Source organism: Sander vitreus, chromosome 3 (genome assembly GCF_031162955.1).
Source record: "Sander vitreus isolate 19-12246 chromosome 3, sanVit1, whole genome shotgun sequence".
NCBI lineage: Eukaryota > Metazoa > Chordata > Actinopteri > Perciformes > Percidae > Sander > Sander vitreus.
This window is the reverse complement of record NC_135857.1, coordinates 6,438,016-7,007,992: the sequence shown is the minus strand read 5'-3', so window position 1 is coordinate 7,007,992 and position 569,977 is coordinate 6,438,016. Positions and strand designations below refer to the sequence as shown.

Below are 569,977 nucleotides of genomic sequence, written 5' to 3'. Positions count from 1 at the left end.
GAGGGAAACACCAAACGCCAAAGCGTTGTGCAAATCCAATACCCGGTGGTGGAATTTTTCCCTACCCGAAACCTAAAACCCAAGGGGAGAAAGGCCGGGCGTGGATCAAGCAGTGTGGGAGGCACCATTCACAACTAGCTAAATGTCGACAGTATTAACAAAAACACATACGTTTGCTCCAAGGCAAGAACACGCTAATGTTAGCTAGCACAGCATTGCTTGGAAATAATGACGGTTCTTTGTTCATAATGCATGTATTTGAACGTAAAATAAAGACATTTCCGGCGCAAAACGAACCTAGGGGTTAAATAACAGATGTGTACCCACTCTGTCGCTCTCTGGGACATGTTTTCAAGCTAGCGCGGACCGCTGATTATACAACGCTAGTAATCGGGGCACAGGGAAAGTAAAAACAAATCGCTATTTTTACCACTAAAAAGGCTCAAAATATCACCAAACTTCAACGGTAGCATAATGAGGGTCCCTAAATGTTAACCGAAGCATTGAGAACTTTGTAAGTGTACAGACAGTTTATTAAAAAGATAGATTATAAAGAAAGTTGCGTTCTCGTATACAGGCAGTCGCCGTCTTGGGAGCTACTGTCTTTCTGCCCCGAATACTAGCATTGTAAGCTAATCAGCGGTCTGCGCTAGCTTGTTCCAAGCTCCAAACACATTTGATTAGCATGAAAACATGTCCCAGAGAACGATCAAGTGGGTACACATCTGTTATTAACCCATCCTTAAAATGATTAAAGGCAAGACGGAGGCTCACTGACATACTTTAAAATATATTTCAGCATTTGTTAATCGCTAAAAATATAAGCAGGAGAATGTTATCATTGCAAAGTGTTCAAGCTAATGTCTTGTGTTTATTCCACAAGATTTATGGATAAGCTGTTTGATAATTATGATAATTATTAGATTATTTTCAAATGTCACATACCCTGCTGTGCATGAACATAGCTGTTCCTCAATTTGTGTGTTTCCCATTTGAATGGTTAGCGTATGAGGCGGCTCACATTATTGAATGACCTATAGTATATTATATTATAATATATTATAATTATTGAATGACCTATAGTATATTATATTATAATATATTATAATAAATTATTCTCTCATCGGTTGCATATGATGTTGTGGATATATCCCTCGAATGCATACTGCAGTCCCTTTTGTCTTGCTCTCTCAGATATTTCACCTGTTCGCCAAAAATTACTAATTATCTCCTTGGGTATGTCTGATACTGGTGCATGCATACTGTAATGGACGTGCCAGGCATGAAAGCTTGACAGGCGTAGCAACAGTAACTAATCAATTGTAGAAGAGAGGCATTCAATTTGATCTGGGGCAGAATGAATAAGTGTGTCTATTTTTGTCAGTTTTAATGTTTTTTTTGTTTGTTTTTACCAGTATTTTATATCCTACAACAATGACCATTTCTGCAATGTCCAATACCATATAATGAGTAAAGAGGCTTAGGTGCAGTTATTAACTGGGTTTCAAAGCAGCTTTTTTATTCACACTATATTGTAAAATACCCCTTTTTCAGATGTACTTTTAAATCCCTGGGCCATCTGTGGCCGCTCGAGCTCCCTCCACCTCTGCACAGCCAAGGGATGCTGCATCAGGGTTACCATTTTATTGCCTTTTGTTCAGAAGTATTTTTATTTTAAAATAAAGAAGCTGTAAAACATAAAGCTGTACACTATTTTTCTTTAAGTGATTGAAAATACCAGGGGCAGGGCCAAAAATCACAGTATACTCACTACAAAAAACTAGACTACACCACTTGGCATACCAGCTGCAATACCAGGCGCAACAGCTGAAATCTTGCCTAGGGCACCAAATTGGTTAGGGCCAGGTCTGCTGTAATTACATGCAGGGACGTGCACAGACATTTGGAGGGGCTATTGCTCTAATCTGGAATTTCTGAATAAGTTCTATAATGTACCTTTAAATTAAGAATACTATTGGCTGCAGCATCTATCTTTTTTCTTATTGCGCTTTTACTGACATGGCCCTTTTATAGGAACACTAACCACAATCATGTAGCCATATGATTTGTTGAGTGATGCTCGCATGCTCTCCCGCACTCTCTGGTCTGGAGCCTTGTGCTAGGCCTCATCTTGAATAGAATTATTAGAATCTGAATAAAGTATACTGTACTTTTCACTGCTAAAAAACTAAAAAAACTGCCAGTTGACCTCAATGATTCTGGTTGAGATAACTAATGTTATGATTTGGCACCATAAATAATATATATATATATATATATATATCACCCACACAGCCGGGAAGGGGACTTCTTTGGCGGGCACAAGACCGCTGACTCACCGCGACCGCGATACTCACTGCTGTTTAAACAGCCGACACAGGCATGCGCGTGCCGATCTCTCGGTCACGCTCTACCATGGGCTGTGATGACCGGGCACTCGCTCCTCACAGCGCGGGAAGGCTTAGTGCTCTCTGTTGCTAAAGCAACAAACAACACACGGCTATACGCCTCAATTCGCCAGCCTTCCCCCGGCTCTTACCACCGTGGTAAAAGCTATCATGCTATCTCGAGTTCAGATAACGGCTCTAACGCCTTGCACACATGTGGTGCAATAGGCGTAGCCCGGTCACTCCCGCACTGTGTCAACAGCGGGAGCGAGCGCCCACTCAGTACGTGCGTGCTACACAGTCACTCCTCCCCCCGACAGTCTTGTGGGACGGGGAGAACTCTGACTCAATGACTGCCCCGCCATGCATCCACAGCATAGCGGCGCACTCTCTGTTGCTATGGCAACATACAACACACAGATGTGCGTGCGCCCGCCCTCGAAGCGGGGCGCAGTGTGGGAAAACTTGCCACCCAGGAATGCATGGCTGTCAAAGCTTATCACAAAAAGGCTATACGCCCCAGTTTACCAGCCCTCCATCTCCTTTTCGATGATGTGACGGTTCGACAGCCACGTCATCTCAGGGGAGATGACGTGGCTGTCGAACCGTCACAGATGCCAAAACTCTGAGGTCAGAGCTGGCAGAGCTGCGGGCAAAGGATGCCAGTTTCCTGCCTCTCCATTAGAGGGGACGGGAGCACGGCCACTTTACAGCCAAATCCATCATTACACCGAAAGTTTTAACAATCCTTTTCGGGCGAGGGAGTTATTCCCTCTGCCTCATAACAATGACGTGGAGGATGCGTCTCAACGACTTGCCCGGTGCGCACATTATTCCAGTATGTTTTACGCACGGCAGACATCAGACGAACACAGCGGTTGTTCGCTCACTACAGAGAGCGCCCACAGGGTGCGGCTCTTTCAAAGCAGCGTCTGTCTCATTGACTGTGTGAAGATATCACCCAAGTCTATGTGCGGAGGGAGGGAATATTTGGGCGCACTCCACGAGAGTGCTGCGAGCGTCCGCGGCCTCCTCAGAGGCATGACGGTGGCCGATGTTTGTGCTGCGGCTTCCTGGGCATCCCCGTGCCCGTTCATCCGTTTTTATTTGGGCAGTGCGTCTAAGTCTGACTCACACAGTTTTACCCGCACTTGACGACAGATGATGCGCTGTCAGGTTTGGTTTTGCTGTTGTCTCCATCCTCCTGCACTTGAGTGGCTTGGAGGAATGCAGGGTTTTTTGCAGTTATTAATTGTGACATAACATTGACCTCACGATCAGTAGGTATACTCATGATGATGACAGGGTTTTCACATCAAAATAATGTGTTTTGATTCATTAAACCTTGTTCAGTGGGAATAGGAAGACAATTATTCTATGTTCTGCTTGTGGACCTTGTGTTGCAAGTGGCATTGACTACATCAGCTTCGCCCTAACCCAATAGCGACAGACCTTAGAGGGCGAAGCCGATACGAAATAGAACGATAGTTACGTATTGTAACTCCAGATTCTATGAGTATAGGCGTAGACCTCTAAGGTTCGGGCCATCTGCCCCCCTAACATTGGCTGAAGAAAAATGCTGATGTTGGGAGCAGATCTCTAGTCGCGCCACTGTAATATACAGTATCTGCGGATGTAAGAGAGGCCCGTGCGGGGCACAGGGCGGGATTAACCCAATAGCGACAGCCCTTAGAGGGCTACGCCTATACTCAGAGAATCTAGAGTTACAATACGTAACTATCATTACAACGTAATGCAAACGTTACAAGCTGAAGCTGCACTTTATTCTTTATGTTACCTATTATTGGTTATTGGTTACTATTCACAGGGCATTTGTCGTAATCTCCAAAATTCACGTGAAGGCAGAAGAGCTTGGCTTTCCCTCTTTCATATGCGGTGCTCCGTGTGAGAAAACAAAGTCACGTGACTGGGGGCAGTGGGTATCACTGAGGGCAAGTTTGGATGATATAGCGATTTAATTTGATTTAACTTTGGTAATGATGGTCGCATTATCGTATTGATGCAGCTACAACAGCGGAAAAAAAGAAACAAAGAAAAGTTTATTTAGGCTCTTTCACCAGAGGGGCGGCTAAGCCAATCAGGGCAAACGGGCAGTTGCCCGGGCAACAATAGCCCGTACCTGTGCACGTCCCTGATTACAGGGATGAACTCTGGAGAACCACCAATCATCACCCCATCTGCAAAGATCTCAACATTCATTTCATGAAAGCTCTCATCAGATAAAACAGAGAGGTGCGAAAAGCTGTATGGCCAAAAGTTGAGCAGGCAAGGAAGGCAGGACTTAAGACCATGTTCCAAGGCCCCTATGCCTTCATTATTGGACAGAGAGTTACACCATAGGCATAACTCCAATATATGCCTGGGATACACATTTATTCTTGTTCCATAACGTTCCGTAACATTTCAGATAATTCCGTTTTTTCTTTTTGTTTTCTGTGTTCTATGTTTTACTTAAAGGTACACTGTGTAGTGTTTTAAGTATTTTATTAGCTAAAATCAATGTCTTCATTCATAAATATGTCCTCATTGGTGTAAAATTACCTTTGCCAATGATCTGACTTATCCTCGTAAGTGAAGAATTTCTTATCTGTATTTACATTGGACGGGCAAGTCAAAGGAGGCTTCCATGTCGTTCCGCCATTTTGAAAAACTATAATCGCTGAGAGGGACATAAAGCACTATCCTACCTGTCTAGCTAATCCACAATGCGTTTTTGTTCAGAGCCAGTGTCACGTGACTGAAACCAGCTGAAACGGAGAAGATCAGTGAGAGGCTCTTGTCACTGCCCCGGCAAATTTGAAAGCCTGCACTGCACTTTAGTTCATAATGGAGGATCATACTTATGCCGACCCACAGGAGAAGGAATCCTCATCGCCAAAAAAGTGAAAAAGGGAACGGCTATACCATAACGGCTACCGTTGTTGCAATACGCATTTGAAAAAGCAAGGCGCTAGAGAGCACTAGTCGTTTGAATGCAAAATACAATTTCACCGCTAGATGGGAGAAATTCCTACACAGTGTACCTTTAAGAAATTGCATCTCTCTTATTTCTATTAATACAAGGGGTCTAAGGGACACGACCAAAAGAAAAAGCTTATTTTGTTCTGTAAAGGGAATAGAATGGTAATATTGTTTTCCTACAAGAAACTCATTCTACGGTTGTGGATACTATGTTTTGATTTAAACAATGGGGAGATGAAGTTTATTTCAGTCATGGCACTTTAAGATCAGCAGGGGTCGCCCTCCTTATAAAAAACTTTCAGTCTGATTGTAACCCACGTTGTAGATGAACACAGCCATTGGTTGATTCTTATCATGACCCTTGATCATTTGAAATTTATTTTGACCAACTATATGGTTACAATGACAATAGAGAAAACAAAAACCTATCCGAGCAAATTGCCTTACATCTAGATAATCTTAATTATCAGGAGGTGATTTTAACTTAGTCCAGGATGATTTGTTTTTATAAATATCTTTCAACTTTTGCAATGAACAAAAGTCAAGTTGATGCATTGAGACACCTTAATCCAGGAATAATTAAATACTCATGAATTTATACTGAATTTACAAGCTTTTGGTACATCACAACACAATGTGACACATGTAGTTTTATTTTTATTTTTTTTAGGGCCAAGTATAACGTGTAGCTATATATACATACAGAATACCTGCTTGGAGAACTGTATAGGAATGGTGATGTTTAATGTTTAATCTTCACGCTACTTTGGTGTCCGTTTCGAAGCAATTGCAGCAAAGCACAATCTCCTGGAATGTCAACGTCAAGTCTGTTTAATTTCTGTAAAAAACTAAAACTAAAATTAGGGTGAATTTGCAGAAACACAACATGATCTTGCTGAAACACATCTGAGCTATTAAAGTCCAGAGGTTTATAAATTAGTTAAAATGCATTACTTTTTTTTATTGTGAACAGGCGCATTTAAAAGGGTACTTCAAAAATATATATTTGAAAGCAATGCAGGAGGTCTGAGAGCCTTTCTGCATTACATTACATTTTATTTTGAATTGTCACCTGTCACCTGAATTTTGTGTTTTTCTTTAAATAAATTAAGGCATTTCCACCATAAATTTCACCAGACTACAGAAAGAACCCCAATCCCCCCCCCCTTCTTTTTTTTTTTTTTTTTTACATTTATTTAATACCTTCAGTTAGTACTGTAGTTACTCTGCAGATTCAGATTCATAATACAACATATAATCAACACTTAATTTATAATGTAATAATATGGATAAAGATTGCAAGAAAGTATTGCACCATTAAACTCTGAAATGGGCCATTCTGCATTACTCATTTAACTTTTTTGTACTTTTGATACTGTCATTTTGATACTTGATGTTGCTCTTTTAAACTCATAAAAAACCTTGTTTTCATTGCCCAGCCAATACAAATAGTTGATGTAGATCAGCTAATTATCATTCATTTCCAAAATACTTTTTCTTTGGTGGAAAGTGTTTTTCTCTGCCTCTGTGTATGCGTCACAGCAGGAAACCTCTGGAATAATTGTACACTTAGGAAACATTTATGCACAGCCCTTACTCTAAATTGTAAGAGCAACATTAGAATTCTGCTGCGTTAGGACCAACATTTACCCAAGAGTGTCTAGCGTCGGACCTCCACTGTGGAGTCTATTCCGGTGCAGGCTCCACTGTCAGGACAGGAAATACATTTCCTGCACTGTAAGTGACTTCATAGTCTGCAGCTAGACCCCGTTCAAGTTATCAGGCTCAGAGAAGAAGTGTCTAATCTAAAATGTAACTATAATGACAATTTGGAAGTACATTCATTTAAATATCAGTAAGCCATAAAGAAACAATACTTGTACTTGAGTACTGAGACACAGTTGCATCCGCTTCATATGTATTTTTAATTTTTCAAAAACAACCTATTTACCATCTATTCTAGAAAGCTAAAGGGTGCCGTATTTATTTTTCAGAACCTTTTTTGATCACATTTGTTACCATGTTTTTAAATATATATAAGAAATTAACCCACATGAAATATAATATGGTGAAATCACAAACCCCATTTTGAGGATTGGTTATGCCAGATTTCAATTTATTTGCATTTCATGCACAGACATCTCCAAATTATGAAAAACTTGCATTATGTCAATAAAAACAGCAAAACAAAAATCCTTCTATTGCTAATACACATGCATGATCAATAACTTTTTTCAAACATGAAACATGAAAATAGTACAGTTTGTGAGTGTGGTTTGTCATTTAACAGATATAGTCATGGTTGAGGAATTTGAGGCAAATATTTTTAGAGTGACAATACAATAAAAACATTTTTTGAAGCAGGGATAAAAGAAAGCATAAATAATTGGGTTTAACGTTGAATTAAAGTAACCCAACCAAACAAATGCTTCAAAGATGGCAACAGGTGTACTGAAGCCAATGTAGACATCAATTATAGAATTTATAAAAAACGGCATCCAACAAAAGATGAATACACCAAGCACAATGCCCAGAGTTTTTGCAGCCTTATGCTCAGACTGTTTAATCAACCCACCTCTTACGCTGTTATTTGAATAGTTGCTCATATCGCCAATCTTTCTCACATGCTCTCTAGCCACAACAAATATTTTAGTGTACATGCAAACCATCACAGTGCAGGGAAGGAAAAAGCAGATAACACTGTCCAGGACTCCCCAAAGAGGGTTAAAGAGAAGGTTACAACTGCCAAGGCAGTTTAATGATGCCAAATAATCCTCTAACCCTGCTATGTTGGCCTTTGAGTAAAGTAGTCCATAAGAGTAGACAGCAGCCAGTGCCCAGCTGGCACATGCCATAATCCAGGCCACTGACATTGTGATATTCCTAGAATAATGCATAGGATTGCATATTGCTTGTTGTCTGTCTACAGCAATGCAAATAAGGTGGAAGATAGACAGAGTGGTGAGAAACATATCAAAACTGGAGTGCAGCAGACAAAAGTCATCACCATAAAACCAGCAGCCATGAATGGTCCGGATGGCGCTGAAGGGCATCACAGTGACACCCACAAGAAGGTCCACAAGAGCAAGAGACAAAACAAGCACATTGGTAGGATTATGCAACTGCTTAAAATGACCTATTGACACAATGACAACAGAGTTTCCTAAAATGGTAATCAGCATGCCTAAAGCAAACAAGAAGTAGAGGGCAACTTTGACTCCCACACTGAACTGTGCACTAACACACGAGGCATTAGAGCCTGGAAAACAGTACTGCTCTTGAAAAAGACCAAACGTCATCATAAACCCAAATATGTACGACAAAACGTCATCGATATCCCAACAGCACCTAAACAGAGAGGTCCCTGGGAGAAACATACTGAAATCCCTGTCTTGTACTCATAGACACAGTATAGAGGCCACCTACAAATCAGCTGATACAATGTGTCATCCAATCAAAAGCCTGTAAATATAAAATAGTCCAAGAGACCTTATTATATATATATATATATATACATGTATATATATATATGTATATATATATATATATATATATATATATATATATATATATATATATATACATGTATATACATATATACATGTATATATATATATAAAAGATAAAAGATATCTGCACTCAACGCCCAATCAGGGGGTAACACCCTAAAGCACCCACCCCCTATAAAGCCCCAGTACATGCGTTGCTGGTCTCCCTTTTTTACTCAGCCACTTGTTACCATCAGGTGTCGCAATAATAATGGCTTTGATTAAAAACTGCGTTTCTTGTTCTGCTTCTCTGATGCCACTCGACCTCCACGAGGACGGATTTTTATGCCTCGGTCAGCAACATTCAGGGCACCAGGAACATGGTCATGTTTACAGTAGGCAGCGTCACAGTCCCACGGAAGGCTCCGGAGATAGGACCGCCGCTACCACTAGCCACCCCAGACCGGCCTACCCACCTCTATCTCCGGGGGCTTCGGACCGGCTCGTGTGACCTTCGGTAGAAGGCAGCCCAATCACCAACCCCCTTATTCGCATAATAAAGGGCGTACATTTATGATGGCCTCAGAGGGTTTTTCTTCCACCACAACACATTCAGATTCTCAGGTTGGTTCTGATGTTAGCACTGTTAGCCATGTTGTGTCAGCTAATGTTACTAGCAATATGAGGCGCTCCACTTGGGTGGGAGGTCAGAGTTATCAACACTCCAGCCTTCCATTTGGTTACTCCCTGGCTCCACACACATTCTCCAAATGTGTGGAGACAGCATAAACGCCACTCAGGGTGAGAGGTGTGAGAATCCTGACTTACATCGATGACTGGTTGATTCTCGCTGCGTCCAGCACATACGAAATAGAAATAGTAGTTACCTGGATGTAACTCCAGTTCTATGAGTATGTGCAAAGCCCTTTAACTACAAGCCCAGCTGGTCCTTACTGTTGCTGAGTTTCAAAGGGAGATGAGCAACGCTTGTACTGGGGCTTTATAGGGGGTGGGTGCCTTAGGGTGCTACCCCCTGATTGGGAGGTGAGTGCAGATATCCTAGAGATTGGCATGGGGTACTTTCCATAAAATCATCTCTCAATGCAAATCAAACCAGCTATTAGGCTAACTGAAATAAAACCATGCCAATCTCTACGTATGGTGAAGGGCATGTGATGATGTGGGGCTATTTTAATTCCAAAGGCCAAGGGAACTTTACCAGGATGCATAGTATCCTGGATCCATGAAATAACTGGCCTTTAAAAATAAAACTCTGCCTGTCTCTATGGGAATTTAACATAGGGGTGTACTTACTTATGCCCCCTGTATTTTAAGGAAGAACATTTATTTATTTACGATACATTATTCATTCACAAAGAAAATTGGTGTCCTTAAAGGTTGGATTTTTCCTCATTTTTTTAATTAAGGCATTAAGATCAATTTCCTAACGATTATTTTTTTATTCCTCTTTTTAGTCAACTTTAGCATGGGTGTCCTAATTTGTTCACATGACTGTAACTGATTGGGTAGAATAGTTTTCGATCTGGCGCCGAGTGTAGGAATGAACCGGGTATATCAAGCAGAGCAGGATGAGGATGATGAGTAGCAGCTGGCCCTGTGACTCCTGCGCACCTGACTCCACTCCTGTAATCAAACACACACGTACACGGGGAAGGGTTCTATTCCATCCATGTGAATTATGACTTGTCATGAGCAAACGTATTGCCTCTTTAAGCGCAGCCCTGCAGGACACAGTTCTGTGGGACCCCTCCACCTGTCCACGGCTGTCCTCTTGTTCAACACCGAACCAGCAGTCGTCCTGGACCGAAGTGGTCGTTCATGGTCACACAAAAGGCTAGGACGAGTCCGCCTCACTCCCTCGCCTGAGCCTAAACAACAGATACGCGCCTCTGTCCGACAACACTGCTGTCCAGCCAGAGCCAGCTCACACACCCGTGGTTCCTGATCTGGATACATCTTTGGATAAGGCACCTGCCGACACTGCATCGGCTGCACAGGTTCGGGTGGCTTGCCGCTCCACTGTGGTGGCAGCCCTCGTCCCGTGCGGCGACCTCCACCTCCGCTTCCCGGCTCAGGATCCTGAAGGAAGCCGTTCACAGACGCTCAGCGGGTCTTCCTCGTCCTGAGCCAGCAGAAAATCCCTGTCTTCATCACTATCTACATCTCCTCGTCCACTCTTCTCCCCGACCACACTAATAGTGGGGGACCTTTCAGCTAAAAAGACTCGACCCTCCCCTCGCCAGTAATAATTTTTCTATGACCCTCCAAAATGATTTGGAAAAGAGGCATAACCCTCCCCTTATGTGCTAGTTTGCGATTAGCACAGATGTACAGGTGCCATTTCAATTTTTACATCCATGACATACATGAGTTAATCTCTGCTTTCTCATCTTACACATCACAGTCCTCTGTTACGGTGTAGTGGCCATTTCAGTAGATTTACTCACTAACATTGTTGTGGAAACACAATAAGCATGGAAACTAAATGCACACTTCCTGCATTACTGCATTACTTCAAATACTAAGTTACTCCTCTAGTAAACTAGTATTCACATTAAATAAAAAATAAAACATTGAGACCATTCAGAAAAGGACACTGGGAAATAACAAATCCAACACTGGTTGCTATGGACTTGTCACTAGGCTTCCTCAGTCATTGTATATTTTATCACATCGGTAAAGCTGCCGAAGCTGAACATTATATTTCAAAACATATGTTTAATTTTAAAGCAGATTTTAAATTACATTGTAACAATTTAAAAAAAAATAATCCACAGCAATCGGTAGATCCACAAAAAGGGTCAAGGTGTATCGAGCAAGGCCTATACAAGCATCACATTCACCAGCCAGCTCCAAACAGGTGAACGAGGCCTCTCCACTTCGCCATTTAAACAAAGTGGAATAAATGTATAAAAGTCCAAATCTACACAAAAACTCAATTCGTAAGCTGACATCACATTTACAGTCAGGTCCATAAATATTGGGACATCGACACAATTCTAATCTTTTTGGCTCTATACACCACCACAATGGAGTTGAAATGAAACGAACAAGATGTGCTTTAACTGCAGACTTTCAGCTTTAATTTGAGGGTATTTACATCCAAATCAGGTGAACGGTGTAGGAATTACTACAGTTTGTATATGTGCCTCCCACTTTTTAAGGGACCAAAAGTAATGGGACAATTGGCTGCTCAGCTGTTCCATGGCCAGGTGTGTGTTATTCCCTCATTATCCCATTTACAAGGAGCAAATAAAGGTCCAGAGTTCATTTCAAGTGTGCTATTTACATTTGGAATCTGTTGCTGTCAACTCTCAATATGAGATCCAAAGAGCTGTCACTATCAGTGAAGCAAGCCATCATTAGGCTGAAAAATCTAAACAAACCCATCAGAGAGATAGCAAAAACATTAGGTGTGGCCAAATCAACTGTTTGGAACATTCTTAAAAAGAAAGAACGCACCGGTGAGCTCAGCAACACCAAAAGACCCGGAAGACCACGGAAAACAACTGTGGTGGATGACCGAAGAATACTTTCCCTGGTGAAGAAAACACCCTTCACAACAGTTGGCCAGATCAAGAACACTCTCCAGGAGGTAGGTGTATGTGTGTCAAAGTCAACAATCAAGAGAAGACTTCACCAGAGTGAATACAGAGGGTTCACTACAAGATGTAAACCATTGGTGAGCCTCAAAAAACAGGAAGGCCAGATTAGAGTTTGCCAAACAACATCTAAAAAAGCCTTCACATTTCTGGAACAACATCCTATGGACAGATGAGACAAAGATCAACTTGTACCAGAGTGATGGGAAGAGAAGAGTATGGAGAAGGAAAGGAACTGCTCATGATCCAAAGCATACCACCTCATCAGTGAAGTATGGTGGTGGTAGTGTCATGGCGTGGGCATGTATGGCTGCCAATGGAACTGGTTCTCTTGTATTTATTGATGATGTGACTGCTGACAAAAGCAGCAGGATGAATTCTGAAGTGTTTTGGGCAATATTATCTACTCATATTCAGCCAAATGCTTCAGAACTCATTGGACGGCGCTTCACAGTGCAGATGGACAATGACCCGAAACATACTGCGAAAGCAACCAAAGAGTCTTTTAAGGGAAAGAAGTGGAATGTTATGCAATGGCCAAGTCAATCACCTGACATGAATCCGATTGAGCATGCATTTCACTTGCTGAAGACAAAACTGAAGGGAAAATGCACCCAGACTTCAGGCTGTAATTGAATGCAAAGGATTTGCAACCAAGTATTAAAAAGTGAAAGTTTGATTTATGATTGTTAATCTGTCCCATTACTTTTGGTCCCTTAAAAAGTGGGAGGCACATATACAAACTGTTGTAATTCCTACACCGTTCACCTGATTTGGATGTAAATACCCTCAAATTAAAGCTGAAAGTCTGCATTTTGGTGGTGTATAGAGCCAAAAAGATTAGAATTGTGTCGATGTCCCAATATTTATGGACCTGACTGTATATACATGGCATTTAGGAAACCTTTATTGCAAGATTGGCACGGCAAGATGTCCAGACTAGTGCAACAGTAATTTTCGTTTTTTGCGTCCTGCTGCTCCCATCGTCAGCCAGGTAATATTTTTTTTTACTAAAGCAGTATATGAAATCTGATGTATTACGTACCATCATTTAGTTGTTTTGTGTTCCATCCATTTTCGTCCGCTTATCCGGTATCGGGTTGCGGGGGTAGCAGCTCCAGCAGGGGACCCCAAACTTCCCTTTCCCGAGCCACATTAACCAGCTCCGACTGGGGGATCCCGAGGTGTTCCCAGGCCAGGTTGGAGATATAATCCCTCCACCTAGTCCTGGGTCTTCCCCGAGGCGTCCTCCCAGCTGGACGTGCCTGGAACACCTCCCTAGGGAGGCGCCCAAGGGGCATCCTTACCAGATGTCCGAACCACCTCAACTGGCTCCTTTCGACGCGAAGGAGCAGCGGCTCTACTCCGAGCTCCTCACGGATAACTGAGCTTCTCACCCTATCTCTAAGGGAGTCGCCAGCTACCCTCCTGAGGAAACCCATTTTGGCCGCTTGTACCCTGGATCTTGTTCTTTCGGTCATGACCCAGCCTTCATGACCATAGATGAGGGTAGAAACGAAAACTGACCGGTAGATTGAGAGCTTTGCCTTCTGGCTCAGCTCTCTTTTCGTCACAATGGTGCGATAAATTAAATGTAATACCGCACCCGCTGTCCATTGTCCCCTCACTCTCGAACAAGACCCCAAGGTATTTGAACTCCTTCACTTGGGGTAAGGACTCATTCCCTACCTGGAGAAGGCACTCCATCGGTTTCCTGCTGAGAACCATGGCCTCCGATTTAGAGGTGCTGATCCTCATCCCAGCTGCTTCACACTCGACTGTGAACCGATCCAGTGAGTGCTGAAGGTCACAGGCCGATGATGCCATCAGGACCACATCATTTGCAAAAAGCAGCGATGAGATCCCCAGCCCACCGAACTGCAACCCCTCTCCACCCTGACTACACCTCGATATCCTGTCCATAAATACTACAAACAGGATTGGTGACAAAGCGCAGCCCTGGCGGAGGCCAACTCTCACCTGAAACGAGTCCGACTTACTGCCAAGAACCCGGACACAGCTCTCGCTTTGGTCGTACAGAGATTGGATGGCCCTGAAAAGGGACCCCCTCACCCCGTACTCCCGCAGCACCTCCCACAGTATCTCCAGGGGCACCCGGTCATACGCCTTCTCCAGATCCACAAAACACATGTAGACCGGTTGGGCATACGCCCAGGCTCCCTCCAGGATCCTTGCGAGAGTAAATATCTGGTCCGTTGTTCCACGACCAGGACGGAATCCGCATTGTTCCTCTTCAACCTAGTAGACTGTACCGGGGAGGCTGAGAAGTGTGATACCCCTGTAATTGGCACACACCCTCTGGTCCCCCTTTTTAAAAAGGGGAACCACCACCCCGGTCTGCCACTCCTTAGGCACTGTCCCAGACTTTCACGCAATGTTGAAGAGGCGTGTCAACCAAGACAACCCCTCCACACCCAGAGCTTTAAGCATTTCTGGACGGATCTCATCAATTCCTGGGGCTTTGCCACTGTGGAGCTGTTTAACTACCTCAGCAACTTCCACCAGGGAAATTGACGACAATCCCCCATCATCCTCCAGCTCTGCCTCTACCATAGAGGGCGTATTAGTCGGATTTAGGAGTTCCTCAAAGTGCTCCTTCCACCGCCCTATTACATCCTCAGTTGAGGTCAACAGCGTCCCATCCTTACTGTACACAGCTTGGATGGTTCCCCGCTTCCCCCTCCTGAGGTGGCGAACGGTTTTCCAGAAGCACCTTCGTGCCGACCGAAAGTCCTTCTCCATGTCTTCTCCGAACTTCTCCCACACCCGCTGCTTTGCCTCTTTCACGGCAGAGGCTGCAGCCCTTCGGGCCCTTCGGTACCTTGCAACTGCCTCCGGAGTCCTCTGGGATAACATATCCCGGAAAGACTCCTTCTTCAGTCGGACGGCTTCCCTGACCACCGGTGTCCACCACGGTGTTCGTGGGTTACCGCCCCTTGAGGCACCTAAGACCACAGCTCCTCACCGCAGCTTCAGCAATGGAAACTTTGAACATTGTCCACTCGGGTTCAATGCCCCCAGCCTCCACAGGGATGCACGAAAAGCTCCGCTGAAGGTGTGAGTTGAAAGTCTGTCGGACAGAGGCCTCCTCCAGACATTCCCAATTTACCCGCACTACCCGTTTGGGCTTACCAGGTCTGTCCAGAGTCTTCCCCCACCCCTTGACCCAACTCACCACCAGATGGTGATCGGTTGACAGCTTCGCCCCTCTCTTCACCCGAGTGTCCAAAACATACGGCCTCAGATCAGATGAAACGATTATAAAATCGATCATTGACCTTTGGCCTAGGGTGCTCTGGTACCAAGTATACTTATGAGCATCCCTATGTTCGAACATGGTGTTCGTTATAGACAATCCATGACTAGCACAGAAGTCCAACAACAAACAACCACTCTGGTTTAGATCAGGGAGGCCGTTCCTCCCAATCACGCCTCTCCATGTGTCTCTATCATTGCCCACGTGCGCGGTGAAGTCCCCCAGCAGAACTATGGAGTCCCCCACAGGAGCCCCATACAGGACTCCACTCAAGGTCTCCAAGATGGCCGAACTCTTGTTTGGTGCATATGCACAAACAACAGTCAGAGTTTTCCCCCCCACAACCCGCAGGCGTAGGGAGGCGACCCTCTCGTCCACCGGGTTAAACTCCAATGTAGCGGCGCTCAGCCGGGGACTTGTGAGTATCCCCACACCCGCCCGGTGCCTCACACCCTGGGCAACTCCGGAGAAGAAAAGAGTCCAACCCCCATCCAGGAGTATGGTTCCAGAACCGAGACTGTGCATAAAGGTAAGCCCCACCAGATCTAACCGGTAGCGCTCCACCTCCTGCACAATGTTCCGCCACCCGTGTAGCAGCGCACCCGACCCCAGCGGTTCCTCCCACAGGTGGTGGGCCCATGGGATGGAGAGATGTCTGCCACGTAGCTTTTTTGGGCTGTGCCCGGCCGGGCTCCGTGGCAAACCCGGTCACCAGACGCTCACTGACGAGCCCTCCATCTGGGCCTGGCTCCAGACGGGGGCCCCGGGCTTCCTCCAGGCAGGGTCACTCCATCTCTTCCTCGATTTCTCATAGGGTTTTTGAACCATTCTTTGTCTGGCCCCTCACCTGAGACCACTTTGCCTTGGGAGACCCTACCAGGAGCACAAAGCTCCAGACAACACAGCCCTCAGGTTCATAGGGACACACAAACCTCTCCACCACGATAAGGTGATGGTTCCCGAAGTTTTGTGTTATTTAAGATATTTATAAAATATCTGGTCATGCCAGATGTAATTATTCCACAAATTTTTTAAACAATGCAATTACCGGTTTCAGCCACCAGGGGGGCAGTGCCCCCCAGCAAACTCATGGGTCAGACCCACCTGGTAGCGAAGGAGGGCCGAGACTGAGAGCTACATGAAAAAATATGCACCAAACAAGCCACTTTGAAATTTTGCTGTTTTCATGAATTCCCCCCCTAGACTAAAAATATTTGGGTGACCCTCCCCTCAACAAAGAATAAAAAGACATGACCCTCCCCTATTTTCCTTTGGTGGTCCATTCCATAAATACCGAACGGTCCCTAAGGAAAGATATTATTACCCTTGTTTGTTTATTTTTTTTCTTTTGTGATGTATTCTGTATTCAATTGTTTCATTGTTGTTTTTACCTTGTAAAGCACTTTGGTCAACCCAGTTGTTTTTAAACGTGCTATATAAATAAATTGACATTGACATTGACAAGGCAGCACACTACACTGGGGCAGAGGGCCTAACATCCCTAATGTTCATGACAGGTGTCATGGTTATGATGGAGTCAGTCTTATGCACACCCCTTCAAATAAAGTGTTTGAGTTTCTTCCCACAGGCTATCAGAGCCCTTAACAATGAAAAATAAATTCCTAAAGGACAAATAAACCAAAGGTTGTTTATCTATGTATACATATAACTGCACTACCACCATTTATTAACTGTTCCCACTTTATTTGCACTGTTCATAAAGAGATCAGCCACCGCCATTGTCCGAACTGGTGCCACATCTGAGTGACCACATGCCTCCCATCCTATGCTGGCCTGATCGAGGGTCCCGCCACAACAGGTCAGGGAGGATCTGTACTAAAGTGTGAAGCAGCCCAGCCGCAAGCCCTTGCCCTATTGTCATAGTTAACTTGCGTCACCTATGTGACTAGTGTTGCCAACTGTTTTCCAATGAAAGTAGCTAGCACTAACTCCAAAAGTCACTAAAAGTAGCTAGATTGCATCATACGTTCATATCATCATAATATATAATATATAATGCGTAATATATAATCATTAAGCAATAATTTGCATAAAGCTTAGTGGTTGTGTCAGGTGCAGCAAGGCAGAGATTAAGAGCAAGGTACATAGAAAGGAATATAAATCTTTAGCCAAATAATCACAAACTCACTACAGGAATTTATGAGATTATAATTATTACTAAGGCATTTGAAGTAAAAAAAATAAATTCTACAAATGGAGGGAGAAATAGCAAAAAATAATTCTCAAAGAAGACTGTCTTAGTTCTGTCATGAAAGACTGGATGCCCAGGGCCAGGCCAGCTCAGCAGCCTCTTTCTCCCGTCACGGTCTCTCGTCTCCGCCGCAGGCAGGCCGGCCGGTGGCCCAGCTGGACCCCCGCGCCCTGTCCCCCTTCCCCTTCTAACTGCCTGCACAGTGCTGCTGCACATGACGAGAGAGCAAGCCTGCTCCTCAGTCACAGAACAGAAGAGAGAGGTGACCGTTTTGAGAATAGAGAGAGAAAGACCTCACATGCTTGCCAGACAACTGTTGTCTTTTTTACAGGAAGTAGCCAGATTTGTTGCTAGTCGCTTTTGTGAAAAAAAAGTCGCTAAGGGGTTCTGAAAAGTCGCTAAATCTAGCAACAAAGTTGCCAAGTTGGCAACACTGTATGTGACGTAGGACATACTGTATGAAGCTGAGCGAATGTAATGTTAAAGGTTTAAATATCATTACATATAATATGAATATAAAACTAGAACTGCAAGCAGTTATGACGGGGTCCAAGACCCACAGAGTCCGCAAGTGCATAACCGAAAGCGTGACTGCGGCTAGGCAAACATCAGGAAATATTGCAATGCGTGAGCTGCAATCAACTTACCATTATTAGTGATGGTTATTACAAAGTGTTACCAAAATATTTAAGTAAAAGGAAATTCTTTGGATTTAGGTTTTATTTAAATTAAAAAGTACAATTACAAATGCTGCTGCTTATGTCCTAACAGATTACAGAAAGTTGAGCATATCATTAGTGAGTTCTCAGTTCTCTGCACTAGCTTTCAGTCTACCAAAGAATAAAAAAACAGTTACTCATTTATAAATCACTAAAAGGGTTTAGGTTAGGTTTAGGATCAAAATACATCTCCGATTCTGTGTTAAGAAGTCAACTCTACATACGTTGGTTAGCAATGGCTTGCTGTTGTATCAAACATAATATGTATACAAACATGGAAACAAAGTGCAGATAATCAGTAACAGATAGGGAACTAAGACAATATATGGGACTTTCTAAACAAATAATTAGTCAATCATTACCTAATGCTTTTTTGAGAGTTGCACATTTATACCACTTTTTATACCATTTTTAATTCCATTTCATGTAATTAACTATTTCAACCGTCCCAATGTTTAATGTGGTCATTGTGAAACCTATCTTTGAAACTGTTTATTAGCCTATCAACATCCATAACAAATCCTAACAATTTAATGCAGTTATTCATATTAAATCCATTACTAAGTGCATTTGCCATAAAAACAATGATGTAATAAGGGCACCTATGGTATGCAGCATAAACCATAATAATTAAACCATAGAAATGTCTTTATTATATGGTGGCACATAACAATAAAAAAAAGTCAATAACTTGCTAAATTGTAATGATGTTAATTTTCAAATGAGAGGCTTTTAAAATGTGTTTAATCTTTTATAGTTTAACTACATTTAAAATCAACCAGTGGTCAAAAAACCTGCCACAGACAAATACGAGTGCTGGAGAAAATGTAACACTTTCATTGGCTATGCTACTGCTATAAAGATCAGTGGCAGGAAAACATCCGTGCAAATCATCTTCCAGGTTTCTATTTTATTTTTAAAAGAACAAAAGCAATTAAACATGCTCTGTATGCAAACTCCACACAAATACTCAACACTACTGTCATAAATGTATCACATTTATGGTTGAAGAATGGGAGTCAAATATTTTCAGATTGACAATGAGATAAAAACATTTCTTAAACCAAGGATAAAAGAAGGCATAAATAATTGGGTTTAAGGTTGAATTGAAGTAACCCAACCAAACACATGCTTCAAAGATGGCAGCAGGTGTACTGAAGCCAGTGTAGGCATCAATTATAGAACTGATAAAAAACGGCATCCAACAAAAGATGAATGCACCAAGCACAATGCCCAGAGTCTTTGCAGCCTTATGCTCAGACTGTTTAATCAACCCACCTTTTATGCTGTTATTTGAATAATTGCTCATATCTCCAATCTTTCTCACATGCTCTCTAGCTACAAAAAATATTTTATTGTACAGGCAAACCATCACTGTGCAGGGAAAGAAAAAAGCGGCAACACTGTCCAGGACTCCCCAAAGAGGGTTAAAGAGAAGGTTACAACTGCCAAGGCAGTTTATTGATGCCAAATAATCCTCTAACCCTGCTATGTTGGCCTTTGAGTAAAGTAGTCCATAAGAGTAGACAGCAGCCAGTGCCCAGCTGGCACATGCCATAATCCAGGCCACTGACATTGTGATATTCCTAGAATACTGCATAGGATTGCATATTGCTTGTTGTCTGTCTACAGCAATGCAAATAAGGTGGAAGATAGAGACAGAGGTAAGAAACATATCAAAACTGGAGTGCAGCAGACAAAAGTCATCACCATAAAACCAGCAGCCGTGAATGGTCCGGATGGCGCTGAAGGGCATCACAGTGACACCCACAAGAAGGTCTGCAAGAGCAAGAGATAAAACAAGCACATTGGTAGGATTATGCAACTGCTTGAAATGACCTATTGACACAATGACAACAGAGTTTCCTAAAATGGTAACCAGCATGCCTAAAGCAAACAAGAAGTAGAGGGCAACTTTGGCCCCCACACTGAACTGTGCACTAACACATGACGCATTAGAGCCTGGAAAACAGTACTGCTGTTGAGAAAGGCCAAACGTCATCATAAACCCAAATATGTATGCCAAAACCTAAACAGAGATAGACTACGGGAGGGCAATGGCGATCTCTGTCTTTGTAACAAAAGAGCCTTAACACCGCCTACAAATATGACATACTGGGCCATCCAATCAGAGGGTCCCTTATTAATGAATGCAAAACAGCCTAACACAAAATATTCTTTGTTTTGGCAAAACAGTACAGTATTTCATACTTTGGGGAGGAAAAATTATTCTTTGGTAAAGTCCTAAACAAGTGTAATATAGCACTATTGCAGTAACATAAAATTAAGTATAAAAAGAAATGATAACGATGAATGAATGTTAGTTCTGTGCCATGCCAATTGAAAGTGTAGACAAAACAAATACCTCGTAGCACAAGGGCAATATCCTATAAGCACTCATAAATTGTATGTGTAAGACGTTAATAGACCATTTTTCAATAAATTTGTTGAATCACCATTGTCACTGACGTGATAATAACTCTAAGTCTTGTGTAGACTAGTTTCATGATGAACTTAACGTAACAGCTTGGACTAGCAACAAGTAGCAACGTACTAGGTGCGGGCCGAGACAAAAGTATCAGGGGGACGGTTGCAACATGGACCTCTTTTCTTAAACCATTATCTGGGCGAATACTCGATTCTGATTGGCTGCAGGGTGTCCATTAAAACGTGTGTAGAACCAGAGCACAGCGAATACTTTACAATGCCACCTCCTGTTGAGGGGCAGGAGAAGCCGTTTAAACCCTTGATATTTTCCAAGGGGCAACCTCCCATGCTGAGCAATAAAACACATGCAGAAGTACCAAAAATTGTCGTTTGTCAAGTGGCCACTTGAGGCTGGGTCCAGAAGTGAGTCAATTTCCATAGACTCCCATGTTAAAATGCCCAATTTTACAGAAAAATTAAACATGTTTACAGCCTGGTACCAAAACAGTTTTTGGTCTCTATAGCTAAGTTTACCCTTCATGACAACACTGGGGGGATTTCTTTTTTTTATAGCTCTTCAGATTAAGTTATATTCAGGCTTAAAGTTCTGCATAAATTAGGGCATGGTCACTTTGATTAACAGGTGCCTGTAGTGAGTGAGACGAGGCAAGCCCCTGTCTTGTCTTCTATACACTTGTCAACAAAGATCACCACTGTTTCCATGCAATGTTGTGAGAACCAAGCTGCTCCCAATGCTTTCTGAACGTAGGGCTAGTGGCATGTACGGCCGGCTGTGTGTCGAACAACGAATGACAGCTCGAATAACTCCCTAGAAATGGCCAATGAGGGGGCTCGTTGCCACCAGAAAACAGCCACGAGCAGCCAATGACAGCTTGAGTGTCTCCCTAGAAAAGTAGCTAATTAGGAGGCGCGTTTCCCCCTGGAAAGTTTTCGGAAAGTTTCGTTTCTGCGGAGGAAGATTTCGACTTTGTTGGTAAGTTTGTTTACGTTTTTTTTTACTGTATTCTAAGCTTAGTGCATAAACAGGACATAAATAGATACTATTTATAACCTGTTTAGTCCCCTGCCACTGCAGTGCCCTCCACTGTCCAGTCCCCAGCTGCCACAGGTGTGCTTGCCACAGCCCCTCCACCTGCCACAGGTCTGTCTGCTGTAGCTCCTGATCCTGTGTCTTCATCTGATGTAAGTTTTAACTAAATATGTCAAACACACAATAAACATAATTTTTAGACCTATTTAATGTAATCAACAGGGCAACAGGCCTTCAACAACTGTCTCAGTCATTTAACAGTGTTTTTTTACCACATTAGGCCCAGTGAAATAAAAGTGATTGGCCTACAGTATACCTAACAATCAATTTATTCAGCTCTGCCTGGCTTATCGGCTGCACTGCAGTCTGTGTAAAATCAAGCTTTGGTTGTTTGCATGGAGTGGTGCCTTCAGCATCCGTAGGGCTGGGGTCTTTCGTTACTAGCTTTGTCGAAGCGTGTTGCTTCAACAGGTGCTTCATAAGATTTGAATTGCTACTCTTAGATGTGGATAGGTTCTTTACATCCATCCATCCATCCCCGCTTCCCCCTCCTGAGGTGGCGAACGGTTTTCCAGAAGTACCTTGGTGCCGACTGAAAGTCCTTCTCCATGTCTTCTCCGAACTTCTCCCACACACGCTGCTTTGCCTCTTTCACGGCAGAGGCTGCAGCCCTTCGGGCCCTTCGGTACCTTGCAACTGCCTCCGGAGTCGTCTGGGATAACATATCCCGGAAATACTCCTTCTTCAGTCAGACGGCTTCCCTGACCACCGGTGTCCACCACGGTGTTTACCCGCACTACCCGTTTGGGCTTACCAGGTCTGTCCAGAGTCTTCCCCCACCCCCTGACCCAACTCACCACCAGATGGTGATCGGTTGACAGCTCCGCCCCTCTCTTCACCCGAGTGTCCAAAACATATGGCCTCAGATCAGATGAAACGATTATAAAATTGATCATTGACCTTTGGCCTAGGGTGCTCTGGTACCAAGTACACTTATGAGCATCCCTATGTTCGAACATGGTGTTCGTTATAGACAATCCATGACTACCACAGAAGTCCAACAACAAACAACCACTCTGGTTTAGATCAGGGAGGCCGTTCCTCCCAATCACGCCTCTCCATGTGTCTCCATCATTACCCACGTGCGCGTTGAAGTCCCCCAGCAGAACTATGGAGTCCCCGACTGGAGCCCCATGCAGGACTCCACTCAAGGTCTCCAAGAAGGCCGAATACTCTGAACTCTTGTTTGGTGCATATGCACAAACAACAGTCAGAGTTTTCCCCCCCACAACCCGCAGGCGTAGGGAGGCGACCCTCTCGTCCACCGGGTTAAACTCCAACGTAGCGGCGCTCAGCCGGGGGCTTGTGAGTATCCCCACACCCGCCCGGCGCCTCACACCCTGGGCAACTCCGGAGAAGAAAAGAGTCCAACCCCTATCCAGAAGTATGGTTCCAGAACCAAGACTGTGCGTAGAGGTAAGCCCCACCAGATCTAACCGGTAGCGCTCCACCTCCCGCACAAGTTCCGGCTCCTTCCCCCACAGAGAGGTGACATTCCACGTCCCCCAGAGCCAGCCTCTGCTGCCCGGGTCTGGTCCGTCGAGGCCCCTGACCTTCACTGCCACCCATGTGGCAGCGCACCCGACCCCAGCGGTTCCTCCCACAGGTGGTGGGCCCATGGGATGGAGGGATGTCCAACACGTAGCTTTTTCGGGCTGTGCCCGGCCGGGCTCCGTGGCAAACCCGGCCACCAGACGCTCGCTGACGAGCCCTCCATCTGGGCCTGGCTCCAGACGGGGGCCCCGGGCTTCCTCCGGGCAGGGTCACTTCATCCCTTCCTCGATTTTTCATAGGAATTTTGAACCATTCTTTGTCTGGCCCCTCACCTGAGACCACTTTGCCTTGGGAGACCCTACCAGGAGCACAAAGCTCCAGACAACACAGCCCTCAGGTTCATAGGGACACACAAACCTCTCCACCACGATAAGGTGATGGTTCCCGGAGAAGTGATGGTTCCCGGAGAAGTTCTTTACACCTGCACATAATTTCACAACTCACCACTACATTTTTGTCTTTAATTTCGACGAGCGAAAAGTAATGTCTGTCATATACGGTAGTTAAAGTGTGCCTGCGCATATACTGTGATATATACGGTAGCACCCAAAACGTGTGTGTCACTGCTCACTTGTTACTTGCATCGGGAGTTCAGATTAATGAAGACTAAATGATAAACTGCCTCCTTCGTTATCATTTTACAATGTCCATACTTCCAGGAGAGAAAGCTCATTCTATCCACACTATCGGCCATGCTGTGGTTTAATGCTCATTGTTCGATTGGTGTATCATTGCACCACCATAAGGGCCTGCGACGTTAGATCAGAAGCAGCTAAAGTAGGCCTATCTGTCTTCTTGTCTGCAAGTGTTCATTTTTCACAAAAGAGAGTAATGCGAGTAAAAAACTCATTTAAATTTCAGTAATGGCGTTACTTAATGAAAACAAATATTTAGTTACATGCTCATTACCACTAAAAGTAGACTACACTGATGGTGAGTAAATTAATAAATATCTGTACAACCTAGGTAACAATAACAGCTTTATTTGTGGAATATATCTGTTCTTTAAAACTGCCCTTTTGTTGTTGTTATTTTTATTCAGGTACAACAAGCGTAGCCGGAATCAAGAGACTGAGGTGCTGCAACAAGCCATCCTCTGTTCTGAGGCTCCAATCGCAGGACCTGTGCAGCAGCAGTCTACACCCCAGAAAGAGGCTCTGTCCATCGTGATTGTGGTGGACAACCCACATGTCTTTTCCCTGCCAACCAATACAGCAGGCACGGCCAGGCTGAAAAGACGGCTGACATTTGGGGAGACAGACCAACCTGCTGCAACATCCTCTTCGCTGCAGCTTCCTGTGACCAGCGCAACACCCTCTTGGCTACAGCGTTCTGTGGCCAGCACAACATTCACCCCACTGCAGCGCCCTTTAACCACCACCACGCTCACCTCAGAAAGAGGAGGATGGAGAGGGAAGAGGTGGGTGAACGGGTTAGAAAGTACACCAAAAAAAAAAAGATGTGGTGGTGTGTAGAAGCTGCTTAAAGGATCACAAGCTGCCAGGGCACCAGCAGTACTACGGGAACTGGTACTGTGGGGAGACAGCCACTGAGTCATTGACGGAATGGCGGGAGCACCTGGCAGCCAGTGGCTATGGGGAAGAAAAAAAAAAGGAGCAGACGGGAGTGGGGCAAAGGGATGGGGGGAGGGGAGGGAAGAAGAGCAAAGTGAGAAATGATGCACTTGCACTGTTTATATAGTTATTTAAATAAATAAATTATTTTGGTATCAATTCCCCCCTCTGTGTAATTCAATATTCAACTGTATATTTCTCTGACATGGTTATGGTAAAGTAATTAATAAGGACTTTTATGTCGTAATTCATCACAAGTCTGGAGCCATTGGTGAACTATTTACTGCAGAAAAGGTAGGTATTCGTGAAACTTCAAAGGCCATTAAAAGCCAAGGCTTTTATTTTACTAAATCATCTAACTGACCCTGCTTTTATGTGGGACAGGCGTCTATATCAGACAGGCCTTTAATTCCTTACACACAAAATTTGACCTCAGCAAAGATGGGAAATATTAGGAAATTTAACATTTAACACTGTGAATATTTGCCTACCCATATAAGATGTAGGCTATCCAAATAAGAAATTATGCAAACCAAAAAAAAACAAAAAAACAGACATAGAACAAACTTCTATTTCAAGGTTTTTATTTCAAGTTTTACAGTATACAACAAAATAAAATTATTATGCATAATACTACATTGCAGCTAACTGTTAAGAAGAGAGTCATTTTAAACAGTCCTGTCCCTCTCAGTGCCTTTATCTTTCCATAGTAGCCAGCTATTGAGCAGATTTATCCTTTAAAAAGATTTAAATTAAACAAACAAGAAGTTAATTCAGTCACATGCATGTGCAATGGGATTATCAGAGCAAATGACACGTGACATTAAGTGAAAAATAAACGTGTATGTGTATGTACGTGTATCATCCTCATTTCTCTTAGTTAGCGTTCATACCGTCGCATGTGTGACACGTCAGTATCATTCCATACAACGATAGACATCTGTAGCGTAATTTCAATGCAAATATGAATGTACATGGCGTGATTCGAACCGGCACTTTAGGGGGTGCTTTGGACACTTTATGGTGACAAACCATGCATGAGTTTTGCTCTTGGCGCAATGGATGACACGTCTGACTAAGAATCAGAAGATTCTATGTTCAACTCCTGGCTAGCTCGTACTCTTCTTTAGCTATTAAATGACTTGTTCCTCATTTCCAACTTTACTCCTGTACAAACTATCTATCAAAGTACATTTACATCTATAAAGAGCCAAAAGATGAGTAAATAGCCTTTTAACGTGCTAAAATAGATCTAAATCCTTCAATGTCAGTCAAGCACAGCTATCTTCAAGCTTTCTCTGTTGTTTTTCTAGCATCAGCAGTGCTAGATAAACCATCTGTGGGATTGTCATTTGTTACTCATCAATTAGGGAAGCCGAGAAAGTAGTAGTATATTTGTGATTCAGAGTTCCAACTATGCTATCAGGACAATGAGGCACTTACAACACCAAATGGCTGTGATCGTATAGTGGTTAGTACTCTAAGGGCATTTTCACACCGACAGCCTTTAGTTCGTATGAATCAAACTCAAGTGCGTTTGAGCCCTTGTTTTGGTTCGTTTGTGTCGGTCGAAATGCAACAATTGCACTCAGGTGCGCACCAAATTGATCAGTCCGAGACCTCCAAAAAGAGGCAAATCCATCTAGCAAACTGTGGTGCGGTCCTGCTGGTGAGAAAGCAAACCTGAAACAAACAGGTCCAACGGTCTAGTCGTAATGAATTATGGGAGGAAAGATCACTTCCTGAAATTCATGAGTGGCGTGCAAAATGAACCGCAGACAAACATGGACTCAAGAGGAGGTGAAATGCCTCATAGATATATGGTCAGATGAATACATTGCAACGCATCTTTCAACAACCCACAAAAACACAGACATTTATGGAATATTTAGTAAGTGGCTCAGGGAGAAAAGTTATCAGAGGTCTGTTGAAAAGTGCCGAATAAAAGCAAAGAAGCTTCGTCAGCAGTACATTAAAGTGCACGATGCACTCAATAAAACGGGAAGTTCGGGCAAGGAAAAGGACAAATTTATCTGGTTTGATGACATGGACAAAACTAGGGACCTGTCGTAGATCCGGTGGATGTTGTAGAGACGCTTGATTCAACACCTTCGCCCGCATCCACTGATGCTAGCGCCCCTGACCTAGGTCCCACATCTGACACAGATGTTGATGGTGAGTTTGTATGCGCGCGCACACACACACACACACACACACACACACACACACACACACACACACACACACAATGTAATGACTAGCAAGATAGATATTCATGATTCTAATAATTCTAATTGTCTTCTTGGAAAGTCATCTGTAATGTTATGCTATTGTGTTGGAGCAATTGGAGCAATGCAGCTCGCCCTCTCTATTCACATCAGTGCTTTACAGGGGTATGCTGTATGGAACATTTCTGAAAGCCATATATACCTGATAGATCTTCGGGAATAAATTTGGCTGATGAGCAAGTCTCTATTCAGGATAGCGTGCCTCCTCATCCTGAATTTACGTGCTATGCGTCTTCGGCGACTCCAGTAGATCATCAGATTATTTTGTAGTTCGATTTGTGACTCATTTTCAAACTCTACCATTTGCCAATGACCAATGCAAAGGATGTAGTAACACAAGACCAGAGTCAAGATGTCGCTCCATTGTGTAGTCCTACAAGGAAATAGAGTGAAATTGCCGGAAGACACGTCTGCTCGCGCATTTTGGTCTGGCTAGAAACAATGCGTGTGTGAAACCGAACCGGACCAAAGTTTGTTTGCAACATTGTAAAAATGTATTGCCTGGTGCGGACCAAATAACCGAACTATAGGTCTGAAAACGCCCTAAGTTGTGGTTGCAGCAAACCTGAATCGAACCAGGGTCACAGCAGCTGTGTAAAGCTACTTTTCTGTTGTTCTTTTGAATTACTACATCTTCTGCTTCATTTTACATTGATAGAAACTGGACAGCTTAGGCTAAAAGTCCTGCAAGAGGCCCCATATTTTCGACTACAACAAAAATTTGACTGGCCTTCTACACACTTGCCAACAAAGCACCAATAACGTAATTGTCCACTTTCTCATCTTCATTTCTTACCAATCAAACCCAAAGCTTGCTTCCATTATTTGCCAATCAAAAGATACATCATATCCATTTCTTACCAATCAAAAAAGTGCCTCCCCCCCTCCAACGCCCATCTCCATTTCCTACTAATCAAAACGCTCTTTCCGCTCAACGTCACCTTTGCCGCAATCGGCAAGAAAAGACCTATGGAGAAGACTCATCTCAGAATCTTTCCACGATAAATAAAGTAACTTATTACTGGCAAATCTTGTGTATTAAACTTATCAGAAGTTTATTTAATTTAAGTATTTATTTGCCCGCGATGTCATATTGTGGTGCACTTTGCTAGTTAAGAACAAGGATATAACGCTATTGCTACTATAAACGGTAGCTAGTGTATTACAGTAGGCTTGGCTAAACGTCACCGTCAAATGTCGTGCATTAAACCTGTTACATGTGAGAGAGAGAGATAGAAAGAGAGAGACAGAATTGATAGTGGATTGAATTGAAATTGAATTTATATCAATCCCATCTAAGTTATATTACTTTTAGACTAGCATTCAAACGTTTACCCTAACTTCAGTCCACTGCAGTATTTGTTGACAACAAAATAAAATATAATATTGTATTGTAATATAATAATAATATTAATAATGATTATAATAGCCTCATTTATGCCTCAAGCCCCTTTCCTAGCAATGTTACAAAATGTTTTGCTATAAGAAAATTGTAGATAGATTTAGATGATTCCCTGGTCATGCCTGTAATATATAATTATTTGATTAAATCTTATACAATAGTTTTGTCTTTTTGGATACAATGAAGGGACCCTATTAAACACCTAACCTATTGACATTATTGTCCTATTCTCCTATTCAGTGTTAATCTCAGATGGCATCTAAGGCTAAGAAGCATCGTGCCATGGAGGACAATGAATGGCTGTCCCGGCTGAGGAGGTTTTCCGCTACAGTGGTTTGGCCTACTGACGCTGGGAATAGACCAGCCCCTAGGCAAAAGAGATGGCATGACCCTATCTTAAGGTACAGCTTTTTATATGTACAAGTATCAACGACTAATGTCATGTAACATTCTGTTGAATTTTAGTTTATTACAGATAGAGAAGTGTCCACTCCAGCATCTGGGGCAGATGTCTCTTTTTGGTGGAGCACAGGTCTGCACGTGTGGATTTCACACTAAGAAGGTAAAGTTAATTGGGATACCTAAATGATAGAAATATACTAAAGAAAGATGCAACCATAATATTTGTTGTTCAAATTCACTTATATTTGTGGATGTGGATATTCTTTGATATTTTTATTAGAAAACTAATGTGCAGACAACCACATCTGCTGCTGCAGCTGTCCCAGCTCCGTCAACTGCTGCTGACTCTGCTGCTACAACTGGTGCTGTACCCTCTGCTGGTCAAGTGTGACCCAAATTAACCCTTGAAATGGTACCCAGCACTACTATTTAATGAAAAATATAAACAGAATCAAAGCCTGCAAACGGTAGCTTTCACAATGATAAAGTTCCAAACACTTTAATTAGATGTATATTGCTTTGACCTGTACAACTCTGTGATCATTTAACTTGTGACATTTCATCCTCCTCCAGTTATTCAAACCACGGTTTGGTGGCTCACATACAACAACACTGAAGCCCAACCTCAGTGTGGCCAGGAAACCTTCTCAGGTATGATTCCACCTATTGGTTAATGGATGTGGTAGCCATTTTCTAATGTTGTATAACCCATGTATAATAATGCATTGTATTAGTTTGCACTGTCTTCTTCTTAAGTAAACTGAATTGAAATGACTTTGTGTTATTCTCTTTAGGAGAATAGTTTATATGGTACTGTACATGCAATTTGTCTTTTCTTCCAGGTTGTTTCCAGCACTGCCACCACATCATCTGGCAGTTTGATTGACGCCTCTGCAACAAGAACCACTATCCCTCCTGCACCTCCATCAAACCTTGCTACGGCCTCTATCAGTCCCACTGTCTCCCATTCTGTGTCCAATCCTAAAATCATCAGGACAATCTCCCCTTTCTCTCTTCCCCTTTCCTCTGCTACGGTCTCTGTGAGGACCAACAAGCACCCTGCCACTGATATCCCCTCAGATTTAGCTGGCTCTGTAATTTTTTTTAAATTTTTTGTTTCACATTTACAGTACACTAGTTATTCTTTTTATTCTACATTTTACATTTACAATAGCTATTTTTTTAAGCAACAAAGTTTCTTTCTTTCTGTCAATTAGGATGGATCTACTTCATCTGCCCCAGTAATGCCTCTGCCTGCATCATCTGGATCCTGTCAATCCTGGTTGCCTGTCAAACTGAGAAATGCCCTCCCTGTTCAAGATCAGCAGTGGATCTGCTCTACATTGTGGGGAAAACAGCGTCTAAGGGATGACCTGAAACTCTGGTACGATCCACCTACCCCATCCCTGATCTACCACCGGGTCCCCACTCCAGAACACTTCTTCTGCCACCGCCTTCTTGTGTGGATGCCATACCACCTGTGGAAGATCAGAGTGATCTGTCCCAAATGTGGACGGCACCTCACAGGAGGGGGTATTCACAAAAGGGCACGACAGGTACTAGATACTGACTGGAACTATTTGATGATCACAGAGACCCTCAGGTGCAGCAACTCAGGATGCAAGGCATCCTACCTGTCTTCAGGCGTTAGTATTTTAGATCAGTTGAACCTTCCTCACCAGTCAGAGTTCCACATCATCCTGACACACAAGTGAGCTGCTGTCTGTCCACACAAAATGTTTTATAACTGTCACAGTCTTTTTCTCCTCTCCAGCCTCATGCCTTATTCCAAAAACTTCTTCTCTTGACCTTATCTTGTCACAGTCCCCTGATTTCTGTTTGATTTTCATTTTGCATTATGTAGGTATGAATGTGACATTCGTGTCATACGCCTACTGAGGGAAAGGAAGCAAGGCCAAGCAATTTAAGGAGAACCACAGTGAGGAGTGGCTGCACCGCCTGGCCAGGTACTTTGGCGAGTGTTCAGCCTTTATGGATCGTCCTAGCCTTCTTCCTGTAGTCTGTCAGGAGCCCCCAGAGCCCGTAGCTGTACCAACTCACAGGTGGCTTATGACAGTCTACGGAAAAGACATCATGAGTAGGATGACCCCATAAAGGCCAGAATCACTTCTGTCTTTGGGTCTATTATAAAAATGAAGAAGGTAGTGATGGTCGAATGAAGCTTCGCAAACCACTGTCTTTATTTTCTGAGCTCAATAGATGGCGCTCTCTGTTCAAAGAAAAAGGTTAAAGGAATGGCAATTCAGTGTGTTTTCAACCCTTTGTTGAACAGAGAGCGCCATCTAGTGAGCTCAGAAAATAAAGACAGTGGTTCGCGAAGCTTCATTTGACCATCACTACAAGAAGGTAACACATTTTTACATTACAAACATAACATAAAAAATGCTGTATTATTATAGTTGCCACAGCAGGTTTATTTAAGATATAAATTGACCACTCTTTGTTTTGTATGTGTATGTATTGAAATTGGATACATGTTATTTTATCCAATCTGATTGGTTTTTAACACCTGTCATTCAACTCTTGGCCCGGCCGCTACTGGAGAGAGACCATGAACACAGTAGTAGCGCCAGCAGGTAGCTCTTGTGTTGTTGAAATGGTCTAACCACTTTGATTAAAGTAGAAAACTAGCAACGATAAACAAGGAGAGATTCTTGAAAGTGTGAAAGATAAGTTATACAACGCCGTGGAGCTGCCGACCCCGTCCAAACGGCGTGTGAATGGAATATTCCGGTGAGTTAGCTTAGCTGCTAGCTAACAGCAAATTAGCACTATCAGTGTTGGTAACCTTGATTTGTGTTTTAAAACCAGTCGGAATTAGCTACTAACCTGATGAATTTACAAAGGGTATGGTTGGTTAATATTGAAATTGTTGTCATTGTACATTTAGGAAAATGTTAACTGTTACTGTTGGTTAGCTAATTCAGCTACAGACACGTATGTATTTAACGTCCTTTTGTTGTGACTGTGATGTTTTCTGTAAGGTAGTCAATTAAGGTGGACCAATAACATTGAGTTTAAGCTAAAATGTTTAAGCGAAATGTGGTTAAAATGTGTAGTATTTAAGAATGTTTTGAATCCTGAGGAGAAACACAAGTGAACTGTTACTATGGACAACTGAGTGATTATTCTGCACGTTTTGTACAGGCTGGTTTTTTGGTGAGACTCTACGAGAGACAGAACTGTGCTGCTCAAGTCACCGTCGTCATACTGCCTCCTGGGTTTCATCTTCATCGTCACAATCTTCCTACCGCTCACTGGATCTTCGCCATCATCATCTCCACTATCTACTCCATTCTCTGAGGAGCCAGGATGGACAGTTTTACCTGCTAATGGTGGTGGTAGGAACTTGAGTACACTCAAACTAATGAAACAGGGTTGAACAAACAAAGTATTCCCCTGGTTATCTCTACGAAATGAGAGCTCAGATTGTGGTTAATTTGGTTTTATATTTTTTATTTTCTTTGTTGGGTTTTTGATATTTAAGTTGTGGTTGAGTACATTGGGTTTGAACCTAATTGGCCTATCTAAATTTGATTACCATACTAAATCATTTAGTTTAGCCATGCTAGACTTCTGGTAAAAGATTATTTTGCATAATCTCAAATTGAAAGTAGTACTGGTTGTGGGTGAAATTTGTTTCATGCCCAAGGTATGAGTTAAATGATTTCTGTGAGCAAAATGGAAAGCATAGTGCTGTATATTAACATACATATGCAAGGCTGTTGTTCTAACTGAGAGGAAAGACAGGTTGGTGTGAGTTAAAAAAAAAAAAAACTCAGTCACAATTGTGTTTGTAACTTGAATCTTTTATCGTATTGTCTTGCTCTTTTTAAATACATAGTTGTTTAAATAAAGTAGTGCTAGTTGTTTTGCCCAGTTTCAAAGTACTCCTCTGTATTTATTTGAGGACCAGGAAGATGAAGGCTTTGAGGACCAGGATCTAGACTCAACAGTTGTGAACCTGATAACATCAGCATCTGTTCCAGGCCAGTCTGTTGCTTCATCCACCCAGCCTGCTGCTGCCTCTGTATCCACCCCAGCTGCCTCTGTGTCCACACCAGCTTCCAAGGCTGCTGCTGCCTCTGTGTCCACCCAGTCTGCTGCTGCTGCCTCTGTAGCATGCCAAAACCATCAGCCCAGAATCAGCTTTTTCCACAGCCTCCTGCTTCTGGTCCTCTGTTTGTCTTCCCTCAAGCAACCTCTGTCTGTCCTCAAGCCCCAGGAACTTTTTTTGCTGTTCCAACATCTGCATACCATGCCCCCCATACACCTGTTGCCCCTTTTGCTCCACCTGCCAGTGGTCGCCCTGCCTCTAAGGCAAGGTTTAATAAGAGGAAGGTGGAGTACAACACTTGCAGGAAGTGTGGACAATTCAGGACCGCAGAGACTGGGCACAGCCAATATCGAGGCACTATCTACTGCCCAAACACAGAAATACTATCAAAAGAGCTGTGGTTAGATCGGATTAAAAAATCAAAAATGTATAATGTAAATAGTTAGTTAGATTTTCCTATGCATACAATACTATGTATTGTGCTTTACATTTTATGTGTGTTTTACACTTTGTACAGAATGTATTAGTTTGTTGATTCTCTTGTTTTCCTACCTGGTGTCAAAACAAACCTTTGTATAGTCAGTCATTTCTTGTGCTAAACAATATTATTCATTACCTCAAGACATGTGGTTTTGTTCAGATCAATAATGTAATAAAGTTGACATGTTTATATTAATATTGGCTTCATTTCAATATCATTCCAAATAATAGTCTACACACTGCTGAGCATATTACTTGCCTTTATACACCCCACTTCCCTGCAAATGATTATGTCATACTTACCTGTAGAGAAAAGAGAACTAAAAATGCTTGGTTTTACCTGTCATACATTGTTTGAAGAAAAAGAAAATTATTTGACACTACCAGATTGAGGCAACTGAATAAACACAAGACTAACTTTTAATATTAACCAAATGTAGTAGGATTACCAAATGTATACGTATCTGTAGTACTAAAAACATATTTTGTTCAAAAGTCAATGTAAAAGTTATAAATAATTTGTTTCAATTGTTTCACAAGCTTCCTAATATCACAACAACAACAAAGTAGTGGACAGTGTAAAGACAATTTACTAAACTCACTGATGAGCTTTGAGTCCTCTGGCGCTAGGGGGGCATCGAACCTACGACCTTTGGATCTACATTAAACTTCCCTTATTTAACAGATACAGCACGATTTCGGCAATTACATTAAAATCTGACTAAATAGAAACTATAAAACTCTTACACTACGTGGGTAATTTAGCATCTTTCTCATCTTTTCTCTCATTTCCTCTTTTTTTTCCTCCTTTTTCTCTTCTTTTTCCTTCTTCCCTCCCCCCTTACAGCCTAATGTTCCACAGCTTTTGGCGCAATAGATAACGCGTCTGACTACGGATCAGAAGATTCTAGGTTTGACCCCTGGCTAGCTTGTACTGCTCTTTAGCTATAAAATAACTTGTTCCTCATTTCCTTTACTCCTGTACAAACTGTCTATCAAAATAAATTTACATCTTTAAAAAGCCAAACGATGAATAAATAGCCTTCAACATGTGCTAAAACAGATCTAAATCCTTCAATTTCAGTCAAGCACAGATATCATCAAGCTTTCGCTGTTGTTTTTCTGTTGTTGCTTGCTAATCATCTTTCCTTAAAAAAACTAATTTGTTTCTGAAGGCAAGAATCAGCAGTGCTAGATAAACCATCCGTGGAATTGTCATTTGTTACTCATCAATCAGGGAAACCAACAAAATAGCAGTATGTTGTACCTTTAAAGGAAAGTAAAACTGCGGTCATGCTCTTTGGGAAAAACAATGCTTGTGGTGCCTCTTATATGGACCTCGGCTCCCTAAATCTGTACATCAGATTTTTCAGTACGAATTCCTAACTATAGTTGAGTTTAATACTGTCATACTCATGCTACAATTGTGTGGCCTGTTCTTCAAAATTGCCCTTGTATGAGATTGATTACAACTGCTGTAGTCTATATCCTTCGCATTCCACTTCCGGGATTGCTCCGGTGCTGCAGGAAATTCCGCCAGATGAATGTATTTTCCGTTTCCTTCCGCTTTCTTTGTTTTGGAATTTTTAATTCTGTGGATTTATGATGACTATTGTTGACTGCTCCTCAGATCTCTCCATGGTAAATTGAGACTGCTAGCTAGACTATCTGTCCAATCAGAGTTTTCTCTCGCACAACTATTTTGCAGCGGCTCTGTGCGGAGTTTAGAAATGCCATTAAACCAGAGCACGTTTTCCTCCCATCCCCAAATGCTATGTGGAGTTGCCAGACCCTCCTTCAGCGTGCTTTGGAGGAGGGTCTGGCAAAGCAAGACTACAACTGCTGAGGCCCTGCCCATTCCACTTTCTGCTGGGCGAGCTGAAGATCCTGATTAGAGCGGCAGCCTTTCCAGCTCTTCAGCTCATAATTCACTCTCTTCTACTGCTGTTTTAGCTGATGAATATGTGTTTACCCATTGTGTTTCCATCAGTCGCTGTTGAAAAGTCTAGTTCTGCATCGGTTATGCAAAGTAACCTTCCTAAGTTACTTAGCTCAAAGAAAGAGGTAGGGAAGTGTTTTACTGCCACATGCTTCCTGGTTTAATCTTAGGATTTACAAGGTAATCCTTTTCACAGTATTTCATTCAACATTCTTGTGTGCTTTTGAATGCACTGCAGTTAAAATAAACCTAATAAACAACATTCTTTCTCTCTGTAATGTCACTAAATAAAAAAAGAAATAATAATAATGGGAGTAGGCTACAGGCTATCCTTGATTCCCAGGAGAAAATGTCAGACTTGTTATCACAGAGGTGCTGGCTTTCCTTGGACCCACCCCAGAACATGACCAAAAAGAAGTGATGTTCTGTTGTTGCTGCTCTGCTGCTTACTGTGTGCTTTGTAAAAGTGAAGTCATGGAGCTAGAATGCACAAGCACTAGGGCACCTGAACACTGGTCCACCGTTGGCCCCTTCACAGATCAATGGGAGCAAAATGCCCAATTTTTTTATATCAGAAGTTAGATTTTCATCATCTGTTTTTATGTGCATCTGCAGTTTGCTCATAAGACATTCCAAAAATAGGAGCAAAATAACAATAATTTTTTTTTTTACCTTATTCCAATTATTTTGTCTTTAAAATGAATATCTTCTTTTCAGAGGCTTTGACTTTGCTAGAATTCATTCTGTGAAAAGCATTGTCTCTGAAATGTCAGATTTGAAGATGTTACCTGAAGTGAATAATTGAAATGCCTTTCTGAACCAACTATAAAAGAATGCATATATTAAAGGGTTCACAGTAGAATTCAAGTAGCCCACCCATACAAGTGTTTCGAACAACACTGGTGGTGTTGAGTAACTGATAAAGGGATCAATGATGTTACAGACAAAAAAAGGAGTCCAAAAAGAAAGAAATGCCCCCATTATAATAGCAAGTGTTTTAGTGGCTTTTGTCTGACTCCTATTTGAAATTCTTGCTGATTTCAGACAGCTTGTGTTCTGTATGCTGTGCAACTGTCTCTGTGCCACTAGGAAAATCTTAAGGTAAACAACAAGCATTATTATTCCTGGAATGTAAAAGGAAAGTACTGATGAGACTGTACTTGACAGTCTACTCTGAAACAAAACACATCCTCCTTCACACACAATGTGGTTATAGTAGAACTCTTCAATCCCCCAAATATTTAACTTAAGAAAAATCATTCCAAAGCCTATGAGAGCTGAAATGCTCCAACTGAGCAGAATCATGATCAACACAACATTAACAGATATTTTTCTTTTGTATAGTAGAGGTTGGCAAACAGCATAGTGTCGGTCAAGTGATATGAATGACAGATTCAGGATTGAAGCTGTACACAACATGACATCAGAACTCATATAGACTTTACAAAAGATGTCACCAAAATACCAGCAAGACTCTACACATTTGATCATACTGGGAAACATGACTAACATCCCTAAAAGAAAGTCGGACATAGCAAGAGAGGCAATCAAGTAATTTGTTGGAGTATGGAGCTGCTTAAAATAGGCAATTGAGACAGTGACCAAAAGGTTTCCACACACTGTTAGAATGACTGTGACCCCTAGAATCATGTAGAGGGTGATGCGTATGGACAAGGGATAGATGGTCCTCAGACATGAACTGTTTCTGGACTCATAGCAGAGCACTGGCTCCATCTGTTAGGAGAGAAGTTTACTTTGTTAATGGCGACAAACTTGGTACATTTAGTCAAGTCTTTCTCTAGTTTATTGTAATGTAGTGATGGTCATCTAGAGAAAATAAAGACAATGTTTGACCATAGAACACCTTCACCATTCATAAATGTATATATATAGCCAGTGGTTGGCTGCTACAATCATAGGGCACTGTACTAGACCTGCTGTAAACCATTAAAAGTAAGTAAAATGTTAATTCATGCAGCGGGCCACCAAGGCAGTAAGGTTAAATCCTGTAAAAAAATATAAAATAAAAAATAAGAAGCTGTTGCATTGCTGCTCTTTTGTCTTGAGGATCTTCTGAATGGATAGCTTCTGTAAAGTGACTTTATTTGCAGCTTTGAATTTGCTCCAATATTCTATGCAGCTGGTTTCGACATGAAAATTTCATAAGTGGGGCCCCTCTCTCCCTGGCTTGGATTAAACTGTGTTGGGGAAAATGTTACATCAGATATTAAAAGGTGGATTTCAATTCACCTTTAACGCCACCTTTTGCAATTTGGTTCTTAAGCAATTCCAAAAAATAGGTGACAAATGATAAAAACATCAGCTAATGTAGAAAATTGGCATATTGCTAATAACTAAACTCACTTGAAATAAACATTTGCAATCAATGCTTAATTAAAAACTGTTCATAAACCACTTAAAACATGACTATTATTAAGCCCCTCAAAACACAGCTGCACTCCATAGTCAGCTGGACAGATGTTGCAAGGCCATCAATTTGCCTTATATGGGGTCAGTTTAGCATGTATTTATGATAGGGTGACCAGACGTCCCCGGTTTCCGGGGACAGTCCCCGGTTTCGGTGACCTGTCCCCGGCTGGAGCTGTCCCCGGAAATGTCCCCGGTTTTCACTGTGACTGACAGACCCAAAATTGGAATGAAATAGTCGTGCATCCTACACGCACAGGCTCAAGACAGCCAGAGCAAGCACTGCTCAGAGCTCAGAGATGTTTTAGAATGCCCATTTTACGATGCTAAAATTACTGTACTTTAAACTCAATTTAAAAAAAGAATCTTACTCTTTAACAGAAAGGTCGACCTCCTTAGAAATCCTTTCCATAATGTTGTCAGACACTTAGAATATTAATCTGAGCCTGTCAGTGGCAAAACGAGCACTTTTATGAACGTAAAAACAAGCTGTACAATTGACGTCCTATTAACTTAAGTTGTAGCTTGTTTCGCCGTTTCCGACTGCAGTGATCTCGTTTAATACTGGACCAATGTCAAAGGAAAATATTTCCTCAATAGTTTTAATTGTATCCGATACTCAATGAGCTGTTGCAGAAACAAGCCCAGCGTGAAGCAATAAAGCAAAAGCTGTCAGATAAATGTAGTGCAGTAAACATTACAACATGTCCCTCTGAGGTGTAGTGGAGTACAAGTATGAAGTAGCAACAGGGGTGATTCTAGGATCAGACCTTTAGGAGGGCTCAGCCCCTAATGAGAATGTGACACGGATATGGTGCATGCAAAAGTGTTAATCCCATTGCTGTGACAAATTGCAAGAAAATTAACATTGAACTTACATGAAATGTTATCATATTTGCATTCTGCATAAATCTCTGCACACCCATTACTCTCTGTGAAATATCTCACAAACTCTTCACTCAACACATGCATCAGTACAACAAGCGGTCCCTGAGTAATCCGGTTTTGAAATTTCTACATGGTCTACAACTTTATAATGTATTCTCATGTAAACTATTTATGTCAGCACAGATATTTTTTGTAAATTGCTTAGCTAGTGTATTCCACCATAATGGTTTTTATATAGCCAGATTCCAAACAATCCCACTTACTTGTATATATATCCCACTTACAAATATAAATATATATTTCTACTGGTATGCTTCCTAGTGACATTAATGCAAAAATATGAACAAAAAAACTATTCCACTTGTGTGTGCATGGTTAAAATTCTGAAGTGCAAAATAGCTCAGGCTACAGAACAAATATTCCCATCCATAGATCTATGAATAATCAAGTCTAACCTCTGAATTTCTTTTCAAAGTGCACCAGATTGATGCATTTAAACATTAAAATACACAACATTTTCTTACAGGGGAGCATGCCCATGGACCCCCCCCCTTGTGCCCCAGTGCAGCTCTAGGTCTAGTGACCCCCCCTGGGGCAGTGTCCCTGTTTTAAGTTTACAAAGATAAAAAAATTACCAGTTTTGGAGGTATTTACGCTTCTGAGCTGAAAATGTCCCTGGATTTTGTCTCAGAAATCTGGTCACCTTAACTTATGAGCTCTCTGTCTCTCTAGCCAGTCACTTCAGCGGGTTAACTAATAGATCCTTGGGGAGTAAGGTTGGACAGTCTGTCCCAGTGGATAATGTACAGTAGGAGGTGGATATCACTTTGCAATTCATAACATAGTATTTAAAAATTAAAAGTGAGTTTTTTAAAGTTCAGCCTATTGTTTGAAAATGAAAAGCAGACACAGCTGAATGTATTATTGCCTTCATTTCCTGCTGCTGAGAGGAAGTACTCCACAATAGAACAAGTGCAAATTTGCAATACCACACACACACACACACACACACACACACACACACACACACACACACACACACACACACACACACACACACACACACAGCATGCTTGATCTGTAGATCAAATCCATACATGTTATTTGTCACATGAAATCGTACAAGGTACAATTCCAGTGAAATGTAATCCGCTTCTTCAATTTGTGCATGATTCATCCTAAAGCAGAATGTAGCCGTCAGAACAACATACAGAAACAGAGTCAATAGGTTGAATGGCACCGGCACTCCAGGATACAGCCAAGTCTCGGCAAAAAGACACCACAGCTTCCAACATCCCGCTGGAAACCGACACAGACCGCCCAGCTCGCCGTACAACGCCTGCACACTGGCTAGCAGGATGCCCAGCAGAGAAGACACAGTCAGTGTTCAATTCTCCACACTTCTCTGATGCAGCGATGGAGATGGCCTTGCTTGTCCGTGTAGTCAGGGTCGTAGCTGCTATCCATTTTCACCTTTTATTCTGTTAGCACTGATGTTTACATTTGAAAACTTTGAGAGGCCAGGCTAGCAGAGTCCTTCCTTTCCAGCACTGCAGATGAAGGTCTGGCTAGTCCACACAGCATGGGAGAAAAACGTGCTCTGGTGTATTGCCATTTCTTTAAACCAATCACAATCGTCTTGGGCGGCTCTAAGGTCAATGCAGTGCCTCTGCAAAAAGGAATATGTTTCAGTGGAACAGGTGTACTTTCAAAAGTTGTTTTAGTCATGCAACAGAAAACTCAGATTGGACAGATAGTCTAGCTAGCTGTCTGGATTTACCCTACAGAGATCTGAGGAGCAGTTAACCATAGTCCTCATAAATCGACCAGAGTTTAGAACGCCAACACAAAGAAAGCAGAAGGTGTGGGACATCCGGCCTAAAAAGAGGGACATCCGGCGGAATTTCCAGCCGCACCTGAACAATCCCGGAAGTGGAACGTCGTTGATATAGACTAGTAGGAGACTGTTGAGTTGATTTCGTGAGCCTGATGAGCAACATATAGTCATGAGATGGCCGCAGAGATGGCCTTGCTAGCTTGAGCTCATCTTCTTCACCTTTTCCTCAGTGTTTACTCAGATGTGAAAACTTGACCAGTCCATTGGCTAGCTAGCCCAGGTAGCAGAGTCGGCAGGAGATTAGCAAGTTGATTTCTCAATCTAGATGAGGGACTCATAGCCACATGCCATTACTGTCCAACATCAACAACTTATATTTGTCAAATAGACAATCCGTTTTTTGTTTATTTTTGTAAATTTTAAAACATCATTACATCCTAAAGCCATGACGATACTCCAGGCAATCACAGTGATTTAAATTATCTAGGTATCCTGCTTTGAGCTATCCAGGTTGTGAATGCAATAGCACTTTCCTTGCTGATATGATCTCCTTGAACCACAAAAAAGCAGTTTGCTGGGTGTATTTATGTCAAAAGCTTCATTCAAGATATTAAAATTTTGATCTCCAACATTCCCCCAATCTTGAACATGACCAAAACATGTGTGCCAAGTCTGCTTTGGTTATTTTTACATAAATATGGTTGGGTATATTTTACCTTATTTGGTTTTATTGTAGTATGTACGTGGGTGACTTTAATTTGAATCAGATTAAGACGTGCACAGGAAGAGGTACCATTCACCATGCTCAAAGCTTTGCCCATGTATTGTCAGATATTTCAGTTCTCATTTTTCTAGGGACACATTTTTGAATTACACGATCGCATTATATATGATATAAATGTGGCCCTTTAAATATAAAGGGTTTCTAAGTATAACATCTAATCCTGATGTAAAAGAGAGTTTGAATGAAGTGATGAACCTGAAGCAAAGGCTTGACCTCGAGATGTTGAATTTCTTGGACAGGAAGACAGGAAAGGGGAGAGAGAGGGGGAATGACATGCAGCAAAGGGCCACAGGTTGGAGTCAAACCCTGGCCCGCTGCATCGAGGAGCAAACCTCCACATATGGCCCGCGATGCTGAATTTCTTGACTGGATCATTGAAGCCTGAATATATATAATATATCTTGAATATTATCATTGCACTTCGTAAGGCCCTAAACTACTTATTTTTTGTACATGAAAAATGTATTCTTTTATACTGTATTTCTGAAAGTTTAGTTACTTAGGAAAATAATTGACAGTGATTATGCCTTCAATTTCTATTCTATAGAGTTCTTCCTCCAGGAACCTTGTCCAGCAACCTTGGGCTAGATGGGTCGGGGATGATGTGGTACTGGAACGACCCACAACACTCATGGTTCCCAATTGCGGCTCCTCCCACTTTGCAACTATATTGGAACAGAGTAAAGAAAACAACATAATTGCTTGTCGTGTGGGTGTGCCTAAGAAAATTGGCTGGGATTATGTAAATACATCTTGTTAAGGAAAACATGCACAATGTGTTGTGTTTTGAACAAATGCAGATTAACTTCAAAACTGGTTATATTCATGTAAACTGTAAAAATGTACAGACTTCATACATTTGTATCATTATTATCACAGATTTAAATATGCTACATTTACAGCCTCCTAGGCCTAAAAACTGTGGCTGCCAAAGGGTGGGGAAAGTTTTGTCAACAGACTGACTGACTGCTATAGCACGACCAAATAAATTAAAAATAAAAACGTTGTGTGTTCCTCATTGAAAACAACATATTATGATAAAAGGTTTAACTTTTACTTTGTGTCTGGAGTAAAACTGAATGCAAAATAAACACCAATTAGAAGTGTGAATAATGGTCCGGTGGGGATGCAGGCAGATGTCAGCCACCTCTCCTGACTTCTCACACCTCCAAGAACCAGGTACTCATTAACACTGTCTGCATTCTGGCACCTCCTCATCTAGGGAGCTCATTATTTTCAGATGTTTTGGAGAGTGACTTTAACTGCATACTCATGTGGTAAACAAATTAGTGACCTGCCACTTAACCCTTGTGTGGTTCTCGGGTCAAATTTGACCTGTATCAAAAATATGGGTTTCTTTCAACCAAATTGCCCAAAAATAACATGGATGGTTCCATACACAAAACAGGCTGTAATTATACATCAACATATGTTCCTCTGATCTTAATTATTAGCTAAAGTAATTCATAATTTCTGGGGTTTTTAACTCAAAATTAGGCATATTTTAGGTTTATTGACCATGAATTCCAAACATAAGTGTAAAACTAGCGGTGATAAGTTGGAATGAAGTTGGCTTAGAAGATGTAACACAGAATTGTAAAATGTATACTTTATGCTTTATAAAAGAGGCAAAACAGACCAGGTCAATTTTGACCTGAGAAGACCACAAGGGTTAAAACACAACGGCTCAGACAACAGAAATAAATATTTTTGAAAAGCCAACCTATTTTCAGCTTTCTTTTTATGAACATGCTTTTTGTTTAAACTTGTCATTTTAATGATTAGTTAAGAAATTGTGTTTAAATATACTAGTGCACTACCGACTGCTTGGCCTCCTGTATTGCTGCTTGTAGCTTTCTCCAGAACTATTGTACCCTGAAATAACTTAATAGAAGTACCTTAAAGCACTTAATATGCAACCCAACTGTTCACTACTGACTTACATTGTACTTCAGAGGAAAACATTGTACTACTACATTTACCTGACAGGTAAATGTTGCTGGTTACATAGCAGATTCAGATTTTACTCACATAAAATCACAATTAATATGTGGAGTAATCACAGACATTTGCTTGATGGCCTCATGGCGGTGGTCCATGCGCCTCTCATCCGGCCCGTTATTAGAGCCAGTCTGCAAAAATCTGCGTTTATCAACCACCAGAACCGGAACAAGTACAGAGACCGACTCACATTGGTGGAGCCGGTTCCACAGCGGTTTCGTCATAATTATTGTTAACAAATTTGGATCTTTATTTCTGCTACTTCAAGAAATGTAGTTAACACAGTCAAAGTCTGAGGAAATGGCAGGGCGAAAACAACATTGTAGTTTATAATGATTCTAGTAATGCATGGCTTCTTGTAATATATCGCCCATCTGTTTGCCTTGTGTGAGGGAGCTATAGGCGTACTTAACATCAAGTTCAAATAGGTGTATCATTATTATTTGCTTGTTTTAACAAAGGTATTAATTATTACTGGTGAAAGTTAGTATGGAAAACGTAAACAAGAGTTGTGATGTTCATGTTCCTATAGGCTATCCATATAGGCTCGTTAACTCCAGGAAAGTGAAGGAAGGTTTTGGTAGGTCTATTCAGCAATCACTGTATTTAAGTACCTGGCTGCGAAGACACCTTAATTTCCCCGCAGGGATTAATAAAGTAATCTAGCACATTAACTCTTTTTTGAAAAAGGCTAAAACCACCTAAAGCGAGCAAATAAACTTTTTTGCAAATTTTAGGATGTTTTTTTTTAGAATTTTGCTGTTTCCATCAACATTTTCTAATGCGATACTTCAAAATGCATGTCATCTCCCCTCTCTCCCCCCTTTCGTGTCTACAGCTGTCCTATCAATTAAAGCCCAGAAAATAATCTTAAAAAACAACAACATAATTAAAGCAAGTCATGCACATCTTTGATTAATGCTTTTTTATGAACAATAATTTACATCTTACAAAATGAAATAATTATTTAGTAATTATTAGCTCGAACATCATATGTTTGCATTACTGTACACATGCCATATTTAAAGACACACAAGGCTTTACAATCATGCTGATCCATAGCTCATAGTGTTGATACATTCTATACAGTTACGACATATTGCAGTTATTTGGCATTAAATTGCTGTTCAGGATTTATTCCTTGTGTGTGTGTGTATGTGTGTGTGTACTATGTGTGTGTTATATTGACCAAAGTGATATTCCACACAAAATGTATCTTTTGAGTATTAAACACTGCAGGCTTAAAAAACTTGCTTGAGTACAAATTGTAAACACAGTCCAAGCTGCACTTGGTAATATATTAGTTTGCATACCATCAAATAAGGAAACTCATGTCTGTCATATTCAATTTACTTCATCATATGCAGTGATTGCTGGGAAATACTGTTATCCGCAGGGGTTAAAGTGGGATCTGGCAGGTGAGGGAACCCTAACATCCAATACACAGCACTTAAAGAAAACCCAATTAGTTAACAGTTTACCACTCTCGTTATTTCCTTCTTCTAAAACAGTGGTTAAGAACACAATGAGCAATTGCCAGGAGTTGATTTTTCATTAAAACTACATAATGACTCGTTTGGCTTGCTTCTTAAGTTACCATATGACCGGTTACTAACATGCATTTAAATGGCTATTTTTTAGGGATAGACTGATTATCGGCCCTTATTGGGCCGTTTTTTGGCAGTTTTCAGATTATCTGTATCGCCGTTTTATTTGCCTGATAACTGATAAAGTTAATTAATTAAAAAGTGCTCTACTTTGGCTCGGCTACAGCTCCGTGTCTGTTGCTCTGCTTCGGTTTTACTCACCACTGAGACTGACTTAATGTCCTGCCCACAACACTATCTGACTATATTTTACTGGGTATTATGTTGAAAGTTTCTAATTCATTAAATAATTGCTCAAGCATTTAAACCAAGTTTTGTGTTGGAGTTTGTAACATTCGGTTCCAACTATCGGTTATCGGTTTCATTAACTACTAATAATCGGTATCGGCTTTGAAAAACCAGTATCGGTCGATCCCTACTATTTTTATACTCCGAGTCTGACACAGTCAGTCCACAGAAAAACACAGTGCCGCTGTGAAAACTTGTCACTGTTGGAATCCACTGTTACTGCCATTGTTCTCCATAATTGAGCAACCTTTTACAGCTAGCAATCAGGTCCGGCTGTAGTCAGTATTTCATACTCGACTAGATTTTGGGTGGATATCACTTTAGCTGACTCATTTTTCAAATATTCATAGACAGACTTTTAGAATAATCATTGCTAATTTTTATACAATACAATTTTATTAGACACTTGTACGGTGGCCCTGAAAGCCAAATGCACCGATTTTTGCAGCGTGTTTTATTTTGTCTATTTGCATTTGTGTTGTGGGATATAACTCAGTGTTGAAAGGTATTTTACAATAAAATTAACACATTAACATTTTAAAACTTGCCCATGCAGCGGAGGATTGTTTACTAGTGATGGGCAAAAAAAGCTTCATGAAGCTTTGTGAAGCATATTATTTATTTTCTGAGGCCACTAGATGGAGCTCTTTTGTTTAAAGAAATGGCTTAAGGAATGGCAATTCAGTGTGATTTCAACCCTTTGTTGAACTGAGATCGCCATCTAGTGGGCTTAAGAAAATACAGAAAATGGTTCACAAAACCTTCATGACGCTTCATTTGGCCATCACTAATGTGTACAGTACCTTTACAAGATTTTTAGGATTCTTGCCATCCTTGCACACAGCTCCATATAAAACAGATCTTTCCTCCATGCATTACACACCACAGTGTTTGGGCCTACAAAACACCTTCAGCACAAGTTTATATGAGACATGCAGCATTGCTTGTACAAGGTTATTGACTCAAGCATGTTGATCATTTGGATTTCTAAAAGTGAAAATCAAAAGGACAAGATGCCATTGTATGGGATTTAAGTCACATGTATCCTGATTAGTTTTAGCGCACTTGGCCCTGAATGGTGACATTCATCACTGTTACTGCTTCACTGATTTACTCTACTGTTCTAGAAGTTGGAGGCCCGTGGGGTGCGTCTCCCCACCCTTAAACCAACCCTGGTTCCAGTTGGCGGGCCTCCTCCACCTTCCTGGGCCTGCAGAATCCTGAAGGCCTCTCTCAAATTCTGAGCTCGGACCTCCTTGCTCTGGATCTCCTCTACTACTCGACTAGGGAACCAGCCCCTTTCGCCATCGTGGAGCCTTTCACCCATCATCCAGCCTGTGATACAGAAGACACAGAATGGCCATGATGATGGAACGAGAAGACAATGCACAAGATAACATGTCACTCACATTTTAATTATTTATTTATTTTACAAGGAGAACAAACAGTCTCAAATGGGATATATGAGCAGATTTGTGCCTCTACACACCATCATCTGTTCTCTCTAGCAGGTTCAAAACATCAGCCATCTCAATGGAGATTTCATCCGGCTCCTGAGACGAGTACGACTGAATACACTGAACCTGTGGAGAGTCTGAAAAACATCACAGATAGTTTGAGTTCACATCTCCACGTCTGCATGCTGAGGACTGTACACAATGGTGGTGTTATATTGTGTCTCACCTGGTTGGTGGGCACTAGTAGACATGAAGCGTGTGCGTCGGTTAGGAGTGAGAGCACACATCCATCGAAGCTTATCACTCCTGTTTACAGAATGCCATTGATGAGTAACTAGTTAAAGATACATTTTTGTCTAGCAATATACCCTCTAAATTAAAATCTCACCCTATCATATCCAACCTCTGTAATGTGTGGAAGAAGGTCTTGCTGTACAGAAAGCTTGTAATATCAAAATCTATCTTACACTGCATGAAAAGTGGGATTTTCGTCAGTAAGCGGCACTGTAGATTGTTGTGGAAGTTTAGGTTTACGACTGCACACGGCAATTTGCAGGCAACATCGAAAACTGCCGTGAATTGTCAGAAATTGACGTGGGCTTTGCTTGGCAGTTGGCCCCCCCATGACCCCCCTCCCCCTAATTCTAGGGGAGGCTTTAACATGTAAATGTAAATCAGGATAGCAGGGGGAGTTTTACACCAGGTGACATTTTTCTAAAAAGTATTAACTTCATTTTAAGAAAATCTCAGGTATAAATAGATCAGGTTCATTAATTTATGTGTATGTCATTAGCAATGGCCAATGTTATGTAACAAAACAAATTTAAATTTAAAACAATTGATTTCAACAATTAGTTTTACTCAGGCTTTGCCACAAAGGTAAAATGTGCATTCCATGCAAACAACATCACAGTCTCCTGGAGCTCAACCACTGTGCATAGTGGCATGACTACAGTGACCTTTTCTTTGGTCTTGCTTAAATGCACAGTGGATGTGTTAACCACACATCTCCCAGCAATGCGCTCAAAAGGCAGAAATGATGCTGGGTATGACGTGTCTGTTTCCTGCAAGCTCCAAACTTCTATTGGTTTTCCAAAAAAATGTCTGTCCGGATGGGGATGAAGCCAGGAAACTTGCGCAATAACATCTTTAAATGCAGTACCTTTTGACACAATATTAACAACTATAAAGATCTAAGAGAAGTCTTTCTGCTGACACCAAAACACTGTGCTTTACATAAAGCATATATCAGCTGTGTCATTGCATGATAAAGTCCCAACCATTTGTCTTCCTAAAATACTGGCAAATTCAGCACCATATTGAAGCATGGCATATGAAGCTGTTGGCTCTGCTGAAATTGCCTCATAATCTGGACTTCAATTGTCCTATTGTTGTTATTAAACTTTCCCAGTATTCCATTAAAACGCTCAAATGAAAAACACCAAAAAGAATAAACTGGTCCATAATCTAAGTCGACGGCAATATTTGTAGTCGACGTGTCGTTTTACTATTGACCCCCTATTTTTGGTCTACCGTCTCAAACGGCTCACTGTAATTCACCTCCACACCAGTATGTGCGCTGTGCGCGCCCTGCTGGTTAATCTGCTATCCTCTTTCTTCCCCTTCCCCCTGCCTTCACTGCTTTGATTTGAAAAATGGCGGAGGCAGATGAGTCCTCCGAATCAAGTCTGAGAATTAGACCAAAAGCTTCCAAAGTATGGGAGTATTTCAGGCTAACTGGTAAAAGAGTGGTCTGTACACTCTGTCAAACTTCACTTGCTTATCAAGGGAGCAAAACCACGATGCACGAGCACCTAAAAAGGAAACACACAGGAATTGTTCAAGATGCGCCCACAGAAAAGGAAAAGACAACGTAAGTATATGATTATTAATGAAACGGCGAGCTAGTCTGTACTGTTTAGTAACTCTTGAGAAGTACAATGACTGCCTTTGGATGTTAAACAGGCTACTTAGACTTTGGCAGTAATGTTTTAAACCCCGCCATGCGCGCGAGTGTAAACGCATAGCTGTTTGGTCTTGTAATTTACAGGAAACAGTATGCCGTCTTCACAACTCAGAGACAAATTGTAGGCACTATGAACTGGAGCAAGAGTAAGATTTAAAGAATATGCTTTCATTGAATGAAAGACTAACCTCGCCTCATAACGAGGCCATGACCTTCTATTTGCTCGGAGCTATGTCTGCAAGTCCATATTTACATGATGCTGATAATGACGCCATTGTGTGTTTATTCATACCACTCTCATTTAATTGTTTTCCAGCTGCCTGTAAGACATATACGAGACAGCACGCAGGAGCTTCAGGTATAAACAACCAGATCTGGCATCGCGGGCGGAAGCTGTGAAGAGTTCTTTTTGTTGTGTCCATAAGCAGTGCATCACACAGTACTGATTGTCTTTATTGATTGATTTTACAGCTGCTGGAAGCGAGACAGAGTGTGCAGGCTGTGGGTGAGGTGGACATTTGGAAGTGCGCCACCATAGACCTGATGATCTGAAATACAGGGCAACGCACCACAGACGTCTGCAAAATGAACCGAATTCAGACAGAATGCCGCCAGTTATCAACAGCTCCGAGGCGGCCGCGGCAGGCAGACAGTTGACGGTGCCTTAGGATTTGGCTTCTCGTGACCCAGGGTGACCAATGGCCTAACCCGTGACAGACCTGCCAACCAATCACGAGTGATTTTTCTTGCTTAAAAGTAGTGGTTTCATCCAATACTGAGTGAGGAAATTCAAGCCAGGCCAGACATTCTCTGGCCAGGCGCGGTGTCGCTGCTATTCATATGCTAATTAGAGCCTTTCACACCTCCGCAGGAGCTCTCCACATATCCTCATGGTTCGTTTCTGTCAATATGTGTCTCTTTTTAATATAATATATCTCTTTTTTATGGAAATATTGGCTAGAAAACACCAGCGCCCTGGGTGGTTGGGGGGGTATGGTGCTTTGCTCAAGAGCACCTTGGTAGTGCCCAGGAGGTAAACTGGCATCTCTCCAGCTACCAATCAACACTCCGTACAGGGACTTGAAGCAGTGACTATACAGTTCCCAGCCCAAATCCCTACGGACTGAGCTACTGCCACCCCTAAATAATGATAACCCCTGAAGGAGGCCTTTTACCGGATTTAGCATTTTTGTGATTAAGAAATGTGGGATATTCCGGTATTATTCTGGTTTTAGAAGCAGTTTTGAAAAATGTATGCAACGCATTCAGAATCTGTGTCTCAATCTGGGTTTTTGCCGCAGTTTGTGACAGTTTACGGCCTCTTGTCTAGTTATGGCTTATGGTCAGCCTAGTCGGAATATTGTCTTTTTCGTAATAAGGGCAACAACCGGAATATTATGTGCATGTAAATGTAGTCAATGTTATACTGTTTGACATGTTCCTTATACTTCACTAATTTGCAAGTGATTATAAAAGTGAACAATCCTGAAATGCCCATTAAAATGTTTCATATTTGATCAGTGTGAGCCAGATGTACTAATATATAAGTTTTGCGCATCAAGGGTACACACATTACTCTTTTATGTGTATTCTCTACAGAAATATTTACATGACTTACACAGATTGCTTTTTCATAAAATTGCTTTCTGAACAGTTAACAATCAGAAGATGAATTTAATAGTAGTTAAAGCTATAGTGCGTAGTTTCTGTCACCCCCATGAGGAATTTTAAGTATTGCATCCACATGACACAAGCCTTCCGTAACCACGCCCCCCACCACGCATGTGCTAGTAGCCAAGGAGGACACGGAGGATTAAAAAAACAAGATGGACTCTTCAGAAGAGGTAATTATCTTCACTTGAGTTTCTGCGCGCGAAAGTTGCCGACGACACAATCTTCTGAACATAGCCATACAGAGAAATACAGAGAGAGTTTTGTGGAGCTGATAGTCTTAATTAGCTTTGTATCAACTCATTTGGCAATGCCTTTAATGAAACGGACGTTCATTAATATAAAAAAGGTACGCACTAAAGCTTTAAGCTTCCTGCTAAAATCACATATCTACTATCACAAAACGCCATGGTTTTCACAAACAAACCCATCCAGAGTTTGTTTGGAAGCAGAGCGAGGCCCAGCTCTTAACGTGATCTCTTCATTTTCTCTCATTATCCTTACCCACATCTCATTCGCAACCGCTATGTGAACCATAAGATGATTGTGCTTCTGATACTCACATACTGCAGGTCTTGAGCATGTAGCTGACTGGACGCTCCTCTTGGTTCTCCAGCAGTTTAAGATTAAAGACATTGGCCAGTAGCTGGCCCTGGTCTTCAAGATCTTCAGTCCTCAACATGGCCCGTGTGCATGAGTCAAGAACCTGGAACTTCTCCCCACTGACAACAAGTTGACTAAATTAACATTCACTGAATGTAAACATTCACTCAGTTTGTGGTGTTGAATTATATTGCATTATTCTGACCCACACCACAAGTTGTCAGTTTAGAGGGTAGTTCATACAAAAAAATATTCTAGCTTGAGCTACCTAATCTGACGCAAAAAATTGCCTTTAAAAGGGTAACTTCGTGTTTTTTCAATCTGGACCATATTTTCCCACGTTATGTCTAAGTCACTGATGGGAACAACGATCTTTGGAATTTGTCCAGTATTAAATAAGATCTGCAGCGAAACAAGCTGCAATGTTACTTTAATGGGCAATTGTGCACCTTCAATTTACGTCCACAAAAATTGCTTGTTTTGCCACTGACATGCTCAGATTATTATTCTAAGTGTCTGACAACATTATGGAAAGAATCCCTACAGAGATAGACCTTTTTGTTAAAGAGTAAGATCCTTTTTGTTTAACATAAAATCCCTGCAACGCTATCGCTGTGTGTGTGTGTGTGTGTGTGTGTGTGTGTGTGTGTGTGTGTGTGTGTGTACTCCTGTTATATTGACTAAAGTGATTTCCACACAAAATGTATCCTTTGAATATTAAACACCGTAGGCTTAAAAAATGACAGTTTGAACTTGGGTACATGGCAGGTAGAAAATCAGGACTGTTTGGGATAGTGTGCAAATTGTAAACTCACTCCACTGTGTGTGTGTGTGTGTGTGTGTGTGTGTGTGTGTAAGTTCTTGAGTGAGTGCACCAACTAATAAATGTATTCCAAAATAGGCTTGTACCATGATTTATTGAGAAAAAACAAGCAATTATGTAAAATCAGATATTCAGCACCCCCTTATAGCCAAATAAAATGACCCTTTGTTTATAACCACATTTTCCACCACTGCGGTGATTCGACTAAGATTTGAAGTCAAATTAGGCTCCTTAGAATTGTCGACTAGTCAACCCTAAATGCAATACAGTTCAACACCACCACATACTACATCCTGCATCATAAAGTTAAATCAACCCCTCTCTTAAACAGTTCCAACACAAACTGCACATTAGAACCTGCATGAAAGGAGGGTTTATTGCAGAACTGTTGTATTAGACTGCATTAGTTTAGTTTAGTGTACCAAATAAATGGTGAACTGAGTGTTTCACAGTGAGAATACATTGGCAAATGCTTACCTTGAGCTGCGCTTGGTGACCAGCAGCAGATTGTTAAAAAGGAACAAGTAGACCGGTTGGTAGAGCTTACGACTCCGCATGGTCCTAGTACTCTTCGGTCCAGCCATCAGCTGCACTTCACCCTTCTTTAGCAACCAGCGCGAGTGGGAAATGATGGGCACAGACTGCAGAGGACAAAAGGTAGAGGTTCACTGTTATGTTTATACATTTCCTATACAAACTATATTTTATAGTTCCTGCACAGTGCAATTGTGATGATTTGGTTTGTATGTCATTTGGTCCATTTAGACATTAAAGAAACTCTGTAATGACTTGTTAGAGAGCCTGCCCATAATCACAGAGTCAAATAAGTTCTGATCTGTGAAATAGGGCTGCCACTAACAATTATTTTCATTGTCGTTAAAACTGTCGATTATTTTCGCAATTAATCAATTAGTTGTTTGGTCTATGAAAAAATTGTCAAAAATGGCGATCAGTTTCAAATGATCGCCACAAAAAATTGTCAAAAATGGCGATCAGTTTCAAATGAAGACATTTGGGTTTTGGAAAAACTGATCGCCATTTTTGACAATTTTTTCATTGTTCAAAACATCTCAAAAACATCTTCAGTTTACTAGAGGAGCGAAGAAACTAAAACATATTCATATTTAAGAAGCTGGAATCAGAGAATTTATAAAAAATAATTCATGAAAATATTATTAATCGCTTATCAAAATAATTGCCGATTAATTTAATAATTGACAACTGGTCGATATTGATTCATCTTTGCAGCTCTACAGTGAAAACAGTGTTGGAGTTGGGTAGTGAGTGTGACACTGCAGCATCCACACTCAAGACATGTTCCTGTGGCTATTTCTCCACAAGTGAATAGAGTCAGAGTGGTTGCTCTGGTCCTAAGCAACTGTTGATCTCAGCAAGCCTTTATGAATTTCAGAGGGATTGTATAATCCCATTATTTTGTCATTCTGTAAATTCTGAAAGTCTCTTAAAACTGAAAACCATGAGCCAGCACATTTTATCAAAAAGAAATCCACATGATGACCACAATTACAGTTATCACTATTAGCACTATTTGCAGTGAAAAATGGCTGCTATTAGTAGCACAGTAACACTATAACACAGGGCTCTTGTGCTCATATAGCACATGCATCTCTGCCTCTCTCCATCTATGACAAACCACTACCTAGTTATTAGTGATGGCCAAATGAACCATCAGTTGTATTTGTTGAGCCCACTAGATGGCTCTCTTGGTTTCAAGAAAAACTTCATCAAGGCTTTCTTTATTACTGACACAGTAAGCTATCATTACTAACATTGTCAACACAAGGGTACCACGTCTTCAGACCAAACAGTATGTCTTTAGCGCTTTACCATCTGCACTACAGCCCTCTATTGGTCACAACATGCATTAGCAGGTGCAACAGTCTCCACAAAATTCATTCCCTCTTAAATTTTAACTACCCAGGAGTTCACTGTGACCCAAAATATTGTGGGATACAGATGACTACAAAGGATGAACCACATGTCTAAAACAGGGCCAAAGAAAGCCAGATTTCTCAGCTACATTTCTCAAACCTTTGAAATGGGACTTGTTGACATATGACGAGTCTTGAAATCCAGACCTGAAGAAGGTGGTCTCTTAATTGGGACACAGCTATAGTCTGAACAAATCCCCTTAATCCTGAACACCATTATTGTATTGCACTGCTCAATTGTTACTAACAGATTTAGCTGATTTTCTCCTTCCACTTTGTTACAGCTATATCAGCAAGGAAAAAGCTGGGCACAAAATCTGCAATGTGCCCAGGGGTGTCGGACTGGGGGGGGAAAGGGGACTGAGTACCCAGGGCCCTCATGTGAGGAGGGTCCAAAAAAATGCTAGAATGAATAGCTGTGGATGCGGGGAGGGGCCAATAGAAAATGCCTTTCTACAGGGCCCAGAATTTTGTGCTACGCCCCTGAATGTGCCATCATGAAAAACAAAAAACTGTGTGACTTCATTACATTCAAAATGCAAGACAATAAGACTTAGATTACCTTGGATTTGAACTCCAGTGTTTTCTCAATACTGATTAGCTCCTCAGTACGACTCATTTTTCGCACTCCCTCGTTACACTCTTTCACAATCTGAGGAAGACATAAACATACACCATCAATCCATAACCTTAGAACATCATGTGATATTGTTTTCTCTTCTTTATCTTATCTTTATAAAAAAAAAAAATAAACATTTGCTGCATTGCTGCAACTCTGGAACTCAGTTCCTAGAGAACCCTGGCTGCACTTGTAATTCATGCCAGGAAGCATGGCCTTGGTGCAGGGCTGGTTATGTTGAAAAGCTAGCAAGATTTTCTACCAGTCTGTTGTGGCCAGCGCTCTGTTCTCCTCCGCCATCTGCTGGGGCAGCAGCATCGGAACCAGCGACACAAACAGACTGAACAAACTGATCAGGAAGGCTGGCTCCGTTATTGGCTGCAAACAGGACACTTTTGAAGCTGTGGTGGAGAGGAGGTCACTGAACAAACTGTTATATATCATGGATAACCACGACCACCCTCTCCACCCCACACTGGTCCAACAGAGGAGCACCTTCTCTAAGAGGCTCCGACAGCTTCGATGTCGCACGGACCGCTACAGGAAATCATTCCTACCACAGGCAATTAAACTTTTGAACACTTCATCACGGAGTGTGAGATAAGACTCATATACATCACAACTGCACTGAATGCACCTTGCACAACATTGCACAATAGGTTTATCTACATCCTATCATTACTAGTGAAACAGTTGTACATTTTTACTCCCCAACTTGCACATTAAGTTTATCCATATATATTGTAACAGTTATACATTTCATTTCCAAATTGTATATATTTTAAATATTGCTCGTGTAGTATTCTATTACTATTTAATGTATATTGTTTCCTATTATTTAATGTTTACTCTGTATGTGTGCTGTGTGTCTGATATTTTGCTGCTGCTGCAACACAGTTATTTCCCATTTTTTTGGGATCAATAAAAATCTATCTATCTATCTATCTATCTATCTATCTATGATTTAGCATCTCCTCAGGGCTCCGTCTAATCCCCCCTATTGCCCTTGGGGCGCTAACCTACACACAGACCTGCCTTCAGAGCAGTGCAGAGAAAGGACTGCAATTTTACTCATCAAAACAAGTTACTAAATAACCGTGACAGCGTCAACTTTTGCTGAGTTTTCAGAATCAGAATCAGCTTTATTGGCCAGGTTTGCGTAAACAAACAAACAAATAAAACAAACAAACAAACAAAAGGAATTTGACTCTGGTTAATCTTTGCTCTCAAAGTACAACACTCACTTAACATATAAACATATAAAGAATAAAAAAACAGAAAGGACAGCAAGAAATAAAAAAAAAAAAAAATACTGTTAAGAATGCAGTATAACAATACAATATAATTTACACATTTACAAAAAATATACAATAACAATTGAAAAGAGGAAGGAATAGTTCAATATGAGTATAGTATGAGTTTTTCCTCCATTCTCCAGTAGACTTGCAGTAACTACGGCGGAGTTACTGCAAGTTGCAGATTGAGCTCAGACTCATACACAGAGGGTTATAGTGTCCCATTTCCCCACTTCCCATTTATTTCTGTGGGAGCAGCCGTGCAATGCATTCTGGTAGCGTCACGGGACTTTGGAGAAGCGGGGCGTCGAGTCACTCATTTGCATAAAGCTGAATCTAGCCAACTTCATGAGGAGTGGCCGGCTCGGCTCGCTGCCTCTCAAAAGCTGATGAAAATCTTTTAAACTGACCTTTGTCGATATGAAATGAAGACAGATTCATCAACTGCATGGCCTCTTTCTCGCTTAAAATGTTTACAGAAACACGTTTTGCTGAACTATTTTCGTAAAATACAAAATCGTATTACGAACGAGCTGCCATTATGGTCGGTTTTGAAATTCGGGGGGGCAGCCAACCCCACGTGACTCGTTCGTCCAATCAGCTGTAGCCATCGTGGTTGTAGGAGGGCAGAGACCATTTTCTTTGCTTGTCAGTGGTCAGTGAAGAGAAACTAGTGGCAAGACCACTAGCGTGTAATGCTGGGACATGTACCATCAGAGTACACACAGCGGAGCAAGGAGGAATTTCATTGGTTCTTTCCAAAGCAGTGATTGGTCGGCGTTTTTACAGGATTACAGCAGCTACAGATGATAGATCTTTTTCGCTCCTTTTTCAGAGCCCATAAGTTATTTATTATTTTTAATTTATGTCATGGTGTAAAGACCATTTCAAACTATATAAAAAAGTCTGTCTGTAAGTGTTACCAACCCTGCCTTTAATAATTATCTTGAGTTATCTGTCAAAATAAAGTGTAAAGACTGCTAATGGTGGAGGTCCTCCCCACTCACTTACATGCAAAGAAATCTTGTAATGTAATAAAACATGATATAGCAGATATCAATAATACTCTTGTTTACAACAAATCCGTCTCCCTTACCTGTTATTGTTCAACTCTAGTGTTGTCTTGTTTTAGTCTGAGCCAGCACGGGTACTCACACTGTAGTATAACCTGCTTTAATATCAAGTGCTGACTCCACTTACACAAATGGGTTTTGACAATTACAATTGGACCCAGTGAGTGGTTGATGTTGCACAAGTAGGTGGATTAAGTATTGGAATACGAATTCTAACCGATAGAACTTCAAACTTGCTTTTTCTTAAATAATATCCCATTGGTTTACCCTCAAGAGTAAAGTCACACTAAATACAGTGAGCTATGTGGAGCCAATTACCAATCACTGATACAAACTCCAATCAGAGGCACCACTATGATTTCCAAGCATTCCCTATAAGTATGCCTCACTGTCTTTATTCCCAACCAAAGGAAAACATAGCAAAGATGGTGGTTTAAAAGGTCTTAAATGACTTGAAGAAACTTGCTCCTTACTTTTGTTATTATCGTATTTATCTTATTATTTCTCCTTATTACTTTCTTTTAGTGGAAGTGTATTCTGACTGCCCTGCTGTTAATACTAGGGATATGTAAACCCTGTTTTTATAAACTGCACATACTCTACCCCTGCCATGTACACATGTCGATGCCAGAGTTACTGCAAATCTACTGGACAATTGAGGAAAAACAACTCGGCAAACCTTGCCGCTGCCGCAGTTACTTTCAGCAGCCTTCCCTGCTAAAATGGCAAAGAAAAGAAAGACTAATGCTGAAATGGGGCAACTAAAAAGGTTGCAGATACAGCTAGACATAGCCCTGAGGGCAGGGGGAGGGGTTAGACGGAGCCCTGAGGAGATGTTACTTTTGAATCTTGCTAGCTTTTCAACATTGCCAATCCTGCCTTTAACAGTGTACTCTGCTTGAGTACAAAAATATCGGTCAAACTTCTTTAAAACCAGTAATACAGGAAATGATTTAGCCTAACTAGGTCTTTTTTGACGCAGGACTGAAATCAGCCCTGCGTCAAAATCATGCAAAGGCTGAATTTGGGCGGAGCTTCAAATTAATGGTTTCAGATACTGGTGAGACAATGAGACACAAACCAGGGACCAAAACACTGCACAGCTGTATGTATTACACTGTTTTACAAGTTTGGAAAGTTATATAGGCAACAATAATTTTATCCTTCATGTCAACAATCAATGTAAATGGCATGCAGATGTTAATGATACAAAGTAATACATTATGATGACACGATCCTTAAAACTGCCTCACTGCTGTTCTCAATCTCAATTTGGGCCCCGCCCCTTGACAGATGCTCACCTGCTCCAGTTGCTGATGTGCTTTTATAGCATTTGCTTCCCTCTCTGAGTTTTCGTCTGCTTTTTTCAGGATGTTCTGTGTGAGAAACAATGTCAAATAAAAACAACAAAAGCCTCAACAAAAAGCATCTACAGTGGCACCAAACCCCACTTCATTACTGCAATTTTAACCTGTATAAAATATATCCAAAACTTCTATATCTTACCATTTTACTGTACATATGTATATATTTAGTTAAAACATGATTTATTGGGCTTTTTATTTAGATAGTGCAGATGGACAGGAAAGGGAGAGAGAGAGGGGATGACACGCAGCAAAGGGCTAATAGGTCAGACTCAAACCCGGTCCACTGCCAAGGACTAAGCCTACATAGGGCCAGGCTCGCCCTGTAATATCTGTTTAGTTTTAAATCATTACGGCACACTCACTTGTACGAGCAACTTCAGCCTTGTGATCCTTTGGAAAGGAAGGATTAGGAACGAGGTAAAGGACAGGCCCCTGACATGTGGATGGTTCTCCAGTGCAGCCATGGCTTCCCGAAATGCCTGGTTTCCTTCTCTGGACAGTCATGTTAAGAAAAAACAATGCTTAGTTGATCATACAACATTACAAAAACACACATTCTCTCTCTTCTCTTTGATGTGTTGATGAGAGACAGAGATAGAAAGTGAAAAAGACACTGTTACACAAAGGTCTGGTTTTTGCTGATCATCCATGGATAAAGATCACACTGGCTGTGCTGAAGGCTCATTCATTTAATTGTATTAAAACATCCATTAAGGTCTCCTAGCCTGGCATAGCCATACACATTTGCAAATGCATATTAGTCTGGAAACTCTTTATTCATTGAACTTCATTCAACTCAAGTTCATTTTCGATTTCAGAGATCAAAATGCCTCTGTTGAATAGACCTAAAACCAATCAGAGCAATGAAATGACGTGGCTCTGAGACACATTCTTGGTTCGTTTTGATTAGGGAAAAACCATGTGGCCGGATCACAAACTTTCTCAAATTACAGCTAAACAGTACACTTCAAATGTGTTTTTGAAAACATTTTAGGTGAGAAATATGCAAAACAGTAAAAGAATATTGATTCGTATGTGATCAACACCGCCTAGTTTGAGAGTTTAATCTGAGTTTTGTTGTGCTGGACGTGCCAGTTCATTCAAGCATGACACTCCTCCATCAGTCATTGTCATTGTTGTGATGGAAATCAGTTTGAATGGGAGGGGCCAGACACTGCCAAACTGTTATAAAAAAGGATGATAAAACTAATTCCTGATTTTGACTTCCAGTAGCCTGATTTGTCAGACTTGGCTACACAGGCAATATTTGGATCAAGTCATTGTTGTTTTTTGTCATTTCATGGGACTTTTGTTGACAGCAAGAAAAATATATCACCAGAATTATGCTTTAACACAGTGCCCTTAAAACAATTAAGCCCTTCACAAAACATCAATACATTGATTTGAACCTGCTATTTTATGTATGTAGGGTATATCGCAGCCACTGCACTAGACAGGACTTATGTCCTGCTCCTTATGTGGGGTGGCTAGCATAGATGTCGCTCCCTTCAGACGTCTTCAACTTGCCTCCTTCCAGCTTGCTCGGGTGATGACTCCCAGGCACAGCCTCCCCGGGGTCACCGTGCCCATGATGTCTGCATGTTGTAAGCGCTCCTCCGCTTCCCTGAGAGCTCCGCTGGCCTTCCACTTCCACTTCCGTCTTCACCACGATGTTCTCCTGTCGCACAGCCTGATCATCACTGTCGCGCAGCATCATGGCCAACCAGACTTTGGCTGTCTTAAATTCCTCCACGACTGATGTAATTGGCAATTGCAGTTTTCTCCCAGAGCTTTATAGCCCTATAGAGCAAAAGCTTTTGGGGACAGACAGCCACCTCCTGAGGAAGTTGTTGATTCTCTTTTCCAAAGCCTCCACTGTTGTCAAGGGGACCTCGTACACAAGCAGTGGCCACAGGAGCCTTGGAAGGATGCCGTGTTGGTAGCCCCATACCTTGTACTTGCTGGGCAGGCCACTCCTCTCCAGGGCTTTCAGCCATTCTTCTGCTTGGTTGAGCATCTCTTTCACGCTTGCTTTGTCAGTCAGGTCGGCTCTGTACCAACTTCCCAAGCTCTTTACCGGCTTCTCCGTGACTGTTGGGATGGTATCTTCACCGATCTTAAACCAGAATGGTCCTGGACACAGCCCTGCTTCAGGACCAAGCTTCTCGATTTTGAGGGTTTGAACTCCATCCTAGCTGCTGTGGTGAGCTCTACCAAATCTTCCAAGATCCATCTGCTCCTCGCTGTGATTGTCAAGTCATCCATAAAGGCCCTGTCTGGGACCTGTTGGATGCCACTTGACAGCACAGCTCCCCGTCTGAGCTTCTTCACTGACTTGACGAGGAGGTTCATCGCCACTGCGAACAGAATCACAGAGATGGTACATCCGGTCACGATTCCGACCTCCAATCTCTGCCAGTTGGTAGTGAAGTCACCAGAGGTGAAGCGTATCTTGAAGTACCCAAAGTAGTTCCGGAGGAGCAGCTGTACCTTCTAGGGGATGAGATAGGCTTTGAGTGTGTGGTCGACTAACTTGTGCGGCACTGTGCCATAGGCATTCGTTAGGTCAAGCCACAGGACTGCTAGATCTCCCTGGTTCCTCTTAGCGTCCTCGATGATCTTGGAGATGATGCTGTTGTGTTCGATGCAACCGGGGACTCCTGGTACTCCGCCTTTCTGTACAGAGGTGTCAACATACTTGTTGTTGATCAAGAACTGGGTCAGCCTCTTTGCCACAATTCCGAAGAACACCTTCCCCTCCACATTCAACAGCGAGATTGTGCGGAAGTCTTTCAAGCTGGAAGAGTCCTCCTGCTTGGGGATGAAGCATCCCTCGGCTGTCTGGCAGATGGTTCTTCCTCCACACTACCTTAAGTAGCCTCCAAAGACATCTCCTCAGCCTCTCACAGTTCTTGTAAACTCTGTACGGAATTCCATTCGGCCCCGGTGCAGATCTTCCCCTGGCCTTTCGGATGAAGTCGTTGACTTCCTGCCATCTGGGCTCTCCGTCATCAAAGGAGATGGTCGGCTCCTCTGGGCTGCACAGCTTTCCTTCCAGGTCGAGTTCATCCTCCCGCCTTGGGTCACTGTGCACTTTACGGAGTTGCTCTTCTACCTCCTCCTTCGGGGCTTTTAGCACTCCTGATCTTTGAACTCCAAGGAGCCCTGACAGGTACTTGAAGGGTTTTTTTGTGAACTTGACCCTCTCCTTTTCCCGCCTCCTTCTATCCCTTCGCTGGCACTCCTCTCAGCGCAAGGTCTTTATGCTCTCCCTCACATTATCTCGCATCTCTTTAAGGGCAGGTTTTTTGTCTTCAGGAGCCTGCCGAAAAACCTTCACTCTTCTCAAGTCGCCTCTGAGTTTTGCAATTTCCCTTGAGCGCCTGTTCTCTCCAGCATGCTGCGGGACTTTGGTCTGTCTCTGCTCCATCCCAAAGCGTTCTGCTCCCGTATTCCAGATGATAATGGACATTGCCTTCATCTTCCTGCCAACGTCACCAGCGAGGACAGACTCCAGGACTTGGTCTATTTCCCTGTCGAAAGACTCCCAGTCTTTCCTGGCTGCTGCTGTTGGCCACAACACTAGCTTTTTCCTCTTTTCCTCTCCCTCAATGGTTGCTTGCCTCTCTTGATGTTGCTTGTCGTCTGATACATTGTTGGTACTTGAAAGAATGCTAACGCCTTCATTGTGTGCCTGGAGATTCTGGGTGCTATGGTTGGACACCTGACCCTGCCTCTCCTCTGTCTCATCAGGTTGCCCTGTGCGTTGCACACTACTGTGTTGTAAACAGCCCATCCTACTCTGGTGTATCTTCAGACCCCTATTGCCTTTGCAGACCTTTCCACACCTACAGACTCTAGTTATTCCGTTGTTCTGTGCCGTTGTCCTTTGATCGTCATCCGTGGTCATAACAGTTGTCTGTCCTGTAGGCCGCTCATCCTCCCCTGCTCTTGCGCGATGGGAGTGTCTTACAATTAACTTTTCCATAGCGTCTTGAGTTGTATTCCTCCTCACGGAGGAAGTGCTTTGGCTTGCCAAGCCTTGGCACCCCCTTTTTGGGTGGGGTGGAGAGCATAGAAGTCGCTCCCCTCAGATGTCTTCAACTGAGGGCAGAGCTCCATGATTCAGACCTATTTTTTTTTAATTGGCCTGAACATGTATTGTGGTTCTAGGAACACCTTTGAGGTGTTTTGAAAAAGTGTTTTGCTCCTGTACGTCTATGAGTTAATGTGAAGTAAGAGAGCAAATTACCTTTGCTTTATATATGCAGCCTGGGAATTAGGGCTGGGCACCGAAACAATACTTTTTAGGCACCAAGCGAAATGCCTCCTTAGTATCAAGAAATGCCTTTTCATTCAATACCAAAATTCTACTCCTCAAGAGCAAGTCTCATTAGCGCCAGTGAGCCAATAGGCATGCTGCATGCTTCTACCAATATTGAATGCTTGTGATTGGCTGTCTACATATCGTAGAGACATGCAGGAAAGGCACTACATTACGCTCATGTGTGTGTGTCGTTGTAGGAGGATCACAGTGGAAAAATTAAGATTTGTGCCGTAATGTGTAATGTTGGAATTTATTTTATTGTTAAAATTGATTTTATTATATCGATATAAAAAAATATCGTTCAAGAACCAGTACTGAATTCAAGGTATCGGTATCGAAGATTTTTGCATAATACCCAGCCCTCCTGGGAATAATCTGTCTAGAATGACAGTGAAAACATGTTAAAGTCTACCAGCCTATATGAGAAAGGAACATGCTTTACAAGTAAGAGAGAAAGAAATCAAACTGTTCTCCTCCCACCTATCACAATAATTAGTCACTGGGGTTTTCAGTTTTGTCATGTTCTTCCTAAGTTAATATTTCTACCTTGCAACTCAGTCACTGATGTGATTTATGTGATTAGTAACTAGACTTGGCACTCCTAACACCCTTACGAGTGTGATCAGACTGTTACGTCAAATCTTCTAAACAGACTTTGCATAATTTACTTTAAATCCTCAAAACAGATGGATAATGACATCTAATAGACATACATTCTTAGTGGTGCATCTACTAAATGTTACTTCATGAACCAGTCTACTGATTTTGAAACAAGCAGCAGATCTCAGAAGTGTTTTCCAGTAGCTGGCACAGATACCATTCAGTGCCTGTCATACAGGGCACTTGTCCTCTGCAGCACGTGGGAAGAGGGACATACACATTATATTCATAGTCAACCACACCCTGCACATCACATTTGTCATGATGTAAAACAAACCTGTTCTCAACTGAAAAGATGGGCTGACAGCATTCACAGACATGAAAAAAAGGAGGGTCACTTCATTGGATCAATGTCACAGAGCGCATTGAGCACTATACATCCCAGGATCCCCTGGCATACTAGATGAGTTGTCACATATCAGAACAATTAAGGGTGAATTCTGGAATAAGTGACCGGCAGTAACAAAGTGTTTATTAAAGATATCGCATAACTCCTTCTCATTATAGACAGTGACAGAATCCTGAGTAATCTGATTGGGTAAGGATGAGGAAGGGCTATGAGATTAGACTCAGACTTGGCATTACAAATTACAAAAAGGCACTTGTTTCGGAGGTGACGAAAATGCTACCAATCTGCACCCAACCCCAAAGCACGTGCTTTTTTCCAGGAAATGTCCCTAGAATGTAACATGTCAGTGATATCCGCAGTAAACCAAGGGTTACTTCTGTTCTTTATTCTTAGCTTCTTAAAAGGGGCATGTTTATCAACAACAGAATTGAAAAGGTTAATAAAATAATTTAATAAAATAATTTAAAGCCATAGTGGGGTCAGTAACAGTTATCGTGAGAGAACTATCACTTAAAGACAAGTCATGTACAAAATCTTGCTCTACAAACTTTTTAAAAGTTCTCTTTACAATAAAACAAGACTTTTCTTGTCCAGTGTCTGTGATACAGGCTATTGGACAGTGATCACTAAAATCGAGCAGAAGAACCCCACTAAAATTAAAATTATGTGGCCTATTTGTTAAAAGAAGATCCAATAAGATGACTTTCTCAGGGTTAGCTGTATCAGGCCTTGTCGGAGCAGAGATTAGCTGCGTAAGTTTTAAATCATTACACCAATCTTTTAAAACATTAGATGCATTGGTAAGCCAGCCAAAATTCAAATCACCAGTAACTACAATTTCTGAAGATCCGTGCGAGGATATCAGACGAGCAAGTTCAATAATGGCATTAGACAGTGCAGAGGGAGGACGATATGCTCCTATAACGAGCAACAACAAGCAATCTTCCACAATTAGCATTTTGTCCCAGAGAAACACTTAAGGCCAAATATTTAAAACACTTCGGAGTAGATACAGAGCTAACAATAGTAACAGAAAACATTTCTTAATGAAAATGGCCACACCTCCTCCTTTTTTTTTTATCTATCAGACCTAAAAATATTATATCCATTAAGCCCAATTTCACTGATTTGGTCTGACAGCCATGTTTCTGATAACAATCGCTAGTTTCAAGTCTCCTTCAATACAGCATGATGTTCATTTTGTAAATTATGGTCCCATTTATTTAAAAAAGCAGGGGATGCTTTAGGGCGTGACAAAAGGCGACCTGTCAATCAGGACAGAGGCTTAGCAATGCTAACCATGGCACTGTGGGCATCAAAAAATAACCGTGACCTTGTTATTAGGTTTTGTCTATATTTTGGTCTTAAACTCTGACCCTCTCACTGTTTGTTTTTACTTCATCAAAGTTAATTAGAACATTTGGTCGCCTAAAAATGTCTTGTTCAGCATTATGCCAACCAAGCTAGCTAGCTAGCTGATTTTAGGTACTGCTGTGCATGAAGATGAATGGTGGCAGTACCTGGAGGACCTTCCAGTAAATCTCCACTGGATGACTTGCTTCAGAAGAGTTGAAAATCAACACCTTTCCACCTTTAGCCTTTATCTTAGCGCCATTGCAACCGTAAACAACACTGGCTTGGCCACATCATCCTCCCTAGCTTCACCATCTCCTCAAAAAACGACACATCTGGTAGCAACGTCGTATTGCCAAACTCGAGACTTCAAAACGGCAGTCCACACAGGGTGATGGCACAGATGCTACGTCCACTTTTTTTTTTTTTTACAGCGTATGCTCATATACCACTAAACAATTAACTGTTAGTGTATGAAGAAGACATAGTCCATTGTAACAGATGTATTTATAAAATAGGTACTCACAAAATGCGTCTGTAGTTCTTCTCCTGGTACACCTGGTTAATGACGTATTTGATGAAGACATTGAAGTGTTCCACAGCGTGGTGGTAAACAATGTCACACACATCAGGGATCAAAATAGACTTCTCAATTCGGTGCTCAAGATCCATCAGGAACCTGAAAATATTAAGAGACCATTATCCAGGGATATGGAGTCAAAGCGTGTCTGCTGGACTGGAACTTGATGTAAGATCAGACTTCCAATCATTAACTGAATTGTGTTAATCAAGACCTTGTCCTACCTTTCACTGGCTTTCATGACTTCCTCGATGTTGGAGAACAGAAAATGCACATCGGATTGGCTTAGAGTGTTGATTAAAACAGGGTCACGTAGGAAATGAGTCTCCAAAATTTCCAAACTTTTGTAGTATGATGCTTCTGAGGTAATGAGCTCAAATGTGGCCTAGACAAAAAAGCAAATCATAAGGACACAATAATACTAACCGAGGATCCCTACACCCAGTGAACAGTTGATATGATGACATTCGAAATTCTGATGAAGTATGATGTCCTACTGGCTCAGTTGGCTAGGGCTTATTGTTTTCATTTGACTGATTTTCACTGGAAAAACTAAAAATTTACCAGATTTAAATGATGGCTGTGTAACAGAGTAATTACTTGTGTGTTGATGGAATCCATGTGGCTTTACAATCTGTTTGTATTTATAGTCATAAAGCATATATCACAGTGTTATTTTGGAGCAAAGCAGCTGCTCAATTTATCTCTTGTTTGTTTCTATTATAACTATAAATGTTGGCCATGCCAGCAGCATGGCTCTACGGATTGCAATGTCGGCCGTTCTGCCCACCATTTTGATCTAGACTAAAATGTATTATTAACTATTGGAGGATAAACATTCATGGTCCCCAGATCATGACGTCTACTTTCTTTGGTGATTTTCTGTTTTCCTCTTGTGCTACCTTGAGGTTAACATTGTTGGGTTATAGTGATAGTGGTCACAAGTACTTGATGGACTGCCATACAGACATGCATGGTTGCCAGAAGATGAATGTTTTTGGCTTTAGTGATTTCTTGACCCACCATCAAGCACCATCAGCTGGTCAAAGATTTCACTCATCCTGTGAAATATCCCATGTACTAAATAATTGGCCCAACCTTTAGTGAAGCCATTCATGGTCCCCAGATGATGTATCCTACTGACATTTGCTCACCTCTTGCATTATGATTTCTTTCTGCGGTAACTGGGTGAGCAGGCCGCTGGCCTGCACAGCTTCCAGGTTCTGCCACAAGCTCAGTGACCGAGAACTGTTCCTCAGCTGCAGCTGTAACACTGGAGGGGACGTGACACCAGAGCCTGCCACCACAGTCTCTGCCATTGGACAAAGGTTCTCACGCTGCCGCCGTTGCTCGATCTCCTGCTGCTTGGAAGTGTCCCGGTATTCCTGGTACAGGAATGCTGGAGAGTCAAAAGACAATGAGTCAGGCATGAGGTAAACATATAGAATTTTCATTTATTTTTATTTTTTTAAAGCCTGGATTACCACTGTGTGTAAGGAGTGGCATTTATAAGTGGAAAAATAGTTGGGCGAACAGCTTCTTTGGATTTGGACACTTCCGTTTTTCTGTTATAATGCTCTAGTGATTATTTTTGCGGTTCGGTTGCAATATCCCACAGCTGGTGGGCAACATGGTATTTAATCTCAAATTTCCTTCAAATTCGTGCTGTAGAAGATAATCCACATCGTTGATGGTGACCTTCTTCTTTAAAAGAAATATTTACTTCTGCCAACTACAAATTTCAAATTGCAGTGGGGCAACAGGCAATCAGCCCCACTTGGCATCAAATTACCCTTCAGTACACCAATATATTGGTGTATCTTGCAATATTCTTGTTGTGTATGTTCTGTGTATATGGCTCTGTGTGTGTTACTGAAGTTAACTGTAGTCTGTTTGTACATCTATACAGATATGTGGTGTGTGTGTGTGTGTGTGTGTGTGTGTGTGTGTGTGTGTGTGTGTGTGTGTGTGTGTGGCCCCTGCGTCGCTAAAGGAGACTTTTTGCGTCAGTAACTAAGGCCAAAGGCACCTGACGAAGTGTTTGTTTTTGTCGGGCTGGGAGTGAGACTGTGTTGGTATTTACTATAGTGAGCATTGGCAACTGGAGGGTAAGAGACAAAACCGGAAAGACACGAGCTGTGTCGAGCCTCATAAGGTCAATAATGTAATGCCAGCATGAGAGAGTGTGTGTGTGTGTGTGTGTGTGTGTGTGTGTGTGTGTGTGTGTGTGTGTGTGTGTGTGTGTGTGTCAACATGTGATGGTATGTTTGCTCAAGTTTATTCAACTAAAACTAAAAAGTTTGCTGATAAGAACATCCAATCTTTTCAGGGAAGATTGGCTTTGTGTATATCAAGAGGGAAGGTGACGTTGAACAACAGGGGTCTGTTGCATAATCTCCCTCAGTCATATACTGCAGATTGCTTTGGTGGGCGTAGAACTGGACTGAGACTTACATAAGAGAGAGTGAAATGCGCATACATAGCCAAAGAAATGCACAGGTTGGAGAAAAAAAAATAGGACATATGAATCTATCTGTATCTACCTATCTGTTCTATATCTGTAAACTACAGATATAGAACTTTTTATCATCGTCCTGCAGGTAATCCCTGCAAATGACCATTGTCCTGTGTACACACTGAACAACACTATGGTTAGTAGTCTGTCAACATAGCCGACTGTCAGATTAGAGAGGCACTCAACCTTGATGAACGTGTCAGAGATATGCAGTAACAGATACAGCTCAACTGCAGTACTGATGCCTTCCATGAAATCCATTTGCTGCATATGTTGCATATGTGAACGTTTGTATCTCACCAATGTTCAGTCTTAGTCATATAATGTATTATCAAATAAGAGATGATTTAGTAGCAACAGCTCTGGAGGTGGTAAAAGTGTGTGGAATAAATACGCTACCCTCACCAATGTTTTTGACGATGTTGAGGCTGTGGCAGATTGTCTGGGAGCGAGCTCCATTGCTTAGAAACCTAAAAGGAAAGAAAATAGGAAATATGTGTTTGGGAAGGCAGCCAGGTGAATTAATATATTCACTTTATGCTTCATTTTACTATTAAGAAAATGCAGCAGTGCATTCCAGTACACAGACAGATCAATTATCTGCGCTTCTCTGTCTTCTCTATCAAACCCAACAGAGTGAACCCAAGCCATTGTTTTATACAAATATAAAAACATCCATCTTCGCCTCTTCACATTCATTTTCTAGCCACACAATTAGGGACTACTCAATCACTCCAATTTCTCCATTTTGTCATAACTCACAGTGTTTTGTCATTTTGTTGCTTACAAAAGAACTAAAATCATTAATCATTTTTATTTGCCTCTTTTGGGTTTTATATCTACTATTTACTATTAGCAGAAATCCAGAGTTTAAGCTTTATAAACAAAGATCCTTTTTCATTTCTATCCTTTCCACCTCTGTTTCCAGTATAAGAAGATCTGACCTGAGGTTGGCGTTATCCTGGTCTGCGCCGTTAGAACTGGGCATTTGTGAGCTCATGGTTTTCCCTCTGACCTCCTGAACAGTGCAAGCTGCAGCTGTTTGCTCCGAAAGCTTTTTTATGTCTTCGCTATGAATGTTGTGAGTCCGGTAAGTGATCATGTCAGCTGTAAAATCTCGATGCTGGCTGTTGGAGGCAGCAGATATGTCCAAACTCCTCCCTCCTCCCACTCCTCCTCTTCTCCTATCCACAGCATCACTGTTGTACAGAGCATGTCTGCTGCTGGCCTCTCCATTGCTTGGCAACACAGTTTTGGAATGATGGAGCTGTGGTGAAGGCTGAGGGCTATATTTGAGAGCAAAAAACACACTTTAGAATCACATCAATAGCAGCTATTTTCATCTTCACCTTCACCTAGAAACTGAAACTCTTCGAACTGCCATGTAGTAAGGCCATGTTCATCTGTCTTCATACATTTTTCATGTTTTCATTCGAGTTTCACTGTTGTATATCTAGTTGTTTAAAGACAACACATTCTCATTAACAGGTTCGTATGATATCGTACGAAAACTTATGCGCACCAACAGGGCTGGACAAGGACAAAAAATTGGCCCTGGCATTTTTGGGCCAGGCGGCCCACACCCACCGTGATTGGTGATTGACACATTCCCTGCAGACAGTCCTCTTAAAATATGCATGCATTCTATGATATGAGTTGCCTAGTGTTTTGCGTTCATGTGATCATTTTGGATCCTTCAAGAGGGGTCCCAAGACTTATCTGTTGATCTTACCCTTAAATAATTAATTCATTCTTAGAGTTTTGAGTACTTATTGTATATTTATGGTATTTTTATTATTTGTTATTATTGATATTTGATATTATATTGCCATCATTGGTATTATTACTAATTTGCTTAACAACTTTAAAAACAGTTTACTGTTAATTTTAACTATTGCTAAAAGTGTCTGCTAAATACAATAACCATAACCCTTCCCAAAAGCTACAATAAAGCTGAGAGTAGTATATGCCCTGGAAAAGAGCACCAAGAGAAGCTAATTAAGCAATTCAAGGAACACTGATGCTTGTATCAACACTGATTTTATAGATCACACAGACTTTTCAGCTACCCAACAGGCCAACCGCTAGAATTTTCAATGTAAGCTTAAGCAGTTAGGTTACCTGACAGCTGCCAACTTTAACTGCTTGTTGTCGTTATGACGTGAGGCGCGCGCGCGCGCACACACACACACACACACACACACACACACACACACACACACACACACACACACACACACACACACACATCCTCCCTTTCTGAGAGTCCCTGTTAATTTGCCTACTCCTTACCACGTCGTCAACTACTCTCTCTTCCATATTTTCCTCACTCGCTCCCCTGGCCCTGTCATGTCACCTCTCCTCCTCCTACAGCCCCAAACATGTCCGAAATTTTGGCACATTTTGAGGAATCCGCCTGTAGATTCTCAATCTTTTTCTCCCGTAATTTCTCTGCACCTCCCTTGCGATTTGGTGGTCGTTTGTCCATTTTAACATGGATGCTAAACTTCCAGCATAACTACAGCTTGTATCTCAGGGCCGGGAGGCGTGGCCATAGTGGGATTCGTAAATTTGGACCGGAGTGGGAAGGTTCCTGGATTTGATTGGGTCAGGCCAGTGCCAATAAAGAAAATTAACAAATGAGCCGCTGTGCGTTCCTTATATGCCGGCACGGCCAAAAAAAAAAAAATTTAAAAAAAAGGCCTATTTATATCGGCGATTCGGCCCAAAAGTGCATCGACCCACCAGGAAAATGCCCGGTATGCCAGATGGCCAGTCCAGCCCTGCACACCAATTTGTATGATATCCTACGAAATTAGGTTGACAGTCTTTTCATTGGCCGTTGCAGTGGAGTTTAGCCGACACAATGTGACCGTCCTAGGCACTAAAACGACTAGTTAAGATTGGATTAAAACACCCCCCCCCCCATTAATTCAAGCAAGACGGACATAGTTGCTCTTGCCACACTTATTGCAAGACGGAGAATACTCCTGGCTAGGAAATCATCAACGGCTGCATTCTATGCTTTTGCTGAACAAAAACCTTTATTAGGTAAACTGTGTCCTAATCCTAACCCAGTGGCTAGATCTTCAAAAGTCTGCATTTCTCGTTCAAATAATGACCTGAAGGCTTCAACAAAAATGATCAAGATATTCAACCTTCTTTTGCCCTAATTTTGTCGACACAACAAATGTATCCTTTGATGTCCTCAAAATCCCAAAGTGACTCTTTAAACTTGGTCTGTAAACACCAGACCAAAACCGTTCACAGCATCGACTAGGAGGTGCCAAGGACCAGGAGTCAGTGGATGGCCAAAACAGATCAAGAAGGACATTCACATTCAATCAGATGATCAACTTTGAACAGAGAAAGAGGTTACGTGACCAAAGTTCCTCATAGGTCAAGTAATTACTCCTGGGCCAGCTCCATTTGCTGAATGAATGCTGTGAGGCGTGGTTAAAAAGCTGTTTCCTTAACAAGCCTATATCTCTGGTTTGGCTTTAGTTTACTGGTTTTATGAAAAATAATTGACTGAATGACTTTGAAGATGAATGCTTTTTGCAGTTTACTCATTGTCTTCATCAATCAAAAAGGCATTACTCCTATCAAAGAACTGGGTCTTGGTACTCTAGCATACTGATTCCTTAGATCACACTCTTTTAGGTATAACTGTATACATAATGAGATTACTGTTTCAGTGTCAATGAATTAACCTTCAGAGAGACTGTATGTGCTTATCACAGACATGATATGCCTTTAAGAGTATGAAAGTATGAAGTATAAAAGTGGCGTGTGCAGTGTTTAAACAAGCACCGTATGGGCGTATTTGTTTTTTGGGCGTGTTTGCGTTGAGTAGGTAGGGTTGGGCCGTGAAGGCATGAGGACTCACCGTCTAGCCTCGGGCAAAAAAGGTGATTTGGGGGGTAAAAGAGCATTAGGGGAGAGGAGTCCTGCTCTGTTAGATGGACTGGGGTCCAACCCAGGCCTGGGAGAATCTGGAAACAGAGAGAGAGGAAGAGAGAGAAAAGCAGTCAGAAGGAGAAAGTGTCTTTATAATCAGGTACAGCAGTGAGGACGAGCAGTTATTGCACGCACGCACGCACGCACACACACACACACACACACACACACACACACACAAACACACTAGTAGCAATACCTTGGTTATGCAAGGGATAGTCTCGATCAACAGAAATACATTTCCAGGATTATTGCATGACATCTGTCTCTCACCTTCTGCTCTCTGTGTGTTTTCGATCTCAAACTCTTCAGGAAACAACAAGAAACTTCGAGCTAGCAAGCTACAAAAAATGGCAAGTTTTGAGGAACATTTGGATCGTGCAACAAGGAAGGCCTGCTTAGTTCTATTAGTAAATAATTGTAAATCAATGTTAGCACGCCCATATACAGAGGTTTACTCCTGGACGCAGCGGCCGCGGGCTCGACTCCAACCTGTGGTACCTTTGCTGCATGTCATTCCCCCTCTCTCTCCCCCTCTCATGTCTTCAGCTGAACTATAAATAAAGGCCTAAAATGCCCAAAAGATTATCTTAAAAAAGAATATAAGAGCAATTTACATAGTTATTAAACCGGGTCAGTTTTTGACCTATTTGTCTCCCTACCTTACTCACTATTACTCTACCATCTGTGCTGTCTGACTGACTGTCAAGTGTACTGAGGTTGCTGCTTCTTCTTTTCTTTTTTCTTTTATGGCGGGTGGCAACCAGCATTAATGTGTATTACTTAGACTGAGGTTGCTGATTGCTCAGTAGCTTTAAAGGAAACCCACTGACAAAAGAAAGGAACCCTGTTCTTACATCACCTCATTTATACTCTACAGCTATGCAAAGAAAACGTGTTTTAGTCACTGTTTGAATTATTAAGACCAATAAACTGTAAAGATGTATGTATTGTTCCATCCATCCATCCATCTTCATCCGCTTATCCGGGGTCGGGTCGCAGGGGTAGCAGCTCCAGCAGGGGACCCCAAACTTCCCTTTCCCGGGCCACATTAACCAGCTCCGACTGGGGGATCCCGAGGCGTTCCCAGGCCAGGTTAGAGATATAATCCCTCCACCTAGTCCTGGGTCTCCCCCGAGGCCTCCTCCCAGCTGGACGTGCCTGGAACACCTCCCTAGGGAGGCGCCCAGGGGGCATCCTTACCAGATGCCCGAACCACCTCAACTGGCTTCCTCAGAGGAAGATCTGGCTAGGCCAGACAGCTTTCTGGGATTGGAGAAAAACATGCTCTGATTTTATTGCCATTTCTTTAAACCAATCCCAATTGCCATGAGTGGAGCCACAGTGCCGTTCAAAGGTTGTTTTAGTCGTGCAAGAGAAAACTCAAATTGGACAGATAGTCTAGCTAGCTGTCTGGATTTACCTTGCAGAGATCTGAGGAGCAGTTAACCATAGTCCTCAGAAATCCACCAGAGTTTAAAATTCTAACACAAGAAAGCCTAAGGTAACGGACATCCGGCCGAACGAAGGACATCCGGCTGAATTTCCGGAGCAATCCTGGAAGTGGAACATCGTGGATATAGACTAAGTGCCCCCTGATGACAGAGCGTAGGCCTATGTGCCTATGCTTTTTAACCCCTGCACATACACATACTTTCACTTGAACTATGCACATGGATGAAAAAGTTGATCAAAAGATATATGTTCAAAATAAACAAGGATATTTTTAATCACTGTCAATTTCTACTAACTTCTACTCTTACTGGCTTGTTCCAGAGTTTTCAATAATTTCTCTTAGTCTTCATTATTGAAGGGAGTTGGCTCAGTTGTCAGTTGACTTCTGATGAAGCCTGTGGAATGAGTTTGAACCTTCTAGAAAAAAGCTTGTAAGTAGACCTTTAATCTAGATTTTTTTTGGTCAAACTACTATTTCCATACTATAATTGGTTCCCAACCCCAGGGCCACGGTATCAGGCCATGGAACATTTGCTACAGGGCCACAAGACAACAATATAATTTGGTAAATAAAGCTGGGTAATTATTACATAGATTTGCTACTAGTTTTGAAATGTCACAGTCCATTGGCACTCCTTGTCACTACACTCTAACAATGCTCATAACATGGTGAAATAAAAATCACGTAGATTTGATTTAAATCCCTCTCATAATTACCCCCGCTTATTTTCTGTTAATAGTGAGAAATATGTGACATTTCAGAAGCTTAAGACGCTCCGTTTCACAATGACTTTTGAATAAAAAGATAATGTTATACTACACTGGGTGTCTGCGAATGCAGACTTGTTCAGACATGTTGAGACGCTGCATGTGTGCAATAAATCTGCATAAAATAATATACGTAGGACAGCACACATAATATACATATATATATGTATTTTACCACAAGAATTCTCTTTCAAATTATAGGTTTTGTGAATACAGCCACTGTACAACTGTCCTTTTTACTCGTTATGAATACAGTGAGAAATGGAAGTTGAATGTAACACAGTAAGTAAAGTTAAATCTGAATTTGCGGTGGCCACATTGTGGCTTGATCTGGCAACGCATGAACAGGTTCGTATGACAATGAAATTTAGCTGAGAAAAGGTGACAGAGCCGGCTACAGAGCACCTTTCACTGTCGGTCCTTTCAGTGGCTGTGGCAGTTGAGTTTAGCTAACAAAAAGTGAGTGTTGTGGCGACGACAGTTACATTTAGGCACCACGTGACTAGTTAAGATTAGAGAAAAGATTGTGGTTTGAATTAAAACACTACCTGGACACAAACACATAGTTCCTGGCTAAATGTCTTGTGGTGTCCCGGAAGGCTTACTACACTCCCTGGGTTGTAATTGCTGTGTTTTATGACCCAGCAATCCGCCCCGACCTCTTCCCGATGCAGACTAGAGTGCCCTTATACAGCAGCAGTTACTGTGGTGCATACAGCAATAAATACATGGAACACATACAAATTACTTTACTTTTTGTATCTATATGTACATGAGAACAGCCTGCTTGATAATCTGGATTCTGTGGCATTTTCAACAGGCCTCACTGTTTTACGACTTAATTTTACTTTTTTATTAGTAAGGCTGACCTGTCTAGTTATGTATTAAGTAATCTCTCTAATCCTTCTCTTTGAGGCCTATTTGAGATGCCAGGCAAAGTCTAAGCTCAAACACTTTATTGTTGCCTTTGGTGTGGCTCTATGTACAGGATAAAACTACAACAATACAATTTGGTCATTCAGTTTCTGGAATTGTCCTACAGACTGTTGAGTATTAATCTGTAAAAAGCAAGTTGGCAAATAACCCTCCCCCTCCCTCCCAACAACTTTCCAAATCATTTCAGACCCTAATATCAACAGGGTATCAGGTATAATTTGATGTTTAATTTCAACATTTTTACTTTTATTTGTTTTGCTATGAGTTCAGAGGTTGACCTTTGGAAAACACAAGTATCACTCAGACTATTGTGCTGTTCAAACAAAACTAGTTTCTCAGGTTGTATTCATGTTGATGTCATTTGAAGGATAGGAGTACCAGGCCTTTGTTTCACTTCCAATAACAACTGTATCAACTGCCAATAGGACAACATATGTAGAGAAATTATATACAGTACAAATACTCCATAACCAAAGCAGAGAGAGAACTGAATTCCTAAACATGTTGCGGAAGTGTGATGCTCTCGAATGAAACCTGTCAATGACTCTTTGACTATCCATTCAGTTGATTTAGTGCAATGATGTTTGAAGTAGGCTAAATAGTGTTGCTTTAGGACCAGACAAGTCACTTTAAATGTTAATTAACTTGTAAGACAAGAGGCTATTCTCACCAAATTTGAGGTACAGTAGAAATACAATGTTAAATTGCAAGCCCATCAGAGGTCTGGTGTTTTCTTACATTCAGACTGCTCAGATGAGACCATCCTCTTCTTTCTCATTGACCGGTAAAAGCGCGAGTTCCTGCGGATAGGCTCTCTGCTGAAACCAACATTGGAGTCATCCTCGTCATCCTCGTCTTCATGGCTGGGTTGGACCATAGCTGCTGGATGCTTCTCTGGGGTTTCCTGTGACTTGTGCCCCCACTTGCCCCTGAACAGGGCAGTCACAGACATGGCAAATAGTCCCTTGTCCTTTAAATTTGGTAAATCCAGTTTGACTTCGAGGTCACTGGCAGAAAGAAATCTGTCATATTTAGCCAGAATCCAGGAACAAATCCATGGGTAGAAATGAAATTCTGGTGAAAAATAAATCTCTGAGAACAAGGAAAGTGGTTTCTGGGCCCTGTGTCCCTCCTGTCAGTGGAACAGCAGAGTTCTTAGCTATGCATGCAGCCTGTGGAACCAGGAGAGTGTGTCACCTATGTCTGCCTATGCTGTAATTATTGCATTTATGACTCTCTCTCCTTCCTGCTATTTGTCCCTCCTCTCATAGGCTCCCTCCCTCAGTCCCTCTCTACACCACCCTGTTACGTGTTGACATTCCTGCACTCAACCTGGTCTTACCGGCCTGCCCGTCTCATGGCTCTAAACCCCTTCCTGTTGTGGAACCTGAAAAGCCACCTGCTGACAACCAGTGTGTTTACTTTTCCCTGTTTTCAGAGTTTCTCAGATCCCTCTACAAAACCTGTCTAGGTTCTTGCTCTTGAGCTTTCTATTCAAGTAATTATTCAGGTTAAAGAAGAGAACAAATCACTAAAATACACCATGCTTTTTGCAGGTGGTATATGCTATTTTCTTGTGTGGAACAGTGTGTTCTAGTGATGTGTGTAAAGTTTCAGGTCCTGTTGAGCCTGGGCCGCATACAGTAGTTTTTTTTTTTTTATATCTGTAGTCAGCTGACAAGAACAGTTTAAAGTTCACTTTCTATTTTTTTTTTCCTCACAGCAATAAGCCTGCCTGTGCTGCCTCTCAATATCGCAGAGTTCTGAAATCAAAGTAACAGACAAAATAATGTCCAAAGAGACAGAGCATTCCCTGCATTGTTGTCCAGTGTGACCTGATATAGACTGGTATTTGTTAGAGTTAAAAAAAGAAATAAAAGGGTAAAAATAGATTTGGTAAGAGCATCATGTGATGAAAGAGTATAGGGATTTTACTCATATTTAAACAGATGGCGCTTTCTGTGGGTTCCAATGCATGTAGGTGGGAGGTGGACTGAGCGGGTTGATGAGCTGGCAAACTGGGCTTTACAGTAAAGAAAGGAAAGGAGAGAAGAAGCTATGTTGACAAGGTTGAGGTTGGGGCACTGTGCACTAAACTAAACACTGAAAATGATAAGAAAAACACCAAACAGGCTTGTGAGAGGCATGTCACGAAGAAGAATGAGTAGAGCATGTAGTTCTGAGTTGTAGAGGGTATGGGACGCAGAGAGAGGTGATGAGGAATAATCTCAGAGAATTAGGGGTGCAGGAATTCACATTTAAAGGATTACTGAGCATGGGTGAGAAAGCACTGTTGCAGCACACTTTCAGCGTTTTTGAGGGACACAGGGGCTTTTTATAGGTTATGATGGATAAGGATTGTAAAGGACTAGGTTATACAGTCAGGTCCATAAATATTGTGACATCGACACAATTCTAATCTTTTTGGCTCTATACACCACCACAATGGAGTTGAAATGAAACGAACAAGATGTGCTTTAACTGCAGACTTTCATCTTTAATTTGAGGGTATTTACATCCAAATCAGGTGAACGGTGTAGGAATTACAACAGTTTGTATATGTGCCTCCCACTTTTTAAGGGACCAAAAGTAATGGGACAGATTAACAATCATAAATCAAACTTTCACTTTTTAATACTTGGTTGCAAATCCTTTGCAATCAATTACAGCCTGAAGTCTGGAACGCATAGACATCACCAGACGCTGGGTTTCATCCCTGGTGATGCTCTGCCAGGCCTCTACTGCAACTGTCTTCAGTTCCTGCTTGTTCTTGGGGCATTTTCCCTTCAGTTTTGTCTTCAGCAAGTGAAATGCATGCTCAATCGGATTCATGTCAGGTGATTGACTTGGCCATTGCATAACATTCCACTTCTTTCCCTTAAAAACTCTTTTGGTTGCTTTCGCAGTATGCTTCGGGTCATTGTCCATCTGCACTGTAAAAGCCGCTCCAATGAGTTCTGAAGCATTTGGCTGAATATGAGCAGATAATATTGCCCGAAACACTTCAGAATTCATCCTGCTGCTTTTTGTCAGCAGTCACATCATCAATAAATACAAGAGAACCAGTTCCATTGGCAGCCATACATGCCCACGCCATGACACTACCACCGCCATACTTCACTGATGAGGTGGTATGCTTTGGATCATGAGCAGTTCCTTTCCTTCTCCATACTCTTCTCTTCCCATCACTCTAGTACAAGTTGATCTTTGTCTCATCTGTCCATAGGATGTTGTTCCAGAAATGTGAAGGCTTTTTTTAGATGTTGTTTGGCAAACTCTAATCTGGCCTTCCTGTTTTTTGAGGCTCACCAATGGTTTACATCTTGTAGTGAACCCTCTGTATTCACTCTGGTGAAGTCTTCTCTTGATTGTTGACTTTGACACACATACACCTACCTCCTGGAGAGTGTTCTTGATCTGGCCAACTGTTGTGAAGGGTGTTTTCTTCACCAGGGAAAGTATTCTTCGGTCATCCACCACAGTTGTTTTCAGTGTTCTTCCGGGTCTTTTTGGTGTTGCTGAGCTCACCGGTGCGTTCTTTCTTTTTAAGAATGTTCCAAACAGTTGATTTGGCCACACCTAATGTTTTTGCTATCTCTCTGATGGGTTTGTTTAGATTTTTCAGCCTAATGATGGCTTGCTTCACTGATAGTGACAGCTCTTTGGCTCTCATATTGAGAGTTGACAGCAACAGATTCCAAATGGAAATAGCACACTTGAAATGAACTCTGGACCTTTTATCTGCTCCTTGTAAATGGGATAATGAGGGAATAACACACACCTGGCCATGGAACAGCTGAGCAGCCAATTGTCCCATTACTTTTGGTCTCTTAAAAAGTGGGAGGCACATATACAAACTGTTGTAATTCCTACACCGTTCACCTGATTTGGATGTAAATACCCTCAAATTAAAGCTGAAAGTCTGCAGTTAAAGCACATCTTGTTCGTTTCATTTCAACTCCATTGTGGTGGTGTATAGAGCCAAAAAGATTAGAATTGTGTCGATGTCCCAATATTTATGGACCTGACTGTAAAACATAAGAGGATATAATGTAGTTTAGTGTGTGTGTGGTGCGTGCGTGCATGCATGCGTGCCTGCTATGTACTGACTGGAATATGTTTGAGGAGTCTTGTTCTGACATTATTGAGTTTACTGATGTTGTCAGTTGCTATGTCTCCTTTTGTGTTGAAAATGTGATCCCTGACAAAGTAGTGAAAGTGTATCCTAAAAGCCATGGGTGACCAAATCACTCAAAGTGTTGCTAAGCAGGAAGAGACCATCAAGTTCATGGTGGACGGGAATACAACACAAGGGTTAAATAACTTCAACCTTGATTTTAACCTGTGGGCTGGATTCTTGATTTTTTTAATTGACCAGATGCAGAGAGTGAGGGTCTATGGGTGCTTGTCTGAGGAGATCTCATCATCCAATCGGCGTTCAACAAAATAATCTTACTGACCTGTACAATAGACAAGTGATTCAAAAAGCTAAATCCATCCTGTCGGTCAGTGCTCACCCCCTTTACGCCGAGTTCCCTCAGTCAAGAGCAACGGGTAGAGACACTCATTCATACAGGCCGCCATCTCTAGCCGTCTGACACAGGTCTGTAGGTGCTAATAGTATGCTTGGGTCCTGATGTTGATAATGGCGATGATGATGATGATGATGATGATGATGGTCATCATGATGGTCATGATAATAGAGCTCAACAGTCCTGCCCTTCCTCCGAGAGACCTTGGGTTCTGGAAGTAAATTTCCCATTCATTTCTCCCATTGACGTCTGGAAAAATCCTTACATAAAGAGTTTTAGACCATGCCTTAGGCTAACCAGCTACGACGTGACTCATAAGCATAGAACATATAATTTCGACTGAAAAAACGAACAGAACATCCAAAAAAAAGTCAAAGGTACAAGACTGTACACATAGTTTCAATATCGAGCGAAGGAACCACTCATCCCATAAACCACCGCACACCTCTGAATAAAGGAAGCTACGGTAGTTTAGGTAACAGCTAATTCGGCTAACCGCTAGCTGAGACAGCATGTAATAACTTTAAAAGACCCTCAAAATAAAACCTGAAAATAACTGTTAAAATATATAACAGCTGTTAGGTCAGCTGTAGCCTGCTTTACCCAGTGTGTAGTTTTAGTTAATGTTATTTTAGACTGAATCAAGCTGTCAGCTAGCGGTTAGCCGAATTAGCTGTTAGCTAAACTAACGTTAGCTTCCCGGTGGAGGCAGAAGCGTGGAACCGATTGTGTTTCGTGCAGTGTCGTCAATCATCGTAAAACAGGATTATCATTTTGGGCATGCGCGTGACGGATCGTGCAGGCAGCTCGCGGCAGCTCCCCATAGACACTAGGCTCGTTCGAGATGAGCCAGATCTGAGCAGAATCGATCACATCCAAAAATAAAAAAATACATCCATGCAGTCAACAGAAGAGCCAAGCTCCATGTTTGCTTTATGCGCTTTTGAGCCATGGATGTATTAAGAGAACACTCATTGGAATGAACGGGGCTTCCCGCCAAACACTGTATCCAGTTCTCTTAATACATCCATTTGCAGTTGGATTCCACCAACTGAAAGACCCAGGCGGACCCAGAGCATGCTGGGAAACGCCGGCCTCTCAGCTGATCTAACAGCTGATTGGTTCAGAATCGACTCAACATGATGACGTTTTATATATACTTTTTATTGATTTTGATTTGGAGGGATTTTAACTGATATTTGTCTGATTTAAAGGCTTATTCTGTACAAACCACATGTTGTGTGGCTGATAGTGACGTTTAGAAGTCAGAGAGACTAGATCTGTTCAGATTACATCATCTACGGTGTGTTGTTAATTAAAATCAGCAACAGATCGCATGTAGAGCATTTTAACAGCTACTCTGTCATAACTAAAACAACTGGAGACTGTGTAGGAGCTGATATATGGGTAACATTTTATTAAATCAGAATCGGACCACAGTGTTTCTGTCACTTCCTGTTCAGCCTGAAGGCTGCTGGAAACGGCTGGAAACTGTCCGACTTGACAGCGGATTTTTGTCCCATCCCCCGGCTGCTCCCGCCTGCTCCCGTCCACTTTACAGGCGAGGCGCAGTTCATCTCGAACAAGCCTAGTATTGACCCTTTGCAAACACGTGACCACGACCACATGACGACGCCATGACGGACGGCGGAAGCACAGGCTAAACAGTAGTAGACGAGCGGAAAGTTTCATAGTTTCAATCAGTTTGAAATACATAACACTAAATAAACTGTATTTATGGCTTTCTGGCTTCTTCTATTGAACAACAAGTTAGGGCATCTGGTAGGTGCTCACAAAGAGCGGTATTTGGAGAAGTTGGAGATAGCAGGATTGGATACCGACCCTTAATTCTTTCTCCCTCCGTTTTCACGGACCTCATTAAATCACAGAGTCTGCCCGACTTCAGTCCACACAATCTGTACCACTATGTGGTAAACGGAGTATCCCCATATACTGGTGCTGATCTCAAAGCTTTTAAAAGTCTGGATGCTTACCAGCTCTTTGTAGCTGGCTGGGTTACGCGAGAATTATACTGGACGCATCTAAGGTGGCGTGATTTATGGCGCGCGCGACAAAGCGGAAACGGGAGGCCTGAACGGGTTCGCCGACAACCAGATGCCAGGACTCTCAGAGTGGCTGCAAGTCTCTCTGGTAAACTTACTGGGTTAAGATGAATTCTTTTATGGTGAATGAAAGGTTTGATCCAACGAAGTAGGTCATCCAATCAAATCGAAGCATTGACGGCAATGCTACAGCCAGTTCTGCCGTTGTTTACTTTTTTCTTCTTCTTCTAGTCTGTAGAAAGAGCAATGTCGGTAGCCTTTGCTCATTAGCGCCACCGCTGTTATATATATATATGTATAAATATCGATCCCATGATCAGTTGCTATGGCGATCCCATGATGTCACATTTGTACGCGCCAGCTGGGCTGCGTCCAGTATAATTCACACTTTACAGGTACGCGATGCTACGCTAACGGCAGGGGGAGGTACCTCATAATGGCAAAGATAAGACATCAATCTAGGGTTTATTTTGTATTAACATCTATTCTTTACTTAAGTAAAGATTTATATAACACATAGCCCATGTTTTTAGAGGACATGGTCGGTCGTGGCTACCCACATACCGTTATTCACTTGGTGTGCCAACGCAACTTCCTAGCTAATGGATGCCTGAACACATCCCAGCTCTGGGAAGTGCAGTCATTAATTATCTATCACATGTTAATCCATGCAGTAAGTGTATATAATCAGTAGTAACCACATATAATTGTAACATCTAGCCATCTTCTTATCTGTGATTATATTCGCTGTGTAGCCTATGTTTAGATTTGACCGGTGGATATTACGATGCGATGGGCAGCAGCTAGCGAGCAGTCCAAAGCTAGCTGCAGCTAGCTCGTCAGCTAGCCGGGGTAGGAGCTCCCCAATTAACTCGTATTTTTGGCCTTTTTGAAGCTATTTTCCGTGCCATGTCATCTTTAATTTAACCAATATTTTTTGTATGTGTGTTAAGTTAAATGATCAAGGGAACGGCTTTCTTTTTTGGATATGTAGCTAGGTCAGTGAATAACCGATGTTAGCTAGTTATGTTGGTCATCATCGGGTTGGATACATCCATGGGTTGGACCTGTTAGCAGGACAGCTGGTTAGCACGGCAGCTAGCTGGTTGAGGATCATTTTATTTATCACTCATTTAAAACAGAAAGGCAATACATACACATGCTTGTGTTGGCGACGATTACTCTGCATGCTTGTGTTGGTGAGGATTACTCTGCAGATTGTGAATGTGAGAACACAAACAAACGAAAACGTACGAGTTTAGCTTGCCATCTACAGCATAGCTCTTCCGCCGTCCGTCATGGCGTTCATAATTCGCGCGAGTGGAGTGTGACGTCACGTGCAAAGGGTGAATAGAGCTCAACAGTCCCGCCCACAGCGGGTTCTGGAAGTAAAAATACAATGCAATTTCTCCATTGACAAATTGGAGTATAAGCCATAAAATCGTAACCGTTGATGGTAGACTTAAAACCAGCATGCCGACATGACTCAGCGATTGTACATGCTCATACAGACACCACAAATCATGGGGCACTACCCTTGTTTTGAGATAAATGTCTTTTATTCGCAATGTCTTGGATAAGTACTTCATTACCCACAATCCTGAACAATCCCACAATCCCACAGTGATGCCTCTGATTGGTGGAACTCATGGGGTGTCAGTACCCGATCTGTGCTGCCTGCACGATCCGTCACGAGGATTTACGACACTGCACGAATCACGATCTGTTCCTCTGCCGGGAAGCTAACGTTAGTTTAGCTAACAGCTAATTCGGCTAACCGCTAGCTGACAGCTTGATTCAGTCTAAAATAACTTTAACTCAAACTTAACACTGGGTAAAGCCGTCTACAGCTGACATAACAGCTGTTATATATGTTAACGGTTATTTTCAGGTTTTATTTTGAGGGTCTTTTAAAGTTATTACATGCTGTCTCAGCTAGCGGTTAGCCGAATTAGCTGTTAGCTAAACTAACGTTAGCTTCCTTTGTTCAGTGGTGCGCGGTGGTTTATGGGATGAGTAGTTCCTTTGCTCTGAGATGACGATATGTACACAGTCTTGTACCTTTGACTTTTTGGGGATTTTCTGTTTGTTTTTTTACTGGAAATGATACGTTGTATGCTTATGAGTCACGTACCACCTGGTTAGCCTAAGGCATGGTCTAAAACTCTTTATATACAGATTTTTCCAGACGTCAATGGGAGAAATTAATGGGAAATTTACTTCCGGAACCCAAGGTCTCTCAGAGGAGGGGCGGGACTGTTGAACTCTATATGCAGCTCCCCTTCCTCACCAACATGAGTTCCACCAATCAGAGGCATCACTGTGGGATTGTGGGATTGTTCAGGATTGTGGGTAATGGAGTACTTATCCAAGACATCGCAAATAAAAGACATTTATCTCAAAACAAGGTAGGTGCCCCATGAACTTTTGGCATCTATATGATCATATACAATCGCTTAGTCATGTTGTAGCTGGTTTTAAGTCTACCATCGACGGTTACAATTTTATGGCTTATACTCCAATTTATCAATAAAGAAATTGCATTGTATTTTTACTTCCGGAACCCGCTATGGGCGGGACTGTTGAGCTCTATTTAATTTCTATTGTATTTCTTAATGTTTGTATATAGGGCATTAGGATCCGTTTCGGTCTAATTATTGATTACGGTTTTAGATTTGTAGTGGAACAGCAGAGGGCAGCAATACGCCATAGATGCGTCTAGTCTGCCGGAAACAAAAAGAAGAAGAAGATTTGTAATCATGGATGTATTAAGAGAACTGGATACAGTGTTCGGCGGGAAGCCCCGTACATTCCAATGAGAGTGCTCAAAAGCGCATAAAGCAAACATGGAGCTCGGCTCTTCCGCATTGTTGGCCCATAACGCTGGTTGGCTCACGATGGACATGCGCACTAGCAACAATTTGTTTGTGTTGTCGTAGCAACCGGTAGCAACATGCGTGTTCATGAGCTTCTCTCTCGTGTGTCTTACATCCACGGTAAACGTAGCTAGCAAACTCATGAACTCGCCGTTTCATTGTCTAAAATATTCACTAACGTTAAACATTGTGTTTTCGTTGTTCCTGGTCTTTTACATGCTTAGCTAAATAAACGATAGATGTATTTAGACAACCAAGGAGATGTAATTATTATGTCGTGCTACTAGCTAGCTAGCTAGTAGGTTAGCCTGCAGTTTGGTGAACAGAGCTTCTCTTAATACATCCATGGCTTTATCGCTCATCTATGCTACAGGCTTTACAGCATACAGCCCTCGGATGTATCGTGAGATAAGTGTTAAACCCTAAACCCACATCGGCTCTTAGGGACATATAAGATATTACATTAACATTAGCTACCTAACTAGCTCCATTATTTAGCTTGACCTGCATTCTGCTTTTTTAGCTTTTGCAATAAACCACTAAACCAGGTCGAGTGATAGTGACACTGTATTTAAGTTACAAACAACATGTTCCTTATTTTAAAACTAATTATCTTAATTTAAGATTAATACTGAAACTTTCACTCATTGTTTTGTTAAATTGCAATAACGTTTCTCTTTTTTTTTCACAGACAACTCCAACCTTGGGAGTGCAGTTATGTTATTTATAGTAAAATATTTTATCTGGGATTCTTGTGTGCAATATACAATAACCTATACCTCACAATGAGTTCAAATCCATGCATGTATTAAAACCTTCTGTTGAAATTGTATGCATAATGTGTAGGCTAATAACAATTTCAACTGATGCTCATTGCAAGTTACATGTACTCCAAAATGTTTGTTATTAAAAAGTAGACTTTTGTCTCAAACTTTTCATGGAAAAATCGGAAAGCACAAAAATAATGCTCAACAACACTGGTGTATATTTACATTTTAACACAATACAATTATTATTAAGAGAATTATTGATTCAAAAAAAACCTGCAGGATTATTTAAAAAAAAAATTTAATTAAAAACATAATGTAGGACGGGCGGCCTAGCTCACCCAGTGGGAGTGTTCGCCCCACGTTGGCTGAGTCCGGTCCGACCTGCTGCCCTTTACTGCGTGTCATCCCCCATCTCTCTCCCCCTTTCATATCGATCCACTTTCAAATAAAGCCCCAAAAATAATCTTTAAAAAAAAAACATAATATAGGACAAACAAAATCTACATCCAACGTGGGGAAGAAAGACAAAATAAAAAATGCAAAACACGTGGGTGAGGCTGGGGAAGATGAGTGGAGGCAAGAGAGGAAAAGGCAGGGAGAAATAAAGGCAAGAAGGAGAGGAAGAACACAGAATGTAAGTGAACAGAATGATTAACAAATAAAAAATAATATATATATATATATATATATATATATAAATATAATCTAAAATTTAAAACATTTACATAAATAGGTGGAGACATATCCTTACACAAAGAGGGCTGCCCTGGATATTTACAAGTTTTTATCGTAAAATGCAATCCTGTTGAGGCTACAATCTAGTATGGATTGTAGCCTCAAGGGACTGTGCGATGCTACTTAAAAAAAAAAAATTTCCCAAATTTGTGAAATGAACTCCGTCTCTTATAAATATGCCAGGACAGTCAAACTTTATGCAAGGATGCCTTACACTGTCTCCACCCAATTCCATGACAAATTTGCCCATCTCTCTGTTCACCCACATTCTGGTCTTGTTGATCTTTCACGGATCTACTTTCCTCCAGTGACATCTCTCATTGATGGCATGATCTTCATCTCAGGAAAGATGCCATGGAGGTGCAGCAGGTCCTGCTTCATCACTGTGACAAGCTCCACACCTTTGATGTTGCCAAGGCCGCCACAGAGAATCAGCGGGACTGTTCTTCCTCTCAAAGACTGATAAGGAAAAAAGGGAAGAAGGTTCCTCCATCTCAGACCACCCCAGCCAAACCACCACACATGGCCATCTAGTCCCAGGTTCTCTTCCCCACATCGGATGTAGCTGTCTCCTATCAGCCACACTTTCAGACCTAGATATTATATATTGGATTTAAAAAAAAGTATTTTTCTTTACACAAAAATGGTTTATTAAGCTCTCATATACATGTTATATTGTGTAAAGGACTAGCATTACAGGTAGGCTACTAATCATACCCTAAATAAATTCAAATACATATTGTATACAGGTGCTGGTCATATAATTAGAATATCATGAAAAAGTTGATTCATTTCAGTAATTCCATTCAAAAAGTGAAACTTGTATAATGTATACATTCATTCCACACAGACTGATATATTTCAAGTGTTTATTTCTTTTACTTTTGATGATTAGAACTGACAACTAATGAAAACCCCAAATTCAGTATCTCAGAAAATTAGAATATTGTGAAAAGGTTCAATATTGAAGACACCTGGTGCCACACTCTAATCAGCTAATTAACTCAAAACACCTGCAAAGGCCTTTAAATGGTCTCTCAGTCTAGTTCTGTAGGCTACACAAGCATGGGGAAGACTGCTGATTTGACAGCTGTCCAAAAGACAACCATTGACACCTTGTACAAGGAGGGCAAGCCACAAAAGGTCATTGCTAAAGAGGCTGGCTGTTCACAGAGCTCTGTGTCCAAGCACATTAATAGAGAGTCGAAGGGAAGGAAAAGATGAACAAAAAAGTGTACAAGCAATAGGGATAACTGCACCCTGAAACAAAACCCATTCAAAAATGTGGAGGAGATTCACAAAGAGTGGACTGCAGCTGGAGTCAGTGATTCAAGAACCACCACGCACAGACGTATGCAAGACATGGGTTTCAGCTCTCGCATTCCTTGTGTCAAGCCACTCTTGAACAAGACACTGTGTCAGAAGCGTCTCGCCTGGGCTAAAGACAAAAAGGACTGGACTGCTGCTGAGTGGTCCAAAGTTATGTTCTCTGATGAAAGTGAATTTTGCATTTCCTTTGGAAATCAAGGTCCCAGAGTCTGGAGGAAGAGCGGAGAGGCACAGAATCCACGTTGCTTGAAGTCCAGTGTAAAGTTTCCACAGTCAGTGATGGTTTGGGGTGCCATGTCATCTGCTGGCGTTGGTCCACTGTGTTTTCTGAGGTCCAAGGTCAATGCAGCTGTCTACCAGGAAGTTTTAGAGCACTTCATGCTTCCTGCTGCTGACCAACTTTATGGAGATGCAGAATTCATTTTCCAACAGGACTTGGCACCTGCACACAGTGCCAAAGCTACCAGTACCTGGTTTAAGGACCATGGTATCCCTGTGCTTAATTGGCCAGCAAACTTGCCTGACCTTAACCCTATAGAAAATCTATGGGGTATTGTGAAGAGGAAGATGTGATACGCCAGACCCAACAATGCAGAAGAGCTGAAGGCCACTATCGGAGCAACCTGGGCTCTCATAACACCTGAGCAGTGCCACAGACTGATCGACTCCATGCCATGCTGCATTGCTGCAGTAATTCAGGCAAAAGGAGCCCCAACTAAGTATTGAGTGCTGTACATGCTCATACTTTTCAGTTGGCCAACATTTCTAAAAATCCTATTTTTGTATTGGTCTTAAGTAATATTCTAATTTTCTGAGATACTGAATTTGGGGTTTTCATTAGTTGTCAGTTATCATCAAAATTAAAAGAAATAAACATTTGAAATATATCAAGTCTGTGTGGAATGAATGCATACATTATACAAGTTTCACTTTTTGAATGGAATTACTGAAATAAATCAACTTTTTCATGATATTCTAATTATATGACCAGCACCTGTATAGCCAGTCATTGACATCAACAGTCAACGACATGTTCATTATAATACTTCACTTTGCCATGTATTAATTAGTAATGCTTATCAAAATAAACGATGGATGTTTTGAGAAAACCAAGGCGATGTAGCCTAATCACTATGTCTGTAATGTTATCTATGTACAGTGTTACCGTTCTCCCATGCTTGCTACCGCTGATAGCTACTAGCCGATAGCCTTGGCAGTTTTGGGAAACGCTAATGACGTTACATCCACGTAACAGGCTTTACAGCATACATACATACATCCATACATCCCTCGGATATATCATAAGATAATACCATGGATGTATTAATAGAACACATGGTGAATTACAGCAATTGGCTGCTGGAGCGACATCCATTAGATTATTACAGCTACAGGACTCAAAACAGTCATATGAGCATGCGCAGTGCAGGCGACGCGGACGGGCGCAGTCCCGCGGCTCTGCTCGCGCCCATTATGCGCGTTCATCATGCCACATTTAATAATTCTGGATTCGCTTCTAGTGAATGTTAAAAATGTTAAAAACGTGACGTTTTAAACAAGGAAACTTTACTTGTTCGGGCTGGTAAGTTGATATACCCCGAAACAAATTATCCGCTGAAATATAGACGTTTCTTTCGCCATGCAAAGTCTATGTGAAAAGTCTTTCTTGGCCATGGGGTGCAGTACCACCGTTATCCGCTAAGCCCATGGTGGCTTTTAGACTTGGCGCTCTTCCTGGGGGCTTGTAGTGTGTGTGTCTGTCTATTGTCTGACCCACAGTTCGGAGCAGAAGGTGGCGGTAATGCACCAATGAGCTGGATGCCAACTGCCGTAAAACACGAAGAAGAAAAAGTGCTGCAAAGCATCTACTCTGCCGGAAATCCTGCAAAGAAGATATGTCTTTTATGTTATTGCTAGCAGAAGACTAATGTTACAGTGCTACAAGCGGTCGATGAAAAACACAAATGGCTGGCAGCAGACTAGAGAGGTTTGGAACTGTATTCACCCGGTAAGAGAGCAGCATTTTACGTTGGTAACGTTATGCGTCAGGTCTGGTCTTGAGCTATTGAAAGCCATCTGCTCAAGCGCAATAAAAACCATGCTGGTTCGCGCAGATTAACGATACGTGTTATTTGGAATACGCCATGCTGTTTCATTGAATAAAAACGCGGTTTTCAGCAACCCGTAAACTTATTCAAGCAGGGATGTTGTCATTAGTTGGCGTTCTCCTTCACAGGTTGACGTTACGTTGTACCATTTACATTAATGTTATGCTCTCAGGCATCACTGACTGTAAATAAAGTTGGACCAAAATAAGCTAAAATGAACAAATAGTAAATTAATTTTAGTTCTCAAGAACATGACCGGTCACAAATGTATTATAAGACGTTTAAGGATACAGTATGATGACGTCATTGACATGCGACTAAGACTGTCAAGAGTCATGTTTGCTGTGTGTATTAAACTTGTTAGAAGGGGTCTTAAGAAGGGTCCTAAACTCTGACTGAGTACTAAGTGAAACAAATCTTAAGTGAAAGGACCGATGAGTTATTTAGTATAAGGAAGCCACTGTGTGTTAAAAGTGTAATTCTGTATTTTACATTTATTGTTTATTATTTCCTTTTTAATATGGTAATGTGTGCATCAGCCACCAAGGCAAAGTCAGACTTACTAGGCAATTAATCCTTTTCTGATTCAGTGCTGGCTGCTGAGAATAGTATATGCAAGGTATATGGCGATTACTCTTAATGGTAGGATAAAGAGCAAAAGTATGCCATTCTTAAAATTATTACGCACAAGAGACCCAACATTTTCCTCTTGAGCAGTTTTTTTAGCTTTACACAGACCATCTTTAATGTCAGCAATGTGGTTATAATGTATCTCTGTGTAAATCTCTGCTTTACAATTAATGATATTTCTGTCAAATGCCACTTAAACACTTGTGTTTTACCATTTATGATACCTTGTATATATTTTGCTTTCATTCATATTTTTTCTAGTTGTCTTTGTCTGTGCTATGTTTACTTAACTTTGTTCTATTTATTCAATTTTTATTTTTATGCACACTGCTCAAGTGTGAACAACAACTGCTCAGTTGCTGAACAGATTTCCATTGTACTCTGAGCACAATGACAATAAAGATCTATCTATTAACTCATCTACTGTGTGTGTCTGATGGCATGATGGACAGGGTTCGAGATCTGATGCGATCCGGGGTCATAAAGCCATCAGAGAAACCCATCTGGTATGATGTTTATGAGGCTTTTCCACCAAAGAGGGACCCACTTCACATGAAGCCACACACCAGACCCAGTACCAAGAAACAGGAAACTGTGCCTGAAATCTTCTACAGAGAGGATGAAGCTAGAGCGTAAGTCAATAGTCCATAGTAGGGATCGAACAATTATCGACCTGGCCAATTATCAGGGTTGATATTTGGTAGTTTGCAGATTACCGTATCTATTTTATTTGACAGATAGCCGATACAGTTAAAGGAGAAATCCGGCACAAAATGAACCTAGGGGTTAATAACACATTTGTACCGAGTCGACCGTTCTCTGGGATATGTTTTCATGCTAATCGAACGTGACCAGTTTTATCGCAAACCGCTAATTAGCTAATAACGCTAGTCGTCGGGGCACTGGTAAAGTAAAAAGAAATCGCTATTTCTATACCACTAACAAGGCTCAAAATAGCACCACACTTCCACGGTAGCATAATGAGGGTCCCTACATGTAAACCAAAGACTGATTGTGACTGTTTTCCCAAAATGGCGCCTGCCTGTATAAGCGAACGGTACTGCATAAAAACATAGTTTATCTTTATAAACTATGTTTTTAATAAACTGTCTGTACACTTACAAAGTTCTCAATGCTTCAGTTTACATGTTGGGACCCTCACTAGCTACCGTTCAAGTGTGGTGCTATTTTGAGCCTTTTTAGTGTTATAAAAATAGCGATTTCTTGTTACTTTAGCATTCCCTGACGACTAGCATTATTAGCTAATTAGCGGTTTGCGATAAAACTGGTCACATTCGATTAGCATGAAAACATATCCCAGAGAACGGTCGACTCAGTACACATGTGTTCTTAACCTCTAGGTTCATTTTGCGCCGGATTTCTCCTTTTTAATTAATTAAAAAGAGCACTTCTTTGCCTTCGCTACAGCTCTGTGTCTCACCCTCTGCTCCAGTTTCACTCAACACTTTTGGCGCTTACCTACTGCTAGTACCAGCTCTACTCTACTCGGCTCGACTCGGCCACGGTGCCCCGTCCTCCTTTTTCCATTGCAGATTTAGTACCGCCTCATGTGTGAGGCGAGCGTGTCTGGTCGTCATAGTGACGCCCCAGGATACTGCCGTGAACTAACACAACACACACACAGAACGTTGAAGGTGTGTTTTTGATTCTCGGCATGTGGCTGTTGCCAAAGCCAAAAGACACATTTTGTTTCAAAAGAAGCTGGAGGCAGCAAAAAAACACAGCAGGCTAAACTATTTAAAAATGGCGGGTTTGTTCAGGACACCCCCGTCTGTCACTAGCAATGATGACGCAGTGATTAGTGACGATTCTCTCCGACCAATTAGTAGTCTGCAGGTTTTCACGTCACCTTTTGGTATCGCCTCAGCTCGCTTGGAACATCGACTGAGGTGATACTATAAATAGTACCTGTTGGCAGGTACCAGGGACTTTTTTCATAATGGAAAACCAAAAAAGACGAATGGAGACGAGTTGAGCAGGAACCATGTAATGGAAAAACGCCATTTCACTGAAATGGATTTTTACTGTGGTTAAAGTTAATTTTGTATTCGTTACAATAACATTTACATAAGATTTTTAATGCAAGACATATACTTGTTTTATATACGTGTTTTTGCACTGTGACATTGCTACTTGTGTTTGAGTTTATTCCAAAATCTAAATTTTTGATTAAAATAATTTTATTTTCACTGTAAATGCATATATATAAATATCGGTTATTGGTTTCATTAACTGTTAATAATCAGTATCGTTGTTGGCTATGAAAAAACAGTATGGGTTGACCCCTAGTTCGTAGTGACATTAGTAGCTGTGTTTCCATACCACCTACATGCTGTCTTTGTAAATTTGGTGAAAACAACACATGGATCGGGTGTGTGTTGTGGAGGAGGGGTAGGCCGCGATCAGCAAAGGCTCGTATCATGTGGATGCTCCAACAGTTTGGTTGTCATGGGGGAGACAGAAACCACGCACTATTGCTTTAATTTAGATATGAAACATGCATGTCACCTGAGTGCTCGCTTACAGTCTGGATCTAACAAGCATAGTTAACAATGAAAGAAGCCTGGTAATCACTTTTTTTTTTTTTTTTTTTTTTTAATATCAGTACCTCCTTACAATTTGGAATCATCCATAACACAAGTGTTCAACTCTCAATTTTTACATAAGTACATCGCTAAAAAACGTCCGAAATGTCAAAACAAATTCGAGAAAAAGTCAAATGTTGAAATCATCAAAAGTGTAACAATTGTTGGAAAAAAAAAACATTAAAAGCACGAAGCGCTAACTCAATTCTTGATTGGCCAACGGCACATTCAAATCAAATGATTGTGATACGATGATGCCCGAACGGGCAGGTGCGATGCTATACTTACCCAACATGGCGTTTTACTCACCCTGGGCAACCCTTATTGTTGAACCCTGCACATAATAAACACAACAAATAGTTGAATCATTGGTAAAGAAGTGTATTTTCTCCTATCCTGACATTCTTTATTCACTAGTTTCATCACTGTTTATTTAGTGATTTCTGATTATGAAATATAAATGAAATTGGCCGTTTTTACTTGAGCTCATCTGGATCATGATTTAAAAAAGATGTTGGATGGAAATCAGCTGTTGTTCATGTCAGCATTAAAAGTTGTTGTCAGATGTTTTTGCAGGGCCCTCTCACCCATAAGTGTCTACTTTTCAGGAAGTTCTATGAGCTGTATGGGACGGGTCCTCGGCCTTTTGATCTGTCCAAATCAAGCTTTGTTTCTACGTGTCAGAGGTATGTCCCCCCCCCCTGGTTAAAAAAAAACATTATGAGAACATATACAAGCAGGAAAGTCAACTGTCAGATGGGAGGAAGGGATTTAAATGTCAAGTGAGTTCTTAATAATTTGCTTGTGTATTGTTTTTGTAATGCCAGAGACCGTAGTGATTACACGCCAAGTGTAAGGTTGACAAAAACAAAGAAGTTAAATAAGAGATTACTGTATTTTACACACATTTCCATGCCAATATTACTAAATGTTTTTCTCTCACTTTGCAGGTTTGTAGACAAGTACACAGAGTTGGAGAGCCACAGTGAGCTGGATGGCTCGGCTCTGTTTGAGGAGACCGGGAAGGCTTTACTCTCGGAGGGCATCGTGCTGAGAAGGAAAGGGGCGCCTCCGGTAAGAGTCTTGCTAAAAGTATAAGTACTAACTGGGGCTGCGACCTAAACATCGATGAAGCATCTTCAAGGAGCTGATGATAACACAAGCTCTTGTTTCCAAGGGAACAGAAGAGACTGGAGCACACTGATTGATTTGCAGCCTTTAATTGTGTAAAGAGACATTTCAACACCTGTCTTCATCAGAGTCAACATGGACAAAGGCAAAAGGCAACAACATAGTTAACCTAAAACAGGTGTTCCAGGGTTTCCCCCAGAAAAGTTGTTTAGCACAGTGGAAAGCATCTTTTTATGACGAGGGCCTGGCGCGGGCCAGTCACAGACGTTAATGCAGAGCCCAATAGTTTCTGTGATAACAGAATCATGAATGGAATCGCAAAATTAGATTAGAAATAGAATATAAAAAAGCTATAAAACAGATTACATAGGGCTCTATATTAAAGTGCCCATATTATGAAAAAAAAACACTTTTTCTAGGATTTGGGGTGTTCTTTTGTGTCTCTGGTGCTTCCACATGCATACAAACTTTGTAAAAAATCCATCCATGCTGTTTTGAGTGAGATATGGTTTCTGAATGTGTTCTGCCTTCAGTCTCCGAGTGAGCTGTTCAAAATTGGCACGGCTTGTGACGTCACAAGCCAAAACGAGCTGGCTAACCGCAACTGTTAGCCCGTAGCATTAGCATGCTAATGCTAGCATGCTACCTCGTTCTCAATAGCAAAGCACTGCTACAACACACACAAGTTCACCATAATCTACAAAAGAACTACTTACATGTGTGCCCTTATTTAGAAGTCTCCCAGCTAATCCTGCCTTGTAACTGACTGAAGTTGGAGAAACAGCCTCTCTTTTACTGTCTATGGAGCTAGCTAGCTGACATGATCTACATCTGAGTTACTGCGCATGTGCGAGTGCAATCAAAGATAGTACAGAAGAAGAAAAGAGGTCTCACTCTGTAGCTAAAACAGAGACTAGCTGAAAAGAGGATCTGCAGCAGTGAGAGAGAGCTGTGCAGTACAACAAAAAATATGGTGTTTTTTTGAAAATGTTCTGGTACAACCTTAAAATACAATTATGAACCTGAAAATGAGCATAATATGGGTGCTTTAAAGGGTGATATAATGATTATATAGGGTATTTCACACTGTTCCTTAAGGTCTCCTAATAGGGTATGTAACATTGGTTGGGCTGAAAATGGCCCGGGTGCTATTCCATGGGCCCTAATGCTACCCTGTGGAATGGCCCTATTTGGAACGAGAGCTTTTCTTCCAAATATGGTGTGCTCATGAATATCTAGTTGAGCTGCGCGCCGATTGGTTAAGTGAAGCACATACACACACACAGTGGAGACGAGACAGCAGGTCTCATATTTCAGACACTGCAATGTTATACATTGTTCGTCTACTATTTCATTACTAAATTCACTTCTGAGACTTTTATGCGAGAAATCAACTATGTAAAGCTCAAATATGGCCATTTTACGAAAATTGATGGCTAATTGCAAATTTGGTAAGAAGGTGTCGGACTTCAGGAGCTCTACACAGTCTGATGAGACAGCGGCAGCCTGCAGCGCTCCATACCCAGGGCAAAGTCACCGTTTCTGGGTTACTGGACTACCAAATGCCAGCGGCACATCTGTGCGACCTATTCAGAAGACTAGCTGATCTCAGGTCAGTGGTGTATGTAAATTTTGGGGCGTGACAAAGGTAGAGACTAGTCTACCGTCTCTAGTCTCTAGCCTCACAGCCCCCAAAATGTAAGGTAGAGCCACCGAGTTGACATCAACTATGGGCTTTGTTGAGATTCGCCCGTTTTCAGCAACAGTTTCAAATTGTGAGATTTGCATAGGAAAGGAATGTCAATGGGACTTTGAGGTACTGTGTATGCCTATTTTACCCACCGAACTGTCGTAATTCAACTATGACAAGCAGGGGCGGATTAAGGTGGTCAGGGGCCCCTAGGCTGCTCTTTGTGCGAGGGCCCCCGTAATCATTGTGCTTTACTGGAAAAATGTATTTAGTGCCATACATGGTCCACACGCAAATAAGTTGAACTGACTGACACGCACGCACACACACACACACACACACACACACACACACTGAGAAAACTACATCATAAAACTAACATCAACAGAGATGTAAGTGGAAAGAATACCAGATATTATCCTCTGCCACCACAGCACCAAAACAATTACAATGGAAATGTAACTAATCAGCAAAGCAACAGAATTCCCTGGATTCACAGTTCAACAGCAAGCTGGTAATCACTTTTAGCTTTATAAACCAACAGGTAGGGTACAGCATCTGTTATCTTTATAAATCAACAGGTAGGCTACAGTATCTGCATCAGTGCAGAACACCCAGTTTTACTGAGGCAAAATCACAACATCACTACCAATGGTGGAAGAAGTATTCAGATCTTTTACTTCAGTAAAAGTACTAGTACCATACTGTCCTGCATTGAAAATGTTACTTAAGTAAAAGTATGTAAGTATCAGGAAAATGTACTTGAAATATTAAAAGTGAAAGTACTGAATATCGAATTCATGTTTTAAACAAACCAAACAGTTCTGTCAATCAACTAAGTGTTTAATAGGCTAAACATTTCAGGTGGACTTGTAGGGTGTTATATTGTTGGCTAGTTTCATTTATAATAAAACATCAGATTTTATAAACCACACAATGTGTTTTGTGTGCAGTAATCTTAATGTGTAAAGTAACTAGTAACTAAAGCTGTAACATGAATCTAGTGGAGTAAAAAGTACAATATTTCTCTCTGAAATGTAGCAGAGTAGAAGTAGAAAGTGGCATAAAAAGTAAAGTACAAGTACCTCAATATTTGGACTGAAGTACAGTACTTAGATACATTCCACCACTGATCATTACTGAGACACAAACCACTGTGCAATAGGCTACACTAAACTGTGAATAAAATAAAAAAAACAGCAGCAGCACATAACACTGTTATTAACAACAATAATGAAACAGCAGCACAACATGTAGGCTACATATTGTTGCATAATCATCCCGCCTTTAGAATTTTTTCTTTCTTGATTTTCACCACGGCAACCACCCTCTTTAAAACCTCGGTCCAATATTCGCATTCATTGTCAACTCTTTTTTTTTAAAGATCTAAATCTATCTGCCCACCGTCAGCACAGCGCGTAACATGTGCGAACATTGCCTATCAGTGGCACTCGGATCCCTCATGTTCAGCTAGGCGTACAGCTGCATTTTTCCAGTCACTTGAATATCACTGTTCGCAAATAATTTGTGCGACACTACACAATGCCTTTTGAGGGGGAATACAACAGCCATTCTCTTGGCTGCGTTTCACCATTTGCCAGTTTCATTTTAAACAGGGTTTTGTAAAAGTAGCCAGTAGATAGTGGATCTTGAGGTGGGAGTTACCATTGTCAAGTGTCAGTGCCGTAGCCCATGTACCACAATCACATCTGGAACCAAAGAGCACAGATCTGTGTAGGAGTATGAAGCCTCTCTGCACAGCAGTGAGTTGATAATGACAACACTTCTAGGAGAGGAGGAGATTTTATCTGTTCCCCAGAAGTTTAATGACGTTGCAGAGCCATGGTTAGCCTGTACATAATCCATGTTTTGTGTTGTTTGTCCAACATAAACCAGACCACAGGGACATTTCAGCATGTAGCATTACATGTGTGCTGCTGCGGTTTATGCAGGATTTTATGGTGTATTTTTTATCGCTATGTGCACATTGACAATAGTAATTCCCACCTTTGGATCAACTATCCCAACAGGTTTGAACTCCTGTTCAACCAGTTATCCCATGTAGTTGTACACCTGTTCTAGTTTGACTATATATTTGGCATGCACTATACGAGGAAAATCTGCGACGTGCGATAACATTGTTCAGTATGACTTGTAATAAATAACAGGGTTTCCGCTAGGGCTGAACGATTTTTGAAAATAATCTAATTGTGTTTTTTTTTTTTCACCAATATTGCGATTGCGATTTAATATGCGATTCTTTTTAAGCTCTTTGTCTTCTGTATTATTCAAAAAAGACAAACGATAAATCATTGTATAGTATGAACAACACACTATTAAATAGATTAAACAAATTGTTCTTTCCTAGAGGCCAGGCCTGGATGTGATGATGAAATTAGGTGATGCATGAATTTATATGAATAACATCTTTTATTTAACTACTTCAATCACAGTAGTATATTGAGCACTGACCAAGCCTGGTGTAAACATTCATATGAAAGTCAGAAACAAATCACACAAACTAAGTGCAGATTGCAGAAATATAAAAACTAATATTTGGCTTTACCACACTTAGTAGTATTTAGATTATTTAATTATTTACTGTAATAAACATATGTAAACATGTGGATTGCACTTTTTAAACACTGTCTTTGAACTTTACTATACAGTTAAATAAGTAAAAATGTGTGTGTGTGTATATATGTGTGTGTATATATATATATATATATATATATATATATATATATATATATACACACACAATGGTGTATTTTTTTTTACAGCGCACAGAGAAGAGCTGCCTTCAGCCCCTCCCCCTCGTGAAGTTGCGTCTACCGTGTGCATGACAGCGTCCACATTGCACTTGCTCAGACAGGCTATCGTTATGTTAGTTGCTGGTGTTCTTGCCGTGGGATTAACTGTACTAGTAAAACCGTTGAAACGCCGTGCTGCTGTGAAAGCTCCGCGAATGTAATTTATCAGAGTCTGGTTGTTACCCCTCTCAGTGGCAGCTCCTCCACTCCATATCTTTATAACGGAGCTAGCTAACCAGAGCTAACCGCTAATCAGAGCTAATCGTTGCCAACCGAGCCTTCAGTTCTGCGTGCCTGTATCCATTAACTGCATGTATGGACTCAAGCCCGAATAAAATCCTTCATTTTATTAAAATGGCTGTAAAAGTTTTAAACTACAACTCAGAGTTGTTTGAATGACAGAAATCAGCTCAAGGTACGGCGTAGCATTAGCGTGCCAAGTTGATGCTTTCTCTGCGGAGTGCAGACTGATTTGCTCTCGCGAGTCATGTTACCAAATCGCAGCCTTTGCGATTAGGAAATAGTGTTTTAACATATCCCGATATTATTGCAAATGCAATTAATCGCCCTAATTACAGCAATATATCTTGATCAACTATTTAGCTGCCATACTTTAGTTCAGCTATCCATCAGCTATAATGTTAGCTGGCAGTTCAGCTGTGTGGCAACATTTTAGATAAAACATTTTAGAGTAGTGTAAATGAGGAGTGCAAAACCTGTAAACAGAAACTATGCAGATGGTTGAACTTTCTTGAGATCTGCAGGATGGAGGTTCCATCTCCAAATACAAAGTGACGTTCAGCAAGTGGAGCATCACAATCAGAAATATCAATAACGGTCCAACGGCAACACTCTCGTTTCTCAAACCAAAGAAATAACGCGCCCAAAAGGATTTTCTTTCTTTGCCACTTTACACTAGTCGGGTTTGGAACCTCTGAATTTTTCAGTGATTTGATAAAATGACGGCAACAATTAGTCATAATCTTCAGTTCTGTGTTTAAAATCAAGTCATGGAGACGTCTTGTGAATCATGGTAAAAGTCTAGAACTGCAAAGACTAATCGATAAGTTGTTTTAATGTGAATATTTTCTAGTTTCTTCACTCCTCTGTGACAGTAAACTGAATATCTTTGAGTTGTGGACAAAACAAGACATTTAAGGACGTCATCTTGGGCTTTTTGGTAACACTGATCCACATTGTATAGACCAAACATATAATCCATTAATCGAGAAAATAATCGACACATTAATTAATCGACAATGAAAATAATCCTTAGTTGCAGCCCTAGAAAAGTTCCCTGAAAGTAACAATTTTAAAATCAGGAGAAACCTTCAGCCCTGTATAATGTTGCAGCAGATGATCACAGTACTGCCTTTTATCCTGCAGGTGTCAGCGGAGTCCAGGGATCTGGTGCTGGAGCTGAAGCTGACAGAAATGTAGGCGGAGCAGCAGTCAGTCAGTGCTGACAGCGAGGAGACAACACACAGCACACACACACCGTAGGGCCCATTGAATGAGCTGTAGTTGTGTTTTTGCTGCACCTCTGGAAGGGACGGTCATTTTTAGAAACTTAATTTCAACCACCAAGTCATGACATGGCCTGTTTGCATGCCAACATGTTTTCTAAACTGATGTCACTTTAGATGTCATTTTCCACAGCATTGCACCACCAGCAGGATGTCATTAAAGGATAAAAAGAGCAAATAGTCCAAGCACATACATTATTTATTTATTTGTATGTATGTGGACGTATGTAACTGTATGAAAATGCAATTAAAGTTAATCTTATAACATGTTAATATGTTGTGGGATTATTAAGTGTTTTCCAGCAGAGAGACCCAAGTGTGTAGACTAAAGAACTTCAGTCACACTACCTGGCTGGAACATGCTCAGTCTTTAGTTTAGCTTAGTTTATTAGTTTATTATGTCGTGGACAGTCCCCCTTAATTCACTGTACAGTAAAAGCAGCAGCTTTAGCCTCTATGGCTAATTTCCATCTGTAGTCCCTGGCCAGCTGACAAAAGGTATCCTAAAATACAATGGTTAACAAATTAAAATAAATTACATTACATCTATAATGACCGCAGACCTAAGCAAAAAGGATTAAGACATACAAACAAGTGGCACACAAACAAGCATGCACAAACAAGCAAGCACAGATGATGGCAAAGGCATTAAAGCAGTCTATGCAGTAAAAACAATACAAAGGAGACAAGAGAAAGGAGAATAGTCACAGAGGCCACATTGAAAGCACATACAAGACATAACATGGAGGCAGGCAGCAGAGATGGAGCGGCAGCAACACTGACTATGTTTACATTTTATTTATTTGTTTAATTAAAAAGGACAATGCACATCAATTTACATTTTTTGTTTACACTCAAAATGTAAACGTGCCAGTTAGCAAAAAAGCTAATTTTCATCTGTAGTCCCTTGGCAGGTCAACACATCATCATATTACATTAATAAAAAAGAATGCAAGAAAGATAGAAAGCAAATTAAAAAAGAAGAGAAAAGAGAGAGGGACAAAATAAACTAGAACTGCAAGCAGTTATGACGGGGTCCAAGCCACCGATGCCAGTCGCCCCCGACGCCCCGGGGAGCGTGCGAAAGCGGAACCCAAAGCCTGGCGGTGGGGAGGTAAACGTCAGTAAATATCGAGAGGTGTGAGTCGCGACATCTGCGGTGCATTGCCAGTAGTGTTAGTAGTGGTTAACAGTTCATCTCCATGCATATGCAGACTACCTTTAACAATTCTCTACCATAAACCAACTTCTTAACCCCCCTGACCACAGGGGACAGCAGAGAGAAATGAGAGGGTGGAGGGGGGAGGCAGGTGTGGTGGTTGAAAGAGCAGGGGAGGTGGTCAAGTTGTTGTAAATGGTGTCATAGGCGCCGATTTATGCTTTCTTCCGTGGGTGCCCACAGGCGCATGCCCTTTAAAAAAAAAAAAAAGTAGTCAAAAGTTTTTGCATTTCAGAACCTTAGGAAATGGACAGCGGCCGACACGAACACACACGCCTATTAACTTGATAATAAAGCCGTAAAGTAGGCTTTCAACTCAGGACAGCGCCACTTCTCACAAATACAGATAGGATTGGAGATGAAAAGTTTAACTGACACGTAACTGCCATCAGCTTCGTGGGAAATTAAGAATCAATGCCACCGACATAACCAATCACACTATGACAGACTCTCCACTTAGCACCAACTGCAATGTTTAATTGTAATGTAATGTAGCCTACTGGCAGTCTGGCACACGTGGGTGCCCAGTATTTTCTAAACCCACGGTATCGGCGCCTATGAATGGTGTTGATTTTGGATTGAAAAAGTGAAAGAAAAGAGTTGCATTTGTCCACTGTTAAGGTTGTAGAAACTTTGTCAGGTGGGTTAAGAAGTTTGTTTATTGTAGAAAACCAGGGGAGCACGCAAATGCAAAAACCAAAATGTAACGGTAGGAGGTAAACATCAGTAAATATTGAGAAGTGTGAGCTTGAAGTGTGATTGATTAAAAGGGCCAAAACTCAGAGCGGCATGCCAAACAAGCATCACAAGTTTCGTGTTGATTGCATTTACTGTGGCAGAGATATTGCAATTGCAATTTTCCCATTTAAATGCATTGAGTTATTGGCCAAAACAAATAAACGTTGCTTAAAGCGCCCCCTAAAGGTTTTTCATCAAATTTGGTACAGAGCATTGTAGTGGGATGTTGAACAATGATCTCAAGTTATTTGCTGATAACATTTAATTTGGCCGAGATATGATATGATATGTGTGTGGTAGCTAGCTGTGAAAATGTGTTTGGTCGTCAAATGCGCATACTTTAACGTAGGAAAATTCCTTGAGTAACTTTTGGTCAGGTCCATCTGGAGAAGCTACCTACCAGGTTTCGTGCTGATTCGGCGCACGGCCTGGGACGAGTTCGAAAAAGTTGGTTTTGCGCATTGCGCGATATTGCGAAAAAACTTTTAAGCAGAAATGGGCGTAGCCTATATCATGTGATTCAGCTTGATTCAAGGAATACGTGGATGTAAGGATTTCTAATGTGCGATGTGTAATGTCGGAGTTAAAGGCAAAAAAATGTATAGCGCCACCTAGTGGTCCACATGTGTAATTTTTGGTAGGTGTGGTCCATGGCCCATTGTCCATCTACCCTGTAAATTTAAAGTTGTTCACATTAGTGTAAGTGGTAAAATTAGATGTGGGTCCCATAGGCCAAGCCCACTTGTACCCCTCAGTACCCCCACTCAAGGGTTGGCCTCAGGAGTGGTCCTAGATGGTACCCATCAAATTTTGTAAAAATCGGATGAGCCGTTCATGAGATATAAACTTTTTGTACTTGTAGCGCCCCCTAGTGACCAATTTTTGTAAAATGCGTGGGGGACCTTCAGAGGGTCATGACAAACAAGAATCTAAAGTTTGGCATTGATAGCATTTATTTTGGCAGAGATATGACAAAGTTGGTATTTTCATAGTTAGCTACACAAATTTGTTTGTGCGTAATATGCGCAATTTTTATCCTATCATAACTCTTTTAATTATCTTTTTGTCAGGCCCATCTGGAGATGCCACCTGCCAAGTCGCACGGTCTAGGAGGAGATCGAAAAAGTAGGTTTTTGATAAATTGAGATTTTTCATGCATAGAAGTCTAGGCGGAAATGGGCGTGGCCTATATCACGTGATTCAGTTTGATCCAGGGAACGCGTAGATGTATGGTTTTTGAATGTCCTGTGTACGGTGTGGGAGTTATAGGGCCAAACGTGTTTTTTCCTGCTATAGCGCCACCTAGTGGTGGAAGTGGGGCAATTGTTGCGCCTGAGGTCCTTGCGGAGTTTCGGACTAGTCCTGAAAATGGCAACCCCCCACCATGTACAGTTTAGGCTGTAGTCAGAGTTTTAGGCGTAGAAGAAAAATAATGAATAATCTTTAGAAAAACAATAGGGTTCCACAGCCCTGCTGTGCGAACGGCGTAGTTCTTCCAGACTCGGGCTTGGACCCCTAATAATTTTTAGAAAAACAATAGGGTTCCACAGCTCCGCTGGAGATGTGTACCGCGTTGCCTTGCATACACGGTTCCCATGCCCCCTCGGGCTTGGACCCCTAATAAGTACAATACAAAGAAGGGCAGTACCTAGGATGAGGTAAACCAGCTATTGATGATTGCAGTTTTGATTGTTTTTAATCCCATGCACATAATATTCCGGTTTTTGCCCTTATTCCGACAAAGACGATATTCCGACTAAGCTGTGAAAGTGAAAGTGAATATTCCACTAATATTCCCGTTTACATGTAGCCCTGCAAAACAGGATTTTTTCAAAGTTTACCAGTGGTGGCGGACTTGTTGGACCGTGCGAACACAGCGTCCCTCTTTCATTCCTTCAACCAGCTTCTTGAAAAGATTGCCGTAGCGATGTTGGCACATATTCAAAAACCTGTTGATATCCAAGTGTTTGATAATAAAAGTAGCTGTGTTTCCCCTTCTTATCGGGTCTCCAGCCTTGCAAACTGTTGGCTGGTTGGTTTGTGTACAGAAACCATAGCAACGCACAGAGCTGACATAAGCCTGCGGTGAGAACCCCGATTGAGACGCATATTCCGAATGCACTGTATACATGTCCAAAAAATGCTTATAAAACCTGAATAATACCAGAATATCCCACACCTTAATCGGAAAATGCTATATTCGGAAAAAGGCCTTATTCGGAATATTCAACTGGAATATGCTGTTTACATGACCTGTATCAAATTCGGAATATTGTCATATTCGGAATAATAGTGGAATATTGGTGTGCATGTATACAATTTCCCTTGATCACTTAAGAGATACTTTGTTCAGAAAATAAGGTGAAACTTAATAATCCCAGGGGAGACAAGGGTTATAATATCATCAAGTCTGTTTTCAAATCTCCCCCCCACCCCCATTTTCAGATTGGAATTTGTTCCCAGTTAAGTGGTAATGCTTACACTCAGACAACAAAGGGGCAGAGAACAAACCTGTTCCATGTCTTGATGAGGCATGGCCTGTCATGACCCATATGTCTCCTTGATGGAAGTAATTGTGCCTTGTCAGTCTTTATTAGCAGACTTTCTTGCTGAGTGAATCATAGATTTTTGTTGTCTTGTTCCAGTCCGAAATGTGTATGTAATATCTTGATATAACCCTCTTTGCTGAAATGTTGTTTTCCATGAAATGTAGCATTAATATGAACCATCTTCAAACTGCATCATAAGTACCTAGTAATGGCCAAATGAAGCATCATGAAGGTTTGTGAACCATTTTCTGTATTTTCTTAAGCCCACTAGATGGCGCTCTCTGTTCAACAAAGGGTTCAAATCACACTGGGTTGCCATTCCTTAAGCCATTTCTTTAAACAAAAGAGCTCCATCTAGTGGCCTCAGAAAATAAATAATATGCTTCACAAAGCTTCATGAAGCTTCTTTTGCCCATTACTATAAGTACCATCCATCCATCTTCGTCCGCTTATCCGGTATCGGGTTGCGGGGGTAGCAGCTCCAGCAGGGGACCCCAAACTTCCCTTTCCCGAGCCACATTAACCAGCTCCGACTGGGGGATCCCGAGGCGTTCCCAGGCCAGGTTGGAGATATAATCCCTCCACCTAGTTCTGGGTCTTCCCCGAGGCCTCCTCCCAGCTGGAAGTACCATCCAGGTGTTTTTTTAACCCCATATCAGCTGATCAGCATTAGTGGGATTGGTGCTAGTGAGTCCATGGTGACTGCACTGTGCTGAGAGTTAAATGTATCCAGGGCCAGTATGTATAAAGCTGCTCAGTGATGAGTTCAGAGAGCTCCAGAGTGACCAGCAGATGGCAGCATTACTGCACAGAGGGAGAGGACATTCTTTCATCACAGCACAGGAACATGGAAAATGGATGATAAATTGATTAACAACATGATGAATTTAACAATGATGCAATCAAATATGATAGAATGATTATTCTTAATGCTCATATTATCCACCTGTATTTATTATGCAAATGTGCAATAATAGTTATAATGGCAGGGCTGTGAAGAAGTGGGAGCAAGATCCAGAATGGATAAGAAAGAAAAACATAATGGTCATATGGTCTATATAAACCTACCGAAATACACATTAAATACTAAGTTTTAGGTCAACTCCTGTGTTCTCAGTTTCATTTATTAAACATTTAATTAAGCCTTTAATTAACAAACATGTCAAACCTTTTTTTATGTGATTTTTATGTGATATCTTATGTGCTTCAATATAGGAGTCACTGCAGTCTAAAGCAATCACCTTGAGACAAAGTTACTTTGAGCTTCTTTATACAAAGCTCCTCAGTCCTATTTCGTAATTAAACTGTAAGTTTGTATGACTCAAGTCAATGTTTAGGACTAGGCCTGCACGATATTGAAAAAAACTTACATTGCGAAGAGGACATAAATAGCCCTATTTAGAAATACTAAATCATTCTCAACTACTGGGGTGATTTTGTAGGGAAATGCATCTACAAAGAAAATAAAAATGAAAAAGAAAATTTTCTTATGTGAACCTTTCTTTGTTGAACTTTAATGCTTTACAAAAACCAAAGCAAGTAAGCGCTGTGACTACTCTTCTGAAGTGATTTTGGAGAGGGAAATTAGGAAGAAATACACTGGTTGACTGACATGACACCATTGTATTCATATAATATCAATCCAGGCTAAAGTTAATATTAATAATGCATGCATGTTGCTTCCTCTAAATGTCAGGTTGTGGTCGACTAGCGGGGCCTGCTTTGGTTGTTTGATAAATTGATTAAAATTGATCATGATTGTTGGTTTGCTGTGCATGCAGAGCCTGCATGACACACTCTTGCAACAAACTGTGTATCCAAGAGCGCTTAAATCAGTGTAAATTACGTCATATCAGAAACAGACTGCTGTTGTAGATTAGTGTTACGTTTCCAGCATTGCAGCTCCGAACCATAACGTTAGTTGGGACAGATGCCTTGTTTCTTTAGGCTAACTATGTTAGCTTTAGCCTGGCTAGTAGCAGCTTTCTGCGGTGAAAAATGGCCGGGATATGTCGTGATTATGTGATTTAGTTTGTCAGCGAACATAAAACACTGACTACTGTAGCTTCACTACCCATGGAAAAGCATGTGCATCACTGTGTCAGCGGCAGCTGCCGCATACGGTACTTTTCTACACACAGGAGAGCCTCACTTCCCATAACAATCCCCCCCCCCTGTCGGACTAACGTTATGTCACATGACCACCTTTCTTAAAGGGGAAGGGTCGGCCGGTAACAATCATGGAAAAGGAGAACGGTGAAAGTTTACTTTTTTATCAAGCAGCAAAGAAGTTGTAGCGTCAACATCGCAACGTCCTGCGATGTGACTATCGCGCATGCTCACATCGCGATATAGACGATGAAACAAAATATCGTGCAGCCCTATTTAGGACCATTTAAATACCAATTACTAGTGATGGTCAAATGAAGCTTTGCGAACCACTGTCCTTATTTTCTGAGCTCACTAGATGGCGCTCTCTGTTCAACAACAGTGTAAAGACAGTGGTTCGCGAAGCTTCATTGGATCATCACTACCAATTACATGTTCAGTCCGTATTTAACAAGCACTTTACAAAAAACTTTCTAGGTGTAAGAAATTATCAGAATAGTACCTTGGACTTAGATTTCAAAAACTTGAAAGCGTAATCACATTACTTCATCCTTTTCAGTGGGGTAGGAAGAAAGTCACCTGATTAAAGAGGATATTGTGAGCAGCTAGTTTATAATCCTCTAAACACAAAGCTATTGGCAATTAGAAAGCACATCAGGGGTTGTGCATAAGAAAATCTGTCTACCGACTGGCATGTTCATGCACATTCAAACAACAGACTTGGTAGTCTTGACAAAATGTGTGTGGTGGAAATTGGGAATATATAGTATGTACAATCAATTTAATTTGTGTTCCATAGGTCCACATAAAACAATATCAGATCCAGGCTTAGATTTCAACTTGAAACCCCCTTGAACTACAGAATGTTCCCTGTGCCTTTAACCAATCATAAGGCCACACCACAACAGATGTGGTGTTGCCAGTACGTTTTCATCCTTCCTGATAAGTACCCTTGGCGCTGACATCCTGCCTCCCACAAAGAAACCTGTCTATCTCTATTCTGCACCTGAAGAGATGATATTGTCAGCTTAATGGAATGACTGATTGTTAGACAGATAGAGAAAGCAATCCTGCAGTTGATAGCCTGGGCCACAGCCCCCAGCCTAATGAACACACAGGAAGAGAGAAGGAGCAAAGCAGCGAAAGGAGAGGAGATCACGGCTGTCTGCTGCCAGTAGTCCTGAAGGCTTTAGTGGGAGACACAAACTCAGTCTGCCAACAGCATTCATCTTTGCATTGGAATGGGTGGTTTTGGACAAGAACTGGGTTTGGTCCAGTTTTACACTGGAGTACATTCTTTTATTTACTTTCTCCACCTAAAATTCTGCTATATATTATATTTTAAAACATGGAATCAGTAGCTTTTGCCCTGCCAGGCAGTAGTTCTGGGTTCAGAGAACAGAGGAATCAATCATGACTCGTCATGTTTCCTGAAATCCTGACACACACACACACACACACACACACACACACACACACACACACACAGAGACATGGCTGGATTAACCTGGGAGGGTTGCTAGGGCAAACATTTGCCGTTTGGCCATCAATGACCCTCTGTCCAGTGCACACAGGAGACTACACATAGTAGCTTCATAATCTACCCAGAGACCCAAAACTAAGCTGTAACTAGTGCTAATTTAGTAATTGTGTAAGTTGCCCAAACACAGGTTTAATTATAAACACACAGTGTTATGAAAAAACTCAGGAGCGACTCTGGATAGGTGAAGAAGGTTCTGGGAATCTCCATCAGGCATGTATCTCTCGCTGAAGCTGTCAAGGTTTGGGTTATGCAAAGATATTGATGGCACCATAACAAAGATGCTCACCTAAATCTTGTTTTGCAAGTTCGGTCTCTCTCTATCTGGTAGTGATGGTCAAATGAAGCTTCACAAACCACTGTCTTTATTTTCTGAGCTCACTAGATGGCGCTCTCTGTTCAAAGAAAAAGGTTAAAGGAATGGCAATTCAGTATGTTTTCAACCCTTTGTTGAACAGAGAGCACCATCTAGTGAGTGGTTCGCGAAGCTTCATTTGACCATCACTACTATCTGGGCTAAGGTGTGTGTGAGGCCACATTACCCTGTTTCCACCGAGCTTTAATAGGAGATGGTCCCAGAACACAACACTCTCTTAACATGCAGCTGCTTAGACTCCCTCAGCGACTAGAGACACACACATGTTCACATGAACACAGGAAAGGTTTGGTTATTAGTATGGCTGAATAGATATTCTCCTTCTCTGACCTGTTGTCAGGTCTGTAGAATAGCAGGCTTGGACCAAAAAGTGCAGAGGGTGGAGGCAAGGAGGCAGTGAGCAGGTAAAGAGGGTTTATTTAAATGAAAAGGCTTACAAAGAAAGGTGTCCTGAGGCAAGCAGGCAGGCAAATGGAAGTACAAAACAAAATCCAAAAAACACTTGAAGAACCTGAAGACTTGAAAAACAAAAACCACAAGGACAAAGACACGCAGGGGACGACACTGGGAGAAACGACGATGAACCGACAAAGAAAGCACAGAGACTAAATAAACAAGGTAATGAGGGTAGTAACGAGGAACAGGTTACATGAGGGCTGAGGAACAGGTGAAACAAATGAGGACAGGGCAGACAATCACAAAGGTGGGAAACACAAGGCAGGAAGTAAAGCAAGACATGACACAGGAGAAAACTGAAGCATGAAACATACTGTACACAAGGAAGAAACTAGGAAAACCACACAGAGAACACAGACTACAGTCTGTAGTGATGGTCAAATGAAGCTTGGCAAACCACTGTCTTTATTTTCTGAGCTCACTAGATGGCGCTCTCTGTTCAAAGAAAAAGGTTAAAGGAATGGCAATTCAGTGTGTTTTCAACCCTTTGTTGAACAGAGAGCGCCATCTAGTGAGCTCAGAAAATAAGGACAGTGGTTCGCGAAGCTTCATTTGACCATCACTACAGACCAGGGGTCTCATTTATAAAACTGTGCGCAGTGCCGCTGCTAGCCATTTTGGTACCCTAAGCATAATTCCTTTATGATGCCCACCTCCCCTTTCTTTCTTTCCTCTGATTAAGTATTTATTCATTGAACTCTGTTCCGAAAAAAAATTTAGAGGGTTCTTTTTCTCTCTTTTACAAAACAACCTGCTGCCCACAGCCTTGCTTAAATATGTCTATAATGCTGAAATTCACTGTGCTTATAAACCTGGACTGGAGTTTTTCAGTTCTTAGACACAATACATAAATACATATACAACTAAAATGACTGACATTACATTACGTATACATAAAACATATGTTATAACATACACTATAACTTCTTGAGGAGGCTGAAGAGAGCATCCTAAAATGTGCATTATATTATGGTATGGAACTCTTCCACTGCTGATTGAAACACCTAGCAGCAGGTTGTTAAAACACCACAGCACATCATCTGTGCCAAGGAATGCCATGTGATCTGTCATCTCGTATGAAACCTCAAAAAGCACGGCCATCAAAAGCTGGCATGGTCTCCAGTGTCTGCACCAGGCTGTGGAGCTCTCTACATGACAATGTCAGGCTGGCAAAGTCTTAATTTAAATCCACTCTTTAAAATGTGTGCAGTAAAATAAAGCTACCCCCGTCCCTGGTTAGGCTTTTAAATCTAATAGTGTCAAACTGTACAGTTCTGTTTCACAGGCCTGTAAAAGATCACTTTGATGACCTGGTCTGTGTGTGTTTGTGTGTGTGTGTGTGTGTGTGTGTGTGTGTGTGTGTGTGTGTGTGTGTGTGTGTGTGTGTGTGTGTGTGTGTGTGTGTGTGTGTGTGTGTGTGTGTGTGTACTGTTATACTGATGTGGATAAAATGTGTCTTCTCCTAATGTTCCCTCCAGCAGCTCTGTCCTTGCAGTGGCCCAGGTGCAGGATAAATGAAACAATAAGAGCCGTAAAAGTGGTAAATTCACAGGAGTGGAACGGTCACTCATGGAGAGAGGTTTCAAGGGTTGGATTTACAGTGTCACGCCCCTCCAAACAAGCCCTCGATAACAGCAAACTCAAAACATCAGTGAATCCCCATGACAACGGAAGAAGAACAAATGTCATGCTGTGCACTGGATGACTGGCAGGCATCCGCTCCCTTCATCCACAATCACAGCCAGCCATGGCAAATACCACAGGATGCGTTATGCAGATGCTCCCAGTCCAGAGAGAGAAGAGGGATGACACAGTCAGATGTCTAAGGATTCTAAGATTTATGCCCTGACAGCTGTTACACTCATCATGTAAGTTTCCCATTTGGATCCATTAAAACATCCATCTTTACAAGTCATTTGATCACATATTCAGCCTTATTCAGACTAACATTTACCAACCTTCAAACAAACTGCCACTGGAGTAAGATGATTATCAATGTAGTTTTTACTTGTTTTATATTTTTCACTTGTAGACAGTGTTTTTGTCAAGACTGAAGACTGCACATCACTGCACTAGTATTAAGATCAGTGGATTTTATAGCATTCTAGAAATAAATTTCTTCATATAAAATGTATACTGGTCAGATACTCTAAACCTATTGGTAGATAGATAGGAAAACTAACAATTAGACTTAATCACTTAAGACAGATTTAACATAACTAACATAAAGTTACTAATTGTCCTGCATTGCCAAATCTACAAATGGGTGACAAATTAACAATAAAGAGTGAACAAATGAGTCGGGGGAAAGGCCCCTTTCCTACTTCTTACCCCCTAGTACCGACACCATTGCTCAGACCACACCCATCCTCCAATTTGGAGGACCTGTAAAGTTTCTTAACTGCATCTTGCACTGCTGTGGCGCTATCGCAGTGACAAAATCTGTCCACAGACAAATAGACGGACAGACAGACAGACAGACAGACTCTGAAGTATTCAAATTCTCGAGTAGTTCCAACAACAGTGATGTCTCCTGGACCACACATATACACACACACACACACACACACACACACACACACACACACACACACACACACACACACACACACACACACACACACACATTTGTAAAACAAGTTGACCCTGTTTCAAATTATCTTACTGTATAAACATGGAATCTGTCTGCTACAGCTCATATGTGTGTGTAAAAAGAATCACATACGGTCATTTACTGGTGCTCCCATTTCCCCCCCATCTTCCTTTGGAACATTCTTACAGGAGAACTACAGGAGAAGTACAGAAGAACTACAGGAGAAGTACAGGAGTATTACAGGATAACTACAAGAGAAGTATAGGAGAACTACAGGAGAACTACAGGAGAAGTACAGGAGTACTACAGGAGAAGTACAGGAGTACTACAGGAGAAGTATAGGTGAAGTACAGGAGTACTACAGGAGAAGTACAGGAGAAGTAAAGGAGAAGTACAGGAGAACTACAGGAGAAGTGCATGAGTACTACAGGAATAATACAGGAGAACTACAGGAGAACAACAGGAGAACTATTTCAATTCAATTATTTTTTTTAAGAGTTACTTCGAGACAATTTATAGACAGAGTAGGTCTAAACCTCACTCTATAATTTATATAAAAGACCCCAAAATTCCAGTAATTCCCCCAAGGGCAAGCATTTAGTGGCGCGGAAAAACTCATTTTTAGGCAGAAACCTCGAGTGGTGAAGAAAACTTCCTTTTAGGGAGAAACCTCAGACAGACCCAGGCTCTTGGTAGGCGGTGTCTGACGGTGTCAGTTGGGGGTATGATGAACATACCCCCAACCGGCACCGTCAGGATAAAGCACAACACAATGTTCACTACTGCACTATCAAATGACAGACTTAGCTTATAAATAATGTCAATCAATCAATAAACCAACCAACCAATCAACCAACCAATCAATCAATATTTTTTTTAAATTTGTCACATGAAATCATGAGGTACAATTCCGTAAAATGTGATTCCATCAGCTCCTTAAACTTGTGCACAATTCATCATAGAGTGTGTGTGTGTGTGTGTGTGTGTGTGTGTGTGTGTGTGAGTGCGTGTATGATATTATTGAAGATAATATACAAATAATGTACATGTCCCTCAATAAGTAACATGTGGAAACAATAAGTATTATAATAATAATAAAAATATTAAAGCTGCAAGCAGCGTTGGACGGGCACTCACGCCTGTGCACGCATCGCGGTTACTGGCGGACGCTGCTCCTTGCGACCATGCATTTGCGTGGCACTCAGACACTGGAATAGTCACCAATGAAAAGGAAACTCCCCGCTGAGTTCAATGATACCTCACACAAGACTCGTCATACAGTTCAAATGATCTGAGAGGGGTCATGGCCTGAGTAAGTGGGAATGGTTAAAGTATAAGGGGTGGCACAGTATCACATGTAAATCAAATGATGTTTGTCATATAAGGATGATTTCCTGTTGCCAGCGCTATGACCAAATGTCAATTTTGGCCTACAAATGTACTTAGGCCTGGACCCTTGTCAATTGTGAGAAATTTTGACCAAATTGGACAATGTACACTAAAATTCTTTAGTTCTTTAAGAAACAACTTCTTCGTTCATCGATAAATGCTCAAAATGGCCGCCACACCACGCCCACACCGTTGGACAAAAAGTTTTGCTTTTAATAACTTTTCATCGTTAAGGTCTTTAGATGACACAGACCGAATTTGAAGTCCATCTGATGAAATCTCTACGAGGAATTTGTTAAAGCACCTTGACTTTTAGGCCTACTTCCTGTTGCCACTAGGGGGCGCTATGACTTTGAGCCAATATCGGCCTTAATATGTCCTCAGGGTTGGACACTTATGAATCCTGAAAAGTTTCGAGCCAAATGGACAATGTACACTCAAGTTACACTTCCTGTTTCGATGGTGAAATGCACAAAATGGCCGCCCCGCCACGGGCATGCCCTATGACGAAAAGTTTTTCTTTTAATAACTTTTCATCTTTAAGGTCTTAAATGGCACAGACCAAATTTCAAGTTGATCGGATGAACTCTCTAGGAGGAGTTTGTTAAAGTACGACATGTGGAAATGGGAAAAATTGCACTAATGTCGAACCTTCAATTCAAAATGGTGGACTTCCTTTTGGGTTTAGGGTATGGCTGCAATGAGCTTTTCTGTACATCTTGACATGCTACATATGTGTACCAAGTTTCGTTAGTCTACGTTCAACGTACTGCAGGGGCAGTTTTTGTGCGCCTATTCCCGAACCCCTTAAAATACGTACATTTTCACCAGACTTGATGCAACCGCCAATTTTGGTGAGTTTTTGAGTATGTTAAGCCCCTCGAAAAAGCAATTAATTTGCCGTAATAATAACAATTCCTTCAGTTTCAATAGGGCCTTCGGCGCTGTTGGCGCTCGGGCCTTAATTAAAACTGCAAGCAGCGTTGGATGGGCCCTTGCGCGACTGCGTGCGTTGGGGTTACTGCCGGACGCCGCTCCTTGCGAACGTGCATTTTCGCGGCACTCAGACATTGCAAATCATCAGCAATGAAAAGGGAACTCCCTGCTGAGTTCAGTGATACCTCACACAAGACTCTACGTCATACAGTTCATTAGCTGTGAAAGGGGGCGTGGCCAAAGCATATAGTTGGGGCAAACCTTTACCAACAAAAAAGGAAGTCTCTGCTGAGTTCATTGATACCTCACATGATACTCTACCTTAAATGGGTCACCAGTTATGAAAAGGGGCGTGGCTTAAGCATAGGGGGGAGGGCCAAACCATCACCAATGAATAAGGAACTCTCTGCTGAGTTCAATGATACCTCACACAAGGGTCTACATCAAACAGGTCATAAGTTGTAAAAAAAGGGGGCGTGGCTACAGCATAGGGGGCGGGTCAAACCATCACCAATCAAAAAGAAACTCTCTGCTGAGTTCAATGATACCTCACACAAGACTCTACCTTAAATGGGTCACCAGTTATGAAAGGGGTAAGCATAGGGGGCGGGCCAAACCATCAACAATGAAGAAGGAACTCTCTGCTGAGTTCAATGACACCTCACACAAGCCTCTACCTTAAACGGTTCAAATGTTCTGAAAGAGGGCGTGGCCTGAGTATGTGGGTGTGGTTATGGTACACGTAGACCACACATTATAAGTTTCATGTAAATCGGATGATGTTTGTCATATAAGGCTGATTTCCTGTTGCCAGCGGGGGGCGCTATAACCAAACATAATTTTTTTGCTTATAAATGTCCTCAGGCCTGGACAATCGTGAGAAATTTCGGCCAAATTGGACAATGTACACTAAAGTTACAACAACTTCTTCATTCATCGATAAATGCTCAAAATGGCCGCCACGCCAACACCGTTGGACGAAAATTTTTGCTTTTAATAACTTTTCATCATTGAGGTCTTTAGATGACACAGACCGAATTTGAAGTCGATCTGATGAAATCTCTAGGAGTTCATTAAAGTATAGCACCTTGACTTTTAGGCCTACTTCCTGTTGCCACTAGGAGGCGCTATGACTTTGAGCCAATATCGGCCTTAATATGTCCTCAAGGTTGAACACTTATGAATCCTGAAAAGTGTCGAGCCAATTGGACAACGTACACTCACTTACACCCACTTCCTGTTTCAATGGCGAAACGCACAAAATGGCCGCCCCTCAAAAAAGCAATTAATTTGCCGCAATAATAATAATTCCTTCAGTTTCAATAGGGCCTTTGCCGCTGTCGGCGCTCGGGCCCTAATAATTCCTTCAGTTTCAATAGGGCCTCCGTCGCTCTCTGCGCTTTAGCCCTAATAATTCTCTACTTATTGTGCCTCATATTGTGGCAGGAAAAGACATATTTAGCTAGCCTGGCTCCGCCCTCCTACGTACTTACGCTCAATTTTCATTTCCCTTCAGTACTCCGTCTGGGTTCGCAGTATAGTCTTGGGTTTTCTCGACCCAATTTTTTGGCGGTCCAATCAGCGAACAGAGGGAGTGGCTGAGAACGATGACGTTGAGGATGTGCGCTAGAAAGATGTGAGCGAAGCCATTCAGTCCGTTGTGGCAACGCCGCCGAATATCCAGAAGTTAAAGCCCGAGCAAGAACAATCTTTACTGAGTTTTGTTGATGGCTTGGCGTTTGGTAAAAGTTTGATTTTCCAGCTCGCTCTGTTAGTGGTGAAGCAGTTGGCTAAGGCTAACGCTAGCGGTGCTAATGCAAATAGCCTTGACGGTCTCCCCTCTTGTTGCAAATGTGCATGACATACGTCATGACCAAACGTTAGCGATTGGTTATGGCAAATCCAGAGTGGTTCTGGGCATATCCAATAGTTTTAAACTTCAACAAAGTACTCGCCTTCAAGGACGTTAACACTTGTCAATGGAGAGAGGCCAGAATATCTGTACAAATGAAATGTACGAGAGTCTGGTAGGACCAGGCTAATATTTAGCTGCTAGCCATGCCGTACTTTTATCTTCCCCTAACAAAAAATAAAGCTTTTTGTCCTCAGAGTAGGCAGTGAAGCCTGGTATAACATTTTCCCATTTTTGATTTTCATGAAATACATTTATACATAATTACAATTACTTATATTTTTAATACACAATAACCTTGTTATACTTGATTTGTAGGCACACATTTGAACAGAAAGAGCTCAACAATAATCCTCAGTAATATTGGTTACTGAACATTTATTAGGGATTTGTGTTAACAAATAGGAGCTCTTGTGAATTTGATGTTTTAAAATAGCCAGTCATCACTCACAAGCTAAGAATAGACTTAAAGGGCAACTATTATATAGCATTTTCAGGATAATACTTGTATTTTGTGTTTGTACTAGAACATGTTTACATGCTTTAATTAGGGCCCAAGCACCGACAGCGGCGAAGGCCCTATTGAAACTGAAGGAATTATTTTTCTTCCGGCAAAGATGAAAAGTTATTAAAAGAAAAACTTTACGTTATAGGGCATGGCCGTGGCGGGGCGGCCATTTTGTGCGTTTCGCCATTGAAACTGGAAGTGGGTGTAACATGAGTGAGTGTACATTATCCAATTGGCTCGAAACGTTTCATGATTCATAAGACTCTAACTCTGAGGACATTTACTGGCCAAAATTGACTCAAAGTCATAGCGCCCCCTAGTGGAAACAGGAAGTAGGCCCAAAACTATACGTGCTATACTTTAACGAACTACTCTGAGAGATTTCATCCAATCAACTTCAAATTCGGTCTGTGTTATCTAAAGACCTCAATGATGAAAAGTTGTTAAAAGCAAAACTTTTCCTCCAACGGTGTGGGCGTGGCGGCAATTTTGAGCATTTATCGATGAACAAAGAAGTTGTTGTAACTTGATTGTACATTGTCATAGCTGCCCGAAATTTCTCATGTTTGACAAGGGTCCAGGCCTGAGGATAACTACAGGCCAATATTGACTTTTGGTCATAGTGCCCCCCGCTGGCAACCCCTATACATTAACCATGCCCACTTACTCAGGCCACGCCCCCTTTCATAACATTTGAACCGTTTAGAGTAGAGTCTTGTGTGAGGTGTCATTGAACTCAGCAGAGAGTTCCTTCGTTATTGTTGATAGTTTGGCCCGCCCCCTATGCTTAAGCCACGCCCCCTTTCATAACTGGTGACCCATTTGAGGTAGAATCTTATGTGAGGTATCAATGAACTCAGCAGAGACTTCCTTTTTTATTGGTAAAGGTTTGCCCTGAACCCTATGCTTTGGCCACGCCCCCTTTCACAGCTAATTAACTGTATGACGTAGTGTCTTGTGTGAGATGTTATTGAACTCAGCAGGGAGTTCCCTTTTCATTGGTGATGGTTTGCAGTGTGAGTGCCGCGCAAATGCACAGTTGCAAGGAGCGGCATCCGGCAGTAACCCTGACGCGCGCAGAGGTGCGGGGGCCCATCCAACGCCGCTTGCAGCTTTAACTAAAAATTTATAATTACTACTTACAGGACTGCGAACTTAAAGTGCCCATATTATGAAAAAAACACTTTTTCTGGGATTTGGGGTGTTCTTTTGTGTCTCTGGTGCTTCCACACGCATACAAACTTTGAAAAAAATCCATCCATGCTGTTTTGAGTGAGATACGGTTTCTGAATGTGTCCTGCCTTCAGTCTCCGGGTGAGCTGTTCAAAATCGGCACGGCTTGTGACATCACAAACCGAAACGAGCTGGCTAACCGCAACCGTTAGCATGCTAACGCTTGTGCTAACGCTAGCATGCTACCTCGTTCTCAATAGCAAAGCACTGCTACAACACACACAAGTTCACCATAATCTACAAAAGAACTACTTACATGTGCGCCCTCATTTAGAAGTCTCCCAGCTAATCCTGACTTGTAACTGACCGAAGTTGTAGAAACAGGCTTTCTTTTACTGTCTATGGCGCTAGCTAGCTGACATGATCTACATCTGAGCTACTGCGCATGTGCGCATATGCGAGTGCAATCAAAGATAGTACAGAAGAAGAAGAAAAGAGGTCTCACTTTGTAGCTAAAACAGAGACCAGGTGAAAAGAGGATCTGCAGCAGTGAGAGAGAGCTGTGTAGTACAACAAAAATACGGTGTTTTTTGAAAAGTAAACCTATTCTGGTACAACCTTAAAATACAATTATGAACCTGAAAATGAGCATAGTATGGGTGCTTTAAGTTGGATGAAAAAGGGGGCAGTGCAGATACCGGATTCCTGAACAATCTTATGTTTTATGTTTTTCCTTTTTTTTCTTCTTTTTAGATTAAAGCTACTATGGGTACCAAAAGAGCACACGATGCCTGCCAACCGATCCACTAAAGATCCAGTAGTTGAGGCCATTGCCACTGTGCAGTGCTCTTGCCATTATAGAACATTAATATAGATGCAGGTTTGTAAATCGTCCTTAGGGGTGTTTTTTTCCTTTTGTTTCCTGTGATTATTACCCTGTGCCCCACCTCTTGTCAACAGAAAGAAATGCAAACAAATGTTATGTTATCGTCACTTGCTAACTTGAAAAATGATTGAAGTGGATTTTATACTCAAGCATAGGTTTGAACCCTTTGGAGGAGAAACTGGAATTAAAACGCCTTGGTGCCCACCAGCCTCGGGATATTGTCATCACTCAAACTGCTGGTAAAAGTAACCGCGGTTAAACGTGGAGTGGTTATCTTACAAAATAAGTCAAGTTTTCCCAGAGGAAGAATGTTTTTTCTTTTTAGTGAAAACACATTTATCATCCTGCCTTTGTGGTGCTGGTCCGTATGTTGATCATGTTGTGTATGATCGATTGATATTAGCTAGGTTAGATGGTGACGAGTGTGTACATGCTCGGTTGTTGTCATAGAATGGATCTGTATGCATTGCCGCATGACGTTAATTTTTTCTGGCTAAACTCTAACGTAACTACCATGCCCCCTAAAAGCACCGTCATTGGGCAGTCACATATTGGCGGATAAACAACTGGCGCTGGTAGCCGTATCATGATGTGTTCATGTTACAACACTCTGTTTTGTGGAGCCATGTTTGTTGACATGTTAACAGAGTGAGATACAGAATATTCTAGTTTTACTGGTATGTAGCCCATCTTTTGATATTATGCCCCACCAATTTTTTAGATGTAAAAAAAAAATATATATGTATGTATGTATATATATATATATATATATATATATATATATATATATATATATATATATATATATATACAGTTGTACAGTTGTGCTTGTGTCAAACATTTACTGAAAAATGTATCAAGGGTTTTTTTACTTTGAATCACTGCACTAATATTTAGTTGCATAACCATTATTTCTGAGAACTGCTTCACATCTGTGTTGCATGGAGTTGACTTCTGGCACCTGTGAACAGGTATTCCAGCCCAGGACGATTGAACTACATTCCACAATTGCTCTGCATTACTGGGGTTTGCCTCAGAAACAGCATTTTTGATGTCACCCCACAAGTTTTCTATGGGATTGAGGTCTGGGGACAATCTTTGCTCGCTTACTGGTGTGTTTTGGGTCATTGTCTTGTTGAAAGACCCATTTCAAAGGCATTTCCTCTTCAGCATAAGGCAAAATGATCTCTTCAAGTATTTTGATGTATTGAAACTGATCCATGATCCCTGGTATGCGATAAATAGGCCCAACACCATAGTATGAGAAACATCCCCATAACATGATTTTTGCACAACCATGCTTTACTGTCTTCACAGTGTACTGTGGCTTGAATTCAGTGCATGGGGGTCGTCGGACAAACTGTCTGCGGCCCCTAGACCCAAAAAGTACAATTTTGCACTCATCAGTCCACAGAATGTTGCACCATTTTTCCTTTGGACAGTCAATGTGTCCTTTGGCAAATTTCAACCTATTCAGTCTTTTTTTCAGCAATGGGACTTTTCGGGGGCTTCTAGCTAATAGCTTTGCTTCACATGCCTTCTTCTGATCGTAACAGTACTCACAGGTAACTTTAAGTCTTCTTTTATTTTCCTGGAGCTGATCATTGGTTGAGCCTTTTTGGCTATTCTTTGATCCATTCGAATGGTAGTTGACCGCTTTTTTCCCACGTCATTCAGGCTTTGGATGCCATTTCAAGGCATTTGAAATCATTTTGGCTGAGCAGCCTATAACTTTCTGCACTTCTTTATATGTTTTCCCCTCTCCAATCAACATTTGCTTCCTTCCTTCCTTAAATATGGTCCATAATTGACACCTGTTTCTTCACAGAATCAATCACCTCAATAATTCAAACCAAAGTACCACCACCACTGACCACTAACACCACTAAGGCTCTAAAAGTTGAGTTACAAAAGCATTGGGTGCTTCACATAGACAGTACTGCATTTTGATTTTAATTGCATTATATTTTACTGATGTCTGTGTTTTTTGTGTCCATCATCTGTAAATGGGGGGGGGTATTGCACAAAAGTAGAATTTATAAATCCAGGATAACCGATAAAGTGAGGCTTGACCTAGTCTGTGCATCATGTCTTGGTGCGTTTCATGAAGGCCAAGCCAGGCTGAGGAGTGACTAGGTCCAGCCAGGCTGAAGTTATTTGGATAGATGCGGGTTCACGGCTTTCTTTAACAGACCGCGAGGTCGATCACAGATTTACTGATGCTAAAATAGAGAATATGCATTGTATACATTTTTTTACACAGAGTGAACAGCAGCTTTTGGAATTATGACAATGTGAAACACATTATTTGTAAAAAAGAAACAACAGCAAGAGAAAGGGAGGCAGAGGATCACGGACCGACTGAATGCATAAGTTGCCTAAAAATATACATAAACTGACCACTGCTCTTAATTGAAACCGCCATACCATTCAAGGAGTTAGGCTTATTATTTGCACAAATTAGCAGCTCTTTGCCTTAAAAGTGAGCAGAAGACAGCCTAATGTTACGCAGGAAATTTACAATGACAATCAATTACAACCACTGATCTGCAATGCTAGAATGTGATGCATACATATCCCTCTCGCTCACTCTGTCTCCCCTCTCTCTCCTATGGGCTAAAATATAAATTACCTGAGTAACATATTAACTCCCACTGCTCGCTTTTCAGGCAAGTGTACAACAGTTTGTTTGTGGAAATAATTAGCCTAACCCCTTAAATGGTTTCATTTAAGAGCAGTAGTTCGTAAATGTATATTTTTAGATATATCATTCAGTCGGTCTGCTTCTGCAACGCTTTTTCTCACAGTTTTTTTTTTTTCACAGAGGCAGAGTTTCCTTCTTTACATATGCTTTGCTTCCTCGTAGGCCTATTTATATACATAGAAAAGACACTGGAGAAATTAGACTCTGAAATCTAGAAACTACTAAAGCTAATTAAGTGATAAATATAATGCACACTGTAAACATGACTGTAACACAGTGTATTCATCAGTTATTTCCCCCCAGCAAAATATAAGTTAAAAAACCATAGAGGTGTCCTCTCCCTGTTGTTTCATGAATGTACTGTATGTACAGTAGCCTCAATTATATAGTTACTGGTCCAGTGAACTAAGACTATAATTAAGGAGGATTATACAATCATAAAAACCTATAAAAAGTGTTCAATCCTCCCAAATTATAGTCCCAGTTCACTGGGGAGAAAACAAATTGTGTGCTAAGAATGCCAAATAGAGTGCACGTGGAAGAGGAACATGCATGATCTTTTGATAAAGAATACTAAAAGAAATAAATCAGCTAAAATAATTAAAGGTGTATTTGTCCCTGACCAGTCTGCCATTGTTAGAACCACTAACACATGCATATAACTTGTGTGTATGTATTGTCCTTCAACACTGACTTCATTTAAAACAGATTTGCAACTGTATCAGCCTTTTCTTATTATCTCAACAACTGCTGTAATATATTCACCAAACTTCAAACAACAAGCAGTTTTCATACAGCAATATAACAGTAACAATGACTGTCACATGAATAATTATAAAAATAATGGTCACAACTTTAAATAATAACGGTGCTTTACTGAACAGCAACATGCACCTTGTTGTATTTTAATGCAGGCTAATAAAAATAAGGTAAAAACCACTGCTGAGTGAACAGAAAAGGCCCCAGGATTAATAAATCCTGGCTGTTAGCCAGGTCAGGAGCAGGCTAGCTGCACAGAATAAATCTCCATGGTAACTTAGGTGCCTCTGCTTTTGTGTAGTGATGGTCAAATGATTGCGCACGTGGGCAATGATGGAGACACATGGAGAGGCGTGATTGGGAGGAACGGCCTCCCTGATCTAAACCAGAGTGGTTGTTTGTTGTTGGACTTCTGTGCTAGTCATGGATTGTCTATAACGAACACCATGTTCGAACATAGGGATGCTCATAAGTGTATTTGGTACCAGAGCACCCTAGGCCAAAGGGTGATTTTATAATCGTTTCATCTGATCTGAGGCCGTATGTTTTGGACACTCGGGTAAAGAGAGGGGCGAAGCTGTCAAGTGATCACCATCTGGTGGTGAGTTGGGTCAGGGGGTGGGGGAAGACTCTGGACAGACCTGGTAAGCCCAAACGGGTAGTGCGGGTAAATTGGGAACGTCTGGAGGAGGCCCCTGTCCGACAGACTTTCAACTCACACCTCCGGCGGAGCTTTTCGTGCATCCCTGTGGAGGCTGGGGGCATTGAACCCGAGTGGACAATGTTCAAAGTTTCCATTGCTGAAGCTGCGGCGAGGAGCTTAGGTCTTAGGTGCCTCAAGGGGCGGTAACCCACGGACACCGTGGTGGACACCGGTAGTCAAGGAATCCGTCCGACTGAAGAAGGAGTCTTTCCGGGATATGTTATCCCAGAGGACTCCGGAGGCAGTTGCAAGGTACCGAAGGGCCCGAAGGGCTGCAGCCTCTGCCGTGAAAGAGGCAAAGCAGCGGGTGTGGGAGAAGTTCGGAGAAGACATGGAGAAGGACTTTCGGTCGGCACCAAGGTGCTTCTGGAAAACCGCTCGCCACCTCAGGAGGGGGAAGTGGGGAACCATCCAAGCTGTGTACAGTAAGGATGGGACGCTGTTGACCTCAACTGAGGAGGTATTAGGGTAGTGGAAGGAGCACTTTGAGGAACTCCTAAATCCGACTAATACGCCCTCTATGGTAGAGGCAGAGCTGGAGGATGATGGGGGATTGTCGTCAATTTCCCTGGTGGAAGTTGCTGAGGTAGTTAAACAACTCCACAGTGGCAAAGCCCCAGGGATTGATGAGATCCGTCCAGAAATGCTTAAAGCTCTGGGTGTGGAGGGGTTGTCTTGGTTGACATGCCTCTTCAACATAACGTGAAAGTCTGGGACGGTGCCTAACGAGTGGCAGACCGGGGTGATGGTTCCCCTTTTCAAAAAGGGGGACCAGAGGGTGTGTGCCAATTACAGGGGTATCACGCTTCTCAGTCTAGTCCAAGGTGCTGGAAAGGAGGGTTCAGTCGATAGTCGAACTTCAGGTTGAAGAGGAACAATGCGGATTCCGTCCTGGTCATGGAACAACGGACCAGATCTTTACTCTCGCAAGGATCCTGGAGGGAGCCTGGGAATATGCCCAACCGGTCTACATTTGTTTTGTGGATCTGGAGAAGGCGTACCAGGTCCCCCGGGAGATACTGTGGGAGGTGCTGCGGGAGTATGGGGTGAGGGGGTCCCTTCTCAGGGCCATCCAATCTCTGTACGACCAAAGCGAGAGCTGTGTCCGGGTTCTCGGCAGTAAGTCGGACTCGTTTCAGGTGAGAGTTGGCCTCCGCCAGGGCTGCGCTTTGTCACCAATCCTGTTTGTAATATTTATGGACAGGATATCGAGGCGTAGTCGGGGTGGAGAGGGGTTGCAGTTCGGTGAGCTGGGGATCTCATCGCTGCTTTTTGCAGATGATGTGGTCCTGATGGCATCATCGGCCTGTGACCTTCAGCACTCACTGCAGCTGGGACGAGGATCAGCACCTCTAAATCGGAGGCCATGGTTCTCAGCAGGAAACCGATGGAGTGCCTTCTCCAGGTAGGGAATGAGTCCTTACCCCAAGTGAAGGAGTTCAAGTACCTTGGGGTGTTGTTCGCGAGTGAGGGGACAATGGAGCAGGAGATTGGTCAGAGAATCAGCCCAGCGGGTGCGGTATTACATTCAATTTATCGCACCGTTGTGATGAAAAGAGAGCTGAGCCAGAAGGCAAAGCTCTCAATCTACCAGTCAGTTGTTGTTCTTACCCTCACCTATGGTCATGAAGGCTGGGTCATGACTGAAAGAACAAGATCCAGGGTACAAGCGGCCGAAATGGGTTTCCTCAGGAGGTTGGCTGGCGTCTCCCTTAGAGATAGGGTGAGAAGCTCAGTCATCTGTGAGGAGCTCGGAGTAGAGCCGCTGCTCCTTCGCGTCGAAAGGAGCCAGTTGAGGTGGTTCGGGCATCTGGTAAGGATGCCCCCTGGGGCAGGCATGTCCAGGCATGTCCAGCTGGGAGGAGGCCTCGGGGAAGACCCAGGACTAGGTGGAGGGATTATATCTCCAACCTGGCCTGGTAACGCCTCGGGATCCCCCAGTCGGAGCTGGTTAATGTGGCTCGGGAAAGGGAAGTTTGGGGTCCCCTGCTGGAGCTGCTACCCCCACGACCCGATACCAGATAAGCGGACGAAGATGGAGATGGAGATGGTCAAATGAAGCTTCGCGACCCACTGTCTTTATTTTCTGAGCTCACTAGATGGCGCTGTCTGTTCAAAGAAAAAGGTTAAAGGAATGGCAATTCAGTGCGTTTTCAACCCTTTGTTGAACAGAGAGCGTCATCTAGTGAGCTCAGAAAATAAGGACAGTGGTTCGCGAAGCTTCATTTGACCATCACTACTTTTGTGCAACCAAAAGTAGTGTTTAATCTCAGGATATTCCAGATAACTGGAATATCCTGGCTTAATCCCTTATCCTGGTTTTGTGGAATAGCCCCCGCGAAGAATCAAGTCTATTTTGTATTGTTTTACGCGTTTATCTGCAATGATTCTCTGAGACTCAGCTCCCCTACACGCAACATCTCAGACCTGAATGATGGAGCCATCACAAGCCTTGCCCTCACCATTGTCAATGACACCAATCACCCTCTATATCCACACTTCAAACATACATACAGGACTCTGAGGTGTGGAAGGACAGAAGTTGTGTCCTATCCATCCATCCATCCCTCCATCCCTCCATCTATCTATCTATCTATCTATCTATCTATCTATCTATCTATCTATCTATCTATCTATCTATCTATCTATCTATCTATCTATCTATCTATGTGGTTGTGTTGGGTTGCAGCTAACCAAGCCATTTTGGGAAGGGGTCCTTTGTGACGCTGATCAATAATGAGTTGGACCTGTCCCCCTTAGACTTAGACTTCTCTTTATTGATCCTTTTGGGATGACTCCCGCAAGGAAATTAGATTTCCAGCAGCAGATTTTAGCAGCTTACAAAACACTCTTTAAATAAAGAGGTATAAAAAATACAGTATAGAAAAAATACAGTATAAGAATAACAATAACAATAAACTTTTAACTAAATATTTTTTTACAAAAAGTAAACAAACAGTAAACAGCAATAAACTACAGATAAATAAAGATAAATATATAGATATATATAGGACTGTGTATGGTATTGCGTTATTATACAGTTAATAAATAAATTACATTTAGCATAAATTAGCTGTTAAGAGCAGTTAGAGTGTCCTGGTATGTATGTGAGTAGATTATTAATTTATTGCACAGTGAATGAGTGAGTGGCTACCACTCCTTCCCTTCCTTCCCGTTCTGTTCTGTTCTGTCCTCTTTACCCTATTTCCTCCTCCCCCCGAGTGAGGAGTTGTAGAGTATGATGGCATGAGGGACAAATGTATGATGTGAGGCTCAATCCACAAACCTAAAAGACATTAGACACAACAAGGCATGTTGCTGTCACCTACAGCTGGAATGGAACCAGCCACACAGTTATCTTTTCAGAAGATCATTCAAATTGAGTGGGAAATGCATTATGTCTTCCCCATTTTTGTCCCATGAGTAACATTAAATATTAAAGCCATGACGGGAGGGGGACATTGATAAATGGGCCATTACTAATTACAGCTTTGAATAAATAATGTTACCTCATCTGGATCTATCCATCTTCTCTCTTGCTGTCTTTTCTTCCATTTCCTATGCCAGCCCCTTTTATGCTTCTGATCCATTGTTCCAGAGTTTCAAATTTTGTGATGATATAGGCATACTTATTTTTCCTTCTCTCAAAAGCAGCAATGGGATATAAATACATACAGTATGTTTAGAACTATAGAAAGTCATGATTTTGGCAGGGTGACTGCAACTTCTTGTTTCTTCTAATTTCCTCTCCTTCTTCTCTGAGACCCACTGTGCTCCATCAAGCATCATTGCAAAGCTTTAAATCCTGAGATGTATTGAAAGTAGGGCTGTCAGCATTAACGCGTTTATCGCAATGCGATTAAGGGCCAGGCATAACGCGTTAATTTTTTTTAATCGCATGCCGGCATTTATTAATTTATTTTACACTTCACTCGGCTTTGCGTCGTACCTAACAGGCTACTATTTTGACCCTTTGCTGCACCGTTACTTATCATCAAGCTGCGATACTTCCTACTGCTGCAGGCTGCAGGCATGATGGAGAAAGACAGCAGCAACACAATTCTGAATGGCGCTTTTTATTTTCCAAAACTTCCGACGGCTCTTAGACAAGTCGAAATTGTGTAAAGCCAAATTAAAATATCACCGAAGCACGTCAAGCTTGAGCTACCACCTACGAGCTAATTAACGTGACTCAGGTTGATGCTACCCACTAGCATGCTACCCACTCAGGCAAAGCACTATTTTGGAGAGTGCTACTACTTGCCGACCTGTGGATGAAACCAAATCCCAAAGAATTACTACAGCTCTTGCGAAATGGGTGGCAAGGGACTACGGGCAGAAAATAGCACTTGTGCTACAACCTGGCACAATGCATCTCTCCTTGTTGTTATTCAAGGTTAATGTTAACTTGTGCATTGTCCCTGTTTAAATAAAATGAATCAAAAAAAAGAACTAACTGCAGACCTGTCAGCATCGTAGAGGACTCGGGTCTTAAAGACGTACTACGGTTGACATGTTCTGACCCGTCTTATACACTGCCGTCGAGGGGGACAGTAGTTTCACGCACACACAGCCTGTATGACATGGAGAAAGCAGCCCAACTGGAACTGCTGCAAGGTGCTGCAAACGCTGTCTCATTAATCGGTGATCACTGGACATCAGTGAGTAATCAAATTTATTTAGGAGTTACTGCACACTATATTGACTCTGGTAAGGATAGGGATTTTTAGTTAGGTACTTGGAGGAATTGTGCAATAATGACAGATTCACACGTTTCTTTTGTTTACAGTAAATAAATACTAAACAAATACAAATCTTAAAGTCAAGATCATAAAGTAACTTTCTTTCAAGATACACTGGTAAGAATGGCTTTCCATTGTTAATATGTACTTAAAAACAGTTCTGAAATGCAAAATAATAGAATTTTAATCATGTGATAAAATATGGGATTCATCGCGATTAACTATAGAAATTCTGCGATTAATCGCGATTAAAAAGTTCATCATTTGACAGCCCTAATTGAAAGATAAAATCACAGCTTCTGTCTGTTCTCCAGGTGTCCCCACACAGAGCTGTGGCTCTGCCTTGACACATGGGGAAGGGCCAAAGGAGAAAAATGCCCATCACACACAGTTAATAATAAATCCATATCCTAAAAGAGTTACGTCACATCTACTTTCCTCCATCTGGCTTTGGTCTGTGGTTGGAGGCTGACCTGAGGTTGTCAGGGATAATCTTATCTGCCTATGGTTTAGGAGAGGAACAAAAGAAGCCAGGACACAGAGGAAGGTCTGACTGGCTGGGCTGTCTTGTTACAAATTCCGTTGCCATGACAATGATCAATGGCAGTTGTCTTGTATGACAGAGAGTCATGGGTGGACTGTTGAAATGTTGACGTGTCTGACGGATGATGGACAGTCTTCTGTTAAGATATGCTCTGTGTACTTACTATGGCCTGTCTGTGTTTGTGCTTTATGTTTACAATTTCAGTATTATTCAACGCTCTGGATTGTTGGATTGGAAACACAGCACTGAATCATTGATTCTATATGATAATTTAGAAATCAAACCTGAAAGCCTTATGTGAACATTTCTGTGTTTCAGTGGAAGCCACTTCAATGTTATCAGTGATTATACAATACAACCACATAAAAGTGCAGTACTTCAGTATTGAATTAAAAGATTGGTTCACTCAAATCACAAATAAGAATTGGTATCTAATTGTGATGATCATTTAGCAAATCCCTTATAAAAAAAAAGCCCACACTATACCCACATTTAAAAAAAAAAATGCTTTACGTCATGTCACTTCTGATGAACAATAAAGTTAGCGGGAGTGAGTAACACAAGATTCAAGATCCCTTTATTTGTCACTTTTATGCACCAGCACCACATAAAAACAAAATTGTGTTTCACACATCCACTAGTCAATAAAGAAGTCAACACAAGGCGTTGTCATATCTTAGGGCATGGAGCTAACTTTACGGTAGAAAGATTGAGTAACGTTAGTAGTACTGTTTTGGTCAGTGTATTTTTTGGTCATTAGATTTTACTTATATTTTTTTAACGGTTATTAAAAAACAAAAAACGAGTGGTTGTTTTTTTTGTTTTAAAAAACAAAATTGAAAATTGAAATACAAAGCATTTTTCCTTTTCATGGTAAAAAACGGATGAGCGGAATTAAAAAAAATTATTTGATTTTAATTTTGTATTTCACACAACAAAACATAAATTTTGTGTTGCTTTTGTTAGAGCAGGCCTTTATTTCTAATTTCATCTGTTTGATAAGTATAATTGTAAGATAAATGTTTTAAATGAAAAGCCATAGCATTCCAGTGGACAGAGATCATTCATTTTTTAAGAAACATTTGCAAAAATATCACCACATACAACAACAGCCAAAGGGGGGACAAAGCAATTTGGGTCAGAATTAATCAAACACCACAAAGGGTACAGTTCGATAGTTTGTATGGTTGCTTCAGTAACACACTACTTGTACTGTATGCATGGTTTTATGATTACTATTGGGTTTGCTTCAGCAGTAAATTCTAAATTTTAGGGTAAACAGAGCATTAAAGGTGCTCTAAGCGATGTCACACGTTTTTTAGGCTACAACATTTTTTGAAGAAGAGCCTATGACTTCCAAGAAAAAGAAAGCTGCATTTAACAGACAATACCGGAGTCCTACTTAAAATATGGATTTATCGCGACAGGTGATTCCCTGCGCACCAAGCCCACTCTGCATAATATGCGGCGACCGGCTCTCTAATGAGGCAATGAAGCCTTCAAAACTGCTTCGCCACTTGGAGACCAAGCACCCTGCATTAAAAGACAAGCCGTTGGAGTATTTTGAAAGAAAAAAGCATGAACAAGAAGGACAGAAGCAATTACTGAGAGCCACCACATCAACAAATACGAGTGCACTGAGAGGATCATACTTGGTGGCTAATCAGTATTGCTAAGGCTAAGAAGCCATTCACCATTGGTGAAGAATTGATCCTGCCCGCCACTAAAGACATTTCCCGTGAACTTCTAGGAGAGGCTGGGGTTAAAGAGATAGCACAGGTGCCTCTTTTCGGCTAGCACCATCACTCGGGCGCATTGAGGAAATAGCAGAGGACATTGAGACACAGTTGTTGGAGAGGATTAATACATCACCGTGGTACGCACTCCAGGTTGACGAGTCTACAGATATTGACAACAAGACAATACTACTTGTTTATGTGCGATATCTATACATTTCAGTGACGAGGAATGGGTCGCAAAACTCGCTTACTTGTGCGACATATTCAACCTGCTCAATGAACTCAATCGGTCACTTCAGGGGAAATTGACAACTGTCTTCAAGTTGGCAGATAAAGTAGCTGCATTTAAAGCCAAACTGGATTTGTGGGGACGGCGCGTGAACAGAGGTATATTTGACATGTTTCAAACATTCGCAGGGATTTTGGAAGAGACTGAGCCCGAGCTTTCATTCTCCCAGCTGGTGCACGATCACCTGTCTTTGCTTTTAAAAGAGTTTGAGCGCTACTTCCCAACCACAAAAGACCCACGAACTGCCAAGGAATGGATCCACGACCCATTTGTCAACAAACCAGGTGAATCCAGCATGTCTATGCAGGAAGAAGATCAACTGCTGGAGATCGCAAATGACGGCGGCCTTAAAAGTATGTTCGAGACAACAACTCTGCCGGTGTTCTGGATTAAAGTCACAGCAGAATACCCTGAGATCGCCACAAAAGCACTGAAAACCTTGTTGCCATTTCCGACATCCTATTTGTGTGAAGCAGGATTTTCTGCAGTGACAGCAACCAAAACAAAATTACGGAGTAGACTGGACATAAGCAACACACTTCGGGTGTCATTGTCTCCAATTACCCCTAGATGGGACCGTCTCGTTGCAGAGAAACAAGCTCAGGGCTCCCACTGATTTAGCGTTATGGTGAGTTGTATTTTTCATGCACTTTATATTTGTTTTTGTGTTGTATCTTATTTTGAAGGCATGTTTAAACGTTACCATAGCGACCAGAGAGTGTTAGGGGGCAGAGAGGATGTTACTCATGTTATGTTATCATATGTTGTTGACACGATGTTACGAGGACGCTGCTAATAAAGTTGCATACGAGTACACGGTGGATTCACGTTTATTATTATATTTAGAAAAATACCACAGTTTTTATGCCGGTCATATCATTTTATTTTGTGTATTTATCCACCACACCTTAAAGGCCGGTCCGTGAAAATATTGTCTGACATTAAACCGGTCCGTGGCGCAAAAAAGGTTGTGGACCGCTGACGTACAGCAAACATCGCCTCACTATCGTGAGCTGCCTGTCCCTGAACACACTGTAAAAAAAACGCCAACAAAAACAAACTGTGCTAACCTGCACCACCACCAAACATAACAAACTGTTTTCCAGCGTTACAGCCAATAAACGACAAGAAGGATTTGGGGTTGGGGTTGTGGGGTTAGTGCACAGAAGGGAGGAGAGGGGACAGGATGAGGAGGAGGGAGGGGCGAGCTAGCCTCGTTTTGTTTGAAAAATACTTCGAACATCAACAAGAAGTCACCCAACATCGCTTAGAGCACCTTTAACCTTGGTCAAGAACAGCTTTCTTTTTAAATCTGGTTACAGCTCAACACTAAACTACTGCAGAACGAACCACATCGGAGTTCAAAAAGGGATCTTAGAACAGAAAATGCCTCTGACAGACCATTAACATGAAGTACGTGGTTTCCTGCTGTGTTCTCTCTGCATTTTTGCACAGTGCACAGAGGTCTCCTGCCACTGTTCCACACGTATTGCAGCCAATAGTCCTTCGACAACACAGTGTGAAGACTGGCTCTTCTAAAAAAAACAAAATGAGAAAATATTGTCATCATTCTCATTTATCCTGTATTTCCTCAAAGTTTTCTTGATGTATTGGATGATAGTGTTTTATTTTTTACTGAACAAATAAAAGTTGTACATTTGTTCAGTAAAAAGAAAAAAAGAAAAACACAGAAGACAGAAAACATGAGATGTGAAACAACAAGGAAACAGAACAAATAAACACAATAAAACAGAAACCCACAATCGTGGCAGTCCTTTTGGGGTCCATGGTAGTGGACTTAAGACAGAAAGAGTGAGAGTCATGCGGCTATGACAGTTAAGTTCAGGCACAAAAAGCGACTCGTTAAGTTTAGTTAAATGATAAGATTTGGAATAAAACATTCCCGAGGATGATATACATATATATATATATATCTTACTGTGCACCGACAGAGGTGGGATGTAGACATTGGATGCTGGCATCACAAGCTGTTGAAAGAACCTACAGACGGCTCTAGATCAGAATGCTGCTGTGACACAAGTGGTGGTCTTATCAACTCTGACTGGGTTGCCTGATATGTCTGATTTTGAAATACCCAAACCAGCCGATGACCCGAGGTTGGTTACTGATGATATGCCAGTGTACCTTGGGGTGTATCTCAATATCAAACAGTATCTGATTGAGATGATGTAGCTGTCATGTCTGCCATATGAGAATCCGGCTCTCCTTTGGTGTTAAGTCTCATTGAGGCACTATTCCATATATATATATATATATATTTATATATAGTATATATATATATATATATATATAATATATATATATATATATATATATAATATATATATATATATATATATATATATATATATTCATATTCCTCTGCATATATAATAATGTAGCTGATCTGACTGATTTCCTTGGTTGAGAGGAGGGAAAGGTAATATTTATGGGGTTACATTGTTCCTTTATTATGCAATCAAAATATTTATTTGAGAGCAGAACTATCGCCACTGCAATAAATGTTTTTATTGCAAGTAAAATAAATTTGTGATTAAAAATGTATCCAAAAGTTTTGCTGATGAACCCAAAAGTTTGTTTGCTAATCCAAAGGTTTTGCTTTTGAATACAAATGTTTGAGCTGAATTTCGTGGGAGGGACCTGAGCTGAGCAATGTAACACATCTCTATTGGCCAGTCTCGATTGGAGATACAGCTTGGCCACATCCAGAGAGGAGGTCCATGGAGAAGACAGAAAATCAATGCACAGGTATGTTTACACATAACGTCTGTCTAAGTAATAGCAAAAATGTTATGTTTGAGCTGGTATATGTAGATTGCTATTGTTTAAGAATCTGTGATATTGGGGCGCCCAGATAGCTCAATTGGTAGAGGTTTACTCCTCGACGCAGCCGGCCCGGGTTCCTTTTGCTGCATGTCATTCCCCCTCTCTCTCCCCTTTCATGTCTTCAGCTGTCCTTTAAAAAATAAAGGCCTAAAATGCCCAAAAACGAATCTTAAAAAAAAGAATCTGTGATGATTTAAAAAAATATGTTTCCAGCCTGTAGCTGCTAGTTTAGCTCGATTAGCTAGTCACTCGGTTGAGCATTTAACTACTAGTTAACAGGACTATTTGCATTTGACTATCTAATGCTAGTTTATGTCATATTTGTGATGTGCTGTATTATTTTATCAGCCTCCAGCCAGCTTAGTTAACGTTCATTTTAATAATAGCGACAGACAAAAACATCAGATCTGTGTGGACCGATGAGGAGACTCATCATTAACACATAAAATACTCTGCCGCAGTAGCATGTCTGACTCCAGATCAGAAGGTTCTGTGTTCAAATCATGTCAGATTCAATATTTCTGGGACACCACCTGGTAGAGTGTGTGTGCCCCATGTAGGCTGAGTCATTTTTCTGTGGTGGTTGTGGATCATGGGTAGAGCGGGTTGGCCCTCAACCACAAGATTGGTGATTTGATCCCTGGCTCAAAGAAGAATTTTAATCTCTGCAGCTGTCTGCACCGGCTCGGTGTAGGCTTGCATCTCAGCCCTGTCTCATGGGTGTAAATGCGTTTATTCATGCTTCTAGTCTATTTTTACAATTCACGCATTAACGTGAGGTTATGCATGTGTATATGATGTTGCAACATCTGGCCAATATAAATAATATAGATAGATAAATGATATAGACTTTCAGCCTTGGTACACAGCTACATGGCTGAAGAAGGCAGATGGTATTGGCAAATGGCACTTACAGTCCTACATCTAGGATCCCCCCAAGGAGGGACACATGTCCACTTGAAAGACTGTCTTTGACAACACATTGGACATTGGATATGCTGATGACATAGCACTGTCTTAGGCCATTAAATTAACAAACATTCATAGTGACAATTCCATGGCAATGGAAACCCAGCAACTGCATAAATGGGCTTCCATCGAGAAAAATCAGTGGGACTGAGAATTTCCTTCTCCAGAAACCCACCACTATCTGCTCCTCTGTTTCGGGGGACAGGAAGTCATGACTTCACCTGGACTCTGACCTAAGTGTGGACCCTCACATTGAACAGGTAGTGAGGAAAGCCTTTAAACAGCTCCACTTTCTGACTGTCTACACTAGTACTACTACAGGCCATGTCTGGAGTATGGCAGTGTCCTTCTGGTGGGGTGCTGTAAAAGCCAGGATGCATTGCTAAAGAGGGTGCAAAAAAGGGCCCCAAGTTTCACCTCCAGAAGCTGCACCCCACCACTATGTATGTGTGTGTGGGAGGGGGAGCATTCAGTCCAAAATGGCGGATGCGCTGTCAGCGTGGATTCTTGTGGTTGCGCAAAAACCTCTTGTCACCTCTTATTATTATAACCTCTTTGGTGACTAATTGTCCTGCATTGCCAAACCTACAAATGGGTGACAAATTAACAATGACACTACCGACAACATTGCTCAGACCTCACCCATCCCCCACCAATTTGGCCTTCATGTTGATATCCACTACACACATGTAAAGGTTCTTGACTGCATCCTGCACTGTTGTGGCGCTATCCAGTGGTGTAGTCTACGTGATACGCAGGTATACGCAGCATACCCACTAAGAAAGCTCCAGGATTTCCATATACCCACTTAAAAATGCGCAATGGCACGCAACAACATACTTTCCATTATAATTTTGATATATTTTGAATTGTCATGTTTTTTTTTTTTCTTCGCATAGGCTAAATGAAGGTATTTAAAAATATAGTGTGTCAAAATGCACACACACACACACACACACACACACAGGACTTTATGAGAGGCCGTATAGTAATTCATACTTCTGTCTTACACACACTATCATAATTTTGCGTATACACCACTATACTCACTACACACACACTATTATAATCCTTTTACATGTATGTATGAGAGGGTATAGTCGTGTATGTGAGAGAGTATAGTAGTGTGTGTGTGTGTAGTATTGTATGTGAGAGAGTATAGTAGTATATGTGAGAGTATAGTAGTGTATGTGAGAGAGTATATAGTTGAATGTGTGAGAATGTATAGTTGTTTATGCGAGAGAATATAGTAGTGTATGTGTGAGAGAATAGTAGTGTGTGTGTGAGAGTTTGATTGAAACGGAAGGGAGTTTGATTACTCAGCTCCTGATTGGTTGACAAAGAAGAAGCGGTATTTGACGGTCAAAATCCTGCACTCATTCTGTCATTATAATAATTTGGCTGAAGTGGCGCTGTAATGGACAGAGAGAGGCTAACTGAAGCTGTGGGTCTTCTAAATAATATTTTAGGAAACGGTGAGCTATTGTCAACGATGTCTCGACAATTAAATCAAGTCCAACAGAGCTCTGATTCGGAGATGCAGAGATTATTCAGGGGTGTAACTGCAAATCCAGTCAGACCTGGCTCCAGCGCTAGCATTGCTACTTCTAGCTAGCTCAATGGAACACGGAGGACCCCGTTACCAGACGAGACAGCATTCGGTGGATCGTCGTCGAAATCCAGGAAGAGGTAAATTCATTAAAAAATAGCCAAGGACCCTTTGTTATTAACGTCATCCTATCTGCAGTGTCCCCCTAAATTCATGTTAGCATGGTCGTGACGTTAGCGCCGCTAGCTAGTTGCTACCCACATACAACACGGGCTAGCCATTTTCCTTTGAAAACTCTGCAATATCGCCACTAGTGCTAGTTAATATCATCAAGCAAGTTTGAGCAAGCTGTGTGAAATAATTTCAGAAATCAGGTTTCAGAATTAAAAATCTGCTGTTACATGAGAGAGAAAACACAGTATCTGTCAAGCCCTTTGATTAACCACAGTATATGATATTTTACTGTACAAATACATTTGACTTTGACTAGGAGAAAAAGCTAGCAGCTAGCAGCAGCAGTTATGGAAACATATTGGTAGTTATAGTACCCATTGCTGCGCTCCTGTTATTCCATTTCAAACACATTGTAATTTGCTATTCAATGCGCAGCTTATTACAGTGTACTTCTGGATTTATTGGATTTTGCCTATCTTTGGGTAAGAAGACATCAGAGTAGGCTGTTTACAGCAAGGATAGCGTTAAATGAGAAAGCTCTAACATCGGCTGGCTAGCTAGCTGAGTTGCAATCATCTGACTGGGTGATGATGTTTAGCCTATCTGTGTGTGTCTTTGAGTACCATGAAAAGCGCTATATAAATAAAATGTATTATTATTATTATTAAAAAGTGCAATCCACATGTTTACATATGTTTATTACAGTGAATAATAATCAAAATACTACTAAGTGTGGTAAAGCCACACATTTGTTTTTATATTTCTGCAATCTGCACTTTAGTTTGTGTGATTTGTTTCTGACTTTCATATGAATGTTTACACCAGGCTTGGTCAGTGCTCAATATACTACTGTGATTGAAGTAGTTAAATAATAGATGTCATTCATATAAATTCATGCATCACCAAATTTCATCATCACATACAGGCCTGGCCTCCAGGAAAGAACAGCTTGTTTAATATATCTAATCTTGTGTTGTTCATACTATACAATGATTTATTACAGATTATCTGGCCAATGCTGGGTGTCTAAGGACTTTGAAACGCATAGAAGACAAAGATCTCTTGGTGGAGGATATCATCATGTTTCAGGTGGTTCATCGAGTCAGTGGAGCTCTTCAAAGGTTTGCGTAACTCCATTTTTTAGCAAACATAATTAACCCTTCTAAGGTGTTCATATTTTTGTTACACAGCCAATGTTCCTGGGTCTGGTGGACCCACCACATTATTAGGCTTTTAAATCAATACAGTCGTAACAATTTATGTAAAAATACTTAACAGAGGTTTACTTTAGCTCAATTACCAATGATATATACATCATTTATATATATTATATAAATGATAAATATAAAATGAAATGAAATCATGAATTATATTATATTATATTCATTTCATATTTTCCATTTACTCCTGTGAGATCATATGATCATATTCGTTTTTTGTGAGTAAACAAGGAAATTAGAAAAAATAGAAACAAGATTTTTGATCATTATAGGTGCTTATTTCTTAGAACTTAATCAGAACAGGTAAAAGTACTTGAAATGTAACAATTGTGTAACTTTGTGTGGGAATAGCAGGTGCAGAAAGACAACATAGTTTCATAGCACCTACACTCAGACATGCACACATACAGACGAACAGACACACAAAGAGATGCACAGACACATAGACACACACACACACACACACACACACACACACACACACACACACACACACACACACACACACACACACACACACACACACACACACACACACACACACACACACAGCAGGACCAATTAGGAGGAGGACACAGTTAAGTTTCATAGCATCTACAATTATTACACTGTAATAATTATACTCGGGTCCAGTAGACCCGAACACCTCATATGTAATAGTTATGTGTAGGGGGTTGTACCGTTTGCAGTCATTGAAAATAAGTTACTTTTTGTGTTCTTCACAGAAAATGAGAAAAGGCCAGTGAGTTTGAGTTAGAAGAAATAATAAATAGCATAATTTTTCTCCCTTTCATGTGCTGTGTGATAATTTGTCCAATTTGAAAACAGATATTTGTATCTTCTCATGATACATTTTACAGATTGAGGGAGGGGATGAAGACCCTTGGTGTTCTTGATGCAATAAGAATGTACCCAGATGCTTTCAGACCGCTGTTTTGTCACGAGCCATCCCCACTCACAGCTGATGTACTAAAACAGCTCTTTGAAAGTCAGCAGTGGGCAGAAACAAAAGAAGGGCAGAGGAATATGTGGTTGCATTTTGGAGGGACTACCTGCTGGATGTTGAGGGTAAGTATTATTGCTAGTTGTGGAATAAAAATCTTTTCATATGCCCTTCTGTCTGTCTTTGTCTTTCCCTCCTTTTTAAAACATGCTAGGTTTAATTTCTTTTTTGGTGTTCTTTGGTGTATTTCTTTTTCAGAGCAAGAAGTACCCTTGCAACTTGGGGGTATCCTGGCCTTTGCGACGGGAGCAAATGCAATTCCACCCCTGGGCTTCTCCCCACGACCTTCAGTGGATTTTCTCCATGAGCTGCCCCTCAGACAAGGCCTTCATTTACTCACCGCAAACACATGCATTAACTGCCTGCGGTTGCCAGTCCTGAAAAAATTCGAGGATTTCAAGGACACTATGGATTTTGCATTAAAAAACATTCAGGGATTTGGACAGGAATGACTTCTGAGAACTCCTGAACATACATTATAAAAATCTGTTGCCTGTTGAACTTGACTAAATTGATGAGGCATCGTTGTCAATAACTCACCATTTCCTAATACATTATTAATGTCTTGTTTAAACAATTGAAAATGGAATAATCATTTTGACTAAAAAGGAAACCATTTTGTTATTTTATTTTATTGTTCAACATTGTGAAGCAGAAATTGTCACTGGCCTTTTATTAACCTTTATTAATTGCCTTGACACTAATGAACTCACTGATAGAGTTCACCAGGCCCAAAAATAATTGAATGCCATGGTTACCGTCATTGGCTAGTGGGTCTACAGTTTCTAGAATTCTGTTCATGACTGTTTCATTGAAAATAAAGTCTTTTTTTGGAACAACAACATTGTTTGAAGTCTCAAAATGTACTGGGGGGTCTTTATTCATTTCAGCGTTGTCACTCCCAACTAAAATGTTCTGCATTGCCTCTGCACTGCCACGTGCAACCCGCAAGCTTGCCTGATTGTCATCCTCTTCAAACTGCTGGTTAATCGAGAGCAAGAAAGAGATTGTCCGAGTATAATCATTGAGCTCGGATATTAATCTTTCCAAAATGACACTGTCATGTCCGAAATTGTCAGTTTTACAATTCTCTGAACACACAGTATCAGTTAAAAAGATAGCAATGTTTTCCTCATTACCATTTACTTCCACAAACAAAAACTGACCTTGAAAAAGAAACTAAATAAGATAAGAATAACATTTTTTGTCCAACAAGGTTGTTTTTGTCCTTAAAGTTTCTGCTGCTTGATTTAAATGTTCCTTGTTCCTCTGAGTTGGTGCTAGCTAGTCTTCCTGATTGATCAAACCAACTTCCTTTTCAACTATACTCTCTCACACCCACTTCTATACTCTCTCACACACAACTATACAATCACTCACACACAACTATACTTTCTCTCTCACATACCCAACTATATGCTCTCTCACACACTACTATACTCTCTCACATATACTACTATACTCTCTCACATACACTACTATACTCTCTCTCAGATACACTACTATACTCTCTCACATACACTACTAAACTCTATCACATACACTACTATTCTCTCTCACATATACTACTATACTCTCTCACATACAATGCTATACTCTCGCACACACACTACTATACTCTCTCATATACACGACTATACCCTCTCATACATACATGTAAAAGGATTATAATAGTGTGTGTGTATGAGTATAGTGGTGTATATGCAAGATTATGATAGTGTGTGTAAGACAGAAGTATAAATTACTTCCTATACGACCTCTCATACAACTTCGTTATAACACAAATGGATATTTTCTCAAGAGGCAGAACTAAGGAGCAGAGACCACACCTCTGTGAGTAAGAATATTTTTTCATATTCATTCATAGTTTAGCAAATCTTCAGTAGTCTGCAGAGAGCACACCCATGTGATGGTTGATTGGGACCCATAATTAGTGAGCTTTGTTAATAGCAGGTAGTGTCAGGTGTTAACAAGAGGCTGATTGGAGTGTGTGTGTGTGTGTGTGTGTGTGTGTGTGTGTGTGTGTGTGTGTGTGTGTGTGTGTGTGTGTGTGTGTGTGTGTGTGTATGTGTGTGTGTGTGTGTGTAACAAGTGATGGGGAAGCCTCACAGGCCAAAGTTAAATATTCCTCAGTAAATACTCCACAGTGCAGAGAGCTGATTGGGGGTGAAGGGGAGATGGACATAATTGCTTCAGCATGGAGGCCCACAGGGTGAGGTCTGCCGTAAACAGCCATGCCCTGCAATGAACTGATTTTTGAGAGTGTACGATCTGGGAAATGATCCACTTCTTTATGTAAAAGGAAAGAAGGAGGAACAGTGAGGATAAATCACTCAGTCAATCACACAGACAGCGTAAAAGTTTAACAGAACACTCACAGATGGAAGAGGGTGTTGGGGGAGTCCACTATTAAAATTAATAAAATTAAATTGTTAAATTAATTGAAATTACCAATTTTGTGAAATATAATCGGAAATTAAAAAGCAATTGCCTAATAATTTGACCACAACTAAAAATTAATTGCAACCTTGAAAAGAAGGTTGACAATTGTTTTGGAAAAATATATACACAAACTAATTATCCATTAATTTGTCCTAAATTTAAACAAAATAGCAAATAAGTAGAGTGAAAGAAGTTAGACGTTTTTCTTCACAAACACCTGCCTAGTCATGCATGCTCACATAATCAGTAATGACTCAATATTTCTATGATGGGCCTACACAACCTAAGATCTATTGATAGGTGGCTTTATATTTTAAAGAACACTGGTAGTAGTCATTTCCTTACCAGTTTAAGTATTGCTGTGATATTTAGTGCCAAACATCTGCATAATTATGTAATAATACAGCATTTGAATATGCCAGTGTCAGAGGAATAAACAAGATGACAGCTGTTTGTTTACAAGAGTTACACATTTTCCAGCAGATACAGTTATGATTTGTCAGTGGAAACAGGACCAAAGAAAAAACCAATGTGGTTAATTTGGAAACAATATATGCTATATACAGGGCAGTACATAGTACATAGAGGAAACAAACTATTGTTTTTTTTTATGTACTATGATGTAACTGCAAATTAAAATAACTGAAATGTGATAATGATGTGGGTGAATGTGTACAATCTTAACCATTCAATTGTGTGGCTGGGGCCACCACACTCACCATCATTATGAATGAGGCCCACCAGTCATATTTGGCAGAGCAGTCTTGGCTCATTAGTGTGAGCAGCAGTGGGCTGAGCACACATCCCTGGGGGACGCTGGTGCTGAGTTTGGTGACTGTGTGTTGTTACCTTATCAACAAAGAAGGTAAGGAACTTGTTACAATCATCTGTGGAAAAACATGATAATGTAGAGAGATGTGCTGAAATAATGTTATTATTAGTGTCAAATAAAATCTTAGGATTTCTTTTTGAAGAAGAAATTAAGTTAGCAAAGTAAGGAGTCCGGGCTTACTTTACTAGTGCAATAAAATAATTAAAGAGATCTTTGAGATACAGAGAGAGTCAGGATAAATACATTAATTACTTTCATTTACATTTACATTCACTTTGACATTATCATTGACTGGTGACGTCAACTTGGAGACAAGCATGATAGAGGAAGAAAGAACATTGTTCATCACAAAGAGCTCAAAGACAGGCTGTAGGCTGGTTCAAGGAGTGAGCCTTTATACACATCCACAGCTACACGACTGAAGCAGCATGCTTTTAATGCACACTGGAGAGCACAGGGCCATGTCAATGGAGTTCTCAAAAGACTTCCCAGCACCTGCAGTCATTTTTCAGCCTTTTTAATTGGTTCTCCTCTGTCAGCTCTTCTGCACTATTTTCCACTGTTGATTCAGATGCAATACACCACATTTTCAAGTAACTTAATGTAGACACAAACAAGCTCAAATCAAGCACTTGGCCTTTCTCAGCAGTGATGAATGGTATGCTTGCTTCCATTTTGTCCATTGGGACGGTGGAGTTCTACAAAAAAGGTCCTGTAAATGTACTGTAGTTAGGTCCTTCTTACACAAATGTCTGATAAACTGTCTTGTTTCATGAAATTGTTGGCAAAAGACCCAACAATCATTTTATGTTTCTGAGCTTTAGACTTTAATCGGACAATTCAATTGCTATGGAACTGCCGTTGTAAAACCTTCCATTATTCTGAGCATTTACAGGACTTCTTGCCCATTAAAGTGGAGAGACAGTTCATTTTTGACATGGAAACAACAGATAACAACTAACCTGAACCATGCAGTCTTGTATAAAGTACTTGAAAGCAATACTTGAGCAAAATTACAAGTATCTTACCAGAAAATTACTTTGGTAAAGGTTAGTCACCTTTTAGAATATTACTTGAGTAAAAGTCTTAAAGTATCTGATATTTACTGTACTAAAGTATCAAAAGTAATCAAAAAAGTATTTTTTTCTTTATGGCCAAACGTTTTTTTTAAATGCTATACTATGACTTTTTTTCTGCCATACTACATTATGACTTTTTTATCACTTTTTCAAAATACTTTACTGTGAATAAAAAAAAAAAAAATGTTTTAAATACAATACTATGACTTTTTTGACATATGATACTATGGCTTTGTTACAAATAATCAACCTTTTGTCAGGTCAGATAGCTTAGGGTGATAAGATTGTAATTGGAAGACCGAAGCTTGAGTGTTCAAGTATTACATGTTTCAGGAAGATTTTATATCAAATATACTAAGTGAAAGGGACGAATGTGCAAAACTCATAAACTCCTCTGTCAATTTAGATAGCTCAGAGTGATAAGAGAATGCTTGAGGTTCAGTGCTCATATCTTTTAAGTATTTTGTAAGTTTTGAGGTCCACTATACTAGGTGAAAGAGACAAATATGCCAAAAACATAACTTCTGTGTCAGGTCAGATAGCTTAGAGTGATAAGAGCAAGATTGGAAGGTTGAGTGTTCAAATCCTACAAGAATGACAAATACAATTAGATGTTGAGAAAAGTTTTGATCTTTATCCGAACCTGTTTGATCTCTGATTTGGAGAGATAAATGCACTTTTTGACACATATACTATGATTCTTTTCCCACTTTTTTTTCGACATGCTATAATACGCCGTTTTTCGACATGCAATTCTATGACTTTTTTTTATCACTTTTTTTTCAACATACATTACTATGACTTTTTTGTCACCTTTTTATATATGCTATACTATGACTTCTTTTAACATACTGTAGCGAGCTACGTGGAAGACGTCAAAGAGCCAGAGATATGGAACTCTGTGGAACTTTATTCAAACGCTACACACACTGGATACACAGAGGTCATCAAACTACCCCAGTGTTTCAGTCATGGTAACCCAACACATGTAAATAAACATGAACACATTATCAAGACTAAAACCTAGGTAACGTAAATGCATAACAAAAACACTAACAGAACATCATTTACACACTTAAACTAAACACTTAAACAACACTAATAACCTAGTCCCATCAGCCAAAACATAGTCCCTTTAATGTCCAGGACGCCGTTGCTGACGAGCAGGTCGCCAAGGACTCACAGAGGATGCAACTTGTTGAGGTGTGTAGTGCTGCCATCACCAACCCCACCGTCCACAGGTGGAGCGAGAGGGTGGTATGGGGCGAGTCTGTCTTGGTGTAGCACCACCATCCCAGATGAATGGGCAGCCCAGGTCAGTCAGGCGGTTGAGTGGGCTGGCAATAGTGGCAAAGTCTCAGACAAAACGGCGGTCAATGCCAGACCCAGGAAGCGCTTTAGTTCACTGGCATTAGCGGGGGTTGGCCAATCCCGGACGGCAGCCACCTTCTCCGGGTCAGTGGCTACACCAGAAGCGTTGATCACATGGCCCAGAAACTTTGTCTGCCTCGTCAACAGGCAACACTTTGTAGGGTTTAGCTGCAGCCCGGCCTCACAGGTAGCAGTAAAGACCTCATGCAGGTTGGACAGTGCTTTGTTGAAGCTGTTGGCGTGCACCAGCAGATCATCGAGGTACACAACACAATGATTCCGGGGCACGTCTGCCAGCACCCTCTCCATCAGTTGTTCAAATGTAGCCGGGGCATTGCAGAGCCCGAACGGCATGACGCGGAACTGCCACAGCCCCTGCCCAATGGTGAAGGGTGATGGTCTTTGGTCTTGCTTCTGGGGCCAGTTCTACCTGCCAGTAGCCACTGCGTAGGTCAAGGGACCTGAACCAGCTGGACCCTGTGATGTAGTCCAGAGCATCATCGATGCGAGGAAGTGGATAAGAGTCCTTCTTGGTGAATCTATTAAAGCGTCGGTAGTCCACACAGAAACGCCAACTGCCGTTCTTCTTCCTCACCAGGACGACTGGCGCTGCCCACGGACTGTTGGAGGGCTCAATTATCCCAGCCGCAGCCATCTCCCAGATCTTATCCTCTGCCACCTGACGCTTAGTGAGGGCCAGCCATTAGTGACGCAGGCAGATGGGCTGGGCATCACGGGTCTCAATAGCATGCTGGACCAGCCCTGTCTGACTGCAGTCTTCATCCCTGGCAGCAAAGATATCCACATAGTCATCAAGGAGGCGTTTCAACTGGAGGCGCTGGTGCAAGTCGAGACCGTCACTGCTGCGTTGCCACAGGTTGTGCATGGCCTCCGCCAACTCAGTCAGGGACGGGATGGCCGGCTCTTCGGTTGGGACAGGAGCAAACTGTGGCTGGGCAGGGCTGCTGATGGTAGGAGTGCTGATGATAGGCATGCTGGTAGTGGTCGTGCTGGTGGTTGGTGTGCTGGTGGTAGCCGTGTTGATGGTGGGTGTGCTGGTGGGCGGTGGCACACAGAGGCTTGGTGCCTGCTTGACAGCAGCTGCTGGATGATCAGCCCGTTGGGCCTCTTCTTCCCCCGCCCACACTGAAGTGCAATAGTCTCTGTGCCAAGAGTGATGACAGCCCTTGCAACATTGACACAGGCACCCCAGCTGGTCAACAAGTCCAGCTCAATAATGCACGGGTCCTGGATGTAGGCTAGCCAGAACTTGTGTGACAGCTCCTGGTTCCCAGCTCGGACTTGCAGTAGCTTTGTTCCGCTCATGCCAGCGGTTTCCCCTGTCACCGTTATCAGCTTGATATCCGTTGGTGACCATGCTACTGGAAGTGGGCCGGTGGTACCTGGAAGGACACCTGGTCGCACCAGGGAAATGGTGGACCCCGTGTCAACTAGGTCCCAGCAGGGTTGGTTGTCAAGATGGCAGTGCAGGTATAGCCTTTTGGTGTGGCCTAAATGGCCAACCAGTGTGCATCGGCCTTGGAGGGGGGTAGAGGCTGGAGTGGTGGTACCCTCATTAGACCACTCCGCCGTAGTTTTCCACTGGCTGGGTGGCAGTGAATTTTGGAGCTGGTGCTGGGCAGTTGCGAGCTCTGTGGCCAGGCTCGCCACACCGGTAAAAACAGTCAGTCTTTCGTGGTGAGCGATGTCTTGGTGGTGGTGGGCGAGCAAGGCAGAGCAGGCACTTCTTCAGCCTCCTCCTCACAGTTAGCCATACTTATGTGTGGTTGGAAGGTGGAGGTTTTCTGTTGGGTGGGCTGTGCAGAGAGTATCACCTCAGCTTGTTCAGCTTCGCGGATGGCTTCGTTGAGGGTCATGGGCCGGGCGAGCCGAACATGCAGGTGCAGCCACTCCGGCATGAGACCTTGCAGGAAGGCATGAAGAGTCTATAGCCCAACCTGTTGTTTTGGAAAAATAAATACACTTTTTGATATACTATGACTTTTTTGACATACTATACTATGACTTTATTATCACTTTTTTTGACATACTATACTATGACTTTTTTACCACTTTTTTTCGACATGCTATAATATGACTTTTTTCGACATGCTATAGTATGACATTTTTATCACTTTTTTCTATATTACTTTTTTATCACTTTTTCGACATATGACTTCTTTAATCACTTTTTTTGATATATGCTATACTATGACTTTTTTTCAACATACTTTTTTCAAAATGCTATACTATGACTTTTTATCGTTTGTTCGACATGCTATACTTCGCCCAGCATGTTTCCTTGGATTAGGGTGGCACCTAAATCATGGTTGCAGCTGTCACCGTGGTCCTGCTGCGTGCCCTACTATGCCCTGTTACAGCCTGCTACACTCTGCAGTGCTCTGCAGTGCCCTGCAGTGCCCTGCTACGTCCTGCTACGCCCTGCTTTGCTCTGCTGTGCCCTGCTACGTCCTGTAACACCCTGCAGTGCCCGGCTATGCCATGAACTACTACAACTACTTTTTCTAGTCACTGTTCCATTATCTTTACTGTGACTTTTATTGCCACTGTTCATCACACCCCCAACCGGCACTGTCAGACACCACCTACCAAGAGCCTGGGTCTGTCCAAGGTTTCTCCCATAAAGGAAGTTTTTATCACCACCGATGTTTCATCCTAAAAGGAAATTTTGTCGCACTAAATGCTTGCTCTTGTGGGAATTACTGGAATATTATAGAGTGTAGTCTAAACCTACTCTATCTGTAAACTGTCCTGAGATAACTCTTGTTATGATATGATACTATAAATAAAAATGTAATTGAATTGAATACTATGACTTTTTTAACACTTTTTTCAACATACTATAATATGAATTTATTACTTTTTATACTATGACTTTTTTCGACATGCTGTACTTTCACATTTTAATCACTTTTTTCGACATCTCATGTTTCGACGTACTATACTATGACTTTTTTATCAATTGTTTTGAAATACTATGCTATGACTTTTTTTATAAATTTTTTCAACATGCTATACTATAACTTTTTTAATCACTTTTTTCCGACTTTTTTTATCACTTTTTCTGACATACTATACATGACTTTTTTTTGACTTTTTCAACATACTATACTATGACTTTTTTATCACTTTTTTCGACATGTTATACTATGACCTTTTCGACATACTATACTATGACTTTTTCATGAATTTTTTCGACATACTACACTAATATTTTTTTGTAATTCTTTTGATATACCATACTATGACTTCTTTCGACATACTATACTATGACTTCTTTCATCACTTTTTTTGATATACCATATTATGACTTTTTTTCGAAATGCTATACTATGACTTTTTTGACATACTATACTATGACTTTATTATCACTTTTTTTGACATACTACACTATGACTTTTTTATCACTTTTTTCGACATACTATAATATGAATTTGTTATTACTTTTTATACTATGACTTTTTTCGACATCTCATACTATGACTTTTTTGACATACTATACTGTCCTTTTTATACATTTTTTCGACATGCTATACTATGACTATTTTTGACATACTATTCTATGACTTTTTTTTATAATTTTTTTCAACATACTAGCTATGACTTTTTTATCACTTTTTTGACATACTATACTATGACTTTTTTTTATAACTTTTTTGACATACTATACTATACTATGACTTTTTTATTACTTTTTTCGACATGCTATACTATGACTATTTTTGACAGACTAAACTATGACTTTTTTATAATTTTTTTCGACATACTATACTAATATTTTTTTGTCATTTTCTTTCATATGCCATACTATGACTTCTTTCGACATACTATACTATGACTTTTTTCGACATACTATATGATGTCTTTTGTATCACATTTTTGACATACTATGCTATGACTTTTTTATCAATTTTTTCAACATACTATACTATAACTTTTTTATCACTTTTTTATCACTTTTTTTGACATACTATACTATGGCTTTTTTATCACTTTTTTCGACATGTTATACTAGACCTTTTTCGACATACTATACTATGACTTTTTTATAAATTTTTTCGACATACTATACTAATATTTTTTTGATATGCCATACTATGACTTCTTTCGACATACTATACTATGACTTCTGTCATCTCTTTTTTTGATTTACCATACTATGACTTTTTTTGAAATGCTATACTATGACTTTTTATTGGTTTTTCGACATGCTATACTATGACTTTTTTCGACATTCTAAACTATGACTTTTTTGACATACTATACTATGACTTCATTATCACTTTTTTCAACATGCTATACTGTGACTTTTTTAATCAGTTTTTTCGACATACTTTACTATGACTTTTTTGACATATACTATGAATTTCTTTCCACGTTTTTCGACATACTATACTATGACTTTATTATCACTTTTTTTGACATACTTTACTATGACTTTGTCACCTTTTTCGACATACTATAATATGAATTTGTTATTACTTTTTATACTATGACTTTTTTCGACATGCTGTACTTTCACATTTTTATCACTTTTTTCGACATGCTATACTATGACTTTTTCGACATATACTATGAATTTTTTTCCACTTTTTTCGACATGCTATACTGTGACTTTTTTTCAACATACTATACTATCACTTTTTTGACATACTATACTATCACTTTTTTCAACATCATATACTATGACTTTTTTATCAATGTTTTCGACATATTTCTGACTTTTTTTCACTTTTTTCGACATGCTATACTATTTTTTTTCATCAATTTTATCGACATATTTATGACCTTTTTATGACTTTTTTCAACATGCTATAATGACTTTTTTATCACTCTTTTCGATATGACTTTTTTAATCATTTTTTTCTACATACTATAGTATGACTTCATTATCACTTTTGTCAACATATTATACTATGATTTTTTAAATAATTTTTTTCAAAATACTATACTGTCACTTTTTTATCACTTTTTGGACATACGATGCTATGACTTTTTAACAAAAATATAAACTTTGTTTCAGGTCAGATAGTTTAGGGTGATAAGATTATGATTGGAAGACAGAAGTTTGAGTGTTCAAACCTTGCATGTTTCAGGAAGTTTTGAGGTCCAATATTCTAAGTGAAAGGGACAAATGTGCCAAAATCATAATTATTTCTGTCAAGTCAGATTGTGTACAGTGATAAGAGAGTGATTTAAAGACGGAAGGTTGTGTGTTCAAATCCGATATCTTTCCATAATTTCCGAGGTCCAATGCACTAAACAAAAGAGACAAATATGCCAATTGTTGTTTGAGGTCAGATAGCTTAGAGTGATAAGACAATGATGAGAAGACAGAAGGTTTAGTGTTCTAATCCTATAAGGTGCAATGTAGAATACAAATAAATGTAAAGAAAAGTTTTGTTCCTGTTAGTCTATCCCAACCTGTTGTTTTGGAGAGATAAATGCACTTTTTGACATACCGACATACTATACTATCACTTTTTTATCACTTTTTTCGACATGCTATACTATGACTATTTTTGACAGACTATACTATGACTTTTTTATCACTTTTTTTTTTACATAATATATTGACTTCATCACTTTTTTCAACATACGATACTTTGACTTTTTTATCACTTTTTTTGATATGCCAGACTTCTTTCGACATACTATAGTATGACTTTTTTATAACTTTTTTCGACATAATATACTGACTTTTTTTATCACTTATTTCAACATACTATACTATGACGTATTTTGATATACCATACTATGACTTTTTAATGGCTTGTTTCAACATGCTGTGCTATGACTTTTTTCAATATTCTCTGTTTGATATCACAGTGGCTCAGTGGTTAACACTCTCCAAATAGCACTAGAAACTGCAAAGCCAGGTTTGATCCCCAGTAAAACTTTTTTTGATATCTTTTTCATCACTTTTTACATTTTTACATTACATTACATTACATGTCATTTAGCTGACGCTTTTATCCAAGCGACTTACAATTAAGTGCAACAAGTAGTAAGTGCAAGTACATTAGGTTTAAATAAGCAAAGCTACAAAGAGCCATATGAAAGTGCAGCTTCAAGAAATATATATATATATATATATATATATATATATATATATATATATATATTTATATATGTTTATCCGAAGTGTAGTCGGAAGAGATGTGGTTTTAGCCTTCGGCGGAAGATGCGTAGGCTTTCGCCCATCCTGATGTCAATAGGGAGGTCATTCCCCCATTTAGGAGCCAGGACAGCAAACAGTTGGGATTTCGTCGAGTAATTAGTTCTCCCTCGCTGTGAGGGGGCAGCAAGCAGGTTGGCTGATGCAGAGCAGAGTGGGCGGGTTGGGGTATAGGGTTTGACCATGTCCTGGATGTATGCTGGGGCTGATCCATTCATGGCCCTGTATGCAAGTACTGCACATGCAGGCAGGCCAATCAGGAGGGAGTTGCAGTAGTCTAGACGTGAGATGACTAGAGCCTGAACCAGAACCTGAGCCGCCTTCTGCATTAGAAGGGGCTGTATCCTTCTGATGTTATGCAGCATGTATCTACACGATCGGGTAGTTGGCATGTAGCTACACGATCGGGTAGTTGCAGCAATGTTGGTTGTCAAGTGTCACACCCAGGTTTCTAGCAGTCTGGGTGGGGGCTACCACAGAGTTGTCAATTGTTATAGTCAGGTCTTGGGGTAGGAGACCCCTTTCCTGGAAGGAAAAGGAGCTCAGTCTTGTCGAGGTTGAGTTTCAGATGGTGTGTGGACATCCAAGAAGAAATGTCAGTCAGTTGGGTGTCATCTGCGTAGCTGTGGTAAGAAAAGCTGTGTGACTGAATGACAGACCCGATTGGTGTACAGAGAGAAGAGGAGGGGACCCAGGACTGATCCCTGAGGAACCCCAGTTTTGAGTGGGCAAGGTTCTGAGGTAGATCATCTCCAAGTTATCCGGTAGGTTCGGTCTGTCAGGTAAGATGTGAGCAAAGAGAGTGCAGCGCCTGAGACATCCAGATCCTGGAGTGTCGAAATGAGGATCTGGTCGTTCACTGTGTCGAAGGCAGCAAAAGGTCCAGAAGGATGATGACGGAAGAGAGAGGTTGCTCTAGCAATGTGAAGCTGTTCAGTGACAGCAAGGAGGCAGGGTCAGGAGCAATAGACTGGACAAGGTGAGAAGGGATAGGCTCAAGGGGGGCAGGTGGTTGGGCGGGCAGAGGTAATCAAAGTAATAATCTGATTTGGTGATAGAGGGGTGAAATAGGAAAGAATACTGGATGTGATGGATGGAAAGATAATTTCAGGAAGTGTGATGGAGAATGAAGAGCATGTCATCTATCTTTTTTACAAAGTAGTTGCCAAAGTGGCTTTGTAGGAGGGAGGAGGTAGGAGGTGGACTGGGGCAATCTAGGAGGTTAGAGAAGATGGAAAAAAGTTTTTGGGGGTTGGAGAAAGAGGATTCAATTTTGGTTTAATAAAAGGTGCTTTTTGCTGCAGAAATAGAGGCAGCGAAGGAGGAAAGAAGAGACTGATTGGTAAGCAGATCATCTGGGTGTTTAGATTTCCACCATTTCCTTTCTGCTGCCCATATAGTTGATCTTTCAGCACGCACTGAGTCAGATAACCACAGAGCTGGGGAGGACTTGCGAGCCTGCCGTGAAGTAAGAGGGCAGAGAGAGTCAAGAGAGGAGGATAGAGTAGAGAGGAGAGTGTCTGTGGCAGCGTCGGGAGGCATGAGTAAGAAAGAGTCAGTGGAGGGACTGTTGATAACTTTATCGCCAGATAACGAACGCCAGAGAAGAAGGTGAGAGAGAACGGATGTTACGGCGGACAGGTATAGTGTCTCTTGAGATATGGTTGTGAGCTTGGGAGAGTGGGAGAGAGTAAGAAATGGTCTGAGGTATGGAGTGGAGTAACAGTGAGGTTGGATGTAGAGCCGTTTCTGGTGAATATGAGATCTAGGTGGTTGCCAGCTTTGTGAGTTGGTGGGGAAGGCGAGCGTGAGAGGGCAAAAGAAGAGAGAAGATGTAAAAAGGCAGTTGACTTCTCTGTCTGGATGTTGAAGTTGCACAGAAGTAACAGCGGAGTCGCTGTTTTAAAATCCCTGTTAAATGCTGCTAATGTCATATCAGCTCTATTTCTGGTCGTCATAGCAACACAACCAGCTTTGTGGCTTATTGTCTCTAGTTGACCAGCAGTCAGCAACAGCAACTTTCACCTATATATATATATATATATATATATATATATATATATATATATATATATATATATATTTTTATCAGTCTACTCACATGTTTATGAATGAACACATGGATGGATGACTAGTACAATTCACAATATCCACCATCCCCGCCACCCTGAAAATGAATGTCCAAGTCCTAATCACACAAATGCAGCATTGCAAACACCGCAGCTTCATTGAATTGACAGCAAAGCTTCAGTCAAGCGATTCGTAACGTTAGAATCGGACGAATCTTTGTCCATTTAGAACGATGCAGGGGTCCATGTATTGATGTAGCAGTATCTGTGATAATACAACTGGATACCAATTCGTATTGGTGAATCTTAACACCCTTAATTGTTGGTGATATCCACTTCTGGAGTGACCATCATAGTTGAATCATTCCCTCAGTCCTCCGAGGGTCGATCTCACCAAGTTTACTTTAGTTTTTGGAACGACACTTATAATTGAGGCAAAGAACGAGGGCATGTTGAATCACTATGAAACGCAGCACTTGTCAAAACACACACCTCAGGCCATCCACCTCCCTCACTACGAGGGGTCCAGTAGTGATGGTCAAATGAAGCTTCACGAACCACTGACCTTATTTTCTGAGCTCACTAGATGGCGCTCTCTGTTCAACAAAGGGTTGAAAACACACTGAATTGCCATTCCTTTAACCTTTTTCTTTGAACAGAGAGTGTCATCTAGTGAGCTCAGAAAATAAAGACAGTGGTTCGCGAAGCTTCATTTGACCATCACTAGGCTCCAGCTAACGCTCAACAATCCTGTTTGATGTCCTGGCTCCACAATGGTGAAACAAGCTCCCCACTGATATTAGGACAGCAGAAACCATGCACATCTTTCGTCACAGACTGAAAACTCACCTGTTCAGACTGCATCTTGGCCCATAAAAAGAAAGAAATAAAAACTTTCTCTGTCTTTTTTTTTCTAAAATATAGCACTTGAAGCAGTTTTGCTTATTTGAGAAATGTATGTACTTGAATGATTCTTGCAATTTTGGGGTTGGCATCTTCAAGGTTGAATGTACTTATTGTAAGTCGCTTTGAACACACTTTGTTTCTCTCATCATGAGTCACTACTCGCTCCGACGCTTATCGCTGTCACTCTCTCACTTTCTCCCTCGCTCTATCCCCCACTCCCCACACACACACATGTCGGCTCGACGCACACACCAGCGCACAAGTATAAATTTCAGGCCACGGTGAAAGCTCTGCATGGAGCTCTGCGTGGAGCCTCCGCAGAACCATTAATTAAGCTTAAGGGTTAGGGAAAGATCATGGTTTAAAAATGTATGTTTAACTGCACGAGAGACAAGAACGGGATCGTTAGGGTTAGGAAAAGATCATGGGTGGGTGTAACTGACACGCAGGACAACAATGGGACACAAACTCCGGTTTCCTGTGTTGTTTGACCCATCCACCAACCCAACCCCTAACGCGGAATTTCCGGTCTTTCATGTTACTCAATACTGTCGCTCTTACTACTATGTCATCTTACAGTGCGACAGTGGTCGATCTGCTGTTGATGTTGATCATACTGTTGCAAGATGAATTTCATGAATATGAATAAAAACATTGTTGTCCCATGTTTCTGTTGATTTCATGTTGTTCAGCAGTAAAAACATTAGTTAAACTGATTGAAAACAGCTTTATTTCATTTTTTTTAGACAAACATTGATTTCTGGACCAGAGTAGACCTTTCACAAACATCGTTTATTGTCATTATTTGAAAATACAAATATAAAATTATACTTTCCACATCTGGGATGTGAGAGACTCCCATCCACTTAGTTTTATTTTATTTTATTTTTTTTACAACAGGGCAAGACATACAAGAAGACCTGAAAGATGTTTTCAGACCGTCAGATCATTCAGTCAGCTCTCATGGTAAGAAGTTTGTTAACTCTAATTCTTAAACTCTAAAACTCTAAAAATGGGCAAGTAGTAGTCATGGGCAAGGCAATCAGATATCTCCAGATAAAGGAAACGCTTTTACTGCTACATGATGAGACACTAATTACTGCATCATTCCTGAAAACATGAAACCTTCAAGTCGGTGTAGAGTTGGTAACACTTTGAAGAAAATTATTATTGCACCTTATACTTTTGTTTCAGCATCATTCCATTTGCTTCATTGGAAAAGTTTAGCTGTGAGTGTAGGCTATACAAGAAGCTATACATACACACGCGTAAACTTCCAATCTGTGTGTACATGAGTATCTCCAGCTACCAGCAGGCATGAGCTGTGTTTCAGTGACAAGATGTGCGCTTGACCTAGCACTTAGCCACAAGCTTCAAGTTTAAGTGGATACAGCAGTTCACTCACAATACATATTCTAAACCTACATGTTGTGTTTTCTATTATTTTCTAGTCAACAATTATCCAATGATGATATCAAGATGTATAACATTCATTAGCTGTAAACTGCTGTCAATATTAAAGTACAGCAACAGGAGAGCCATGCTACCTTAAAAAAGCTATGAGATCAAGTCAAAACAATCTGAAGCAATGAAGGTGTACTGCATAAGAAGCTGTGGAACTGGATCAGCTACTTGAAAGGGAAACAGCTCATACTTTAATAACACTTTATTTTCAAAGTGTGTTAAAGCGGGCACAGAATCAGACAGTTTGTAGTCTCACACTGCGAGACCTGTGTCACTGTGTCAGCACTGGAGTATTGTCTGGCTGCACGACTTAAAACTCTGCTATAGGGGAAAAACTCTCTGGCTTGTTTATATTTCTTCAAACAAATCACAATCTTCCTGGGCGGTGCTAAGCCCCAGATGCAGCAATGTTGCCCCTTGCAAATTGGATCAGCCAGACAGTATATATATATGTGACACCTGATGTGATGATCTTTGGGTCTTAATATACATTAAAACGTTATACTTTATGAGTGGAAGATTTGCTAACATAATTTAAACAGCATGGTAAACTGTCACCATTGTCAATAAGGGTACATGACTGCACTCCAGGGAATCTTCCAAACCTCAGGTCAAACATGAGGCATGCTACAGAGGCAGAGGACAGGCTCTCCACTCACCCTCCACTCACCATGTTTAACAACACAGTGGCCCTCATTTATGAAACGTGTGTACGACCTAAAACAGGTGTAGGAGCGCTCCATCGGATTGATTAAAGGCAGATGGCTCTGTCTTGCATCAGCGGGGGGGACCCTACTATACACGCCAGAAAAAGTCTGCATCATTGTTTTAGCCTGTGGGGTTCTGCACAACATCGCGCAGGAAAACAGGGTGCCATAAATGTAGTGATGGAGCCAGATGACCCAATGCCCAGAGACCAGTGTCCAGCACAGCCCCAACTGGGGGTTTTACGAAGAAGACAGGATATTATTCCTCGCTTTTAAAAGGTATAGTTGTTATGTTTTTACATATTCAATACAGTAAACATGACAATGCACAACATTTTTATATATTCTTCAGGTTTTCGATTCTCTTTAAAGTGTTGTTAATCGCTGCAAGTGAACAATTTATTTCTGCCATTGATATTTAAATTACGATTGTTTCCTGTCGCTGCATTTATCAATGTACGACCATTCTTACGCTCTGATTGGTGTGATACGAACATTTCATGAATCACACGTAAAGCCTGTCGTAAGATGATTTCTGCGCTCATATCTGCGCTGGTTTGTACGTTAGGTTGATAAATGAGGGCCAGTGAGTGTATTGATCTAAAGGTAAAGCATGGCACCAATGTGTGCATTAAAGTATGATTCCTTAAATGCTACTCAGAACTCTGTAAGGTGCTTCTGTACTAACCTGTCCTATGAATTCTGTTCACATGAAACTATATTGCATTAGCAACTTCACAATCAGTAGCAGGGTTAAGTGCTAAAGCAGTGAAAAGTAAAATAAAGCTACACTTTGAGCTTTTAATGTCACAGCTTATTTTGAGGCAACTAAGGGATGCTGTAGTAGGATAAAAGTTCTGATTCTACTCTGTTTAGTCCCTCACAATGCTGGCAGCTTAGTTTGACTAGTGTAAAAGTGACAACAAATGCCTTAAAACGAGGTATGTTTACATTCAAGTGTAAATGCCCTCCGGGGGGGGGGGACCAGTTATCGTGGCACTGCTGTCCATGACAGACAGGTATTGCAAGTTTCTAAGACTATGTAAGTAGACTATCTAGGTATTTTAATCAATTTAGTGATTGGCAATCTAACATTGATTAAAGTATGAGCTGTTTTCATGATTCAAGAATAAATAAATACAAACATTTAGGGTGTTGATGAGTTCAAATCTAAATGTACAAGTACTGAACAAGTAAATAAAACAGTATTTAAAAAGTAGTACCATGAGCCACTGGGATATTTCATGAGTGCAAATACTAAAACATGAAGTTCAGATAATTTATATTTATAATAGTAATAGTAATAATTTATTATTGTTATTACTGTTATTACCATTGATATGTTGTAACTATATAAAATAGGTAATTTGTTTCATCAGTGTAATAAAATCCCTCCTGCTCTTTGATTTTGTCCAATTATAACAAATCAAAGTGTTTTGCATATCTAGCATTAGCATTTAAGGTAGTATGGCAAACCCCCATTTCATAACATTCAAAGGTGGGAGTCCAATTAATGCCTTGTTTACAAGAGAACATCTTACAGCCAACCTTCCTTCAAATGTTTTCAATGAGAGCTTTGGTTCACTGAAACCATGTGAGAGCAGCACAGAACAGAAATTCAACAGAAAAATAGAAATACAAGTCAGCTTTTTTTCCTAGAAGGAAAAATGTGAAAGTTATATCCTTACTGGTCCTACATCATCTAATGAGTACATGCTAATAGTATCCATTGCGACTACAGAATATCTATCACTATTATAGGAGAAAGAGTGAGAGGAGAGACAGAGGGAGTGACAGTTTTAAAGGTTAACACATCTGTGTATAGACCACTACACTGGGATCAAAGACAGCACTCCTATATCAGGTCATTGGATTTCTTTTGAATACATTACTGAAATACATAAATAATCAACTGAAAGATATTGTAGAGGATGACAGGAAATGGACAAAGAACTGGATGGATATACAGTACATCATATTATTATTGTTGTTAGTTAGATAGATATTGTTCATATAATTCTAACAAAAATATTGATACAAATCTTTCTTAGAAATGTAAATTATACAAGGGAACATACATGTTTCTCATTTTAATTAACATTTGTTGTTTTTTTATTTAAATTTTTTTGATCATTTGATTAGTATTTGAAGTCCCCATTTTAGAAACAATCCAGCATTCAGCTTCAGCATGGTTTGTAAAAGTAATTTGTAAAATATTTGTATTAGCACAGAGGGGAAGAAAACAGCGTACATTGATCAATTCATAAACCATTTCAAACCTTAAAGAAAAATGGATTCTTTAGTTATAGCAAATTCCTATTTACATGAAATTATAGGGAACATTCCTATTTTCCTTTACATTTTTTTGCAATGGATTTATGAAAACGTCTTTGTATTCAGTAATGTTGAATCAACCATATGCAAGCTGGCAACATTTAAAACAGTATATAGACGTCCTGACATTTTCAAGTTAGGCTGACCAAAATCAAGTTATAAATAAAAGACCACTTCAAAGAGCCAACTAATGTGCAAATGAAATCTGCTCTCAACCGTACCTCTAAAATCAGTGCAACACCTTCACTTTGTTAGCCAGTCATATTTTTAAATAAGTTCTCTGGCCATCGTTAAAAAATATACAGGACTGAGGTAATAAGCAACACTCATCTGCTGCACTTCTTTCTCCTCGTAAGAAAACACAAGCTGCAAAAAATGAAACTTGAAATATTGCCTTTTGTGTGACACCAGGCATGTATAGACAATTACAGTACAGTATATCTGAATATTAAAAAAAACATAATCTTTGTGAAATATGAGGACACAACTTATTCGCCTAGTATTCCCAAAACTATCAGGTGTGCTTTGGATTGATTTCTTTTCATGCTCCAGAGCTCCAGAGTTGCAGTGACACAGACGAATGTGTCACAGAGTGCTGATCCAGATGTTTGTGTGATGACGACAACAACAACAACAACAACAACAACAACAACAATCTTGTGTCGACTTTTTCTAATTGTGCACACTACAGCTCATCATGTAGACAAAATATGCTGGTATCAAATTAGCCACAGTTGGAAAGCAAAGAGCATGAACGGAGATAACCAGCATAGCAGAATCTCCCATGTTTTTTTTTTTTCCTCCGGCGTTGTGCGGCGGCGTTGTGCGGCGGCGTTGAGACTCTGCAGAGACAGTTGATGTCCTCCCATCCAGCATAATGTGGCCTTTTCACATAATCAACCATCACAAAAAATAGATATGTCCCTCTCTAAACCATTATAACCACTGAAACACAATTACAGTTATACACTAGTTTTTAAATCTGACAGAATTACATTTTTCTATTCCTTTTTCTTTTTCTTCTCCAGACAACAAAACATTTATAAAACAGGACTGTGAACATGTTGTAGTCCTCTTATTGCCAAAATTAGGTACATTAAGTGACCACATTGCTAGTGCCAAAGCTCTAGCAATGTGGTTATTGGTTTGTCTTGTTTTTTGATAAGTGAACCATTACTGTCTCCACTGAGCCAAGATGGTTTACATCAGATGTCTTTGTATGTGCAAACTGACAATCTTTCAATCACTTAAAGTAAAAAATAAGTAACCAGTATTTTTTTAATGTGTAGATCAAAAGAAACAAACTTTAAAAATAAATTTTCGTTATTGATTTTAAGTCTAAGACAAAAAAAAATCACAATTGAACAAATCAATTTAAATCAAGAAAAAAAAAAAAAAAAAAGTCAAATGTTAACACAAGGATACCGGATACAGTCAAAAGGATCTCCATAGCAGGTCAGGCTTATTGCCACTGGACTGTCATCTTTTTTCTGTGATGATTTTTGACTTTTTGTTTTCAGTTCTTCATCTGGTGCCACCTCCTCTCTGGCTCACTGCGTGGATGCTGTAGTGGTTAGTGCTGGATGGCATCACCTGGACACAGAAGCAGTTTAGACTTTCCTCCGGAAATATTCTGTATTATATTCTGTAATATTCTGTGTTGAATGTTCTGTATTCTACAGAACATTCACTGGGTCTCTTTGTAGCATGGCATACTTTACACAGAGCATCCCAAGGTATCTGTAGGTTTCAGAGAGCCACACTGAGCTTACTTTAAGACCAAATATCAAATTTGTCTGTGCAAAATAATTCTACTCAGTCTCACAACCAGACCTTGATCTTACATTTGTTCATTTAAACACATTTGCCAGTTACATACAGACATCATCATCTCTTCAAATTAAAATGAAGAATAAATCCCAAAACCATTATGTCATTCTGTTTGATGGCAAAGTGGTCTGTGCAAAATACTGAGAGTAATCTTCTGTAACATAACAAAAAGACTATAATGGTGTTCAGAATGAACACAAAGTCAATGGAAAGATGTAAGTAGACAAAAACAGAGGCAAAATTTACTCCAAGTTTAACTCTGTTTTAACTTGGGAAAGTGCACTCTCAAAGCCGTACTCCACATTTTAAGACATCTTATCCTAGACCAAAGACACAGACTGAACCACCACAAGAAAAATATTTATTTTTGTGTTTACATGATTTGCTTTAGTTTGTAAATATGCCAAAACATAATTTAATGTAAAAAAGCTGATAACACCTGTGCTTTTATATTTAAATTTAAGTACATGTTGAAACTTTTTTTACAGACCCACAGATACCCTGTTATGTCCTTTTAGGGGTGTGGAATTTAAAACAACAGCTTGTGCTCAGCTGGCAAACTTTTCCATGCCATGATCTCTTCTGCCAGTGAATGTATCAGTTCCTTTCAATGTCCACTTCAACCATAAGTCATTGTTACCACAATTGTATTTGCAATAATGGAATCTGGATTTATGGTTGGAGTCTTATCAATAATTAAAAAATGAACTTGCTTTCATGCTTGAAAGTAAAGAGGACATTGAGAGTAGCACGAAGCTAAGGAGTTGCACATGTATGATTCCATTAGCAGCTGATGCATGCCTGGAGGCAAAAACAGCAAGCTTTGGTATGATGCACTGGTATCCACAATACAAAGACCTTCTTGCTGTGACTGCCAGACAGTGTTCCAGTGTTGATATTATGGCTTAATGAGCAACACATACTACAGACAAAAGAGGTTCTACCATTATTCTGCATTTATATAGGAACATTGAACACTACCAGAGTACAATACTTTGGTTGAATAATATGAAGGGTGGATCTCATTCATGTATTGCTTTTAATGTTTTTTGACATTTTGCAAAATTTGATAAAGACATGAAATTATGTAATTACACTTGATTCTTTTTAGTTCTTATGTACTATTCATACATTTACTGTATATGTATAGCTACACAAACTAATGCACTGTAATTCGTAGGTATTCCACATATTTTTTTCTATCAGCAGTAATTATGACAGGAGCATCTAGTTTAAGAACATGGAGATCAGCTTTGGGAGGAGGTCGAGGTGATGGGTCCCGGAACATAGGATTCTTCCCTGGGGGAGTAGTGTTTGTGTCCCAGAAGTACTATTTAAGGGGACCGGTGTTTTAACCCAAACCACAAACTTTTTTCTATTTGTCCATTAAAAGTTTCCATCCAGTTATTTCGGTGCCCAAACTGTTAGAGCTGCTGTCCCGTGCGTCACCTTACGGTAAAAGCCTGAAATCAGAAAAGTTGAGGCTGTTATACATTAATACTCTGAAAGATCCTGCTTTTTGTTTGTTTTTGGCTTTTTTTGCTGGAGCCCTTTGTGGGTATGCCAACACTACGCCAACTCAGTGGGGTTATTATAAGGGCCGGGGGCATATTCTGTGTTGTCAGTGATGTTTTGTTTGGTTGTAGTACTCTACCTACAACAGTGACGGGCAAAACTTGTGGGATAGAACTTGAATGCCACACCCTTTCAGAAATGCCCCTCTCAGGCAGGGGAAAAGAAGCAGCTGGCGAATACAGAAGTATTGACCAACCCCTTTAATTGCCATTTTGTCACATCCAGTTCCCGCTCTTAGTTCATGTTGTTTCCCTGACTTCCTGTTTTATTTTGTTAACTCACTGTCTGTCTCTGTTTCAGGTCACTTGTCTTCCCGTCTTTGTCTGTGTGATTACCCTCCCTTCCCTAATGTGTGTAATTGTCTGTGTGTAATCGTCTTCCCCTGTCCCAGTGCATATATACTCACCTTGTGTCCTTTGTCATTTGCCAGATTGTTGTAGTACCTTGTGTGTCTCACTCTCCAGTGTTATCCCTCGTGCTACCTTCCCAGTAGATCTCTAGCCCATATTTTGACCACTTGTTACCTTCACCTGTGATTGTACTCTGTACAATAAAGCTCACCAACTCCATTACCTTTTACCCTCTGCTCTGAGTCGTGCTTTTGGGTCCACTGTGCTCCATGACAGTACAGTCTGGCCAGTATGGACTCAGCAGACTCCGAGGTAGTGAGAGCAGCACTGCGTGCCCAGGGTCCGCGACTACATCAGCAGGAGGAACAGCTTGCCATTTTGTGAAACGAAATCATGGCTATGGCTAATCGCCAGGAGAACCAGGTAGCCGGAGTTGGTGAACAGATCAGCCAGCTTGTTGCCCAAGTTCAGCGATTAACTGTGAGGGATCCACCTGCTGTCTCCGTTTCTGAGATCAGTCCCGCAGCTGTCGTAACCTCTGCATCATCTGGAGATGGTTTCTCACCGTTTCCCCACTTTGCTCAACTGGAGAGGTTTTCGGGGGAGTCTGGGGACTGCAGATCCTTCCTGACACAATGTGAGATACATTTTGAACTGCCAGCTGCTGCTTATCCTACTGACCGAGCGAAAGTAGCATATATCATCTCCCATCTCACTGGACGCGCTGAGTTGTGGGCAGCTGCTGAGTGGAGCCGTAGGTCTGCCATATGTGACTCTCATCTGTCTTTCACCCAAACCTTCACGCAAATTTTTCAACATGTTATTCCCGGTAGGGAGGCTGCCCGTGCCCTGGTTGGGTTATGGCAAGGGAAGAGACGGGTTTCGGATTATGCCATTGAGTTTCGCACGCTGGCCCCATGAAGGACCATTTGGGTCCATTAGACTTACCTGCTGATCTGGATGCGCTGGTGGCACTCGTCATTAAGATCGACAAACAGCTGCTGGAGAGAGAGAGGGAGAGACTACAGTGGAGCAGTTCTCCTGTCAGCCAGCCAAGGGTTTCAGTGCTGTCCATGGTGTTTCAGGGTACTCAAGCTCCGACGCCAGATCTTCGCGGACCTGAGACTACTTTCTCAGTTCTACTTTACTGGTCCTTGGGCAAGGTTGTGCACTGGGGGAAGAACTGTGAGTGGACTTGTTTTTCTCCTCACACAGAGGAGAGTGGGATAAGCGTTTCAGTCTCTAAAGATCCCCGGGATAGCCCGACTTCTGATTTTCCTGACTTCTCTGACATACCGGAGTGTTATCTGGATTTAAAGGAAGTATTTAACAAGGCCAAGGCCACCTCTTTGCCTCCCCACAGACCTTATGACTGCGCCATAGACATTCTACCAGGTACCTCCCCATCCAAGGTACCTCCCCTGTTTTCCCTGTCTCCTCCTGAGATGGCAGCTATGAAGGAGTATGTGGGGTTATCAATGGCAGCGGGAATCATTTGCCCTTCCTCCTCTCCGGCTGGGGCCGGATTCTTTTTCGTCGGCAGGAAGGACTAGTCCCTGCATCCTTGTATTGATCGTAGGGGGCTAAACAACGTAACTGTCGTTTGCCTCTGATTTCCACTGCATTTGAGCTCCTTCAGGGAGCTAAGATCTTCACTAAATTGGATCTCCATAAAGCTTACCATTTAGTGAGGATTAGAAGTGGGGATGAATGGAAGACTGCTTTTAACACCCCCACTGGTCGTTACAAGTACCTGGATATGCCATTTGGACTCACCAACGCCCCTGCAGTTTTCCAGGCGTTGGTCAATGACATTCTCAGGGACATGTTGAACATTTTTGTGTTTGTCTAGCTGGACGATATTCTGATCTTCTCCCCAGATCTGCAGACACACGTCCAGCATGTGCGGCTGGTGGTTCAACGCCTGATGGACCACTAACTCTATGAAGGCAGAGAAATGTGAGTTTTACGTCTCTACGGTCTCGTTCCTGGGCTATCTGGTGGCTGAGGGGGAGTTCCGGATGTACCCTGAGAAGGTGAGGGTGGTTGCTGAATGCCAATCAACTGCAAACATGTCCAGCGGTTCTTCAGGTTTGCCAATTTCTATCGAAAATGTATAAGCCATTTCAGTATTGTGGCTGCTCCACTTCATGATCTGACCTCTATTAAAGTGCCATTCCAGTGGTTCTCATCAGCGGAACAGGCCTTCGTCCGTCTGAAGAGAAGTTGTCGCATTGTCAGTTTGTGGTAGAGGTGGACGCCTCCGATTCTGGAGTCGGGGCCATCTTGTCTCAGCGTGCTTCACAGGATGGGAGGCAAGCTGTCTGATGCCGAGAGGAAATGATGTAGGCTGGTGGTCAAGGTGGCTCTGGAGGAGTGGCATCACTGGTTGAAGGGGGTGGAGGAGCTGTTTCTGGTTTGGACGGACTACAAGAATCTGCCTGAGTGCTGTGTAGTAGGGGCAGTTACGTGGGAGGTTGAGGAAAGGGTAAAGCAGGTGCAAATGGTCTAACTGTCCCGGTTGGGTGTCCCCCGAATTGGCTGTTTGTTCCTTCTGAGCTCCGTTCCCAGGTCATTCACTGGGCGCACACTTCCCCTCTCTCCTGCCACCCCGGAATCAAGAGGACCATATTCGTGGTGCAACAGAGATTCTGGTGGCCGTCCATGGAACATGTGATAGGGGAGTATGTAGCTTCTTGTCCGGTATGTGCCCAGAATAAGACCTCCCGTCAAGCATCTGTTGGTCTCTTGCAATCCATGCCTGTCCCCAAGGTCAAACATTTCCCTAGACTTTGTCACTGGACTACCTCCCTCTGAAGGTAAAACTGCTGTTCTTACAGTGGTAGACAGATTCTCCAAGATGGTACATTTTAATCATCTGCCGAAGTTACCCTCTGCCAAGGAAACAGCAGAGGTTATTGTCCCATGTTTTCAGGCTTCATGGATTGCCTACGGACATAGTGTTGGGCCGAGGCCCCCAGTTCGTCTCACAGTTTTGGAAGGCTTTCTGTGCTTTGATTGGGGCCACCGTCAGTTTGTCTTCTCGGTACCACCCACAGTCTAATGGACAGAGAGACAGACAGAGAGACTCAACCAGGACATGGAGACGGGTCTTCGCTGCCTGGTCTCCAGGAACCCGGCTTCCTGGTCTAAGCAACTGTTGTTAGTGGAGTATGCCCACAGCACCCTGCTCTGTTTATCCACCGGCCTGTCCCCCTTCCAGTGTGCCTACGGTTATCAACCTCCGCTGTTTCCTCCCCTTGAGAGGGAGGTGGGGGTCCCCTTTGTGGTAGCCTTGGTCAGACGCTACCGGACAGAGTGTGTGGTTGGCTATGAATGGTTAATGATTAACCCTGTGGCTGTGAGGTTGCAACTCCCCAGGTCCATGAGAGTCCACCCCACAATTTCAGCCTGCTGCTGGTAGTCCCTGGACTACCAGCAGCAGCATCAGGAGGAGCCTGGGCCATCCGGTGTCGGCCTTAGAGGGAGGGGTACTGTCACATCCAGTTCCCGCTCTTAGTTCATGTTGTTTCCCTGACTTCTTGTTTTATTTTGTATTCAGGTCACTTGTCTTCCCGTCTTTGGCTGCCTTCTGCCTGTGTGATTACCCTCCCTTCCCTAATGTGTGTCACCTGTGTGTAATCGTCTTCCCCTGTCCCAGTGCATATATATATATATATATATACTCACCTTGTGTCCTTTGTCATTTGCCAGATTGTTGTAGTACCTTGTGTGTCTCACTCTCCAGCGTTATACCTCGTGTTACCTTCCCAGTGTTTTTGTAGATCTCTAGCCTGTATTTTGACCACGTCTTTTGCCTGCCGATTTTGTTACCTTCACCTGTGATTGTACTCTGTACAATAAAGCTCCATTACCTTTTACCCTCTGCTCTGAGTCGTGCTTTTGGGTCCACTGTGCTCCGAGACACATTTGAAATAAGAAAAATCTACAGAAAATAGGAAATGAAAGAGAACCTTTTAGAAATTGGCAACCACAAGGCTGGTTTACCAAATAGGTTTAAAGAGCAGCTGTAGGTAAAAAGGCCAGTGGAAATGCTGTCCAACACATCTTCAACATACAGTTCAAAAGAGATAGGGTCTTGTGTGTAAGAGTATGTGAGAATATGTGTGACAGATAGCCTTATTGATATCTGTAATGTTATTTTATAATCTCGTAGTATGTGCTTAAGCTTTGAGAATAGATCATTTCTCGCTATGTGTGAAAACTAATTTAAAGTGATGAAACCAATTTAAAATCAGTCAGAATTTCCAAACACCTGCATTTTGACCCATGCCTGACTTGTGATCTGGCCAATGTTTTAGTGACAGGCCCGACTATACCACCTCAGCAATCTCATCGACCCACTCAGAAATGAAGTTAAAGCTTGAAGGCTACCATGAGCATTTTCCTTGGTGTATAAATATCAAGAAACCCTTATTCAACACAAATATCAAATCAAGTCTGTTTTCATCTGTTTCACAATTGCATGTCTTTATCAAAAGAAGTTCAAATTGAAATGTAAAAATGTAGCTCTGTGCTCATCATAACATGTATGCATGTTGCATAACCTATAAAATAACACTATGGGTTTGAGGACCACACAAAGTCCAGCATTGTGGACCACATAAAGTCTTAGTGACATAATATGCATTATTTTATATATGAGCCTCAGGTAAAAAACAAAAGAAATTTCAGACTAAATGTATAAAGAAAGAAAAGGAGCCTCATGGAAGAATAACACTATCCCCCACACTTCCTTGTAGAATTCCAAACTAACTGGGCAAATGTCAGAGAAAGCAACAGTGGGTGAAGTAAAGCAGAGTTTGAAGAAAAAAAGTCTTGCATACATGAATTAAACCCTGGTAAATACTGCAGTTACAATGAAAGGATGCCTCAGAGAGAATCCAAGTATAGTATAAAAGTAACTTTCTTTTCATAGAACTTTTCAAAGGGCTTGCCTTTTTTGTAAATATACTATGCAGCTCTGCTGGCACAAACCCTGTGAAAAGCTGTGTCATCTTATTTAGGAACAGTGTTCACTGTAAATAGGATAGGAGCCAGCGCTCAAATTATCTTTTTGTCTTTAAGGGGGTCTCTCTATCTCATAAAAAAAAAGTTGGCACACCCTGCACATAGCCTAACAAGGCTATACAATTAAATAGCCTAGGCGCGAGTGGCGCTTTTGAGCAGTATATGCGCACGGTAGGCCTAGGCTATAACTTGACACATGCATATGGTCTGTGTTGTGTGCGTGGTTTTTTGTGGTACACGTTTTTTTTTTTTTTACAGAAATGGATTCCTTTTAATTAATTTCAACATATTATTGATTGTAATAGTCCATATTTCATTTCAATTTTTGCAATACAAAGAAAATAGACTTAACGATTTAGTCTCTTATTCTTAATTTCACAATGAAATAAAACGTAACTCATTTGAACCAGACCACCGTCTCAGATATCCTCAGTGTCAAACACAATAATGCACGTAGTCTTTAACGTATACACAGGGAAAATGCACTAACTGGCAGAAATGAATAAAGTCATTGCACAGCCAAACTATGTTCTAGTCTTATAATGTACACGTCGTGATAACAACACCTGGGTGTTCAGTCGTCTCGTGTGTTGAACCGTGGAAATAAATAGACGAACAATTTTGGAATTTGCACTGAGAGGTTGTCGTGTAGCCTATTCACTGAATATTCTGCCATCAGAGATTGCATTGTATTGCTGACAGGTGTTTCAAAATATCTGGGAACTTTTCCGGAGCTCTGAATGGCAGAGGATAGCTACAGATTTATTTATTTAAGATGTATTGGTGATATTTACCTCAAAAGCACATTAAGCTGCAAGGTGACTTCTTCGGACTTGCGAGTGCTGTCAAATCGATCGTAGCCTATGCGGTTTGCTCACACAGCCTACTGGTGTGGTGGTGAAGTGCAGTCATGCTGCGTTCATGAGCGTAGGGTAGGCTCAGGTCTACGTCCCGTAGTAGTCTATATTTTATATTTTAATTTAATGTCTTTAATGGTAAGAGACCGCACAGGGATGGATAATGAGCGTTGTTTAAGATTAAATTATAATGCCACATATGGCAGACACCTTCAGATATGAGAGACCCCCTCAGATTTTTGACTTTGTTGCTTTCATGGGAGCCAGTCCTCACTCTATGGGAGCTCGGTTCCCTCTGGCTCCCACGTAATTCGAGCACTGGATAGGAGCAGAAATGAAAGGGGAAATCAACACATTCTCACTCCCAGCACATCAAAAAGCGACGCTTGGTCAGGACTCTTGGCGTCACTATTTGACGCTCAGGGTTGGGACAAATGTTTAACTGACTGAACAGGACTGTCACTCTTAATACTACGCCTTCTTATAGCACCACGGTCAAGCTTCTGTTACGCTCACTGTGTTCCATACAGACGCTAGGGTGATTTTTGCGTTGGTATCGACATCATGTCGGTATCAACAAAGGGTTGAAAACACACTGAATTGCCCATTCCTTTAACCTTTTTCTTTGAACAGAGAGCACCATATAGTGAGCTCAGAAAATAAAGACAATAAAGTCAAATGAAGCAAAGCTTCAATTTGACCATCACTACCACTGACCAAGCATTAGTATTTGACAAGTTGGAAATGAGGATGGGTTGGGGAAATAAGTTGAGTAAAAGGCATACAAGTACAATACATGTTTGTATGGGCAGATAGGGTTGTGATATAGAAATAGTATATAATACCTCAAATGAGATGGCAACCAGTCACCTGCTAGCTTTCAATGGTATCCATTTGTAAAAGCTGTCACAATCAATGGACCCTAAAATGTACAATTAGTAAAAAGTACAACTTTGTCAGTATGCATTTCTTGGGAAAAAAAGGCAAAAAGTAGCTAGTACCTACTGGTGAGTGTAGTTTATTCATAGGATGTGATGCCAGCATAAATGGAAATCCATGTTTTTTATTTTAGCAGAAAGGACAATACGTACATCATCACTATGGTTCCAAAATTTGGATTATTGAAATGACAGACAGGTTGGTATCTATGTGGGTTTGAACTGAACAGTAATAACTGTGACCCACAATCTTCACCATATGCATTTTACCATGAGCATAGCATTTGATTCACTTTGGTTGCATAAACTCATACTGAAAATGTGTGATTGTGTGTGAAAAATTATTAATTTTACATTCATGCTAGAATTATTTTGGTCAATATATTTGGTCAAAAAAAACAATTTGAAAATTAAAATTAAAACTCCATTTGACATTTCATTTTCAAAAACTGATATTCAAATACAATAGGGGAGCGCCCCCAGTCATTGCATTTACATCTACATGTCACCACCTCTTTTGGTGTCAAAATGCAAATAGAAATGATATCTGTCAGTCCTCTCATCAAGGCAGGTCTTCAGTTAGGAAGTCACTTCCTCATTTAGTGATTGGCCTCATTCAGTGATTTTGTGTTTCTCTACAGCCTCATGCTGAGGCATTACAAACCCAGCTTGGCCTGGGTAAAGTAGATAGCTTGCTAACAACTAGCTAAAGTTAACTAAGTTTAGCTTAAGTTAACTGCTGGTTTCTCACTAACGTTAATTTGCCATTCTAGCAACAACAGCATAGCAGAATTAATCAATATCACTGTAATATGGTGTAAACTTGCCAGATTAAAGGCTCACATTAATTTCCATCTGCCCTTCCTGGAATGAACAAGTTAAGATTACACACTTACATTTAAAGGAGAATTCTGGTCGATTTCAACACGTAGCTCTGTTGTTTGTAAATTTGGAGTGCTGTCTGTAGCAGGAAAAACGAAAACAATCGGTGCTGCCTACACCGTGTTATCCTCCTGCTGGCGTTAACAGGGCAAGTTTTAAACTTGTTTTTAGCCTCTTAACATGTTCAAAATATCATCAAAATTGCCTACCCTTGTGAAGTGATTCCTTCCGAGTGAACACAGTGAATCTGACTGCAGTAGATGTGAAAGAAATGCATGAAAGTTCTGCTAATTCAGCTCTGTTTAGTTCCGGTGTTGAGACCAAGGGGGTAAGCTTCTCCTCACAATGCGAACCTCCTATGGCGCCATTTTGATGCTACCAAGCCATCACCTCCCGTTAGCATTCCATTGACTGCCATTCATTTTGGCGCCACTTTGACAGCGAATAACTTTACATCTGAAGCATTTAAAGACTATTTGTCCATTGTTTATTTCTAAAGAAACACAACAATGTATAAAAGGCTCCATTACCTTGTACCTCACGTTATGGCTCCGTAGCAGACCTTTTGTAAAAATAGGCTAACGATTGTGTCATAACCACGCGACTTACTGTTGCACAGTAGAGAAATTACCGTACAGTACAGGAAGAGCGCGCAGGCAGTTTCGTCTCACATTAGCTGTTTAAGTGTAATTACTAATGTAAACTAGCATTTTAGTTAGCAATAATTAGCCCATGCCTATGTTATCTCCTTACATATACCTACACTCTCCGTCTCTGCAAGATTCGGAATGATTGAGATTTCTCTTGGTACAGCTACCAGAAGACTTGCAACTTTCAGACATGTTGCTCACGGCACATTTATGTCGTCTCTCTCAGTTGGAGGCTGTGCAGTAACGCTCAACATTTTTCTCGCTACTGACAGCACTCCAAATTTAAAAACAACAGAGCTACGTGTTGGAATCGACCGGAATTCTCCTGTAATGGACTCTTTACATTGTAGACTACCAATATTTTATTTTTGTTGCTTGTAAACATTAGTTTACATTTTCTGTAATTTATCCAATGTTTGTGGGGCTGTTCGTTTACAAAATACTGTTTTAAAATACATGTTTGTGAACGTTGTAATGTTTGTTGTACATAATGCTAGTTGTGTCTTCCAAATTTTGAAAAAATAAGGGTGCATTTGCCAGCTGCATATGGAGATGCCTTTAACATGGGACATACCATGTCATCCTGATAATGTATTAGACATACAAAGTTAAGAAGATTCAACCCCTGTATGGGCTACAGTAGGGACACACAAACACATTCACAACACATTTAAGTAAATTAGTTAATAGGTTCGGGAGCAGGCCCACGCCTCAACCACACCTCTAATCACATTCACATGTCAAGCCTACTTACAGTATACCTGGTCAACCCATCCTGCCTTGTTTGTCTCAGATTTCTCCTAGACAGTCAGACCGTGCTTATCACCTAAAACGCATGATAGCATCACTTCAAAGATAAACACTGAAATTCAAAAGTCAACTCACTATGAATCCTAAATTGCAAATCAACCCGCCTTATTCAGACGACGATTTGTACAAAGATCTCTTTGAAACTGGGTATCCTCAAGCCTTGATACAGCAGCCTTTTCAACTTCCACAAATGGAGTCCGACATCAGAGACTGGACAGTTGCTCGCTTCCAACGATTTCTCAAAGGGAAAGGCATTCCTTTCCACAACAGCGATAATAAAACAACATTGTTTCACCTCACTTAGCCTCCATCAACACTCCGTTCGCAGACTTAACAAAATCACCATGCACGAATATCCTTTCACCTTACTCTACCCTTCATTTAGCCACTTAGAGCAATATGGCTTCTGCTCTTTAATTTCCTGTCATAGCCAACATTATTACCCGCCACACCCCCACTTCCCATCATCCCTAGGCCTATTGACATACATCCTTCATGTAATGTCCCCACGCCAAACGGGGAAGGCCAATCCTCTACCAGGGAGGCAGTATAGTGTGTGTAAAATAATTTCAACCACATGGGATGTGCTCTTATTTTTTGGACAAGATGATAATTTACAACCATAAGATGCTAATGAGGATAGGAAAATCAACTCACCACTGTCTCCTCTTTCCTCCTGCTGATTCTGCTAACTGGCCGATAGAGACTTTGAAATGTAAAATTAAAGATGTAATTGAGAAAGAAGTGGACTAAGTAGGAAAGATAAACTTCAGCAACAAGCCCCACTACATGGATAAGCAAGACCATCTCTGTGTCCATCTCTGCAGCGGAACAAGCAACTGTGGAGGGATTAAACACCAGCTGAGATCCTGACCATACGAATGTTCTCTGCCAAGCATCTTGCGAGGCAATGTTCAGGCTATGGATAATAGACTGGATGATCCCCGTGCCAGTATCAGTTTTTAACAGGATATCAGGAACTGTAATGTCCTTTGTTTCACTGGAATACCAGACAGCCCGATTCAACCAGGTGACTCTTTTTCTAGATACTAGATAGAACAGTAGACTTTGGGAAGAAAAAAGGAGGAGTAGTGTGCTTTATGGTAAAAATGGACGGGTGTGATAGCAGAAATATTACAATACTATCCCGTTCCTGCTCACCTGATCTGGAATTGATCTGGTCATTATCACAGCAGTCTACATTCCACCACAGTAACGCATGAGGTCAAGAAATTGTCAAGTCATTCAGAGGCCACCCTACAGTCTGCACTACATGAAGCAGTCTGGAGCACATTCCAGGACACTACCCTTGACGTCACAGATAACATCAATGGATTCACTGAGTCTGTGGTAGATTTAATTTGTAAAACAATAGAAGCAACTGTTCCCAAAACTACAGGATTAGGTTTTGGTAATACCATGGATTACCAAAACCATCTGTTATGCCATAAACACACACACTGCCGCCCAACAAATTAGGACTGATGAGTCAGATTTCAATTGATGACAATTCCAGGTATCCCCTCAAATACTGAGGAATTTCCACTCCTGCATCATTAAGAGAATCCTGACGGGGAACATCACTGCCTGGCACGGAGAAGAACCCAACAGAACAGCAAGGCCCTGCAGAGAGTGGTTTATTCGGCTGAACATACAAAAGATGGTGCCCTACCCTGCCTAAAGGATACTTACACCAGGCTCTGCAAGAAAAAGGCTATCAATAAAGATCCAAACCACCTGGGTAACAGCCTTTTCTCCCTGTTGAGGTTGGGAAGAAGGTACTGGATACACTAGGTCAGCACTTAGAGGCTCAGAAGGGGCTTCTACCCTCAGGCCACTGGGATCCTAAATGAGGACACTTCCTAAGACTGCCCCTCCCCAATATTATACATATGTATTTATTATTCAATCAATCAATCAACATTTATTTATATAGCACTTTACAGTAACCAGCAGCAAAGTGCTTCACATCAGAAACCAAGACTAAAACACACATCATATAACATATCATACAATAGAAAAAATGAAACATAGAAACAGTAAAATCAGAAAAGGTTACATAGAAATAGGAGAGGGAAATTGTCACACCACCACTACTACGTATTAAAAGCCATTCTAAACAGATGAGTTTAGACCTAAAAAGCGCTACATCTGTAGTCGTCCGAATATCAGGGGGTAACTTCTTCCAGAGTCTCGGGGCAGCAACTGCAAAAGCCTGATCACCCCACTGTTTATACCTAGACCATGGGACTTCTAAAACCAGCTGATTTGACGACCGCAAGGACCGGTTGTGCTCACGCAGGGTTAAAATCTCGGACAAATACTCCGGGGCCAGGCCGTTTAAGGCCTTGAAAACAAACAATAAAATCTTAAAGTCGATTCTAAAGCGCACAGGGAGCCAATGTAGGGTGTAGAGAACAGGAGTGATGTGTGCACGTCTAGATGTATTTGTCAAAAAGCGAGCAGCAGCATTTTGTACAAGTTGAATTCGTGAGATGGAGGTTTGAGTCAAACCAACATAAAAAGCATTACAGTAATCCAACCTTGAACTAATAAAAGCATGAATTGCCTTTTCTAGATCATATCTGTGAAGGAAGGGCTTAACTTTAGCCAGGAGACAAAGCTGGAAAAAGCTCATTTTAACAACATTGCTGATTTGCTTATCAAATTTCATGTTGCAATCAAAAGTAACCCCCAGATTTTTGGGCCAGGGCTCCCAAACTCAAAGCTGGACCGTTTGGCATACCTTAAGTACTAAAGATGATACACTCCGTTTTAGCTTCGTTCAAATAAAGAAAGTTTTGTGAAAGCCACAACTTAATAGCATTAATACAGCTAAGCAGGGAGTCTAGTGCGACACTGTCATTCGGTTTCATAGGCAAATAAATTTGCAAATCATCTGCATACCAATGAAAAGACAGGTTGTGTTTTCCTATAATAGCCCCTAAAGGCAACATATATAAGGAAAACAGGATGGGGCCAAGAATAGAACCCTGGGGTACCCCACAGGAGAGAGGTGAAGTTGACGAGGAGAAGTCACCAATCATGACAGAGAAGCTCCTATTTGCCAAGTAGGATCTAAACCATGTAAGTGCCGAGCCTCAGATGCCTACACACTGATCAAGGCAAGAGAGGAGGACTGTATCTACTGAATCAAATGCCGCTGTGAAGGTCCAAAAGCACTAAAACAGCTGGATTCATGGCATCTACAGACAATGCAATATCATTGTGCACTCTAAGCAGTGCAGACTCAGTGCTATGACGTGATCTGAAACCAGATTGAAATTTTTCAAACACAGAGTTCTGTTGCAAAAAGGCTTGTAACTGTACAAAAACAAATTTTTCCAAAACCTTTGACAGAAAAGGCAGATGAGGGACTGGTCTAAAATTGGACAATACTGTGGGGTCAAGCTGAGGCTTCTTAATAGGGGCCTGACCACAGCATGTTTAAAGGCAGCTGGGACAGAACCTAAACTAAGACAGGAATTAAAAAAAGTAAGAAGACTTGACCCAATGGTGCTATTAAAAACCTCCTTCACTATCCTGGCAGGAACAATGTCTTAAGGACAGTTGGTAGGTTTCATGTGTTGCACTACCTCAGTTAGCAATGTCAGAGAAACTGGCTGCAATTCCTCAAACACAGCAGAGTGCACAGGAGCAGCAGGTAAAAACACATTCAAATTAGCACTGGCGTTTTGCCTGACGGATGCTACTTTGTCGATAAAATAACAGAGAAATTTTTCACATGTAGTGATTGAAACATCTGTCGGAGCAGAGGTGCATGGATTCACAACAAAGTTTATCACATTAAATAACACTCTAGGTTCATGGCAACTGCTAGCTATGACAGAAGAGAGATGCTGCATCTTTGCCACCTTCACAGCCTTCTGGTATGTGGCTAGACTGTTCCTTAATAAACCCAGAGATACATGCAAATTGTCCTTCTTCCACCTTCGTTCAGCTTGTCTGCAGTGTTGCCTAAGGGCCCTAGTGGTGTCATTCAGCCAGGGGTCCACCTTAGGTTTAATAGATTTAGTCTGAACAGGGGCAATAGAGTCTAAGATTTCAGTGCACGTAGAATGGAACACAGAGATAATGTTATCTGGGGAAGAGGGAGAGACCAGATCATTCTTTGCATAAAACTGTGAGCCCACAAATGCAGACGCAAACTCTCCAGCTGAAGAGGAGGTGATGCAGCAGCGCCTAGAAGCTGAGGATATAGGCTTACTAGCAGATGGTGGAACACTGATCTCAAACCTGATGGGGAAGTGATCTGAAATACCAGTTTCTGTTATTTCTGAAAGTGAAATTGAAAGCCCATAGGAGATGATGAGATCCAAGGTGTGGCCAAGATGATGTGTCGGCCCTTCCACACATTGATTAAGGTCAAATGAGCTCAAAAGAGTTTTAAAATCATGAGCAAGTGGGTTTGAGGGACAACACACATGGATATTGAAGTCCCCACAAACCAGGAATTTGTCGTATTTAGGAACAACATCAGCTAAAAACTCAGAAAACTCGCTCATAAAATCCTTGTTGAGCTTTGGTGGGCGATAACTGCACACAACACAGGAGAATGATCAGCCACAAACAGCTGAAGTTCAACAGCCCCCCTCAACAACAGAAAGTCCAGAGCATTTGTCGTAAAAAAGTCATTCAATATAAAAGTCTTATTCGTGAGTGATCGAGTGTTGATCAGCACCATGCGAACTGAGGGCCTTTCAGTCTGTTGAGAAGCACGACTGAGCGGGCGGAGATTCCCATGCACGCAGCCTCGCTTTGAGCGCTTCCTGTTCCAGCAGCGGGGAGATGGGCACTCAGAGTCGGGTACAGTTGACCGGAGCCACCGGTAACTGTGCACCGGAGAACGCCGCGGATTGCAGCTGATGAACTCCGCAGAAATTTCCGACACAAGGATGGCCCAGATCGCTGGGGGAGGCTGATGCCAGGTACGCTCTGAACCTTACACATACTCCGCCTCTCTTACGGCATCTCCTGCGGCGATTACTGCGGAGCGGCAGGCAGGGATGACGCCGTAGATAGGCCGGTATGGACGCCAGGAAGGGTGGCAGGGTATTTGATTGACCATCAGAGCCGTAGATCGGCACTTTCTCCACAGAATAACATATACTTAAAAGAGTCAGGCGGTCATACACCAGCAGCGGTGACACATTTCGAATGACAAACAGTAGAAACAGGCAAATCAACAATAATCGGCGAGCCACACACAGCAGCGCCATCTTTGCTTATAATCAACTGTAATCAGGAATTAAAATTAATTTTATTACTGTATGTAATGCATAAATTGATATATATATATATTTATATACTCACAGCAATGCTGTGGCTGAAGCCAGAGCCTGGTTGAGGGTTGGTGGCACTGATGTAGTTGCCCACACCAGAGTCCTGACTGGCAGTTCCATTAAGGTCAGCTACAGGGCTAGTGGTGTTGGCACCAGGAAAGGCTCCTGGCCGGGTTGGGTTAGTTCCTGTTGAGGAAAGGGTCAGGAGACAGATCAGAAATTATAACACAACTGGCAGTCAGAGATGAACGTTGACTATGACCATGCACACATTGAGAGAGGAACTTTATTTCACACATTCTTCATGCTTCAGTAATGATTTTGAGATTTGACAGTGTATTTGAGTTCTTTTCATGAGCATTATGAAAAACAACTTGATACTAACTCAGTAGCATTGTATGTGAAAGGGGAAGAGGAGGATCTTAAGCTTATTAGTAAGGCATATTGTTGTCTGTCAGATGCTCAGTGCAAAGCAAGATTTTTGCATTCATATGAAGGGATAATTACTGTGATTACTTTCATATTCATCTATTTTGCATCAGTCCTTTATGTTTACTGGCAAAGTTTACTTCCATAGAAAGAAGCAGTAAGACAAATAAGTCAGGCTGCCAGTTTCAGGGGTTCTTAGCCTTTTATGTTGACTATTGTGAAGAATTTTTAGGAAATAAAACCGTTTTACAGCTGCTGATTTGACCACTCAGGCTCGCCGGCTTACACGGTAAGATGTGTACACAGCGCTGTGGAGATAGGTCTGGCAATGTGAGACTAATAAATAACAAAAGGAGACGACGTTAGAGCAGGAATGTCTGTTGTAATATCTTACATATTGGTGAATTCAAGGAGGTTTTATAAAACTCAAAATAAGGTTGTTGTATAGCAGCCATACCGGCGGCTGCCTTTTCCAGGCAACAGCAGGACACAGAGCTCCAGAGAGGATGGGCTATAAGAGCAGGCAGCACAGGAACAAAAACAGTGACACATCATCGACAGTATGAGAAAAACTTCAAAAACAAATGTAGTTCACAGTTGTGAGTGTAGGCAGTCCTTAATGTGAAAAAGAGTGTGATCACATGTGGCCTAAACCCCCTCCAAATGTGGTCTAAGTATAACTATATAGAATAAAGATCAGCTGCAAATGTAAAATAAAAAGAAACTTCCCAAAACTCTTCTTAGCTTTAGTCTCTCATTGGTGGTCTCTGCTTTGCACTGTGCCAAACACTCAGAAATGACTGCCAGACAGCTTCTGAATGCCTGGCAGAGATTGCACAGGGGGATTGGGCACAGCACCCCTTATCTAATCAACAACTGTCACTAGGAGAGCCTGAACACTTCACCACACCCACATCCCCTTCCTCTCCTTCTCCAGCCTCTTTTAAACGATGGTGATTATCTTCTCTAAAGTGCTTGGGGTATTGGACCTAGCCTTCCTGACAGGCATTAAATTACACAGGGTGTCCTGGGTTATGTATGCTCCGCAAATCCAAAAGAAAAAATACATAATATATTGTCACACATGGACACAAGGAATTTTACAATAAAAATAACAATAAGAAAAATATACTAATTTACTACTATTTCTAGTCATAGTTCCATTATCTTTATTGTGACTATAACTGCCACTGTTCATCATACGCCCAACCGGCACCGGCAGACAACCACCCACCAAGAGCCTGAGTCTGTCCGAGGTTTCTCTCTAAAAGGAAGTTTTCCTCACCACTCAAGGTTTCTGCTTAAAAGGGAGTTTTTCCTCGCCACTGCTTGCTCTTGTGGGAATTACTGGAATTGTTGGAACAATTATACAGTGTGGTCTAAACCTACTCTATCTGTAAAGTGTCTCGAGATAACTCTTGTTATGATTTGACACTATAAATAAAATAGAACTGAATTGAAAATTGAATTAAAGCACTTTGAATTGCCTTGTTGCAGAAATGCCGTAACCTATATAAATAACCTCACAGTCCAGTTTTTATAAATACAGCCTAATGGCTTGTTTGAAAATTTTGCATTTGACTTGTTGTTAATAAACTATTAATAAAGAGGAGCATTTTTCTTTTTTTTTCTTCATACATCCGTATTTAAAAACACAGTGTGGGAATGAGCTTAATTATGTGTGGAACTTTTTTTTAATAAATTATTTTTGAAATAACAATTTGAGGTAACATTAATTATTATATTCAGAAGATGATCCTCATATGAATCACCGTGTTTATATCTAGCTTGTAGACATACTAAACTTTGTAGCCTTTATTAAGGCATTAGGAAAGACTTCAAATTTTCTTAAGGAAGAAGGGACTAGTTTTAGGAAGCAAGTAGTTGTTGTTGTTGTTGTTGTTGTTGGTAAGGTTTTTGTTCACAGAGTAAGATGTATTTGTATGGGTATTTGTGTACATTTACACCATATGTTTTGCCATTTTGGGACATTACTATCCTCAGCCTACTGCACACAGACACAAGCCCTATAGCAATTTTGCTGAAATAGAGAGCTTTGTGCAGTGGTGCGATGCCAACCATCTCGTTCAACCATTTCAAAAACTGAGGAAATGGTCGTAACATGGGTCAGTGAGCGTTTATTTGGACAACACCTTTGGCTGGAAGGCCTGTGTGTGTTCTCATTTACAGCAGAGATTATACTTTTTACGCACACTCAGGGTGACTCAAAGGGTTTATGTTATACCAGGCTGTATTACAGATCATATTCATATTGGGTGTCAGAAAGGATGGCAATATCTCAAAACATTTAATTTAAAGCTTGCCTGTCAGGTACAGACTGCCATGAAGGTTGTGGAGAGGAATGAAATGCACTCCCTCCAGGCAAGCACAGAGAATATTGTCTGATCAATCTCATATATATTCTCCATGCCAAGTATGAGCTCTTACCTGGCAGAAAATATAGGGTACCCCAATGTAAACTCAACATTTTTTTAAAGCTCCATTGTGTAATGTTTTGAGTTGATTCTTAGCAAAAAAACCTTTGTTCTTTCACAAATATGTGCTCATTCATGTGTAATTACTTCCACCAACTAATCAAAGTATTCTCACAAGCATAGAATCTGCCATTCAGAATTGTTCCGAATACATACGAGTGAGTGGCGGCAGCCATGTTGCGCCTCCATCTTTAAAATACATTAGCCAAAGAGGGACATACCTCCGCCTTTCTGCTTTTACACTCAGTGGCACCGTGACGAATGCCAGCCGGGAGATTACTCGCGACTGCTGGTAGATTTCAAAGCCTGTTGAAGATGGAGGATCACAACTATTCTCGAGGACATGTAACAGAGTCGCCAAGGAAGCGAATAAGATAATTAAAATGACAACGCGACAGGCAAAGCAACAAGACCAAAGTTAATATTAATTAATATTTATTCTTTACCTTTCTCTCTTCCTTAAGCTTTCCCTCGCACCTCCGTCGCATCAACTGATCTCTGACTCTGCTCATGGAGAAAAATATGTAGCCTACACTGTAAACATTGCCTTACGCTATTAATCTCGTACAATATACAGAATAACGATAGCACTGATACTCGTACTGGAAGCCATGTTAATCTTGGCATATGGCCACCGTAGGAGTTAAAACGCGCTCGGAATAGGAGAGGCTAGAAATTAATATTCAGTTGGTTGTCATATACAATTTCATCGCTAGATGGGAGAAATTCTTAAACAATGTAGCTTTAAACTAGGTCTAATTTGGCCTAGTTAAAAAAAATAATGTTGCTTGAGGCTGCAGGGGTTGTCCAATAGCTTCATGATATGATGCAAAGGGTTGTGTATAGGTTGTTCTTATCACTGTAATATATGTAAATTGTGGCTGTGATGTGCTTCACTAGGCTACATGTCGCTTTGTTTATATGTTGTTTTCTTATTGTAAACACTATGTCAGCTATATGATGAGACAATATGTCAAGTGCTACCCTACTCATCTGGACCCCCAGCAGGGTGAGGAATTGTGGCAACTGTTGCTACATTTCATTTTCGTTTGACGTGGGGTGCACACACCTAGTACTGCATGATATAGATACAGGGGACAGCCCGCCTATCAAATCACGCCCACGTCGCCTCCCGCTGGCACGCCAGGAAGCGGCAGATAAGGTGTTGTGGAAGATGCAGCAGGTGGGCATTGTGGAGCCGTCTGACAGCCCGTCGGCCGCCCCCGTTGTCATGGTCCCAAAGAAGAGCGGGCAGTGGAGGTTCTATGTGGACTACAGGCGTCTCAATGGGGTGACAAGGAAGGACTCCTAGCCCCTGCCACGGGTTGATAAAACCCTGGACCAGGTAGCAGGGTCAGCCTGGTTCACGTTGCTGGACTTGAGGTCTGGATACTGGCAGTGCCTCTCTCTCCCTCTGCCAAACCAAAGACTGCATTCTGCACAAGCCGTGGCCACTGGCAGTTCAAAGTCCTCCCATTTGGCCTTTGCAATACACCAGCCTCATTCGAAAGACTAATGGACAAAGTGCTGTCAGGAGTCCCTCGGAGTGAGTGTGTGGTGTACTTGGATGACATTCTCGCCCACGGCCCCTCCTTCAAGGCAGCTCTCCAGTCTCTGCGGCACGTTTTGGAGCATATAGCAGCTGCGGGTCTCAAACTACATCCGGATAAATGCCACTTCATGCAGAGAGAGGTGTCATTCCTTGGGCACAGGCTGGCCAGATATGGCACTGGCACAGTGGACGACAAGATACAAGCGGTCAGAGACTGGCCCACACCAACTGACCAGCAACAGCTGAAAAGTTTCCTGGGCTTAGCCTCTTATTACAGGAGGTTTGTGAGGGAGTTCTCCTGTGTGGCTGCACCGCTGCACACAAAGGCCAAGACTTTGTGTGGACCGACGAGTGCCAAACAGCGTTCACCTCGCTACAGAAGGTGCTGGGGGAGGCCCCTGTGTTGGCTCCAGCTGACCCCTCCCTCCCGTTTATCTTGGACTGTGATGCGAGTGGCCAGGGAGTGGTGGGGTGCTGGCACAGCTAAGCCCGGAAGGGGAGAGTGGTGGTGTATTACAGCAGGGCTTTTAATGAGCACGAACGTCGCTACTGTGTCACACGCAGAGAACTCCTAGCGGTGTTATCGTCTATTCACCACCTCAAATACTACCTCTGCCCTCCAGTAACTCATGTCCTTTAAAGAGCCGGAGGGGCAGGTAGCACGCTGGATGGAGGAACTACAGTCCTACGACTTTAAGGTGGTGCATAGGGCGGGAGCTCGCCACTCCAACGGCGATGCCCTGCCACTGTGATCGGAAGAAGACACGAGACAGGGAGCTACAGGGACAGGAGGCAGCCCCGGTCAGCCGGGTCGCGGGGCGGTGGGCTGCGAGCTTACTGAAATGTCGCCGACACAGTGGAGACGACAGCAGGAGGCCGATATGGACATACAGCCAGTGCTGCAGTGGGTGGAGATTTCAGACACGGCCATGATGACAAAAGGGCTGTGGGCAAAGAAAGATCCAGCGACGGGAGAGCTGAGGTGGCAGTTGGTGGTCCCCAGAGCAGAGAGGCTGGCCGTGCTGAAGGCAGTGTATGGGGCCACGGGAGCCGGTCACTTCGGAGTCACCAAAACTCTCCGTCGCCTACGACAGAGCTTCTACTGGGGGCAGTTCAGGAGAGACGTAGAGGACTTCTGCAGGTGGTGTGACAGCTGCACGGCAAAGAAAGGCCCACCTGAACAGTCCCATGCCCAACTCCAACAGTTTCCAGTCGGCGCACCCATGGAAAGAGTCGGGGTGGACATAGTCGGCCCACTCCCGGTCACTGACAGCGGAAACAAGTATGTGCTGTCAGTCATGGACAAATGGCCAGAGGCTTATGCCCTCAGAGACAGTAGCTGAAGCCCTACTGGAGGGCATGGTCTACCGTTTTGGGATGCCCCAAACCATACACAGCGACCACGGGCGGAACTTTGAGTCACGGGTGTTCGCTGACCTGTGTCATTGACATAAACAAAACATGTACCACCCCCCTACACCCACAGAGTGATGGTTTGGTAGAGCGCTTCAACAGGACCCTGGTCCAACAACTGGCCATCATCACTGCTAAACACCAGGGGGACTGCAGGACCGCCTAGAGACAGCCCACGACTTTGCGCGTGTGCAGCTGTAGAACGCAAGGGAGCGACAATGCAGAAACTACGACCTGCATCACAAGGGCCGCCACCTGGACTCAGGAGAGCTGGTTTGGGTCTACAGCCTGCAGAGGAAAAAGGGTCATTGCCCTAAGCTGCACAGTGCCTGGGTAGGCCCCTGTAGAGTGTTGGAATGGCTAGGGGAGGTAGTATACACAGTACAGCTACCCCCCTGCAGCAGACGGATGGCCATACACAGAGATAGATTGGCCCCCTACCATGGAGACGCTACCCCCAAGCTTCCACACGGGCCCTCACAGACCCCCCCAAACAACCCCCACCCAGATACCCCCACCACGACCCCCTCCCCAGTGCCACTCTCTCCGACACTCCTAGAGTTGAGGCCCTGGTACGGCCCCGGAGACAGAGAAGGCTGCTGGCCCATCTGAGAGACTTTGTTTGATGTGGTTGACCCCTCATCTGAAGGACTGTTTAATTGTTTCACTGTTTGACTGTTTAACTGTTTGGCTGTTTGACTGTTTAACCATTTGACTGTTTCACTGGTTAACTATTTAACTGTGGGCGCGTAGTTGGTGTTCCAACTGTTCGGGGTCGAGGGATTTTGACGGGGGGGGGGTAATGTAGCGTCCGGCTGCCAATCACCTACATAGTACCCCTGCAAGCTGAGGTTGGCAGCCTGGGGGGGCTGGACCCCCTGGGGATATAGCCAGCGGGAAGAGGAAGTTCTCTCTTTTTTTTGGAGTTCCGGCCGAGACTCGGCTCTCTGTGTTCCAGTGCCTGTAGCTTGTGCTTTTGTGGCCAATAAACGAGCTAACTGAACTCTGGCCTTTGTGCGAATCATTACAATACCAATTTATTTCAAAACTACAACTCCCACTAGACATGCGCCACAGAACATGTTACAAAGCCAGTATACTTGTAGTTCTTCCGGAGTGACATCCTCGTGTTCCCTGGATCCAACTGAATCTCCTGATGTAGACCACGCCCATTTCCGTCTAGACTTTATGCGTGAAAAATCGCGATTTATTGAAAACATACTTTGCCGAACTCGCATGTAGCATCTCCAGACCGACCTGACAAAAATAATTCATTATAGGATAAAAATTGCGCATATTACGCACAAACAAATTTGTGTAGCTAACTATTAAAACACCAACATTGCCATATCTCGCCCAAAAACAATTATGTCAACACAAAACTTTAGATTCTTATTTGCCATGAACCTCTGGAGGTTCCCCACACATTTTACAATAATTGGCCACTAGGGAGCACTACAAGTACAAAAAGTTTATATCTCATGAACGACTCATCTGATTTTTACAAAATGTTTAGGGTACCATTTAGGGCCACTCCTGAGGCCACCCCTACAGTGGGGTACTGATTGGTCAAAGTGGGCGTGGCCTATGGGATCCACGTTTGGATCCACCACTTATACTAATGTGAATAACTTTAAATTTACAGGGTAGATGTACAATGGGTCATGGACCTCACCTACCAAAAATTACACATGTGGACCACTAGGTGGCGCTATAATGTGTTTTTGCCTTTAACTCCCACATTACACATCGCACATTAGAAAACCTTACATCCATGTGTTTCTTGAATCAAGCTGAACCATGATGATAGGCCTTGCCCATTTCCGCTAGGAGTTTTTTTTTTGCAATGTGCAAAACAAACTTTTTCCAACTTGTCCTAGGCCGTGTGACCGATCTGCATGAAACCTGGTACGTAGCATCTCCAGATGGACCTGACCAAAAGTTATTAAAAGAATTTTGCTACATTAAACTATGCGCATTTTACTACCAAACAAATGTTTGTAGCTAGCTACCAAACACGAACTTTAGCATATCTCTGCCAAATTAAATGGTATCTTCAACAAACTTGGGATTATTGTTCACCATAGTAGTATGATGCTCTGGGCCAAATTCGGTGAATATGGGCCATTAGGGGGCGCTATAATCAACATTTAGGTGTTTTGGCCAATAACTCAATGCATGCAAATGGGACATTTGCGATTGCAATTTCTCTGCCGTAATAATGGCTATTAACATGCAACTTGTGATGCTCATTCGGCATGCCGCTCTGAGGCTATGTACCAAATTTGGTGAGGATCGGCCATTAGGGGGCGCTATAGTCAACGTAGACCAGTTTTGGCCCTTTTACTCAATCAATGTTAATGGGATATTTGCAACGGCAATGTACCACAGACCTTGCAGCTCACACCGCTCGACCTTTGCCTCCCCATCGTTATGCGTTGGGTTCCGCCTTGGTTCCACTTTCGCATGCTCCCCGGGTCGTCGGGGGCGACAGGCGCAAGGAGGCTCATAACTGCTTGCAGTTCTAGTTAGGGCCCGAGCGCCAACAGTGACGAAGGCCCTATTGAAACTGAAGGAATTAGGACCCGAGCACCCGACGTGTCATTTAACTCAGCAGAGAGTTCCTTATTCATTTGTGAAAGTTTGGCCCGCCGACTATGCTTAAGCCACGCCCCCTTTCATAACATTTTAACCGTTTAAGGTAGACCCTTGTGTGTGATATCATTGAACTCAGCAGATAGTTCCTTATTCATTTGTGATGTTTTGGCCCGCCCCCTATGCTTAAGCTACGCCCTCTTTCATAACTGGTGACCTGTTTAAGGTAGAGTCTTATGTGAGGTATCAGTGAACTCAGCAGAGACTTCCTTATTCATTGGTGAAAGTTTGGCCCGCCCCCCTATGCTTAAGCCACGCCCCTTTCATAACTGGTGACCCGTTTAACATTAAAACATTAAACATTAAACAGGCCCTCGCTCACAAGGAGCGAGGGCCTGTTCAACACTGCTTGCAGCTTTAATTATTATTGTTATCTTTATTGTATACATCCTCAAATACAGCGTGTGACAAATACATCAATATTATGTATATTATTATTTCTTTTATTTTTTGAATTACTACGTCACTTCTTGAGGATCCCGTTGCATTGGCTATCATGGTGCATAATTTATTGGAAAAACTGAGCAACTTGTCCTACGGTTGCTGGTGACAAAATCACTCATTTAATATGTACATTGAAGCGATATTTGCTTTAAAGAGCTGCCTGAGCGCTGTCCGATTCTCTGACATGAATGGCCCCATTGCATTGTGGGATATGGGCTTTGAGTACGCCCCGCTCGTACCGTAATGTTCTGTCTTACAGCATATTGTAATATTCCACCGGTAACAAGACCAAAATAATATTATTAAAATAAAGAAATGAAAACCATGATAACATCTCGTAAATAAATGTTGATTAATGTAGTGTTAGTTTAAAAACAAATATCAATAAACAACAAAGCAATCCAGCTTCCCTGGTAATAAGACCGAAATAATAACATTAAAAGAAAGAAATATAAACCATAATAACATTACGTCAATAAATATTAGGAATGCACCGAATCCCGATTTTTGGGGTTCGGCCAAATACCAAATCCACTTTTTAAGATTCTGCCGAATCCGAATACTGAATTCTACTCCCATCCTCAGTCCATTAACACAGTTAACACATTAATGAAGTAAACAACGTCCACAGCCTCTAAAATAGTTAAATCTAACAACTTAATGTTGAATTCACACGCTCTTTTCATATCGGAGAAAAGCACATCGCTATCGCCAGATGAGTGACAATTTTGTTTGGCAAATTTTCGCTAACCAGTGTATGATGAAGGCATGTTGTGAAATGTTTGTTTAAAGCACTTAAATAAGAAATTCATGTTGTTTAGTTTAAAACAGTCTAAAGGAAATGGTAAATTATAGTGTGATTAAAACTCACTATTTACATTATTTACAGTACTTGATTTACAGCTGATATGTGAAAAAGTACTCAATCTTATTTGTTTAACAGTAATTTAGTTTTACTGCGAATCTTTTATTTTGAAGTAGCCTACACAGAAGTTGTCTGTTGTGTACTCTTGCTAGCTTACTGAGATGAACGTGAGACGCTAGATGCAAAACATGTCCGTCAAGTTAAGTTGTTCACTTTCTTGTGTGTAAAACTGCAACATATTGAACAGTAAATGTTCACAGTAAAAGACAAGCGTTTTTGGTCGTCATTCGAAGCCATTCCACTACAGAAAGCATGTTGGGTGGGTGAAATTAGAAAGCTAACGTTTGCTAACATGCAGCAGCCGAGTAGGGTTCGGTTTGGTGGAAAAAGAATTCTAAGGTTTGGCAGAAATTGAACCCCGTCAAAAAGCCCAATATTCGGCCGAATCCAAACCCGAATCCTGGATTCGGTGCATCCCTAATACATTTTGATTAAAGCAGCGGTTAGATTCCTAAAAACACCAATAGAGCTGCAGTCCCGACTAGTAGAAAAAAAAGTGGTGTGGACACGAAAGATGCTTTCAAAACCAGTCAGCAGGAGCACAACCAGCAGCTGGGTCACATTGTAAATACTGGAAGAGTTTCTCTCAGTACATTCACAGGCAATACACTCACTGATCATAACATATGTTGTGTCCTCGGGACTCACAAACTCAAGGGGAATTTTGTAATCTTAAGAAATGTCTAGTTACAAACCTCAACTGTTGTTTAAGTAAATTGTGTTATCTGGGAACTGAAGTAACAATTAGCCTATTTAAACAGTTACAACCGGGGTCCTTGGTCTCAAAAGAATAGACATTAAAAGCTTCAATTGGTAAATGTTTGCCATAGATTTTCACATTCCCCTCCTATTTTGTGCTCTAATCCTGATATTTTTACACTTGCAAAAACTCCAAAAAACACAAGAGATCAGCTCAGCTTTTCACTGAAGAGAGTAGTTTTTATCAATTTGACAACCATTTTTACTATTTTGACAATGCTCCAAACATTCAACCTGTGAAAACAAGTGATAATAATAAAACAACAGGAATCCAACGAACAATTCTCTAAAGGCAACGCTACTAAGAGCATGCACTGCTTTCTCCACACTCCTTCTGTCTCCTTCTCAAGGTGTTGCTCTGTTGTGTTGTCTGTGAATTTACATGCATGTGTGGCAGGAGCAGAGACATGGAGATACACACCTGGGCTCTTAAAAGGGTCCGGGCTGTGCAGGTGGTGCTGGAGGGAGCTGTGAGAGTTGCAGCCCGAGTTGGCATGATCACTGGGCAGGATTTGAGCTGCTGCCTGGGCCCCCAGGGAGCCATAGTCGGCCAGGGAGTATGGTGCCCCGCCCCGCATGTCACCGCCGGCCACGGAATACAACCCATAATCAGGGAACCCTGGGAGATAGGGGAGGGGTTGGGACTCCATCATTGATGTTTATAATGACCTTGATTGATTCGTATAGTCTGTGTGTTGATGTCTTCCTGTTATTTCTCCCTTTTGTCAAAACTGTGTGTTATAACCAGGGTTCAAAAGTAGAAGTTTTAGAGTGGCTAGTCAAATTTGAACATTCACTAGCCATTTGACTGGTGGACGAAAAAGTTAATTTTGAACACTGTTTGTAACCTACATAAGCATCAGTCAAATGTATTGAGAAAAAAAACAAATATCACACCAGTTTTGCAATGTATAATCATTCAAGAAAACATACTTGACACAGCCAGGACTCTACAACTCCATCAGATCCATCCTGACGTCTCCCTGCCATTCAGCTGATGTGCAATATATTACCAAGGCATCAAAATACAGTAGCATCCAAGAACCAGCATCAATAAAACACAGAATTAAAAAGTCAGCTCAAATGATTTTTATTCTTGCTGTGTAATAATTTGATACAATGCAACAGCTACAGGGCTGATATTATTGCTGAAAGACCTTTTACTAAATCCAAATAATGAGATGATGATTGAGAATGATCAAAAATGTAGGTTTGGCTGTGCTCATAAATCAATAAGAATGAGTCAGAAAAGTCTTATTAATTTTTCCTGTGATACTGACAGGTTTGTAAGATAAGGTCAGAGAAGCTTGTTGAAAAGGAGCTCATATTGAAAAGCTTCTACTCCAGCCTGTTGTCATGAACCATACGTTCAAAAAGCTACAAAAAGTTAAACACTGTAATTAGTATGATTTACACGTTTTTATTACCGTATGCACCACATTGACTGCTGCTGCTAGAACTGCTGCTAGAACGCAGCTGGCCAAGTAGGGAGGCAGTCAGGGTGGATGGGTTGGCGTTAACATACAGGATTTACAACCAGGGAGCGGAGTTCACTTCCCGGGGAAAACAAAATACTTTTATTATAAACCACAATCTTTTCCTAAACTTAAAGGTGCAATATGTAATACTGACAGCTAGTGTTTAAAATAGTTACTGCAGTACAAATTCAAAACAATGGAGAGAGTTGTCTCCCCCACTCCCTCCCCAGACTCAAAGTACACAGAGGTTGCCAGGCGATGACCGCAGCATCCATAACAATATTGCTAGACGCTTGTCTCACATAGCCAGAGATACTTTACAGCACAGCATAGTAGCTAACATTAGATGCTGGCTATATTAAAGCCCGTGATCACGCGGAGCTCTATAATCAACTGACAGGCACACTTTTTCGGCTTAGAATTACAGTAGGAACCGCTAAAAACACAACAACCTCACTGTCCTCTCCACTCGACGGACACACTTCCTCGGCTTAGAATTACGGTGAGAACTTTACTGACTGTGTCTCAATTTTTTTGTGAGTTAACTTGGGTACTCTAGCAACATAATTCATTGTGAGTACACAAATTTTGAAATGACATCAAATGCCCATCCCTTGTAGCCGTGATAAATTAGCCTTAAGCTAATGCTTACCTGTTCAGGAGGAAATAAGCCAACTCTGCTTCTCCGTTGATCCTGTTCGGTTGTTTGCTGCTTTCATGGCTGTACTAACGTTACAGCTGTATCGCGCTGGGTTTACGTTTTTACAGGTATATGTGTATCTGGCAACCTGGCCTGGCTGTCAAACTGGGCAGTTGATAACAACACACAGGCCAAAATACAAACGGAAATTCCAAAAATAGAAAATACTGGCATTAGCATTGTTCTCAGAAAAGATAGTGTTTCAACTTTTATCTTTACCTACTCGTTTTGTTGCCTAAACTTAACTTTCTTGACGCAAACTTTGTCTCATTCAGAGACCCAAACGGGCATCTAAGTAGTGATGGGCAAAAAAAGCTTCATGAAGCTTTGTGAAGCATATTATTTATTTTCTGAGGCCACTAGATGGAGCTCTTTTGTTTAAAGAAATGGCTTAAGGAATGGCAACTCAGTGTGATTTGAACCCTTTGTTGAACAGAGAATGCCATCTAGTGGGCTTAGAAAATACAGAAAATAGTTCACAAACCTTCATGATACTTAATTTGGCCATCACTACATCTAAGATGGCGTCGCGAGTACAGTGCGAGGCTCTGCATCTCCCCAGTTTTTGTGAATTAGTGAGTGTTCCCTCGATACAACCCTGGGAATATATTGTACAGTAGACAAGAACTTTTGGACATCCATGCACTCTGCACGAGCAACGTTTTTCAAAATCTTCAACTTCCACCGGAGATAGCCAGGACGCCGGGGTCTAGCATATCAGCTCTCCCAGGAAGGAGGGCCCGGAGGCAGCGTCAACTAACTAGGCTAAGGCTAACCCCACATAAGCTACCACTACCAAGCTTATTCCTAGCCAATGTGCGGTTACTGGTGAACAAACTGGATGAAATATGACTCTGGATTACCTCTCACAGACGGATTATGGACTGTAATATCATGATTTTCACTGAAACCTGGTTGAACGGCTGTGTTTTGGACGTTGCAATCGAACTGGAGGGGCGGACTATGTTCAGAGCTGACAGAACAACTGAAAACTCCGGTAAGACCAGAGGTGGTGGTTTGTGCATTTATGTAAAAAATGCATGGTGTACGAACACTGTCATGACCAGGAGTAACTGTTCTGAGAACCTGGAATGTCTGTCTGTTAAATGCCGGCCTTTTTACCTACCCAGATAATTCACATGTACTGTTATCATGGCCGTTTATGTACCCCCTGATGCCAATGCTAAGCAAGCAATGAAAGAACTACATGCTGCCATTAGCAAACAGAAAACTGCACTCCCAGAAGGGGCGTTTATAGCTGCAATCATTCAAACCTCAAGTCTGTACTCCCCAAGTTCTACCAACATGCCCTCCCCCCCTCCCCCGACCAGAGGGGACAGAATCTTGGACAAGGTGTACACAAACATCCCCGAGGCCTACAAAGGCTACACCACTCCCCCACCTGGGTCAATCTGACCATCTCTCCCTGCTGCTGCTGCCCAGATACACACCCCTCATCAGCCGAGTGAAACCCATAGTGAGGACTGTAAAGATCTGGCCCGAGGGTGCAGAGGCCGCACTACAGCTTGGGTTTCAGCACACGGACTGGAGTCTGTTCGCCACCAATGCCACCTCTGACTCCCAGCTGGACATTGAGACATGCACCTCCTCTGTTCTGGAATACATCAACACAAGCGTCAATGATGTCACAACTCACAAGCAGATCAATATATACCCATTGGGTCATCCAGAAGCCTTGGATGAATAAGGGACATTGCTTTTCGCATCAACCGATCAGCAACGCAGAAGCCTACAGCACATCCAGGGTTAACCTAAAAAGGGGAATAGCCACAAACTTCAGATTGAGGAGCACTTCAATAACTCCGACCCCGAACGTATGTGGTAAGGGATACAGGCCATCACAGACTACAAAAGCGCAAACTCAACCCCCCCCTACCACCACTACCTCCTTTGCTAATGAGCTTAACAATTTCTATGCCCGCTTCGACCGGGACAACAACACTACGCCTGTCAAAACTACCCCTCCACCTGACGACCAACCCCTCAGACTCACTGTCTCTGTCGTGCAGTCAGTGCTGAGCAGGGTGAATTTACGGAAGGCGGCTGGCTCGGATGGCATCCCTGGCGAGTGTGGAGAACAACTGTCTGGAGTCTTAACCGACATAGTCAACCTGTCACTGGCCCAGACTGTTGTTCCCATGTGCCTCAAGACCACCACCATTGTCAAACCCAGAGTGCCTGAACGACTATGGACTTGTAGCACTGACACCCATCATCACCAAGTGCCTTGAGAAGCTGATCTTAGCCCACCTCAAGCCCAGCTTTCCTCCTGCACAAGACCCCCATCAGTATGCATACTGTCAAGCTTAAGTCATCTTCTGAGGTTGTTCAGATGAAAGCAACCAACTCCCTGTTGTTGTGAAAAGATTATATATGTTATTTTTTGTGATTTGTCTACATATAATGTCTGCCATCTTGCAAAAATCTATATGAGCCATTCCTAAAATAACACAATTCCTCTCACTAATATCCATCTGCAACTGGATATTGGACTTTCTAATCAACAGACCCCAGACTGTGAGGTTAAATAACCTCTCCTCCACTACACTTCCTCTAAACACTGGTGTGCCACAAGGGTGTGTGCTTAGCCCATTACTGTACAACCTCTTCACCCATGACTTCTCCCCCATTCACAACACTAACTCCATCATCAAATTTGCACACAACGGTGCTCGGCTTGATCAGGAACAATGATGAATCAGCCTACAGGGAGGAAGTGCAGCACTTGGCTGCATGGCGCGCAAATAACAACCTTGTGCTCACCACCTCCAAAACCAAAGAACTCATTGTCGACTTCCAGTAAAGCAAAGGCAGGCATCCACACACCCATTCACAGGTGTCCACATTTCACAAGACCTCTCTTGGTCACTCAATACCTCCACTCTGATCAAGAAAGCTCAACAACGCCTCTTCTTCCTCAGAAAACTGAAAAAAGCTGGACTCCCACCTCAGATCCTCCGTAACTTCGATCACTGCACAGTCGAGAGCATCCTCACTAATGGCTTCACGGTGTGGTATGTGAACTGCACAATGGAAAGCCCTACAGCAAGTGGTGAAAACTGCTCAAAAAATCCTTGGCACATCACTCTCGGCCATCACTGACCTTCATCACTCACGGTGGTTGCGACGTGCACATACTATCATCGAGGACCACACACACCCCAGTCATGGACTGTTCTCCATCCTCCCATCTGGGAGACGTTACAGGAGCCTTAGGAGTTGCACCAGCAGGCTCAGAAACAGCTTTTTTCACAACACCATAACGCTGCTCAACACCAAGACCCAACACTAGCCTCTGCACTGCCCCACTCCGCCCCCTCTCCTTTTGCACATGGACTATGGACTGTCTGACTACCTCTGATCACTATGCACTTCATAAATGCACCTCAACAATGCACTATATATGATCATACTGCATTCTGTCTCTACTATTATATGGACTATAGACTGTCAGATTTCTTAGAACTCTATGCACTATATTTGCTAATGCACTTTAATAATGGACTAAACATGATCATACTGCATTTTGTGTTTTATGTCTTTTTTAAGCACTGCTATAAAGAAAAAAACACTTTTAATGATTGCACTACTGGTTAGATGTAAAACTGCATTTCATTGTATTGGTTGTCCTTACTTGAACAATGACAATAACGTTGAATCTAATCTAATTTAATCTACTGAAAAGCATAGCGCTCACTTTTTCTTGCCTAAACTTAAACGCAATCTCCGCCGAAATGACCGGCAGCTCGTCACCTATTCTGGGGTAACTAGACCACTAACTACCGCTGACCTGACGGAGCACCACGACAGACAACTCGCGGTGCTCTGTACCCAGCTCAAAGTCACCTATTCTGGGGTAACTGAACTACCAAATACTGCTGACCTGGCGGAGGAGCATAGCCGGCGGCACAAAGCTCTGTAGCGGCTTAAACAGCTAGCAAGTGCCGCTCTGTAGCACGGAGCTCTGTAGCCGATGTCACGTGACTAGTCGGAGGTCTCTTAGTTTTCGTATAAAATCATACGTTTTAGTGTGCATAACTTTTCGTAAGATATCATATGAACGCGTTGAGAATGCTCTTCTAAAGGTTTAACTTTGCAGAGGAAATGCACTTTATTTACTATAAATACGGTCTTAAGCCTCGGTCTTGTCTCAGTCTCGGATGAAGAGGACTTATTTCAAAACTGGTCAAGACCACAACTGCTGGGATATCACTAAATTGCATGTGCATTGTCTGATTTAGGCCTGTGTGTTAAAACTTGCAAATGCAACCAATAACTTTGAAATTTGTTAGCGTAAACCCAGCTCTCCCTGCCACCTTTACACACACTCCCAAGAAAATGAATGTGGGAGACAGGAGAAGAAGCTCTGGCTGTCTAACACAAATCTGGTCTTGGTCTTGACTCAGTCTCGCTGGCAGACGCCGCTCATTGAGACCGTGCATTTGCACGGCACTCAGACACTGCACATCGTCACCAATGAAAAGGGAACTCCCTGCTGAGATCAATGATACCTCACACAATAGTGTACAAGAAACAGGTCATTAGTTATTAAAGGAGGCGTGGCTAAAGCATATGGGGCAGGGCAAATCATCACCAATGAAAAGGGAACTCTATGCTGAGTTCAATGATACCTCACACAAGACTCTACATCATACAGTTCATTAGCTGTGAAAGGGGCATGGCCAAAGTATAGGGGGCGGGTCAAATTATGACCAATAAAAAAGGAAGTCTCTGCTGAGTTAATTGATACCGCACATAAGACTCTACCTTAAACGGGTCACCAGTTATGAAAGGGGGTGTGGCTTAAGTATAGGGGGGCGGGCCAAACCATGACTAATGAATAAGGAAGTCTCTGCTGAGCTCAATGATACCTCACACAAGACTCTACCTTAAATGGTTCACCAGTTATAAAAAGGGGTGTGGCTAACGCATAGGGGGCGGGCCAAACCATGACCAATGATAAACAAACTCTCTGCTAAGTTCAATGATACCTCACACAAGACTCCACGCCATACAGTTCTTTAGCTGTGAAAAGAAGCATGGCTAAAGCATAGGGCATGGGGCAAACCATGACCAATGAAAAAGGAAGTCTCTGCTGAGTTTAACGATACCTCACACAAGACTCTACCTTAAATGGGTCACCAGTTATGAAAGGGGGCGTGGCTTAAACATAGGGGGCGAGCGAAACCATGACCAATGACAAACAAACTCTCTGCTGAGTTCAATGATACCTCACACAAGGGTCTACCTTAAACGATTAAACTGTTATGAAAGGGGGCATGGCTTAAGCATAGGGGGCGGGCCAAACCATCACCAATGAAGAAGGAACTCTCTGCTGAGTTGAATGACACCTCACACAAGACTCTACCTTAAATGGTTCAAATGTTATAAAAGGGGACACATTATAAGTTTCATGTATATCGGATGATGTTTGTCACATAAGGCTGATTTCCTGTTGCCAGCGGAGGGCGCTATGACCAAAAGTCAATATTGGCCTGTATATGTCCTCGGGGCTGGACTCTTGTTGATTGTGGGAAATTTCAAGCAGATAAGACTTAAAACCAGCATGCCGACATGACACCACAAATCATGGGGCACTACCCTTGTTTTGAGATAAGTCTTGGATAAGTACTTTACTACTTTATTACCCACAATCCTGAACAATCCCACAATCCCACAGTGATGCCTCTGATTGGTGGAACTCATGCTGGTGAGGAGGTGGGGTGTCAGTATTCGATCTGTGCTGCCTGCACGATCCGTCACGAGGATTTACGACACTGCACGAATCACAATCTGTTCCACGCTTCTGACGTTAGCCTCTGCCGGGAAGCTAACCTTAGTTTAGCTAACAGCTAATTCGGCTAACCGCTAGCTGACAGCTTGATTCAGTCTAAAATAACGTTAACTCAAACTTAACACTTGGTAAAGCCGTCTACAGCTGACGTAACAGCCGTTATATATGTTAACAGATATTTTCAGGTTTTACTTTGAGGGTCTTTTAAAGTTATTACATGCTGTTTCAGCTAGCGGTTAGCTGAATTAGCTGTTAGCTAAACTAACGTTAGCTTCCTTTGTGGTTTATGGGGATGAGTAGTTTCTTCGCTCTGAGATGACGATATGTACACAGTCTTGTACCTTTGACTTTTTGGGGATTTTCTGTTCGTTTTTTTACTCAAAATGATACGTTGTATGCTTATGAGTCAATTACCACCTGGTTAGCCTAAGGCATGGTCTAAAACTCTTTATATACAGATTTTTCCAGACGTCAATGGAAGAAATGAATGGGAAATTTACTTCCGGAACCCAAGGTCTCTCAGAGGAGGGGCGGGACTATTAAGCTCAATGAAGAAGGAAGTCTCTGCTGAGTTCAATGATACCTCACACAAGGGTCTACATCAAACGGGTCATTAGTTATAATGACCCGTGTCAATCGTGGAGAAATTTCGGGCAGATACGACAACGTACACTCAAGTTACAACAATTTCTTTGTTCATCGCTAAACACTCAAAATGGCCGCCATGCCACGCCCACACCATTTGACGAAAAACTTTTTCTTTTAATAACTTTTCATATTTCAGGTGTTGAGGTTGTACAGACCAAATTTGAAGTCCGCCGAATGAAATCTCTAGGAGTTTGTTAAAGTATAGCACTTGACTTTTAGGCCTACTTCCTGTTGCCACTAGGGGGCGCTATGACTTTAAGTAAATATTGGCGTTTATTTGTCCTCAGGGTTGGACTCCTATGAATCCTGAAAGGTTTCGAGCCAATTGGACAATGTACACTCAAGTTACACCCACTTCCTGTTTTGATGGCATAACGCACAAAATGGCCGCCACGCCACGGCCACGCCCCATGATGAAGAGTTTTTCTTTTAACAACTTTTCATCTTTAACATCTTAAGATAGCACAGACCGAATTTGAAGTTGATCGGATGAAATCTCTAGGAGGAGTTTGTTACTTAAGTACGACTTGGAAATGGTCAAAATTTCGAACTTTGAAATCAAAATGGCGGAATTCCTGTTTGGTTTAGGGTATGGCTCCAATGACGTTTTTTTGTACATCTTGACATGTTACATATGTGTAAGTCAGTCACACACTGCAGGTGCTACATTTTTTTTAACTTTGTAGCGAGCCATTTTTGTGCGCCTATTCCCGAAACCCTTAAAATACGTACATTTTCACCAGACTTGATGCGCCCGCCAATTTTGGTGAGTTTTTTGAATATGTTAAGCCCCCTAAAAAAGCCAATTAATTTGCCGGGAAAAGAATAATAATAATTCCTTCAGTTCCAATACGGCCCTCGCCGCTGTCGGCGCCGGGCCCCAATAATAATAATTCCTTCTGTTCCAATAGAGCCTTCGCGCTGTCGGCCCCTAATTAAAGCTGGAAGCAGCGTTGGACGGGCCCCTTGCACTTCTGCGCACGTCGGGGCTGAAAAGGGAACTCCCTGCTGAGATCAATGATACCTCACACAATAGTGTACATGAAACTGGTCATTAGTTATTAAAGGGGGGGCGTGGCTTAAGCATATGGGGTGGGGCAAATTGTCATCAATGAAAGGGGAAACACACAAAATGGCCGCCCGCCACGGCCATGCCCTATGACGAAAGGTTTTGAAATAACAGTTAGCACAAATTTACTGACTGGGCGAAATGTGTGTGTGTCTGTGTGTGTGTGTGTGTGTGTGTGTGTGTGTGTGTGTATATATGTGTTACACACTGACCTTGCTGTGTCAGAAATACCAGCTGGTCCAGATGTACACATGGGCACATTTATCCAACATCTGTGACTACACAAATCAGGCTCATAGTAAAATTCTGCATTTTCAGTTACACTTCTCTTCCCTCTCGAAAAAATCTAGGCTATATATTACCCTTTTTCCCACAATGTAGATGTAGGTTTTTTAAACCTGGGTAAACCTGCCAAAAATAACTTCCCATTGCCAGCAGATGAGTATGCCTGTCTGTTGTATTTCTTCTGTCACGTTCAATGTCATGAACGCTCCATAAAACAGGTGCTAACTTTTCCTGCTACAGCTTTCCGATACAGTGTACCAAACTGCAAACTCTGCTGTACTTAATTTGATACCTTCAATTATAAACCTTAAACTCTCCTCTGCTCAGACTGATTGCTGCATTTGGCCTCACTTTCTCACTCGCTCCACCACACACTCCCCAGACACTGCAACACACACTACGTACTGGCTCTGCTATTCTCCAAAAGAGATCTTAGTAAACAGTAGAAAGCAGCATGGAGACGTACGTTACTTCTTCTTTTTATATCTTACTTATCTTTACTTATCTCTCTTTCCGACTAATTTGGTGTTCCAGTGTTCCAAAGGAGGCGACACACATCACAGCATGGCGCTGGCAAAGGGCAGAAAAATTACCGTATCTACCCGATGTCCTGTTTCCATTACTGCCAGTCAGCGCTGGAGCCGATAAATACCCGTGTGTACTGTAGAGTAATTTTTTTCCGGGACTAAATGCCGATTGTAACCTTTCCCTCTGCAGATATTAGTGGGTGTACGTGGGATTATTTTGGCCAGTGGGAAAGCAGTATATCATACATGCTTCAAAACTACCACTGGGATTTAACAACCTGCAATTAGCTTCATTTCCTGTGATAGTTTTCTATTTTTGCCTACGGTGGCTTTTCTCTCTGAAAAAGGTGAATCATAGGCTAATTAACATAAAGAGCACTTCTTTTCAGCCTAATATGGCAGCTCATAAATAATCTAAAATAAATGGCAGCTCATTTAGTGCCCTGATAAACCATCATAAGAATGTCTAATAGAGTGTAAATCCTCCAGGTCTAACAAAGCCTTTCTTCAGATGTTTTTTAGGCACACACACAGGCAAACAAGGAATACAACAAAAAACGCACACTAACAATAACACATCATAATCCATCACACTCTTTGGACTAAACAAACAGCGAAAGAATAAAGTTGGACAGCAGCAGTGTGCTGAGGATTTGGAAAAATGTTCACATGCGAGGACGGGGAAAGGCTAGTGTGACCTAGTTTACAGTAATATATGTGGTGGTGGTGGGGGGCAGTCTGATTTTTGAAAGCAGATTTTTTGTCCTCCCTAATATATATTTAATTTCAGCCTTCTCTTGTGTAGTGTTTGGTACTTTTCCAATCTTGCTGTTATTTCAATCTTGCTGTCATGTCATGTCAAAAGTATACTTGTGTCAAACACATGTAACACAAACAATGTTGTGTGAAATATAACCCAGGCAGATGGTGATTAATCATCGGCCCGACACTATCCTCATCAAAGTGGCACATGACCAAATGGCTGACCAAATGAAGGGCAGAGTGCAGACTAACCAGGTCGATAACAATATTACTGTTTGGTTGCTGCAGAGTGTTCATTATCAGGGGCAGACTGGCCATTGGGAGGCAATAGCAATGTGTTTTCCTACGCTGACAGCAGTTGGACCTCTGGCCGATCCCCCACAGATGACGGTCCATCTGCAGCTCACCGTCTGCTTCCTATCCAGTACTTCAGTTTGACTGTTAAAAAGTGTTTAGATTATCAAATTGCATTTATTCAGAAGCAAGCTGGCTAGCTAGCTAACGCTCAGCTTGCTAGTTCCACCAAGCTTCAATGCTACACTAAATGAGCCGGGCAATGTTATCCCTCATCTGGCGATAGAGACCCTGTTCTCCCCGCTCTGTTCCCTCAGCGCTCCACAGCCTAAGTCCACAGGTATAAATTAGTTTTGCATCAAATGTATCGCCAGAAGTGTTGCAAAAGTCAAGGCGTGCAGATTCGCCACTTTGACAAGCCAGACCCACATCAAGATGTTGGGTCTGGGAACTTACCATTGGCAGGGCTCAATCCGAGGGGAGGGATAAACGGTTGTCTTTCAAATTCCCTCTGCACGCTACAACCATAGGCTACAACCAGAGCCATAGAGATGTCTTTCTCTATCACTCTGGCTACAACCAAGCAGAGCAATAAAGAAGATAAGCGGAGCTAGTTGATAGAATTAAACTTTTGCCGTATCCGGTCGGCAAAACTCCGAACACATCTTCCTTTTTAAGAATGACTTCAGTGCCTTTCTTTGTTCTTTTCTCAAAGAAAAGCTTAACTCCAAGTCTTCTAGAGTCGCATCCAAAACCGATTCCAAACACCGCTGTTAGCCAGCAGCAGCTCTTCAAGTTGTTTGTATCCCACAAAGATGAACAGAGATCCTGAGTGGTGCATCACACAGATGAAGAGTATAGTGCAAACATTCCTCCAGGGCAAGCAGTTGGCAGGTGGCATCTCAGCTGGTAAGAAAATATTGTATAGGGACAGTAGAAGTGGATAGGTTATTTGGATTGATTAAGGACATTTGTTAGCGGTCTCAGTGTGCAAGGTGAATGCTTGTTTGCTTGTCTGTATGTATGTTTGTTTTTTGTATTTCACTTGCCTCATGGAATATTTTCTATGTGTACTCATTTGCGTGTCTGTACATACAGAAGAAGGTATCAGTGAATGTTTGTTTCTTTGAACTGCTTTAATTTATAATTTTTATTTCATCTATTAATTTTATTCTAAAGGTGAAATAAATGAACAAATAAATGAATGAATAAATGAAATCCAGGCACGGCCAGCTGGGAGGAGGCCTCGGGGAAGACCCAGGACTAGGTGGAGGGATTATATCTCCAACGTGGACTGGGAACGCCTCGGGATCCCCCAGTCGGAGCTGGTTAATGTGGCTCGGGAAAGGGAAGTTTGGGGTCCCCTGCTGGAGCTGCTCCCCCCGCTACCCGACATCGGATAAGCCGACGAAGATGGATGGATGGATGGATGGGTTAGGGCTGCAAGATGTTTCCAAAGTCAGTGAGTCTCAATCTATTCTGTTGACTTTCTCTATCTGCATTGTTCTATTGGCCTAGAGGGTGTAGTTTTATAAATCTCAAACTCTGTTTAATGGTTAGAAAACGTGTTGCCGTATAAACCAGCAACTCAATGGCATGTTGGTTTTAAAAAATATTGAGAAGGTATTAAAAATGGTATTGAATTTACCTCCAGGATTTCTGTATATACCCTGGTACTTAAGTTTAAAAAAAAGTAGATTACAGTTGCATTACAGGTTTGCAGCTTTCATTGTATTATGTACATGTCAATCTACATGTGGGAATATTTTTTCTGTGACTTGACATTCAGAACACGGCTGTGTGAATTTTCTACGAGTGCAAATTTTAAAATACAAGTTCAGATTTTTGTTCTGCAAGTTCGTATTTTACAAGTGCTCACATCAAGTCTACAAGCTCTTTCATTTTGCACCACATTTACCTTCATATATTACAGCCACTTCCCAATTTTGGATGGTTGCGTTCAGTTAGTGCATTTGGCTAGTCTTTTTCTGGGTATGCGCTGTACTGTCTGTGATCATGTTTGCATGCAAAACTGAAAACTTCCCAACATTCCCTTTCACAGGACAGAACAAAAACATTTTGACCAGAGGAAATTGTATTTGGAGTCTGCTTAAATAAAAAAAACATCCTCTAATAGATAGCTCTAATGGACCACAGGATTCATGAGGACAGTCACTATATTATTCCAAGAGAATCTGTGTGTATTATCTTACCAGTAAGGTAGAAAGCACTGGAGGTAAAGGATCGTTCTCGGACTGTGTCGGAGGATTTCAATAATTAATGAAGTTACCGTGCTGAGCAATCTGTGTGCATTTCAACTCTCTTAAACTGGAGAATGCAGATGAAGCACACACATCTTTCACCACCTATTTATCATGGACATTTGAACCAACAAACATACATGAAAGGTGTTTTGTGCTGAGTTGTGTTTTCTGAGGAAAGAAGCCACTCAATAGCAACAAATGTGTGTTATAGTGTGTGTCCATTGTCAGTGTCATTTCCCCACTTCCCATTAATTTCTATGGGAGCAGCCGTGCAATGCATTCTGGTAGCGTCGCAGGACTTTGGAGAAGGGGGGTGTCGAGTCGCCCGCTCCTCATTTGCATAAAGTTGGCTGGATTCAACTTTATGCAAATGAGGAGCGGCTAGCTTTGGCTCGCCGCCTCAAAAGCTGACAAAAAATCTTTTAAACTAGCTAATGTGGGTAGCTGTTCAAAGTCTGTGGCTCTTGTGTTGTGTAGCAGGCTGCTGTCTGGCTGTTAGTCCGTGTGACCGTCTGCCCTGCCTTTAATAGAACAGTGAAGTTACTACTTTATGAAGTCTCCGTAGACATAGTACTAATAGTGTAAATGTAAAGAAAGGGGTCGCCATCATGAAACATATAAAATCAAAATTTCTCCTTTAAAGCTTTAGTGCGTAACTTAATTAATAAACGTCCGTAACATTCAAGCCATTGTGAAATTAGTTGCTACTGTTGGGAATAGGTATGGGTACAGATTCAATTACTGGCAAATTATCAAAGATGTATCAATATTAATAAAGTTATGAATATGGGTATTAATAACTTTACCAAATTGACAAACAATCAAAACGGGGCACCACCCTGAAATCAGGGGCCAATAACCGAACTGTAAAACAGTCTCATTAGGTGGTGTTCCCTTTAAAATACAGATCTGAATTAATTTGATTAATCCATCTGGTATCCTTTAAAGGAACAAAAGGAAGGGTGAATTCCAGCACTGACTGTGTTCAACCAGCAATTATTACAACAAATACACAAAATAATCACAACCAACTGCTATTTAAAGTATAGTAGAATTTATTTAACTTCAAAATTATCAATGGCCAATCAACGATTCTTCAATCATCAAAACCTATATACCTTTTACAAACTACACCCAAAAGCAACAACCAAACAGACATGTAGCAGACACGTCTCTGTGTGGGTGCTATGTGTGTATATGTGTGTGTGTGTGTGTGTGTGTGTGTGTGTGTGTGTGTGTGTGTGTGTGTGTGTGTGTGTGTGTGAGAGGAGGAGGGGGGAGGTGACAAGATTGCAAGATCCAAAATGGCAGCCGAGAGGGCTATTTGTAAGCTGAGTACAAAAACACCGAAATGGTAGGAAGCACCGTGAAATTCCAACACGGTGTACAGACAAAGCAAGAGCCCACCACGAGGCACTCCTACGATGCCGAGAGGGCAGTCAGTATAGCCCTGTTACGCTAACGCGTGACTATGGTTGCTGGCTGAGACCAGCTATTCACCGTAGTGTGTGTGTGTGTGTGTGTGTGTGTGTGTGTGTATGTGTGTGTGTGTGTGTGTGTGTGTGTGTGTGTGTGTGTGTGTGTGTGTGTGTGTGTGTGTGGGTGTAAAAGATGAGAGAAGCACATTTAGAGAGAAAGGAAAAGAATCTTGATCTTCAAGGTTCTGACAGTGATCACCCTCTCATTGTGATCACCTTCTCATTCAGTACAGTAACTAACTTCTCCGCAGAGGGAGACTCAAACGCAATGTAGCATTTACGTTTTTTAAACCAGCTACATTCTTTAACACATTCATATCAACAAATGCACCGTGATCAGAGGTGCTGTCACAGAAATAGATTTGACTCGGCGGTCACAATCACAGATTAATAATCAAGGCTTATTGACGCTTATTAATCAAATCACATTAATGTCATAACACAGTTGCAGCATTAGCAGTTATTACATTAATAAACACACATACATGTCTCTGCCCAGAACACTATAAAGCATCTTACTGTGTGCAGTCCATTAAGTTTGTCCGGTGGATTTTTTCCGCGTGGAACAGAAAAACGGGTTAACCATTTGGCCAGTGATTAATGAAACAACTCCACCCGGCCAGGGTGTATGGGGGATGTTTCTCATACTGTGGTGTTGGGCCTATTTATCACATACCAGGGATCATGGATCAGTTTCAATACATCAAAAATACTGGTCATGCTGCCTTATGCTGAAGAGGAAATGCCTTTGAAATGGGTCTTTCAACAAGACAATGACCCAAAACACACCAGTAAGCGAGCAATGTCTTGGTTCCAGATGAACAAGATTGATGTTATGGAGTAGCCAGCCCAATCCCCAGACCTCAATCCAATAGAAAACTTGTGGGGTGACATCAAAAATGCTGTTTCTGAGGCAAAACCCAGTAATGCAGAGGAATTGTGGAATGTAGTTCAATCGTCCCTGGGCTGGAATACCAAGTTAGTCAACTCCATGCAACACAGATGTGAAGCAGTTCTCATGAATAATGGTTATACAACTAAATATAAGTGCAGTGATTCAAAGTAAAGCAAACCCTTGAGACATTTTTCAGTTTATACAGTAAATGTTTGAGTTTGTAAAGAAAAATGCAAATACTGCTATTTTTTTGAACAGCCTATTACTTTTTCTTCACTTTCTGTAAAGGTATAACACAAACGTGATACATTTTGGTTAGGTTTTGATTTGGAATTGAATGTGCAGTGTTCCCAATGCAATGATATTATGGAATTAAAAGCTATTCTAAGGATTTTGAGCATTATTCACTTTTTTAAATCACACTGCTATTATTTTGAACACAACTGTATCTGTAAATGTTTAGCTGTACCTGTGCCTCTAATTTGTAATTCGTATATCATTCATTGAATAGTGCGCATGCGCCCGATGACAGTGGCAGCCTTTTTCAGTAGCTCTGTCTGTTATGTGTCTTTTTAGTCTTTTATAAGTTTTTTTTCTTTGCAAACTTTTTATATTCTAAAAATTTTCCTCGGGATGAATAAAGTATCTATATAGCTATTTGAGACTGTTTTACCGTGCTGTTTTACAAATCTGCAAAAATGCAGCGAGCACATAACTTAAAGGTGCCCTGCCACACAAAACCGTTTTTACTTGTATTTGTTTTAAATATGTTAGGTCCATATGTGTTTGTGTTATGTTGTGAATGTGAAAATGAACTGCTATCTCCTCTGTCAGCTCTAGCCACTGAAAAGAAATAAGCGGAGAAATCAGGCCAATTACAAAAGCTGGTCAGTCTGACGTTGTGTTGAGCTCATTACTATTCATGAGCTCGCCCAGTTGCGCTGGGTAAAGGATGCTGATAGCCAGGTTCTCATTGGCTAGCTGTTAGCCAATCAGAGTCAAGCAGCTTAGCTCGTTGAATATTAATGAGAGCTGACACAAATCAAGCTGAATCTTCCTGCAGGCTTTCTATACAATGCTAGAATTGCTTGAAACAAGGTAACCAAGGCATTTTTTCCACAAAAACTGTTACAGAGTCCATGGTATAACTTCAGACATTACCACAAAGTAATGAAATACGTGTGGCAGGGCACCTTTAAAATGTCACGTGACTCTTCTAACTGTCTAAATGCAGAGTGATTTGTGTCTGTATACTGTATGTGTATCGGTATCTGTGTCTCAGTGATTTGTGTCTGTAAATGTGTAGTTGTGTCTGTGCCTCCAATTTGTAACTCTTAGCATTTTTCAGTGGAAATATGTCAAATATATCAGTGGTTTGTTAATCTCTACCGATTTACGTGGATCCTTTTGAGACTGTTTCACCGTGTCGTGTGCGTCACAACAAAATGTGTAACCTGCAGGGATGACCATTCGCTTTTGTTCCAGAGGTAGAAAATCTAACTCTACTACCAGAATGCACTGCGCCTCACCAGACCAAGAAACGTTCCTGATGTAATGCCATCATTTCCATATTGACACAGAAAGCACTATGGCTGGTAACAAAATCTTGTCTAAGAGTTAAAAGCCATATGTTTTTATAAACATCTGAGACAAGAAATAGGCAGTGCAGTATAATCTTGGTTCATATTTGATCAGCACGGCCTAGTTTTTACATATATAGGTGAATATGACAGTACAGTGTATAAAAGACAGCTCACAGTTCAAGTAAAGGGCTATATCAAGTGAAAGCTAGCTTGTGAGCTAGCTTTTGCAAAAACTAAAAGCTAAGTTTAGACTGACAGGACACCTGTCATGAACATGAAGGAGTCTTTATGAATGTGTATGACTGTTGTCATTAAGTGTCATTCGGTAGAAATTATGACACTTTTAATGCAAAGTTGACATTGTTTGATTTGTTATGTAAACTTGTTACAGCTATCTCTTATCTAGCATATCTATACATTCCTTGACCTTCTGTGATGTTTGTGTGGACTCCTTGGCTACGTTCAGGCTGCAAAAATGGCCAAATTGACCCAAATCCGATTTTCATGCTCATATTTTTTCATGACAGTATGAACAGCCCAAGTCACATGGCATCTGATCTTTTCCAGTTCTGATTTGGGTCACTTTCAAATATGTGGCCAAAATCTGTTACAGGTCAGATTTTAAAAAAATGCGACCTCAGTCTGGACAGTCAGATCGAATTCATGAGACTCTGACGCCACTATAGAGCGACTATAGTCACAATTTTGCGCTTTCCATAGACTTTACATGGCGAAAGATACGTCTATATATCAGAGAATAAATGTTTTGAGGTACATGAACTTACTAATCCAAACACATAAATAGTTGTATTACTCTTGTGTGCATGTAGGTAACTTTTAGGCCGTGCCCAGTTCATACTTCAGTCTGATGCGGGACACATTTAAAAAAATTATGTGGACATCCATCCATCCTTCGATCCATCTTCAACCGCTTATCAGGGGTAGGGTCGCAGAGGCAGCAGCTCCAGCAGGGGACCCCAACTTCCCTTTCAAGGCCAGGGTGGAGATATAATCTCTCCACCTAGTCCTGGGTCTTCCCTGAGGCCTCCTCCCAGCTCAACGTGCCTGAAACACCTCCCTAGGGAGTCACCCAGGGGGCATCCTTACCAGATGCCTGAACCACCTCAAATGGCTTCTTCTTTTGACACAAAGGAGCAGCCGCTCTATTCCGAGTTCCTCACAGATGACTAAGCTTCTCACCCTATCTCTAAGGGAAACGCCAGCCACTCTCCTGAGAAAACCCATTTTGGCTGCTTGTACCTGGGATCTCGTTCTTTCGGTCATGACCCAGTCTTCATGACCATAGGTGAGGGTAGGAATGAAAACTGACTGGTAGATTGAGAGCTTTGCCTTCCAGCTCAGCTCTCTTTTCATCACAACAGTGCGGTAAAGCAAAACTGCTTCCGCTGCGCCCGACCCGGCCAATCTCATGCTCCATTGTCCCCTCACTCGCGAACAAGAACCCTAGGTACTTAAACTCCTTCACTTGGGGGTAAGGACTCATCCCCCACTCGAGGTAGGCACTCCATCGGTTTCCTGCTGAGATCGACGGCCTCAGATTGCGAGGTACTAATTCTCGTCCTAGCTGCTTTACTGCGAACCGATCCAATGAGTGCTGAAGGTCACAGGCCAATGATGCCATCAGAATCACACCGTCCTCAAAAAGCATTGATGAGATCCCCAGCCCACCAAACTACAACCCCTCCCCACCTTGACTATGCCTCGATATCCTGTCCAGGAATACCCCAAACAGTATTGGTGACAAAGCGCAGTCTTGGCAGAGGCCAACACCCACACAGTTCTTGCTTTGGGCATGCAGGGATTGGAAGGCCTTGAAAAGTGACCCCCTCATCCCATACTCCCACAGCACCTCCCACAGTATCTTTGGGGGACTCGGTCATATGCCTTCTCCAGATCCACAAAATATATGTTGACTGGATGGGCATACTCCCAGGCCCCCTCCAGGTTGCTTGCGAGTAAAGAGCTTGTTCGTTGTTCCACGACCAGGACGGAATCTGCATTGTTCCTTTTCAATCTGTGGGGCTGAGCTGAGAAGTGTGATACCCCTGTAATTGGCACACACTCTCTGGTCCCCCTTTTTTCAAACAGGGGAACCACCACCCTGGTCTGCCACTCCTTGGGCACTGTACCAGACTTCCACGCAATGTTAAAAAGGGCATGTCATCCAAGACAGCCCCTCAACACCCAAAGCTTTCAGCATTTCTGGAAATTTCATCAATTTCAGGGGCTTTGCCACTGTGGAGTTGTTTCACTACCTCAGTGACTTCCATCAGGGAAATTGAGGACAATCCTCCGTCAGCCTTCAGCTCTGCCTCTACCTTAGAGAGCATGTTAGTTGGATGTGAACAGTCAGTAAAAACAATCGAAATGAGTAGAAGCAGACAATGACTCAGAAATGGGCTAGAGAGCTACATTGCTCTGAACATCAACAATCATAACAAACTAACAATGCTGTGGGGGTAGCATTCTGGTTCAATGGTTGACTGTTAGTGGAAAATCATTTACAGTAGACAATCTCAATAAGGTGATTTAAATTTTTTATTTCCAAAAATGTGTCAATACATATCCTTTATCAAGGTACTGATCTAAATCTTTGTTTTATTATTTCAATCAGGAGAGACTTCGTTGCAGATATGCAAAGATTTATTGTAAGAATGCATGATATGACATGTACAGTCTTTGGAGATTAGACCCCATCATTATTAAATGATACGATCGTTCCAAGCAGTGGCTCCTAGGCTGTGGAATGTCTTGCCTCAATTTCTATGTTGTGTGAATTCTGTCAAATCTTTTATGAAGCAATTGAGGTTTCTGTTATTCAAGCAGGCTTTTAGTTAGTCGAGGGGTTTTTATAGTTGTCTGTTATGTTTTCTATTTGTATTTTCTTGCATTTTAATTCTTTGTATTGTATTACATTTTATTGTGAAGCACTTTGTGATTTTTATCTATGAAAGGTGCTTTACAAATAAACTTTACTTACTTACTTTTGAACCTGGATATAAATTGTAGCATCTGAAAATATGAGTGAGGATAGCGATAGTGAGACACTTGCTACAGCTGCATTTCTAGTAGTGATGAAATGGCGAAAACGTTTTATTTCTCTAATTCACTGCTTTGTTCTAACACAGCTCCCTCTCTACATTCACTCGTTCGATTGCTTGCTCGCGTTCCTGCTGTGTCATGAATCCTGCCTCCTGAGTTCGTTTTCTGCCTGAGTTCCTGTTTTTGAAATTCTCTCCACCTCTGCCTGGTTGTCTGCTTCACCATCATTATTGGATCTGCATTTACCCGTCAGCCGACTCACTTCCACCCACTGCCTCACCATCTGGACTCACCTGCTTCCACGTACAAAGCCAAATAAATACTCACCTTTTTTTCATTCTACTTACCTTGTCCTTGTCTTCTTTTGGGTTCCTGTCCTAGTGACATGCTGTACAATATACTTCTAACATGTAGTTATTTTGTACACTCAGAAAACTCTTTCTGTCCATTTAAAAGACATGTAGTGTAGGAGGCATTTCTATTAAAGACAGTTGGATTGCTTTCTGTGCTTACAGAAACACATTATTGTGCTACATGAATTCTACTGTTTCTGCACACACTTCCTGTTTGAACATTTTTCATTAGTTTTCCTAAGACTAACTCCTCAATTCAGACCACATGGGCCACTCCTCACATGGGCAGCAGTGGCCCCACAATCCAGCCAGAATTGACCCAGGGGATGCTGACCCGGTTTTGCTGCTCAGGCAGAAAACATCCGCTGGCATGAACAGCAGCTCTCCACGCTTGCTGGAGAACTCCAGGAAACTGCCACCTGCCAAGAGCCAATCCTGGAATCAGCATGGAAATGCCAATTCAGCCAGCCCCTCATCCTCCTTTAGAGCCTGAGTCCCCCTGTCGCCTCTGAAACGCTACGCTGGAGATCCAGGTGTGTGTTGCTTATCCTTGACCATGACAGAGTAGGAGAAACAATCACTGCTTTGTAGTTCCATGAAGCTGTTGTCCGCTGAACTGAGGAAGATGCCTGACTGGGTTACGCCGGGTCATGTGTGAATGAAAGAATGCTTTCAACATCCCAAACGGTCATTACTAGTACCGTCATGCTGTTTGGCCTGACTAATGCCCCAGCAGTCTTCCAGGTTCTAGTTAACAATGTTTTGAGGGTACATGCTTGAAAAGTTTGTCTAGACATTGGCTAGACAATTCCAAAACCAACGAAATGTGCAGTTAGATATTGAAATATATTTTGGAAACAGCAGCCTGACAAAAAAGGACACATCACAATTAGAATGCTATCAAATCGTCCGGACCAATCACAAGAATGGATATAAGAAAAAAATAATAAACCAAATGTCAAACCAAAATACCTGAATCACTTACAGATCACATGTTAATACCAGGCATAGACTGTATATAAGAATGGAATAACAGATCCCGTTGCTCTGGACGGAGACCAGTGAAGGCCTTTAGAAGCACTTTTCCGGTGAGCGCTGAGCGTTGCTGCGCAGCCTCCAACTGAGACCAACGACGTAAATGTGTCTGAAAGTTGTAAGTCTTCTGGTAGCTGTACCAAGAGAAATCTCAATCATTCCCAATCTTGCAGAGACGGAGAGTGTAGGTATATGTAAGGAGATAGCATGGACACAGGCTAATTATTGCTAACTAAAATGCTAGTTAACATTAGTAATTAAACTTAAACAGCTAATGTAAGTCCAAACTGCCTGCAAGCTTCTCCTGTACTATACGGTAATTCCTCTACTATGCAACAGTAAGTCGCGTGGTTATGACACAATCGTTAGCCTATTTTTACAAAAACGTGTACTACGGAGCCATAACATGAGGTAATGGAGCCTTTCATACATTGTCGTGTTTCTTTAGAAATAAACAATGGACAAATAAAGTCTTGAAACGCTTCAGATGTAAAGTTATTCGCTGTCAAAGTGACGTCAAAATGAATGGCAGTCAATGGAATGCTAACGTCGGGTGATCGCTTTGTAGCATAAAAATGGCGCCATAGGAGATTCGAGCTCTGAAGCGAAGCTTACCCCCTTGATACCAGGTAGAGATACCAGGTAGGATTGCTGTGGCCCTGACAATAAATATTTTGTGAGCCTCGGGTGGGTGGATTAAACTAAATGTATTGGTTGTTTTTTTTATTACTTTTGGGTTTGTTTTTTTTCATTTTATTTGGTATAAAATAAGATAAAACGTTATGTATCTAGAGGGAAATTACTGTGCAGTAGATGCCATACAAAGTAGGAAGAGTGCAACTATAAAAGGTCGAAGGTAACAGTAACAACAAGATGCAAATCAAAAATATGTACAATATATACAATGCCAAAATCAGGTTTACATTATGGATCTTAAAAATATAAACAGGTTAACAGTAGGGATCAGTCTAGGTGGATTGCATGTATGTAGAGTATCAGGTAGGTGTAAGAGCACATGGTATACTGTTTGATTTAATTTAATTGCAGTCCTGAAATAATACATCATTTATTGTGAAAGGTGACTAAGGCATGCACAGATTGCTTACTCCTGAAGAGGTCAAAACTCCAGTATAAAGAACACGTTCATTGACAGACCTTTGTTCTGGATACTACAAGTGTTGCTGGAGTTATGACATCTCAGTCTTTTCTTTTCAGTCTCTCTTCTCCATGCACCTTGGACGTAGGTGAGGTAGTGCCAGAAAGCCCTACTCTGCTTCTACAAATTGCTTACTTCCCCATAACTATTATTATCAAGGATAGCCTTCTTCATGAGTAAATAGCCTCTATGGATAAAAACAGTTTCACAGGGAAATGCATGTGTTTGTGACAGACCTCTGGATTTTGGCATTATCTCACTCTCAAAGTGCATCCATCTTCATTTGTGTGATTTGTGATATTTGGAGACAGATATGGAGTGTCTTTTACACTATAAAGCATTGTACAACATCACCTTCAAATTGCTGGATGCACACACACACACACACACACACACACACACACACACACAAACACACACACACACACACACACACACACACCCCAGCTATTTTGGATGCCTCCAGTCTGAGCTAATGGTGCATTTCACACAGATATTTTAAAGGCATTAAGGCACAGTGAGAATCCAATTGGCATCCATCCCTCTACTCAGCAAAACAAGGCTTCTTTTCTCTCCCCCAACCTAGCAGTGAAGGTATAAAAGCCTGTAACATCACACAGACCTTGGAAAGGCAGTGGAAATATGGGTGAAAATGCAGCTGTTAAAAACAAAAGGCCCAAAAGGGCTAAGAGGAAGGACTGCTCTCTGAAGTAGTCACCAGCTGTGCAGGCTCTCCAGGCAATCGGTAACATATGTGAAATAATGTATAGTAACACAGGCAAGACTTCAGGCAAGCTCCTTCTTGGAGTGAAAGAGTTCATCATAAACTGTAGAGGGTGCATTTTAGCAATGAAATGAAAAAACAAAAACAACAAACCACCTTAACAAAAAACATTTATTCCTTAAATGGTGTAATGTTAGTATGAAACATGTCCAAATACACTTCTCAGGAAAGGGGTGCCAGCACTGGGACCTGACCATCACCATAACAATATGTGGCGATACCAGCTTGATCAACATGGGTGTGACCCTGGAAATGCAGATTCCTCTGCATCAGGAGGATTTGCCCCTTTCTCGCTAAGGAGCCGGCCCAGATGCTCATCCAGGCGCTTGTCACCCACCTTAACAACTAGGCTCGTTCGAGATGAACTGCGCCTCGCCTTTAAAGTGGACGAGAGCAGGCGGGAGCAGCTGGGGGCAGTGACAAAAATTCGCTGTCAAGTCGGACAGTTTCCAGCCGATTCCAGCAGCCTTCAGGCTGAACAGGAAGTGACAGAAACACTGTGGTCCGATTTAATAAAATTTTATCAGACCCATATATCAGCTCCTACACTGTCATAATTAAAACAACTGGAGACTGAGTAGCTATTAAAATGCTCTACATGCGATCTGTTGCTGATTTTAATTTTAACAACACACTGTAGATGATCCATAATCTGAACAGATTTAGTCTCTCTGACTTCTAAACGTAAATATCCTTGCCCCTGAATCAGCCACCAGATCTTTGCACGTAGTACAGAATGCCGCTGCCCGTCTGATGTTCGAGACTCTGGTGCTGGCAGTGAAGGGAACTGCACCTTCTTTATCGCTAAACAACTTATGTACTGACCAAGTCTGATCTGTATTTTTCAAATTAGTTGGTGCAACCTGAGTGTTTATTTTGGGGTTGAATAGTTCCCATTTGAGCAAGATAACGGCTAATAACACAAGACAACACAAGTTAAAAGACTCAGAGCACCAGCAATTCTACAATTAGTTGCCGCATGCAAAACGCAATGGAAAAACAGTAAGTAGTACAAGTGATAGTCTCCACGGATCGCTGGAAAAGTTGACCACAGCAAACCAAGTTGCAGTGAAAAGAGAGCTTGAATCTGAACCAAGAAGTGGGAATTCGGCCAGGGGTCTGTGAAAATTTTCAGTTTCATTCATTTAAATTATCATGATACAATTGTTTTTTACAAAAGGCTTCATAGTTCAATGAATATTATTTATTTAATTTATTTATTTAAAATCTAAAAAAGTTCATAGATTACTTTTAGTTGGAACTTAACAGTGGACAATAAGGCCTTCCAAACAAAGCACAGCCATGTGCTTTTCCTTGAACAAAGCAATAGGGCCTTCATGCAGTCCCTGCGGCCTGAGGTGTGTAAACTCCAGAACTTGGGGTGTTACCTTCATGTCACCTTCCAGTTTGAACCAAAACACTGGTTCCTGATTGGCAGGTAGACCCAGGAACTCATCCCTGCCCATGGGTAGATGCTAGATTGGATCCGCTAGATGTGTCGACGTCAAAGGACGTGCCTCATGGCCCGCCTTATTCTGCCTTATTCTGTCTCTGATTGGCTTACCCTGGTATTCTTCTCTATACCTAACCAATCCTCACTCCCTATGCCTAAACCTAACTACTTCGACCATTGTAGCAGATCCGATTCAGGATCTACCCTGCCCATGTGACCTGAGAGATAAAAACAAGCAATAGAACTCTTCTAATTGTTCTTTTCTTAAACTGCGACCTGGCGCTAACAGGACACGTCAAACGTTTGTATTTTAATAAATAGTTTAATTTGCTGGACAAGTGAACTATTTTGGTGTTCCTGTAACACTTTCTGGATCCTTTTTGAAAACTCAAAAAGCCCTATATAATATAGGTGGAATTATGAAAAAAGGCAGCAAAAATGCTTAAATGTTAAGAGATTAAGCTTACCAGTACTTGCTCGTGGTTTTTCTGTGTTATCTTTCGTGCACATTAAAACTTCTTTTTCACATCTGATTCTGACTCTGCGTGAATTTTCTGAGACCTCGTTCTGGGACTTTTTCATACTTTGAAGAGAACTTGAAGAGAAGTTGACAAAGTGCAGCTGGCGATAAGGCACCTATACATCTGGCCTTGGGTTGCGGACCTATATTTTAACAGTAGCTAGATGTACTTTCATTTATTTTGGTTTCCTATTGTAAACGTGTTGCAGGTCAGAATGTCTTGATTCGTTTGTTCTTTTATGCTTACATAACATTAGTTTCTGAGACTTCAACATGGAGCTGAACTGGGCTCTATGTATTATTTGCCAGAAAGATACCTCTGAACCCCTGATATGTCCCTTGCAAACACCTGGGACAAGTGGTGATAAATCTGATGCCTATAGATAATTTCTTGCTAATGTTGAGCAATTCAGGGCGAGTGACAATCTTCCAACCAAACTCTATTTGGGGAATGATGAAACTGCTAGCAATTTTGCTTCACATTCTGCTTCTTGGCACAAACCTTGCCACCTAAAGTTTAACAATTCAAAGCTTATGAAAGCGACAAAGAAGAACGTGCAGAATGCTGTTGAATCTGAAGGGGGAAAGCCAATGAAACGCCAATGACTGGATGTTCGAAAGTGCTTCTTCTGTGAGGATGCCATAGATCAAGGTGCTGTCCATGAAGTATCAACATTTGATACTGACAGGAATATCCGAACCATGATCACTGAACTTAAGGACACAAGGCTTATGACAAGGATAATTGGAGGAGATTTAATTGCAATTGAGGCAAAATACCATTTACCATGCCTTATAAAGCTGAGAAATCGCTACCGTGGACTCGCTAGTAAGAGCGACCAATGTCCAGAAAACATAGATGAAAAAATGAATGAGTCTTGCGCTTTCATTGAACTTCATGACTACGTTGAAAAATTTGTTGATTCTGGAGTCCTTCTCTTTATGCTATCTGAGCTCCACTCTTTGTATGTAAATCGACTTCAGGAACTGGGTGTCAGGAAGCAAGTCAACAAAACCAAATTGAAAAATAATTTGCTTCAACGCTTTCCAGATGCACAAGAACAATTTGATGGAAGGAATACAGTTCTTGTTTTCGAGGAGGGCATGATAAATATGCTAAGGGAAGCTCTGAGGAAGAGAGATTTTGATGAAGACGCTCTCATCCTGGCAAAAGCTGCGAAGATTATTAGAAATATAACATATTAAAAAAAAGCCTAAAGTATCTTATCTCGATGATAATGAATGGCTCCAACTTGAAAGATCAAGAGAAATGTGAGTCTCAGGCTTGCCTCACAATGGGACAAGACATTCTTTATAACACAAAGAAAAGGGCAACACCCACTGTCTCTTCCAATACAAAGAGACAATTGGTTTGTATAAAATGGGCAAAGGACGGGAAAGTAGCCAGAGAGGGCTGTGAAAGATGCCATTCCTCTGGCTGATGTCCCACCACAGGAATGGACAACAGGGGCATTTATAGGACTTGAGTAGATTTGGGGCTTAGCCCATTTAGCCCCATTTAAATAAACTGAATGCAATGCAAAACAGCTTGTTAATTGTTTCATCTATTTATTCTCCTGTAGATCGGCTTTTCTAATTATATCTGAGTCAGCACACGTGTAGCCTATAGGCATCATTTACTCTTCCCTCCTCTTTTGCATCTTTTGTTGAGGAAATAACCTCCTTAAATGTGCATATGATAATTATTCACCTCAATGATACATGAATTTATTTTAGCGAATTAATAAACCCCTGTACTGTAATATTTCAGATGTATTTGAGCAAGATTTCTGCTCATGTTCAAAACTTTGTGCACAATCAAAATATATGTGTTCTCTGAGATTTGGAGGAGTCGTGATATTTTGAGAAAAATAAAGTTATTATAGGCTATTACAAGAATAAAGTCACTATATTTAAGAAAATGATCTACCTGCCCCATAGTCTGCTGTGCATTACGTGATTGCTCTGCTGATATGGTAGATCTCAGACCTTCTGACAGACACAGAGCCCCGTTTGAGACTCTGGTCTCTGAATAAGCTAAAGTTTAGGGAAGTGGCTGTACGCTGCTCTACGTCGGAGACGACACATCTGCCGCAGTATCTCCACAGCAGAGCGCAACCTGAAGCTGCACAGACCATGGAAGGCGCACTGCTCATCTCTAGTTTTACAGCGAGAGTGGACACTAAGCGACGCACAGGTCTGCTTCAGAGCTCCGTGTGTTTGAGTCTGAACCATATGTGCTGCATATTCAACAGAGAGGAAGAAACGAAGTAGCCCATAGGCTACCGACAGCAAAGAAACTTATTCTATATGGTGGATTATTTTTAAGACCTATGTCTATTTTAACAGGCTGTATGCAGTATGTGCAAAGCCAAAGCGCAATGAAATAAGGCAACTTATGATTTCAGGGGTTCACATAGGCTATTGTCTGGTTTCATATTTGTCAGTCAACTTTTCAAAATACATTCGGGGCTACACCCAAAACATTCGGGGCTGAGTCGGCTGACGCTGCGTCTGATGGACAAGTAATCCAAATGCAACTAGCATCACTTCAGCACCACATACTGTCACGACTATATTTTCCAGTCACTACAAAGCCTTGAAGCTGCACTTGGAATTATTCTTGTGTTTGTCACAATGCGTGTCTGCCAGTGCACATAAGTATCTCACAATGCAGCATATAGACACCAACACACAAACAAAAATCAGTAATAAAACCCATGGAAACGCGTTTAAAATGACATGTCTATAGCAAATATACCAAAGCAATACCAACACGGGAGCGTGAAGTGAAATCATTACTGTTGCCATTTACCATCAGCGCTGCGTCTCCCATACACATCACAAGCTACATTTAAGGAAGCACTAAATGGGCTACAGAACAAGGCTGAAAACAGGACAAGGCAATGGAAGAAATTGACTTTGAATCCGACTGAATATAAAGATGCTGTAATAAAACAATTTTAAATGGAGCCAGAAACAGCTGGTAGTATAGAAGTGGCGGAGGCAGAATGAACAGACAGCCTTCACACACACACACACACACACACACACACACACACACACACACACACACACACAGATGAGCTCCTCGCTTTCTCAACAGTCAAATTTTACCCTCTACTGTGAGCCAACTACTCTAAATCCCTCAACACCACGAGGGGTGAGAAAAAAGGCTTTTCACCTTTCATGTCCGAGCACCAAGGTCGTTCTGGTGCAATCAGGAAATCACAGGCAAATAACGGGGAAAAAAGGCAAAATCATTTCACGGGAGGAGCCACGAGATTAAGAGCAAAACCTGAAAATGTGACTCTAAAGCAATCAACTCATTCTTAACAGCGTCCTTATAAAGGCTCCAAGATTAAATGATGCAGGAACGGATAATGCAAGTGTATTGTGCTGCCAAGGCAGACCCACTGATGGCAGAACATAATTGTCATTATAGAGAGACAAATACACTATGCATTATGGTTGTGATTACAGCTACATGCCATCAGTAACACATGTAGCAACCACTGCTGATGAGCAAGGGCAGTCAGAGATATCACAGTTGGAAGAGGCAGAGATTTGACAAGCTGTCTTGGCCAACCCTAGTGGGCCATCAGCTGTGTGTGTGTGTGTGTGTGTGTGTGTGTGTGTGTGTGTGTGTGTGTGTGTGTGTGTGTGTGTGTGTGTGTGTGTAAAGAATGACAGCAGCCTGCTGTGTTCCCTGGTGCGCTGTGGTCTGTGGCCTTGAAGGCAGCACAGTCCTGAGGCCGACATATTTTAATCCTGTTTCCTCTGGCTTTGTCAGATTTCTAATTAATGCGGTCGAAACATGGAGAAGATTCTACTAAGATCCTGGCTACAGGGAGCTCTTTGGCAAGTTTGCACAAGAAGCAAGAGGGTCTTAGGTTTGAACCCAAACGGACCAACGATGGCATGTCTCTGTGGAGTTTGCATGCACTTCCTATACGGGTGCTGTAATTCTACTATACCTGCTGATTGTGGAGATGTCAGAGTGAGCTGTAAAATGTGTCGTAGTATTATGACATCTGTAACACAGAATTAAACTCAACCCAAGGAAATGTAAGGCATTTCAGTAGAGCGAGACAAACACCAGTCTTGCCGACTCTTTCCATTGACCAGAACATACTGGAAGTCTGTGACACAATCAAAGTCCGGGGGGTTACCATCCAGGGTAACTTGAGCGATGGTACAGTCAGGTGGGCCACATGCTGATCTCAGCCGACAAGAAGCTTTTTGCTCTGCGTTGCCTGAACTGGTTTCCATCTGCATAGGCTAAGGGTATGCAGTCCCTGTCTGGCACAGTTCCTTAACTATAGACCAGGCTAAATGGCTGGAAAGTAGCAGAAACAGGCTGATATAATCACATTTGGCCAGAAGCATTCAAGGTACCCAGGGGCTCTTTGCACTCTCATATTGTGGAGCAGAGAGACACACTCAACTTTGTCTTGAATTTGCCAGAATGCAGCTTATGTCCACCTTCAACGCTTCTGCCTGAAACGCTCTGTCTGAGCTCTTGGCTCCCCTTCCCAAAAAGCTCAGTCTGCTCTTATTGGTAAGCTGGCCCACTCTGATGTGATTGGTCAACCAAATTCAAACAAGCTTCCGGGCGGGCTGTGCTTGCTCAGGCTGCACCTATGGGCAGCACATATGAAAAACTGGGCCGGCATTCTCAATCAGTGACATCACTGAGCGAGGCATTTCAGGCATGTAAGGAAAAATGCTTTCTGTGGGAGAGAAAGCTCCATTTGTTTGACGGGAAAAATCCAAAAAAGACTAATAGGGGCTCTTTAAATCAGTCGGCAATAGAGAGCAGCAAATATTTACTTGTATGAACATATGTGATTATTAATAAAATATATGTTCAATTAAAATAATTACACAATAATAAAATAATATTAATAGAAAGTATAATAGTGTTTTATTTTCAAAGCAGTAGCAACACTGTATCACATCAGAAAAATGTATGGTCACATGTTGACAGGGAAATGGCACACCAGCCCACCTCCCACTCTGCCAAATGAAGCATGAAATCAGGCGTGGATTGCTGATAACTCTCTGTCAGTAGCTCTGGCATTTCCCATTTAAAAACTATTTACAGATAGTGAATGGGGAAATAATAGCTCGGTGTCACCTTATCAAATCAAATCAAATTGGGAGAGAAAGGGGGATTGCTGTGTGTGTGTGTGTGTGTGTCTGAAAAAAGGAATCAAACTATTTAAAAGTGAACTTACCTGTGAACTGGTAGCCATAGCTTGGTGCAAAACCAGTGTAGCCTCTGCCGTATGTAGCTACAATGTTAGGATAACCTGAAGAGAAGCCAATATATGAATGTTTAGAAAAGCTCATGAACTTAAACAAATCATAAAAAAATAATGTAAATGGCCACGCCCTATGACGAAAACTTTTTCTTTTAATAACTTTTCATCTTTAAGGTCTTAAGATGGCAGAGACCAAATTTGAAGTTGATCGGATGAAATCTCTAAGAGGAGTTCGTTAAAGTACGAGATGTGGAAATGGCCAAAATCGCACTAATTTCGAACATTCAATTCAAAATGGCGGACTTCCTGTTGGGTTTAGGGTATGGCTGCAATGACATTTTCTGTGCGTCTTGACATGATACATATACATATTCTTTAGGGGGCGCTAGCGAGACATTTCTGCACGGCTATTCCCGAAACCAAATACGTAAATGTCCACCAGACTTGATGCAACAGCCAAGTTTGGTGAGTTTTTGAATATGGTAAGCCCCTCAAAAAGGCAATTCATTTGCCGGGAAAATAATAATAAAGCTGCAAGCAGCGATGGACGGGCCCTCGCTCCTCTGCGTGCGTCGGGGTTACCGGTGGTCACTCGGACACCGCGAATCGTCACCAATGAAAAGGGAACTCCCTGCTGAGTTCAACGATACCTCATACAAGACTCTACATCATATAGTTCATTAACTGTCACAGGGGGCGTGGCCAAAGCATAGGGCTCGGGCAAACCATGACCAATAAATAAGGAAGTCTCTGCTGAGTTCATTGATACCTCACATAACACTACCTTAAACGGGTCACCAGTTATGAAAGGGGGCGTGGCTTAAGCATAGGGGGCGGGCCAAACCATCACCAATAAATAAGGAAGTCTCTGCTGAGTATATTGATACCTCACACACAAGACTCTACTTTAAATGGTTCAAATGGTATGAAAGGGGGCGTGGCCTGTGTAAGTGGGCGTGATTAAAGTATAAGGGGCGGCTCAGTATCAGATGTAGACCACACATTATAAGTTTCATGTGAATCGGATGATGTTTGCCATATAAGGCTTACTTCCTGTTGCCAGTGTGGGGCGCTATGACCAAAAGTCAATATTGGCCTGTATATGTCCTCAGGCCTGGACTCTCGTTGATTGTGGGAAATTTCAAGCAGATGTGACAACGTACACTGTAGTTACAGCCACTTTATCATTCATCGCTAAATGCTCAAAATGTCCGCCACGCCACGCCCACACCATCTGACGAAAAGATTTTCTTTTAATAATTTTTCATCTTTAAGGTGTTGAGACGGTACAGACCAAATTTGAAGTCCATGGGATGAAATCTCTAGGAGGAGTTCGTTAAAGTATAGCACCTTGACTTTTTGGTCTACTTCCTGTTGCCACTAGGGGGCGCTATGACTTTGAGTCAATTTTGTCCAATAAATGTCCTCAGAGTTTGAGTCTTATGAATCATGAAAAGTTTCGAACCAATTGGACAATGTACCCTGAAGTTACACCCACTTCCTGTTTTGATGGCGAAACGCACAAAATGGCCACGGCCACGCCCTATGACGAAAATCTTTAATGTCTTAACAAATTTGAAGTTGATCGGATGAAATCTCTAGGAGGAGTTTGTTAAAGTACGACGTGGAAATGGCCAAAATTGCATTTCGAACTTTGAAATCAAAATGGCGGACTTCCTGTTGGGTTTAGATATGGCTCCAATGACGTTATTTGTACATCTTGACAATGTTACAGTACGTTAAACACACTGCAGGGGCTCAATTTCTGTAACTTTGTAGGGGGCGCTAGCGAGCCATTTTTGTGCGCCTATTCCCGAAACCCCTAAAATACGTACATTTTCACCAGACTTCATGCAACCGCCAATTTTGGTATGTTTTTTGAATATGTTAAGCTCCTCAAAAAGCCAATTACTTTGGTGTAATAATAATAATTCCTTCAGTTTCAATAGGGCCTTCGCCGCTGTCGGCGCTCGGGCCCTAACTATGTGGTCAGGTTGTGCGATTGTGAATGTAAATTTGAAGGGTGAGGCTGACTTGGGGAGAGGAACCTAAAGAGTGGGGTATGCTTGAAACACACTAGTTATTGAAACTGAATGAATTATTAGGGCCCGAGCGCCGACAGCTACGAAGGCCCTATTGGAACTGACGGAATTACTATTATTAGGGCCTGAGCACCAACAGCGGCAAAGGCCCTATTGGAACTGAAGGAATTATAAGTGAATTGGATTTTTGAGGGGCTTAACATATTCAAAGACTCACCAAATTGGTGGTCACATCAAGTCTGGTGAAAATGTATGTATTTTAAGGGTTTCGGGAATAGGCGCACAAAAATGGCTCGCTAGCGCCCCCTACAAAAAAAAAAAAACTGAGCCCCTGCGGTGCGTTTATCGTGGACTCACTGTTACACATATGTAGCATATCAAGACGTAAAAAAAAGTTCATTATAGCCATACCCTAAACCCAACAGGATGTCTGCCATTTTGAATTGAAAGTTCGAAATTAGTGTGATTTTGGCCATTTCCACGTCGTACTTTAACAAACTCCTCCTAGAGATTTCATCCGATCAACTTCAAATTCGGTCTGTGTCATCTTAAGATGTTAAAGATGAAAAGTTATTAAAAGAAAAACTTTTCGTCATAGGGCATGGCCGTGGCGGGGCGGCCATTTTGTGCATTTCGCCACCGAAACAGTGACTGAACTTGACTGTATCTTGACTGTACATCGTCCAACTTGCTCGAAACTTTTCATGATTCATGAGACTGTAACTCTGAGAACATTTACCCAACAAAATTGACTCAAAGTCATAGCGCCCCCTAGTGGCAACAGGAAGTAGGCCTAAAAGTCAATGTGCTATACTTTAACGAACTCCTCCTAGAGATTTCATCCGGTGGACTTCAAACTTGGTCTGTACCATCCCAACACCTTAAAGATGAAAAGTTATTAAAAGAAAAACTTTTCGTCAAACGGTGTGGGCGTGGCATGGCGGCCATTTTGAGTGTTTAGCAATGAACGATAAAGTGGCTGTAACTACAGTGTACATTGTCACATCTGCTTGAATTTTCACACAATCAACAACAGTCCAGGCCTGAGGACATATACAGGCCAAAATTGACTTTTGGCCATAGCGGCCCCCGCTGGCAACAGGAAATCTGTCTTATATGACAAACATCATCCGATTTAAATGAAACTTAGAATGTGTGGTCTACATGTGATACTGAGCCGGCACCTATAATATAACCACGCTCAGTTACTCAGGTCACGCCCCCTTTCATAACATTTGAACCGTTTAAGGTTGACCCTTGTGTGAGGTATCATTGAACTCAGCAGAGACTTCCTTCTTCGTTGGTGATGGTTTGACCCGCCCCCTATGTTTAAGCCACGCCCCCTTTCATAAATGCTGATCCATCTAAGGTAGAGTCTTGTTTGAGGTATCATTGAATTTAGAAGAGATTTCCTTTTTAATTGCTGATGGTTTGACCCTCCCGCTATAATTTAGCCACTCCCCTTTTCACAGCTAATGAACGGTAGTAGTCTTGTGTGAGGTATCGTTAAACTCAGCAGAGAGTTTGTTTTTGATTGCTGATGTTTTGTCCCGCCCCCCTATGCTTAAGCCACGCCCCTTTCATAACTGACCTGTTTAAGGTAGAGTCTTATGTGAGGTATGCTTTGGCCACGCCCCCTTTCACATCTAATGAACTGTATGACGTAGAGTCTTGTGTGAGGTATCATTGAACTCAGCAGGGAGTTCCCTTTTCATTGGTGACGATTTACGGTGTCCGAGTGCCGCGCAAATGCACAGGCACAAGGAGCGGCGACCGCCGGTAACCCTGACGCGTGCAAAGGAGCGAGGGCCCGTCCATCGCTGCATGCAGCTTTAATTATTATTATTATTATTATTTTCTGCAAATGAATTGGCTTTTTGAGGGGCTTAACATATTCAAAAACTCACCAAAATTGGGCGGGCGCATCAATTCTGGTGAAAATGTACGTATTTTAAGGGTTTCGGGAATAGGCGCACAAAAATGGCTTGCTAGCGCCCCCTACAAAACCTAAAAAATTGAGCCCCTGCAGTGCGTTTATCGTAGACTCACGAAACATAGTACGCATATGTAGCATGTCAAGACGTATAAAAAACGTCATTAGAGCCATACCCTGAACCCAACAGGAATGCCGCCATTTTGAATTCAAAGTTCGAAATTAGTGCGATTTTGGCCATTTCCACATGTCGTACTTTAACAACAGGAAGTAAGCCTAAAAGTCAAGGTGCTATACTTTAACAAACTCCTCCTAGAGATTTCATCCGATGGACTTCAAATTTGGTCTGTACCATCTCAACCCCTTAAAGATGAAAAGATATTAAAAGAAAAACTTTTCGTCAAACGGTGTGGGCGTGGCGTGGCGGCCATTTTGAGTGTTTAGCGATGAACAAGAAAGTGGCTGTAACGACAGTGTACATTGTCATATCTCCTTGAAATTCCCCACAATCAACACGAGTCCAGGCCTGAGGACATATACAGGCCAATATTGACTTTTGGTCATAGCGCCCCCCGCTGGCAACAGGAAATCAGCCTTATATGACAAACATCATTCGATTTACATGAAACTTATAATGTGTGGTCTACATGTAATACTGAGCCGTCCCCTATACTTATATTCCGGCCACGCCCCTTGTATAACATTTGAACCGTTTCAGGTAGAGTCTTGTGTGAGGTGTCATTAAACTCAGCAGAGAGTTCCTTATTCATTGGTGATGGTTTGGCCCGCCCCTATGCTTAAGCCACGCCCCTTCCATAAATGGTGACCCATTTAAGGTAGAGTCTTATGTGAGTTATCAATGAACTCAGCAGAGACTTCCTTTTTTATTGGTAAAGGTTTCCCTGACCCCTATGCTTTGGCCACGCCCCCTTTCTCAGCTAGTGAACTGTAGGACGTAGAGTTTTGTGTGAGTTGTCATTGAACTCAGCAGGGAGTTCCCTTTTCATTTGTGATGATTTGCAGTGTCTGAGTGCCGCGCAAATGCATGGTCGCAAGGAGTGGTGTCCGTCAGTAAACCCAACGTGCGCGGAGGCGCGTGGACCTGTCCAATGCTGATTGCAGCTTTAATTTGTATAACTCCAATATTTAAGTGTTTGACATTCCTCATTCAAAATTATTCCATACACACATATTGCATCTATGCATTTAGTGTTTCTTGTGGACGAAATCACCAAATGATCAGCTAAATCAGTGGTTCCCAAACTAGGGGGCACTAAAAATAATATTTAAGTTTGGGAACCACTGAGCTAAGTGATGTTTCTTCAGAAACAGGCCAGGTTCTATTTATGGTCTGCTCTCAGGGAAATCTATAAGTCTGATACTTTTCATTGCTTTATTTGAATGTTTGCACATAGGGGTGGATTGTGGCTTGTAGCTCAGATGTAGAGTGGTCGCCCCTCAATCACAAGTTTGGCGGTTTGATCCCAGGCTCTTCCGGCCACATGTCAAAGTGTCCTTGAGCAAGATACAGAACTCCAAGTTGCTCCCCGAATGCTGTATGTATAATTGTCCACTGTTCCTACTACTCAGGATGGTTAAATGAAGAATTTCACTACTTTATTTGTAACAACAAATAAAGTTTCTTTTTTCGTATCCTTCCACCTTTTCCACTGTGTATGTTGCTGCTTGGAAAGAAAATACCAAACAAAAAAGTACATTTCAACGTCAGAGAAAATGGTGGTGTTGTGTGTGCTAATATTTGCATTGCCATGAGTCTATATCCTTGACGTTTCACTCATTTAGGCAAGATATCCGTTGCCTTGGGCTTCCTTTGTGTTGGCATTTTAAATTCTGGTCGATTCACGAGGAATATGGTTAACCTTTTCTCAGATCTCTGCAGGGTAAATCCAGACAGCTAGCTAGACTATTTGTCCAATCTGAGTTATCTGTTGCACGACTAAAACAACTTTTAAACGTACACATGGTCCACCAAAACAAGTTCCTTCCCGAGGCTATTTTGCAGCGGCACTGCAGCTTTTCCTGGTGCCTTGCACTGCCCAAGACAATTGTGATTGGTTTAAAGAAATGCCAATAAACCAGAGCATGTTTTTCTCCCATCCCGGAATGCTGTGTGGACTATGCAGCGCCGCGGTGGAGGAAGCGAGACCAAGCATTGTCATTAAACACACACGCACGCACACAATGTACTTACTTAGCATGCCCATACCCAGCATGAAGGCATCCATAGTGTATGGTAGGCCCCTGGCCCGACCTCGTGTCCCTGGAGGAAACATCACTTCCTTAGGCTGAGCCTTTTTGCATTCTACCTGTGGAGCATGGACAACAAAGACAATAATGACAACAGAAAACAGAAAAATAAATATATGTTTAATTTCAACTTTGGTTTGAGACCCTGCTGGCAAAGATACAGTTTAAGTTTTTTGTTCATCTGTCATGTCCTACAAGTGCTTTCAGGAAAAGCTGCCATCAGCAGAGCAGAGCCAGCATGTCCCTGTTGACACTGGCTTGTAAGCCCCTTTCTTAACTTAAGCTTAGGTGATGACAATGTAAAATACAAAGAATTCAAAATAATTTGAGATTTCACAGTCAGAATCACTTGAACTCTGTTCTTTTCTTTCAGAATGGCTGTGCTATGACATTATGTTACACTCATTTAGCAGACACAAAAAGTAAAGTACAACAAGTGTAGAGATAGTTGTGGACTTTAGGAAGGACCGCTCATCTTAAAAAGCCAAGCAGAGGATGCACTTCCTGTGACAGCTGAAGAAGTTCAACCTGTCAAAGACAATGATGGTGCACTTCTACACTGCCATCATTGAGTCCATCCTCACCTGCTCCATCACCATCTGGTACACTGCTGCCACTGCTAAGGACAAAGGCAGACTGCAGCATACCATGGCTGAAAGCCGTCTCTCCAGGACCTGTACACCACCAGAATGCTGAGACGGGCAGGAAAGATTGTAGCCGATCCCTCTCACCCCGGACACAAACTGTTTGAACCCCTGCCCTCTGGCAGGAGGCTGCGGTCCATCAGGACCAAAACTCTGCTCTCATGACTTAATAGGGGGGAAATGTTTTGTGTAATGTCCCTGTTATCTGGTCTCATCACTCTCTCATTGCCTCACTCTGAAATTAAAGCAGTGCTGCTCTCTCTCTCTCTCTCTCTCTCTCTCTCTCTCTCTCTCTCTCTCTCTCTCCCACGTCACACACACACACACACACACACACACACACACACACACACACACACTGTCTGCACTGTTCCCCCCTACATCACTGTTACTGCCTTTATCAGGGGGGATATCAGAAATGCTAATTTGTTCTGGGTTGCACCAAGGCCATTTGCTTAAGGTCAGAGAGCCTTTGTTTCAATGGCTTTGCCGACATCATCATTATGCCTCAATCAATAAGTCTGAGATAGAAAAACACAATGTGCCAAAGGCCACTTCATCCTTTAAAGTTCTTGTTTAACTGAATACAACAGAATGTTAGTAGTGAATGAGAGTAAGGTTGGAAGTATTAATCAATTAAGTGGATACAGGGAAGTGCTGCAGGGAGGGCATCCTGGGAGGTCACAGCAGAAGCCTGGTGCCCACTTGTTAATGGGAATGAAGATGCTGACCATGACGGGAGGTTCGTCATTATAAATGGACCATTGGCTCTTGATTTTAAATTAACTACAGTCAGTGTTGATACTTTCAGACCTGAGCCAACAGAGTACAGCTGTAAAGGTAAACGGACTTTGCATTTATAGCGCTTTTCTAGTCTTAACGACCACTCAATTACATAATACAGGCACAATTCACCATTCACCATTCACACACACATGCATACACTGGTGGCCAAGGTTGCCATATAGGTGCCACCTGATCATCAGATAAACATTCACACACCAGCAATAGCACAGCATTGGGAGCAATTTGGGGTTAAATGTCTTGCCCAAGGACACTTCGACATGGTACTGCAGGGCGAACCACCGACCTTCCAATTGGTAGATTACTGCTCTACCACTTGAGCCACAGCTGCTGTGTGGTCTAACTTAATGCAATTGAGTCATTGCTAAGAGGAGCTGTTTATACCTTAGGCAACCTCAGCCAGCCAACATTATATGTCTCTCAGTGTGGGCTTCAGATTGGCAGTACCCACTCCTGGCCCTGAGGGACGAAGGAGAGTGGTGGATGGGCCTGTGCCACTTGGCAGGATGCAACCATAGACTGTTAATATTAATAGACAACACAGCCGGTTCGGCGAAGTGCTGCAAATGCAGAAGTGCCTAAAACCTGCATTCTATTTGAATTCCAGCAGGGGGCAACACATGCGGTTGCAAAAGGAGGTCGGTTTCTGTAGAAGTCTATGAGAAAGTGACCCACTTCACACTTGATTTATTACCTCAGTAAACATTTTCATAATGAGTTTATGGTTTCAGTTGCTAGTTTTAAGTATTCTGCAACACAGAATGATGTTCATTTTTTTAATTATGGTCTCGTTGATTTTAAAATCGGCGATAAAGCAGGGGGTGTTTTAGGGCGTGGCTATGATGTGATTGCCAGTGAAAGTGTGTAATGTAACGTAAAGTGTAAGCAGCTCCTCCCTCCCTCCTCCCTCTCGTCTAAAATCGTCACATCCGCAACCAGGATGGCTGCGCCCGTAACGGCAAACTCGTTGACGGATAGCAGATCTCCACAAACCAATGGGTGATGTCACACATGTGCTGTCCATTAATATACAGTCTATGGGTGCAACTCCAAACCTCTTGGTGGCAGAAGCACAGCAGGGTACTGCAGGCAGACAATAAGGCTAGCATCATCAAACCACGTCCTCATTGACCTTTCCCCTGCTCAGTCCCTTGGTGAGAGCTCAAAATAATGCTTTACTGTGTATGTTACTGTATTTACAATACCAAAACATTAGTAGTATCAACTGATATATCAGAAAGGCAATATTAAAAAGATTAGACATAAGCTAAATTACAGGTAAGACACACATATTACATATACACATAAAATACTGAAGAATAACAGTATTATTGTCATTTTTATATTATTACTATCTTCATATAATTAGGTAATCTCATTGAGGTCAAGGTCTCTTTGCAAGAGAGACCTGAATACAGGAATAAGAACAGAGATAAAACACAGCCAGTCACACACACATGCAAAGAAACAATGACATCTCTTAAAACATACACACTTCAAAGTTTCAATTCATCCAATGGGATGAGACCATATGCAAATATACTGGAAATCAGAGAGGTATCAAGAGTTAGGGCATCAAGTTGTATTAATGGAATGAGCAGAATGAGAGTACAGGATATAGCCATGGTCACAAAGCACAGACATGATGGTTGATGTCTGTGCTTGACGTAGAACATTGTGGTTTCCTTAAGAGAAAAAAATGCTTGCTTTATTACTACAAGAAACCAATATTTATCTTCAGATTCTGTCCCATATTGGACTTTAATTTCAGTAACACTACGTGCATTGATGGCAGGTAGATGTAAGCTAAAAGTATGGGGTTTTGAGAATAAACACATTTTGAGTGTCTGTGGCAACTTTCCCACCCTAACTTCAAATGTGTTTGCACAGTTAGTCCTGCTTTTTACGTCAGTTAGCAGGGGTTGGTCTATCCCCATTTGCCCAGGTGGAGCTTGACAGTGCCGGTTATGCTGCGTTTTATCGGAAATTGGAAAACTTCCGACAAGGAAAGATGCAAAGAAGTGGTACGTTAATCGGGCCGGGTGCCTGCATTTCATTAAGGCTGACTCACAATGTCAGTCCAGCAGACAGAGAAAGAAGACCATTCAACTTCGAGTCCAAAGGAAAATAAACAAAAAACGAATATCCGGCCTGTCCTCCATGTAATGAACCACCCTCTCTCCATGGAGTCGCTTTTCGGGACCACCATTCGGGAAATGACAGCCAGGTTATAAAGGCTCTCATCTCCGCCAGTAGCAGCAGCAGTCACGGCGCCGCCAGCGGGTTCGGCTGCTCCGCTACCCCGCGGAGAGCTTTGGGGATCACCGTCATTTGCCATCCCTGCTGCTTACTGCTCACTCACTAAAATTACCTCTGGCTTCGGGCTGGCCCATGCTGTAACGTTACCTTCAGGAGAAGGCAGCACCACCAACAACGGCCTTGTTATTTTATCAATAAAGGGTGTACATTTTGTATGGACTCAAGAGTTTTTCTTCTCTGCACTTTTTGATGTTCAGGTTGGTTCAGATGTTAGCACTGTTAGCCATGTTGTGTCAGCTAATAATGTTAGCAATGTGAGCGCCATACTCTGCGAATAAAGCGGTGCTGCCCGCTCTTCCTCGGCCTCCTTCCTAAGCTAAGCTTATTTCACATTCTGCCACAGTGGCTAGTAGGGTGTTTGTGTCATTAGTTAAATGCCCGCCGCTGCACGGCTAAATGGCCTCTATCATCTCCACCGTTGTGCGTGTCCCCACACGGCTCACATCTTCATGGATGTAGCTCTTAGCTCATCTTAGAATAAACTGCTATCTGAGTGGACTGGAGCATGTGATGGCATCGCGCTGATGTCATTCAGTCGACACCTCAGTTGGAAGTCCCAGAGGCGCACCTGCAATTACATCATACTGCCAAAGCTGCCGCTAGAAACAACCTAACTCAAATCTTACGGACAACAACTTTAAAGGGACACTCCACCAAGTTAACACAGTAAAAGTTAAGTCTGTTTACATTAGCTTACCAAACATAACTTCCACCATGTCCATCTTGATTTGATTGACTTAAATGTTTTTAACTAGTCACCTTGATTTTACTATTGATAAATTCATTATTAATGTTTTTATTAATGTTTGTTATGTGTCTTTGGGTGTCTTGAAAAGCACCAACAAATTCACTCTCAGACTCAGATTCACTCTCTACTCTCAGACTGTATATTGTCTTCTGTGGGTCTGGAGAGAGCTTTCAAAAGTCAAGTTAGGCTTGAGACTTTAGAACCCTGAAAACATTTTTGAAGCTTGACTCATACAAGAGACCAAAGTCAGGGTATCTTGACTTCTGCTGATTTGGCCATGCTTTTTTAAATCTATCTCTTGTTGGCCCCCAACTTTATAGAAGTACCCTACTAAATTGCTAAAGTACTTCTAGGCAGGTTCACAAGTCATTTTTTGGAAGTCCAAGTCCAGTCTCAAGTCTTTGAGGGGCAAGTTCAAGTCAAGTCTCAAGTCTTTTGCCGCGAGTCCAAGTCAAGTCTCAAGTCTCTGGTCATCTGATCTGTCCCTAACACTATTGTTAAATCTTATGAATTCAAAACATGTCCTGTAGCTACCATCCATACAGTATCAAAATCAGTTGTGGGATAACTTTATGGGGTCTATTTAACATCCCTCTAGCCCTTGGACCTGGTGAAATATGAACCCAAGTCTGTCACATCATATGGATACAACTATAAAGATACAATGTGCCTGTTCCCAGCATTAGCACAACACTTTGCAATGGTTAGCTTGTTACCTGTGGTGATATAGCTAAATGTAACGTCTTTCACTCCAAAAAAGCGCCACACCAGTTACAGAACATGCATCTCAGTGTAAGTCCAAATTACACACAAGCAGTTTGAACTCTTTTGATTTAATGCCATTCATTTTCTAAGTGTTAGTACGCTCAGTGAAACTGAGTCCAGTGCGAGGGATATCCGACTCAGAGGAGGAGAGCCATGCCCAGGAATAAATACTGCCAGGTTGATAGTGGAATTAGATGCAGCTGCGCAGGTAAGAATCAGTGGAAGTGGCCGCAGCTGAACGGAGAGGTAGATCTTCCAGCCACGCCCCTTGACCTACTTTCAGGCGAGTCTGCCATACACACTGGCAGACACCACAAACAAAGTGGACACACACAACCGACAAAGTGGGGACAAAACAAGGGAGGAAAGGGACACAGAATGGGGAGAGACCAGCTGCCCACATAACAGTACTCCCCCCAACGGTCGCCTCCTGGCGACCCACCAGGCTTGTCCGGGTGGTCAAGATGGAAATCCGTAATCAGCTGTGGATCCAAAACGAAACGTTTAGGAATCAAAGTCCTCTCCTCTGGTCCATAACCTTCCCAGTCGACTAGGTATTGGAGGCCCCTACCCTGCCTCCGAGAGTCCAGGAGCCTACGGAACGTGTAGGCCAGATGGTCATCAATAAGCCGAACAGGAGGAGGGGGATCCGCCAGCAGACACAAAGGGCTGGAGGACACTGGTGTAAGTTGAGAAACGTGAGAAGTTGGGAGAACCTTCATGGCAACTTCAAACTAACTGCAGAGGGGTTAATAATGGACTCCACCACAAACGGACCTAAATACCGAGGCGACATCTTGCGTGACTCGGTCCGAAGAGGGATGTTCTTCGACGACAGCCACACCTCCTGGCCAGGATGAAACACGGGTGCAGGAGTCCTGCACCGATCCGATGTCCTCTTGTTCCTGTCGGCGGTCCGATGCAAGGCTTCCCGAGCGTCGTGCCACACCTTCTGGCAGCAGCGAAGGTTCTCCTGAACCAATGGAATAGCCAATTCCTTCTCCTGAGCTTGAAACAAAGGGGGTTGATAACCCAAGGCTGCCTCAAAAGGTGAAAGGCCGGTGGCAGAGGTGGTCAGGGAGTTGTGGGCATACTCTATCCAAGGAAGATGTTTGGCCCAGGAGGTTGGATGCTGAGCTGCCACACAACGAAGGGTCGCTTCGAGGTCTTGATTGGCTCTTTCCGTCTGCCCGTTGGTCTGGGAATGAAACCCTGAGGACAGACTTACAGAAGCACCCAATGCAGTACAAAAAAAAACTTTCCACACTCGAGAAGTAAACTGTGGGCCTCTATCAGACATAATGTCCACAGGTATTCCATGGGGACGGAATATTTATTGGACTAAGAGGTCCGCTGTCTCACTGGCAGATGGTAATTTTGGTAATGCTATATAGAATCTGTCCACGATGGTAAGTATAGTATCATTACCTTCAGACTTGGGTAGGCCGGTGACAAAATCCAGAGCTATGTGGGACCAGGGACGGCTGGGAACTGGGAGGGGTAGCAACAGCCCAGAAGGGGACTGATGGGAGGCTTTTCCCCGAGCACAGGTTGAACAGGCCGCCACAAAAGCCCAGACATCTGCCTCCACTAATGGCCACCAAAAATGTCTCTTTAGCAATGTCAACGTGCGTCTCATCCCAGAGTGACACGCAAAGCGGGAAGTGTGGATCCACTGTAACACCTGAGACCGGACCATCTCAGGAACAAAGAGTAGGTTGGGAGGTCCATTACCCGGTCCAGGGTCTGTGGCAAGTGCAGCCTTCACTAGGGACTCGATTTGCCACTGTACAGCCGCCACAACGCACGAAGAAGGTAGGATTGCCTCAGGCTCCCCGGTCTCCGAGAGGTCAGCAAACTGGCAGGACAGAGCATCAGGTTTAATATTTCTTGACCCCGGTCTGTATGTTAAAATAAAGTTAAACCTACTAAAGAATAGGGCCCATCTGGCTTGGCGAGAGTTGAGTCTCTTTGTGGATTGGATGTATGCCAAGTTTGGCATACATACAAGAACGGCTGTTCAGCTCCATCCAGCGCCGCCATTCTTCTAGGGCAAGTTTGACCAACGTCGTAGTTTCTTTCTATGACAAAAAAGCATGAGGGTGACGCTTTTGGTCAGTGGGGGAGCGCTGGGAGAGGACTGCTCCCACACCTGAGTCTGACACGTCCACCTCCACAATAAACTGCAGTGAGGTATTGGGATGCATCAACACGGGGGAGGTAGAAAACAGTTCCTTCAACACTCCAACCGCCTGCTCTGCTTCAGGGGACCACAGGAAAGGGACTTTAGGGGACGCGAGTCTAGTTAAAGGTGCCACCACTTTGCTAAAACTCTTAATGAACCTACCGTAAAAATTTGCAAAGCCCAAAAACCGTTGAAGTTGCTTATGGTTGGTGGGAGTGGGCCACTCCGTAACTGCCCGGATCTTCTCGGGGTCCGCCTTCACCTGCCCGCTCTCAAAGATAAAACCAAGGAATGATGTTGACAGTTTGTGGAACTCACATTTTTCTGCTTTGACGTACAGCTTATTGTCCAAGAGTCGTTGAAGGACTTGACGAACGTGTGACTCATGCTCCTCGGGGGACTTGGAAAAAACAAGAATATCATCAAGGTAAGACAAAACGTTTCAAAAAAATCCCTAAGAACATCGTTCACCATGGCTTGGAAAACGGCAGGGGTGTTAGAGAGCCCAAAAGGCATGACTAAGTACTCAAAATGTCCCAGTGGAGTGTTGAATGTGGTTTTCCACTCATCTCCCTTTCGGATTCTGACGAGGTGATAGGCGTTCCTGAGGTCGAGCTTGGAGAATACTGTGGCGCCATGCAGGGCTTCAAAGGCTGAATTGATGAGTGGAAGGGGATACTGGTTTTTAACGGCGATGTTGTTTAAACCCCGGAAGTTGATACAGGGACGTAAAGACTCGTCCCTTTTCTACGAAGAAGAATCCAGCACCCAAAGGAGACGACGAGGGACAGATTATGCCAGAGAATCCACAATATACTGCTCCATAGCCTCTTTCAGGTCGGGACAGATTGTATAAACGGATAGAGGGCAAGGGAGCACCAGGAAGCAATTCTATGGGGCAATCATAGGGTCTATGAGGTGGTAGAGACAGCGCCTTGTCCTTACTGAAGACCTCAGCTAGGTCATGGTATACCTTGGGACAGATGACAGATTGGGAGGAGCAATGGGATGAGTTGGGTTATTTTTAGTGGGTGGAACAGCTGACCTAAGACAATCCGAATGGCAGTGAGTGCTCCAACTGAGAATGGTGTGATGAGTCCAGTCAATTTGTGGGTTGTGAAAAGCCAGCCAGGGGTAGCCAAGGATTATGGGGGTAGCTGAGTCGGACATGACTCTTAACTGAATGCTTTCACAGTGGTTGCCAGAAATCACTAAGGAAACAGGGGTGGTTTGATGAGTTATCTCCGCAAGGAGGCGCCCATCAAGGGCTGTGACACGAAAGGGGGTTGGTAGTGGCTCAACGGGGATTTCAGCTTGTGTAACCAACTGGTGAAGTTGTCCTCTGCACCTGAATCTATGAAAGCTGAGAGTGGCAGGAACTGATTCTGGAAACGTAAAGTAACTGGAACTTGTAACCGGGGAATGGTGGGTTCAGGATCCAATTCAGGGCTCGCAAGTAGACCCACCTTTACAAGCGAGCCTTGTCTTTTGATCTCTTAGGGCATGTTGCCAGAATGTGTGTGGCGTCCCCACAGTATAGGCACTCACCCGCCTGGAGGCATTGTTGCCGCACTGTAGGAGGTAGCCGAGTTCGACCCACTTGCATTGGTTCTTCCCCTGTCCTGGGGATGTGGCCTGGAACAGGAGGCAGCCAAGTCCGGGGAGGTGAGGCTTGGGAGGTTGAAGGCTGGGAAACTCGTCCTCCGAGGTGTGGCCGACCGCCTCTCTCCCGACGCTGTTCCCGCAACCTGTTGTCAAGCTTAATGGACAGGGAAACGAGAGAATGTAAGTCAGCTGGCTCATCACGGGTAGCCAGTTCATCCTTAATTGATTCATTCAAACCGTTTAGGAATGCCCCTTGAAGTGCCTCTTCATTCCACTTGGAATCTGCTGCCAATGTCCAAAACTCAATTGAGTACTCCGCCACACTGTTAGAGCACTGCTTCAGATTAAATAACCTTTTGAACAGTCTTCAATTTGGCAGAAAAAAAAAAAAAATCAGCAAAAGTTAGTCCAGTCAAAGTTTGGTTTGAGCACACAGCCTCAGCCCACACCAGAGCTCTCCCTCTCAGCAACCCCAGAACATAATGTACCTTTAATGAGTCAGTAGAAAAAGACAGTGGTCTCTGCCAATGAATCAACTCACACTGTAGCAAAAACCCCCGGCACATGTCCAACTCTCCATAGAACGGCTCTGGCGACGTGACAGGGGGTTCTCGATGGAGCGAAGCCTGCGCCATGTCCGAGGTAACCAATTGGGGTGCGACAAACTGGGGATCAGAGAGAGATGGAGAACTGACGACAGACAACTTTGAAACTTCAGCGGTTAGCTGAGTCACCTGATTAAGCAGTTGGTGGTTGTTTTCCAATAACGTCCGAATCAATTGTTCATGTTGTCCCAGCAAAGCTCCTTGAGCCTGGATAGCTCGCTGGAAACTTTCCTCGTTCACCTCATGTTGTTTCTCTGTTGGGTTCATGGCCAGATCGTTCTGTTAGGCTATGGTTCAAACCCAGCACACAGAGAAAACAACCACGGACTCAGAGTGTAGATAAACAAAAGTGATTTTAATGAAAGTTCAGTTCATCAAGTAACGAAAAAATGAAAATACTAAGTAGGTCGGCTCCGGACTGGAGGGGGACTGAGGCGGGCAGGCAGAGGAATATCCGGACGTTTCTTTTGCAGGAATCCAAACGACGTGGTGGAAAACTGGAGGTGAAAGAGCTGGAGACACGGAATGCCATGGCAGCAGGTTGAGTGGTGTGGGTCTGAGCAGAGCACAAATAAAGCACATTAGCAGGAGCAAGAGATAATAACAAGGAGACAAAACAAACGAGTTAGCTAACTGCAACTTGGGAGCCTAGTTACCTCACTGGTAGGTGCAACGATCTGGCACCGATGGACAGCCATGCCCAGGAATAAATACTGCCAGGCTGATAGTGGAATTAGATGCGCAGGTAAGAATCAGTGGAAGCGCCTGCAGCTGTACGGAGTGGTAGATCTTCCACGCCCCTTGACCTACTTTCAGGCGAGTCTGCCATACACACCGGCAGACACCACAAACACAGTGGACACACACACATACAGACACCACCGACAAAGTGGGGACAAAACAAGGGAGGAAAGGGACACAGAATGGGGAGAGAACAGCTGCCCACATAACAGCATTAGCACAACACTTTGCGATGGTTAGCTTGTTACCTGTGACGATATATGCTAAATGTAACGTCTCTTTCACATTAGCGTGTGAGTGACTGACCTATTTGGGAGGACTTGGTGTCACCATGTGAATATTTTTTTTTTTTATGTGAGTGCGAGCATATAAGGCATAACGCATGCGTTACATTGCACATTATGGCAAAGGGCAGGGGACATGAGGCTCGTCATACGTTTCCCCAACGTATATGCGCCAATAAAAGAAAATAGAAATACATGAATACATCGTTGATTGATTGATTTAAAAAGCAATAATTGCATGAAAACATGTTGTTGACGAGTCTCGAAGCTCGAGTCTTAAGTCTTATAGGTTGAGTCGCAAGTCAAGTCTGAAGTCTTTTGGGTCGAGTCCGAGTCAAGTCTGAAGTCAGCTGTTTGTGCGACTTAAGTGCGACTCGAGTTCGAGTCTCAGACTCGAGTCCCCATCTCTGCTTCTAGGTTAGGGTGGAGTTCTCATAATCAAGTCCTTGTACCAAATTGGCCTCCCGAGTGTCAGCCAGACCTTCTGCACCTCCCTCTCTCTGTCCTCCTTCTGAGTAACAAATTGTTGTGCTCAGTGTAGGAGGGTCCTCCCCACTGATTTTTAATGTTGTAAGAGATGATTGTTTTCTAAAATTCAGATATTGGTTTTTGTTGGTGGGTTTGCTGTACCCATTGTTCTTAATGCTCCTGTGTGTCTATGAACAGCAGCTCACCATCCTCCTCCATACCAACTCCATGACAGCTTCAAGAGCTAGTTAGTGGAACATTAGTTAAGCTTATTTTGTTAAACTGATGTTTCTAAGGTCTTGTTTCTAACGTCGTGTGTCTGGGTCCTATTGCTAGGAGAAAATGGAAAACTGAAAAGGAGTGATCACGTAATTGCGTTTCTTGTTTTGGTGAGGGTCAACTAGATGGATTTTACAAATGGAAGATATTCAACATAATGTGACATAATGGTATAATGTGATATGCAACTGCTATTTCTTTTCTTTCAACGTTCTGGGCTGAAAACATTCAAAAAATGAAAAACAAACAAAAACACTGGATAATACTTTGAGCATTTGAGCTGAAGGTTGGAAGAAGATGAACTAACCAAACACTAACCTGCTACCTTTTGTTGGGCCCCCATGTTCACTGTGATCTTTTTTTCCTCTTACAATGACAAACCTTCAGTCATGGCCAGCCATTCCAGTCTAATTTGCAGAGCATCCTGGCATGGAAAGTGGACATTGGGGCAGAGGTTAGGCCAGGTTGTTCTGCCCTTGTATGTGCTTCGGGATCATACACACAATTTCATGGTTAGTGATCAGTTGCACAGAACAGACAGCCGACCTCCACTTCTCTTATCCCTTTAGCATCTCACTGGTGTGTGTATGCAGGTCCAAATGTGTAAGTGTGTGCACACCAGTTTCCATCGTAGCTGGTCCAGCATCAGTTTCCACCATCACTTTCACTGTTACACTAAGGGAAATCAAATATTAATCCAGATCTGTGTCAGCCATTCTGAAATGCACCACTCACCATTTTATTATTGATTTCATGAAAATGGATCTCGCAGACTTTCTCCACCACATCCTCAATTTCAAATGTCACAAAGCCAAAACCTGCGGAGGAGACAAATGGGTAGAGAGAATAATGGCAAGAGGAGAGAAAGAGGAGGCAAGAAATAGAAAAGAGGGGGAGGAGGGGAAACTTGGTCATATTTCCACAAAAGCATGATCCGCTTCAGCTAAGAACACTCATTTATATCGATTAAGGGGTGGAGATGGAGCCTTTCACCTCACACAAAGCTTCATCAGGCTCACTTAGCTTTATAGACCTGGTGCAACAAATGTGCCTTGTGGTAATCAAAATGATACACATGTCAAAATTGGACTAATATATTTTGGTTTAAAGTGAAGGGAAAGCAGAATAAAACTACCATAGAGACCAAAAAAGGTCTTAGACTGGCCAATATAATGTGGTTGCTTTATTAGTATCTCAGTAGAGAAGCTAACCGGTTTGGGCTTGAACTAATGGTAGAATATTCTTAGCATTACTACACACAGTTTCAGGATAAGCTTCAAAACTAACACTCATGTCAGTAGTACAGGGTAATATAATGGTTCACTAGGCTTAACTAATCATTTTCATATCACACAGGGAAAATTTAGAATCAACAGAAATACATACAGTATCAGCAGACACATTGATGGCTGAAAACAATGCACACACACACACACACACACACAAACACAATGTATTTCTTAAACGAGCTGTACTTGAAATACTGAAAAAAAGTGTTGTGGGACTGCCTCCAGTCGCTTTGTCACGGCCCTCTGCATCTGATACAAAAGCACAAACATGCAGGCTGTATCAAATCAGAGAACATCTGCTGCAATAAGTGCAATTGCTCTTTGGGAAATTGTTTGTCTCTGTAAATTATAAAGTGTGGTCTATACCTACTCTATCTGTAAAGTATCACTATTTATACCAACTATACCTCGATATCCTGTCCATAAATACTACAAACAGGATTGGTGACAAAGCGCAGCCCTGGCGGAGGCCAACTCTCACCTGAAATGAGTCCGACTTACTGCCGAGAACCCGGACACAGCTCTCGCTTTGGTCGTACAGAGATTGGATGGCCCTGAGAAGGGACCCCCTCACCCCGTACTCCCGCAGCACCTCCCACAGTATCTCCCGGGGCACCCGGTCATACGCCTTCTCCAGATCCACAAAACACATGTAGACTGGTTGGGCATACTCCCAGGCTCCCTCCAGGATCCTTGCGAGAGTAAAGATCTGGTCCGTTGTTCCACGACCAGGACGGAATCCGCATTGTTCCTCTTCAACCTGAGATTCGACTATCGACCGAACCCTCCTTTCCAGCACCTTGGAGTAGACTTTACCGGGGAGGCTGAGAAGTGTGATACCCCTGTAATTGGCACACACCCTCTGGTCCCCCTTTTTAAAAAGGGGAACCACCACCCCGGTCTGCCACTCCTTAGGCACCGTCCCCAGATAATGTGACATAATGGTATAATGTGATATGCAACTGCTATTTCTTTTCTTTCAACGTTCTGGGCTGAAAACATTCAAAAAATGAAAAACAAACAAAAAACACTGGATAATACTTTGAGCATTTGAGCTGAAGGTTGGAAGAAGATGAACTAACCAAACACTAACCTGCTACCTTTTGTTGGGCCCCCATGTTCACTGTGATCTTTTTTTCTCTTACAATGACAAACCTTCAGTCATGGCCAGCCATTCCAGTCTAATTTGCAGAGCATCCTGGCATGGAAAGTGGACATTGGGGCAGAGGTTAGGCCAGGTTGTTCTGCCCTTGTATGTGCTTCGGGATCATACACACAATTTCATGGTTAGTGATCAGTTGCACAGAACAGACAGCCGACCTCCACTTCTCTTATCCCTTTAGCATCTCACTGGTGTGTGTATGCAGGTCCAAATGTGTAAGTGTGTGCACACCAGTTTCCATCGTAGCTGGTCCAGCATCAGTTTCCACCATCACTTTCACTGTTACACTAAGGAAAATCAAATATTAATCCAGATCTGTGTCAGCCATTCTGAAATGCACCACTCACCATTTTATTATTGATTTCATGAAAATGGATCTCGCAGACTTTCTCCACCACATCCTCAATTTCAAATGTCACAAAGCCAAAACCTGCGGAGGAGACAAATGGGTAGAGAGAATAATGGCAAGAGGAGAGAAAGAGGAGGCAAGAAATAGAAAAGAGGGGGAGGAGGGGAAACTTGGTCATATTTCCACAAAAGCATGATCCGCTTCAGCTAAGAACACTCATTTATATCGATTAAGGGGTGGAGATGGAGCCTTTCACCTCACACAAAGCTTCATCAGGCTCACTTAGCTTTATAGACCTGGTGCAACAAATGTGCCTTGTGGTAATCAAAATGATACACATGTCAAAATTGGACTAATATATTTTGGTTTAAAGTGAAGGGAAAGCAGAATAAAACTACCATAGAGACCAAAAAAGGTCTTAGACTGGCCAATATAATGTGGTTGCTTTATTAGTATCTCAGTAGAGAAGCTAACCGGTTTGGGCTTGAACTAATGGTAGAATATTCTTAGCATTACTACACACAGTTTCAGGATAAGCTTCAAAACTAACACTCATGTCAGTAGTACAGGGTAATATAATGGTTCACTAGGCTTAACTAATCATTTTCATATCACACAGGGACAATTTAGAATCAACAGAAATACATACAGTATCAGCAGACACATTGATGGCTGAAAACAATGCACACACACACACACACACAAACACAATGTATTTCTTAAACGAGCTGTACTTGAAATACTGAAAAAAAGTGTTGTGGGACTGCCTCCAGTCGCTTTGTCACGGCCCTCTGCATCTGATACAAAAGCACAAACATGCAGGCTGTATCAAATCAGAGAACATCTGCTGCAATAAGTGCAATTGCTCTTTGGGGAAATTGTTTGTCTCTGTAAATTATAAAGTGTGGTCTATACCTACTCTATCTGTAAAGTATCACTATTTATACCAACTATACCTCGATATCCTGTCCATAAATACTACAAACAGGATTGGTGACAAAGCGCAGCTCTGGCGGAGGCCAACTCTCACCTGAAACGAGTCCGACTTACTGCCGAGAACCCGGACACAGCTCTCGCTTTGGTCGTACAGAGATTGGATGGCCCTGAGAAGGGACCCTCACCCCGTACTCCCGCAGCACCTCCCACAGTATCTCCCGGGGCACCCGGTCATACGCCTTCTCCAGATCCACAAAACACATGTAGACTGGTTGGGCATACTCCCAGGCTCCCTCCAGGATCCTTGCGAGAGTAAAGATCTGGTCCGTTGTTCCACGACCAGGACGGAACTCGCATTGTTCCTCTTCAACCTGAGATTCGACTATCGACCGAACCCTCCTTTCCAGCACCTTGGAGTAGACTTTACCGGGGAGGCTGAGAAGTGTGATACCCCTGTAATTGGCACACACCCTCTGGTCCCCCCCTTTTTAAAAAAGGGGAACCACCACCCCGGTCTGCCACTCCTTAGGCACCGTCCCAGACTTCCACGCAATGTTGAAGAGGCGTGTCAACCAAGACAACCCCTCCACACCCAGAGCTTTAAGCATTTCTGGACGGATCTCATCAATTCCTGGGGCTTTGCCACTGTGGAGTTGTTTAACTACCTCAGCAACCTCCACCAGGGAAATTGATGCCAATCCCCCTCATCCTCCAGCTCTGCCTCTACCATAGAGGGCGTATTAGTCGGATTTAGGAGTTCCTCAAAGTGCTCCTTCCACCGCCCCTATTACCTCCTCAGTTGAGGTCAACAGCGTCCCATCCTTACTGTACACAGCTTGGATGGTTCCCCGCTTCCTCCTGAGGTGGCGAACGGTTTTCCAGAAGTACCTTGGTGCCGACCGAAAGTCCTTCTCCATGTCTTCTCCGAACTTCTCCCACACACGCTGCTTTGCCTCTTTCACGGCAGAGGCTGCAGCCCTCTCGGGCCCTTCGGTACCTTGCAACTGCCTCCGGAGTCGTCTGGGATAACATATCCCGGAAAGACTCTTCTTCAGTCGGACGGCTTCCCTGACCACCGGTGTCCACCACGGTGTTCGTGGGTTACCGCCCCTTGAGGCACCTAAGACCCTAAGACCACAGCTCCTCACCGCAGCTTCAGCAATGGAAACTTTGAACATTGTCCACTCGGGTTCAATGCCCCCAGCCTCCACAGGGATGCACGAAAAGTTCCGCCGGAGGTGTGAGTTGAAAGTCTGTCGGACAGGGGCCTCCTCCAGACGTTCCCAATTTACCCACACTACCCGCTTTGGGCTTACCAGGTCTGTCCAGAGTCTTCCCCACCCCCTGACCCAACTCACCACCAGATGGTGATCGGTTGACAGCTCCGCCCCTCTCTTCACCCGAGTGTCCAAAAACATATGGCCTCAGATCAGATGAAACGATTATAAAATCGATCATTGACCTTTTGGCCTAGGGTGCTCTGGGTACCAAGTACACTTATGAGCATCCCTATGTTCGAACATGGTGTTCGTTATAGACAATCCATGACTAGCACAGAAGTCCAACAACAAACAACCACTCTGGTTTAGATCAGGGAGGCCGTTCCTCCCAATCACGCCTCTCCATGTGTCTCCATCATTACCCACGTGTGCGTTGAAGTCCCCCCAGCAGAACTATGGAGTCCCCGACTGGAGCCCCATGCAGGACTCCACTCAAGGTCTCCAAGAAGGCCGAATACTCTGAACTCTTGTTTGGTGCATATGCACAAACAACAGTCAGAGTTTTTCCCCCCCACAACCCGCAGGCGTAGGGAGGCGACCCTCTCGTCCACCGGGTTAAACTCCAAAGTAGCGGCGCTCAGCCGGGGGCTTGTGAGTATCCCCACACCTGCCCGGCGCCTCACACCCTGGGCAACTCCGGAGAAGAAAAGAGTCCAACCCCTATCCAGGAGTATGGTTCCAGAACCAAGACTGTGCGTAGAGGTAAGCCCTACCAGATCTAACCGGTAGCGCTCCACCTCCCGCACAAGTTCCGGCTCCTTCCCCCACAGAGAGGTGACATTCCACGTCCCCAGAGCCAGCCTCTGCTGCCCGGGTCTGGTCCGTCGAGGCCCCTGACCTTCACTGCCACCCATGTGGCAGCGCACCCGACCCCAGCGGTTCCTCCCACAGGTGGTGGGCCCATGGGATGGAGGGATGTCCGCCACGTAGCTTTTTCGGGCTGTGCCCGACCGGGCTCCGTGGCAAACCCGGCCACCAGACGCTCGCTGACGAGCCCTCCATCTGGGCCTGGTTCCAGACGGGGGCCCCGGGCTTCCTCCGGGCAGGGTCACTTCATCCCTTCCTCGATTTTTCACAGGATTTTTGAACCATTCTTTGTCTGGCCCCTCACCTGAGACCACTTTGCCTTAGGAAGCATTTTCAGGAAATTAAAAGGATAAGCAGATTGTTGCCGAGGTTTTTGTTCACAGAGTAAGATGTACTGTATATAGCTTTGTATAGGTATGTGTACCTATACATCATGTGTTTTGGCATTTTTGACACACTTCTACCTGAGCATATATACTGCACACAGACACAACTCACACATCTCATTCAACCATTTCACAAGCTGGGTAAAGGGTCGTGACATGGGTCAGAGGGTATCAGAGGTCATAAATGATGAACCAATCAATCGGCTCTGCTCCTATAGGCACCTTGGTGTTTATATGGACAACACCTTTATTGGCTGGAAGGCCTGTGTTGAAAGTGTGTGTTATCATTTAGAGCAGACACTCACGGTGAATCAGAGGGTTTATGTTATACAAGGCTGCATTACAGAGCATATTCATATGACTGTCATGAAGGTTGTGGAGAGGAAGAGAAACCAGTCTCTCCAGGCAAGCACAGAGAATATGGTCTGATCTATCTTTATTCTCCTTGCCAAGTATGAGTTTTTATCCTCTGGCAGAAGATATGGGTACCCCAATGTAAACTTAACATTTCTAAACTATGGGCCTATTCGGACCTACCTCAATTAAAACTTTAAATAATGTTGCTTGAGGCTGCAGGGGTTGTGGAATAGCTTCATGATATAATGCATATGGTTGTGTGTTGCTCTTGTCACAGTTTGTTAAAGATGAACAATAGATTGTGGCTGTGTGATGTGATTCAGTCTGGCTTCCTATCACTTTATGTTTTTTTTATTGTAAGTATATGTCAGCTGTATGATAAAACAATATGTCAAGTGTTATGTGTGAAGCATTTGAACTCAAGGCAAATATCCCCCTGGGGACAATAAAGTCTGCAAAGTGGTCTCCATGATGTGTAAAAATTAGTCGCTATTAGCTATTAGTCGTAGGACTATAGCAAAGACATCGTTGGAAAGGTCTCAACCTGGAGAGTAACGTATGTCAGTCTGAAGAGGATACATTACTCCTGCTTTGAAATATTGACCTCTGAACCTTGCACCCAGTACATCTTTGAAGGCTTGTCATTTAGCAACAGAATGTGCTACACACAAAAGACCAGCTGTTATAGAAAGCTCTGGACCTCAGCTGTCATGTAGATATGGTCACCAAAGTTTACCAACTGAAAGCACTGTCAAATATGGTAATAAGCTATTTTCACCTATTTAACAATTCCATTTTTTAAATCTGATGACACCAGTGTGTTCCCCATCCCAAAAACAATCCAGGGTGTATCCAAAATTCTACACTGCCAACTTCTAATTATGAGAAATATACCAATATACTTTAAAACTACAACTCCCATAAGAGACGCGCCACAGAAGCTGTTACAAAGCTTGTGCACTTGTAGTTCTTCCGGGGTGGGTGGGAGGACATGTTCTATGTTTCTGCTGTCTGCCGTGGCTGCTGGCTTCATTCCATTTCAGATTGACGCCGCCCGCCGGCCGGCCAAGCAAACAATACATGAGACAAATACATGAAACTGTATTTTATTATTATTGTTAGCTTTGTTGTTTAAATCCTCAAATACAACGTTAGACAAAAACATCAATATTCAGAATATTATGTATTTTTTATCTTATTACCACGTCACTTCCGGAGTATTCCGCGGATTTTTTTAAACGTTATTACGATGCATAACTTATTGGAACAAAGCTGAGCAACGTGTTGTTGCTGGTGACAAAACCACTCATTATATATATGTACATTGAAGCGATATTGTCGTTAAAGACCCGCTGATCGCTATCCGATTCTGTGAATGAATGCCCGCATTGCATTGTGGGATATCGGCTTTGAATGCGTCTAGCTTGGATCATATCGTAATGTTCTGTATTACAGCATACTGTAATATTTCACCGGTAATAAGACCGAAATAATATTATTAAAATAAAGAAATGAATACCATGATAACATCTAAATAAATATTGATAGATGTAGCGTTCGTCTATATCAGACGGTGAGGGATTAACATGAATGTCTATCTGACTGACCCCCACGTCGAAAAATAACGCAACAGGTACCCCTGTTTCATTAAAACTTAATGCCAGGGGTCCTTGGCCATGCGTCAGACATTTGACAAGTAGGGAGTGAGACTGTGTTGACAGGCCAGGCAGCCAGGCAGCCAGGCAGCCAGCCAGCCATCCAGCCAGCCAGTGGGACATTGGTAAGTCCAGTTGGCAAAGCAATCCTCGGTGAAATGCAAAGTACAAAGATAGAATAGAGTGTAGAACGGACATTGAACTGTTTTCCGTGGTCATTTGACTACTTCAAAAGAAAAATGGTGCTCAGCACTGTGCATTGACGATCAAAATAGAATGAGTTAGCCAGCTACAACAGATACAGTTCTTTGCAATGACAATGATACACGTAAAAATGGCCGCTGCTCTGACCATCCTGCTATGTTGATTTAAATGGGAATGTCCGTTCTCCTTCTATTTCTATGGTTGCAGTGCTGTATGAAATTTACGAGCTGATATCATTATCATCTCATGTGGAAGAAAAAATGAAATACAAACAAACCCATCAGAGCAGTGAGGGAGCATGTCTGACTGTACTAAACTCATTTCTACAGGCGTTCACCTTAAGTTTTACAACTTTGGCAATGTTTAACATGTATTTCTAACAACATAACATCATTAATGGATGCACAATATGTTACCTTTGAAATCACAGAAGAAATTGCTTCTTTCAGAGGGTAATTAGTAATAAAAAATTTAATTGATGAAGTAAAACTTGTATGAGATTTCATTGCTACAGTTTTTAGTGGTGCCAATTCCAGTCATTTTGCTTGTGTGAAACTTTTTAGCATCTCAAATGATAGCACATTATTTAAGTGATCCCAACAACTAGTCAATTTTGCTTTACCTACAAATATTTTGAAAATAAGAAAACAACCATCATCAGTCTGTCTTTGTCAATGAGCTGCTAGTTTCCAGTATTGCTACTCTTTGCTGAAGCAGTTGTCTGCCTGGCACAGTTTATGGGTTTTGGTAATTACATATCTTTACGATATTACTGATGTATCATAGATTAATTTAATAGTGATCAAAGACATCCAAAACTGGAGGGAGACACACACACACACACACACACACACACACACACACACACACACACACACACACACACAGTCGCATGTGTGTGTGTTAGCTACCAGAGGCATCATTTCATCTTAGCGTTTTCTTTAACTTCACCCAGCTGCCAAATAAAAATCCAGCACAAAGCTCCACAGCAGCAGAAAGCAGGATATTCTAACTATATTAACAATATCTTGGCATATTGATTTGTCTGGCAATAAAAAGAGAAGCACAGATAATACAGTAACACTTGCATTTCTCCTCTGAAAAAAAGTGTAAAAAACAAAGCCGACAGAGAATCCAATTTGTAAGCATGGCTATAACAGCTGCTGTTTATACATTGTGTGCGTGTGAGTAAATATTCTGGGGATCTGTTATTGCCGACTTGGTAGCTAATAAAAGCCAGGGACAAATGAGAAAGTTCAGTCACTCAAAGTTTATAAGAAACACTGGCTACACATTTGTTTGCTTCTCTTCATGAGGGTGCTTTTCTCTCCTTTTATTTTCTTTTTCTCTTTCTGTGTTTTCCCTGTTCCATTTCCATCTCTTTTTGCACCATTTTCAATTTACTCCCAAATGTGAGAAGTCATTTACATACAATACAGGTGCACGCTATGACAGCATTGTCACAAATGGCATCCAATTTCTACACTCCATCAATGTGGGAGAGCGAGTGGGTGGCTGTGTGTGTGTGTGTGTGTGTGTGTGTGTGTGTGTGTGTGTGTGTGTGTGTGTGTGTGTGTGTGTGTGTGTGTGTGTGCGTGTGTGTGTGTGTGTGTGCATGCATGACTGTTGGTCATGCTTTAAATCATGCTAAAATCATTTCTAAAACCCAACCAGCAGGCACCAAACAACAGGTATTAATTAGAAACCAATCACAATCGTCTAGGGTGGTGCTAAGCCGACGGTACCTTTGCAAAATAGTGTCGGAGGGAAGTTGTTCTGGTGGGACATGGCCACATGGGGAGGCGAACCCTGGCATTAAAATGTCTTAATCCCCGCAAAAGAAAACACTCACTTCCAACGCACAGGGCTTCAACAACAGCGCCAATTATGAAGAGTAACAGGGTCCGCGGAGATTAACTCAAACTCAAATACTCCGGAAGTGACCTAGTAATTACCGGCCCTCGTCTGTGGGAATTGTACGTGAGAATTTATATAATAAAAATACCAATAATGAAAATATTGTGTTTTATGCTAAGCACTTTGATTTGCCTTATACTATATACTATATAAAAAACCTACAGTTGAGTGTTCAGAAATACAGCCTAATGACTTGTTTGACTAATTTGCATTTGTTTTGACTTGTAGGCTACTGTTGTGAAAAACAAAAAATAAACTATTTACAAAGAGAAGCATTTTTTATTTTATTTTCCATGGATCTTTATTTAAAAATGCAATTTTCTAATTTTGTTGTTGATGAATGTTAATAGCAAAGACTAAAGGGAGAAAAACATGAGCATATTTATGTGTGGGACTTTGTTTGATTTAACATCACACTGCATTATTAGTTGTTTTAAATAAACAAAAAATAGACTTTTTTGAAACATCAATTTATGGTAGGCCTAACATACTAAATATTATATTCAGAAGATGATCCAATCACCGTGGTTGCAGCTTTTAGCCATCCTAACCTTTGTAGCCTTTACTGAGACTACCTTTTCAAAATGAAGAAGTGACCAGTTTTAGGAAGCGTTTTCAGGAAATTAAAAGGATAAGCAGATTGTTGCCGATGTTTTTGTTCACAGAGTAAGATGTATATATTTATTTGGGTATGTGTACATGTACAACATGTGTTTTGGCATTTTTGACACACTTCTACCTCAGCCTACTGCACACAGACACAGTACTTTTGCATATTCTGCCGAAATAGAGACCTGTGTGCAGTGGTGCCATGCCGAGAATCTCATTCAACCATTTCATAAACTGAGGAAAGGGTTGTGACATGGGTCAGAGGGTATCAGAGGTCATAAATGATGAACCAATCAATCAGGTACCTTGGTGTTCATATGGACAACACCTTTGGCTGGAAGGCCCATGTTGAAAGTGTGTGTTATCATTTAGAGCAGACACGGTGAATCAGAGGGTTTACAAGGCTGCATTACAGAGCATATTCATATGTCAGAAAGAATGGCAATATCTAAAAACATCTAATTTAAAGCTTGCTTGTCAGGTGACTGTCATGAAGGTTGTGGAGAGGAATAGAAACCAGTCTGTTGTGCAATAGCTTCATGATATAATGCATATAGGGTTGTGTGTAGGTTGCTCTTGTCACTGTTTGTGAAAGATGAGCAATAGATTGTGGCTGTGTGATGTGATTCAGTCTGGCTACATATCACTTTGATATTGTACTATTTATTGTAAGTATATGTCAGCTGTATGATAAAACAATATGTCAAGTGTTATGTGTGAAGCATTTGAACTCAAGGCAAATATCCCTCTGGGGACAATAAAGGAGGCTATCGCCTGCAAAGTGGTCTCCATGATATGTAAAAATTAAAAAGTCAGTTCTTGCTTAGCCACTTATCTCATTTATATATTCCTCTTCCTTATTAGTAGACTTTTGCAGTAGATAATTGCATTACATATTGGTTTACTGTGCTCTTTTCTTTTTTTTTCTTTTCACTTATTACATAAGTAATTGAAAATTGCTGTCTTCTTGGCCTGTAATGGAGCCTTTGTTAGCCACTAGGTCTTCTATGTCTTTTAGGAAGAGCCCAGGGGCTTGTAATGGGGGGGACACCCGCATCTTGTTTGGGAAGATGCTTCAGTGGGTGGGAAAATGTTCATTAGTTTGTTTGTTTGCTTATCTGTTCTTGTTTGTTTTTAGGTTCACTACAACCGGTCTTCTTATGCTCAAAGTGCCACAGTCCTTTCATCCTCCTTTCTCACTGTGTTTCCAAGTATGATTCAAGTACTCCACCATCTCCATCACTTGGGTGCCCAGATTGCATTTCTGCAGGAGACTCATTTAAAAGTCTCTGAACATTTAAGACTTAGGAGAGGCTGGGTTGGGCAACGTTATCATTCCACCTTTCATAGCAAAGCCAGAGGGGCTGCTATTCTGATCCACAAATCCGTACCGTTTGTCTCTTCCAGTACTATCCTAGACCCGTATGGTAGATATGCTATTGTCACAGGACACATTCATAGTACCAAGTTGATTCTCGCTAATATATATGCACCAAATTGGGATGATGCAAACTTTTTTCGTAATCTGTTTTCTAGAATCCCTGATATGAGCTTGTGCTCAGGGGTGATTTTATTTGCTGGTTGGGCTCATTAGATCGGTCTTCCGCAAACTACTCCTTCAAAATCTTCCAAAATTATTAGAAACTTTATTCAAGAATTCTCAGTCACCGATTCCTGGCGCTTCTTTAACCCCACAGGTAGGGAATATTCATACTTCTCACCTGTTCACTATACTTACACCGGCATTGACTATTTATTCTTAGACAATAGACTTATACCCTTAGTTTGCTCATGTTCTTATAACTCCATTGTCATATCCGACCATGCTCCCCTGACCTTAGATCTCGCAGTAGGTGGAGAGCTGAATTCCCGGGCTCCATGGCGGTTTAACACACGTTTGCAGTACGATGACAAATTTGTCTCTTTTCTGAATGCTCAGATCGATCTTTTTATAGAAACGAATGAAACACCTAATGTCTCACCATCTCTTCTCTGGGAGACTTTTAAAGTCTGTATTAGGGGACAAATTATGTCATACGCGAGCTATGAGAAGAAACAATAAAAAAGAAAATATCTGATCTGATGACTCAAATATTACAATTGGATAATGTATATGCAACATCACCTTCCCCTAATGTATATAAGGACCGCTTGTCTTTACAGGCTGAGTTTGACAATTTGGCATCAGCTCAAACTGAGGACATGCTACTAAAGTCACGATATGCCCACTATGAATACGGAGACAAACCAAGTAAATTGCTTTCTCACCAACTACGCCAGGCTTGTTCAATACTAATATAATAATATAAATCACCCAAATCCAAATTCCCACTGGGGTAACGACTGACCTTACGCTAATTAATGACGAATTTAAGCGCTTTTATGCGTCTTTGTATATGTCTGAACAGTCAACTGACCCCTCAGATTTTTATTCTTTTTTCAGCTCCATTACTGTCCGTAGTATTGACCCCGCCTCCAACCTCCAGCTGGAAGAGGCTATAACATTGGAGGGAATCGAAGAGTGGCGGGTAAAATGCAGTGCTCTAAATGTCTTGGCCCGGACGGGTTTCCTATTGAATTCTACAGGAAGTATATGGATAAGGTAGCCCCTCTTCTTCTTAAAATGTTTTTTATATTCAGTGGATACTGCCTCTCTTCCCCAGACCATGTCACAGGCCTCTATTTCATTGATATTAAAAAAAAATAAAGACCCTCTTTTATGTGGATCCTATCAACCAATTTCATTACTGAATGTGGACTACAAAATACTGCCTAAGTTACTGGTCATGCGTCTGGAAACAGTTTTGCCATCTATAATCTCCCCTGACCAAACTGGATTTATTAAGAATAGGTATGCTTTTTCAAATGTTAGATGCCTATTTCATGTTATGTACAACTTGTCGAACTCCACTGAGCCTGAATTTGTAATCTCTTTGGATCTGCAGAAGGCTTTCGACAGAGTGGAGTGGGGCTATCTTTTCCGTACTTTAGGGAAGTTTGGCCTTGGTGAGAAAATTATTGCATGGATTAGCCTGTTGTATTCATCTCCACTTGCGATGATTCGATTTGATGGTTCAAACTATTTCCCCCTCTTTAGAGGCACTAGACAGGGATGCCCACTGTCCCCTTTGCTCTTTGCTGTTGCTATTAAGCCCCTCGCTCAGGGGCGGCCTTGAGCAGAGAGTGTCACTTTATGCGGATGATCTGCTTCTTTATATTTCCAGGCTTAATACTTCTATCCCAACTGCAATCTCGCTCCTTCACTCATTTGGTTCAATCTCCGGTTACAAGCTAAATTTGGATAAGAGCGAACTATTCCCGGTAAACGCTGCTGCTCATAAATTTCCACACCAAACAATCCCGTTAGGTAGTCCACAACAAATTTACATATCTTGGGGTCCAAGTGACAAAAAAATGTAAAGATCTTTTTAAGTATAATTTCACTCCTCTCTGTACTAGAACACAGGAAGATTTTGAGAGGTGGTCACTACTTCCTTTATCTGTGGCTGGTCGAATAAATTCAGTAAAGATGAATATTTTACCAAAATTATTTTTCTTATTCCAATGTATCCCAATCTTTATTCCAAAATTGTTCTTCAGGAAACTTGAAGGGGCTATTTCGGCGTTTATCTGGAACAACAGGACCCAGAGAATCCGTAATATATTTCTTCAGAGGCCAAAAGTGCTGGGGGGAATGGCCTTACCTAATTTGAACTATTACTATTGGGCAACCAACCTCCGTATATTCCACTACTGGCTGCGTGCTGACAGTTCACACAATGCCCCAGCATGGTTGAGATTGGAGGCAGCCTCATGTTTGCCATGCTCACTGGCAGCTCTGGTTTACACATCTAATGGCTCAATCTGCACAGAATACTGTAAAAATATTCTAGTTAAGACTACTCTCAAGATGTGGAACCAGTTTAGACGCCATTTTGGGCTCAACTCCTTTTCAATACAGGCCCCCGTAAGTAAAAATCACACTTTCAAGCCCTCGCTGAGAGATGGAGCATTTACCCTGTGGTCTAATCATGGCATAAAATCTTTTAATGACCTATATATTGAGGGCGTCTTTGCCTCCTTCCCCCAGATTATGGCTAAATATAAGATTCCCAAGAGTCATTTTTTCAGATATTTAGCTAAGAATATTAGCTCCCTTTTTCCCTCCCAACCAGCAACCCCAGCTATTGATATGTTATATCATATATTGCCACCCCCGATATCAAAAGGAGCCATCTCGCATGGTTATGATAAAATCCTCTCTCTCAGAAGTAGCCAACTTTCAGCTATCAAAACACAATGGGAAGAGGACATAGGTGAAGAACTTAACCAGGGCCTCCGGGAGCATATTCTTCTTAGAGTACACTCTTCATCCCTGTGTGCCAAACATGGCCTGATCCAGTGTAAGCTAATACACCGCACTTATTGGACAAAACTCAGGCTTTCTAAAGTATATCCCGATGTCGATCCTGTTTGTGACAGGTGAAAACTAGGTCCAGCCTCTCTTATTCATATGTTTTGGTCGTGCCTGTCTCTCCAGAGTTACTGGTCAAGCATCTTTGGGACACTATCAGGGGTTCTCGGTGTGACCTTGGACCCAAATGTACTGATAGCCCTCTTTGTAGTCATGCCAACCACAGTGACCCTGCAAAAGATCCAAGCAGATTTTGTAGCCTTCCTAATGTTACTGGCAAGACGATCAATCTTACTTCGCTGGAAGTCTCCTTCTCCTCCCTCATTTGAGTCCTGGATCAGAGATGTTCTCCATTTTAGTAGGCTAGAAAAAATTAAGCATACGCTACGTGGATCCTCAGCTAAATTCTTTAAGATCTGGCAGCCTTTTTTCAACCACATAGAAACATTACAGTTCCACAACGTACCTCAGTGAAGCTGACTGCCCTTGTTCTAACTTTCTAACATTGAACTCTGCACCATAGGCTAACTCCACTGTCATTCTTTTTTATTCTTATTCTCTTTTTATTTTTTTTATTTTTTTGCACCTATGGCTTGCTTGTTGACTGGACTGTGGCACTAATGTAGTCATCCCTGTTATATAAGAAACGATGAAGACCATGTTATGTTCGTTATATCCATCTGTTCAAATCAATATTTTTGTATAAGTGCAGTGAATATATGCATGTATTTAGGTCTGTGTGTGTGTGGATGTATGTACGGATGTATGTATGCGTATATATGTAGCCATGCACATACTTAGACTCGTCTTACTTTTATACATGCTTCATTGTCCCTTTTTTATTTTATTTTTAATGATTACTTTTATTTTTTATTTTAACACAAATCACAATTGCACTGAAAATTGTTGTTCTTGAAAAAATGCTAATAAACAGAGTTTTGAAAAAAAAAGAAAGATGAAAAAATAGTGAATAAAAACTTTTCGTCTTAGGGCATGGCCATGGCGGGGCGGCCATTTTGTGCGTTTCGCCATCAAAACAGGAAGTGAGTGTAACTCGAGTGTAAATTGTCCAATTGGCTCGAAACTTTTCATGATTCATAAGACTCTAACTCTGAGGATATTTACCAGACAAAATTGACTCAAAGTCATAGCGCCCCCTAGTGGCAACAGGAAGTAGGCCTAAAAGGTGCTATACTTTAACGAACTCCTCCTAGAGATTTCATCCGATGGACTTCAAATTCTCTGTCTGTACCATCTAAACACCTTTCAGATGAAAAGTTATTGAAAGAAAAACTTTTCGTCAAATGGTGTGGGCGTGGCAGCCATTTTGAGTGTTTAGCGATGAACAAGAAAGTGGCTGTAACTATAGTGTACACTGCCATATCTGCTTGAAATTTCCCAGAATCAACAATAGGTCATAGCGCTCCCCACTGGCAACAGGAAATCAGCCTTATATGATAAACATCATCCGCATGAAACTTATAATGTGTGGTCTACATGTGATACTGAGCCGCCTCCTATACTTTAACCACGCCCACTTACTCAGGCCACGCCCCCTTTTATACCATTTTAACCATTTAAGGTAGAGTCTTGTGTGAGGTGTCTTTTAACTCAGCAGAGAGTTCCTTCTTCATTGGTGATGGTTTGGCCCGCCCCCTATGCGTAAGCCACGCCTCCATACATAACATTTTAAACGTTTAAGGTAGAGTTTTTTGTGAGGTATCATTGAACTCAGCAGAGACTTCCTTTTTCATTGGTAAAGGTTTTTTTTCCGACCCCTATGCTTTGGCCACGCCCCCTTTCACAACTAATGAACTGTATGACGTAGAGTCTTGTGTGAGGTATCATTGAACTCAGCAGGGAGTTCCATTTTCATTGGTGATGATTTGCAGTGTCTGAGTGCCAGTAACCTCGACATGCGCAAAGGTGCGAGGGCCCGTCCATCGCTGCTTGCAGCTTTAATTAAGTTTATTTATTTATTTATTTTTTGAAAATCCTTAGTTTTAGTTTAGTTTTTATTATTTTTAGTCTTGTTTTTAAGTCTTTTTTTGTCCATCCATCCATCCATCTTCGTTCGCTTATTCGGTATCGGGTTGCGGGGGTAGCAGCTCCAGCAGGGGACCCCAAACTTCCCTTTCCCGAGGTTTGACCCGAACCTTCCTTTCCAGCACCTTGAGTAGACCTTAACGGGGAGGCTGAGAAGTGTGATACCCCCTGTAATTGTCACACACCCTCTGGTCCCCCTTTTTAAAAAGGGGAACCACCACCCCGGTCTGCCACTCCTTAGGCACCGTCCCAGACTTCCACGCAATGTTGAAGAGGCATGTCAACCAAGACAACCCCTCCACACCCAGAGCTTTAAGCATTTCTGGATGGATCTCATCAATCCCTGGGGCTTTGCCACTGTGGAGTTGTTTAACTACAATCAGCAACTTCCACCAGGGAAATTGACGACAATCCACCATCATCCTCCAGCTCTGCCTCTACCATAGAGGGCGTATTAGTTGGATTTAGGAGTTCCTCAAAGTGCTCCTTCCACCGCCCTATTACCTCCTCATTTGAGGTCAACAGCGTCCCATCCTTACTGTACACAGCTTGGATGGTTCCCTGCTTCCCCCTCCTGAGGTGGCGAACGGTTTTCCAGAAGCACCTTGGTGCCGACCGAAAGTCCTTCTCCATGTCTTCTCCGAACTTCTCCCACACCCGCTGCTTTGCCTCTTTCACGGCAGAGGCTGCAGCCCTTCGGGCCCTTCGGTACCTTGCAACTGCCTCCGGAGTCCTCTGGGATAACATATCTCGGAAAGACTCCTTCTTCAGTCGGACGGCTTGAGGCACCTAAGACCCTAAGACCACAGCTCCTCGCCGCAGCTTCAGCAATGGAAACTTTGAACATTGTCCACTCAGGTTCAAAGCCCCCAGCCTCCACAGGGATGCACAAAAAGCTCCGCCGGAGGTGTGAGTTGAAAGTCTGTCGGACAGAGGCCTCCTCCAGACGTTCCCACTTTACCCGCACTACCCGTTTGGGCTTACCAGGTCTGTCCAGAGTCTTCCCCCACCCCCTGACCCAACTCACCACCAGATGGTGATCGGTTGACAGCTCCGCCCCTCTCTTCACCCGAGTGTCCAAAACATATGGCCTCAGATCAGATGAAACGATTATAAAATCGATCATTGACCTTTGGCCTAGGGTGCTCTGGTACCAAGTACACTTATGAGCATCCCTATGTTCGAACATGGTGTTCGTTATAGACAATCCATGACTAGCACAGAAGTCCAACAACAAACAACCACTCTGGTTTAGATCAGGGAGGCCGTTCCTCCCAATCACGCCTCTCCATGTGTCTCCATCATTACCCACGTGCGCGTTGAAGTCCCCCAGCAGAACTATGGAGTCCCCCACTGGAGCCCCATGCAGGACTCCACTCAAGGTCTCCAAGAAGGCCAAATATTCCGAACTCTTGTTTGGTGCATATGCACAAACAACAGTCAGAGTTTCCCCCACAGCCCGCAGGCGTAGGGAGGCGACCCTCTCGTCCACCGGGTTAAACTCCAACGTAGCGGCACTCAGCCGGGGGGCTTGTGAGTATCCCCCACACCCGCCCGGCGCCTCACACCCTGGGCAACTCCGGAGAAGAAAAGAGTCCAACCCCTATCCAGGAGTATGGTTCCAGAACCAAGACTGTGCGTAGAGGTAAGCCCCACCAGATCTAACCGGTAGCGCTCCACCTCCCGCACAAGTTCCGGCTCCTTCCCCCACAGAGAGGTGACATTCCACGTCCCCAGAGCCAGCCTCTGCTGCCCGGGTCTGGTCCGTCGAGGCCCCTGACCTTCACTGCCACCCGTGTGGCAGCGCACCCGACCCCAGCGGTTCCTCCCACAGGTGGTGGGCCCATGGGATGGAGAGATGTCCGCCACGTAGCTTTTTCCGGCTGTGCCCGGCCGGGCTCCGTGGCAAACCCGGCCACCACGCATCTAATACGCCCTCTATGGTAGAGGCAGAGCTGGAGGATGAGGGGGGATTGGCATCAATTTCCCTGGTGGAGGTTGCTGAGGTAGTTAAACAACTCCACAGTGGCAAAGCCCCAGGAATTGATGAGATCCGTCCAGAAATGCTTAAAGCTCTGGGTGTGGAGGGGTTGTCTTGGTTGACACACCTCTTCAACATTGCGTGGAAGTCTGGGACGGTGCCTAAGGAGTGGCAGACCGGGGTGGTGGTTCCCCTTTTTAAAAAGGGGGTGTGTGTGCCAATTACAGGGGTATCACACTTCTCAGCCTCCCCGGTAAAGTCTACTCCAAGGTGCTGGAAAGGAGGGTTCGGTCGATAGTCGAATCTCAGGTTGAAGAGGAACAATGCGGATTCCGTCCTGGTCGTGGAACAACGGACCAGATCTTTACTCGCAAGGATCCTGGAGGAGCCCAACCAGTCTACATGTGTTTTGTGGATCTGGAGAAGGCGTATGACCGGGTGCCCCGGGAGATACTGTGGGAGGTGCTGCGGGAGTGCGGGGTGAGGGGTCCCTTCTCAGGGCCATGCAATCTCTGTACGACCAAAGCGAGAGCTGTGTCCGGGTTCTCGGCAGTAAGTTGGACTCGTTACAGGTGAGAGTTGGCCTCCGCCAGGGCTGCGCTTTGTCACCAATCCTGTTTGTAGTATTTATGGACAGGATATCGAGGCGTAGTCGGGGTGGAGAGGGGTTGCAGTTCGGTGGAGTCCCCCACTGGAGCCCCATGCAGGACTCCACTCAAGGTCTCCAAGAAGGCCGAATACGCCGAACTCTTGTTTGGTGCATATGCACAAACAACAGTCAGAGTTTTCCCCCCCACAACCTGCAGGCGTAGGGAGGCGACCCTCTCATCCACTGGGGTAAACTCCAACGTAGCGGCGCTCAGCCGGGGGCTTGTGAGTATCCCCACACCCACCTGGCGCCTCACACCCTGGGCAACTCCGGAGAAGAAAAGAGTCCAACCCCTATCCAGGAATATGGTTCCAGAACCGAGACTTTGTGTAGAGGTAAGCCCCACCAGATCTAACCGGTAGCGCTCCACCTCCCGCACAAGTTCCGGCTCCTTCCCCCACAGAGAGGTGACATGTCACGTCCCCAGAGCCAGCGTCTGCTGCCCGGGTTATTTCGTTCGTTTTCATTTACGATTATAACCTTGGTTGTTACGGTTACTCAGTGAAACGCCTGCAGGCACGAAAAAGCAGGTCTCGTTGTCACCTAAACTATCTACTTGTTCAGAGAAAGTTGCTAGCATGGTGGCAGCTAATGGTGAGGTAGCTAACGGAACAACCTATGTGAACGCGTTTTCTAAAATGGAGGACTTAGTCGCTCGGGTCTTGGAGAAGCATCTAAGTGTGCTTGAATCAGTGATCTACAATGCAGTGAAGGGAGTGTTGGCGGAAATTAATGCCTCGAAGCAACACATCAGGGCAGACCCTGAGATACAGGAAATTATGGTATGTGAGCCGGAGCAATCTGACATCACATTCACGATCCAGCGGCTTCGGGTGCAACACAAGCTACACACTGAACGCAACTCGTTTATTCGGCTGGCCGCCCTGGGAGTGATCCACGGAGGGAGAGGGTTCGCTTTCGCTGCAGCCGCAGAGGAACTGGAGGGCGGTGGTGGGACTTTGCGTTCGGTGCCTGGAGGACTTAGCACCGGTGGACTAACGGTATTTGGGCTACTGAACCGAGTTTGACTGGAGGACGCTGTGTGTAGGTTTTGGAACCAACCTTTGAAGGAACCAGACTTTAAGAAATGATGAATGCTGGCTACTCAGTCTACAGTCTATATTTTTGTGGACATTTAACAGGGCTGAAAAAAATCCCCAAAAAACATGATAAATCCTGAGGACACGGTATGTAAGTTTTGGAACCTAGCTTTAAAGGGACACTTGCCCAGACTGAAAATACATGATAAATACTGGCTGGTCAGTTTACAATCTATATGGCTATCTATATATACAATCTATGTTTGTTAACATTTAGCTAGACTGAAAGAACATGAGAGATGCGGTCTGTTCAGCTCATAATCTGCTTGTTGCTCCAACTAGATTGGTGTGTTTTTCACACAGCTTATTTCAGAAATTGTTTTTGCACATAGCCTACTTCATAATTAATAGCTGGTTTAGACTTAGTTCTAAGGTGTTCATACATTGTTCATGTTTAAAATAAGAATTCACTAGACCTGTTTCAAAGAACCTGTGACTTAAGTCAGGAGGTGCAGTTTTGAGCTGGAGTTTTGCGCAAACACGTTTGACGTGGTCACACATCTTACAGATAGGGGAGGGGGTCTGCAGTCTCAGAGGGTTAGGGTATTTATTTTACTTTTTATGTTTTTGTCACACCCTGCTCAGAGCTAACAGTTCACTCTTTGCCATAGAGTTGCCAGCAAAATCCGGTAGGGTACTCGAGCATCAGCACCGGATCCCCTCAGGGCTGTGTTCTTTCCCCCCTGCTCTTCTCCCTGTACACCAACAGCTGCACCTCCAGTCACCAGTCTGTCAAGATTCTGAAGTTTGCGGACGACACCTCCCTCATCAGACTCATCTCTGATGGTGACGAGTCCGCCTACAGGTGGGAGGCTGACCACCTGGTGACCTGATGCAAGCAAAACAATCTAGAGCTCAACGCTCTAAAGACAGTGGAGATGGTTGTGGACTTCAGGAAGAACCCAGCCCCACCTGCCCCCATCACCCTCTGTGGCTCCACAACTGACACTGTGGAGTCTTTCCGCTTCCTGGGAACTACCATCTCCCAGGACCTCAAGTGGGAGCTGAACATCAGCTCCCTTGTGAAGAAAGCACAACAGAGGATGTACTTCCTGCGGCAGCTGAAGAAATTCAACCTGCCAAAGACAATGATGGTGCACTTCTACACAGCCATCATTGAGTCCATCCTCACATCCTCCATCACCATCTGGTACGCTGCTAGCACTGCCAAGGACAAGGGCAGACTGCAGCGTGTCATTCGGTCAGCAGAGAAGGTGATTGGCCGCTTCAGGACCTACGCCACCAGGACTCTGAAGCGTGCTGGAAAGATTGTGGCTGACCCCTCCCACCCCGGACAAAAACTCTTTGAGACACTACCCTCTGGCAGGAGGCTGAGGTCCATCAGGACCAAAACCTCACGTCACATGAACAGCTTTTTCCCCTCCGCCACTAGCCTTATTAACAAGGCCCGGAAACCACCCTGACACTCCACCTTCATGCCACTGTTCTCTCTCTGCTGTAATGCTCTTTGCTCTTTATTTTTTATTTATATCTTTATTTATTCTTTATATTAAACTTAATACATACTGTGTAAATATACTTATACTTATATTGTTTGTACCTATACTTATATTGTTTAATATTCAATCTAAAGAATGTGTGACGTGCACCAACAACACCAAAACAAATTCCTTGTATGTATTAAAAAACGTACTTGGCAATAAAACCCTTTCTGATTCTGATTCTGATTCTGAGACATGTATGTGTGTAAATTTTGAAGATGGCTGAGCTTTCAATCCTTTCAGTCAACATCAGGGGGCTAAACGGGCCAATCAAACGAGCTAAATTCCTGGACTATTTAAGAAGGAAAAACATAGACGTGGTGCTTATACAGGAGTCACATTTACGTAAAAGAGATATAAATCGTCTACATAATAAATACTTCAAGGTTGCTGCCTCATCTAGTTATTATTGTTAACTTTATTGTTTAAATTCTCAAATACAACGTTATACAAAAACATAAATATTACGAATATTATGTATCTTTATCTTTCCTATCCGCCGAGCGGTACGTACTAGATCACTTCCGGAGTATTCCGGTGATTTTTAAAAAAACATTATTACAGTGCATAGCTTACTGGAACAAAACTGAGCAACGTGTTGTTGCTGGTGACAAAACCACTGATTATATATGTACATTGAAGTGATACTGGTGTTAAAGACTCGCTGATCGCTGTCCGATTCTCTGATATGAATGCCTGCATTGCATTGTGGGATATGGGCTTCACATGCGCATGCGCCCAGCTCGGCCCATAGGTTCTAGAGATGTGGTGACAACAGCTGTGCAGAGGGGGCCCAATTTGATTTTTTATCATGGGGCCAAAAAGGTACACCTCTTTTGTTGGAACTTGCCGCCAGGGGTCCTTGACCAGACATTTGTGTAGGGAGTGTTGGAGAATTTGTGTACTTGGTTAAGACAACATAGAGATGCCTATAATTTAGTTTCACAAAGATCAATAAATGCCAAACTGATGTATAAAGATGCCCTTATTTGCATTGACTGCAATGCGTAGATGAGGACACAATTCAAACATTTCTTTAAAATTCACTTTTTGAGATACATTTCAGAAATTTTGCACACCAAATCTACAGTGATCGTTGAATGTTGTGAATTTTTTCCATGAACATCAAAGATTTAGTTTGGAAGAAATTGCAGTATTTGTTTACACTACTGTATGCAGTGAAACGTTTTAATGCACTGTGAGCTAAATTTTTGATAATTCAAAAATTTGAATGGTGTATTTGTGGAGGTCAGTCTGGAAATGAAGTTCCCCAAATTGTGTGTCAATTGAAACACAAATGTGGTAGGAGATTAGAGCTTTAGGAAGTTTTGCATTTTTTGCAAAAAATAGAGTGATGAACTTCAAAATTGCCAAAGTACAGTTTCTGCCACATTTTGGCGTAAATTGCAATGTTGTAGCATGTACGGCTGATTTCTTATGAATTTTTAAAGTTTAGAATTTTAAAAGGCAGTTATAGCGCCACCCAGCCCTGTCTCATGGCAGTTCGTGAAATGGTCACGTTATTTAATCTGTGTGTTCACAGGGACGTTTTTCTTGTTTTTTTCGTGGTGGCCAGCACGAAAATGTGAAGCAATGTATTTCAATGGGAAGCATATTTCGTGGTCACAGCACGAAAATGGCAGGGAGTAGTATAAAAAGCCATCCCGTTATTGTTGCGAGCCTTGCGGCCGCCTTGCAACCACCTCCCAGCATATGAGGCGTCCTTTTCGGCCATCTCCCGGCATGTGAGGCGTCCTTTCCCGTAGGGTATTTTGTGTTGGCCACCACGAAAAAAACGTCCCTGTGAACACGTATCAATAGATTAAAAATAACGTGACATTTACACAAACTGCCATGAGACCGGGTTGCGCCACCATCAGGACAATTAGCACACAAATCACACTGATTGCGTTTGGCATAGGACTGGACTTGTGAGCAAAGTTTGGTGAGTTTTCGTGCATGGGAACATGGATTTCATAGGAAAAAGAATAATACCAGCAAATACAATAGGGTCCATGCAGCTTCGTTTCTGTGCTCCTAAAAAATATACATTTTCAGGGTAAACTGCTGTGTCTTGTTCTAGAGGGGACAAACGTTTAAAGTGGAGGTGTTGGGAACTCAGCCGGATGTATCAACTATGTTGGGGTCAAATTAAAATGACTAATAATAAAAGTCATGTATAATTATCCAAATAACTATTCATTTATATTGAATATTGTAATTTATTGCAATGGGGCACCACTTGAAAATAATCAAGAAAAAGATAGTCAATTATCTTAAGTCTCATGATGTACAAACTATCAAGTTTGAATAATGGTAATTAAATTAACAACTACAATTAATCCAATACAAAATCCCATAGATATTCTCCAACGCATTTATTCACATATGCAGGCACGTACACACAGACATCAAAAGGGGCTTGAGCATCTGCCCTTTTTCTTCTTCAAGAGAAAGAGCCCGTTTTTCTGGATGAATTTTTTTTTTTATTAATGAATATAGCCTATATATATTCCTGTATGCACACAGCTTCCCTGTCGCACAAATGTATTTATTGAATAAAAAAATCTATATATCAGATCGGGAGATTAGACTTTGTCGATCTCTCTCTCTCTCTCTCTCTCTCTCTCTCTCTCCCTCTGCGATGCGTCTCCTCGGCAACAGTGCCCGCAGCACACACACACACACCACACACAGACACACACAGACACACACACACACACACACACACACACACACACACACACACAGTCCTCTCCAGCTCCTACTCCAGAAAGTTTTTCTTGGCTTGTGCGCAGGTGAATGGTGAGGAACAAAAGACTAAGCAGCCAGTGACTCGAGTTTACAGCTAATTAGCCAAAAGACAAAACAAATATAGTAAACTTCTGGCTAATGTAGCTACTGTACTTAATGAAGACACTCCAGGTAAACAGCTACAGTTAAATTTGTGTCTAATAACGTCATCACAATCGCCACATTCATATGCAAATTAGGCGTTAACTAATTAAAATGTGCTAATTTGCATTCATTTGACAAGGCTCTGCGGTGAATAGGATAAACAAAATAACTTAAACATATCAGCACAGAACAATCCAGTTAAGGAGTTAAGAGTCTTTCCCCCTGAAATGTTAGGTTTAAATATGTAGATTAATTTAGAATAAATCTACAGATGCAGCCTAAAACAAATACCATCTACATGTGTATTTTGGAAGTTTTACTTCAAAAGAAGAAATGGAAACAAACTAGACCAAAATCTCTAAATTGACCACAACATGAAAAAAGTGTCCTGCGTTAAACAGTAACTACATCATTATGATCGTAGGCTCCTCATCTAATAATAAGTGTTTTTTTCATTATTGGGGCTTTCCTGTAAAATTAACAAAATTGCACCAACGGCCGTTTTCAGTTTAGTATGAAGATTTTTGTTGAGATTTTTCATAAAGATTTTTTTGAATGTTATTTATTCCAATAGCACCAAAAGAATTACAATGATTTATTGCCATCTATGTCTCTCTCCTTGGTGCAGTCACTCTAAATATATACTTGAAACTAGTAGCATAGAAAACATGCACATTATTGCAGAGTTTCCTTTGCTGTTTGTGATTAACCTGGTGAAAACTAAAAAGTCTCTGTAACTGACTATTTTGTTGAATATTTATTAAATCTATTAAACAATAGCGTAAGGGAAATAAGATAAATTAGTAAGGTAGTCAGAGTTGTGTTAATATATACAATTTCAAATAAATAATTATTTATTAACCATTAGGCCTTTTTTCTTTTTCTTGAGCCCCTGCCGCCCAAAATGTCTGTGCACATATATGTGTGTGTGTGTGTGTGTGTGTGTGTGTGTGTGTGTGTGTGTGTGTGTGTGTGTGTGTGTGTGTGTGTGTGTGTGTGTGTGTTTGTGTGTATATGTGTGAATAGACAAGACAAATGGCATTCTGGGTTCCAACTAGCTGCACGGCCTACAAAACAAAATGGCTGGCAAGGAAAACTACCAAGATGGCCGAATCGAAGATGGCCGCCGGGAGGGGACCACATGGTGATTCAGAGAGGTCTTTTTTTATGCATGAACACCTGTTGAGATCAGAACAAAGGGAACATGGGGAGCTGGAACATTGAGTTTACTCTCTGCATGTTTAACTATGTTAAATCCAAAGTATGTACGGCGGGAGGTTTGCTTACTCTTTGGCTGTGTATGTCTGAATGTTTTAAGTAAATTTGTGTAAGTTAATAGTGCCCGTCCAGACTACAACGCAACCTCAGAGTTTTCAATAGTTTTCCAATAAGTCTAGTTTAGGTTAGTTCATCTTTGAAGTTCCATGGATCCCAACAGGGGACTTGTTGATAGATGGCTGTCTGACAAGAAACCTCAGCACCAGAAAACAGAAAATACCAAGCAATGCAACTAAACAAATAATGACAACAAATGACTTGTGAGAGTGATACTTGGCTTGGTTCATTACATCCAACTAAAGCTAAATATGGCTATCAAACCTGCGGACATTAGGAAGAGGCAGATCACATATGTTGCTTGACCGTTCACATTTGCACAAAAGGTGTCCATTGTTTGTCTGTTGTTTGTTGTAATGCTACATAGAGTACCTGTTATGTATGCATATATATGCTAATGCCTGGTGATATGTGCTTTGTGCTAAGGCTACTGTTAACTGGGGATCAACATCTTCTTTGTTATGCTTCCTGGTAAATGCATTATGATGGTGCACCAAGGATTTGCGACGAGACAAAACCTTTTAAAAATATTGCAGGGAATATAGAGATGATCCACAGTCTCGTCTTATCGCATTGGTGTGAACTGGCAGGTTTTTAGAACAAAAGTAGTTACAAGTATCAACATGTCTCGTCACGAATCTTTGGTCTGAACTGGGCTTTAGAAACATCTTTTTTCTCATGTATAATAATAAGAACAGAACCCAAGTGATTACAGTTAACATGTACTACAAAGATCACAAGCCACAAACTAGCCTACATGTTTTCTTCATATCTTTAACAATCACAATTTTCCATTGAAAATTAACACATTAGTCACCATATCACTATTACTTCTGTAACATATTATTTTGCTGCTCCTACTACTACTATTTATAAGTCATAATCATCATTTTAATATTCTGAATCAGAGATGTGGACGTGGAACTTAATGACTTGGACTCGAGTTGAGTCAAGTCACCATTTTGATGACTTGCGACTTGACAAAATATAAACAACTGGACACTCGACTTGGACTTGTAAGTTAATTACTTGTGAATTGACTTGACTTGAAGCATGATGACTTGAATGACGCGTGTATTCATAAGTTTGAATGTTACATGTTAAATATAAAATAATATAATTTAACATTGCCACGTTTCTAATGATTGATGATTGGACGACTCAAAAAGCTCCCCAGTATTTGATTGTCATGATTGGATGGCTGTCAAACTCATCGCTATGGCAACACATAACATTAAAGCCTTATAAGTCACTCCTACCACAATGGCAGCGTCTGTGCCACGAGTTGTCACTTTTGGATTTTAAAATTTCATGCAAGAAGGAAAGAATTGCTGAATGTAAGACCTGCTCATCAAAAAGAGAGCCAGACTACAACCTCAAACTTTGCTTGTCATTTGAAGACTCATTCGGATCGGTGTCTGCCACAAGGTCTAATGTTAGCTAACATTAGCCTGATGCAATCTGTTAACTGACAACTATGTTAGCGCATTATGCAAATATCAGAACTGAATTGGCTGGTTCACATGTCCACTGAATATCAATACTTATAAGACAGATTAAATTCATTGTCATACTTTTTGTACTAGTTATACAAACTAGCCAATCATTTTGGGCTAGTAGTAGATGGGCTACTAATACCTTGTCTTTTCTCTTTATGAAGGCCAGACACTATAGGTGTGTGAAAAAAGTGACTTGATTTGGGACTTGTTGCCTTTACTAAGGACTCGACTTGACCTGTGACTTGACTTGACCCATAAAAAATAACTTGAGGCTTGCTTGAGACTTGAGCAAAGATGACTTGGTCACAACACTGTTCTGAATACATCTGAATGGTTGAAGTGAGAAATGATCTTCTCACATTTACACATGCAAACCAAAGCAAATCTTTTCTACCAGCTGGTTCTCACAGCCACAGTGTCCTCTCTCTAACTATGTGTCCATCAGAACTGCCCTCCTCCACCATTTGAAAGAGAGGCTAATGGAACACCACATGGGGCTGCATGGACTTTGAGCACCATGTACAGTGACAGCTCCATGCTCATAATAACAATCACACACACATTCACACAGGTGTAGCAGGTTGTGGATGTGAAGCAAAAAGGTCCAATTTCACCCTTCTCACTTTCCATCTCTCTCCTTTTCCTCTCCTGCAATAACACACTAATGTGATTACACTGGCATCAAAACAATTTGGCCTTTAATTACCAAGACACATCAAGGCTAAAACCATGACAGGCTTTTCTCAAAGAAATCAATTGGCATGACCGATGAAGTAAGGAGCGGAGGGAGAGAGCCAGACATGCAGAGAGACAGAGAGGTAAACAGAGAGGAGACAAAAAAAGATAGAGGTGGCTGAGAGATTGAACAAACAAGATAGACAGGGAGAGAGAGAGCCTTTCTAATTAGATGATGGCAATGCTCTCAGACAGCTTTAATAGCAATCTACTGTGTGACAGATGACATACTGAAGTCTGGATGGTGTTATCGCTGAGCTTCCATGGATCTATGGCTCTCCCTCGCCACATTCTCACTCCTGAATATCAACTGTACGGCTGCTGATTACCAGCGCTGTATGTGGATGTAAGTGGAGCTCTCGCAGGACACATAAACAAATGTATATCTGATTACACTCTTCTTACCTGGAATGATCGAGTGGGGACTCGTAATCACTTTCACATTTCAAATACAACTCTCTCTGGTGCATAGCAAGCACTACAGAGGATCAGGAAACAATAAATGAATGGAAACTACTTCTACCACATGTAAAGACCAAATATAAATTTGTATGGTCTTTTAGACGTGGAGTACATAACATCGATGACTTCATCTATCTGTTAAAGGGATGCTTTTTGTCATTCAGACATAGGTGTCTCTCATGTTAATGTTCCTTATGGCTGCATTTAGACATGATGACAATATTTGTCACCTGGTGCAGGAGAGAGAGCCAAGAGAGAGAACAGCGGTAGGTTACTGTAAACAAGTTATTATAGCGAGCAAGAAGTATTCGGTTCTCTCAAATTTGTATTTTAAAACATATTTTGCAGTTGAAGTCTTAATAAGCACAAGGGACGTTCGCCACCCCTTCTAACAGTGAACCAACTGAAACATTTTCACATAATTTTCCTCATTTAATATTATTTGATAACAAATTCTACTGCTTGTTTTTATAATATCCAACAGTGCACATGTATTGAATGACAGGACATTAAGTTGGGACTATTGTTTGATCATTAGCTCACCTACCGTAAAGAGTTTTACTGGGTGTTCATTTATTCATCCAGACAGTTGGATGTTTTCTAACCTTATCGGCCGCAGTCACAAGACGAAAAAGGTTTTACAGATTCATTGGATATGATAGATTGACCCTTGCCTTAGCTTAGCTTGTTCACAGTGTTTCACAGTTTATTAAAATGTATTCTGTGCATAAAGAGATGATGATTGAGATAATAGATGTATGACAGGGATTTTAGAAGGCAGTAAGACATGCATTTTCTCTCTCTCTCTCTCTCTCTCTCTCTCTCTCTCTCTCTCTGTACGGAGTCTTGTGTTGAAAGTAAAAGTGACCAGGGTGCTTATTTAGACATGAGCCCAACATGCAATCAGATTTATGTAAAGGGGTGCATGTCTGAAAGGGGCTTCACATTGTCCCTAATGTCTTGTTATGCAGGTGGCAAGGTTGTTCCTGCTTTAACACTGTTGTCTGACAGCAAAGATGAAAGCTCAATTTCCAGCACTTTTTAGCTATTTATATTCATTATATGCTATATTTATTCAGATATTTCAGTAATTATTATTATTATTATTTTTTATCAATTTCTTATTATTTTTATATTTTTGAACATACAGAACAAACAGATACAATTGAACAAGAACAAAAACCCTCACCCACCCTCTGCGGTCTCAAATCACACCTTGCCTAGTCACTCTCCTCTACTTCTTGTGATGCTGAGGTCATTAGGTCTGATATTTCTGCTGCTGTGCTTTTCCATAGGTCTATAGTCGATGATTTAGCTTTGTTAATCTCTGTAGAGAGCTCAATCATAACTATGTCTAGAAAATATGCCAACCACTGTTTTATACAAAGCAAGTGGCGGGGGGAGCCAGCGTTGAGCTATCATTTTCTTGGTTGCGGTTGAGCCGGCTAGCCAAACTTTCCTCTGTCTCTCAGGCAAGTGTAATTTAGAGTCGTCATTAAGTAACAAAACAATCGGATCAGTAGGAATTCGGCATCCTATGACATCAGATATTATTGATGTTGTTTTATTCCAGAACTCATGCACCTTTTCACACTCCCAGACCATGTGCATTAAAGTCCTAGTTTGTTCAGGTTGACAGAGAGTGGGAATGACTTTGAAGGTGTATCTCTTCTGAGGAGTCCAATATGTCCTATGACATATGTTGAAGTGGATCTGCTGGTGATTTGTGTTCTTGGAACAATGGAAAATGTCCCAAACTGTCTCCCAATTAATAGGATTCCCCTCAGGGCTCAGTTCTCGCTCCCATTTCCTTGCTATTGGGAGTTCTACTATGGATGCTTGCATCAGCTTTGCATAAATCTTGGTCACTAATCCTCTCACCGGAAAATCCACAAACCAGTTAATGACTGGGTGCGGCTCAAGACCGTTTCCCCATGGCACTCCATAACATTTTAGGGCTGATCTTAAGCGCAGATACAAGAAGAAGGATGTCCTGGGGACCTCAAAATTAGCTCTTAGATCTTCAAAACTCAACATACCTTTCTCATTGGTTTACAGTATAAATGCCTCTGTCACTCCACTGCTTACAAGCAAAAGGTTTGTTACCAGACATTAAGTGTGTATTGTGCCAGATTGTGGTGTTCAAACACCACGTGTTGTAGTATAGTTGCTCCTCCACCTGTTTAAAGTTAGTCAATGTGTTGGTGATAATATGGCCATAGGCTAGCATACACTTTTTTGGACGCACACCTGCAAAGGCAAGGTCTTGCAGTCTTAGACTTCCAGTGAGGCTTTGCTCTATTTCTTTCCATGGGACTGTAGATGAGGGGTCCATCCACACTCTGAGGGCCCATAGCTGAAAGGCTCTGTGATACTTAAGAAATTCACACGAGGAACTATGTTCATTTTAACAACAGCAATCCTGGAGCGTAGTGATGCCGGTAGCGCAGACCAATTGGCCAGATCCCTTTGAACACTACTTAATATAGTTTCATAGTTGTCCTGGACAACTCGCTGTAGGGATGCGTGTATGGTGATGCCTAAATATGTAATTTTGCTTTGAGTTGGTATTGTAACACTAATGGCTGATGCCACATGCCTGTTGTTAAATAAAAGATTAGATTTATTCAAGTTAATTGTATAGCTGGAGATTGAGCCAAATTCCTTGAAGATCTTAAGAATTTTTCAAGTCCTCAAGATCAGCAATGTTCAACAAAATATCGTGTGTAAATAATGATATTGAGCTGCTACTGGATTGTATACACCAGACAGATGTTTTTGTATTTAATTACATCTTCCCAGCTCAGCAGTTTACGGGTTATTTAAGATAATACAGTGATGCGAGCTGTTCGGCTTCTGGTCCAAAACTTTGAGTGTTTTCTTATGAAGAGTAGCCAATGGCTTTAATGATGAGCTGTTAATTTGTCCCCAACTTGTCAGAAAATATGTTAGATGTGACATAATCATGGCATCCATAAATAATTTGGCAGTATTAAAAGTTAGTGAATTTCTAATATATTTAAAATTGGCTAGGCTAAACTTGACCCTATTGCACACTTTCTTAATATGCATTTTAAAAGTAAGATTAGAGTCGATAATAATGCCCAGATACTTAAATTGTGGCACAATCATAATGTTTTGCCCTGAGATGGTTATATTTGATACAATATTACATTGTCTTTTGTGAAAAACATTCCTACAGTTTTATTTACATTAAGTTGAAGGCATGAACGATTTAGCCAATCGGTGATCTGATCCATGGCTGTGGTAAGTTTGGCAGCAGCCAGATGTTTTGTTTTGGCATGTACATATACTACGGTATCGTCTGCATACATTATTGTTTGGACTTCAGGGCAAACAAATGGCAAATCATTAATATATAAGCTAAACAAAAGCGGGCCAAGTATCGATCCTTGTGGTACCCCTGTGCATAAGCCAAGAGCTGATGAACGATAACCGCTCACAGAAACATATTGTTCTCTGCCAGTTAGATACGACTCAATCAATTTTGTTGCTAACGGAGAGAAATTAAAATAAGACAGTTTGGCAATAAGGACCTGATGGTTAACTGTGTCAAATGCTTTACGAAGGTCTAAAAACACAGCACCAACCCTTGTCGACCTCCCTTGTCGACCAATGCTTGGACCGTCTCTGTAAAGAAGCAGTTAGCTGTTTCAGCAGAGTGACGTGCCCTGAAGCCAAACTGCATCGGATGAAGATTAAATGGACCATTATTTAAAAAAGAAACAAGCTGCTCTGATACACATTTCTCAGCAACCTTGGAGATCACAGGCAGAATACTTATTGGGCGGTAGTTACATATATTCAGAGGGTCATTTGACTTAAATGTGGGAGTTACAATTGTGCAGTCTTCCATGGAGTTGGGAATATCCCCTCGAGTACTGACTGATTGATGGTTTGTGTGATCGGGTAGGCTAGGGGTTCTTTCAGGGATATAAGCATTTTAGAATCCATACCATAAATACCCTTCGCCGTTGAAATTTTATTATAATATATAATATTAAATATATACATATATTTAATTTTTAAAGAGAATTAATAATTGCCTGAATGTTAAGTTCAGAAGTAGGTTGAATGCTAAAAGAAGGCTTGCTTTCATCTACTTTAACAATATTTCCAGTTGTTAGAGGAAAATTCTGTGCCACAGAATTGATAAAATATTCATTAAAGGCTGCAGATATTTGTGTTGGATCTTGTATTAATTTACCATTCAGGTTCAACTCTAGCCGGTTCCTAGTCCTATAGCTAATTCCCATTACGTTCTTAATTTGTTCCCAGATCAGCTATGTGTTAACATTTGCCTCATTAATAATGCTTATAAAAAAATTAGCTTTAGCTTTTCTGATCTCTTTGACTACTCTATTACGTAATGAAGTGAACAGATGCCTGTCACTATTCAACTTGGTTTTTAATGATCTTTTTAATGCAGAATCTCTTTCCTTCATCAGATTAAATATGTCAGTTTTAAGCCAGGGGAGTGCGTTGTTTTTTTTTCTTTCCTTTGACCTTTCTGGTAAATTCCTTAACTAAACTATGTAGCTTGGCAGCAAACATTTTGCTGTCTGTTTCTGTGTTGCTCCCAGTAATTATATTTCTCCAATCAGTCTGCTGTACTGCTCTTTGAAAATTAGACATTTCATTTTTTGGAATCCTGAGTTTGTCCACAGGTTTATTAGAATTATGAAAGTGCTTCTTTGTAAGTTTTCTTGACAATAATATCAAATTATGGTCAGACAGCCCAGTAATAAAATTGAATGTTTTTACAATTCTTTCAGGTCTGTTGCTAAATATTAAGTCTATCTGTGTCTGGGAGGATGTGGTTATTCTAGTAGGACCTTCCAACAATTGTGTAAAATCCAAAGTGTCTGTGATCTGCTTAAGGGCTTTCCTTTTAATTGTATCTAACCAATTACAATTTAGATCACCAAGTAGTATTACCTCGGTTTTAAAATCACATGCTTAAAGTAGTTTTTTAAATGTGATAAAAAAATAAAAAAATCGCTATTAGAGGAGGGTGGGCGATATACAACAATGAGCACAAAGGACATTTCAGATGAGAGCACTATATTCAATCCAATACACTCTAAATCACGGTCAAAAGGCCAGCATATCTGATGACAGTTGATGTAGTCTTTGATATAAAACAACACCCCCCCCCCCCCCTTTTCCATTTAATGTATCCCGTCTGTACATTTTATAGCCTGGTACATGCAATGCAGCAGATGGGGAGTTGTTATGTAACCATGATTCTGACAAGCCTAAAAAAAATCTAAATTAGAATTTATAAGAAGGTGATCCACTTGTTCAGACTTAGGGGTGAGGCTACAGATGTTAATATGTCCTCCAAAGAGACCCCTAGGTTTGAGTTGTTGATCCCAGATCAGTCGAGATTGATTGACAGTTTTGAAAAAGTTTACGATGCTTTTTCAGAGCAGGATTAATGTTGCTTTTATATGCACTATGGGATGTGCCGTGCACCGATTGATTCATCTCCCAATCGAAGTCGACCGACCCCCAACCCGTTATAGACAGGGATAATACTCCTCGTGTCCTCGCTGCTGGCAACTCTGGAAGTCGGGCCTGGGCACTGGTGCACATCTCCAGAGAGCAACAGGTAAAGTGTGATGATGATGGTGATACTATCCCTTTGGCGTTTGCCCATACTGCATTAGGCCTACTTTGTTTACAAACACTTGCATTAAAATATGCTTTTCATATCCAATAGACTTAATTCTCATTGTTTCTCTGTGCACTGTTATATTGCAGGAGGCTCGCTTTGTGTTTAGCAGCAGTCCCGAATCTGTTAGGTTTAAAATAACTAAAATTAAAATTGCAAGGAGAGCTCCTGACACACCTGCTCTGCTGGCCGCAGCCATGTTGTCTCTACCCTAAGTTTTGTAGGGGGGCGCTAGCGAGCCATTTTTGTGCACCTATTCCCGAAACCCTTAAAATACAGTGGGGAGAACAAGTATTTGATACACTACCGATTTTGCAGGTTTTCCTACTTACAAAGCATGTAGAGGTCTGTAATTTTTTATCATAGGTACACTTCAACTGTGAGAGACGGAATCTAAAACAAAAATCCAGAAAATCACATTGTATGATTTTTAAATAATTAATTTGCATTTTATTGCATGACATAAGTATTTGATCACCTACCAACCAGTAAGAATTCCGGCTCTCACAGACCTATTGTTTTCTTAAGAAGCTCTCCTGTTCTCCAGTCATTACCTGAATTAACTGCACCTGTTTGAACTTGTTACCTGTATAAAAGACACCTGTCCACACACTCAATCAAACAGACTCCAAACTCTCCATAATGGCCAAGACCAGAGAGCTGTGTAAGGACATCAGGGATAAAATTGTAGACCTGCACAAGGCTGGGATGGGCTACAGGACAATAGGCAAGCAGCTTGGTGAGAAGGCAACAACTGTTGGCACAATTATTAGAAAATGGAAGACGTTCAAGATGACGGTCAAGCTCCCTCGGTCTGGGGCTCCATGCAAGATCTCACCTCGTGGGGCATCAATGATCATGAGGAAGGTGAGGGATCAGCCCAGAACTACACGGCAGGACCTGGTCAATGACCTGAAGAGAGCTGGGACCACAGTCTCAAAGAAAACCATTAGTAACACACTACGCCGTCATGGATTAAAATCCTGCAGCGCACACAAGGTCCCCCTGCTCAAGCCAGCACATGCCCAGGTCCATCTGAAGTTTTCCAATGACCATCTGGATGATCCAGAGGAGGAATGGGAGAAGATCATGTGGTCTAATGAGACAAAAATAGAGCTTTTTGGTCTAAACTCCACTCGCCATGTTTGGAGGAAGAAGAAGGATGAGTACAACCCCCAGAACACCATCCCAACCGTGAAGCATGGAGGTGGAAACATCATTCTTTGGGGATACTTTTCTGCAAAGGGGACAGGACGACTGCACCGTATTGAGAGGAGGATGGATGGGGCCATGTATCGCGAGATCTTGGCCAACAAACTCCTTCCCTCAGTAAGAGCATTGAAGATGGGTCGTGGCTGGGTCTTCCAGCATGACAACGACCCGAAACACACAGCCAGGGCAACTAAGGAGTGGCTCCGTAAGAAGCACCTCAAGGTCCTGGAGTGGCCTAGCCAGTCTCCAGACCTGAACCCAATAGAAAATCTTTGGAGGGAGCTGAAAGTCCGTATTGCCCAGCGACAGCCCCGAAACCTGAAGGATCTGGAGAAGGTCTGTATGGAGGAGTGGGCCAAAATCCATGCTGCAGTGTGTGCAAACCTGGTCAAAAACTACAGGAAACATATGTTCTCTGTAAATGCAAACAAAGGTTTCTGTACCAAATATTAAGTTCTGCTTTTCTGATGTATCAAATACTTATGTCATGCAATAAAATGCAAATGAATTACTTAAAAATCATACAATGTGATTTTCTGGATTTTTTTACATTCCATCATTCACAGTTGAAGAGTACCTATGATAAAAATTACAGACTTCTACATGCTTTCTAAGTAGGAAAACCTGCAAAATCGGCAGTACGTACGTACATTTTCACCAGACTTGATGTGACCACCAATTTTGGTGAATTTTTGAATGTGTTAGGCCCCTCAAAAAGCCAATTCATTTGCAGAAAATAATGATAATAATAATTCCTTCAGTTTCAATAGGACCTTTGGCGCTGTCGGCGCCCGGGCCCTACTTAAAGCTGCAAGCAGCGATGGCGCCTCTGCGCGCGTCGGGGTTACTGGCGGACGCCGCTCCTTGCACAGCACTCAGACACTGCAAATCATCACAACACCACCAATAAAAAGGGAACTCCCCGCTGATTTTAATGATACCTCACACAAGACTCTACGTCATGCAGTTAATTAGCTGTGAACGGGGGCGTGGCCAAAGTATAGGGGGCGGGCCAAACCTTTACCAATAAAATAGGAAGTCTCTGCTGAGTTCATTGATACCTCACATAAGACTCTACCTTAAACAGGTCACATGTATGAAAGGGGGCGTGGCTTAAGCATAGGGGGGCGGGCCAAACCATGACCAATGAATAAGGAAGTCTCTGCTGACTTCAATGATACCTCGCACAAGGGTATACATTAAACAGTTGAAATTTTATGAAAGGGGGGCGTGGCCTGAGTACGTGGGCTTAGTATTATATTATTAGCTCAGTATGACATGTAGACCACACATTATAAATTTCATGTAAATCGGATGATGTTTGTTTGGCAGATTTCCTGTTGCCGGCGGGGGGGCGCTATGACCAAAATTCAATATTGGCCTGTATATGTCCTCCGGCCTAGACCCTTGTTGATTCTGTGAAATTTCAAGCAGATATGATACACTTTCTCGTTCATCGCTAAACACTCAAAATGGCCGCCATGCCACGCCCACACCATTTGATGAAAAGTTTTTGAGATGGTACAGGCCAAGTTTGAAGTCTGCCGGATGAAATCTCTAGGAGGAGTTTGTTAAAGTATAGCACCTTGACTTTTAGGCCTACTTCCTAATGCCACTTGGGGGCGCTATGACTTTAAGTAAATATCAGCCTTTATTTGTCCTCAGGGTTGGACTCTTATGAATCCTGAAAAGTTTCGAGCCATTTGGACAATGTACACTTAAGTTACACCCACTTCCTGTTTTGATGGCGAAACGCACAAAATGGCCACCCCGCCACGGCCACGCCCTATGACAAAATGTTTTTTCTTTAACAACTTTTCATCTTTAACGTCTTAAGATGACACAGACCGAATTTGAAGTTGATCGGATGAAATCTCTAGGAGTTCACACAAGACTCTAGAAATTGCAGGCAGATACGACAACGTACACTCAAGTTACAACAACTTCTTTGTTCATCGCTAAACACTCAAAATGGCCGCATTGCCACGGCCACACCGTTTGATGAAAAGTTTTTCTTTTAATAACTTTTCATCTTTAAGGTGTTGAGATGGTACAGACCAAGTTTGAAGTCTGCCAGATGAAATCTCTAAGAGGAGTTCGTTAACGTATAGCACCTTGACTTTTAGACCTACTTCCTGTTGCCACTAGGGGGTGCTATGACTTTAAGTAAATATCGGCCTTTATTTGTCTTCAGGGTTGGACTCTGATGAATCCTGAAAAGTTTCGAGCCAATTGGACAATGTACACTCAAGTTACACCCACTTCCTGTTCTGATGGCGAAACGCACAAAATGGCCAAATTTTCATCTTTAATGTCTTAAGATGGCACAGACCGAATTTGAAGTTGATCGGATGAAATCTCTAGGAGGAGTTCGTTAAAGTACGACATATGGAAATGGCCAAAATCGCACTAATTTCATTAAACTTTGAAATCAAAATGGCGGACTTCCTGTTGGGTTTAGGGTATGGCTCCAATGACGCTTTTTGGTACATCTTGACATCTTACATATATGTACCAACTTTCGTGAGTCTACGTAAAACGCACTACAGGGGCTCAATTTTTGTAACTTTGTAGGAGGCGCTAGCGAGCCATTTTTGTGCGCCTATTTCCGAAACCCTTAAAATACGTACATTTTCACCAGACTTGATGCCGCTATCGGCGCTTGGGCCCTAATAATTCCTTCAGTTTCAATAGGGCCTTCGCCGCTGTCGGCGCTCGGGCCCTAATAAAACAGAACATGAATCTCACAGATATATATTGATATCACACACACAGCAATGCCACACAAGCATTTGTGTTGTCTAAAACAGTTCTATATATTTGGAGTCATCCAGTGCAAAAATAAACATATTGAACATTATAACTCATATAAAGGACAAACTATTTACATTTCTTACATACAGTGTATCAATCTTGGATGTAACAGTATGGATTAATGGCACAAAGACCCCAGAAAACTCTGGACTTCTAGGATGGATACAAAACCTTCTGTAAGGGCTAGAAAGACAACAAAAACATCAGCAGAACGCGGTGACTGTTTGCTTTTAGCTCCAAAAGACTGTTTCTACTAGTTATTAAGTTATGAATCAGAAGTGACGTTTGGTGTCGTATATGATCTACTGTATATGCTCGACCTCAGAAGGGGTAAAAGGGCCCAAACTGGTCTACGTTGACTATAGCACCCCCTAATGGCCTATCTTTACCAAATTTGTTAGAGAGCATCAGAGCAGCATGCCGAACAGGCATCACAAGTTTCGTGTTGATAGCATTTACGCTAATATTGCAATTGCAAATTTCCCATTTAAATGCATTGAGTTTTTGGCCAAAACAAATAAACATTGATTATAGCGCCCCCTAATGGCTGATCTTTGGCAGATTTGGTACAGAGCATTATAGTGGGATGTTGAACAATGATCTCAAGTTCTTTGCTGATAACATTTAATTTGGCCGAGATATGATATGATATGTGTGTGGTAGCTAGCTAGGAAAATTTGTTTGGTCATCAAATGCGCAGACTTTAACTTTAACTTTAGCAATATTCTTTTGATAAGTTTTGGTCAGGTCCATCTGGACATGCTATTTACCAGGATTCGTGCAGATCGGTCACATGGCCTAGGACGAGTTTACGAGATATTATGAAAAAACTTCTTAGCGGAAATGGGCGCGGCCTATATCATGTGATTCAACTTTTCAAGGAACATGTCGATGTAAGGCTTTCTAATGTGTAATGTGGGAGTTATAGGCAAAAACACGTTTGACGTCATTATAGCGCCACCTAGTGGTCCACATGTGTAATTTTTTTTTAGGTGAGGTCCAAGACCCATTGTACATCTACCCTGTACATTTCAAGTTGTTCACATTAGTGTAAGTGGTGAATCCAAATGTGGGTCCCATAGGCCACGCCCAATTTGATCAATCAGTATTCCACTGTGGGGTTGGCCTCAGGAGTGGCCCTAGATGGTACCCATCAAATTTTGTAAAAATCGGATGAGCCGTTCATGAGGTATGAACTTTATCTACTTGTAGCGCCCCCTAGTGGCCAATTTTCGTAGAATGTGTGGGGCACCTCCAGAGGGTCATGGCAAACAAGAATGTTATGTTATGCGTTGATAGCATTTATTTTGGTCGAGATATGGCAAAGTTGGTGTTTTCATACACAAATTTGTTTGTGCATAATATGCTCAATTTTTATCCTATAAAAATTCTTTGGATAACTTTTTGTCAGGTCGGTCTGAGATGCTACCTGCTAAGTTTCGTGCAGATCGGTTGCACGGTCTAGGAGAAGTTCGGCAAAGTAGGTTTTCCATAAATCGCGATTTTTCACGCATAAAAGTCTCGGCGGAAATGGCCGTGGCCTATATCTGGAGATTCAGCTGGATCCAGGGATCCAGGGTTTTTGAATGTGCGATGTATGGTTTGGGAGTTATAGGTCCAAAAGCTTTTTATCTGCAATAGCGCCACCTACTGGTGGATATGAGTTATTTTTTGAATCTTTGCAATTTTCACCAGTTGTGACATATGTGCAAATTTCTGTGAGTTTTCGTGCATTCTAACCCCCTCAAAAATGCGACGAAGGACTCGGAAAAATAATAATTATCTGACCAAAAACAACAGGGTCCTAATTAAAGCTGCAAGCAGCGATGAGCGGGCCCTCGCCTTCTTGCAGTCGGGGGTACTGGCGGACAGCGCCCCTTGCAGCCGTGCATTTGCACAGCACTGACACTGCAATTCATCACCAATGAAAAGGGAACTCTCTGCTGAGGTCAACGATACCTCACACAATAGTGTACAAGAAACGGGTCATTAGTTATTAAAGGGGGCATGACTTAAGCATATGGGGCGGGGCAAACCGTCACCAATTAAAAAGGATCTCTTTGCTGAGTTCAATGATACCTCTCACTCAAGAGTTTACCTTAAAACAGTTCACAACAATGAAAGGGGGCGTGGTCTGTGTACGTGGGTGTGGCTAGACTATAGGGGGCAGCTCAATATCACATGTAGACCACACATTCTAAGTTTTATGTAAATTGGAATAACTTGCCAAGATACAACCATTCCTGTTTCAACAGCCACCTACGGAAGTTGGTCCTCTGTAACTTGCGCATTGCGTTAGCTATCAAGATTCTTTTGATAACTTTTAGTCATGAGGGTCCACCGAGTCTATATCCAAGTTTTCGTGCAGATTGGACTTACGGCCCTGGAGGAGTTAGACAAAGTAGGTTTCCCATATATCGCAATGTGACTAAATAATAACCAAAATTCTAACAGCGCCATCTAATGGCCGATTCACTCTAAATTTGGCATGGATGCTCAAGCCCCTATGCGGAAAACAACTGTGTCATGTTTAGTGGCAATCGGAATAAATCTTGGTAAGATACGCAACTTCCTGTTTCGATAGCCCCCTACAGGAAGTTGGTCCTCTGTAACTTGCGCATTGTGTTAGCTATCAAAATTCTTTTGATAACTTTTTGTCATGAGGGTCCACCAAGTCTACGTGCACATTTTTGTGCAGATGGGACCCACGCTCTAGGAAAAAAAGTAGGTTTCGCATAAAGCGAATTTGCTAATTCATTAAAAAAAATTAAAACAGTGCCATCTAAAGTCCGATTGATGCCATATCTGGCACACAGCCTCATTGGCACATGAGAAACAACTGTCTTAAGTTTTGTGTCCATTGGAATAGCCGTGTAAAAATAAAAACTAATGAAAAACTATAATAACCTTGGTAATAACAGACAAAACGGTTTGGCGTCGAAGAAAAAGTAGACCTGGTTATTTAATGAAATACGGAGGCGAGTGCAGGAGCTCTAGTCTCTTGCAACCATCTGGTCACATATTCTCCCCCAGTAATTATTTCTTGAATAATTAAATCCTGGACGGCTGCACACCAGTGGTTTCTACCCAGAGAACACTACTGAAGACAAAGACGCTAAAGATATTTCTGTTTTCCCACAACACAAACTTTTGTAAATACACCTTTTAAAACCTGAATTACAACAACAAGGAAGAGCGGGGATGGCCCGACGAAGACGCCGACGAATGCAGACCCAAAGCACTGGAAAACCATGCAGAGTCTGGGTGAGTCAGTTTAACACAGCACAACCCCCTCTAGAAGTGAATAAGTCATACACTGATCCAGGCAAGTTTAGACTCATTCTCACGGTAAACGCAACATGTAGGGAAAAGGAGACAGGGGGATTAAGGTTACGAGCTGGGTTAACCTTTAGCAGCTGTGTTCCTTTTGTGTATACGAGCTCAGGTTAGCTTAGCTTTGTAACAATAACCAATGGTTGAAGACAAGACCAAAGGTGTAAAATCACACTTTGCTGTTAAAGACGATATATTGCGCAATTTGCATACATGCCACCGACTGCAAATGTGAGTGAAATCACCAGATTTAAACATAGCTCTCCTCCTCAGCAGCAGGAGTTTATCCCCTAAAATGATGTGGGTACACTAATACTTGCTTAGATGGCCGTCCATGTGGAATGTCACATCAGCATTTCTTGCTGTATGTATGTGAGCACATTGTGTGTCCTTTCTGCTGAGTCTTACACCTACAGCATAGCTTAGTTCAGATGTGGAAGAAATCTTTGTCCACATTCATTTTTGTAGGTCACCTGCATGCAAAGGCCCATCAATTTCACTATCCTACTTAGCATGATGTTTGGAGCACTGGGTGTGTGGGTTGTTCCACTGTGTTACCCCTCTTCCATTGCTCTCTAATTCAGCTGCAATAAACAACCCTGAGGAAGGGGGAAATAAAAATAGAGCAGGAACTGCATACAGTATAAAAATAATGCTGAACATATCGTCTGAAAGCCCTTAAAAATTCAAGTTTGCTAGAATTTACCATTGAACATGGTCTAAATTAATCAGCTAAGCATTGAAGCCATGCCATGAAAATGGCAGCATGTGGTGGTGCTGATACAACTTGCTTCTGAGGCCAAGATTCAAGATGTCGCCAACAGCGGGCGCCTCTGTGTTATCGATGCTCGATGTTTTTTTCTTGTTTTGTTGTATATTCAGTTTTCTGCTGCAATACACAGAGCTCTTTCACCAGAGATGAGCTCAGGAACATCACAGAAACATCACCAGCGAACTTAATTCCCACTTTTCTTGCATCTTCCGTGGATTTATTGGACATTCTGGTCAAAGGTGTATTGGCAACACAGTGACTTTTCTACATCTGCCGCTTTGTGCTTCACAGAGACATGGCTCGGTGAACTGATACCAAACTCGGCACTGCAGCTGGCTGGCTGGCTTCTAGTTGTTCAAAGTGGACCATGCAGCCCAGTCTCATGGCAGTTTGTGAAATGGTCACGTTATTGAATCTGTTGATTTGTGTACTGAACACGTTAATGTCGATATTTTCGTGTGGTGAGCATGAATTTTAAAGTAATGTATTTGCCTTGTAACACATATAACTGTTGTATATCTTGACATAGCAACACCTGTCAACCAGTGATGATGTAGCCAGTGTTTGGTGTTTTTGTGTGACTCATATGTCAACATTGCCATTAAGTGTTCAGGTAAATCGAAACAGCAGGGCTGGGGTACAGAATGCCCCTGTCTAAATGTGATTAGACCATATGTTGCTGCTGAGCCTGCAACTGCAGACAGCAGTTTAAAGCAACTGAGGCAACTAGACAGCTATTAAATCTGAGTGAGGATGGTGCTGTGTAGTTTCTAAAGCTCCCGCTCTTTTTACAGTCTTGCTATGGCATACATGACATGGAAATGTCAAAAGTAATGCTGGTCAGAATGTCAACCATTTTAAAGATTTACATCTCCTATCTTGTATCTCTCTGAACTTTCTGTTCTGGTTTTATGAACATTTCATTCTTTATTAAAGTTTGTGAAGTGAAAACAATGCAATCACTACATAACCACAGCCACATCAAAATACTATTTTTGTATCATTGGAGCGCAAGACACTGGAACCCATTGGCTATCGTCTGACAATGATTTATCAGCTTTTAAAAAAATGTATCTGCATTCATATTCATAGAAATTAGCTGAAAGTTAATCTGGACCTGAATCTGGTTACTAATTTTAATGGTCAACAATGACCGGTGCAGATATTCGCTGGCTACATGGGAATCCCTGAAATATTGGCCGTTGCCCCCAGAGAATAAATCAACATTAGACCGATAGCCTTTGGGTTCCAAGATTGATTCTCAAGTGATGCTCATCGTGTTTTTAACTGGTTTTGACTGGAGTCACAGTTGTTTTTGTTTTCATGCTATCAAAACTATTGACAGTCCAGTGAAGTCTGTAACCAGATGATGATTATGTCCTATCTCTATTCGACTGTTTGGGAAAAGCATCACAGAATGTGATTGATTGTGTCTGAAGTTGTCCTGGTGGGGTGACGTGTGGTGTGTATCTGTGAAGATTTCTTACACAACACAAATAATTTGCATATGTATCATACACTGTATCTTAAAATTGATGGGCATAATTTGTCCAAGTGAATGTACTGAATGTGAGACTGTACATTAGCATAAGTCATGCAATTAGTGTGAATCTGTGTTGAGCAAGCCTAGATCATGGCTTTGCACACATAGATATGCAAAGTCTCAGTTCCTCTTTCTTCTGCTCTGTTTTGTTCTATCATTTGCTGATAATAAAAGAAATATAGAAACATAGATGAGGGTTGTGGTGTGTGTGTGTGTGTGTGTGTGTGTGTGTGTGTGTGTGTGTGTGTGTGTGTGTGGTGGATAACAACAGGCCTACAGTAAATTCATCTCAGTCTGTATTTAAGAGCATTGTTTTAACTGCCACATCCATCTCAGGTGACTTGGAGCCTAAATGCTGCATTTCACAAACTATCATTTAGGAGTATTCTGTCAAAAGCAGCTTTCAGCAGCTATGAGAGTAATGCAATGAATAAACTGATTTGAATGGTGGAGGACTGAAAGGGCTACACTTCTGGCTTGAGTGTCAGTCTGTCACAATGTGGATTTTGATGGTCAGATGATTGCTGGGTGAAGCTGATGACTAGGGAGAGTGTCTATTATACTAAAGTTTGAACTGTAAATAAATAAGCAAGTTCAAACTGAGAACTGGATATTTTTTTCTTTTTTGTAATGGTTATTTTGACCTTTATTTGATAGAATAGCTGAAAGACAAGAAAGGGGAGGACAACATGCAGCAAAGCACTGTGGGTCGCACTCTAACCCAGGCCACTGCAGTAAGGACTGAGCATTATCAGAAAACTGGATATTCTACTGCCATATGTTATTATATTGACGATGAAGGAAAGCCATCTTTCTACTCAGGTGCAGTTGTTTTGCAAACATACTAGACTGTGCTGTGAGACTTGTGTCAGCCAGATAATGTAAGCTGGAAGATTTTTCTTTGAAGGAATTAAAGAAGTAGGTTTTGAGTGGTCATTTCACACCAAAGCTCAGTGATATTGTCCAATGTTTTGAGTTATATTTAAAAGTGTTAAAGCAAGAACAGTGTTTTTTAGACACACAGATGATTTTGACCAGCTCTGATATTGTTGTCAATTAGATCAAAGCAGTGTTTTCAAAGTACCATGCCTTTTTTCTATTCAAAGCTCAGTGCCCATGGACATTTCCCTGAGCTAGTGTCAATAAAATAAATCATATAATTCCTGATATCAAAATACTGAGTGAAGTTTAGAAAGAATGAAGAACGCAAAGTCTGATAACGTCATATTAAGTAGCCATGTGTTTACCGCTCCAGTGGAGAGGATGGTTTGTCAGCTAAATTCACAAGATTATGTTCAAATTTAAAGACTTGTGGCAAACTATATAAACAGTTAGACTACAAACCGACGGCTTTCATATTAGCTTGTTTGTGGTGAAAAAAAATCACTATTTGCACAGTAGCGCTGTGGTAGTTCAAACAGCGCTGTGTAGGGACCACGTGCAGATGGAACAGAATCAAATATGGCTTTCTTCATGTCTATGCCTGTTAAGCTGATGAGAGACATTGGGCTGACACTGCTACTCCAAATATCAGTGGTGAAGCTTACGGACAACAGGCTGCTGATGTGCTTTTTCATAAGCAGTAAGGGGGCTTTCACATCAAGGACCTAAGCCTGTAAATAAAAATAGGCTACCTATATTTGTCTTTAATGTGCAGTGAAGGGAGGATACTGGTTAGTGTAGGCGAAGCATTTGGGCGCGGTCGCTACGTAAACACTTGCCTGTTGCAGCAGCTCCTGATGTGTATGTGTATTTTTTGTGTTTTTAGTCACTTTTTGGTCTTTAAGTGCAGTTCTTTTTTATGGTCACTTAGAACATCCCATGGGTACCACATGGTACCCAGCTTTTTGACGGCTTGGGCAGACAGGGACGTTATAGAAAGCGGTAAGAAGAATGGAGGGGGGGTTGCACTGTATGTGAGTGAAAGGTGGTGCAATCCCGAACATGTGAATGTGAAGGAACATTTCTGTAGCCCGGACATTGAACTACTGGCTGTGGGGTTTCGTCTTTACTATTTACCAAGGGAATTTACGTTCGCCATAGTGATCGCTGTTTACATTCCACCATCTGCTGATGCAGAGGCAGCTGCTGATGTCATTTACACCACTGTCTCACAACTCCAGACACAGCAGCCCAATGCCTTCATGGTTATCACTGGGGATTTTAATCATGTTTCACTGGATAAATCCCTCCCGGACTTTCAACAATATATTAACTGCCCCACAAGAGACAATAAAACTCTGGACCTCCTGTATGCAAATGCCAAGGATGCGTACAGTGCCACTGTCCTCCCCCCTTGGCAAATCAGATCACAACCTTGTCTTGCTGTCTCTTAAGTATGTTCCTCTTGTCCAGCGGGAGCCTGTCCACACAAGGACCGTGACGAGGTGGACCCAGGAGGCTGAGGAGGCACTGCAGGACTGCGTTGAGTCTACAGACTGGGGCATGCTCTGTGAGCCACATGGGGAGGACGTCAATAACATGACAGACTGCATCACAGAATACATCAAATTCTGTGAGAACATCACCATGCCCTCCCAGACTGTACGCTGCTTTCCAAACCACAAGCCGTGGACCAGTGACCTGAAAAGTCCTTCTTAATAAGAAGAAGAAAGCTTTCAGGTCATGGGACAGACAGGGGCTGAGGGAAGTACAGCTCAAACTGCGGGATAAACTGAGAGAGTGTAAATACTCCTACAGGAGGCAGCTGGAGGCCAGTCTGCAACAGAACAATATGAGTGAGGTGTGGACAGGGATGAAAGAGATCACCGGGTGTAGGGGTAGAAGAAGGCAAACACCAGGCAGCCATGAGAGAGCAAACGAGCTGAACTGTTACTTTAACAGGTTTAAGGCCATTTTACAGTTGTGCGTCAACTCCACGCCGTAGCTACGGCGTCGCTTCTACGCTTCGGAGTTCTGCATCGGGGTTGAACGTGTTTCTTGGCAACGCGGTGCATTTCACTGCCAGGACGCTAGAGGGTGTGTGGTTTCTGGAGGGTCAATCGCGAAACTCTTTGATAGTTTGTTTTGTTTCCGCTTTTTTCATTTCCGAAAATGGCGCCGGGAGCCGATACGTACCCCCACATTTTGCAGACTGTGACTCTGATGGAACAGCGCAGCCTGGAGAGTGGCGCAGAATGGTGGCAGACGACACAAACTTTGCCCCTGTAGATCCAACACAGATGTCCAGGGCCCGCTCCACCCAAGCTGCCATAGCTGTTCGGAATGACCTGAAGGCTTTTTTTCAGTCTCCACATGGAACTGTGCCATGGCAGGATGATGTAGTGTGCTGTGGCACACTTGGTCAATGAGTGATATGTATATATATATAAAATTTTCACGAGCACCACGGGTGGAGATCTTCCACCTTTGACTTTCCGGACTACACACCCATCTGGACAGCGCTCACCCACCTATGTTTCCTCTACTAAGGAACAAGACAAGCCCATGCAGCTGGGACGTGCTCGACTGTCCCCAGCTGAGAGACAACAGCGCATTCAGGCGGGTGAGTGCATGTACTGTGGGGACGCCACTCATTTTCTCACCAATTGCCCAGTTCGACCAAAAGACAAGGCTCGCAGGTAAAAGTAGGTGTACTTGCGAGCCCAACCCCTAATTCGTAACCCACAGCTCCCCGACTAGCTATCCCAGCCACCTTCCAATTCAAGAATCTGTCCCTTCCGTTAACTGCCCTAATTAACTCTGGAGCTGAGGATAGCTTCCTCGATTTCGATTTAGTTAGACAAGCTAAGATTCCTGGTAAGCCCCTGTCTTCACCCATCACAGTCACTGTCATCGACAGCCATCATTTTGCCAAAATTACTCACCAACCTGTCCCCGTTTCTCTCATTCTGTCAGGCAATCGCAGAGAAAACGTTCAGTTTAAGGTAGTCACCTCCTCTGCCTCCCCTCTGATCCTCGGTTACCCCTGGCTTAGCCTACACAACCCCCATATTGACTGGCAACATCACAAGATCCACAGTTGGAGCGCTCTTTGCCATTCTGTATGCCTTGGATCTGCTATTCCACCCTCAGAAAGCTCCCCTGCTCCTCCTGACAAACCCCCTGATCTCTCGTCTGTCCCAGATGAGTACCGGGATTTAGCTGAGGTATTCAGCAAGACCAAGGCACTCTCTTTACCACCTCACAGACCATACGACTGCGCTATCGATCTTCTGCCTGGAGCCCCATTGCCGTATAGCCGGCTCTATAATCTGTCCCGGCCTGAGAGGGAAGCTATGGAGACCTACATAGGCGACTCCCTAGCTTCAGGCATCATCCATCCCTCATCGTCTCCTGTCGTGCTGGTTTCTTTTTTGTTGAAAAGAAGATAAGACTTTGCTCCCCTGCATCAACTACCGAGGACTCAATAATATCACGGTCAAGAATACATATCCCCTGCCTCTCATTAACTCTGCGTTTGAACCCCTTCAGGGTGCCACTGTATTTTCCTGCGTAACGCCTACCACCTCGTCCGGATCAGACAAGGGGACAAATGGAAAACAGCGTTCAATACTCCTGGGTCACTTCGAGTATCTCGTCATGCCAATGGTCACCTCTTCAGCGCCAGTTCGTTACAACCATCCTAGTGGTAACTTGGCTCAGTATTTACGACTAGAGATTCCACTCCTAGTTTCCCTGCATTCTTGCTCTGTGTTGGTTTAATTCTTTGTGCTTCACTTACCGTTTGTCTCCTCTGTTCAGATCCTGTTCTGAACCTGCTACCTACCTGCTGCTTGCTCGCCTCGCCACTCAGCTCTCATCACCACTCAGCTCTCATCACGCCCCCAAACTGATCACCTGGGTGAGTGAAGACTGGACTCTCACCGCCACCCTACGTCGAGTCTGAGTTCTGCCCGGCCAAACTCCTGTCCGCCTCCCTCCAGCTTCAGTCCCGACCTGGAGCAACTCTACCTGTACCATTTCTCTCTGCACATTTTCCAGATTGTCTAATAAACACTTTAACTGCTCCTCTGTGTCCGAGTTGCCTGTCTGAGTTCTGGGTCAAAAGCGAGAGCCTAACAGTATGTGTGTCTGATATTTTGCTGCTGCAACACCGGAATTTCCCATTTTTTTTGGGATCAATAAAAATCTATCTATTACCACTGCTTTAAACTGCTGTACTTAATCCTCTACCAAGGGAGATGATGGGAGCTACTAGGAAAAGGCAGAGGATGAGACTTTGCAAGCAAATGTTTTGGAAAAGTAAGTATAACAAGAAGAAAATTCTGCTTATGGATCTAAATGGCAAACAATGAAATGCAGTGGTAACAGCGACTTAGTAACAGAGGATAGTAACAGATGAAAGGTTTCTGCAAATCTTCAGATTCTGCTGTGTGAACAGGTTTGTAAACCAGAATATGAATAGTTCACACCTTTGCCTCTGCTGTGTGAACCGCTAGGTTACGTTGTAACCTTGGTTCTCTCAGTGAAGAGACTCTTCTCCACCGTTACAAATGTATGGGGATGATCATCCTGAGGTCAGGTACGTGGATATTTCTTTAAGACACACCGGCACACCACGCCCGGTCACACCCTATAAAGCACCTCTGCTGGCGCTGGAATCACTGATAGTTTGATTGGAACTGTCTCCGAGTGGCTTACAGCGCCCTTTCATAGATTTAAGTCAGGGCCTGAGGTCTCCTGGTCTAGAGCCAAAACCTTCAGTGTTGGCCGAGATTCCGAACCCTTTAAAGCCTCTTGCACGCCAAGAAAGGCCACCAAAAATCTCCTGTGCACTAGTTTTGTTTTCGTCAACGAAAATTATGACTAAATATCATCAACGAACGTTTATGACTATAATTATATGTATAATACAATATTGTTGACGAATAAAAACAAGACTAAATGTGGTTTATAAAATAAAAACTATGCTAAAATGTCTCGTTTCGTTTTCGTTTTCAACCAAAACAAGACAAGACAAAATGTTATAACGTTATTTTGTCTCGTTTAGTCACGTTATTATTATTTTGCAGTATTTCTGTTCCGTGTGTCTTCAGGGGCTGCATCAGGTCGCACTCGGGTTGCACTGTGCAGATGCAGTCGACGTTACTTCCTCAAGCCTTGTTGCGGCATTATTTAATTTAGAAGATGCAGCGGTGAGTTAGAGAGTGAGACAAGCGTAAACGACAACAAACTAAATTAAGTTTCCGAAGTGTGTGCAGCAATCTGGCGGGGGTTGAGAGATGACTTCGTACCATTTCCTCAAGGTGCTGAATGGAAAGAGATTTCTCGAGATTTTTGGAGAATGTGGAATTTTCCCAACTGTTTAGGGTATGTCGATGGAAAGCATGGCACAATCAAAGCCCCAGCGAACACTGCTACAAAGGTGCCAATTCCATTGTGCTTATGGCAGTGTGTGATGCAAAATATTGTTTCACCATGGTGGATATTGGTGGTTTCGGCCGTGAGAGTGATGGGGGGATTTTCCAAAGCAGCGAGTTTGGCGCTGGTCTTTTGCAGAACACCCTCCAACTGCCACAGCCTGCACACTTGCCAGGGACCAACACCAACCTGCCCCATGTTTTCCTGGGAGATGCTGCTTTCCCTCTTAATGTGAACATGACGCGACCATATCTAGGTATTTAACTGAAACATACTGTTTACATGTAATAATCATTTAATTGATTTAACACTTTGATATTTGGGTTCAGTTCACTGTCATTGAAAATTCATTATTTTCGACCTCTGCAGGTGTCAATCTGGATGACGCCAGTTGTTGCAGAGGAAACTAACCTGAGACCTGTAGCCAGAATGTCTACCGCACGTGCATCCCGTGCTGCAAGTGCAGTGAGGAAACAGTCATCTGTAGAGGTTGCCTGAACTGATCCAATCTTGTGTTGTGTGTACTGGTGTAAACACCGTTCATGGAAGGATTGTAGAGATGCCTGTAGAGGCGCACTTGCTTGGAAAGCTTTCCTTCGAACACGTCTATGCTTCCTGTTTCCGGTTTTGACTGAAAAAATAAGAGTGGTGCGCGACCTCTGCTCGCGCGCTATAAATCAGGCGTGCCGGCAGGATATTACGTAAATTAATGACCTTGGATGTGTCTAGTATAATTCACGTTTTAACTGTCAAAGTCCCTTGAAAAATATCCATGGACTGTGCAGTCAATGGCAAACCTTGTCAGACAAAGCTGAAAAAGACATCTGGACCACAAGGTGATGCAAGGCTTATCATGACTTTTGAAGTCTGATTTTATGTTGTTTCTACCCTTGTCTTTTGGGGTTTGCTCCATACAAGCTATCTAGTTGGTTGTCCTTCACATAATTTGCATTCCTGACGCACCACCTCGTTCACTGGTTATCTGCAGTGACAATCACGCAATTATGGTTTCTACGCAGTTCTGAATGTTACGTCTGGATACTGTCCTTTGTATAATCATAGACAGTGTTGACCTGTGAAGACCAGTTTTACAAAGTTCTGTTTTTACTTGAGGAACCTGGTATCCTAAAAACTGTGTATATACTACTAAATGGTTTTGAAAAATATTTTTTGGAGGAAATTTCTGCATGGCAAGTGTTCTGGCCTGTTTCGTTCAAACACCAAAGTAAAATCATGCTGGCTATTGAACATGTTTAACAACACGATGACCTGTGGCCTGTACTACGAATCAAGATCGACATGCCCTGGATTGATTTCAGTTACCCGGCTTCACCTAACCTAACAACCGCAGTCAATAACCTGTGTTACGACGGTGGTTATCGACTTGTTCAATCAACCCAGGGCGCGCACGTTCACATAAAAGAGGCGGTGTTTGCCAGCACGACCAATCGCGAACATCTACCAGAGCCGCATATTTTACATAGGAAGAGCAAACTATAATTCTACAAAAATATGAAGAACACAGACACGGTTTTGCCATAGACAGTAAAACGCAATATAGTCACTGCTTCCTAAAATAGGAAGGAAAGCTGGCAAAAAAATAGCCGACGCTGTAGATGCATAAATCACAACGCTTATCAATATCACTTCCCCATCAGTCAGGCACAAGATCTGACCATAATTACACTTGTCCTTTCCATAAACTGACGTTGCTTTAGCCCATTATTTCAGTTGCAACCCTGGCAGTGGTAAGCGATTGTGAGAGCAAATAAAAAATATAAAAATATAATTCAAACCGATGTGCGCACTGGCAACACACAGCTCAACAAGCCGACAAATAGCCTATACGTAATTCCCTCCACTGAAAATGTTTATCTTTCATAAAAATACCCATCAGGGAATGTTAACGTGGTTGTCGGTCTCTAAATGTTTTAACTTTTGTGAGCGCATCTCTCTCTCTCTCTCTACGCACCGAGCTCCACCTGAACCTATAAGAACGGTGACGCTGTTATCAATCGGGTATTGATTGGTCGGTAGGCAGTGCTTTTACACGGGTTGATCTCTAATCTCCAACATAGCCTGCTCCCGACCAGGTTAGGTGTTCAGCATAAGTTACCACGGCGATTGTAACAACTGATCCACCGTCGTGATACAGAAAACCCTGGGTTGAACCTGAAGTTACCTCGTTAACGCCAAATCTTGCTTCGTAGTACAGGCCTCTGGCTTCATTTCAGCAAAACCCTGGCTGTATGAGGTTACATCAGCCCTTCCTTTTATTTAGCACATTACAGCCACAGTGCAGTCATCTTAGTAACAGCCAAAATCCACCGTAAAACCAGCTACAGACAAAAAGTAAGGCAGTTGATTTTGTCATGGTGGTGTTTTGTTTTTGTTTGCTATTTTGTTTTTCCCCTTTTCTTTTCTTCTTTTCTCTCCTGGCAGTGTGGGTGCAGCGGAGGGCGTGGCTGGCTGAGCTGGTCCCCAACGAGGCGCACCTGGATCTCATCTCGTTATCACGGCACATAAAAGCCTGGTCAAGACTCAACTCCAGTGCCAGATTATCCCATTGCATGGGTAGCTTGCAGTGGCTCGCTGGGGTTTTTGTTTCTCAGTGTTTCTTGTGTTCAAGTGATTTTTGAAAGTTCAAGTTTTTGCCCTAGCAGTTTTTTCCAGGTCTAACTTCAGTTTTTTTCCCCTTTGTGCGCAGTCGCTAGTGTACCTGTGTTCTTCGGCTCGTGTAATCTTCGATACCTGCTACCATTGCTCATCTGCCACGCCAGCCAGCTTTCGCCTGCCACCACCTGCCTTCTGCCAGTTTTTTCTTCGTGACTTTTTGTTCATTAAGCACCCTTGAAACTTTTACTTTCTCCATCTCGGCACTTCGGGGTCCAAACCCAAAGTAACGCACCTAACAGATTTGATTAGATTGTATTTTGATAGGCTTATTGAAAGCCTTCTTGTTTAACTTAAGCATATTCATCCCTCAAACCCACATATACACGTGTACACATTCACTTCCCCCTCATCTCCTCCCCAGCCTTTTAAGCTTGTACTACTTGAGACACTGTGTTCTTGACCTGCATCTCTCACTCTGCCAAGTTATCTTTCTCTTAAGTTAATAAGACAACAAACAGGTCACCCCTGGGGCTACAGCAGCCTGCCAAACAGTATCGGTCAGACAGACATGTACTGACACACAGGGAACAGCTCAGTCTTTTAATTATCGCCTTCAAAGAGAGATGGGCATTGATATATGAAGGGGATGGAGAGATTGTTCATCACCTTGCCCTTGGGGAGATCCGTTAAGCAAGCCGCTGCTTTTGGCAGCTGTAGTTAGGTGCATTGGAAAGGAGGTTATCGATAATTGGCTTGCCACTGGAGACAGTACAGTGGCGCCAGCATCAAGAGTCAACAGCTCCTTGTTTGAAAGTACTACTTCAAGGTCATTTTCAAGGACAAAGTTTTCTACTGCTGGAGGGGCTGAAGTCTGCTGAAGTGGAGCTATAGTCCAATAAATGAGGTCTGTTGCACTGACTTGCAAAGTCGTTGGACAAGACAAACCATCATGCTTCATTGGGAATACATACGAGTGCTGTGCAGCAAGGGGGGGGGCAGAAATACAATTAGGAATAAATAATGCATAACATTTATAATCAGAGGGACAGTTACACAGGCATAGTAGCATGGTAGTTACAGTCATCAAGCTATTTGCTCTCCCTCATTATAGCAATTGTAATTAAAAACAATCGAATGTGGCCTAGGCATACATTACTTAGCACCATTGGCCCTTTCCATCTTTGTCTTTTCATCAGTGATTGTCACAATAATATCACTCCCTCTTTGTTGAGGCAATTAGTATTTTGATTGAAGCTGTAAAAAGCCTGAGTGTTGCTGTAGAGGCCTATGCCTGAGAATTGTCCTTCTCTGTGTCACCCTTTTCTCTCCATTCATGTCCACGCAGGAGGGGGAGAGCTGCAGGCAGGAAGATAGACAGACTGAGTAAGGAGTTCAGAGGGCTACTGACAGAGGAGTACAGAAATTAGTATGGAAAAGTGCTTTGATAAAGTCTGGAGAGGAAGGCAAAGATGAAGGAAAGAGTGATTTGGAGAATAGATGGAAGAGTGAAAGAGGTCCAGTGCCTGGCTGGACAGTCCTTACCAGTAGTGAAGCAAAAAGGGTCATGGAGTCAATAAAACAACAAATCTTTCATCTCTTCTGCAATATGAAGTGCTCAGCAGTTGTGTTTCCATTCAACTGTCAAGCTAATTTTAAGGAAACGTTTAAAATGTCTCAATAAAGAAAAAAAAATTAGATGTGTTTCTATCCACGACAGTGAAAACAGCTGATCAGTCATGTGAGTTAAATGTTCTTTACATCAGAACTTATTCTGCCAAGTCCTTTCCATATCCCATTTAGTGCATTAACTATTTTTCCATAAAGTCAAAAGAGTCAAGAGAGCGTAAAAACGTTTTTGCGCAATTGCAGAGGTTTAGTTGAATTTTTTCGTTTCCATTCAGCTTTTCAACTGCAAGAGAATATACAGTATGTTTATGTGTGTGTGTGTGTGTGTGTATATATATATACATATATATATACACACACACACACACACAATGTATATATACTGTATATAGAATATACACATTTCCAAACATGAAATAACTAGGGACTCTTAAAGCTGGTACAGCTGATGCCAGACACTGTACAGTTTTATTAATCTTGTACGTACATTTGATCTCTAGGCTTTTGTGCTCGCACTTCTCAATCGGTCACAACCTGAGCTCTTGCTTGACATGTTCTGTCAGTATTAGTTGTTTATCACAGCACAGTCTCAATCAAGACTACAATCAGCCACAGCAGAAAATGTTTACTCCAGTAGTTTAAACAAGCTCACTAAAGTTTTTACAATGTTTCTTCTGACAGCAGCCATGTGGGAAATCAACTACAGCGACCAAAATTTGCCAATAATCTCTCCAATCAACCAATTTTCTGAATTTATTTAAGTAATACGGTGTTGCAACCCCCCATGCATAAGACTGACATGACACCGTCATAACCATGGCAAGTCTCATTCGGTAAATGATGACACTTTGAATGCTAAGTTAGCATTGTTTGAGATGTTTGTGTTATAACTTCACAGTAACGAAGACAACAAACTGTGTTATGTCAACTTGACATTAACCTAGACAACATAATCTTTCATAAATATATCATAGCAGGCATATTTATCAAACTATAATCATTGCGTATAAACTGTCATAAGTGGTTGGTTTTTACATTGCCTGTCATGAGACCATTATTATATATTTTTACTTGACCTCAAGTGAAGTGGAACCATTTGGACTTGTCATTATGATGTCATAAAAGTTAAAAGACCAGTGTTCACTGGAAGCTCCCACTCCCGGCCGGACTTTTTTTTGTTGCAGGGTGGTAGGGGAAGACTCATGAATATTCATTAGGGAACTCATCCCTGATTGGCTTGCCCTGACATTCTTACCCTAACCATAACCAATCCCACTCCTCTTGCCTAAACCTAACCAACCCAACCAGAGCAGGCAACAAGTACTAGCCATTCAGGGATGAGTTCCCTAATGAATATTCATGAGTCTTCCCCTACCACCCTGCAAAAAAAGAAAATAGGCGTCCTGGCCAGAGTTGTTATGGGTTGGTGTGTTTTATCTTATTTTGGTAGTCTGTTTCTGTTCTGTATTTTGCTCTGTTTCTCTGTTTATTTTGATAGTTTGGTTTTCTGTCTTGTCTAGTCTGGTTTTACTTTGTCTTGTGTTTTCCCGCCTTTTTTGATTGTTCTGCCCAGACCTAATGTGTTTCACCTGTTTCCCAGCCCTTGTGTCACCTGTCTTGTGTTACCTCGTTACCCTGTGTATTTAGTTTTTGTGTTCCCTTTGTCCTGTGTCAGATCATTGTGTGTGTCTTGTAGCCAGTTTTGCATTCCCGTGTGTTTTGTCTCCAGTTTGTTTGCCTTCCCTGTTTGTGTTTTAGTTTCTGTTTTACTTGTACTTTATTTTTGGATTCTGTTTTGGCCTGCTAGTTTTCCAGGACTCCTTAAGCTTTCCCTAACAGAATGATCTGACCACTTGGACCCAGCAGAGAGGCTTCGTTTTCCGGTGGGTGCACTGTTTTTGCTTATTTTTTGTTTTTTCCTCTTTCCCTGCTGTTTGCTGCTTCCGTGCAGACTTGGAAAAATGGAACATGTACAGTCTTTAGCTCACAAAGTTCATCAGACAATTTGTGACCTGATTGAGCTAAAAACCATGTGGAAGGAGGCTGACTGGGATTACCAGAGGGAGTCAATTTTGTCATTTGCTCGTTAAGGTGTCAGAAAAGCCCTGACTTAATGACTCAATTCCTGACTGGATTAAAAGATTTGTTTCCACTCCTACTCCTCCACCTGTTAGCAGTTTGACCACAGGTTTCATGTCCGTCACCCAGCTGAAGCCTAGTCCTGTCAGTTCTACACCTGGAGGAGAGCCAGAGACTTTTTTTTGACTGTTTTCCAATATTTTACTAAGTGTGCTAGATGGTAGAGGAAGCAAAAGCTGCCAGCCTTCAAGCTGGAAGACAACAGTCCAGTTTACCTTCTAGCAGCTCCCCTGAAAGCTTGACTATTGGCTCTACGGCAACCCACTCTGCGGGCACCTTCAACTGCAAGCAATCCTTTGAGGGAACTTGCCTAGCTATGTTCCCTGGGAACCGTGGGGGCCGGAGACGGGGAAGAAGACAACATGGCTCCCAACACCATGCCCTGAATCACCCTCTCTTCAGCCCGGAGTCCTCGCTGTCCAGCGGCCTCGAGCCCGTGCTGTCCAGCAAGCCAGAGCCTGAGCTGACCAGTGTTCCCGAGCTGACGTGCAACCCTTCTGTTCCCGAGCTGACGTGCAGCTCTCCTGACCCTGGGCCGCCGTGCAGCTCTCCTGACCGTGGGCTGGCTAGCGGCCCCATCCCAGAATCCCGGCCAGCTAGCATCCCCCCTGAATCCAGACTAGCTAGCATCCCCCCTGAATCCAGGCTGGCTAGCTAGCAGCATCCCTTGTACCCGGCTGTCTAGCAGCCTCTTAGATCCCCGGCTGGCTAGCAGTATCCCTGGTTCTCGGCTGACAAGCAGCCTCACAGAGCCCTGCCTGGCTAGCAGCTCCCTAAATCCCCGGCTGGTTAGCAGCTCTCCAGAACCTCAGCTGGCTAGTGGCCTCTCCATACCCCGGCTGGCTAGCGGCCTCCCAGAACCACCGCTAACGTCTAGCCTCCCAGAACCGCCGCTGCCGTCCAGTCGTCCAGAGTCTCCGATGACAGCTCTTCAAGCGTCTTCGATGACAGCCCTTCTAGAGTCTTCCAGTCGCCCAGAGTCTACGTCGACTGACCTCCCAGAGTGTTCGCTTACGCCAGTGACGGTGCCAGGGACTGCCCCTGAGGCTTTGTCGGTCTCCAGCACCCCAGAGACCTCCCCATTGACTGCCCCTGAGGCTTTGCTGGTCTCCGGTGCCCCAGTGACTTTGCCCTTGTTTTCGGTCAGACCCACTCCTGCCCCTCGTGCCCTGTTGGCACCCCTGCCGACCTGTTCCCGTTGCCTGTTTGGCGGACCCCAGCCCAGCTGGCCCATCGCCTGTCTTCAGCCCAGCTGCCCCTTCTCCTGCTCGGTCTGCCTGTCCTCCTGAGGGGTTTCGCCTTTGCCGCAGACCTGCTCGGCCTTCAGAAGGGATTCACCTTCGCGGACGGCCTCCAGAGGGTTTTCGCCTTCGCAGACGGTCTCCCAAAGGGATTTGCCTTCGCTGCCGGCCTTCAGAGGGGATTTGCCTTCGCTGCCGGCCTTCAGAGGGGATTTGCCTTCGCTGCCGGCCTTCAGAGGGGATTTGCCTTCGCTGCTGGCCTTCAGAAGGGATTTTATGTGTCCATGAATGAATGTCCGTTTACACTGCTATTACCCAACTGGCCCAGAAAATTGCTGTAGTGTCCTTAGTTAATACATTTCTTTTGATTTACTACTACACAGGAAAGCGCAGGGTCAGCTCTGCCTAAATGGAAAATAACCAGATGGTCCACACAGTGAAACAAGCCCCCAGTCAGCCTTGAGGTGCAGGAATTTGTGTAATCTTGCATGATGTAAAGGAAGATAAATGGAATTATGGTGGCATAAAATGCAAATGAAAGAGAATTTGCTATTTGACTTGAAATTGGCACCCAACTGGGCTAAACTCTGAAGAAGGAAGTGGCTTAATAATGCATGTGCTAATCACAGGCAGTGGTGAAATTAATTCTGGCCACAGAAATGGTAGTGGGCAAGGTCAAAAGCAGATGGTTATTGCCACAGCTGTATTATTTATAAGACTGATTTACAAATCAAGTGACCTTCCCTGAGCTGCAACTGCTCCCCCAGAACTCCCACACAGGGGAGGTAATGGGCCAATCAGCACAGTCATGCAGGGAGCCTGCCTGTCACGCTGGGAACCAACCAGAGAGCAGGCCAGAAGAGAATGCCATCCGCTCCTGAGATAATGGTGGGATGTGCCAATCACGCAGGTTAAAGAGAGTCAATATGTGTGAAGGAAATTAAACCAAACATGAAAGGAAGTTCTGCTGCTCATATTTGATGTTTTTTTTTCCTACAAACTGTAAGTCAGGCAGGCTGCATTTGTCAGCATTTTTACACTTCTTCCAGAACAGAACAGACTTAATTTGATGGAGTCTTACGCTTCCCACCCTGACTTCAGACGGGGACAGACACTTCTTATAAACAGTGACCACCAGGAGCATCCCAATGGGACTCCCTTACTGTACTGTCAGAACATCTAACCAGTCAGGTCACCAGGAGTCAGATATCTCTGCTGGTACCCCAAAAGAGAGGACGCCCCCTGATAGGAAGACTGAAGTGGTATATGACATCATGATGACATCACCTGTGACAACAATAAACCTGAGGACCTGGGACAAAAATTCACACTAGAAACAGACAACATCAGCTGTCTGTGAACACCAGAACAAAACACACAGCACCACCAGAACAGGGGAAAGGTCATCGAGCAGGAGTCAGTGGACGGCTGAAGAAAGATTAAGGAAGACATTCACATTATACACCAGAGACCATCTCCACACAGTTAGTGGTGCTGCATTGTAATTGTACTGAATTGCATGTATTTGCAGGTCTTCATTTTATTGTGTGCATACCAGACACAAACACACAATATGAATTATAGTTCAGTCATTTAAAGAGATGGAACACATTACTGTCATTGTTACCATGATTAGGAGGAGGAATGCACATGCAGTTAACAATGATATCTTAAAGACATCCTCTACCAAATGTTGATGACATTTTTTTGGAAACAGACACCCAAAGAATAACAAGCTTTCTCTGCTTGTTATCCTTCGTTTTTGTCAGTAGAAGTCAAGCTACGTTAAAATGCATTGTGTAAAAGATATTTGCTTTTAAAGGCAATTATTTTCTAGGCTGGGCTTTAAGACCTGCACAAACTGTGCCAAAACACAATCTACAGTAGGTAGGTCTAATAAAATTGTGGTTGCGTCAAATCTTTGTCTGCTTGAAACTGTACAATATCAGTAAAATGGAAGCAGTGAGACATCATTAAGTCACAACATTATCTGCACCGCTTTACTAAAAGATTTAGCTGCCTGACTCATGAGTTATTTCATAATCTGAGTGACCTACTCTTGTGGGTGAATAAAATGACTAACATGACGTGTTCTTAAGGTGCTGTTCCACAGGGCTGTTCTACATGACTTGTAGTCGAGTCCAGGACAAGTCCAAGACCAGGACTAGTCAAGACCGAGTCCAAGTCAAGACCCAGTCCAAATGAGACACTCAAGGCTGAAAAGAAAAAAGAATCCTCTTCAAGACCACTTATTTACCTGTTCATAATTTTTTATGTGAGACAGTTTATCTTCTATTTTAAGATGATAATGTTGCTTTATTGTTATTTGTAATGATAAAAAGCAAGTGTAGAGTACAACACTGTAGGATCAAATTAGGCCATAATATTTACTTTAACTTTACGCTTGGGAGCATAACTGATTATGTTGGAGATTAAAACACTGCCTACTGGAGATTAAAGCACTGCCTACTGACCAATCAATACTCGATTGATAATGGCGTCACCATGCTTTGAAGATCCGGTGGAGCTCGGTGCGCGGAGACAGAGAGGTGCGCTCATAAAAGTTAAAACATTTAGAGCCAGACAACCCCATTAACATTCCCTGATGGGTATCTTTATGAAAGATATAGATTTTGAGCGGAGGGAACTACGTATAGGCTATTTGTCGGCTTCTTGAGCCGTGTGTTGCCAATGCGCACATCGTTACGTTTTTATATTTTTTTATTTGCTCTCACGATTGCTTACCACTGCAACTGAAATAATAGGCTAAAGCAACGACAGTTTATGGAAAGCACAAGTGTAATTATGGTCAGATCTTTTGCCTGATTGATGTGGAAGTGATATTGATAAGCGTTGTGATTTACGCATTTACAGCGTTGGCTATTTTTTTGCCAGCTTTCCATCCTGTTTTAGGAAGCAGCGACTGTATTGCGTTTTGCCTGTAAAACCGTGTTTGTGTTCTTCATATTTATGTAGAATTATAGTTTGCTCTTATGTAAAATATGCATTGGTCATGCTGTGCAAACATCGCCTCTTTTATGTGAACGTGCGCGTTGCTGGATTGGGAAACCCTGGGTTGATTGAACTAGTTGTTAACCACCAGTGGCGCAAAAAGTGGGTATGCGCTATATGCGGCCAAAGCGATGGTAAAAAAAAATCATTTCTACATTTCCTCAATGTTATATAACATTTTAGAGGACTAACAGGCTAGAGTAGGCATCCTGTCTCATAAGATTCCATCATAGAATGTTGACAGAGGAGGGCAGGGGAGCGCCGTGAACGCCGAGCGAGCAGGTACGAGTGTATGAGTAGTGAGTTGTCGGGGGCTAAAAATAGAAAAAGAGAGAGGGAAAAGGAGATGGCATGATAAGGGATGCGACAGCAGTTAAATAAGTGGATGGCAACAGGTAGGATTTAAAGTGAGACGTCTGTGCTTGGAGGCTTGCAAATATTCATGTTAACAGACTAGCTAGCGTTTGCTAACACTGGGAATGTAGCAGCCATGGGGGTTTACCATGGAATCATGCATTCATTTGCTACCAAACTTGGAGGCTTGCAAATATTCATGTTAACAGACTGTTGTCAGACTAGCTAGTGTTTGCTAACACTAGCAGCTAAAGTGGGGTTTACGGCTAGTTTAATGCAAACCAATGTTGCTGATAGCTACATTTAGATTTTGGTTCCAAATGGTACTATGGTACCAATCCTATGCATGACATATCTCAATTTTATTAATGTAAAATAACAACTGGTAAATATAAGGTAGCATGCACAATAAATGACAAGAAGCTGGAAAACATAACTTATGCAATAACTCTGGTTTACCATGGAATCATTAATAGATTTAGTTTTCCCATTAGCTGTTCATGTTAGCTGTGCTGTCAGACATACAGGCTATAGTTACATCTGTTGGGTGACATGGAAGCTGTAATTACAGGGTCACAGCTCTCTCTTTAAAGGTCTATGCTAAGTGGCTCTCCATATTTGTACTTTTTAAAATCCAAAATGTGAATGTAATTTCAACAGTAGCACAACACATAACACATACTAGTTGTCTTATCAGATGCCATCACCAGGCTGATTTAAGAATTGAATTTAGGCTGCTATATTTAACAGTGAGTTCATTTCATTCAGGTGTAAGGATGGTGGATCAGGAAAGACAGGGGAAGGCAACAGGTAGGTCTAACATTAGGTGGAAGTATAGCCACTTGATACCAACAGATTCATTTTTTAATATCATTAATATGGAAAAACTAATGAAAAATCTATTGTTTGTTTGACAATATGTCTTAGTGGAGAAGAACACAGGCAAGGATTGAATGAGAGACATGAGGTCGGCGATGGCATCACGTAGAGATGAGACCAGTGATGACATCAGGTAGGACAAAACTAAATTCAAGTTCAGAGGATTACTCTAATGCCAAATCAAAATAATTTAACATGTTTTGTTATATGCTATTAGGCTAATCTTGCCATTGTGAATGAAAAATGCATTTCTGTATCAAAACCCGGCACATGTGGGAAATATAACAATTAACCTATGTCTGACAGCGGGGGCGTAGTAAACAAATATATATAATATAATATATATTTATCTCATATAATTATGCTAGACCTACAGTGGCTGATATACTTTAAAATAAACCTTTATTATTTAAATCCCATACACACACTTATTTACTTGGGGGGGCAAAATTGTTGCTGCATACCCCTCTGACACTGGGTGGTTGCGCCCCTGTTAACCACCGTCGTGACACAGGTTATGCGGGACCGTGGTTGTTAGGTTAGGTGAAGCCAGGTAACTGACATAAATCCAGGGCATGTTGATCCTGCTTCTTAGTACAGGCCTCCGAACTGCTTCAGACAGACGCGTAACTATCGGTAAGCAGGGTACGCGGTTGCTTGATTGACAGCTGGGGCCCCCTATCGTATTTTATTACTTGCGACAATTCCAGGAGTCTAACGTGCAGCCACTGACCAAGCGGGAGTGAGAACGGGTCAAATTAATTTCCTTGTTTCTGATATGAAAACGAGACTGTTCTCTTAATACATCCATGGACAAGACACGTGTGTGACTCGAACATCTCACATTTACCAACAAAACATACAGCGAAAGACATACATTTTAACATCAATGTATACTGTAACGATTTTTCACAGTTGCTGAAAGCTGCTGCTGTTTCAATCCTGTCTGCTCTCTGCAGCGGGCGGGGCTGCTACTCCGTTTCCCCCCCGCTACTGAGACACACACACACACACACACACACACACACACACACACACACACACACACACACACACACAAGGTGGATGCAGGAAAAACTGCAGCTGAGACTTACAGGATGACCTAAACTGAGGACAGCTACGCTCGTTATTGTAAGTGCAATGATAAGTTAAAGTTCAATAAGTACTTTATCAAACCGTATGAATGTGTGTCCCAGCCCAGGATAGGAAATTAACTAACAATGTAAAGATCAACAAGCCACTGACAGTGACATATGTTCATATTTGATTCATTCAATAAATTATTTTTTGTCTTGAATCTACCAGCCATTTTCATATTATACCAACATTTGCAGCATCCTGAGCCTTTTTGGTAAGGTTCCTAGGAAATCTCAGCCCAGAGTAATTAATTAATAGTAATATCTTCACTCGAGTTTCTGCGCGGGAATGGCACCAGCTGACACAATCTTCTGAACATAGCCATACTGAGAAATACAGCGAGAGTTCTGTGGAGCTGATAATTACCTTTGTAGCAACTCATTTTGCAGTGTTTTTTTTAACAAGCGGTTGCGGTTTTAACAAGTAACTTCTAATATACGACTAATCTTTAATAGGTAATCACCACACCCGCTGCTGAACATACATAACCCAAAATAGGTGGACATAGACGCCCTTCCATTTATTGTTCAAATCAACCAAGGTGCATTACATACTTTGCCACTACACTGCTTACGAGTTGCCACTGCATACGTATGTTGCTGACTAATTCACATAACAATATTTTATATATATATATATATATATATATATATATATATATATATATATATATATATATATATATCTCAATGTTTTTCAGTATGAAGGAACCAGTGAAATTGGTGTTGCTGCTGTTTTGCAGGGGAGAGTCCTGGAAGAACCATTGACAGATCGTGGCACTACTGTGTCCAGTGTCCCCCGAGATGCTGCTTGGAGGGAGCAAACTAGACTTGTGGTTTTATATAAATATATATTTATATAGATACCCTTAACCTGTAAAGTACTTTATATCTATACAATACTATGATATATGTACAGGGCTCGACAGTAACGGTTGCCCGATTGCCTTTGGCAACCAGATTGAGTCAATTGGCAACCGTTTTGTGGCCTCTGGTTGCCCCCTTTGGCAACCACCTGTTCAACATTTGTGTTTTTTTAATGTATAAAAACAAATCAAAACCTACAAAACTGGAAAATCTTATTTCAAAATAAGTCAATATTTTATTTGGTTATCTCCGTAAAGTTTAAACACTGTTTGTGCGCAACACATTTCAACCGCTTTCCACACACATGCGATTGCCGTGAAAAGATACAGGCAACGCAATTTTCTGTTCACGTTAATAGCGCATGTTAAAATCCGGTGCTAATATGGTATCTACCAGACTGAATAGCAACGCGGATTTTGGTGCCATCTAGCTAAATGTCTGCACTGCTCTCTGATGCTCCAAAACAGACGTTAGTCAATAGAAGCATCGCTGCATGTCAAGCAGGTAACATTAGCCTACCATTAGCTACAGTAGTAACTGGATTAAACACGGTTAAAATGCTGACAGCTAAATGGTGTAAAAGTGTGTCTGCATTTCACTGTAGAGGATTCCAACAGCGGGACGTACAACCGTCTGCTGCTAAAGCTATGAGCTAAGACACAAACTAGCACTGGTCAACGCTGTTGTCGGAAAAACTAAACAGATGGGACTAAATGTTGCGTTTACTGTTAAACTGGTAAACCTCGTGGTGCATTCAAAGTTATTGTAAAATACCCTTTTCTCATCCGTTTGTCTTTTAACAGCAATTTACTGGTGAAAGAAGTAATAATTAAGTTCTTACATTTTTCATAATCATTTTAATTCCCCCTTTTTGTGCCGAGCCGAAAAATGTATCCGATCCGTGACTCAAAACCGTGATCCGATCCTGAGTTCTGTTATCCGTTGCTCCCCTATTTGAGAGGGATGGGAAATTATATTGCAACATTATTAAAATGTGTAGTAACAAATGAATTGCTCCAAATATAGGCAATTTAAAACATGCCAACCGTGTTGTCAATTTCAGCAATCAAAAGCTGATGCTTGGTTGCCAAGCTGGCAACCACTTTAAAAAGTTAGCGTTGAGCCCTGATGTAGTTGGGTTTTTTTGCTCACTGAATAAATACTTTGACAAGTCTTTGGAGTGTTTGTTGAGCAGTTGCAAGATTTCAAGTTTTATTAGGCACGTCAAAGTATCACAGTATGTTACATAAAAAAACGACAACTTGTACATAAATGTAACCCTACATGATGCTATGTTCCGTCGTCGAGTTAGCGAAGCCTCAAAGAGATGTAAATAAATATTTAACATTTGTCACTTCATATTTGAACTACCATAAGTCAATACTAACAGGTGATAAAGTATGAACAGGTTTTGAACTCGACATTACATATTTCAAACCAACGTGCTGAGTCAGTTCAGCCGAGGGCTAACATTATAAACTAGAGTGCATAAGTGGATGTTAAACATAAGCATAATATGGGCAACTGTGATAACAAATAACTTGGGTCCTTTTCTACAATAATGCTACTGTATTTCACCGAGCTACATGACCACTTCGGTAATTAATGTGAGCGTATACACGTTTCAGGGATAAATACGTTACTTTTTTCTTAAAAGAAAGTCCTCTTCATAAAAAAGCTGAATATTGAGTTATAACTGAGCAGCCTGATGTGTAGAGGTCTAATGTTATACTGTAACAGACGACACAGCGCTGTGGAGATATGCTTCATGCCAGCCAGCAGACCACACCACACTAAAAAATGCACAGGTTAAGTAACCCCACCTGTTTCCAAGAAGAGTCAGCTCCACTCCCCGTGTCAATTCCAGCATGTTCCAGACCGACGGAGTTAACAGAGCAGAAAGCTTTTGCCTCCTGATTGGACAGTTTGATTTCTCCTCTGACTAGATGGTCAGTGGGCAACGGGGTGATTGGCTAGACAACTCACGTGTAAAAACTGGGTCAAAATTCGTCCTCGTTGTCGGTGCGCGATCTGTGCTGCCTGCACGATCCAATATGCGCATGCAGATGGGGGATGACACACAGCAAAGGGCAGCAGGTCGGATTCGAACCCTGCGCCGCTGCAAGACTCAGCCAACATGGGGCAAACACTCTTACTGGCTAGAGGCTGTCCCAGCCAGGTGGTATTTTTGATTGAGAGATTGTGGAGCAGCTTCAAAAATCAAAATAATTGAAATTATGATTTATTTACACAATATATCAGCTAAAAACAGTTTAACACAGAAGTTTAAAACATATACCCAAGTAATGAATGGTAGAAATAAATAGCTAAAAGTACTGACTAAAAACAGTCAACAGTTCAAATGATTAGCTTAAAGTAATGGAAAACTGTTGAAACATTAAGCCTCACTTCAAGTAAAAGGCCTAGCTAGTAGTGGAATTTCTAACCAAACCAACCTAAATGTTTACAGTTCAATTGCATGAAAAAGTAATAATATCCACTTTAATATAATACGTAGTGTTATACATTTGGAACACATTGGGAATTGATAGGGTATGTGAGTTAATATGACAGGGCTGTGGGGGAACCTCAGACCAGAAAGATTGGAAAGCACTGATCCACAGTATTTTATATTATTGACCTACCGGTATATTACAGACATGCCTCAATAGTTGTGTTAATCATAACACCGTTGTGTTGTTTGAATTACAACAACATATCTCCTTGTGTGACTAACGTCATCCTTCACAAGCAATCTAACATTAGCCCAGCATAGATACAGTCTATGCATCCAACATGTCATCTGAACACACCAAAAATGTCACAATAAAGCCACATGTAAGAAGTTTGTAATACTGGTTACATAATGTTAGTTATCGTGTTTTATTAACCTTAATTCTGCAGAGGCTATATTTTATTGGCTTGCAAAGTAGTTATCCGTTGCTAACGTTAGCTAATTTATGTAAAAAAGCAGTAGCTAACTAACGTTACTGCCAAGATATGGTTTTGTTTTAAATTCCTTTAAAAATAAATAAGGATATACTAACGTTACCATGCACAGTGCAAACACATGACAACACTTCAAGTTTTTTAACTTTACGAGTCTTACAACACCTCTTTGGTCTCCAGTGAAACCATATCTTTGCAGTAGTTAGCTAACGCTTCTTCTTTTTGAGATAAATTAGCATTAGCACCAGATAGCTCTTTCGCAAGCTAATATATCAACAGAATAAAAAGTTAATAAAACACAGTAACTATGTAACTAAAGTATTAAATACTACTTACATGTGGCTATAGTGTGACATATAGGTATTCTGTTCAGTCTCGCATTGTGAGACCTAATTTACAGCGCTACGAGGCCTGCTCAGATGACATGTCGGCTGTATAGACTGTATGTTATGCTGCGCTGCTGTGTGCTAACGTTTGATTTGAGATTGATTGTGAAGGATGAGTCAAACTAACATTATCACACAAGGAGATATGAGTCAAGCAAAACGGCATTATAATACACAAAAATAGATATTTCTGTGATATAAGTAAATAACATAAAATACTGACCGAAATGTGTTTGAATCCAGTAACGTTGGTCAAGCAGCTCCACTGAAGTCAGTATATGCTGTACCAGTATGCTGATCAACAGGTGTTGACTGAAAGACTGTTCCCCCTAGATTTGTGTTTCCTTCTACTTGCGATCTGATTGGAGACACACAGCCAATCAAAATTTACCTTTAATTCTCTGATTGGTTAGTGTCACGATTGACTGCTGGAGAGGAGGTTTTTCAAGTTCACAATTTGTGTCTTTATTAACAAAAATGACACGAAAATATACTCAAACCAAAATATAAAAACAATATTAAACTGAGGCAAAATTACAGCAACCAAAACTGCAACCTCACAGCACACTGCCAAGTTTTCTTTCACCTTCTTCTCCTGAAGCCTTTTTAACTCAGCCTCCCCTAATTGGAACCTACCACCTGCAAAGGTGATTATAGGGTGAGCTAACCTGAGCAAGCAACAGTAACACTTAAGTTTCTCAAAACATCATTACACAATTGGATAGATCCGTTACTGCTGACATTACTATTTATACATAAATTGCCGACAACAATCTACCGAGCGCCCGGTGGTCTAGCTATGTCCTCCAGATGACAGGTCATGCCTTCGCGACGAAAACTTGAAGTTTATTCCCCCTTTAAAAATAGACTATTGTCTGTGTAGTCATCCTTCTCAAAATGTTCGCTGCAAATGCAATGCTCTTTAGCGCGTAGTACTTGTATGGGAGTTTGTACATCAAGCTGAAGTACAACTAGCCACAATTGCAGCATCTCATGGTCATGGAAAGGTAGACGATGAAAGCTTAGGTTCTTGTATTTTCTCATTCTGTTGCCACAATTTGGAAAGGCACAAACGCGAACCATTTCTTTTCCCCAGTAGATCAACACGTGTTATTCTTACTCCAAGCTTCTTCCCTTGTGAACACCTCCGCTCTTCACTCTTCACAAACTACGCTCCGATCTGCACACTACTGTTTACCTTTTCCTGCTACAACTGAATTCCCACAGGACTTCAGCATGAGAGTACAGCTAGCCTTCTCTAACGGTATCACTGTGCAAGCCTCAGACATCATTTGGCCCGTTTCCATGTAGTTACATAGTCACTGATATGGTCATAACCACTACAGTGCTCAATTAGCTATTTTTGAGGGAGGAATAAACTTCAAGTTTTCGTCGCAAAGGCATGACCTGTCCTCTGGAGGACATAGCCGGACTACCGGGCACTCAGACTGTTGTCGGCAGCGGCAGGCGACGAAGGTGGGGACGGGAGAGAAAGCAGAAGCAAGGAAGCCGGTCGGGCCTGCTAGCCCGGCTAACCGGCAATTTCCACTGAATGCGTAACGCTGCGGAACAGCTCCGGAACATCAACGGAGTCATTAGGTTTCCATTAAAGTCAATGTGTGTATTTCCACTGACTGCGGAACGTCTGCGTCCCTACTCCGTCCCAGCTCCGACGGTCCGCAGCCCTCCGGAGCAGATACGCAGAGCTTCTATTTTTGCCGGACGCCGGACTGGCAATTTCCACTGGATGCGTAACGGCTCCTGAACGTCGATGGAGTCATTAGGTTTCCATTAAAGTCAATGTGTGTATTTCCACTGACTGCGGAACGTCTGCGTCCCTACTCCATCCCAGCTCCGGCGGTCCGCAGCCCTCCGGAGCAGATACGCAGAGCTTCTATTTTTGCCGGATGCCGGAGAGCTCCACAGCAATTCAGCACACGGCAGATAGTGCGGGACAGGAAGTCGTATGTAAAATACTCCGTGCTCACGGCGGATCATATTTCCCTGCAATACACCTTGAAAACACAGCACAGAGTTGTTTCCCCTCTACTCCTCTGGATGGAAACAAACTGTTGTTGGTTTTGTGGTTCCATTCTACGTGAATTCGCGAGAGATTGTGGGTCCTCGTGACTACAGCTGTCAGTCTTGGCCGCAGCCGTGCCGCAACAAATCCGGACCTAGTGGGTATTGACGGACAGCGGAGCACGCAGCGGTTCCGCAGCAGAGCCGGTCCGCAGATGTTCCGCATCCAGTGGAAATCCACAGTAAGGGAACTACCACACAGACCGCCACTGCCAAGCCTCCTATTCATTAACGCCAGATCGATCGCACACAAAATGGATGAGCTACAACTACACATGGAACTGCTGTGTGATGATTATCCCCGAAGCCTGGCTGAACACACTCATCCCGGACGGCAGCTACATACCTGCAAATTGCCGTTTTGAATAGGAAAATGTCATCCACGTTAATCGTGTAGATCCGAAGAGTTTTTATTTTGGGGGGGGGTCCGAGACCTTAACGACCGTTATCTACCGGACCAAATAACAACGCGGATTTTGGTGCCTTATTTAGGTGCCACTTAAATGCCTGTGCTTCTCTCTGATGCTCTGAAAAACGGATGTTAGAGGGAACTGAAACATCGCCGCATGGGACGCTAGTTAACACTACACTCGACAGCAGTTAACGTTAGCCTACCGTTAGCTAGCAGCTGGAGTAAACACAGTTAAAAAGCTGACAGCTAACTGGTGTAAAAGTGTGTCTGTCCCTTCTGAGTTTGCAGGTATGCAGCTAGCAGCTAGCAGGGCAAGCTAGCTACCGGCAGGATCGAGACAGGATAGGTGCCATTTTCAGGACTGGTCCAGATCCCTGCAAGGACCTCGGAAAAAACAATTCAGCCACTTCCACCACTAGGTGGCGCTATAGCAGAAATATATAGCCATATAACTCCCAAACCGTACATCACACAAAAAAATACACATATCCACGCGTTCCCTGAATTCAGCTGAATCTCCTGATATAGGCCACGCCCATGCCTACTTTTTCTAACTCCTCCTAGACCGTGCGACCGATCTGCACGTAACTTGGCGACCGATCTGCACATAACTTGGTACCTAGCATCTCCAGACCGACCGAAGTTATCAAAATAATTTTTATCGGATGAAAATTGCGCAAATTACGCACAAACAAATTTGTGTAGCTAGCTATGAAATCACGAACTTTGCCATATGTTGGTCAAAATAAATGCTATCATTTCGAAACTTTAGATTCTTGTTTGCCATGACCCTCTGAGGCTCCCTAACCAATTCGTCAAAGTGGGTGTGGCCTATGGGACCCAAGTTTGGATTCACCACTTACACTAATGTGAGCAATTTCTAATTTACAGTGTAGATGTACAATGGCTCATGGAAAAATTACACACATGGACCACTAGCTGGCACTATAATGACATCAAACGTGTTTTTGCCTATAACTCCCACATTCCACATCGCAAATTAGAAAACCTTACATCGATGTGTTCCTCGACTCGAGCTGAATCTGATGATATATGCCACGCCCATTTCCGCTAAAAGTTTTTTTCGCAATATCGCAATGCACAAAACCAACTTTTGCGACCTATTGGCACGAAACTTGGTACGTAGCATCTCCAGATGCATCTGACCAAAAGTTATTAAAAGAATTTTGCTATGTTAAACTTTTCGCAATTTACAAGCAAACTAATGTCGTCGCTAGCCACAAAACACGAACTTTAGCATATGTCGGCCAAATTAATAAGTATCATAGCAAAACTTGGTATTGTTGTTCCACATCCCACTCCGAGCCTCTGTACCTAATTTGATGAAAATCGGCCGTTAGGGGGCGCTATAATGAACGTACACGCGTTTTGGCAAATAAGTCAATGCATTTAAATGGGTAAACATTGCAATGGCAATATCTTTACCGCAGTAAATGCTATCATCACAAAACTTGAGATTATTGTTCGATATGCCACTCTGCGGTTCTACACCAGATTTGGTGATGATCGCCCTTTAGGGGGCATTATAATTGAGGTAAAAGCATTTTGGCCTTTTACTGGCGCCGGGTAGGCTTAGACCCCGTCATAACTGCTTGCAGTTCTAGTTAGGGCCCGAGCGCCGATAGTGGCGAAGGCCATATTGGAACTGAAGGAATTATTAGGGCACGAGCGGCGACAGCAGTGAAGGCCTTATTGAAACTGAAAGAATTATTAGGGCCCGAGCGCCGACAGGGGTGAAGGCCCTATTGAAACTGAAGGAATTATTATTATTATTATTCTTTATCCGGCAAATGAATTGCCTTTTTGAGGGGCTTAACATATTCAAAAGTCTGGTGAAAGTTTACATATCTTAAGGGTTTTGTACAGTGGCCCTGAAGTGCAAATCACAACAGCAAATAGGAAAATATTTCAACAAATCATAAAACACAACGGCAAATAGGAAAACAAAACGACAAATCAGAAAACATATATTACAATATTCTGTCAGGAACTTTGCCCGCAATGTGCGAAGTTAGGTAACGTTACCGACACTGATAGGCTTTAATGTAAGCAATAGTTGTTTTCTCTTATTTATCCCATGTCAATAAATTAAAAACTCATGGGAGTTCATGTTTGTAGTAGTCATAACACTTACTGGTAAGGAGAATTGCATTAATTAATCTTAATTACATTAAGTTTACAGTAGTTAACCGTTTACATTAGCTTGTAGTTTACTGCATGTATGTAACATTAGTTCATTGTCCAGTAGCTTCTAGCTTTCAGACAAATGCAGTGCAAAATATGGTCAGCAACTACAACGTAAATGCTACCAGCTAATGAGCTACCACAGGCAGTATTATATGCAGTAAACTGCAAGTGAGAAAGGGTAAATAGTCCTGTAAACACACAAACTACAAGGCTACAACCAACATATGAAAAGTCATAACACCATTGCTAAACACCCACTAACACAGTAAAGGTAGGTGTAAGTGTATTAAATGGTCAACAGTTGTCAGTTAAGACCATGATGAAGAAACTACACCACTACACAGTTATATGAAGTACCTTCAATATATTCTGATATATATATTCAGATCTCTACTCATATATTGAGGAACGTGGCAACGGCGCGCGTACACGGTTGGCGAGTTGTTTGCTGCGCTTGTTGCACTTTTTATTGGATTAATTCATTTCTCCACGCATCTCAAATATCGGTTGATCAAGCTTTCAACACCGAGAAAATCATTGCTGCTATTTGACAAAAAACAAAGCATATGTGCGCGTCTTGAACAGAAACAATTCCAACGCCAGAGACAGCACACAAACAAACATTGCCACCTGAGTGTCTACTTGCTGTTCATCTGCGCTACAGTGGTATTTTTTGCCTCTATAGTTGGATCCTTAATACCCAGAACCTGACCAAAGTCTTTAAGAAATGTTTAAACACTAAGCTTTGTCCCCAACAAACTTCATCTGTATAACTTCAGATATGGGCAACTTACCATTTACCGCTCATTTTTAATCTTTGGTCCAAGGCGCACTTTACACACGACAACATGTCACCCCAATCGCATCAAAGCAAACAAATCTTGTGCGGTGTCATGCCTTTTCCTCCTGGTCTTACTTGCGGGAGATGTGCAGCTCAATCCAGGCCCAGGCCTTGTGGATACACCTGTTGACGGCGTGACGGGCCTCTTTCCTCGCCAGCGAGTGGAGTTTCCTGCCCTGGATTCCACCGGTCCGATCGGCTCCACGCCACCTGGAGTGCCCGCAGGTTTCCGGACTCTATTTACCAGCGAGGACGGGGCCTGGCACTGGGATCTGAACGTGCAGTTCCGCGACATCGGGAATCCTCCCGATGTCATCCGACGGAGCGGGCAGAGAGGCCAGCCTGTGCGGTTGAAGGGTTGACGGGTTGAAGGCCGGGACGGCAATGGACAACAAACTAGGCCTAACCAGTACCCTGGACCACTCAGCTGACAGTGCTAGCGGGCGAAGAACAGCTGTCCTCGCCAAAGTAAGACCACTCCAAACACAAGCACTGACCAAACAGAGACAGACTCTATTCTTTCAAACTGTTAATCATGCCAAAGTGGTTTGGGATCCTACGGTAAAACCTAAAGGTATTTTGTGAGATCATTTAAACATCCAAAGCTTATTTCCTAAGCGAGACAAGATCAGGATATTGTTGTTTGAGTCCAATATCGATTTTCTCTGTATTAGTGAAACTTGGCTACATGATAAAATTCCTACCAGCATAATCGATGTTCCAGGATATACATGTTTTAGAAGGGACCAGACTGTGGGCAGGGGTGGGGGTGTACTGATATACATTAAGGACTCATTTAATGCAAAGGAATTTTTTCCAACTGCTGATATTTCTACTGAATGTCTATGTATTAATGTAATATTGTCGCAAAACATGCAATTTTATATTTTAGTGGTATATAATCCCCCCCTCGGCGTGCACTGCAACGCTATGTGAAAACCTGGATGCGCTGTTTAAGAACTTTAAGCACAACAGCAAGGTGCTTCTCTTTGGATATTTTAATACAAATTGGTTAGACAAACACTGCAGAAAAAAACTGAAAAATCTCATATCCAAACATGACTTCAGTCAAATGATTGAAGCCCCTACACGTATAATAATCAAAGGAATAATCAAACTCTGATAGATTTAATTTTCACAAACAAACCTGACAGAATCATAAAAACATAATTTAGTCACTGGTCTTTTAATTGCAAGAAAACTGACAAAGAAAAGACTGGCTAGGTTTATGAATCGAAATCAGAATTCATTTAAACTTGAAATCCCTCATAAAAAACTGAGGGTGTTAACTGGGACAAGCTCCAACAATATGACCAAGTAAACGACGGCTGTAATAAGCTTATTTGAGAGTATTGTTGATAAATACATAAAAAAGCAAAAAAAAATTCCAGCTACCATGGATGAATGATAATATTAGAAAATTAATGAAAAGGAGGGACCATGCCCTGAAATTTTTTATCAAGGCTCGACGAGACATTGATTTGAAACAATTTAAAGGTTTGCGTAACCAAGTTGTTAAAGATCTCAGAATGTCCAAATCAAATTATTACATTCAAGCTTTATCAGAGGCCAAAGGGAATGGCAAAATAATTTGAAAGCAACTAAATCCAAAGGGTAACGCCACCCAAAACAAATATGAACTTAAAATGGGTGAAAACATCATCACTGATGCACAGTGCACAAGTTGCTGACGAATTCAATAACTTCTTCATATGATCTGTTAACAACCCTGCATCAAGCTTTCCAAGTAGGAACGATATAAGTCTAACAACAACAGACCTGCTTGAAGATCAAGACAACTCATTTCAGCTCAGTGAGGTCGGTCAGACAGCTGTTCTGAAAGCTATACAGGACCTAAACACCACCTTCTCAAAATATATTTATAATTTAGATACAGCTCTTCTTAAAAAATATAGTAGCATTCTGGTCCAGCCTCTTACCAATCTAATTAATATTTCCATTAAATCCAGGCAATTCCCAGATGGGTGGAAAAATGTTTTGGTAATACCTCTTTTTAAATCTGGAGATGATAAAATGTCTTGTAATTAAGACCTGTTAGTTTACCTGGAGTCCTGGAGAAGATTGTTTCAGAACAACTGATGCACTACCTTGAGACAAACCATTATCTGAGTCCTCTGCAATTTGGATTTAGGCATAATCATTCAACAGAATCCGCTACTTGTTTATTAATCAAATATATATGTTGTTGGTGCAGTATTTCTAGATCTAAAAAAGGCATTTAATACAGTAAATCACAACACCTTAATTTCAAAATTAGCCAACTTCAATTTATCCAAACAGTCATTGTCATGGTTTGAATCATATTTAAAAGGCCGTGAACAGTGTGTCATAATTAACAATGTGAGATCCACCTTTCTCAAAATTGAAACAGGGATCCCTCAGGGCACTGTTTTGGGACCCATACTCTTCAGCCTCTACATCAATGATTTGCCAGATGTATGTCCAGATATAGGTCTACAGATGTATGCAGTGGTTTAAGCATCTGGTAATACCTGTACTTCTGTGGCTGAAAAACTAAATGCCAAATTAGACAAAATATCATCTTGGCTGGCCTCATCTTGTTTAACTTTAAACACTAAAAAAAAAAAACTCTGTCTGCTTTTCCATTAAAATACTACATCTAACACAACTGTTGAATGTACACATTAATGGGGAGCTTATTGAACAAGTACCTGAAGTGAAGTATCTGGGAATAATTATAGACTATCAGTTGAACTTCAAAAGTCATATCAAGAAAATCTGTAAAACCGTTAAGGCCAACTTGTTTTATGATGATAAGAAACTGCCTGACTCTTGACTGTGCTTTTTATTTTTTTCTTTCACACATATCGTATGGCTTGACCACATGGTCCCAAGCTCACCAGATATCAGTTAAGACCATAGAGTGTCTTTATAACCGAGCCTTGGAAGTCCTGGACAAGAAGAGAATAAGGTACCATCACTGCCAAATTCTAAGCAAACATAATATTTTAAGTTTTGCTAATTTTATCTCCCTGCATTTTGTTAAATTGGTCTTCAAATGCCTAAATAATGCTGCTCCCCCCCCCCGTTTGCAAAACAATAACAAAACAGCAAAGTGGTACCAGAACCACGCGTTAAAAGGCAATTGTAGCATCCCTTTCCGTAGAACATAATTTGCCCAAACTGCATTTTCAGTAAAAGGGGCAAAATTATGAAACTCTCTGCCATACCACTTGAAATGTATCCCAACATTAGCCACCTTTAAAAGAAATACCAAATTGTGGCTAATTCGGGAACAATCTTGCTCTCATATTTAGTTTTTACACTGTGCTCTCTTTGTATACTTTCCTTCCTTTTTCATTTCATTCCATTTTATTTCATCTTTGTTGTATTTTTAATAATAATGTAAATCTGTATTTTTATTTTTAACCAAAAGCCCTACTAGGGACAAGTGTCGTGAATTAGCTTCGGCTAAAAACACTATGATACATACATCAGATAACTGTTGAAGCTTATCTATGTTTTTTTGTATCTGTCTCTATCTAAATAAACCTTTAATAAATATACTTGTGATACAATTCTAATGTTACCAGGACAGGTTGGATAACTACTGGCCTAACCTAAAGCTTTCTCCTTCTGTCTGCAGATAACTACTGGCCTAACCTAAAGGTTGAATAACTACTGGACGTTCAGTCCAAAGCTTTCTCCTTCTGTGTGCAGTCTTGAAGCAACACCATCATCGGCAGCTGTGTCTGATCGCCCTTCATGTTAAATATACTTGTGTACAGTATATAGTAATGTTTGAATAAATGTTATAATAAATATACACCTTTTGTTAATGTCTTTTTAGAGGCTGTATACCTAACGAGTTATTAAAACAGGTAGCATCTGAATATAATTATTCAGTTAGAAGTTTCCTGTGTCCAGGTCATAATTTGATGGAAAAATAAACAATTTATATTATATACACACCCAAAATCTTAAAGACACAGACAAACCAGTTAATTTAATGCATTTATTTTTTTAATGGCAATCTCTAATATAGCAAATAATCTATTCAACATCTCTCTTTGGCCTCTGTCTCCCTGCTTGTCTTTTGCTTTCCCTCTCCTCATCTCTCCCTTCTGGTGATGCTAGTGCAGCCTCCGTTTGTTCCTTAGTCCCCTGTTAAAAGACAGCAAACACAAGAAAAAGATATTTACCGTTATGAATCCTATAACAAAACGTTATACTTGTTACATGGGAAACTACTCATACATTTTAGCTTTCATTTAACGTTGCTAGTGAAGTTAACAAGGTGCAGCTTTACTTCCCATCTTGCAGCTACAACTGATAAACACATACAGTAACGGCTTATAAAAAGAGATGAAAATGCCATTAATGACAAATGACATTAAACTTTGCGAACACAAATGGCATAAAAGACAGCAACCCAGTTAGCTAACAGCCTAATGTTAAATGATAGGTTCAGTTAGCTTAACGTTAGCTCGGGGTGTATCTACCTAATTATAATAGCAATTTGTACCAGCATTAAAGCGTTAAGCTTTACATTGATGTAACACATTAACGGTGATAACAAATGTACGACAAACACTAAACATACTTACATTAAAATGATAATTGTGCCATCAGCGATGCCGCTCCAACTCCCGCTTAGGTCCGCCATTGTTTTTTTTTCAACAAGCTGGAAAAGCCGCGTGCATAGGATTGTGGATGATTTGGGAGCGCGAAAGACAGACAGTGCATCTGTCCAATCAGGAGGGTCCGTCCTCTGCTAGATAAGCCCTACCTTTTCCCGTAGAAGTTAATGCCGTTGTGTTTCATGATTTGTTGAAGTGTTTTCCTATTTGCTGTTGTGTTTTCCTATTTGCCGTTTTGTTTTCCTATTTACCGATGTGTTTTCATATTTGCTGTCGTGTTTTCCTATTTGCTGTCGTGTTTTCCCATTTGCCATTTTGTTTTCCTATTTGCTGTTGTGTTTTATGATTCGTTGAAGTTTTCATATTTGCTGTCGTGTTTTCCTATTTGCCGTTGTGTTTTATGATTTGCCGTTTTGTTTTCCTATTTACCGTTGTGTTTTATGATTTGTTAGTTTTTTCCTATTTGCCATTTTGTTTTCCTATTTGCTGTTTTGTTTTCCTATTTGCTGTATTGTTTTCCTATTTGCCGTTTTGTTTTCCTATTTACCGTTGTGTTTTATGATTTGTTAGTGTTTTCCTATTTGCCGTTTTGTTTTCCTATTTACCGTTGTGTTTTATGATTTGTTAGTTTTTTCCTATTTGCCATTTTGTTTTCCTATTTGCTGTTTTGTTTTCTGATTTGTTGGTGTTTTCCTATTTGCTGTCGTGTTTTCCTATTTGCCGTTTTGTTTTCCTATTTGCCGTTGTGTTTTATGATTTGCTGTTATGTTTTCGTATTTGCTGTTTTGTTTTCTGATTTGTTGGTGTTTTCCTATTTGCTGTCGTGTTTTCCTATTTGCCGTTGTGTTTTATGATTTGCCATTTTGTTTTCCTATTTGCCGGCGAATAACTTTACATCTGAAGCGTTTAAAGACTCTATTTGTCCATTGTTTATTTCTAAAGAAACACATCAATGTATAAAAGGCTCCATTACCTTACTGTCGCATAGTAGTGGAATTACCGTATAGTACAGGAGAAGTTTGCAGGCAGTTTTGACTTACATTAGCTTTTTAAGTTTAATTACTAATGTTAACTAGCATTTTAGTTAGCAATAATTAGCCTGTGCCTATGTTATCTCCTTACATATACCTACGCTCTCCGTCTCTGCAAGATTCGGAATGATTGAGATTTCTCTTGGCACAGCTACCAGAAGACTTACAACTTTCAGACAGGTTGCTCACGTCACATTTACGTTCTCTCTCAGTTGGATGCTGCGCAGTAACGCTCAGCGCTCACCCGAAAAGTGCTTCTAATATCCTTCACTGGTCTCCGTCCAGAGCAACGGGATCTGTTGGTCCATTGTTATATACTGTCTATGACCCTAAACCCAAAAGGAAGTCCGCCATTTTGACTTGAAAGTTCGAAATTAGTGCGATTTTGGCCATTTCCACGTCGTACTTTAACGAACTCCTCCTAGAGATCAACTTAAAATTTGGTCTGTGCAATCTTAAGACGTTAAAGATGAAAAGTTATTAAAAGTAAAACTTTTCGTCATAGGGCATGGCCGTGGCGGGCTGGCTATTCTGTGCGTTTCGCCATCGAAACAGGAAGTGGGTGTAACTCGAGTGTACATTGTTCAATTGGCTCGAGACTTTTCAGGATTCATAAGACTCTAACTCTCCTCCTAGAGAGTTCATCTGATCAACTTCAAATTTGGTCTGTGCCATCTTAAGACGATGGCACAGACCAAATTTGTCTGTGCCAACTTTTAAAGATGAAAAGTTATTAAAAGAAAGCCCCCAGGAAGAGCACTATGTCTTAAAGCCACCATGGGCTTAGCGGATAACGGTGGTACTGCACCCCATGGCCCAGAAAGACTTTTCACATAGACTTTGCATGGCGAAAGAAACTTCTATATTTCAACGGATAATTTTTTTGGGGGTACATCAACTTACCAGCCCGAACACTTAAAGGGTCCTTGTTGATTAAAAATTTTAACATTCACTAGTAGCCAAATCCAGAGTTATTAAACTAGGTATGACGAACGCGCATAATGGACGCGAGTAGACCCACAGGACTGCGCCCGCCCGCTCACATGACTGTTCTCCCGAAGTCCTGTAGCTGTAATAATGTATATAGCTAATGGTTGTAATTCACCATGTGTTCTATTAATACATCCATGGTATTATCGTATGATACACCCGAGGAATGTATGTATGCTGTAAAGCCTGTAACATGGATGTAACGTCATGTATGAAGCGTTTCCCAAACTGGTGGGGCTATCGGCTAGTAGCTATTAGAGGTAGCTAGCATGGATGTATTAAGAGAACGATAACACTATACATAGCTATATGCCTACATAACGTTACTACAGACATAGTGATTACATCGCCTTGGTTTTCTCTTATGATAGCTACATCTGAGGGCTGTATGCTGTAAAGCTTGTAACGTTGATGAGGGATGAAGCCATGGATGAGCTCTGTTCACGAAACTGAAGGCTAACGTTAGTAGCTAGCGCTAGCTAGTAGCACGACATAATGATTAAATCTCCTTGGTTGTCTAAATACATCCATCGTGTATTTAGATAAGCATGTAAACAATCAGGAACAACAAAAACAAAATGTTTAACGTTAGTGAATATTTTATACAATGAAACGGCGAGTTCATGAGGTCGCCAATTGTAAGAGACATGAGAGATAAGCTCATGAACGAGCATGTTGCTACCGGTTGCTACGACAACACAAACAAACTTGCTGATGCGCATGTCCATCGTGACGTCATGGGCCAGTCAACGCGGAAGAGCCAAGCTCCATGATTGCTTTATGCGCTTTTGAGCACTCTCATTGGAATGCACGGGGCTTCCCACCGAACACTGTATCCAGTTCTCTTAAAGTGCCCATATTATGAAAAAAACACTTTTTCTGGGATTTGGGGTGTTCTTTTGTGTCTCTGGTGCATACAAACTTTGAAAAAAATCCATCCATGCTGTTCTGAGTAAGATACGGTTTCTGAATGTGTCCTGCCTTCAGTCTCCGGGGGTGAGCTGTTCAAAATCGGCACGGCTTGTGACGTCACAAGCCGAAACGAGCTGGCTGACCGCAACAGTTAGCTCGTTAGCATGCTAATGCTAACGCCAGCATGCTAACGCTAGCATGCTACCTCGGTCTCAATAGCAAAGCACTGCTACAACACACACAAGTTCACCATAATCTACAAAAGAACTACTTCCATGTGCGCCCTCATTTAGAAGTCTCCCAGCTAATCCTGCCTTGTAACTGACCGAAGTTGGAGAAACAGCCTTTCTTTTACTGTCTATGGAGCTAGCTAGCTGACATGATCTACATCTGAGCTACTGCGCATGTGCGAGTGCAATCAAAGATAGTACAGAAGAAGAAAAGAGGTCTCACTCTGTAGCTAAAACAGAGACCAGCTGAAAAGAGGATCTGCAGCAGTGAGAGAGAGCTGTGCAGTTCAACAAAAATATGGTGTTTTGAAAATTAAACCATGTAAACCTATTCTGGTACAACCTTAAAATACAATTATGAACCTGAAAATGAGCATAATATGGGTGCTTTAATACATCCATGGCATGGCCGCGGCGGCCATTTTGTGCGTTTCGCCATTGAAACAGGAAGTGGGTGTAACTTGAGTGTACATTGTCCAATTGGCTCGAAACTTTTCATGATTCATAAGACTCTAACTCTAAGGACATTTACTGGACAAAATTGACTCAAAGTCATAGTCATAGTTGCCTAGTGGCAACAGGAAGTAGGCCTAAAAGTCCAGGGGCCTCATGTATAAACGTTGCGTACGCACTAAAAGCTTGCGTACGCTGGTTTTCATGCTGCTTTGTGATGTATAAAAAATTAACTTGACGTGAGAATGTGCGGGCTGTCACGCAAACTGTTGAGCTGTCGTGAGAATGTGCGGGGACGTCCGCAAAGTCTTGTCTGGCTCTGTAACGTGGCGAATTCTAACTGAAAAGTGCCGAAAAATCACCAAACATTACAAAATAAAGGGCAAACTCATGTGATGCGTAATTGATCCCGTGGATGATTTGTAGGCTATTAAGTGAACAAGGTGTACCGTAAAAGTCTATCAAACACTGGGCCATCTTGACTGTCTTAATTCTGCACATATTTCTGTTGCTGTAGTCCTATTTACTATTTCATTATTTCATCCATGTGTGGCGCAGCGGATCCGTGCACACTGTCACCTGCCGTGGAGACGCTGGCCTCACTAACCTCTCCTCCTCTGAGTCGGGTTTCCCTCGCGCTGGACTCAGTTTCACTGAGCCTACTAACATTTACAATGGCATTACATCAGTGAGTTCAAACTGCTTATTGTGCGTAATTTGGACTGACACTGCACGGCATGTTGTTTGGTAACTGGTGTGACGCTGCCACTATTCTCTTGATTTCCAGTTCGACATTTGTTTTAACCAAATGACCATATGCCACTCTGGGCATTTTGTTGTATTGCTTATCCAAGGTGACAAAACTACAAACAGCTAATTTTTTTTGCGCCTCCACCCCCGTGATCAGAACCTCAACCTTTTTTTTTCATCTGCAGAGGTATTACCCGTTGTGATTGGACAAAGAATGAGGTTGGGGGTGTATTTATAGTCATTTCCATATTAATTTACGGGAGGAGGCAAGGCGGGGTCGGTGGCTCGTTCACGTGCGTTCAATTTCAAGTGGATTGTCATGTATAAAGGAAAGGTGCGCAGGACCTGGCATACGCCCGGTTTTATACATGTGAATATTTCTGTGCGTAGGTACTTTTGAAGTTTTGGCCGTACGCCATCTTCTGGTATGAAAGCTGCGCAGTCTTTTATACATGAGGCCCAAGGTGCTATACTTTAACAAACTCCTCCTAGAGATTTCATACGATGGACTTCAAATTTGCTGTACCATCTCAACACCTTAAAGATGAAAAGTCATTAAAAGAAAAACTTTTCCTCCAACGGTGTGGGTGTGGCGTGGCGGCCATTTTGAGTGTTTAGCGTAGACGAGAAAGTGGCTGTGACTACAGTGTACATTGTCATATCTGCTTGAAATTTCACACAATCAACAAGAGTCCAGGCCTGAGGACATATACAGGCCAATACTGACTTTTGGTCATAGCGACCCCCGCTGGCATCAGGAAATCAGCTTTATATGACAAACATCATCTGATTTACATGAAACTTATAATGTGTAGTGTACATGTGATACTGAGCCTCCCCCTATACTTTAACCACGCCCACTTACTCAGGTCACGCCCCCTTTCATAACATTTGAACCATTTAAGGTAGAGTCTTGTGTGAGGTATCATTGAACTCAGCAGATAGTTCCTTATTCATTGGTGATGGTTTGGCCCGTCCCCCTATGCTCAAGCCACGCCCTCTTTCATAACTGGTGACCCGTTTAAGGTAGAGTCTTATGTGAGGTATCAATGAACTCAGCAGAGACTTCCTTATTCATTGGTCATGGTTTGGCCCGCCCCCATATGCTTAAGCCACGCCCCTTTCATAACTGGTGACCCGTTTAAGGTAGAGTCTTATGTGAGGTATCAATGAATTCAGCAGAGACTTCCTTTTTTATTGGTAAAGGTTTGCCCCAACCCCCTTTCACAGCTAATGAACTATAGGACTTAGATTCTTGTGTGAGGTATCATTGAACTCAGCAGGAAGTTCCCTTTTCATTGGTGACAATTTGCAGTGTCTGAGTGCCGCGCAAATACATGGTCGCAAGGAGCGGCGTCCACCAGTAACCCCGACGCGCGCAGAGGCGCGAGGGCCTGTCCAATGCTGCTTGCAGCTTTAATTGCATTTTGTGTCTGTTAAGAGGCACAAAGGCACTCTTTATAAGATGCCCCCACAACTGCCATTTTAGCTAACTGGGAACTCTGGATGTAGCTGCAGCAACTCCAGTTTGTTAGCACCTATTCTGGTCGTTTTTTCACAATCATTGACCATGAAGTTAAAGTTTATTGAGCACAAAAGTACAAAGAGGGGCTTTGGTGGTATACAATTGTCAAACATTGTGTTAATATATTAAAAAGTTTAAATACTACTTAAACTTTTGTGTGCAGCCGTCTACCTTTAATACATTTATTTATCTTTTGATACACATTCTGTGCAGTTAGATGTTTTGTTGGTTCCATCACTCTTTTTGCTGCTCTGACTGAGATTTGTTTACAGTAACAGATTATTCCTGCCAAAACCTTTTGAAATGCTCCTCTACAATAATTGGGAGATACAGATGGTGTGGGCATTAACAATTGAAATAAATAATTAAATTGCAAACAGCCTGCTTCTCCCTGCTCCCCCTAAGCAAGATCTCTAACATCTTCACCTCTCCTACTGATACAGAGGGCCAGATGTACTAACGCTTTTGTGCCCACTTCAGGCGTATTGTGCGTAAAAGCATGGCAAGGTATGTACAAACAGGCCACACTGTGGTAAAAGCGCATACTGCCTGTCGCGGGAACTGAAAATGGCAAATTGCGCTTTTCCGTGTCATGCATATGCATTTACAGGAGGGTCAAGGGGAAAGTGGGAGTTTCCCATAAAGAGATGCCTAATTATGTATTCCGTGGTATGTACAAAAACCGCCCGTGACAGCGCGCCTCTATTTTGCGGTGAAAATTCTCCGCCTCTTAAAAGCAAGTGTAAACCAGCCGCAAGCGGGTTTCCTCGCATATGCCTCACGGATGAAATGGCAGCAGTAATCCGAGCAAGACGAAGACATAGGCCAAGGAGATGAGCTGAAAGGATTTTTGCCACAAGGATCACACCTTTCCGTTGAGTGAACACAAAATCATTAAGCATTACAGATTAAGCAGCCATGCAATATTACAGTTACTGGCAGTGGTGTAGTCTATGTGATACGCAGGAATACGCAGTATACCTACCAGGAAAGCTCCAGGATTTCCATATACCCACTTAAAAATGCCCAATGACACGCAACAACATACTTTCCATTATATTTTTGATATATTTTGAATTTGTCATCTGTGTTTTTCTTCTTCACATAGGCTAAATAAAGGTATTTCCAGTGTAAATTGGTGCATGAAGTCGTTGAATGAATGCATGAATGCTCAAAACTCCCTTCCCCCCCCTCCCAAAAAAAAAGGCATATTCTGGCCAATATATATATATAGTACAGTATACCCACTACAATACACTAGACTACACCACTGGTTACTGGAAGAAATCAAAGATGACATTGAATCTCCGACTCAGCGTTCACGTTCTATTCCAGCAGTTGTTAAACTCCTCGTTAAATTACAAATATTGGCATTAGGATAATTTCAAACAGTCATAGCATCAGCAGTGGGAATATCGCAGTCTGCACTCAGCTGTATCATACCACAAGTACTTAACGCTTTGCTACAGCACAATTTACGCCATAGTGGGCAGAGAAAGGTGCTGATTACCCGAGGAACTGCAGGTTTGGTAAATACGACGTAAGCTTAAGTATCACAGCATGCGCTTTCTGCGGGTTGGACATGGCGTGGATAACGCTACATTTGCAAATTTACATACATCTGGCCCAGAGAGAGTGACCCACAGGATGTAACACACACACAAACCAGTTTTTGGATGATCCCAGCTTCAAAAGCATTCCTTGATTCCAGATGCTTGATTTCTGATAATTATTGCATAAATTCATGGATTGGAATATTTTGTGCATGTTAACTTTTTTCTCATTTTAATTAGTCAGTATAATTTATATTCCCACTTTGCAAGAAATACAATGTTTGATGTGATTTAATAGCATAAATATTGCCGGTTTTAGGACAACTACCGCCAGATTTATATATTGCTTGTCTTACATGATATGTCCAAATTTGAGATTAGGAACATCTGTAAATAGCAGTGTAACTTCTGGGTTTGCATGTGGTTGGGTTGGCTCAGTGGTAGATATATATTTAGAGGTTTATGCCTCAACGCAGAGGTCAAGTGTTCGAATCTGACCTGTGACAATTTCCTGCATGTCTTCCCCCTTTCTCTCCCCTTTCTCACCTATCTGTCCTGTCAAAATTTACAGTTGGAAAAGCCCAAAAAAATTATCTTCAAAAAAAAACTTTGGGGTTTGCACCAAGAAGTCCCTGGTCGCCGCCTCTTCAACCCAAAACTCTAACTGGTTTAAACAACCTTTGTCAACTCTCTTTCGCTATTATGCTCTTTTCTAGAGATGGAGTAGTGAAACAGCAAAGAGGTTTGTATGGCCAAACAGTAATAATCCCCCATTGCACAGGAAAACAGTGAGTGCATACATACATAAGTATGAGTGAGTGCATACATAAGTATGGTTGTATTGTACATGCAGGACTGGGGTGTGTAAACTGTGATGGATGTTTACCATATACAGTTGGTATAATCATTTAACTCTTTGTTTTTCTCTTCAGTGAAAATGGCTTGTTTTCAACCTGTCTGATCATTTGACTGCTCGTCTATCTTGTTTCGTCACCAACAAGTGACAAGTCAAAGTCACTGTCTCATTATTATCAAAAATGATGGCCAAAACTATGAATGTAAGACCCAGGTTTCAATAACTAAGATGTGTAACGGTAGAAACCTCTATTTGCTGACTTTGCTCCTGACTGCCTTCGTATATAAAGACACTATCTATTCCTATCTATATATTATATTATATTTCCTTTCCAAAACTACTCACCACTCCTAAGCTCGTGTTGGTCTGGAGTGGCTCACTGGTTCCTGTATCTGTCTTCAAAAGTGTGTCTGTCTCCTCCTCTCTGCTGCAGTGTCTTTGTAAAGTCCTCTGATTTGGGGCAGATGGCTGCACTGCTGAAGCCACAGATAAGGCCTTCACATAAGGAAGGGGTGGAGATAACCATCCTGCCGCCTACTGCTGCAGCATTAGCTATCTGAACCCTTATCGAACCACACAGGCCTCCCTCCTTCATTCTCTGTCCTTCTGTTGGTGGGGCTTTTCTCTCACTCCCTCATTTGACCCTCTTATTCTTTCTCACCTATATGTCTCTTCTTCAATCTTTGAGAAAATACACAGGCGTGTGTGTGTGTGTGTGTGTGTGTGTGTGTGTGTGTGTGTGTGTATTGAACTGAAGCAAGTTTTTAATATAGATCAACGTTTGTGGCTGTTGATCTCCTAGGAGGAGTATTTCTTAACAGACAAACACAAACTTATATACACACACACTGGACATACAGTAGCAGTGAAATGCGAACTTACCTCTATGTCGGTTGGTGGTTTTGTCAAACATTAGCATGGCATCCTCTACCTAAAAGAAGAAGGGAAAATGTGTTCATGTGTTAGGCTACATGTGCATGTAATACATGTGCACACACAGTACTAAACAGAAGCATTGCATCTTTAAGGGCAGCACACAGAGGCAGCTTATGAAGTGTGTCAGAACACATGCCGCTACGGTATTTATTTCACAACACCATTTTCATTGCCGGTTGATGCATGTTGACATTTTAGGATACGTCACTGTGCCAGCATCAGTGCACATCAGCACTGATGCTGGCACTGAAAACCAGCATTTTTATAACATTCACTTTCCTGATCCTGTAACCTGACTGGATATTTTTTCTGTCTGTCATGTCTGGTGTGTGCCACTGTCATCAAATGACATTGGTCAGCTCGTACAATTCCATGGTGTGTGTTGCATTTTAGGACCCTCTAGCATTGGAGTCTAGGGATGTAATGATGTTTGATTAGTACGTTTCTCTCAAATTCTTCAAGAAATAAATACAGATCAGTGACAAATGAAAGTGCAAACTAACATCAGGTGCCTGCACAAAGCCTAAATAACATATAAAGATAATACCCACCAAGCCACAGCCTTTTTACCCTGCTGCTGTCTGACTATTGATACAGAAGTATCTGCTGCCATAACACCAGACTACTGAGCAGCTTCTTTCCTTAGGCTACATCCACACTAATATGTTTTAGTTTTGAAACGCACAACTACATTTATGCCTCGCGTCCATATTACTCCAGTGTTTCCGAGCCCCTAAAACAGAGACATTTTAAAATGCTGATTGGGTCTTACCAGTGTGTTTCTTCACGCCCTTATCACATGACCCTTTTCCAGAAGAAACCAAAGACATCATCCTTAAATCGTCCCTAAATTCTATAATGCTACTACTGCCTACATGCGCAGGCATCTATCTGCTGATTTTACTTTTCCCTTTGAAGTTAACAGGAAACACTAGTTCATATATATTGTGTATCACCTTGTTCAGGTCTTCGGGTCCTGAAGCTGTCCATGGGTTTAACGTGTTTTCTATGAAACATTTATGACCTCCATGCAGTAACATTCAACAACCCATGTGGTCCGTGTGACATAGCAGCGACTTACCCTCAGAGAGGGCAGGGAGACATGTAGCACGATGGCCCATTCGTGCGAACAATAAGGGACACTGAGTGAGTGTTTGGGCTGAGTGGAGCCGAGACCACTACCTGTCACAGACCTGTCCTTGAGAATCCCTGATCTAACTGACCAAACTGTAAAGACTCCAGGCTAGTCCCAAAACACCCTTAAACATCATACATTTTATGAGTTGTTGAGTAAGGGGGAAAGATTATAAACTTAGTAAAAATGCTATCTATAACAAATTCATAATTATTTGTGCCTTGCTGTAAATTTGGTAAATGTAATACTTTAAAGGTCCAGTGTGTAACGTGTTTAGTTGTTCATTATCAAAATCTGTGTTGCCCGTTCACAAACTTGTCCTTTTTCATGAATATTTACCACCACCATCAATTCCAAGTATTCCTTTTGAAATGTTACATTTGCATTCGCATGAACTGGGGTAGACGCTCCATATTTATGCGCCATCTTGAAATACATCAGCCGTAAGGGACATACAGGACATACTGCTCTGTCTTTCGCATTTTCGCTGTCACATGATAAACTCACAGGTGCTGCTAATGCTGCTAATGGGTATTGTAGCTCCCGGCCCAGCAAGTTTGAAGAAGAAAACATGGAGGACTACACGTATTCAATATCCAAATTTCAGGAACAACGGTCTTCTTCTTTGTCCAGAAAAAGAAAAAGGATATTGAAAAGAGCAAGAGACCGGCTTTTTGTAGCGTGAAGGCTTCCGTAGCTGTAATACGTACTTTGAACTGCGTGGCGCGAGAGAGTTGATTGCGATATATGATCTCAACGCTAGATGAGAGAAATTCCTACACATTGGACCTTTAAAGCTTTAGTGCGTAACTTTTTGAACACACGTCCAAAACAAGTTCATCCATTCGCCCCTCAGTGGTCACTACAGATATGACTAAAATATACGTACGCAAAAACAAAATTCTGATTTATAACACCTTGCGGCACACACCGGTATGCACTCTTCTCGTTATAAATACGGACGTGCGTTACCTTATGTTGTGCACGAGCCTCACGCTCCTCCCAAGGTCGTGCCATATTTGTCCTAATTAGGTCCACGTTAATCAATCAATGAATGTAGCAGCCTTGTAAATAAGCCCTTGATGACCAATCATGAAACGGAAAAATGGGGAAAAAACACAATTCGGTGATTGTGAGATCGAGGTGCTCCTGACAGAGGTAGAACATCGAAACAAAATCCTGTTTGGAAGCCTTAACCCTTGTGTGGTGTTCATATTTTTGTTACACAGCCTTAATACTTAACAGATTTAGCTCAATTGCCAATGATATTTACATAATTTATGGTTCATATTTGCCATTTACCCCTGTGAAATCACATTTATGATCATATGATAATTTTTTGTGAGAAAACAAGGAAATTCAATGATAAAGAAAGGTAAAAAATAGAAACAAGATTTTTGATCATTATTAGTGCATTTCTTAGAACTTAATCAGAACAGGTGAAAGTGCTTGAAATGTAACAACATCATCAAAAAATCATTTTGCATCACTGTTCTATAACATTAGTATCAAAATAATAAAATTCGTATCAGTCTGTATAGAAAGTTGTAAGTACAATTTTACTACTATAATAAAACACTATTTAAAATAGCAGTTATTTAGTTTTACCCTAATGAAATCAATACACAGCAAACTGAACAGAAAAGAACAAGTATTTTGTTTCAGTTTCTCTTCTTCCAGAGGCCTGTACTACGAAGCAAGATTTGGCGTTGACGAGGTAACTTCAGGTTCAACCCAGGGTTTTGTGTATCACGACGGTGGATCACTTGTTACTTGGGTAAATCGCTGTGGTAACTTATGCTGAACACCTAACCTGCTTGGGAGCAGGTTATGTTGAAGTTTAGCGATCAACCAGTGTAAAAGCACCGCCTACTGACCAATCAGTACTCGATTGATAACGGCATCACCGTTCTTAGAAGATCCGGTGGAGCTCGGTGCACGGAGAGAAAGAGGTGCGCTCATAAAAGTTAAAACATTTAGAGACCGACAACCCCGTTAACATTCCCTGATGGGTATTTTTATGAAAGATATAGATTTTAAGCGGAGGGAATTACGTATAGGCTATTTGTTGACTTGGCTTACCACTGCCAGGGTTGCAACTGAAATAATAGGCTAAAGAAACAACAGTTTATGGAAAGCATAAGTGTAATTATGATCAGAGCTTGTGCCTGACTGATGGGTAAGTGATATTTATAAGCGTTGTGATTTACGTATAACAGCGTTGGCTTTGTTTTGCCAGCTTTCCTTCTTGTTTTATGAAGCAGCGACTGTATTGCGTTTTGCAATACAAACCTCTTTCCACCTGGGCTCACACATCTCTCACACTAAAGTAGTAAGATACAGAGAAGAGATTTAGAGGTTTGACTGACATTAAGCACAACAACATGTAGATTAAAGTTTATCTACTTATCAACTTCCCATGCAGTAATGCCAACCTTACTTCCTGTCTAAATTCAATTCATAAACCCTAAACTAATACTGGCAAGTGGCCCTAAATATCTTTGGTTTAAGATAAGTATCAGTCTGTTATTTTTCATTTTAGCACCAGTGAAATACTGTGGTATATAGACAGAGTGTGTATAGTAACGAAGTAGAACTACTTCACTACTCTACTTAAGTACTAAAAGGCTGTATCTGTACTCTGCTGGAGTATTATTTTTTTCTCCTACTTCCACTTTTACTTGAGTACATATTTTCGATGAGTTTAATACTTTTACTCCGATAGATTTTTTATGTGCTGCATCATTACTCGTTACTGTTGTGAATTCCTCACACTACGGAGACTGTGTAGGTTAGTGTGTGTACATTATTTACGTACGCCAATTACGTAAGAAATCCCCGAGATTGCGTCGTGTTTCTTTTCAATATGGTTGCCCGTTCAGAAGTCAGTAACAATGTAAGTTTGTACTCTTTCTATTTTGTTAGTGTTGCAGCAGATGAATCTATTCCTGAGTTATTTCAGTCTGAAATGAATACTGAATGTTAACCGTTTGACCCTGTGATTTGAAGCTGCTATTATCCGTACTTTGCTAGCTTGCTAACTTTCCTGTTCATCACACGTTACTAGCTAGTGTGTAATAACCTTTTTGGGGGCTTTAATTGTTACTGTGCTGGAGAGGATGTTTATTTTAATTTGGCTACAGCCTTGGTAAACATTTGACATAATATAAACAATATGATATTCAAACTTTTGACTGCTTTCTTGAATAACTAAATAACACAATACTTGTACTTTTACTTTCAGTACTTGAGTAGTACATTTTTAAATTAACTACTTGCAATACTTAAGTACAACATTTTTTGAATACTTCAGTACTTCTACTTACAGTGCCTTGCAAAAGTATTCACCCCCCTTGGCTTTTTACCTATTTTGTTACATTGGAGCCTTTAGTTCAATGTTTTTTTAATCTGAATTTTATGTGATGGATCAGAACACAATAGTCTAAGTTGGTGAAGTGAAATGAGAAAAATATATACATAAAACTATTTTTTAGAAATAAAAAACTGAAAATTGGCATGTGCGTATGTATTCACCCCCTTTGTTACGAAGCCCATAAAAAGCTCTGGTGCAACCAATTACCTTCAGAAGTCACATAATTAGTGAAATGATGTCCACCTGTGTGCAATCTAAGTGTCACATGATCTGTCATCACATATACACACCTTTTTTGAAAGGCCCCAGAGGCTGCAACACCTAAGCAAGAGGCAACACTAACAAAACACTGACATGAAGACCAAGGAACTCTCCAAAGAAGTAAGGGACAATGTTGTTGAGAAGTACAAGTCAGGTTTAGGTTATAAAAAAATATCCAAATCTTTGATGATCCCCAGGAGCACCATCAAATCTATCATAACCAAATGGAAAGAACATGGCACAACAGCAAACATGCCAAGAGACGGCCACCCACCAAAACTCACAGACCGGGCAAGGAGGGCATTAATCAGAGAGGCAGCACAGAGACCTAAGGTAACCCTGGAGGAGCTGCAGAGTTCCACAGCAGAGACTGGAGTATCTGTTATGTACAGATACACCTCGATATCCTGTCCATAAATATTACAAACAGGATTGGTGATAAAGCGCAGCCCTGGCGGAGGCCAACCCTCACCTGAAACGAGTCCCACTTACTGCGGAGAACCCGGACACAGCTCTCGCTTTGGTCATACAGAGATTGGATGGCCCTGAGAAGGGACCCCCTCACTAACATCAACCACTCGGATTTAGATAAGGGAGGCCGTTCCTCCCAATCACGCCTCTCCATGTGTCTCCATCATTGCCCACGTGCACTTCTCTCTGTCTGCCTCTATTTGTTGCTGTTATTTGAAAGATATTTTATCTCATATGATAATCAAAAGGCTCAGATTTCATGGGTAGCCTGTCTCAAGAAGGTGAGGCAGCAAGTGCTTTTGCACTCATCGTGTTGCCAATCTCTCTGGGAAAACTGAAAAATGAGAAATAAATAAAGTAATGGAGGAAGAACGTTCTTGTGACCGTGAGCTACAAGGTATTACTGTACATTGATTCACCTTTCTAAAAAAGCAGCTGCATTTTTATTGTGTCAGCTGCCACTAGCGGGGGGTTATTAGCCAATATCTGTAAATATGAAAAGAAGAGATAAGATCACAGCAGATAAGGAAAAACTGACTGAGCCTTTTGAGAAACAGCGTATCTAAACGTCCCATGCCTGTGCTTACTGCTTTATCCCAATCTTACTCTGAAGAGCTGCACAGAAACTTTTTTTTAAATGCCACTTTTATTGCAACCAAGACGGGCTAGGGTGATAAGAGTTCTCTTTTGAAAAAGGTCCTCGGTATCACCTACTGGAAGAAAATAGTCCCAAGCTTTTCACTTGCCACCCAACACCTCAGATATTGGTTTTAAGACCAAAATTTCACACACTCCCTAAAATCCATAATATTAGATTGAGCTCAAATGTTTTCACACATACACTGTAGTTAAAGTATAAATATAGTGTATATATATATACTGTATTAAACTACTGTTTATTTAAAGAGATCTGGGCCACAGAGCATTCATAAGAAATGACAGTGAAGATCACCAATAGCAGCGGGCAATAGCCTACTTTTAAACCACAATGTGGGTGTAAACATACCACGATCCTCTATGCTGCATGTAAAAGCATGCCTCTTTGATATTTGCACTCTTCCCACTTAGTACAAAGTACCTGCTGCACAGCAATTTCCCTCTGGATAAATAAAGTTTATCTCATCTTGAAGTTCACTGAGGTGAAAATAATATAATTTCAATACAACAAGGTCTGTCTCAGGCAAATACCCGCAGGAAGGAAACAAGATAGCAGTCAGATGTGTCAGGATATACTTGTTGTTGATATTATCCTCATAAGATAGATAAATAAGTAGATATTTTTATTGATCCCAAAAAATGGGAAATTATGGTGTTGCAGCAGGAAAATATCAGACACACAGCACACATTGGATGATGAAAGTGGCTAACATTGGCACCACCACTGATTACATCTTGTCTCCTTCCAACAGTCAACATTGCCAATTTTTTTTTTAAAGATTATTATTATAAGACAGCTGAAGACAGGAAAGTGGGGGGGTATGACGTGCAGCAAAGGGCCGCGGGTCGGAATCCAAACCGGGCCACTGCGGTAATGGCTGAGCCCTAGTACAGTAACCAGGTGAGCTACCAGGGCTCCCCAACATTGCCATCTTTTAACCCACACCACGATCTTTCTTAAACCAAATAGGTGTAGGTCTTATATCTTAACCAAACCTTCACCATGGAGATGGCAGTCAGAAAACACACATATTTTGTCATGGTCATTTGGATCATTTTGGAGGAACCACTTGTGTAGTTGATGTCATCAGGTGCCCCAGATTCTGGACTGCATATTGCAAAGCTCATTTGTAAACAGTTAACCAGTTGTGTCACTGTTCACACCACTATGGTGTAATATGTATTCATGTCAGTGTTGCTGCAATTTGTTGTATGTATGTATTTTGAAATGTTTCATTGAATGGCCAAATGGACCAGAGACCATTTTCCACTTTTGTGGACAGTATTCACCAACATACTGTAGTTGATTTACTTCCACACAAAACAAAGAGGAAAATAACCATTTTCAAATCTAGCAAATTTAGTGTGTGTCTTAGGAAGCCTGGAACTGAGTGTATAGTGAGTTTAGAGTGAGGACCAGTTGCACCTGACTGTCTCCCTGTCAACCCCATGAGACGTACTGCAGAAAACAAGCTATTCTCCAAGGAAGCCAGGCTTATCCAAGCTGTCAGTCACCATTATCGCTCTGATAAAGAGTTCACAACAGCAGGTGCAGAGAAGCTCAGAGCAGACAGGTGTTGTTGATCGGAGCAGAGTGAAATTAGCAGTAAAGTTACTAAATGGAAGTAAATGTACAGTATAGGTTTCAGTTTTTCCATGAATAAATGCTGCAGCTCATCAAGACCCAGTAAAGTTCCTGTCTTGCTTCCCAACTGCTGGGTAAAGTAAAGGGGATAAGGTCCAAAGTGAGCGTCATCTTTGGCCCTGGATGCAAAAAAAAATCTTCCAGCCAAAGCCAAGAAGAGTGATTAGAAGAACATTAAAACAGTGAATATGTTTTCTGTTTCTTTGTTGTCCTAGGCTAAATATTCTTTGTATGAATTAAAATGTATTGCTAGTATTTCTTTTGCATGCAAGTGCACGTGTACAGTACCCTCCCACCCCTGAAAAGTAAGACGACACGGTGTCATTTGAACCCTGGAATTTACCATGCTTATAATGTTTTTGTGTAAATATATCGAACATTGAGTGACATCGTCTACATTAAATGATATCTAAATTATGTAAATGTAATTCCTTCATTTTCTTTACATTTCGGAGAGGCAAACCAAAAATAATAATTGCCACAGTGGCAGGCAGTGGTCAAAGAAATATAAAGGGACATATATAAATACACAAATTGGCTAAAAATCACCTTTGGTTTAACCAGCAGTGGAATTTATTCCTTACATCGCTTAATATTGGCTGATGGAGATAACAGCGGACTCATTGTCATTCCTAAATATTGCTAGCTGGAAGGTTGTATCAGCTGTAGTATTAATAAAGGTTGACAAAGATCGAGCCCATGAAATAATATTTTGCGTAAAAATGTAAATTAACTTATATTTTGATCCAACAAGTCCTCATGCCTAAACAACAAAATAGGCCATTTGTTAGGCTTGACATTACTAAAAGTGCTTAGAATAATGGTAATTTGGACAGCTACAGGTTCATGACAACTGAGCAAACTGCATCTGCTGATCAAGATGGAGGCTGACAAGATTGTTTTTCAACTTGTTTTAAGGTTTTAAGAAGGTTGGATTTTATATTTGGTTTCATGATGACACACCCTAGTTTTGCATTAAATCAACGGAATACCATTCCAGTATCTGTCTACGTATGGAGCTAGAACAGTAACAGTAAACTGAGGTAACTCCAAAAAAAAATCTTAAAATTCTATTAATTTATTTTGATATTTTTATGCATCATTTCAATTTCAATCTTTACACATTGTCTTTATTTCTGTTTTTTTTTTCAATGAAAGTTTTTTTTTACGCCGTCAGGATTTTTACAATGTCACTGGTTTTCAGTTTCAACTTTCTGTCACTGTTTTGGCGCAGAGAGGAGGGGCTTGAGGGGAGGGACAAGGAGGGCACCATTTTCAGATAATTTGCCTACTCATGAGAGTGACTGTTTGGCTATGGTGCGCCCCTCCACCTGAAAAAATGGCCTTGAGTCCGTCATCCTCACCAACCCGGGTTGTCCTCACAGATGCCTGGAATGACCTTATGACCGCGTATCTGCGATGGTTTTGACAAGTTCACCTGCAGCCACCAAATCTAAAGTAAGTCTGTTTACTTCTGCAGTTTTTTGTTGTTTTTTTTCAAATAGAAGCGGGCAGGTTTAATGTTAACTTTTAATGGACGTTGTGCTGTTTTGGCAGATGTTAGCGCGAACAAGAGCTAACGTTAATGATAGCTAATACTGCACATCAGCTAACATTGGCTAAATTGTGGCTAATGGTAATGTTAGCTAATTTCTACCGCCCGGGATCAATCAATCTCAATCTGTCCTCTATAATCTAGTATTGTTTCATATTCTGTCTTCTAAGAGTTTGAGGCCAGTGTTATTGCTGCTGCACAAGGCCTCATAAACGTGCTAACACAAAATATTCAGCAGCATTGTCCCCTAGCACAGCACAAACACCGAGCATTACATCAGGCCAAAAGAGGTGTTGCTGAAGTGGATAGAGATGGCAGACTCGCGGACAGGCTCCAACAGATAATTGTAATCAAATTTGCCTTTCTAATATTGTGGAACTTTTATGGTGATCTGTAAATAAAGATAGAGGCCGCATTGGCTACTTCGGGCTATTCAATCAATCAGACATTATTTGTATAACGTTAGCACGGTTCATACATTGCAGTTAGGGGTGTCCATTTTATAAAATGTTCCTAACCGACGCTTGTTAACTATTATTAACCGATGTAAATATTAATATTAAACTACTTAGAACAGATGAGTGTACGCTGCACCTGACTGCTCAGAACTGCATGTGCTGTGTATGACCACATAATAGACCAGATCTCCATGTAGGAAAATGTTAAGGAGCTGGGAGAAAGTGACTGCGTTGGCTGGCACTTATTAGAGAATGCCAAGGCCATGCATAATGTCTACACAAACCTACTGAACTGATTCTCGAGCATCTCTCTCTGTCTGCTGCAAACACACCCTGTTATAGGCACACGGAACATAACATCCCTCCCCCATAACTCTACTCCAAAGGTATATCTGCTGACTGACAGGTTTCTAGGCAAATCACACACTCACTAACAGGCACACAAACTGCCTTAGAACAGTTAACATTATAAACATGTTTCTCAGTCCAGTATATTTTTAACTGTTTAACTGATAGTGTTAATCAGTTTCCTTGGACATCCCGTTTTGCAATACATCGATGTATTTTTTGTAAACAAAAAAAAGTATTTTTATGGTATTTCTGGATGAAGGCATAACTAATACATGTCTCATCCGATTTCAGTGAGTTGTCTGTATATTCTGTATAATTACAGGCTCCTTCGATTGGGAGGCAGTTCATGGAAAGAATGTTAAGAAGGCTTCAGGAAGTTCTGCAACGCCAGCCAGTGGATTTTGACTATTTACATTTTGTTTTAAGCCATGAAATGGGACTTGTGCACTCTTTTGCTAATGTAGTAGAACTGCCACAAGATGTTGTTCGTGCCTTGTCTGATGTTTTGAGAATTCTTTGTTTGCAAGAGGAGCAGCAAAGACCTCTAGCTTCTTCTTATGTAGAGGTTGTGGGGGGTAGTAGGGGACAGCCAAAATTAGTTGTATCAAAAGAACATCTGCAAAACCTCATTGATATACAGCTGTCCATCCCCTGCATAGCTAAGCTACTGGGTGTCTGCAAAAGGACTGTGTTTCGGCGGATGCGAGAAGAGGGACTATCAGTTAAGTACAACCTGACAAATGAGGAGTTGGACAGCCTTGTGCATTCAGTTAAACTGAGGATGCCACATATTGGCTACAGAATGATGAAGGGCGAACTGTAAGGTATGGGACACCATGTAAGATGGGAGCAGGTTTCAGCGTCCATGCACAGGGTGGATATTGCAGGGATCTTTGAGAGATTTACAGGCTTGGGCTGTGTCGTTAGAAGAATATATTCCGTCCCCACTCACTGGTCCACGTGGACACAAACCACAAACTTATCAGGTACAGTACAACTCTGTAGAATATGGGTGAGCCATATACATAAATGTTGTCTGTTGTAACAATAGTCTTTTTCTGTCTTGTTTGTTTTGTCTGAGCTTACAAATAATTTGCTGTAACTCTGACCATCTGAAGAACATTGTGAAGTTTTTTGTGTCCAGTGATTGCACAGTCCTAGTTGAACAGTGTAAACTATATGAACTAATTAAGAAATTATGTTTATTTATATTATATACCCTAGTAAAGAATCCATTTATATTGTGAACACATTGTGTAAAACTTAAACTTAATGATTACATTTATTTCACATAACTTTTCCTGTATATTGTCACATTGTTTAGTATGAAAGATGCTGCTTACATCACCTGACCATGATGCTTCTACATTCAAAAGCCATTGTTTGAGTAACTTCTCCTGCCACTGAATTATTGTGGGTGTATTTTAAAGCTGCTGTTCATGTCCAGCAGTAGGTGTCACTTCACCACTCATTTTCTGTGATATTCTAGTCACATGGTCATCTTGTATAATATTAACATTTCTCCTTAAATAGTCTGCAGAATCCCTGGGAAGTACCTGGTATGAAAATTTAAAACTGATGAAATTCATCTTGTGTTCACAGCGTAGAACTATTTAAATATCAGAAGTGATATTTTCTGAAAATCTTTTTTTTCTTCAGATATGGCATTGTTATTGTTGCCGGGATCGATGGTTATTCACGAAAGGTAAACATTTAAATTGGATGTTTTTATTTTTGTTCCAAACAAACTTATTGTAACTGAACCTACCATATTCCATAATGTATATTTACTAAAGTATTTTGTTTCTATGCTGTAGATCATGTACCTGGGTGCTTCTAACAACAACAAGGCATCAACAGCACTTGGCTTCTTCATGAGCTCTGTTGAAAACTTTGGCTTTCCATTAAGGTAATAGGATGGCAAGAGACTCCAGTATTGTCCTTTTTCATCAAGATTAACATCAAAACATTACGGTTTGTCTGTGTTGCTTATGTTATAATTTAGAGTTAGAGGAGACCAAGGGGTAGAAAACGTTGGCATCGCTCACTCCATGTTCACTGTTCGTGGCTGTGGCAGAGCAAGCTAAATATCTGGAAAAAAGTGTGCATAATCAAAGGTGAATATCAAAATAAGGTTTACTTTTGTTTGTTGGTACGACAGTACAGTATTTTCCCAATTATCCTATGGTTTATTTAGACATCTTACCACTTATACTCCTGTGACTACCCAAATGAAATGTATGTGAATGTGATATCAGCTTTTCAGAATTGCTTTCAAAGATGTCAACAGCAGCATCTCAATGGGATAGCAGATACAATGGGATAATCAGCACTTACTGTGGCTGGTGTATTGGCGGCAGAAGTTTTAGAGGTTGCAATTGCAAAACCATCAAAATGTCTTCTGTAATTTGTGTATTTATGCCTGTAATATAAAATATGTACTGATTCTTTAAAATGGTGCACTGATAGTTTTTGTATTCATCTTGTAGGGTGGAGCGCTTGTGGCGTGATGTGTGGTTGGCGGTAACGTGTATATTACAAACTACTTCACAGTCTTGAAGAGGATTGCCTGCTAGATCCCTCCACAGTCTGCATTTATTTTATGCCCACTCTATATTTGTACCATGCCTCCAGAGGGACCTTGACACTTTCACAGAAGGGTGGGATAACACCATGAATACATGAATACAACATATATAATCCTGTCAAATAAAAGCAGTAAAGCAAATGTGGATGATGAAATGTCCAGCATCTTTACTCTGTCATCGTCCTCTTTGGGGACAAACAGGTTTGAGCAGAGATCTGGGTGCCTCCCAATCAACTCCACAAGGTTGTAGACCTTCATGCCTTTTGTGATTTGCTGAAGGATAGGAGTCAGACGCATTGTAACATGTAGAACAATGGCTCTATTGTGAACAGGAAACAACATTTGTCTTGATTATTGGAGAAGCAAAACAAACCAACAAAACATAACATAACGTAACATTTCTGGAAAAAGACCCAGGGCTAGGCTCTACTTACTATTTAGAGTACAAATGTGGCACTTCCACAAACAGTGTAGATGAGGATTTTTTATAATAACACATTTGTATGTTGTTTTTGCCTTTAATCATCATCATCAACCCTCTTTCATACCAAAAGTATTTTGACATCAGCTAATGTATACACACCATAGTGGGCCAAGAAACTCCAGTTCTAAACTATGCCTTGGTCATGGGCTTTGGCAATAGAATTGACCTAACATTTATGTTTTATTTTATGTATAATATAGATACATTTTCTCTGCTAAATGTATGTGTACATACATAATTTACACAATTTATAATACTGTCCTTCCTGTGTAACAAGCCCGGTGTAACCACAACTCACAATTTCTTCTGTCAACTGTAAGATCAGTTGCCGCCTCCACTAAAATTACAACCCTAATTCTTTACAGGATAGCAATGGAATATTGTAGGTCAAGGAAAGCATTCTGTCTTTGTTTCTTTCACTGTTTTCTAACAGCAGGTGTACTCACCCTTTCTATGAGTGAAAAATATTCCTGATCGTCCACACCGTCTTTGGTCAACTGCAAAGTGTCAAAGTCTCCTGTTGCAAGGAACTGGAAACACCAATTTCTAAAGAAACATGGTGCTGGGCCACCCTGAGCGAGGCTGACTGAGAACACTTCTCCTGCATTTCTGCATGTCATCAACAAAAAATGCAAACATTATACATGACCTTTTCACACTTACATGCACAAACTGTAGAACGAGGACAAGTATGAAACAATGCAAACCTGTAGAAACCATTTTCTAGGTCATTATGACTAGACAGGACGCTTTCCCTTCTTGCCATTGCCCTCGAACAGTTGCCTCTCAATGCCATTCATCATTTCTAAATATAGCAAATGAAGACAACACAATTAAGGAAATAACTCAAATTGTAACTGAACCTGTACTTCTGAAGTTTCAGTACATTACCCATCAAAAATTATTTGCTTAATGCACCAGTATCAATTCCTGCTTCTCCAATGAAAGTCACATTGAGTTTGTTGACAGGGGAGCCCTTCTTTTGTCTTTGCCACTGAATGAAGCCTCTTTGGACAAGGTCATCTCGGGCGATGCAGATCTTAAAGTCTTTGCTTACATCTATTTGATTTGCAAGCAACTGGAGGATATCATCTTCACTATTAAGAAAAGCAAAAGCAAACAATAACTGATGAATGATAAATGCAGAACACAAAAATCACCTAGATATATCAGCCATAGGCACACTTCTCTCGCATAGCACACTACTAGTAGGGCCAAAAGTGGGAGAGAAGTCAGAATTGTAGTCAGGAGTATCCTGTGGACTGAGAATGATCAATATTAAAACACTACATTTTCCAGTAAAATGTATCAATAATTATCCATTTAAACCAAACACATTGTACACTTTAGCAGTATTTATAATTTATATCTGTCCAGACCTAACTCTGGACAGGAAAATTACAACCCAAAAAGTTAATGAAAAGATCAAACATTTGTGAAAAACATGTTAAGATGTGCATATTTAACATGACAGAATAGCAAACCTTTCATCACACAAGCTTGCATGCAGAGCAATGTCATCTGATGGAAAGCAACCACAACATATAGGGCATTCCTTTCTATCCTGTGAACAGTTGTAAAAGTCAAATCAAAAACACAAATATCTTGAAAAAAGTGTAGAATTCTAGACAGATTACAGTTCAACATTATCTCCTGTTCATCGCTGGACTCTTTCTTAGGGTGGTGAATTTGTGACAGAAAGAACCTGGACCTCACTTCGCCAGTCCTAAAAGTAGCACACAACAGTTGTATCCATAAATAGATGTGGGGACAAATAATCAATATTAAAGTATATAGTGATATGATAGATAAAAAGGGACCAATATTGGGACATTCCATAATTATTGAGGCAAAATGGTTTCTTCCCCAGCATAACTTTGAACTCTGTAATGTTGAAGGAAGGTTTTTTGACATTGAAATGGGGTGTTTAATCCAAACTCTTGAAGATGTAGTGAACTAATACAGTGCAGGTTTAATTCTGACTTTGCAAAAACAAATTTGGCCAATTATAGGAATAGTAGTAGTAGTAGTTGTTAGTCTTCAGTACTGCAGATATTAGGATGTGTTGTAATATGGTTGCCAAGGACAAAATATAATAGCATTGTATGAATATTGTATCTCAGAATCAGAAAGGGTTTTATTGCCAAGTACGTTTTTTAAACACATACAAGGAATTTGTTTTGGTGTCGTTGGTGTACGTCACATTCTCTAAATGGAATAGTAAACAACATAAGTATAGGTATAAACAATATAAGTATAAGTATATGTACACAGTATGTATTAAATAAAAAATAAAGATAGAAATAAAAAGAGCATTACAGCAGAGAGTACAGTGGCATGAAGAGCCACGGGTGGAGTGTGGAGAGAGTCAGGGTGGTTTCCGGGCCTTGTTAATAAGGCTAGTGGCGGATGGGAAAAAGCTGTTCATGTGGCGTGTGGTTTTTGTCCTGATGGACATCAGCCTCCTGCCAGAGGGGAGTGTGTACAAATGTGTAAAACAATCTCACACACGTCCTCATCATCTGTTGCAGATTGTATTGCAGAATTATTAGAACTTCTAAAGGTACAGTAATATAGTAAAATGTTTTCAAAATAACTTTATATTGATAACAGTGTACTTGTACTGTAAAGTCTATAATAATTTATTGAAATTTAAAAAGTAGTTACACTACTGCTGCGTGGCTCATATCGTCTGTCAAGGTGAGGGACCTCTTCCCCAACCCTGCTTGGCTCAACTCCAACTCTTCCGCAGCAGAAGGAGTGCTTGAATGCATATCAATTAACCAAATATGCATATATGCTGAATGGCTTAACATTAACGTTACAGACTTTAGGCTTCCCTGGAGTGGTTTGTAACAGAGAAAAGTGTTTTTTGCCTTTGGAGAAGAAGCCAGGAAAGGAACTGCATGTGGGAGATTATTAACATTATGAAATACAACTTCCCATTGAATAAGTCCAATATCAATATATTGTCAATATAGTTAAAAACCTAGTCATCTCCTCCTGAAGTGTTTGTTTTTGTGTTTGTGCTTGCGGATTCTGCTGCTCTTGTGACTGCACTGAATTCTGCTGTGCGGGGGGCCGATGCTGCTGAATATTTTGTGTTAGCACATTTATGAGGCCTTGTGCAGCAGCAATAACACTGGCCTCAAACAACTAGAAGACAGAATATGAATTACTATAAATACGCGATTGATTGATCCCGGGCGGGAGAAATTAGCTAATGTTACTATTAGCCACAATTTAGCCAACGTTAGCTCTTGTTCGTGCTAACATCTGCCAAAACAGCACAATGTCCATTAAAAGTTAACATTAAACCTGCCCACTTCTATTTGAACTGCAGAAGTAAACAGACTTACTTGAGATTTGGTGGCTGCAGGTGAACTTGTTGAAGCCATCGCAGATATGCGGCCATAAGGTCATTCCAGGCATCTGTGAGGATGACGGACTCAGGTGGAGGGGCGCGCCATAGGCGCTCACAGTCACTCAGTCACTCTCACGAGTATGCAAATTATCCGTAAATCACGCCCTCCTTGTCCCTCCCCTCATGCCCCTCTCCTCTGCGCCAAAACAGTGACAGAAAGTTGAAACTGAAAACCAGTGACATTGTAAAAATCCTGACAGTGTAAAAAAAAATTTCAGTGCCAATACTTGTATGCCAATTTCTCTTTTTAATACCTCAGTTTACTGTCACTGTTCTAGCTCCATATCTACGTAGATGGAAACCTTATTTCGATACGGCAGCAGCAGTAATGTAAGCATTCTATTATGGATGATGGTTACATGTACCCAAACAGCAGCTGCTACAACACAACAACCCAAATTCACTTACGGCGCTTTTCCATTACATGGTACCTGCTCGACTCGCCTCGACTCTACTCGCCTTTTTTGGTTTTCCATTACGAAAAAAAGTACCTGGTACCTGCTAACAGGTACTTTTTTTAGTACCACCTCAGTCGAGGTTCCAAGCGAGCTGAGCCGATATGAAAAGGTGACGTGAAAGCGACAGACCGGGGTGTCCTGAACAAACCCGCTATTTTTAAATAGTTTAGCCAGCTGTGTTTTTTTTGCTGCCTCTAGCTTCATTTGAAACTAAATGTGTCTTCTGGCTGTGGCAACAGCAACACACCTTCGACGTTCTGTGTGTAATGGAAAAATGCCATTACTTGCATCTCCTTCTTATCTAACTTACAAAAATGAACACACGTCTTGTCCTGCACCTTAGTTTGTCAAGTGAGCAACAACAAAAAAAGTGCAGCGCTAACGTCAGTTTGCAGGCTAGATAGCTAATAAGCTTCTCAGCTGCAGGACATTAAAGGACAATTACGGTCGATTCCAACACGTAGCTCTGTTGTTTTTAAATTTGGAGTGCTGTCAGTAGTGAGAAAAATGAAAACAATCGTGTTATCCTCCTGCTAGCATTAGCACCCAACAGGCTAAAACAGGGCAAGTTTTAAACTTGTTTTTAGCCTCTTAACATGTTCAAAATGTCATTAAAAGTGCCTTCCCATGTGAAGTGATTCCTTCCAAGTGAACACAGTGAGTCTGACTGCAGTAGATGTGAAAGAAATGCATAAAAGTTCTGCTAATTCAGCTCTGTTTAGTTCCGGTGTTGATACTGCAAGGAGTGCTTTGGGACCATCTACAAACTACAACACTGAAAAGAGATGCAAACATATTTTCAAAAAAGTAAGTGCTGTAGTACAACTAGCAGGAGACAGGTTATAATTGAGGTACGTTTGGAGACACTGCCTTATTTAATCATTAAATTAATAGCCTACATATTTTTGTTGTATCTCTTTTCTGTGTTGTAGTTTATAGACGGTCCCTAAGCACTCTTAACTGCCATCTCAACACCGGAGCTGAATTAGCAGAACTTTCATGCATTTCTTTCACATCTACTGCAGTCAGATTCACTGTGTTCACTCGGAAGGAATCACTTCACATGGGTAGGCAATTTTAATGACATTTTGAACATGTTAAGAGGCTAAAGACAAGTTTAAAACTTGCCCTGTTTAAGCCTGTTGGGTGCTAACGCTAGCAGGAGGATAACACGGTGTAGGCAGCACCGATTGTTTTCGTTTTTCTTGCTTGACAGCACTCCAAATTTACAAACAACAGAGCTACGTGTTGAAATCGACCGGAATTCTCCTTTAAACAGCATGTAAATTGATCTGCAAATGTCACTTGTTAGATGCTGCTGTGGTCTTTACTAATATGACTAACAAAACGCTGTCTGCCCATTACATATAGGCTACAGCACACGTTTGTTTCCTTTGTCTCTCGTTCCCTACGGTAACACCGGCACTCTGGCAGTCACAGAGGCCGAAATGTCCCTCTAGCCGGCTGAGATGAAAAGGAGCATTTCTGACATTTGCAATAGAGAACTATTAACAATATACTTAAAACACTTGTTGACATTATTATTGACTAAAAATGGATGACTAAATGTGATAACACTTGGATTTTAAGGTTAGGGTTGGGAGGAGGCAGGATGCAAATAGTGGTCTCCTCTGTGAGTGAGATAGTTTGTTCATTGTCACACTACTTCTGCCTATAGTTCTTAGACACAACAGTCGTTATTTGCACGACCACAAGAGTACAGGAAAATATAAACATCAGCATTTTAAAAAACAACCCATGCTGTCATTTTACTGGATCAGAATTAGCTAGTTAAAACTCTTGTGCGTTTATGAAAAATAATACCATTAGGAGCCAAACCTTCATCCACGACATTGTTAGGGTTTTTATCACAGATACACACAGATTACAGATTACAAAAATCCATTATACAGCAGAGATGACACAACAGGCAAGGACAGCTGATTTCCAAATGAATCTCTGAAATGAAGTTTGTGGCTGTATGAATAATAAAAAGTATAACCCATGAGAAGATGCATAGTGATGTATCAACAGCGATTACTTTCTCAGCTTGTATGAACTCTCTGCATGAGAAAAATAATTGTGGAGCGTGTCGCAGATTGACATCAGCAGGCAATAGGGTAAACCCCAGAAAAAACCTACCAATGCTACCTACCAAGAGTCTGGTCACTGTCTCCATGATTTTTGTTTTGCACTCAAGCATATGGACCAGAGGCTTCGGGGAATGGCCACCAGAAATCCAAACATTCAGAATATCTCAAGTTTACCATATTTTGTGAAATGCCTTAATTCAAATGTATTTCAATAAAAACTGAGGTATCTAATTTGCAAATGTATTCTTATCCCTTAAAAAGTATTCCGTTGAAGCACCACTGCCTTGGAGTTTTTTGCATTCCTGGATTTGGGAAGTTTTCCCCATTTACCCTGGAGTGTCAGTGAACTCCATTCTTTAGCTCCTTGCACAGATTTTCAAAGAAATACGCCCTTGTTGTCTTGGCTACGTGTATTGATGGTCACTGTTTTTCTAAGTATTGAAACTTTCCTCTAGTACCTTTCTTCAAAAGCCTCTGATGTTTTCTCAAAATTCAGAAAATCATGTAAAGTTAATGTATATGTAACCAGCAGGTTAAGTCCACCTTGTCATGCCCACTCGGTCACCTGATCCCTCCCAACAAACCAATGCCGTGAGTCTCCACATCAGTCCCTCTGTAATAAAGACCGGTAGTAAACCCCGTACGTTCACTCGGCACCATATCCTGTTTCTCCCTGTGAGGTATGTAGCGTGCTCCATTGAGGTTGTGAGGGCGTGTTTGTGTTGTTTAAATATGTTATTTAAACTTGTTAAATGTTTTCCAGACTGAGGTCCCTTTGTATTGTTGCTCCCACACCACAGTCGGAACAGCTTGAACGTCCAGCGCGAAAGTCTGCTTGGGCTTAGAAAGGTTGCTACAGCCAAAGTAAACAATTTTGTCAGGACTGGTTTTCGATGTTAATACTGTTTAAATAACTGTACATTAATGCATGTCTTTGTGTCCCTGCAGCACAGAGACTGCCACTGCTGTTTTGTTTATTTAGAATTTTTCACAAGGTGACTCGATTTTTATTATTTCAGTTCTTCATTTTAATATACTTTTGCCTGGTTTTGTATTATACAACCTTATTTTATGGTTTTGACAGGTTGTTTCTGATAATTTCGGCTTTGTTGTGTTTTTTAGTTTTTATCATTATTTGTGGAGGAAAATACGGAAGCAAGTAAACATTTTTGTAAGAGATTTTTGTAACATGAGTAGTTGATAATGAAAGGAATGGCCAATTCTTCTCTTATGAGCATGTTTTTGTTTTATTGATTTAATTGATTTTGTTTTGTTTGCTGTGTTTTTATGAGGTTTTAGGCCACTTCTTTAGATGCCCCTCCTTTTGAGTGTGGCTGTAACTCCTGTCGTTTTTTTAAGTGTCTCCTTTATTTTTATATTCTGTTAATTTTATTTCTGATTAATTTAAATGTCAGGCATTAGTATTTTACATTTAGTTTTGTCTTGATTTGTGTATTTATATTTTTACTGATTGTTTTAATAAAATATATTCATGAATTTGAATCTACGTCTCTTGAGTTTTAATTGTGGACTTGCCTGTGTTCGAGGAAACCATTATATAAAAACAAACATTTTTATGTTTACACAGTTAATTATTTAGATATTTACATGTTTAAATCTTTTCATCAGAAAATGTAAAGACTGGCTCACTCACTCACACAACAGGATCCAAGATTAAAAATTGCCCAATGTCCCAGAGCCAGTAAAAAGTTACATTGGACCAGTAAATACAATCAGCCAGTTGCGGGCCAGTCCTCAAAAAAGCGAGCGAGTAAGCAACATGTGTCTGCCCTACTCTCTCTCTACTTCATAGAAGCAATGGTGCTCAATCCTAACACAACATACAAGTTGAAAAGCAAAATAACATTTGTTGCGTCTTGGAGAAAAACTCAACTGGGTTAATGATGAAATGCGTTATAAGAATAATGTAGCTCGTTTGGGGAATAGCTCAGTGTGTAGCCTGCTGTGTGCTAGAGAGAGCCAGTGAGAGACAGTGGATGCACTCAGAGCACAGAGACAGCTGTTGGCTACCGGAGAAGAAGAAGGAATTAAATTTCTCTTTGCATTTTATTTGATCACAGTCTGTTTTAATCAAAGTGCTTGTGAGATCTCACATGTGGCTTTGACTTACAACTGAACATTTAGCCCACTTTGTTGAAAATACCAAGATATATATTGTGTATTGCCATTCAGCCTAAAAATACTGAGATATGATTTTTGGTCCATATCGCCCAGCCCTACCTTCTACCCAAACTCAACAGGGAGAAAAGGCTGTTACCTAGGTGGATTGTATCTTTAACGATCCTCTATTTCCTCAGGAGCTTGAGATTATACAATCTCTGCCTTGCTTTTCTCTCATTAAGTCTGTATGCAGTGCCCAGATCAGACCCTCTGTGATGTGGACACCAAGGTACTTGGAGCTGTGTGCACCCTCTGCAACGAAGACCCATTGATATTAAGGGGGGCGTAGTTCCTTCCCTGTTTCTTCCCAAAGTCCACTGTCATGTCTTTAGTCTTGCTGACATTGATGAGTAGGTTGTTGTCTTGACACCAGCAGGCCAGGTCCTACACTTCTTTCAAGTAGGCCATAGTTGTCTGTGATCAGGCCCACCACAGCTGTGTCGTCAGCAAACATGATGATGGTGTGGCTACACAGTCGTGTGTGTACAAGAAGTACAGCAGGGAGCTCAAAACACAGCCCTTTGACGCTGTGTTAAGGATGAGGATGGAAGGGAGGCAAGGATCCACATGCACAGTGAGGTCCTTGAGCTTTGTGAAAAACCTGGTAGAACCTATGTTGTTACATGCTTAACTGTAGTCAATAAACAGCAATCTCACATAGGTTCCTTTCTTTTCCAGGTGAGCTAGGGTGGTGGGAGGATGTCTGCTATGGATTCTTCCATTGATTGGTTGAGGATGGTAGGCAAACTGTAACGGGTCCACTGTGCTGGGTAGTGAGGAGTGGATGTAACCACCCATCCATTAATCTCTGCTTCAGCTATTTCCGTTTCCTAAGCAAGATGGCCATGCGGGTAGTGATTCCGCTTTTTAACCGATTTTGAATGCTGTATAGCAGAGTGTTTATTGTCCTTGTGGCACAGTCAATATGTTGATGGAAGAACTAAGTCTCCAGCAACATTGAGCACAGAGTGAGGAGTTTAGGTCTTTGACAGTAACTCCAAATCAGGTGAGCAGGAATGGGATATTATTTTAATATTCATGCTGTCACACCAGTCCTTATTCACCATAAAGCACACGCTTTCAATACACTGTTGTGACAGAAGAGAGGACTCCGGGAAGGAAAAGGACTCCTCCTTTTCCTTCCCGGAGTCCTCTCTTCTGTCACAACAGTGTATTGACAGAGTCACAAGTGCAAGGAACAGGTGAGAGGTGGTCCAGGCAGTAGCATGTAACCGCGAGGAAGAGAAACAAATGTCAAAGAGAGTGGAACAAGAGTCCCAGGCGGCCTGCATAAAATTGGATCAGCCCATGTGCAAGATCACATGGTCAAAGCTGTGGAGCCTTTCTGTATTTCCTTCCTCTTGCGATCTGTTAATGCAAGCTCTGTGGTCAAAAGTGGAAACTGGCAAACATTTTGTCCGGGTGCAAAACATCTCTAACTCAAGGGCGGTATAGGTGGCACTATGATAAGGTGCTTGTCTCTTGCTGACACACTAGAGCAGGAGAGATGAAAGAAAAGGCCAGCGGCAAGGACTTGAGGAAGGCCATCACCTTCAAGGAGGGAGCCATGGCCTTCTCAACCAAAAGACTAAAGCCCAATCTGCTCCAAACTGCCAGGTTCTGAGAGATGAGGGTGACGTGGGAAGGATGCTGCAATTCCCAGAGGTGGTCCACACTGTTCCGTCCAGACATTGGACTGTGGTCAACCGAAGACCAAAAGAAACCTTCTACTTGAGTTGACAGTGCCGTAGGAGGAGGGATGTGAGCCATGAGAGAAAGGCCTTGAAGTACCAGCCCTTAGTTAAGGAGTGCAAGGACAAGGGATGGCAGGTATGTTTTTTTCTCTGTGGATCAGCTGCAGAGGCTTCCCAGCCAAATCAGCATGGTGGTTTTTTGTCAGCTCTGGGCCTGAGCGAAAGGAGAAGGAAACAATCAGCTCACAGAATGGGGGAGGTAGCATACAAGCCTCTTGCTGGATATGGACTGGGTGAGAGGAGGGAAGCTAGAAATCAGCAAAGCAGCTGATGGGCAGTGACTTGGCACCACTGCCGGCCTACCAACTGGAGAGTGTCGTGGTTAAGGGTTGAAAACACTCAGTGAAGGATGGTACCACCTCATGACATCTGCTTCTTGCCAAAGGTGCATGTCACAACTAAGCACAGATCTACTGAGAGTAAGCTGTAAAAGACATGGTGCGTGTGAGAGCAGGCAGGATAGTTTACCAGGACTATGATTTTCTTGATCAGGTTGATTACTGGATAAGAGGCTAATTTGAGAGTAAAAAGCCATTGAATGAGCTTCAGGCTCAACATGTTGATGCCACTATAGATTAGAAATTTACTTGTGTGGTTTTCACACTTGCTTGTTCATTCAAAAACACTGCATGCTGTTAGGAAAGTTGTTCATCATATGGGAACTCTGAAAAAGTTGCTTATCCCTTCAACTTATTTCAATCTCAATGTCAGCTGAACTTGTATCTTTTTCCAAACCAGCATCTTGTATGTGCTGTCAGTGTACTGGCTCTAGCTTTCACCACCCATTTGCAGCAGAATCACCACACCACAATGTATCATTACAGCTCAGCATCACCATCACTTTCCATCCAGCAGCAGTATCACTTCCATGTCTCTCCTTTTCCATTGCCCCATCTAGCCATTCCACCTCTGTGACGCCCCCTCTCCTCCCCCAGCTGCCGACATAATTTCATCTCTTTCTCCAGCAGCCTATCTCACTGCCTCTTTCTCTCCCTGACAGTCCCATGCCGTCATGCGCTCCGCTCTCTGGACTGAGCCAGATAAGCAGGTAATTCATCATTGGAGTGAAGGGTACACACATGTACTCACACACACACACACACACACACACACCGGGCGGCTCTTATCAGTGCTTCACAAGGATTGCGCCGAGCTCATGCCAGGTCTCCGTCTGAAAATGACCTGCAGCCTCCGAGCACCAAATTACCATGACAACATTCAAATTATCCCCACCAAATGACAAGAGACAAATTAATATATTTCTCATCATCCCTCTGTGCCCACAGCCCTCAATTTGTGCTTCTATTATTTGGAGGGGAGAAAGAATGGTTTAACCAAACCCAGGGTGTGTAAGGAAGGCCTTTATAAATGCAAATTACCTTGGTTGCCTTTCTCTGCTGAGAACAATGCTGAAAAATAGCAGGTTGGCCTGTTAAAAGTGATACCACTTCCACTTCATTTCTCCCTTTCTGCCACCTCTTTTGTTATTTACAATGCACAGAAAAGCCTGGGAACAGCAAATTCAATTAAGCAGCACAATAAAACACAATCATGCCGAAATGTGGCATATTTCAGCTGACAGATTCATAAAAGTGTTGCTGGCTAATTGAGTCAAGAATGAAGAGGAAATGATGATGAAGATGGGGGTGATGATTATGGCTGGGTCACACTGTCAAGAGGAGTGATTGTGTAGGAGAAAGAGAGGAAACAGTTATTCCTCTGCATGCCTTTCAGAATAATATAAAAGCCTCAGCAGAAACAAGATGTTCAACAATTTTAAATTACAATTTAATTTAACTGTTTTACAGCAAAGAAAGATATCAATCCTGCATCTGTAAGCCTTTGAGGAGGGAGCGTCATGCAAAAAAACAATTAAAATGGCTTTGCGGAGTTCTGCAGTCACACAGCTTTGATACACTGGAGAATACTTAAATGGGATTTCTTTATTCTGATAACACACTATAAGAATACAGCAGTATGAGACCATGAATACAATTTACATCAATACATTAAACATAGTTTGCCAAAAACCTGAGTGTATTTGAGCATGGTTCTATTTTGGTGGTAAATGGAGGGTGAACGGATAACTTGGGTTGAGAACTTTAGTTGCACAGCAGGAAACAACAAAAGCTGATCTGCAGGGGGCTGATACATTGCAGGCACTCTGACAGTCACACAGAGCTGCACAGCACATACGCACACACATTCAGGGAATTCAGGGTAAATAAATAGCTTACATGTCAATATTATAGAGAGCCTGGCAGGTGACATGGAGAATACAAATTTAAAAAAAGAATCTGTCTGCATAAATTCATAAATTGTGTCTTCAAATGATGCTCTCAAATTTTTTCAATTGTGCACACAAATTATGTTTTATTAAAGGGGTGATAGAATGATTATATAGGGTATTTCACACTGTTCCTTAAGGTCTCCTAATAGGGTAAGTAACATTGATTGGGCTGAAAATTGCCTGTTTGCTATTCTATGGGCCCCATCCCTGTGTTTTGGCCCCATTTGGAATGAGAGCTTTTCTTCCAAATATGGTATGCTCATGAATATTTAGATGACCTGCGCGGTGATTGGTTGAGCGAACCACATACACATACATTGTAGACGAGACAGCAGATCTCATATTTCAGACTTTTTTATGCGAGAAATCAAGTATATAATGCTCAAATATGACGTGTCGGACTTCAGGAGCTCCACACAGTCTAACAAGACAGCGGCAGCCCACTGTGCCCTATTGAGTACAACAGGCCGTGACGGAGATCCATCTAGCTCACAGCGGGCCGGCGTCTGTGAAGGAGGACAGGCCGGGTGGCGAGGCAGCACCAGCCGCTGTCAGCCTGCTGAGCTCCTGCTGAACACAGTCAGACAAAATTTGCAATTAGCCATCAATTTTCGTAAAACGGCACATATTTGACCTCTACATAGTTGATTTCTCGCATAAAAAAGTCTCAGAAGTGAATTTAGTAATTAAACAGCAGACGAACAATGTATACAATTTCTGAGCTCTGCGTGACCTAGATTCAGAATCAGAAAAGCTTTATTACCAAGTACGTTTTTTACACATACAAGGAATTTGTTTTGGTGTTAAACAAACAGGTTAAACAGAACAATGTAAGTATAAATATATGTATATATATACACACACACACAGAATGTATTAAAAATAAGAGAGTAAGAATTAAGATAAAAAGAGCAGATTAAGTACAGTGGCATGTAGAGCCAGAGGGTGGGGTGTGGTGAGAGTCAGGGTGGTTTCCGGGCCTTTTGGAAAAGGCTAGTGGCAGAGGGGAAAAAACTGTTGTCGTGACGTGAGGTTTTGGTCCTGATGGACCTCAGCCTCCTGCCAGAGGGGAGTGTCTCAAAGAGTTTGTTGCCGGGGTGGGAGGGGTCAGCCACAATCTTTTCAGCACGCTTCAGAGTCCTGGTGGCGTAAAGGTCCTGGAGCGGCGGCAGATTGCAGCCAATCATTTTCTCAGCTGACCGAATGACACGCTGCAGTCTGCCCTTGTCCTTGGCTGTGCTAGCAACGCTGCTACGCTGGTACGCACCAGATGGTGATGGAGGATGTGAAGATGGACTCAATGATGGCTGTGTAGAAGTGCACGATCATTGTCTTTGGCAGGTTGAATTTCTTCAGCTGCCGCAGGAAGTACATCCTCTGTTGTGCTTTCTTGACAAGGGAGCTGATGTTCAGCTCCCACTTGAGGTCCTGGGAGATTATAGTTCCCAGGAAGCGGAAAGACTCCACAATGTTAATTGTGGAGCCACAGAGGGTGATGGGGGCAGGTGGGGCTGAGTTCCTCCTGAAGTCCACAACCATCTCCACTGTCTTTAGAGCATTGAGCTCTAGGTTGTTTTGCTTGCACCACTTCACCAGGTGGTCAGCCTCCGATCTGTAGGCAGACTCGTCTCCATCAGAGATGAGTCCGATGAGGGAGGTGTCGTCCGCAAACTTCAGAAGCTTGACAGACTGGTGACTGGAGGTGCCGCTGTTGGTGTACAGGGAGAAGAGCAGAGGAGAAAGAACGCAGCCCTGAGGGGATCCGGTGCTGATGGTCTGTGAGTCGGAGAAGTCTTTCCCCAGCTTCACATGCTGCTTCCTGTCAGACAGGAAGTCAGTGATCCACCTGCAGGTGGATTCAGATTCAGAAGACTAAGCTGACCTCAGGTCAGTGGTGTAGCCTATGTCAATGTTGGGGCGTGACAAAGGTAGAGCCAAATAAGGTAGGCGTTGAGGAGTTGACGTCAATTTTTAGCTTTGTTGAGATTCGCCCATTTTCAGCAGCAGTTTCAAATTGTGAGATTTGCAGAGGAAAGAGGTGTCAATGGGATTTTGAGGTTCTATGTATGTCCTATTTACCCTCCAAACTGTCATTTTTCAACTATGACAAGGTAAAATCGGTTTTGCATTCTATCACCCCTTTAAGAGAAAAAAGGCAAATTCTGAAGTATATCCATGTATCTCCAAAATTCCAAACAAGCTGGTTATTTCATGTCTACTGACATGTCACACACAAATTTCCAGCCTGAACAAGACCTGAGATCAAATCATTTGTGCAGTCTGACAGCAGGATCTCGTAAGTGTGCAGTCAGTTGTTGAATTTGAAGGTGAATACATTGAAATATAGCTATTGGTAGTGAATATAATGCACAGCCCGAAAAAGCTACGTGGCGGACATCCCTCCATCCCATGGGCCCACCACCTGTGGGAGGAACCGCTGGGGTCGGGTGCGCTGCCACATGGGTGGCAGTGAAGGTCAGGGGCCTCGACGGACCAGACCCGGGCAGCAGAGGCTGGCTCTGGGGACGTGGAATGTCACCTCTCTGTGGGGGAAGGAGCCGGATCTTGTGCGGGAGGTGGAGCGCTACGCTTAGATCTGGTGGGGCTTACCTCTACGCACAGTCTTGGTTCTGGAACCATACTCCTGGATAGGGGTTGGACTCTTTTCTTCTCCGGAGTTGCCCAGGGTGTGAGGCGCCAGGCGGGTGTGGGGATACTCACAAGCCCCCGGCTGAGCGCCGCTACGTTGGAGTTTAACCCGGTGGACGAGAGGATCGCCTCCCTACGCCTGCGGGTTGTGGGGGGGAAAACTCTGACTGTTGTTTGTGCATATGCACCAAACAAGAGTTCAGAGTATTCGGCCTTCTTGGAGACCTTGAGTGGAGTCCTGCATGGGGACTCCATAGTTCTGCTGGGGGACTTCAACGCGCACGTGGGTAATGATGGAGACACATGGAGAGGCGTGATTGGGAGGAACGGCCTCCCTGATCTAAACCAGAGTGGTTGTTTGTTGTTGGACTTCTGTGCTAGTCATGGATTGTCTATAACGAACACCATGTTCGAACATAGGGATGCTCATAAGTGTACTTGGTACCAGAGCACCCTAGGCCAAAGGTCAATGATCGATTTTATAATCGTTTCATCTGATCTGAGGCCATATGTTTTGGACACTCGGGTGAAGAGAGGGGCGGAGCTGTCAACCGATCACCATCTGGTGGTGAGTTGGGTCAGGGGGTGGGGGAAGACTCTGGACAGACCTGGTAAGCCCAAACGGGTAGTGCGGGTAAATTGGGAACGTCTGGAGGAGGCCCCTGTCCGACAGACTTTCAACTCACACCTCCGGCGGAGCTTTTCGTGCATCCCTGTGGAGGCTGGGGGCATTGAACCCGAGTGGACAATGTTCAAAGTTTCCATTGCTGAAGCTGCGGTGAGGAGCTGTGGTCTTAGGGTCTTAGGTGCCTCAAGGGGCGGTAACCCACGAACACCGTGGTGGACACCGGTGGTCAGAGAAGCCGTCCGACTGAAGAAGCAGTCTTTCCGGGATATGTTGTCCCAGACGACTCCGGAGGCAGTTGCAAGGTACCGAAGGGCCCGAAGGGCTGCAACCTCTGCCGTGAAAGAGGCAAAGCAGCGTGTGTGGGAGAAGTTCGGAGAAGACATGGAGAAGGACTTTCGGTCGGCACCAAGGTACTTCTGGAAAACCGTCCGCCACCTCAGGAGGGGGAAGCGGAGAACCATCCAAGCTGTGTACAGTAAGGATGGGACGCTGTTGACCTCAACTGAGGAGGTAATAGGGCGGTGGAAGGAGCACTTTGAGGAACTCCTAAATCCGACTAATACGCCCTCTATGGTAGAGGCAGAGCTGGAGGATGAGGGGGGATTGGCATCAATTTCCCTGGTGGAGGTTGCTGAGGTAGTTAAACAACTCCACAGTGGCAAAGCCCCAGGAGTGGCAGACCGGGTGGTGGTTCCCCTTTTTAAAAAGGGGGACCAGAGGGTGTGTGCCAATTACAGGTGTATCACACTTCTCAGCCTCCCCGGTAAAGTCTACTCCAAGGTGCTGGAAAGGAGGGTTCGGTCGATAGTCGAATCTCAGGTTGAAGAGGAACAATGCGGATTCCGTCCTGGTCGTGGAACAACGGACCAGATCTTTACTCTCGCAAGGATCCTGGAGGGAGCCTGGGAGTATGCCCAACCAGTCTACATGTGTTTTGTGGATCTGGAGAAGGCGTATGACCGGGTGCCCCGGGAGATACTGTGGGAGGTGCTGCGGGAGTACGGGGTGAGCGGGTCCCTTCTCAGGGCCATCCAATCTCTGTACGACCAAAGCGAGAGCTGTGTCCGGGTTCTCGGCAGTAAGTCGGACTCGTTTCAGGTGAGAGTTGGCCTCCGCCAGGGCTGCGCTTTGTCACCAATCCTGTTTGTAGTATTTATGGACAGGATATCGAGGCGTAGTCGGGGTGGAGAGGGGTTGCAGTTCGGTGGGCTGGGGATCTCATCGCTGCTTTTTGCAGATGATGTGGTCCTGATGGCATCATCGGCCTGTGACCTTCAGCACTCACTGGATCGGTTCGCAGCCGAGTGTGAAGCGGCTGGGATGAGGATCAGCACCTCTAAATCGGAGGCCATGGTTCTCAGCAGGAAACCGATGGAGTGCCTTCTCCAGGTAGGGAATGAGTCCTTACCCCCAAGTGAAGGAGTTCAAGTACCTTGGGGTCTTGTTCGCGAGTGAGGGGACAATGGAGCGGGAGATTGGTCGGAGAATCGGCACAGCAGGTGCGGTATTACATTCAATTTATCGCACCGTTGTGACGAAAAGAGAGCTGAGCCTGAAGGCAAAGCTCTCAATCTACCGGTCAGTTTTTGTTCCTACCCTCACCTATGGTCATGAAGGCTGGGTCATGACCGAAAGAACAAGATCCAGGGTACAAGCGGCCAAAATGGGTTTCCTCAGGAGGGTAGCTGGCGTCTCCCTTAGAGATAGGGTGAGAAGCTCAGTTATCCGTGAGGAGCTCGGAGTAGAGCCGCTGCTCCTTTGCGTCGAAAGGAGCCAGTTGAGGTGGTTCGGGCATCTGGTAAGGATGCCCCCTGGGCGCCTTCCTAGGGAGGTGTTCCAGGCACGTCCAGCTGGGAGGAGGCCTCGGGGGAGACCCAGGACTAGGTGGAGGGATTATATCTCTAACCTGGCCTGGGAACACCTCGGGATCCCCCAGTCGGAGCTGGTTAATGTGGCCCGGGAAAGGGAAGTTTGGGGTCCCCTGCTGGAGCTGCTACCCCCGCGACCCGACCCCGGATAAGCGGATGAAGATGGATGGATGGATGGATGGATGGACTATACTTTAATTAGCAGTTTGTGATTATTTGTGTACGTATTGTAATAATTGCTGGTTGAACACAGGTCGTGCTCGAACTTCACCCTTCCCTTTTGTTCCTTTAGAGATTACCAGATAGATTAACCAAGTTAAGATCTGTGTATTAAAGTGAACACCACTAATGAGACTATTTCACAGTTCAATATTGGCCCCTATATAATAATAATATAATATAATATAATAATAATATAATAATATACTATATAATATTGACCACCCCAGGGTGGTGCCCCGTTTTGATTGTTTGTTGATTTGATAAAGTTATTAATAACCATATTCATAACTTTATTAATATTGATATAACATGATGATAACATATTTGATAATATGCCAATAATTGAATCTGTACACCTACGAGTACCCAACACTTGGATTTCTTGGTTCTGCTGCAGACATTACATTTCATGTGCCTTGGAAAAAAGGATACATTTATCTATCTATCTATTTTCAAAAATGACTCATGAGAAACACATTAACACACCAGCGGCCAACTTCTAAATCAGTTCACTGAATCAGCCCACTCCCTCCACCGGCGTGTGTATGAGTCATATGATGGACCCACTATCTACTGCACAAAGAGCGCTCTCTAGCTGAGTAAGCAAATGCCATATATCGGGCCGCACCTAGATTCACGTGCAGATGACACAGCGACTGGAGTCAGCCGCCACGGTAACCCCGATAAGGCTCATGTCCTTACTCGGTCTGATGTCAGCTGCTCACCCGGTGGTGCGCCTTGGGCAAACACACATGAAAAATCTTCAGCAGCGGTTTGTGCAACCTAGGATGCACCTGAACCACCAACCAACAAAGCAGGCTCCAAATTCCAGCTCTTTCCAAGAGTTGTAGGTTACTTTACGTGGGGAGACTTATGTTAAAGTCTCAGCTGGCTGGTTAGTTAGTCTTCACCCTCTCATGATTCCTCCAGTTCTCAAGAGGTGTAAGGCAGGTTGTAGCACCCTCCTCTCCACCTTCAGTCTCCACAATGCAGCTAACCCTCTCGCCCATGGATATGTATCATATACTCTCTCGCCTGTCTTGGCAGCAGCAGTGTAGTAGTACTCTGCCTGCTGTGCACTGAGCTTGCATTTTGTGCTAGGGATTTTTTTATTTTTTTTATTATCTTTTTATTAGGAAATTTCACATCAAATGACAAGTACAAATGGAATTACAGTTGTTAACATCAGAATTGTACAGAACCAAAGATTTTGTATCAATAGTTTCTTGTTCCAAATGTCCAATGTCCATTCCCTTTTGATAATATGTATATATGTATAGAAAAGAAAAACATACAATTTAACTTTTTACATCCAGAGGGGTATAGAAGCAAAAAGTAAATACATAAAATGAAAAAATAAATAGAAATGTCTGTAGCAGTTTGGCATCGTTCAGTTGTGTTCACATCACTGAGGTACATTGGGAAACCCCCCCAAAAGAAAGAAATCAGGTAAAAAGTGGACGTTCCTTCAGATGGTCTTAAAGGTCTGATGAATTGTACCCATTTTTCCCAGTGTTTCATGAATACATCTAACTTTAGGTTGAGAGAAAAAGTAACCTTTTCCATAGTATATATATATATATATATCTATTGTCACATCTATCTATCTAGCATCCATCTTTTAGTTAGGGCCTTTTTTCCTGCTGCCAATAATGCACCCATTAAATATTTGTCAATAGCACTCAGTTCTGGGGGGATATACCCTAAGTACATGATTTTGAAATCAAATGGTATATGTGTGTTAAAAACATACAACTTGTATTGCTTTATGTATATCTTTCCAGTAACTTTGTATGTTTGGACAGTCCCAGAACACATGGTAGTGACCTGCAGCCTGACATCCACAGTTCCGCCAGCACTGGGAATTACCATTACTTTGATGTACCTTCATGAGTGGAGTGATGAAATATCGAGCTACATTTTTCCTGCAGAATTCCTTCCATGCATGGGATTTTGTAGTTTTCCATTGTAATACACAGATATCCTCCCATTCATAGTCCATTATTGTTAGACCTCCTTCGCGTGGAGTGTTGTAACTGATGACTTGTCTATATTTCAAGCTCTTGAAACACAGCTCTTAACACAGTTACAGATTTGTCTACACATTTACAAATCTGATCACGCACACAAGGATTGAGAGTTGCCCACAACTCTCCAAACACAAAATAAGATATTTGCTACAATAGTGGCCCCATAGCTAATGAGCTAATGCAGAGAGCAATGAATAATGTGGGCTCCCTGAATGGGTTAGAATTTAAACCTCTTGTCATGCTCTGTTATAGCTATTGTGCGTATTTTCTGTCGCTGTCCCCATGAGGAATTCTAAGTAATGACTACACCACTGTTTTTACATGATACAAGCCTTCCGTAATCACACACGTACACAGAGGATTAAATGATCGACTCTTCAGAAGAAGTAATTATCTTCACTCGAGTTTCTGTGCGTGAAAGTCACCGGACGACACCATTCTCTGAGCATAGCCATACTGAGAAATACAGAGAGAGTTGTGTGGAGCTGATAGTCTTAATTAGCTTTGTATCAACTCATTTGGCAATGGCTTACGGTGGCCCTGAAGTGCAAATCACAACAGCAAATAGAAAAACGCAACAGCAAATAGGAAAACACGACAGCAAATAGGAAAACACAACAGCAAATAGGAAAACACAACAGCAAATATGAAAACACTTCAACAAATCATAAAACACAATGGCATTGACTTCTACCGGAAAAGGTAGGGCCTATCTAGCAGAGGACGGACCCTCCTGATTGGACAGATGGACTGTCTGTCTGTTAAAAGAAGGCGCTTTTCCCGTGTTTTTCACCTCTCCTTCCTGTTAAAAGACTAAGAAAATTTGTTGAAGTGATTTCCTATTTGCTGTCGTGTTTTCCCATTTGCTGTCGTGTTTTGCCATTTGCTGTCGTGTTTTGCCATTTGCTGTCGTGTTTTCATATCTGCTGTCGTGTTTTCCTATTTGCTGTCGTGTTTTCCTATTTGCTGTCATGTTTTCCTATTTGCTGTCATGTTTTCCTATTTGCTGTTTTGTTTTCCTATTTTCCGTTGTGTTTTATGATTTGTTGAAATGTTTTCCTATTTGCCGTTGCGTTTTATGATTTGCTGTTGCGTTTTTCCATTTGCTGTTGTGATTTGCACTTCAGGGCCACTGTAATGGCTTGAATTTAATGGACATTCATTAATATAAAAAAAAGTTCCGCACTAAAGCTTTAATTAGAAATTTGTGTGTACATATATGAGTGTGTATGTTGCTGTCAACATACAGTAAAGTATAGTTGCAAGATATATGCAGAGGCATCCAAACATTGTGTGTTTATTCTACCATCAGATGTCTCCAACTCTTTGGTTTCTAAGAGGAAATTAAGCTTTCGGCAGCTCATTAAAGGCATCAGATTAGTCAGCAGTTAGCTATGATATTTCATTGTCCATTTAATTACAAGCCATTCTAGAGACTTGGTTGCTCTGCTTACTTTGTAAATTTCCTACAAATCCAGAAGAAATGTGTGCAGCACCTGTCTTGTCTTCATTGGATGATTTATTTCTGTCCCCATGTCCCTTCCAATGGCAATGTGCTGTATTTACTTCTACATCATTTATCTATGTTTAATTGAAAGTAGAGACAAGTGGGTTTCTTTCCATTGAGGAAAATGAACAGCAAGCTAGTTAGTGACACATTTAACCCCTCAAAAGTCTGCAAACATCAATTCTGACTTTTATTTATTCTTTAGTTAATGCTTAGACTGCTGTATTTCTGGTTGAATTCCAGCAGATGTGGTAGTAAACTCTGGTCAATCACAGCCCTGCCACTGTGGTCATGCATGTCGGAGCCATATGGCGCTTTAGAGACTAAAGGAAGACTGCAAGTGTATGTGTGTATGGAGGGGGGGCTTTCAAGCTGATCTGGGAGAGAAAATTACTCCCTTGTGCGCAAATGGAGCAAGATCAAAGGCAAAAAATCAAAGTGGATTATCATGGATTCCTAAGGAATCCATGATAATCCACTTTGATTTTTCAAATAATGGCTTGCTCTTTTTCTGCCAGTGTCCTGCACAGTTTCACAGGATGTGTTCTCCCTTACCTCTCCTACTTTCTCTGCACACACCTGAAGACATGCAACAATAATCCTTTTTTCATTACAACCAAAGTCAGTCTTGGTTGCATATTATAACATTACACAGTGATTACCAGCAGCCCGTCTCACAATCCTAAAAAACAACACCATTCTAGCATCTGTATTTGTATTACGATTGAAGGTTTCTGAAAAACTAAATAATTTACATGTCAGTCAGCGGGAGCATCATTGTCTTATTATACTAGCTATTGGCTAGCTATTGCTGATGTAGCTGAACCAGTTAAATAGGTTGTGCTCAATTCAGATTCATGTCTGAATGAACTGATTGCTGACATATCTATTATTTGTATAAACATAGCTTTTAACAGCTGCCATGTTAAAGAGGAACTGTCCATAACTATTGTGTTGCTCTGAACTACAACTATGGGGTCATACCAAAACCCTTTAAGTTTTAAAAGAGTTGAAGCAATCAAAGCCACACAGGCCGAGGTATAGACTTGAGTAAGGATATGCAATGTAAGTAACATAAGTAATGTAATTATAACAAATACAAATGGTGTACAGCTGTCTATATTTACCACAGCGGTGTAGAAGTGAATTACACTCTGAAAGTGTAGGGGTGCCAAATTGCAAAAAGAATTCAATGTTACGCAGTGCTGCTTAAGCGCTAATAGCAGCTACTTCAAAGATATAAATGTCAGCTGTTAGGGATTTATATTTGGTAGCTGAGGCAATGTTTACAGGTTAGTGGTGACAGACCTACAGCTGACAGCTGATCCCTAGGGAGAGAAGAGAGAGGTGGCAAGCTACCGCTCTTAGCCAGCAATTAAAAGCAGTGGTGATATTTGTAGGAAGCAGACCTTCTCATGCCCTTTTAGATTTGTTAACATCACCTCACTGGATATATGTCAGTGATCAAAGCACATGTCTAGAGAGAGTTTTGTATTCTCTCTCGGTCTTCAGTGTGTTGTGTGGATTAAGGGACACTGATAGTGGAAAGCACTGTAGCTGTTGAAAGTTTTAAATACCGACCGTGCATTTACACGGCACAGACGATTTGCATCGTCACCAATGAAAAGGCAACTCCTTGCTGAGTTCAATGATAACTCACACACGACCTTACGTCATACAGTTCATTAGCTGTGAAAGGGGGCGTGGCCAAAGCATAGGGGTCCGGGCAAACCTTTACCAATAAAAAAGGAAGTCTCTGCTGAGTTCATTGATACCTCACATAAGACTCTACCTTAAACAGGTCACCAAATGTAGACCACACATTATAAGTTTCATGTAAATCGCATGATGTTTGTCATATAAGGCGGATTTCCTGTTGCCAGCGGGGGGCGCTATGACCAAAAGTCAATTTTGGCCTGTAGGTGTCCTCAGTCCTGGACCCTTATCAAACATGAGAAATTTCGGGCAGATCTGACGAGTTCGTTAAAGTACGACATGTGGAAATGGCCGAAATCGCACTAATTTTAAACTTTCAATTAAAAATGGTGGACTTCTTGTTGGGTTTAGGGTATGGCTCCAATGAGCTTTTTTGTACATCTTGACATGCTACATATGTGTACCACTTTTCGTTAGTCTCTGTTAAACTGCGAGCCATTTTTGTGCGCCTATTCCCGAAACCCTTAAAATACGTAAACTTTCAACAGTCTTGATGCGACCGCCAATTTTGGTGAGTTTTTGAGTATGTTAAGCCCCTCAAAAAGGCGATTAATTTGCTGGAAAAAGAATAATAACTAGAAAATACATTTCCTGCAGAAAATGCGTGGGAATGCTAAATAGCTAAATTGCTAAAGCTAAACTGGATTAATAGTTTAAATCCGTAAGAAGAAGTTGAAGTAGTGAGAATAGTTGGAAAAGTATGAATGGTTTTAATAACCATGAATTTCATTAAAGAGTTAAATAATACTACTAATGTATAAAATATGTGGAATATTTAAAGGTTTTTTGAAAAGCTGATGCTAAACTGAATTGTTGGCTTTAAAATTTCAACGATGCCAACATTGTGAGGTCTGAATTTATCTGGAAGACTTACAAATGCTGTGAGAAAGATTTCTAGAAAACCTGGAAGCTAAACTGTAATACTGTCAAAAGTGGAATTTCAAATAAATTGACTAAAAAGGCTGAAAGTATAAATACTTTGTATTATTATCAGACATATCCATTGCATAGAACAAACACGCATGACCCTAAAGAGCTGAGAAGTGAATATATTGCCTGAAAAGAAGCGGGCTATATACATGGATGAAATCACAAATCTCAAATGACACTGGAGGAAGGGAGAGAGAGAGAGACAGAAGGAAGAAGAGAGAGAGACACAGAAGGAGGGAGGGAGGGAGACAGAGAAGGAGGGAGGGAGACAAACACAGAGACAGAGAAGGAGGGAGGGAGACAGACACAGAGACAGAGAAGGAGGGAGGGACACAGACACAGAGACAGACACAGAGACAGAGAAGGAGGTAGGGACACAGACACAGAGACAGAGAAGGAGGTAGGGAGACAGAGACAGAGAAGGAGGGAGACAGAGACAGGGAGAAACAGAAATAGACAGACAGACAGAGAGAAACAGAAACAGACAGAGACACAGAGAGAAACAGACAGACAGAGATAAGATAAGTGATATCAGTCAAAATGACCTCATCCTGAGCATCAGAAGGCCTTTGTGAACGTATTGATATAAAATTTATGTGGATAAACTTAAAAATATATGGGCATATCAGCAATTTAAAAAGGTGGTTCGCTCTGTGTTTTGCTCAGAAATGTGGAGGATGTTTAACATGGGCAGCGAATGGAGGAAGATTTGGAACTGTTGTCATTTGGAAGCTCACCGAGCCAAATGTATAACTCATATCGCATTTTGATGTATAAATTGTGCATGACAAGTAAAAATTGTGGGTGTAAGAGCAAGTTATATAGAAGGAACTAAGATGATTCTTTCGAAGCTTCTCACTCTGGTGACATCATCACACACTCTGGCTAACGCAATACACACCCATTATAATCAATAAACTTTCCTGTATTGTAATGTAATGTACACTAAACTTAAACAGCTTTTTCACAAAAACTGTAAAAGATATCAAACTGAAAAGCTATAGCCTGATAGCTGAATATTTTGTGAACATGTTAAAGTTTGTTTGGCATCTGTAGGTGAAAGTATGAAGGAGCTGAACATTTTGGGAGCAGAAGATTTTAAGGTTTTGAAGAGGGCTCCATTGACTTTCAATGTAAAAAAATATAAGTATAAATAGTATAATAAAAGTTGAAGAAGAGCACACATCTGCTGAAAGAGCTGAAGAGTTTGATAGTTGAATGGTTTTTGTAGCTGAACATATGCAGAAGTTGCAGACGACCGAAAAATGTACGGAAGACGGAATAATAATAACTAGAAAATGCATTTCCTGCAGAAAATGCGTGGGAATGCTGAATAGCTAAATTGCTAAAGCTAAACTAGATGAATAGCTTAAATCCGAAAGAAAAAGTTGAAGTGGTGAGAATAGTTTGAAAAGTATGAATAGTTTTAATTAACTTGAATTTCATATCATAGTACCACTAATGTACAAAAGATGTGGAATATTTAAAGTTTTTTTGAAAAGCTTATGCTAAAGCTAAACTGGATTGCTGGTTAAAATGTGTAAGAAAAAGGTGAAGTTGTAAGAAATGTGGAAAAGTGATAATTGTTCTAATTAATATAAATGTCTTTAAAAAGTTGAATTATAGCCACATTGTATGAAAGTTGTAGGTGTTACAATCAGTGATGGGAATAACGGCGTTATAAATACGGCGTTACTTTTTTTCAGTAACGAGTAATCTAATTGATTACTCTTCCCATCTTAATAACGCAGTTACCGTTACTGCCAAAAAATGCGGCGCGTTACTATATTTGAAGCTGTTTTTTTCATCAGACCAACTAGATCTCTGAGTCTGAGCTGAGAGGCAAATACTTTTTTTTTTACTGTTCTTCCTTGGTTAGTGGGCAGTGCACGATGCAAGTGCATAAATGCTGACGATTGGCTGAGGTTGAGTAAAATGTCATGGTAAGCCAATCCGAGGTAGAGTTGGTCGGGTGTTCGAAAGCATAGTCGGACACACAAGAACAACACAAGCGAGTCATTTAACGAGAGAGAGACAGGTATGGCGTTATGAAATCAAGGAGAGGGTTAACTTTTCCTGCTACAGATTTTCCACCGTGGTCAGAAAGAACAGGGGAGACACTTTGTTTCTCTTACTATATGACTCTAGAGTCGGTACTCGCTCGAAAGCTAATCGCCGTCACTCTCTCACTTCTCCCTCGCTCTATCACCTACTCCCCACACACACACATGCCAGCTCGACGCACACACCAGCGCACAAGTATAAACATCAGGCCACTTAGGTTATTTGCACTACAAAGAGTGTATATATTTGTTATTTATTTTTTGTATAGTGCTTAACAAGCATCATTTAATTTTGCCCAGTTGTGCCCTGTTGAGGTGTTGTTTTATTTGTATTGATCCACTATATAAACATAATATCTACATACATGGCATTTGATTGGAGGCTAGTCTCACTTTGTCCCACAGCAACATTAAAATAGTTTAGATTGTTTCTGTTATTAATGTATTGTATTAAGTGTCCATTTCATTATAATATTCAAATTTATCATAAATAATTGAACATACACATGTAATTTATGTTCCATTAAAGAGGGGTAGGTGGAGGTTAGGTCACATTTGAGCATTTAAAAATGTACTTGAAAGTAACGCAATCGTTACCGATTTACACAGTGGTAAACGTCCGCAGACTGCAGTTCAGTGCAGCTGCTGTTTATCGCAAATCTCTCTCTATTTTCTCTCTGTCTACTTTAAAATGAGTCGTGAAGATAAAAGCAAAGCCCAACTTTACTTTTAATGAAATCAAAAAAAGAAAAATGTTCTCCCCTCGTCTTAAAATAGTCGAAAATCAATATTAGAGTAACCTACTTGTCCAGCTGCTGCAATAAATATGCAGAGGAGGAGAAATCAGAATGTAATCTCTGCGGTACCATCGTCACAACAGCTTTATTTCTGTGTCTGTCTGTGGGTCTGTATGTCTGTCTGTCTGTATGTCTGTCTGTGTCACTGAGTGTCTGTCTATGTCACTGAGTGTCTGTCTGTCTGTCTGTCTGTGTCACTGAGTATCTGTCTGTCTGTCTCACTGAGTGTGTGTGTGTGTGTGTGTGTGTGTGTCTGTCTGTCTGTCTGTGTCGCTGAGTGTCTGTCTGTCTGTCTGTCGTTCTGTCTGTCTGTGTGTATATGTGTGTGTGTGTGTGTGTGTGTGTGTGTGTGTGTGTGTGCGTGTGTGCGTGTGTGTGCATATGTGTGTATGTGTGTGTGTGTTTGCACGCGTGTGTGTGCCTATGTGTGTGACTGTGTGGGTGCATGTTTGTGTATGTGCGTGTGGGTGCATGTGTGTGTGTGTGTGTGTGTGTGTGTGTGTGTGTGTGTGTGTGTGTGTGTGTGTGTGTGTGTGTGTGTGTGTGTGTGTGTGTGTGTGTCTGTGTGTGCCTGTGTGTGTATGTGTGTGTGTTTGTGTGTGTGTGTATGTGTGTTTGTGTATGTGTCTGTGTGTGTCTCTGTGTCAGTGTGTGTCTGTGTTTGAGTGTGCATGTCTTTGTGTATGTCTGTGTGTATGTGTGTGTGTATATGTGTTTGGGTGTGTGTGTGTCTTTGTGTCTGTGTGCATGTGTGTATGTGTGTATGTGTCTGTATGTGTGTGTGTGTGTGTGTGTGTGTGTCTGTGTCCGTGTGTGTGTCCGTGTGTGTATGTGAGATGTTCTGTTATGTTCATATTAAACTGTCTGTAGTTCAATTCGACTGTCTTCTAAAAATGCTGTCATGGTTACCATGTTTGTAAACACATTGGGGAACTCTTTCATCTCTGTGATGAGATCCCTTTGATCTGTAATCAGCTAACAACCTATTCACCTGCTGTATATTGTCACCTGTGCCACACTGCAGCTATTCAGAGACACTAAGAGTGAGCTCTCAAATAAAGGCTCAGACTGCCAAAATGATAAGTGGTATTAGTCAAATGACCCCATCGTGAGCACGAGAAGGCCGTTGTGAAAGCATTGATATAAAATGTATGTGGATAAACTTAAAAATGTGGGCATATCAGCGATTTAAAAAAAGTGGTTCGCTCTGCATTTCGCTCAGAAATGTGGAGGATGTTTAACAGGGCAGCGAATGGAGGAAGATTTGGAACTATTGTCATTTGGAAGCTCACCGAGCCAAAAGTGTAAGTCATATCGCATGACTGAGCGCAGTGGCTGAAACTAGACATAAATACCTACGTTTTGATGTATAAATTGTGCATGACAAGTAAGAATTGTGGGTGTGAGAGCAATTTATAGAGAAGGGACAAAGATAATTTTTTTAAGGCTCTGTGCTCTGGCTATGACATCATCCACTCTAGCTCACGGAATACACACACATTATAAATGCAGAAAAATCCTGAAATGAACACTAAACTTAAACAACTTTTTCACAAAAACTGTCAAAGATATCAAAACACTGAGCACACCCTGAATACCTGAATATTTCATGAATGGTTTAAAGTTTGAATCACGTCTGTAGGTGAAAGAATGTAGGAGATACATTTTGAAGAGGATTTGAAGGATTTGAAGCTTGCTGTCATTGACTTTAATGTTAAAATGAAATGTTTAAAAGCTTACTATTTAAAAAAGTATAAATAGAAGAAAAAGAATCATCTACTGAAAGAGCTGAACATTTTAAAAGTTGAATGGTTTTAATAGCTGAACATATGCAGAAGTTACGGACGACCAAAAAACATACGGAATAATAATAATATTAAAGAACAGGATAACAATAGTTGGAATGCTGCTGAATCAGCATTCCCACTAATAAAGAACAGGATAAAAATAGTTGGAATACTGCTGAATCGGAATCAGATCGGAATCACCGTCTAGGAGGAGTTTGAAAGAATGTAAAACACATGAAAAATGAATAAATAAAAAATGGCCGCCTTCTGGTTGGGCGGAGCTAATGAAGGTAAATTGGAAATATGTCCGCAATGATTAGAGCAATATGTGTAGTAAATCTGGTGAATATTGGAGCAACTATGTCCAAGTTAAGGCTTTCCACGCATTAGGGGGCACTATGGAGCCCGCTTACAGGTATGGGCCAAATCGCTGTACAGTCTCACAAAGCTCCCAGGTGTTTATGTGGGCACCAATTTTTGTGAGTATATATTAAGTCAAAAATGTGCCCAAGTGCTAAAACTAATTAGGGGGCGCTATAGAGCAACCATACCACTCCCAAGCATAAATGTGAACTCAGATCAAAGAATTTACTATTCTGCACATGGCTGCACAATTTTGAGAGTTTCCGTGCATTCAAGCATTGTGCTGGCCTGCAGGTAAATACTATACAATGATTCATTCAGAGCAGAGTACTAATGTCATTTTCTGGGCTCATAAAAAGATGTGCCTGCAGCAAACACACACATCATCCTTAAAACTGAAGTCCACTCTGCTTTACAAATGACACAGCTCTCTGCAAACAGATTGTGGACATTTCCAGGTGAGTGATATTTTGAGAATATTTAAAGAGTGGCTAGAGTGGCGGCATTCAAAAAAACGTCATATAAGACAGATTGGATGTCTATACTAGAACATGGGGAAAGTTCCTGAACTTTCTGGAGGGCTCCTAAGAAGCTTTGTGCTGGGGAGAAATGTGTATGATGGGCTTATGGTGTTGTCATTTATACATGTTTATTTAGTTTATGGTTTATTGTCTAGTTTGTTACTATTTTGTTGAATGGTCTTGAATATTGTAGTTACTGTGTTATCTTATTTTTTATAAATCTTTTTATTTGCAAAAAAAGAACAGCAATTGCTTACAGACATTTGGCAACAAACATTTTGTTTTTTGCACCCCCCCCCACCCCCCACATACTACTTATGCAAATAATAGTTATACGGGAAAAAAACAGTACTTATTTCCAACATATATACAGGGTATTGTACAAAGTAGGCTATACAGTAAATAGTATATATATAAGTATATATTAAAATAAAGTAACAATATAAAAAATAATAATAATGCATATATAGAGGTACGAATAAAGGATGTCTGTGGATGCACAAGTATATAGGCTAGGTGTTTGTTGCGAGTTGTATGTTTTCTGTGTTATTAAAAAATAAGAAAATGTTAATCATAAAAAAGAATTTATAAAGAGATTGGGCATATACTAATGGTTATAGAATATCAGATAAAGAAAAGGTGATTTGGTGTCTGAGTGTCTGTTTGGTGGCTGCTTGGCCTCACTCTCTTCAAGCACCCTGTGTTTAACTACAATCAATGCTAATTCTTGCTGCTTACTGAGGTAATTAAATGCAATCCATTTCCCTGCCAGCCTGAATGTTGCTTATTTGAGAGGGAACCGGATTTGAGGTCGCTGTGGTACAGAACATTTGCAAACAAGACTAAAACCTCAAACTCTCCCAATTGCACCAACAAGCTGAAATATCCATTACACTCCACCATTCTGATGGATCAAATGAAGAGCATATTGATGATTTAGCTTTACAACTGCAGCTACAAATGTTTACTTGGAGTGGTGCAATAGTGAAAAGGTCCTGGGTTCATCACAATAAAGGGTAGGGCAATAGTATTAAACCTCAATTCATTCGAGAAACTTGGCTTCTTTTTTAGATAAAAAAAATGTTTTTCAAGAGAAACATTTTTGTTCAAAATAAAGCCTTGAAATGAGTATAATTTTGGCATTGGCAGTAGCAGTATCTGCCCAGTGGTCATGTAGGATCAGTGTGCTTAAATTTCTGGGCTATATAGTCCTGTTTCAACTTAACCTGTCACTAATGGCGTTTTTCCATTACATGGTACCTGCTCAACTCGGCTCACCTCTACTCGTCTTTTTTGTATTAGCTAACAAGTACTTTTTTTAGTATCACTGCCGTCAAGGTTCCAAGCGAGCTGAGGCGATACCAAAAGGTGATGTGAAAACCTGCAGACTACTGATTGGTCAGAGAGAATTGTCACTAATCACTGCGTCGCTGCGACAGATGGGGGTGCCCTGAACAAACCTGCCGGCATTTTTAAATATTTTAGCCAGCGGTGTTTTTTTCTTTTAAAACAAAATTTGTAGATAGATCGAGAAGAAATATAACATCCGAGTCATTGGGCTGAAAGAGGATAGTGAAAAAGATGACCCAATTGGATTTTTGCAAAAACAGTTGCCAAAGTGGATTCCATCCTTACAGAACAGGGCTACCATCGAAATTGACAGGGCACACAGAATCTACGGCAATGGGACAGCAACACGCACGCTGATTCTCAGGTGTATCAGGACCGCCAAGGTCAGCTTTAAGCCTGACTACAGCGCTTTCACCGTACAACGGCGCCAGGGATTTATAGGAGTGCAGAATAAGCTGCATGCTAAAGGTATCCCAAACGTTCTCATTTATCCGGCAACTTTGAGAGTGAAGGAGGGAGAACACTCACATTCACTGCACCCGAGGAGGCAGACAAGTTCTGTCGAGATTTGGAGATGAAGGAAGGAGACGTGGCGCTCACGCTGAGCGCCTTGCGACCGGACCAGGAGCTGTTAGGGCGTGCGGGCCTCCGGTGCGGGAAGCTGAGCGGACGGACTCGAGGACTGTGGTTGGCATATCTGGAAAACTGTGCAAGTTTAACCGAGGACACTGCATGTAAGTTTAACAAACTGACTTTGGAGGGATCTTTGATGAGGCTGGAATCATGACGACATGGACTGCTTACTTTACACAGCCTAAGAACACGATTTGTTTTTCATACAGTTTATTTCAGAACTTAATAGATGGTTGGGACTTAATTTCAAGGGTTTTTGTAACATTGTTCATGTTTAACATAGGAAAGCATTAGACCTGTTTCAGTTAACCTGTGACTTTAGACAGGAGGGGCAGTTTTGAGATGGAGTTTTTGTGCGAGCTGCGTTTGATTCGGCCACGTATCCTACAGAGAGGGAAGGGGGTCTGCGGTCTCGGAGGGCTAAGGGATTTATTTAATTTTTGGTGTTTTCACCACACTGTGCTTAGATCTAACAGCTCACCCTTTGCTACAAATTTATCAGTGAATTCCGGTAGGGTACTTGAGACATATATACGGTACATTTTGAAAATGGCTGAACTTTCAATTCTTTCTGTTAACATCTAAACGGACCGATCAAACGAGTTAAATTCCTGGACTATTTAAGAAGGAAGAACATAGACGTGGCGCATATTCAAGAATCATATTTCCGTAAAAGAAAAGTAAATTGTCTACAAAATAAACATTTCAAAGTTGCTGCTGCATCTAGAACGACACCAGAACCAAGGGCTCCATTGTTTTGCTGTCACGGAGATGCACACTCACCATAGACAAAAGTAGTAAAGACTCTTCAGGCAGGATAGCATATATATATGTACTACGATAAGGAGTAGGAAAATAGCCTTTGTCTCAGTATATGCACCAGCTACATATGATGAAAGCTTTTTCCGCGCCTAACCAATGAATTTCTCTCAATGAATACTCATTGATTATAGGGGGAGACATGAATGCAGTACTGGACTTGAATCAGGATAGATCAGGGGTCAACAACACGAAAGCACAAAAACACATATCGGACATGTTTAATGCAGTTGTGGAATCCCACGATCTTACAGACATATGGAGAATGCACAACCCTACTAGCAAGGATTACACCTTTTTTACCACACGTCACCTCACCCACTCCCGCATTGATTATTTTTTGTGCTCCAGTGAACTTAAGGCAATGTTCCACACAATAGCAATGGAACCAGCAATCCTGTCTGACCACAATGCACTAATAACCACATTCCATTGTGATATGTTAGGAGAAAAATCTAGAAGGTGGCAATATAATAATTCCCTTCTCCAAAACACGGCTTTTGATACAGAATTTGGAGCCAAACTAGCGGAGTTCATATCAATCAATACTGACTCAGTTTTGGACCCGGTGTACATCTGGCAAGCCACTAAAGGATTTAGTCAAGATTTCATATCTTCATTTGCAGCAAATTTGAAGAAAAAGAGAGAGGCAAGGATTGCGGAGTTGGAAGAATGTTGTAAATCGTTAGAGCAATCTCTTAAGACTTGTTTCTCTAAATCTACACATACTCTTCTAGTCACAAATTGAGTAGAGCTAAATTACTTGCTAAAAAGGAGAGCTGAATTCATAATGCACAGAGTGAGGCAAAATTACTATTTTAATGGTTGTAAACCAAGCAAACTGCTAGCTCTGAAATTAAAACAAAGCGAGTCCAGAGCTGCTATCGATAGCATCTGCACGGACAGAGGTATCTCAACAAATCTTAAAGAGATCACTGCCACTTTCTAATCCTTTTATTCAAAGCTGTATGAATCCTCCTGCAATCCGGATCTGACACAGTGCCAAACGTTCCTAAAAGAGCTAAACCTGCCTCTTCTTGACCCAGAGAAGGCAGACAAACTGGGTCAACCTATTACGTTAGAGGAACTCAAACCAGCGTTAAAAACAGCTAAGAAAGGGAAAACACTGGGGTTGGATGGAATTCCATCACAACTCTTACTACAGTACTTTGACACTGTTGGGTACTCGTAGGTGTACAGATCCACTTATTGGCAAATTATCAAAGATGTTTTATCAATATTAATACAGTTATGAATATGGTTATTAATAACTTTATCAAATCAACAAACAATCAAAATGGGGCACCACCCTGAAACTTCAGGGGCCAATATTGAACTGTGAAATAGTCTCATTAGTGGTGTTCCCTTTAAAATACAGATCTTAACTTGGTTGATCTATCTGATTCTTTAAAGGAACAAAGGGAAGGGTGAGGTTCGAGCAACGACCTGTGTTCAACCAGCAATTATTACAATAAGTACACAAATAATCACAGACAACTGCTAATTAAAGTATAGTTGTTGTAATTTATTAACATCAAAATGATCAATGGCCAATCAATAATCCTTTGATTAATTAAAACCAATATACGTTTCTTTTAAGTACAACAAAACAAAGCAAACGACAGACATGTAGTGATCATGTCTCTGTGTCGGGGTGAGTGTGTGTGTGTGTGTGTGTGTGTACGGAGGAGGGGGGGTTGACGAAACCTGGGGGTTGCTTGGTCACGCCCAGATTAGCCGTTAGCTCATTGAAGCTAAGCTATGTGTTAGCTGCACATAAGCTACATCCATGATTTAGCCTGAAGAGGGCGAAAGTGGGCTGCGTTGCAACGCCATGTGACTAAGCACACACTAAACTACTTCACTATGTGAGAGAGGGAGAGAGAGAGAGAGAGAAAGGAGGGAAAACACGATTGATAGAAAGAAAACACTTAAAACCTTAATCTCTGTGGTGCGAAAATGATCGCTCTCTCCGTTTACTCGAGATTCTAACTTAACTCGACGTTACAGCAGAATCTGAGGTTTTGTTTAACGAGAGAGAGGGTTATTTTCCCCGCTTCTTTCTGAGGGTGCACAGCTGACTATTTCAGTAATTAACTTCCCACGGCGGGGAGTAAAAGCTACAGTTCAGTTTCAACACAACTTCAACAATATCTGGATCAGAGATACATTCACAGCCAAATAGATTAATAAATCAAACGCGCACCAGTAGCGCTTATTAATCAGATCACATTAATGTCATAACACAATTGCAGCATTAGCAGTTATTACATTAATAAAACACACCTGTTCTAATCTGCCCAGAACACTATGAAGCCTCTTACTTTGGGTGTGCAGTTCGTTGTTTCTGTCCATAGATTTCCACAGAAAACGGAACGAGTCCGTGTGCTCGTCAACGCCACGGAGAAACTTGCTCGACAGCGGGGAGCAAGCCAGAGTCGACTTTGAAGACACCGTGTCCGATTTCCTTCTAGAGAACGTGTTGTTCTCTCTGCAGCGTAGCGTTCTCTACAGCATCCAGTAGTGTTCTTCAGAACACCGAGAAATAACTCCACTTTGTCCAGAAGTGGAAGTATTTTTGCACAAGCGCTTGGCGTGCTCCCTGGAGCAACGGGGTTGCAGTGGAAGACGATAAAAAAGGAGGTGTGAACTACAAGCTTGTAGTTTTTACCACTTTGGCCACTCCTTCGTGGTCATTCGGCCATTTTGTGATCTTTTTCCTTGGGGTGACCTGTGGGAGTTTGGTGACAAGGCTGTGGTTTTCCCACCTAGGCCCGGCTTCTTTGTCTCTGAGCACATGTTGGCTGAAAACCCTTTGCTTGAAAGAAATAATGTTTAACCCACTACTGGATGGTTCCAACAACACACTAGGACCTATCATTTTACAAACTTTAACCTCGGCCATAGAGAGGGGCACCTTTCATCAACAAACCAACACTGCACTAATTTCGGTCATACACAAAAAGGGCAAGGATCCTACGGAGTGCGCAAATTACAGGCCCATCAGCCTCATTGGGACTGATATTAAGCTTTATTCCAAAGTCTTGGCACTACGCCTAGACCGCTTCATCAAAAAGCTAGTCCACCCTGACCAATCAGGGTTTATACCAAAGCGTCATGCTGCAGACAATATACGCAGATTATTCCATGTAATAGAAGAAGCCAAAAACCTTCCAACAACAGCAGCAGTTTTATCATTTATTTATTTATGGACGCGGAAAAGGCTTTTGACCGCCTAGAATGGAACTACTTGTGGCAAGTAATGGAGAGGCTTGGTTTGGGAGCCAAATTCATTGACATGGTACATACTTTATATGCAAATCCCACGGCCATAGTCTCAACCAATTGCCTGGATTCACAGCCATTCCCCGTTGCACGGGGCTCGCAACAGGGATTGCTATTTGTGATCTCTCTTGAACCGTTAGCCCTGGCAATAAGGCAAAATAAAATATGTAATGTCCAGATTAAATCTAATAAAAACTCAATATCGTTATTTGCAGATAATATTTTACTGTACATATCTGACCTTGAAGACTCTGTTCCAAAAATCCTTAAGATCTTTAACAAGTTTGGCTCTATAAAATCAATTGGAATAAATCTAATCTGCTCCTGTTGAACAACAAACAAGTGACATCAGCTATTAGTGATAAAATACCAACCCAAAGCAAAATTATTTTTGGCAATTTGGGCATCACCATTCACGCATCAATACAGAGAGTTGTCCAGGACAACTATGAAACTATATTAAGTAGTGTTCAAAAGGATCTGACTAATTGGACTGCGCTGCCGGCATCGCTACGGTCCAGGATTGCTGTTTAAAATGAACATAGTTCCTCGAGTGAATTTCTTTAGTACAATGATCCCTTTACCCCCACCAATACATTTCTGGAAGAAACTCGATAGCGTAATCCGGCAGTATATTTGGAATAGTAAAAAACCTAGGCTAAAATACTCTACCTTGCAACGTACCACAAACACGGGAGGCCTGGCCCTCCCCAACCTTAAAGTGTACCACAGAGCTTTTCAGCTATGGGCCCTTAGAGTGTGGATAGACACCTCATCTACAGTTCCATGGAGAGAAATAGAGCAAAGCCTCACTGGAACTCTAAGACTGCAAGACCTCGCCTTTGCAGGTGTGTGTCCAAAAAAGTGTATGCCAGCCTGTGGCCCTATTATCACCAACACATTGACCAACTTTAAACAGGTGGAGGAGCAACTACGCTACACCAATAAGTGGCATTTGAGCACCCCAATTTGGCACAACATGCATTTAATGTCTGGTAACAAACCTTTTGTTTGTAACCAGTGGAGTGACAGAGGTATTTATACCCTAGACCAGTTATTCAATGGGGAAGGTATGTTGAGTTTTGAGGACCTGAGAACTAGCTTTGAGATCCCTAGGACATCCTTTTTCCTTTATCTTTGCTTAAGGTCAGCCCTAAAATGTTATGGAGTACCATGGGGAAACAGTCTTGAGACCCACCCAATCATTCAATGGCTTGTTGATTTTCCTGCGAGAGGATTAGTGTCCAGGATTTATGCTAAACTGATGCAAGTATCCGTAGGAGAACGCCCAATAGTAAAGAAATGGGAACGAGAACTGAGCCCAGAGACAGTTTGGGACAACATTTCCCACTGTTCCAGTAACCCAAATCACCAGAAGATCCACTTCAACATATGTCATAGGACATATTGGACACCTCAGAAGAGATACGTCTCTAAAGGCATTCCTACTCCCTATTGCACGTTCTGCCAACCTGAACAAACTGGAACTTTCCTGCACATGGTCTGGGAGTGTGAACAGGTGCATGAGTTTTGGAATAAAACAACATCAATAATATCTGATGTGATAGGATGTTGAATTCCTACTGACCCGATTGTTTTGTTACTTAATGACGACTCTGAATTAAATCTGCTTGGGAGACAAAAGAAAGTTTGGTTAGCCGGCTCAACCGCGACCAAGAAAATGATAGCTCAACGCTGGCTCCCCCCCACACACACACACTCGCTTTGTATAAAACAGTGGTTGGTGTATTTTCTGGACATAGTTATGCTTGAGCTCTCTACAGCAAGGATTAACAAAGCCAAATCAGCTACTATAGACCTATGGAAAGGTGCAGCAGCACAGGTATCAGCCCTAATGTATCACAAGAAGTAGAGGAGGGCGACTAGACAAGGTGTGATTTCTGTTTTTGTTTATTTGTTTATTTGTTTTTCTTTCTTTTCCTTGAGACCGCAGAGGGTGGGGGGTGGGAGAGGGTGGTTGTTCTTGTTCAAATGTGTTTGTATGTTCTGTTGTTTAAAATGAAAAAAATAAATAATAAATTGATCTTAAAAAAAATAAAAAAAAATAAAAATAAAATATATATATTCATATATATATATATGAGAGAGAATTATTTAGAATGTAAGGGAATAGCAGTGAAGACATTCTCCAAACTGATGCAAACCCAGGAAGACAAGTTAGGTCCTGTGTGGCAAAGACACTTCCTCTCTATCACCCTTCACCAACAAAAATACATAGTATGTGTAGCTGTTGTCAGCAATAGACCAAATAACTGCTCATATAGAAGAAGCCAATAAATGGATGTTCCATATATGTATAGAGATTTGGCAAACTGATTGGTGTATTATCCCACCTCTGTCCAGTGGCAGTGAAAGGTCTCTTTTTTCATTTTGCACTGTGCTGTGTGGAGGGAAAAGCAGGGCCTCTGCAGTCTGTTGCACCCTCAGGTTTCAGGCTTTTCCCTGCCACATCAAGGCCATGTCCAGTGTGCTAATTGCTGCATGTGGTGGGGTTTGGATGTGTTTATTTATAGGGAGACAGCTGAACCAGTCAGTTGCAAGATGCTGACATACTGGAGCAAGCAAAGGTCAAAGGACAAACCCAGCAGCAGGGACCCATTACACCAAGCACTTCCTGTTTCTGTGAGCTCGGGGTGAAGCTGCCCTTCAGCAGCAGCTAGGGCAGCTGTACTTATTGCAAATACATACCAAAGGAGTGGGCAAGGCATTTCAGAGACAATGAGTGTTTGTCCAAATAATGTGACTGCAGCAACAGCACCGAGGCAACAAAAACACAAAACAACTAGTTAGCATTACAATCACCGCAGAGGCCTGATTGACAGCAGGAAACTGTAGTAGGCTCTTAGTGTATCAGACAAAAGAAGTCAAATCTAAGGAGCTGTTGCTAAGAATAGTTTAGTGTGTTTTCTCTGTATCAAAGAGAAACACCTTAGCCAACACACACACACACACACACACACACACACACACACACACACACACACACAGTCTGTGAAACTGAGGCTATCAGCACTCTTTTGTAGAGTAAACAATGGCATAAACAGGATGCACATTGCAAGAGCATTAAATCTCAGTGTAACTTGTGTTGTACCTGCATAAAACATTTTTCAACACAATTAATCAACCACTGTGCACAGCTTCATTATGTTCAGTTATCAGGGCCAGAGCAGACGTGGAGGTGGTATTTAGTTGTGATTACCCTCTTAAACATGACACAGCAGCTCTGCTGATATAAAAGGGGACAGTTAGTAAATCATGAGGCACAGTTGAGACCATCATGACATGCTGCAAGTACCAATTAGGATTCAGTGCTATGAAGTGGATTAATGGAGCGCTTATTCCCCCAAAGTATACAAAATAGCACTTCATCTCTGGAGTTAAATGTCTAAATTAGCTCTGGACCTGTGAAAGAGGAGAGTTTTACACATTTTGATTCGGGGCAACTGTGAGAAAGCAGGATTTGAAGAATAAACTTTGCACTGAATAAAGCCTGATAATTCTGAAGTGAGAAACCTGAAAAAAGTGTATGCAGCTGCAACAAAAAATGGGATGCAAAAGAGATGTGGGGTATGGCTGTAAGTGATGACTCGACGAAAGCCTTCTGTACTTTATGCCGTTGGGAATTCTCAATTAACCATGGAGGTGAGAATAACCTAACCCATCCTTCCACAGGAATGCAAAAGAAGGCCAAACTAGCTAAAGGTGCAAGCAATATTGATGCAATTTCCGTGATGTCTACTGATAAACTGTCTGGAAAAGCATGAACTGGATATAAAGCACATCACAGTCTATGCGGCAGATAATGCCAATGTGGACTTTTGAAAATATCACACCGTTTACAAGTTATTGAGCAGTGCCAACAATCACATTCTGAAAGCTAATTGCCTAGCTCACATAGCTCATAACACCTGCATGCATGCTTGCGATCAGCTACCAGTGGATAATGAGTCAGTTGTTTTAAAGATACAGACAGCTAGTAACCCACAGTGCTGTGGAGGAAGGTCTGGCTGGTCCACACAGCATTCCGTGATGGGAGAAAAATGGGAGAAAAATGTGCTCTGGTTTATTGGCATTTCTTTAAACTAGGGCTGAAACGATTCCTCGAATAACTCGAATAATTCGATAACAAAAAATCCTCGAAGAGAAAACGACAGAAAGTTTGGGATCATTTTAAGCTGCAAACATGCTACTACATCATCTTTGTAGAAAACATCCAGTGTACTCATCCATTCCACGGAGCGAACCCAACACAAGGTAGCTAACTAACGTCTGCTGCTCTCGTCCTCTCGTGTTTTACACAACTAGCCTACAGCATGCTACTCTGCAAATAGTGATGTTTTACCAACAAGCTAAAACGAAAGCTGTCGGTTTGTAGTCTAACTGTTTATTAGTTTGCTACTAATCTTTGGAAACTTAGCTGCTGCCGAAGACAGCATGGCCACTTAATATGCACGTGAATGACGTCATCATGCCGGTGATGTCTGCATTCTTTATTCTTTCTCCTCACTCAGTATTAGCCTTCTTAAAATGTGTCCCCCAGAACAGTGTAATTGAATAGCCCTGCTGTAAGCTTAGTACCGTCACATCTACCCTCTGGTTAGTGAACAGCTCTTTTGCATATCCAGTGCAAAGAGCCAGAGGCAAGAAGGGGAAGGGGGTGAAAAATATCTATATATATTTGGCCAACCAAAAATGTACTTGGAATTTGGCAATAAAAAATGTTGCTGTTTACTAGGTATTTCTTATCCGATTACTCAATTAATCGATGGAATAATCTGTAGAATACTCGATTACTAAAATAATCGATAGCTGCAGCCCTACTTTAAACCAATCACAATCGTTTTGGCCGGACGGAGCAACTGTGCCTTTGCAAAATAGCCTCGGGAAGGAACTTGTTTTGGTGGAACATGTGTACGTTCAAAGGTTGTTTTAGTTATGCAAAAGAAAACTCGGATTGGACAGATAGTCTAGCTAGCTGTCTGAATTTACCCTGCAGAGATCTGAGGAGCAGTTAACCATAGTCCTCATAAATTGAGTTTAAAATGCCAACACAAAGAAAGCGGAAGGTGAGAGAAATCCAGCTGAAATGACGGACATCAGGCGGAATTTCCGGCAGTACCGGAGAAATCCCGGAAATGAAATGTTGGCGATATAGACTACTGACTCCCTAATCTTTCTCTCAATCAGGTCAAAAGTCCTAAATATAATGATATAATGTGTTGTGATTGGAGTTCAATTTAAAAAGCTTACCTTTAGGCTTATAGTCTTTTTATATATGTGCATAGACAGAACACTGCATAATGATAGAAATATATATTGGCCTAAATTATAACTAATATCTTTAGTTGAATAAGGCTTTTAATAAGGTGTAATAAACATACTGATTACATTATAATTTAGGTTAAACCTTCTGTGTTGAGTTAGTTGTATAATGTTTTATATATATTGTGCACATTACATTATGGTGTACATTCAAGTTAATACTCTGCTAACATGAATAGATTTTCCCTACAGGATGGTCACAGCAGACTCTGTACATCTGAGCTGGATTAGGGCTGGGAAGAAACACTCTCCTCTAATCACCTTCCAATGTCCAAAAACACACACACACACACACACACACACACACACACACACACACACACACACACACACATACACACACACACACACACACACACACACACACACACACAGATCCAAGGCTGACTCTACACAAAGGTTAATCCAGGCACAGTATTAGGCTCTTGAGAGGCTCTCTGTCATAATTTGTGCTGGAGGTCTCCTGACGCTGACGTGAAATTAAAACACTCACCAGTGAATCTGTTCAGCTCACTGAGAGAGGAGCATCTGCAGCTGCAGCAGATGGCGAGCAGTATTTTGTCACCACTTGCTCTGAGCAGACATTAAAATATTGAGTCATTAGGGCCTTTGTCAGAGAGAATAAGGTGTGATGGGGAGGCAGATAGTACTCCGATACACTTAAACACACTTCTGCCAAAGCTTCCTTGTGCCCCAGACAGCTGTGGAGAAGGAGGCAGAAACACACATTCTATCTTCCAATCACTCCCATGCCCATAAATTGTTAATACATTCAAATTTAATAAAGGCTCTAAAATGTATGAAATGTAAGTGGCAGCATGAATATGAATGGCATTTACATTTAAAAATGTCACATTCAGGCTCTGTGCAGTTATGCTTTCTGAGCTTTCTGAGACATTAGTTTGCATTTTTTGAAAAGAATCTTATTCCGTCTGCTTTAGGGAGCATGATCACTTCAAGCTAAATGTCATACAAAAGGACTATAGCTAAGTCAGCGGAAAATGTCAAAGATAAAACATGCTAGAAACACACAAGATAATTCTCATTCGCATTTAAATCAAAACAAAAAAATATAAATCTATTTGTTTGTGTGTCGCTTTAAAAAGCTCGACCACATCCAAACCAGGGAGCTCTTGCCACGTGGGTAATGCCAGTGTAAATGGAGTGTGACACCCCCAGGGAACTGTTGGCATGGCACTGTGGAAGCAAGGTGCTGGGTGGGCAGCAGTCTGAGCTAGATGAGTGCTAAACCTTGCCCCAGTTTACTATTAAACTGAAGATACTACTCAGTGCTCAAAATACCACGTGCATTTACAGTAGTGAATGTACAATTTGAGCAGTGTGCATAATTCTCAGCGCTACATGCACCGGTGTACGTAACTGTTCAGGGCTGCTGCGTCATGCAGTTAACACTTTTAACATGCTCTCACGCCACATGTCAATTTTCTCTCGCAGAAAAACACAGCACCATAAAACACTGCGGTCAAGTGAGCCGTCATTTGAGAAAACCCAATCAAGCCAGCTACTGGTTGGATTTTGATGCACGTCTCTTTGTGCTGTTAGAGTACTGGTACCTGCAGTAGCCGACAAGCACAAAGAAAGACATCACATTTAGTATACAAAAACAAACGTCAGCAAAGAAGTCCTTATATGATAAAATAGTTGGCAGCAATGGATTTCTACTTAAAATGTCCCTGTTTATGACCGTAGTAGTTTCACTGCAGTGTTGCTAGTTAGGGGTCCTGTAGCCTCGCATTGCCAGACCTTCCTCCACAGTGCTGCTGCGGAAGGTCTGGCTAGTCCATACTGCATTCCGGGATGGGAGAAAAACGTGGTCTGGTTTATTGGCATGTCTTTAAATCTATTACAATCGTCATGGGCGGCGGTAAGCGCCCGACGGGGCAACGGTGCCTCTGCAAAATAGCCTCGGAAAGAAACATTTGGTGGAACATGTGAACGTTCAAAAGTTGTCAGATCTCTGCAGGTTAAATCCAGACAGCTAGCTAGACTATCTGTCCAATCTCAGTTTTCTGTTGCACAACTAAAACAACCTTTGAATGTACACATGTTCCACCAAAACAAGTTCCTTTCAGAGGCTATTTTGCAGAGGCACCGTTGCTCCGTCCAGTGCTTAGCGCCGCCCAAGACGATTATGATTGGTTTAAAGAAATAAACCAGAGCACATTTTTCAGAATGTTGTGGGGACTAGCAAGACCTTCCTCTGCAGCGCTGTGGAGGAAGGTCTGGCAATGCTAGACTAGGATCTACCACAGTTAAAAGTTTTCTGAAATTGCAATCAGTTTTTATTTCATCCATTTTCCTTGATTTGCGTCCTTCGTTTGTGACATGACTGATACCTCTAGTCTCTGTTCTAATCTTTTCAGATGCTTTCTAATAAAAAAGCTTGATCATTACATAATTTGTATGATGTTTTATGTACGTTAAAAATATCTTTGAATGTTTTTAACTACAGTAATGATAATGTAGAAAACAGATTTTATATTTGGGACGCTCCACATTCAGTTCACGATTGTATTCTTGGAGGATGGTGAAAAAAGTTAGTTAAGAACTGGGACCCACTCAATTTCCCTGGGACCCTTAGGTGATCATTTGAGTGAGTTCCAGTTCTCACTACATTGAAACCTGACTGCACATTACTGCTCAGGGAAAGTCGGCTCAGACGATATTGTAACACATTGAAAATTAATTGAATAAATGAATCGTTCAGAGGTTTTCTAAAATTAAAACATCTAACTGTACGGTTTTGGAGAAAATTAAAGGAAAACTTAGTGAAATTTATATAGTTTCCTCATATGTGAACTGTCATAAACAAACTGGATGGCCCCTAATATGACCATGTCAAATTTTAAAGTCATTCACTATCTCATTCCAAAATAAACTGAAAATTTGGCAAAGAAGGATAACTACACCAAATGGTCTAGTAAAAAAAAGTTTGGTGCAGGTAAAAAACATGTGGTTCATGTAATTGTAAAATGTAATGTTGGCAAAGTATTGTATGTATTTAGGGCCCGAGCGCCGACAGCGGCGAAGGCCCTATTGAAACTGAAGGAAATATTATTTTCCCGGCAAATGAATCGCCTTTTTGAGGGGCTTAACATCCTCAAAAACTCACCAAAATTGGCAGTCGCATCAAGACTGATGACAATTTACGCATTTTAAGGGTTTGGGGACTAGGCGCTCAAAAATGGCTTGCTAGCGCCCCCTACAATATTAAAAAAATTTAGCCCCTGCAGTACGTTTAATGTAGACGAAACGAAACTTGGTACACATATGTAGCATGTCAAGACGTACAAAAAAGCTCATTGGATCCATACCCTAAACCCAACAGGAAGTCCGCCATTTTGAATTAAAAGTTCGAAATTAGTGCGATTTTGGCCATTTCCACGTCGTACTTTAACAAACTCCTCCTAGAGATTTCTTCTGATCAACTTCCAATTTGGTCTGTGCCATCATAAAACCTTAAAGATGAAAAGTTATTAAAAGAAAAACTTTTCGTCATAGGGCATGGCCGTGGTAGGGCGGCCCTTTTGTGCGTTTCACCATCGAAACAGGAAGTGGGTGTAACTTGAGTGTACATTGTCCAATTGGCTCGAAACCTTTCAGGATTCGTAAGAGTCCAGAGGACATATAAAGGCCGATATTTACTCAAAGTCATAGCACCCCCTAGTGGCAACAGGAAGTAGGCCGAAAGGTCAAGGTGCTATACCTTAACGAACTCCTCCTAGAGATTTCATCAGATCGACTTAAAATTTGGTCTGTGTCATCTAAAGACCTTAAAGGGGTGATAAAATGCAAAACCGATTTTACCTTGTCATAGTTGAAAAACGACAGTTTGGTGGGTAAATAGGACATACATAGAACCTCAAAATCCCATTTACACCTCTTTCCTCTGCAAATCTCACAATTTGAAACTGCTGCTGAAAACGGGCGAATCTGAACAAAGCTAAAAGTTGACGTCAACTTCTCAGTTCCTCCTCATTTGGCTCTACCTTCTATCTTTGTAATTGCCTGGACTGTCAGACCCCGCTGCACGCTGGCTGGAGCTCTCTCAGGAGATACGGAATACTGGTCCAGAGAAAAGCGGACAATTGAGCGGGACATGTGGCTTTAAATCAGTGGCGCAGTGGACTCGCAATGGGCGGTGCGCAGTAGCTGCCTGCCGGCGGCGGTTCACAGTACGTAAACATTTTTTTCCCAACATGGATCCTCAGAGAACGGTGTCAGAAGCATTGGTGTGTGTGTGTGCGCGACACACAGGAAGATGAATAGACTGTAACGAAACTCTGTATCTGGTGCTTTGTAGAGTAAGATTAGTTGATGAGTTTGTGTGTCAGCCGGGCAGAAATCAAGTTTGAAGCTAGCGGCATAGCGGGCATGCCTGGACATGTCTGTAACGTTGTCTTTGGAACGTTAACGGACAGTGTGAAGAAAGCTGCCGCTGAGGAGAAAAGGGATTGTTTGTGTGTGTGTGTGTGTGTGTGTGTGTGTGTGTGTGTCTCTGTGTGTGTGTGTGCGTGCTAAGCTCAACCAATCAGTGTGCAGCTCATCTAAATATTCACGAGCAGACCATATAAGGCAGAAAAGCTCTCGTTTCAGTCCAGTCCCATTTAACAGGGTAGCATTAGGGCCAAAAAAAAACAGCAAAAGAGACATTTTCAGCCCAACCAATGTTACATGCCCTATTAGGAGACCTTAAGTAATATATAACGTATATAACCATTCTATCACCCCTTTAACGATGAAAAGTTATTGAAAGCAAAACTTTTCGTCCAACGGTGTGGGCGTGGCATGGCGGCCATTTTGAGCATTTATTTATATTAAAGAAGTTGTTGTAACTTTAGTGTACATTGTCCAATTTGGCCGAAATTTCTCACAATTGACAAGAGTCCAGGCCTGAGGTCATCTGTAGGCCAAAATTGACTTTTGGTCATAGCGCAACAGGAAATCAGCCTTATATGACAAACATCATCCGATTTACATGAAACTTATAATGTGTGGTCTACATGTGATACTGAGCCGCCCACTATACTTTAACCATGCCCACTTACTCAGACCACGCCCCCTTTCATAACATTTGAACCGTTTAAGGTAGAGTCTTGTGTGAGGTGTCATTGAACTCAGCAGAGAGTTCCTTCTTCTTTGGCAATGGTTTGGCCCGCCCCCTATGCTTAAGCCATGCCCCCTTTAATAACTACTGACCCATTTAAGGTAGAGTCTTGTGTGACAAATCATTGAACTCAGCAGAGTTCCTTTTTCATTGGTGATGGCTTGACCCGCCCCCTATGCTGTAGCCCCCTTTAATAACTAATGACCCGTTTGATGTACACTATTGTGTAAGGTATCACTGAACTCAGCAGAGAGTTCCGTTGTCATTGGTCATGGTTCTGCCCACCCCCTTTGGTCTAGCCACGCCCCCTTCCACAGTTAATGAACTGTAAGACGTAGAGTCTTGTGTGAGGTACCATTGAACTCAGCAGGGAGTTCCCTTTTCATTGGTGATGATTTGCAGTGTATGAGTGCCGCGCAAATGCACGGTCGCAAGGAACAGCGTCCGCCAGTAACCCCGATGCACGCAGAGGCGCGTCCAACGCTGCTTGCAGCTTTAATTGTAAATTTATTTGTGTGAAAGGAAGATACTAGAGGGAAACAGAGCATTTGCACCAGCAAAAGTTACATACACCAGCGTATGTAATCAATGGTGTTAAAGGTGGTGTTTTTGGGGGTTTTCCCCTTTATTGTATAGAGACAATGGATAGACAGGAAAGGAGGAGAACGATGGGGGATGACACATAGCAAAGGGCAGCAGGTAGGATTCGAACCTGTGCCGCTGCAGGACTTAGCCAACATGAGGGAAATGCTCTCACTGAGTGAGCTAGAGGACAAACAACTGTTTTTAAGTTCTCTCAGATGGCTCAAAATGACCTGCTGCTCTGGGAAATTATAAAAGCATATTGTTTCTTTGATATGGCAAAGTTTATGTTAAATACCACAAAGAGAACAGAAAATAGCTTTGAAGAATAATATCAAGAGAAATGGCAACAAAAGCAAAGGCACATATCATGTAAGACTCCAGTTGGTGGAATGTCAGAAATGCTCAAGAAGCAAACAGCTGGCTCACAATAATTACTGTTGAAAAAAGGGCAGGATCTCGCTAGGAAAATGTATTATAACATCAGAATCAATGGAAGCACAACATGTGAGTCAGAGGAAGCCTGAGAAAAAGAAAGCTTGAAGAAATAAAGTGATTAGTGATTAATGAGATGCTGTTCTCCGATCAGCTCTAAATGAGGGTGTACCGTGTGAATCTAGGAGCACATTCAGGCCTTAACCATAAATTCTTTTCACGCTCTTTGCTTCACAACACATACCGATTGCCTAAGGAAGTAGAATCCTACATCCTATCGTGCTCTTTTCATTATTGCTTGGGTCAGGAAGGGAGTCAACTCACATAGCCATAGAGGAATTTCCATTTAAAGTAAACCTTTGTCTTAATACCAACAATGGAAGCATTTCAGTATCAGCCTGTAATACCACAGCCACACATGTTCATGTTAATAATATTGATAATATTTAAATTTTGATTGGGTCTGTAAACTGACAACATGCTGTGCCAACCACAATTTGTGTCAAAACACATCAACTACAGGAGCTGCATTTAAGTAAAAACATTCTTACAGTACGCTCTAATTTTGTCCTCAATTTTGTTCCCACAGACGGACTTATCTACCACGGAAATTGTTTCTTTAATCTTTCCAACGACTTCCAGATAGAGCACATCACATCAGAGCACCAACCTGCTCTTACTGGTGACACATGATGCCGACAAAGTAGCACATGACAACCTAACAGCTGTCACAGCAGACAGTCCCTGGCATGATGGACGAGTCATCAACTAGCTACATTGTAGGACAATAAAAGAGCAAAACACAATGCACCAGCCTAAACTCAACCCAGATTCATCAGCTTCCAAACTTCCTCCCTTTGTAACTTGTCTTTACAATACAACACAGAAGCTGTTATAAAAAGCTGGATGTTTCTCTGACTGATAAGTCTCTTTTCAACAATCTTTTTTTAGAGGCCACTGTTCTGTCGCAAGCCAAGTGACCAAAATCACAGTTTCTTGTGTCATTATGACACCTTTGCACCCAAGCTTTCATTGTCTTAACAAGTGGAAATTGTCTGTTTACACGTTCATTTTCAACATCTTATTGCGTTTAAACTGACTAAACTATTTCTGTTTCAATTCAATCTACTCAAACTACTACTACTTATTATATATTTGACAATAGAATGTAGCCTGATACCTGAACAAGACAACAAGAGCCATGCAATAGATCATATGGGGAAATCTGCAGGAGAAATAATCTCCCCTTAATAAACAAGAACATAGAATCTTGGTAAAATCATCAATACAAAAAACTAAGCACATCAAATTTAAACATTTTACTGTACAGTTTTGAAGAAAATGAAAGGGAAGTTAGATTAATTTACATAATTTCCTCAAATGTGTTTGTCATTTTACTAGCTCACTCGAAATTTGGCAATGAAGGACAAATGCACTAAATGGTGTAGTAAAAACAATGTTTGCTATAATTGTAACATGTAATGCTGGCAAAGTACCTGCTTGGGTATTTGTGCAAAAGGAAGAAACTAGTGGGCAACAGATCGTTTGCACCAGCACAAAAAACGTAGCACATGATGAGGAGAGGAGGAGGAGCTAATGAATCGTGATGTTAAAGGTACAATATGTAACATTTCTGCATTAAAATGTCTAAAAACTACTATACCTATGTTATATATTTTGTTGAGTTGTGTACTTACACTATCCTAAATGTTTCCAACAATGTTCAAACCCAGATAAATCTGTTATTTTATTTTAATGACACGGGACATTTCATTTGGCGTAATAAAATCTTTGACCCCTCTTAGTTACTCTAACTTCCGTCAAAACACGGGCACCCAGATGAGAGTCACCAACACATAGGATAAATAGGAAGCATCTTTCCAAACCAAACCCTTATGGGGGCCTAGCTCTCCATAATTTCATGCTATATCACTGGGCTTCTGCCATTCAATCCTTTACCTTTTGATTAGATACCTCAATCTCTCCACCCAACTGGTTAAAGCTTCAACAGGAAGAGTGCCATCCCTACTCTCTAAGTGCCATACTCCTAGCCCCCACTCTAATCCCTAAATCGATGTTCAATCACAACCCTGTCATATTTGACTTAATACGTACATGGAAACAAATTAAATCTCATTCTGGTCTTAAACCTCTATCTATCTATTGCCGATTGACAAAAAACCCACATTTATCCCGTCCAGTCTAGCCAAAACCTTCTCCACCTGGAGCAATTTGGGAATTCACACTATCCACGATTTATACATTAAAGGGATATTTCACCGCTGGAAAGATGAATATGTATTTAAATTGGGTCATTTATGTAGTAGAAATGTTAAATAATTTTAGAAGTTGGTGCCTTCTAGACCGAGAAAAGCCAGAAAATTTATTTTTGGCTCATGTGGATGAAAGACAATAACTCCCAGAATGCACTTGCTTCGCTTCCCTACGAGGCCACTCCCAAGCCACACCTACCGGTTACAGAGTGCAGTCAAGTCAAGTCAAGTGGGTTTTATTGTCATTTCAACCATATACACTGCATATACGAAACAACGTTTCACCGTGGCTCAAGTGGTGTTACACATTTAAAATATATAAAAACGGCATTATATAAAAACGACATATAAACAACATTATATAAAAACGAAATACGAGACAGGCTACATTTAGTGCACACACATTATAGACTATACACAAAGTGCAATTACTACTTAAAGTAGAGCATTTAAGACAGACAAGGGACAGGAACTTTCTTGAGATTTGCGTGGTTAAAATCACCAGCAACAATAAATAGTCCATCCGGATGTGTGCTTTGGAGCTCACTGATAGCTCCGTAAAGTTCAGCTAACGCATTGGTAGCATTAGTGCTTGGTGGGATGTATAAACACAGCTGTGAATTTGTGTGGAAATGTAGAATGGTTGGGAGTTTCGTTGAAGTTGGATGTAGTCCAGTTTGTTGTCTAATGAGCGGACATTTGATGGATGGGACAGGTGGCCGGCTAGCGTTAGCTTTCCACCTAGCTCGAACTCCTGCCCTCATTCCGTGTTTCCGCTTTCTCACACACCGCTTTCGATGTCCCCTTCTCCGGCTAGCAGCATCAAGCAAAATGACGATTTTTGCATTATCAGAGTTTTTTTCCAGACACACAATACAGAGATCTATCATCTCAAGGGGACATGAGGGAGGGAAGCACGGTCATTTGAAAATACTACCGGGTTTCTACTGATACAAAGCTTAATGCTTATCAGTGAAGTATCCCTTTAAGGGTACGTTTGCTACTTTTGCACAATTACAACGTAAGTTTAACCTCTCAAAAAACAACTTTTTCAGATATTTACAGATCAAAGACTATTTACGACACAATATGGATATATATGCTACAAATAAAAACAAGGAACTGCTGCTTGATGATTATTACTGAAGCCTGGCTGAACACACTCACTCATCCCAGACGGCAGCTAGCATAACAGGATTGGTGAATTTAAACAATGTCTGAGTTGAAAACAAATCTTGCTGTCATGTAAGGGCCCTGTTCATGTTGCACAGACATTTTAATTGCATTTTGTGTCTGTTAAGAGGCACAAATGCACTCTTTATATTATGCCCCCATTACTTTAAATAAATTATTTTGGAGATTATTTCTGATAACCATTAAATAGTTATATAAAAATAAATGATATAAAGTTATATAAATATCGAGCCTCTTAGTAAATTCCTGTTAAACAACAAAAACAACCACTGGATGGGAAAAGGATATTTTAAAATAACTTTGAATGCAGCACGAGGCTGGCAAAGCGAGTTTCACGTGAACGCAACGTTGTTTTTCAGACAACGGCAGCTACAGACTGTCTTATATTTCGGTGTTCCTACACAGTGAAATACAGACAAACTTTTACACCTTTTAGCTGTCAGCATTTTAACCGTGTTTAATCCAGCTGCTAGCTAACGGTAGGCTGACGTTACCTTCTGCCAAGTGTAGTGTTAACTAGCGTCCCGTGCAGCGATTGCCTTGGAGCATCAGAAAGAAGCACAGGCATTTAAGTGGCACCGAAATCCACGTAGCTATTTGGTCCGGTATATAACGGTCATTAAGGCACCGGTAGGTGCCGTATTAGCACCGGGTCTCGGTACCCAACCCTTGTAACAGCTGAATATTCTATCTCATGATGAAAAAGTAGAGACGATTGTAGACGAAAATGAAGAGAGATTTTCTCTTAGTTTTTATTTCATGCAAAACATTTTAATCTCGTCTTTTTTCGTCAACAATAATGCATGTTACTTTAGTCTTAGTCAGCGTTTTTGGACATTGGCGCAGTCTTGTCATCGTCTTGTCTTAGTCATGGAAAAAAAGGTCATTGACGAACATATTTAGTCTTGTCTCGTCTGTCGAAATTAACACTATTGTGGAATCCCACCATCTTACAGATATATGGAGGATGCACTACCAGCAAGGATTACACCTTGTTTTCCACACGTCACCTCACCCACTCCCGCATTGATTATTTGTTGTGCTCCAGTGAGCTTAAGGCAATGTTCCACATGATAGCAATATAACCAGCAATCCTGTCTGATCACAATGCACTGATAACCACATTCCATTGTGATATAATCATAAGATCTAGAAGGTGGTAATTTAATAATTCCCTTCTCCAAAACACAGCTTTTGATACAGAGTTTAGAGCCAATCCATACTGACTCAGTTACGGACTCTGTGTACATTTGGCAAGCCGCTAAAAAATTTCGAGAAGAAAAATCGAGAGATTTGTGACTAAAAGCTAAATGATTTGCTAAGAAGGAGAGCTGAATTCATAATGCACAGAGTGAGGCAAAATTACTATTTTAATGGTTTAATGACTCTGAAATTAAAACAAAGCAAGTCCAGAGCGGCTATCAACAGCATCCACACTAACCGAGGTATCTCAACGAATCCTAAAGATATCACCGCCACTTTCCAATCCTTTTATTCAAAGTTGTATGAATCCTCCTGCAATCCAGATTCGACACAGTCCCAAAAGTTCCTGAGAGAGCTAAACCTGCCTCTTCTTGACCCAGAGGAGGCAGAAGAACTGGGTCAACCTATAACGTTAGAGAGTTTTAAATCAGCGTTAAAAACAGCTAAGAAAGGGAAAACGCCAGGGTTGGATGGAATTCCATCAGAACTTTTACTACAGTACTTTGACATACTAGGACCTATCATTTTACAAACTTTAACCTCAGCCATAGAGAGGGGCACCTTTCATCAACACACCAACACTGCACTAATTTCTGTCATACACAAAAAAGGCAAAGATCCTACGGAGTGCCCAAACTACAGACCCATCAGCCTCATTGGGACTGATATTAAACTCTAGTCTTGGCACTACACCTGGAACGCTTTATTGAGAAGCTAGTCCACCCCGACCAATCAGGGTTTATACCAAAGTGTCACGCTGCAGACAATATAACCAGATTATTCCATATAATAGAAGAAGCCAAAAACCTTTCAACAACAGCAGCAGTTTTATCACTGGACGCGGAAAAGGCTTTTGACTGCCTAGAGTGGAACTACTTGTGGCAAGTAATGGAAAGGCTTGGTTTGGGAGCCAAATTCATTGACATGGTACTATATGCTTGGTTGACACCACGGCCATAGTCTCAACCAATGGCCTGCATTCACAGCCATTCCCCATCGAACGGGGATCGCGACAGTGATATGCCTGCTCTCTCCCATGCTATTTGCGATCTCTCTTGAACCATTAGCCCAAGCCATAAGGCAAAATAAAATATGTAATGTCCAGATTAAATCCAATAACAGCTCAATATTGTTATTTGCAGATGATATTTTGCTGTACATCTCTTACCTTGAGGACTCTGTTACAAAAATTCTTAACATCTTTAACAAATTTGGCTCAATCTCTGGCTATAAAATCAATTGGAATAAATCTAATCTTCTTCCATTGAACAACAGACAGGTGACATCAGCTATTAGTGATACAATACCAACCCAAAGCAAAATTACATATTTGGGCATCACCATACATGCATCGCTACAGCAAGTTGTCCAGGACAACTATGAAACTATACTAAGTAGTGTTCGAAGGGATCTGGCCAATTGGTCTGCGCTGCCGGCATCACTACGGTCCAGGATTGCTGTTGTTAAAATGAACATAGTTCCTTAAGTACAATGATCCCCTTACCCCCACCAATACATTTCTGGAAGAAACTTGATACCATAATTCGGCAGTATATTTGGAATAATAAACAATACCCTACCCTGCAACGTGCCACAAACACGGCAGGCCTAGCCCCCCCTAACCTACCACAGAGCCTTTCAGCTACGGGCCCTCAGAGTGTGGATAGACCCCTCATCTACAGTCCCATGGAGAGAAATAGAACAAAACCTGACTGGAAGTCTAAGACTGCAAGACCTTGCTTTTGCAGGTGTGTGCCCCAAAAAAGTGTATGCTAGCCTATGGCCCTATTATCACCAACACACTGACCAACCTTAAACAGGTGGAGGAGCACCTATGATACACCAATAAGTGGCATTTGAATACCCCAATATGGCACAATGCACACCTAATGTAGTCTGGTAACAAACCCTTTACTTGTAACCAGTGGAGTGACAGAGGTATTTATACTTTAGACCAGCTATTCAATGAGAAAGGTATGTTAAGTTTTGAAGACCTGAGAGTTAGCTTTGAGGTCCCCAGGACATCCTTCTTCTTTTATATTCGCTTAAGGTCAGCCCTAAGATGTTATGGAGTGAACAGTCTTGAGACATACCCAATCATTAAATGGTTTATCGATTTTCCTGGGAGAGGATTAGTGTCCAAGATTTATGCTAAACTGATGCAAGTATCCATAGGAGAACTCCCAATAGTAAAGAAATGGGAGTGAGAGCTGAGCCCTAAGGGGAACATAATTAATTGGGAGACAGTTTGGGAAATTTTTTCCACTGCTCCAAGAACCCAAATCACTAGTATATCCACTTCAACATATGCCATAGGACATATTGGACACCTCAGAAGAGATATGTCTCTAAAGTCATCCCTACTCCCTATTGCACGTTCTGTCAATCTGAACAAACTGTAACTTTCCTGCACATGGTCTGGGAGGATGAACAGGTGCATGAGTTTTGGAATAAAACAACATTAATAATATCTGATGTGATAGGATGTTGAATTCCTACTGACCCGATTGTTTTGTTACTTAATGACGACTCTAAGTTACACCTGCTTGGGAGACAGAAGAAAGTTTGGCTGGCTGGCTCAACTGCAACCAAGAAAATGATAGCTCAACGCTGGCTCCCCCCCCACTCGCTTTGTATAAAACAGTGGTTGGCGTACTTCCTAGACATAGTTATGCTTGAGCTCTCTACAGCAAGGATTAACAAAGCCAAGTCATCGACAATAGACCTATGGAAAAATGCAGCAGCACAAGTATCAGTCCTAATGACCTCAACACACAAGAATTAGAGGAGAGCGACTAGGCAAGGTGTGATTTTTGTTTTCTTGTTTACTGGTTTGTTTTGTTTTCCTCGAGACCGCAGGGGGTGGAGGGTGGGAGAGGGTTTTTGTTCTTGTTCAATTGTATTTGTTTGTTCTGTATGTTGTATGTTAAAAATAATAAGAAATGGGTCCTAAAAAAAAATTCAGCAGGGAAACGTCAGGGCCAGGGCATTTCCCATTCTGCATAAGCATTAAAGCACTCCTAAATTTGTTTATCGTAAATGGTGCATCCAGACTAGATGCCAGTTTAGAGTTGATGGAAAGGATATCTAAGGAAACAAAAAAGTGTTTGTATTGTATTTTGCTATTTAGGCACTCAGGTGTATAATGAAGCAATAAACCTCTCTGAACTGATTGTTAATGGGTTGAGGGTTAATAGTTGTTACAATATCTGTGTTAATCTGGTTGATGTGCCTTGATGAGGAGGACTGCCGAATTTGGTGAGCAAGCAATTTACTTGGTTTATCTCCAAACTCATAGTAATTATGACGTGTTTTTAAAAGGCACTCTGCTGTTTCATTGGAGGCCAGAAAACTGCTGCAGATACATCTGGATTGACATTAGTAGATATGAAAAGATCAATACGACTGTTAATTGTGCTAATAAAATTGGCGTCAGAAAGTTAACAGTGAATTAAAGTGCCAGGGAGAGCGGGAAAGATATGTGCCTGGGAAGGAGACATCTATGACCACGGTTGCATTGTCTGAAATTACAATGGGATTGTAGGAAAACGACGTGACAGAGGAGCTTATTATCAATGAGAAAGAAATCTATTTGTGAAAACGTGCCATGGCCAGGAGAGAAGAATGAGAACTACTTGGTGCTAGGGTTAAAAAAGCGCCAGGCGTCTGAGACGGCATACTGCTCCATGAATAGTTGGATAACTTTAGATGATTTAGATGGAACACAAGGCCTGCGATCAAGCGAGGGGTCAAGACAGCAATTGAAGTCACCAGGAAGAGAGAAAAAATAATTCTTAAAAAAGTTCTCATTATCCCAATTTGGGCCATACACATTTGCCAACACCAGGTTATTGGCTCCAATTCTACCCGTAACAATTACAAAATGTCCAGTACGGTCTGAAATGACAGTGGACATTGAGAAGGGGATTGATTTATGAATCAGAATTGCCGCCCTGCGTGCCTTGCTAGAAAATGAGGAGTGATAAAGTTGGCCCACCCAACCTCTATGAAGTTTAACATGATCTAATGGCAAAAGGTGAGTCAATTGTAAAAAGGCTATTTTAGTATTAAGGGTTGTAAAGGACAATTCCGGCGTAACATTAACCTAGGGGTTAATAACAAATGTGTACCTAGTTGAACGTTCTCTGGGACATGTTTTCATGCTAATCGAATGCGTCTCTAGCTTTTAACAAGCTACCGCAAAACCAGTGGTTAGCCGCTAACATTAGCTTTCAGGGCATGGGGTAAATCACTATTTTCTACCACTAACAAGGCTCAAAATAGCACCACACTTAAACGGTAGCATAATGAGGGTCCCTACGTGCAAACCGAAGCATTGAGAACTTTGTAAGTGTAGAGACAGTTTATTAAAAAGATTATAAAGACAATAGCGTTCGTGTTTACATTCGGCCGCCATCTTAGAAAACAGTCATGAGCAGTCGAATCACGAATGCTGTGTTTGAGCTATGTTACTGATTACTGGTTGCATGGCGTTTGTGGTAATAGAGCAGAGTTCTGCTAACGTGACGCAAGCAGACGAAGAAGAAGAGGCATCTTTATTTTGCTTGCCCTTTGTTTTAGACATAGTCGAGACGTAGAAAATAGCCGATACAGTTACACTAGCCTGTTGCAAACTAAAAATATTTAAAAGGAGAGGCTTAAAAGGTAAACTAAAAGTTAAGTCGCGGGAGCCAGCTGCTTATGCATCTACACCGCACCCTTCGTCTTCCTGAATGCCATTCCTTGAGTTTTTTTCTCCTCCTCTGCATTTTATTCATTGCATCAGTAAACAAGGAAGTAGGCTACTCTAGTATCAATTTATGACCATTATAGGATGAAGGGAGAACATTTCTCTTTGTTTAATATCATTACACGTAAAGTTAGGTTTTGCTGTGCGCTTCCCGACTCATTTTAAAAAAGGACAGAGAAAGAGAGTGGTCCACGTGAGACAGCTCTCAAGAGAGGGAGAGAGAGAAAAAGCGAGACAGGGAGAGAGAGAGAGCTACGAGAGCGAGAGAGAGAAAGAGAGAGAGAGCAGCGGTACTCTTTAACGTTCTAACGCTGGGTTTTACAGGCAGCTTTTTTATTGCTCAAAGTTAACTCAGAGTCAACTTTGGAGAACAAGTCTGACTTATCTGTCATGCTGGCTGCTGCACTTGTGTACTGATAACGCAAGACACTTTTTACCTCGTCACGCCTCGGGGGACGAGATCTCGTCACACCTCTAAAAATAAATAATATAAAGCTTCATGACGGCTTCATTTGGCAATGTTGGGAATTGGTAAGGCTACAGATTCAATTATTGGCAATTTATCAAAGATGTTTTATCAATATTAATAAAGTTATGAATATGTGTATTGTGGGTCACCTCCCTGGAACCAGGGACCAATAACTGAACTGTGAAACAGTCTCATAGGTGTTGTTCCCTTTAAAATACAGATCCTAATTAATTTGATTAATCTATCTGGTATCTTTGAAAGGAACAAAGGAAGGGTGAAATTCAAGCACTGACCTGATCAACCAGCAGTTATTACAAAAGATACACAAATAATCACAAACAACTGCTCTTTAAAGTATAATAGAATTTATTTAACTTCCAAATTATTAATTGTCAGTCAATAATTCTCTGTGTGTGTGTGTGTGTGTGTGTGTGTGTGGGGTGACGAGACCACGGGGGTAGCTAAACCCCGCAATCTCAGGGTGAGGGATGAGACTCCGCGAGATTTGAGCTCTTTGTAGTTCAGTACAAAAACTACAGAAATGGCGGTCGGGGTTATGGGTTAGCGATTAGCTTATGTGTTCGGTTAGCATGTAAGAAGAAAGAAAGCACACTTAGAGAGAAAACAGACTTAAGATCTTGATTTGAGGTTGTGATGATAACACTCCTCTCGTTCACTCAGGACTCTGGCCCCAATGTGACGTTATGGCCGGAGGCTGAGAAATTTGCTAACAAGGGGAGGGTTCTCTCTCTCTGCCTCTGGTAAGCTAACAGCTGACTTCTCGCTGAAAGAATAACAGGTCCCTTTGTTTATACAGGGCCACGAAACAACGGTCTTGTTGCATCACGGTGCTGTATTCCTAATGACAAATAGATGGTTATTTTCTCGCTCAGTGCAGTAACTTAGCTCCGCAGCGGGAGCTAGCAATGTAGCATTTACAGTTTCACACAAGCTACGTTATTCAACACAACATATCAACAATATCCCATGATCTAGGACTTTCACAGCAATAAATTGGACTCGGTGGTACCACATCAGATTAATAATCAAGACGTGCACAAATATTAAACAAATCACATTCAATGTCGTAACAAGTTGCAGCAATAGCATTACTGACATTAACAAACACTATATTTATCTGCCCAGAAACCTCCAGTCTTTTTACTGTGTGTTATCATTCATTAGTCCATAGATCTCCACGGTAAAACAGAACAAAATCTGTCTCTACTGAAAAAACCCACTCTGGATCCAGAAGTTCTCTCCAACTACAGGCCAATTTGGAATCTTCCATTCCTATCAAAGGTTCTGGAAAAAAACAGTTGCAGCACAACTTCATGATCACCTCAAACACAATAAACTGTTTGAAAAGTCTGGTTTCCGCCCTGGCCATAGCACAGAAACAGCCTTGGTCAGGGTCACCAACAACCTCGTGATGGCAGCAGATACTGGTTCCCCATCTCTACTCATCCTCCTGGACCTAACAGCTGCTTTTGCTTTTATAAGGTCTCCCTCCTCACCCATCAATGCCTTCACGGACATGCCCCCCTTTACCTACAGGAACTCCTCACCCCCCAGACCTCCTCACGCACCCTTCAGTCTGCAACCACAAACACCTTCCAAGCCCCCAGAACCAAGCTCTGCAGCATGGGTCATAGGGCCTTTTCATCTGCTGCTCCGAGGCTGTGGCACGCCCTCCCTGACCACCTGAGGGCCCCACAGACTACAGATGTTTTTAAACGAAACCTAAAAACATATCTTTAAAAAAAAAAAGCTTTTTTCTAAATGTATTTTATAGGTTTTCCTTTTAACTATGTATTGACCTTGATTTTTTAATTGCATTATTATATGCTCTATAGCACTTTGAGATTGCTGTAATGTAAAGTGCAGTACACATAAAATGTATTACTATTATTATTATTATTAGGGCTGTCAAAATAACAGAATTAATCTGAAAAAAAATAACGCGTTAAAAAAAATAACGCAGATTAATCCATTCCATATTGACATTTGACCCGGAGCCGTTCTAGCCACCATTGGACTGTAAAATGAAGGACGGCTGCGTTGACCCTGGACCTCAGAAAACACAGTGGACCAACACCAGCAGATGACATGGCACCCCAAACCATCACTGACTGTGTGACTTCAAGCAACGTGGATTCTGTGCCTCTCCTCTCTTCCTCCAGACTCTGGGACCTTGATTTCCAAAGGAAATGCAAAATTTACTTTCATCAGAGAACATAACTTTGGACCACTCAGCAGCAGTCCAGTCCTTTTTGTCTTTAGCCCAGGCGAGATGCTTCTGACACTGTGTCTTGTTCAAGAGTGGCTTGACACAAGGAATGCGACAGCTGAAACCCATGTCTTGCTTATGTCTGTGCGTGGTGGTTCTTGAAGCACTGACTCCAGCTGCAGTCCACTCTTTATGAATCACCCCCACATTTTTGAATGGGTTTTGTTTCACAATCCTCTCCAGGGTGCGGTTATCCCTATTGCTTGTACACCTTTTCCTTCCTTTCGCCTCTATATTAATGTGCTTGGACACAGAGCTCTGTGAACAGCCAGCCTCTAGCAATGACCTTTTGTGTCTTGCCCTCCTTCTGCAAGGTGTCAGTGGTCGTCTTTTGGACAGCTGTCAAGTCAGCAGTCTTCCCCATGATTGTGTAGCCTACAGGACTAGACTGAGGGACCATTTAAAGGCCTTTGCAGGTGTTTTGAGTTAATTAGCTGATTAGAGTGTGGCACCAGGTGTCTTCAATATTGAACCTTGTCACAATATTCTAATTTTCTGAGATACTGAATTTGGGGTTTTCATCAGTTGTCAGTTATAATCATCAAAATTAAAAGAAATAAACACTTGAAATATATCAGTCTGTGTGGAATGAATGTATATATTATTCAAGTTTCACTTTTTGAATGGAATTACTGAAATAAATCAACTTTTTCATGATATTCTAATTATATGACCAGCACCTGTATACTCAACAGCAGCTAACGTTAGCCTACCGCTAGCTAGTTAACATTATACTCAACAGCAGCTAACGTTAGACTACTGCTAGCTAGTAGCTGGATTAAAAAACGGTTAAAATGTTGACAGCTAATGCTAAACGGTGTAAAGTTTGTCTGTATTTCACTGTAGAGGATTCAACACCGGGGTGTAACAATCTGCAGCTGCGGAGGTGGTCAGAAAAACACAGACAATGACAATGAAAACACAGACAATGAAACTGGTAATTTACAGCTTCGTGGTGCATTCAAAGTTATTGTTAAATGTCCTTTTCCCATCTGGTGGTTGTTTTTGTCGTTCAACAGCAATTTACTAGTGAAATAAGTTATTGTTATAGTTATTACATTATATTATTAAATCATTTAATTTTGACCATATGGCCTTAGCAATAAACAAGTTCTTTAATGTCGCCAACTGTTGTTTAGTACCTTTTTTTTTTTTCAGGCTCCGTTAATTATGTATGCGATTAATTTAGATTAATTAATCACAGTATCACAGAATATGTAATTAATTTGATTACATTTTTTAATCGATTGACAGCCCTAATTAGGGGTCCAAGCCTGAGGGGGCATGGGAACCAGCGGAGCTGTGGAACCCTATTGTTTTTCTACTGATTTTTCTTCTCCATTATTCTTCTCCGCCTAAAACTCCGACTACAGCCTAAACCGTACATGGTGGGGGGTTGCCGTTTTCAGGACTGGTCTGAAACTCCGCAAGGACCTCAGGCGCAAAAATTGACCCACTTCCACTATAGCAGAAAAAATGCGTTTGGCCCTATAACTCCCACACCATACACCGGACATTTAAAAACCATATATCCACGCATTCCCTGGATCCAACTGAATCACCTCATATAGGCCATGCCCATTTCCGCCTCGACTTTTATGCGTGAAAAATTGCATTTTATCAAAAACCTACTTTTTTGATCTCCTCCTAGACCGTGCGACCGATCTGCACGAAACTTAGACTGTAGCATTTCCAGACCAACCTGACAAAAAGTTAATAAAAATAATTTTTATAGGCTAAAAACTGTACATATTACGCACTAACAAATTTGTGTAGCTAACTATTAAAACACCAACTTTGCCATATCTCGGCCAAAATAAATGCTATCAACGCCAACCTTTAGATTGTTGTTTGCCATGACCCTCTGGAGGTCCCTCACGCGTTTTAAAAATATTGGTCACTAGGTGGCACTACAAGTATAAAAAGTTTATATCTCAGATTTTTACAAAATTTGATGAATACCATCTAGGGACACTCCTGAGGCCATCACTAGAGTGGGGTACTGAGGGGTCAAAGTGGGCGTGGCCTATGGGACCCAAGTCTAGATTCACCACTTATACTAATGTGAACAACTTTAAATTTACAGTGTAGATGGACAATGGGCCCTGGACCACAATTACCAAAAGTTACACATGTGGACCAGTAGGTGGCACTATAATGGTTATAAACGTACATCCACATGTTCCTTGAATCAAGCCGAATCACGGCTTCATGATATAGGCCACGCCCATTTCGGCTGAAAACATTTCGGCTTAAAATATTTCGGCTGAAAACATTTCGGCTTAAAATATTTCGGCTGAAAACATTTAAGCAACGTTTATTTGTTTTGGCCAATAACTCGATGCATTTAAATGGAAAATTTCCAACTGCAATATCTCTTCAACAGTAAATGCAATCAACACGAAACTTGTGTTGCTCATTCGGCATGTCGCTTTGAGGCTCGGTACCAAATATGGCGAAGATCGGCCATTAGAGGGCACTATAATCAACGTAGACCAGTTTTGGTCCTTTTACTCAATCGATGTTAATGGAAAATTTGCAATGGGAATGTACCACAGACCTTGCAGCTCACAGTTCTCAATATTTACTGATGTTTGCCTCCTACCTTTACGTTTTGGTTTTTGCTTTTGCATGCTCCCCTGGTTTTTTACAATAAACAATCTTCTTAACCCACCTGACAAAGTTTCTACAACCTTCACAGTGGACAAATCTCAACTCTTTTCTCTCACGTTTTCAATCCAAAATCAACACTATTCATAGGCACCGATACCGTGCAATTAAACATTGCAGTTGGTGCTAAGTGGAGCATATGTCATAGTGTGACACTGATTCTTAATTTCCCATGAAGCTGATCGCGGTTACGTGTCAGTTAAACTTTTCATCTCCAATCTTATCTTATTTGTGAGAAGTGGCACTGTCCTGAGATGAAACCTACTTTACGGCTTAATTATCGAGTTAATAGGCATGTGTGTTCGCGTTGGCCGCTGTCCATTTCCTAAGGTTCTGAAATGCAAACCATTTTTGACTACTTTTTTTTAAAGGGTGTGCGCATGTGAGCACCCACGGAGGAAAACATAAATTAGCACCTATGACACCATTTACAACAACCTGACCACCTCCCCTACTCCTTCAACCACCACACCTGCCTCCCCCCTCCACCCTCTCAGTCACTCTCTCATTTCTCTCTGCTGTCCCCTGTGGTCAGGGGGGTTAAGAAGTTTGTTTATTGTAGAGAATTGTTAAAGGTAGTCTGTGTATACATGGAGATGAACTGTTAACCACTACATTTGCAAAAGCAATGTACCGCAGACGTCGCGGCTCACACCGTACCGCAGACCTTGTGGATCAAACCTCTCAATATTCACCATTGTTTGCCCCCCCATGTAATGCTTTAGGTCCCGCTTTGGCGCAGCTCCCCGGTTCATCGGTTTGGAGGCTTGGATCCCGTCATAACTGCTTGCAGTTCTAGTTATTATTATTATTATTATTATAATTATTATTATTATTATATTTTTTCTTTGTCGAAGTTTGGTATACAAGCTTGGAATTTACGTGTAGGCCTCGATTCCTTTATTCAAGAAGAACGCATGTTCTTTTGTCTTTCAGAGACAGAAACTATGAGGCCTTTGTCCACAAAATCAGGTTAAACACATTGTTCGGTTCCAACAGCAATCACTACCCATCAGTAACAGCAGATGACAACTCTGATGCCATTCAAAAGATCCACCTTCTCCATCAGACTCAGTCACCTCAGCACTCACTCCAGGACTCTAGGCAATTAGAAAGAACTGCCATTAGTGGGATATATTAACTTACCAAAATGTGGAGTGAGAAGCCACCATTTAATCAAGCAGCAAATGACCTGATTAAAAAGAAAACCACGGAGCAGGTAGAGGGCAAAACGTTTTCGTTCCACCCATGAGTCATGCTAATGTGCAGCGAATTAAAGTGGATTTTTGCCCTGAAGAAATGTTATGTGAGGAAGGTCAGGTGAATACCCAACTGATCACAATCCAAGAAGGCCTTTCAATACAATGGACTGGTCTCAGATAAGAAGGCAAGGAAGAAGAACTTTGCTAAGTTACAAAGGATGACTAAGTCAAGAAACAGCTGACCTTTTTATCAAGGTACAATGTTACCTGTGCCTTACCACAGAGTCCACCAACAAACAGAAAACAAAGGTCTGACTGAAAACTAAACTGTTTGTTTTGTTTTATCTTGTTCCACCCTGTCTACCTTTATTCACACTGGCAAATGCTACTGTTAGCTGTCATGTGCACGTTTTATAAGAGCCTCTTCAGCAGCAATGATGTGACTGGGATCAGAGCTGATAAGCAGCCTAGTAGCTGGAGGGCTGTCTGTAGGCTGCAGCACAAACCAGCCTAACACATCATTTAGCCAGCAGCTAAAAGGGAGACACATCTCCCAGTGCTGTAAGCAAGTCATATAAAACATTTTAACCTTGCATTACCTTGCATTAGAGAACTAAAAAGGTATTCAGATTGCTGGTTCGAGGGATTTTGGCTATGAAGGAGCAGAAGCTGAGAGCAAGCTGTTGTGGTTTGGCCTAAATTATCCTGTAGAGGAATTGCCACAGGTGATCAGGAGAGAAGAGGCACTTAAGCAGTTAGCTTCTACATAGTCTCGCATTGCCAGACCTATCTTCACAGCGCTGTAGAGTAATGTCTGCTTACACCACAGATACATTCTGGGATAGGAGAAAAAACGCTCTGGGTTGCAACGGTGGCTCTGCAAAATAGTCTCAGGAGGGAACTTGTTTTGGTGGAAAATTTGCACGCCGCAAAACAAAACGCCACATACAATATTATATGAAATTACCTGTTCAAACAATACAGTAACGTGAACTATTTAAATTACATTTATGGATACAAGGTTAGATGTAATTTTACTTTTGTGTTATTATGGATGTAAAAGTGTGTAGTAATTTAGCCCTGCAAACATTAGTTTCAATCTGAATCTACTATCATATGATTGATTATGAAAAAATAAATAGCTGTATCTATGTTTTAATGTCTTGTATCAAATTGCTTTATGTCGCTGACAGATCATCATTATAAATAAGAATCAGTTCTCAATTGACTGATCTGGTTATGTGAAGGTAAAATAAAATAAAAAATAATTACTTCCAATACATATACATACATAATATTCATTGCATTCTATTCAGATTATTAACATCATTCACAAATCTGAATCTGAAGTGAAATGTTCTCATTAACTGCCAGGAAGTAATGTTAATTTAGAATGAGGATTTCATGGACATCTGATAAAATAAAGTTTTCCCCATGCCACAATCTGAGGTGCACAGCCACAGTTTAACCCACCACATAATCCTGGGTGATAAAAATCCCACCATGATTTATAAAGTTGGGGCAAGATTTTTTCCCTGGTATCGAACCACTGTTAGTTGTAAATCAAACCTTCATTAACAGGGCTTACATCTACGGTTATTTTCCAGGAGAGTGATGAGAATGATTCAATTCAATGAAAAGTTACAGCAGGTTGTGCTAATAAACAACAATCTCCCAAGCCTATTGGTCTACACATCAGTTATCTAAAGAGCAGGAAAAAGCGAGGGTTCCTGTTGGTACAATGATGGGCTTACTGCTATTTCTGCACCATTTATATCTTTCGTTCAGCAATACTGGAGTATGTACTTTTCATTTTCCTCTCACAGTAGGGACGTTTTTAGCTGCTGTCAAGTTCAGTAGGTCAGTGATTGCTCGCCAAGCCCCACCTGTTCTCATTCCCAACTCTTAAAATACAGACACTTGGTCAGTGTCTCTCAGCATCAGATACGACGCAAAAAGCACCCTTCAGCGTGTGTAAGGAACGCACCAGGCAGACCAGCAGTGCGACTGCGGCGCTGTAAGATGGTGAGTATTAAGAGAGACAATGGTAGAGAGTAGTATGAAAGATCGAAATGCTGCATAAGGAGGTTGGTTGGGGTCGTGGATGGGTCAAACAACACAGGACTTTCACCCAGGAGACCGGGGTTTGTGTCCTGTTCTTGTCCCACGTGTCACAGAAACATTCATTTTATAACCCTATTTTCGCATGCAATGTGTGTGTCTAATGTGAACAGAAATCTCTGAAATTGGTCCAGTATTGAGCAAGAACGCAAATGCGCATCGTCAATTTCGACAACTAAAAGTGCTGTTTTTGCAGATTATTATTGTGTAATAATAATGTATTATTAAGTGTCTGACAACATTATGGAAAGGATCCCTACAGAGATAGAGATTTATTATAAAGAGTAAAATCCTTATTTTTTAACATGAAACAGCTCCGACAGCACTATCACCAAACCCACCAGACTCCATTTAAATAAACAATACTTTTAGCGTGTATAGAGCCAGCATATCTTTACATGTAAATGGGTGAATTAAGGGTTTATTTCAACCAAACCAGAGTGGTGATTATTGGAACAGTGGAAAGACAAAGACGGCTTTTGATTTAGTTTTAGTTTGTTTCTGTCCACTTTGAATGAAGTGTGTTTTACGATGATAGAAATACTGTTTATTTAAATGGAGTCTGGTGGGTTTGGTGATAGTGCTGTCCGAGCCGTTTTATGATAAATAAAAAGGATCTTACTCTTTAACTAAATGTTTGGCTGCTGTAAGGATCCTTTCCATAATGTCGTCAAACACTAAGAACAATAATCTGAGCCTGTCAGCACTTTTGTAGACATAAATTGAAGGTGCACAATTGTCCAATAACTTAATACTGAACCAATCACTTACAGTCACACACAAAAACATGGGAAAATAGGGTCCAGGTTGAAAACAACCTTTAAAGCTGTGTTCCTCAATGACAGCTTGCCAGCGCGACAACAATATACATAAATCACATACAAACAGGGGTAAATTAATACATTTTTGCCTGTCAGTTGGGGTCCACCTGGAGGGCGGGGCCCATTTCAATTGAAACAGTTGAAACATAGGTAAGGCCGCCTGTGGCCGCAGAAAATTTACATAGCTGATGAACCATCAACATTGGCAATGAATGGTAACTGTAAATATAGATCCCCATATAGATCCCCTGTTAAAATACAAAGTGTCTGTTTGGAAATGACCTAAATCACTGGTGGACAAACTTAACATGTCTTCGGCCTGTGATCAATACCTGGGGAAGGAGGAGAAACCTTTTGACTGATGATTGTCGATCTTTAGAATCACATAGAATCGAAATAAAATGAAAAAAGCACCTGCAATGTTAAAATTACACATTTAAAAAAAGAGAATTTAAAAGTTGTCTATAACGTTGAATCGCTGTTATGCTGAGTCATTCCATTCATTCACAGCAGACAAAACTGACTTTCTAAGTACTTTGAATGTTCAGCCACAGTGCCTGGCTAGTAGTAGTAAAGTCATATACTACCAAGATGTTTTAATCACCACATAAAATAAATGTACCTCCATACCATGTACTATAAACCTAATCTAATTATTCCTCCACACTGCTCTGTCGCCATCCTGTCCTCTCCTCCTCATCATCCTCTCAACTGTTCTGTGTCTTGAGTTTTCAAAGAGTTTCCACAACAGCACCAGATAATTAAACTCACAAGAGAACCAGCAGCAGTCTGCCTTTAGATCGCACTCACACAGCTGCACTAAAATCCTCAACCTGCTTTGAACCTTCAAAAGACACACCTCACAAGCCCTCACACACAAACACAGAGCGGCCTAGAAGAGAAAACACTCCAAATGGTCTTACCTTGCCAAACTGTTCAAAATAGTGCTTCACATCTTCAATTACTGTGTTGGCTGATAATCCTCCTACAAATATTTTCTTTGTTCTTGTGACCATCTGGAGGCAGGAAAAGACAGAGAGAAAGAGAACGAAGGAGGTTAGCAACATTTCACACAACAAAATAAGGAATATTAAGCAGCGTGTGTGTGTGTGTGTGTGTGTGTGTGTGTGTGCGTGCGTGCGTGCGTGTGTGTGTGTGTGTCCGTGCGTGCATAAAGCAGGGTTCCACCAGCTTGGGATGCATATTTAATCAGTGGTTTTGTCACCAGCAACAACACGTTGCTCATGCACCATAATAACGTTTAAAAAAATCAGCTTAAGACTCCGGAAGTGACGTAGTAATTACCGCTCGGTGGATAGGAAAGATACAAATACATAATATTCGTAATATTGATGTTTTTGTCTAACGTTGTATTTGAGGATTTAAACAATAAAGATAACAATAATAATAAAATACAGTTTCATGTATTTGTCTCATATACTGTTTTCTTGGTCGGCCGGCTGGCGGCGGAAATCTGAAATGTAATGAAGCCCATTCACGGCAGACAGCAGAAACACAGGAGCCGAATATGTCCACCCACCCACCCTGGAAGAACTATAGTAAATTAGCTTTGTAACAGGTTCTGGGCTGCGTCTATATAGTGGGAGTTGTAGTTTTAAAATATATTGGTATATTTCTCATAAGTAGAAGTTGGTAGTGTAGAATTTTGGATACACCCTGGGGTTTTTTGGGATGGTGAACACATTGGTGTCATCAGATTTTAAAAATCTAATTGTTAAATAGGGGAAAATAGCTTATTACCATATTTGACAGTGCTTAAAGTGGGTAAACTTTGGTGACCATAGGGGCTTTCCGACCGGAGGGATTTTTGCAGTTCTTAGAACTAAACGTTCCTAGAACACTTTTTTTGTCGTGTTCTGACAGGAAGAATTTGGGGATTTTTAAGTTCCTCTGGCTGCTGTAGCGTACTTTTTTAGCTCCTACTTCAGAGCAGGGTCTTTTCCCTTTTCCCTTCGAACTTATAAGTCACGCTCACTGCCAACTCGGAAAGAGGCGGGGTCTGTTCCGAGTATAATAAAGCCCCGTCTGTGTTGAGCAAAACATTACGTGAATTACTATGAGAATGGACATGCATTTAATATAGGAAAAGTGCACAAGTATTAGTATCATTTGTTGTTGTTGTATGTGGAGCTAAGGTCTAGAGACGATGCTATAAAGACCGTTGCCGTGCTTGCGTCACTCCCTTACCCCTCCTACCAGTCCCTATGGCCACTTGGCCAGTGGGAATGCAAACGGAAAAAAAGATTTTGGGGGAGAGCAGTTCTTAGAACTGCTTAGAAGTGTACTTTTCCTCTGGTCTTCTTGGCTCTTGCAGGGCAATATAATGATATTTTACTGCTGAGAAACACTATTAGCTCATTTGGTGGCTGATACCAGTGCTGGAGCCAGACACCATTCATTTTAATGATGAGGTTAGCCAATTCCACTATCATGACTGCAGTTACAATAAATACCCAACTGCAGAGTTAGCAGTGTGTAAGTGAGGTGAGGAAATGAATGAGGAAAGTTTTCCATATTGCAGCAGGCTGACTAGTGTCATTTCTGGACAAAAATATAGGCCTTGAAATGGCATGGTGACTTCTATCCAGCCTTCACTAAAACCCAAGATATTAGCATGTATTAACACATGTTCATTCTTGTGGCATCGCATCAGAATCAGAATTAAAGGGTAATTTTGTTTTTTTCAACCTTGACCCCATTTCTCCATGCACTTGTGTCTAATACACTGATGTGATCAAAAATCTTTGAAATTGGTCCAGTATTTAGCGAGATCGCAATGACGGGCCAGCATGAACGGGACTGCAATGTAACCTAATGGGGCAATTGTGCAGGCTCAGGTTGTTACTAAACGTGTCTGGCAGCGTGATTTTTTGTCCAAGTCTGTTGTTTCGGAGTAGACTACAGAAATTATAGGCTCCTGTTGTCTAAAACATTTTCAGTGCCATGGCTCAATATTTAAATGATTTTGACGATGTGGATGAGGTCGTTATAGTTCGATGACCACCTGTCTTCATTTTTAGCCAGAGAATTGTAAGGCCATATGGTTACATTTAAATTTGTTATTTAAAATGTAATAACTAATTTATAACAATAACTTATTTCACCAGTCAACTGCTGTTAAATGACAAAAAGAAACACTAAATGGCAGAAGGGTATTTTACAATAACTCTGAATGCACAATGAGCTTACAAGTTGGAATTGAATGCATCATTAAGTCCCGTCTCTGTTGTTTCTCCCACCTCTACGACACCGCTGTCAGCTAGGCTACTCTGTGTCTTTAGCTGCAGACTGTTGTATACGTCCTAATGTTGGAATTCTTTCCAGTGAAATACAGCCACACCGTTTAGCTGTCAGCATTTTAACCGTGTTTACGGCGGCTACTAACTAATGATAGGCTAACATTTCCTGCTGTTTAATGTTAACTAGCGTCATGCCCTAGGCCGTTTAAAAATTGCATCGCTATTCATTTTTTTAATCTAAACTGGTTGTAATCTTTACACATTTATATTGATTTTTAAAGGTGCCCTGCCACACATATTTCATTATTTTGTAGTAATATCTGAACAAAACATATGGACCTAAAATATTAAAAAAAAATACAAGTAAAAACGGTTTTGTGTGGCAGGGCACCTTTAACCGATTCACAATGCATCGTTATATCTCTACTTTCATCCCTAAAACCAAAAGGCCCCATGCAAGCATAAAATGCGATGCGAGACAAAAGGTTAAGGGTCACAAAAATTATAGGAAGACATCCTATAGGGACCATGCATATTCACAAGATATCACATGGAGATTCAGTCAGTAAATGTCAAGTTAACATGTTCTGGAACAAACTGTGAAATGAACATAAAGGCAGATTTATCAACATCACAAGCAGACCTCACTGCTGGCAGGGAAAAAAAGCCAAGGGACCTTAGTTACAACCCAGTCCTGCACTGATTTTTTTTAGTTTCTACAGGGCGATCAACCACAGTTTGTTGTTGTAGTGTTGTTGCAGCTATGCTGAAACTCTTCTTGTAGCAGATCCTTCATATTGCAATCAAATTTACATAAACACTTCAAGCTGTTCCATTCCAATCCTGCTTCTCTGCTGCTATTCTTATGTCATAAGTGACTGACGATATGCATGTGTGATCACACTAGACAGCAACATTTAATCTGGATAAATAGGGTAAATATACAACATGTTATACACATACCTCTCTGTTGCAGAAACCCAAGAAGTAAGATGAGGAGTATAACCAAAGCTGCAAAATCTCCCATTCCCTCTCAGAGCATGCTGGAAAACAAGGACTCAGCCAAGAGACTGGAATAATATTGCTGAAGCAGGAAATGCCAGATGTTCTGAGGGGCTGCCTGGCAGTGCAACAGAGGTAAAGGTGAGCTCCCACTGCCGAGGATGCCAGCTCAAACTGTGGCCTGCCATGTGTAGATTTTAGAGTCATGAACTGTTTTGATATTAAAGACCGCTGTTCCTCTGCCATCTCTCAACTACACTCAATGATCGATTTTATAATCGTTTCATCTGATCTGAGGAGGTGACCCCTGTCTGACAGACTTTCAACTCACACCTCCGGCGGAGCTTTTCGTGCATCCCTGGGGAGCTTGGGGGCATTGAACCTGAGTGGACAATGTTCAAAGTTTCCATTGCTGAAGCTGCGGCGGGGAGCTGTGGTCTTAGGGTCTTAGGTGCCTCAAGGGGCGGTAACCCACGAACACCGTGGTGGACACCAGTGGTCAGGGAAGCCGTCTGACTGAAGGAGTCTTTCCGGGATACGTTATCCCAGAGGACTCCGGAGGCAGTTGCAAGGTACCAAAGGGCCCGAAGGGCTGCAGCCTCTGCCGTGAAAGAGGCAAAGCAGCGGGTGTGGGAGAAGTTCAGAGAAGACATGGAGAAGGATTTTGGTCGGCACCAAGGTGCTTCTGGAAAACTGTTCGCCACCTCAGGAGGGGGAAGCTGTGAACCATCCAAGCTGTGTGCAGTAAGGATGGGACACTGTTGAACGCAACTGAGGAGGTAATAGGGCGGTGGAAGGAGCACTTTGAGGAACTCCTAAATCCAGCTAATACGCCCTCTATGGTAGAGGCAGAGCTGGAGGATGATGGGGGATTGTCATCAGTTTCCCTGGTGGAAGTCGCTGAGGTAGTTAAACAACTCCACAGTGGCAAAGCCCCAGGGATTGATGAGATCCGTCCAGAAATGCTTAAAGCTCTGGGTGTGGAGGGGTTGTCCTGGTTGACACACCTCTTGAACATTGCGTGGAAGTCTGGGACGGTGCCTAAGGAGTGGCGGACTGGGGTGGTGGTTCCCCTGTTCAAAAAGGGGGACCAGAGGCTGTGTGCCAATTACAGGGGTATCACACTTCTCAGCCTCCCTGGTAAACTCCAAGGTGCTGGAAAGGAGGGTTCGGCCGATAGTTGAACCTCAGGTAGAAAAGGAACAATGCGGATTCCGTCCTGGTCGTGGAACAACGGATCAGATCTTCACTCTCGCAAGGATCCTGGAGGGAGCCTGGGAGTATGCCCAACCGGTCTACATGTGCTTTGTGGATCTGGAGAAGGCGTATGACCAGGTCCCCCGGGAGATACTGTGGGAGGTGCTGCGGGAGTATGGGGTGAGGGGGGGTCCCTTCTCAGGGACATCCAATCTCTGTACGACCAAAGCGAAAGCTGTGTCCGGGTTCTTGGCAGTAAGTCGGACTCGTTTCAAGTGAGGGTTGGCCTCCGCTAGGGCTTCGCTTTGTCACCAATCCTGTTTGTAGTATTTATGGACAGTATATCGAGGCGTAGTCGGGGTGGGGAGGGGTTGCAGTTCGGTGGACTGGGGATCTCATCGCTGCTTTTTGCAGATGATGTTGTCCTGATGGCATTGGCCTGTGACCTTCAGCACTCACTGGATCGATTCGCAGTCGAGTGTGAAGCGGCTGGGATGAGGATCAGCACCTCTAAATCTGAGGCCATGGTTCTCAGCAGAAAACCGATGGAGTGCCTTCTCCGTGCCTTCTCTTCATACCTTTGAAGAAATCTCTCTAATGTATGACATTCCATGGGAAACATTTATTTAAATATCTGCAAGTGAGGAACTTTGTTTCTTCTATGTAAAACCAATCAGTCAGGATTCCTGCACTCTCATCTTTAGAAAAAATTATAACAATTGCAATGAGAAGAGTTTGATTTAATCAATATATAACTGACTGTCCATCTGGCTCTAAAGAAACATGGAGGGCAGACTTAAAAGAAGACATTTCAGAAAACGATTGAAAAGAAAACTGTGACGCATCTCAGTAACAAACAGCAAACTCTAATTGAAAGCTACTTCAATATAATTGGCTGATGCAGACGTACACAACTCCTGTTAAGTTAAATTAATACAACAGTAATTTACTTTGTTTTAAATGCAATGAGGCTAAAGGAACATTTATGCACTGTGTCTGGGAGTGTGACAAAATTAAAACATTCTGGAGGGGGGTGATCAATAAAACTATGTCCATCTTGTCTGTGAACATTCCACTTGACCCTAAGATGATTGCTGCACCTGTATCCAACAAATCTGAATCTGACACCCCACAAATATAAATGTATTGATTTTGCTATACTACAGGCAGAAAGGACTATAGCTCTTATCTGAAAGAAAATGGAGGCACCTACAATTGGTGCTTGGATCAAGAATATGACGCAATGTATGTCAATGGAGAGATTAACATATATGTTAAAAAAATTGGGTTTGTATTAGAAAATCTGGAAACATTTTGACCGGTTTATTTAAAAAAAGGAGTTAAAATTATGTAATTGCAATGAAAAATCAATAAAAACATTGAAAAGAAAAAAAAAGAGTAATTTGTTCTGTCAGACGTGCGTGAGAGGGACCACTGAAAAACATGGCTTGAACACTTGTTGATGTGCCGTAAAACAACAAGATTATAAATCTTGTCACACAGTTGATGCCGGCTTTCAATAATTGACGGTTACACACATGCTATCCATCTCTACTGCTTGACATTATTTCTTTTCCTCTTTAAATTTCCTCTTAAGCTTTAGAGCAGCGATCTTCAACAGGGGGTCCGGGACCCCTAGGGGGTCCTCAGAGTTACTGCAGGGGGGCCACCAAATTATTGTTTAAAAATAGTTTATAGTATAGAAAGTTTAAAACATGAATCCAACATTTTATTAGCAAATATATATCAGCATGTCTGTTAAAAAAAACAAAAAAAAACATTGATGATAGGCTTACGCTCATAGGTTAGATAGCCATCCACAGATACAGTTAATCTTAAGGATTCACTGTGCCACATGTATGTGTAACATCAAACATGATTTATAAAATCATACCAACAATTATTCTTTTAATAGCTTAGTATTCTATGCACTACAAAGGTATGCATAAAAGCTTTAGGACGTCCTACAACTAATTGTAGGCCCAGTTTAATTATGCAACTTAATTTTATACAATATACGTAGTGGGGGGGGGGGGGGGTCCCTGCTCCATCTCTCTCTCAGTTAAGGGGTCCTTGGCTTAAAAAAGGTTGAAGACCCTTGCTTTAGAGCAAACCTTTCCATTCTTAAAGAAGGCAAGCATTAACCCTGTCTACTCTACTACTTTTCAAAAACTTGTTGCTCAGAAGACACCAAAATATTGTTGGCATAAGCAGACGTGCATCTTTTCGCAATCTTAAGAAGTTAATTTCCCAGATTACAATAGGAGGCAAACAGGTAGGCCATTTCCACAGAGCATCAGGCAGTGGAAGAAAAGGTGGTTTGTCATTGACCAGAATGGTTATGGTTATCTGTCCCCCAGTGATAATGCACAGATCTCCAGAGATGTGGCACATGTGAGCCATATGGCTGAGCCAAAGCGCAAAAATGCAACCTCTCGCAGTGGAAGAAAAGGTGGTTTGTCATTGACCAGAAAGGCGGGCTGAGCCCAGCCACCTCCAAACCACGTTATGGTTATCTGTCCCCCAGTGATAATGCACAGATCTCCAGAGATGTGGCACATGTGAGCCATATGGCTGAGCCAAAGCACAAAAATGCAACCTTTCAGTGCGGAGCGCAGAGGACAATCTGAAAATGGAATACTAATGAATGAAGAGAATACAACCACAGGGGATGACATGTTATCTGACATATTCTATCAACACAAGAGGGGAAAATCTCTGGAAAGAAAAGACTGATTTTATTTTTCCCATGTCTATTGGAATAGCTGTAGCGGCTTCTGGACTAAAAATGCTTCTGGCTAGTTGTCATCAGCATTCATTCATTTGCATCATTGTTTAGGAAAATTAGATGGGGACTATTAAATATTAGAGCTCTGTCTTCTATAGCAGTACTGGTAAACAATCTGATATCAAATAATCAAATTGATCTATTCTGTCTTACTGAAACATGGCTGTGCAATGAAGAATATGTTAGTCTAAATTAATCCACTCCTCCCAGTCATATTAATACTCAAATTCCAGTCTCTGCCCGAGGAGGGGGAGTTGCAGCCATCTTTGATTCAACCCTGTTAATTAATCCTAAACCTAAACTAAATTATAACTCGCTTGAAAGCCTTGTTCTTAATCTTCAACATCCAACATGGAAAACATTACAGACAATTATATTTGTTGTTGTTTACTGAGCTCCAGGTCCATATTCTGAATTTTTATCTGAATTCTCTGAGTTTTTATCATGCGTAGTCCTTAAATCAGACAAAGTACTTATTGTAGGTGATTTTAATATCCATGTGGAGTTGACAACGATAGCCTTAGTATTGCTTTCAATTCACTACTAGATTCAATTGGTTTCAGTCAGTGTGCATAAGGCCACTCACTGTTTTAACCACACCCTCAACCTTGTGCTGGCATATGGCATCGAAATTGAAGATTTAATATATTTCCGCAGAATCCTTTATTATCAGACCATTCTCTAATAACTTTTGAATTCTTACTACTACTACTACAGAATTAAATAAAAGATTCTACACTAGATGTCTATTTGACAGTGCTATAGCTAAATTTATGGAAGATATTCCAACAGCATTTAATTCAATATAACAGAGGACTCTTATGTTAATTTTAGTCCCTCCCAAATTGATAATTTTGTAGATGGTACTACGGCCTCGCTACGGACTACTTTAGACTCTGTTGCTCCTCTCACAAAGAAGATGATGAAGCAAAGGAAACTAGCACTCATCACTAACACACTAACTAACAACCCAAGGTTTCTTTTCAGTACTGTAGCCAGGCTGACAGAGAGTCACAGCTCTATTTAGCATGGGCGTCATTTTGGTTTGAAATGTGCTGGGGACAGAGACGCATTCGGAAGTACATTTCCAGAAGTGCTGGGTACAATGACAAATTTTCTCTTTCGCGCAGGTCATGTTTTGAAAGACGCTGTCCTGTAGCTTACTAATGAATAAAAACGTGGTTTAATGTACGTAAACAATGATCACCAAATTTCTCTCTCATATTGATCCTCATAACCACTGAAAACTGTAAAAAAAATCTAACCCAAAGTCCTATTAGTATGGACATTATCTGACATTAAGCGTTTCTGCTTCATTAGAGCCTATGTAAGGAAAAAGCTTAACGTGGTTTAATGTACCTAAACAACGATCAATCATCACCAAATTTCTCTCATATTGCTCATCATAACCACTAAAACTGTCAAAAAATCAAACCCAAAGTCCAATTATTATGGACGTTATCTGACATCTGACGCATTTCTGCTCATTGATTTTCACATCAAGCAGAATGTCCCGACAGGCAGTGTTGTGAACAGAGAAACGTTCAGCCAGCGCAGCAGCAGAGCGGCTGTGTCTGTGCCTGCCCTGTGGGGATAGAGATTGTTGTGGATTTTTTGGCATCTGTTGCTCAAGAATTATATGTGTTATAGACTTTATTTAAATTTTTTTAAACTAAATTGAGCTCGAGGTTTTCAAAAAAAGTGGTGGGTACAAAATGACTCATGATGAAATCTGGTAGGTACGCATACCCACCGTCCCCACCGAAATCGACGCCTATGCTATTGAGCCATCTATTCCTGTAGTTCTGAGTAGTGACGACTTCATGAACTTCTTTTATGATAAAATTATAAAAATTAGAGATAAAATGTATCACCTTTTGCCCTCAACTTCTAACGGTTCACCTTTAAACGCAGGACCGCTAGAAAGAACGACAAGACCTGACATATACTTAGACTGCTTTTATCCTATAGACCTTCAACAATTAATGTTAAAGGTCTCTTCAGCTAAGCCATCTATCTGTCTCTTAGACCCCATCCCAACAAGGCTACTTAAAGAAGCGTTACTAGATATGATCAATATGTCTTTATTAACAGGTTATGTACCGCAGTCATTTAAAGTAGCTGTGATAAAACCTTTTTTTGAAAAAACCCACCCTCGATCCTGAGGTCTTAGCCAACTATAGACCTATATCTAACCTTCCCTTTCTCTCCAAGATCCTTGTGAAGGTAGTCGCTAATCAGTTATGTGACTTTCTATATAGCAATAATTTGAGGACTTTCAGTCAGGATTTAGAATGCATCATAGCACAGAGACGGCACTGGTGAAAATTACGAACAACCTTCTAACTGCTTCAGACAAAGGACTTGTCTCCGTACTTGTCTTACTAGATCTTAGTGCTGCATTCGACACTATTGACCATACCATCTTGTTACAGAGACTGGAACACTTAGTTGGCATTGAAGCAATCGCACTAAGCTGGTTTAAGTCCTATAATGACCTACAATTTTCTGATGTTAAACTCAGACAAAACTGAAGTTATTGTGTTGAGCCCTAAACACCTCCGAACCTCATTATCCAAAGATGTAGCTACTCTGGATGGTATTGCCCTGGCCTCCAGCACTACTGTCAGAAATCTAGGAGTTATTTTTGATCAGGATATATCCTTTAACGGCCACTTAAAACAAACTTCAAGAACAGCCTTTTTTCACCTTCGAAACATTGCCAAAATTAAAAACATCCTGTCTCAAAACGATGCTGAAAAACTAGTACATGCAAATGTAAGTTAATTACTTAAGACTCTCCAGCTGGGGTGACCTCTAGCTCACCCAGTAAGAGCGTTCGCTCACCGTTACCACATTTAAGAGTAAACTTAAAGCCCCAGTGTGTAACGTTTGTAGATGTTCATTATCAGAATCTGTATTGCCCTTCACAAACTTGTCCTTTTTTATGAATATTGACCACCACCATCAATTCCAAGTATTCCTATTGGCTTGGAATTTTACATTTGCACATGCATGAACTGGGGTAGACGCTCCAGAATGATGCGCCATCTTGAAATACGTTGGCCGGTAAGGGACATACAGGCTATACTGCTCCGCCTTTCGCATTTTCGACTCACAGCTGCTGCTAATGGGTATCGTCGCTTCCCGGCCCCGGGAAGTTTGAAGAAGGAAACATGGAGGACCATACGTATTCAAAATCCAAATTTCTGGAACAGGAGTCTTCTTCTTCGCCCAGAAAAATAAAACGGATATTGAAAAGAGCAAGAGACCGGCGTCATCAGAAAAAAAGAGTGAACATTGGAGCTGCTTTGGACGCTGCAGTCTCCTTTTTTTTCTCTCTCGCGCGTGCCCGCTCATGGTGTGAAGCGCGCGTCCACGCCACTCTCCGACATGAATTCATCCATGAACTGCATGAACAACCACGGCTGATAGACGGCCTTTTATACACCTTCACTTTTTGAAGCGTGAAGGCTACCATAGCTGCAATACTGTGTGGCGAGAGAGAGTCTATTGCGATATATGATCTCAACGCTAGATGGGAGTAATTCTTACACAATGTAGCTTTAAAACTCTCCTCTTCGATAAAGCTTATAGTTAGGGAGTGAGGAGTTGCAGCTTCCACCTAGCCTGGCCCACTTGCTTCTCGTCATAGTCGTCAGATTCATCTACCATATAATCAATAATATAATCAAAGTAGAGGGAGGCAGGCCAGTATAGCCCGATCCGGCTGGTGAGAGTTCTAGCCCGACCAGGCTAGACCATGCTGTTAAAGGTTTAGACTGCTGGGGGACTTCCTTTGACACACTGACTCCGAATTTCCACTGAATGCAAAACGTCTGAGGACCGGCTCCACTGTGTGTCGGCTGCGTGCTCCGCCGTCGGTCAATACCCACTAGGTCCGGATTTGTTGCGGCACAGCTGCGGCCATGACTGACAGTTGTAGTCACGAGGACACACAAGATCTCGCAAATTCACGTAGAATAGAACCACAAAACCAACAACTGTTTGTTTCCATCCAGAGGAGTAGAGAGGAAACAACTCTGTGCTGTGTTTTCAAGGTGTAGTGCAGGGAAATATGATCCGCTGTCAGCACGGTGTATTTTATTTTGAAAATTAACCGGATGTTTATTTTGTTTCTGTGCTTGACTTCATGTCCCGCACTATCTGCCGTGTTGCTGTGGAGCTCTCCGGCATCCGGCAAAAATAGAAGCTCTGCACACAGAGTTGTACTTATAGTACAATACTGTCTTGTTCCGAACTGATACCATTATCGTTAATGTCTCTAATAGTGCCTAAAATGCTGAATCGGGTATTGGCGAGTATGCAAGTCTTTGCACCGATCCGATGCCATTTACTTTTTAGTAGTAGTTAAATCTGGATAAAAAATGGGCGTTTTCAGAAATACATTTTGCTACGGAGCTGTAAAACAGTAGCCTACACAGCAAGTTGCACTGTGCTGCCCCTGGCAGCAACACTATAGACAAACACAAACTAGCTAGCCTAACAACATTAAGGCTACAAACAACCCATAATACAACAGACTGGCCCTTAAATGCCCATACTCTCTATTCAAAGAACACATACACTGTGTATATTTTTCAAAAGAAATTTCTAGAAAAGAAATTCAGTTAGTGTGTCAATTGTAAAGGGTATGATTCTGAAGCAACAAAAAATAAGGCAGAGAGTAAAAGTTTACTGACTTTTCCTAAATGAGTAAAAATATCCTTAATTCTCACGTTATTGAATAAGGCTTTTTCAAGTATTCAAAAAATATTTATTTGTAATTCCATCACATTTCACTTGCTATGGTGTCTCTCTTTTTAGATGGTTCGGAAGTTGTATTGCCAGCTGGCATTAACAGACGATGTGACTGGCGTAAGCAGCAGCCTGGGGAGGGAAATGGTTTGAAATGAGTAAAAGGAGCGGCAACTCTTTTTCATATCCTTCTTCATGCATGCAGTGAGGGAGATCTAATTAAGATTGTTGGTTAGATGAGTCTCCCCAATACAAGGATGCTTATCAATGTATGCTTCATCCAGCAGCAAAACAATCTAAACTCTTCCAGAGGGCAGGGCTAAATCTCTCCATCACAGTGTGTCTGAGCTCATCAATTTTTTATTCTAGAACTTCCTGGCAGCCAGGGGGATGCACAAAACAGAGGGAAACTCTTGGAATTACAAATACTTCAAATGCCTAACAGTGTCCATGATCATCATTAGGCAAGAACAATGTATTTGGATTTGTGTGTGTTTAACTACAAGGCCATTCAAAGTGATTTACATAAGACAGTAACACATTAAGACAACTCTTCTCCATAAGTATTGGTAATAGAACTACATAATTAACTCAAAATAAGATCTTGACCTCGATTTAGGCCTCATTTTTATGTGAACAATTCTGCTTCAGTTTGTATTGGCCAAATATATCCTTGTATCAAAACAGAGGCACATTATTTCCTCCTAAGTTAAAGATGAAGAAAGGGGCAGGACATCAATGTAAATAAATCGGTAACACTTGATAATAACCTCACCAAATTGATTGTTAATTTAAGTTAATTGATATATTACTGTTAACACACAATGAAATGATTGATCATTTCTACTAATTATTAGTAATGCTAAAATTGATGTTGTGTTAACAGTTTATTGTTGCACACATAATACCATTTTATATATTATATTAAGTATTTGTTAATGATTACCAAATGATTTGTAAACAAAAATCAATAAACATTATTTGGATGGCAATTATAAAGTTGCAACTGGTGATTGTAATACCTTGGTAATGTTTAATAAATACTTTGTAAAGCATCTATGAACATTTAGATAGCTATTATCATAATAATGATAATCTCTTTTATAGATCACCAAATAAAGATGTAATGGGGCCAACTTACTGATGCTTTATGAATCACTTATTATACATCACAAATTGTTATTAGCATTAGTTGTAACTTTATAATAGCATCCAAATAATGTTTGTAGATGGTTTACAAAACAACTAATGATAAATTAGCACCAAATATTACTAATGATTAGTAAACATTTGAATCATCATCATTGTTTAACAGTAAAATAACTATTAACTTTAGTAAATTACTATCAATTTACCATTTATTAATGCTGTTATTATAAAGTGTTACCAATAAATCTAATATGTGTGAGCTCCTCTCTCCTCTCTCTCTCCATCTGTGTGCATTCATATCCCATTATTGCATGTTACTAACTTAGCTTCTTCCCCGGAGTCCTTTGCAGTTTTCCTTGGATTGTGGTGGCACCTGGATGTTTGCAGCTGCTGCCGTGGTCCTGCTCGACGCCCTGCTACGCCCTGCTACGCCCTGCACTGCTAGTACTATTATTACTAGTCATAGTTCTATTATCTTTATTGTTACTATAATTGCCACTGTTCATCATACTGCTATAATTATTATGAATCATATTTCTGTCTGGAAGGAGCAGATGGCCGCCCACCAAAAGCCGGGGTCTGTCTGAGGTTTCTGCCGGTTTAAAGGAAGTTTTTCTTTGCCGCTGTCGCACCAAATGCTTGCTCTTGGGGGGAATTGTTGGTTCTCTGTAAATTATAGAGTGTCTTGTAGAACTACTCTATCTGTAAAGTGTCCTGAGATAACTCCTGTTTTGATTTGACACTATAAATGAAATTGAATTGAAATTATTCAGATTGCTGCTGCTACAGTCCTCACAAAGACAGGCAGATAGAAAGAGGCCCTTTTCATTTTCATTTTACAGATGATTCTGTCTTGTTTTCTTATACTTGAAATGTAGGCCTTAGGTTCATTGTGCTAGGACTAATGTTATTTATGGTAAAGATAGCTATTTGTTTTTCATAAGTTTAATGTGTCTGTGTGTTAAAAGTAGACTATATTGTTGAAATTATATGAAAATGCATGTTTTTTATTTTATTTGATAGACAGAATGCCCTTGGAATAGAGTTTAAATTACTGCTTGCTTGTCTAATTCTCTTAATATCTTAGGACTACAAAACATCTCTGGCTGTCAGATGTAAAGTTACAAGGAGCCGTCATTCACGTTCAACAGGAACAGAGGAGGGATCCATTGAATGAAGATGAATAGTGATCTTTGATGAAGATGCCAATGAACATTTGTGTTAATTTATTTCCTGCTTAGCTGCTCTTCAGGTTGGACATACTGATTACAACTCCTCCACCCACACACATGTCCACAAACACACAACCATATTTTCTCACTCCTCAGCCTTACCTTTTAATCAGCTCACATGTCATAATTTATACCTGATTGCTGAGCTCCTAATAACTGGACTATGACAACTTGACAAATTGTACTTGTGGTTGTGTGAATAATGAATTTTGTTTGTCAGACAAAAAGGTGAAAGTAGCATGACATTGATATAGCGCCGCTATGGGACGACATACAACAAAGGTCCCCTGCCAGACCCAAACATTAGCCTCTTTCCGACCAAGTAGTTACAGGAACGTAACTACTTTAGAATATATATATTCTAAACAGTTCTACTAACTACTCTCCCCCAAAACCAGTTTTTCCATTTGCATTCGCACTGGCCAAGTGGCCATAGAACTGGTAGGAGGGGTAAGGGAGTGATGCAAGCACGGCAACGGTCTTTATAGCATCGTCACTTGACTTTAGCGCCACATACAACAACAAACCAGCATGGAGGAGGCCATCGGAATGTTCCTGTTGTGCCTTGCCGGGATCCTCATAACGGAGTTCGAACGGCGGAGTTTAAAGACTAGGCTGGAATACTTAACAGAGAAACACAGAAGACGAAGGCTCCAGCACAGGGGTGCCCAACCTTTTTTGACCCAAGATCTACTTTTCAAGTAGCCAACCTCCCAAGATCTACCAGTCCAGTGTCAACATCGCAAACACTTTTTCTTGTTGTCACACAACTACTAGACATCACAACACAAACCCTCCCTCTCTCAAACACACACACACACACACACACACACAAATTCCTCTCACACAGTTGCCAGTTTGCATAGTGCGCTGTAGCACAAACCTGCTCTCTCTGCTCCTCTCTCACACACACACGCACACACACAGACACACACACACACACACACACACGCCAATCTGCATGATGAGCAATAGTTATAACTGACCTTAATATGAACCAATACTTGGACTTGATGATTTTCATGTGCGAGAAAGCAGACTTGCACAAATAAGTTGATCCAAAAAGAGCTGTCAGGTTCAAGGCATATCTTCTGAGATTGGGATACTTCTCCTCCACCAGTAGTTTCCAGAACACTACATGCTCTCCAGGTTGAGCGGATGTTGATCTGGCTTTGATCTCAATGTCATTTTGCAATGTCAGAATCTCATCCTCAAGAGCGGAGCTTTCCAAGTCGAAAAGTGATTTGACTTTGGCGGCAATGTCACCAACATCAATACTTGCACCAAATGGATAACACATATAGCTGGCTACAGGCTCGATGGATGCAAAGTCAGTAAAACAATTCTCAAACTCTGATGAGATGCTCTACTATACACCTTTACCTTGACGTTGTAGTTCTGCGTGCATGTGAGGGAAGTTGCGCAGGTTACGACTCTGCAGCCTGCTTGACATCAGCTGTAGCTTGCTTTTAAACGTGTTCACTGAACTCATCATGTTGACTACATCTTTACCTTTACCCTGCAGCTCTAAATTCAATTCATTGAGCTCGCCAGTGAGATAAGTGAGGAAAGATAAATCTAAAAGCCACTGGTGGTCCTCTAGCTTTGTATGGTAATCCACGTTTTGAAAGCTTCAGGAAGTCCTTGATTTCAGGCAATAGCGCCGTGAATCTGGCCAAAAATGTACCTCTGCTTAACCACCTAACATCCGTGTGAATCAGCAGGTCTGTGTGCTCAGCATCATTCTCCTCCAAGTGAGCACGGAAAAGCCTTCTCTGCAGACTCCTGGCCCGAACTGAACACACAATCTTCATCGCAATATCCATCACTTCATTCATATTTTAAATCTTTCCACAGAACGCTTGCTGGTGAATTATACAATGATAATTCAGGATATCCGGGAAAGATTCACTTTCTTTGCACAGTGCAATGAACCCATTGGTGTGGCCCATCATAGCAGGCGCCCCATCAGTTGTGATGGAGATCAAAACACACAATTGTGCCACATCCACCATATCAGTCGACTTGTCAAATTGGAGGGAAAAGCACTCACACGCGTCAATATCCTTCCTCAGTTGCTTCTCCACATCCACAGCCATTCTCTCACATCGCCTTGTAGTAGTATTGCGGGAGAGTTGTACTTCTTTAATGGCCTTCACGATCTCTGTTTTATTTTTAAAGTCGTCAAAAAGGCTAACCGCTGCCTCGAGAAAGGCTTCCTTCACCATATCGCCGTCATTGAATGGCTTCTTGTGTTTAGCAAGGACATGACTGACGTGATAGGAAGCAATAGTTGCGGCCTTACGCTGGGTCTTCGGTTTCGTGACTGCCGTGCTGCAAGCTGTGCTTTCAAATCCCGCACTTTTGTGGCGCATAAAGGCATTTTTGCAGGGAAATCCCTCTCGTAGCTCCTGTGTACTGTTTTAAAATGTTGCTCCAGATTCCCTTTCTTTGCCAACGCCACCGTTGCACTGCAGATCAAACAAACAGGCTTTGAATGAGAATAAACAAAAAAATAATCTTCCTCCCATTCAGGGTGAAAATGGTAGGTCCTGGCTCGTTTCCCCTCAGCCATGTTAACGTTTAGGAGTGTGTAATTGCTCTGTTTGCTAGCTTCTAGCTACTGTCTAACTTCCTGTCATGCATGTCACGCGCGACCGTATGTTAAACGTGACCTATTTTTTTTCTTTTTCTCTTTTTTTTAATACTTTTTTGTGGACGTGTTTAAGAGACTGATAGGGTGCGCAGACAAGGACTCATGATAGGTTGTAGTGTACATTTAATACAAAATATAACACACACACACCCCAAAAAAACCTTCATTTTTTCCTACACCCCTCGCGGTCAACTTGGGATCAGTCCGCGGTCTACCAGTAAAACGCGATCGACTGGTTGGGCACTCCTGCTCTAGCATAATATGATCCTAATTAATATGATGGAAGAAGATAGAAGAGCAGAGCACTAATTACTACGTCACTTCCGGAGTATCCGCTGATTTTTACATTGCTACGGTGCATAACTTACTGGAACAAAACTGAGCAACGTGTTGTTGCTGGTGACAAAACCACTGATTAAATATGTACACTGAAGTGATACTGTCGTTAAAGACCCGCTGATCACTGTCCGATTCTCTGATATGAATGCCCGCATTACAGCATACTGTAATATTTCACCGGTAATAAGACCGAAATAATATTATTAAAATAAAGAAATGACTACCATGATAACATCTAAATAAATGTTTATAGATGTACCATTATAGTTTTAAAAAGATCAATGAACAACAAAGCAATCCAGTTTCCCTGGCAATAACATTAAAAGGAATATATATAAACCATGAAAAAATCTTGTGAATAAATGTTGATTAAAACAGTCAATACAACAACAATAATTGCATAGCTGTATACAGCTTCTCTGCTGTAACCCGATTGGCAGAAAGAATCGTGCTGTGATTATGAAAGATGCTTCCCATTGAAACACAGTTTAAAAAAACGTGCTGACCATCACGAAAAAAACGAGTGTACATGAATCAATAGATTAAATTACGTGAACTTTTCACGAACTGCCATGAGACTGGGTTGGGTGGTGGCAGCATCATGGGTGTGTTTATCCGCTGACAACCTGGGAGGGGTCTGAATGCTGGATATATTTTAGTGTGACCATATGACTTCAAGCTTTAAGTATACTTCAAACTTTATATGCCTGAAACCCCCCTCTCCCATTTACGACATTGGAATCTGGTGGGCTGTGTGTTTTTTGATTATTGCATCTCCTTCCTCTTTATGACGGCATGACGTTTCATTTGTTTAAAGCACTTGTCAAACTCACGGCACACGGGTCAAATCTGGCCCGTCGCAAATTTTTATCTGGCCCGCATATCACCTTAGGTTCATAATACATTTTAGCCTGCCTAGTTGTGTGCCAAACCAAAAAGATGGGAAACTGTTTTCAAACTGTATTACATGACCATCAAAGCAGAATTTGGCAGATTTGACAACTTTAAGACTCAGAAAGTCCCACATAACCATAGGCCTGTGAAAAAGGCTGTTGTGAGTTGGCTGTGTAGTAGTCTATATCCTTGACATCACACTTCCGGAATTGCTCCGGGATTCCTCAGGTGCCGCAGGAATTTCCGCCGGATGCATGTATTTCCCTTCCGCTTTCTTTGTGTTGGAATTTTAAATTCAGTGGATTAATGACGACTATTTTTGACTGTTTCTCAGATCTGTTTCTCAGAGACAGCTAGCTAGACTATCTGTCCAATCTGAGTTTTCTCTCGCACGACTATTTTGCAGTGGCTCTGTGCGGAGCTTAGCGCATAGCCATTAAACCAGAGCACATTTTCCTCCCATCCCTGAATGTTACGTGGAGTAGCCAGACCCTCCTTCAGTACACTTTGGAGGAGGGTCTGGCAAAGCGGTTTTGATTAAATAAAAGCATGTCAATAAACTACATATGTCTGGCCCTTGATGTGATTATCATTTTCCAGTGTGGCCGTTAGTGAAATTGAGTTTGACACCCCTGGTTTAAAGCATACCCCGGCCACCAACGCACCACCTTTGTGATGTTTAATGCTGTGTTAAGAGTATAGAGTTCAATAAACACAGACTGCTTCGAGCACAAGACTCAAAGGGCTTTCTATCAAAGTCGGAGCTGTTTTCTTTGCTCTTTTGATACAATAACGCTCTGGGGTCAAAGACATTTTTTAAATATATTTGGGTCGCCTGGTTTCCTTGTGTAATAATTAGGGCTGTCAAACGATTACATTTTCTTAATCGCGATTAATCGTTGAATTTCTATAGTTAATCGCATGTTTTACCACATGATTAAAATTCTATTATTTTGCATTTCAGAACTGTTTTTAAGTACATATTAACAATGGAAAGCCATTCTTACCAATGTATCTTGATTGTGAATCAAATGAATGCAAAGAAAGTTGATTTCAAGATTTGTATTTGTGTATGTTTATTATATATTTAATCTAGTCACACATTTGAATTTAACAACAACTTTGAATGCACCACAAGGCTGTAAATTACCAGTTTCATTGAACGCACTGTCTGTGTTTTTCCGACAACAGCAGCTGCAGATTGTTTCATCCCGGTGTTGAATCCTCTACAGTGAAATACAGACACACTTTACACCTTAACCCTGCTATGCACAATCAAGTTATAGACATAATTCTTTCCAGGAAAACCTGAGCCATCAGGATATGTATGTTGCAGGTATGTCACATGAATGCATAAACTGTTACTGTGACTATAAATACAGAAGAAAAAACTAAAAGGGAAAATAAATCTCACAGAAATGTATTGGAATCACAAATAGAACACTAATGAATTAAAGCTGAAAGCAGCGATGAACGGGCCCTTGCACCTCCCCGCAATTCGGGGCTACTGGCAGGATGCCAGTAGAAATGGTCGTACACACAGCGGACTTTTCCCTCAACAGACTCACTTTGGTAAATTAGGGAATGAACTTGTGCTCCCGGGGGCGATTCAGCAAAAAGAGGAGGCGTGTTCCGGCGCCAACGTTCCCTAGTGCTATTTTGCAGTTTCAGAAAACAGTTCCGCCACAGACCAGGGGCCTCATTTATAAAACGTCAGAATTTTCATACGCAAAAACAAAATTCTGATTTCTAACACCTTGCGGCGCACTCTTCTCGTTATAAATACAGGCGTGCGTTACCTTATGCGGTCGTACACAAGCCTCACGCTCCTCCCAAGGTTGTCCCATATTTGTCCTAATAAGGTCCATGTTAATCAATCAATGAATATAGCAGCCTGTAAAGAAGCCCTTGATGACCAATCATGAAACGGAAAAAAAATGGGGAAAAAACACGATTCAGTGATTGTGAGATCGATGTGCTCCTAACAGAGGTAGAACATCGAAAAAAAATCCTGTTTGGAAGCCTTAACCCTTGTGTGGTGTTCATATTTTTGTTACACAGCCTTAATACTTAACAGATTTAGCTCAATTACCAACAATATTTACATCATTTATGGTTCATATTTGCCATTTACCCCTGTGAGATCACATTTATGATCATATGATCATTTTCGTTTTTTGTGAGAAAACAAGGAAATTCAATTATAAATTAGATTTTTGATCATTATTAGTGCATTTCTTAGAACTTAATCAGAACAGGTGAAAGTGCTTGAAATGTAACAATTGTGTAACTTTGTGTGGGAATAGCAGGTGCAGAAAGACATTCCCACACAGAGACACCTAATCAGACACGCCCAAATACAGACGCACAGACACACACAGAGACGCACAGACGCACACACACAGAAACACACACACACACACAGCAGGCCCAGTTAGGAGGAGGACACAGTTAAATTTCATAGTACCTACAACTATTACACTCGGGTCCAGTAGTCCCGAACACTTTTTATGTAATAGTTATGTGTAGGGGGTTGTACCGTGTGCAGTCATTGAAAATAAGTTATTTGTTATGTTCTTCACAAAGTTTGAGTTAGAAGAAATAATAAATAGCATAAAATTTCTTTATTATTAAAATTTTATAGTGTGCTCACATGTAGGCTGTGCGCTATGCATCCAGAGTACTTTATCCATGTGATATTTTGTGTTACCATCGAAGTTCACTAAAACGCAGTCTACAAAACCTTGGGAGCATTACGCACGATCACATGCATGGTCAAAAGGTTGTGGAAAACTGGGCACATTTTTACGCATGGAAATTCTTTATAAATCCCAACTTTTGCGAGGAATGTTGCGACAGCAAATTTCACCCTGCTTCACGCAACTTTTTCTTGCGTAACAGGTTTTATAAATGAGGCCCCAGGAAAAACCTGCCACTATTAAAGTCAGTGGCGCTTTATTCAGATGCTATTTTAAGGGTGCATGCTTGGCCGTAATGTAGAGTGTACACTTTGCTTCTCTCATCTCACGGACCCAGCAGTTCCCATTTTTGCAAACCATACATAAATACAAGGAAAAATATGACCTTGTTTTACACATTTCCATGAATCATGGATGTGTTGATGACATAAATGAGGAAATATTAGAGGACTTAAGGAGATGTGATGTTGAACTGCATGTGCCGATGCCACTTAACCCAAATGCCCCAGCAGCAGCATGGGAGAAGAGAGTCAGAAGAGCTGCATCGTCTATAGTAAGGTAATCCCGGTCTAATGTTAGACTACATTGCAAAAATATCACCATGCATTCATAACCTCGTGATTCAGTGAGAGTGAGCCCAAGAGATTGGAAAGTATGTTTTTGTGACATTTCTTTATTTACATTTTGACAAAAAGAAAAATCAATAGCAAACGGTCGGTCTCCTCGGCTGTAAACCGCTCCTGGCGTGCGCCCATAGATGTATTAAGAGCGTGCGCCTAGCAAATCCGCTATGGAACAAGCGCGCCTGCTTTTAAATGGAATGTGAGATAACGCTCTGATTGGTTTATTGTACGTTACGCTCAAACCACACCTATGAGTAATGTAGCTACTTCAGACCAACCCATTTTAGATTTGTGTCGGGCGCAAGAGTCATTTATCCCGCTGGTATAATAGCAACAGTGCCCGAGATCCGCCCACAAAGCTACTTGCGTTTTCCGTTTGATACTTGCCTTTCAGATAGTTAAAATAGGGCCCAAAGTCTTTTTCCCCAAGTTGCCATTTAGGGAAATGAGAAATTATCTGATCTGAGCTTGAAGAGTCCTTTTATGATGTTGAATTCTGGGAGCAGTGATCAGCATTCCTCATCAGATTGGTTCTTATAATACTCTTCAGCAGCTCAGAAGCTGCTCGATAAAGTTATGTCTGTAGACATAAAAAAACACTCTTCCCACACTCAAAGCAGAGTCATTAAGAACTAATTTTGAACAGAAAGCTTAATTATTCCTGAAGAATGATGAAGTAAATTTTAGCAACACTTTCATCAGAGTAAAGGGCATGCACTGTTCATATCCCTCCATATCCAACCACGTCTTATCTCAAGTTTCATACTTGTAATGTTAATGTAATGACTTGGGCCCACTTAATATTCCAATGTAAATTACATTGACAATTGACATTGCCTAGTCACAGGTTGTTTGAAAGGTTCACACTGGAGATGTAGACCTCTGGTAGTGCTATGGAGCTGTATGTCTACAGTATGAGAGGGTCCCTGTTTCGGTTATCTGATGCATGAGGATACACATACGGGTGATGCAATACAAAGTCCTCAATGGTAACGCACTATTCAACTGATTAACAGGTGGCTGCAAAAATCCAAGTTATGCTGCAATGTGCCAGCAAATATAGGGAATAATACTACAAGCTATAACATGATTATAAAGAATGATGGATTGTTGACTGCTAAACTGCTGTAGGATAGATGGACAGCTGCTAGTGGAGAATTCGCCAGAAATGCTGATGCCACATAAATGCAGCACAAATGGCCTATCCCACAATGTGAACAAAAGGGATTCAATTCCAAAATCCATCAGAGACCACTCACCAGTGGTTATCCCTGACCAGAAGATAGCCTAGGTTGACTCTTACAAATACCTGGGCATACACAGCAACAAACTGACATGGAGTGTTCAGGTATAAAATGTCTGCACTAGGGTTGAACAACAGCTACACTTCTTTCATAGGCTGAGGGTCTTTGGTGTCAACCCGGAACTAACCTTGACCCTAACTAACCCTGCAACTCAAACTAGTATAAGTATGAAGCCAGAAGGAAACCGCCTACCAAGAGCCTGGGTCTGTCCGAGGTTTCTCCCTAAAAGAAAGTTTTCCTCACCACATGAATTTTCTGCCTAAAAGGGAGTTTTTCCTAGCCACTGTCGCTCATCCAGAATTACTGGAATTGTTGGGTCTTTATATTAGTGTGGTCTAGACCTACTCTATCTGTAAAGTGTCTTGAGATAACTCTTGTTATGATTTGATACTATAAATAAAATAAAATTGAATTGAATTGAAGTAGTGGTCAAAGTAAGTGAAACTGCACTTACATGTGGCACTTTGTAGTTTGGTTTATTTGAAACTATTGTACTTCTGTGTGATTCTTGCTGTTCTGAGTTTGCACCTTCATGGTTGAATGCACTTATAGGAAGTCTCTTCGGATAAAAGCGTCAGCTAAATGAAATGTAATGGTCAAAGACTGAAATTTTTCTGAGAGAAAGGACACTGGATATATCCTTGATTGTAACGAAGGTTACAATATTATAACCCTAGTTCTATAAGCACAGGTGGAGCCCTCTACTGGACTCTATGGGTAATGCTCTCCTCCAATCCCAAGCAGGCATTCGCCCAATGAACTTTGCATAAATGTAGCCGGCCAATCAGGTGCCTACCCAAATATGTGTGGACACCACAGTATAAGGCAGCGCACACCGCTGTCTGACATCCTACACCCTCTTCAGCGAGTGGCATAGGAGCAACAGGGTAGGTAGAAGGCTCTACCTGTGCTTATAGAACTAGGGTTACAATATCATAACCTTTGTTCTATCTCACACAGGCTTCGCCCTCTACTGGACTCTAAGGGTGGAGTCCGATGAATGAACGCCCTGTCAAGACATAACACCAACCTAACCACACTGATCCTGGTCAACTTAAGGCTAGGCCACCCAGCCCCCCTACTTCTGAAGAAGTAAGGGGCCCCTGCTCACCTAGATAGTAAGCAACTGAACTGGGTAGAATCACAAACAAGCCATCCAGCTGGGCAAAGCAGATTTTTGCCTCCTGACCCCAGCATGGGTTTGGACGACAAAAAGCATCTAACTGCATAACTCTCGACCTGAACGAACTCCTCAAGTTCTTGGGAACAAAAGGAGAGAGTTGGTTCACGCTAACCATTCCGTTAACACACAGTTGCTCCACCACTCCCCGTAACACTGTGTTAGGGGACGAGCAGGCTCTATAAAAGGAAGACTGGCCCATGGGGGACCAACCGTTGATGAGGTCTGCATCATCACCGACTCGTTTGCAAAGGATGTAGTCGCTGATATTATGTCACCATGAATGAATCTCTCTCTTCCATGAGAAGACTGTGAGGGAGAAATAGGCACGTGTGAGCCCCCCTCACTCTCAGTTAGGCCATTAAAAGTTGTATTATTCCCTGTTGGAGAATAATGCAACCAGGCATATCACCGCTCACCCGGAGGAAAAGTAGCACATGGTGCTCTGGGCCATACTGAAGCTGCGTAATCATTGTTTGCCGACAATGGCGAGTGCTGACACTTCGCAGCACAGCAGTCTAGCAGCTGAGCAGACACAGAGCAGAGAGGGCAACTCAGCAGTCCGCTAACTTGTTGCTCTCACTACCAATATAAGCTGCTCTGTTTAGGCTACAAAACGTGCATGCAGGCTGAAATTTAACTGTGCTGTTTTGTCAGGAACAGAAGGAAACTCCGCTAGCTGCTAGGCTAAGCTGTCAAACGTGTGCAGCAACCACTCTTTTCCAAGGCAGTAGCAGAGGGAGCACGCGGGGCAGTGCACCCCGGAGAGACGGCGTGGCCAAGCAAGCAGACATCTTCAGACGCCAACGCATGCAGTGTCTGGCTTTTGTGGATATACCCTTGAAAACCTGAGCTACGACAGCAGAGAGGAGCGGGGCTGGCACGCGGAGCAGCGGAGCTGGAGCAGGGGTCGCTTCCGACGGCATGGTCGGCGAGGCAACTTCTGACGCGAGGAAACCCAATGGCTGGACGGGGGAGTCCAGGCGGGGGAGAGTCGCTGTGGTGGACGCCGGCCGAGGCTTTCGCCGGGGACTTCGCTGGGGACAGTGTTGGTTGGCCACTATGGCTGCTGCTTTGTGGCGGAGCGACTCCGCCACCGGACCTGCGTTGCTTCACAGACTGGGTTTAAGGTAACAAGATGGCCACAAAAGAAATTAAAAAAGACATAGAGGGGCTAAAAGCAGCCATGAACATGATGGGTGAGGACTTGGCGACCATAGCCAAGCAACAGCGTACTATTTTAAGCCCCTATTTACACGAATACGCTCACGGGTGAAAACGACAAAATATTTTATTAGATGTGCCTTTCGTTTAGACGGCGACGGCATTTTTGGGGCTTAAAAACGCAAAAAAGTGAAACCACCCTCCGGAGTGGAAATCTTAAAAACGCTCCACCGTCGTGTTCCTGTCTAAAGGGTAAAAATGCACTGTGCGAGTGTGTGTGTGTGTGTGTGTGTGCTGTGTGTGTGTGTGCGATGTGTGTGTGCCGTGTGTGTGTGTGTGCAGTGCATGTGTGTGTGCCGTGTGTGTGTCTGTGTGTGCCTGTGTGTGCAATAACTCCACCTCCTCTCTGTCCAGACAAAATTGTCAGCTTTTGTTGTTCGCTTCGCGCTACTAGGGGGAGAAGAGGAGGAGGAGAGGGAGATAAGTAGAAGGAAGGTGCGCGGACTTGGTGGTGCTGTGTGGCAGTGCTTCACACTACCACCTAGCCGCCATATGAACTCAGATTTCCCCCCCATAATGCTCATCTGAACATGGAATAAAAAGTGAGAACGCAACGCCACTTTTGCGATTTCTCTTCAGATCGTTTCCGTCTAAACATAGCCTAAATCTCATGAATGAAATCACAGAACTTAAGAAGTGGAATGAGGAACAGTAGAACAAGGTTAACTCCTTGGAAGCTCGGGTATCAGACCAGGAGCAGTACACTCGAATGAATGATGTCTTGATAACTGGATTGAAGATCAAGCCACGGTCTTACGCTCATGCTCTGAATGGGGATGTGCGAGACAAGAGGGCTGACCATGATGATTCAACTGAGGCTCAGGTAACAGCCTTCCTTCATGACAAAAATATCTCTGTAAACAGACACAATATTGAGGCATGCCACATTATCCCAACAACCACCAGAAAGAGAAACACGCTGTCGTTGTCCGCTTGCATAACAGAAAGCATAAAATTGACCTGTTCAGGCAGGGCTGCAAATTGAAGGGCACAAATGTTTATATTAATGAGCATCTAACTAAAACAAATGCAGAAATTGCAAGAAAGGCAAGGTTCTTGAAGAAGAAGGATCATTCAAGCTACTGGGACCTCGAACTGCAAGGTGTTGGCACCCAGGTGAATGGCACACCAGAGCAGGGTGCATGTGCATGGGCGTAAATCTGATCTAACAGTAGGGGGGGACAATAAACATAAAATTTCTGAAGAGCAAATTTTTGAAGGGGACACAAATAACACAGCCATAATTATACTCGTAGAGGACATGTGTACACAAGCCACAAAAATACCTTAAAACATAATGACTTATTTTGAAAAAGTGTCCCCATATAAAAGAAATACAATACTTTTGTACACTTGTATTTATTAGTGATCATAATGTAAATTAGTGAGCCACTAGTAAAGCTCATCAAATATGAATTAGGTTCATAGGTTCACCACGCGGTCATATTATAATTATAAAATGATCTTGCGTCCTCCGCATAAATATTAGGTTTCGTCTGGGACAGAGGATATATATTTAACTGCAGCAAACCCACTTCAAACACAACTGTAGATCTTCAATATTAACCCTAATGTCAGTTCACACACATAACGTTAGGCTTATCGCCGTGGTAACGTTAGTTGTAGTGGGTGCATTTCTATCCAACAAGCTATTAAACAAGCTAGCTAACATTACATTATATTACACTAACATGGCAAACTTTTTGTCATAACTAATTCATTAATTACTCAGCATCATTTCTATTTGAGAAAAGAACAACTTCATCCAATGTTTAATGTGAATAAAACAGACTTGAACCGACTACTTACTACATTCCTGTCACTACCCGATGTGACTGTGTGAGTCGAGTGCAGATCCGATTCCTAACGTACAGCATGCAGTGGACCAAACCACTGTGAGGCAAGGGAGGGGGGACTCAAAATGTTTCTTAACTTAAAAAGCTTTTTTTTGGGGTTTGTATTGTTTTACTACTTAGACAGATATTTTAAGTATACATCATTATGTTATTTACAATACACAGCATTGTTTTAATGATATTTCTAGGGGGGGGGACAACCCTTAGAAGGGGGGGGGGTCCTGACCCCCCCGACCCCCCTGGGATTTACGCCCTTGGTTATGTGTATCAGAAGCATTGAGCAGCTCGAAAAGTTTGAAAGTACCTAGATCAAATTCCCAGGAGTTGGATCATGTAGCTTTCATATTATTTTACTTTTCCATTGTTAAAGCATTAGCTTTCTGTCATGTCACTAGATGTTCTGACACTGACCAAGGTACACCTGACTTTGAACAGAATATTGATCCTGAAAATAATTTTTACGATAACATAAATAACAACTGTGGCTATTACACAGAGCAACAGTTCAACAATAATATTAAACATGAGCACGGCATATCTATCATTCATTTTAACAGCATACGTCTGTATTCAAATTTCCAGAGTATAAAGGAATATTTAAAACAGTTCAAGAAACCCTTTAATATTATAGCCATATCGGAAATGTGGATTAGTGCCGACAGGGGCATGGATTTTGAGTTACAGGGATATGAACTTAACTATGTGAATAGAGAGAGCAGTTGTGGCACTTTTTGTTGACAATGGTCTCATTTACAAAGTTGTTGATAACATGGCAGTAGTCATTGATGATATAATGGAGTGTATCTCAATAGAATTATGTATGGAAAAAATGAAGAATGTCATAGTAAGTTGTATGTATAGGAAACCAGGATCAATATTGAAATATTTACAGAAAAAATTTAAAAAATGTTCAACTTTGACTTATTAAATCCCAACAAACACAAATTGATGGAAGAGTTTATTGAAACATTGTATAGTTTGAGTCTTTTTCCAACAATCACAAAACCAACCAAAATAACATGTAATGGTGCCACTCTGATAGATAATATTTTTACAAACAATACTGAAAGAAACTCTTTAAGTGGAATATTAATTAATGATATAATGACCACCTGCCAATCTTTGTGACTCATGATTGTAATTATAGTGGGAAAAGGGAGTTCAATGACATTAAATACAGGAGAATAAGAACCAAAGAAACTATATCTGCATTTAGAAATGACTTAATAAAGTATAATTGGAAGGAAGTAAACAAGGAAGCTGACCTTAATACTGCATATGAACTATTTTTAGACATGTTCACAACTTTATATAATAAAAACTGTCCGATAAAACAATAGTGCAATAAAAGGAAATATTCAGAAAAACCCTGGATGTCCAAATCAATTTAAAATGCCTGTAAAAAAAAGAATACCCTTTATAGGAATTTTATAAAATCTGAGTTAAAATATAAGAAATATAAAAACAAATTAACTAACATAATGAGGGCATGTAAGAATGATTATTATAATAACTTACTAGAGAATAACAAATATAATGTGAAAGGAATATGGAATACTATAAACACTATTATTACAAAAGGACTTAAATTGAATTATCTGGAAAACTTCAAGGACAATGACAGGACGTTGATGAATGAGGTGGTTGACAGATTCAACAATTTCTTTGTAAATGTCTACCCTAAACAGGCCAAAGATATAAAGTACAAAGGGATGAAATACTTTGTGATGGACTATGTGGATAAAAACCCATACTCATTTGTTTTGGGAACTGTAGAAAGCAAAGAAATTATAGAGATTGTAAGTAAAAGTATGAATAAAACTTCAAAAGATTGTGATGACATTGATATGTCTCTAGTAAACAAAAGTAATAGACGGGATTGTAGACCCACCAACATACATATATATATAATCTATCATTTAAAACAGGAGTATTTCCTGACAAGATGAAAGTAGTTAATGTCATCCCATTGTATAAATCTGGTGACTCACATATTTTCAATAACTACAGATCAATATCCTTGCTTTTTCAGTTCTCAAAAATACTTGAAAAACTCTTTGTCAAAAGGCTAGATAATACAAATTGATAAAAACTATTTACTAATGGACAGTTAGCATGGATTCAGATCCGGTAGATCTATGGCACTAATTGAGTTAGTAGAAAAATTAACAAATTGTATTGAAAATAAAAACTATGCAGTGGAGATTTACATTGATCTAAAAACAGCTTTTGATACTGTTGATCATGAAATCCTGTAAAAAAAAAAAAAAGGAAAGGCATGGCGTCAGAGGTGTGGCCTATAACTGGAAAAAAACTATACTGAAAATAGGAGTCAGTTTGTTCAAACGGGTAATCACCGGTCAGTAAGCCTTAGTATTTCCTGTGGCATTCCACAGGGGTCACTTTTAGGCCCCAAACTGTTTATCCTTTACCTAAATGACATTTGCAAAGTACTAAAATTTACTGTTTTTGCAGATGACACAAATATTTTTTGTTGCGGGGATAACTTGCAGCAGATGCTGGAAATGGTCACAAATCAAATGAATAAATTAAAACTGGTTTGATTCAAATAAGTTATCTTTAAACTTTAAAAAAACTAAATTCATGATATTTGGAAATTGTACTATAAATACAGATGTTAAAATAGTAATTGATAATGAAACAATTGAAAAAGTCTATGAAAGTTAATTTCTGGGTGTTGTTCTTGACCACAAACTGTGCTGGAAGCCCCACATTAAATATCTGTGCATGAAGATGGCCAGGAGTATCGGTATATTGAGCAAAACTAGATACATATTGAACCAAAATACATTACATACTCTGTACTGCACACTTATTTTACCATGTATGTTATATTGTGTGGAAGTTTGGGGAAATACCTACAAAAGCAACTTACAAAATATTGCACATTGCAAAAAAAGAGCAATCAGGATAATTAATCAAACAGGGTATTATGAGCACACTAATTATCTGTTTTTTAATTCACATTTGCTGAAATGTATGGACATTGTTACATTTAAAACTGCACAATTAATGTTTAAAGTTAAATAAAATAATTTACCATGTAACATACGCGCAATGTTGAATTAAAGACGGGGGTTATCATCTAAGAGGACATTGTATGTTCAAACAACCTCTTGTGCGAACTGCTGTTAAAAGCATGTGTGTTTCAGTTTGTGGGGTGACCTTATGGAATGGACTGAACAATGACATCAAACAGAGCCATAATATCATTCAGTTCAAAAATAGATTAAAGAAATCATTACTTGACCAATACAGAAAAGAATAGACCGAAACACAGGAATGGAATTGTTTGGTATTGTTGTAAGTTATTGTAAGACCTGAAAAATGGGATGCTGTATTTGCATCTCTATTTGCTTTGTAATAATATGATTTTGTGAAATAGGGGCAGGACCAAATAAGCTATTTGCTTCCGCCTGCTCCTTCTCGAACTAATCCTTTTTTATCTTTTATTTTTTTTGGTTTTTGTTAAATTCTGATTGTTTGTGTTTTATTTTGTGGTTTTAATTTTTTTTGTTTTGTTTTGTTTTGCAACATTGTTGATTGTTCGAGATAAATAATAAAATGAAATTAAATGAATGAAAGCCGCTTTACTAGGTGAGATGTGCTTTCCAACAATATCACGCACAGTACAGCATTCATGGATACTTCGTAATGAGCCTGGCTATAAGCAGCAGATGTTGGCTGAGCTGTGACATCTCCTGTCGCTTAAAGCATTTAGTGACCGATGAAATCGATCCAAAAAAAACCTCTGTGGTGATGGGAGCTCCCAGGAGATAATCGCGATCCTTCCAGTGGAGCGCAGCCAGTCACAGCCCCACATGACAGCAGCCAACAGTGGCTAGAGACATCACTAAGCCAGTGGCAGCAGTGAAACCCTGAATCAGATTGTTAATTTGTCCAACGCTGCGGTCCAAAAAGTCAGTCTGAGACAGTAGTGGGGAGGAGTTCATAGGGGATGCCAGCAAAACATTTCCTTCTCTCTGAATAGCCTGCTGATGTTGGAAGCAGATGGGCCGTGAGGCCCTCATCGAGGGGGAACGCAAGGATAAGATGTCTCCGTGCAACCTTTCACTCTAAGAAAATCCACCAGATCTGCAAACGGGGCCCTCGTCTTCAGTGGCTGCTGCCAGGACGCCTCGACACTGTCTGGGAGAGCGGGTGAAACGAAAGCCGGCTGATGTGGAAGAACCGGGCTGCGAAGTATCTGAACCTCCGCTATGGCACGGAAAGGGACAGATCCCTGAAAGCAGAATAGCGCCCTCCTGTGGTGAGTGAATGTAACTGAAGAAAAAAATCGTCTTGCAAGACAAAGCAAGTTAGAAAAGCAAAACGGAGGAACAGAAGGAGCCAGAGGAAGAAATGTGCTGGAAGAGAGAAAATTGTTAAGACATTAAATAAAGAAAACACCTGAAAAGATGGCATTGATAGAAAGAGTCACAGAATTTGAAAGTAAGAAAGAAGATTTTGATTCATATTTAGAACGATTTGAAAGATGGCTGCAGGAATTGAGATTGATGCTGGAAAGAAAGCAGACGTGTTTCTGAGTGTCTTGGGTCCCACTGAATATGGACTGTTGAAAAACTTGATTGCGCCTCAGAAGGTTACGGAAGTGTCATATGACAATATCACACGTGCCCTGCAGAACGATTCAGAGTCTACAAAAGACAGCAAAAGCAAGATGAAACAGTGACTGAATACATTATTGTACTGAAGAAATTAGCGAGCACTTGTTTGGAAAATTTCTCAATGATGCCCTCAGAGTTTGTTTGCGGCCTCTCAGGGGAGGGATATCACAAGCGGCTATTATCTGAAAAAGATCTTACATTCAAAAAGGCCTGCGATATTGCACTTGCTCTTGAGTTGGCTTACAAAGACAAAGAAATTAAGAGAACATGCTGATGAACCAAAAGGGGCAGTTCACAGTCTTCAATACTTCTGGTGACCGGCGGCATCACAAGAAGATGTTACAACTGGCAGGATGATGTAAGAACTAAACAGCGCTCCTCTACAGAGAAAAATCAGAAGTGCTATCGATGTAGCAAGGACAATCATCAATCAACTGAATGCTACTATCGCACCGAAACATGCCACGGCTGTGGAAAAGTCGAACATCTAAAAAGAGTCTGCAAGAAAATAAGGCATAGGCATAGTGACAAAGCTCAAATGGTGAACGCAACTGGAGAAACTGATGACTCGGATGATTGTAAGGATGACATACTGGACCTGTTTACGGTGTACACCGCGCAAGGAAAAAAAGATGGAATTTTTGTCAAAGTAGAATTGGCTGGGAAAACAGTGAATATGCAAGTTGATACAGGTGCATCCGTGTCCTTGATTCCAGAGTCTCTCTATCATGAACAACTGAAGAACTGTTGTCTGCAGCCAGTAGCCATTCATCTGTCTTCATACACAGGAGACACCATTCCTGTGCTTGGAAAAACTTAGTGCCGGTGAAGTATGTGGGACATGAGTGGAAGCTGCCACTTGTGGTGGTGAAAGGCAGTAAACCACCACTACTGGGAAGAAATTGGCTGCAGAAGATAAAGCTGAACTGGGGAAAGATCTTCAGTCTTCAAGGCGGCGAGAAAAATGAACAGCTCACCCTGCAAGCAATGCTGGAAAAGCACAAAGATCTCTTCAAAAACGGATATGGGAAGATTAAAGACTTCAGAGTGAAGATTAGAGTGCAAAGTGAGACCAAGCCCATCATCCACAAACCACGACCAGTACCTTATGCGTTGAGGGAATCAGTGGAAAAAGAGCTTGAACGCTTACAGAAGAATGGCATCATACCACAAGTGGAAAGGAATGAATGGGCAGTGCCTATTGTCGTTCCAAAGAAAGACAAGGCGGTGAGATTTTGCGGTGATTACAAAGTGACCGTGAATCGATGCATACTCCCGGAAGAATATCCACTTCCAAATGCTGAGGACTTGTTTGCTACTCTGGCAGGTGGGAGGTGGAGGTTTTCAGTAAGCTAGACCTGTCATTCACTTAAAACAGAAGCCTTCTTAGTTGGCACACTACATAAGCTCCGCCTTTCCACCATCAACAGTATCACTTTCTCTGGCCAAAACATCTCCCTTTCCACATCTGTCACCAACTTGGGTGTAAAAATGGACCCTCAACTCACCTTTGACACCCACATCAAACACCTCTGTAAGACATCATTCTACCACCTTAAGAACATTGCCAAACTGTGTCCAACACTCACCCTGGCAGATGCAGAGAAGCTTGTCCATGCCTTTGTCTCCTCCAGGCTGGACTACTGTAATGCACTCCTCATTGGGATCTCTGGCAAGAGCATCCAGAGATTACAATACATGCAGAACAGCGCTGCCAGGATCCTGATGAGGGTGCGCAAGCACGATCACCTCACCCCCATCCTGAAATCTCTTCACTGGCTCCCTATCCCACTCAGAATATAAGGTATCCCTCCTCACCCACCAGTGCCTTCATAGACATGCACAAACACCCTCCAAGCCCCCAGAACCAAGCTCTGCAGCATGGGTGATAGGGCCTTTTCATCTGCTGCCCCGAGGCTGTGGAACACCCTCCCTGAACACCTGAGGGCCCCACAATCTACAGATGTTTTTAAACGAAACCTCAAAACATATCTTTTCAAGAAAGCTTTTTACTAAATGGATTTTATAGGTTTTCCTCTTAACTATTTTTTATTAACCTTGATATTTATATTTTTTTAGTAAATTGCATTATTATATGCTCTGTAGCACTTTGAGATTGCTGAAATGTAAAGTGCAATACAAATAAAATGTATTATTATTATTATTATTATTATTACAACTGCAATTAGATCCAGAGTCAGAGCAGGGTAAACGCACACAAAGCACTCTTCAGATTCCATCGCGTTGCCTATGGAGTTTCCACAGCTCCAGCAGTGTTTCAACACACAATGGATCAAATACTGCAGGAATGGAGAAGGTTGTGTGCTTTATGGATGACATTCTGGTGTCAGCACCTACAAAGGACCTAGCAATTTTGGCTCAAGTGATGGCAAGACTGGAGAAGTATGGTGTGAGAATCAAGCTTTCCAAGTGTGCATTCCTGCAAGACTCAGTGGAGTACCTAGGGTACAGAATAGATGCACAGGGACTGCACCCAACCACAAGCAAGGTCGAGGCCATAGTAAACGCACCAGCTCCACAGAATGTTACAGAGTTAAGATCATTTTTGGGATTGCTTAATTACTATGGGAAATTTTTTGGCAAATCTGTCCACATTGCTGCACCCACTTCACCAGCTGCTACAAGCTGAAACACCATGGATGTGGTCTCCACAATGTGAAGATGCATTCAAGGGCTGTAAACAGCGTCTCCTGGATAGCAAATGCCTTGCACATTATGATCCAGAGAAGCCTCTCAGGCTTGCTTGTGACGCCAGTCCATATGGTGTTGGAGCAGTAATTTCTCATGTGCTTCCATCCAGTGAAGAGCAACTAATTGCTTTTGCGTCAAGAACTCTCTCATCTAGTGAGAAGAATTACACTCAAATTGAGAAAGAAGCATTGAGCATAATTTTCGGTGTCAAGAAGTTCCATAAATACCTATATGGTAGAATGTTTGTGTTGTTTACTGACCACAAACCACAAACCACCACTGACAATTCTAGGCCCCAAATGTGCAGTTCCAACTCTCGCTGCACTCTGCATGCAACACTGGGCTTTAATCCTGTTGGTGTACGATTATGACATTCAGTACAGACGATCCAGTGACCACGCCAATGCAGATGCATTGTCACATCTCCCATGCGAGAACGACACTGATGACGTTACAGATGAAGGTAGAGTACCAAAGTTCTTGATCTGACACCGTCAGGATGGCCAAAGTTTGTGCCAAATCCAGATCTTAAACCATTTTATCTGAGAAAGGACCAGTTGTCTACAGACCAGGGATGTCTTCTCTGGGGGTCAAAGGTCATTATACCACCAAAGTTCAGACGGAGACTGTTGTCTGATGTACATGATGGACATTCTGGAATAACACGAATGAAGGTATTAGCCCGAAGTTTCTTGTGGTGGCCTGGACTAGATCAAGAGATAGAGAACTTTGTAGGTCAGTGTGCTGCATGTGAGATCACACTGAACAGGCCTGCAGTAGCACCCCTCCATCCTTGGTCATGGGATACATCACCGTGGGAAAGAATACATGTTGATTTCACTGAGATCAATAAGCAGCACTACTTGCTGGTAGTAGATGTCTATTCAAAGTGGCTAGAAGTCCTGCCTACACAGCAGACAACAGCTGAGAAGACTGCACATCTTCTCAGAAACCTATTTGGATCATATGGTCTGCCAAGGGTGTTGGTGTCAGACAATGGCCCTCCATTTACATCAGCAGAGTTTGAGCAGTTTCTCAAGAGGTCCACCATGTTCAATCACCACCCTACCATCCTGCGTCCAGTGGAGCAGTTGAGCGAGCTGTGCAGACATTCAAGAAAGCCTGGACTCGACTGGAAGCACAGTCTGTGTCACCCCAACAACGACTTGCTCGGTTCCTGTTCACATACAGAAACACTCCTCACACAGTCACTGAGTGCACCCTGGCTGAAATGTTTCTAAAGAGACAACCACGCACTCGATTCTGCAACGAAGAGGACCTCTGTCCTTTGAGGTACAAGTTGGTCATCGTCAAGGTGCATGTGGATCACCTGCATGCATCTAAAGCTTCATATTCACCAAGCAGAAGGGATGACGATGATTTCTTGGAGTACTCAGCAGGCTGTGAGGATCCAGCAGAAAGCACAGAGCCAGAAAATGTTGCTGCTTTTAATCAAATCTAAACATATCTGTCAGTGGCTTGTTGAGCTTTACATTCTTAGTTAATTTCCTATCCTGGCCTGACCTGCGACACACATTCATACAGTTTGATAAAGTACTTATTGGACTTTAACTTATCATTGCACTTACAATAACGAGTGTAGCTGTCCTCAATTTAGGTCATTGTGTCGTCTCATCTCTGGTTTTTCCTGCATTCACCTGTGTGTCTGTGACGTGTGTGTGTGTGTGTGTGTGTGTGTGTGTGTGTGTGTGTGTGTGTGTGTGTGTGTGTGTGTGTGTGTGCACGCGTCAGTCGTGGGGGGAACGAAGCAGCCCTGCCCGCTGCAGAAAGCTGACACAGAAAGCAGACAGGATTGAAACAGAAGCAGCTTTCAGCGACTTCAGAGTGAAAAAAACGTTACAGCGTACATTGATGTTAAAATGTATACAGGTTGGCAGGTCTTTCGCTGTACGTTTTGTTGGTAAATGTAAGATGCTTGAGTCACACACGTCTCGCCTTCATGTCAGAAACAAGGAAATGAATTTGACCCGTTCTCACTCCCGCTTGGTCATTGGCTCTCAGAGTGCACGTGGGACTGCTGGGATTGGTTGAAGTCGCGGGAAACTCCAGTTATTGGTCACATTTGCGGAAAAGTTGCGGTGATTGGTCAAAATTGCGAGTCGCACCAAATTCATGGGGACTGGTTGAATTCACGTGAATTGGCGCGATCACGACATCGCGAAATCTTGGAGGGACTGAAAGAGGACAGAAGGACAGAGAGTGACACTAAATAAAGAAAAGTCTTTGAAAGAAAAAAACAACCAAGTCTGTCAGAAATGGCAAAGATAGGAAAAAAGAGGAAGCACTCACACAGCTGCGGAGCCCAGAGGCCAACCAGCTGCCACACTCCCTTTGGCACCTACAGGTCAACAGGCTGGGAAGGGAGAGGCAGAGAACACACACACTTAAACACACACCCCCACACACATACACATGCATATGGCCACTCACACACACACACACACACACACACACACACACACACACACACACACACACACACACACACACACACACACACACACAAAGACAGAACCTAAGAGAGCTTCATGATTGTTGCTCTTCTCTCTGCAGTGAGTCTCTCTAAGGGATCCGTGCCACTTTCACAGATTTGTAGAGCTTAGTTGTAAATCTCAGGACTTTATTTAAAATCTCAGGCTGTAGGTCTGGTTTTACTTCTTTCCATGATTTCAATAACGGTCTATTAGAACTGCTTTGGACTATTTGACATTTTATCCAACTGAATTCATTGGAATTTGTTCATAATTTTCACTGTAGTCCTTTACGCCGAAAACACACCAAGTAGCGGCGAAGTGTAGCTCACCGCAATAACTACATTTTTCTGCAGGCTGGGAGGTATGTTCATGTGTTTCAAGCAGGAAGAAACCCTTTGTAAACATAGGTCAACCTGTCACAGGAATCACAGGTCTCTGTTGGCTGCCAAATGTTAAACTATCTCCAAATTTTAGTTTGGTAGCACTTCGCTGCGGCTCACTGAGCTCGGAGCGGCTGCCGCAGCTTTCTATAGACATTGCATGGCAGCTTGCTGCCAGCCGCACTTCACTACTTCATGGTGTGTTAATGGTGTTAGCCTCTGATTCCAGTTTGCTTATTTGACCATACTTCCATGCTTACGTTTTATGATGACAACTTTCATGAAAACAAAGAAAATGACGAGTCAAGATAATTTTTGTCACTACTATTTCCAAGGTCAAGCATTAACTTTACACACAATTTATTATTTTAGTGAGTTTAGTTTAGTATACTCTTTTTAATCAATTTAGCACAACTAACACACAGGAAACCTGTGGCCAGGTAATGTTCCACCATAGGAGTAGTGGCTAGTCTCTGGGTCCCTAGGCAATTTGTAGCTGACAATAGGTAACCATCACTGTGTTAAGTCAATACATTTCTTGTGACATGCAAAGGTTTACATTTTTCTTTTCTATCTTGTATAGCTCATGGCAGAATCATACCCAAATGTCTGTGTGGTTCAAACCTGACACCGCACTTGTCAGCGTGTGTTGTGCTGCTCCTGTGTTGTAATTTGTTTATGTGGACAGGGGTTAAAGTGGGCCGGAATGATCCGGAACTGTGTTCTGGCATCTTTGATTAATAAGTAAATTAATCTGAATGAATCTGAGGTAACACTTTATAATTGCCATCACTAATAAATGGTAAATTGATAGTTAATTAAACTTAAGTTAAAAGTGATTTTACTTTTAAGAAACAATTACTGATGATAATAATACATTGTTAATGATTACTTAATACTTTGTAAAGCATCTAGAAACATTGTTTAGATAGCTATTAACAGTGCACAAATAATCAGATGATCACCTCTTTTATAGATTACCAAATAAATATTTATCGGGCCAAATTATTGGTACATGATACTTTTCAAACCATTTAATAATCATTAATTTATTATCATAAGCATTAGTTGTAACTTTATTATAGCATTCAAATAATGTTTATAGATAGTTTACAAAACAATTATTAACCATTGACAAAGCATTAACCATCTATCTAAATGTATTAACTATTTATTTTAAAATTGAATTGAATTTATATTATACTAAATTAATACATAAATTATTTGATTGTTTGCTAACAGTAAACTATTAACTAAAGTTGAATTAAGTATCAATTTACCATTTATTAATAATGTTATTATGAAGCGTTACGCGCACGTCTGTTATAATAGTGAGACAGTTTCTGTTATCTAAACTGTTAAAATCAATTGTGTCACGATTTACTAGGGGAAAATCCAGAAGCAGACCAGGACAAGGTGAGTTGAATAAAGGTGAGTATTTATTTAATGATGCGAATGTGGAAGCAGGAGAATCCAGGTGACGGAGCAGGCAGTGGAGGTGAGTAGGAGGGAGGGAATGAGCAGATCCAGCGCTGTTTCTGATGAAACTGACGACCAAGCAGAAGTGGGGTGAATATCCCGGGAGAGTAATGTTCATGGCTAACGATCCAGCAGGGAATGGATGTCAGGTCAGAGCTTATGAAGTGAAGAGGTGATGATCAGGACCAGCTGATGAGATGCATGTGTGGGTAATTGATAGGGCTGGGCGTATCGATCTAAATATCGATAGTATCAATACCAACATGAGTATTGGTATTGGATCGATACTGTCGTGATGAGATCGATACTTTTGTTGCAGTTTCTCTCCGAGTTTCTCTACGAGCATACGACATCGACAACCGGGACGGACCGAAGCAAGTGCAGTAAAACGAGTGGTGGTGAAGATCGGGGCACAACACATCGATGGAGAACTAAGCAGCAGGGGGATGCAGCCACAAGAATGATGGATTCAACGCCTGTTTTCAGATAAGTGAAGAAAAGTCCTCTAGCCTGAAAAAGCTGTTCTTGTGTGTTGTGCTTGACTAAGGGCTGTCCTTATTCCTCCTCAGTGCCTCCAGTGCTGGCATCGCATAGGCGTAGGGGAAGAGAAGCCCAGGTTGCCCCTACGGAATCAGCCTTCCCTCTTGCTACCTGCTTACCGAACAGACTGACGCCGTATGGACTTTGAAATTGTGGTTGGAGCTCGGACTGAAATCGGTTGGCTTTCTTATTACTTTTTAAATCCTGAGAACTGTTTTATCTTTTTACGTAGTTTGCTATAAATAAAGTGTAAATTTAAATCTTGACGTTGTCCTGGTTCATTACTCTGTCAGTGGAAAGTTAATTGCTAGTATCATTTTAAAGAACCTCTCACACATTTCATTGTGTGTGCGTGTGGCATTTATACTCACACAAGACACTGTGGCTTGCAAGCTACGACCATGCACTGAGATGTTTATGCTCAATGCATTGTTCATCGCAGTATTCGGTAGCACTTTATAATAACTATCCATAATTCATCATTTATTAAGCATTAGTTAACTATTAGTTAATGGTTTGTTCATCATTATTAATTTATTGTTCATACATAAATCATCATCAGTAAAGCATTTGTTCACATAGTTATAAATGGTTTGTTCATAATAAATAAGTCTATCTTGAAAAATATGTTTGTAAGTACATGATTTATACTTAACAAATAATGAAACAACCATTTGTAAATGAAATAATTTTCCCATTATAAACCAGTTGCAAACTATTACTAAATGCTTTGTTCATCATTTGTAAAGCATTGCTCCTATACTAATTCTCATAAATAAAGCATTTGTATACACAATCATAAATGGTTTGTTCATAGTAAATAAAGCTCTCAATAATTACGTTCATAAATAGAGGTTTGACACTTTCTAAGTATTGCAAAAAACATTGGTAAATTAAATAATTTTCACTTTATAAACTATCTACAAACTATTAGTAATTTATTTGTTTATCATTTGTAAAGCATAGTTCCTACATTCAGTCTAATCAGTAAAGCATTAGTAAATACAGTTAGTAAATGGTTGGTCTATAGTAAGTAAGCTCATGTAAAATGTTTATCAGTTGATGTTGTTAATTCCAAAATGATGCATTAACCATTTGTAAATTAAGTAATTTTACCATTATCAACTAGGTACTCAGGAACGTAAAAAAGGTCGTTTAAAACTAGGAAGTTAATGATTAACAGACTATCTAGACCTACATTTGTTCATGTCTTAAATAAAATGTTATGATTTAGAAAAAGGCCTAAACTAATAGCTGGGGTGTTAACACATCTGTTACAAAGACTTACCAATAATGTAAGCCATGACTAATTCAGGAGTTACTGATGATTAGTTAAGTATATTGTGTGAGCCCATCTAAAGTGAGCACTTTCTATGCTTTACAAAGCATTTATAAATGAGGTGCAAAGGCTAACAGAACCTGGACACACACATGTATTGTTCTAATTGGACATCATCATCTGTCAACTAGGCTACGTTAGATCGCTAGATTTATGTCTCCTCACGTCCCTTTTGGCGCTACATCGGAACGTAGGCGGCCGTTATTCACTCGGTAAGAGAAAAAGAACGACATTTAGTGAATTAAATCAATTCTGCATACTATATACTATCTAATACTGGCTATGCCTTGTTGTGAATAGAACGAAAGAGAGCTGTGCCTGAATCCACTGTCGTCACAGAGTTAAAGGCAGTGAATTCCATTAAAAGGGTGAGTCATTCCTTAGCACTAGGCCTTGAGTTCGCTAGCATCCATGCTAATCTGTGCTAATGGTGGTATTAAGAGAACGGTGCTAATAGTGCAAAGCTAACGGGTTAGCTAAGGTGCTGTATTCATATGCTAATAGGGTAATTAGCCACAAAAGGCTAGCGGAGTACTGTGTATTGCCTGTGAAAAGGCTAATGATTCTATCTATTGGTTATGGAAAGTAATGTTGCTTTTCAACACTATTGCTAGCTGTGGGTATTTTGTTGAATGAATGTTAGTACAAATTGTGAGTTTAATTGTTTAACTGGAGTTTATGGTGAAGTAACTTTAAATAGGCTAATGTATAGTGCATTCTTCTACTGTTACCGGTGCAGGGAGGGATAAATAAGCACACGTCTTAATGCCTCTAGATTACAACATTGTAGCTTAAGTTATGGGAAAATAATACAATTTGAGAGATGTTTACATGCAATTTATGCAATTATATTAAGAATAGTGTTAATGTTACTAAGGTAGGTTCCATACAACTTGAATTAGAAATGTATTTTTTGTATAAAGGTTACCTATTAATATAAATGTACTTTTGATACCTGAAACAGATTTATATACTTTTGATACTTAAGAGAAAAAATTTAAGAACGGTTGTATAACTGAATAGAGATTTAGATATTTCAATATGGGTTAACTGAAATATCACCTCATTGTATTTTCATTGTAGCCTAAGCAATTGATTTTATTACTGAATAGTAATTGAGAGAACTAATTTGGCCTTATCTACAGGTGGAGGAAGTGGAGAAGTGCTACGCACGGGAGGTCCGGTCCAGAGAGGGATATTGGATCACATTGACTCTTCAGATCCCAGAGTCTTCCAGGGTTTAGAGATTCCCAGTTCAGTTGGCTGGGTGGCGAGCTACAGGATCGAGACTCTGATCTTATACAGATTGCCCTGGATTCCTTCTTCATGGTGGTAGGACAAACAGAAACCAAACTCATATGGGCCCCAACGTTGAACGTTGATCTCTGAACTCTTGTCATCAAAGAACAATTGAGCTCATAGAACTGAAAAGGGTTTCTATTATGTGCGCACTTTATTATTTTAGTTGTTATGTTTCATACCTGTGTTTTATCTGTATATGTGTATGCCATGTTTCTGTGTATATTAATACACTTCTCAAACTTTATCCTGGTTTCCTAGTCTCTTTATTGATGTTCAATTCTCTGGCTCTTAACAATCTAGTTTTCTTCTGGTTCTGGTCCAAATTCACACTGATATCAACTAAATAACACTACTACGAGCTATTTCATGAATGTACATTCTTACTACATTGTAATAAGGTTTACAAATACTGTTTTTACTTGTGTTTCTGTTGTATCTGCTAGCCTTTGCAACTCATTTATAAATGCTTTGTAAAGCATAGCAAGTCCTCACTTTAGATGGGCTCACGCCATGTAGTCAACTAATCAGTAGTAACTCGTGAGTTAATCATGAATTGATGTTTTGGTAAGTGCTTGTTAAAGATGCATTAACACACTAACTATCCATAGGCATATTTCTGAAGGTATGTCCAAACAGAACAATACATTTGTGTCCAGGTTCTGTTAGCCTTTGCACCTCATTTATAAATGCTTTGTAAAGCATAGCAAGTCCTCACTTTAGATGGGCTCACGCCATGTAGTCAACTAATCAGTAGTAACTCATGAGTTAATCATGAATTGATGTTTTGGTAAGTGCTTGTTAAAGATGCATTAACACACTAACTATCCATAGGCATATTTCTGAAGGCATGTCCAAACAGAACAATACATGTGTGTCCAGGTTCTGTTAGCCTTTGCACCTCATTTATAAATGCTTTGTAAAGCATAGCAAGTCCTCACTTTAGATGGGCTCACGCCATGTAGTCAACTAATCAGTAGTAACTCATGAGTTAATCATGAATTGACGTTTTGGTAAGTGCTTGTTAAAGATGCATTAACACACTAACTATCCATAGGCATATTTCTGAAGGCATGTCCAAATAGAACAATACATGTGTGTCCAGGTTCTGTTAGCCTTTGCACCTCATTTATAAATGCTTTGTAAAGCATAGAAAGTGCTCACTTTAGATGGGCTCACACAATATACTTAACTAACCAGTAGTAACTCATGAGTTAATCATGGATTACATTATTGGTAAGTATTTGTAACAGATGTGTTAACACCCCAGCTATTAGTTTAGGCTTTCTAAATCATAACATTTTATTTAAGGCATGAACAACTGTAGGTGTAGATAGTCTGTTAATCATTAACTTCCTAGTTTTAAACGACCTTATACATTCCTGAAGACTTCATTTACAAATGGTTAATGCATCATTTTGGAATTATTAAAAACATCAACTGATAAACGTTTTACATGAGCTTACTTAATATAGACCAACCATTTACTAACTGTATTTACTAATGGTTTACTGATTAAAATGAATGTAGGAACTATGATTTACAAATGATAAACAAATAAATTACTAATAGTTTGTAAAGTTTATAAAGGGAAAATTATTTAATTTACCAATGGTTTTTGCAATGCTTATTAAGTGTCAAACTGCTATTTATAAACATAATTGAGAGCTTTATTTACTATGAACAAACCATTTATGAGTGTGTATACAAATACTTTATTTATGAGAATTAACATAGGAGCAATGCTTTACAAATGATGAACAAAGCATTTAGTAATAGTTTTCAACTGGTTTATAATGGGAAAATGATTTCATTTATAAATGGTTGTTTCATTATTTGTTAAGTATAAATCATGTACTTACAAACATATTTTTTTAGGCTTATTTATTATGAACAAACCATTTATAACTATGTGAACAAATGCTTTACTGATGATGAATTATGTATGAACAATACATTAATAATGATTAACAAACCATTAATAGGCTTATTTACTATGAACAAACCATTTAGAACTGGACTGTAATTACTAACTCCAAGTCCAAATTAATGTCTGCCAGTCAATGTTACGAACACTCTTTCTATAAGATCTTTTTTTATTTTTTTATTTGACGAAGCGATCGCTCATGTTTTCCCAAACCTTACAGAAAAATGCAGTTTCTTCTTAATTTCTGGTGAAATCATTTTCTGGCTCATGCACCTCACGACGGGAAAACCGCGATGACCAACCTACCTTTACAAACAGGCTTAGTGACAATATCGGTTTAAACAGATTAGTGATGCTGTTTTGCCCTCACTGTTCTTAGTGAAGTTTACTGGAAGTGTTGTAATGTAGCTTTTTACTTTTTAGTGTTTACTCTCTAAATAAAACTGCCTGTCAAATTCTCTCTATAGTTTGTCAGCATTGCAATATTAGGAGGACATTTGGCCTAGTGTGCTCTGATTAATTTGGCATGCAGTTAAAACAGTTACAACTTTTTTATTGGCATTTCTCCTGGAGTTTTTTACCACTGGAAGACCAACCAACCCTATTTTCCTATGTTTTTGTGTCTAAGTGACTGATGGGAACAACAATCTTTGACAATGATACAGTATTTAGCAAGATCGCTGCAGTCGGCAGCGGCGAAACAAGCTACAATCTAAGTTAATAGGGCAATTGTCCAGCTTGTATTTACCTTCACAAAAGTGCTCGTTTAGCCACTGACAGGCTCAGATTATTATTCTAAGTGTCTGACAACATTATGGAAAGGATCCCTACCTTTAGACCTTTAAACCCTCTTTGAGACCTTTCTGTTTAACCAGAAACAGCTCTGAAGTCGCTAGCGCTAAACCAACCAGACTCCATTAGCAAAGTAATACTTTTAGCGTGGCAAGAGCCAACATATTTTCACATGTAAATCAGTAAACTATGTGTTTATTTCAACCAACACTAGAGTTGTGATGGTTGGAAAAGTGAAAGACAACCCAAAACCGCTTTTGATAGTTTTATTTTGTTTTTGTCGACTTTGAATGAAGTGTATTTTACAATTCTAAATTTACTGTTTATTTACATGGAGTCTGGTGGGTTTAGTGAACGCAATTTCGCGGATGTTTTTATGTTTAAAAAAACGATTTTACTCTTTGACAGAACGGTCGACCTGCTAAGAAATCATTTACATTATGTTGTAAGACACTTAGAATATTAATCTGAGTCTGTCAGTGGCGAAACGAGCCCTTTTGTGAAGGTAAATACAAGCTGGACAATTTCCCTATTAACTTACATTGTAGCTTGTTTCGCCGCTGCACACTGCACCAATGTCAAAGATTGTTGTTTCCTTCAGTCACTTAGACACAAAAACATAGGAAAATAGGGTTGAAAAAAACGGTAGTTAACCTTTAAGAGCAGCAGCTACACACCCTATAGGCTTTAGTTTAATCCTGCCTGGATGGCTCAGACATACATATGAACAATAGTTAGTGTTTATACGAGGACTGAAATAAATATGGCTTTTGGAAACCAAACATTGACATTTTGGGATCTATAAGAAGAATAAAATAATATTAATAAAACCTGAGTTTGGACCCATACACACCATAGAATACCTACTAACTATTTGGAGGTATATATACCAGCAGAGCTTCACACAGCCTAGGAAGGAACACGCAATAAACAGAGCAGCAGCGCTCTGTCTGCCTCTTGTGTAAGTGGAACTCTGTTAATCTGCCCTACAACAATGAGGGTGAGCCACATACACCTCCATCACCTTCATCCCACCAGCTATGTCCTCAAACATCCTTCAACATGCCTCGTGTACATCAGCAAAGTTTTTTCTTCACAGACTTCTTTTATTTTCAATTTAACATCTATCAGGTATTTACCAACACATTTCTAAGGCCAGGTATTCATGATTTGCAGTGACATCACTGTTATTCAGAGATTACAAACAACCATGACTGAGGAAATGTCTCACCTCACTGTGCAAGAAAAGAAAACTAAGTTGAAATGATTTATGACAATCTGGCATAAGAAAAAAAAAAAAGATGGGGAACATTGTGACATCACTGAAAGACATGGATACAAAAATCATAATAGCCTTTACATTTGATGCTGTCCTCACCACCTGGGGCCTCATGTACATAAAAAAAAACTGAGCAGCTTTCATACTAAAAAGATGGTGTATGCACAAAACTTTAAAAGTACATACACAAAAAATGTCACTTGTATAAAACTGGGCGTACGCCAGGTCCTGCGAACATTTCCATTATACATCACAATCAACGTGAAATTGAGCGCCTAGAACGAGCCACTGATCCCGTCTTGCCTCCTCCCAGAAAGGAATATGCAAATGACTATGAATGTGCCCCTGACGTCATTCTTTCTCCAAATCACAACAGCTAATCCTGCTGCAAAACATGCAAAAAAACAAAACATCACCAATGTAAGATTGAGGTTTTGATCACGGAGGTGGGGGCAAGAAACAACTCTTCTGTTTGGAGATTTGACATCTGGGATAAGCAGTAAAATAACATCTACAGATGGCTACAGCGTTAAACGCAGCAGGTTTAGGGAACCGAACAAAAAACAAACAAAAAAAATGGTCTGATGTCAAAGTGAAAATTAAGAGAGTTCAGCGCGAGAGAGATCAAAATCAACCCGACTCAGGAGGAGAAGAGGGAGGACCAATGTGACCCTAATCCACGCAGCTGAAGTGCGTACCCTGGATACGCCACGCCACCTACTGTACCACCGCATTAAGGAAATAATAAAATATTAAATACAATAACAGTATTACAATATGTGCAGAATTAAGAAAAATGAAAGATGTTCTAAATAACATAAGCAAATCATTAAAAGAACTGGTTAAAACGTATATGCTAAGTCTCCTTACACTTTTTCAGATTCTGTTTATGACATCCAAATCCGGGTCAGGTTCATTTCCTACACCTTGTTCACTTATCATCATCATCCACAGGATCAATTACGGATCACACGTGAGTTTGCCCACCTGACACTGCGTTTCTTCCTGCGGAGATGGATCTGTGTGTCATGCCATCATGGAGGTCTGTGAGCCTCGGCAACTACAGACTCACAGAGGCAGTTGCATTTTTCCGTGTCGATCTTGTTGTTGCACAGTGAGTAAGATATTTCATCTGTGAAAAATAAGCCCGGGTGCACACAATATAGCTAGGCCTATATACAGAGGGTGACTGTATCCGGCAATTTCCACTGGATGCGTAATGGCTGCGTAACGGCTCCGTAACGGCTCCGAACGTCGCCGAAGTCATTAGGTTTCCATTAAAGTCAATGTGTGTATTCCCACTGACTAATGGAACGTCTGCGTCCTTACTCCATCCCAGCTCCGGAGCAGATACGCAGAGCTTCTATTTTTGCCGGACGCCGGAGAGCTCCGCAGCAATTCTGCACACGGCAGATAGTGCGGGACAGGAAGTCGAGCACAGAAACAAAATAAAAATCCAGTTAATTTTCAAAGTAAAATACAACATGCTCACGGCGGATCATATTTCCCTGCACTACACCTTGAAAACACAGCACAGAGTTGTTTGCCCTCTACTCCTCTGGATGGAAACAAACTGTTGTTGGTTTTGTGGTTCTATTCTACATGAATTCGCGAGATATTGACGGACGGCGGAGCGCGCAGCCGTTCCGCAGCGGAGCCAGTGGAACTCCACAGTATGACTTGACAGTCAGTCAGACAGCACAGATGGTTGAGTGATAGTGATGGTAAGGTAGGGAGAAAAATGGGTCAGAAACCAACAGGTTCATAACAGAAGGTAAATTGCTCTGATATTCAGTTTAACCTTCTATGGTAGCAGGATTAGAATACATTTTTTATGTATTTAGATTAATAGCTTTGTGAGTTTTTATTATACAAGCATGACAAAAATATTGAAAGAAACCTTATAATTTAGACTTTCTAATGTGTTCACTGACAAATAATATGTGGTGGTAAACCAGATAAAATGCTATCATAGCATAATTAATGCTATAATTTATTTGGAAACAAGGTTTCACACAGCAGAGCAGAGAGGTATAGTGTGTTACAACATGTAGCACATGTACTAAACTGGGAACATACAGAGAAGATTAGTAAAGGCCTCTGGTGCAGATGGCAATTAACGTTATGTCTCTCATCCACCGTCGCTGTTTTACACAAGCACAGTGCGCTACTCTGCAAATAGTCTGGGTCGACGATGGTTAAGGTATGGGATAGTTCCGGCAGCGCCAGAAGTTCCACCGGATGGCCCTCACTTTCTGCTTTCTCTGTGTTTACTTTAAACTCCGGTCGCATCGAGCAACATTAACTGGAAACTCTGAGAAACGTTACACTCTTTTGAAAAGTTTTGAAAAACATTTGGATCACGCTACAAGGCAGGCCTGCTTAATTCGTTCGGGGAATGGTTGTAAAAATTTACAAAGAATATGTTCACGGCATTTATTCTCTAACTGGGACGTTTTGGGACCTTTCGGCAGGTATTTGCTATGGACAAAATACACACGGCGATACACTGGTAAGAGCAAATTACTTTTAACCATATACTGTATCCAGCTAATTTATATAGCTCACGTTACTGTATTGTGTGAACAGTTAACTTCATTTAATATTGTATGTGGCGGTTTCTTTTGCGGGGGGCAAATGTTTCATCAAAACATGTTCCTGCCCGAGACCATTTTGAACTTTTGCTGGAAGTTTTGCAAGGCACTGTATCTGTGTCACATTCTCATTAGGGGTTGAGCCCCCCTAAAGATCTGATCCTACAATCGCCACTGCCTTAGCGCCAGCCAAGACGATTGTACGACAGAGCATTAGGGCCACATCAAGGGAAAAAAATTAAGGAGGAAGATGTTTTATTTATTTTGCATTTTGAGAATAAAGTCGAAATGTCGAGAATAAAGTCGAAATGTCGAGAATAAAGTCGAAATGTCGAGAATAAAGTCAACATGACGAGAATAAAGTTGAAGTACGTTTGAGAATAAAGTGGAAATGTCGAGAATAAAGTCGACATGTCGAGAAAAAACTTGATAGCCTATTTCAAGAATCAAGTCGGACTTTTGAGAATAAACCAAACTACTAACTTTACCTATTGTATTCTACGAAATGCATGAACTCTTTCTCTTTTAGCGCATAAACACAGTATGGTGATAAGTATTAGGGGCTTTGAAGTGATTTGCCGAAAATTGCGTCTGTTCAGAAGGAACCAAAACAACACAAACTTGGAAGAGGTGGCCATATTCCTGCAAACCTAAATGGCTTGTAATGGACAAATGCAACGGTATCGATGGTTACACCTACGTGCAATACAGAGAGGATATGTTGTATCACAATACACAATAAGACAATTGATCAACTTGTTTGATCCTGAAGGAATGGTGCGCAGGCGAGTGCGGCACTCCAAGGATGTAACCCATATCTATGGTGTTGCCTACATGGCAGCTGGCATGGCGGACAGTCGCTCTAATGTGATTAAGTGATAAAGGAGTTGAATTTATTCTCGTCATGTTGACTTTATTCTCGACATTTCGACATTATTCTCGAAATGCAAAATAAATAAAAAAAATATCTTCTTCCTTATTTTTTTTCCTTTGATGTGGCCCTAATGCTCCGTCGTACGATTGTGATTTGTGGTCTGAGGTTTTTTTTAGACACAGGTGATTTGGGCACGCTCTGATATTATTGTCAATTTGAACAAATCTAAGCTGTATTTACCAAGTACCATGACTTTTTAGCACAAGTTCAGCAACAATAATATCTAGTACAATGTATTTCATCAAAAAGTGACGCCAAGAGTCCCGACCAAGCACATCTAAATATGCACTTAAGTCTAATCTATACTTTTCACTTGATTTATTACTTGAGTAAACATTGATGTTCATTTTGTAAATTATGGTCTTATTTATTTTAAAATAGATGATAAAGCAGGGGATATTTTTAGAGCGTGGCTACACGCCAACCGGTCAATCAGGACAGAGGCATAGCAATGCTAACCATGGCACTGTGGACATTAAAATAACCGTGAACTTGGTTTTGGGTGTTGTCCATGTTTTCATCTTGAACTTTCACCCTCTCACTGTGTGTTTTCACTTCATCAAAGGTAATTGGAACATTTTGGTCGCTTAAAAATGTCTTGTTCAGCATTGGGTAGCACCTTGCCAATCAAACCCTTAAGTTACCAGCTAATGCGGGTAAGTTAAGGGAAAGTCTGCTGATTTTCAACCAACTCTGTGTACTGCCGTGCATGCAAATGAATGCACCAGTGCCAACTCCCGGCATTAAAAATTGCAGTCCACAAACCATGTGTGACGTCACTGAAGATACATCCAATATTATTTTCAGTCCATGGCCTGCAGCTGTCACGCACAATTAGGTATCCAGGGCATCAATTTTTTTAATAAAGGGAGACTGAGTAATGAAATGTTTCAAAAAAGTATTTCCTGGTTTAATGGATAGATATTTTTGTGCCATCTTCATCTCAAAACAAGTCTGAGAACTCTGGATTCAAGGATTCTAGAATAGGTTAGAGGGAATCCCCCAATGTGCAGTTGTTGAATTCCACTTGAATTTGATCCGCTGAAAATGAATCCATTCAGAGAATGCATGACTGAAGACCAATGTGAACCCAGCAGGGGAAAAGGTTTATTTTCATAGTGAAATTAGTCCGGTGAGAAAATATGGTAATTACAGGATCCAACACTATTACTGCTCTCCAGTCTTTGCATAGCCTCCTGGAGGAATCTACAACAAATAGGCAAAATGTCTGCTACAAAATCCATTAACATGTGAGGTAAATACTATAAGGCTAACAGCTTATTTGAAAAGAGAAGAGAAGCAAGTCAGGTATATTTAAAGCCCATATGGTACAGTGTCAGAAACAGGGTTAGCCTGCTCCTGTACTCTCTTTGTTGGGTGCAGAGTACCGATTCCTATGGTGGATCTTCCAGTCCACAGTATGTCTGACAGACTCCTCCAAGCATTGAGCATGTCATGGGGTTCGCTCTTTTCAAGCTCCACTGCCTTGTAGGCTACACACTGATTTTCTTCTCTCACCATATATTTCAACATCTATTTCGCTAAAGGAAAATGCATTGTGGCAAAATTGGATCAGTAGGTGTTTTCTCTGACCTACCAACTCAGTCCATGTTGCAGTGTGTAATATTTGGATACAAACGTGATCTTTACGGAGTTCTGACTTTCAGGAACAGATTTCTGGCCTCTGCTCTGTTAAACTAAATATATATGTATATAAGTAAAAATATATATCCATAAAGATTCAAGATATTTTCAAGCAGCTGGCTGGTCAGCAAATTAACATGCACTTAAATGCACTACAGATGTAGCGGTTAGATGATTTATTAAGTACCATATACATATAGTGGTGCTCAGTTGCTCGACCGTTCCATCATAGAATTTCATAAAATATGACCACGTTTCTAAACTTTCTAAATCTTTTTATTACTAAGCAAACCTCATCCACTGATGAGGTATGTAGAATGAATGTTCATGCACAAGTAAGCTATGGTTCCAAATAAGTTTGGGGGTGGTCAGTGGGGGGTGTGGTGGAATTTCCAGAAACACCATGTTGTGGTAAGATGAGACAAAGGGGAAAACTTAGATGATCAGGTCAGGGAAAGAATATCTATTGAGCCATACTCAAATAACCAAACCTGTCCTGTGTTCATGTATGAACATGTGTGTGTGTGTCTCTAGACACTGAGGGAGTCTAGGCAGCTGCATGATAAAGGAGTGTTGTGTTCGGGGACCGTTTCCTTTTAAAGGTCAGTGGAAACAGGAAAATGGGGCCTCACACACTTTTCAGCCTACTTCCAGAGAGAGAGAGAGACTGAATTAGATTTAGGTGAGCATCTTTGTTATGTCGCCATCAAAATCATTTGCATAACCCAAACTTGACAGCTTCAGCAAGAGATAAATGCCTCATGGAGATTCCCAGAAGCTCAGAGTTGGGATGGCATTACACGATAACACATCGTGTTTTAAGTGTGCTATTTTCCTAATTCTCGATCGAGAGTTCATTAAATGCTTCTGTGTAAGTGATCAAGTCTCCCGAACTTCTTCATGTATCCGGAAGTCAAGCACGTCCTGAGGGGGAGAAATCTATACTGGGATACCACAGTGCATGTAAATATGTTGTTCCATTTCCTGCATTACTTTTTTTACTCATAGTAACCTGGTATCTTGTGTGCATGTTAACATACTGAATGATGGAGAAAGCAGCGCCAACCAGTATCACAACACATTATGATATATTGACACTTCACTGCGCAGTTTGTTAGATTTATCGATCAACATTGGAGAGCTCATGCCATTTCCAGGACAAAGACCTGTGGATGTTCCAATTGTGATTGTTGAGAAGACAATAAAAGTATGGTTAATGAAAGGAGTATTATGTATTCTTACCAACCAAGAGATATGGATTCTGACAAGCCAAAAGGTTATTTGTGAAGTATCCCCAGGGAGGCTTCTCCTACTGTATCTACTGTATCTATCTCCTCATTTGAGGTCTCTCTACACTTTTCCTGTGTCCTGTGTTTCAAAGCTGCTCTGCTGCTGCCAGACAAGATATCTGATCTCTCTGTGCACCGTTGTCTCTCTGAACTTCTTAAGTTCACTCAGAGGCATAGAGATTAGGGTTGGGTACCGAAACCTGGTTCCACTATGGATCCGGTTCCTACGCAAACGGTAGTGTTCGGACCAGAATAGAACGCAAATTTCGGTTCGTCATTTCAGTTCCGACTGAAATATTTTCCCTCTGTTGCTCCGGACAGATTCTGCAAACTCTTTTTTCTTTCTCCCTTTTCTGCCGAGTGGCCCACGTGCCCGCTTGCGGTGTGAAGCGCGTGTCCGCGCTATTCTCAGACATGCACTCTACTATCACTGCTGATAGACGGCTTTTTGTACACGCTCTGAAACGGACGTAAAAATATCACACTTTCTCTGTAGTCTACTGTTAGCTAGCTATCGTAAATGTAGGCTACTTTTAAAATGCCATATTTTCCCTCTGGGCTCACCAAAATGGACGTAAGGGCATATTAACCATTCACTGCACGTGATCGCTAGTAAACATATTACACTTGCTCTGCTAGTCTATCGTTCAGGACAAGACCCTGTAGCCTGGTGGTGGGGGAAGGCGGGACAGCCTCCCTAAATTGTCTGCCCTTTCAAACTCATACCTGTGTGTACAGGCCTCTTGGACACCATCTCCTGACATGCCATAAGTCAGGAGAGGTGTGTTTCTTGCCAGAGAAGGCAAATATAGTCATTTTTCTGCAAAAGAACTGCTAAAGTTTGAAGCTGATTGGCATACCAACTCAACATTTATTTTGTTGTTACTTGTTAATAGTGTAACTGTTATTTGTTAAATTATTGTAGTTATGTGTTAGGTGACTTAGGTTTACTTATATATTTAGGTACTTTAAAATGTTTATATTGTTAAATTTAAATAATTTTACATTTCAAAACTCCATAAAAGAGCCTTTCTTTGATGTCATTACCATTTGATGTACATACTTATCAACTAAGACTGAGACACAAAGGTCACTTGGAATATAACTGGGTTGTCCCAACTACAAAGAAAGCACACTGTTCTTTTCTTTTCACAGACAAGCATACGGTTTAATCCATTCCTAAAAATTTTTTATTTTTGGTTTTGGAAGTTAAAGGACAACCATATATGCATAGATACACTGTACAGATGCATGGTACCATGGTTGATACAGATTACAGTGTACCATGGATTTAAATATGAAAACTACAGAAAAACTCCTTTATGGCGTTTTTCCATTACATGGTACCTGTTCGACTCTACTCGCCTTTTTTGTTTTTCCATTATGAAAAAAGTCCCCGGTACCTTCCAACAGGTACTATTTTTAGTATCACCTCCGTCGAGGTTCCAAGCAAGCTGAGGTGATACCAAAAGGTGACATGAAAACCTGTAGACTACTGATTGGTCGGAGAGAATCATCACTAATCACTGCATCGTCATTGCTAGCGTCAGACGGGGGTGTCCTGAACAAACCCGCCATTTTTAAATAGTTTAGCCAGCGGTGTTTCTTTTGCTGCCTCCAGCTTCTTTTGAAACAAAATTTGTCTTCTGGCTTTGGCAACAGCCACATGCTGAGAATAAAAAAAACACACCTTCGACGTTCTGTGTGTGTGTGTGTTGCGTTAGGTCACAGCAGTTTCCTGTGGCGTCGCTATGACGACCAGCCGCGCTTGCCTCACACATGAGGCAGTACTAAATCTGCAATGGAAAAAGGAGGACGGGGCACCGCGGTCGAGCCGAGCCGAGCCGAGTAGAGTTGGTACAAGCAGTGGGAAAGCGCTATTAGATAGGTTTCCCATGTTTTTGTGTCTAAGTGACTAATGGAGGGACAACAATTTTGATATTGGTTGTGTATTTAGCAACAGTCCTGAAGCCAGGAGCTGCAAAACAGGCTGCAATGTAATCGCAGGGGGCACTTTTCACAGTCAAAGTACGTCCACTAAAAGTGCTGATTTTGCCATTTGCCACAATTTGCTCACATTGGTATTTTAAGTGTCTGACTACTGTGATAACAACTCCCATTCTGTGGGTGGCTCTTGGTATTTTTCCATGTCAGCTGTGTAGGAAGCAGTTTGAGTAGCAGAGGTGTGGCACACCTGATTCCACTCCTCCTGAGTGACTCTCTAGCTCTTACTAAAGAGGGTTGGAGATGCAGTTCTGGTGCTCTATCCTCACAGCCAGACAGAGTTTGTTTTTGGTTCAGGTTGTCTTTTGAGTTCTGTTTGCTTTGTTTTTCTCACACACACCTACAGCCATGCACTTACTACACCACTGATAATACTGATATACATGTTATTTTGGGTACAATTTATTATGGGTTAAATAAATTGGCTTTAATTTAATTCTTTATTGTGTGGTCTCCCTTATTTTGTGGTAAATTTGAGCTGGTTCATGACACTACATTATGTAAAGATGGAAAAGTTGCGTTGTTGTATGTAACTTACTGATGCCAGGCCAACACAGTAACATTTCCTCTGCTCTGTCTGCAGCTCTCTACTCTTTGAACAACATTTTTCATAAGGGAAATTAGCTTTGGTATAAGATATTTTCTCCTCTTTGGCTAATCATCCCCAGTCTAAATGGTCACTGCAGACCTGATGGACCTGTATGCTAGCATAACTAGCCTCAACTTCAGCCTGTCCATATCCAACAAAGGTAACGATAGTCTATGAAAGTTGTACTTTTCTTTGACTTTTAAACCTTTTAACCTGATAACATGTAGCGGCCGAATATACAGGGTTTTGTTCTAAAAGAGAACAAAAGTTTGTATGCATGTTTTTGTACATTTGGATCACTTGTCACTTTTTGATAGTAAAAACAAATGAGTTTACTATCAATAAGTCTCTAAATAGGTGAAAAATTATTAATTGTGAATGCGTCAACTGCTACTGATTGGTTTAGGTAAAATAACAAAACAGAAATCAGACTAAATGAACATGATCAGGCTGAATGAATTAATGAAGTGAAACAAAATGACAATTCAGTCTTTTTGTCGGATTAGGGGTGTACAAACATGTTTCAGCACTAGGTGGCAAGAAGTACAATAAGAGTTTCCTCATTCCTTGAATTACAAAAAAGACTCTGAATCACAATAATTCAGCATGAGCTCTTCACAGTGATAAAAGTGGTGGATACACAATGGCACTGTCTGCAGAAATCCCTGTCAGGGTTGGAGAACAGAAACATTCATTTATTTTCAAATACATTATATTGACACCAAATGTGTCAATATAAAAGTGTCCAAGCTCAATTATTTCCTGAATAATGGCCAACTGGTCAGTCAAACTATGATCCATAGCCAGCTATTTCCTAAAAAAAAAAAAAACACTGTCTCTCTGCATCTGAATGACGGAAAACTGCTTGAAACTGACAGCTTTCAATGAGACCGCTGCCTGTGCGGGGGAAAGGGACCGGGCCACACAGCCTGAGAAGTGGGTGAACGTCTTGCTTTTCATTTCGGCACCTATGTTACCAGGTTAGAACTGCCACACAGCCCGCATAAGCAGCGCGGCTCAGGCAGCGCACAAAGATCACAGACTAATACAGTATATTATGTAAAAATACTTCATTACAAGTAAAAGTCCTGAATTGAAAATGCTACTGGAGTAAAAGTATAGAATTATCAACAAAATTTACTTATCAAAAGCAGTATCAAAAGTAAAAGTACTCATTATGCAGTATGGCTTCTTTGTTGGGTTACATTATAATACAATATATTTTTCCATTTTCATCACATACAAATCCATGTAAGCACATTTTGATGTAGTTCATCAATGTGAAGCCAGTTTTAGATAATTTGTGGGTACTGGGTAGAATAGTAGTATAGTACTGCATCATATCATATAAGCATACCATATACAGGTGTTGGTCATATAATTAGAATATCATGAAAAAGTTGATTTATTTCAGTAATTCCATTCAAAAAGTGAAACTTGTATAATGTATACATTCATTCTACACAGACTGATTTTGATGATTATAACTGACAACTAATGAAAACCCCAAATTCAGTATCTCAGAAAATTAGAATATTACTTAATACCAATACAAAAAAAAGGATTTTTAGAAATGTTGGCCAACTGAAAAGTATGAACATGTACAGCACTCAATACTTAGTTGGGGCTCCTTTTGCCTGAATTACTGCAGCAATGCGGCGTGGCATGGAATCGATCAGTCTGTGGCACTGCTCAGGTGTTATGAGAGCCCAGGTTGCTCCGATAGTGGCCTTCAGCTCTTCTGCATTGTTGGATCTGGCGTATCGCATCATCCTCTTCACAATACCTCATACATTTTCTATAGGTTTAAGGTCAGGCGAGTTTGCTGGCCAATTAAGAACAGGGATACCATGGTCCTTAAACCAGGTACTGGTAGCTTTGGCACTGTGTGCAGGTGCCAAGTCCTGTTGGAAAATGAAATCTGCATCTCCATAAAGTTGGTCAGCAGCAGGAAGCATGAAGTGCTCTAAAACTTCCTGGTAGACGGCTGCGTTGACCCTGGACCTCAGAAAACACAGTGGACCAACACCAGCAGATGACATGGCACCCCAAACCATCACTGACTGTGGAAACTTTACACTGGACTTCAAGCAACGTGGATTCTGTGCCTCTCCTCTCTTCCTCCAGACTCTGGGACCTTGATAGCCAAAGGAAATACAAAATTCACTTTCATCAGAGAACATAACTTTGGACCACTCAGCAGCAGTCCAGTCCTTTTTGTCTTTAGCCCAGGCGAGATGCTTCTGACGCTGTGTCTTGTTCAGGAGTGGCTTGACACAAGGAATGCGACTTTTTTCTACCACATCTTTTCCTTCCCTTCGCCTCTCTATTAATGTGCTTGGACACAGAGCTCTGTGAACAGCAATGACCTTTTGTGTCTTGCCCTCCTTGGGCAAGGTGTCAATGGTCGTCTTTTGGACAGCTGTCAAGTCAGCAGTCTTCCCCATGATTGTGTAGCCTACAGAACTAGACTGAGAGACCATTTAAAGGCCTTTGCAGGTGTTTTGCGTTAATTAGCTGATTAGAGTGTGGCACCAGGTGTCTTCAATATTGAACCTTTTCACAATATTCTAATTTTCTGAGATACTGAATTTGGGGTTTTCATTAGTTGTCAGTTCTAATCATCAAAAGTAAAAGAAATAAACACTTGAAATATATCAGTCTGTGTGGAATGAATGTATATGTTATACAAGTTTCACTTTTTGAATGGAATTACTGAAATAAATCAACTTTTTCATGATATTCTAATTATATGACCAGCACCTGTATTTTCATTTCATTTCACATCTAGTGAAGTAAAAAGTGGAGTAAAAACTTTCCTCCTGACATGTAGTGGAGTATAAGAAGCAAAAAATTTAAATAAAATGTACCTCAAAACTGTATTTAAGTACAGTAGCTACTTGAGTAAATGTACTTAGTTACTTTTTCAGCACTGATTAATAGAAGCTTTAATAGAAGAATTGTTTGCCAACACGTCCCTCTGTGTGTATTTAATTATAGATAAGGAGTTTGTGTGTAGTGTATAGCTTAGGTTTGTAACTGTCATTTGCAAATGCAGTAAATAAGCACCAAATAAAGAAAATTCTGGACCTCACTCATTTCTAAACCCTAGCCATGGCCCTTAATCAAACATGGAAATGTATTTGACTCAGACAGAGGCGAGTGGAGGAGAGCATAATGAAGGAACACAATTGGACAGAGAATAACACAAATGTTGGTTGGTGTTAAATGTTGTTGATAGATTCACTCCAGCGCGCACATTTTCAACTGTCGACATCTTTCCAAAGCAAAGATAATGCTCTGACAAAATATATAGAAGGAAGAGTTACTGAATAAGTCATGAGGCTGTCACCCACACTGCTCATGCCTCCTGTCAGCAGACCGCCTGCACACTCGTAAAATCTGCTCCTTGTATGACCCATTAATCCTGACAGTGAAACAGGCAGAGAGCAAAAGCAGAAAATCCCTGGTAAACACAGAAGGAAAGTCTTAATACATTGCTGGGATGATCATGACTAACGGAGGATGGAGAAAAAAATGGGGCTGCCGGTCTATTTATTATAGGCCAAAGCAATAGGAGCTAAAAGAGGCAATCTGAATGCATTTGTGTTTAATGATACTGTAATAGAGCTGCAACAGATGACAGCGCACAATTTCTCATGTTTTGTAGATACGCATTTACGGCATAGTTCCGGTGCCAGCTAGACTATCTGTCCAATCTGAGTTTTCTGTTGCACGACTAAAACCACTTTTGAACATACGTAATGTTCCACCAAAACAAGTTCCTTCCAGAGGCTATTTTGCAGAGCCACCGTTATTGCATCCAGCAAGACGATTGTGATTGGTTTAAAGAAATGCCAATAAACCAGAACATGTTTTTCTCCTTCCAGGAATGTTGTGTGGACTAGCCAGACCATCATTTATTCTTGTTAACAATGCTGCCGCTGCCAGGAAACAGAATACAGCCTATGACTTCGCACAATGCACATATGCTACATACAGATAGGGAGACTATGCTTATAAGCCTGTTCAAAGCGCTTACGTGCCAGTGTTGCCCATGACTTTTACATTGGGACCATATTTATGTCTTTATGCTGCCAGGTCCGTCAGTAGGTGTGATGTGTGGAGAGGAGAACAAAGTGAGGAGGCTTAGCCAAATTGTTGCAACTGGATAGGCCTATTTTGTAGTTTGGAGGGTAGATTGGTTGGTTCATTAATTTATTCAGAGAATAGTCTTTTTCAACTTTGTGTAAAGCTTTGTTGATTTTGAATGGTTATTCTTTTATAGACCACAAAAGCATGCAAAATGTGGCATTGTTTTCTTTGATGTTGCCTGTTCTTGTGATAAATGTAGAAATCGTGAATTCTAAAGACGGTTGTCTCTCTGTGAATGAATTAATTTGTAGAAATATGTTGAGTATTAAACATCTGCGTGTGTATGGGTATTGAAATTAATAAATATGTCAGTAAGTTAAAGATGTGCTACTGTAAGTAACTTTATTTTTTATAAATAATTATGAGAGGAAAATACCTGTCTAAGCACCTGTCCATAAAATGTCTGAAAGAATGTATTATTTCGAACAACGTATTTGTATATATAAAATGAATAAAGAATAACAAAAAGAAAAAATTAATAATACTAAAAAAATAATTTAAAATAACACTAGACACGTTCAAGAAGGGACAGGTAGAAGCCATGGGCTTTTTGAGTCCTACCCCCAATCTTTACCATAAACAAATCGCAATCAATAATAATAATAAACCACACAGACCTCGCCAAACAATACAAACATAACACTCTAATTCACATCCTTCTCCATCAAGCCAACAAGAAAAAAAGAACAAAAAAACAATTCAATTAACTCCATTAATGCCATGGATGTAGATCTGTTCGACCTGAATCCATACTGACTGTTAACTAACAACTTGTGCTTCTCAATATAATTATACAATCTATATAGTTTTTTTATATATTTTAGAGAACTAAGAGAGTAAAGACAACGGCCTGTAATTAGCTAATTGATTTCTCTCTTCAGATAGGTCTCTCTTTCTCTCTCTCTCTCTCTGAGACACTAAGAAATGAATTGAATTGAAAGTCTTTAACGGAGTTGCCAAGATTGAACTAGAGCTGAAGACCCATCTAAATTGTGAGGAAGAAAAGCATAGGGCAAAGGGTGTTTTCTGAAAACAAACAAATGCAAGTACATGGCAGATGGAATAAGCACCTTGACTTTTAGGCCTACATCCTGTTGCCACTAGGGGGCGCTATGACTTTGAGTAAATTTTGTCCAGTAAATGTCCTCAGAGTTAGAGTCTTATGAATCCTGAAAAGTTTCGAGCCAGTTGGACAATGTACACTCGAGTTACACCCACTTCCTGTTTCGGCGGCGCAACGCACAAAATGGCCGCCCCGCCACGGCCACGCCCTATGACGAAAAGTTTTTCTTTTAATAACTTTTCATTTTGAACGTCTTAAGATGGTACAGACCAAAATCTCGTTCGTTAAAGTACGACACGTGGAAATGGCCAAATTCGCACTAGACACAAGACTCTACATCATACAGTTCATTAGCTGTCACAGGGGGCGTGGCCAAAGCATAGGGGTCGGGGCAAACCATGACCAATGAAAAAGGAAGTCTCTGCTGAGTTCAATAATACCTCACAAGACTCTACTTTAAACGGGTCACCAGTTATGAAAGGGGGCGTGGCTTAAGCATAGGGGTGTGGGCCAAACCATCACCAATAAATAAGGAAGTCTATGCTGAGTTCATTGATACCTCACACAAGACTCTACCTTAAACAGTTAAAATGGTATGAAAGGGGGCGTGGCATAAGCATAGGGGCAGGCCAAACCATCACCAATGAATATGGAACTATCTGCTGAGTTCAACGACAACCCTTAAAATACGTAAATTTTCACCAGACTTGCTGCGACCGCCAATTTTGGTGAGTTAATTCACTTGCAGAAAATAATAATAATAATTCCTTCAGTTTCAATAGGGCCTTCGGCGCTCGGGCCCTAATTATAAGAAGCGGTATTTCATGGGTTGAAAATTGTTTAACATTCCATCTCTGTTATGAAACAGCCTTAACCTTGAAAAGCGAATGCTGAGATAGAGTTGACCGTTTAGGACCCAACGATGATATTTTAACTACCGTAATTCCTCAAATAAAAACCGGGGCCTTTATTTACCTTAACTGCAGAAGGTACCAGGCTTTTATTTGAAGCAGGCTTTTGTTAGAGTCAGGCCTTTATTTCAAATTCCATCTGTTTGATAAGTATAATTGTTTTAAATAACCCGTTTTAAATTAAAAGCCATAGCGTTCAAATGGAAAGAGATCATTCATTTTTTAAGAAACATTTGCAAAAATATCACCATATACAACAACAGCCAGAAGGGCGACAAAGCAATTTGGGTCAGAATTAATCAAACACCACCATTGTGTCAGTTTGAACCCTGTAAATGTACCAGATATTTATTTCAAATATAGGTACTACAGTATTGCTGGTAGATTACAATAAGAGCATACAGTAGTTTTGTAGAACACATTGCTGGTTTGCAGCACACCAGTATCTGATTCACGTTACAGACGGTAGCTATTTGTTTCTAGCTCCAGGCTAACTTTTTTCCTCCCACCTCCAGCAAGCTAGCTGTGCTCTGCTCTTGTCGGCTAATCTTGTCAGCTCATCCTTCTGTTTCTTCCAGTATCGGATTCCCCTGGGGTCAATGTCAAAATGTCTCGCAGCTTTTTCACCCAAGTTTTCCTCCACATACTTTAAAACTCTTTTTGTTTTGTGTTGAAAAGTCCGTCTGCCAGCACTAAATTAGATCTGTGTTGCATCCAATGTAGCTACTGCCATCTATTGGCACCTGTATGTTACTACAAACTACATTTGGCTGAGTGTAACACCTACAGCCGCATTGACTAAAATACCGGTAGGACAACCATAATCCAGAAAAACAAAGTGTGGAAAAAAGCATGAATATATTGTTGAATCTGTTAAATTAAATTGGTAGAAATTACGATGAACTTGAATTTTATTTTTACTTAATATTATATGAAAGGCATTTAGGAGATTATCCACTCTAATTTTTGCCTTTATTTGTCCGTGTTGACCACGCCTCCTGTCACTATCAGAGGCCCGGCTGTCCTAGCTAGCCTTTATTACATTAACATTACAGTATTTTTTTGTTTTGGGGCAATATCTGGGACTTCTGCATTAGACAGCTGTAGAAGCACCTCCGGACTGCATTCTTTTTTACAGTTTTTTTGCTGTCATGTTTGCTTTCAGCTGTATAGGAGTTGAGTTAGTGCTAATGAAAACCAAACATTCCCTGATTCTGCGATAATTGGGATTTATCTGTGCACCTGCAAGATGCTTTTGCAGAACTCTAAATGCATAATTACGAATTGATTTTTGTCCAAATTGGCCAAATTCTGATAAGAAAAAGTAGAGTAGAAGAGTACCCACACCTCACTACCATAGAGGAGAATTGGTTCTATGACAGATTTAAATAATTTTAGCAAGATTCGAAGTAAAATTTGAATGTAAATTAGACTTTTTATTCCATAGAAAGCCATGTGTGCTTTCTCGCTCAGTTCTTTAGTTGCTGGTTTTTTTTTGTCCTAAGTAATTGGTATCTGTACAGTTATCTAATTAGTATGTTCCTAATGTAAAGCTAGATGTGTTTTCATGAGACCTGGATATTTTATTTTAAATCATTGTCTATTTCATGTTTACTGCCAGGGCCCATGTCTGGCAGTACTACTCCAGGTTCTGCTTTAAGACCTGTATAGGAAACAGCAGAACCAGGTCATCTGCATAGATCAGGAATTTGATCTCACAGTTGTGTAGAGTGATACCGGGTACTGCTAATTTCTCTAGGATGGTGGCCAATTGGTTAATATAGATGTTGAGCATAGTCAGAACCGTCGCATTGGTTGTGCCAACTGTGCGACCGCACAGGGCCTCGCGCCTCTGGGGGCCTCACGCCTGCCTGGTTTATAGTAATGCAGATTTACATTTTTTGTGATGTTCTTGACTCGATGTGCTCTAAAATGAAATTCCGGTTTGTCAAAAAATCCCCCAAAAATAACGATGTTACGCCATTACCATGGTTATGTTAGCGCGTCCTGCGAGAGTGTGAGTGAAGAAAAAGGAGACGGTAGAAATAATGTGAGGTACAAGAGAGCGTGACTGATTTCGCAAACACTGAACTACAAAGACTTTATTGCTGAGTTTGAGGGCAAGACAAGGGACTTTCGCTTTATCCAGCATGGTAAGTCGGACACTATATAAAGCTTTAGAAAGAATATAAAGTGACATGCAGCTGAAATGCCATGCTGTAGGTCAGACGGCCTATTTTTCTGATTGCTAAATAGTCCATTATCTCTCTTAATGCCAACAACTGTACAAATATAACTATCTCTTTGGCAATGCCTTTCATCCTATCTATTTTGGCACGTATTTCAGCAACATGGACAGAGGGCGTACGTCCATATTTAACAGCACACACAGCAAGGCACACAAGAACGTACACACACACACACACACCCAAACACACACACGTGTGATATTAATGTTCAGACAGTGATAACATTTAACTTTGTGTTACCTAAATATTTTCAAAGAAGTACAGGTAGATATTTCTCTCCTTTTATTTTCTGCATTTTTGTTTTGTTACTGACTGGAGATCAGTCAATCATATGTTTATTACAGTAAATAATAATCTAAATACTAAGTGTGGTAAAGCCACATATTTGTTTTCATATTTGTTTTATTTTTATATTTCTGCAATCTGCACTTTAGTTTGTGATTTGTTTCTGACTTTCATATGAATGTTTACATCAGGCTTGGTCAGTGCTCAATATACTACTGTGATTGAAGTAGTTAAATAAAATATGTCATTCATATAAATTCATGCATCACCTAATTTCATCAACACATACAGACCTGGCCTCCAGGAAAGAACAGTTTGTTTAATCGATCTAGTCTTGTGTTGTTCATACTATACAATGATTTATTGCTTGTCTTTGTTGAATAATACAGAAGACAAAGATCTTAAAAAATAATCGCATATTAAATCGCAATCGCAATATTGGTGAAAAAAATTGAAATTAGATTCAAAAATCTTTCAGCCCTAGTGTGTAGGGTTTAAATATGATCTGAATAATTTTGGTACACATCCAATTGTCTCTCTCTCTCTCTCTCTCTCTCTCTCTCCCCCTATCACACAGCCTGTTCAATGTGGGACTTTTTGCACCTTTATACCGTCTCGCTGTTTTTGTGAAAGTTACGAAGACGGAATGGGGGACAGAGTTGTTGCTCCTTTAAACCGACAGCAGAGATAGCCACAGAGCTGAACCGACATCTATCACATATGTTTTCATTCTATGTATATTTTTTGTCATATGGACTAGGGCTGCACGATATGAGGAAAATATGCGATAACATTGTCGAATATTGCAATATTACTTGCAATAAATAAACAGATATTAAAGTGTGCTCAGTTCTGCCTTTCTGCTGCTTAGTATTCTGCTAAAATACAACAAATAGCTTGTTGAATTAAAAAAATTAAAGAAAAAATTTTCAACATTTTATTGAACAAATTGAACATAAAAAGCCACTAAAAAAAGAATGACTAACATTTTAAAGTACAATAAAATGGGTCTGTAGCCTTTCGCGATGTGTTTATTGCACCAGTTTATATCGTGATAACGATAAAAAAAATATAACATATTGTGCAGCCCTAATATGGACTGTCTATATTGTAATTTTATTGTGTTGGTTATATTGTATACAACATCTATTGCATGTCCGTCCGTCCAGGGAGAGGGATCCCTCCTCTGTCGCTCTTCTTGAGCTTTCTTCCATTTTATCCCTATCCAAGTTTTTTGGGGAGTTTTTCCTTATCCGAATCGAGGGTCTAAGGACAGAGGGTTTCAGGATGTCTGCCGCCTCTTTCAGAGGCAAAATGTCCGTAAAGCACCAGGCCCTAATGGTGTAACACCCTCCTGTCCCAGGGCCTGTGCTGTCCAGCTAGCACCAAACTTCACACAAATATTCAACAGATCACTGGAGCTGTGTGAAGTCCACTCATGCTTAAAAAGCTCCACCATCATCCCAGTCCCCAAGAAACCCTCCATCACTGGACTGAATAACTATAGACCTGTGGCCTTGACTTTAGTCGCCATGAAGTCCTTTGAACGCCTGGTGCTGACCCACCTCAAAAACATCACAGGTCACCAGCTGGACCCCCTGCAGTTTGTCTATAGGGCAAACAGGTCAGTGGATGATGCAATGAACATGGGATTGCACTTTATCCTGCAACACCTTGACCAGCCAGGGACCTACGTCAGGATCCTGTTTGTGGACTTCAGCTCGGCGTTCAACACTATCATACCTGAAATCCTTACCGCCAAACTCTCTCAGCTCACTGTATCTCCTGCCATCTGTCAGTGGGATCTTCAGCTTCCTTTGGCCACTCACTCACTTCTCTACACATTGCATACTTATCATTCCAATATGCATCTTGCACACTACTTTGCACTATTACTTTTTGCACTTTACATCCCACTCCATGTTTACTTGTCTTGATATTATGTCTTATTTGCATATTTGTATTATTGTATATTATGTTGATATGTGCCTATATGTACAGTTGTGTTCAAAATAATAGCAGTGTGAAAAAATTGAATAATGCTCAAAATCCCTAGAATAGCTTTTAATTCCATAATATCATTGCATTGGGAACACTGCACATTCAATTCCAAATCAAAACATGACCAACATTGATCAGGTTTGTGTTATACCTTTACAGAAAGTGAAGAAAAATTAATATTAGGCTGTTCAAAAAAATAGCAGTATTTTTCTTTACAAACTCAAACATTTACTGTATAAACTGAAAAATGTCTCAAGGGTTTGCTTTACTTTGAATTACTGCACTAATATTTAGTTGCATAACCATTATTTCTGAGAACTGCTTCACATCTGTGTTGCATGGAGTCGACCAACTTCTGGCACCTGTGAACAGGTATTCAAGCCCAGGACGATTGAACTACATTCCACAATTCCTCTGCATTACTGGGATTTGCCTCAGAAACAGCATTTTTCATGTCACCCCACAAGTTTTCTATGGGATTGAGTTCTGGAGATTGGGCTGGCCACTTCATAACATCAATCTTGTTCATCTGGAACCAAGACTTTGCTCGCTTACTGGTGTGTTTTGGGTCATTGTCTTGTTGAAAGACCCATTTCAAAGGCATTTCCTCTTCAGCATAAGGCAACATGACCTCTTCAAGTATTTTGAGGTATTGCAACTGATCCATGATCCCTGGTATACGATAAATAGGCCCAACACCACAGTATGAGAAACATCCCCATAACATGATTTTTACACCACCATGCTTTACTGTCTTCACAGTGTACTGTGGCTTGAATTCAGTGCATGGGGGTCGTCGGACAAACTGTTTACGGCCCCTAGACCCAAAAAGAACAATTTTGCTCTCATCAGTCCACAGAATGTTATGCCATTTCTCCTTTGGCCAGTCAATGTGTCCTTTGGCAAACTTCAACCTATTCAGTACATGTCTTTTTTTCAGCAATGGGACTTTGCGGGGGCTTCTAGCTGATAGCTTTGCTTCACATAGCCTTCTTCTGATTGTAACAGTACGCACAGGTAACTTTAAGTCTTCTTTGAATTTCCTGGAGCTGATCATTGGTTGAGCCTTTGCCATTTTGGCTATTCTTCAATCCATTTGAATGGTGGTTTTTTCCCACGTCCACTGTTCCTCAGAGCAATGTCTGGAACGACCCATTTTGCGTATTTCAGTGTGAATTATGATATTGGGTAAATTATAATAATTTATATCATACTGCTTCACTTTAATTATTGTGTACATGACAAATAAAGACTAGAAACCTGTAAGTGGGAACAAGATAGATACCCAGATTCAAGACCAAGGCCCTAAGCATGCCCGAATGAGAAGGAGGGTGTTGCTTCTGCTCCCCACCAAGGTAGCCACCCATCCATGTCAGCTGTAGAAACAATAGGGACAGAGCTGTGCTGCGCAGTAAAACAAAAACACCTGCTGTAGAGCACAGCACCATCCTTCTCTAATCAGCTCTCTGAGAGACATCTAAAGGGAAACAACGGGTGTGCATGTGTGAGGGAGTGTGTTTATGTCCTGATGGGTTCAGACAGCTGTGCGAGGCTCGTGTGGAGAGATGGTCCCTGGCGTTCGAAACTGATATTTTTTTCAACTTTTTCACAAGAAAACAAATGAAACTTTCAATTTATTTAAGCAATAGTCGGCGGTGTTAACTGTCAGGCTTCATGATTAAATAAACACTAAACCCTAATACCCATCTCCAGACAGCTAGGACTGACCCAAATGCTTCCAGTAAGCAAATCCAGAATAGCCCATGCAATAAGGAATAGTAATCCTACATTATCTTCTTATGTTCTATCTCTTAAAAATAATCTAGCCTATAGAATAAGTTTCTTTGCTGTCGGTAGCCTATGTGCTACTCCGTTTCTTCCTCTATGTTGAATATGCAGCAGGTATGGTTCAGACTCAAACACACAGAGCTCTGAAGCAGACCTGTGCGTCGCTTAGTGTCCACTCTCGCTGTAAAAATAGAGATGAGCAGCGCGCCTTCTGTGGTCTGTGCAGCTTCAGGTTTATAATGGACGCACTCTGCTGTGGCAGATGTGTCGCGTTTGAGCTCCGTGTATTTCTGCCGTAGTTCTGTTTTTCCACCTCCGACGTAGAGCAGCGTACAGCTACTTCCCTAAACTTTTGCTTATTCAGAGACCAGAGTCTCAAATGGGACTCTGTGTCTGTCAGAAGGTCTGAGATCTACTGTATTAGCAGAGCAATCACATAATGCACAGCAGACTATGGTGCAGGTAGATTATTTTCTTAAATATAGTGACTTTATTCTTGTAATAGCCTATTATAACTATATTTTTCTCAAAATATCACGACTCCTCCAAATCTCAGAGAACACAGATATATTTTTAATGTGCACAAAGTTTTGAACATGAGCTGAAATCTTGCTCAAACACATCTGAAATATTACAGTACATAAATTAATTAATGTATCATTGAGGTGAATAATTGTCATATTCACATTTAAGGAGGTTACTTCCTCAACACAAGATTCAAAAGAGGAGGGAAAAGTAAATGATGCCTATAGGCTACATGTGTGCTGACTCAGATATAATTAGAAAAGCCGATGTACAGGACAATAAATAGATGAAAGCAATACAGAATGCCTGACAGCCTTACTGCAATATATTCCATTATGTTTATATATATATATATATATATATATATATATATATATATATATAATCTGTTTCCCTTTACATAAAGATATTTCCAGCATAAATTGATTCAGAAAAAGGTATAAATAGATGCATACAAATTAAGTGTTTAATGCTCACAATTTTTAGGGGGTGGACCCCCAGACCCCCCACATCATAAGTCACCACACAAATCTGGAAACAAAACCTTGGTCACCTTCAAAAGCCAATTTGCTATTTGGACAGTACTTGAACAGTTTAATAAGATATTAATCACATTTATTGGTTATACTACAATAGTTTTGTCAAGAGTACAATAAACTCTGACCATCGAGCAGCTAGTTACTCTACACTGGGACTTTATCAGGGGGATAACCCCAGTGAGGTGTGATGTCAGGAAATGTCGTCATTGACGACATCAAAGGATTCACTGAATCTGTGGTAGATTTAATTTGTAAAACAACAGAAGCAATTGTACCCAAAACTTGTCAAGTGCTGATATGTCTATAGCAAGTGAGATAAACAACTTTTATGCTCACTTTAAGGCCATCAGCAGCCAACAAGAAAAAACAGCTGAAGCAAAGGTAATGGATGGGTGGGTGCACCTCTCACACCTTTTTCCCTTTTAGAGCACGACGTTAGGCAGGCTTTCAAGCATGTGAACACCAAATAAGCAGCAGGACCTGACGGTATCTGTGGGCGGGTCCTATGTGTTGACCAACTAGGGGTGGAACGGTACACAGAAGTCACGGTTCGGTTCATACCTCGGTTAAGACATCACGGTTCGGTACGAGTTCTGTACAATGGAGGGAAAAGCTAAACAAAAATGCAGAAGGCAATTTTTTTTTATTGGGCATGTCTCAGGCTGTACCACCTAGTGTCATACAGTCTCTCCCCTGAGCTAGCTGCAACAGCCTGAAGTGTGTAAAGTAAGATGTAAACAGTAAACAATAAGTACCCCACATCATCTCCAGACTCCATCTGTAACTTCTAAACAAAATAAGACAATCAGCTATAAAACTGAAAATACAGCATCTCTTATTTATGAAAGTACTTAGGCGAGACCTTCCCTCACAAAAGATAAAAGAAAGTATTCTTGCTAGTAGAGGGATATTTCACCATTGGAAAGATGAATATATCTTTAAATTGGATCACTTATGTAGTAGAAATGTGAATTTGTTTTAGAAATTGGTGGCTTCTAGGCCGAGAAAAGCCAGAAAATGTTTTTGGCTCATGTGGATGAAAGACACCAAATCCCAGAATGCACTTGCTTCGCTGCTTTAGCGTCTACTCCCAAGCCACGCCTACCCTTTACAGACAGACAGTGAGACGATCAACTCAACAAGTGTGTTTTATTGTCATTTCAACCATATACACGAAACGTTTCACCGTGGCTCAAGTGGTGTTACACATTTAAAATATATAAAAACAACCTTATATAAAAACGACATACGAAACAGGCTACATTTAGTGCACACACATATGCTCCGTAAAGTTCAGCTAACACATAGCTACTAGCATTAGCGCTTGGTGGGCTGTGGTATAAACACCGTAAAATTCACAGGGTAGTTAAGGGCCCATAGCCGTAAATTTGTGTGGGATGTAGAATGGTCGGCATTTTACAGTCACAAACTCCACCAGCAGTTAGCAGTTTGTTGGATACAAGCACCCCATTTCTGCACCAGGCAGTCCGTGTTAACACAGCACACCTCCACTCGTCTTATCCGGCAACAGAGCAGCAGGCTGGATAGTCCGGTACAGCAATATTTCCACAACAACAAAAACACAGCAGTCTCTGTGTTGGGAGTTTCGTTGAAGTTGGATGTAGTCCAGTTTGTTGTCTAATGAGCGTACACTTGCAAGCAGAATTGATGGAACAGGTGGCTGGCTAGCTTTCCACCAACACATTCGTTCAACGTTCCCCACTGATGATGTCCCTTTACCGGCCAGATGCATCGAGCAACACCGCTGGTCTTGATAGCCGGCGGGCAAAGCTCGCGTAGTGTGTCGAGTATTCCGTCTGTAATAAAGTGTCCTGCATATTCTCCGATCTGTACCAATGTATCCCGGTGGTACATGTGTGCAGTAGTTTGAATGCACATAATTGTTGTTCTAAAATTTCCTTCGGAATGAATAAATCTATCTATCTAACAGTTTCTGCTGAGAAGCTAAGCGATGATTCAAGATGGCTGACACTCGTTTTTACCTCGGGAATCTCCGGAAAAAGCCGACAGTCCAACCCCCTATGGGCTATGCGGAAGTAGCTCCTAGTACTGGCTATAGTCCTTTGCCTCTGGGCAAAAATCTTTGCCCAGAAGATTTTTTTCCATACCCACAATACAGAGATCTCTCCTCTCAGGGGGACATGAGGGAGGGAAGCACGATCATTAAAAAATACTACCGTGTTTCTGCTGATACAAAGTTTAATGCTAAATCGGTGAAGTATCCCTTTAAGTGCGACATGCATACCTATGCCACATCCTTCATTTACCGGACCGGAGAGGCACGAGCGGCAACCGGAGAAGATAACACACAGCACTTACATTCACCATAAGTCATTTCCACGCATTTTAAATGCTTGTTTTAGTCAAATTTTGTGTTTGCGTGGAGGTGAAGCATGTCCGCTCCGCACGGCGGCAGCTGGGCTCGGTTTCCGGGTTTACAATCTTTGTGCACACGGCACCAGTCTGGTGCAGAGCGAGAACCCACCGTGTTACTGTTTACCTCCCTGCAGGGTTTGTGTGTTTCAGATCAGATACGCGGGGCTACAGATTAGGTGTCCCTAAAGAAACCGCGTATCTAACAGTAGTTCCGCATTACATTAATTAAGTTGCACGCAAGTTTTATTTATTTTTATACCGTGTATTCTCCGTGTAAATTCATGCACCGAACCGTGACGCACGTACCATTTCGGTTCAATACAAATTCATGTCCCGTTCCACCCCTATGACCTATATTGCCTATATTCACAATCAGTGTGTTTACATGCACAGCAGTAACCGGGGTACCCCGGTTAGTGAATAAACAGGTTATGCCAGATCACCCCGTATACATAAGTGGGGGAGAATGGAGTAACTCTACCTCCGGTACAGTAGGTGGCGCTCTGCTAACTACAACTAGCTGGCTGTTTCTTCCAGTTTACCTATGTCAAAATTACACCGATCGGCCTCTCAATTTGTAAAATGTAACAACTTAATGTTTCATTTACACTCTTGACACAGCGTAGGAATGCACAGTGTTATGAACAGAGGACTGACAACTTGTTCGGCTCATTATATCAGTAACGTTAACCAGTGTTGGGTGGAATTAGCAGGCTAACTTCGTTAGCTAGCTAACTAACATTAACGTTAGCCAGCGGCTGCGCCTCGGTCCCTCCACTTTTTTGCCGAGACACAAGTTGACAGCCCCGGAGCTCTGTTGTTTGGAAATTTGGAGTGCTGTCAGTAGCAAGAAAAACAATCGGTGCTGCCTACACCGTGTTATCCCCCTGCTAGAGTTAGCACCCAACAGGCTTAAACATGGCAAGTTTTAAACATGTTTTTAGCCTCTAAACATGTCATTACAAGTGCCTACCCATGTGCAGTGATTCCTTCCGAGGGAACACAGTGAATCTGACTGCAGTAGATGTGACAGAAAGGCATAAAAGTCTGTTTATTTCCTGTTGTCGAACTCATACAATCCAATATTCCATATTTCCACAAAAAAACAATTTGCCGTTGTTATGTCCTTAGTAATGACTGTGTAGCTACAGGCTGTAGCCTGACACCTAGGGTTGGGTACCGTTTGGATTTTTACGATTCCGATGCCAAACCGGTACTTTTAAAACGATTCCGATTCCAAGTTTTTCAGCAGTGTAGTGCAATGCATTTGAGATTTTTCAAACAATTTGTTATATGTTTCTGCATTTTCATCAATGTTTCTCACAGCATTTGTAAGTCTTCCATACTTATAATAATAATAATAATAAATTATTTTATACATTAGTGGTGTTATTCAACTTTTTAATGAAATTCATACTTATTAAACCGATTTCCACTTTTTCAACTATTCTCACTACTTCAACTTCTTATGGATTTAAGCTATTCATCCAGTTTAGCTTTAGCAATTCAGCTATTCAGCATTCCCACGCATTTTCTACAGGAAATGCATTTTCTAGTTCAGTATTGTTATACATTAATTATTTAAGGTGCATATGTTCTCAACTTTACAATAAGGCTATCAAAGAGCATTAATAACTGTTTAGTTATGGTTTAGTAATGCTTATTCAGTTTTGTTATACATTAAGTGTTAGTTAAGGTGCATATGTTCTCAACTTTACAATAAGGATACCAAAGAGCATTAATAACTGTTTAGTTATGATTTAGTGATGCTTATTCAGTATTGTTAAACATTAATTAAGTGATAGTTAAGGTGCATATGTTGTCAACTTTACAATAAAGCTATCAAAGAACATTAATACCTGTTTAGTTATGATTTAGTGATGCTTATTCAGTATTGTTAAACATTAATTAAAGGGGTGATAGAATGATTATATAGGGTATTTCACACTGTTCCTTAAGGTCTCCTAATAGGATATGTAACATTGGTTGAGCTGAAAATGGCCCAAGTGCTATTCTATGGGCCCTTAACTACCCTGTGAATATGGCTCTATTTGGAACAAGAGCTTTTCTTCCAAATATGGTATGCTCATGAATATTTAGATGAGCTGCGCGCTGATTGGTTGAGCGAAACACATACATTGGAGACGAGACAGCAGGTCTCATATTTCAGACACTGCAACATTATACATTGTTTGTCTGCTATTTCGTTATTAAATTCACTTCTGAGATTTCTTTATGCGAGAAATCAATGATATAAAGCTCAAATATGGGCCGTTTTATGAAAATTGATGGCTAATTGCAAATTTGGTAAGACATGTCGGACTTCAGGAGCTCCACACAGTCTCACGAGAAAGAGGCAGCCTGCTTGGCTCCATACCCAGGGCAAAGTCATCGTTTCTGGGTTACTGGACTCTGGGCTCGGGGCTCCGCGGAGCTGGCCGGCTGCCGGCATAACTATAGCATATTTACAGTTTGAATTTCTTCACGCCACTTATATTACAGCTACCCCAAGGTCTTACAAAGCTAACACTTGTGTCTGATTTCAATTGAATGCATTTTTGTGAATTTGAGGGGTTTCGTTAGCTGCTAGTGTCCCTTCAATCCTATGGGTAAAGATCAAGGCTAGCTAGCTACACTTTCGGCATAACTATAGCATATTTACCGTTTGAATTTCGTCACGCCACTTATATTACAGCTGCCCTAAGGTCTTACAAAGCTAACACTTGTGTCCGATTTCAATTGAATGCATTTTATTAAACCAACTATTCTCACTACTTCAACTTCTTCTTACGGATTTAAGCTATTCATCCAGTTTAGCTTTAGCAATTCAGCTATTCAGCATTCCCACGCAGTTTCAGCAGGAAATGCATTTTCTAGTTCAGTATTGTTATACAATAATTAAGTGTTATTTAAGGTGCATATGTTCTCAATAACAATAAGGCTATCAAAGAGCATTAATAACTGTTTAGTTATGGTTTAGTGATGCTTATTCAGTATTGTTATACATTAATAAAGTGTCAGTAAAGGTGCATATGTTCTCAACTTTACAACTTATTGTAATAATGTTGAAATATACACCTTAGTTAACTGTTATTAATAGTTAAGACTTGTTACTACATTAACTAATAGTAAAAAAGAATCCTTAGTTAACTGTTATAAACACTTTGTACAGGGTTTTTTCTATATTAACTAATAGTAATATAGACACCTTAGTTAACTGTTATTAACAGTTAGTCAAGGCTTAACATTGCATTTACTAATGATATAATAGACACCTTAATTTACTGTTATTAACAGTTAGTCGAGGCTTAATATTGCATTTACTAATGATATAATAGGCACCTTAATTAACTGTTTTAAACAGTTAGTCAAGGCATATGACTGCATTAAATAATGGTAAAATAGACACCTTAGTTAACTGTGATGACAGTTAGTTAAGGCATTAACTAATGGTAAAGCATGCATCATGCATCACTTAATACCTTAGTTAACATGAACAAACATGATCATTGTTAATAAATGTTTATTAGACACCTTACTTAATGGTTAATTAATGTTTATTAATGCATTAAGCAATGCTAATTGATGTATCCTTATTGTAAAGTGTTACCTAACTGTGATCTAAAAGTGTGCACTTAGGCAGTGTGAGAGATATGACTGATGACATGATGAACAGACTGCTCTGAACACAGTCACATATTAGGAGCCTCACAGCTGATGGAAACAGTAACACACACGACATTAATGAATCTGGCTTTATTATCTGCTTGTGTTCTGCTCAGTCAACTGATCGCTACAGAAGTTAAAAATTATCACTGGGGATAAAACTACTGTATAATGGGTGTGTCAGATATTTGATGAAATCATCAATACCATGTGTTGCATTGAAGTAATTAAAAAAACCTTATTTTTCATATTTTGCACTAGCAAGTTGAATTGTAAGCTCTCTTTTTATGCTAAGGTCATAGCTTTCTGCTGGACATGTGACACATGTCACTATATAGATGAGAACTGGTGGGTTAAATTGGCCGTCCTACACACAGAGTATGCAAGGCAGACACACAGCTGACAACCTCACAGGTGGATGCAATGTCCAGCTTGGACATATGCTTCACGGACAGCTGTGGAAAAGAGGTTACAGTAAAGTGGCCTCATGTGTCGACAATGCACCCCGGTACTAGGGATACCAGATTTCCGGGAACTAAAACCGGGACCCTTTGCACGTGACCGTAGTGCTCGTGCACGCACACGCCAGGTCAGACATAGACACAGACAGATAAGACACAATTTTGCCAACAGCACATGTAGGCCTACTGCTCATAACATAATCAGGTATCTCAGTTAATATTCGTGAATTTTCTAGTCATATAAATTGTCTTTTCAGGAAACCGTGACCTGTAGTAATTAGCAGTGAGTGATTGGTAAGTACTACAGTAATCAGAATGAGAAAAACTAATTTCATTGAATTTTGGTGAATATTTTTCAAAGAAAATTGAGTCCTGCGTCCATATCAATTGTCTTTTCAGGAAACCATGACCTGTAGTAAGTAGCAGTGAGTGATTGGGAAGTAGCCTACTACAGCAATCAGAATGAGAGAATGAGATTTTTATTTAATTTTTTCCAGAAATAATAATAACTGAACTGTACATATTGGGAGGTAATGCAGTCATCATGAAAACAAATTATTACTGAATATTTTTTCAAGAAATAGCCAACGTTTTGCAGCCCTACTGTCATTGCCGATCAGTGATGCCAGTTACTCTAATCTCACTTTTTTCAGTAACGAGTAATCTAACGCGTTACTATTTCCAAACCAGTAATCAGACTAAAGTTACTTATCCAAGTCACTGTGCGTTACTATTTTTGTCATGTTCCTTAGTAAAAATATATATTTTTTAGGGCTGTCAAAATAACGCGTTAATTTTGATTAATTAATCTGAGAACAAATAACGCGTTAAAAAAAATAACGCAGATTAATCCATTCCATATTGACGTTTGACCCGGAGCCATTCTAGCCACCATTGGACTGTAAAATGAAGGAGGGAGACGAGAATGTTCTGCCTGGATTATTAATTGGAACATTTACTTGTAAAAATCTTCTTCCTGCCAACCCTGGCTACCGAAATCTGGTGCCACTGATATGTCTGCACTTCTCTCTGATGCTCTGAAACACAAACACCGCTGCACATGACGCTAGTTAACACTATACTCGACAGCAGCTAACGTTAGCCTACCGCTAGCTAGTAGCTGGATTAAACACGGTTACAATGCTGACAGCTAACGCTAAACGGTATGAAGTTTGACTGTGTTTTACTGTAGAGGATTCAACAATATATGTAACAATTGTATGTAACAATCTGCAGCTGCCGTCAGAAAAACGACGGCAATGAAACTGGTAAACTACAGCCTTGTGGTGCATTTGAAGTTATTGTAAATGTCCTTTTCCCATCTGATGGTTCAACAGCAATTTACTACTGAAATTAGTTATTGTTATTGTTATACATTATTATTAAATCATTTCATTTTGACCATATGGCCTTAGCAATAAACAAGCCTATGTTGAGGCTGTGGGGGTGTTGTCGGCAGTTGTTCAATGTAACTAATAAAGTAATCTAACTTCGTTACTTTTAAAATCAAGTAATCTGTAAAGTAACTAAGTTACTTTTAAAATCAAGTAATCTGTAAAGTAACTAAGTTACTTTTTCAAATTAACCCGACAGGCTTTTGTCGGGACTCGGGACACGCAACTCAAAATCGGGACTGTCCCAGTCAAATCTGGTCACCCTACCCGGTACAAGACTGCAGCTGTCTGCAGACGCGGAGCACGAAAAGTATGTCTGAGCATCCTGGATAGGTAAACTGGCACTCTGTTGCCTGCTTGTCAGTTAACGGTTAATGATCGGTTAACAATGGTTACCATGATCACTTGCCAAATAATATATTTTTAAAATATAAGTTTATATTTTAATTTGTTTTACAATCAAAATCTAAAGTTTTTCCAAACAATAACTCAATTTCCCTGGTTACGCCCGAGGGTTTGACTAATACCTGGAACAATCATTCCCAAGAAGCAACGTTTGCATTGCATAAGAACCTTATGGGATATAAGGTTCTTATGCAATGCAAACGTTGTTCAGTGCTCCAGGGAATAGAACGGACCTTAGATACGACTTGCCACCCTTAGCAACCGGAGGTATTTATAGTCCGCTCAGCTCATAGAACCCTTCAGCTCAGCTAACGCTATGCTAGCAAGATCTAAAGTCAATAACACTGTGTACAGTTGACAATCAGTAAAAATAATGTTACAGTATGTTTAACATTAAGACAAGCTAGCTATCCAGCCATGTCGTCCCTAAAACAATATAACGACTTTTACGAACAAATTTATCCGCAATGTGTAACGTTACCGTCAGCCGCAGCCTGAAGTAGCGACCTGAACAGCGAACGGGATGTGAGATAACGTTATTCGCTGTGAAACAAAGTCAGTTCAACGCGGCAGTGTAACTTACTTCTTGCAACTTGTGTGTTAGCGCCATCCTGTGGTGTTGAGAGGAAGAGGATCACAATTCTTTTTTAATTCTTTTATAGGTGAAAACAGACTTAAGGAACAGGCTGCAGGGAGACCATCTGGCAGCATGTATGCTACTCAGCATCAATGGGCCACCTCTTTCTGAATTCCCCTATAACCGAGCCTTGGAGTTATTTTTCCAAAAGCCAAGAAAAACTAAATTCGCACAGCAAGAAAATATGCCTCATTGAGTATGAATAGAGATGAATAAATTTGTTTGTGTTGTAGCAAAGTGTAAGTTCTGTTTCATACGTAAAACATTTGGCGGAGGGGCGGGGGGTTGTTGTTCAGACAGACCTGCCCCTACTGCTAAAAAAAATCCTAAAGGAAACACTATAATTACTAGGCGCTTTCCAACATGGCTCCTCGCTACCTCACTTGTTTCTTAACCCCTCCCTGCAAGGATGTGAGAGAGAGATGTGTGGATGAAAAGCGAGAATGGATTTTGTATTTACCAGGACAAAACCTGAAAACAACTACTCTTGACCCACAGCATCTCAACTGTCAAATGTGTAGAAATAATTATGTAACAGCTTGAAAGTACAGGATGACTGCTGCTCCAATACAGATTACTGATTTAATTCAGGGTGTCATAGAATGTAGCAGACAATTTATTTTTTTAAACAAAACAACAAAATGGACATGAGGGAGCAATAACAACAACTGTTAATATTGTCAAATAAAATCTATAGCCAATTTAGTTTGTCATCACGACCACAGGTACAGTACTGACATCCTTTTCATGCTCAAGATGCTATTATAGGGCCTGTTTGGCTGTATATCTTTCGATGGATGAACTAATATGCACTTGCATTGTTTTCCTTTTACATATTCAACAGTGATGCAGCACCGCTGCTAAATGATGCATCTGACAGACCTAAATAGCACACAATTTTCCAATATGAGATCCACGTACATCTCTGTACACTTAACTTGTTAGTCGGATTATATACTTTTGAATTTTCCGATGAGTTTGGTAAACTGTTTTGTAAAGAAAAGAAAAGCTGATGATGGTCATGATGAAGCTGAGGTTCGTTGGATCTAATTAAAGAGCGATTTTGTCTCCTGTAAGTGAAATGTGAAAATGCATAGCAGGAGTTATTTGAATTAACTCTTGTAGGTTGCTTATTCAGTACTTTACCTCATGTATTCCAATGTTTAGACAGGATGACAGGTAGTACAGGTGAGACAGGAAAGTATGTAAAGAGAGGTGAGAGGACAGGAGAGAGAGGCAAGAGGCAGAGTAGAAGGACCGGAGACAGGAAGAGGAGAGGCAAGATGTCTTGAAGCATTTTATTAAACCTAATTCCACACAGTTATAGAACTGTGTTCACATATGTGTCTAAGCCCTTCTCAAGTCAGCAGACTTGCTAAATATCTTTAGCACAAAATAAAACTCAACACTTCAACACAGCAGCTGGATGAAAACCTAGTGGTAACACTGGAATGGAAAATAAAAAAGAAGAAAATAGAAGCCTTTCACCTGAATACAAGGTAGACAATGTTTCAGAGTCCATACACAATCCATTCATTATTCAGATTAAATTATTTTCATTTTGATTATATGAATGACCATAGAGCTGCCATTGGTGCCATTAATCCTGTTTTCACATGTAGTTTGCCAAATCTACAGTATTACAATAGTTTTGATATACAGTAATGCTGTTTCCACAACAACCCGGCCGCTCTGTTTACCTTCCCAGCTGACTAATCAAGATTCTGATCAAAGGGTGTTGCGGTCTACATAGGATACAACTGCAAGGTTCTCCAGAACCATTGTAAATTGAAATTGAAAGTTTGGTTGGTATATTCAGCAATCATGTAATGTTGGATCATTAAACTCCCGAGATAAGCCGCGGATACTGGCGGCGGCAAGAAGGGCGTCAACCTGGAGCACAGGGGTTCGCGTATTTTCATCCACCAGGACCTGCCTAACACAGTCCGCCTAAAGCGCCGTTCCTTCAATGATGTGGTTCGTAAACTTATAGATAAGGGACTGAGATTCACTATGCGTTTCCCAGCTAAACTCGTGCAGCATAACGGGACGGAGCACAGTTTTGTCAATGCAGAAGAGGCTCAGAACTTTCTGGACACGCTGAACTGACAATGTTTACCGATGAGCCTAAATATTATGAAAAAGGGTCCTACAGACTTTTCGTTTTGAGAGTTGACTGTTAGATGGTCCTCTTCATACCTGGCTACATCCAGAACCTATAAGTTTCCCTTTTTCTGTTAATTCTAAGGCGCTGCTCTGGATGGAGCTATTGTGCCCGTTTATTATAACATTCTTTGATTATCACTGATGAGCTGGTGAGCTACCTGTTGGACATTATGCACAATCATGTAATGTTGGTAGCAGCAAAACGTCAGCTGGTGAACCGCAATCAATGAGCCCGCTACAACAGTAGCCTGACCTGACTGCTTCAAACTCAGCTTTTCTGTGTTCTTCCTTTATCCTGTGAACCATTTTAAATGGGGGTGACACAATTGGGCTGCAGCGGTGAGTGCCCAAGGGGGAGCCAGAAAAAACAACAGCCTACTGTGGCGAAAAGTTGGAGCCGGACATCACGCTGCAACATCACAGTGTAACATCACGCTGTAACTGTCACATTCCTGCTCCGCTCTTATTTTGTGTTTTTTGGACTTCCCGTTATATTTTGAAATGCATTGTTTTGTTGTTATTACAGGTCACTTCTTCCCCTATTCGTTCTGTGTTCCCACCTGTGTGATTACCTTTCAATCCCTAATGTGTATCACCTGTTAGTTATCATCATCCCCAGTTCCCACTGCATATATTCACCCAGTATCCACTCAACCTCTGCCAGATTGTAGTTGTACTTTGTGTCACTCTCGCCAGCATTTTTTTCCTTGTTAGTTCTCTAGTGTTATTTGACTTTTGCCTTACTCCTGACTACGATATTTGCCTACTACTTTCTGTACCTTCGCCTGTTTTTGTTCTGAGAAACAATAAATCTACGTACCTGTGATTCCCTCTCTGAGTCGTGCATTTGGGTCTGCCATTGTACCTTAACAGTACAATCTGGCCCAAAAATGGACCCAGCCGACTCCGAGGCGGTAAAAGCGGCTCTGCAATCCCAGAGTCAGCGTCTGCACCAGCAGGAGGAGCAACTTTCCGTCCTGCGAACTCGTGGCCATGGCTAATCGTCAGGAGAACCAGGTGGCCGGTGTGAGTGAGCAGATCAGTCAGCTTGTTGCTCATGTCCAGCGGTTAGCTGCGAGGGATTCATCTGCCGTCGGCAACGCTGAGAGCAATTCCACCGCCGCATCAAATCCCGCATTCTCGGGAGGAGATACTGCCAGTGTGAGGCTTCCTTCTTCACCGTTTCCACATCTTGCCCGACCTGAGAAGTTTTCGGGAGATTCGGGGGATTGCAGAGCCTTTTTGACCCAGTGCGAGCTTCATTTTGAGCTACAGGCTGCAGCTTATCCCACTGATCGTGCCAGAGTTGCATTCATCATCTCACAGGGAGAGCGGAGTCATGGGCTGCTGCAGAATGGAGCCGGGGGTCCGCGGTATGTGACTCGTATCAGTGTTTTACCCAGACTTTTACTCAGATATTTCAGTGTGTTACTCCCGGACGGGAGGCTGTTCGTGCCTTAGTTGGATTACGTCAGGAGAGAAGAAGGGTGTCGGACTATGCGATTGAATTTCGCACTTTAGCCGCTGAGAGCGGTTGGAATTCATCTGCCCTGGCTGACGCTTTTCTACATGGTCTGTCTCCCATTATAAAGGACCACCTAGCTCTGTTGGATTTACCTGTTGATTTGGATGCATTGGTGGCTCTCGCTGTCAAGATTGACAAACGCCTGTGGGAGAGAGGGAGAGAGAGAGGGTTCAGTGGAGCAGTTCCTCTGTTGGCCAGCAGAGGGTGCCAGCGTCGTCGAGGGTTTTCCCTCCATCGGAGCTTCATAGACCTGTGACTGCTACCTCTGAGTTCCTTGTTGCACCTGGGAGGAGCTCATCTTTCACAGGAGGAACGTCGTCGGCGCATGAGGGAGGGTCGCTGCATCTACTGTGCCCAGCTGTGCCACTTCATCGCTTCTTGTCCAGTAAAAAGGACGGGCTCTTCAGTAGGCGGGAGGGCGCTGGTGAGTCAAACTCATGTTTTTATTTGTCCCTCTCGACCCAAAGTGGAGGTTACTTTGGTTAATGGATCTGTTTCTCAATCACAGACAGTGCTGGTGGATTCGGGCGCTGACACCAGTCTTATGGATGCCAACCTCGCCAGTGAACTATTGCTTGACTCTGTTCAGCTTGACAGGCCGTTGGAAGCCACAGCATTGGATGGTAGGTTACTCTGGCGAGTAACCCACCGCACCTCCCCTGTGTCAGTGACTTTCTTGGATGGCCATACTGACATTGTGAAATATCATTTGTATCATTCCTCTACACACCCGGTTGTTCTCAGGTTTCCCTGGCTCATGGTTCACAACCCTCACATTGACTGGTCCACAGGCAAGATTATTAACTGGGGAAATGAATGTGAGCAGACATGTTTTCCTGTTCGCCTTGAGATGGGAGGAAACAAATTGTCTGTTTCAGAGGAAAAGCAGGAGAGCTCATCAGCAGACTTTCCTGATCTCTCTGGCATCCCTGAATGTTACATGGATTTAAAGGACGTTTTCAACAAAACAAAGGCCACTTCTTTGCCCCCCCACAGATCCTATGATTGTGCGATAGACTTATTGCCGGGTACGTCTCCTCTTAAGGGGCGTCTATTCTATGAGAGACTATGTGGGGGCTTCACTTTTTTGTGGGGGATTATTCGACCTTCCTCTTCGCCGGCGGGTGCCGTTTTTTTCTTCGTTGGAAAGAAGGACAAGTCCCTCCGTCCCTGTATTGATTACAGGGGACTTAATGACATTACGGTAAAGAACCGATACCCATTGCCTCTTATTTCCACGGCTTTTGAACTGCTTCAGGGTGCGAAGGTGTTCACCAAACTCGACCTTCGCAACGCCTACCATTTAGTGAGGATAAGGCAGGGTGATGAATGGAAGACGGCTTTCAACACTCCTACTGGTCACTATGAATACCTGGTAATGCCTTTTGGACTCACTAACGCCCCTGTTGTGTTCCAGGCGTTGGTGAATGACATTTTGAGAGACATGTTGGACATCTTCGTGTTCGTGTATCTGGACGACATCCTGATTTTCTCTCCTGATCCTGTGTCACATGTTCAACATGTGCAGCTGGTGCTGCAGAGGCTTTTGGACAATCAGCTTTATGTTAAAGCCGAAAAATTTGAGTTTCACGTTTCCACTGTGTCCTTCCTTGGTTTTGTGGTTTCTGAGGGAGAGTTCCGAATGGATCCAGAGAAGGTGAGGGCAGTTGCTGAGTGGCCTACACCTACCAGTCGCAAGGAGGTCCAGAGGTTTCTTGGGTTTGCTAACTTCTACAGCAAGTTCATCAGAAGCTTCAGTAAGGTGGCTGCTCCTCTTCATGATCTTACTTCTGTCAAGATGCCGTTCCAGTGGTCTCCAGCAGCTGAACAGGCGTTTTCTCGCCTCAAATAAAGTTTTTCTTCTGCTCCTGTGTTGGTCCTGCCGGATCCACTACGTCAGTTCGCGGTTGAGGTGGACGCTTCAGATGTGGGTGTTGGAGCTGTTCTTTCACAACGTTCCTCGCAGGATGAGAGACTTCATCCCTGTGCATTCCTGTCCCGTAAACTGACTGGAACTGAGAGGAACGATGATGTTGGCATCTGGAGGAGTGGCGTCATTGGCTCGAGGGAGCGGAACAGCCGTTCCTGGTCTGGACCGACCACAAGAATCTGGAGTACCTACGTTCTGCCAAAAGACTGAATTCACGCCAGGCTAGGCGGGCTCTGTTCTTTAACAGATTTAACTTTACACTCTCCTATCATCCTGGTTCCAAAAATGTCAAGCCAGATGCTTTGTCCCGCCTGTTTGACCCTGACCCATCTCCTGAAGAACCTACGAACATTTTACCTGATTCCTGTGTCTTGGGAACCGTTGCTTGGGAGGTGGAAGAAAGGGTTAAGAGGGCACAAGGAGGTCTCACGGTACCGGCTGGCTGTCCTCCTAATCGTCTGTTTGTTCCAGTTGAACTCCGTGCTCAGGTGGTCCATTGGGCGCACACCTCTCTTCTCACCTGCCATCCTGGTGTCAAAAGGACCATGTTTGTGGTGCAGCAACGGTTCTGGTGGCCATCCATGGAGAAGGAGGTTGGAGAGTATGTGGCGGCCTGTCCGGTCTGTGCTCGGAATAAGACTTCTCGCCAAGCTTCGGCCGGTCTCTTACAACCCCTATCTGTTCCCAAGCGTCCTTGGTCAGACATTTCCATAGACTTTGTCACTGGATTAACTCCCTCTGATGGCAACACTGCGGTGCTGACAGTAGTTGACAGATTCACTAAGATGGTGCATTTTATTCCACTACCCAAGTTACCCTCTGCTCCTTAACAGAGGGTAACTTGGGTAGTGGGTAGTAGAGGTTCTGCTTACCCAGGTGTTCAGGCTTCATGGGTTCCCAACAGACGTGGTGTCAGATCGGGGCCCCCCAATTCATTTCTCAGTTTTGGAAACCACCCCCAGTCTAATGGACAGACGGAAAGACTCAATCAGGAGATGGAGACGAGTCTTCCCTGCCTGGTTTCGCAGAACCCGGCTTCCTGGTCCAAACAGTTGTTGTGGGTGGAATATGCTCACAACACCCTGCCCTGCTCTTCCACCGGTTTGTCTGCTTTTCAGTGCGCTTATGGGTACCAGCCGCCGTTCTCAGCACTCGAGCGGGACGTAGGAGTCCCTTCTGCGGTGGCTCTGGTCAGACGTTGTCGTCGAACCTGGACGAGGGCTCAACAGGTCCTTCTGAGGAACAGAGACCGATACAAGAGGCAGGTTGACCGACGGAGATCTGTGGCTCCTCAGTATCGAGTGGGACAAAAGGTTTGGTTGGCTACCAAGGATCTTCCACTGCGTGTCGAGTGTCATAAGTTGGCTCCTTGGTTTGTGGGACCGTTTCCTGTGTCCAAACTTGTTAACCCTGTGGCTGTTCAGTTGAAACTTCCCAGATCTATGAGAGTTCATCCCACATTCCATGTGAGCAAGGTCAAGCCTGTTAAGAAGAGCGCGTTGGTTCCAGTCACTCCACCTCCTCCTCCACCTCGATTTATTGACGGGGGACCAGTGTACACCGTCCACAAACTCCTGGCGGTAAGGAAGAGGGGTCGGGGCCGTCAGTTTCTAGTGGACTGGGAGGAGTATGGTCCAGAAGAAAGAACATGGGTTTCGGCTAGTAATATCCTGGATCCGAGTCTGATCCAGGATTTCTACAGACTGCATCCTGACGAACTTAGGCCGTCCGGTGTTCGGCCTTAGAGGGAGGGGTACTGTCACGTTCCTGCACCACTCTTATTTTGTGTTTTTTGGACTTCCCGTTTTATTTTGAAATGCATTGTTTTGTTGTCATTACAGGTCACTTCTTCCCCTCTTTGTTCTGTGTTCCCGCCTGTGTGATTACCTTCCCATCCCTAATGTGTATCACCTGTTAGTTATCATCATCCCCAGTTCCCACTGCATATATTTACCCAGTATCCACTCAACCTCTGCCAGATTGTAGTTGTACTTCGTGTCACTCTCTCCAGCGTTTTTTCCTTGTTAGTTCTCTAGTGTTATTTGATGTTTGCCTTACTCCTGACTACGATATTTGCCTACTACTTTCTGTACCTTCGCCTGTTTTTGTTCTGAGAAACAATAAATCTACGTACCTGTGATTCTCTCTCCGAGTCGTGCATTTGGGTCTGCCATTGTACCTTAACAGTAACAGCCAAACACGTAACCGGCTATTAGACATGTCAGTGTGTTTTGAGGTGGTGTGAGAGACCCGTGCAGTAAACACGTGAAAAATCACTGCCTCTATCGCTGCCGTAAGAAAGTTTAAAAACAGTATAAGGGTAAAAAAACTAAACACAAACCTTTAAGTGCATTGGAAATATTGAGATCTATAATCGATCTGGTGGAAAACAAGAACTTTGAAATATAAAGTCTACTTGTGCTACATTGGGGGGTTAAACAGTGCCTCCAGAAAAAGGTGATTATACGATCACATAATTCAATGCATAATCAGCCAAAGTCTGCATATTTATGCGGGGGCGGCATTTTTTCAAATACGCCGCACTTTCGCCGCATAAATTGCCGCAAAATATGCGCAAAATATGCGGATATTGCATGATTTCATAATCCCCGCATTTTCGTTGCAAAAAAGTCACATATATCTTAGCATCCATCCATCTTCGTCCGCTTATCCGGTATCGGGTCACGGGGGTAGCAGGGGACCCCAAACTTCCCTTTCCCGAGCCACATTAACCAGCTCCGACTGGGGGATCCCGAGGCGTTCCCAGGCCAGGTTGGAGATATAATCCCTCCACCTAGTCCTGGGTCTTCCCTGAGGCCTCCTCCCAGCTGGATGTGCCTGGAACACCTCCCTAGGGAAGCGCCTAGGGGGCATCCTTACCAGATGCCCGAACCACCTCAACTGGCTCCTTTCAACGCGAAGGAGCAGCGGCTCTATTCTGAGCTCCTCACGGATGAATGAGCTTCTCACCCTATCTCTAAGGGAGACGCCAGCCACCCTCCTGAGGAAACCCATTTCGGCCGCTTGTACCCTGGATCTTGTTCTTTCGGTCATGACCCAGCCTTCATGACCATAGGTGAGGGTAGGAACGAAAACTGACCGGTAGATTGAGAGCTTTGCCTTCTGGCTCAGCTCTCTTTTCGTCACAACGGTGCGATAAATTGAATGTAATACCGCACCCGCTGCGCCGATTCTCCGACCAATCTCCCGCTCCATTGTCCCTTCACTCGCGAACAAGACCCCAAGGAACTCCTTCACTTGGGGTAAGGACTCATTCCCTACCTGGAGAAGGCACTCCATCGGTTTCCTGCTGAGAACCATGGCCTCCGATTTAGAGGTGCTGATCCTCATCCCAGCCGCTTCACACTCGGCTGTGAACCGATCCAGTGAGTGCTGAAGGTCACAGGCCAATGATGCCATCAGGACCACATAATCTGCAAAAAGCAGTGATGAGATCCCCAGCCCACCGAACTGCAACCCCTCTCCACCCCGACTACGCCTCAGTATCCTGTCCATAAATACTACAAACAGGATTGGTGACAAAGCGCAGCCCTGGCGGAGGCCAACCCTCACCTGAAACAAGTCCGACTTACTGCCGAGAACCCGGACACAGCTTTCGCTTTGGTCGTACAGAGATTGGATGGCCCTGAGAAGGGACTCCCTCACCCCAGGGCTTCCCGCAGCACTTTGCAGTTTAGGCGGCCGCCTTAACAACACGTGAATGCCGCCTTAACCGAGTCTTCAAAAAAAATATATATATATATATATATATATATATATAACCGCAAGTCGCATCAACACAGTCTGTAGGAAACAAGGTAACGGTGAGTTGTAAAGATACCACCAATCACAACGGAAAGAGCATTTGCTGGCGGTGAGTGAATGAATGAGTCATTTATTCACATTTAAAGGGATAAATCACCATTTCACCGTCGCATGTGCGTCGGAGTTTGTCAACAAATGTGTGGCAGCTTGGGGCATGCCCGGGCAGAGACGGGGTGAGTGGACTTACCGGAGCGTTGGCATACGGCAGGCAGAGAACATTTCTATGTTTCTCTGTCCTATTCTTCACATCAGTGAGGCTTTCTTCTCTTGTTTCAACGAAATGAATACATGACGAAGTGACTGGAAATATCCATCACCTCTCGCGCATTGATTCTCAATGTCCCAGCTGTTGCCCGATCTTTGAGACACACCTGTTGTCTGTTTTTTTTAATCACTACACTTGGTTCACAATACACGGTTAGTTAGCGTAGTTAAACACTACACACAGTGAAATTACGTGTCCTGAAAATACTATCTGCTGGAGTGTGTGAAGCTATGGGCTGAGCTCTGTTATCTCAGCGCAGTTTGTTTTGGAGAAGAGTTGTCAGGCGAAGTGGAAGAGCGCGTGTCACGGAGGATAAATGGGAGCAATGCCAGTAAAGTTGTTATTGCACTTTTTTTGAAAATAGTTTAATGAGCTTAAAATTGCACATTGCAACTGTTATTTTGAAAAGCTGGTTATGTATTAATTATTTATTATTATTTAAATTTAATATTTAGTGCAGTGTGTAGTACAGAGTCTGCACTACAGTGATGTATTAATTATATATTTAAATATTATAATTAGTGCAGTGTGTAGTACAGACTCTGTACAGCTTTAAGCATTTCTGGACGGATCTCATCAATCCCTGGGGCTTTGCCACTGTGGAGTTGTTTAACTACCTCAGCGACTTCCACCAGGGAAATTGACGACAATCCCCCATCATCCTCCAGCTCTGCTTCTACCATAGAGGGCGTATTAGTCGGATTTAGGAGTTCCTCAAAGCGCTCCTTCCACCGCCCTATTACCTCCTCAGTTGAGGTCAACAGTGTCCCATCCTTACTGTACACAGCTTGGATGGTTCACCGCTTCCCCCTCCTGAGGTGGCGAATGGTTTTCCAGAAGCACCTTGGTGCCGACCGAAAGTCCTTCTCCATGTCTTCTCCGAACTTCTCCCACACCCGCTACTTTGCCTCTTTCACGGCAGAGGCTGCAGCCCTTCGAGCCCTTCGGTACCTTGCAACTGCCTCCGGAGTCCTCCAGGATAAGATATTCCGGAAAGACTCCTTCAGTCGGACGGCTTCCCTCACCACCGGTGTCCACCACGGCGTTCGAGGGTTACCGCCCCTTAAGGCACCTAAGACCCTAAGACCACAGATCCCCGCCACAGCTTCAGCAATGGAAACTTTGAACATTGTCCACTCAGGTTCAATGCCCCCAGTCTCTACAGGGATGCACGAAAAGCTCCACCAGAGGTGTGAGTTGAAAGTCTGTCGGACAGGGCCCTCTTCCAGACGTTCCCCATTTACCCACACTAATCAGATGGTGATCGGTTGACAGCTCCGCCCTTCTCTTCACCCGAGTGTCCAAAACATATGGCCTCAGATCAGATGAAACGATTATAAAATCGATCATTGACCTTCGGCCTAGGGTGCTCTGTTACCAGGTACAGTTATGAGCATCCCTATGTTCGAACATGGTGTTTGTTATAGACAATCCATGACTAGCACAGAAGTCCAACAACAGACAACCACTCTGGTTTAGATCAAGGAGGCCGTTCCTCCCAATCACGCCTCTCCATGTATCTCCATCATTACCCACGTGCGCGTTGAAGTCCCCCAGCAGAACTATGGAGTCCCCCCCCTGGTGCCCCATACAGGACTCCATTCAAGGTCTCCAAGAAGGCCGAATACTCGGAACTCTTGTTTGGTGCATATGCACAAACAACAGTCAGAGTTTCCCCCCCCCCCACAACCCCCTGGTGTAAGGAGGCGACCCTCTCGTCCACCGGGGTAAACTCCAACGTAGCTGTGCTCAGCCGGGGGCCTATGTGTTCTTTTTAAATATAATACACCGCCCTGCTCCTTCGCCTTGTGATAAACAAAGTGCAACTTTTGGAACGCAGCAATGTGCACTGAATGTCATTTGACAAGGAACAACCACTCACAGCCGGTATATTTGTTCTTTCGTAAATATCATTCACAGCGATTTCACAGCTGCAGCTGTGTTTGCAGCAGTTTGGAGTAGAGTTGGGGCTACTTCCGATTTCACCGGTCTGGTGTATGAGGCAAAACCAGTTTGATTGTATGCTAACTGGTTGAACCCGCATGCGTCACTGTAAAACTTTCTGGCAATTTAAAAAGTAGCCTAAATTACCAACCTGTGCTGACGACGTCACTGCACTTTATCTAACTTGTATTGCAAGCAGTGTTGGGCAGTATGGTTACTAGTTTAACTACTTCTCAATAGCATCACTGTTTTCTGAATTAAATAGCTTTTCAGTAGCTTAGCTCTTGTATTGATCAAGCAGTGTGTTAGGGGAAATGTAGCTTGTGTGGACACTATCATTCTGTCTGAATTAAAACTGCTGAGGACCACCAAACACAGACATATAAGTTGTGTACATGGATGTATAAAAAAATAGCTTGGATGTAGTAAACTACTTTTAGCATGATGATGTAGCCTAGCTTGCTACATTTATTTGGGGGTAATGTTAGCTTCAGTGTAGTGAAGTAGTAGTAGCTTTATTTACTGTAGAATAACTACTATCTTAGCTCTCTATACTTTCCAATAGTGTGACTGGTAATAAGCAATATGACAAAGTGATTAAAATGTTTGTTTATAAACGAACAAACTAACAGAGCCAATACTGCTGAGCCATGTGGTGCTAATATAAAGATCACATTTCAGTAGTGTTGGGAGAGGGACCAGCGCACACTCTGTTTATTTACTAGAAAGTTCATGTGTTTTTTGGGGTGACGAGAAGATATATGGCAGAGTTAGCCTCAAAGAAAACTAAACCAGTCCTGAAGTTATGAAAACATTACAGATTTCAAGCCGAGGGAAAAGGTGAGCTGAAAGATGAGGTCAAGTGTAACACCAAAACCAAAGAGCTTATTATAACCTCACTGCAGAAAAAAAGTAATGGCTTAGAGGTGCATTACTGCCACAACATGGTCTGGAGTCACTACACTCTCATTATGGGCTCTCTCATTTGTCTCACTCTGGAGCAACTGAGACAAATGTGACACCTAGGGGTAAAATTTGTCTGGTCCGGTGTTTGGCTTAATACCAAACCGGTTTGAAAATGTTTACACCTGCAAGCCTAGTTTGGAGATGGCTGGTATAATTTTTTACAGAAGCAGATCTCGCCCTCTGTAGTAATACCCTACATATTCATGAATTCGGGTACATTTTATGAACCTAAAAATATAAGGTTATTGTCCACCGGCACTCTCCAGGGACCTCCATGATCACAGAGCTTCAGAGAGCTGGGGATAAGAGCAGGACCGAGTCAGATCTGTGCACCGGAGTGTTTTAAACTTCTTTTTTTAATTAATTTTATTATACTAACTACCTTGCTTTCAGTACTTTAAACAAATTTTTTTCATCACATTCAACACATACTCGTTGGATATTGTTTAATTCAAGTAGTTTACCTATATTTTAGACATTCTATTGTCTATTGTTTATCTATTTAATTGGGGAAATCACCAGACTGCCAGAGTAGTGATACTGGGCAAGAAACACTTTCTGAGACATCTTTTCTCAGTGCACCACCGAAATGCCAACAACTCACTTAGCTTCATTTACTTTGCCTTCATTCATTACCTGTGCACACCGCTTGCTGCGCTGGGCACCAAAATACCACACAGACAGGCAAAGAGAATTTCAAGGTCAGGAAAATACCAAACTGTCCCAGCACTGCTAGCACAATCCACTGATAAAGATGCATATGAAAGCTTCCCTTTTTCCAAATATTTTCTGATTGCAGCTTTTCCAATGTGTGGATTTGCTGCTTTTGTCTGTTTTAACTGAATATGTTGAGATGTTTGACTGTTGAATAGACAGAGCAAGACATTTAAAGAGGTCACACACATTTGTTTTTACTATTTTAAGACACTGTATTAATTGAATGGTTAATCAAAAAGTAGATTAGTCAAATGATGAATCCATAATGTAAATAATCTTTAGTAGCAGTCGTAATCTGCATTAAGATTGGTCAGTAGCTGAAGGGAATCTACTTTTCAATCCTAGAATATAAGAACCAGAACAGAACAGAGCTCCTCTATCAGTCCACACTGACAGACCCTTCAGCCAGTGTCTGGACTGCTGTTTGTTTGCCAGCACATTGCTGATCTAAATGAGAGATAGAGCAAAAGATGGCCTGGGAGTGTGAGCGAGCCAGCCTGCTGCTGCTGCTCCTTTCTCTCTCTCCCCCCCCTTGTTATTCTCCCTCCTGCTCTGCCAGTAATCCCTCACTGCTCGAGAAAAACGGCCTCTAAATTTAGCATCAGATTTATCATGCAGCATGAAAAGCTGCAGCAAACTAGAGAGCCAACCACAGAGAAAGTGAGTCTGCATATATGGGAAAGAGAGACAGAGTGACAGACAGGAAAAGAGAGAGGGTGGCAAGATGTGTTGACAAAGGCTGTCTATCACACTGTTCAGGACCAATCAGACGACTCAGCGCTGAGTGGCAGCCAAGAGTACAATCTAGTGCAGAGCCAGAGAGCAGCAGTAAGGCTTCCAAAGGGAGACAGTGCAGAGAGATAAAAAGATAAGTAGTAAGAGAGGTGGAGGGGTTATGGCGAGATAGCTGTAGTAAAGAGCTTTAGGGGCAAACCCACAGAGTTTCTCAAGTGCTTGATTTACACCTTTATTTTTGGTGGACAAAGTCCCTTGGTCTTTTTTTAAAGGTGATCATGTTGCTAAAAACATCCCAGCACCAACCTGCAGTCAGAACAGTTTAAAGACAGATAGTGTTATTGCATTAATCAAAATATGAAACAAGATTGAAACTTCGGCTATCAGAATAAATACGTTTATTATTAAAGTGGACATATTATTCTTTTCCGTATTTTCTGTCATATCTACAATGTTATAATGTTGGATTTTCATGTTAAAGTTCAATTTTTACATTAATCTTGATCGCTATAGCTATGCGTAATACTTTCGATAGAAAAAAACCCGACCTGGATCAGTCCTAGCAAACTGGAGTTGCTGCAGCTACGTGTACAAGTGTCTTTTAGAGTTTTAGAGTGCCTTTGTGCCTCTTAACAGACACAAAATGCAATTAATATGTCTGTGCCACATGATCAGGGCCATAACGTGACAAGATACGTTTTCAACTCAGACATTGTTTAAATTCACCTGCCCTGTCTTGATCCTGATGCTGTAAGGTGACCAGATTTTTTATACAAAATCCGGGGACATTTTCAGCTCAGAAGCGTAAATACCTCCAGAACAGGTAATGTTTTTATCTTTGTAAAACTTAAAACGGGGACACTGCCCCAGGAGCGTCACTAGACCTAGAGCTGCACTAGGGCAGAAGCCCCCCTAGGGGGGGGTCCATGGGCATGCTCCCCTGTAAGAAACTTTTGTCTATCTTAACGTTTAAATGCATCAATCTGGTGCACTTTGAAAAGAAATTCAGAGGTAAGACTTGATTATTCTTATCTATGGATGGAAATATCTGTGCTGTAGCCTGGACTATTTTGCACTTCAGAATTTTAACCATGCACACACAGGTTGAATAGTTTTTTGCTGACATAAATAGTTTACATGAGATACATATACATATAATTTTGGCTCAAAGATGGAGCCCATGTAGAAATTTTGTTGCAATTTTAAAACCAGTTTACCCGGGAACCGCTTGTTGTACTGATGCATGTGTTGAGTGAAGAGTTTGTGAGATATTTCACAGGAAGTAATGGGTATGCAGAGATTTATGCAGAATGCAAATATGATAACATTTCATGTAAGTTCAATGTTAATTTTCTCGCAAACCATTTCACAGCAACTGGCGCTAATATCATATGGAAAGCTTAGATTCTGGTTGAGGTGGTTGTGCCAGACTCACGCCTTTGGCTCAGTCGCTATCTGTCAGAGGGAGAGCAGGAGTGCGGTTGTGAAGAAGTTGGTAATTTCATGGCGCAGATTAACACTTTTGCATGCGCTATATCTGTGTCATATTCTCATTAGGGGCTGAGCCCCCTAAAGGTCTGATTGTAGAATCGCCCCTGCTGCTACTTCATACTTGTACTCCACTACACCTCAAAGGGAAATGTTGTAAAGTTTACTGTACTACATTTATCTGACAGCTTTTGCTTTATTGCTTCATGCTGGGCTTGCTTCTGCAACAGCTCATTGAGTATCGGATACAATTAAAACTATTGAGGAAATATTTTCCTTTACATTGGTCCAGTATTAAACGAGATCGCTGCAGTCGGCAACGGCGAAACAAGCTACAATGTAAGTTAATAGGACGTCAATTGTCCACAGGGGCGCCGCCAGAAATTTTGGGCCCCATGACAAAAAATTTAATTGGGCCCCCTCTGCGCAGCTGTTGTCACCAGATCTCTAGGACCTAACTGTCCCATCAAAAGCTTTACATAACTCTAATTAAAAGCTTGCAACTGTCTTGCTTCTTGTAGTTCAATACTAGTACTAGCACATTATTTACTGCTGGTGATTTGTACATGCATGCAAGTCTAGTATGCAGTTCACTATTTGATGCAAGATTAAAAGCAACCATGCACATGCAGGCTCAGGTAAGCTATTCACTGTTTCCAAATGTCCAGCATCCAGTACAGACAGTAGGTTGTTGTTTTTTTTATTTTGTTTCATAATGATCATTATGTGAGAAAATAATTATTAATGTGTTTGAATTATTGAATTAATTAGTCATTAATACATATTTCATTTTCTTTTTTGTAATGGTAAAAAGAGCAAGAGAGACAGAGAAATCCTCACAGACTTTCTGCAATGATGCTAACTGGCATGTCATTGAACACAATGTTGCACACCTTCTTCACTGGGACAGGGAGGGGCACAGTTAGGGGGAGCCTGGGTGCTGCTGACTCATCTGTTGTTAAGTCTGCTAAAAGGGGCAGGGACAATGATTTAATATGAATATCTTGCTAAACGTTTCCCTGCGCTGATTAAATGGTGATTAAATGTAGGCTAACACTAGTCTGTAGCTAGCTAGCTTATTTCACTATGGACATTAAGCCAACAGGTTAATACCACTCACAGACTATAGGCTACCCACCTTTCTTGGTGAAAAACTAGGTTACAGTTTGACACCCTTTCCTTTGTCTTTCCTATATCTCTCTTTTCTTTTTTGAAAACCAGATTTTGATTTAACGTTACTTGATAACATTGTGGTCACTGTACTTCTGGCGCATCTACTGACTGCAACTAAACACCGTCACTGAGTGCTCTAAGGCAGGGTCAAACCATTTCATACAGATACAGGGGGGTGGTCGGTCAATATGGACGTTTACTTTTTGGTCAATGGGGATATTTAACTTTTACTGCCAAAAACAAGTAAAAACAAAGAGATCATTAATTTTATTTTTATATTTGAATTATATATACTGAATGATGATGGTTTAATAATTTTATATTAGTTTTTACCTATTTTTTAGGCCCCTGTCAGTCATGGGCCCTTGGAATTGTCCTAACTTCCCCCCCCCTGATTCTCCAGCTTGTATTTACAGCTGTTAGCTGCTATCTGCCGTCCATGATAAGTGTGTTCAGCCAGGCTTTTGTGAAAATCATCATGCAGCAGTTCCGTGAGTATTTGTAGCTCATCCATTTTGTGTGTGATCGACCTGGTGTTGGTGAGTAGGAGGCTTGGCAGTGTCGATCTGTGTGGTAGTTCCCTTAGCCAGGCAAGCAGCCTTCGTCCCAGCATTCCTCAACTCCCGCAGCCAACAAAAATCCCACGAGCGCCCGGTGGTCTGGTAGATGTCCTCCAGAGGACAGATCATGCCATCGCGGTGGATTTTTTTTTGTTTATTTCCCCCTAAAAAAAAAATAGGTAATTGAGCACTGTAGTGGTTATGACCATATCATGTAACTACATGGAAACGGGATAAACGATGTCTGTGGCTTTCACAGTAATAGCGTTACTGAAGCCTAGCTGTAGCCTCGCGCTGTCTCCTGGGAATTCAGTTGTAGCAGGAAAAGGTAAACAGTAGTGTGCAGACCGGAGCATAGTGTGTGAAGAGCAGAGTTGTTCACAAGGGAAGAAGCTTGGAGTAACGTAACTATGGAGAATATAGCAGATATACAACACACGGAAGAGCCTTTTGAGTTTGATGGTCGTCCTTATTTATTCGAACCCGAGTATACAGACGAAGAACTAGCCTCACAAGAATTGGAAAGAACGAGACAGACAGAGGGGCAACAGGCAGATGAACTTGCTGCTCCAAGGGCAAGCTAAAGTTAGCCTTCAGTAATTGCAAGACATAGCCACACCACCGCCGCTCCGTGGATTGTTATCAGGATGATTGTCACAGAAGCCTGACTGAATACACTTACCGGAGGGCAGCTAGCAGCTAGCAGCTATCAGCTAGCAGGGCAAGCTAGCTACCGGCAGGATCGAGACAGGGACCAGCGTAGGTGAATTTAAACAATGTCTGAGTTGAAAACGCATCTTGTTGTCACGTAAGGGCCCCGTTCATGTTGCACAGACATTTTAATTGCATTTTATGTCTGTTAAGAGGCACAAAGGCACTCTAAAACTTGCCCCCGACAACTGCCGTTTTAGCTCAGTGGAAGCTCATACATGTAGCTGCAGCGTCTCCGTGTTGCCTGCATTGATTTGGGTCTGGGGTTTTTCAATCGAAAGTACACGCATGTTTATAGCGATCAAGAGTAACGTAAAAATTGGCCAGAATTCTCCTTTAAGTAACAGAATTAATTACTTGCATTGAATCCACCTCGGGGGCTACACAGACGTGGCAGCTGATCAGCCTTCCAAAAGGTACACAGCGGGCAGAAAAGTTCCTCTGTCATTCTTGATCAGTTAGTGGCTGCTAGCAAAGGGAAAACCTACAGTAGTAACTTTTTGAAAAATCGAAAATCAACAGCCTGAGGAAGTATCACCCCTACACTAAAATATCTCCATTGACAATTAACAGTGTACATTTGTAATTACATCAAACTGTTTTTAATGACAACTCAATCATCTAATTTAGCCAGAATTAAATACCAGAGGGACATGTCAGACTGCAACATCATCTGCCTCACTGAGACTTGGCTAACACCTTCAATACTGGACCATGCCATTCAACCAGCTTATCACCGCTCAGTTCACCGCATAGACAGAACGAGAGAGTACGGAAAGTCGAGGGGAGGAGGCTCTCTTTAACCACCAGGCTGAACATCGGGATGCAGCTGTCATTGTAGCTTGGGATTTTAACAGTGCTAACCTGAAGAGAGTCAGACCTGACCTTCGGCAGCACATCACATGTCCTACCAGAGGAGAGAGTACCCTGGATCACTGTTACGCACCCTTCAAGAAGGAGGTTCTTCCCTCAGGCTGTCCATCTGCTCAATGAGAAATGTGGCTAGCCCCCCACCCACCACCTCATTTTCTCGTGTTGTATATAATACTATTTTTATGGATTTTATTAGGGGTCCAAGCCCGAGTCTGCAAGAACGGGCAATAGCAAAGCTATGCCGTTCTTACAGCAGGGCTGTAGAACCCTATTGTTTTTCTACTGATTTTTATTATTCTTCTTCGCCTAAAACTCCGACTACAGCCTAAACCGTACATGGTGGGGGGTTGGCATTTTCAGGAATGGTCCAGAACTCCGCAAGGACCTCAGGCGCAACAATTTACCCACTTCCACCACTAGGTGGCGCTATAACGCGTTTGGCCCTATAACTCCCACACCGTACATTCAAAAACCATACATCCACGCGTTCCCTGGATCCAACTGAATCACGTGATATAGGCCACGCCCATTTCTGCCTAAACTTTTATGCGTGAAAAATCGCGATTTATGAAAAACCTACTTTTTTGAACTCCTCCTAGACCGTGCGACCGATCGGCACGAAATTTGGCAGGTAGCATCTCCAGATGGGCCGGAAAAAAAGTTAATAAAAAGAATATTGCAAAAATTGCAAATATTAATAACAAATTTGTGTAGCTAACTATGAAAACACCAACTTTGCCATATCTCGGCCAAAATAAATGCCATCAACGCCAAACTTTAGATTCTTGTTTACCATGACCCTCTGAAGGTCACCCACGCGTTTTACAAAAAATTGCCACTAGGGGGCGCTACAAGTACAAAAAGTTTATATCTCAAGAACCGCTCATCTAATTTTTACAAAATTTGTTTGGTACCATCTAGGGCCACTCCTGAGGCCAACCCTAGAGTGGGGTACTGAGGGGTCAAAGTGGTCTAAATTTACTACTTACACTAACGTAAACATCTTTAAATTTACAGGGTAGACAATGGGTCATGGACCACACCTACCAAAAATTACACATGTGGACCACTAGGTGGCGCTACTCAAGGAATTTTGCTACGTTAAAGTATGCGCATTTGACGACCAAACTAATTTTCCTAGCTAGCTACCACACACGTATCATATCATATCTCGACCAAATTAAATGTTATCAGCAAGGAACTTCCTTGCTGATGTTATCAGCAAGGAACTCGTAGTGGGATGTTCAACATCCCACTACGATGCTCTGTACCACATTTGGCAAATATCGGCCTTTAGGGGGCGCTATAAGCAACGTTTATTTGTTTTGGCCAATAACAATGCATTTAAATGGGAAATTTGCAATTGCAATATCTCTGCCACAGTAAATGCAATCAACACGAAACTTGTGGCATTCCGCTCTGAGGCTCTGTACCAAATTTGGCGAAGATTAGCCATTAGGGGGTGCTATAATCAACGTAGACGAGTTTTGGCCCTTTTACTCTATGTTAATGCCATATTTGCAATGGGAATGTACCACAGACCTTGCAGCTCACACTTCTCAATATTTACTGATGTTTGCCTCCTACCGTTAGGTTTCGGTTTTTGCTTTTGCGTGCTCCTTTGGTTTTTTACAATAAACAAACTTCTTAAGCCACCTGACAAAGTTTCTACAACCTTCAGAGTGGACGAATGCAACTCTTTTCTCTCACTTTTTCAATCCAAAATCAACACCATTCATAGGCGCCGATGAAAATACTGAGCACCCATGTGTGCCAGACTGCCAGTAGGCTACATTCATTTACAGTTAAACATTGCAGTTGGTGCTAAGTGGAGAGTCTGTCATAGTGTGATTGGTTATGTCGGTGGCATTGATTCTTAATTTCGCACGAAGCTGATCGCGGTAACGTGTCCGTTGAACTTTTCATCTCCAATCCTATCCGTATATCATTGTTAAAGGTAGTCTGTATATGCATGGAGGTGAACTGTTGACCGGTACGTTTGCAACGGAGTCGTACCGCAGACGTCGCGGCTCATGGCTCGCGCCTCTCGGTATTTACCAACGTTTGCCTCCCAGCCGCCCGGCTTCGGGTTCCGCTTTCGCGCACTCCCCGGGGCGTCGGAGGCGACTGGCGTGGGTGGCTTGGGCCCCGTCATAACTGATTGCAGTTCTAGTTAGGGGTCCAAGCCCGAGTCTGCAAGAACGGGCTATTGCCCGTTCTTGCGATTTGGTCACGTGACTCACGAGAGCAAAGCAGTCTGCACTCCGCAGAGAAAGCATCAACTACATGATGTTACACACAGTACAGTACAGTAGGTCACCTAAAAGTTGTTTGCAATCTGCCATTAAAGAAGAGAAGAAGAAGAAGAAGAAGAAGAAGAAGAAGAAGAAAGCATCAACTCTGCACACTAACGCTACACCGTACCTTGACCTGTTGTACAATGGCCTCAGGCTCGACAGTAACTTTAGTCCCAAATAGGAACAGTATGTCACTTGTGTGGGAATATTAAGATGATGCGCAGCTTCAGGTATTGTGCAAAACCTGTCTTGCTAGCGTTGCTACCTCACGGGGTAACACTACGAACCTGTATCAGCACTTAAAAAAACAACACAAAGCCATCTACGACAGTTGCATGGCTAAAATGACGAACACCAGTTTGTCAAGTAAGCAAAATACCACCCAACAGGCATCAGCCACCGAAATGTTTGAAAGCGTAACGTTAACTCCATATGAACGTACTTTAAAACGGAAGGAGGAAATTACTCAAGCAGTAATAGAGTTTATCGCCAAAGACATGATGCCCCTTACTACGGTCACCAAGACTGGGTTCACGGCTACACAGAGCATCTGTTTCTGCCACGAAGTCAGAGAGTGATGGCCGGAGTCTGGAGATGTTTTTAAGATGAAAAAAAGGCAGATTTGGTGATAGATTTGATGCGAGTATGAAGTACTAAGTACTAAGTAAGATAATTACAATTAATATTTAGATATTAATGTTCAGACAGTGATTATATTTAACTATGAGTTTTCAAAGAGGTACAGGCAGATATTTCTCTCCTTTTATTTTCTGCATGTTTGTTTTGTTACTGACTGGAGATCAGTAATATATATCACATATACAGTACTGTGCAAAAGTTTTAGGCAGGTATGAAAAAATGCTGTAAACTAAGAATGGTTTCAAAAATGGAAGTGTTAATAGTTCATTTTCATCAATTAACAAAATGCAATGAATGAACAGAAGAGAAATCTAAATATCAAATCAATATTTGGTGTGACCACCCTTTGCCTTCAAGACAGCATCAGTTCTTCTAGGTACACTTGCACAAAGTTTTTGAAGAAACTCGGCAGGTAGGTTATTCCAAACATCTTGGAAAACTAACCACAGATCTTCTATGGATGTAGGCTTCCTCAAATCCTTCTGTCTCTTCATGTTATCCCAGACAGACTTGATGATGCTGAGATCAGGGCTCTGTGGGGGCCATGCCATCACTTCCAGGACTTCTTGTTCTTCTTTACGCTGAAGATAGTTCTTAATGACCTTGGCTGTGTGTTTGGGGTCGTTGTCCTGCTGCAGAATACATTTGGGACCAATCATACGCCTCCCTGATGGTATCTGCCTGTATTTCTCACCATTGAGGACACCATTAATCCTGACCAAATCTCCAACTCCATTTGCAGAAATGCAGCCCCAAACTTGCAAGGACCTCCACCATGCTTCACTGTTGCCTGCAGACACTCATTATTGTACCGCTCTACAGCCCTTCAGCGAACAACCTGCCTTCTGCTACAGCCAAATATTTCAATCAGTCCAGAGCACGTGCTGCCATTTTTCTGCACCCCAGTTCCTATGTTTTCGTGCATTGTTGAGTCACTTGGCCTTGTTTCTATGTCAGAGGTATGGCTTTTTGGCTGCAACTCTTCCATGAAGACCACTTCTGGCCAGACTTCTCCGGACAGTAGATGGGTGTACCTGGGTCCCACTGGTTTCTTCCAGTTCTGAGCTGATGGCACTGCTGGACATCTTCCGATTTCGAAGGGAAATAAGCTTGATGTGTTTTTCATCTGCTGCACTAAGTTTCCTTGGCCGACCACTGCGTCTACAATCCTCAACGTTGCCCGTTTCTTTGTGCTTTTTCAAAAGAGCTTGAACAGCACATCTTGAAACACCAGTCTGCTTTGAAATATTTGTCTGGGAGAGACCTTGCTGATGCAGTATAACTACCTATATACTATAATTGGTTGATCATACACCTGACTACAATCCTACAAAATCCCTTTTTTGCAAGTACCTATAAGAATTGATGCTGGTTTGAAGGCAAAGGGTAGTAACACCAAATATTGATGTGATTTAGATTTTTCTTTTGTTCGCTCACTTTGCATTTTGTAAATTGATAAAAATAGACAATCATTATTTAGATTTCTGAAAGCATTCTTAGTTTACAGCATTTTTTCACACCTGCCTAAGACTTTTGCACAGTACTATATATATATATATATATATATATATATATATATATATATATATATGTATATATATATATATGTTTACTTATTTAACTGTCTAGTAAAGTTCAAAGACAGTGTTTAAAAAGTGCAATCCACATGTTAATATGTTTATTACAGTAAATAATAATCTAAATACTACTAAGTGTGGTAAAGCCACATATTTGTTTTATATTTCTGCAATTTGCACTTTAGTTTGTGTGATTTGTTTCTGACTTTCATATGAATGTTTACACCAGGCTTGGTCAGTGCTCAATATACCACTGTGATTGAAGTAGTTAAATAAAATATGTCATTCATATAAATTCATGCATCACCTAATGTCATCATCACATACAGGCCTGGCCTCCAAGAAAGATAATTACACCCTAAAGTTTTACTAGAACTTTTTCAAAAATGCAACAGAGGAGTCATGGAGCAACATAGTTGCACACTAGCTAATTTTGAGTATAAAATCAGTTTTTACAAACTATTATTATTAGATAAATCACTTTTTGGTGGTGTCTGAAAAACGACACACAAAAACGACAAATACCTACAATAATATTTGTTGTTTTTGTGTGTCGTTTTTGTGTGTCGTCTTTGTGTGTAAAATAGTTTAGTGTGGAGTTCCTTTTTAAGGTGAACAATCAATGTATTTACATATGGATGACCTGTTTACCTATCAATCTATTCTCTACTCCTACACTGCCTCCATTTCTGCAGCCAAAAGCTCTTTCTATCAGACAAAATTCAATCATCCTTCTCCAACCCCAAAAAACTCTACTCCATCTTCTCTAACCTCCTTGACCCCACAGTCATCCTCCACCTCCCTTCTACCAAGCCACTTTGTCAACTACTTTATAGAAAAGATAGGTGACATACGCTCTCCACCCCACCTTCTGAAATTTACTTTACATTAAACACATCTTCATCCAGGACTCTATCCTCTTTTACCAACCACCTTGCCCCTTGGTGGAACAAGCTCCCCATTGACTTTAGTAGAACTATGGTCCAGTTTATTTCATGTTTTGTATTGGCCTGGCGTTGAGCTCTGGGATCCCCCTCCCCCGGTGACCCTCGCGTACTACGTGATGTCATTTCACATGAACCGGGGAAGGGGGGGGGGGGGCCCGAAGCTCAACGCCAGGCCAAAACGTCAAATAAACGTATAGTTAACCCTTGTGTTGTCCTCCGGGTCCCGGTGACCTGAAGGACAACTCAAGGGTTAAAAAAAAGAAGATTGCATTACATGTTGCACTTACATGTTGCTGTAGTTTTGGTTATTTGAAGCTAATGCACTTCTCTCTCTGTATGCTTTTCTTCCACATTACCTGTCTGTGATGTGTACACTTCATCTATAGCTTCCACTGGTAATAAGAGTCCACCAGCTTACAGTAATGAATAATCCATACTGTACCTGCAGCCTCCTGGCCCCTATATCCCACTTGTAAAAAAAGGGGTTTACACTGGCCTGTCTGCTCACTCTGTTTGGAGCAGCAGATGAGGATGTGTGTGGGCGAAACAAGCACCGGGGCAGAGGCTACATCTTCTCCCATGCAGAAAGAAAAGACACCAGAAGCAGAGGTTTCCACATGAGAAAAAGGGGGCTCTGTCTTTGTTTCAGCCCATTTGTTCAACTGCTCTCCTCATTAATGTCACTCAATAAGAGGGTTCTGGGTGGCTGCCCCCCCCCCCCCCTTCCACTGGCTCTTGTGCTGTCCTGCTGGCTGCTGCTTCAACACTGGAAGTGTGACCCTGCAGCAGTACTGGCATCAGTGAAGTAGGACATGGAACGCTTTACAGGACTAAGAATGACCACTTGGCCTCTTTGAAAACTGTTTACACATGGTCCAAAGGGAAAAAAAACAGAACCAGACCAGTCAGAAGTAAAGTAGCAGGCTATTTGTTATGGTTTTGGTTTTTTGCTTTGTTTTCTGTTCTAATTTGTATCTGGTATTTTGGTTCTATGTCTTGTCTCCTTGTGTTTGTGTAATTTACAGTCATGTTTTGTATTATGTTCTGTTTCCTGTTTTATTTTGATAGTCTGTTTTCTGTCTTGTCATGTCTAGTTTTGCTTCCTGTGTTTTCCCACCTGTGTGATTGTCTAATGTGCTCCACCTGTTCCCCAGCCCTGGTGTCACCTGTCCCGTGTTGCTCGTTACCTAGTTTATTTAGCTCCTGTGTTTCCTTTGTCTCTTGTCAGATCGTTTTGTGTCCTTGCCCGGTTAATTTGTGTGTTTGAGTGCTTTCCCCGTGTCAGTTCTGTATTACCCTGGGTTTTTGTTCTCCCTTGGTTTTTTGGATACCTTTCTTCTTATTTTGGAATAGTTTTTTTCCTGCTGCTTCCTTGATTCATTTTTGTGTTTCGATTAATAAATCCTTGAGTTCAACCCTTCTCCTGGCTGCCTGCCTCTCCCTGCATTGGGTCCTTTAAACCCTGGAAACGCAACACTATTCGAGTCATTAGCATCAATTATTTTACACTATTAGTTGGTTTATTACTCCTGTAATCTTTATTTGTATCAGTCAATCAAATCCCTTTATTCCCTGCAAACATGATTGGGAACAAAACAAGCTGGCAAGTCATGTTACAGGGGTGAGCTTACTTTAAGTCATGACCTGCAGTTTAAAGCAAATCAGTCTCTGTTTGGTTTGTGGCTTTCATTTTTATTGTATTTGTTATGATTTTGTAGCAGACAATGCCAACTGATAAACAGACAAATGTAAATGAGTCCTCATAAATCGTTTAGAGTTTAAAATTCCAACACAAACAAAGCGGAAGGTAACGGACATCCAGCTGAAAAGAGTGAAATCCGGCAGAATTTCCAACGGCAACGGAGCAATCCCGGAAGTGGAACAACGTGGATATAGACTAGGCATGCACCATGCACCAATTTGCCGGATTGGTATAAGGGCCGAAATTGACTTTATTAATCCGATCGTCGGCCAGATGTGACTGTGACTTAGTAGTATTGTTTGCAGTATAATTCACTTCTACACTGCTGTGGTAAATGGACAGCTGTGCATGTGCATTTTTTATCATTACATTACTTCATGATCAAAAACTAGTAGTGAGTCGACAACTTTGCTTACACAGCCAAACATCAAGCAAGCGCAACAAGACAAGACATAGAAGCTGCTTAACCTGGTTCCGCTCATCCAGCCGCGGTTCTGGCACGACACTGCCAACGCTCCGCATCAGCATTCCTCCCCGCTCTGGGCCTGAAAACCTACTCCTCCCAGCGGTCCAAAGCTCCTGTTCTCGTGGCGTAAACACTCCCCCAGTGCTCGGAGCTTCCAGCGCTGGCAGTACGGCTAAATGAGCTAACTAGGTGACAGCAGCTACAATTAGCAGCAGTTTGCGCTTAGCTTTACGTTGGCAACAAGTAAAGCTTTCTTTCCATCAGGAAATTCGTAAATCAACTCAAAGGTAAAACCAGACAACATTTATCCATAAATATTTTACACTTTTACCAAAATCAGTGACAGGTGGTGGTATATGACTAAGTGTCGTAAAGCGTCGTAAAGCACTTCACCTTGGAGATTCAACCCGCTACTAGGGATGCAACGGTATGAAAATTTAACCTCACGGTTATAGTGACCAAAATTATCATGGTTTTCGGTATTATCGTGGTATTTTTAAAAGTGTGTTCAATATGTTCAGAAAGCACTGAAATAGTTTCAAAAAGTGTAACAGTGTTTATTGTATTACCAAAATATAGGCAATGGGCTTGTAAAACTACTGAAAACCCGCTGTAGGGTGTCCGGTAAGAACTTGAACCAGAGATGTCTGACTTTGAGATCCAGGAAGATTTATTTACAACTCGAACATGAAGTTAACTATGAAGTTGTATTTGACGTTACATGTGAAGTTGGATGTGGTTCTGAAATATAAACAAATAATAATGCAAATTAATAAGCATCTGACTTACTATGAACATTATTTACCAAAACTAAATGTTATAGCCACCAGCATATAACAAGAAACAATACTAAGAATTACATTAATTTCTCTGTAATAATTAACATAAATGTAACATATTGCTCAGTAACACAAACTGAGAATAAGCCACATCTATTACAGCACACATATCCATAACGGAGCAAACAGTGTAATACACCTTTAATAGCTAAGCACATGGCTCCACAGCGCTAGTCTGTTTACTGGCGATTGCACCTTGCTAGCAAATTGCCCTGACACAACCTGAATATCAACACGTGGTTGCACAAGTAATATTTAACAATCTGCACATCTATCAGCTATACAATAAGAAACACAGCAACAGCAATATTATCAAGGTGATAAAATAAATAAATATATATATATATATATATATATATATATATATATATATATATATATATATATATATGACAATGTTCAAAGTTTCCATGGCTGAAGCTGCGGCGGGGAGCTGTGGTCTTAGGGTCTTAGGTGCCTCAAGGGGCGGTAACCCTCGAACACCGTGGTGGACACCGGTGGTCAGGGAAGCCATCCGACTGAAGGAGTCTTTCCGGGATATGTTATCCCGGAGGACTCCAGAGGCAGTTGCAAGGTACCGAAGGGCCCGAAGAGCTGCAGCCTCTGCCGTGAAAGAGGCAAAGCAGCGGGTGTGGGAGAAGTTTGGAGAAGACAGAAGAAGGACTTTCGGTTGGCACCAAGGTACTTCTGGAAAACCGTTCGCCACCTCAGGAGGGGGAAGCGGAGAAACCATCCAAGCTGTGTACAGTAAGGATGGGACGCTGTTGACCTCAACTGAGGAGGTAATAGGGCGGTGGAAGGAGCACTTTGAGGAACTCCTAAATCCAGCTAATACGCCCTCTATGGTAGAGCCAGAGCTGGAGGTAGTTAAACAACACAGTCTACTCCAAGGTGCTGGAAAGGAGGGTTCGGCCGATAGTCGAACCTCAGGTTGAAGAGGAACAATGTGGATTCCGTCATGGTCGTGGAACAACGGATCAGATCTTCACTCTTGCAAGGATCCTGGAGGGAGCCTGGGAGTATGCCCAACCGGTCTACATGTGCTTTGTGGATCTGGAACAGGCGTATGACTGGGTCCCCCGGGAGATACTGTGGGAGGTGTATGGGGTGAGGGGGTCCCTTCTCAGGGCCATCCAATCTCTGTACGACGAATTCCTCAAGAGGGTGGCTGGCGTCTCCCTTAGAGATAGGGTGAGAAGCACAGTCATCCGTGAGGAGCTCGGAGTAGAGCCTCTGCTCCTTCGCGTCGAAAAGAGCCAATTGAGGTGGTTCGGGCATCTGGTAAGGATGCCCCCTGGGCGCCTCCCTAGGGAGGTGTTCCAGGCACGTCCAGCTGGGAGAAGGCCTCGGGGAAGACCCAGGACTAGGTGGAGGGATTATATCTCCAACCTGGCCTGGGAACGCCTCGGGATCCCCCAGTCGGAGCTGGTTAATGTGGCTCGGGAAAGGGAAGTTTGGGGTCTCCTGCTGGAACTGCTACCCCCGCGACCCGATACCGGATAAGCGGACGAAGATGGATGGATGGAAGTCCGAAAACGAGAAAGGAATGATAAAGAAAAAAGTCAGTTTACAGCTACTGTTCTGTCCCCTTCTCCTGCCTGAGTGCGAGTGATTGGCAGGAGATCAAAGCGATGACTCTCGTCACATCATCTCAGAAGAGAGAGCAAGTGTTACTATGGCCTTTTTTACAAGGCTGATAAATGTCCTGAGCGCTGTCATCTCCTCCTTCCCCCATGATTCCAACTTCAAGAAACGCACTGTAGGCTACGCAGTGCGCGAGAGACTCGGATGAAGCTGGGAACACACGGTTTCCACACCGTGGTAATCCTCCGTGATAATAATTATGTTTTAAATGAAAACGGTATTGTTATCATCAACATCAACATTTTTAACGTGGTTTACCGTTACACCAGTAATCGTTACATTCCTACCCGCTACCCAAAGTTACATAGAACGCCTGGTCTTCGGGGCACGCAGTGAGAATGACAGGTGTCACAACCTGTTCTTTCATTTACCTGCTGCCTATGTAATGTTCCACTCACCCCATTTCTGTGTCACTCCAACCTCATCTGCTCTGCAAAGTCACTACTTAAGCCTTCCAGTTCACTTACTCACTGCCAGATTGTTCTCTGTGTTCAAATGGCAGACTTTCCAATGTTCTCCAGTTTGATTCTGTTACCAACCCTGCCTGTTCTTGATTCTCCTGCCTTGCAGTGTTCCTGGGAACCAGACCTGCTTTTCGTCACTGACTACGATTCCTGCCTTCAGACCTGGATTCTGTGAACTGTGTGTAAGCGTGAGCACGCCTTCGTTCAAGCCTTGTGCCTCTCTGTTGCAATCAAAGATTCCCAGCATTCAAGTCAAGAGTGCTATAAATAAAGATAGTGCTAGTGTGTTTCCTGCTGACAAAAAAATAAGGGTCATTATTACCAACTGTGCCAGTTTTCCGTGTGCTGCCTTTGGGTCCTAACCTCCCCCATAACAACAGGCACCGTTCTTCCTATTACAAGTCTGATGATGATGTTGTTATTTTAAGGTAAAATAGTTATGCAATGTCGCTTTAAATAGTTTTCTGATCGTCATTACGAAATTCAATGTTTCAGCTATTAGTTACATTTATTAAGTAATGATGGGCCGTGCAATCTCATAAGCACCACAGCATCCCTGACCTTACGTAACAATAATTACAAGAATCATCACAATGAGTTCCACACAGAGGGACTGGGCACACAGCAATGCATGGGTCTCCTTTCAAAAACCGCTCACAGACTGCAGCTAATTTAGAATGCAGCTGCCTGAGTATTATCCGAAACCTCCACTGGCTGTCAAATTGAAATGGCAAACACCTAATATGACATGGAACGTGCACTTGTAATTCAATAAATCACCCACATTTCAAATGTGCCAATATATCAGGCATAATCTTTACAACCATCCCTACAATGATGTAATGTATTCTAAAGCAGTTACTCTCTGAAGCAATGACCAACTCTGTGATGCACACCTACTGATAAGTTCTTCTGGATAAAACAGCTCCCAAATCAGTGATGTAAATGTCAAATTCAACAAGATATGACTATGTCAAAAATGAGCAGTCATTTGTCTGAGACAATAATGATGAATCTCAGTGATGTTGAGATCAAAATTGTTGGTTTAATCCTGTTCTCACTGGTGCCCAGCATCCTGATCCTACAGTACAGAGACTCATTTCTGGATTTGATATCAGCCTTTTAGTAGAGATTAGATATCCCACTCTGACAGTATGACATACGTATATATTTGTATTTACACTCCACTGTGCTGTGGAATATGACAGCACATGTGATATAGAAAAGTCACGAAGACACCTTTTATATAAAGTGCATGAATAAATGTGTAGCTAGTGTAGTTCAGGGCAGGGCATGGTGAAGGGAAACATTGGTCAAAATTGCTTTCCATAATGGTAAAATAATCCCCCCCCAAAAAAATGGCATGTGCTTTAACTTCTGGATTGTTTATTCACTGAAATCCTTACAATAATACAACCATCTATCAGAAAGTACCAGAGGGATATTTTACGAAACCTAGATAGCGGATTAAGCTGGGATTTTCCAGTTATGCTGGCTGAATTGCTGGCATTGACTCAGTTTAAATAAAATAAGTGGCATATAAATTACCATGGAGATTTATTCTGTGCAGCTAGCCTGCTCCCAACCAGGCTAACAGCCAGGCTTTATTAATCCCAGTGCCTTTTCTGTGTAGTCAGCAATCCCTCTGATGGACTTTACCTTATTTTTATACGCGTGCATTAAAATACCACATGTACATATATTACCATTCAGTTAACTACTATTATTATTTCTAAATGTATTCATGTCATTGATGTTTGTGAAGACTGCTGTTCATATTGTTGTTAGAGGTTTGAATATAAATATATTATTGCTGTTGTTGAAACAATTAGAAATGGATGATGAAATGCAAAGGTATTTTCACCAAAGTGAAAGTCATTTGTATGTATTCCTTGAATTTATTACTGTATGCACCACATTGACTGATTGATTGGAGGTCACACAGGGCTTTTAAGCGGGGGAGCGGAGTTAACATGACCAGCCAGCAGTCACCTAATTTCGTAGGATATCAAACAAATTGTTGTATCATACAAACCCATTTGTAAGAAAGCATTGCCTATAAACACGTGTTTCTATATTAACAATTACAATAGCAACAATGGAAGACCGGTTAGAGACCAATACGTTGTTAATTATTTTAGTTGATTTGTCTTTTTTATGTATTATTATACAATAAAGGATAATGTTACTATTCCATGTGAATTTTCTTTTTCATTTCATTACACACTTTGTTTTATTTGTCTGTTAATTTGTCTTAGCTTCACTATCTTTACCTTAAAAGGACAAACAAACCATTTAGTAGAGCATGTTTTTAGAAAATGATTTGAGCCTTATTAGACTTTTTTGTTATTGTTTAAACTCACATACATCTGTTCAGTATGACCTCTGAAATATTTACTATACCTATATAGTACCATATACCTATGAACAAAGCCTTATGTCTGGAGCGACCAGGGGTCTCATTTATAAACGTGGCGTACGCACAAAACGGGGCTGAAAATGTGCATACGCCACGTCCCACGCTAAGGTTGTGATTTAGAAAAAACAAACGAGAATGTGCGGTCCTCCACGCAAACTCTGACCCATGCGTACGCACATTTTGGAGACAAAATAGGAATTGGCGACGCACATGGTGAGGTGGTGATCTGAAGTCAGACTGCAGAAAGTAAATGGGAATAACGATTACTCGTAATATTTTCAAGTATTGATGCCTCACGCACATTTTTTCACTCCATATCATCCACGTTACCATCAAGATTAAATCCAGCAGTGTTATTTGCGCTTCTACTGAGTGATAATTGTTCCATAAACACCTCCAACTCAAATCTTAAATAAAAAATTGTTCTTAATGTTTAATCGGTGCTGTCTCGCCGTCACATTGTCCGCTACAGAGCGCAGGAGGAGGAGATGGCCGACTGCATGGATTACAGAATAGCGTCAAATACCGTAGCATTAGATAACGGCAGAACACAGTGTAAATAACTAATTATCTGTCTTTAATACTGTGCATATATCATCAAATGTCAAAGTCTGAAAATACAGCCGTTAAGCTCTCACGTTAATGTCCTCATTATCAGGCCGAACTTTAATACTGTTTGTGACAAAACCTGCATGAAGAAAAGTGTGTTTGCCTATTGCACTTTCTTTCGTCTTCAAATTGTATCTCGGGGTGGGGGATACCACTAGTTGATGCTGTGTTGCGTAATGCTGCATGATGGCACGGCTGGCCCTGCAGGAGGACTACGCTAATGGAAGAATCAGGAGAAAAAGAGACTTCAGGGACCATGACAATGACTGGCTAATATGCCGATTTAGATTCCCTAAAGCTGAGCTCTTGGATCTATGTACTGAATCGGGTCCAGTAGAGAGGGCAACGCGCCGGAATCGTGCCATCCCAGTCCATCCCGGTCCAAATACAGGTCCTCGCCACTCTGGGGGCAACCGGCTGTTTCCAGAAGGAAATGTCAGACAGCTAAGTGTTTTTTTATTTATTTTTTTATTATAAATATTATTTATAATCTTCAACTTTATCACTAAGGCTTGTTTGGATATAATATATAGTTCTGTTAAATCTTATTATATACGTCTGGTATATCGAAGCTGTTCCCGAGTGCTGTAATGCCTGCCGTTTTGGACGTATTATTAATACATGTAGTTATAGATTGACTACATAGACACTGTGCAAGAACAGGCCAAAATTATAATTCAATTTGCAGCAATTCCTGAACGTCTGAGAAGTTTTTTGCTTTTTCTCCACCAGTCATCATCATTCGGTGTAACAACTGCCAGTGTCATTCATATACTGATCAGCATTCACGAGGTACTTTGCATTGACTATTTATGGTTAAAAATGGGCGTGTACAGGGCGGGATAAGAGGCTGATCCACGTACGCACACTTGTAGGTAATCTCTGATTTATAAAGGGAACATTGCTTACAGGTGTGCGTACACACGGTTTTATAAATCTGACCTTTTTTTGGTGTGCGCCATTTTGGGCTTTTGGGCGTACGTACCCTTATAGTAAGGATCCTACACACAGTTTTATAAATGAGACCCCTGCTAACTGGCAGGGAGAGAGATTTCTAAACTGCACTTCCTGTCCTTATGTCCACTCGTAATAAAACAGCTCATACCTTAGGAATGGTAGGACAGAAAATGTTAGTTGAAACCTTGACTTTTTCAATCCGCGGTATACCTTGAAAACGGTAATTGGCCTATGCCTACTGCGTAGCGATCAAAGACCGTATATAAAGATGTAGGATAGGCGCTCACCAGATCTGCTGTCATTGCTTGAATTGGAGGACAGAAGTTGATCCACGTTCCCCACTTTTTGCCACAGCTGATAAATTATCCGGACTTCTTTCAGCATTTTGATAGCTGTCCTCCAGAGTGAACAGAGCTGCGTCCATGGATGGCAACGATGTGTTATACTTAGCAACGGTCTGTTATCAAGAAATAACAGACCGCAGAATGCCTTAGAATTCAACCAAGCCATGTAATAATAAGATATAGTGACTCAAAATGTTCTCTTATAGCGACGGTGAAAATACAGATGCATTTTTTTAAAAGTTCCGATCTGATTCTGTTACCTAAATATGGATATATGCTGATACCAATACTGATACCAGAGCTCTTTCTGCATAAAATTTGCTTTGCATTTTGCATTAAATTTAAAGGTATTCCAAAGCAATGTATTCAACCTGATTTCATACAAAAACTCTCTTAATGTTTTGAAAACACCTCAACAAATCAAACAGCAATGCATTATTAACTACTAGGAAGTAGATTTTTATACATGAGTTCAAAAGTAATATCAAAGAATGCAATGGCAAATTGACAACTCCTTTTATGAGGTTGAACAAGTGAATATTTAAAATAAAAGTGCAAGAACTGTGTAAAGAAATAGATATCTTCACTACCCCAAAAAAAACAACTAAGATTTAAATAACGATGTGCGTTGATGGCTGCGTTCCCATGGAAACCTTGCTAACCTTTAGATAAGTTGGAAAATAGCTATATAAAGCACTGAATTTGACAAATGTATGGTTCATCAGACCACAAATCAAACAAGACTTAACTAGCTAGCGCACCCCATGGTCCCTCTGCCTCACTCCCCGCCGCTAGGAGACTACTTTGCCAGGAGGAGAGTGGGCAGCAGCTCCGGAGACAGACCTTCAGTTAGCGGCTGTAGCTAGTAGGGCTGTTGGAACGAATACCGAAAGTCGAATATAATTAGAATACTAAAAAAATAATTACTATTCGAATGCTGAAATCACTATTCGAATGTGACTTTTTTATAAATATGTTGGCTAACGTTAGCTAATCTCCCTCTTCTCGCCTTGGCCTACCCGCATGTGTCACTCATGTCATGTCTTATGAACAATAAGTTAGCGGGAGTGAGAAACACAAGGCACTGTGAGGTCTAAGCTAACGTTATGTACAGAGTAACTTTAGTACAGGGGTGAGTGACAGGCTGCGACTGAAGGACATGGTCTAGACCTACTCTATCTGTAAACTGTCTCGAGATAACTCTTGTTATGATTTGATACTATAAATAAAATTGAATTGAAATAGTTTTAACATGACTTTAAAATCGGAGCTCCTCATTCTAGTGATGGTCAAATGAAGCTTCGCGAACCACTGTCCTTATTTTCTGAGCTCACTAGATGGCGCTCTCCCATCTAGTGAGCTCAGAAAATAAAGACAGTGGTTCGCGAAGCTTCATTTGACCATCACTATCTCATTCACCCACTGGCAAAAAGTCAGCTGGATGCCGGCCGTGCACTGGCAGCCTGGAGGGAGGGTGCCTTAATCTGCATGTACAACATAAGCCTAGGTCGGGCTCAGGCATGCTTCAAACTCACAGTGTGAGCGGTACCGGAGCGGAATGGAGAAGGAGACAAGGCGATGCTAGAACTTTCACTCTGCGCTCAATCCAAAATCGTCCCACTCACTTGTGCTTTGCTCACATGCTCTGATGCAGAATAATATTCCTGCAAAGTCAGCCTCCAAATTGGAATAAAGATAAAGACATTTATACTATATATATGTTATAAAAGAATAGACTACTGCAGGAATAAATGCATTTGAAAAGTTAATTTAGGAACTATTTTATAACAGCTGAGATTAAAAATATTTTTTAAGGCATTAACTGCGATGGTTTGAATGACTTAAATTTGTGCAGAAGGAAAAAGTCAATACCATGACGGCCCTAGTTGTAACAACTCAAATTTAGCCAGCATAAACCCCAGTGCTGGGGTTCGCAGTGGGCCTAGTGGGTCTAACTAAAACAGCAGCAACAGAAAGTTGAAAGCACAGACAGGGAGTAGGTCAGTCCGATATACGATGATGATATCTCTCCCTCTCTCTCTCTCTATTAATCACTCTATTATAGTTGTTGAAAACAGCTGAAAAAACATTCTCAGAGATAGGCCTTTTTTATATAACATATGCTTTTTAATTTATATAATTTTTCATTTACATGTGTTGCAGTTGTATATTTTCAACCCGGGAAGGTCGGTTTTAATAAAAGGGGCTTATGACATCTGACGTGGCTTTAAATTACAACTGAACATTGTGCCCCATTTATAGCAAATACTTATATTGTGATAGTGTGTATCGCCATTTAATTTGGTCCATATCGGTATCGGCCCCTGGCAAATCTACTGTAGTTTAAAATGCAGATCATATCCACTGTAGCACCAACTACTTATTTTATGTAAAAAAAGAGCCATGACAACACATAAAATGAAGCAAAAGTTAAAATAGCTTGTGGCCATGCGAATGATAACTGATGTCCTTTAGAACCACATGTGGAAGTACAACTGCAGGTCCTGTTTAACCTGAAGCCATTCTACACTGTGCACTGCTCTGCAGCTCTCAGCTACTTTTCAGCTTCTGGCTGCACAACCTGGTTGTCTGTGGCTCGAGTTTATTGCTATGAATGTCCTTGAGTCAATTTTATGCATATTCAAATAATGAATGCAAAAGCTTCCCCGCTCAGCACCCAAAACAGCTCACAAAGGAGAGAAATATCAAAGATTTGTTGATATCTGCAAAATAGCACTGTACAGTATATGCTTCTACACTGTCACAACAGTCACTAACAATGCTGTTCAAACTGCCAGCTTTGACTCAAACACGTGTATTTCAATCAGACAAAAAAACTGAGCGTACAAACATGCCTCTTGCTGGTAGTCAATTTTACAGTAACATCCGATCTTAAAGAGAGCATGTTTTCTGGCTTTGAGCACCCTGGCTTTGCCAGTTCACTTTAAAACCTCAACTACCAAAGTGTTTTCTCAACCAAATTTCTCTGTGTGATCAAAATCATTCACCAAACAATCACACTGCATTGATTTTGAGTTGATGACATGGAAATGGATAGAACCAAAACACCAGACCAACTCATTCTGACAGCAAGATAATTTTAAGAATATGTGACAACCTCTGCATAGCATAAAGGAAAAAAGGCCTCTTACCTTGGGCTGAGCACGTCTAGGAAAGGCAACTTTAGGATCAATCTGTAGGAGGGGAAGCACATAACGATGAGTCACTGAACAAAGACACCAAGACAGCTCAAATACATTGGGGGGGATTATTGGGGGAGGTAAGCAATAGTATAGTATAGTATAACTAGAGATGCCCCGATCGCGTTTTTAGCTGCCAATACTGATTGTCGATCATCATTGAGGGCCGATACAAATCATTTTGTGTCGTTTTGTTTAGTTATAGCAGCTGATATACTGTACCTGTATTATAGTGTTGGCCAGTTTGCCATTTTAGCAAGGGGAGGCTCCTTTTAGTCAAAGCTCGGCTCAACACTTTTTCGGCTGTTTTTATTGTTTGTATGCTCCAACCAATGGTGCAGAGAGGAATATCTTTTTAGAAAAGGTAAATTATATTTTAAATGACTGTGGATCAGATGATTTTTAATTCTTGGGTGGGGATTTTATTATACTGAAAATTACATTTTAGACCGAAATCATAGAGCAGAGCCTCACCAACATCCCAGCATGCTCTGAGGTGGCTGATATCCACTAATGGCCTGGTGGATGTGTGGAGGAGGATAGACACAGACTGCAGGCAGTACACATGGTCCCACCTCAGAGAGAGTAGGATCTCCTCAGCCAGACTAGATAGTTGTTTATTGTTCTAAACACCATTTAATATTTTTAAATTGTGCAAGATAGTCCCAGCTGTTTTTACTGACCATTCCTCGGTCATGTTTTTATCAGTAATGTTACTTAACTACTGTTAAGCTTACTGACATTTTACCTGGTTTCAACTTTTGAGTGCCTATTTATTTCTAGGGTGTTTTTAGACAAAGAAAGGATGATTTTAGCAGTCTAAGGCAGTGGTGGGACCATGGCAAGACTGAAATCAAGCATTTGTGTCAACACTACACACTCAACATCACACAAGACATTACCAGATAGATGAAGGACCTGGAGATAGATATAGTGAAACTCAAGAAATTAAGTAAATCCACAGGAAATCAAGGACATATTTAAGTCCTCAAATGTCAAAAAATTGGCTTTAGCCAACCTGCTGAACAGCAAAGTAAAGGATGCACTGGTCAGGTCCCGTTTCCAAGCCATCTCAGAGATGGATGCTCCATCTAGCTTTTTCTTTAGCCTGGAGAAAAAGAACAGCAGAGGAGGGTAATCCACACTCTGCCTTTCAGACACAGGGCAGGAGATCATGGAGCCAAGTCAGATCCGAAGGCAACTGTAGAGTTTTTTCCCCTCCCTCTACTTGAGTGAGTATGAAGAACAAAATCCTCTGTTGGAGAAGTTCACTGGTGGACTCGAGGCCTGTGTGTAATGTGTTTAATAACAATAAGTGTAAAAATGTAATTTCCCCTTGCGCGGTCAATAAAGTATCACTTAATCGTAATCTTACCTCAGGTCCCTGTGGTGAGAAACTCATCCATGCTGCTCTGCAGAGCATGCAGGGAAGGAAGGCTCCAGGCATTGATGGCCTAAAGCCCCTGACACACCAACCTGACGGCCAACCGTTGCCAGGCGCTGACTTGAGCATACGTTATTGATATGCACGCGCGAGATGTAATACGTCTCCATAACAGCAGGCAGCACTAATCTGTATTGTCGCCCAAAAAATGAAAACCGGCAGCTGATTGGACGAACGCGTCATGTGGGTCTGGCTGCTCCAGGATTTTTCATAAATGCGAAAAATTGTAATGGCGGCTTCGTTCGGAATACAATCTCATATTTTACAAAGATAGTTCACCGAAATGTGTTTCTGAAAACATTTTAAGCGAGAAATAGGCCATGCAGTTGCTGAATCTGTCTTCATTTCAGATCGACAAAGGTCAGTTTAAAAGATTTTCATCAGATTTTGAGAGTTTATTTTTTTAGTTAGTCTCACTCATCCCGCTCGAGGAAAGTAAGAATTGAACTGATCTCGAACAGAGATCTCAAAGGGAAACGTGTCCTCACAAACAGAGGGTTTTCGGCCAACATGTGCTCAGAGACAAAGAGGTCTGGGCCTACTCGTAAATTCCAGAGCCTTTTCACCAAACTCCTACAGGTCACCACAAGGAAAAAGACCACAAAATGGCCGGAGGGAGGGGCTGCAGATAAGCACCTTCCTGGAACTTTGATTCTTCCAATTGGTTCAGAGGTTCCTTAAACACAGCATGAGGTCGGGGCCTATAAAACCTTCAGACACACCATTTTCCATTGTCTTCCACTGGTGGCTCACGCTGCTGAAGGAAGCACACAAGCGCTTGTGCTAAAAACAAAGTGGATTTAATTAAGGGGATCCTGGAAACACACGTCGTGTTTCAACGCGGACACCGTTGTTTCTTCAAAGTCGACTATGGCTTTTTCCCCGCTGCCCTGGGGACCAGAAAGTTTCTCCGTTGCCGCTGACGAGCGACATGGGCCGTTCTGTTTTAACGTGGAAAGCTATGGACAGACACGAACAGACTGAACACACAGTAAGAAGGCTTAAGGTTTTCTGGGCAGAGGAATACTGTGTTTTATTAATGTGTAGAGGCTAATGTTGCCATTGTTTACCATTAATGTGATTTGTGATTAATAATGTTTTACTTAATAATCTGATCGGACTGTTGAGTCCAATCTATTTTCTGTGAATGCACTCTGATCACAGTGCAATGTTGATATGTTGTGTTGAATATTGCAGCTAGCTTGTTCAGACTGTAAATGCTATTTGTGCTTCTCCCACTGCTGAGGAGTTTAGTTACTGCTCGGCGAGATAATAATTTCCGTCGGTCCGTCTGTTCACAGCCGCGAGGCGACGAGAACGCCACCCCGCGGTCTGTGTAGACCGGCGTAGCCGTGTTATCTCTGCAGAGAATCAGCTGTTTAGCACACCAGAGTGGTTATAATGAACGTCCCCTCAGTCAGACAAAATTCTCAGAGTCTGCCCTAATTTCACGTTGACCCAGAATGAGAAACGTGAGAGGGCTGATCATTATCGATAACTAAGATCTAAGTGTGTCTCTTTCTTTTCTTTCCTCTTTCACTAACCGCTCAACCACATACACACACACACGTACGAACAACTGCGCTCTGTGGAGTGTCTTTTTGTCAGCAACACATTGGGTGGAGAGCTAACTAGCTAACTGGCTAGCTTAGCCACGTGGAGCTGAAACACAGCCCACCACCGCCCTCTTGAGGCTAAACAGCTTTTGTGCAGCTAACACATAGCCTAGCGTCAATGAGCTAACGGCTAATCTGGGCGTGGCCGAGCAACCCGTCATCCCCCTCCTCCTCGCACTCTCTCCCTCTCACACACACACACACAAACACACACACACACACACACACACTCACACAGATCACATGCTGGTTTGTTTTTGTTTTGTTGTAGTTAAAAAAGGTATATTGGTTTTAATTGATCAAAGGATTATTGATCTGCCATTGATAATTTTGAAGTTAATAAATTCTACTATATTTTAAATAGCAGTTGTCTGTGATTATTTGTGTACTTATTGTAATAACCAGCTGGTTAAACAGGTCGTTGCTTGAATTCACCCTTCCCTTTGTTCCTTTAGAATATACCAGATAAATTAATCAAATTAATTCAGATCGGTATTTTAAAGGGAATACCACCAAAATGAGACTCACAGTTTGATTATTGGTCCCTGTGGTCCAGGATGGTGCCCCGTTTTGATTGTTTATCGATTTGATTAAGTTATTAATAACCATATTCATAACTTTAATAATATTGATAAAACATCTTTGACAATTTGCCAATAATTAAATCTGTACACCTACGAATTCCCGACACCGGGTTAGCACTCCACCAATCAGATTGGTCATTGAGTCCGACTGCCCGCCCTCCGACCCAGCAAGTCAGGTCGGCCAAAATGAAGGCCGACGGCCCCTCCAACGGATGACGGCACGGAACACACCAAACAGACTTGAGTCACTGACCTCGCCAGGCTGTCCGATGGCTAATTATCGGGTTGGTGTGTCAGGGCCTTTACAGTTGAGTTTTAGAAAGCCTTCTGGGATATCTTTGCAAATTATCTTTTAGATGTTTTTACAGTAATGAGTCTGACCTCTGGCTCCGTGCTCACGTCCTGCTGCAGAGCGGTTGTCACACTGCTGCCAAAAAAAGGGAATTTGCAGGACATTAAAAAGTGGCACCCTGTGTCTTTGCTGCGTGTGGTTTATAAATGTCTGTCCAAAGAGTGATTTATACTTCTGCGTAAAATCTACGCAGTGGCTACATACGAAGATACGTGGAGACACGAACCTACGCTGGACCCTACGCCGTAGCCTGACGTGCACTTCTCGAAAAATTTAACTACACGTCGCGGTGACACACGTCGGGGCTTTACATTTCTCCTGACTCAATTCCTGGTTCTCCTTCTCCATAAACAACATGAAATCAAGGAGAGAGTTAACTTTTCCTGCTACAGATTTCCCACCGTGTTCAGAAAGCACAGGGGAGACACTTTGTTTCTCTCACTATGACTCTAGAGTCGCTACTCGCTCCGAAGCTAATCACCGCCACTGTCTCCTCGCTCCCTCGCTCTATCACACACTCCCCACACACACACATGCCGGCTCGACGCACACACCAACGCACAAGTATAAACTTCAGGCCACTTACTACGGCGAAAGCTCTGCGTGGAGCCTCCGCAGAACCATGAATCAAACTTAAGGTGGAGCAGGTCATCCAACAGGATCAGACCTAATGTGTGCCTGGCAGGTCCATGTTGGACCATGTCCACCTTATTTGAGATGTTTTCAACGTCTCCAGCTCGTTGGGTTTTAACACTTGTCTGAATTCTCAAGTCAAGAAAAGGCTTTTGACCGCGTTGAACACAAAGTCATGGAGAAGTTTGGGTTCAGCACAGGTTTTATAGCTAAGATCAATGTGTTGTACCGTGAGGTTGAGAGTTTGCTGTAAGACAACAGTAGTCTCTTTGCTTCTGTTAGAGTGTGTAGAGGCATCCGGCAGGGCTGCGCTCTGTCCGGGAGGCTCTACCCTAGTGTTTCTCAACGGCGCTCAGATAATGATGGGGCCACTGGAAGCAATATTTTGGAAAGGGGGGTGTTGAGGTGCCCCTGGGGGCGTTTGTTTTAAGGTGAGTTTACACCAAAGATTCACAAATATATGAGTTTACACTTTAAAGTACTTGCAAAAAACAGGGGTCTGCAACATTAAAACCTGCCAATTTACGCCACTGCGACTGGACGACACAATGTATCGTAACTCTTTTTTTGTCTTCTGTGCTTCTGTCAGCTTTGTGTGGCGCAGCTCCGTGGTGCCTTCAAAGGAACGGGATCAGAGTATCATCTTATATGAGCTCCGTACTGCAGTGTAAAGCTGCGTTCAGATGAAAAAAAGCAACTGCCGCAGGGTTGTGCGGTTAAGGGTTGAAACGGCTCATTTGTGTGATGTCCTGTTGTGTTCTTTAACCCCCAAATCCAGCACAAGTAGACTTTATATTTTGCAATGTGAAAACTGTGGCCTATATTTCAAGTTTCTTCTATCTTTTTTTTTAGTCTGTTTAATGTACATTTTTTCAGAAAGTGTTATAAGAGAGAGAGTGATATAAACAACAAAATGTCAGAAGAAGCCAAAATGGCCAGGAGGAACAAGGAGGAAGAGAGCGGGGCATGAGCCTCTCTCTGTGTTTCTCTGTAACGTCAGAGCAAGAATCTGGCTAGAGTTTTAGTGTCAGAAATGGCTAGTTGATTTTTGCACAAACTTTTATTGGATAGCTTATTTTAAAAACTAATGCACTTTTTATGTATTTGTAAGAAGTGTGGAATAATGTAAATAAAGTGTTTTTGTAAAAATAAAATAGAATCTCGCTCTCTCTCTCTCTCTCTCTCTCTCTCTCTCTCCCCCCCTCTCACCCAACCCTCTCTCTCAGGTTTGATTAACCTCCCTTTCTGAAACAGAAAACCCAGAGTTTCCCTCATCTCAGGGTTACAAACTCAGAGTTTTCACTGAAACTGCTTTCTGAAACGGACCCCAGTTTATGACCATTTCATTATCTCTGAGGCATCTTTTTAAAATGAGCAACTGTCAAATGTATATATTTAAACACTTAACAATGAGCGAGTCCCCTAAACTTACAGTAACAAGGAACATCACTGCCTCTATCGCTGCTACAATAAAGTTTTAAACACTATGAAGTTTCTAAACTGCCCAGGATTTTGTGTAAGAACAGGTGACTGTCCTGCAACAAGAAAGCAGTCGCTTCATCTCTAGCTTCGTCGCCTTTTATTTTCTCTTTTTTTTCGTGAAATAAAGCTTCCTTCAGGTGCGGACAGAAATGTTGGTTTGCAACACCACCAAGGCTTTGAATTTTCGCTGTTGAAAAGTACCGAAGCTTCGACGCTCAAAAAATGGCATTCGGTACAGCCCTAATGTTGAGACAGGTGAGCTTCGATAGACAGAATAGAGGATGACACCAAACTGAAAATTGTGTCACTGGCCCTGGCACCTTCAGAGAGTAAACCATTATTAAGACATTGAACATTAGACAAAATGAAGGATTCAAGGATTTCTTATATAATACAGGATTGCACAATGAAATATATACAAGTATGTATAATATCAGTGTAATATCAGTGTAATGTGAGAACATGATATATAAAATTATAGTGTAAATAGAAAGATTTGTAGTGGGAATGAGGGTTTTGCAAAAGAGAGTGGTATGGTAATATGCAAAATTAGCATAAGCATGTTTTATGTCATTTATTTATGGTGGAGTGCGGATGATGAGGTAAAATTGAGTCTCAGAGCCTGAGTAAAGAAGGCGCTCTGTAGACTAGTGGTACAGCAGCGCATACTTCTGTTTCTCTTGCCAGACAACAGCAGGGTGAATAGGCTATGGTCAGGTGGGTATTGTCTTTTGGTATCCTTTAGAGTGTTTTCACACCTTTAGTCTGTATAGTTCGCTCTGGTCCGAATCAGTTGATGAGTTTGTAAACTTGGAGCAATTTCCCCTTGGTTCGGTTTCATTTCACACCAGGAATGGAAATTAGCACCCGCTGCCCGCGGGTGATTTTTTGCAGTGGCAGGTGAAAGTCTTGGCTTCGTAATAAAAGAGTGCGGGTACTAGACTAGCCTGCCTACAGACCAGATCTGTCTCCCATTGAAAATGTGTGGCCAGTATGAAGCGCAAAATATGACAACGGAGACCCCGGACTGTTGAGCAACTGAAGTCATACATTAAGCAAGAATGGGAAAAATTCCACCTACAAAGCTTCAACAATAAGTGTCCTCAGTTCCCAAATGCTTATTGGATGTTGTTAAAAAAAAAGGTGATGTAACACACCACCCCTGTCCCAGCTTTTTTGGAACATGTCACAGGCATCAAATTCAAAATGAGTGAATATTTTCAAAAAAACAAAGTTTATCAGTTTAAACATTAAATATCTTGCCTTTGTAGTGTATTCAATTGAATATAGGTTGATTAGCAAATCATTGTATTCAGTTTATATTTACGTTTTACAGGAATACTTCTAGCTCGGCTTTATGGAGAATTTTTCCTGGAAAACCCTTATTAGGTTCTTTATTACTCCAGTACAAATCCACACAGCATTCCGGGATGGGAGAAAAAAAATTTCTGGTTTATTGGCATTTCCTTAAACCAATCACAATCGTCTTGGGCGCCTGACGGAGCCACGTGCCTCTGCAAAATAGCCTCGGAAAGGAACTTGTTTTGGTGGAACATGTGTACGTTCAAAGGTTGTTTTAGTCATGCAACAGAAAACTCAGATTGGACAGATAGTCTAGCTAGCTGTCTCAATTTACCCTGTAGAGATCTGAGGAGCAATTAACCATAGTCCCCATAAATCGGCCAGAGTTTAAAACACAAAAAAGCGAAAGGTTACGGCGACCGGCCAAAAAGAGTGGAATATATGATCAATCATCAACCTTTTATTCAAACTCATCTGAAAATGTTGAGAAAATGTGAATCGGTCACACCACAAACAAAGGCAAAGTTGGCAAGAACGGTGCTGTCCATCGGGCCCCCAAAAAGCTAGAAACGGTCCTGCTAGCTGGTGTTTCTACAAGTTGAAGGAGCTGCTGGACAAGATGTACCTGTCACAGGAAGATTCACAGCATGTTGCCAAGGACCAAATGCAATGAAGAGTTCTCTTTGCAGCCTTATGTCCCATAGGGGATGAAGAAGAGAAAGTAAGTAACGTTAAGTCAGTAGCCATGCGTTTTTATGCGAATTAAGTGATAGTGAATCAAATATGCCTTGTGGAAACAGTACAATTCGTTTGAATTTCATGGATATCAACTCAAAGTTTATGCGTTCGGTCTCATCGGATTTTCTCTTGATCGATATACTGTACGGCTTATGCAATAAACACTGATGGAAAAGTCCTTACCCCAAGTGAAGGAATTCAAGTACCTTGGGGTCTTGTTCGCGAGTGAGGGGACAATGGAGCAGGAGATTGGTCGGAGAATCGGCACTGCAGGTGCGGTATTACATTCAATTTATCGCACCGTTGTGACGAAAAGAGAGCTGAGCCAGAAGGCAAAGCTCTCAATCTACCGGTCAGTTTTTGTTCCTACCCTCACCTATGGTCATGAAGGCTGGGTCATGACCGAAAGAACAAGATCCAGGGTACAAGCGGCCAAAATGGGTTTCCTCAGGAGGGTAGCTGGCGTCTCCCTTAGAGATAGGGTGAGAAGCTCAGTTATCCGTGAGGAGCTCGGAGTAGAGCCGCTGCTCCTTTGCGTCGAAAGGAGCCAGTTGAGGTGGTTCGGGCATCTGGTAAGGATGCCCCCTGGGCGCCTCCTTAGGGAGGTGTTCCAGGCACGTCCAGCTGGGAGGAGGCCTCGGGGGAGACCCAGGACTAGGTGGAGGGATTATATCTCTAACCTGGCCTGGGAACGCCTCAGGATCCCCCAGTCGGAGCTGGTTAATGTGACCCCGGGAAAGGGAAGTTTGGGGTCCCCTGCTGGAGCTGCTACCCCCGCGACCCGACCCCGGATAAGCGGATGAAGATGGATGGATGGATTGATGGGATAGTAAAACTTTGTTCGCAAATGTTTGCTTGAATGTTGCGATTCAGTGTGAAAATGAATGGAAACACCATAAAATGTCTCAAATCAATTTGATATACCAATTTGACCGCAAAACAGCATGTGACGTCATTACGCACAGGTTTTTATTCGCTTTAAAGCCGCTGGATGGAAACACACTTTCACTGGCTTTATTCGCATGAGTTTTTTTTACCGAACTTCATATAATTCGATTGACAGTGCATGGAAACTTAGCTAGTGACATGTTTGAGAGTTTTGACTCGTACAAATGTAACGTTAATGTCAGCTCGCTCACTGTAAATGCAAATGTCGGCTGCTGCTGACTCGTTAGCTGTTAAATGTAACGTTACCGTTAACACAAACAGGCTAATGTTAGTTAAGTGAAAACATTAAAAAAACTATTAAGTCACTAGCAAGCTTACCAACTTGGGTTGAATTCCCCCATTGTCATGAGGTCAAGGGCTGGACGTTCAGGAGCTGGCTCTGTTCTGGGTTTTCCTGCTGTTTGCTTCCTTGATATAATGTTAAAAAATCCCACCATGAGACACGGATGTACATCACTCTGACAGTAAATACTTGTGCGCGTACGTGAGCGTTTATGTTGTCAAGGACGTTTTATAAGAATTGCACACACTGCTACATATAACGTGCAGTCAGTTAACACTCGGTGTAGCGGAGCCTTTGCGATTAATTAATCATGACATTTAAAAGTGTGTTTAAAGCGTAACTCTCGCCAAAATGCAACCTAGGGTCTTTTTGTGAATGTACCCGAGTCAAACTTTCGTTTAAAAGCGTATTTAGGACGGAATCGCCACTTTTAAGATTTACCGTATTTTCATTTTTCGGTCAAATGGCCTTTTGAATGGGAGTGCTAGTGGCACTTTTATGCTAGCCTCAAAATAGCTATTTTTAAAACACTAAGAAGGCTCGACACAACATGAAACTTTGCTCGAAGTATCACCAGGGGCTCTACACCTTAACGAAAGCACTGACAACATTGTTTGTGTACCCAGAGTTTACTAAAAAGAAAGGTTTTGAACAACTCACCATAGGTCTTGTTGTTTCTGGCCGCTACCACCTCGGCAGTCAAAACGAGTCGATATCCGAATGCGAATGAACGGACTCCATATGAGGCTCCTTTTTCAACTACGAGGTCAATATTGTTTTTCAGTAACGACAAAACAAGAAATAATCTGTGCATTTATATGGAACTAAGCTTTAGGAGCTTTCCATCTTTAGTCTCCACCCTGTTATGTTGCATTCGGGAAATCGATTGTTTTTAACTGGCTGCGGCTGGAAACAACAAGACCTACGATGAGTTGTTCAAAACCTTTTTTAGTAAACTCTGGGTACACAAACAATGTTGTCAATGCTTTCGTTAAGGTGTAGAGCCCCTGGTGATACTTCGAGCAAAGTTTCATGTTGTGTCGAGCCTTCTTAGTGTTTTAAAAATAGCTATTTTGATGCTAGCATAAAAGTGCCCCTAGCACTCCCATTCAAAAGGCCATTTGTCCGAAAAACGAAAATACTGTAAATCTTAAAAGTGGCGATTCCGTCCTAAATATGCTTTTAAACGAAAGTTTGACTCGGGTACATTCACAAAAAGACCCTAGGTTGCATTTTGGCGAGAGTTACGCTTTAATAGTGAAAACGGTTAATCGCTGCATCCCTACTTGATTTACAGTCAGATTTTCAGTCTTGCTCTCATACTCAATACCTGTGTGAAAGCCTCAGTCAATCAGCTGTCAAAGGCTTTCTCAACAGTCACCAAGGCTGACCTACTTTGTTCAACTAGCCCTGCAAACGCACAAATTACCTCAATCCCCTGTCTTCCACTAGAAATGATCCATGTCGGGAGAACAGCTATCACACCTAACTGGTATTTCTATATCATACGTCACAAAATGTGACCAAGATTAAGAACAATGACGTGGCTAAAGAAGACAAGTGTTTACCTTTTCACCTCTTATTAAAACCCTTTACTACAAAAATAGCTCTCATTGAATAAAACATGTATTAAAACAATGTTTGACACAAATAATAAGCAAATGTAATCAAATAAGAAATATTAGCTTCACTTTATTTGCTTGTAACACGGCCTCAGGGATCACCTTCATTTGTACATATGATGCTAAATGCTTTTTGTTTCAAAGAAAGCAAACATAACTGTGACAAAACTATTTCTGTGTGTGTGTGTGTGTGTGTGTGTGTGTGTGTGTGTGTGTGTGTGTGTGTGTGTGTGTGTGCTTGTGTGAAAGTAACAACAGTATTCAATGTTCTCCATATTGATGTCTGACTGATATACCTATGTTATATATTTTGTTGAGTTGTGTACTTGCACTATCCTAAAGGTTTCCAACAATGTTCGAACACAGAGAAATACGTTATTTTATTTTAATGACACGGGACGTTTCATTTAGTCGCCTGTCAGTGGCATCATAAAACATTTGACCCTTTGGTTACTCTAACTTCCGTCAAAACACGGGATCCCAGACGTTTGAGAATAATCGTAAATCATACAATGTCACATAAAGAATAATACTCTGTAACCGTAGTACAGCTTGCTTTCTGCCACACAGCAACATTTTGTCATGCCACTTACAAAACAGTAATACAGCAGAGACCTTATTTATTGATAAATTTCAGTATCGATAGATCCAGCGCTACGTTGACAAGTAACGTTAGCGTTAGCTCATGCTAATGCTCGGTGGGGAACGTTAACGTTATAAGGTTACAACATCGTTCAACATGTTCATGAAGTTATTTTAAGTATAATTGTTTTGATCTAGGTAAAGTTAACGTTTAACAGCACTGGGCTAACCCACCATTACGTTCTCCAGCTAACGTTAGTGTTAACATTAGCTGTATAGATAGAAGACAAATCTAATGCTAATTTAGCCAGCTATCCCTCCCTGTTTTTTCTGCCTCACTCCTAAGCTAAGGGACTTCATGGGATGAAAGCAGACAACAGCCCCGGGGACACAACACATCCACAGTTAGCCAGCAGCCAGCCACTATCATTAACTTACAGCAATCCGAACGCAGCCAGGACAAACTGTTTTGATTGAGAGACCCCTAGCGGCAGAAAATTACATATTGTACGTTTAAGTTGTTTAACTACAGAAAGGGTTAAGTTCAATCAGAAATACTAATTGAGGCATTACATACTAAAATTGTGTTGAGAAAAAGAAACAATTAAATTAGAAATAAAATATTCTTGCACAATATTACAAGCTATTGGAGTCTGATATTCCACACATTTGTCCTTAAAAATAAACCTGTTAAAATAAAGGATGCTTGATTGTTAAATGACAAAGACACACTATGGAAAATAAGCATTACCTACATTAAATGAGGGCGCAGAACAGTGATATATTAAAATTATTTGTGTCATTATGGTGAACCAACAGATGACTGACAGCGCAGCAGCTTTGCCAGTCTGCTATAAGAGCAGTCAGCCACACTGGGCAGAAAAAGCTAAAACAACAACAACAACAACAACTAGACTTAGTAAAACCAAAGATTATAATTAGGAAGACTAAGCCAAACTTGAGGTTGTAGAAAAAACATCTTAAAACCTTATTCAAGCACCACAGCTCTAGTTTTATAAACTGTGAGTAAAAACCAAAGGAAAATGACAATGATCAATACAACACAAACTAAATCAAAACCTAGTGAGACTTTCACTTATATGTGCCATAAAAGATTGGATACTCTATTCAGCAAATCAAACAGCTGGATAAAGTGTGAGCCTGTGTTTCTCTCTGCCCTGTAAGGACTCCCAATGAACAACCTCTGCTACCATCAAGTGTTTATGAATATAATACACAGGGTTGACAGAAAATATTTTGCACAAATAGAATAAAACATGTCAGTGTCTCTCATGCAATCAGAATAAAAAGGTAAACATACCATTTTAGAGTCTAACTCATGGTGCGGGTGTGCTAAGACTTTATCAACGCTGGCAGCATCTGCAAAAGTGATGAAGCCAAAGCCCCTGTTGAGAAACAACACAACAGTACATTTAACATTTCTAACATAAGTCAAACTTCACAGTTTTCATTTTTCACATTACATTGAGCTACTTTACATTTGTCTGATGAATTTTGAAATCAACACTGATTTATACTTGCCCCATGTATATTTCTTATACATTTTTATTTACCTATTCTATTTTCTTTTTTTTGTGTCCAGTTATCATTTGACAATTTTTGAATTTGTATTATTCACATTATTTAAAGAGCAAAATGTAAATGATTATTATCGCTATACTAACTGCATACCAGTACAACGCATGGATTTGGAATGACATTTAAATTACTTTTCACTTTGATTTTAAACACATTGACCTTATCACACTTATTTTTTTTATTATCATAATAATAAATGAGGGAATGGGAGTAGTGGGAATATTCTCACAGCTCCATGGTCAATGTCAAACTGCATTTCCCTTCAATTCCATAGCAAATCCAGGTAAATGTCTATACGGTAATAATATCACTCCTGAAGCACAACAGGCTGAGTTTCTCTATTATTTCATTTACCTGGAACGTTTAGTCGTTGGGTCTCTCATCACCATACATTCTCGGATTTCCCCGAATTTACTAAAATAATCTCTAAGGCTGTCTGTGGAAAAACAGAGGGTTACAGTTTTTTTTGTTTTTTTTCGTTAAATAAAAATATGAATAGCCTATGTGTTGTCAGCAGTGGTTGTCCCTGTATATAGGGGTCGAATGGAGTAGGCCTACTTGAAATCAAAATGACCTTGCGCCCAATGCGCCGTGTGCACATACAGAACACTAGACGCGGTCCTTACCTGGTGAAGTTTGCCAGCTGAGGCCACCGATAAACATTTTCCTGCCAAGGAAAAAGCAACAAAAGTCAATCCAGATTTCCAATCGGTAATTTTGATGTTAAGCTAACGACTTGACAGGTTGGAGAAAAGTAAAAAGCTGGGAACAAAAACTGGGGCAATAAAGCGGCGAGGCAACCCGACAGCAGTTTCCAAAGCCGAGCTAAGCAGTCCCGATACGTCCCCCTCTCTCCGCTACGAATCAAGGGTCATGCCAACTTCCATTCAAATTATCAGGCAGTTAAAACCTGCTGGCTTCTAGGCAAAGGTAAATACCAATAGAACAAAACTTTAGCTGGTTGACTGTTGGTACGAACACAGCCTTCAATTCGGCATACATGTAATAAACCAAATAATAAGATCTTAGTTCAACTTTTAAATTGATTTCGGCTGTAAGAGAATCTTTACCTTCCACAAAACACAGCTTAGTGGGTGGTGAGGTGCAGTGTGAGCTGAACTGACGTTAAATGCAATTTGTGCGTGTTTTATTGAAATAAAGTGAGGATAAGCGAGAGAAAAAATATGCCGATTTAACCAGGGTTAGCTTTTAATTTTTTAGAAATTATTAATCACTCTTCTTAAACCCGTGTACTTTTGCCATCAAGTAAGGCAGCATTTTACTCCCAGATTTCTTAACGAAGTTTGGCATGTGTTCTTCACAAGCGCACAAACGGCACATATCGGGGCCAGCCAAGCGTAACGTTATAGCCTACACTGCAAAAGGGGACAGGCCCGTTTGTTAATATAACCAAACAAAGGTGTAGTTGACGGGACCCGAAAAACAGTTGAGCTGGCAGTGCGATGTCGAGCTGCATATGCAGTTTAAAAAACAACAAATTCTGTGACAAATTCTGTGTTTATATTGACAGAATGTAACCTTACCCCGGGTCGTGTTGCGAATCGTTTGGGCTTCCAGACGTGGTTTGGCTCCCGTCTCCTTCCATATCTGACCCAGCTACAGGCAGTGACTAACGGATAGGCTACACACAGACTGTAGATCGGCAGATGAAACGGAGCTGTGTCAGCGAGCCGGGAATGCAGCGCTCTGTCACACGTGGGATCAGTTCGGTCTGAGGTCCCTCCTCCGCCGTAACCGACCAACTACACTGACGTCAGTTTTCCACAACCCGCCTACAATAACTGCTTCAAGTACTGTGTTTTCCGTCAGAATTTCAATCACATGGCATAGCATTAAGTGATGGGCTGCTTGCCTCACAAAATATAATAATCAAGGGTGCTGAACACAGTTTTTACACAACTTTTTGAAATGTATCTAGGCCTACATTGTGACGGTTGCAAGCAGGACTGGCCCTAGACTTTTAGAGCCCTAAGCAGGTTAGGGGGCCCTCCACATTCTTACCAAGGGGGTAAGCTTCGCTTCAGAACTCAAACCTCCTATGGCGCCATTTTGATGCTACCAAACGATCACCTCCCGTTAGCATTCCATTGACTGCGATTCATTTTGACGTCACTTTGACAGCTAATAACTTTACATCTGAAGCGTTTAAGACTTTTTTTGTCCATTGTTTATTTCTAAAGAAACACGACAATGTATAAAAGGTTCCATTACCTTGTGTCTCACGTTATGGCTCTGTAGCAGACGTTTTTATAAAAATAGGCTAACGATTGTGTCATAACCACGCGACTTACTGCCTAGAATTAACGTATAGTAGGCTATAGGAGAAGCTCGCAGGCAGTTTCGACTTACATTAGCTGTTTAAGTTTATGTTTTAATTACTAATGTTAATTAGCATTTTAGTTAGAAATAATTAGCCTGTGTCCATGTTATCTCCTTACATATACCTACGCTCTCCGTCTCTGCAAGATTCGGAATGATTGAGATTTCTCTTGGCACAGCTACCAGAAGACTTCCAACTTTCAGACAGGTTGCTCACGTCACATTTACATCATCTCTCTCAGTTGGAGGCTGTGCAGTAATGCTCAGCGCTCACCGGAAAAGTGCTTCTAATATCCTTCACTGGTCTCAGTCTAGAGCAACGGGATCTGTTGGTCCATTCTTATATACTGTCTATGACTCTTACATGTTGCCACTTCACTTGGCCCTGAATCAACTTGTGTATTGTAATAAGTTTAAGCAATCATGTACAATTAAGCATGTAAAGACTAAAGCTGTGGTCACCAACTGGAGGACTCTGGTCTAAAACTGGACTGCAAAAGGGCTTCTATACAGACCGCGAAGCCATTTTACATAACTGGGAAATATAGGCTATAATTGGTGTTTATCTTGTCAGTAAAGGAATTTATAATAGGCAGAACGAGGCCAGCTCTGTAGAGCTGCATGGGTCCTGCAACTGTGTGTTGCCACATACATACCATTGTCATGTTTCTTAAGAAATAAACAATGGACAAACAAAGTCTTTAAACGCTTCAGATGTAAAGTTATTCGCTGTCAAAGCGATGTCAATGGAATGCAAACGGCGGGTGAGCGCTAGGTAGCATCAAAATGGCGCCATAGGACCTACGCTTTCCAGACGTTCAGTTACCCCTTTGGTAGATACACGTGTATTTGGCTGTTGCTGTTCATTGGAGCGATATGTCAACGTAGCTGCTATTTTGGGACGGCACGTCCGACTTGGTTGAATTAAAAATGCAGGTTTTCATACCAAAATATCTTATCTTGTGTAGATGGTAAAAGTAACTAGTAAGTAAGTGAAAGAACAACACATTCATGGTGTGCGGGAAGACAACACAAGGGTTAAAGATAGAATAGGTTGAGAGGTCACATGACCAACAATCGCAATGGTCGCTCAGGGCTAGATCTCCTCACCCACCTCCGTATTTTAATTGAAAAACCAGATCTATTCTTTCTTCTTCGACGTCAATTGTTTTATTTGTTGCCATAGTGACTCTGTAGTTTTTCTAAATCATTTTACAAACTTTTACCTCAATGGTTACTTTTCACCAACAGTGCTCAAATTACATGCCCATCAGCCTCATTGGGACCGATATTAAGCTCTATTCCAAAGTCTTGGCACTCTGCTTAGAACGCTTCATTGAGAAGCTAGTACACCCCGACCAATCAGGTTTTATACCAAAGTGTCACGCTGCAGACAATGTACGCAGATTATTTCATGTAACAGAAGAAGCCAAAGACCTTCCAACAACGGCAGCAGTTTTATCAGTGGACGCGGAAAAGGCTTTCGACAGCCTAGAGTGAAAATACTTGTGGCAAGTAATGGAGAGGCTTGGTTTGGGGGCCAAATTCATTGACATGGTGCGTACTTTATATGCAAATCCCACGGCCATAGTCTCAACCAATGGCTTGCATTCTCAGCCATTTCCCATCGAACGGGGCTCGCGACAGTGATGCCCGCTTTCCCCCATGCTGTTCGCAATCTCTCTTGAACCATTAGCCCAAGCCAGAAGGCAAAATAAAATCTATAATGTCTAGATTAAATCCAATAGTAGCTCAATATCATTATTTGTAGATGATATTTTGTTGTACATCTCTTACCTTGAGGACTCTGTTCCAAAAATTCTTAAGATCTTTAACGAATTTGGCTCAATCTCCGGCTGTAAAATTAACTGGAATAAATCTAATCTTTTATTGAACAACAGACATGTGACATCAGCCATTAGTGTTACAATACCAACCCAAAGCAAAATTGCATATTTGGGCATCATCATACATGCATCGCTACGGCGAGTTGTCCAGGACAACTATGAAACTATATTAAGTAATGTTCAAAGGAATCTGGCCAATTGGTCTGCACTGCCAGCATCACTATGGTCCAGGATTGCTGTTGTTAAAATGAACATAGTTCCTCGTGTGAATTTCTGAAGTATAATGATCTCCTTACCCCCACTAATACATTTCTGGAAGAAACTTGATACTTTCATTCGGCAGAATATTTGGAATAATAAACAACCTAGGCTAAAATACTCTACCCTGCAACGTACCACAAACACGGGAGGCCTGGCCCTCCCCAACCTTAAAATGTATCACAAAGCCTTTCAGCTACGGGCCCTCAGAGTGTGGATGTCCAAAAAAGTGTATGCTAACCTATGGCCCTATTATCACCAACACATTGACCAACTTTAAACAGGTGGAGGAGCAACTACGCTACACCCATAAGTGGCATTTGAATACCCCAATATGGCACAATGCACACTTAATGTCTGGTAACAAACCCTTTGCTTGTAAGCAGTGGAGTGACAAAGGTATTTATACTGTAGACCAGCTATTCAATGAGAAAGGTATGTTGAGTTTTGAAGACCTGAGAGCTAGTTTGAGGTCCCCAGGACATCCTTTTACTTTTATCTCCGCTTAAGATCAGCCCTAAAATGTTATGGAGTGCCATGGGTAAACAGTCTCGAGGCGCACCCAGTCATTAAATGGTTTGTTGATTTTCCTGTGAGAGGATTAGTGTCCAGGATTTATGTTAAACTGATGCAAGTATCCATAGGAGAACTCCCAATAGTGAAGAAATGGGAGCGAGAGCTGAGCCCTGAGGGGAACGCAATTAATTGGGAGACAGTTTGGGACAACATTTTCCACTGTTCCAAGAATCCAAACCATCAGTATATCCACTTCAACATATGTCATAGGACATATTGTACTCCTCAGAAGAGATACGTCTCCAAAGCCATTCCCACTCCCTATTGTATGTTCTGTCAACCTGAACAAACTGGAACTTTCCTGCATATGGTCTGGGAGTGTGAACAGGTGCACGAGTTTTGGAATAAAACAACATCAATAATATCTGAGGTGATAGGATGTCGAGTTCCTACTGACTCGATTGTTTTGTTACTTAATGATGACTCTAAACTACACCTGCTTGGGAGACAGAGGAAAATTTGGCTATGATAGCTCAACGCTGGCTCCCCCCTCACTCGCTTTGTATAAAACAGTGGTTGGCGTATTTTCTGGACATAGTTACGGTATGCTTGACCTCTCTACAGCAAGGATTAACAAAGCCAAATCATCAACTATCAGCATATGGGAAAGCGCAGCAGCACAAATATCAGACTTAATGACCTCAGCCCCACAAGAACTAGAGGAGAGTGATTGGGCAAGGTATGGTTTCTATTTCATGTCCCAAATACATCCACATGGCTGGAGATGGTATTTATTGTAAGACTGACTGTTTTTTTTTTGGGGCATACAATGTTGCAAACTTTTAGCATACAGTTTTTTAGAAACTCCCCCTCTATGAATAGCCTCCCTGATTTGGCTATTTCCTCTGCTATAATGAAACTTCCTTTTACAGCTCCCTCAGTTAAAGATGTAGCTCTAACTGTGGTTGCATGCCTCTTGAGTTCAGTGACTTTCTGAAGCTACTGTTCCCTGTCCATGGTGCCATAGTGCTGCTGGTGTATGTGTTGTTACAAAATGATTACGCAAATTATATTCTTTGAAAACGGCAATCGTCTTATTACAAATAAGACACACAGGCTTCTCTCTACACTCGGTAAAGAAGTACTCAGTTTCCCACCTCTCTTGAAATTGTCTGCCTTCAGCATCAACTTTACTTTTTTTAGCTACACTTTCGGCATAACTATAGTATATTTACACTTTGAATTTCGTCAAGGCATGTATATCACAGCTACCCTAAGGTCTTACAAAGCTTAGCTAACACTTTTGTCCGATTTCAATTTAAGGCATTTTTGTGAATTTGAGGGGTCTCATTAGGAGGAGCTGCTAGCTAGGCTACACCCTTCTGCTGTCCCATTCAATCCTATGGGAAAAGATCGGCGCTACACTTTCAGTATAACTATAGTATATTTACACTTTGAATTTCGTCACGGCATGTATATCACAGCTACCCTAAGGTCTTACAAAGCTTAGCTAACACTTTTGTCCGTTTTCAATTTAATGCATTTTTGTGATTTTCAGAGGTCTAGGAGGAGGCTAGCTAGCTCTCATTGATAGAGCTCCATCCAGCTCACCGCGGGCTCTATCCATGAGACTCGCGGACAAGAGGCGTTTATTTCCCCGATCGTTTGTTTAAATAACTCAACACACATATCCATTATAAGATTATAAGGTCAGCACTAAAGGGGAGAATTTGAAGGTAGAACCGACAACGCCACCTAGGGAGTTGCACCCTAGGAAATACTATGTGAACATTGATTAATTGAAGAAACTGGAGAGAAAGGCACACAGGTCCACACACACACACACACACAGGCCTATATATTTATAATAGCCTATGGTCTACATACACAGTATGGCTATAGCCTATTATTAATGCAAAACACTACAAATGTTTGTATGAAAAGAACTATACAAATAAAAAGGCTAGGGATATATTATATACACTCTAGCTGCGTGGATTGGCTCTTTATCAGAATCAGAATCAGAAAAGGTTTTATTGCCAAGTACGTTTTTTAACACATACAAGGAATTTGTTTTGGTGTTGTTGGTGCACGTCACACATTCTTTAGATGGAATATTAAACAATATAAGTATAGGTACAAACAATATAAGTATAAGTATATTTACACAGTATGTATTAAGTTAAAAATAAAGAATAATAAAGATATAAATAAAAAAATAAAGAGCAAAGAGCATTACAACAGAGAGAGAACAATGGCATGAAGGTGGAGAGTCAGGGTGGTTTCCGGGCCTTGTTAATAAGGCTGGTGGCGGAATCCGAATAAGCTTAACATCTACCACCTTCCACCCATCTGAATGAATTATATTCTCTGATTTAGAGACCTGCATGGACGTTTAACTGGCCCTTTATCACTGTAGGCTCCATTGCTTTTTAAATTATGTATTGTATTACAGTAATGTATCTATAACAATTGACTTTAATGATTAGAGATGCTGTTTGTAAAAGTTTCCATGCGCGCTGAAATGCCACTGCAGCTGATATCATCGGATATTTAAGCAGCAAAACTAACTGTAGTTATAAACTGGACAGAGTGAACAGAGCTAGACCTTTAGATTCGGAACTAATCCTGTTAAAATGCTGTTTCTTGACCGTCTCTCAGACGCACTTACAAATGAAGCTGTCTGTCCGACAGCAGCTCTGATATGTTCACCTTTTAGAGAACGTTAATAATATGTTCCTCGTTGATTGTGTATTATTTCACCCACCCACTATTAATCAGAATAATAATTGTAAGATCTGACTGACCCAATTCGTAACATTAGATTAACCACGGATTCTTCTGCAAGGATACATCTGTGTATCCTTGATTTTAACTCCTCGGAGGAGAATCCTCGATGCTCGATCCTCACTCCTAGATGTGCATTTTAGAAATTGGGACGTCGTTCAACATGGCGCGCTGAGATTATCGAGGAGTCGAGGCGGTACAAATTTAGGAAATGGGAAAGGCCCTTAGTTTTATCTGGATTGTGTGATTTGCTTGTGAGTTTGACTTGACAGATTTGAATATGAAATTAACATTTTCAGTCAGTAAAGACAAAAGCAGAGTAAATTTAAATGTATTATAAAACTATACAACAGTAAACATTCTGATATCAGTTACATAAAATGCGGTGCACGATCACGGAAGGCTTGTATCATGTGGACGCGCCAACAGTTTTGTTGTCATTACTTAGAATTCCTCATGGGGGCGGCAGAAACTACGCACTATAGCTTTAACATATATTGCCACCACTGCCTTTTCTTGGATGGTCTGAACGATAAATATTAATTGCCACATCTCTGTCCTGTATAGTTTTGTAGAGCTAAGTCTCAAAAATAACAATAACATCAGCCCAGTTGATCCAGCCCAGATTCGCTGAGCATTTTTGTGTAAGATTGAAACCCAGACCTATTTCTAAATTGATCTGAAGGTGTATTACATGCAGTGAAAGGACCAGAATTAGGCTGTATACCAGACAATAGTAAAAGCATAGCAACTAAACATTTCTGCATGATCTTCGTAACAAAAAGGTAACCAATAGAGTTAATATTGTGGCATTGGGCCCCTGTGGATATCTTCTGAGCAGATGTATCAGGAAAATATCTAGAACCCACAGGCAGTAGATTTGGCTAGGACAGTGAGATCGAACAATATTCACATGCAGAGATAGACCATAATATATACTTCCCAGTGATGATGTTTCATGACTAGTGGTTACTAGCCATGGGTGAGCAGTTTCCAAATTGCCAACAGCATAGCCACAAAGGCTCAATGCTGTGGTAAGGCAGAGAACCACAGGAAAAGTTACAGCAGAGGTAGAGTAAATGTGGGTGGACATGGCCTCTTAGCCAACATGTTTACCCAGTCTATCAGCACGACAGCACAGATAAGATTTATATTGCAGATACCAAAAGGCTTTTCCTGGTAGCCTGGCTGCTTCTGCTGCTGTCCTGGAAGCCTGGCCTCTTCTGCTTGGCTGGTAGCCTGGCTGCTACTGCTGCTGGGCTGATAGCCTGGCTCCTTCAGCTGGGCTGGTAGCTTGGTTGCTACTGAACAAAACCATGCAATGCAAAGAATGTTTGCCAGTGGTCAAAATGCCATTTGACCAATCGAATTAAGGAACCTGAATCTATTATTTTTTTTTTTTCTATTCTGAAACTAGATTTTTTGAGATCTCAATTTGTGACCATTGAAAAATATTAGTGCTGTCGATCGATAAAAAAAAGAAAGTTCACAGCACATGAAAAATTTAAAATACTAGGATTTACTTGTGAATGTGCAGTGACAAATTGGTTAGAAATCAATTCTATAGTTTTATTATCTCAACCATTAACATTTATTAAACAAACAAGTGTTCATTAACAATCTTAATTTGTTGAGGCATCCATATGAACTGCAGACATATTTAGCAGTAGCCAACAACTGTTACAAAATAAGCCAAGCACCTTTTTGCATTATGGGCCAGTTTACCATATGCACCTGCTTGTGACAACCACAACTGTAGTGGACATGTTTCCATGCTGACACAGGCCTCTGCGTTGTACCTCTCTAGAGGTTTATCTGTGGACCTCATCATCAGACTCTGACCCCATCAATAGGAGGGCCATCTTCTTCTTTGGTGGCTCTGGCTCCACTTTTTCTCCAGAGGCCTGTGGTGCAGGTTCTCCATCCTTCAGCATCTCACTCAGCTTTTGCCACAAGAGTCTAAGGTCCTTGAACCTAGGATCTAGACAGGTTGCTACCTTTAACCACCACAAGTTTGAGTTCTCCTTTTGCACGTTGAGTTTGTTTGTGAATGCAGCCTTAAAGCATGCCATGTAGGCAGGTCAACATCAGAGACCTCCATTGTACACAGCAGATGACATAGTAGCAGGTAGCACCACAGAGCAGGATACATACTTTTCACCACCTAGGAGCTCAGTGATGTACCTACAGGACAAACACAGCACCACACAATTTTTTTATATTAATTAAGTTTATCAGGATAATTGGAGGAGACAGAGAAATCACATTACCTGCAGGGCTCCAGCAACGTTTCCAACTTCGCCAGCTAGTTATATTCAGCAGAGGTTAGCATGGATAACTCATGCTTTTGCTGTCCCAGCGTTGCTTTCAGTGGATCTTTAATCGTAAAGCCACGATGATCACCCTTTGTATCATGGCAAATGTTTGAATAATAATAATATGTTTTTAGTTATATACATAACGCACATCTATATCCACAACAAGCTTCCTTGTGGCTCTTTTAAATCAAATGTTAAAAAAACAATTCTGCCTCCTTTTGCCGCCCGCAAAACTGACAGTTGCAAATAGCTTGTCACTAAATCCAGCAGAATACATAATCCACCACTGCTAACATGTCTCCCCGTTATTTAAGCATTCCTCCCTTAAATGCATATGCAATGAGGAGAGATCCACGCCCTGCAAACACTAAATTGTGACTCTGGCCTGCTGCGTCTGTGTAATAAATACAAACCCTTAATGTGTTCAGGGCAGAATGCAACACATCAAGACCGTATTCTCCATCCTAATAATCATCCCTATTAAGGACTTGGGCTGCATCAGTCTTCACGTTATTCAAAAAAACAGCTATCGGGCGCCCGGATAGCTCAGTTGGTTGAGCGGGCGTCCATATGTAGAGGTTTATCCTGCAGGCCTGGGTTCGACTCCGACCTGCGGCCCTTTGCTGCATGTCATTCCCCCCTCTCCCCTTTCATGTCTTCAGCTGTCCTGTCAAAAAATAAAGGCAATTTAAAAAAAACAACTATTGTTTTATTAATGGAAGCATGTATGGCTGTAAATGAAATATACAGCATTACATGTGTGTTGAACAGTGTCGTGGCTGCCTGTTGACTACTTAAGTACAATGACAGACACACAGCGAAATTTAGACTTCCATCAAAGAGTTGTGGCTCTGCACATCAAAGCAGAGCTTCATCTAATAGCTGACAGAGACAGCCCTGCACGTGGGCTAGTCTGCTGGAACACAACAAACAGTGAAGTACATGTAGCAGGGCTGGTAAACTGGTTTTGATCGGAGCTCTTACTGAGTCACAAAACAGTAACTGAAACACACACACACATTCTTGATTACACTTTTGGTGTTTGTCCAAGAAAACTCAATCGTCAAGACATTTTACCTTGTTAACGGTGAGTTTGTATCTGAATTCTCTAAGTTTTTATAAAGCCTAGTCCTTCATCATACAAATGGAATTATTGTAGGTGATTTTAATATCCATGTGGACGTTAATAACGACAGCCTTACTATTGTGTTTACCTCACTACTAGATTCAATTGGTTTCAGTCAGAGTGTACATAAACCCACTCACTCTTCTACTACTATTACTAGTTACGGAAATGTAAACACGTTACATGCCATGTATTTCAAAATAAAGGTTCCCTGCAAACTATTCCTGAATATATTTCACAATAGAATTAAGTTTAACAGATCAAATTAACTTATATCAAACATTTTTGAATAAACCAAATTATTAATAAATCTGAGGACAGAACACACAGACGGGGAGTCTGGCATAACTAATGCCACTAAATTCAACCTTTCTTTTTTCCAGTTCATTTCTTTTTAGTCATTTTCTAGGAGAAGGACGACGTCGGAGATGGGGCGCAGGTAAGTCCAGGAGGTCCCCTGGGATGATGTCTTCACTTCAACTTTGCGGACTTTTCCATCACTGCTCGGGAAGGTCGACGTGACCAAAGCCATTGGCCACTCATTCCTTGGTGCTTGACTTTGCTTTAACAGCACAATGTCTCCAGGTGTGTCCTGTGCCACTTGCGTCTTGTGAGTGCTCAGGTAATTCATTTCTCCAACGACCCCAGAATTCATTCGCAAGCACTTGCACTTGTCTCCACTGGCCTTTCAGGAGATATTTTCCTGTTAAACATGTAGGCCTGGCTTTTGTGTCAGGAGCATGGCAGGGGACAGCAGAACTGGAGAGGAGGGATCTGATAAGATAGGGACCAGCGGCCTTGCGTTGATTATTGCGGTTATCTCTGCCATCAGAGTACACAAAACCTAATGCGTCAGTTGAGTATGTTTGTTTTGCAAAAGCATAGAGTCCAATATTCTGCGTGTCACCCCAATCATCCTCTCCCACACTCCTCCCATGTGGGATGCGTGTGGGGGATTAAACTCCCATGTGCAGCCGTTGCTTTGGAGATAGTTCAGGATGCTGTTCTGCTTTCCATTAGGAGGACCCATACCCAGTTCTGCACTGGCAGCAATGAAGTTGGTCCCCCTGTCTGACCTGAGCTGCTTTGCTGGGCCTCTGACTGCAAAGAATCTCCACAAAGCATTGATACAGCTGGTGGCATCCATGGACTCTATTACTTCGATGTGTACTCCCCTGGTACCCACACATGTGAACAGAATGGCCCACGTTTTGCTTTGTGCTGCGCCTCCTTGAGTGTGTCGGGTCACCACTGTCCATGGTCCAAATACATCCAGCCCCACGTAAGAGAAGGGTGGAGAAGTGTCAAGCCGCCCTGGAGGGAGGCCTGCCATCTTCTGCACTGCAAGTTTCCCTCTGAGTTTACGGCATATCACACAGTGGTGACATGGCTATTCTTTGGCTGGATGATTGGGTTTTTCATCTCTGATTCAAGGGGAGCATGTCTGAGACGCCCTCCGACCCTCAGCAGGCCATCATTGAGGTCAACGGTCAGGATTGGACTTGACTTAGAGACTTCTATCTTACTCTGTAGTCTGTCTTTGAACAGTCTCCAGTATGAGTCTCTTAGCCACTGCGAGTTTCTTCAGGAGTGTGAGGCCTACTACACTGATGCCACCTTTTACACATGTGCTGTGGTGTGTCTGTGGTGGAGCCTGACTGAGAATGTACCTGATGTATCAAAAAGGAAACAGCTGTGGGTAGCTAGAGCAGTCACTTGTGGTTTGATTTCCACAGCCATTTCAGGGTTTATCAGTTCAAAGTGCTCACACATTTCTGGTGTTGGAGGCTTATAGAGGAAGTCAGGTCCCTTGAACCACATTGTGTCCATGAGCTGTGATGGCTAAGTCGGCTGGGTTCTGTTCCGAAGGGACGTAATGCCACTGCTCAGGGGATGTTGTCTGGCGTATGCGATGCACACGATTGTGTATGTACACAAAGAAGTGCTTTGAGTCATTAGAGATGTATCCGAGGACCACCTTGCTGTTGCAGTAGAATTTAACAGCGTCTGGCTTGGCTTGTGGACCAGTTCATCTACGATCAGCATCTCAACAGCCAGGATGGCTCCACAGAGCTCAAGGCGTGGGATTGTGGGTTCTGGCTGCGGTGATAGTTTTGCTTTTCCAAGCACAAATCCAACCTCACAATGACCTTCAATGACACCTCTTAAGTAACAGTTCTGTGTACATGGGTCTTGAGAGTGACATTGGAACATAGCAGCAAGGCATGTGGAGGCTGCTCAGCTTCTTAAGCGATACTTTCCACACCTCCCATTTGCTCACCTTTTCATCCAGGAGTGGAGCATCCCAATCTTGAATGCTGCTGGACAGCTCTCGCACAACAGTCTGCCTCGGATCATCACTGGTGCTGCCAGACCCAAGGGGTCAAAGATGCTGTTGACTACTGACAGCACCCTACGGTGGGTGTAAGGCTTGTCAGTGACGGATACCTTGAAGGTGAACATGTCTGTGTTGATGTCCCAGCATAAGCCTAGACTCCTCTGAGCAGGCAGAGTCTCATCATCTAGGCCTAAGTCTTTGATGCCGGAGGCCAGTTCTTTAGGTTCAAAGGCTTTCATCACATGCTGTTTGATGCGATTTTGTGCAGTTTCAAGTTGGACTCTGCCAGTGATGCACAAGTACGCTTCAGTAGGTCTATGGCTGCAGACTCTGTGGGAACGGATACGAGCCCATCATCTACGTAGAAGTGTCTTTCAACAAACTGCCTTGTGTCAGCTCCATGCCTTTGTTCACCTTCTTGAACAGCTCTCCGCAGGCCATAGATGGTGACCGCCGGGGACGGGCTGTTGCCAAAGACATGCACCTGTATGCGATACTCCTCGATCTCCTTGGACAGGTCTGTCTTTGTGCCACAGGAATCTCAGGTAGTCTCTGTGCTCACGCCTCACCAGGAATCCGTAGAACATCTGGTGGATATTGGCAGTGACTGCGATGAGGTCCTTCCTGAACCGCAACAACACACCCAGGAGAGTATTGTTTAGGTCCGGGCCTGTGAGCAGCACAGAGTTGAGGGAGAGGCCATGCTGTTGGGCGCTTGAGTCAAACACAACTCGTATCTAACCTGGCTTCTGGGGATGGTACACTCCGAAAAAGGGCAGGTACCAGCACTCTTGTTTCTCATGGATTGGTGATGCTTTCTCTGCATGCTTCTTTTCGAACAGCTTTTCCATGAAGGAGGAGAACTGCTGCTTCATCTCGGCATTTTTGCTCACAGTGCAACTTAGAGAACTGAGGCAGGACAGTGCTTGCTCTCTGTTGTTTGGGAGTAAAGGACGAGGTGACGTGAATGGTAAAGGAGCTATCCAGTTCTTTCATCCTGATGGACTTCTTTTTCCATGTTTTTCAAGAAGAGTTCATCCTCAAAGGACATGGCACACTTGTTGTCGTTGTCTGTACACTGAAAGGCCATAAGCCCGAGCTGTTCCTCAGCTGGCATAGGCTTTGGCGTGTGTGTAGAATGGCCATACCTGTGCTCCCCGCCATAACCCGATGCTGTTATGGCAAGGAGTGAGGAGTGACGGACGTTCATTCTGAAGAATGTGGGTTCTGAAGACACTTAGCGTTGGTTTGTGAGCGTTGTCAATACACACTTCACCTATAATCACCCAGCCTAAGTCTAGACACTGAGGAAAAGGTGCGTCGTGGGGCCTATTGACTTGCTCTCTCACCTTGTGCACACGTATCATGTCCCTCCCTAACAGGATCATCATCTGAGCGTCAGGATCTAGCTTGGGGATATGGGGAGCAATGTGCTTTAGGTGAGTGTGCGCAAGAGCGACCTCTGGTGTTGGGATTTCAGATTTGTTAGTCATTATTTCCTTGCACTCGGTGAGGGGTGGAAGATCCATGCACACACCACCATTCACTGCTTCGACTTGAAAGCCTGCCGCCTTTCTTCCAGTAATCTCCGTGGTGCCAGCGCATGTTTTCATCAGATATGGTGACAGGCTGCTCTCGACTCCGAACAGGTGGAAAAATTCAGAGCGGTTACTTTGATCGTTGAGTATGACGTACCTTGATTGAGCGCACTGGTTGACCCCGGGGGAAGACTCGCACCAGACACACCTTCGAGCACGACCGCGCAAGGCTGCCTTTACCACAAACCTTGGTGCACCGACATGTCACTTCAAGTGGGTGACTACTTTGTGCTTCTGCAGCTGGCTGTAGAGTTGGTGATGGAGGTGGAGGCTAAGAGGTATCTGGATGCATTACAGAGCAGTGTCTTTCGCTGACCCACTCACTGCATTTCAGTGTTGCCTGGCAATCCTTGGCATCCTTTATGGACATTTTTTGGGCCGTCTGGGAGCCGTCCCTTAAGAGGGGGGTTCTGTCACGTTTGTGAGTGTTCTGTATATGTTCTGTTTGCTGTTTTATTTTGTAGTAGTCTGTTTTCTCCCTAGTCTTGTCTTGTTTTACTTCCTGTCTTGTGTTTTCCTGCCTGTTTGATTGTTCCCTGATATGTTTCACCTGTTGTGTCAGCTGTCCCTTGTTAGTCCTTGTTAACCCTGGTATTTAGTCTCTGTGTTTCCCTTGTCTTTTGTTGGATTATTTCATTCTGTTTGCCATGTGTTCTGTTTGCTGTCGTGTTACCGTTGTTTAGTTCCTGGCTGTGTGGATTATTGCTCCTAGTAAGTGTGTTCCTGTCTTTAATGAATCTCTTTAACTGCATTTGGGTCCAAGCCTCATCTATCTGTGACATTTTGTGCTTCCAGCTAACAAAGAATAAAAAGACATGACCCTCCCCTATTTTCCTCCGGTGATCCATTCCATAAATACCGAACAGTCTCTGACTAGTGACAACTTCATGAGCTTCTTTAATGATACAATTATAACGATTAGAGATAAAATGAATCGCCCTCAACTTCCGGTTTACCTTTAAACACAGGAACGCTAAAAACAACTTTAAAACCTAACATATACTTAGACAGCTTTTCTCCTATTGACATTCACCAATTGACGCTAAAGATTTCTACAGCTGAGCCATCTACCTGTCTCTTAGACCCCATCCCAACTAGGCTACTTAAAGAAGCTTTACCCTTAGTTGACACTTTGTTACTAGATATGATCAATATGTCTTTATTAACAGGTTATGTACCACAGTCATTTAAAATAGCTGTGATAAAACCTCTCCTTAGATCCTGAGATCTTAGCCAACTACCCTCCCCTTTCTCTCCAAGATCCTTGAGAAGGTAGTTGCTAATAAGTTATGTGACTTCCTACATATAATAGTTTATTTAGGAATTTCAGTCAGGATTTAGAGTGCATCATAACACAGACGGCACTGGTGAAAATTACAAATTACCTTCTTATTGCTTCAGACAAAGGACTAGTCTCCGTACTTGTCTTACTAGATCTTAGTGCTGCATTCGACACTATTGACCATAGCATCCTGTTTTAAGTCCTATTTATCAGATCGATCTCAGTTTGTTAGAGTTAACGATGAATCTTCCAGGCACGCTAACGTTAGCCATGGTGTTCCACAAGGCTCAGTTCTAGATATAGCTACTCTGGATGGCATTGCACTGGCCTCCAGCAACACTGTCAGAAATATCTGAGTTATGTTTGATTAGGATATATCCTTTAACGCCCACATAAAACAAATCTCAAGAACCGTTGTTATTCCTTATTATCAGGCTGCTCAAACAAGACTCTCAAGCTGATCCAGAATGTGTACTGACAAGAACTAAGAAAAGAGATCATATTTTTCTTGTATTAGCTTCTCTGCATTGGCTTCCTGTAAAATCCAGGACTGTATTTAAAATCCTTCTCCTGACCTACAAAGCTCTTAACAGTCATCATATCTTAAAAAGCTCATAGTACCTTGTTGTCCCACTAGAGCACTGCACTCTCAGAATTAGTTACATGTGGTTCCTAGAGTCTCTAAAAGTAGAATGGGAGCCAGGCTTGTCTCCTGTGGAACCAGCTTCCAGTCTGGGTTCGGGAGGCAGACACCGTCCCCACATTTAAGAGTAAGCTTAAAACTCTCCTCTTTGATAAATGTTATACATAGGGCTGGCCCAGAATATATCAAAGTCTGTGGGAATCATTAGGAAAATTAGTCCACTTATTAATAGATCCTGCTTATTTACATTGTATTGTAGTTTAATTTATCCTTATGTTACGTATTGTAACGTTGTATGGGCCAGTACATATTCCACCTACTTGCACAAACTCAGGGATCCATCCTTATTCTTTAAGCTTAAAATACTAACTAACTATCAATAACAAACATTCTGCAAATGTGTTTTTATCTATAGGGTCAAATATCAGGGCCATACCATATGACCATTTCCAAAAAAAAATTTAATAAAAAATATTCATGCAGCGAGGGATTAATAGGCAGGGTAGGATGGTGAGGGAACACAGGGGATAGGATGGTGAGGGCTCGGGAGCTGGGAGTAATATGGCGAGGGATCAATAGGCAGGGTAGAAGGGCGAGGAAGCTCGGGGAGCGCAGGGAAACAGGGGCCGTGGGAACCAAGGAGGAGACACCGAAGTCCAGGGAACAGGCAGAGTCCAATAGGGGAAGGCTGCAAGCAGGGATAGGAGGCAGGATGAGGAAAGCTCGGGGAGCACAGGGAAACAGGGGCCGCGGGAACCGAGGAGGAGACACTGAAGTCCAGGGAACAGGCAGAGTCCAAGGGGGGAAGGCTGGAAGCTAGGATAAGAGGCAGGATGAAGCGGAGAGCCGTGAGGAGGGGACCGAGTGGTGAAGCCAGTTGATTGGGGATCAGAGCGAGGTATGGAGACGATGGCTGCAGTGGAGAGACACGAGAGAGGTAAGAACAGGCACAGGATAACGACAAGTAAGTCTACAACTGTTCAAAGCGCACGCTTTTGTCGAATGTCACCAGTGTAGCTGAGGCAACGATCCAGCGAAGATAGCGAGTGGAGCTGGGGTTGAAATACTGAGCTTGATTGTCGATGGCAGGCAGGTGTGCATGGCGGGAGAGTGGTGATATTGGAATGATGAACAGGTGTGCGTAGTCAGCTGGCAGCAGTAGGCAGGAGGGGAAGGGGAAAACACCAGAGACACAGAAAAAGGCAGGGCCAATGTGGAAAACACACAAAAAGGAACTAGAAAACCAACAACAAAACCCCCAACCACAACAGACACCACTGTCATTGGGCTCATCCAGGATGGTGACGAGTCTGCATATTGGCAAGAGGTTGATAATTTGGTGCTCTGGTGCAGTCAACACAACCTAGAGCTAAACACTCTAAAGACTGTGGAGATGGTGGTGGACTTTAGGAAGCACCCCATAGTGCTGCCCCCCCTTCACAACATCCAACAGCCCAGTGTTAAATGTGGACTCATTCAAGTTTCTGGGCTCCATCATTTCCCAGGATCTGAAGTGGGAGTCCAACATCAACACCATCCTTAAAAAGGCTCAGCAGAGGATGTAGTTCCTACGACAACTGTGGAAACATGGCCTACCACAAGAGCTGTTGGCCATCTTCTACACTGCTGCCATTGAATCCATCCTCTGCACATCCATCACCGTTTGGTTTGGGGCAGCCACAAAACAGGACAAACGCAGATTACAACACACAATTCGGACAGATGAAAAAATCATGTACCCTCCTGCCCTCCCTCCAGGACTTGTACACTGGTAGGATCAGGAAGTGGGCAGAGAACATCACCAAAGACCCCACACATCCTGCACACACTCTCTTTAATCTCCTCCCCTCTGGCAAGCGCTACTTTGCACTATTACTTTTTGCACTCTACATCCCACTCCATGTGTACTTGTCTTGATATTATGTCTTATTTGTATATTTGATTTTGTATATTATGTTGATATATGCCTATATGTATATTGTTGTCTCTATTGTACAGTATGTGTCTATATTACTATTTGTCTATGTATAGAGAGTTAACACCTCCCAAAGTCAAATTCCTTGTGTATGTAAGTATACTTGGCCAATAAAACTGATTCTGATTCTGATTCTGACAATCAAGTTTGCTGTACCTTCCTCCTTCTCGTACCACCAGGGCAGCACTTTATAAAATACAGAGGTGTTTTGCAATGGAATAAGTAGATACACCTGACATGCAGCTCATCCTCCCTATCTGTTTATAAAAGAAAACTAAAAGAAAAATTGTACCCAGTGGATATCTAACCTCCTGACTGGCAGCTATTGAAATAATTTAACAGCTTTTTGAACTCTTCTTTGGTTTCTATAATTCAAATCACCTTGTTATTTTGTACCTTTTATTATCATTTTATTTTCACCAAATTAAGCCTGTAATTATTTCTGTAATTATTTTTCTCATTCAAATTTTGCCATATTGAGTTTATTTCATGTCCTTTTGTTTTTATTTTATTTATATTTCCTGTAAATTTGGTTCTAGTGACCTGGTGAGGTTTCACTATAAGCCCCCCACGGGTTTCTGACCTCTCCAGCACACACTTTTTCTCTTTCTATGTGAAAGAGAGATGTTGCGATTTATGTTGTATTGTTATATTTTTTTATATGAATGTGTGCAAACAATAAACTATAAGTGCCACGGTGCATCATACCAACTGCTATGATTATTATGAATCATATTTCTGTATATCTGTGTCCGTGTGTGGCAGTGGCATATGGCCGCCCACCAGTTTCATGCCTTAGACCGGCCAACTTTACTTCATGACTGACTGTTAGTGTATTTGTGTCAGTGTATTTTTGTAAAATATCATTTCCAATTCAGTACAAATACAGTGAGTGTTGATTCAGATGTATTAGAAAAGTTAACAATATTATTCTTTACAACAACACAATGTAATGTTCAACAATATCAGAATCTATTTTCTTTGCAAATAAGTATTCACAAATATCCAAACTTGAAATTAAATGAAATAATATATGTAAATATAAAATAAAAAATGAATAAAAAATAAAATGTATTGCACTTTGAATAATATTTCATTTAATATTCAATAGTTCATATAACTAATCTGATCATGTTTGCTTTTTCACACACCAGTACAACAGCTTAGATGTGCCTTCCACACTGACAGCAGTTTTTTAAAAGCTTTCTGATAAAGTCAAGTCAATTTCATGAATGATCTGGCATCAGGGCATTTTATTGCATAGAGCAGGTCTACACCATACTCTTCATTAATATGAATTCTAGCTCTTAAAATATTCACTCAATGAGCAATCCTACCTGCCCACTCTGGAGTGGGCTCATGGCTGCTGCTTGGCTCTTCATTCACTGTTAGCAGCAAACTGGACTTGTGGCTGCTGAGGAGCTACAAGAAAAAGTTTGATTCATAAACAAGAACGCTGGTTTGCAGGCAACGTTGTATTATGTTTTGTACAACCGCTATCATCTTGCACTGCTCCTAACTAGCTTAGCTTACCCGTCTCATCATCTTCATTTGGCTATTCACTCTCACTGGTTTTAATGAAAAAGTTGCTCAGTTTAGCACATCTGGCCGCGTCACTTTCTAGAGTTTCCTTTTTTAATTTCACCTTTTCAGCACTGTTTTTGTGCTTTCCATTATCCGTTTTTATAGCTTCTTTTTGCTCGCGGTCGCATCCTCCAACAAGCACCGCCGACCGTCACCTCGTACGAAACGTACGAAACGTACGTTTTTGTTTTTTAGCAAGGTGCCATAAATACGTCATCATTAACCAGGCTGCACTCTGCGAGTGGGCTGCATGAATGTAGAGAACAGTGGGCTGAAAGTAAAAATAAATAAATAAAAAGAGTGGACAGCGAGTGCAGGCAGCCTAGGTACAGCATCCATAATATTCAATTATGATTTCAAACCAGTGCCATGACTGAACACCGGCCCTCGCGACCAAAAAACCATACCGGCCCACTCCCGATTAGCCAATCCGGGCCTTCCGCCCATAAAGAGCCAGGGTCTGTCCAAGGTTTCTGCCTGTAAAAAGGAAGTTTATCCAATACTGCATAAACAATATATAGAAAACACAGTTATATATCTATGCATATATCACTGCATAACATTAACAATTAACATCATCAACAACATTCAGTCACACAAAAACAGGTGTAAATCTGGTTTTAAGAAACTGGAACTTGAGAATGGTTTAGAACATACAGGAGCTCGGTGTGTAAAATGTGATGCTGCTCTCTACTCCACCACATCTCAAATCAGAACTGAAAATGTCGAGTAACTGCAAGCTAAGAGCACCACCCACAGGACCCTTCTGTCATAACATCTAAAATCGAATGTCAGGGCATCAATTCAGTGTTATAAGGGGAATAATAAATAACTAACCTTACCTTAAATGTTTTTGATGTATTTTATTTTTTATCAGCTGACATTCAAATGTAGCAGAACTGACAAACAAACTGCTCACAGGGTGATTTAACATACAGTAAGTGTACATGTAAACATATGGCATTTCGAATGATTATCTTACCCTAATGAAGGGGAAATACTTTATGTAATCATATCATATAGGATAGCTGTACAGTATGAACTGTTGTGCAGTGTCTTTGTGTCTGATTAAATCCTGCATCTCAACTTCCTTATTTTTTATTTTATTTATTTATTTTTTCTGCACTTGCTCAAAATATGGTCTAAAGGTTTGGTCACATTGAGCCCAATGAAACTGCCCTGTACCCAGAGTAGAAAAAAAATGTAATGTCACGGGTCTCACTCTCACAATAAAGAAATATTGAACAGAGCAATCATACAAGGTCTAAAATAGATGGTGTGATTAACTAGAATGTGAAGGGTCCTAAAAGTAGATCTTGACACGGTGCTTACATTAGATAACAATACGGAGTCTTAGTTGACTACTCTAATGGGGCAAATTTGCAACAAATATGCAGAGGAGTGGACTTGACTTGAGCCTTTCAACTTGACTGTAATCCCAGAGACTCCTGACTTTACTAGCTTTTGACTTAGAATGATCCCCCAAAAGCCCCGAAATTATGTTATATAAAAAAGTGCAGCAGCCAATCAACTCTTTATTTTCCTGATAACAGAATCAACCCAGGATGTGCATGATGGAAAGCTGAGCAGAGTGGCAGACAGAACAATAACGACTAGTTCAGTACTTGAAACACAAAGATTAGTACTCAGACTTGGACCTTCATAAAACTGGGGGACTCAAAAAAGTCAAATCAATGCAGCAGAGGCATGAATCAAAAACACTGGAAATTACAATTCCCATAATGCAACTCCATAGAATCATTTGTGAGACCTTTCCATCCTTGTAAATGTCAAAACTCCTGACCTCCTCAATTTGTACCGCAGGCTTTCTGTTGAAAATGTTTTGTCTCCAAGCCCAAGCTCAGATAACCCTCAGGACATCACCATGACATTATCATGTTTTTCACATTGGAAATCTTCTCCTAGAACCACACAACATTATTCAACTATTTTCACAGGCTGCGTAGGATTGACCACTACGATTGAACTGATCTAGATGTGTAAAAACAGCAAAGTACCTCAATAACCAATCAGCTTCCAAAGCACAAAACTATCTCTTTCCAGTTTTATATAATTACAAAAATAGATTTCCATGGAAAAAAGTATTACTATTTTGTTTGATAGCACAATACAGCAGAAGCAGCAGAGACATCTGGCACATACAGAATTTGGGAAACAGCATGATGTTTAAGAGCTTTAGATCCTTACATAATTGCTGGTCAATCATCACTTAAATATCTTTACTGTAAATGAAAAGGAACAGCTCTCAGGAATTAACTGCAAAATAACAACTAGAACTCCCCATATAAAAACATAGCAACTGTAAATATATATAGAAAACATAGTTTTTCTTAATGTCTGTGCCAGTAGATTGGTATAATTTTGTATGATTATTCAAATAAAGAAAATTTCTTTGTACTCAGTTTTAACTGAATACAGCGTTTTCAAGTTGTTAGTTATTAGAACTCTTTTATGACAAAAATGGAAGTTTGACAACACAAATATACAGAGCAGATGTCCCCCCTATCACATATGGGGCCTAGAGGAGGCCAAAAATAACAAATAATCACAGTGTTTAAATAAATGTAATTGTAAAAATCTATGTTTCTATGGCACACTCCAGACTAAGGAAACAGCTTAATCCTGATGTCTCCTGCTCCGCATTAAGAGTTGCAGCTGACACATTTTTTTAACCACTACAATAAATGAAATTGACTTTGTATAGCTTAAAGTGTTATGGATGTAAATCTGTTTTATCAGATTTTGAAATAAAAAAATCCATTGAATTTCTAACACTGAATATTTATTTATGCATTGAAATAATATTTCTGAAATGTTTGCCTCTGAATTTTACTCTTCAAATTAAAACAACTTATGTTCACCTTTATTTTTCTAAATTCACAAATTCAGAATATACAATTCAACATTAAAAAATTCAATATACCAAATTCAGATGCAAAATACAATGTATGAAATTCAACTGATATATTTTCATCTTGCTAAAATTAAATAGGACAAATTCAGCTGCAAAATGTAATGTATGAAATTCTGTGTTAACATACGGGAACCCAAGGAAAAGCAATAAATTATAGATTCAGAGCAGCAGTCAGAGAGGGAGAGCAGTGTCTGAAAGGAGATATGCGTCTCTCTTTAACATACTTGTAAAAAAAAAAAAATGGCATATGTTATTTAGACTTCGCATATGTTATTTAGACTTACATAACCAAAGCTTATACTTTTCATTTATTTATTGGCATATTTAAAACAGGGGAAGTGTACAATAAATGTATTGCACCAGATATCACAATGCTAACTGTTGTCTCTGGGCATGTAGGCTATAAGTGCAAATATATTTCCACGTAACACTAATGTACACCTGTAGGACACCTGTTCAAACACTGCTCTCCCTCTCTGACTGCTGCTCTGAATCTAGAATTGATTGCTTCTCCTTGGGTTCCCGGATGTTAACACTGAATTTTATACATTACATTTTGCAGCTGAATTTGGCCCATTGAATTTGAGCGAGTTGAAAATATATTAGTTTAATTTTAAACATTGTATTTTGCATCTGAATTTGGTATATTGAATTTTTTAACGTTGAATTTTTGATTCTGAATCTGGAACATTGAAAAATAAAGGTGAATATAAGTGTAAAGTAAAATTCAGAGGCAAAGAAATTCAGATTAAATGCATAAATATTCAGTGCTAAATATTCAATGGCTTTTTAATTTCAAAATCCGATGAAACAGATTTACTTCAATAAAGTGTCTACATTAACATGTTCATCTAGGGTATGTTTCAGGCTTAAAGGTTACCATCTCAGTCTGTTTTACTAAATTTAATGGCATTACAGAAAAATATCACTTTCATAGCCAAGACTTCTTAGTACGTCCCAGCCTGGCCATGTTGGCCAGCTTGACCTTTACTTTGTCTCTGCTCTCTGGGCTTCTCTTGGAGGTGCATTCCACAGTTGAGTCTGTCTCAAAGGAGATAGCCGGGGCATGTGTGAGCAGACCCCCAGTCTTCTCTGGGCCCATGGCTGCTGGAGTCTGCAGAAGCAGCTGACCCCTCAGAGAATGCCTGAGCTGCAGCAGGAGGGGGTTGTGGTTTGAGTACAGTCTGACGGTGTCCCTCTCCTGACTGCAGCAGGTTGAGCAAGCTGAGCAGAGGATGCGGAAAATGTAGACCCAGCCCAGGTAATGGAGCTCTGCGATGTTGAGCATGAAGCAACCCAGGCTGATGCTGAACATGAAGTTCAAGAAGATGGTTTTTTCAGTGGCACGTGACACAAAGCAGTCCGTACGAGTAGGGCAAGGGTAGGTCTCACAGCGATACAGGTGAGGCACCTCAAACCCGAACAAGAAGTACTGGCCCACCAGGAAGGTGATCTCCATAACAGATCGTAGTAACACATGAAGAATGTATATGAGCAGAACCTGGTTGGACTGTTGGGTGGGGTCCTCTCCTACCTCGCGATAATCCTCCTCCAGAGAGCTTTGTTCTACTTCTTCCCTCTCCCTCGCATTCCATTCCTCCCTGCAATGAGGACAGTAGGTAGGCATGTCGACCCTCAGGGCCTCCATGCCATCCTTTCCCATTTGCCCACATCTCTGTCTGGGAGGCCTCTGGGCTACCACCTGTGCCCTTTGGCCATCCAGCTTCTCATCCTTGGCAATCTTATGCAGAACAAAAACTATGTAGAAGATGGATGGGGTGGAGACCAGCACAATTTGGAAGACCCAGAACCGTAGATGCGAAACAGGAGCAAAGGTGTCGTAACAGACATTGTTGCATCCAGGCTGCTGGGTGTTACAGGTGAACTTGGACTGCTCGTCGCTGTAGACAGCGTCACCCACCAAGGCCACCAGCAGGATACGGAAAATAAGCAGCATGGTGAGCCAGATCTTGCCTATCACTGTAGAGTGGTTTTGGACTTCAGACAGGAAGCGACCAAGTATGGACCAGTCACCCATGGCTTAACCTTAGAGAGAACGTAAAAGATTATGTCAACGATGTTATCAATAATAAGACATGTCAGTGGTTCCTAAACTTTTTCTGTCTTGTCCCTCTTTGAAAGCAGAAAGAATATCATGCCACCCATCTCATTGTAAACCAGTTTAACTGTTATTAACCACCACAATATTGGGGAAATGTTTAAAACAAAACAACCTGAATGAGACTTTTTTCAAAATAACATCTAAGAACATTAATCACATGTTTCATCTTTACATGATATAAACTGCTTTAGCAAGCAGTTACAGATGAGTCTGCCACTCAGTGACATCAGCATGCAGTACTTTGAATGGGTGGTAGCAGAGCACAACTCCGCCCCCACAGCTACCGTTAACCTGCTACTATGCACCTACTTTGATCACACCACATCAGTGGGATGAAGCCTATATTACAGGAATGGTTAGCAATATGACATGACTATTACTGTTACTACTTTAACTTTACTAACTATTTACATTTAATGTATTTGTATTTGCTCAGACATGCTTTGGCGCAAATGTCAAATCCACAGCGTCATATACATTTCTTTGTTGCTTGACCCAGTTGTGCATTGACTTTGCCTTCGTCACCAAAATGGACAACTGTTTTTCTAATGGTTTGTATAATCTCAAACACATGTATCAACATGCTCATTGTGTAAATCCTTGCATGCAAGAAAAACATCACACCTTTCAAGCATGATGTTTCCTAACCATGCTAAGGACAAGGGCAGATGGCAGTGTATTATCCGCACAGCTGAAAAGGTGATTGGCTGCTATCTGCCATCTCTCCAGGAACTGTATGCCTCCAGGACACTGACGTGGAAAGGAAAGATTGTAGCCGATCCCTCTCATCTCCGGACACATCCTGTTTGAACCCGTCCCCTCTGGCAGGAGGTTGCGGTCCATCAGGACCAAAACCTCGCGCCACAAAAACAGTTTCTTCCACTCAGCAGTCAGCCTCGTTAACAAGGCTCCAGACTCCCACTGACATTGAACCTTAATCCTACATCCTGTCCCATACACATATCTTGAACTTTTGCACATCCCTCTACATTTTTGTACATTCTGCACTAACCCAATTAATGCTAAATAGTTACATGTATGTATGTGTTATTTGTTTCTGTATTTATTGTTAGTTTAGTTTATATTATTGTTTTTATGTATGTACTTCAAACCAAGACAAATTCCTAGTAAATTCTACTTACCTGGCAATCAATTTCTTTCTAAATCATAATCTAGGATTGTCATAATACCACAAGAACTAATAACAGGTCTATCCTCAGATTCAGTTAGAAACATGTTCCTACTAATTTTAGTTTGGTTGTCTTTGCTTTAGTTGTAGTCTGTAATCTTACTTTATTTTTCCCTTCAAATCAATCAATAGAAACAGGTACAAAAATACAAAAACACAAGGGGGGTACACACTACGTTGTCACATACATGTGCCATTTAGTCCATCTTAAAGCATATAGCTCCGTTTTAATTCGTAGACTATAGGTCATTTGTTCCATTGATCGAATTTCTTCTACAATGTCCAGCCAGTGGTTCAGTCCAGGTGGGTCAATTCTCAGCCAACATTTTGTAATGGCCTTCTTAGCCGCAAGAGAAAGGATCTTAAACAGATATATGTCTCCTTTACCTATTACATCGTCCGGTATCAGTCCTAGATATATATACCGGGGCTCATTAGGAATATTATATCCAAAAATTTCACCCATGGCTCTCAGAACCCCCTCCCAAAATGACTATATTTTTATATATGACCAAAATATCTGAGAGTGGTTGGCATTCAGTTGCCCACATGTCTCCAACAGTATTGTTGTTGACCTAATTGTAATTTTGGTGTAATAAAAAACGTGTTCAATTTCTCCAACCAAACTCCCTCCATCTTTTAGAGCTTGTTGATGTATGTTGGGTCTTAAACATGGACTGCCAATCACTCCCAGACAACTCAATGTTAAATTCTTTTTCCCATTTCACTTTTATATACACTGTATTTCTTCCCTGTTGCTTCAATAAACCGTTGTACAGTTTAGAGACAATTCTTGAAGGAATTTGCTTACACGAACCTGTCAACACCTCAATCACATCATTCCCTTCCAATGAGATATCCTTCTTAATTTCTGTCTCATAAAAGTGTCTTAATTGAAGATATCTGTATAAATCTCCATTTTCCAATCCAAACTCATTTTTAAGTTGTCTAAATTATTTAAAATGGTGCTTATCTACAAGTTGTTGTACAGCTGTTATTCCTTTGTCTCTCCACTTTTCAAAGGTCTTGTCTAACATTCCTGGTCTGAACCTGGAGGTGTAAGAAGGCCAAATCAACAGCTTACAGTCTCCTGTTAACTTGTATTTTTTAACCACATCATACCATATTTCAAATGTTTCTCTCATAATCGAGTTTTCACCCTTAAGAAGATCCATATGTTCTTTTCCACTTAACCTTGACTGTGGAGGGGCCAGACCCAGGCTCATCTCAATGTCCTTCCATCTGGCTTGATAGCTTGAAGAGCACCAATATGATAATATTGACATATGACAATATGGTAATGACATAAATCACAGCATCCCTCCAGGATGGTGGGATTGTAGCCTCCTCAAGTGTCCAATTAAGTGATTCCAAGGACTTCTTTGAATTTTTTGTACCATTCGTTTGCATAGCCGTCGCTCCCAGGGCTCTTATTAGTCGCCAGTCTACCTATGGCTTTATCCAATTTGTCTTTTGTAATAGGGGCGGTCAGATATCTATTTTGTTCTGAGCCTATTGAGCGGAGGTCCAATGAAATCAGGAATTGTTTTATTTTCTCTTCATCAACCTTCTCAGGCTGTGAATATAAGGTCTCATAGTAGTTTTTAAATATTCTATGAATTTCTTCTGGATCGTATTTTAATGTATTTGATAAAGGGTCCCTAATTTTATGAATTTAATTCGTTATTTGCTGCGTCCGAAGACGCTTCGCTAATATACGTGTTGCCCTTGGGCCTGATTCATAGAAAGTTTGCTTTATGAATCTCAGTTTATTTTCTATTTCATTTTTAATTAAGATTTCTATTTGTTTCCTTATATCTTTAATCTGATTCCCTATTGTGTCCTTATTGTCATTCTTGGGTTGTTGTTTCTCTAGTTTTTCAAGTTCCTTCTCTAATTGATCATATTTTAATCTCCGGATTTTCCTTAGATGAGCTGTTCTTGATATTAGCTTCCCTCTCATAACTGCTTTGACCGTGTCCCAAATAATAGTTGGGTCGATCTGGTCATCCTTATCATTTAGACATTCACCAATTTCTTTTTTAATTTCTTCCACTGTGGATTTATTGTTTAAAATTCCAATATTCAGCCTCCATAACGTATTCCTTGGCTTGCTGTTCAAATGCAAATTTAGATAGACAATGCTGTGATCAGACACATCTGCTGTTCCGATTGTGCACTCATGTACCCTGTGTCTATCTATAGTATTCATCAGGAAAAAGTCCAACCTAGAGTGTACTTTGTGTGTAGCTGAATAGTGGGTGAATTCCCTATCCCTTGTATGAATACTTCTCCACACATCGAATAGGTCTGCCTCTCTTATCAGAATATTTAGGTTTTTTGATTTTGGGGATCCATGTCTGCTCGTGCTTGTTGTGTCTAATTGGTGGTTCAAAATTGTATTCCAATCTCCTGAATAGACAAAGATTCCCTCACTCTCAGATACTATCAGGTCGAATAATCTTTTGAAAAAAGATCTGTCACTCTCCGGAGGAGCATAGACATTCACAAATGTGACCAGAACACTGTCCATCCTGCCCTTGATTATTATATATCTACCTTCATCATCTCTTTTTTGTTTAATAAAGTCAAAGTTTAGTGAATTAGATATCATTATCGCAACCCCTTTCTTTCTACTATTTTTACATGAACTATAATATGTATTGAAGTAACCAAACTTTTTGAGTTTCTCGTGTTGACATGTGAGTCTCTTGTAGAAATATTACTTGGGACTTATCTTTCCTCATTTTTGCTAGCACCCTACTCCTCTTGACCAGGTTACTCAAGCCGTTGACATTAAGAGAAGCTATTTTCAAATTATGTGACATTATCATTCAAACACAGAAAAATGTGGATGGCTTTGTGTTGTCCCCCAAATAACACAGTAAAACAAGAACAAAGGCAGAACAAAGTCACCTGAACATAGTAACAAACAGACCTCCAAACTAGGAGGAGATAACTCCTCACCGAGACCCTGTTGGTGGGTCGAGGGTAGATCCTATAACTGAGATAGGGCCCTATGCATGGGGTGGCTAGGCCATTTGAGAGAACTAGCCCTACCATTCCAAAGTCCAACGTAAGCTATTGAAAATTAAGTCGTCACTCCCAGACATTTATTGACAATATAGCCTATAAAAAGCCTGATATTAGTCCAGTTCTGTTCTTGCATTTCGGTCTCATGGTAGCAGTGATCTTACCAGCCTGTGATGATTTCTAATTCTTCATTTTACCTCCCTTGCTCTGGGGATCCACTCTGAGCAGTATGATCACTCTGGAATCTCTGAAGTTTATAGCGCGCTCTCCGGGTCACGTCGTCCTCTGCCTTGCGATGTCCACGACCTTCTTCCACGACCCCAGCAGCTCTCCCAGACGTGTTCCCCAGTCAGTCTCCCCCTCAGCCGGCATTGCCTCCTCCACTGCGATTCCACGTCTCCTCAGCTCCACTCTCGCCTCCTCCGCGCAGTTGTAAATGATGCGCATGTTTACATATGGTGTTTGGAAACAAATTCCTTTCACTTTCAGAGCCTTTTGATCCCGTTGTATTCTTTGCATTTCTTGACCACCTTGGCAGTGTAATCATGATCAAAATAAAGAGTCCTGTTATTCAGCTGGATTCTTTCCTTGCTGGTTTTTTTCCACGCCTCCTTTAAAACCTATTCTTTGGTTGCGAATTCCTGGAAGTTGATTAGGAATGCTCTCGGGGGTTTATCTGGAGCGGGCCTCTGAGTGCCGGATCTATGTGCACGTTGTATTTTCAAATCCATGCCGTCCGGGGTCGGCAGCTTGCTCCGGATGAGTGCCTCGACAAACTCTGGTACCGAGTCTTCTCCCTCTTCTCCTCCTGCCACTCCAAAGATGTGGATGTTATTGCTTCTGGAGCGTGACTCTAGATCGTTTAATTTATGTTGCAGGGCTTTTTGCTGTTTCAGGCAAGTGCTCAGGGCCTCGGTCGTTTCAGCCGCCCATCTCTCGACTGTCTCCACCTTGGACTCTGCTTCTTCCACTCGGTTCGATAGGTTGCGTACTTCTGCCCCAAGCATATCCAGTTTACCGTTGATTTCTTGTCCAAGATGAGTAATTTCTTGTCACAGAGTATTGTTATCGCCTTTTAAATCAGTTTTAAGGTCGTTAATTGCCTTAATTATGTCTACCGGCGCCATGCCGACTTGATCCACTTTACCGCTGCTGTCTCTGGCTGTCGTCGTGTTTTTCTGTTTTACAGGCTCTCTTTCGTTGACTTTTTGGCTTCTAAGTGTTCTTCCCCAATCCATCTATCTTTCTAATCGAGCAATACTGAATTTTAAGTTAGTTTGGGTGTAAATTGCGGTTTGTCTGGGAGAGCGATCTCACCGTGCGTCTGGCTGCTCCATGTGCCAACCCAGAAGCCTGTAATCTTGGTTTTACCCTTGTGTGTAATTTGGTTTGGCCAAGCCAGTATATATGTTCACTTTTGTCTCATTCAGTTAGGTCAGTTTGTTTAGGTCATATCCTGTTTTTTTGAGTAAAGTTATATTTTGTTGACCTCTTTTATAGGCTTAAGATAAGATAAGATAATACCATGGGACGTATTAATAGAACACATGGTGAATTACAACCATTAGCTATATCCATTATTACAGCTAGCTACATGAGCTCGGGAGAACAGTCATGTGAGCGGGCGGGCGCAGTCCCGTGGCTCTGCTCGCGACCATTATGCGCGTTCATCATACCAAATTTAATAATTATGGATTCGCTTCTAGTGAATGTTAAAAATGATAAAAAAAATATAAAAAAAAACGTGACGTTTTAAACAAGGACCCTTTCAGTGTTCGGGCTGGTAAGTTGATATACCCAGAAACAAATTATCCGCTGAAATATAGACGTTTCTTTCGCCATGCAAAGTCTATGTGAAAAGTCTTTCTGGGCCATGGGGTGCAGTACCACCGTTATCCACTAAGCCCATGGTGGCTTTTAGACTTGATGCTCTTCCTGGGGGCTTGGTGGACGTGGCCTATTATTATGATTTCTAGTAATACTTCCTATTGTCATTACTACGAATAAACAAAGCAATTGCACAGTTCTATTAGGAAAAAGTAAGAATTTTTATATTGTACAAGTAAAGTTGAATAAGTAAATTGTAAGAATAAATAAATTGTACAGTTTTATAATATATTGCAAACACCTGTCTGTTATCAGTGGTTTTATAATATAACAGTACACATTCCATTTGTGCTTTTGTGTCTTTACTTCAACAACAACAAAAAGGAAATTGCAATATCACAATCTAGACACAATCAATGTAAAGTATGTACAGTGCAGTGTGTGGCTTTATATACAAACATGCCACAACATAGTCTGAAGTGTAGAAAGAACAAATAATGCAATTTGGAAAGGCACAAACTGGAACAATTTTCTCATATTCCTCCTGACTCCATATGTCAGCTCTTCGGGGTCCTCACTGTTGCTTAGTTACTTATGCGCATGCGCGATAGCTCTTGAACTCTTGAACTCTTGGAGCTGTGCTGGCTCAGTTGTGGTGTCAGGTTACAGCCGATCTATGTTGCTACAGTCATTACTATGGACATAACTAGGCAAATCATTTTTTTGTGAAAAAAATACGTTTTGGAATATTGGATTGTATGAGTTCGACAATCAACTAGTGTGTACTTCACCGGAAAACAGAAATAAACAGAGGTATGTGCACTGGCTGATATTAGCAACTTTTATGCATTTATTTCACATCTACTGCAGTCAGATTCGCTGTGTTCACTCGGAAGGAATCACTGCACATGGCTAGGCACTTGTAATGACATTTCAATCATTTTTAGAGGCCTAAAGCCCGTTTAAAACGTGCCCTGTTTCAGCCTGCTGGAAATTTCCAAACAACAGAGCTACGTGTTGAAATCGACCGGAATTCTCCTTTAAGGGCTGACCAGGCTCCATCCCCCAGGTTCTGCATAAGCATAGAATATTACCCAGATGTCTCATGACCTTTTCCATATTTCAACAACACCTTATCTAAATATTCTGGTGCATTCAAGACTGAAGAACTGGATCCAAAAATCCCCACTAACAGATGGTGAAGTTGCAAATATCTGAAAAATGTAGACTTAGGGATTCCAAATTGCTGTACCACATCCTCAAAGGATTTCAATATACCGCAGAGATAAAGATCCTCCAGTGCACAATTCCCTTTTTCAACCAATCCCACTAACAAAAAGGGAGATCTACCAATACATTACTTTAGATTTCACCAAATACTTGATGAGGTATTTAGATATAAATCCAGTTCAAACAGCCAGGCCGCTTTGGTCCAAACTACTTTTAAGTGAGAGATTATTGGATGTGTTTTTGCCTCACCATACAGTTTGACAGACAGGGTTTGTAAGGATGTTAATAGGGCAAGAACAGATTGCTCAATACAATACCAGGGCGGGGCTCTTTCAAGAGGAAGTGACCAGTGGGCCAGATGCCTTAAGATAAAGGCATAGTAATAATATTAATTAGTAGACCCAAACCTCCTCTATCAATAGGTCTTTATTGATTTTTTTACCATTCCATATAAATGTCTTTGTTAACCTGTCAAACCATTTAAAATATGAACCTCCAGAAGAATAGATTGGATAAGGTAATTCAGTTTGGGAACACAAACCATCCAACCAACCATATTTATGTGTGAAGGCATTATAAGCCTTTTTAACATTTCGTCCTACTGTATCCTGGTACCAGCTGCCCCATCTCTCTGATACTTCTCCACGTCCACAGGTGTATTGAAGACAGCTGTGCGCTCGCCGTTCGTCAAAAGCAGTCTGGAGGGGAAGATGATCCGATGTTTCATGAGTCTCCTGTCACGCAGCTTCCTTCTCATGCCATAATATTGCCTTTGTTGTTTATAAACATCTGCTGATGAGTCCGGGAGAAATCTTATTCTGCTGTTTTTATACATCACCTCTTTCTTCGCCCTCAAGGCTTTAAGGATGTTTTCTCTGTCTTTGTTAGTTTAGGCACTTCACAATAAATGTTCTCAGAGCCGTGCCGGGCTTTTGGTCTGTTGGTATTCGGTGGGCCCTCTCCAGAACCGGGGGTGATATTCCCAAATCATACCAAACATATAGCTCCATTCAACCATATCAAACGCCTTTTCGGCATCGCGGAAAATAGCAGCTATCAGGGAATGTCTATCGGCTACAGACCATTAAAGAGACGCCTAATATTATCTGACGAGCTACGCCCACGAATAAACACCACCTGATCAGGATCAAGAAGTACTGAATAAAATGGTTTAAATAATCTTAATATCTAACTGCTTTAAGGAAATTGGGCAGTCATTCTTACAGTCTCCTGGGTCTTCACCTTTCTTAGGAACCAAAGTTATCAAAGCCTGCCTAAATGTTGGTGGCAGTGAGCCCTTCTCCAGTGCCTCTCTACATATCTCTAACAGAGGTGGAGCCAGTTCAGTTGCAAAACTCTTAAAGAATTCTGCTGTGAAGCCAAAATATGTTGTGTCTGTTATTTTCAGCTGTGATTTGAGCTGTGGCAGCAACCTAGTTCATAGTGCATGAAAGTCTTGGGAACGGTAGTTTTACAAAATAATTTGAACTCAAAGTCTGCTAATTAGCTTTTCCTAGAGCTTTAAACTTCAGCTTTCTTAAGTCTCCATCAGGGAATGAGTTTGCTTCGTTGTCAAGTAGTGGGTTCTGCTCTCACCATATGACAAAGTATGAAACTTCTGTCACATGATTGACCAGCAGTCAGACGACGGCCAGAGAAAGATCACATCTGACACCAGAGACCATCTTTGAGCAGCGAGGCGATATATACCTTATCGCCTGACTGATGTATTATACTTGGGTCATGTCATCACACCTTGCCATCTGGAGCCAGCTTCTTTTTTCAATTATTTTGTCAAACTTGACTACAGCTCACTTTCACACACACACACACACACACACACACACACACACACACACACACACACACACACACACACACACACACACACACACACACACACACACACACACACACACACACACACACACACACACACAAACACTCCAGAAACCTGGATAAGCTTTTATCAATTTGAAAAGTTAGCTGGCGTACTCTGACAGAAAATGAGATACTGTGAATTGTAAGCAATCACATGGCAGACAATGATCAGAAACCTGGATATCCATATTCTGATCATTGTCTGCCATGTGCACCAGTGTGTCCTCAACCCAATTTATGTAGTAGTCAGTCAAAGCAAGAACAAGATGATAACTGATGTAATGATGATCTGCATGGTGAAATGAAAGCTGACACTGGAAATGCAATATATTGTATTGTCGCTTCTATCTTTCATTCCAGATCAGATGGAGGCCAGATCGAGCAGAGAGATAAATACAGCAAGGTAGCCAACACCCAAACTGGGTGAGTTTTGTTAAACTGCTCTATCATGGATTTTGCTGGAATTCATTTCAGTTTTCACAGAGTTGAAATTCACTGTGTTATAAATTAGATGTTATACTTTTCTTCACTTTGCCAGGAAATAAATCCTGTTATGGAATTGTATTAATTAATTTATTTATGTATTTCTTTATTTTCCACGGCCTAAAAAGGTTTCAATTCAAAGGTAATTGTCCAAAATATATTATTATATGCCTTTAAAAAAAACTTGTTATATAAGACTTTAAATCATAAAGTGTAAAAATGGTTCCCAAAATGCCAGAAAGATTACTGAGAAAGTACATACAAATGGATAACTGAATGCAGTTTGAACTTACCCTAATGTAAACTTGAGCTTTCCAGAATAAATCCTTACAAAGAAGCCTTTGCCATGCAGGTTGCATGGCTATTTTTAATCTTAATGCATTGATGAAATTAATCCTGTTGAGCGTAGTAAGGGAGAATAGGCTTACCACATATATTGAGCCAGTCTATCTGAAACTGGCATTGTGCTATGTGGCTACAAAGGCTGGCCATGTACAGTGCAACAAAGATTTCAAAACAAAATGGGGTGGTCTTTTTCTGAACAGACGGGAACAGTCAAACAAAAAGCGCATGGAACAAGCTAGAAAGGACACAATGCAGGCTCATGCAAAGGTTCTGTCATTAGCCAGCTCAAAAAGTACAAGTTAAAAGGAAAAAATCATTCTACATTTCTTTTGTTTTCCAGATGATGCCTCAAACATTTTCAAATCAGAACACAACGCAATGCCAGCAGAGGCCTGTACTACGAAGCAAGATTTGGCGTTAACGAGCTAACTTCAGGTTCAACCCAGGGTTTTCTGTACCATGACGGTGGATTAGTTGTTACCGGGTCCAATCGCCGTGGTAACTCATGCTGAACACCTAACCTGGTCGGGAGCAGGTTATGTTGGAGATTAGAGATCAACCGGTGTAAAAGCACTGCCTACTGACCAATCAATACTCGATTGATAACGGCGTCACCGTTCTTAGAAGACCAGGCGGAGCTCGGTGCGCGGAGAAAGAGGGGGAGAGAGGGGTGCGCTCATAAAAGTTAAAACATTTAGAGACCGACAACCCTGTTAACATTCCCTGATGGGTATCTTTATGAAAGATATAGATTTGAAGCGGAGGGAAGTATATAGGCTATTTGTCGCTTCTTCAGCCGTGTGTTGCCAATGCGCACATCGGTTAGAATAACGTTTTGATATATTTTTATTTTCTCTCACAGCTTACTACTGCTGGGGTTGCAACTGAAATAAAAGGCTAAAGCAACGACAGTTCATGGAAAGCAAAAGTGTAATTATGGTCAGATCTTGGTCCTGACTGATGGGGAAGTGATATTAATAAGCGTTGTGATTTACGCATCTACAGCGTCGGCTATTTTTTTGCCAACTTTCCTCCTGTTTTAGGAAGCAGCGACTGTATTGCGTTTTGCCTGCAAAACCGTGTCTGTGTTATTCATATTTATGTAGAATTATAATTTCCTCTTCTTATGTAAAATATGCGGCTCTGGTAGATGTTTGAGATTGGCCGTGCTGTGCAGACACCGCCTCTTTTATGTGAACACGCGCGCCGCTGGATTGGGAAACCCTGGTTTGATTGAACTAGTTGATAACCAGCGTCCTTATACAGCTTATGCGGGACTGCGGTTGTTAGGTTAGGTGAAGACGGATAACTGAAAGAAATCCAGGGCATGTTGATCTTGATTCGTAGTACAGGCCTCTGGTTTCAGTTGGAGCCAGTGTAGCTCTCTATCCAGTCAAAATACATAGTGGTTTGGTTGATGAAAAAATGCTTTCAGTTTCATCCATGAGTATTTAGGGACTGTTTGGTATTTATGGAATGGACCACCGGAGGAAAATAAGGGAAGGTCATGTATTTTTATTCTTTGTTGAGGGGAGGGTCACCCAACATTTTTTAGTCTAGGAGGGGGGGGTCACACAACTTTTGTATTCATGAAACAGTAAAATTTCAAAGTGGCTTGTTTGGTGCATATTTTTCCATGTAGCTCTCAGTCTCGGCCCCCGCTACCAGATGGGTCTGATCCATGAGTTTGCTGGGGGGCAGAGGGAGCACTGCTCCCCTGGTGGCTGAAACAGGTAATTGCATTGTTTAAAAAATGAGTGATGAAAATAATTATGTTTGGCATGACCAGTGCCGCAAAAAGTGGGTATGCACTATATGCAGCGCATAGGGGCGCAGCACCATGGGGGGCGCCAAAGCGACGGTTAAAAAAAAATAAAAATAAAAAATAAATAAATAAAATCTTTTTTTGGTATTTTCTATATGTAGCTGCTGTTGTGCATTTTTAAATCATTTCTGCATTTCCTCAATGTTATTATATAACATTTTAGAGGACTAACAGGATAGAGTAGGCGCCCTGTCTCATAAGATTCCATCATAGAATGTTGACATAGAAGAGGGAGGGGGGGGGAGCGGGTGGGCACTATGAGCGCTGAGTGAGCAGGTACGAGCGTACGAGTAGTAAGTTGCCGTCTATGGAAAAAGAGCAAAGCAAAACAGCTGTTGGTGCTAAAAACAGAAAAATAAAGAGGGAAAAGGAAATGACATGTTAAGGGATGCGACAGCAGTCCTTATCACTAAAGTGGATGGTGAGAGGCAACAGGTAGGATTTAAAGTGTGACGTCTGGGCTTGCAAATATTCATGTTAACGACTAGCTAGCGTTTGCTAACACTGGGAATGTAGCAGTCAAATGGGGGGTTACAGCTAGCTTACAATATGCAAAACCAAGGTTGCTGAGCTGAAAACTGATAAATATAAGTTAGCATGTACAATAAATGACAAGAATCTGGAAAACATAACTAATGCTATAACTCTGGTTTACCATGGAATCACGCATAGATTTGCTACCAACTTGAAGGCTTGCAAATATCCATGTTAACAGACTGGCTAGTGTTTGCTAACTTAATGCAAACCAATGTTGCTGATAGCTACATTTAGATTTTGGTTAAACCATGGTACCAATCCTATGCATGACATATCTCAATTGTATTAAGGTCAAATAACAACTGGTAAATATAAGGTAGCATGCACAATAAATGACAAGAAGAAAAATAAATAAATATGAAAAAATATATATAAATATTTAAAATACAAAATGTGAATGTAATTTCAATAGCAGCACAAACTTACTGCATAATAGTTGTCTTATCTGATGCGATCACTAGGCTGATTTAAGAATTGAATTTAGGCTGCTATATTTAACAGTGAGTTCATTTCATTCAGGTGTGAGGATGGTGGATCAGGAAAGACAGGGGAAGGAAACAGGTAGGGCTAACATTAGGTGGAAGTGTAGGGGGGGCCACTTGATACCAACAGATTCATTTCTTAATATTATTGATATGGAAAAACTAATGAAAAATCTATTACATAATGTTCGTTTGACAATATGTCTTAGTGGAGAAGAACACAGGCAAGGAGTGAATGAGACAGACATGAGGTTGGCATGGCATCAAGTAGAGATGAGACCAGTGATGACATCAGGCAGGAGTTCTATTAGTTAGACCACACAAAACTAAATATCCAGTATGGTTTGAAGTTCTGCTGACCAACCTATTCACTGTGTCCTTTTTGGGGGAAGAAGTAGTGCAGACAGAGATGGAAAGCCACCACAACTCAAATCACATCAACCACAGGTGATGATTAGGTTGCCAATTGTCACAATTTGGTTGCCAAGGGCAACCGTTAACGTCGCTGATATACCTTAAAATAAACCTTTATTATTTAAAGCTTATATATGATGATGTCCGGCACTTTTTTTTTTCTTTTTTTTTTTGGGGTGTAGGGGCGCCAAAATTGTCGCTGCATAGTTACACTGGGTAGTTGCGCCACTGGGCATGACCAGATATTTTATAAA

At 41.6% G+C, this 569,977-nt stretch overlaps 6 protein-coding genes and 2 pseudogenes across 7 annotated transcripts; 1 reads left to right on the top strand and 7 right to left on the bottom strand.

The window, feature by feature from the left end:
• Nucleotides 1–7,648: 7,648 nt before the first annotated feature.
• LOC144513803 (trace amine-associated receptor 13c-like) lies at nt 7,649–8,668 on the bottom strand. Its single transcript, XM_078244978.1, has one exon. It carries the CDS (start codon nt 8,666–8,668, stop codon nt 7,649–7,651), a length of 1,020 nt encoding a protein of 339 aa, XP_078101104.1.
• Nucleotides 8,669–19,670: 11,002 nt separating this feature from the next.
• Nucleotides 19,671–20,690, bottom strand: LOC144513787 (trace amine-associated receptor 13c-like). Its single transcript, XM_078244974.1, has one exon. The coding sequence runs from the start codon at nt 20,688–20,690 to the stop codon at nt 19,671–19,673; it is 1,020 nt and encodes a 339-aa protein (XP_078101100.1).
• A 15,991-nt stretch (nt 20,691–36,681) lies between these two features.
• LOC144513778 (trace amine-associated receptor 1-like) lies at nt 36,682–37,677 on the bottom strand. The gene has a single exon (XM_078244964.1). It carries the CDS (start codon nt 37,675–37,677, stop codon nt 36,682–36,684), a length of 996 nt encoding a protein of 331 aa, XP_078101090.1.
• Nucleotides 37,678–44,788: 7,111 nt separating this feature from the next.
• On the bottom strand, nt 44,789–76,722 carry ngef (neuronal guanine nucleotide exchange factor). Its single transcript, XM_078245829.1, has 15 exons — nt 76,243–76,722; nt 72,275–72,380; nt 69,330–69,671; nt 68,791–68,855; nt 67,025–67,269; nt 66,095–66,255; nt 65,817–65,969; nt 58,964–59,093; nt 58,536–58,610; nt 54,810–54,899; nt 52,773–52,936; nt 51,433–51,591; nt 47,459–47,538; nt 47,265–47,369; nt 44,789–47,110 (listed from the first exon to the last, which is right to left on the bottom strand). The coding sequence occupies exons 1-15, from the start codon at nt 76,454–76,456 to the stop codon at nt 46,899–46,901; spliced, it is 2,301 nt and encodes a 766-aa protein (XP_078101955.1). The 5' UTR covers nt 76,457–76,722; the 3' UTR covers nt 44,789–46,898.
• Nucleotides 76,723–89,639: 12,917 nt separating this feature from the next.
• mrps23 (mitochondrial ribosomal protein S23) lies at nt 89,640–100,586 on the top strand. Of its 2 annotated transcripts, XM_078245826.1 has the most exons (6): nt 89,640–89,817; nt 91,000–91,179; nt 93,762–93,839; nt 94,104–94,227; nt 95,744–95,896; nt 100,174–100,586. In XM_078245826.1, exons 1-5 carry the CDS (start codon nt 89,774–89,776, stop codon nt 95,888–95,890), a joined length of 573 nt encoding a protein of 190 aa, XP_078101952.1. In that variant the 5' UTR covers nt 89,640–89,773; the 3' UTR covers nt 95,891–95,896; nt 100,174–100,586. The 2 variants fall into 2 exon arrangements, with proteins under 2 accessions (XP_078101952.1, XP_078101953.1); XM_078245827.1 differs by lacking the exon at nt 95,744–95,896 and having other exon boundaries at nt 89,646–89,817.
• Nucleotides 100,587–157,053: 56,467 nt separating this feature from the next.
• Nucleotides 157,054–532,414, bottom strand: LOC144513768 (RNA-binding protein Musashi homolog 2-like). The gene is made up of 16 exons (XM_078244953.1): nt 532,353–532,414; nt 531,435–531,475; nt 531,163–531,244; nt 530,531–530,615; nt 517,576–517,617; nt 402,983–403,075; nt 323,180–323,228; nt 238,158–238,240; nt 223,857–223,971; nt 217,643–217,717; nt 191,316–191,462; nt 190,433–190,500; nt 189,961–190,033; nt 186,662–186,859; nt 175,600–175,754; nt 157,054–158,935 (listed from the first exon to the last, which is right to left on the bottom strand). The coding sequence occupies exons 1-16, from the start codon at nt 532,412–532,414 to the stop codon at nt 158,867–158,869; spliced, it is 1,437 nt and encodes a 478-aa protein (XP_078101079.1). The 3' UTR covers nt 157,054–158,866.
• Nucleotides 335,195–339,642, bottom strand: LOC144512269 (uncharacterized; annotated as a pseudogene).
• Nucleotides 532,415–555,286: 22,872 nt separating the features above from the next.
• On the bottom strand, nt 555,287–556,393 carry LOC144512545 (gap junction delta-2 protein pseudogene; annotated as a pseudogene).
• Between the last annotated feature and the right edge of the window lie 13,584 nt (nt 556,394–569,977).

Excerpts from the sequence above, each read along its gene's own strand:
- mrps23 (XM_078245826.1), top strand. The coding sequence starts at position 89,774 with ATGGCTGGCAGCAGACTAGAGAGGTTTGGAACTGTATTCACCCG. Across the intron at positions 91,180-93,761 it reads AGAGAGGATGAAGCTAGAGC|GAAGTTCTATGAGCTGTATG; the intron begins GTAAGTCAATAG and ends TCTACTTTTCAG. Across the intron at positions 93,840-94,103 it reads TTTGTTTCTACGTGTCAGAG|GTTTGTAGACAAGTACACAG; the intron begins GTATGTCCCCCC and ends CTCACTTTGCAG.
- ngef (XM_078245829.1), bottom strand. The coding sequence starts at position 76,456 with ATGTCTGTGACTGCCCTGTTCAGGGGCAAGTGGGGGCACAAGTCACAG. Across the intron at positions 66,256-67,024 it reads AAGAAATCATAATGCAAGAG|GCCACATTTGAGCTCATTAC; the intron begins GTGAGCAAATGT and ends TTTTTTGTCTAG. Across the intron at positions 54,900-58,535 it reads CACATCAGCAACTGGAGCAG|ATTGTGAAAGAGTGTAACGA; the intron begins GTGAGCATCTGT and ends TGTCTTCCTCAG.
- LOC144513768 (XM_078244953.1), bottom strand. The coding sequence starts at position 532,414 with ATGGAAGGAGACGGGAGCCAAACCACGTCTGGAAGCCCAAACGATTCG. Across the intron at positions 223,972-238,157 it reads ATGAAATCAATAATAAAATG|GTAGAATGCAAAAAGGCTCA; the intron begins GTGAGTGGTGCA and ends CATGCTCCACAG. Across the intron at positions 191,463-217,642 it reads CTATGGCTACCAGTTCACAG|TTCACATACCACACCGTGAA; the intron begins GTAAGTTCACTT and ends TCCATTGTGCAG.
- LOC144513787 (XM_078244974.1), bottom strand. The coding sequence starts at position 20,690 with ATGACGTTTGGCCTTTCTCAACAGCAGTACTGTTTTCCAGGCTCTAAT.
- LOC144513803 (XM_078244978.1), bottom strand. The coding sequence starts at position 8,668 with ATGACGTTTGGTCTTTTTCAAGAGCAGTACTGTTTTCCAGGCTCTAAT.
- LOC144513778 (XM_078244964.1), bottom strand. The coding sequence starts at position 37,677 with ATGGAGCCAGTGCTCTGCTATGAGTCCAGAAACAGTTCATGTCTGAGG.